The sequence below is a fragment of the Notechis scutatus genome, chromosome 1 (assembly GCF_049901735.1).
Source record: "Notechis scutatus isolate UNSWTSFEM ecotype Mainland chromosome 1, rNotScu1.2, whole genome shotgun sequence".
Lineage (NCBI taxonomy): Eukaryota > Metazoa > Chordata > Lepidosauria > Squamata > Elapidae > Notechis > Notechis scutatus.
The window spans coordinates 164,474,985-165,051,700 of record NC_142009.1 but is presented as its reverse complement, the minus strand read 5'-3'; the positions used below and the strand labels follow the sequence as shown (position 1 = coordinate 165,051,700).

Genomic DNA, 576,716 nt, shown 5'->3' with positions numbered 1-576,716 from the left:
TGTCTGAAGTGGTGTAGGGTTTCCTGCCTAAGCAGGGGCTTAGACTAGAAGACCTCCAGGTCCCTTCCAGCTCTGTTATTCTATTCTAATCTAACACATTCCCTAAACTCAATCAGGTTGGCAACTTATTTTCTCAGGCTTCAGAATGTGGAATTTTGTGTTGAAGTTGCTTCACGAAGCAATGTGACCTTCATGCTTTTCCTGTTGGCAAGCCTCCCTTCTGCCTTCTCGAGCATTTGGAAAAACTGAAGGGGCTTCTTCACATATGCCAGCTTTCAAGAATGCTGGAGAATATGATGGGACAATGCTTTTCCCCTCACCCAAGGCCTGTGAAAAGGCAAATGATGGGGAAAGCATCCATGGGAAGGTTTCAGGGAAACCTGGGGTCCTTTAGCAAAATCAATCACATGGTCTTGATGAAAAGAATGGTGTTGCCTCTGTAGTGTAAAACACTTTATCAAGATGAACTTTTCATAGGTTATTCTTAACTGTGACCTTACAAAATTTTGCATTATTCAGAAGGAAATGAGACAAGGATGCCGGTTATCCCTATTTTTATTTATATTAGCACTAGAAGTTCTGAATAAGGATAGAAGAAAACAGGAAGGCAGTGGTGGGATTCAAAATATTTTACTACCGGTTCTATGGGTGTGGCTTGGTGGGCATGGTGTGGCTTGGTGGGCGTGGCTTGGTGGGCGTGACACGGGAAGGATACTGCAAAATCTCCATTCCCACCCCACTCCAGGGGAAGGATACTATAAAATCTCCATTCCCTCCCCAGTAACCTGATTTCCAGTTCCCTTCTCCTGTGCAGAGCAACAAAAGAAGACCCAGCTGATCAGCTGGGACTCGAGAGGCAGAGAATAGATGGGGGTGGGGCCAGTCAGAGCTGGTAATTGCCGGTTCTCTGAACTACTCAAAATTTCCGCTACCAGTTCTCCAGAACTGGACAGAACCTGCTGAAGACCACCTCTGCAGGAAGGGATAAGGATTTTAAACATTAAAAAGGAGGTATATAAATTAAGTGCATTTACCGACAATGTCATATTAATACTGGAGGATCCATTGAAAGGGGTAGAATTACTAATGAAAAAACTCAAATAATTTGGTGCCATAGCTGGATTTAAGATTAAGAAATAAAAGACAAAGTTTTTAATAAAAAATAAAGGGCAAAATGACCAACTGGAATTGATAAATAAAACAGGCTTTAAGGTTGAGAAAAGGGTAACATATTTAGGAATTATCCTGAATAATATGGAGTGTATGTTTTACCATATTACAGAAAGGAAATGAGGGTTGTACAAAAATGGTTAAAGTATGCAGATTTATTGGATTACTCCACAGATTATATTAAATTAAAATCCAGAGAACATCTGGCATTAGGTTTCAATTGTCAATGTTTTTTTTAATTTGCAATTGACAGAAAGATTTAAAGCTAATAAGAAACTGTACAATTTTGAACATGATAAACTATATTTGAAATGGAACTGGATACTAGGTACTGAGATTTTGATGCTCTCTTTGGGAGTAAGGGCCCTCATGGCCTTGTTGGACTCAGGGTGCACTCGATGCCTAATTACTCTTCAAACAGTGGAGAAACTAGCATTGAGGATGAGGACTTTAAGGCAGCCCATGGGGTTCTCCCAGTTACATGGTTTACTTGTAGGAGGACCACCAGCAACTTGCCTAATGAAGCCAGTGAGCCTCAGGGCTGGGACTCGTGTAGAGATTATTAACTTTATTGTGGCTCCTGGAATGACCAAGACCATGGTCCTAAGACTAGCCTGGTTGAAGAAATGGAACTCCTCAGTAAAGTGGCGAATGAAGAAGAAAGCGGCTAGCCAGCAGGAGCCAGCAAAAATGTTGACTGCCAGGCATGGCACTTAAGAAAGTGAAAGTGGAGTCAGCAAATACACTGAAAGGAAGCAAGGAGTTAAAGTTGCTCATTTCCTTTGACTACCACAACCTAGCAGAGGCTTTCAGTGAAAGGGAATTGGATGTGCTCCCACCCGATCACCCCACAGACTGTGCTATTGAAATCTTGCCAGGGGCTAAATTACCCAATTACCCATGTATTTTATGATGCCAAGGGAGATGGAGGAACTTCAGAGGTTTATAGACAAGAACTTAGCCAAGAGATTTATCTAGTCAGCGAAGTCAAGGATGGCTGCCCCTGTACTTTTCAAAGGGAAGAAAGATTACAGGAATTTAAATGGCATCTGCATGGAGAATATGTATCTTCTTTCCTTCATAAGGGACATGCTGGGCTACCTAGCCAAGGAGAAGATCTTTACTAAGCTGGACTTGAGGGAAGCCAATTATGAAGTGAGGATTAAAAAGGGGGATGAGCAATCCTGGAATGGGAGGCCGCTTGAACTAGGAAGCAGTTACAGAGCTTCCTTGGATTTGCAAACTTTTCACAGTAGTTCATCCCCACATTTGCCCAGATAGCCCTGCCCATCACCAACTTTCTCAAGAGAGAAGGGGGAGGGAAGACTAAACTGAGTCAGCCACTAAATTGGTCCATTGAAAGCTAAATGGCCTTTGAAAAGCTCTTTGCTGCTGAAACAGTCTTGAAGCACCCAAACCCAATGAGCCTTTCATGATCCAGGTGGAGGCCAATCATGTGGCAGTAGGGGCGGTTTTACTCCAGAGGAACGAAAAGGGAAAGTTGCAACCATGTTTCTACTCATCTCACAAGCTGTCTGATACTGAGAGGAGGTGGGCCATCTGGGAGAAAGCGGCTTATGCAGTCCGATAGGCTTTTCTCACCTGAAGGCAGTTCTTAGAGGGCAGTAATATTCCATTCACAGTGTGATCAAACCACAAGAACCTGGAGGCATTAAAGGCCCTGAGGAAACTATCCTCTAAGCAGGTCTGATGGGCTCAGTATTTTAACCACTTCAACTTCACCCTTCGCTACTTGCCAGGTGAGAAGAATTTCTTAGGGGATGCCCTCTCTCACATGCCCCAGGCCAGAAGTACTTGAGAGGAGGTAGTTAACTCTATTATCCCATCCAGGCAGGAAGGGTATTTGAATAATTTCTTGCATGCACAACTCTTTTCAAATGACCCTTTTATATCAAGAGGGGATTTAGATCTGGACTTTAACTTGGCCTTCTCCATTTCTTTCTTTTTTCAGCCATTCTTTCATCGATGTACTGAATGTTTATGGTCATTGTCATTTCTGTATGTTGAAAAAGTAAAAAAAAAAAACATCAATAGGGTGTACTTTTTTACATGATAGTACGTTTTGAAGGCAAGATACTTCAATATACAATACTGTATGCCATTTTTCACTATCAGTAGAGCTTCATAGCTCTTCTGAGTTCAAACAATATTGTGATCCTAAGATTCAACACTATATGCTCTGGTGGCAGCTAATAGTCACCTGGACTATCAGTATCGCCAAATCTGCAGAACTGAGTGTTTGAACGCTCCCTCGTCACACCATTTTATAAATGCCTCCTTTGCACTCACAGACATTACCTTAAACACATGTCTGCTGAGACAATAACCTGAGGCATAAGATAGACTTGGGGTTGTGTTCTATGCTTAAACAGGACTGGGATCCAAACAGCTTCTGACTGTGTCTGAGGCCTCAGGTCTGCACAGCGATAGATCTTCCTTTTCTCTTTCAACAGAAGACTTGAGTGCCATGTGATGACTTCCATTTTTTTCTGAAGCAGTTTACAATGCAATATAATGAGAGGGAAGGAGCTGTAATTAAAGGCACAGAGGGAGCTAATACAAATGAACAGATGACTTCGGTGAAGATAGAAATGAAAAAAAAATGATTTTCTACAAGTAGTGGGTGGGGTGTCACACTACCATCTTCTCATCATTTCATAGAGAAAGAGATACAAAAAAGATCTTAGGTTTTGGGAAGGCAGACTCCTGACATAAGGAAAACTTCCTAGGGGAAGAAAGGTGAGCTCTCTTTTGCTGAAGTCATTCAAGAAGCTGGATAGAAATTAATTAAGGATTCTCTAATTTGGATTTCTGCACCAAACAGTGAATTATAAGCAATGTTCTAAACTAGGTTTTTTTTTCTAATTATTTGTGGGTGATGATACAAAACTTCAAATTTATCACATAAGGTTATAACATAGGTGTTTGGTGTTTAATTTCACAATTAACAGAAGAAAACAGAAGATACATCCTAAGCAAAGAGCATGATGCAATATACATCTTTTGTGACCAAAATTCTATTAATCATAATTTGGAAATAAGCCCACAATGGTTAGACAGGTGTATGGATGTATGTGCATATATAATATTAGCTGTAGGTATATATTGCAGACTTAACAAAAGTAATTTAGAGGAAATAATACAAAAATCATTAGATCTAATCTAGTTTTTCCATTATTTTATCAGCAGCCAAACTGGGATAGCATTTCTTACCAAACTTTTGTGAGCAGGAGAGCTGCTCATTAGGGCTGTAAAAATATTATCGGCTACTAGATGACAGCAAAGAGAGATGCCGTCTAGTGATCATCTGGAGTTTTGTAGCCCAGATCTAGTAGTCTTATCCTCACACTTAAGGAGTAATGGTGAAGTTTTTGGTGTGCTGGGTGGATTTTAATACAATGTTTTGTACTGTATTGTAAAATTGGTTTCCTCCCCTCTTATTTTATTTACCTTATTTAGGAGATTTCTGCTCTGTTTTTCCTTGCAGAAAAAGATGATGATCTATTGGTAAATGGTAATGAATCAAAAAAATTCAAAAGCCAACCATCATTAAACAGAATTAAATTATTTCCAATATAAAATGCTTGTTTAAAAAGAAATACTGGTGAAATGCAAGACGATAATGATCTCTCTCTTGCTGCAGAGTTTTTGACATCACTCTGCTATGGAGAAGAGGTCTTCCAACAGGTACATGTCATACAACAATCTCTCTTTCTCTCTAAATCCATAGAGAGCAAAACAACCAATTTGCCCCTTCCTCTATGTCGCCCTGCAACTGACAGAACAGACACACATTTCTGGTGTGTGTGTGTGTGTGTGTGTGTCTATACACACACACACACACACACACACACATATGTTTCTGCCAACCTAACAGTTCAAAGGCATGTAATGGGAAGGTAACAGCGTTCGGTGCGCCTTCAGCGTTTAGTCATGCTGGCCACATGACCACAGAGACGTCTTCGTCCAGCGCTGGCTCTTCGGCTTTGTAATAGAGATGAGCACTGCCCCCTAGAGCCGGAAACAACTAGCACGTATGTGCGAAGGGAACCTTTACCTATATATGTATATGGAGATTCTCAATCATCCAGTTCTGGTTGTCCTGAAGGCAGAAAAAGCACCTTTGGGATATCTTATATATATTTAACTATAGGTGCACCATATTTCTTAAAGAGTAGTTCACCTTCCAAACCATTCACCAAAGAAATATGAGATCCATTATTGACATGAGAAATTTCATAAAATGAACTCTTTCATTTGATAAGTTTATTTTTATTGGTAAAATATTAAATAGTATACAGAATTAAAAACTGCACATACACATTTGAGAAATAGGTCTTGGACAAATTTTATGCTTGTTCCTGAGATTCCCTACATTTAATTCCAGTAGCTGTGCACAGTACAAACATCCATAATATAATTATTTTCACAAAGTATTACAAAGTTTCTGTAGCTCTGTCTTATATATAAGATGTGTGTGTGTGTGTGTGTGTGTGTACATACACACATACATATACACACACACACACACACACTCTCAAAACACTCTCTCATGCATTTGCATCACTCATATCCATGTACCTTGCACACATACATATGATACTCATTTGTATGTAAGAAAGGGGGAAAAGTCTAGTTCCAGCAAATAACTAATGAGCAGTTGAAGACTTTGATAGCAAACCAGGAATTATTTGCTTTTGAATTTTCCCATTCAGCTTTAAGTATAACACACCATTTCAAATGCCCCTAGAATTAGTTTCAGGTTATAAACTTCTGCAGTTGTGTATAAAAGCATAAGCCAGATCAATACCTTTCATCTATAAACACATCACTTCCATTCTTGAGAGTAAGATCATCTAGTTTGCCCATTTTCTACTTTGAATAAGAAATCCTTTTGGCTAAATCAATAGCAGACACTCCTTTCCCAGCAAGAGTGAGCAGAAAAGATTTCTCCCAACAATATGACAACAGGGGAGTACTTGCCCCATCTACCCAACAAGGCAGACAACATGGAATGTTCCAGAGTTTACCACAGAGACTATTCCAAGAGATTCTGATATAGATCTGATCCAAAGCTCTTTCAAATCTGGTAGGAGTCACTCTAATATATTTTTTGACCTGGTCTCTAACATTTGGGTTCTAAATCATAGTCTCATTAGCTGAAAGTTAGGATGAGTGACCATAGATAGGAAAGGATGTACTTTATTATAATCATTACTAAATTATGTCTATTACATCAAATTCCATCATAATACAGCCAGACTGGAAATCTATAGAGTACCATTTTCTATTATTTGTAAACATTGGCTTGTTCATATTTTCCCCACCCCGCCTGCCGAGTCACTTCAAACATCTTTAAATAAAGCAAAGAATATTTGGGATGAAAATAAATAGAAATAATATGACTACTTTGTAAAGCGTGATTTATACCCAATCTCAAAATTTAAGTTGGAGGAAAAAAGGTATTAGAGTTTGAAACTGATCAGCAAATGGCAAAAGTGGGGAAGATACTGAGAGATCGAAAACCGCCATACTCCTTGAAGGAGTATAATGGACACATTATGTCACTTAATCATGCTTTCTGCTCTATATAAGACAGAAATTTGGAAAGCCTAAGAATTGATGGCAAGTTGACACGTGTTCCTTAAAAGGAATCCAATTCCACACCATGACCTAAATATCAGAGAGATTGTTCTCATACAGCATAGCAGCACCCACCCCCTAGCAAGGTACCCACAAATTCTTTACCAAAAACAAGTGCTTCTGGGAAACAAAACACCAGGGGTCCATGGATTCCTTTTCCAGACCTCTCATTTGCAATAGATTCTGGAGAAGGAAGAAGCAGCAGGGGTCTGTTCCAATTGATTCCAAGGATTCTGTTTCTCAGTCTCTCGATACAGAGGGGGGGAAAAATCTCAAGCATGCCTACTCATAAGTAAGTATTTGCTCCCTATTTACTTGGTAAATTGTTTGTGGTTCTGTCTTAAATCCCACTGGGTGTGCCAGAAAACTGAAGGGAATGAACTGGAAGAAGAGATGGTGACCACAAATGTTGGCTTAGCTGATGAGCTAGGCAATACTTGTGGACCTTCCTCCAGAAACAGTGTAACTCAATGCAAATCTTGATGAAGTGCTTCACTTCTTTAAATAAAAATATTTATTAAACTCTTGTTTTCTTTTGGCAAGTGCTTAAAATCTAAGGTTATTTCCCCCTATCTTGCACATACACATTCCCCAACCCCCAACCAGCAACCACTCAAAAGTGGCCTCGGTGTTCAGTAACAGCTTTCCCTACCAAATATTCACAAGGATTTTTATTCTGTATCTAAATACATATTTACAACATAGCAGTCTTCACCTATTTGAGTAATAGGTATTAAAATATTCTAGATATATAAATAAAGCATGACATATAAAATAAGCCCTACCATAATAGATAAGGCAAGAAGAATTAAAAATAAGCTTTCCTGGTGAAAAAATTGCCTCCATGCAGACAAAAATCCCAGAGACATAAATGCCTAAAGTGAGAATTTGGAGTCTGACCCAAGGGTCTTCAATGCCAAGGACATTTCCAGTGAGGATCAGCCCATTTGTGTTAAGTGCTTTACCCAATGAAATATTATATATATATATAATGAAACCGAAACAAAAGAGAAAACGAAAATGCTTAGCTTTAGCAAGCAAACCACTAAGACCGCACCGATCAAAGGCACGTTATGGATAATAGCATTAAGAAGAAAGGGATCATTTATACCTATCAGTTACATCCCCACAGCTAAACTGCTACATTTAAATTTGGGGCAGCTTTTGCTACTTGTCTGTCAGCACAATCAAACAGGTAGTCCAGGGCAAGAGCAGCTTCGAACCATTTGTTCCATCTCTCTGAGCTGTTATTCTAGATAAAGCAAAAACAACAGCTAAAGCAGGGTGTCTGAGAGAATGAAACCCCAGTGTTTCTGAAAGGCAGCTTTCCTTTTCCTGCAATGGGCTGCTGCCTTGGTCATGCTTCCAGCTACAGTGAGTCAGTGATGAACAGAGCTGTACCCCATAAAAATTTACATGAGTACCATCAGGGCATGCCCAGGATTCGCTGCAATGGGCCAGCAGTAAAAGTAACAAAGTGGATGGGGTTCCCTGAAGATTCGACTGTTAAAAAACAATGTAATAAAACACTGAACTTTTTCTGGGCAGCAGTTTGCTTCAAAATGTAATATCATTATTCAAACAATGTTCAATGCACTATAAAACTTTCAGAGAGATTATTGCACATAAATGGAACAATCGATCTTTTCTCTCTTAAACTAAACAATCTGGATAGTGGCTCCAAACTTGTTAAAAGCATGTTCTAATATTAAGATGCAAAAATACAACATTTTGGGTACAGAAATTTTTGCCTAGGAATAGAATAACCCCAAAACTTTTCAAGCATAGTCTTCCACTGGAAAAAAAAAAATGACACATTTTTACAGTTTAAATTTTGCTAAACAATTATGCATTAAACATTTCCAATCTGTCAAAAAGTCGTACATCTTAAGAAAAAAAAAGTACAACCAGAAAATAACATCAACATAAAGAAAGGCAACTTAGTATTACAGCTCCACAGCTCTGTCATCTCTAATGATCCTAAATTTAAAAGTGTTGGAAAGATTATTTAGCTATATTTACCAGATTGTTTTTTTAATATAAAACTACACTCAAGTACAAAAATATGTAAACACACTGTACAACCAATGAACAGATAACAAATTAAATTTAGAAACAAGATCAAGTTGCAGGCAACATGAGCTATGATAGAGTAAAACTGAAAATAAGAAAAATGGGCAGGAAAAGACCAAAACAAAGCAAAATAAAATTCCTACAAGTAACATAAAAAGTAAATATGATCAAGATTTGAGAGTGCTTGATAACAGGACAAATCTCTGATCACAGTTTCAAATTTTAATTATTACAAAATAACTAAACCTATTCTCTGTTAAACATGCGTATCTACTGATACAGTATAAAGTTGAAACAAATCTGAAAATCAAAGAACAGGATCCAGTGTTTGAATCTCATGGGAGAATTAAAAGATTATCTTCCAGTGAAATTTAATAGGAATTTAAACAATTGTAAATTTTGAGTGGGACATGTCCCTATTTTTTTTAACCTCAAATATCTGAATTTGGCGGACAAGAATCCAGAATAAAAACTTTGGTTTGAAAGATTTTTCAGAGCTCCGCAGCCAAGCATTTCCCACAGAAGCCCACACAAATCCGTATCTCGCAGCCTCATGCAATTCCCTTCTGGAGTTCCAGCTCCTGATATAGAAATGGAACCTGTTCTGGAAGCCTGGGGGAGCGGGTAGGAAAGGAAACCCTCCAAAGCCCTCTGCAGGGGCTTCAGGCCCAAATCCTTCCAGAATGTCTTGAGAAATTAAGGGTGTAGATATTGAAAAATATCTTGAAAAATACAGTATATTGAAAAATACAAGATATTTTCCAATATCTTGAAAAATACAGCAGAGCTTTTGGCACCAAAATTTCACTTCCACTTTTTTGTTTGATACTATCAATTATAAATTGGTGGACTTATAAATCAAAACTTTATATAAATATATCACCATATAAAGCAAATAATCAGCACCCTTGCAGACTACTCATATGGATTCCTGTCTGTTTATATTTTTTGTAATAGTCCTCAAGGGTCGTATCTCAATCTAAGCAACAATTTCTTCTCAGAGTATTTTGGGTCAACAGCAACTTTTTAAGAGGTGGCTTTGAAATCGTTCCACAGAAAAAACTGCAGAGTTTGATAAAAGCCATCTTTAATCAATTAAAGATCAGTAACCACAAACTCCCTCAAAAAATAGGGTGGCTCTTACTCTGAGCTATAGTATATTGGATGCATTTCAATTCCAAAAGGGCTCCTGGAGGCTCCTTAGTCTTTGTCTGGGCACACCATAAACTGTGTGAGCTCAGACTGTGCTCCAGGGAGATTTCTCTTTGCAGAGCATCCACACAGGAAAGATTTTCTGAAGCACAGAAGTCCCTACTTTGGGATCTACTATTAATTCCTACTCCTAAACCCCAGGATTAGTAACTAGCCTAAAAGTTATTACAGCAAAACATATTTGACTCTCCTGGCATCTGTGTAAATCCTTTAAGAAATCCATACTCAGATTTGCACTTATTAGAAGCTGGCATTTGACTTCCTTGTTCATAAGGAAAGAACAAGTCAAAGTCAACCTTTGGCGTTTTCCTAGGCATAGCCAGTAGTTTTCTGGGGGAGAACTTGGGAGCAGCTTTCTCTTCCCTTCTTCTAGGCTGTTTTTAGAATCTTTTAATTCCCAAATGGTCTCCTGTGAAAGTCTGGATGAGGCCTGGCAAGATTTGCAAGTGGAGCCCTGGCTCTTCTTGAATTGAGAACAGCCACATTAAATTTTAATCAAACCAAATCAAATTTACTTTCCTTATTTTAAATTGTTCTTTTTGTTTTTACTGTTGAAACAAAAGTGTATCCTATAAAAAAAACTAACAGGATTATTTTATAATGACAATCTTGGCAAACTACTTTGAAACATCTTCCTTTGTACAAGTAATCAAATTGTAAGTTGGGAAATTCCAATTTCTGAAAACCTTTAGAGGTTTTTAAGCTGAAAAGAAACTCCATAACATAAAATTGTTAATGATAAATCAAATTAAGAGTTCCTTTCCTGGTACCTCAACATTGATTATCTTTCATTTGTGGATTCCAATTAATTTCTTTCAGCAGATTCATGTCCTCTCTTTAAAATCCAATATTAGATTTCATATGCAGCAAATTTTTAAATGTTAATCGTGCCAAATATACACAGTATTTCAAACTTAAAACTGATGATCTTATATATCTCATCCTATTCATTTTGATCACAGTTCTTATAATAATACTTCACACTCTTCTAATAAACATACCACACTGTTTTATAAGAAACATTAAATATCATGACAGCCCTTACTGTAGACAGTATAGCATAAAATACTTTTGGGGAGAGATTGTGTCTTTTCTTTTTTGTGATGAATGCAAAATGAATAAGAAATTCCTGAACCTGAAACAGAGAAGGTAACGTATATAACTCCATTAACATTCTGTACACAGGCTAAATTTTATATTTTTCCATAGGAAATAATAAAGGAAAGGATTATTATTTTACTGAAGATGGGCCTCCCAAATATCATCTTTTTTGTGATGAGGCTGCAAGAGACCACATTCTTTTACTAACTGTCTAGGTATATATAATTTTAAACATGTAATAGATCACAGTGGATTGTTTAACCGGTGTGTGAATTTATTTTCATGGTAATAACTTTTGAATAGCTTTTTGTTGACTCCTGCCAGGCATAAAATATTTCAGTTTTTACCATTTTAAATATCAGCTTTTTCTTAAAATTCTTCTTCCATTATGATTGATGCAGGAGCATAGAGGCACAGTGAAAATAATTTTGAAAAATATTGTATAGGATCAGAGTGAAATATACTTATCTGTGGGTTCATGAATCTTTTAAAATTGTTTTAAAGACAAGTGACCAGTAGTGGGATTCAAATAATTTAACCAATTCACCAAGGGTCAGGTTGGCTGTCTTGAGAGACATAGGCCATCCCCCAGCTCCACCGCACATGCAAGATGGCCAAGCTGACCCTGGGTGAACCAGTTGTTAAATTACCCTCCCCCCACTATCAAAGAGGATCCTGGGTGCTCTGCTGCAATGGAGAAATGGGCAATGGAGCGGCCAGCACAAGGGAAGGAGGAGTAGGGAGAAGAAAGAGGGAAAGTGGCCTTCTTCCCTTGCACCGGCTGCTCCATTGCCCATTTCTCCATTGCAGCGCAGAGCAGCACCCAGGATCCATTTTGATAGCAGTGGTTGGGTAATTTAATAACCGGTTAACCTGAATCGGTGTGAACCAGCTGAATCCCACCATTGCAAGTGACCTTTCTAAACAGCTTTTAAGATAGAAAAGTAGGTCAGAAACTGGGTGCAAGAGATGTTCAGAAATGAGATAGGAGAAGCCAGAAACACCTACAATCTACTTCTAATTCAAGATTCTCAAGTTCAATCTGGACTAGTTCAAGTGCTCAGAAAAACAACAGAATATTCATTTGAAATGTATTCATTCATAATCTTCAAATGGTAACCACTTTAATCTCCACCAAAAATAGGTGCAGGTCATTAATCAGATTGACTGACTGAGCCTCTGGATAACATAGGGTTCCTGATTTAGCTTCGTTTCACATTGTACAAGTGACCATGCAAATCATAAAATGTCAATGGGTACCATCCAACATCCAGAAGGTCCCCAAACTTCCAGATAAACTTTTTGGGATTAATGGGGAATGGCAGAGGGAAGGGGAAACACTTCTGTTGGAGGGTAAAACATAACCCACAATTTCTGGCAAGCAACTGTGAATAGAACTGTTTGTTCTGGCACTTCCTGCCATGAAATTCTTATCTGATATTAATACTAGGTATGTAGTTTATAATTTTTGGCTTGTATTTATTTTAGACAAATTTGTTACTTAAATCTTTATTGCTATTGCAAGAAGCAACAGTCTGGCTTCAGGAACCCTGTTTTGGACACCGAATGTACAAGCGAAACATGCTTTCTGAAGGAAATGTTAAAGCAAAATTACTTTAATTTCTATCATGTACTGGACTGCATAGGATGTTTGCCTGCCATTCCCATTTTGTAATGAAAAAGAATAACATACCTTTTAGTTTTTCAATTCCATTTTAGAAACCAATTCACTAACCCTCTTTATGCTTGAATGTGCTGAATGAAATACGTAAAATTAAAGACAGCAAATGGTTTGTTTCGAGAGGCAACCTGAGGCAGTAGCCTATGGTGCTGAAGATATTTTTAACTGCAACTCCTAGCAACCCCTTCCCTTTGCTGTGCTGTAGTTCAGCAATATCTGCAGGGTCACAAGATCCTTTCCCAAAAAGTTCTAGTCAGAAAAGGTATGGTTTTTAATCTATCCTCTTTGTAATTTTACAGCCAGATGTGCAAATATCTAAAAATGTAGAAAAATGTGAGGTAGTCACTGATTTTATTAAAAAACCCAACTAACCCAACTAACCAGTATAGTTGAGGGGGAAAAGATTGATAAAATTAAATATTATAAATCCAGATCATATATTATATTCAGAGCCATATAATCAAGCCTTAATATTTCTAACCTAGTAATTCACTGTAGTCTTTATTTGTTAATATGATCAAGGGAGTAACTAAAACCTGAAATTATTTTTCAGGCAAGTAATCAGCCTGTGCATAATCTAAGGCTCCTGGTTCAATTCAGCTTCATTTGAAAAAAAAAGTTCTCCTATTTAGTAAGAAATCATTATTTATGACTATGATTACTTTGTGTGTGTGTGTGTGTGTGTGTGTGTGTGTGTGTGTGTGTGTGTGTTTCTGCTTGCTGCAGTTTTAAAAATGTGCTAAGATATATTTTTGCACAAAATATATATTTCTTTCCCTATGTGTGTGTAGAAAAGATGGCAATAATAAAGTAGCTCTAACAGTGTTTCCATATCCTTATATAATTAAATTAGGTATCAATTTGTAGGCTGCCTCAGTCATTAGGGCAGTCTAGCTAGCTGTTTCAGGATACAGATCTCCTGACTGAAGAACTTACTCAGTTTCTTAATGCTTCATACCACAAAAAGTAAAAAGAAAAGAAAATATAAGTATTTCATAGTTCAAATGCATTTGTAATAAGCATATTTGAGATTCTAAAGCAGCAAAACCTGCTAGATAAATATTCATATCTGTATTTCTAAACTAAGAATATTTACTAGGAAATAAACTCCTTCTGAACCAGGTGAAGCTTATTTTTGAGTAAACATACCCAGACTCCAATTGTTAATCACCTAACAATTTTAAAAAAATACACAGACCTATAGGAAGCTGGGAAATGAGTGGCATAAAAGGATCCTAGCAATTTTCTTTCTTTTTTAAAAGTGCATATTGGGATAAGTAAAATAACATTTTATGTTTTCAGATTTCCTGGAGGATGTCACATCCCATGAAAAAATCAAATATCAGTTATGTAATTTAGCATTTAGATATAAATTCATTTACATTCAAGACAACCAATACCTTATAAGAACCTCACCTCAGGAAATAACGTTCAAGCAAACCTTGTTATTTATTGGTGCTCCTAAATCTGTAGAACATATTTAGTCTTAAGTGAAACCTCTCCCTGCCCCTAAGCACACCCCTTTTGCTAGGATTTTTGCAAAATAAGAATTTCATGTCCCATCCTGAACAAAATTTTAGCTACATATTTAAAAGGGCTTTATTCTTTTGAAATTATTATTCTCTCCCCAAACGGCAATTTGCTAAGATGTCAGAGCACCTTGCTGAGTTCAGCATGTAAAAAACTATATGAAAATTGTGACAGAAATCAACTCCCTTTCACTTTCCACCATGAAAGGGCAACATCCATTTTCATAGCAAAAACAATAAGCCAAACTACTCTCTGGTCCCTCCTTTTCTTCCTTCTCACCTCACCACTGGTGGTAAGGTGAGACTGGATCCCCAAAACAGCAACAACAAAAACAACATTAATTAAAAATAGCTGCAAGGAAGAGAACCAACGAGAAGAGCTGTGTCAACATCTGAGGAAAAGTGGGCTTGCAAGTGCAGTATTTCTTCATGTGCAGTGTTTGTTTTTCTACTTCAGTGTCTCCTTTGGAAAAGAAGGCTTAGTGGAATGTATGTTCTCCTCGGACAATGTGGGAAGAGAACTCATATCGGTCCTGACTCCGGTATCCACAAATGTTGCATTCTAGGGGGTCCCGGTAGCCGTGACACCCCATATGAATGGTGTACATGACATGGTCCAGGAAAAGAATTCGACAGTGTTCACACTTAAATGCCCTTATCTGCTCTCCTTCTCCATTGAAGACCTTATAGATATCCTTTAAAGAGCCCTTTGATGCTTTACTGACCTCCAAAGCCTTGGAATCATCCTTCATGTAAGCTGGACTTTGCTTTCGTTTGGGATTTAAGGCAAGGTTTCCTTGAAAGGACTGGTGGTCTTCGTGGCTGCTCTCTGAGTCAGAGGAATCGAGGCAGCTATTGCTAGGGGAAGCCTCTCTTTCTTGGGGATGACTCTTTGGTCTGATGAGGGAGAGAGGGCCATCCATGTTATTTTCATTGCTATCAGTGGTTCCTCTGCTTACTGGTCTTTCTATCCTGCTTGGATTATAGACCTGAGCATAAGATGAACTTATGACAGGTGCCACATCAGCAATTGTGCTTGGAGTGTGCTGCATCAATGGGTGAAGTCCCTCTGCCCCAAGGTAAGAGATCGCATTGTTGATTGCTTGATCCATCATGTGGGTCTGCATCAGCTCAGCATCTCTCTCATATGGTAAGCTTGGATCAAAATGAATATCTGGATAACCATATCTCATGAGCTTTTCACCTACATGAAAACAACAGTAAGAAGAAGAAAAAAAACACTAATAAGATAAGAAATGATAGATCAACAATGCAAATTCATTGGCAGAAACCGATACATTAAAAAAAATCCCAGGAATGTTTACTTAAAAAGAAATTATATTTCATGGGATTTACCAACCAGTAATTGTGCAAGGGACTTCTGGCAGAATTTGAAATATTTGCTAAATTAGCAGCAATGGAATATAAATGTAAAAAAACCACTGTCTTCAGATTTTCATTTTTAAATTCCGTGATTTATTTAACTTTCATATTTTACAATTCATAGGAGCTCCACAAAATCGAAAATTACAATAATTTGTGTCAATTCAATTCAATTCATTGTGATGTGTTCTCACTTCAGATATATTAGAATAAAATACATGCTACTTTCCAAATGTCAAAAATATGATATTTTATTATTAGTTCCCATAATGCAGGGAACACAAAGTTCACATATGGAAAGAGATAAAATTAATGTATCTTTCTTTTAAAATATGTCAGGTGAAAATCTATGCAAGATATGGAATCCTCAAGCACTGAAGCAACTAAAATGAAGAAAAATGAGACATTCTACTATAATTTATAAAATCTGGGTTCAAATGTTGATCATTTGAGAACCAAACAACCATATAGAACAACGTGGACATTATATGGACACAGATGACAAAATTTATTAGAATCACCTATTTTTTTTCAAGAATATTATATATCAGAAATGAAAAATGTGTGGCACACAAATCATGCTTCTTCCCATGTTCAGTGCAGATTGTTAACATCCTTACATTGCCAATTTCAGAACTGAGCTCAGTCATTTTGGATCATTTGAATATGTCTGTATATGCCCAAATATCCTGGCTATTTGAGCAAATCAAGAAATCAAGGAAGAAAGGGAGGGGTGGAATTTGAAGTTTAGGATTTAAGAAGTCTTAAAGAAGGAGGTTAGAAAAGGGGAAAGAATGAGATAGTAAAAAAGGATTGCAACAACAGAGGAACTGGATGGTTATAACTTTTCCCTTTGTCCTATAAGTGACTTTTGGAGGGCATGCTGACCTTCACTCTCATAATAATAGAATAACATTCAACCCTGATATGATATTGAATGAAGAAAACTTAATCAGGTATGTATGACTGAAGGAGGAGCAAAGTCTGATTCTGTACTATTCTGAAGAAATACTGAATGTAACAGCAGCATAAGTCTGAGAAGCAGGAGGATTTCAATCATTAAAAAAACACATTTAAAACAATCCAAAACATGCATCACATGCATAAATACACACATTTTTTCCTGGTAATTACTACAATTGTATATGGAATATAGAGATTTATTGCTTACTCTCTACTTGTATCCTCATTTGTGATTGCAGAATCAATCTAGGATTGAAGATGGTAAGGGATTAAACATAGGGGATTTCAGTAACCTATGCTAACTAACTCTTTCAAGTCCAATTCAGGATATTATAATTATATTGATAACTGAGGACCATCTATATCAATTATAGAGCTAACATATATTACAGCAATTTGGGTTTGGGGTTATTATGGACCGATGGAGAGAAGACCACTTATTTGTTACTGATGGATACGATCTAATAAGATATGAGCTGGCAATGATTGGCACCTATTACAATTGTCTGCTTCCAGAGATTTATAAAATCCAAGGATTCTTGCTGGCCCTGGGTGATTTTCCAAGCAACTTAGCTGTCAATTCCCTTAAGACTATGGTTACGTAACTGAATGGTGAGAGAAGAGGGGCTACTGACTAAAATTACTACTTCAGAGCACTACCTCTGATTCTAAATTCCACTCCGAATACTCCTTAGTTTTTCATGCGTGCTGAACAATGAAACAAGACTGTATTCAGCTAAAATGGAGTCAAAGCAAATCTTATACTTCTGATTACAAATTACCTTCCTGTGTTGGTAGTGCTGTGAAAAAGGTATACAGCTTGTTCAGCACTATATTTAAGTGATTATCCATTGGTTAATAAAACACCATGCTATAGTTGGAGAGTTAAAATGTTCAACACCCACACCAGTTTAGATGCCATAGTTACTTCAGGAACTATAGATATTATATCTGTCAGAATTTGTAACTGTCACCTACTGTAATTACTTATTTACATATCTTTGTATACCAGTCAGTTGTCAAGACTCTTGGTGAAATCTGTGAATTAGTTAAGTTGCTTGTAAGGGTTAGGGTGATTACCTGTTCTATAAATCTTTGCTTATTGTGACTGAAAGTACCTAACAGGAAGTCTCATACTGTAATTAATTGGCCAGCTACAATAGAGGAAGTTTATTATTTAGACAAATTTCATTGATCAGTGCATCACTGATAAAAGCTTTAGTTGCCCTCATATTCTTTGCTAAGTGAAAGATGGGAGGAATATTACTGAAAATCCAGTATCTTGCTGGACCAGCCCCATGATTAACAAACTGGAAGTGTGTTATTTCAGTAATTCAGTTTCTATTTAAAGGATTGCTACCAGAAGTGGTATTAGGAAACTTTTACTCCAGATTCTCTCCTTCCTGTTGTTTAGATTCTACCCAAGAAGATAGAGATTGATTTTAACAAATAAAAAAGGAATGATTTTCATGACAAACAAAATGATAAAAAAACCTAATAAGATAAAAGAAGTTACTGTAGGCTATCAGCTGAAGATCTGAAGCTCACTGTTATTGATTGATTGATTCAATTTGTAAGGTTGCCTAATTGTACAAGTAATTAAAAAATAAAGTAAGAACAATGAAAAACAACAAAAATTGCATTGTGGAAATTTAAAAGATTTAAAACATTATAGTATTTAATATAACATACAAGTTGCTCTTGTTCAAGGCTTGCTAGAAAATCCACATTTTAAAATCTTTTCTAAAGGGTTGGTCCCATTGGTGGATTGCTATTCCAGAGGGCAGGAGTCACCGTTCAGAATCAGAGAGAAGGCATAGGTCTCATATGATGACACTATTTTTAAGAGACTCAGAGCATATGAACAATGCAAATATTATAGAATGGTGAGAAATAGTTAGAAACATGCAGCCCTATAAAATCAAGCCCCTAAACCATAAATAGCTTTATAGATGACAATGAACACCTTGAATTGCACCTGGAGGCCTGCCTGTAATCAATGCAGGTTGTGAACGGATGTTTGCTATTTTGTTTTATGGTTTTACTCTGTAATATTACATAGTTCTGTTTTCATGTGATTTCATAATCATACTCTGGAATTCTTTAGTGTTGGGGGGAAAGGACATTAAACTTTTAAAATATTTATACAATAACATTTGCAGTCAATCACATAACAAATTACACAAGAACATTATTTTGCATATTTTCATATAAACTTGATTAAAGAGCATTTGGAATGGATTTGCCTGCTTACTTTTTCCAATGGTATACAATTCTACAAAGAATTATGGTGGTTTCATTAATTAGCAATTGCAAATTATTCAATAAATGAATGATTTATAGTCTTAGATTATAGATGACTGCTCATTTTATCATTATGAACTGACACTCCATTGATGTAATGGAAAGACTGATTAATATTATTTTGAATGGTCAAGATTTAATTACATTTTCAAAAAAATCAATATATGCTGTGTGATTACATATGTATGATGTGCCTTACCTGCCATATATTTTGTTTTGTTGTATGTATAAAAAGAAAAAAATATTTTAGAATATGTACATAGTATTCCCCTATTGATTTTGTGTGATCTTATTTATTTATGACTACAAATTATATGCCCCTCCATTTGCAAAGACTTTCAGAAGGTTACAGTTTTTAGTTGGGCTAGCTTGATCTTACATATCTCAAAATACCTTTCTAAGGAGCTATGTTTCTACAGCTCTATGGAAGTACAATAAGGATGGTGTGGTCTGGATATTTGGGGACAAGATATTCCAAAGAGGTGTTATCACTAAGAAAGATTGAATCTGAGATCCATGAAACCTTAACAAGCCCACTCTCCCAGATCTTATTGGAGAGGCTGATTCAACATAGAGAAAATGATCATGGTGACACCCAAAGGCTAAGCCATGCAGGGCTTGAATTGTATCCTGAGGCTAATTGGCAGCCACTGCAATTAAAGAGGTGAAGCTCAGGACACCTACCCATAACTCCCTGAACTACTGTGTAGTGCATTAATGAAGCTTTTGAACAATCTTCAGTGCCGCCCCTTGTAGATTGTACTGCTGTGAAATGCCAAGGCCTTGAGTGATTTTAAGTAAAAGTCCCTGATTCAGGAAAGTCCACAACCACCTCACATGATATATAACTGTCAAAGGTTCTAATGGCCAAAATCTCCATTTGCTATTCAAACAGGATCCAGAAGTTCAGAACTCCCAAGCTGTGGGTCAAATATATGCCATTATTGGGCACAATCCACAGCCTTGGCAGGATTTGGTCTAACTCTGTTTCTATCAACAGCTAAGGCACCAGGTCAGAAGCTCCATCATACATGCTATCCCAGACTGGAGACAGATAATTTAAAATGAATTTATAATTAAAACCTGATAGATTACCAATATCTTACTGGTATTTTGGTAAGAAATATGCTTACATAGCTAATTCTTCATCTGCCTCTAAATGTTTAACTACAAAATATAAATATGGATAAAGCTATAGTTAATTTTAATACATGATCTGAAGAATTGTAAACAGTATTTATTCATTGGATGTGGTTACAGTAGTTATTATGACATTGAATAAAGAGTTATTTTATTTTCTCAGATTCTAGAGGATTATATTTTGAATCTAAGGATTTATTTTTATTTTTTTCAGCTTTTCTCTGAAGCAGGACATTTTTACTCCCTTCCCTGAAATTTCAACTGTAAGAATACAATACTGTTTTAGTTTAATTTGAGAGTAAAGTTCAGTCTCTAGATTAGGAAGACATAGCTTTTCAGTTTTCTCTATACTAGAGTATAATCCTTTTTTCTGAAAAGGTAAAACTATTGTCTTTTGCTGGGATCTTTGCTCAAATTATCATCCTATCCACACAAAATAGAATTAGCTTCCTTTACAAATGTTACACAATTTAATATGTGATTATGCATACATCAAAAAGATAAATATATTCTTGCATAATTTCTGAAAAAGGAAACACGTATTTTCATAATTATTGTATTGTGCAAATATTTTAACTATTGCATATAAAACATCTTTGTTCTGTTATTTATTTTTTAAATATAAATTTCTATACTTCTCTAAGAAATAAGGATGGATTTTATCCTCATTTTTTGTGTTTCTGATCTTTCTGCTGGCACAGATGGGAATAGCTGAAGCTTCTACCAAGACAACTGAATCGAGAAAATACAACTCTAAACCATCATGATAGGTCAATTTATTCTTCAAAGTAAAGCTTTCATAAACAAGGAAGAATGAAGATTCATTAATTAGGGGGATTACTGCCAATGTATTGATTTATTACATGTCATTCAATGTTAGAATCAGATTTCAATATCATTTTAAAAGAGGATCAGGCTGAATATGTTTAGATTTCTTATGAAATATAACTCTTTCTGCAAGGTAACCTTTTTTGTGAAAAGCAGCTAAATGGAACTGCCCTGCTTTTATTTATTTTACTGGTCACCCAGGAGCTCTTTTTGATCCAATATAAAGCCTTCAAGTGAATGCTAGGATTGCTTACAAGCTTCTATAACTCCTTAATTACCTTAGCTATGTCTCAGGTGAGATGAGGGATTCCTACAGCAAACCAAGTGGAGAAACTCCAAGCTCTAAGTCTGCTGGGTCCTTCACAGCTACAGCAACCTCACCCAGGACTCTTCATCTGAGCTTTAGAGGGTTTTTGCTCGTTTTATTTATTTATTTTGTCCTCTGAGAATTTAAAAATTCAGCTATTCTGTCAGTTTTCCACTTATTTATTTTTAAACATGCATGCAATTCATTCAGATGGATGTCCTTCTTGTTCCCTGACTGCTTGAAAACTCTCATAGGGCATACAAAATTATGAGCTGTACCATGTCTTGTCCATGTATTCACTTTCCACACTCTGATTTTGTAATGAGAGACCAACATTAACAAGGCAAGCTCAATAATACTTAGATTAGAATACTTCTATTGTGGTTTAGGTAGAATAAAGAAAAATATTCTTTCAACAGTATGTTTGTTTTAAATAGCATTGTATAACATAGCAGAGGGTAGAGTAAGAGTGTTAAATATTAATGCTAATTTAAAGAAATCCCTTCTAATATAATGTGAACAAATGTTCTACTCAGAACAATCTGTTATACTTTTTTTACCACCAGATTTTCAAGCTTGCACCTATTCCTAGGATCTAAAACCTTGCTTTTTTATTATTATTAAAAAGTGAATGATTGATATTCACTAGTTCCTGAGGGCTGAGGGCTACAAATTATATTCCACAGTATTGGTGCTATGGCCATTTTAGGTTTCTAGACCTTCTTGGTTTACCTCATCTCCCCCTCCCCCAGCTGGTTTACGCCCATACTGAAAATGCTAATGGGAGCATTCGAAAGTTTAGGATTTAATCATAGGCTGTCCTTTTTGCTACAAACAACAAAAGTGCTCATCTGAAGCTTACCCACAAACTTCTGTGGGGTGGAGCTTTTACGCTTTCCCATGTTGCTTGTCAGCTTCTCTATAACAGCAGGTCTTTCAAAAGGCACCAGAGTAACATTGTTGTCCATCCCAGCTTCTTGCTCCTTATAATCTTCCATAGTAGAGACTACATAAAACCAAAAAGCCAAATCAGAAAGATCTAACTACACTTCCAAGAAATGTTTAATTGATAAATAGATTGATCAACATGGTAAACTTTGCAAACTATAATTTATCAGCATGTGCCATAAAAAGCACGAGGGAGATTTAAGAGTCATTCAGTAATGATCTCTTTTGGTTGGGGACCCTCTGGGCTATGACTTTCCTTCCAGGGTCTGAAGGAAAAAATGTCAGGGTGGGGAAAACACTGATTTCTCCTGGCAAAAAGACAGGGAAGAGGAAGATTTAGGAATGTTACTATCAGATGGTGATCACAGATACGAAGGTATGTTTCTCTAAGTAATTGCATAAGCCAAGAATCTGCAAGATCTTCAGATAAAAACATACATTATTCTCCAACATATTAACTCTCATGAATCAATAAAAAGTTAAGTAGCCTGATATGAAACACATTATAATGGCAATATTTCAAAATACTACTACCTTTATTACCAAAGACAAACTTTAAAAAACATAGCCTTCTTTGTTAGGGAATATGCTGATTTCCATGTTTTACTTCTAAACTGGCTCTGCTTTTCTCCTAATCAAGTGTGATGCCAAAGCATACACAATATTGTTCTCTCCAACTAAAGAAACCTGAGAGTCCTAAGAAATCCTATTCTTGAAGATTAATCAATGAAGGCTTACATCAAGGCATGAAGGGAAGGGAGGTTATCGAAGGAGAAAAAAGAAAGTCTGCAAGTATATCATCTTTTCTTCCCAGGGTAAAATGAAAATGTTTTCATCCCCATTCTCAAGACAGATCCAGAAGGAGTGAAAGGGGTGGATGTGGGGAGTTGATAACGGAAGCTTCTGCTCATCATACCATCCCTATATTTTCTGTTGAATACCTGCGTACAACATTTATTTTCTGCAAACACTATTTTTACAAACACTTTGCTCCTTCAGATAACACCTAAGAGATTTGGAAATTAACTGGATTGATGCTTAAATCTTACCAGGACAACAGCAGCAGGACAGACTGTCCATTCCACCTGAGGAAAGCAAGTGAGTTGTGGCTATCCTCCAGGAGCATAATGAAATGCTCAAGAGAATACTTGTGGGATCTGTCCCATAGCCTATCTTGAACTGTGTGGGGGAACTCAGTTCTCAGATTGTCATTAAAATGTTTATTATCTCATTAAAACAATTCCACAGATTTGCAATGGGAAATGCTTTTTCTTTTTGGTGCCTGGCATTCCTACACTGCCCTGTCCTCTTCATTTATGAGAAAAGTTTTCTTTCCTGTTTTATTGTGTCATTGGCTTAGCCCCTCTGTTTTGGCTTCCAGAGGAAAATAGGCACAGGAAATAACTTGAACTCCATTACCTATATTTATTTTTATTTATTTATTTATTTGATTTGCCAATTGTTTACAAGATAATAAGTATAAGTGTATACATAGTTGTGAATACATGAAATGGGTACATATAAGAAAAATAAAAGAATAAGAGAAACAATAGGACAGGGACGGTAGGCACATTGGTGCGCTTATGCACGCCCCTACAGACCTCTTAGGAAAGGGGTGAGGTCAATAGTAGACAGTCTAAGGTTAAAGTTTTTGGGGTTTGGGGAAGAAACTACAGAGTCGGGTAGAGTATTCCAGACATTGACCACTCTATTGCTGAAGTCGTATTTCCTGCAATCAAGTTTGGTGCGGTTAACTTTGAGTTTGTATCTATTGTGTGCTCTTGTGTTGTTATGGTTGAAGCTGAAGTATTCATTGACAGGAAGGACATTGCAATGTATGATTTTATATACCATGCTTAAGTCAGACCGAAGAGGCGTAATTCAAGGTTTTCTAGTTCTAGAATTTCAAGTCTGGTGGCATAAGGTATTCTACAACGAGTAGAGAAGTGGAGAACTCTTCTTGTGAAATATTTCTGGACTTTCTCAATTGTGCTAATATCAGATACGTAATGTGGGTTCCAGACTGATGAACTGTATTCAAGTATTGGTCTAGCAAATGTTTTGTATGCTCTGGTTAGTAGTGTGATATTACCAGAGAAAAGCTACGAGGATTAGGTTAACAACTCTTAATGCCTTTTTGGCTATGTAGTTCCAGTGGGCTCTAGCACTTAGATCATTAGAGGTGAGTATTCCAAGGTCCTTTACAGAGCTTGGGTCATCAACAAGATCTTGACTATTCAGCTTGTATTTTATTTTCTGATTTTTTTTGCCAATATGTAAGACAGAGCATTAACTTGAGATATTTTATTTATGAATATCTATGCTTGCATCGTCTATTGCTTATGCATTGTCTCTCCCACATTTATGAATGTATAAATATGAGTGCATCCCTTTGTTGGGTGGAATCTCTCTCGTTATTCTTTCGAGGAAGTCTCACCAGCACATGCTGTTTTATAAACACTGCAGTAAGCCTTGATTATTTGCTTTGGGTCCTGCATTTGATTCCACAACTGTTTCCTGAATAGTGTAGATTAAATCTGGATCTGATCATTCAACCATGGACCAATGTGATATATCATCTCACTGAGAAACATTATAACTTGATTAAATGTATATTTTATGTTATTATGCATATTTGCCCCAGTGTTCACTTTTATATTAATGAAATCACTGAGGTTTAACCCAGTCAGTACACTATCCTCCATTGGCTTATCCATTGTCCATGGGCTTATTTCTATTATTCAAAAAGGGAAACAGTAAGAAAAAGAAACTTCATGAATGAAGGCAAAAAGTAACTTCCCCCTTCATCCTCAGCATGTATACTCAACATCCCTGACTCTTAAAATACAATCAAGTACAACTTCATTCCATACTTCGCACCATTTCTACAAACTTATCTCTAAATCTTTAGCTCTCCTTATTAATTGGCAAAAAGGCAATAAAATAAACAAAAATACCTAATAATGTGTATATAAACTCCCTGTTCATTTAATCTAAATGCCCCTTTTTAATTATCAAAATCTAATTCCACTAATTAAGCATTACTGCACAAAAAAATTAAAAACTGTTAAACATTACCTGAAAAAACTCAGTGAAGGAAAGCCATACTTGCCCACATTCAAAGGCTGAACTTGCATGAAATGGACTATGAACATACCCATTATATATCTGACGGGGATCAAATCTCCAAGCTCCAACTCTTAGTAGTTTAATTGTACTTGTGATTATCAAATTACTGATCTTCTATGAGATTAATTCTCACAAACGTCTAAGAAGGTTGTAAAATTTATTAATAGCCAAGAGTTATTTCATGTAATTTTCTATAATTTTCTTTCTTTTTATTCACCATATATGTTGTATTTTACCTTTATGATTGGCTTTGGGCAATAAATAAACAAACAATCATAAGCCCAAAACATTAAAAGCAATATTATCTAATGATAATCAAGGTGGAAGTTATATGAATTTCTACTCCAGAAGATAGGAACCATAACAAGAAGCCAGTTGAAAAGTGCCCATAGTTGTAAAATCATACAACATGGACAGAAACTATTTTTTTCTAACTTATCAACATCATTTTGAGTTATTTATTTATTTATTTTTGTCTTCTAGAATATTAGCTGTCCTAGACAAAATTTGGGTCATGTGCAAACTTGATATAGATTCCTTTCATTCTATCATCCAAGTCATTATTAAAAATGTTGAAGACTATCGGGCCACAGTATTTCCTTGAGTTTGATAACCACTGTCTGAGTACATGTATAAGGGTTTGGACAGATGAAAACCACATTCCTTCAGTTCTATAGGTTATAATTTATTTGTTCTTGAAGACACAAACTTTTTCAAGGTAACTATGAAGACAACTTCATAGTTAAAAGAATTAATTTACAATCCTGCCTAGTCCAGTATTACTAAATGTAAAATATTATAAAAAGCATGGAGTAAATATCCAAGTTTAACTTAAAAGGTAAACAAATAATTAGAATGGCTGAATAGTATTCTAGTTTATTTTATGTTTTTGTTTTGAAAAGAAAAGCAACTAAGGAAGGCTTCAAATAGATATGGAAAATAGAAAGATTTAAATGTTAGATGCAGTTTTAACTTTGCCTTTCCTGTTTGCCTGACCTAGCCACTGTTCCATGGGAGAAAAAGGAACCATGATGCTTTCTGTATGACCTGATCGAATCAGGCTCAATTATATTTATGTAAGAAAAGTGGAATATATCATTGCATTTTAACAAAGGCAAAAAGTAGTTAGGATTGCTCAATTCTGAGTAGAAAAATAGTGATAAAGCAAAATTGGTTAACATACAGTATCTCTCCCTACTCCCATCACTGTTCTGATTGAACAAACAACAACAACAGTTGCTTTTTTAATTTTATACAAATCTATTCATGAATAATAACTATTTTAATCTGACAATGGAATATTGTACTTCTTGGGGGGTGGGAGGGTGCCTTCAAATCACTTCTTGTCTCATGGTGATTGCCTGAACTCGTCCCTGCAGCATTCTTGGGAAACAGTGGTTTGCCCTTTTCTCCTTAGGGATGAACGTGAATGACTGGCCTGAGGTCACCCAGCTGGCTTCTCCCTACTGGGAGAACTCAGTCTCTACCACTTTAACAAACTGGCTTTCCTAAATCAGACAGTTACTCATACTGAATTTAAGGAGTTAGAATTGTTAATTGTAAGCTTTGGGATGGATTAGTTAGGGAACTGAATTTGTTAGTATTCCAAATTCTTGGGCTAAGCCAGGAGTCTTCAAACTTGACAGCTTTAAGACTTGTGGACTTCAACTCCCAGAATTCCTCCTCCAGTCATGTTAGCTCAGGAATTCTGGGAGTTGAAGTCCACAAGTCTTAAACTTGTCAAGTTTGAAGACCCTTGGGCTAAGCCAATAGCAGCAGAAGCATGATTTGCACATAAAGTAATAGTATGGAAAATCATTTTAATTTATATTTAATTTTATGCACTCAAACAAATATATGTATGTATGTATGTATGTATGTATGTATGTATGTATGTATGGTATTCGGCTTTGTTTGGATATTTTCCCGAACTTTTATTTTTTTTTATTAAAAACTTTTTCTTATTAGAGTTGTGCTTTTAAAGTTGTAGCAACGTTTCGGCAGAATTTCATCTGCCATCATCAGGCTTCTGTATTGTGTTCGTTTGTGAGTCAGACTTTTACAGTTGTCTGACTCACAGACGAACACAATACATAAGCCTGATGATGGCAGATGAGATTCTGCTGAAACGTTGCTACAACTTTAAAAGCACAACTATAATGACGTGGGAAAACAAAGCCGAATACCATACATGTAGGTACCCGCGAAAACTTAAGAAAAATATAATTCTAAATGGAATTGGCTGAGTAAGAAATTAATTTTAAATCCCCACAACTCTTCTGCATTTTCTCTTTCCCACCATGGCTCATACATATGTAGTCATTAAAAGAAGTACTAGCAAGTCTCTGGCCAGTCTTCAATTCCTGTTGAAATACCTAGTATTTCAAGAATAATCAAGAATTCTAAACATTTTGGAGATTCTTTTTTAAAGAATGCCAACTGGATAGGACAAAAAGAGTGCAACTAACCAAGTTAATATGACTGTGGATCAGTCTGTATTCCACTGATTTTACTTTAGAGTGCCCAAATCTGGTTTTTTTTTTTAGCTCTAATCTGACAGCCCAGTCTAGTTTATTTCACAAACAGTAACAATTTCATAAGAGTAGAAAATTGCTGACTTCATTTTTATGATTTCAGCTATTCCACTCTTAATAATCCATCACAAATACTTGCACATGAGTATAGGATTTGAAGCAAAGCCACATTCCAAATATACAAAATTAAAAATTAAATTATAGTCCCATCAATTTAAATCTAACCACTTTTACCGCTGTATCTTACCAACTAACTCAGCTTCACAACCAATTTCAGCCTAGAAAAGTCTAGATTGTACAATGCATGATTCCTGAGTGGATTTGCCTTAAAAGAGACAGAAGGGTTCTGAAAGCAGAAATAAGAGCAAAAAAAAAGAGGGATATCTCTAAAATACAATCTGCCTTCTGCAGGAACAACTCATCTTCCTGAGTTTCAATCATACATTTTCTATCCACATTGGCAAAGAGAAGGTGCTACATTCTTGCTATTTTCTTTTTAATGGAGTTTCTGCAATACTAAAGCAGATAGGAGATAGATAGGAAAATAGGGCAGAATACATCACTCAATGTAATTTGGTACCTCCAACATATACAGGCAATGTTGACTTTATACTAAAATCACCATCTTGAGCACTGTAAGGTTAAGTGTACACTTTTTCTTCTGCTTCAACTACTAAACTTCCAAGCCATTATCATACTCATTGGTGCTATCACTTGTTTTCTCCGAAGAAGCATGAAAATGAATTAAACAGATGACCTGCCCCTGAGATGCTGCCGCCCATGTCAGCTCACTTTCTGCAGATATTTGCATATGATGGGGCATTCCATTATATGAATTGGATTATGGCCATATGCTCTGCGTGGGGATGCCCTTGATTTTCAAATACCTGGAAACAGCTGCTGCTCTCAAATGTGACAGGACTGTCAGGAAGAAAGAATAATGGTAAGCCTATTTTTCATAAGCCCAAGGAATGCCCATGTAACATCACTGCTTCATGAGCTGCACTGGTTACTAATTAGCTATGCAGTGGTGGGATTCAAAAATGTTTATTACTGGTTCTGTGGGCGTGGCTTGGTGGGCATGGTGTGGCTTGGTATGGCTTAGTGGGAGTGGAGGGGAAGGATACTGTAAAATCTCCATTCCCTCCCCATTCCTGAGGGAAGGATACTCAAAATCTCCATTCCCTCCCCACTCCTGGGGGAAGGTTACCTACCACCAGTTCTCTGAACTACTCAAAATTTTCACTATCAGTTCTCTAGAACTGGTCAGAACCTGCTAAATACCACCTCTGAACATATGCCATACAACCTACAACTTTCACGACAGGCAGCCTCATTATTTGAGGGACTGCCTATAATTTTTCTTCTCCCATAAAACCTGACAGAGAGCATAGTACAACTCCTAATTCTCATCCCTCACAGACCCATTTTGCTTCCACCCTGATGATGGTCCAGAAGGTGCTGAAAAATTGGCTATTTTCCCAGGTCTGGGAGTACAGTGGCTGGTGAGCCCTGTAACATTTTGTTCTGTTTCTATGGTTTTTCTTTTTTCTGAAGGCATATCTCATTGAGCTCTCATTTTTTTAAAATCAAAATTTTATGAATGTCCTGCAATATGTGTGACTGAAATATGCTGATTTAAGATAAACCTACCATATGTGTCTTGTAGCATGATGGTGATGGTGGCGGTGGTGTCCTCTTTAATAGTAAAACATTCTAGTAAAAACCTCCAGTTCATAGAAATGACACAACTGATAATTAATTTATATCTATTTTATAAATAAGCTACCAAGAAAGAAGATTTGCTATGTCAATTATTTCCTTGTTACCATTTGTTCAGGAATCTTTTTCTGAGACACACACAATAAATTTTCATTTTCTATGGGAATCCAGCTGCCGGTAAATAGAAGCACAAACAAGAATTCATGTTTACTTTCAAAAGGATTGAAAAATGGGTGATAAAATATTGATTATAAATATTTGTCCTTGTAATCATGAACTTTATGTCAAAACTATTGAGATATCAACTACTATTTGATGTTTGTATAATTTTTTGTCTTCAAAATAATGACTTGAAAACAGGTACCCTATATTCAACAGGGCTTATGCTTAATGAAGAAAGTATCCACGGGACCTCCCTTTTAGCTTTTTAATTTTGCATCTATTCTTTGCAGATAACTTCTCACAATTCATATGCTATGTGTTGTGAAAGTTCTCTTAAAGAATAATTAAATAAAACAGTAAGACACAGAGAAAATAATATTATCACCCTAGTATGTAAGTATTTCAATAGTTTTTCACAATATGGGATCTACAGGTTCTTTTCATCATAGGCTTTTCATCTGTTACAAAGACATACCATAGCTATGTTTGTCTAGAAAGAATTTTGAAATATTTGTCACACTTCACTCACTTACCCTGATCTCAGTATTTAAATTATCTCACTCAATAATTTCTTGGAATGGAGAGTACTGAATACTGCTCCAGTATCATAATCCAAATCAAAACTGGGTCAGCCAACAGAGTAACTCAGGCAAGTATAACTGGAACAAAAATTTGAAGTGATGGGACACTGTTCCTGAGGATTATATTGTTTTGTATTGTTTAAATATTTATTCAAATAAGCCTTGTTCTTTCATGCACCAAGCCTCCCCTCCAATGTTTAAAAATAACATAGAGTAACCTTAAATAACTTTAAATAAAAAATTGAAGAAACATGTTACTTGTAATTGACACAATAAATAGCCTAGAAAAAAATAGAAAACACATCCAGACACAAGCCTTTTCAGAGAAGTAGTTCTCTGAATAACTAAAAGCCACCATGAAAAGGGTTTGACTAGAAATCTTGGCAAGAGAGAAGCCAATAACTTGTCAGACATTATACATCTAATGCCTCTGAGTTTGCCATAACCACCACCAAAATGGAACTATTTCTCATACATCAAAAACAAAAGAGTAAAACTTTCAAAAATATGACTTCCAAATATATTTAATTTCTTGTTTTATAAATTAACTCTAGATGCAGGCACATATTCTAGAAGCATAGAAGCCATACTCACAGGACTCTGAAACCCAGAAAATACAATACAGGAAGCAGAAAGAGTCAAATGCTAGGCAAAAAATATGTCTCCTGCTCATTCATCAAAATCAAAGTCGCATTATGATAAGCCCAGATGATCTAACTATTCAGTCATTGTATATCGGCCATTGACCAGCCCTGACCTAAGTCACTCATATTCCTGACTACATGTTCCTGGACACAAATGGTTCCTATTCTTTTAGATGATCATGCAAAATAAAAAGAGGTGTGTGTGTGTGTGTGTGTGTGTGTGTGTGAGAGAGAGAGAGAGAGAGAGAGAGAGAGAGAGAGAGAGAGAGAGAGAGAGATTTTTTCTAACAATGCAGCGGACCAGTCACCTGCTTCCAAGTCTGCTGCATGACTGAAGAAGATCAAAAGGCAGAGAGAGTGGATTGATATGCTAAAACATTTACTGCAATGGCTCAGGTCAAAAATGAGGCTATAGTCTGGAAAAGCAACTGCAGTCTTCATTCCCTCTTGCATGCAGATTTCGTCTTCCTTTCTTGCTTTTTGTTAACTGTACAGTTTTGTCGGGATGTCCAAATTGGCAAAGTACTGCCTTTCTCTTTTTCCTTATAATTTACAAAGACATTGATCAAGTTTGCCAAACTATATATCACAAAAAAGGTCTGTAAGGTTCAGCGTTATGTTCAAATAGAGGCCATGAATGGTTCCTTCTAGTTTTCTCCCATACTAGGGAAAGCTCTTTCACCTTTTTAAAGCTTGTATGAATCAATGGGAGAAGGTCTCTCTTTCCCTGGAGAGCCCTATAGCTCCAAAGAAAGGAAATACCTGTTTGAATAAAGTGACAAGCAACAAGCAATACTTGAGACTTGAAAGTGGCATTGATGAACTCATTGCTTCCTCTTCTACAAGAGGAATATAGATTATAGATCGCTCTGGGCATTACAGTAGTGTACTGGATATATAGATGGAAAAAAAAATCTTCTGGGTAAGATACTTGTTCTTCAGATGGACTGGGTGGAACATGCAGCTAATAGCTGTATTTGGTCTCTATTTGCAGCTCCCAAAACTGCATTTCCAAAGAAAATGGCTGGTTTTCTTCTATGGATTTTCTGTTTGGTGGTGTTGTTTTTCAGAATTAAGGATAAGAATAGGAGCAATTTTTCCCTCTAAAAACCTCCTTTGCATTCTACGCCCTTATAAATGTGAAAGAAAAAGCCCCAAAATTGTAATTCTATGTCATACAATGACCTTCTGGAAAGTGAGTTACCTATTCCTCTTTTAACAGATTACATATAGATAGACTAATGAGAATGTCCACAGAAGGCTTACTAGATTACATTATACTAAGCCAGTGGGGGTGAACCTTTTCGTGATGAAACGGGAGCGTGCATGCATGTGTGTGCATGCACCGGAAACTGGAAGAGCAGCTCCCCGGCATGTGCACTTGGGAGCGCTGGAAACTGGAAGGTTACCTTCTTGGCATGTGCATGCATGCTGGTCACCTGGTCTTCCAGTTTCTAACGTGCATGCGCACGTGAAGACCAGCTGGCCAGCACACGCACCTGGAAGAGCAATGGGAAATGGCTGGTGTGCCCGGAGAGATGGCTCTGCATGCCACTTCTGGCACACATGCCATAGGTTCGTCATCACGGTACAAGGCAGTGAAAATACATAGTTGTGAGTATCTCTTGTACTCATGTTTTAAAATTTTACATTGAATGATATTTGTAATGATATTTTTAATTTGCTTTTAAAAATTGACCTGCATATGCTTCACTGCAGAATATTTTTCAATAACTGCCAACATCATTAATCTGATGCACTTTATAATGCTCCATCTGAATAGCATAGTGTCCCCACCATATCTGCTATAGCAATATCTTATCAAGAACTTGAAAAAACTGTATTTGTGGAAATTAATGGGAAAAAGCATACCATTGTAACAAATATCTGTTGTCAGGTTTAACAATTGATGATACATAAATATTATGTGTACAAGATGATTCATTAATTAAAACAAAATCATATGCTAATATTCACTAATGCCATTTTACAGTCTTTCAAGTTAAGAAAATTAACAAAGTCATCCTTTTAACTATCAGAAACTTTCCCATCTTGGAGATCAATCACCTGTGGCCAAATTCTTTGTATTCTCTTTTTTTCCCCTTAGCGGAGTGGGTGTAGGGGGTAGGGAGAAAGCATAGGAGACCCCTGCCTGCTCCAAATTAACAACAGAACTGGTGGCCAGTTTGTTTGCATATGGTTCAAAATTAAAAATCAACATTTGCTTCCTCCACCAAAACATTCTGAGGATGTTAGGCTATTCCTCTGTAAAAGTTGAGGGCTTATACAATTATATAAATTTAGTAAACTATAACTATAATTTTATAATGCAACATTATACATATTTGTTCCTTTCTTGTTATATTGCAAGTAGGAGCAAGAGCAACATCTGCAACATTTCCACTCACCATGATGACTTATCACTTGCCCCGTGGCCTCTATGGTGACATTTTGAAGGTAGTTGTGACAGCGTTCCTTGTGTTCCTCCAAAGAACTGCGCTGTTTGTAGCTTCGTCCACAGTAGTTACATTTATGAGGTTTACCTACTGTGGGTGGGGGAAAAAGTTTTTTGTTATTATGTTAAATCAGTACTGCTGACACCATTACCAATAGTCACTTGATATTATAACTAAAAATAAACATATAAACCTATTCTCTTCTTTATCCATTTACCTTTTTTCTACTTCACTGCATTACTTCTTTAAAACATATGCATATAGATCCTGAAAATACTGTGTTCACATTATTTCTAAAATGGATTGCATTCATGCAGGTAGACCCAGTGCTGTTGTGCAGCTTAAACACTTTTTTTGGGCAATAAAATAGAGAAGAGTTTGAGATTTCAACATACTGTAGTCCAGAAAGATCTCCTGAGTGGATAGTATTTTCTAAATATAAATGAATATTCCAAGCAAAAAATATTCGTCTGACAATCCCTGTCATACAAAATACTCTACCATACTTGAGTAGATAAGGAATTTAAAAATCATCATCTCTGAAACTGTTTATATATTTTCCTCATCTGGAAAATCAGCAATTTCCCTTCTTAAGTCACCTAAGGTTGCATATTAGGACAAGACAACCTAGTTCTTTTGCATGCTTTTTGGTAAGAGATATATCATATTTAAAGCAAAAAAGTGCACAGCCATTAGGTCCATAAAACTAAAGTTTTTTAGAGGACTTCCGGTTGACATCACGGTGCTATCAGATGTGAGGAGCGGATCTCGGCACTACCATGCCAAGTTCTCCCTATTAGTGGGCTCTGAAATGAACTAAAACCACCCTGTAGGAGTGGTGAAGAAAAAAAGGGGTGCCCTGCAGGTCGCAGAGAGCAGCAACTCTCCTGCTGGACTCAGGGCTTCTTCCCTCTCATCCACAACAAGGAGAAGAGGCAGCCATCATCGAAATGTGCAGGTGCGGTGTAAATGAACAGTGATTGGAGCTGGGTCAAGAAGATTCCTTTTTATTTAGACCCTAACTTAAAGAAAGAAAGAAAGAAAGAAAGAAAGAAAGAAAGGAAGGAAGGAAGGAAGGAAGGAAGGAAGGAAGGAAGGAAGGAAGGAAGGAAGGAAGGAAGGAAGGAAAAGGGGACTCTTAGAACTATTTCTCAAAGTGGTCAACAACCATAGAGAGAACAATCCTAGACCTGAAAGAAAAGACCTAAGGGGAGAAAAGCTAAAGACCTTTTAAAACATAGAAAATTGGGACTTTTAAATTGGGCAGGTGTTGTTTTGGAAAGGCATTATAAAATGCTGGAACTATCTACTTGAATCTACTTGAATAGCCTACTTTGCCCCCATAAATTGAAATAAATTTGGATTAATCAAATCTATAAGACTTGAAACAACTGAAACCTAAGCTGGGGGTGCCATCTAATGTTGAATGGAATATACCAGACCCCTACAAGTTTAGAAAAATTTTGGATAATAGAAATAAACAACATTCATCTGACAGACTGTGGTGACACTTACTGTTCTATAACTATTTACTTTATGATTACTGGAGACTCTACTGTGACAATAAGGAAAACTCTTAAGTAAAGTAAAGTGACTTTTGATTTGTGAAAACTGACTGGACTACTTAAATGAAATTGATTAATAATCCTGAGATATAAAGAACTATGATTATTGAACTTTCTGAGGAGTAACATTGGACTGGAATATATTGTTTTTGGACTTGAGTAAGAGCAGGACTTATTAAATTAAGACAAGATGCTCCGTCAGGGGGAAATGAGTGAGATTTCAAGAGAAATGGCATTGATGTTTCAAAACATTAGGGGTACTATGGAAAAGAATCACAGAGAGATAAAGAACCTAATGCAAGGCATATATGGGAAAATAGTAAATATGTTATAACTGATAATGAATGAAGATCAAATAGTCCAGGAAAGAGGGGAGATAACAGAAAGATAGAACAGACAAACCAGCAAACAAAGCAAGAAGATGAGAAGACGACGATAAAGACAATAATGACTGATGAAATAAACTAAAAGTACTTTAAGAGATTTTAAAATGGAATCAGATAACCTGGAAAATATTTTTTGAAAGGGAGATTGGGGTTTGGGTGGATACTCTGGAGACCTGAAAGCTTAGGAGGAGAGATGGGAGAAATATTCAATGTGAATGGTGAAGATACACATGTTGATAGAGACAAAGATCCAAGAGAGGAGTATGGGAGGAAAGCCAAAAGATGAATAAGAATTGAAGTATTAAAATAAACAAGAGATGATGGATAGAAAGTGTGTGTGTGTGTGTGTGTGTGTGTGTATGGTATTCAGCTTTGTTTGGGTATTTTCCCACGTCATTATAGCTGTGCTTTTAAAGTTGTAGCAATGTTTCGGCAGAATCTCATCTGCCATCATCAGGCTTCTATGTTGTGTTCGTCTGTGAGTCAGACTTTCACAGCCGTTTCAGTTTTAAATTTGGGGCTAGCCTGAAACAGCTGTGAAAGTCTGACTCACAGACGAACACAATACAGAAGCCTGATGATGGCAGATGAGATTCTGCTGAAACGTTGCTACAACTTTAAAAGCACAACTATAATGACGTGGGAAAATACCCAAACAAAGCTGAATACCATACATACATACATACTTCTTGGGTTCTTGTGGTGTTATTTCCTGAGTTTTCTGATGTGATATCCTGAGCGGGTGGCCGTGATGTAGCATTCTGGGTTTTAGTCTGGCTTCGAGTTTGAGGCCTGGATATGTGTTCATGGTGTGTCTCAGTTTGCTTGGTTTGGGGGTCGGGCTGTGTGGCAGTTGGTGATGCAGCCATGGTCTGATTTCTGGATGGTGGCTGTCTTTCATCTATGGGATGGGTTTGGGTTTGAGTCTGGTGAGGGAGAATGGTGGTGGTGTCATGTGTTGTTTTGGGTCTGCTGTTGGTTTTCGTGGCTAGGACTCATTTGTTGATAAGGGCTAGTTTCCAGATGTCTGGTAGGCGGGAGGCATTGTCCCGTTTATTCATGTTATGGGGGTGTTTCTCTATTTCGATGGCTTCCCTGATTATTCTCTTGTTGAAGTGTTCAGGAGGTTAATTTGGTTCCCTCAAAATTAATTTCATGTCCTGTGGTTTTAAGGTGCTGGAAAAGGGAGGAAGTATTTTCTTCTTTTCTGACTGCATTCTTGTGTTCTGCGATGTGTGCATTTATTCTCCTGTTGGTTTGTCCAATGTACTTGACTGGGCAATTGTTGCATGGTATTTCATAAACTCCTTGGTTTTCTAGCTGAATCTTGTCTTTGGGATTTCTTAGGATGTTGGCTATTTTTGGGTCAGTACTGAAGGCTGTCCTGATATTGTGTTTGTGGAGAATTTTGCTGATTTTATCTGTGGTGCCTTTGATGTAGGGGAGGAGGGCGATACCGTTGTCCTGTTCTGTGTCTCAGTTTCTGGAGGGTGTCTCCCTTAGGATTAGGTTGGTAATTGTGCTTCTTTGGAATCCGTTGGAAATTAATACGTTAGTGAGGGTGTGTAATTCTGTTCTCAGGTGGTCTTCATCGGCTAGGCGTTTGGTTCTGGAGATGAGGGTCTTGGCTACAGAGTTGATCTGTGCAGGGTGGTGATGGGATTGTGTGTTTAAGTAGTGGTTGGTGTGTGTTTTCTTCCAGTGGATGGTGTGTCCTAGGGAGCCATTGGTTTTTTTTGTAAATTAGGACGTCCAGGAAGGGAAGTTGGTTGTTGGCTTCTTTTTCCATGGTGAATTGTATTTTGGGGTGTAGGCTGTTGAGGTGTGTGAGGAAGTTGTCCAGTTTTTCTTTCCCATGTGGCCAAATTACAAAAGTGTCATCAACATATCTAAGCCAGAGTTTGGGTTTGTGTTCGGATTTGTCAAGAACATTGGTTTCAAAGTGTTCCATGTATAGGTTAGTGATGACTGGTGGGAGGGGTGATCCCATAGGTGCTCCTTCTATCTGTTTGTATCTTTGTCCATTGTAGATGAAGTATGTGTTGGTTAGGCAGTGGTTGATCAGATCTAGGATGTGCTTAGGGGGCTGTATTTGTTTTGGATGGCTGTCAAGGCTCATGAGTAGATCCACTGGGTTGTAGGTTTTGTTTCTTTATTGTTTCTATGAAGTGGAAAGTGTTTTGTACATGTGAGGTGATGGATTCTCTGTAGGGCTGGAGTTGTTTGGCGAGAAATTTGGCAAGTTTCTGTAGAGGTGAGCCTATGGAGCTGACTATGGGTCTGAGTGGTGTTCCTTCTTTGTGTATGTTGGGGAGGCCATAGTGTTTAGGGCATCTGGATGATTTTTCTCTGGGGATGATTCTTTGCTGGATCTCTTCACTGATGGGAGATGCTTTTATTTTGGATTTGGTGGTTTTTTCTAGGTAGGTGGTGGGGTCAGTATTTAGAGGTTTGTAAGCGGGGTCTTGGAGTAGGTTGGATAATTTGGATTGGTAGTCCGATGTGTTCATCATGACCGTGGCATTGCCTTTGTCTGCTGGGAGAATGATTATGTTGTTGTCTTTCCTCAAGTTGGTGAGTGCTTTTTGTTCTTCTCTGTGTAAGTTGCTTCTGGGTGGACTGCTGGAGCAGAGGATGTTGGTGACTTCAAGTCTAATTTTATTGGCTACATCTGGGTTAATTTTGGTTAGGCTAGCTTCAACTCTGCATATAATGTTTTCGGTGGGGATGCGTTTGGGGGCGACTGCAAAGTTGAATCCCTTGGAAAGGACATTGGTTTCTGCCCTGGTGAGGGTTCTGTCTGATATGTTGTGTACTATTTGTTTCATGCGTTGTTGTGGGAGGGGGTGGGCGTCTGGTGTTTCTCTAGTCTGTGGAGTTTCTTGGTGTGTGTGTCTGTCTTGTGGGAGGTTTCTGTTTCAGCTCTCCAGAGGACTAGTTGTTTGGATTTGTCCCAGAGTGCTGGGTGGATTTTGTGCTGAGTTGGAGGTGGAGAGTAAGTAGGTCCCTGTTGGTTTGGTCTAGTAGGAATTTTTCCTGTGGAGTTTGTTTCTGATTAGGGCTAATTCCCTTCTTTTCAGGATCCTTTCAGTGGCTGAGGTTTTGGAATGGAATTTGAGTTGGAAGCATGTGGGGATCACTTTTTTGTCTCGGCAATTGCATAGGAATGTGAGGTCACATTCGGACTTCGGACTTCGAGTTTCTCATAGGTCCTGGTCAGCTGGAAGGTTTCCTCCCCATGAGGTACAATATTTGTTTTCGTAGATTTTCACGGGTACAGGTATGCAGGTCTTGGCGTGTTCGGGTCTTTTCCCATGTAAGATTGAGAGTATCTTGGCAACATTTCAACGAGGTCCCACTTCCCATCTTCAGGCTGGTGCTTTCAGCTTCGTGCTTGTGCGAGCAAAGCGTGATCGGAGCTGCCATCTCTCTATAAATACTGGTGGGGAGGTGTGGTGTGCTGGCTCTGTTGTAAGCGGGCTGGTTGGCTGTGTTGTTATTTCTTGATTGGTTGATGGAGTTGATGTTTGCTGATTGGTTGTCTTTTTCATAAGAACCTGTGTGGCTGAGGTGCTGGCTGTATGTCTAACAGCCTCCTGTGTTGTAACGACCTGGGTAAAGGGCTGTGTGATGACAGGACAACACAGGAGGCTGATAGATAAAGTTTTTTAAAACAGGATGTGAATTTGGAATTCAGCAGGTAAATTCTGAAAATAAAGAATCTTAGAAAGTCCATGCAAATTCATGAGTGGTACTAAAGAGATAAGTGAAAAAAGAAGCATCATAGATGGAACTTCATGCATCTTTTGATGTGACTTTTTCACTTTGGAAATCAGAATGTAACACAATCATAAAAGGGCCATTTACGCTTTTGAGTGCCACCCTTTGCTGGAATCCAAAGCAAAATGCAGGAATCCAAATCATTTTTGAGACTCTCGGTTGCTTAGTCTCAGCTTAGAACATCCATCGAAGTCAAGTCTCCACCCTCCATAGTTCCACTATCAAACTGATCTTATTGTTAAGAAGTGTTATGTTACAGTCAGTTGGAATTAATCTTTCTGGAAGTGATCTTTTTTCATTTTCTGCAATCCTGTGCTCAAGATTGCACCTTGACCTTTATCTATGTATCTCCTTTCAGTCAATTATTTCAAGATCTTTTCATAAACAAATCCTCATTTTAATTTATGTTATCTGTCAGGATAGAACAAGGATGTCAAACTCGCAGGCCATGGGCCAGATGCGTCACGTGCTGGCCCTGCCTCCACCTGGTTTAGCGAAGGGGAAAAACATCCCGATACGTCACGTGATGGCATGGTGACGATGCGAGTTTGACACCCCTGGGATAGAACATCAATGTGCTTTTTATCTGCTATACATAAAAGAAAAGCATTAAAACAAATAATGTAAAAACATTTTATATTAAATATATCAAAAATGCTTTTAGTTAAAAGTACATCTATTTTACATACTTACTATAAGTTGTTTTATAAGTACAAAGAACTGAAATATAGAGTTGAAGTTATATGCAAATGAATGGAAACTAAATTAGTCATAATTAGGTTAAATACTTTCCCAATACATCTACTCTATATTTAATTAAGATTGGACCCAATCTGAACAACTTATTGTTTTTTCTTCATTTGTCAATGGAAATAGAGCAATTCCTGTTTCATATTCTTTTAGAGAGTTTTCTTCAAATACTGTAGTTTAAAAGATTGAAATGCATTTAATTGTTGCTTCCTAATAGAATTGACTGTGAAATCAAAGTATTGAGGGAATTCAGAGATTAAAGCTATACAAAAGAAAACAGTATGAAAATGTGATAAAACAAGTTTAAGGATCAAAGAAAATTTAAGATAAAAACTTTAAAAGCAAACATTCATAAATCTCATAATTTCCTATTATAATAAAATGGCCTCTTCATAGCTTCACTGTATCCCCAACTAGTTACATCATGAGAGATTTATGAAATATTCATGTTATATAAAATAATAGGTTTAGAAATCTTCTAGTCCAACCCCCTTCTCAAGCAAGAGACAAATGGCCTAGTCTCTTTTTGAAAACCTCCAGTGATGGAGTACCCATAATTTTGGGAGGTAGGCCATTCCAATAATTAATTGTTCTGTCAGGAAATTTTTCCTTAATTCAAGGTCAGATTTCTCTTTAATAATGTTCCACCTGTTACTTCTTGTCCAGACCTCAGATGCTTTGAAGAATAGGCCAACCACCTCTCCTCTATGACAGACCCTCAGGTATTGGAAGACTCCTATTATGGCACTCCTAATCCTTCTCTTTGTTAGATTAGACATATCTAATTCCTCCAAACATTCATAGTATGGTTTAACCTCCTCACTTCTTAACACCTTTGTTGCTCCTCTCTTCACTCTTTCTATGGTCCCAACATCTTTCTTGTATCATGGTGACCAGAATTGGATGCAGTATTCCAAGTGTGATCTCACCAATGCAATATAAATTGGTACTATCACTTCATGTGATTTTGATGCTATCCCTTTGTAGATGCATCCTAGGACTGCATTGGATTTTTTGGCAATGCTAAATGCTGAATCTTACTTAAGTGATGGTCTATTCAGTCTTCAACGTTTCAAACAAACATTGACAATGGACACTAATTGTTCAAAAGCTTATATAATACATATAAGGTTACCTTAGTCATATCAGTGCCACAAGCACAAGCCACAAGCACATTGTTTGCTAACGGTAAAGATACAATATCAGTCATGTTTTCACCAGTATGCCAACATGTACCATTAAGCCCCAGTTTACCCCTCTCATATGGTCATGCTATTCTATGCAAGCTAGGAACTCTAATCAGGACAGTATATTACAAACCAAGATACTCTGATCTGTATCTCACCAACCCAATGGTCCATGCACTGTGTGATGCACTGATAATACTGTAAAAAACTTCGTAACAAAAACAGGAACTATGTGTTTTCAATCCTGAAACACTGAGGAGATGTTGCAGGTCAGTTACCTTTTTAATCTTCAGAAAGACTTGAATATGAAGTATCTTTAAAACAAGGAAAATCAAGTAGAATTTGAGCAGAAATGGCATTTATATGCCCAACTCTTTTAATTGTTCCTCAAAGGAGCAACTTCCATCTCTCTTATTACCTTGATATCTATTTATTATGTTTGTATCCAATGGAATGGTGCTAAATGTTTAAGAACCAGCTCTGCATTACTAATTCAATATCTTACCTACTACATTTCTCTGGATTACTCTTCTCTAAACCTATTTCAGCCTCTGCATGTTCATTTTAAGTATGGCACACAGAACTGGACATACATTTTTCAAATGTGGATTAATGAGAGTATGTGGAAGTATCATGATCTTGATGCTATGTTTCTGTCAATATAATCCAAGACTTCTCATTGTTTTTTTCAAGTGGCTGGGTTATATTACTTGGAGGAAAACCTGATCCTTCTCTGAAGCCATGCTTCCTTAAATCTATATTGTTCTTTAGAGTTTCCTACCTAGATGCAGGAGTTAACACTTTTCACAAATGGATATTATCCTGCTGAATTTGGTTCAGTGTTCCAGTCTGTCAAAATAATTTGGAATTATTATTTGATCTCAGTTATGAAATCGATTTCAATTCCAAATCTTGCACCATACAAAAATCTGTAAAACATTCATGTATTCCAGTCAGAAAAGACAACTGAGAGACTATGACAGAAAGTACATCAAGTATTGGGAAGGGTGTCACTTATAAACTCAAAATCCATTTTTCCTGATCCCCAGAGCAGGTCACACATCAGTGGATTTCAGTTTCAAGAAGGGAGATTCTCACAAAAAGTTTCTTAAGATCCCCAGTGGGAAAGATAGTCACCTTCCTTGGACTGGATGCTTTCAAGGAAAGGTTAGCCAGTTGTCTGTGCAGAGGCTCTAATCTGTATTCTTGCATTGAGCAAGAAATTGGATTCAGTGGCCTAAATAATTTCCTTCCACTCCAGGATGAAGTCCTTTCTCTTTCTTCTCCCTGTTGCCTGATCTTTTATTTGACATTTATTTATTCACCGAGATCAGCAGAGATGGATCAGAGGAATGATGGAACAACACTGCATGTCAGGACAAAAGGAGCCTCCCAAAACCTGGAGCTGGTGTAGAATGAGGTTTTCAAATCCATATAGCCATAATTCTATAGATCTTTGTTTACTGAAGAGCAAAAACTGAATAGACCTGTCTTTGCATACAAGTGATTTTGATTACATCATCATTTTCCTTGTGTTAAAAAGTAAGTTCTTTGCTTAACATCAAGGAATAGATGGGCAATTTGCCAAGGGCTCAAGGGCCACAATTTGAATATAAATCTTAATTTGTTTGAATAATCCCTGCCAAGATGTTTGTTTGAACTTGTATTTTCCTTGAAAGTATTAAATTGCCTTCATCTTTCTAGCTATATGCAATAAGACTACATTATAGGTGACAAATGAAGTTGGGAAGTGAGACCATTAATAACCTAGACTAAGAAAGCTGTTGCCATCATAAAACATGGGGCCATAACTTTTATCTGCTGTATAAAAAGCAATGGAAGCACCTGGACAAAGATTGTAATATGCCTTCAGGGGTGTTTTGTTTGTCATTTTAAATGAGAAATAGAATGGAGAATTTAAGAGTCTCCTTCCTACAAACCTTCAAGAATGTATTTGTGAAACAGGATATGTGCCCATTGCAAGATACAACTAATTTTGCAATACAAATGTAAATTACTACCTATATACAAACATTCAACATACAATTTAATGTAGGCATAGAGACAGGATAGTCATACCAACAAACAAATAAATAAAATTGTATGAAATATTGTTATGAGTATTTGTGAAACCCCTAGAATTTGTCAAAATAAATCAACTGACATTTGAAGATCTCTTTTCTTTTTTTTAACAGATGTCATCATTTTGAAAAATAAGACTGAAATTTAGTTAATCTGTATTTTTCTCACTGCATCCATCCAATCACCTATAAAAAAACTTGATCACTATAACCATATTATGTAGATCTAATGGATCATAGCATCATCTATATAAGCAGAGTGTTTATTCCATGCTGATAACATCTCTCTTTTTAAAAAAAATTACAACCAAATCATAGTCAATTTATTTAGCAATGCCTATCAATTAACCTTGCAGAAGATCTTCAATGTAATTAAGATGAATTTTGAAGGATAAAAATATTGATGGCTTTCTTCTTCACAGGTAATTGCATACAGTATAGAATACAAACTAATTTCTGTCATGCAAATTTTCACAGAAAAACTCAATTCAGTGTTCCTTCTACCAATGGAAATGAGGAATTTGGCAAAAGGCAATTTCTGTTATAGATCCCAGAACACTGACATGTTTTCTTTAAGTTGGCTTATTGGATATAGCATTTATATTTTGTTCTCAACAGGTAGCACTTTTTAGGCGTATATAAGATAAGTTACTATCACCGTTCCAAGTAACTAATTCCGTAAAGTCAGGAGCCTGACATTTTGTTCAGGTTCAAGAGATCTTTTATTGAGTACATTATATCTGCACTTAAAAGGTGAAACTAGCTCTAAATTATTCCCACTCTTAGGGATAGTTAAAAGAATTAGACCTTCCCACCCCTCTTTGTCTCTCAGGTCACATGGCCCAATCAGTCCAGGTATAGGTTACCACTCAACTTCAACAGGTGTCCGTTGGCAGGATGTTATGCAGCTAGTTGATGATCTGGCTAGCCAGCTGAGGCACCAAATTCCTGAGTCTCTGAGTCCCCCATGCTCTCCCCCCTCCCCCTTGAATGGTAACCAAGAAACGAAGCAGAGGTTAGCATTGCTTCAACTGAAGTCATTTTTCAGGTTGACAGTTACATTTACTTCAACGGAAGCTATGTCAAATGTCAAAGTGAGACAATGCAGTCTGTCTCCACAACATGCTCTTTGAGTGAGGAGCCATTTGGGTGAGGAGAAGGCTTTCCTTGACTTTCTCCCCAGCACTGGTCAAAGTATATCCAGGCTTGGCAACAGTGATGCATACTATGGGATTTCCAGGCTGGTCAGCTATGAAGACTTCTGTAAAAGTGTGTTGTATTGAAACTCAAAAGTTTAAATGTTTTGTACTTTAAACAGATATATAGGAATATTCATATATCTATTTTTCAACCCTTGAGTCCAATTTGAACCAATCAATTTCTGCAGACTCAGCTCTTTACAAAAGCTCCTTATTGACTTTAGGGATCCTCAGAAAATAGAGGAACAAATTCCTCTTGGCCCACCCATTAACTTTAGTATGTTCCATATTTTGCCACGATGTACACAAAAGTCTTGTTGTATAGACAATGAAACAAAAGTAAAAGTCTTCCTTATATCATCATGTTATTCACTATTTCAATTTATCTTAATTTAGTTCTCCGCTCTCATGTCCTTCAGTGTTTTCTGAAACCTACCTGTTCATTTGTCACTTCTTTATTCATGTATGGCTGAATTCTGCTTTGAAAGGTTTTAATCAAGACTTTATTTGCATGAAAAATTAATGCAATGGCTCAACCATTTGCAGCAAATTTTAGATATTGCTTCTTTCATATAGATATGGACACTAATATTTTGAAAGGCCACCCAGTTTTGTTCCATATTTATTAATACAGTTAACTTTCTCTTCTGCAGGGGTTTTTTCATTTGTACATTTTCATTTTTCTACTTAACAGCTGCTCAACTGCTGTTCATATTGCATTGTCTAATGGAGATAGTTCATAAACAGTTCTCTCTCTGCAAATCTTTCATCACTCTACAAGACTTTATACTGTATGAAAAAGGGTTAGGTGTAGAGTACCTTCCTCCATTTTTATTTTTTGTTGACGTTCCTATGATTATCCTTCAATATTTCCATGTTATATCTTTTTCAGTGATTTTTGTCTTATTTAAAAAAAACTCTCAGTCATCTTACACCTTTCTTGCTACCACAGTAGCTGATTCAGAAGGCTACCTTAATTTTTTTTAAAAAAACAATCCCCCTTCAGTTATTACAAAGTCTCTTGCCTTTTTTTCATTGCTCCTCACAATCACTTTCACATTAAGTGTAATAAGCCTGTTTCTTTCACGGATGCTATATCCTGATCATATATTCTACAGATCAAAACTTGCTTTACAATCACACTTTTCAATTTTCTAACTTCAACCTATATATTTGACACCAATTCAGCTAGAAATATCTAAGTATATCTCCATTCATATGCTTGAAGAGGTTGGCAAAAAGTTAATTGCTTTCATATAGAAACATGAATCATAGGGCTGGAAGGGACCCTGTAGGTCTTCTAATCCAACCCCATGCCCAAGGTGAGAGACCTTATACAACCCCAGACAAGTGAATGTCCAATTTTTTCTTGAAAACCTTCAACGATGGAGTACCCACAACTCTGGGAGGCAAACTGATTATTTTTCATTTTTATTTATTACATTTGTTTGGCACCCATCTTGCCACATGGTGATTCTTTTTCAATTGTGGTCAGGAAATTTTTTCCTTCGTTCCAGGTTGGATCTCTCTTTAACACACTTCTACTCATTGCTTCTCATCTTGTACTCAGGAGCTTTGGGAGAATAAGCCAATCCCCTCTTCTTTGTGAAAGCCCCTTAAGTATTAGAAGAAAGCTATCATGTCACTTCTAATCCTTGTCTTCGTTAGGCCAGACATAACCTTAACAGCAGAGGTAGGCTGCATTTTCGTTGACAAGGGGTTCGCTGGTCGTGAGCAGGCGCTTGTGATCTCAATGCTATCCTTCACTTGATGTGGCATAGCATTGGTTTTTTGGGCAATTGCAGCACAATGCTGGCTCACACATAATTGGTGGTTCACTAGGACTCCTATGTCCCTTTCACAATTACTGAGCAAGTACTCTGTACCTATACATTTGATTTTTCCTGCCTAAGTGCCGGATCTTACAGTTCTCACCACTGAGCTGAATCTTGTTAGATAGGGTCTTGAATCTTCCTTCCAAAGTGGTGGCCATTCCTCCCCACCCAGCTTTATGTCATCTGCAAATTTTAATGAGTTTTGATGAGTTACATCTACTCGTTTAGATCATTTATGAACAGTATTGGGCTTAAGACAGAATGGCAAATGGCAATCTGGGTTCTTGGAAACCTGTTCATACTGACAATGGGTTGCTAAGTGCTCTGCAACCCATGATTATGTAATTGCCATTTTTAATCTTCACTGCTGGCTTCCCCAGAAAGTCAACAGTGAAGTCAGCAAAGAAAGTTGCAAGCCGCTGCCAGCTTGGCTTGTTCTTGGGGACTAGCTGAAAAAGGTCTGCCCCAAAAGCTAAGCTTACATTTCTATTTAGATTTCAGGACCTTTTTCAGCCAGCCTAAAAGTGAAACAGCTGTTTGGCAGAGGGACTCCACCCCACACAGGACCAAATCTATCTGGCAGGCAGCTCTTTTGCTTTCTATTCTTTTTTTTTTTCCACTGACAATTTCAACTTTGCCTTGGTTCATGATTCTCCCATTCCAAGTTCCAGCTTTATGTGGTCTGGTAAAAGGGGCAACTCCTCTTTCAATATTGGCACTGGCTTCCCTGTGGTTTTGGTCTGGGAGTGTCCAGTTCCATCTGTCAAATGTTAGTGTTGTTCTTCAGTATTTGGATAAGTGCCTTCCAACCTGGATGCCTCATCACGTGCCACCCATATTTTTCCAAAGTCACCATTTTTGTGGCAACAATATAGATACATATATTTATTACATTGTCTTCTTCTGGTTTTGATTGTAGAATTTCTCCATAAGATACTTGCAAAGCCCTATCTTATTTTCAGCTAAGCTACTGATCCCTCCCATCATATCAAGCAATAATCTCCTGAAAGGGAAACCAGAAGTACACTCATACATGCAAGCAGAATATTGTATTAGGAATCAGATAATAATCTCTTCCAAAATTAGTTATTGTTTATTTAATGACAACTTTATAAACCAGTTCTCTGTATCAAAGTATGACTCACTCAACTGGTATTAAATAATTAATATAGAAATAGCCTTTGCCTGACATACAAGGAAGTGTAAGAAAGTTCATGGAGAACAATATGGATATACCTTCAACCTTTAATCCCATCAGAAAATTGCACAACACAGTTCAACAAGCACTCATAGCTCCTTAAAATATATGGTTGCCTTCCTGCTTTTATTGGGCAACTATTTCTACAATATTATAACTTTAAACTTTGATAACAATGCAGTGCCAAGAATGGTAGCATTACTAAAGAAAAACATGTGTATCTAAAAGTTGGTGGCAGCTACAGACATTGTAAATGTAATTATCTGATCCCAGTGTATAAGTACAGAGCAAGAAAATTCTTCAGTACAGAGTACAGAGTTGAGAAAATTCTTCAGTTCTGATCCACAATAAGAGGAAAGTAGGAATGGTTTAGAGGAATCATTTGGAGGTCTCTGAATTTGTTTTACAGAAGTGAAAATTAAAAATGAAGCTGTCTGTAACAGTAGCTCTGGAAATTGTTGCACAATGTCACACTGGACTTACCACAAAGACTCATTTCCTACAGCAGAGAAAGTACATTCTGAGGTAGGAATCTCCTTCCTCCCAGTTGCTTCAGATGCACAGCAAAAAAAGGCTTCTGACATTCTGATATCTATAGGGGTAGATAGCTCCTTGTTTTTGTCTTGGAAGGCCAAATCAGAAAGATTACTCAGGGAACTAGAACTTGAGAAAGAAGGAATACAAATGAGATGCATAAAACTCCATACAAGATGACAATACTGAAAGAGTCCCAGAGAATAATCTCAGAATTTTTTCTTGATTATTCTTTGATGGGTGATGACCTGAATCTATGGTAGAAAAATAATCTTCATAATAAGTCCTGTATATTCTTTTTCTACAGCTTAATCAGGATGCCAACTGGAAGATATTAGAGCTATTCCTGGGAGTAAATTGTATCTCTATCCCTTTCTATGAGCTATGTTCTGTAGTATCTTCATGCTGAAAGATGCTTCAGGTGAGGCATACGAGTTAATCTGATATTGCTTTATGAAAGAAAATATGAAAGATACATGGCAACTGTTGGCCATGCCCAGGATGGCATTAGTATTGAGAAAGACCAGGATGGTTGTAGTTCTCATGGAATGAGTGACAATCCCCTGGGAAACAGGGTTATTCTGAGTCTTGCAGATTAATTTGATGCAGGTCAAAGTTTGGAGATTATGATCTTAGTGACAGTGGGGTTCCTGAAAGGAAACTAGCAGATTTTCCGATACTCTGAATTCCTCTATTGTGTTCAGGAGGTCCTCCAGAGTTTTTGCTATTTTAGCCAAAAATGTTGAGATGATCCTGCTCAAAGTCCAGATACATAGTTGTAACCAGCTAACTGAATTCCCAAACCAGCAGGTTTAATGTTGCTGGAACACTTTATGGTGGGGATTTTGGCAGATGAACCATGTTCAAGTAATAGGACATCCTGGGCCAACTGCAGTCTATCCAGAAAATGGATCACATTCTTCTAGGGAAATTTGTGGCCAGCAGAAGTGCATTGTCACATAACTGGAATCTGAATCTATTCTTCACTCCTGTCACTGGAAATGATTCTTAGAGGTATCCCTAGGTTGCTGCCCATTAGTTTGCAAGTCATTGGTTCTGCTGAAAAGTCAAAACAGGAAGGCCAAAGCCAGACAAAAAAGAAACAAATGCAAGGAAATAAATGCAGGACTCTTGACCATCAGAATGACAGGAAGAACTCACACCTGTACAGCTCATACTGAAACATAGCAGGGTTGGGACTATGAAAAGGAGACTCTCTTCCCAATATAACCTCATCAAAATCCTCTCTAGCCTCTTTCTCCACTCCAGAGTGAGGGAAAGAATGTGGGACTCAGCTATAGGAAAATTAAGAGCCATTTACAACTTGTTTACTATCTGTAAATAAAATACAAATGATTGTCTTAACTATAGCAAATGGAACTCCTAATACTATAACTTATTAGGTCTTAAAGTAGGGAATATGTAAGAGTTATATGTGCATACAGAAGTAAGGATGACATGTTCAACAAGATTATAAAACAGAATGCAAAGAAAATTTGTATGAGTTATCCTTGAACTCTTAAATAGAAGATTTTAAAAGACAGTTAAAAGAATTCTTTCTATAGATGTCCCATACATTAACTAGTACCCTCAGAATTTATGACTTTCTAGACCATACTGGAAACAGTGTACTTAGTACAAATAAGGTTTCATGTCCATAGACTGTTATGTGAGTTTCTTATTGTGCTGTAGGGTAACATACTTCCCATTAATTACTCTCATAGGGTTCCTGAAGTTCATCTTTGTCTCTTTTGTAGCTCACATTTTCTGTGGAAAAAAAAAACTGCCTCAAGCTTGTCAAATTTCCACTTTGAAGAACCTGTCCTTCTTGCATCTGGCCTCATATGTAGAAATAGGAGCAAAAAACTATATTCCTGGCAGAATTTCTTTATTTTAGAATACTTTAATTTCCATTAGGTACTTGAGAGAACAACAATAATCTATAAATAGCTGATCAGAAATTTCATGATTTCTCCTGAATAATATCAAGTTTATTTGATAGTTGCTTTATATTTCTGAGTTCTGCTACTTTAGTAATACATGTAATGTTTTTCTTATTCTACTTTCACATTACAAAGAATTTTTTTAAAAATGGTGGGTTAACAGCTGAGAAATTTCTTCTAAAAAGTCAGTATATTAAGAGAGCTTAAAAGAACGGGCTTTGGCATACTCATTTTCAAATCACTTCAGAGAATAGGTCTACCATGTAGCTACACTAAACAAGTATTCTAAAACTATGTTTCTTTGGAACTTCCAATGATGTTTGTTTTTCTTCAGTCAAAAACTCATGGATACATTTAGTTAATGTTTACATCCCAAAGTCCTTGAGAATTCTTTCCTTGCAATTTATATATTTCCCACAGTATAGTTGTATTTTATTCTATTCCTTAAGTATGTCACTTCTTTTCATAAATAACTGCCTCTATTTATCTATAGACATATAGAAACCATACTACTTATATCTTTTCTTTTTTTCAATCTAGGATAAAAAGCTTTTCTATTAATAACAATTTGAATGAGCTGCCATCATAAAGAAAGAAGGGACTTAAGGCCAAGGGTGGGATTAAATTTTTTTAACAATCGGTTCTGTGGGCGTGGCTTAGTTGGATGTGGCTTGGTGGTCATGTTATTGGCTGGGCATGGCCAACTCAATATCACTCACAGCGAGTCATGCATCTCCTCACCTGGCCTTTCATGACTGTGGGGATGCTGCAACAGTCGTAAGTGCCATTGTATTTTTTCAGTGCCATTGTAACTTTGAATAGTCACTCCACACAAGCAAAGTACCAACAAAGGAGGGGAAAAAAACTCCAGAGACATTCCTGAGACAGGAAGTACAGTCCTGCCAAGAATGTAATAAGGGTTAACAGAGAGGCAGTTTCTGTAAGCAACACCAGAATGTTTCCTTCTTGCCTTCCTTACAGGATTAGGCCAGTAATTAATTCTCCGAACTGCTTCAAATGTTAACAACCGGTTCTAGCGAATAGGTGTGAACTGGCAGAATCCCACCCCTGCTTAAGGCCCTGCATTAGTGGTGTCAAATGTTAGAAATCAAAAAGAAAGCACTCTTTGAAAGTAAGAAATCCACATGACAAAACATTGTTTTTTGTGCACAATAAAATCTGTGTTAATTATTTCTGTACCAACCTTTATTATTTTTGTAAACAATTCAAGATAGTGAACATATCTAACACTCTTCGCCTCCCCTTATTTCCCCCACAATAACAATCCTGTGAGGTGAGTTGGTCTGAGTTACAGAGACTTGTCCAAAATTACCTAGCAGGATTTCATGCCCGAGGCAGGACTAGAATTTAAATATATCAGCATGGAATATTTTGCAAAAAATAAAAGCAGAATTGTGGATCAGTTTCCAGCTCAAATGCTTTTTCAAAAATTGGCTAGTAATCATGGTTTACAAAGTTACATTATACAGAATTTTGGGGAAATTGAAATTAAAAAACAGCTTCATCTTTTATGACGTTTTATATTATCTTGGCCTAAAAAGTTGTTGTCATAACTGATTTATTTCTTATAATTAAAATATAATTCAATTATGAAAGTGCAAATATAAAAAGAGTAAAAGAAAGATATATCCTCATTGACAGGGCACTCATTGATAGTTCTTAGAATTTAGGGAAATCTATCATGGTTTTCCAGGTAATATTCTGAATTTTGAAGAATATTTAATTCCCAATTCAATTTTGATCTAATTTCATTTATAGTACCAGGGTACTGTAATTAGAAAATAAGAGCTAACCCTTTCTTTTCAGGTAGTAGTCAGCTTTAATGGAGCTCTGAGAGACACCAAGCTCAATGTTAGAGCACAAGGGTTGACAAGATTCAGTCTCTGACATCTGTGCCTAGAAACAAGTTCAGAGCATAGAGCTACGAATCACACTGCCCCAGAGTCTGCACATTCAATCCATGGAGACTTTATAGATCCAGATGGACTGACACATGGACTGACTGATTGAAAGAACACTGCTGTGCAGAGTTGGCTTCAGTCTAGTTTTCAGTTTAGCATTAGTGCTAAAACCAAAAGTGCAAGAAACTCACCAGAGTGTGTCCTGAGGTGTCCTGTGAGAGCATCCCTTCTTCGGCAGGCATAACTACAAAAGGGACATTTGAATGGTTTTTCTCCGGAGTGTAATTTGATGTGCCTCAGTAGGTTCCCCTTTTGGGTGAAGGAAGCTCCACACTGGTTACAGTGAAAGGGACGCTCACCTATAGCAGATGAAAGAAGAGAAACAACACCTAAGAAACAGTGATTGAAAGATAATTAAAATCTAGACTGGATAGAAATCTTCTTCCTCAACATATATTAAAACCATCTGAAAAATAAGAGACCAAGTCATAGCAGCTAGATTGGCCTTAGTTAAAGGCTCTTTCGTTCTTTTGTTTTCAAACCACATTATCTGATAATCAAACCCCATGACTTCATTATTCAGCTATTGCAGGCATCTAAAATTAAATGGGACAATTGCAATATTTGAAGCAGACAAGACCTATGCTAAGGAAAGACGAGTTGTCAGCTGTAGAAAAGGAAAGCTCAGAAACAGCTAGGTGGAATAATGATCAAATTAAGTATGCTATCTTCATACAACCCTGCAGAATCCAAGAAAAGGCTACAAAATCATATTTTAATGAAGCATTAAATTATCTCCACAAAATTAAAACTGCAAATGTAAGAATTGTATACAGACATTTTAAGCTTCACTGATAATAACTTCTCTTCCATATTTCAAGCAGACATTAGCATGGTCAAATACATTTCTCTACCTGCAGGTAAAGAACCACCTAAAACACAGCAGAGGGAATCCTCAATTTATAACTGTCAAAACATTATTCTGCAATGTGGTAACGTGATTGATAAAGTAATAAGTCAATTAACACTGCAACAAGGAAAGAACATTGTTTTTTATATTATTGTTCTTTTTAAATAATTTAGGTATATTGATGAGGGAGCCGTGAAGTAACTTCTAAGCTATCTGCAATCTGACGTTGTACATTTTATAGGTTAGCAGACTAAATATAATTAATATTAATTAATACTAATCTAAAATAAAATAGTTTGTAGTTTCAGTTCTTGTGAATTCAAACTAGATTGTAAACTTAGATTTTAGAAATCAAATTACATTTCTAATTCAACCACCTGCTAAGCTTTTCATACGACTATTAACAGCCTTAATATGTCTACTTGCCATTCCTGAGATTCAAGCCTTTTCTGTTTTGACAGTTCAGACCCAGAGATTTATAGGAAGGTACCCATTTTTTGCACAAAGGGCTATATGGTCAGAGGAAAAATATACATCATGCTGTTCTTTGACAAGATACAAAGCAGTTTCCCTAATTTATTTTAATTGTGAAACCCTTGATTAATTTAGCTTTGGAGGCTATATATATAAGATCTTATATATTTCAACCCCTCCCCCCAAAAGGGACTTGTAAGATACTAAAAGGTCACATTATGAAGAAAGAGTACAAGAAGTAGTCCAGGACTATACAGTCAGTCACAGGGAAGCAAAAAATTAAAAAAACAAAAACAAATTAAAAGTTAGTGAAGGATGGTTAACAAAATCCACAGGAGCTTCTTTGAATGTGTTCAAAACAAAAGAAAAATGAAAGAATCAGAATATCAGCTTCTCATTGGAGACAGGTTAATGCTAATAGGTAACAAAGAAAAGCTGGAACTACTCAATTCAATCTATCGCATCAAAACAAGATACATTCTTTAAGAAATTATAAAATAGGGCAAAGGGGCAACATTAAATTTGAAATAGAATCATAATCAAGGACTGTCTCTTTGTTGAATGAATCTCACATACCAGAGGAACAGCATCCTAGCATATTGGCTGATACTAATGTACTAATGTACTTGGATATGAGTTAGTACCATGGATGTTATGTAAGGAAAACAAATGCACTTTTAAGTTGCATCCACAGAAGTGTAAATTCCAAATCCCAAGAAGTAATAAATCTATTTTTTTTCTGAATTGGTTAAACTCAAACTTGAATAACCAGGTCTCAATACATTTTTAAGAAGGATGAAAAAAAAATGGTAAATTTCATGAAAGGGCATCAAGTACAATCAGGGACAGGTTAGGTTGATGAAGAGAGATGGAACTAATTGGGTGTGTTTTCTCAAATACTTGAAAGAAAAAGGATATTTTCATTCAGCATGCAGGTGATAGAATAATAATAGGCAGACTGCATTCTAATTGATTATTACAAAAAACTTCCTAAGTGTAACAAGAGTTTGGCTGTGGAACCAACTGCTGAGAGAAAGAAGGGGTTCCTCTTCAATAGATCTGAATCAGGCAGGAAGGATATACGTTGCATGGCCAGAGGCCTTCTGTGGTTTTCTGCAACAGAAGCAGAAAAGATCCAAACACAGCCTGTTTTTTTCTCTCCTGAGCTGATTAATTCTTTGTCTCCACCCCCACCCCCCAAACTAGAGTTTATTTCAGATTTTCAAGGTACGATCATTTAATATCCTTAACTTAGGAAGAACTTCAAAGTATTGAATGTTCCTGGAAGATGACTCAAAATTACAGTTTGGCCATTCTGTTACTGAGAACGGTTTTAAGTAATTGACATAATATCCATGGCTATGCCCAAATCAATACCTATATATCAAATTTTATTTTTAGAGTTTTGTATAAGTTTTAGAGTTTCACAAAAGACTAAAAATATTTCATGATGCATATTAATATCATGCCAGAGGACAGCAGCTCAGCAGCTAATTATATTTCATAACCACAATTACTGCCTACTTCTGTTTACACTGGAGGTGTTACATCACCACAAATTTAAAAAGAAAAGCTTCCAGGAGACCAGGCAAGGGATGTGTAATAAACTTATTTTATTTCTTCCAGGTTGATTCATATGCAAGCAACTATGACTAAAAAGAAAACTAGATATGTGTAGGCATGAAAGGTAATTAATATGTCTCCATATAGTTACACAATATTTTCATGTAGCATGTATGGGTGTTTGTATAAGTCTCTCTCTCTCTCTCTCTCTCTCTCTCTCTCTCTCTCTCTCTGTGTGTGTGTGTGTGTGTGTGTAATGTCAATTCTGAAATCCTTCAATCATATTTCAAAACAGCTCTCATGTGCTTATCTCAGAAGTAATTTACACTTGCAGCTTGATAGGGTAATAAGAGTTCCAAGACTCTGCCAGGCAGCAGTTAGAAGATAATCTAATTTGGCAAAAGTAAACAAGTTGGCAGGTTAGATAGAATCTTAGCTATGGCATGAGTGAGGAAGAAGGTTCCATAGAGGAAAATAATTTGATCTAGTGGTTATCGCCCCAGGCTAGGAAATAGGAAACTGTGAGTTCTAGTCCTACCTTAGGCATGAAAGTCACCTGGGTAACTTTGGGCCAGTCACCCTCTCTCAGCCCAACCCATTTCACAAGATTGTTATTGTATAAAACATAGGAGGAGTTAGGAGAATTAGGTATGGTCACCACATTGAGTTATTGATAAAAAATAATAAAGATGAGAAACAATCCTGCCAGCCATCAGTTTGCTTGGCATTACCATACTATTAATAAAGTTCTATCTTTTCCTAGGAATAACTACCATTTTCTTTTTGAAATTAAACTAAAAGACTTAAACATGTAAACTACTTTTCCACAAAGGGAAAGTTTCATTTGATAAAACATCTAAGCAATGCCTGGGGTTAGCAAAAACAGAGAACAAAATTACATCAAAACAGAAATAATTTCTGTACGGTTGAGAACTTCTGAATAGTCAATGCACTACTGCTTTATTCTGAAAAAGAACAAAAAAGCATTCCTCAGTAGAGGAAATGTAATGGCTCTGAGAAGAGCACTGCTTATATAATCTTCATTTTTCTTTTTTTAAGATCATAATGTTACTTTAGAAAAATGCTGAAGTGCCTCAAGTATAAAATGTCCAAATTATGTCTGCCAGTAGATCACAACCTAACATTTGAAACAGCTTTAAAGTGAATTTCTATGTTTTATATCCAGGGTACATTAGTGACAATTACTTTATAACACTGCTCTCCACATGAAAACATCCAAACAATTAAATGTTTTCTTTAATGTATGAAACAACATTATTGTGAGATGAGGCATTAGAGCTGAGTATTAAGTTGAGCATTATGTGTTATAAATGGCACCAACTTTACAAACCCTCAGGAAGTGAGTTTTCTCTTACCATCTGGGATCCTTTTAAACAGAGATACTATAGATTGATTCCACAGTCTTCTATATACAGTACAAAGCATTTGATTTATATCTGAGCCATTCTTAACCTTTTCAAGAAAATATGCAGTCGTATTTTGCTCTAGACTGGATATTCCTCACTTCTAAATTTTTCTCTCCTCTTTTTGCTTGTTAATCTTTACGGGCTTTTGGAATTTCTCTCCCCTTCCCCACTTTACTTTTTATTTTTTAATCTGAATTTAACATCATGATTGCGTTTCCATAACATGGAAAGGCAGATTAGAGAGTATTAGAGAAGATTAAAGAATAATAGAGGCCTAATATTAGAGGCAATAAGCAAATATCCCTTGCTTATCCTAACAATGACCCAATCACTTTTACTGATCTTTCCTGTGGAACTTGCCAGTCATAGAAAACTCAAGTTGATTCATGTATCTACCAAATGAAATTATTTATATTCTGACATATTGTGTATAACTGGCCTGTGCATTTTGTAAACTTAGGTTTATGGTTTGATATGCTGTGTGAATCCAGCCAATAATGGGTTGTTCAGTAAATTGTGATTTGGTATGTTGCATGGAAACAGGTTTAATGTTGCATCTGCACAATGTCTGCTACCATGATTTTTTCTTACAAACTTGATCTTCAAACTGTAATAGTCAGATTTAGGCTTCTTAATGTTGGATGTAACACTGATCTTTTTGTGTGTTGTAGTGTCCTAGTAATTCAGTCCCTCACACAGGCAGGGGAAGCACTCTGGATTTTTATTTTCTGTGAACAGAATCAGTCATAACTAATATTTACAATACATAGAATAATTTTTCAGATGATTGCTGCCAATTAATGCTAAAAACAAGCCACTGTTTAATATGCTACTCCAGATCAGTACTGTCCTATATAACTGGCAAGATACTGAGAGTCAAGGAAAGAACCTTTCTCATTTCAGCTGATAAAGGTGGGCAGGAAAATGTAGCCAGATGGGTGAGAAACAGTTAATGCCACTTTATGCAAGGAGCTGATATCCTGAAAGAGGCTGTGCTGCTAGAGCTGGATCCTATGATTTTTCTACAGCCCACTGAAATATGCCCACTTTTAGGGTAAGGTGACAGGCAAGGTGTTACTGGTCTGAAAGAAGCCAATTATTCTTGCTTTGGGCCTGGATATTGTTGTGAACGAAAGAAATGTAATTAATAAAGATTCATTTGCCTAGCAGGATCGTAATCCTGCACGTCCTATTGGCCCATATAATGGCAAGTTATGATTGGTTCATTCCGAGCAATCTGACTGGCTGTTGGTGGGCCGCCAAGGTTCAAACACTATCCATTGGTTATCCGGATAGCAGCTTACTCTATAAAAGAGTGACTGCTAGCCGGGGTTTTTTGTCTCTGTTATGCTCGTGAATAAAGAGCTGAAGTTCAGTTTACAGTCTGGTCTCCGTTCATTAACCCATGCCTCAAACATAACAGATATAACAATCAAAGACAATGACCTCTGAAAGTATTGAAAGACAGGGCATACCAACCATTAATACACTTTCTAGACTTCTCAGCAGCGTTTGATATGATTGAATGAGAAATATTGATAGATGTCTCAGTAATTTGGGGGCTGGGAGAAATCAGAGGTTCCATTCCTATTTGCTAGACCAACACTAAAGAGTAACTTAAGAATTGATTATTGTTTATACGTAGGATGCCATCCTTTTGATTCTTGCTATTGAAGCACTGGAGGAAGAAATCTGGAATTTTAGTATGATTTCATCCATGCCATACAAAAATGATATACAACTTTATCTTCACCTGATTCAAGAAAGGTGCAGATGCTTGCAGTTTCTTAGAGGCTATGATTGATTATATACACCCTAACAAACAGAAGATGAATCTAAATAAGATGAAGGAGCAGTGGATAGTTGAGTCTCAGACTCAGGAATTAAGAAGATATTCTATTCTGGCTGAAATCATTCTTTCTTGAAAAAATAGGTCTATCACTTGCCTTTTATATAGCTGTGGAAGTTCCTTGATAAAAACTTCCTTGGTTTAAAGAGAAACATCCTTGATACAAACAGGGAAAGTAATTACTCAGTGAAAAGAGATCATTATCTGGAAGAATATTTTGTTATTGTAGAAATCTTCTGCTATTGAGCAATCCCAGTAAAAATTCATTTGAGTTTCCTATTGCAAGTATGCAGTCTTCTGTATTATTAAAATATTGAAAGAGGGTGATAGATCATTGTACATACATCTCATTTCCAAGGCAAGGCCATGTCACATGCGCTGCACACATATAAAAATACATCGATAATGAAATGTGTGGACTGAAGTGACCAGATGGATCCTGTTCCCTGCCAGACCAATCATCACATCCATAAAGTCAAATCTCCTACAGGTCTCTCACTCCCACAGCAGGTCTAAGAAACAGTTTTCAAAATAGAATTGAAAAGGCTATGGATTCTTTCAAACAGGGCACAGTTGCAAAAAAAGCAAATTGTCCCTCCAGTGATGGATGGGTCTTACCGTTCCACTTTACCCAAGCTTCTTCCTGTTGCAATCATAAGGTATGGTACAAACAGGAAAGTTTTGTTTTTAGCTGGGTTACACAGGAGTAAACTCATGGAGCAGTCTTGCCCATCATTTGAAGGGAGACTGGGCGAAACTGCCATAACAGACAGAATTTGGGTTAACACATAGCCATTCTAATCAGTAGCAGTGCCAACTAAAACTGGTTTTAATACCCCCAATGTTTTATTTATTTTACAGATGAAGAAGGCTTTTGCAAAGCTGGGGAGAGGAGAGAGATAAGGCACTCTCTACTGGTCAAATGATTTCAAAGAGAAAATATTGGTTACTTGCTCTTTGCAAGTCTTAGGTGCCCACAAAAAAGCAAATCTGTCCATTCCAGTAGTGCCTATCTGTCCTTGAGTAGACAGAGCAACCCGCTCATGCTCTGCTTAACTTTCATTTTTCTTGGCTAAGACAAAGCCTGGCCATCTGCAAAGGCCTCAGGAAAACTTCCATCCTTCCCCTACAAAAAAATCTTACTCTGGTTTCTTCTTCTTTCCTTGCAACATTTTCCTTTGACAACACAGACCTTTTGTTGTTGTTTTGTATCTCACCTTAATCAGCCTCCAGGGAACAAAACAAAGGGAGTTAGTCTTGTTCCCTTCTTTCTTGTGAGGAAAGGAAAAAAAAAGACCGAAGGAGAAGCCAACTGTACTTGGAAGTGGGGAATGGAGAAAAGTTGAGAGAAAGATCATTCTCTCCTGTACAAGCAATTAATCAATGTATGAAGCAAATCTTCCTTGCTCTTCACACAACAGCTTGCTAAACAGAAATTATTTGGGAGAAATATATTTAAAGTGTGAAAGATAGAAGCTGTTCCTGCATTTCTGGAGGAAAGTGCTGGAGGAAGAGAGCAAAAGACATTGTCTGGGGAAAGCAGCTTACACTGGAAACGAAGGAAAAGCAGAATACAAGAAGTAAAGTAAACACGGTCCCTGCCAAATGGGTCTGGAAATATTTCTGTGAAAGGCAAGGAAAGAATGAAATCCTTGTAAATGCTATTCAGACAACACTGAAGAGATCAGTATTTTCAGGATCCGGTGATCAGACAAGTTATGGAGTTATTACTGGGCAACATGCATTATGAAATAAGTATATGTCAAACACATCTACATATAGAAAATTCCATAAACTTCCCTATGGTGTGCATTTATCAATGTTTCCTCAGAGTAAAATACAGTCCTCTCACTCCACGGGCATATTAAACACTGAAATTGAAAAAATAAGTCCTGGTTTCTTGGTAGTAGAGTGACTATCTTAGTTAATCCAGGAACTACCAAGGAAGATACACTAGCAGCATCAGATGAAGATCGTGTCTAGTTAAGCAGTGACAGGTTAGATCCTTCCTATAATATCTAACAAAACAAGGAGAAAAATCCAAGCAAGCTGATCTCAGAGTCTTTGGATAGGGATGTATTAATCAGTCTGAGGCATGGCAGCTATTGGTATTTTTAAGGATGGAGTTTTTTTGTTTTGTTTTTTTGTAGACATGAATATAGTTTTCATTGTGGATATGCATCATACCAAAATTTTATTTCTGAGTCCAGCCTAACCATATGCCATTCTTTACAGTTCCCCAATAAATTCAGATTTCTCTAAAAATGGAGAGTGCTTTGCATATAGAGACTGATAGCTGGTAGGATTGTTTTCATGCTGAATCTGTCATTGGTCTCTGTGTCTTTCTTGTGAAGGTTGTTCTAATGTTAGTAAATATTTCAAATCATCAAGTGGCCTCCAGAAATAGTAGAAGGGGAGGATTTTGTAAAACCAATAAAAAGAGAGGTTCATATTAACAGACAGCCAATTTAGTATGTACGTCATAGTGAAGGAGACTTAATATGGAAATTATCATTCCTCAAACATTATTGCAAAAGAGATAAGAACATAAATGCATGTTTTTTAATATTTATTTCCTAGTAAGCAAAGTTTGAAAGGAAAATATTTCCCATTACTGCACATGATTATCAATGATGAATTGAGAAATGCTAGAGAATAGACGTAGGCAATATCAACATCAGATGCCAAAGGCAGTCATCACATTTTTTTTTCTTTTGGCTGCTTACCAGTGTGACTCCTTTTATGTACCATAAGCACATTGGGCCCAATGCAAACCATGCCACAGACGTCACATTTCAGTTTACCATTCGGAAGCCGGATTCCTCCCTCGCCTGACAGCTCCTGCATTTTTCTGTTCTCCCCAATCTCCTGGTTTTCAATCAGGGGCTCTTCCAAACTGCTCCCTTCATCCTGCCCAATGATCCCATCTTCCCGCTTTAGACGCTTTCTGTTAGAATCCTCATCATCGCTTTGCATTTCCCGCTTTATGGAATTTGCTGCAAAAGAAGAAGAAAAAGGAGAAGGAAGAGGAGGAGACATATTACAAATAATTCTGTTTCCCTTACATTCATTTGTTAAAATAATACACGAGTAAACTATTGCATTAATCTTAATCTCACTTTCAAACTATGGTTTATAAAGGATTGTCTTGTTTCTTTCAAATTCTGATTTTTTTTAATGTAATTTACAAACTTGCTCTGCAGAGTACAGCACATTATGGGCTTATGGATAGGATCAAGCCAGGACATAACTACAGAATCAGGGAGCAGAACATAAATACTGGACCAGGAGCTGTTGCTATTTTTTATTACTTGTAAATATCATTTGTATCTTCAAGATAAAATCTTGAAGTCAAAGAAGATCTGGTCTGCTCTAAGGGGATAAATTTAAACTGTTTCTCCATTCCTGGTTGCCATCTAGAGACTTTGGTGTTCCAATTCAATTTGAAAGATACATTAATTTCCTGTAATTCCTTTCTTTATTTCCTTAGACAGTCTTTCTCAAACTGGCACTGCCATGTGGGTGTACTGTAGCCAATGTTCTATATTATCACAACTAGCAATTCTAAGAACATAACCAACATATCTGATAAATCAAGCTGAGATAGTGGGCTTAGGACACTAGTCAAGTCTTTAGGAGCAAACTATATTGATCCCAAGACAAATTACACCCTTATGACCAACCATGACACCAGTCCTTGCTCAACGTTAATTAAATAATATTTCTTTCAGCTAGAATATCATCCAATAGGAAAAGTTTAAAACAGAAGAGAGTATGTTCTTTTAAAATAGGAGAAAAAGGCTGTGGATATTACATATCTTTTGAAATAGGTATTATATTTGTCTTTGTATTTAAATAATAAGTCTGTGGCCTTGCTTTAATGCTTAACACTTCACCCTAAGTGAAGGTTTTATTGTTATTAATAATATATGTTTAAGAACAGGAAAAACAGTTTTTGTAGCCATTTGCAAAAATATTTAATTTTGGAACTGGATTCAAATTTTGCCTTAGCTATACAATAATTAAAATATCGTGACTGCATTTCCTTTATCTTTAATATTGGATTCCATAGCAATCCACTTAAGAGTAATATGCTAATGAGCAGCAGTTTACAAGTTAAGAGGGTTGGGTGAATCATCCCAAATTCAGATCAGCCCTGCTAATTTGTGAACAGGTTTTGATGTATAGAAACATACAAGTTTCTTTATATTGAATCATGTTATATTTTGACCAACAACCCTTCAGGCAAAGCAAACTCTTTCTATTCTAATATACCAAAAATCACTTCAACTGGGGGATTCAAAGGACTGATCTTGAGCCATTTCCCTTGCAACATGGGTGTTTACCCCTGCCAATAGAAATCTTAACAAAAATAACTAAACATTTTTCCAAAATCAATCCAAAATGTTGAAACACTTTATTGGTACACACTTTTCTCTATAGATAAAATAATTTTTTGGGATGCATGCAAAAAAATTAAATTGAGAAAATGCCTCTACTTAAAAATAAAGGAAATGAATATTTTACTAGCCAAGAAATAGACATTTATTTTCTTATTTTGTTTCTTAAGAACAAAGAGTTTGGGATATCAGAAACTTTCTTATATCTGTCCTTTGGAAAGGCCATAGTTGGTGGGGCCAATAAGATGCTGATTGTATACCTAAAATATTTATGAACACTATCTTCCTTAACCCATAATACTGAATTTTTCTAGAAAAATGGCTAGAATACAGTAAGAAAAATCAATAAAACAAAAGAATTTCAGCTTTGAATTACACAGATGTTTAGGTCCAGTTCTTTCTCACACGCTACTTTATTTGTAGAAATTATTAAGTTCCATACTCCACAGAAAATAACTTCGGTCCCTAATCAAAGCTGTTTTCAGTATTAAAAAGATCCACTTGTCCTTTTCTTCTGTCCTTATATCACCAGAAACCTGCCATTAGCATTTGTTGCTGTGTGAACGTTTCCTCTGCTTCTGGGACTAAGAGGAAAAAATTGCAGCTCTCCAAGGAGGGGAATGCTGCTACAGAAGGGATCACCCTGACTCTTTACAAATAGTTATATAATTTTTTTTCTGTGTAGTATAACTTGATAGGGTGCAGTTACAAGTTTAGTGGAGTTTTAACTAGGCCAATCTTTAAAAACAATGAAGAACTGGGAAATAAATCAGATTTCAATTTACTTGAAAATTTATCCATTTCTAAATTTGTTTTCTTAAATTTACTTATCTCATTTTTACACTCCCTGTATCACTGCTATCTCTTAATCTGTCCTATTTATTCCTGCATTAGAAAATGTTTATGCTGGTCCAAAATGTACTGTAAATTTCCTATGTTTAAAACATTGATATTTGTAAGGCATTTTTCCAAAAGTAATACAGTCAAATAAATAAACGTTCACATTTTTTGTCAAAACTAAACAACATTTTAAAATCAATTTTACTCAAGAGACTAAAAACTATTCAAGTCTTATCACTGCAATCCCTTAAGAATTCTTCAGGAGCGGATGGTTGTCCTGCACACAGATAAAATTACACAAGATCTCCAGGGATAAGGAGAGAGTTCTTAACCTTACTCTGCCCAGAAAGCAAATGTAATAGAGAAGGAACAGTCTTGACCAAAATCTCTGGGAGCAAAAGAGGCCTGGAGTCTCTTCTCCCTCTCTCTCTAAAAAACTATGAGGTATTTTTTTAACCTAGATCTCCCAGACACCTTTTGATCAGTGGTCTCCAAACTTGGCAACTTCAAGACTTGTGGACTTCAACTTTCACAATTCCCTAGGCAGCATGGTTGGCTGTGGAATTTGTGAGTAGAAGTCTACAAGTCTTAAAGTTGCCAAGTTTGGAGACCCCACCCCTACTTTAGATGGTCACCAACTCACTCATAATAGCAGCAAATAAGCAGTCATCCTGTTCAAGACTGGAAAATATATAAAATATTTTCTCAACAGCATGAATAATGATGATGACGTTTGTGCTGAGGAAAAGGCACAGTAATTATGCTCATTGTGTGATCGCTTCCCCATCATGAACTGGTTTTAAAAATCTCAAAACAGGACTTTGACAAACTGCTGGGAGCAGGCATATACTGGGGGATAAAAGAGCCTGTGGATCCTATTTTGAAGCAGAATTGAAGAAACAGATGCATTAGAGAAATTTTGTATAAACAGCTTGCTGGCTGGGGAATTCTGGGGTTGAAGTCCAAATATTTAAAGGTGCCAAGTTTTAGAAACACTGCATTAGAGGATGGACAGCTCACAAACCAGAGACTACCCATATATTTATTTGTTTTTATTTATTAATCAAATATATATACCACCCATCTCACTATTTAAATGACTCTGAACTGCATATTTATATATTCCATCTGTTATCTCACCTTTCATAAACATGTCTCATAGAGGGTCAAATAAAAAGCAAACAATGGAATAAATCCTTTTTTCATTTGACCCAATTTGACTTTTATATTCTGAAAACAATATTAAATGGAAAGGCATTGTAGTGTAGATGCACATTTTAAGAGTTTTTTAAAAAAATCCACTGAACATCATGTATGCATATGGCCTGCCGGTATGTCATAGTGTGGTTTATTTTGTGCAGGTAGCTCTTGGCCTATTCATTTAGTGATTGTTTGAAGTTAACAGCAGCACTAAAAAAAGTGTTCGTACATGCCGATCCACATGCCATGTGACCTGCCTGTTGCCTTAGCTGTGAATAAAAGCATTCAAAAAGTTTTAAGCCTCATCCTCTTTTTATTTTATTGTGGCTGTGCAAATGATTGGAATCAAGTTTTCTTGATACTTTTATCATAATTGAAGATTTTCCTTGAAATATGTACACAGCTCTATATTTCATCACTGAAACATTTGGTGAAATTAAAGCAATTTGGATTTGTATTAATATAAGTATAATACTTATATAAGTAAAAGGAACACAAGGGTTCTGAAATGTGAAGAAGCAGCAAAAAAAACAAAAAACCCTCCAATTGCTGAAAAACCGAAGTATTGAGCAGTAGAACAAAATACAATATCTGTCTCATGTTTCTGCAGAGGATTCTAATCTATTCTATGCCCTAGAATTATTATTCAGTTTTGAAAACCTGCAAATAAATAGTTGTCACCGGGGGGAGGGGGTAGAGGTTTTGGCCCATCCAGACTTACATTTATATTGTTCTGTCTGCAGCGACAGATGGTATTTCAAAATATATATAAACTAGTTCAGATTGTGAACTTTTCTTGTTTTTATCATTGCTCTTGGAATAAATAAATAGCCTTGTGGTATCTCATTAAATCCATACATCTGTGTATCAACTTGTTGTTTCTGCAGTGTTCATCCAACACCTTTGGCTTATGTTTATTTTCTCACATAAGAATTTTTAAATCACAAGAAAGACAAAAGGAAAAAGCACACAAAGTATTTTTGAATTGCTCATATGAAATATTTGCCATTCATCTCCTCTGTTCATCATCAATTATTCCTTCACTACTTTGAATGTTTATTTGAAAAAAAAATTGAGAAATTCTAAGTACTTATAGTACATTGTCTAGATTTCTCTATCTGCCAACAGTTCAAAGTACTGATTATTGGACAAGCTGCATGGAGGAATTTCCAAAGTATACTTCCAGGCTGCTGAATACAACAAGAAGCGTGTTCTGTTGCTGGGTGCTAGGCAGCTTCCTGGCATAGTAAAGGCACACTTTGTCTAAGGTGAGTGTTTGTTTGTTTGCTTGCTTGCTTGCTTTCATTTCTGTTTTCTTTGCTGGTCAGGGAAAATTGAGGGACTACTTATTTAAAATGTTAAACACATTTAAATCTAGAAGCCTTCTAGTCTGTAGCTACAGCAGTTCACTGTGTAGGATAATACTACCAAAGTCAAAGGATTCCCAGTCTAATTGTAAGTTCCCAAAAGCATATATAATTCCACCACTGAAACAGATACGTTAAATGTGTCTATGATTCTTGACAAATGTGCCCCTGATTCCATAAAGACTGAACCTTGACACACTAACACCGAGTAATAAAAATAAATAAATAAAGTATAACATTCCCTGGTTGTTTATGCCCCAGGTTCATAGTGAGGATATCATGAAGGTTAAATTTTTCCCACAAGATGAGTAGCTTTGATTCTGAACATCTAGCATAACTTTCACTCATTCTCAACAGCACATATGAACTATGAACTATGCCTGATAAAAACAAGATTGAAGGAATCATTTTACCTATTCCCAAGGATATGTGAGGCCTCATATAATGCTTTTATATTATTGTTACAACACCATTGTTTTTGTTTAGTGCAATACATAAAGTGCTCCGCTATGGTTTGTAAAACTGTTTCCCTCTTAGGATGGTGTCAGATATTATATTACACAATTGTATCACATTAATACTGTATTTTGGATAAAGCATAATCCTAGACCAGTGTACCAAATTATAAATTCCTCCTAAGAAACCAAATTTTCAAATGTAGCTTGTTATGCAGCATGAGAGGCTTTAATAAAAGAAATAATCCAAATCCCATTTGGATTTCTGAAAAGAGCTATTAAGTTTTGATCCTAGTCATGAAAAGCAAGTTACTGACTTTTGCACAACATATTCAGCAATATAAATTCAGCAATATAATCTATTAATCTTGTAAAAAACTTGTTATTATCCAAAGATTCAGAATAGTTACTTGAAAGGTCAGTATACAATACAGTGAACTCCAAATATGGATACAGAGGTAAGGCTTGCATTAAATTATATTTTAGTATTATTTCCTTTAGGGAACTGGGACCTTTTAATTAACTCAACTAATATGGGATATAAATAGTGCCATTTAAAACACAGTATTAGAAAATCCCATGAAAACCCCAAAAAGAAATAGATATAAATCCTGAGAAGATCAACATTGCACAATGAGTTCTGCATGGCAGAAGGCATAAGATTTTTGCCTTTTTGTTAATTCCAAATGAATTCCAAATCTTCTATATATAAAAAAGTGAAATACCACTCACGCAGCATCACAAAATCTCCAGAACCATAAAGTCTACAAACTTGAAATTTGGCACCTATGTTCCTCTTGGCTTCTAGGTGCTCACTAAGAAAGGATTTTTCGAAATGACCATCAGATCATTAGTATTTCTTAATACAGTAATTAACACACTCTGATGCTAAGGAATTATACTCCCACTCCCCACCTGAAAAGAACTCTGTTCCAACTGCCAGTTGCCTCACGTTCCATTACCTTAGTAACTCCACAGCCATCTGCACCACTCAGGTGACTCGAGAATACAGACAAATCTCCAAGTTGCCTCAATGACTCAAGGATGCAAACTATACTTCCAAACAGGAAGCTACTTTGGCATCAAAGATTGAAGTATTTTTATTACCCACCATCCAGTCAGAGCTGAAGAAACTCCTTGGATGAGAAGCAAAACATTTTCAAAGAAAAACCAGAAAATCCAGTTGTCTCCTGAAAAAAAAGCACCTTTGGGACAATTGTTGGAGGATTGTATTTTACAACACTTTTGCTGAACAGACAAGATAGATGATGGATAGATGGAAAGGAATGGAAAGGGGAAAGGAAAGGAAAGGAAAGGAAAGGAAAGAAGGAAAGGAGGTAAGGGTAAGGGAAGGAGGAAGGGAAGGAAAAAGAAGGAAAGAAAAGAAGGAAGGAAAAGGAGGAAAGAAGGAAAGGAATGGAAAGGAGAAAAGAAAGGAAAGGAGGAAAGAAGGAAAGAAGGAAGGGAAAGGAATGGAAAGGGGAAAGGAAAGGGAACCTTTACCTATATTTTGATTTTTTCTTAGTTTCTTGGTTTTTCTTAATTTCTGCAAACCCTAGAATTACAAAGATTGTGAACCTTATGTATTTCAATCACCAACCACCACTGAGTTAATGGATTGTGAACCAAATTTCTCTGCATAGCCCGATCACAAAGTTTTGTCGCGAAGCATGGGTATCCAACTAGTGAATATATAATTAAAGACTGATATATTTTATCATATAAAATATAAATAAAATATATTTACATAAATAAAATATAAATATAATATAACATAAAGCTCAGTGGCTAAGATGTCGATTAGAAAGGTAGGCAGTTCAAATCCCTAGTACCATGTAACAGTGAGCTCCCATTACTTGTCCCAGCTTCTGCCAACCCTAGCAGTTCAAAAGCATGTAAAAATGCAAGTAGAAAAATAGGGACCACTTTGGTGGGAAGGTAACAGCCTTTGGCGTTTAGTCATGCCAGCCACATGACCACGAAGATGTCTTCGGACAGCACTGGCTCTTTGGCTTTGTAATGGAGATGAGCACCACCCACTAGAGCCGGAAATGACTAGCACGTATGTACAAGGGGAACCTTTACCTTTACCTATATTTTGATTTTTTCTTAGTTTCTTGGTTTTCCTTAATTTCTGCAAACCCAAGAATTACAAAGATTGTTTATTTATTTATTTGTCAATTGCTTACAAGATAATAGGTACAAATAAAAACATAGTTATTAATACATGGATACATATAAGAAAAATAAAATATATATAAAAGAAACAATAGGACAGGGATGGTAGGCACGTTGGTGCGGTTATGCACGCCCCCTACAGACCTCTTAGGAAAGGGGTAAGGTGAACAGTAGACAGTCTAAGGTTAAAGTTTTTGGGGTTTGGGGAAGAAACCACAGAGTCAGGTAGAGTATTCCAGACATTGACCACTCTATTGCTGAAGTCATATTTCCTGTAGTCAAGTTTGGTGCGATTAACCTTGAGTTCGTATCTATTGTTTGCTCTAGTGTTGTTATGGTTGAAGCTGAAGTATTCATTGACAGGTAGGACATTGCAATGTATGATTTTATACTTAGATCGGACCAAAGGCGGCATACTTCTAGGTTTTCTAGGTCTAGAATTTCGGGTCTGGTGGCATATTCTGCAACAAGTAGAAGAGTGGAGAACTCTTCTTATGAAATATTTCTGGACTTTCTCAACTGTGTTAATATCAGATACATAATGTGGGTTCCAGACTGATGAGCTGTATTCGAGTATTGGTCTAGCAAATGTTTTGTATGCTCTAGTTATTAGTGTAATATTACCAGAGAAAAAGCTACGTAAGATTAGGTTAACAATCCTTAATGCCTTTTTGGCTATGTAGTTACAGTGGGCTCTAGCACTTAGGTCATTTGAGATGAGTACTCCAAGATTCTTGACAGAGTTTGGATCATCAACAAGGTCTTGACTATTCAGCCTGTATTTTATTTTCTGATTTTTTTTGCCAATATGTAGGACAGAGCATTTATTTGTTGAGATTTGGAGTTGCCATTTGTTTGACCATTCTGATACATAGTCAAAGTCTTTTTGAAGGGTAGCAGTATTGCCTGTGTTGTTGAATAGCTTTACATCATCAGCAAAGAGAACACAGTTGCTCTTGATATGATCACAGAGGTCATTTATGTAGAGTATGAAAAGAGTTGGCCCTAGAACACTGCCTTGGGGGACACCGCTGTTGACAGGTACAGAATTTGATAGGACGGTCCCAGTTTTGACCATTTGTTGTCTTTTTGCCAGGAATGCTTCTATCCAGTAATGTAGGTATCCAGAGATACCATAAGATTTTAGTTTTAGGAGTAGTTTGTCATGTACCACTGAATCAAAGGCTTTACAGAAGTCTATGTAGATTGCGTCTATTGTTTTGCCCTGATCAAGTTGTGTAGTCCATATGTTTTTTCAGTGTAAGAGTTGCAGATCACATGATAGTTTTTTCCTAAAACCAAATTGTTTATTAGAGAGTAGGTTGTTTGTTTCTAAGTGGAGGATGATGGATTGGTTAATAATTGATTCCATGACTTTACAGGTGACGCAGCATAAAGAGATTGGTCTGTAATTTTCAACTAGGCTGGGGTCTCCCTTTTTGAAGATGGGGATGGCTTGTGGCTTGTGACCACAGTTTTGGCAAGGAGCTGGTCCTGAAAGATTTTTCAAAGATTATGCTTCGAGGTTCGGCTATGGCAATGGGTAGCTTTTTTAAGAAGTAGGCACATATTCCATCCGGTCCAATAGATAGAGATGGTTTCAGATTGCGCAGTGCTTTTTCAACAATGTCTTCTGTAAAATCGATATGTATTAGATCATTGTAGTTGTCTGTGGTTCAACTAGGAAATACTGGGCATGATCCATTGCTGTTTACAAATACTGAGCCAAAGAATGTGACCATATTATATAAAATAAAATATATATTATATAAAATATTATATTATATAAAAGAATTGTGACCATATTATGAATGAGAAGTTTCATTTCTCAATAGAAGACAATCCACAGCAGCCAAGATAAAGCAGATTATTTTCAATCTGCAGAACAGCATCTATCACTTTTTCAAGATTTATCAGCTTCAAAGGATTACCCAAGCAGGTTGGTTATAACAAAGTCAACCAAAGGAAGAATAGGAAGTGGTAGAAATTAGATATTTTATTTGACACTCAAACATTGCCTTATTGTTCTTTTCATGAAGATGCAAAAGTACATAGAAATCATACCATTTCATTTAGCTAATCCTGATATTCTATACTTATGACAAATATGAATATCTGATTACATATTTCAACATTAAATTTTTTGCCAATATCCAGTTTGAGATTTTTTGCCCAAGCCCTGCTACCTGAGTTCCATTTATAAACTATAGATATCTTGAGACTAAACCTGGAACTTTCTCTATGCACCATGTTATCCACTTAAAAAGACACAGAAAAGAAATTGTATACTATTTATATTAAATTCTTTTCTAATCTCTTTGAGAAAAAGGGAAGTCCCTCTAACAGAGAAAGGGTTATTTTTCAGGAATGTAGCTGTTTAGGAGTTGAGACTAGGAAAAATGTCATAGGAAACAAATATTCTACTGCCTGAAGTGTTGTGCAAAACGTTTCTTAGAATTTCTTCAGCATTTTCCTGGTTAAAACCAGTTTGTCTGGGGATGATCCAGTTGAACTGCTGCTCGCTCTGAGACTTTTCCATTTTTCCAAATATCTTTAACTCCAAGCTGCAACTAGCAAGGTCCAACTAATACAAATAATCTTTGCATGTTCACAATTCTTGATATTCATTGGGAGAAGCAGAACATTATTTCTGAAATATATCTATGAATCTGTTTTAAAACTAAAAATTCTTAGACACTAAAGTTATTCTAAATTTTATTTGTTAAACCAGGCTTTATTTCCATTTAAAAACTTCTAGGACTATAAATCTCCCCAATACTTAATTATGCAAAGTGTAAAAGAAAGACTTGTTAAGAAGATAAAATACATTAGAGGCAGTATGTATTTAGTGCCACAGTTGTGACCAGTGGTTCAGTCATTAAAAAAAGCAGTTACAAAATGAAAAACCTCACGACCACAACTGTGCTCACAAATTTCCTTGCTTTACAAAGTAAGAATATGACTGAAAACAGCTGATGAGTACAAACAGCAGAAGTTTCTGAGAAGGAGCCAAATAAACGGACAAATGTTATAGCCCTTCGTAATGATTGTCCAGATACTAGGATAATTAGCAAGAAAGAACTTAATGTCTGGATTTATATTCATTAGAGAGGAAGGGATTATAAGAGAGTAAGCAAGCACACAATGGGGCATACATATTGAAAGGAGTGCACTAACTCCAACTGATTGCCTGGTGCGCTCACCTCCAGCTGCTTAGGAAGCAAACCAAACTCTTCAGTGTGAAATTGGTTAGAGTCTTGTCAGTGTCGGGCAGACAGAGGGTTCTAAAGAACTAATTAAAGTAGCAGAGCTGAGCTTGCTAACTTCTAGTTAGCACTTTTTACAGACATACTGTGGAGAAAAGCAGCTCAAAAGAGATAACCTTATTTAAGCAAACTCTCTGCTCTAAGAAGGGGGGGAAAAGAAAAGGGTCTAAGTAAGGACTACTATAACTAACAACTACGTAAACTTCATGAATATCTTCATAAATGACTTAGATGAGGGAATAGAAGAGGAATTAATTAAATTTGCAAATGACGCTAAACTGGCAGGAATAGCCAACACTCCAGAAGACAAGCTCAAGATCCCAAAAGACCTTGACAAACCTGAACAATGGACTCTATCCAACAAAATGAATTTTAATGTGGATAAAAGCAAAGCTTTACATTTAGGCAGGAAAAATCAAAGGTATAAGTACAGATTAGGTGAGACGTGGATCAAAAACAGAAACTGTGAGAGGGACCTTGGAGTCCTAGTGGATGATCACTTGAATATGAGGCAGCTGTGTGAGGCAGCAGCCGAAAGAGCTAATACAATCCTGGGTTGTATAAACAGAGGCATAGAATCAAGATCACGTGAAGTATTAGTGCCACTTTATAAAACCCTCGTAAGACCACACCTGGAATACAGCAACCAATTTTAGTCACCACACTACAAAAAGTATGTTGAGACTTTGGGAAAAGTTCAGAGAAGAGCAACTAAGATGATCAAAGGCCTGGAGACTAAAATATATGAAGAATGGCTGCACAATTTGGGTTTGGCTAGTCTAAAGAAAAGAAGAATTAGAGATGACATGATAACGGCATTCCAATATTAGAGGAACTGCCACAAAGAAGAGAGGGTCAAATTATTATCCAAAGCACCAGAAGGCAGGACAAGAAACAATGGTTGGAAACTAATCAAAGAGAGAAGCAACCTGGAATTAAGGACAAAACTTCCTAACAGTGAGGACAATTAACCAGTGGAACAGCTTGCCTCCAGAAATCGTGAGTGCTCCATCACTGGAGGTTTTTAAGAAGAGATTGGACAGCCACTTGTCCAGAATAGTATAGGTTTCTCTTGCTTGAGCAGGGGATCCCTTCTATTCTATTCTATTCTATTCTATTCTATTCTATTCTATTCTATTCTATTCTATTCTATTCTATTCTATTCTATTCTATTCTATTCTATTCTATTCTTCTTTAACATTGAATATCCTCGACTTATAACCATTTATTTAGTAGCCATTCGAAGATATTATGGAACTGAACAAATGGCTTATAACTAATCCTCACATATGCAGCTGTTCCAGCAATCCCCATAGTCACATGACCAAAATTGGGTACTTGGCAACTGGCATATATTTACAAAGGTTGCAGTATCCCAGGTCATGGCATTGCAATTTGCAACCTTCCCAACTCACTTCTGACAAGCAAAATCAATAGGGGAAGCTGGATTCATTTTATGACTATATGATTCACTTAAGAACTACAGTGATTTGCTTAACAATTTACTTAAAAATCACCTTGCTTAGAAATGGAAATTCTGGTCCCAACTGAGGTCATAACTCAAATACTATTTGTATCTTCTGGTATACTGGTTATTAAATATATATACTGGTTATTAAATATTATATATATACTGGTTATTAAAATGTTAATAGTGACAAGGCTAGAAAATAAAATACTGACTTGTGCCATTGGTCTATGTTAAAGCTCTGGGATTTGTTTGGTTGATCACTTTGTTATGAGATATAGTCTCAATGCTGCATTCTGGTGCATCACGAATTACGTTCCTTTTGATAGCTTCTCATTTTTTCCTCATTTATAGAAATAAAAAAGTCCTTTTTGAATCTTTAAAGCACATATTCAGAGTTTAGTTTGCAGATCAGGGCCTGATATTTTGTGATCAACAAGCATCATACAAACTCTGCATTCATGACTGACAATGATTGTGGTATATTTGTTCAATTGCTTTAAAAAAAAAGTTGGCATATTCTAACAAACAATAAAAACCTACAGTAGTATTTTATGGGGAAAAAAACAATGCAAAGAATTGCAGCCATGAATGGTTACACTTCAGTGCTTGGGGGAGGATGAAGATTTATCAAATCACACACAGAGATACCACAACAGGAACTGAAAAAGAAAACAACTCTCCATAAAGAACAGAATCTAAAAAATGAGCTAGCCTGTGGACTAGAATAACAACCAGAAGCGAGAAGTGTAAAAGACATTTCATACTTCTGGGAACATAGAAACAGCTTTTGGACCTGGTCACCTTGCTGATGAAATAGGCATTGAGCCCTAAGAGAAAGAGAAATAGTGGAACAGGAGATAAAACACTGGATCCCATAAGAGCAGAGTGGATCCTGCAATGCTCTGCAGGAATACAAGGGGAAGAATCAAGTTGCTGATGGCTACTGTTGTGGAAGAAGTTCTTTATTCATTTATTACATGTATACGGCCACATAGCTTGCTGCTGTGATTCTGGGCACTTACAAATTAAAAAATTATACATACACACACAACCAAAAAATAATTGCCGAAGTCATTATAACCATGATAAATAAAATGGTTTAAAATAACAAAGATGTGAGTAAATTGGTGTGTGATTATAATAAAAATTATGAATTAATCTGTGGGTAAGGACCACTTATTTAGTATCTTGCTCAAAATCCTTGGTCGACGTTGAACCATTAAATGTGCATTTTGTTTATTTCACACATATTTTATTTCCAGTATATACTGCTCTTATTCCCATCTGCAACAATCTTCATTATATCCACCAAAACATTTCATAATCAAATTCATTAAATTTGTCACATGCTGTTCTAAATCAACAAACACAGTTAACTTCCTTTCTCAAACTCATATATTTCTCAATGACCTGCTGAAGAGCAAAGTTTTTAGCCTGCATACTCTTTCCCAACATGAAACAATTTTTCACTTTTCAAATTTTGCTCATTGTCACAATTCTAAACTTAATTGTTTATATATATTATTACAAATAGGATTTGTTTAACAACCAGTATTTGGACTGGAAACTCAATTACTAAGTGACACGTCCGTAAGACATCACATGACAATGGACTTATAACCTTATTTCTGCCATATTATATTAATATTCATATTATTAATTTTAATGTTAATATAATATTAATATAATATTAATAAATATTAATATTATCATCACTAGTTTTTAAGCAAGGCATCACAAGACTGAGATCTGTGGTTTTACTGCAGGCTTTCCCATTGATTTTCTTTGCTGGAAGCCAGTTGTGAAGTGTGGCAATCACATGACTGCTGTTTTATATATCTTCAAAATATATTTCCTCTACTTCTTTTAATCTTAACTGTCCCTTGCTCCATTTGATTAGTTAGATTATTCACACTTTCTCTTCTTGTTGTGCTCATTATAAAATACATTTTTCCTATACTTTTCTTATATTCATATTTTTCATCAATCACATATAGTATCATATGCAGTAAATCTATAAATTAATAAATCTTATTTTATTGACTTCCTGACATAATGGACAAAATTACTACCTCTTCTACTACTTAATGTGACTGGTTTGAACCTATTAGATAACTAACTGTGATATTACATCTTCTGTTTCTAGTAGTGCTATAGAGCCCCACAGAAATTTAAACAGACATTCATTAATTGATTGTGCCAGAGAAGCATTTGACTTCAGCAAACACCAATTTTTCCTATCAGTCCATTAAGTTGAGGATTTAGTGTGTGATTTCTTTTCTCATCCTCAGCCTCTTTCACCATCATTTCATCAAGCATATTTTTTCATACTTCCTACCAGCATAACTCCACATACTTCTGTAGTATTTTATAAAAGAACTCTTTTCACTCTGTTTTAAACAATTATTACACAATTTTCCTTCTGACCACTTTGAAATCATTCTTTAGAAGCCTACTTTAGCTGATAACACCTTTTTGTATAGGACTCACACTTTCTTGTCCTACATTTATTCGATTTTCACTCTTGATTCTTTTCATTCATATCCATTTTGCCAAGATTCAGCTTGACACTAAAAAATAATGTTCTGAACTCGGAATCTCTTACTATATCCTTCATTAACTCTTCCTGTTTTTCACTGTAAAATCAAATTAACAATAGTAGATTCATTATCAAGTATATATTCACATATGTTTATATTTAAATCACCTACTTTAAAGAAGTGATTTCCTATATGCCCCAAATAATCACCACTCATTAATTCTTGCATCTGAGTGGCAGGATTACTTTTTATGGACTCTCTCATTTCAATTCCATCCATCCATTCATTTCTGTCACCTTACAAGATAATTCTGCAATCCCACCTAAATCACTTTTGTGATATTGTACTATTTTTGCCAAAACCCATTCCTAGTTTTTATTATAATTGTTGTTGTTGTTGTTGTTGTTGTTATTATTATTATTATTATTATTATTATTACCTTCTGGGATACAACAATCTGTGAATTTCTTCTTTTACAGCATCCTCGGTAAACTGCATTACATCAATTAAAGCTTTCTGAGATACATGTTAGTTTTTATTTAAATTTTATTTTATTTTGTTCCATATATGTACTTACCCACTCCACAAAATCAGACCATATTCATTTAGATGTATTACATCCTTAACTTTAGTTTCACAAACATGCAACATAACTATTTTCCTTTCTTTCATTTAATTAATTCATGAATTATTTTTGGATCTTGCCCACATTCCACAACTAGTAGAATAGGTTACAGACTTTACTGTCTATATACTAATGTTCAGAATAAAATAAATATTAATTCAATTTTTACAACAAAATAAATATGATTTAACAGTAAAATAGCAGTTGAAATATAAATTCAAGAGAAACAGAAGCAAGAGGAAAGAAATAATGTTACCCCTATCTGCTCAGGAATCCAAATGACTTAATTTGGTGATGCAGTAGAGGTTATCTGGATTAAAACCAGAACTGGGGTAAATAAAAGCAATACTGTTATTGGTATCTAGTTTGATAGATGTGGAGAAGATGCCTTCCAAAAGCAAATTCCAGATTGTTCAAAGAAGCAGGAAATAAGAGTGATAAAGAACTTTATTTATCCAGAAAAGCTACATCAACCATGGTTTTTCTGGAAATTGGTAATTGTCAACTTATTTCTTCAGATAATGGATGAAGGAAGAATCAGTTGCTATGTGGAAAATAGGAGGAGGAAGAAGTGTTAGATATGTTCGCTACCTTAAGTTGCTTATAAAAATAATAAAGACAATAAATAAAATCCCCTGTGTATGTGCATTTAGCAAGTTGAAACAAAATCCCAAACCTTTTAAAAACTCTTCATATGTAAGGGTAGAAATTCAGCAGATATTTGTACACATTGTTATTGATCAGCATGATATCTGAGTAAATTTAAAGTAAAGATTTCCTTTCAGATGTCAATATAATGAAAATCAACCAGTTTCCTTAATTTTCCAAAATTGAAAAAGATGAGCTAAGAGTGGGTTAATCGGATACTCTGCAAAGCATAGGGGTTGGACAGCTTTAGCCAACAAATCCAATCCATTCCACTTGTCATTAAAATATTACATTTTAACTGTTTCAATAAGAAACTTTGGCTGCAAGAATATATTGGTCACTTTTATTCACAAGAGATGGTGAATTAATGTTTTACCAGATCTCCCTCTGGAGCTCTTAGGGCTTGAAAAGTGCCCTGGGTTTTGGGGGCTGTGAAGTATATAGGGAGGACGAAGGGGTGGATCGGTTCACTCGCTATTGGGTCATTTTCACCATCATCCTCACTGTCATAGGGGTCTGGTGATTGATTGTCATAGGTTGGAGTTCCCCCCTCTTCTACTGGGTTGTGAGGGATCTCTATGGCCTGGAGGATTTTCAGGATGTGTTGGTGGCACGTCTGGGGCCTTGTTCCAGTCATGCCCTGGTTGGTAGCTCTGGCTTGGGTTTCAGAGCTGGGTTCACACATGCCGATGCAATATGGCCCATCCCTCCGCATCTGTAGCATTTTAACTGGCTTTGTGAGAAGATTAGTTTTGGGGCCAGCTATCCCTTTGGCTGAATGGTCTCTTTCCTTGGTATCTGGTTACTTCTGCATATCGTTGGCACACAATCCACAGTCAACCTTTATGGCCACTCAGAACCACTCAGAGAGTCAGTTTGGAATGTCCCAATAGGCGGTTATACTTGGGCAATTTGCTTGTCCAGGCTTGTTCTGAAAAAGTGAACTAATAGCTGCTCCGGCAAAGGGGGTAGCTTCCCCATGACTCTCCTGAATTCACAGATGTGTCCCTTAATGGGTCGTTTCGGAGCTCATCTTCCATGTATGGATCCTCCTCCGCCTCCTCAGATTTGGCTTCTAGCTCTTGCAGGGAGTCATCAATGTCTTGCAGCTGGGAGGCTACTAGCCATTCCTTTGCTTCTCCCTCCAGCCCCCCGAGGATGGTATTCACCATGGCTCTGTGCGATGGGTAGAGGTAGTCATAGCGCTCTAGGTGGACTCTAGCAGAGTCAAGGAATAGAGCCAGTTGATCTGAGTCCCCATCGAATTTCCCCCTGAGTTGGGGTGGTTCGTTCAGACCTGCTCCTCTCTCATCATGTTGGCCCCTGCATGCTTGCACTTGGTGTATTTGGTGGTCTCTCTCAGCTCTAGTTCAAAGAGAGGGGGGATGGCTGCCTTGGGAGGCTTGCCTGTTGTGTGGAGGATCCACCAGCAGCAGCCTCGGGCTCATTCTCCCTCAGGTGGGTGGAGAAGGGTGGCTGCATTCCTTCCTGCCTCTCCTCACTTCAAAGGGCTCAGTTGCAACCCCCCATCACTTTGGGTGATATGACGGCCCCTCATCACGAAGGGTGGTTCAGTCAAATTTCTCCCTCAGCTGTTCTAAGGATCCCCCCAAGGGTTCCATCAGAGCTTTGGGGAATCTGGCCTGTTCCCAGTCCCTCATCCATTCCAGTTTTCCTAGCTTGCTCAGGGATTTCCCCCAGCCCTAAACTCTAGATGGGGAGCTCAACTTCAGCCATTTTAGCGATTTTTTTTCCACCAATACTCATCCCTTCTCATTTTGGTCACTGAGACAGGCATCTTGGCTTTGATGTCAGGGAGGGCTGCAATTTGGTTCTGGTTGAGCTGCTAGTTCCTGGAGTTCCCTGGGTGAGGGCAAGTTCTACCTTGCTCTCGGTTACCTGGAGCAGGCTCTCTTCAGGTAGTTCACCCTTTGCCATGGTAGCTTGAGTTTCTCTTCACTCACCCCAGGTGTCAGGGAGTGAATGGAGAGTCTGGGGCTCAGGATTCCCAGTTGTTTTTATTAGTTTTGAGAGAGTTGGCTTGCTGTCAGGGTTCCGACCAATGCCCTAATTAAATCATTAGCCTCTGGCCAAGCTTCAAAAGAAATCCAGTTATTTATTAGGAGCTTCATGTTGGCATGGACCAAGTGAAGCCAACTCTGACCTTACTTAATTCGTGCTTTGGCTCTGACCCTGTTTCCCCCTCCCCCCAAGATGTGTCATCAGTCATATTCCCCAACGAAGCAACTTTATGGGTTGTAGAAGTCACTCCCTCCGGCCATTGTGGGGCTCCATGGAGATGACCTTGACGTTGCCAGCTGAAATGTGCTTTGTTTTGACTGAAATGCAAGTTCCTCGATGCAGCTGCGAAGCTCGATTTCCCCATCCCCCTTGCCTATGGCAACTCGAGAGCAGGTCAGAAATGCTTCATGAGTTAACGCTAACATTTTATTGTATTGGATTTTAAAACATTTATGTACAACTAGCATTTCAATATTTCAGATCCTAATAAGCTATAATGGGAATCACCATTCCAACTGAGCACAAATTCCTTTTTCTCCTGGCTACATTGAAAAACAAATTTCTATATTAATTAAGAAACCATGGTTAACAAAATTCAGAACTGCAAACTGTTAAACCAATGTCAAATAGCACAGTTTGTTCTGAAGTAGTTAACTACTGATTTCCAGCTCAGAATAAATAGGAAACTATTGGTAATTGAAGATAATTGATTTGCTTGCTTTTTCACACGAAGGGAAGAATAAAAATTGTATAGGTACAGTCAAAATATTTTCTAGACATTTAAACTACTAAAGCAAAACAAGATTGAATGCAGTTGTAAAGACATAGCTGCATCAAAAACATATTTCTTCTATAAAACCCAGTGTACACATATTATTAGAAAAAAAAGCTTATTTACATGTAAAATTAGTTAAGATACTAAGCCCATGAATTCATACAAAACATGTTCATTTTTGTAAAAGCAAACGATTATGCTTTTGATACTTAATCACTTTTAATTTTGAAGAGGAAACTTTATAAAATGTTGCATCTTTGGTCATCTTCTAATACTTGTTATGATCAAAACATAAAAACAGGAACAAAGGGCTAATATCCCAGATAAAAAGGGATTCTTCTCCCATTCTATGGAGAAGTTACCACATTCAGTAATATTCTTATGTCGCTTAGGATTCACAAATCCATGGGCTCCTCTCTGGTGCATAAATATGATTCATATTCAAACAGGGCCCAATTGCCTACATACACATGTTTAGCTCTCTCTCTCTCCCCTCTTATACTAAAGGGAATCAAGACAGGACAATCTTCAGATTTTACCTCACTCCTTCCTGACTATGCAGACTAAGCTGATATTTGCATAGCAGTCTTGGAATTCGTTCTTCAAGGTGATCTCACTGTTCTTCTAAAGGCAGACTCGTTAAATCTCTTTCCTGCCATCTCAGGTCTCTGGCATTTCATAAGAAAAAGAACCAAATCTACAAATTTGCTCCTATTATGAAGTGGGTGGAGCATTTTTCTCACCCACCTCCCCATGTTTCATCCACCTCTTTGCACAATTTTCCTGTTTTTCCACATTTTCTAGCCATCTAAAACAAAGAACGTACCTGCATGGACATCACAAGATATCATGAACTGTTGATTTCTCAGTTTATGTTTTATACAATGATGCATTTACTGAAATGGAAATTTCAATTAAATGTTAGGTAAAGTTTTTCTTTCCAAAATATCCTTTAGATACCATCCCTTGCTCCTAAATGAATGTGAATATCAAACATATAGAAAAGATATTCTGAATACAGGATAATATTTTTTTAGCTTTCACACAGTTGATTATATACTGAAATGAAGAAACCCAAGTATGAAGCTAATAAAATCAATATGACACAGCTAAATAGGATTGAAACAAGCATCATATCATAGCAACACGAAGCCTTTATAAGCTTGTTCAGTTAATGAATGATAATTACAATTTTACTAAATCTATTTTACAGCTTATGATAGACCATTCAGGCATTTTCTGGATCAAAATAGTGAGCAACTATGATACTGAAATTTGCAACCAAGCTGCAAATATTGAACAATACAATCAGAGGATGCACTGAAGGCATCCAAATAAATTATTAAATAGGCAAACAAACATATAAGTAAACAGGGCTGCACTAGGCCAAGGGGCACTAGCCATTTTCTGCATGAAACTTGTAGCCAGGTTGCATTATGGAGAAGAAGGGAGAAGCAAGTATAATAAGCAATCTAGACAAGGTAGTCTCTAATCCATTCAAGGGTCTTTGCACCCAGTCTGGAACATACAAGAGGATTCATGGGGCACAATGGAAAGTTTTTCTGAGGAAAGTTAGAGAGCAAGCTTAAATCTGATAACCATGGCATTTCCCCAGGTGCTGCCTCATTATTCTACCAGAACAGTCCAGATCCTTCTAGCTCTTAACTTCAGGTGCTCATTCTGCTTCTGCACCAGCAATTGTCTCTTGCTTTTTTGGACCCAGGGGAGACATGGATTTCAGCAACTCCTCCTTTCCAGCTGTGTCCTGTTTAAGATAAAAGTTTCCCTCAGGCTACTCCTGAACAGCTGGCAACAGCACCATCTCCCACAAGTCCCTATACAGATACCAAATCCTCCTCCCTAGCATGGATATGAAAAACACCAAAACCAATGGCTTGTCCAAATGCAACCTGGACACAACAGGGAAGCACCTTACCATCTTGAATGGTGGTTACATATCTGAACTATTCCTGCTGATTGGAAGATTTTTCTAACACTTTGGTTTTCTATAATTTAAGATGGTTATTCCATCACTGCCTTTCTTGAATAACATAAAGTAGTCTTGTCTTCTGGTTGACATCATTTCAATTATTTGAAAGGTGCTATCATGCTCCCCCAGTCTCCTTTGCTCAAGGCTAAACAAGTCTAATTGTTTAATCTCTCCTTTCATCAGAGTTAATTACAAGTCCCCTTAACATTCTCACTGCCCCTTCTAAACCTCTTCCAGTTTCTCCCAAACTATGTTGAAGTTTGCTCCCTGAACTGGGTATAGTACCCAGTGAGGTCTGAGCAAACATAATAAAAAAGAATAATTGCTTCCCATGATTTAAACTATGTTTCTATTGCTGCAGCCATGACATGCTCAGTCTTCAGTCAACTATTATTCAAAGATCTTTTTTAGAAGTATTGTACAGTAACCATTTCTATACCTGTGTATTTGACTTTGGTTTCTGAAGAAAATGACCCACATTGATAACTAATTTATATTTTGGTCATAGATTAGCACGACAACCTTAAGTGTTAAAATTTACAATAATGTCATTATGACAGTCAGGCATATATAACCAAAACTTAGAATGTTAATTATATACACACAAATGATAGGTAGATAGATAGATAGATAGATAGATAGATAGATAGATAGATAGATAGATAGATAGATAGATGAATACATTATCTTTTCTTATATAAAGAGTCAGTTTGGTCTAGTTGTGAAGGCACCCAGCTACAAAGTGGGAGACCCTGAATTCTAGCCCTGCTTTAACCATGAAAGGACAACCTTTCACCAGTCACCCTCTTTTATCCCAACCTGCTTCACCAGGATGTTATTGTGGGGAAAATAGGAGGAGAAAAGAGAATTAGGTATGTTCATCACCTTGTTATTTATAAATAAAGACAGGATAAAAATAAATAAAATATTAATATATAAACTATGAACTAATAGATAAAAATGAAAACAGCTAACCTTCTTCACAACACTTATAAGTACAGTGTAGAAGATCGGAAGACTTCTTTTTCTATTTTCTATTTTCATCTTTTTCTATTTTCACCATTTTCTTTTTTTCTTTCATGGTTTTTACCATGGTTTTAAAATTCTCCAATAAAATTTTTAAAAATTGCTTGTACAGAATATAAAATCACTATCACTAAAATCTACAAGTAAAATTATGATTAATATAAATTATGAAACTATTCATTCAGAAATACACTCACACAAACAATAATAGCAGTAAAACCAAAAAGTTAAATAGCTAAAAATAATCCAATCAAATACATATTCATGGGAACAGTCTTTACCAGTGTGACAGTTCTAAATGGTGTGAATGAATTACTTTAGCATTGTCATGGTCTGTGAAATAACAAAATAAGCACCTAAACTTCACCATTTACCACCCATTTGTGGGCCAAATTTATTCATGAAGTAACAGAATTACTGTTAGTACTAAATAGTATAAGCAAAGTGCATCAGGGTACTCCAGAAATTTGGATAAGAGAGGAATGTTAATCTGAAGATGGATGTCCCTAATAGCATGGGCAATAAAATAGGTGATCGGCCATGGTTTCTATGGCATCCCTGAGACAAGGACAAAACAAATGTGCTGCAATTTTATATATATATTTCCCTTCCAAAACTGCCATGGGGAACACATTAACATGGGCTAGAGCTCTTCTACATTTAGGGACTGAGGTTTGATATAAATAGAAGGTTGGCTGTTATCTGTTTATAAATAAATCTCAGAGATGAACAGCAGATTCTAATTGAGTTTCCATGTCTAAAATCCTTTGTTTTAAGGTTATGGTGACTTGATTTGGCCCAGAGGCAAAATATCATTATAGGAAAAACCATAAATATTCAGTTTTCCCATGACAACCTGAAATTATCTGCCAAAGTTACATCGGTCAGCCCAAGTGGATTATGCAATATTGTTTGCTAATATATTAAAATATTCATTCAAAATCTATATTTAACCTTATTAATGCCGCTTTCCACAAAAAGACTATGTCTGAAACACAAGTAATCTGGGAAATCTTTCTTAGAAATTTGGTTTTGATTTGGTTTGTTCTCTTAATATAGCCATGCTGAGCTCCTTACTGCAGCTATGCTTGAGTTGTAGTTTCAAGTAACTTAATTGCAGCAAGTATAAACTGTGCAGTTCATGAAAAATATAAATTTGGGTAGCTAAGACTAATCTCTGTGCATTTTGAGAGACATAATCCAGATGAGCATTTTGGTTTCCAAGGGCTTGGAACACCCTTAAATATTTGCAGGTTTTAACCTGGTCAATTGTGCACTTACTTAACACTGGATTCATTGATTCGGCCCTTTAGAAAAATGAAGATCTTGATTTTGTCAATATTATTATATTATTATTACTATTATTATAATATTCTTTTTTTTTTCTTGCAAAAATAAATAAGGAGTGGTTGCAAATTCTTTTAAGGCAATTAGAATTGCTACACTGTCTTTGGGCTAGTTAGGCCCAGTACTCTTCAACAACTTCATAAACGACTTAGAAGAGGGAATAGAAGGGTAATTTACCAAATTTGCAGATGATACTAAGCTGGTATAATAGCTAACACCCTAGATGTTAGGCTCAAGATCCAGATGGATCCTATCAACAAAATGAAATTCAACGTAGAAAAAAGTAAAGTCTTACACTTAGGCAAGAAAAACAGAAAGTACACATATAGACTGGGTGAAACCAGGCTTACTAGCAGTAACTGTGAGAGGGATCTTGGAGTCTTAGTGGACAACCAGCTAAACAGGAACCAGCTGTGTGCAGCAGCAATCAAGAAAACAGTCGGTCCACTAAAGAGAGAGGATGGCAAGGAAGTAACAGGCAACAGAGGGAAAGCATTCTTCAACATAGTGACTAAATTAATAGACCAGCGAAATACTGTGGACATAACATTCTTAGACTTCAGCAAGGCATTCAACAAAGTAGACCACAACCTACTTCTTGGTAAGCGAGATAAAAGTGGGATAGATAGCATCACCTTCAGATGGATTCGCAAATGGCTGACAAACCATACTCAACAAGTAGTCCTGAATGGGTCTAAGTCTACATGGACGGAAGTAAGTAGTAGGGTGCCACAAGATTCCATCTTAGGCCCAGTATTCTTCAATATCTTCATAAATGACTTTGATGAGGGAATAGAAGGAGCACTTATCAAATTTGCAGATGATACTAAGCTGGCAGGAATAGCTAACAGCCTAGAAGATAGGCTCAAGATCCAGAATGATCTTGACAGACTTGAATACTGGGCCCTATCGAACAAAAGGAAATTCAATGCAGAGAACAGTAAAGTCTTACACTTAGACAGGAAAAACCAAACGTACACATATAGATTGGGTGAAATCAGACTTAATAGCAGTAACTGTAAGAGGGATCTTGGAGGCTTAGTGGACAACCTGTTAAATATGAACCAGCAGTGTGCAGTGGCAGCCAAAAAAGCCAATGCAATCCTAAATTGCATTAACAGAGGGATACAATCAAGATCAAGTGAGGTACTAATACCACTCTATAAAGCCTTAGTAAGATTAGAGTACTGCATCCAGTTTTGGTCACCACATTATAAAAAAGATGTAGAGACTCTAGAAAAAATGCAGAGAGGAGCAACCAGGATGATTAGGCGACTGGAGACTAAAACTTATGAAGAACAGTTACAGGAATTGGGCTTGTCTAGTCTAGTGAAGAGAAGAACCAGGGGAAACATGATAGCAGTCTTCCAATATTTGAGGGGCTGCCACAGAAAGGAAGGGGTCAAGCTATTTTCCAAAGCACCTGTAGGCCAGACAAGGAATAATGGATGGAAACAGATCAAGGAGAAATTTAACCTGGAAATAAGGAGAAATTTTCTGACAGTGAGAACAATCAACCAATGGAACAAATTGCCTTCAGAAGTTGTGGTAGTTTCATCACTTGAGACTTTCAAGAAGAGATTGAACTGCCATTTGTCAGAAATGGTGTAGGGTCTCCTGCTTGGGCAGGGGGTTGGACTAGATGACTTACAAGATCCCTTCCAACTCTGTTAATCTGTATCTGTATCTAGTTGAGGTGGATAGACAGCAAGACCACTTAGAGGGGGCATCAATGAATTTGTATAACATTTAAACTAAAGCCAATACATATGCTTGTTTAACTCCTCTCCTTATCATAATTTCTTTAATAATTTTCAATCTTGAATCATCATGAATATTAAATATTGAAAGCACCAATCTATTTATTGAAGAGTCTAAATTTTTGCCACAATTTAGTTTTGAATACTGTGTCAAATGTAAAATCAATGAAAGTTGTTTGGAAGCATGAGGCAAGTCTATAGGTATACTTTTCTGTTAGGTGCTGTAGTGCCATAACATAATCTAATGTAGATTGACTTCCTTTAAAACAGGGCTGCCAAACTCCTGGCCCATGGTCCAAATGCGTCACATACTGGCCACGCCCACGCCCGGTTTAGCGAAGGAGGAAAAAAGTCCCGATACATCATGTGACTCTGGGGTTCAATCCTCACCGGCTCAAGGTTGACTCAGCCTTTCATCCTTACGAGGTCAGTAAAATGAGGACCCAGTTTGTTGGGGGCAATATACTGACTCTGTAAACCACTTAGAGAGGGCTATAAAGCACGGTGAAGCAGTATATAAGTCTATGTGTTACTGCTATACATATTAAGCAGAAAAACTATTTTCCCAGATAACAGTAGACATGTAAAAGAATAAATGGACTACCAACTTACAAAAGTTGCAGGGTTCTTTCATGAGTGCTCTCTCAGATACTGCCAGTATTCCCTAATTGCTTTTCTTTTTCCCTTACAAATCAACTGCTTATATTTTTCTTCAACTTCAATAACTTAGAGATTGAACACAAAAGAGGATTTTCTTTACATAGTTTGAAATATCAATTCAGCAGCTTCCTCTCATAATGGCATTCAAGATTTAACCATCCACAGTGCATATTGGTATGCTTCCTAGTAGTAGAGCCTTGTGAGGTGGTTAACATTGCTTGAAATAACTTAATTGTAGTTACCCAATGTGCCATCACATGATTTACCATACACATTATTTCTGGCTCTGATATAGCCAATTTGCCAACTACAGCTTCTTGCTGAGGTGACAATTTAGCAAGAGCAGAGCCAAAATAATCAGTCACAGTTGTACTATGACAAGACAGTAAGTGCAACCCATCAAATGTCCTCAGAAATAAAGCACTTGTATTACATATGTCTCTGTTAAATTTCATTTTGCTACATCCAGCCCATTTTCATTTGACTTCTATAGCATTAGCTAACTCATCCAATTTTGTGTCATCTGTAAATTTGCTAAGCATCATTATGATTTGCTTTTCCCATCCAAGTCTTTAACTAAAGTGGCAAAGAATACAGATCTCTGAATTAAATAATGTAGCAATTCTTTCTTCCTCTATTTGTTGAAGAGCCATTAATAAGTACTTCAAGGCAAGGACATTGTACTTATCTATTTAATACAATGGTACAATATAAGTGATTGGTACTGATCAACTAGCCTATTAATCTGGATGTTCTGAGTACTTTGTTAATATTTTTAATGAAATCATGTCATACTACTTCTACAGTATTCCAGCAAACTACTAATGATTAAAAATGAAATAAAATTAGCATGAATAACTTCTGATAATTACTGTATTATTTTCAACATATTTACAGCTTTGTGGTCTACTCTAGAATCTTCCCAGGTTTTGGTGTCAGACTGACTTGACTTTAATTCTTGATTCCCCCCCGCCGCCTTTTCCCCCACTTTCTTTCTTTCTTTTAAGATATGCAAAACATTTTCTTTCCTCTGATCATCTGGCCCTTTATTCAGCAAGATTCACCAAAATACTCAGTGAGATAATTCAACATGATCATCAGCAAGTTGCTTCAGTACCCCAGGATACAATTTACCTAATCCTGGAAATATAGACACAGCATATTCCTTGACTTTATTTTTTGTCAATCTCGGTCTTCAATATTGCTCCTTCAGAGGCACCTCATGGAAAATATATCCTCTTCACACAAAGGCTAAGCTAAGGTTAGAGCTGAATACTTGCATGCTTTCTTTGTTACTTATCAGCATTATCCATATTCATTGAGTACTTATTATACTCTCTGTTCTTCCTTTTATTATGGGCATATTTGAATAAGCTCTTTTCCTTATTCTTAGAATCATTAATTGTCCTCATTTTGAGTCTTTAGCATTATCTCTATAATTATAGGCAACCATTATGAATGTTCATAGGTCCCTCTTTCTACCTTCTTTCTCCTTCTCTTTTTTTAGAATTTTACTAATATGTGTCTGTGTGTGTGAGAGAGAGAGTCTGTGTGAACACATTGGGCTTTTTGTTTGTTTGTTTCCATCATTGAAATAATTTGTATTGTGGTTTTAGTAGCTTTTACTTACCAATTTCTGCCATCTTCAGCTATTTTTTACATTAATTATTCTTGTCATAAATTTACATATTAATTGTTCTGGGCTTTTAAAATCAACTTTCCCTGAATTATAGATATATTGTTCAATTACGTGCACTTTTGGTTTCCCTTAAAATCAACAACAAACAAAAAATCATATGGTCACTTTTTCCCAGGGACCCTACTACTTCCACTTCCTCAACTAAAATTTTAGTGCCAATTTGATTCATTCAATTTATATAGCTGCCAACATCAAATATGAGACTTTGGGAGGTTGACACCAGTAGTAATAATACAAAAAAAAAAAATAACCAAAATAATAAAAACTTTCACACACATTAAAACTATTAAAAACCATAAAAACATAAATCTACAGAAAAAAATGTGATCCATCTTACAGCATTCTGCAGGCCCCACACTGCTACTGCCAGATTCCCAGGCACAGTGGCAAAGCATGACTTCAGGCCCTTCTAGAAAGCCAATAAGGCCAGGGCCCATTGAACCTCAGGGATGAGGATGTTCCAAAGAGCAGTAGCCATAACAGAAAAAGCTCTCCTCCTGAGTTCTGTTAGTGGCCGGAACCTGTAACATCTCAAGGAACAAAGAAACCTGATGCGTTTCTGTCTTCCTCCAACTTTTGAAGGAGAAATATTCAAGCAAGATAACTCAGGATGTTACTGTACAGTTTGTTTCCCAACATGTGTCAAGCTAATTAAGGCTCCCCACTGACATCACAGTATTGCTGAATTCATGCACTTGAAATTCTGAACAGATGAAGATAGTTTTAACACAGAGTACCATCCCCTCTACTATTACTTCTGTTCCTTCTAACAAATCATATATTTCAATTGTTGTACTGTAATTATGAGAGCAAATCCACCACCAGATCACCTGTTAAATCATGTCTGCTTTCCTGCATCAACAATTCAAGCCCCTTATTTATCTTCCAAATTCTGAGCATTACTTCATAAGAAAAGAAAGCTGTGACTTTTATGAGCCAATATTCTCCCCAAATTTATTTATTATATTTCTATACCAGCAAACTTAAAATTATTTCCAGCATTTTACATCATAAATCCAAGGTCCAATTAAAATATCATTGCTAGCTGTTTCTACTATACACAAGTTGTTACCAGAGACCTTTACTTCAAGGTTTTCTTCTATAATCTTTTGAAGATTAAATTTAAATCCCTCCTAAAGAAATTTCTTATGTTTTCAGTGAAACACATTTCATTTCTTATATAGAATAGAACAGAGCTGGAAGGGACCTTGGAGCTCTTCTAGTCCAGCCTCCTGCTCAAGCAGGAGAAACTATACCATTTCAGACAAGTGACTGTCCAGTCTCTTCTTAAAAACCACCAGTGATGGAGCGCCCATGATTTCTGAAGGCATTGTCCTGTTAGGAAGTTTCTCCTTAATTCCAGGGTGCTTCTCTCTTTGGTTAGTTTCCAACCATTGTTTGATGTCCTGACCTAAACTCTGGTGCTTTGGAGAATAATTTGACACCCCCCCCCTTCTTTGTGGCAGTCCCTAAAATATAGGAATTCTGCTATCATGTTCCCCCTAATTCTTCTTTTCTTTAGACTAGCCAAACCCAAATCTTGCAGCCATTCTTCATATGGTTTAGTCTCCAGGCCTTTGATCATCTTAGTTACTCTTCTCTGAACTTTTCCCAAGGTCTCAACATCTTTTTTGTGGTACGGTGACTAAAATTGGTTGCAGAATTCCAGGGTGTGGTCTTACTAGGGTTTTATAAAGTGGCACTAATACTTCACGTGACCTTGATTCTATGCCTCTATTTATACAACCCAGAATTTATTAGCTTTTTTGACTGCTGCTGCACACTGCTGGCTTTGATTTTGATCATCCACTAGGACTCCAAGGTCCCCCTCACAGTTACTGTATTTGAGCCAGGTCTCACCTAATTTATACTTTGATTTTTCCTGCTTAAATGTAAAACTTTGCTTTTCTCCACATTAAAATTCATTTTGTTGGATAGTTCAAGTTTGTCAAGGTCTTTTTGGATCCTGAGCTTGTCTTCTGGGATGTTGGCTATTCCTGCCATTTAGGTATCATCTGCAAATTTGAAAAGTTCCCCTTCAATTCCCTCATCTAAGTCATTTATGAAGATACTGAAGTGTACTGGGCCTAAGATGGAGCCTTGTGTACCACCACTGCTTGCTTCTCTCCATGCGGATGTTGTATCATTAAGGACTACTTGTTGAATACGTTTTGTCAGCCAGCTACATATCAATCTGGTGGTGATGTTGTCCACATTTTTCTAGCTTACCAAGAAGTAGGCTGTCAAAGGCCTTACTGAAATCTAAATATACCATGTCCACAGCACTTCGCTGGTCTACTAATTTAGTTGCCTTATCAAAGAATGAAATAAGATTGTTTGGCATGATATGTTTTTTTTTTTTTTTTTGGAAAAATACTTTATTAGTTTTACCTTTAAAAGAACAACATAACTACAAATTATGTACAACAAAAAGACAAATAGGCCTTGGCATAGGCCAAGAGGAGAGAGAGGAAAGCCTAAGAGAGGGGAAAGGGAAGAGTAAGGGAGGGGAAGGATAGAGTAGGGAAAACAGTTAAAATAAAACCATATTTTGTGACTGTCTGTAAGATCCTTTCTTCTTCAACAGTATCATCGGCGGTGCTTTTCTTTATCTCTGCTTCGGAGGCCCTCGCCATAATTTTCCTAGAGGTGATCTATCTTTGGTTTAGCCAATTATACAAAGGATTCCAATTGTTGTAATAGGATGAGGATTCTTTATTTTTAGTGCTTGGGTTAGTTTGTCCATTTCGGCAGCATTGTAAAATTTTCTGAATAACCATATGTTCAGTGGGAATGGAAGATAATTTCCAGCACTGGGCAAATGCCAGTCTGGCTGCGGTTAAGATATGAATTACAATATACTTCGATTTTTTGGGTATTTGTTTATCAAAATTCCTAGAAGGAAGGACTCTGGTTTGTACTCTATTTGTTCCTTGGTTATTTCCTCTAGCCAGCGCCTAATTTTTGCCAGTACTTCTGGGTTTCCTTTCACGACCACCACAAATGGAAGAAGGTACCTTCTATGCTTTGGCATTTCCAACAATTGGGGCTCGTGGTTGGGGTGCATCTTCGCCAATCTCGAAGGGGCAGGTGCCATCTATAAAACATTTTATATGCGTTTTCTTTATAAGCTGCTGATTTCGTGATCTTAATGTTCCTGTTCCAGATCCTTTCCCATTCTGCTAGAGTAATGCTCCGTCCCACGTTTCTGCTCCACGCAATCATATTTCCTTTGACAATTTCTTGTTCTAATTCAGTTTCTAATAAATGTTTGTAAAATTTAGATATATTTTTTTTTCTCGGTCCTAATAGAATTTTGTCTAAAGTCTGTAATTTATTGTAGATTCCAAATTCCTTAATATCTTGTTTATATCTACTATGAATTTGAAGGTACACCCACTGATCAATTTTAAATCCTCGCTCTTGTAATTCTTGTCGGGTTTTCAGTTTTCCTTGTGGGTCTAATAAATTTTCGTACTTAATCATTTTAGTTATATCCAAATTATTAGGGTGTACTATCGCTTCCATTGGAGATAGCCAAATCGGTATTTTTAGATAAAGTTTTTTACGTACTTTTTTCCAATTGGTTAATAAAGAGTCCCTGATAAGATGCCTATGGAAATATGATTGCCTTGGTTTCCCAGTTTCCCACAGAAAGGCATGCCATCCTTTCTGCATATCGTGGCCTTCTAATATTAGTGTTCTTTGTTAGTTAAATTCACCCATTCCTTTATCCATAGTAGGGTGGCTGCCTTGTAATATACTTCCCAGTTTGGCAGGCCTAACCCTCCTCTGCTTTTCAAATCTTGTAGGGCTTTTACATTAATCCTAGCTTTTTCCCCTGCCAAATAAATTTCAATGTTATCTTGTTTAATTCCATAAAAAAATTTTATTTAATTTGATTGGAATTGTCTGGAATAGATATAGAAATTTTGGCAGAATATTCATCTTAATCAGAGCAATCCTGCCCAATAAGGAAAGTTGTAATGTACTCCAGGAATCTAAATCTTTCTTGGATTGTTGGAGAAGTTTGTCATAGTTGTTTTCTTTTAATGATTTGCTTTGTGGAGTAAGCCAAATTCCTAAGTATTTAATTTTTTTGTCACCTGTATTCCCATTATTGTCTCTAGTTCTTTATTCTGGTCTCCTGTTAAATTTTTAGACATTAATTTTGTTTTACCCCTATTAATTTTAAATCCTGCGACTTCTCCAAATCGTTCTAGTTCTTCTAATAAGTTATGTCCTTTTTCTATAGGCTCCTCCAGAAAAAAACCAAATCATCAGCGAAGGCTTGTACTTTGTACTCTTCTGATTTAATCCTCAATCCTCTAATTCTCGAATTTTGCCTAATATACGTCAAAAGAGATTCTAGGGCGAATATGAAAAGCAGAGGAGAGAGAGGGCAACCCTGTCTAACCCTTTTTCTATTTTTATCGGGTCAGTTTGTTCCCCATTTATTAGAATATTTGCCTGTTGAGTATGGTAAATTGTAGTGACGACGTTTTCGAATCTAGTGCCGAGGTTCATATTGTATATTTTTGAATTAAAAATGCCAATTTAAATTGTCGAATGCTTTTTCAGCGTCCAAAACATAAATGCAAATTGTTTTTCCGGATGGGCTTCATAGTATTCTGAAATGTCTATCACTGTTCTTAGATTATTCTTAATTTGTCGAAATGGGAGAAATCCATTTTGATCTTCATGGATATGTGTGTTTAGAACCTGTTTTAGTCTATTAGCTATTATAGAAGAGAATAGTTTGTAATCTGCATTCAGGAGCGAGATTGGTCTATAATTGTTAATAAGTCTATGGTCTAGGTCCTCCTTCGGGATCAGCGAAATTAAGGCTCCCCTCCACGAGTCCGGCATCTTGGCTGCCATTGAATACTTCCAGCATCAGTGGTCCAATTTGTTCTATGATTGTTTTGTAAAGTTCTACAGGTATCCCGTCCGGTCCTGGCGCTTTATTGTTAATTTGCTTCTCTATTGCTGACTTCAGTTCGGACCATGTTATATTTTTGTTTAATAATTCTATCTCTTCCTCTCCAATTGCTTTTTCGTTCGCTTCCTCTAGATATTTCATTATTTTGTCCTCACAAACGTCTTCCTTTTTGTATAATTTCCGGAAGTATTTAAAAGTGATCTCTTTTTCTTCTCTATCTCCTCTTGCAAATTGCCCCTCTCGTCCATTAATTGGTGTATCATTCTTTTTTTCTTTCATTTTCTTAAGTTTGTGGGCTAACCATCTCCCTGGCTTGTTTGCGTGCTCAAAATAAATTTGTTTAGTCATTTTCAGACTACTCTCCAATTTTTCTTGTTCCAATAAATTTAGATTGTGTTTAGTTGTTATTAACTGATTCTGTATTCTTTGAATTTTGGGGTTCTTTTTGTAGTTGGGTTTCTAAATCCTTAATTTCTTGTTGTAAGTTACTTTGTTGGGCATACTTTCTTTTATTTCTCATAGCATTGTAAGAGATAGTTGTTCCTCTTATAAATGCCTTCACTGTGTCCCATATATTTTGTTTCAAGTTAGTTCATTATTATTTTCTTTTAAGAAGAAGTTCAGTTCTTCTTTCAATTTATTAGTGTATTCTTCTTCTTTTATTAAGTGAGTGTTAAGAGTCCATCTTCTTTTTGGTTTTCTTCTACCTCTCCAGGTTATTTGAATTGGGTTGTGGTCAGCCCAGTCGTTTGGTAAGATTTCGCTATCTTTGATTTCATTAATTAATTCACCATTTATCCAAGCCATATCTATTCTTGTCCAAATTTTGTGTGGGTTAGAGTAATAAGTAAACTGTTCTTTTTTTGGGTTTAGTTTTCTCCAAATATCTACCAGATTCAGTTCGTACATCATATCCTTACATGGCTTCGAAAATTCTCTTTTTCCTTTTTTATTCTTACTCATGTTACTATGGCATGATATGTTTTTAACAAACCTGTGCTGGCTACTAGTTTTAACTTTATTTGCTTCTAGTTGTTCACAGATCTGTTTTTTATTATCTTTTCCAGGATCTTCCCAGGTATTGATGTTAGACTGATTGGTCTATAGTTTCCTGGGTCTGTTTCCCTCCCCCCCCCATTCTTCCAAGATGGGAACCACATCAGCTCTTTTCCAGTCCTCAGGTACTTTCCCAGTGCTCCAGGATTTTTGAAAGTTAGGGTACAATGCAGCAGTGGGATCCTACCTGTTCCACTACTGGTTCAGTGATCGCATGTGCACGCATGCACCAGTGGTGGGATTCAAAATGTTTACTACGGTTCTGTGGGCATGGCTTATTTGGTGGGCATGGCTTGGTGGTCATGTGATTGGGTGGGCATGGCTTGGTGGTCATGTGACTGGGTGGGCATGGCTTGGTGGTCATGTGACTGGGTGGGTGTGGCCAACTTGACATCACTCATGTCAAGGGGTGCCTTGCCTGGCCTCAAAGAGATACAATTTCCCTCTCTATTTATTTACTACTACTGAACATCCAAAATACACTATTTAATCCTATGTATATATGCCATATATGCACATACATATTACATAGTATAGTGTGTGTATAGGCACACAATGATACATTATCGACTGTACATACTGTATGTGTATGTGTACACACACACACACACACACACAGAGAGAGAGAGAGCTCTTCTAAAACTATACACATTCAACCTCACTGCGTTTGGAAAAACACACCCATAGTCCATTTTCTGCCACACATTTAACTATAACTTCTGTATATTAGAACATTGCACATGCCTTCAGATTTACTTCCCTAGCCTGCACATGACCATTAGACCCAGGAGATGTCATGGATTGAGTAAAATGTGGCAAAACTCACTTAACAATGCTCTTCCTTAGCAACCAAAATTTTGGGCACAATTGTGGTTGTAATTGAAGGACTATCTCTGCCTTCCTCTGCATGGCAGCCTTGTTCTAGTAAACTCTGCCAATTTTCCTCTCTGTTAGAGCCACCAAAATAATCCAGATTCCAGATGATATAAGGTCTCCTGCTAGAGCAGGGGCTTGGACTAGATGGCCTCCAAGGTTCCTTCTAAATCTGCTATTCTACTATTCTGTAAGGATCTCCTGCTGGAGCAGGGGGTTGGACTAGAACAGGAATCTTCAAACTTGACAGCTTTAAGACTTGTGGACTTCAACTCCAGAATTCCTCCTCCAGTCATGTTAGCTCAGGAATTCTGGGAGTTGAAGTCCACAAGTCTTAAACTTGCCAAGTTTGAAGACCCTTGGACTAGAAGATGACCTCTGAGATCCCTTCCAGCCCTCGATTGTTGTGCTGTTTCAAAGAGTCTTCTGAAGCCAGGGTTTGTGTCCTTCCTTCCTCTCCTTTTTTTCTCCCTCCCTCCCTCCCTCCCTCCTTCCATGTATCTATCCATCCATTCATCCATATATCTCATTCACTTTCTCCTCTCTCCCCCTCTTTCTTTCTCTCCCTTCCTTCCATCCTGTCTTTGTCTATCCCTTTTCTTCCTTTCTCTCTCTTTTTCTTTTTTTCCCTTTTCTCTTTCTTTTCTCTCTCTTCTCTCTCTTCTTTCTCTTTCTCCCTCTTTCTCTCTCTCTTTCTTTCTCTTTGTTTCCCCCTCTCTCTCTTTCCCTCTCTCTTTCCCTCTCTCTCTTTCCCTCTCTTTCTCTTTCTCTCCTTCTTCCTTCCCTCTCTCCTTCTAAAGCTAGGAGAGGAGACCCACCTGAAACAAACACACAGACACACACACACACATACACACACTTCCAAACACTCACCTGAAACAAACACACACACACACACATGCTTCCAAGCACCCACCTGAAACAAACACAGACACACTTTCAAGTACCCGGCAGCATCGCTCATTATGAGGGTTCTTCCTGGCCAGTCTCCAGTCCTACATTGCCCGAAAAAGCCGGCAGGCAAGGGTTCCGGATCCAACAAAGGGGCCACAGGTGGGAGTTCCTCCCCTCCCACTTTTTGGGCTGGGAAATTCAAGCGAGGTGTGTGCTGCAGCCTCGCCCCCCCCCTCCAGCCACCTCTTTCGCAGCGCAAGAAGCCTCCCCCTACTAGCCAGCTGCTCTCCTCCTCCTCAGCTATACAGAACAAACAGGCAGAGAAGGAGGAGAGCAGCCAGCCAGTTGGGGGAGGCTTCTTGTGCTGAAAAAGGGACGGCTGGACATGTGGCCACCTGCTGGCTGGCCAGGCCGGGCTGGAAGAGGTGCGTCCTCTTCCTGGGAGAAAGAAGAAAGCATGCTCCAGGAGGGTGGGCAGGCAGGCGGATGTCCCGAGACTGCTGCACACACACATTGCATGTGTAGCGGCTGCACATGCAGTGTGCATGTGCAGCAGCCACGGGAGATCTGCCCAGCTGCGCCGCAGCCGCCATGTGGTAGGGAAAGCTAGGAGAGCGACTGGGGCAAGTGAGCAACCGGGCGACCAGGTCAGAGGTGTGGCTAGCCAGGGGTCGTCACCGGTTTGGCAACCCACGCCAAATCACCACTACCGGTTTGCCCAAACTGGTGCAAACTGGTTGAATACCACCTCTGGCATGCACCTAACAAGTGCACAAGCGCAGCTTTCCCCACACCAGCTGTGGCATGCAGTACCAATCAGCTAAGAGGAGAAAGAAGAGAAAAGCACAGGGGCACGTGGGAGGGCCAATCCTGCACTTTCCTCTTCTTTCTCCTCTCAGCTGATCATCAGAGGCTTTTTTTACTACCTGTTTGGGCGAACCGGTCTGAACCGGTTGCATGCCACCACTGGTACAATGGTTCTGAGATAATATCTACCAGCTCCTTCAGAACTTTCGGATGTAATCTGTCAGTTTCTAGCGATTTATATTTATCAAGGTCAGTAAGGTGTTCTCTTACCATTTTCTTGCTTATTTTATTTTATTTCCAGTTTGTCTTTTTTGGGAGGTGTGTATGTAGGGCTATAATTTCTTTTTGCATGAAGACTGAACAAAGAATGAGTTAAGCAGCTCTGCTTTCTTCCTGCTGGCAGTTACTTCCTTGCCAACTTCTCTCTTTAGTGGACCTACTATTTCCCTGACTTTTTTCTTGTTATTAATATCTTTGACTTTTGTAGCAAGCCTTAATTCATTCTGAGCCTTTACTTTCCTGACTTCATCTTTCCATGTTCTGGCTATCTGCTGATAATCTGCCTTAGTTACATGTCCCTCTTTCCATTTTTTTGTGCTTGTCCTTTTTGTCTTTCAGTTTGTCAGAGATCTTTGTGCAGCCGTACTGGTTTCTTCTTGAATTACTTGTTTTTCTTTTTCAGTGGTATTGTGCTGGACTGGGCTATTTTTCAGAGTTTCCCATTCTTCTTGAGTTATCACAGCCCGCAGGCCGGATTTTTGCTTTTGGTAGGCAGTATAGTGAGCCAAGAGCCCCACTTGGCACTCATTTGGGATCTACATATTGGTGAACTATCAAAATGTTTCTTCTCTTTCTCGTCTTCAAGAGTGATGCTGCAATCAATTTGCTCTTCAAATCTATCATCCTTTTTTGTTCTTTCATTCAAGAGTCAGAGCCTGAAGGCTATTTTGGATTCCCAGTGGTGCATAACACTTTTGTATCTCTTCTCTTTTCAACTTTCTCCTTTAACTATCTTACTTTATAATCATATTGTAGCTTTTGTTTAGTCTGATAAGCATACTTTGTCAGTGGAAGTGTGCATCCCTTCAAGCATGCTTCCAATTCCAGGGTATTTTCCAGCTGGGAGACAAACATCTCACAAGCATTACAAGTTCTGAGTGAATAGTCTTGCAACATGCCTCATCATGTTTATATCATGTGGAAGGCTTTTTTTTTCTCATTCCCTTTTCTGGTTCTCAAGTTAGCCAGAACATACTATTATTTAGGGGCTGACCTCAATTATCCTTTAAATTCCTCTGTAAACTCCTAATAGCTCTCCCTGATCATTCCTTCAGTGAGCCTTCTCCATGAAAATTGACTACCTTATATTCTTTCTATAATGTTTGCTTAGTAGAAAATAGTTAATTCATTCACACCCAATGAATGGTACTCAGGATATACCCCTTGTAATTGGTAACTATTCAGGAGATTACCTTTTCACTCCTGAACTAACTGAACTAAGGTTCCTGCCAAAACATTGGGTTTTTTTTTGCCACTCTTCTTTCTTCCTTTTGCTATAACATATGCAAATTAGAAACAGATATTTGTGTATATATCTTGAATCAAGAAACATAATTATTTGGTTGTATCATAGCATGCCTAGTTATAGAATGTGATATTATAGAAAATAATTTCCCGTACTATAGGCTTTTTAAAATCTATCAAACTGTCACTTTATTTTCTAAAACCTGCTAAAAATAACCAAAAGAAATGTCAATCAAGTTTTGTGCATATTTTTACAGTTTTGCACCACGTACTCATTGGCTGTGCTGGTTTAGTACTGCCTGGAGCTGCATAATGATTAGCAAAAACAAAATTGTCCTAGATTTTCTATTTTAATTGACTTATGAGGTAAGACAGAAAATAACTGACTACAATTCTAATCCAAACACTGTGATATGTACTGTATAATCTAAGTTTCCTGTTAAAATTCCATAGCTATTAGTTAACTTTCAGGACAGCGGTAAAGTACTTTAGGAAAATCAATTTTGCCATAGTTTACATTAAACCTGTACCTATTTCTTTTTCTGTGTCTTGACAACATCAACTAAATAAACAGTGGGCACAGGACATACTAGTCCCATGGATTATCCAGTGTTGTGGTATGAGTGGGTCACACTATTCACAGTATCAAATTTAATTTGATTTTTCACTGCCTCACACAATTTCCAATATGACCTCTCACATGAAAAAGCTGCTGATACACATTCTCTCAATTGTTAACATCGAGTTAATCTCAATTATTTGTACTTTTCAAAAACAAAATGCAAAGGAAGATGATTCGTCCTAACAATCCAAAGGATGAGTCCAATTCCATTATAAGGAAGAATCTACATAATTATTAAATTATGCTTATTTATTTCTCTTATTATTCTTATTTATATTGAAGACAGTTATATTTTTTTCATAGAATTTTAACCTTGATTCTTCACAGCACCATATCAGTATCTCCAGGTTGGGAATAACTCATAACAAACATGGTAGCAATTCCCACCACCACCCTGACATCCAATTCATGTTGACTAAATTAAGGTGCAGCAAATAGAAAGTCCAGGATTTTCTTTTGTTCTTTTCTCCCTCATTTTTTTGGGAAAAAATAGCAATATAAATTTGACTCGCTGAAAGTGCATGTTGTTTTATATAATAGTATGAAGATAAACAGAAAATGCTTTGCTTTCTTCATTTCTTGGTTTACATGTAGAAAACTCTTCGCTATTTCAGCTTTTAGATTTATGGTATCCAGAATCCTTATGATTGCTAATGCAGTATTAAGAGAAAGTTATATTGAATGAAATAGACATTTTTAAAAATACACATTTAAAAAATAACCAGCAAAGCAAGATCTCTCTCATTCTTTACTTAGACCAGCAATGCAAGTCAGGGAAAGGAAGAAACTTCTACATTTCTTCTGTTCTGAGCAAATTCACATGGATTTTGTGCCAAATTCAGTCCAGCAAAAAACATGAATGCCCAACTTTAAACATTAGATAAATATTGAAACAATTAAATATTTATTGCTCTTACCAATCACCTGGTTTCTGTATTTGAAAAATGAGAAAAAACGTATATCCTAATCTTTACAACCTGTTCATTATGACATACTTGCATTCTGCTACACAACAATTATTATTTTTTTATTAAAGAATAAAGTAAGAAGAAACCCATGGTGTACTTTTAATATTTTATTTTATCCAAGTATGTTACAATTGCATTGTAGACTGTTTCTCAATATTTTATTGTCTCCCTCATATAAAGAATGTGTGTCTATGAATCTGTGCATTCATGTAAGTATGTGCTTTTTTTCACAAACATACACACACAATATGAGACCGGGAGAAAAAGCATAACTTAGCAACATAGTACCAGAAAACACATTAACAGCAGCTTAAAAGCATTAGCCTCTATGGTTTTCTACTTCAAAGAAAACAATAGTCTGTAGACAGATCCATCAACTGTCCTACTTGCCATTCCTCTTTTTTACTGACAGGGAAAATGAAAAAAAAAATGGCCCATGGCTGCATAGCAAAGGTAGATTTCTTTTGAGTATCAAGTCAGGCTCATCCTCATCCTCACTCTCGCTCTCTTTCTCCTCAATGATCTCTGGATAAACAGTATCACTGTTTTGCAGAGAGACAGATCTCAACTTTCTTTTTCCATACAGATCCTCCCTTCTTGCCCAGTTGCATGAGGTAAACCTGAGTATACTCAGCACAAGATCATGCTGCATAAGAAACAAACTAGATAAAAGTGTGTTATATTCTTCGCTGAGCAGATTATAATATTACAGCATGGGGTAAAGACAGACCAGACCTGGGCATTCTGCAACCTGCGGGCCACATCTGGCCCTTTGGCTGTTCTTTCCAGCCTGTAGCAGTGGTCCTCTTAGTTCAGCCCTCCACCACGGTCCCAGTTTCACTTGTGGTCCTTTGGGGAAAATAATTGCCCACTCCTGAGACAGATTCTTATTTATAGATGGCCACTGGCCAATTTCAAATTGATTACCTACATTTTTTTTAATCTGCCCACCTGTATTAAAATCTAATCAATAATTTAGTATATTTTATTATCTTCAATATTCATTTGGAAGAAACCAGCTTAATTCATGATATTCAGTAGGTTTCTCAGAGAATTCTATTCAAGGGAGATCTTGATTCTTGCACAGCATTTATTGTATCCTTAAATCACAACACATAATATACACTGAATTAATTAATATAAAACAATAATGGTTTTATCATTAGTAATGTTATTGTTTTTAGTTCTGTTATATGTTGCCCAGAGTTGCTTGTTTGTGAGATGGGTAGCTTAATAAATTAGTTTAATAAACAAAACATAAAATTAAGAGGTCATGAAGATGTTCTCTTGCTTTGCAAGCCTGACATATAAATAAATATATTATGCATAACAATTGCTAGGGGGCAGGGAAAGTGTGGATACAACACATCAATGAAGCCACTATTATTGTTAAAAGTTATTATTTATAACAATAATACCAATGCCTTCAGATAGCATTTTTTTAAAAACCACCCTTATTAATATATCCTTTGCACAGGTTTTATATAGAAATTAAGCAAGAACATTTTTCCTATTAAGTTTCATATAGATGAAATTTAAGTGAATGTTTCATGAGGAGTGGGTGAGCGTCTTGTCTCTGTATTTACTTCTCACAACCACTGTTTTAAAACTTAGAATAACAGACTTGGAAGGGACATTGTAGGTCATTTAGTCCAATCCTCTGCTGAAGCAGGAGACTCTATATCATTTCTGACAAGTGGCTGTCCAGACTCTTCTTGAAGAGTGATGAAGCATCCACAGCTTCTGAAGACAAGCTGTTCCTTTGGTTGATTGTTCTCACTGTCAGAAAATTTCTCCTTATTTCTAAATCTCTCTTTGATCAGTTTCCATCCATTGTTCCTTGTCTGGCCTTCAGGTGCTTTGGAAAATAGGTTGTCCCCCTCTTCTCTGTTACAGCCCCTCAAATATTGAAACACTGCTATCATGTCATCTCTGGACCTTCTCTTCACTAGACTAGCCATGCCTAGTTCGTGTAAACATTCTTCATATGTTTTAGCCTCCAGTCCCCTAATCATCTTTGTTGATCTTTTCTGTACTTTTTCTAGAGCCTCAACATCTTTTTTATAGTGTGGTAACCAAAACTGGATGCAGTATTCTAGGTGTGGTCTTACTAAGGCTTTATAGAGTGGTACTAGTACCACATGTTTCACTTCGCTTTGTTAACATTTGTGGGAAAAAGATGTGACTGAATATACGTCAGTTAGCCTTTTACGTGAAATGGAAAATGGAATAAAATCTGAAGGTACTTAGACTTCATTCTGTCATATTACTTAAGGCTAAAAAATAATAACTTGACTGATTCTTACAGTCTGTCTTTGGAACATTTGTGATTGGCTATGCTCACTAAGGTAGTTGTTTTGTGAATGAGTAAACTGCACTTCCTATGTTTCTTATGGGTAATTGTTTTATAGCAACATATATAACATGTTATCCGAATTCCAAAGGTGTCAAAAAACTGGAAACAGTAAATTGCCTTTTCTCTATTCTTGTTTCTACATGAAAAGCTACTATAATATTATGTCAGAGTTAAAAGGCAGCAATCCTAACATTGTTTTGTAAGACAACTTTCTTAACAATATACAGGTTGTCCTCAACTTACAACCACAGTTTGGACCAGAATTACAGCTGCTGTAAACTGAGGGTCCTGCCATTTTTTGGCACCTCCAGATAAAATTTAAAAACTGCTGCTTTGGAACTGTGAAAAGTAACTTCCAGTCTGTATATACAAAACTAGTTAGATGGACCAAAGGTTTGACTTTGCATCAGGAATCTCTTGAAGTTCCTATGAATCTGAAAACCCTACCCGTGGTGAGACAGCTGGATGGTACTGATCATCCATCTTCTATCAAAGAACACTCCCCACTCTACTGTAAGACAAAAAATCAGCAACTATATATCATTTAAGAACTGAGTAAAAACAGCCTTCAAAAACTTTCCATTTATTTGGAGTTGATGTTCAAGAACTAGTGGCTTCTACAGTGAGGTGATGTCAATACTCATTCTCCATCACAGTGCATAGCATATTATCTCTCCACCCTGCCATGGACTCGGCCTAGAATTTACATTAAGAAAAATTTTCTCTCTTCAGTTTTTTCAAAACTGAATTTGTGTTTCTAAGTTTAAAAAATGCACTCCAGTCCCTCAAGCTAATGCTGTCTAATAGTAGCTCGAAATGCCAGGAAAAATTAAAGCACCAGAATATGAACAAGGGAAAGACAAAATATTGCCATTGACAGATTGAAAATTAACTCTTTTATAATTTAAAACATATATTTTCAAAAACAATTTTGCTCTAGATTCACATGCACAAAATATTCAGAGTTTTACAGCACTGTGCCAACTTCTCTTATTTTTAGGATACATTTGGATTCCAACATAGAGATTTAATTTGTCAAACATACAGTATACAACAACATCCAGCTAGATATTTTCATTTCCTTTTTCACTTCATTTAACTCAATGCTGCAAAGTTGATCTAACTGCTAAATATCTGTCATGCCCCTGTCGGAATCTGATTCTGAGGGAGAGGCCAAGTAGCTGACAGAGAGTGGGAGTGTGGCTCTGTTGGCTGTGGAAGAAACTGGGGAAGGGCAAAGTCCAGCTGGGCAGAGCAGGGGAGAGGTAGAACAAGGCAGAGGTAATTCAGAGGAAGATCCAGGCCAACTTCATCTTCATCCTAGGGCACGCAGGGAGGAACGGAGAAAGGAGCAATGTGAGTTGCATGGCTTATGGGGAAGGAAAGGGCCCTGATTTCCTTCATTAGCAAGCTGGGAACACAGTGTTTAAAAAGGAAGAATCGGCAAATTATGAGTTATCTGTTATTGTCGAGGCTTATCTGGGTTCCTGGTGTCTTGCCAACTGTGTGTGTTTTGCTGGCCTGTTAAGTCTGGAATTCCTTATCCTGCTCTATATCAAGTTAATTACTGCAGTGTGGTTTGTGTGGATTTTTATTTACAGTTTATATGTACTTTATTTTTGGACTGAATTTCCTCCACTTAAAGACTGTTCTTGAGAGAGTTTTTTTCTCCAGACGAAGGTAACCTGGACATTGGAGGCAAAGTTGGAGGGATTAAAGGGACTCTTCTTACTTATGTGACTGTGTAGCCTTTGTGCCATGCCCTGGGTTATCACAATATCATTCCATTAAAAACTCAAATTCTCAAAAGGAACATAAATAAATAAAACATGTAATAAATGAAATCTTCATCCTTACCAGATCAGCCTCTGGACTGAGATAGCCAAGAGGGGGTCTTGACAACCATATATGGCAGATGAAGGAAAAATGTAACAAGAGTGGAAGAAATCCTGCCACCCAAAAAGCTACAACCAAATGGGCCTGTAAAATGGGCAAAAAAGGTCCAATATTTCCCCTTGGATAAATTCCAGCTTTTTTAAAAAAAAATTTAAAAAATGCTCTAGGCTTTCTAGAACCCATAATATGAAGCAATTAATTATTCAATGTCAAATATTGTTTTGACTATATTGTAAGAAAATATTTTCCTTCTTTTTTAGAACTCAAGACAATGAATAGTCCTAACAATGATTGACATGCACAATGACTGAGAATGGAAGGAAACAGATCATTTTCATAGAACAAAACTTTTTTTTCCGGATGGAAAGCAATTATTGTTTTTTCTTAAAATTAAGAAGTCTGGTACTTTGCTATCATGTAGGTGAAAGAGAAAAATGCAAACCAGAAAGCAGTTCTCATAATGCCAAACTATAATTTGGCAGAAAATTTAATCAACCCCATTGCCAACAGTTGAGCCTTTTTCAAGTATTTTCAAAACTTTTTAAAATGAAAAACTAATTGGTTTCTGTATTCATACTCACCAAAACTAGAATAGCATACACACACACACACACATATATGTGTGTGTGTGTGTGTGTGTGTGTGTATATGTTGTGTGTGTGTATGTATGTGTATATATATATATATATATATATATATATATATATATATATATACATATACATATACATATACATATACATATACATACATATACATACTACATACATACATACATACATACAATATATATATATATATATATATATATATATATATATATTTGTTTGTTTTCTTAAGTTTTCATGGGTACTTACATGTATGGTATTCAGCTTTGTTCGGGTATTTTCCCACGTGATTATAGTTGTGCTTTTAAAGTTGTAGCAATGTCCAGAGGAGCACCACTACAAAACCTAACTAAACACTTAGCAAAGCAGCTACAGCCCCATGCTGAAGCAGCAGCTTCACATGTACAAAACTCATACCACCTCTTGGAAATGATCAAAGATCTACACGTGGAACAAGAAGATCTGCTTGTAAGTTTCAACCTGGTTTCACTATTCACTCAAGTCCCGATAAAAGAAACTCTTGAAATCATCAAAAATAAATACCAACCAGCTAAACACCCCTTGGAACTAGCAGAACACTGCTTAGCCAACACATATTTCATATACAAAGGACAAAGATACAAGCAAACTGAAGAAACCCCTATGGGATCACCACTGTCACCCATCATTGCAAACCTGTTCATGGAAGAATTCGAATCCAGAGCCCTGGCTAATGCCACCCACAAACCCAAACAAGATTCATCAATGACACATTTGTTATTTGGTCCCATGGAAAAGAAAACCTAAACAATTTCCTAACACACCTAAAAAGCACACACCCCAAAATCAAATTCACCATGGAAATGGAAACAAACAAACAATTACCATTCCTCTTTGTATTAATCTACAAAAAAACAGATGGCACACTAGGACACACCATATACCAGAAGAAAACACACACCAACCGCTACCTCAACGCCCAATCCCACCACCACCTAGCACAGATAAACTCCGTGGCCAAAACACTAATTGCTAGAACCAAATGCCTGGCAGACAAGGCACACATAAAGAATGAACTATGCACCCTGACTAAAGTACTGACAGCTAACGGCTTCCACAAAAGCAAAATCACCGGCTTGATCCACAAAAACACACTGAGACATAATGGAGACCTAGAAGATGAACAGACCTATGGAACAGCTGTCCTGCCCTACATAAGAGGTACTACAGACAAAATCGGTAAGATACTACACAGGCATCACATCAAGACTGCCTTCAAAACAGACAGAAAAATAGCAGCCATCCTTAGAAACCCCAAAGATAAAATTGACCTGGAAAACCAAGGCATATACGAAGTCCCCTGTGCATCATGCCCGGTCACATACATTGGACAGACCAATAGAAGAATAAGTACCCGCCTGGATGAACACAAAAATGCAGTAAAAAAGCTGGAACACACTTCCTCACTAGTCCAACAAATGAAAGCCAAAGGTCATAGCATTAACTTCAATCGCACCAAAACTCTAGCCACTATAGAAAACCCCAGCAACAGAACTATCAGAGAAGCCACAGAGATTGAAAAAAGACCTGAAAGCATGAATAGAAGAGATGATTCCACCAGATTGTCAATTATTTGGAAGCCTGCACTCACAAACAAAAAAATCTCCACACCACTAGCCAGGCAAACACCTGGGCACAAACAGATCCCCCTGATACCTCCAGCTCAAACACACCCCAACCAGGCACCCAGATGAAACCTAGCTTCCTAACAAATGATAGCCATCCATTTACTCGGAGCCAAGCTGCACAAAAGCCTCCAATACAGGAACACAATGTTGCCAGTCAATCAAGACACAAAAAAGCCACAAAACAGAAAGAAGATATTAGAAACACCAATCAAGCAGAACACAGCAAATTCCAAGACCAATAAACACAGACCAAGACTCCCAACCAATCAGGATGAAGAAAAAAACCATTCTGGCACAGCAGTAGGCTAGCACCAAATTTAAAACAGAAACGGCTGTGACAGTCTGACTCACAGATGAACACAATACAGAAGCCTGATGATGGCAGATGAGATTCTGCCGAAATGTTGCTACAACTTTAAAAGCACAACTATAATGACATGGGAAAATACCGAACAAAGCTGAATAACATATATATCTGCGTGGAAAATCGCCAAGATACTCTTAATCTTACACAGGAAAAGACCCGAACACACCTAGACCTACCTATATATATATATATATATATATATATATATATATATATATATATATATATATATATATGTAATGTGTGTGTGTGTGTGTGTGTGTGTGTGTTGTGTGTGTGATGTGTATGTATGTATGTGTATATATATATATATATATATATGTGGATCTTTGGTTATTCGGGTTCTCTCTCAAGCGTAAGATTCAAAGTATCTAGGCAACGTTTCGGCGAGGTCGAATACTTTGATACTTTGAGGTCGAATACTAGATACTTTGAATCTTACGGAGAGAACCCGAATAACCAAAGATCCACATACAAATACCCGAGAACCTCAGAAAACAAATATATATATATATATATATATATATATATATATATATATATATATATATATATATATATATATATATATATATATATATATATATATATGGATCTTTGGTTATTCGGGTTTTCTCCGCGTAAGATTGGAAGTATCTAGGCAATGTTTCGATGAAGTCTCATTCATCATCTTCAGGCTTCTGTCTTCAGCTCTGTGCTTCTCAGAGTGATGTGAGCTTGCAGCTGCTTCTTCCTTTTAACTGCTAGTGGGGGTGTGACTTGATTGGGTGGGGGCTTGGCTGTGTTCTGATTGGGTGGGGGTGTGTTCTCATTGGTTGGGGGTTTGGCTGTGTTCTGATTGGTTGGGGGTTGACCATGTTCTGATTGGCTGGAGGTGTGTTCTGTTCAGGTGGGGGCTTGGTTGTGCTCAGGTTGGTCTTAGTTACTGGGGATTTGAGCTGGTGAGACATGAGATTGACTTTAAAAATACCAGAACTATCGCCAAAACCGAACACTTCAACAACAGAATAATCATAGAAGCCATAGAGATAGAAAAATGCCCACACAGCATGAATAAACGAGATGATACCTCCCACCTACCAGCCATTTGGGAACCCGCCTCATGAACAAACGAGTACCTAACATGAAGAATGACACCAGACCCACACGCACGAGGGCCACACAAGATGCTACCACCACACTTCCACGTAAAGCAGACTCACACCCACACAGAAGATGAGACACGACCACAGACCAGAAGTCGTACCACAGCTGCATCAGTACCCGCTTCAAACCCTCCGACCCATACATGAAGCGAACTGACGCCCACCATGAAGATGTGGCACGACCATGAACACAAAGCCAAACAGCAGGATCACAGCTCACCAGCTCAAATCCTCCAGCAACTAACCTGAGCACAACCAAGCCCCCACCCCCAGGCAATCAGAACACAGCCAACCCTCCAACCAATGAGAACACCCCCCCCCCCAATCAGAACACAGCCAAGCCCCCACCCAATCAAGTCACACCCCCACTAGCAGTTAAAAGGAAGCAGCAGCTGCAAGCTCACATTACTCTGAGAAGCACAAAGCTGAAGACACAAGCCTAAAGATGATGAATGAGACTTCATCAAAACGTCACCTAGATACTTCCAATTTTACGCAGGAGAAAACCCGAATAACCAAAGATCCACAAATACCCACGAAAACCTCAGAAAACACACACACACACACACACACACACACACACACACACACACACACACACACACACACACACACATACCACAGAATGAATTTTAGATTAACATGAGCAGGATAGGTTGTTCAGCATAAACATTTCACCAAACGAAAGAATCAAACACTGGCACTAATGAAACATTCATCATTGTATCAAGTGTACTGTTGTTCATTTCATACTTAAGCTGGAACGCATATAGATGTAAGTTCATCCCCATGCGGAAGCAAATGGACCTGAACATTCATTTATGTTTTGTTGATATGTAAAACATGTATAGTTGACAGCTAGAACTGAAATGGCCTCTACCTAAATACAGAAATATTAAAAAGTATATGTAGTGTATGTAAGATATTGTTTTTAGTTGTTTAGTAAAACAGCTGTGTCCTGCAAACTATAGGCATAGCATTTGGATGAAAATTGGTCTCATTTTCCCAAAGAAAAAGGCTGGTTGGAGTTCATACCACTGCAATTATTGTGGATGCAGTGACAGTAGTGGCTAGAAGCAGGCTAAAGTCTAGTGGCAAAATAAAGAGAAGAAGCAACAGCATAAAGCTGCATGTACCTGCTTATTTTATTCAAAATTACTCCAATAAAATTACATAACTCCAGCTTTCCCAGGTTTGAATCTAAGCACAGATCAGCTGCTTTAATGAGAAACCGATGCAAGCAGTAGGAATAAGTGAACAGGAGTAGCGTTTAAATTGTTTTTCTTTCTCAAGTAAAGTAACCTGAGTTCTCTGCCCCCAACTTACAGTTTTGCTTGTGAACTAGATCTCACTAAGAGTCTCTTATTGTACATGCTGGCTACAGGAAATCCTCAACTTACGACCATTTCTTCAGGGACCATTCAAAGTTACCATGGCATTGAATAAATGGTGGCAACAACCAGTCCTCAGAGTTCTGCCTGTTCTAGAATCCTCTTGGTCACATGATAGTGACCTGGGTGCCTGGCAACAAGTTCACATTTGCAGCCTACGCCAGGCATTGCATGATCACACATGGAACGTATGCAACCTTCCATGCTGGCTTCCCTCAAATTCAAATGGAGTGGCCAAAAGGAAAGACTGCAAATCATGGGATAAGTCTCTCCCACCCATGCATCTTCCCCCAGAATCTCTCCATTCATATCACATCATCCCATGCACTCACTCGAACTCATGCAGCACCTCTTATGCAAACTCCCTGACCCACATGATGCCTCTGACCCATACTTGCCAATCCATGCAGTGCCTCTCATGCACCCCACATGCTCTCCTTGACTCTTCCTGGCCCACCCCCTTCCATCCCCCCTGACCTGAGCCTCTTGCTCACGCCCTCTCCTCATGGCTCCTCTCAAGCATACTCTGATGCATGCAGCAATTCCTGAGCATCCCCACATACCCTCCCTAAACAGTGCCTCTTGCACACTCCCATGCACTCTCTTGATGCTTCTTTAATACATCCCTTGCATACCCTTGCATACCCACCCCAACCCATTCAGCACCTCTTGTGAATCTCCATGCACTCTTCTTCACCCAAATGGCACCTGTCATGCATTCTCCCTGTCCACCCCCTTGCTCCCCTCCCCCCCCACTCAGCAGTAGCAAGGTACCTCCCTGCACACCTGGGACTCTGCCTTCCCCTTTGCTTGGCTGTGGGAAGCCAACAAGAAATTGCTTCACCTAATGAATGCGGGATTCAGTTAAGAACAGCTGCAGAGCTTGCCATCGCTAAGCAATGTGCTCATGCTTAGTGATAGAAACTCTAGTGCAAACTATTCACATAAGTCGAGGATAACCTGAATCAGTGTTATGTGTGCTACACATATACTGTAATCTGATAAGTTCAGTTAAATTGCTGGACTATGTATTTGTAGTTCTTTTATTGTTTTCATATAGTCGAATATTATTATTATTTATATAGCTAATAACCTCATGTTGTATTTCCAGGGTTTATCTGGACATTCTTTTACTGTTTCTTTCCAGACCCAATTTAAAATACTGATTTTGGCCTGTAAGAAATTAACCCATCAAAATAATCTTCTGTGTAAATATAATCACTAAAATCTATGCCCATGCTCTCTAGTATGACAATGAAATGTTCTAAATTAATAGATAATAATTACAGTTGTAGCCCCATGCATATGAAAATTTACTCCAGAAATCTGTAATGTGTTATTAATATTAGTTCATTTAATCATTTGTAAAACATTTTTATTTTAAGCTATATTTTATTAGTTCAATATCAAGCAGTATTTTCAACAGGCATTGTTAACCCAATACAACGAGGCAGAAAATCTGAAGTTATATTTATTTTCCTAAGCTCAAAGGTTTACAGGAATGGTGACTATAGTCATGAAAGAAACAGACACCTGCTACTCGGGAAGAAGATCATGGCAAAATATTAAAGCACTATACATCAGATTGAAAAAAGGTATGTATTATCAAGGCCATGATTTTTCCATTTGTAATTTATGATTATGAAAGCTGGACTAGTAGAAAGACTGAATGACTGAATGAAATGAAAATAATGTCTCTGAATTGTTGTACTAGAGAACATGGCTGAGATCCATAATTGCAAGAAGAAAATACTGAATACCCCCCCAAAAAAAAACACCCTGCTGACTAGAAGTTTTAAAAATGGAGCCGAATGTCTGTTTAACCAATGTAAAACCAAGAATAAACTGAGAAGACCCTGATGCTTGGAAAAATCAAAGGCAATCAAAACAGACCAAAAGAAGGCACTGATGGCACAAGCATAATCTTACAAAAATTCAAAGAACAGTTATTGTTCTGAGCCAGTTTGGTCTAGCAGTTAAGGCACTAGGCTAGAAAGCAGACCATGAGTTCAAATCCCATCATAGCCATGAAAACCAGTGACTTTAGGCAAATCACTGTCTCTCAGACCAACCCCTCCCCCCACCCATGTGGTGGTTATGGTGGAGAAAAGGAGAACAGTATATTGGATATGTTCACGACCTTGAGTTAGTTTTAAAAATCATAAAGGCGAGATAAAAATAAGATAAGATGAGATGAGTGATAATTATTATGCCCTGAAAGAAAATATTTAATTAATAAATAAACACATTACTGGATTCACCAATCCTCCAAAACCAGTCATTATCCTAGGAATTCAGAAGACAAATAAAATATAAATTAAAAAAAACCTAAATGTAACTGGAAAACAAACTGTATTTCAGTATGAGATGATTATTGATTTTTTAATGGATTACGACTGTACAAAATTTACACTCTTGCCAAAAGCATCAATCTTGGGGTTATAATTATAACCCACTCTGAACATGTTAAGCATCCTTGAGTGAAATAATAATAATAATAATAAAAAACCCAAAACAGATTGTTATCTGTCGGGAAATGGCTCAATATTCTATTTCTTTGGCCTCAACCACATTACAGCAACACTTTAAAACATATGCTATTATAGATAAAAGCTGAAACATATAGCTTGAAAACAGTTACATTAAGATAATGGCCAAAGATTTTAGAAAGACAGCAAGGGTTAGGGAAGAACAGCACATCAAAAGGATTGCTCCTACTCTAACGTACTTTGTCTTACAAATGAACAATTTTCATCCTATAGTACTGGCTCTGAGTGCCACAGAGATGCCAAGTGCAAAGTTTTCCATTAATTTCAACTGGAATTGGCACCATTGTTCAGACAATACAACCAGCCAATCTAAATAATTCAGAACAGATCTTTATCAGTGTTATCACAGCACTCTATCGTTAATTATGTTTTATCACATGAAACCATTATTTGTATCTGAAACTGAATTATAAATATAAAGAGCAATTCAAATGACTTTTTATTTTTTTGAAAAGGGAAAATACTGATTTTGCAAACATATAGACATTTTATTCCAATTGGTTTACCACGAGTTAGAGAGATGTACTCTTGGAATTCCAATATCTAGGAGTGAGAAAATACATATAAATCTAATATCTCTATCTCTTTTTATCAGTCTGTCTGTCCATCCGTCTGTCTGTCTGTCTGTCTGTCCATCTATCTATAACATTCCTCTTCTTCTGCTGATTTCAGCCTCCGGACTGCATGCTACAATGCTGCTAATTTGATTTGGAAGCATATTTTCCAAATCATGGGAACATCCATTCACAATTTCTCAGTGACTTATTAAAACAACCATATTTGTTTCCAGGATTTGTGGCTGGAAAACAGCTGATGTGTTCCTATGTACACTGATTAATAGCACTTTGCTCATTTTAAATGTAGTCTGCATTTTGAAACCTATAGCAAAATAGCTGACAAAAAGATATCAAGAGAACGTGGGATAGGAAGACATGAATTGAACATAAGACCTATGCCCATAGACATTTTACTACAGCAGTTCCTTTATAACTGATGGTAGAGCATATGATCCTATCTTTACATATTCAGTAAAAATCAAACATGCTGTCAAAGATGCCATTTGATACAGTTACTGGAAAGAGATTCGCTTAAGCTGTAAAAATTTATTTGACCTATTTTACCTGCAAATAAATATTCCCACACGAATTCTATACAATAGACTTTCATCCATTTTAACATTTATATATCAGCTAAACATTCTCTGTGGCACAATGTATACAGGTAATTCTTGACTTACAATCTTCCATTTAGTGACCTTACGAAGTTACAGCTGCATTGAAAAAAGTGGCTTATGACTGTTTTTCATACTTAAGCCTGTTGTAGCATCCCCATGGTCATGTGATCAAAATTTAGATGCTTGGTAGCTGATTCATATTTATGATGGTTGTAGTGTCCCAGGTCATGTAATCACCTTTTGAGACCTTTTAACAAGAAAAGTCAATGGGGAAGCCAGATTCACTTAACTAGGTTACTAACTTAACAATTGCAATTATTCACTTAACAACTGTAATAAGAAAGGTTGTAAAATAGGGCAAAACTCACTTAACAACCGTCTCACTTAGCAACAAAAATTTTGTGCCACAATTGTGGTCATAGGTTAAATACCATCTGTATGGAGGAGATGCGTGCTTTAAAGCAGCATTGTATCTAGATCAATTTACAAACAATACATTTTGATGATCATTTACCTTATTAAGGTTCAGTATTATACTGTCAGCAGAGTTGGAAGTAAAATTTTGTAACATCCTATATGCCCGTGTAAAGAGAATAATATTGAAATACAAACTCATATTCAGTTGTGTTCAAATTTCTATTAAAACGTACAGTACATAAAGAGGTGCTAACAGCTCTTGTAACCTAATTTCTGGGACAGACTGAAAAAATGTTCAATTTTTACTGGCAGATATGGATGCCAAGGTATTCTCGCATTGCAAAGTTTGTTTTCTTAGCTTGTGAAACTCATAGTAATAATTTGTTGGCAGAAGAATCAGAATCAGGCCATATTCATCTCACAATTCTAATTCTATTCCATTATAGAGAAATCTGAGAAAAATGGGCAGTTAAATAAATAAATAAATAAAAATGGGCAGTTAAAATAAATAAATAAATAAAAATGGGCAGTTAAATAAATAAATAAATAAAAATATAAATAAAATTTACTTAAAATATGATTGGTTTCATTCTAATGATGATAATGTTACAATTTCATTGTAAATAATTTCATTACAATTTTCAAGGTAAGTTACTTTCATTTTTCTTTAATTACTCAGTCTTATTCCTCCCTTACCCAAATTCATATTTAGTTCCAGCCAGTTGAGCTGTAAACTTCTGGATTTTGAAAATTTTATTGAATTATAAAACCTTATTGATCAGGGCAATTCACAAAAATTGGGTGACAATTCCATAAGCTTCCATGTGAATAATTGTATTTGGAAATAATCAACAGAAAATATAGAAATAATTTGTAAAACAGAAAAAATGGAAAATTAACAGAAAATGTTTGGGCAGATTAAATACATTAGATTACAAAACCCATGCCTGATATTTTTGGCCTTTTGCTTTGGCAAAGAACAATGCACAGATTTACAAATTAAACTTACAGACTCTTTACAATGATAGATTTATAGTGTTAGGGAACATGACAAAAGTTGTGACCACTGAAGGTACTTTAAGAAGGCAGCTTTGAAACCACCTAAATGTGAGGGTGACAGGCTTGGCTGATAAAATCCAATCACCTGTAAATAATGTATTCAACAGGGTGGCAATGATAGGTGGTGTGTTGGCAGGTTGATGATTACTGTTCCTAACAAGATGACAGTGTCTTGAAAAACTCAACATTCAGAGAAAAAAGCTCTTCATAAGATCACTTTCCTCACTACGGGTAATCCCTGAGTTCCGATAGTTTACTCAGCAACCATTCAAAGTAATGCTCAAACCCTTTTCGCCAGGAAGAACACCTGATGGAGACTGGAAACTTCATCTGCAGGCAAATGGGGCACCTGAAAGCAGAGTGATTCAATATGTTTTCAAGCCCCACATAGGCACTCAACTGCTGGGACAGAGACTGAATGGAGACTGGAAGCTTCTGGGGGGCATGGCGTCACCCAACTTTTACAGAGAATTGGTGCCTGAACTCCCACAAGATCAGGGCAACCAAAAGGTTTGAGTCTCTGGGGGGAAAGTGTTTGCACACCAACAAGAGGCTTGAAGCAATGCAAGTTTGCTGTCCCAAAGCTCCATTTCGCCATGTAAACACACTTCCCTGCCAAGCCTGGAAGCCTTTGGAGGAGACTCACCGAGGCTGCCTGCCACTCCAGAAGTGGCAGGCAGCCTCGGTGAGTCAGAGAAGTCTAGCAGGGTGCACTTATCCTCCTCTCCCTCTGCTCTTATTGGGAACAGGTGAAGGAACAGAGAAGCTGGAGAGGAGACAGTTCACTAGATCTTCAAAAGGTAAGTAAGTAAGGTAAGTGTGGTATGATGGGGGGGAAAGCAATTGCATGAGGTATCTTTGGATTGGGGGAGGCCATGGGTGCTCTGATGCAAGTGGCCTCTTCCATCACTAGCCCCCCCCCCCCATGGCCTTCCTCACACTGAGACCTCATGTGCAGTTAACAACCCATGCATTCAATTAGTGAATGTGTGGATGAAAGGAGGGAGTGATCACAGTCAAGTGATGTGATTCACTCCTATGAATCCCCAGATTACGAATATAGTTGGCAGTAGTGGTGGGATTCAAAAAGTTCAGTGGGCGTGATTTGGTGGACATGCTTTGTGCACGTGCACACACTTTGCATGTGTGCGTGTGCCAAACACGCACTTTGCGCAGACGCAGAGGTGTTCCAGCTCACCTCCTGCAAGCCTGCACTCTCCTGGTTGCTTCAGCAGCTGCCGTGCAGCACTCTGCTGTGCCGCGCAAAGCAGCTGTGCTTCAAAAGCAGAAGATAAAGGTGAGTATGGGAGCCCGGGTGGGTGGGTGGGTGGGCCCAAAAGCAGAGCGGCTGCTCATAGCCACTACCGGCTTGGCAGAATTGGGCTGAACCAGTAGAATACCGCCACTGGTTGGCAGACTCCATTACATTCATAACTTGAGAACTACCTGTATTAGCAGCTTTAACAGAGTTTTCAAATTGTAGTTATCTTAATATTTATTTGTGTTATATTCCTAGTTGTTTAAGAAGACAAAACAACAGTAGCAGTTCATATAACAGACCAATTTTCAAAACAATGTTTGGCCACCCTATTCATGAGGACATATCTTACTCACCTTGTCATAGTAGTTAACTTAGATCTTAGTTTGACATTATTTAAGTTAACTTAAATAATGGACAACAGATTGTTTTTGGCTTATTGTGTTGGGAAATCCCAGCCTAGTAATTTATTTAATGACTATAGCTAACATTCTTCATGAATAAAAATAAAAAGGAAAGTAATCACACAATTTTATGTATGCTTACTGCAAAGTAAGTCCAATGGTGTTTGCTTAATTCTTATTAAGAGATTACAATAGCTGCCTAAAAATCACAATAAATAGAACAAAATGTATGACAGCACTAAACTGTACAATAAAGCTTTTCCTTCAAGTGCAATTATGAAACAAACAGCTCAAGCTTCACCACTTTTCAGAATAATTTGCTGAATGGTTTGTCTGATTCAAAATTTGTACATTTACTCACAAAATGAATGAAGATCATGTAGACTGCATTCAGTGAACTTGAATATTTGCATTATGTCAGATTTTCCTCAAAAAACTAATGTACCATCAGAAGCTGTAAGATTTTTTGTTTGTTTTCTAAACATAAAAAATTGGCTAATGTACTCAAACAACAAAAACTACATGCCAGCAAAATAGCATAAAGACCAGACCAAAAAATTAAATCCATATATAATATTTCTGCCCCAGAACATAGTTGTACAAATGTTATTTATTAGCAATTGTTAATATATTTTAAGAATGGAGGGAAATTTGAATAAGCTAATTTTTAAATGCAAGATTTTTCAAGATTCTTTGCTGTTGCATTAATTCTTTACCCAATGCACTTTTAAATACTATTAATCCAAAGAATCATGTACTATAGTTACTTGGTGCTTTGCTGCAGTAAACCTGACAACTAACAAGAAAAAAATGTATCCATTTCTTATATTACTTCAGTTTATAAATCTTGGGAGAAATGGACAATGAAGCTACTCTAGAATCTTGCTGAGGTTTTTTTCTAATTTCCTCAAAAATATTAAATCAAAATGAGTAATTAATTGCCTCTTGCCACCAGAGAGAGTAATATGTGTGAATTCTACTACAACCTTTTCTAAAATTCATGTAGTACAATTTTAAGGAGGTATAGTATCATCTATGAATTATTTTTATAGTCAATACTTGAAGATACACCAAGATGGGTTTGAAAGGAATTTTATATCATAAAGAGTCCCAAGCTAATTCACTGAGTTCCAATCTGAAATTATCTTTATATTTTTTTAAAGCTTCCAAAGCGGCCAAGAGTATTTGACAATAATTTAATGTTAAATTATGCTGGTATTCTATCCCTATTAAAATGTTAATATTTCTCAGCTGTAAAGACCTCCTGAGTTTAAAAAGTTTTAAAATTATAAATAAATGATAATGTCAATGGATTCCTTTTACCAAGGTCCTGTCATTTGCAACCTAGTCCTTGTTTTGTAGAGTGAATGCCATTTTAATGGCTCAGGACCTTATACTACACCACAATGCCACAAATGCCATAGCATTTCTCTGCTGGTTCACAACCAAAACAAAAAAAGGAAGTCCTTATGCTAAAGCCAGAGGTGGTATTCAGCAGGTTCTGACCAATTTGGAGAACCAGTAGCAGAAATTTTGAGTAGTTCGGAAAACCAGCAAATACCACCTCTGACTGGTCCCGCCCCCATCTATTCTATGCCTCCCGAGTCCCAGCTGTTCAGCTGAGTTTTCTTTTGTTGCCCTGCACAGGAGAACAGAGCTGGAAAGCAGGTTAGTGGGGTGGGGAGCAGAGGTGGTATTCAATAGGTTTTGACCAGTTCTGGAGAACCGGTAGCGGAAATTTTGAGTGGTTTGGAGAACCAGCAAATACCACCTCTGACTGGAGATTTTACAGTATCCTTCCGCTGCCACGCCCACCAAGCCATACCCACAGAACCAGTAGTAAAAAAATTTGAATCCCACCACTGGTGGTGACGGAATGGGATTTTGCAGTAACCTTCTCCTGGAGTGGGGTGGGAATGGAGATTTTGCAGTATCCTTCCCCTGCCACGCCCACCAAGCCATGCCTAGCAAGCCACGCCATGCCCACCAAGCCACGCCCACAGAACCAGTAGTAAAAATTGTTTAATCCCACCACTGGCTAAAGCTGATATAGCAAGTACATGTTCCTCAATGTTTGTGCTTAATTTATGATTTGAAAGATACAGTATCACACAACAGAGGTAATATTCACTCTGTAAGCATCCATGAATTATATTTTTAAAGTATAGTGTATCATTTTTTAAAAAATCCTATAGAGTGGTAAGCATATTGTGTGTGTGGACGTCTTCTCAGACTCACAATTCCTGCCCAATGAGGAGTTGCAGCAATGGTCAGGAAGGCCTTTGCACAACGTTATCTGCTCTTTCCTAGTCTGAGAAGCCCTTCAACAGACACTTATTCCCTGGTCTTTCACAACTAGAGTACTACACTGTGGGCTATATGGGGTTGTCCTTGAAGACCATTTGGAATCCACAACTAGTCCAGAATGTGATGGCACAGGCACTCATCCCATGTAACACTTCTTTTCTGCAAGCTGCACTAGTTGACAGTTTGCTTCTGGGTGCAATTCAAGGTGTTGATCATTACCTGCAAACTCCGTATACAATAAGGCTGGCTAGTTGAGGGACCACCTATCTCTCCTCCTGGAATTTGGGAAGTATACAAATTGTATATAATTAAACAAACAAACAAATAAATAAATAAAAGCTAAATCTTCCTATTTTAGGTGTTGTGTGTCACTCATAATGTTTATTTTAATTAATCTATGGAATTTCTTACTCACACTCCATCATCAAAAATCTGCATGTTTTAAGACTGTAAAACACTGTATTATTTTATTGGGACATATCAGAGCATTGCTTTTTGATTTGTATGTTCATTTTGCTAATATAGTTTGCTATTTTTTGTATTATGTTTATTAATTAATTGTGCTTTGCTTTGTACAAAATAGCAACATTTAATACATTAATGAATAATCAAGCAATACAACCAATGTAGTGCTAACAAACTTTTGTTCTTTGCAGTCTTTATTTGTAATAATGAAAACTAACACAGTAATAAGGCTTAGAATTATAATAAAATACCACAATATGAATATCAGTATAATAAAAATATTTTGCAGAACACGTAAAAGCATGTCAAATTATATATTAGTATGGACAGGCATATGTTTTTGGCAGAGGCCCATTAAATGGTATGTGCCACCAACTTGTGATTTTTAGTAGTAAAACTCAGGTGATTCCAATGTTGCAAAAGGACATAATGGGAACCATTTGCAGCCTGCTAGTTGCCTATCTTAATATTAAAAAAGCAGTAAGCATATTTATGTACGTGTATAAGTTTGTGTACACATACAACACACTGTATAATTTCACATCTATTACTAGTAAGCTGTATTTAACAAGCATTACACCCAGTAATGAAATTTGACAAACTTATGGTGTGAGGGAAGAAATAGTCTCAAACAAGTTTTGCTGCATTGCTATACAATTACAGTATGCAAATTAAGTGGAATCATATCATATGCCAACAGATGAGTCATGTCTGGTATATTAATACTCCAAGGAAAGTAACTGCATATAACTGGATTTATCATGGAGAAGCTTTTCTTGTGGACCCCAATTTAAAGGGCTGAGGAGTAGGGACGAGAATTAAGTCCAATAAATTTACTTTCACTACCAGCATCTTAATCACTATTATCAGATAAATTGGCAAACATAGATAAATGTTGGAAATCTTGCTCATTTTTTGCACCAAGAACATAACATGCCACTAAAGAACATACTACACTATATGTGCTCTCAAAATACACAAGCAAGAACCATACAGAGCAGTTCAGATTTTTGAATATTTCAGTAAAATGCCACCAAAAGGTTGGGGCAGAACAAAGAGAGAAGGAAGAAAAATCATCTCCCTTATGGGGATTGGAGTGTCACTGTTACCAATTCCAACTTTCCATTGTCTAACTTGAGGAATTTAGATTACCTAGACAAATCTAACAAAAACTTACAACAATCATAGATGCTTACATTTATGATGAGTCTAAGTCAGCATTTCTAAAAACTACTAATTTGGGGAAAGACTGGGTTTGTCGTGAAACCCTTATTTATTTTTGCCAGAACAAATTTTCAGTCACCATTTACCAGTTGAAGGCAAATGGTGGCTTGGAAGTTACAGCAATGCAGAATACATCAGAAAAAGAATTGAATAACATGTTTATTTATCAAGCAGTGATGTCTAACTTTTCAATTGTTGGATTCTCTTTCTTACATGTGGGTACAGCACAGTATTTCCCCCCCTACAAAACTCTTGGGCAGAACAGACAGCTGCTACTACTGAATATCCCAGATCAAAGCAAGGAACATTTTTTGAGCTCTGTCAATAATGAGTCAAAAAGCACCCTGTCCAGAGGAGAATAGATCAGAGCTGCTCCTGGCCAATCCATGCTACCCTGCACATCTAGTTATCCCTGGGGCAGAGATAAACCCCCCAGCTTTTATCCAAAACTGGATAGAACGCAATTCCAGCAACTGTGGTCATTTTTTATTTTATTTTGTGGGCTAAGAAAGGAAGCAAGCTTTGCAGAAATATACGTATGTACAGTGTGTGATAAAGTAAGACACATAATATGAATAGGTGTGCATAAGTTGTATCTCTCTATGTGTGTGTACTCTCCATCCCAACCATATCAATAGTATTTTTTTCCAAAACAAAAGGCAACATAATCCTTGTATCTTTCCTTTTTATATATTTTTGTCTTTTTTTAAAAAAATGGGGCTGCATTTGTTATCCTTTCCTAATAAGTTTCCAGAGACACAAGGAGCCTCATAAAACTTTTTCAGACTAACAAAATGTATTGTTGCCGTCCTCACTCTCCCCCCCTCCCCACACCTGATCCCAGTTCAAATCCTACATCAGTCTAGTCATTCCATTGCATTGATGAAATTAGCTATGGCTACGAAAGCATAAGCCTTTTAATACAGTTTGTTAGTTTGAAAAGGGAGGCATGGCATGCAAGGGCGATTTTATGACAACTGACAAGTGATGACCAGACCCAGCCACTAGAGTCTAGACTGAAACAATTTCAAATTGCAGTGTGTCGGCCATTACGGAGAGTCCTAGACCTACAACAGTTCATTTACAGACTATTCCAAGTTACAAAGGCACTTTACAAATGGTCACATTTTTCACAGTAACGACTTTTGCAGCATCCCCATGATCATTTGATCAAAATTCAGATACTTGGCAACTGGCTCATATTTATGACGTGTGATCCCAATGTCGTGGGATCACCTTTTGCAACCTTCTGACAAGCAAAGACAATGGGAAAGCAAGATTCACTTAACCATGTTACTTATCAAATGCAGTGACTCAGTTAAAAACTGTGGCAAGAAAGATTGTAAAATGGGGCAAAATTTAATTAACGAATGTCTGACTTAACAACAAAAATGTTGGGCTCAATTGTGGTCTTAAGTCAAGGACTACCTGTTCCAGCGGGCAAAGTATTCACATTTATGATGCAGGTACATTCATTAGCTCTGTATCAAATTCAAATTCAATAAAGTGAGCCAGAGAATTAAAGTTACAACTAGGGTTGAGGAGACCCAGATTCAAATCATCCTGCCACATGACAAATCTCTAGGTGACTTTGGATCAAGATGGGATATAAATCTAAACAAATAAATGAGAGTCTAGTGCTATTAAAAAACAAAGAATGAATGGGGTTATTTAGATACCTTGATACTTTTAATGTAAATGCAATGTAAGTAAGTAAAGATGGTTTAATTCATATTTTTTTCTTTATGCCGATTTAAAAAAAACATGTTGTATCTTGCACTGAAAGCATCTAAACCATTCAGCAAGTTCTGACCAGTTCTGGAGAACCGGTAGCGGACATTTTGAGTAGTTCAGAGAACCAGCAAATACCACCTCTGACTGGAGATTTTACAGTATCCTTCCCCTGCCACGCCCACCAAGCCATGCCCACAAAACCGGTAGTAAAAAAAATTGAATCCCACCACTGATCTAAACTGATATTAAGCTAGAATCATTCTTCCTTGCTTCTAATATTCCTATGATTTAGAACCACCCTTGTTTATTCAATGGAAATCTCTGCACAATTCTGCTAAAGGTGTTGCCTGAATGGGAACTAAAACACACAACTCTTCTATTACAATCTTTTTTTCCTGGACAGATCACCTCCTTGAGAAGCCATGTTGTATGTGCATGGCTGAATTAAAGCAAAGTTTGCTAATGAAGTACATTATCCAAAATGGAGAATCACATTGCTGATACTTTGTCTGTCATACTACTTTCATTGAAAAGTGAGTTATTTTTGTTTAGATTTCTACCCCATTTTCTTCAAGTTACTTGAGACAACATACTTTAAATTCTCTTTAGTTTTTGCAAACAACCCTGTAAGATAGGTTGCAAGATCATTCCTCACCCCAAGTCACCTAGTGAACTTACTTGGTTAAGGATAGACCTTACCAGCTATCTCCACAATCCTAATACAGGCCCTAAGCATTTAAATCAAGAGAGCTGTAGACATAAATAAATAAATGGGCCCTGTAATAAATAGTTGTAGTGCATTCTTTTTCACAGTAAAAAAGATTTCCTACTAAGTTGACTGAGCTAGCGAGCTTACAATAAAAGAATGGTCATGGATGAAGCTTCATTTTTGCCCCACCCCTCTCCTGGTACACCACAGTGCTAACCTGAAGAAAGCTGCAGCAGCAGCAGCAGCAGATGAAGGATATCAGCCCTAAAGGCCATCGTTTTCTTTGGATCTTCAGGGCTGCCATGTTTAGTGCCTAGGCCCCTGCTGTGAGAAACTGGGAGGGGGGGGTTGCACAAAGTGGGTAGAGATAGATAGTCACAACATTCCTTTCTCCGAGAATCAAGGACATTCAGCCTGCACCTGGAGAGCCATGACTGGGAGGCATCTCCAGCTGGGACTGTGGACAGATTGGACCATGTGATGGACATGTGGGTGCAGGGGAAGGGACTTTGACTTTCCTTTGGGTAGGGAAAACCCGGGGGACTTTCAGATTAGGGTTTATCTTGGGAAAGACCCAACACCCTCAGAATACATTAGAAATACCAGGTGTTTACTTGTTCAATTTGTATGTCTTTTATTGAAGGTAAGGATAGTAATATCTTGGTAGTGGGGGGGATAGGTATGGCTTTTATCAGTTCCATTTTTCAGGATTAAACATGGTTTTCCTTCCTGAATGATAGAATCTCTTAACCAGTTGAACATCTTCGGTTCTAAGCCTGCTTTTGGGATGGAAGACTTTTGCCATGCATGGCACAGGAGATTGGTGCCAGTTCCCAGTTTCAGCTTGTTAGATTAATTCCAAAGATACCTTAAAGTTGCAAGCACTCTTATCATACTTTAAAGTAAATCCAAAGTTTTTCTTCATCACTTTCTGGAAAAGGTGGAAAAATAACAACACACTTGTTCAATAATTTGTATGCCATAAGTTAATGAACCAGAGTGCAACACTTACAAAGAAATCACAAATAAAACCTTTGTATACAGGTAGTCCACAACTTATAACCCACACTTGAGCCCCAAATTTCTCTTGCTAAGTGAGACATTTGTTAAGTAAATTTTACTATCTTTCTTGGCACTGTTGTTAACTGAGTCGCTGCATTTGATAAGTAACACTGTTGTTAAGTGAATCTGGCTTTCCCATTGACTCTGCTTTTGGGAAGGTCACAAAAGGTGATTGCATGACTCTGGGACACTGCAAACTTTATAAATATATGTCAAGTGTCAAACATCCAAATGTTGATTATATGATCATGGAGATACTGCAAGAACCGTAAGTGTGAAAAACGGTCATAAATCACTATTTTCAGTGCTGTTATAACTTTGAATGGTCACTAAGTGAACTGCTATACATTGAGGACTACCTGTATATAATGGATCTTTCAATAGCAGAAAGAGCACCGTAATGTTGTTGTTCAGTTGCTAAGTCTCTGTGACCCTACGGAGCACATCATGCCAGGATAGCCTGCCCTCCACCATCTCCACGAGTTTGCCCAAATTCATGTTCACTGTGTCAATGACACTATCTAGCCACTTCACGGTCTTCTCCTTCTCTTTTTGCGTTCAATCTTTCCCAACATCAGGATCATTTTTCAATGAGAGCACCAGAATAGGGACCAATTAAGCAGCAATTAAAGTTAAAAAGCCCTTATTGTACATTTTAGGAAAAATGTTCCTCAGTTAAAATAATCCAAACTGTTACTGTAATTTACATTCGCAAAAGAAATGTGAACGTGAAAGAAGCTTATAAGTAAACCCTGTTAACAGCAGATAATAATTAATATAAGTTGTCGAAACTTCATTTCATTAGTTGGACATTTTTTAGATGCATGAATCAGAAAGCCAGACAATTGATTGGAAAAATGCTTTATTAAATCAAAGCAGACCTAGAGCAATAATATTTTACATTTTCATGCAGTTAACCCAGTGTAACCCAATCTAATGCTTTTCAGATATGTTGGACACCAACTTCCCTAATTCCCAGCATTACTGAAACATTGTGGGATTTGAAGATCTATACAGATAAGAGTCACCAAATTTCAGAAGGCTGAGTTAACCAAATGAATCAGGCAACAGTTTAGACTTGAACTGAGCCATAGTCTACTGACAGCACAGCAAAACCTTTCCAACATATTACAAATGATTGATCATATTAATACAAATCCCCATGAAGAGTATTCATACTTGAAGAACACCACTCCAAGTCCACACGTTCTTCTATGTAAAAATACATAGAAAGCAGACATAGAAAGACTGGTGTTCCAAATCCATTTTTTTTCTTTATGTGTAAGAATATAAGCCAATCATTGCTGCAAAAGCGAAGACGCATATAGCAAAACCCAAAGGAACTGATACCTCCAAGAACAGAACTGGTGGGCCACAGCTAAGAACATAATTGGAAACATTTGTGCAACTCTAGACTGGTATTTACCACATGGCACTCCACCATGAGGAAGAACAAGAGGCAGACCCAAAAGAAGATAGAGACAACATCAAAGACACAATACAACATCAATTAACAATGGTTTAAGTTGCCAGAAGAGCAAGAGCCGAAACTCTGCATCTTGCTCAACACCAGAAGTGGTAAAAGAGGAAGTGAAGAAGGCTCTACCACTGTTTAAGATATATAGCATCTATGTTGTCTGTAAAACAATACAAAGATTTTTAACACATACTAGAAAATCAGAGGGTGTTAAATTTTATCCGCTGCTGTATTTTTCTCTGTGCTGAAATGACTGAGATCACTAAATTACAGGGGTGTGCAAAACATTTTGTTTTGAACCATTTCAAGTGCAAACCTTCCCAAACCCCTTGCCTCTCCAACAGGTTGTTTTCAGCTTTTTAGAAATGTTTTGAGCATGAAACAGAGTGTAGATATGTAAATGCCAAGAGCTACACATATCAGTGTGTTATGAACATCTCTTACAAACATTTAACTACAGTTACTTCCTCAGACTGAGCAAGGGACTTATCACTTACAGGTGAAAACTCTCAGTAATCTTTTCTGCTTGATCAGACCAGGGCAAAGCCAACTCAGCTTTACAGGTAGACAGTGCAGCTACTTGGGACAGCAACAAGCAAGGTCAGAATAAAAATCTCAAAAATAAGAAGTGTCCCCAATCCTTTGTATCATCAGTATCTTTTATTTTATTGATCAATTTATTGATCTGTTGGTTGATCATAATTGTTCAACCAATTATGGTCCAGAGTTTTCCTATCTGCTGTAGCAAATGCTCATACAACTCATTCATTACAATTTCATTATACAATATGTATAATGAATGTAATTTTTTGTTCCATGACAGGCTATATCATCATTTGTTACTGAAACAAAATTAGAGAGAAGTCCTGTTTCTTATTTATATTTCCCATCAATGTTCAATTACAAACCTGTCAATAAGGTACTCAAATTAATAATTCAAAGCACAGCATTTTTTCACTAAAGTATATGTAATACATTACAAGAACCAATCTAACGTAGAAGGTAGCATCCTCATTAAAAAGAGGAAAACTTGGCTTCATCTATAATCTATGTAAGTGTAATAATAGATGCAGTAATGAAAAGATGAAGCTGACATCTGTGAAATATGTGCCAAAAAAATTTGACCTGCAACCTTTTGGAAGGAAACATAAAAACATGCATAGTATAGCCAAGTCTTACTCACTTGGAATTGCCACAGGCTAATAAATATGAGGAAAAAACACTCTCTCCAAAGCATGTAATTTTAATACAGTTGGGTGAGAATGGTTTGTTTCAAAAGCAGCTTTTTTTTCTTTCTGCTGTCTGGTACACACAATATTTACAGTATATAAAAAGCCAAGACAGTTGCCTATTATGGGCTTCCTTCTTGTTTTAACAGGATACAAATAACCAAGATCATGTTAAGGGATGTAGTTCTCAATTGATCTTTTCAAAGGAGCCTCAGGGTAAATTGTTCTATTATTTATTTGAAAGAATTAACTCCTGGAGGTGCAACAAGACAAGACTAAATGACCAACGTTTTCATTATTCAGATCTCAATTTTGGCCACCAAAAAATACACATTGTAGTAGATTAACTAGAATATATACATCAAATCTCCTGTCTCTTACATCAACTTATTTCTACATTTTATTATATTTTAGGAATATTTAACCAGATCAAACCCACTGAGAAAATATCGGTCCCTTATACACTCCACTCTTCCTAGTTTCATAAGAAACATAAATAATATCTAAAGTTCTACTGCTCAGTTTAAATGTTATTTATGCTCCTCATGAGACTAATCCATAAAATTTAATCCAGGACACTAATAACATATCATTAGCAACAAGTAAATAACTGAGTGCTTCTTAATAATCTTGCAATTCACACACTCATAAAATCTTTTTTTTCCACTCATAATTTGCTAAAGGACAGAAAAAAATGACCGAGTGCTATAGCTCCCTCTCAGAAAGAGATGATAGAAAGATCATATTTAATTACTGCACATTTCTATTTGAAGCAGAATTTAATCTGGAATAATATATAACTATTTATTTACAGTCCCAAGTAAAAAAAAGATATAAAAAAGAATTTAAAAAGTACCTTAAAATAATTAGCATGATCAAGTGTGAAATAAATCACATAAAATATGTTGCTAAGAAAATTAGGCAGATGAAAAAGTTATAAAATAAAAATTTTCAGTTGTATAAACCAGAACAGATGAATATCTAACATTTCAAACAACAATGAAGCTATTTGGTAAATAAATGTCAATAGCCAAGGAAAATGTATATTTTATTTTTTAAGCATTTAAAGTGTTGCAAGCATCCAAAAACATAAAACTCATTTTGAAAAGTCTCAAAAAGTAAAGGCAAGGGAGGTGGAACAGTAATAAAGAACATTTTATGTGTGTTTTTTCAATCATTCAGTCCACCAAATATATTTTTGGAATACTTGAATACCTTGAAAAATCTTTTGCTTGGAACTAATCTGTAGCCATGTATGCATTACAAAAGAACTTCTCACCCAACTTCCAACAAGTTTAAGTTTTTCTATCATGTTCAACTAAACATGATTACACTCATTAGCAATTTAGGTATCAGATATGGAATCCTAATTCATTGCTGCCACATAGCTTGAGAAAGTGGGAGGGGGGTGATATTAATCGGAATGGATGTTCCCTGGAACGCTGATATTAGGAGTAATTCAGACTAACAATCACATTCAGGTGTATATTAGTATGAAGAACCAATCTGCCCTCTGTTCTTTGTATACAAACCAACCTCATAGACTGAACAAGATTAATTAATCTATTATGCAAAACACTTTAAAATACAACTTACTGCTTGTCAGGTGACTTGGTGAGGTATGTTGCCCATTGGGTGTGCTTGAAGTAAGGTCAATCGCCACATTGGAGTGTTCCCTTTCAGGTGAAAGGTCATGGTCACCTATTATATTTTTAAAAAGTGTCAGTTTTTATTTAGAAAAACTGTTATTTGCACCCAGGACAAAACTGTTTCTGGTAATTCTGCTCCCAAGTTATTAGATTCTTCCATTCATTAAAGGCTAGGGTATAGGTTACAACTGCTTACAAGGTATGGCAAAAAGGTCTGTTTATTGGCTTGCTCAACATTAACAACACTGGTTTAATATTATGGTCTTGGGACAAGGCCAAAGAAATGTCCACACCCCTTCAATTTCACACTCAGTTCCTTTGCATACAGTGTATGGTTTATTTAAAAAAGAAAAAAGAAACACAAAGAGGGAAAGATTATGTTCCATATAGGCTGCCTACCACCTGCCTTTCAAGACATCTATACAGTGTCACTGACATGACCAAATTAACAAAAAATAAAATATGATAATAAAAAATGATCTTCATCGCCCAATAAGGCAAAAGCCCAAACAATGACAGGAAAATTAAGCTGATACTTACAGGGCAGGTATCCATCAGTAGCCTCCACTTCCATAATCAAAGTGCAGTGCTATAAAATAAAAAATAGACAGTCAAAGATGCCCTCACTCTGCCAACTCTTGAAAGATCTAGGTTTCTTAGTGAACTCTCCTTTTTGTCATAGCAGAAGGCTTTCTGCCTGGAATCTTTCTGAAAGTACCCAGTAATCAGAATAGGTTAATTTACTTTTTTCCAAAAATGAACCTTGTGGAGGTGGTGAGGGGGAATCACACACTAAAATAATTACTAACCAGATTCTAAATAAATCTTATTTAGGTCAGGAATGTGTTAACTGATTTAACAATCAACAGCTACTTCTACACAAAGGCAGGAGCGTATTTGTTAATAAATCCAACAGGGAATCTGAGTATCTCCAGTAAGAATTTTTGGACTGGTTTTTAAGTACTGTCAAATGTCAGTGCTACAAAGTTTCTTACCATTATGGTGTGAACAAAAAAATGCTGAACAAAAAATGGGAAATGTATGCTTCCATGACACTGATATAACATTTTTGCACAGGAACCAGTTTATTCTAGCTTAAGTTTTTAACCCTGGAGCAATTTTTAAAGTAGTTCCAGATTGCATGCATTACTGCAGTCTCAAAAGTTTTTTTGAAGCACTTTGCTAGCAAGGAGCACGCTATTACTTTTTATAAATCAAATAACCATATTAGATGACACTCAGTCATCTACTATATGAATAAAAATGAAATAAAATAAGGTAAATAATCAACATATTAAAGTGAAATTTAAAAGGAAAAAACCATGGCCGGCAAAAAATTGCATTTTCCCTCCTAGTTTCCCGGCTCCCTTTTGCCTTTAGTTTCAAAACTCTTATTACATCAAGCAGTTAAATTATTCACAATGAACCATTTCTGTATTGATTGCTAAGTATATTTAGCTCCAGCTCCTGGAATTTCTCCATTACTTACTGGAAAACAGGCAGCTCCATTTCTTGTCTCCTAAACCACTTCCCTTTACCTCATCCCCCTCCTTAAGAAAGACTTCTCTGCTGCGTTCCTTTCTCTTTGGCATACAACATATCAAATTCCCAAGATACTCAGTATAATGCTTAGATTTCATCGGGCAACGCTGCCATCGTGTTGATGTTTACATGGCTTTAAGAATAATACTTGAGATCTAAATGTTTTAGCATAAGAGCAATCCCCTCATGCCTTTCCAAAATTACCTTATCTTCCACCTTCAGCAGGTAACATACACGGTAACAAGGGGGGAAAGTTCCTAAAGCCCACGGGGGGAGGAGAGAAATACTATCCCAGCCAATGAGGTGGATAGCAAGGTAAAGGGGGGGAGAGAGAGAAAGAAAAGTTCTATGGTTAAAAAAAAAAGTTTGTTCACCATTTCCAAATTCTGATGGCAGCTTCTACCCCTCCTCCCAACCAAAAACGAAGAGAAAGACGGAATTACAACACTCTGGAACTACAGCGAGATGGGGGCGCCTTTTGAAATAAGTCAGATCCCTCTCTTTTTCCCCCCCCTCATTTCCCCCCTCCCTCCTCCAGGGTTCAAGGGAAGATGGAGAAAACTTACAGGTAGACCATTCAGAGCAAGCGGATCGGAAGGGAAACAAAGCAAAAATGAAGAAGGAATCTTCTTCTCTCTCCTCCCACCCCCCTTCAGGATGGGCTTGTTGGGAATGGCACGTACTTTCAGGAAAGATGAAGAACAAAAAAAGGGAGAGAGAGGTCAGCCAAAGCTACAGCAGTGCGATTAACCAGATGAGAGAAAACTTGATCCACCGGTTCCTTAAGAACCGAGAGGGAAGGGGGGAAAATCTTGGAGGAAAGAAGAAAAAGAAGGGGGGGAGCTGAAAGGAGTAGTAGATCACGGACTTGAAGAAGAAGAAGAAGAAGAAAAAGAATCCAGAAACCCAGGCCACTATTTTTGGCCCTAGCCAAAATAAAACGAGCTCCTAATTTTACCGGCGTCTGTTTCTTTCCGCGCGCTGTCAATTAATTTAAACACTGCATTTTTGAAACAGAACGCGTGGCGTGGCGTGCCACGAAATATTGTGTTATCATTCGAGGAGATTTCGTCGGGGGGATCCTCGCGCATCGTGGACGGAAGACTCTTAACTGCAACTGACAAGCCCAGTTCAGTTAAGAAAACAAAAGCCCACCGTATTAAAAAAAAAAAAAAAAAGTGGGGACGAATTAATCGATTAGCCTCCTAGAAATCAGAATTCTGTTGTTGTTCTTTTCGGCATTCTTTAATCCGCATTCACCGAAATGGCTCGGCCAACATGAAATGGTCGTTTTCCAAACAGAACTGCAAATCTAGCCTTTTCGCCTCCTTATGTTATTCTAAAGCTTTATTTGGGGATTAAAAAGCAACAAGTCCTGTTGACCCCGAGGTTAGAGATGCTCCATAATTGCGTGGTACTCAGTGACAGACCTTGTCCGCCTCCCTGCCCTTCTCAGCCACACACACACCCCTATTCAGCAACGCATCCCGACGACGCTGAAGACAGAGCCCGGCAGGCAGCCTTTCCAGAGAGAAATCTTCTCCTTTCCATCCGCCACCAGCCGAGCCGAAGAAATAGCCCAACAAAGATTTACCTTAGCAATGCGCGTAGGGAAACAATTCCACCATCCTCCCGGTTTGTTTGTTTTGTTAATGAGTCTTTTCCTTTCTCGGTTTCTTTCCTAGGCTTAGCGATCGTGTGTTTGCGCCCCGCAGTTGGTTATGGAAACTAAGGCAGTGGATCTGTAGCTAAGGGTAATCCTGTTTTTTACTTCCTCCATCTTCAGAGAGCAGGGTTAGCCTGGGACAACTGGTCAAACCCCGAGAAACCGATCCGGCAACTCACACGCTCGCTCGCTCGTGCACTCACTCACTCACTCACACACACACACACAGAGGCATCACAGTTGTCTCACCCAGACACTCTGAGCTGGAGAGAGCGATCTGGGAAGCGCGTTGCCTGGCTTGGCAGCGCTGCTCAGCTGACTCGGCAATCGATTACAGGACAAGTCCCCGAACACGCCCGCAGCCTCTTTGCTCCCGAGCTCAGGCGGCTCTTCCCAGGCGGAGGCGCTGGGTGCCTGGGTAGACCCCGCTCCGCCACGGGAGCAGGGGGAACGAGTCCCATCGCGACCCCGGGACAGCTGCCGGCACGGCATAAACTTTCGGGAGAGGGAGGGGGCTTTTTACCGCTCCTTGCTGTAAAACTCTGCTGGTTGGGCACTGTAGTTCCAATGTTGCCTGTCTCAACATAATTGTAACACGGAAGCGAAATCGAATAAAAAGTGTGTGTGTATGAGAGAGAGGGGGGGAGAGAGATCGCACTGCAAAATAGTTTTAATATGGGCTTCAAACACACTAGGCTAACGTGATTGTGGTTCAGTACGTTCTGCTATCCTTGGCTGATCTCAAACATCTTAGCGTGATTGGATGCACCATGTGCAGAGATGGGAGACCCCAGGAATTCGCAAAGCTGTACGCTAAAAATTGGGAAGGTTTTTTTTTTTTTGCATATCTATAATGTATATCCCAGAAGGTGCCAAAATATTCCCATATAGCTGCCAAGAAAAATAGATGGATGTGCCATAGTAGCCCTCAGCTTGGAAGGAGATTTTATCATTTTTGTTATGTGAAACCCTGTAGCTACCCTCAGTTTATATTTTAGTGTTGCCAAATGCAAATATTGGGTTAATTTAGTAAAATAATAGTTAATACCTTCACCAGGGGAGGCTCATTCCAATTTCATTGTACACATGTTGTGCATTGACAATAAACATTTGATTTGATTTGATTTGATTTAATCCAAGGTTAAGCATATGGTCTTAAATCAGTTTTAGCCTTCAAACTTGAAATAAACCAAGATCTCTAATCCAAGTATAGTACAGTATTATAAGACGTCTCAGAGCCAGAGCTCTTCAGATACATGTGATCTTGTTCTGTCCCAAATTTCAAGTTTCCCCCATTTGGGAGTGAGGACTTTTGTGGCCAAATCAAGGAAGGGCATTTTCCATATATTCAGAAGGACCTTCCTGTTCAACTGTTTCTTGTGCTTGGTTGCTGAGAACTGAGATTATAACACAGATTCAAAGGCCTGACTCAGCCTTTTTGTAATCTTACCCATGCTTGAATTAATGTCTTCCTTGAAATTTTCTTAACAAGAGGTTTGCCATTATCTCCTTATAGAATGGATTTTCAACTTCCTAGTTTAATTTATACCTGGTGATTTCCAGGTGGTTTCCCATCCAAGGGCTAACAAGGTTTATTTCTGCTTAAATTGTTCAAGATTAGTAAAGTGCTGCCACCTGCTGTGTGCAATGCATGTCTACTCAAAAGTAAACTTCACTGACTGTTAAATTGATTTATAGGCTAAAATAGATTTTAAGTATATGAATAATAAATATTGATCCTTATGCCAAACATTTTAAAAGATAAGCAGATTGCTTCTCATATCACTAGCCCAATTTTTTTCAGGAAATGGCCAGTGGATTCCTCCTCACCACCACAGCCCAGCCCACCCCACCCCATTGATTTGTGTATAGCAGGGTTTAGTTTTCTTTATTGTCATTGCACCCCGTACAACGAAATCAAACACCATCTTTCAGTGCACATCATGACCATGAAAATAAACACAAACACGCATCCTTCACCCTTCACACATTGAACTGAAAACCTCCAACACTGCACTATAAAATAGAATTCAACAGAGCTACTGCCCTGGGGTAGAAGCTGTTTTTCAGCCTATATGTGCTTCTTTTTATTATTCTGTACCATCTGCCAGATAGTCATAGTTCAAAAAAAAGGATGCCCAGCATGAGATGGATCTTTGAGAATGTTTTGAACTTTCTTTAGGTGGTGGGAGCTATAAAGCTCTTCCAAAGAGGGGAAAGGGCAACCAATGATCTTTTGGGCAATGACGTTAACCCTCTGGAGCAGTGGCCCCCAACCTTTTTTGTGCCACGGCCCGGTACCGGCATCACAAAATGATCCGCGGCCCAGTATCGGCATCAGCACGCATGACAAGGCAAGGCGAGCCGAGCGACCGGCCAGCCAGCCGTCCCCTCTTCTCCCCGCCACCTTCAACTCCTCCTTTGTACCTTTGTCGATGGGCTTCGCTTCGGGACGGCTTCGGGATGGTCGCTCGGCTCGCCTTGCCTTGGGTGCTGAAAGAATCCTCGCACCTTAGTTTCGTTCGAAGCCCCCCCTTCGATGAAACTAAGGCGCGAGGACCCAAACGCCGCTTTCCAACTGGAAAAGCTCACCCAGAAGCACTTTCTCGTCAAACAAGATGGCGGCGCCCAGCAAACTGGCGGCCCGGTAGGAAATGTTCCACGGCCCGGTACCGGTCCGCGGCCCGGTGGTTGGGGACCCCTGCTCTGGAGTGCTTTCCTATCTGCCAAACCTTACAGAGGTGCAGTATGTTAAAATGCTCTCTATGGTGCAGCGGTAGAAGGTCACCAGCAGTTTCTCATTCAGTTTTTGTTTCCTGAGAAGTCTCAGGTGGTATAATCTCTGCTGGGCCCTTTTGACCAGGGCTGCAATGTGAGCACCCCAGGTCAGGTCCTCTTTTATGGTAACATCCAGAAACTTAAAACTAGAGGGTAAAGGGATTTTGTGAGTTTAAGACATTGTAGTTAGCTGAAAAGGCCCATCTGCAATTATTTTGTTTGCACAGGAGCTGGGCTTGACTTCCTTTCTCTTCCTAGCATATTATGGGCAATAGAAGAGAGTAAAGATGAATGCGCTGCCCAATTGTCCAAATGCTTGGAAGTGGAAGCTGCGCTGCATGGAGGGGCTTGTGGTGAATAAGGTTAAGGCAAAAATTGCACATCTAAAATACTTTCACAGGGATACATTAATATTCCATAACTGACCATTCATGAATAGATCTCCTTTAAATAATAAAATTGAATTCCAAACAACTCAGCCTCCTTTAATACCTATTACCTTTTTCTTATTTGTAGCAGAATAGAACTTAATTTTGGGATTCAACTGGTTACCATATTGGTTTCTGCCAATAATAAAGATAAAGATAAACAGAACTTTTTGGAGGCAAGAAAATTGATCACTCTTGTTTAATATCTCTCTTATTTCAATCCATCCCTGTCCTGTTCCACTGCTGCATTTACATGACATATAGACTAGTTATTTAAAGACCAGTCTTTGAAGCTTGAGATGAGAATGTGTCAGGCAGAATGCCTCACATTACTTGAACCTTAGCTCCCTATATAATTTGGCCTTAGAAAAGAGAGTTGCTTTGATTTATCAATATAATGAAAAGTGAAGCATGCAGTATTAATCATTAGCATCAGATTTAATTAATACAGAAGGAATAACTCTTAAATCTGGAGTTTTCCCAAGATTTAGTTGTACTTTAACTCTGGTAAATATTGGTTTTTATTCTTAATAACCTTTTATTGACAATTGAAATAAAAGGAGTTAACAGCAAATGTATAATAACTGTCAAAATAATGTGCAATTATTTTTGTAAATCATATTTCAAAATCTCCACCTATTTCTTTCTACTTGTTTATTAATATCTTTTTCAGTTGCACATGGATATAGGATACTTACTTAGCACCAGGAGTTCTATATTTCTCATATTTCTATCCTTTAAATAAATCATTATCAAAATAAAGGTTTACAGCGGTACCTTGACACTCAAGTGCTTTGAAACTCATTGAATTTGGTACTCAATACATTTTGACATTAAAATTTTGTCCTGGTACTCATTGTTTGCTTGGTACTCAATGCACAAGCTAGACTTGTCAGTGTTGGTTGCCTTGTGACTCACCGTATTATTCCTTATCATGCCTCCCTGAACCAACTGATGATGAGTACTGAAGTATTTATATGGGATAGTGGACACTGTGTCATGATCAAAGCTCGCTCTCTTTTGTATATGCATGTCAAATTACTGTACATGTAAAGTGAGCAAGCCTTTGATCACCATGCAAGACCTACCATTTTGCTGTTTGGAATACACACATACACACAAACAAACACACAAATGCACAAATAGAGACACACACAAAGAGCCTTCTTTAAGTGTGAAGAAAGTTAGCACCCACCCCTTTTAGAAGAATGAAATATTTTAGGAAATATTAAAAAGGCAGAATATTATATTTCCCTGGATGAGAAAATGAGAAACAGTTTTTTTAAAGGCAAAGAGCAGCTTCCTGCCCCCAACAGATACTTGATGCACATTAAGACTAGGCCAGCCTATCTACAAAACAAAAGTCCTCAGCTCCAGGGTGATGGGATTAAGACATGACCCTCCAGGACATAATAGGTTTATCTATCAGCAGAGCTCACAACATATCATAACCAAGCCCCTTCATTACATCACCCAGCAAGGTTCCACCAAACTTGATTCAGACAAACATGACTCCACATGGGAGTCTGACTGCAACTAATAAAATACATTCCTTGCCACAAGAACAGGAAATTCAAGTTCAAAGCCCAAGAGAGGGTATAAATAACACCCACTCTCCACTCCATGGGTTCAGCTTCCCCAGAACATCAAACCCATGTGGTCCTGTTCATCAATAAGCCATCTTTCCAATCAGCCTCCATTTTTCCAGTGTCTTTCTCTCCACTTGGAACTGAACCTAGATGGATATTTCTTTCAACAATTTGGCACCCCAGATGGGACTCCAAGCTAACCTGACCAACGGACCTGGCCTTGGGTAACCCTCCCTTGCTGGCAGGAACCCATTGAGTCTGTGGGTGGATTTTTCCCAGGCTTTGGCCATTTGGAACAAGGGTTTTAAAGGGGTTTTGAGTTTTGAGCTCAAAGGCTGCTTGGAAAGAAGGTGACTACCGTACCTCTAAATTTTAATTAATTGTATAGCCCAGAAAAGCATGAGAAATGTGTGTATGCCTGTGTGTGTGAGTGAGAGGACCCTTTTCTTCAACAGCTGGATCTCTCTCTGCAATCTTTTCAGCCACAAACAGGCTCACTGCTAGCCCCCTTGGGACATGACTGGTGAGTTCTGGAAAGCAAGGGGATTGATTCGGAGCACAGGAGCTTCTGTTAAAAAATGGAGAGAGTGCATGGGAAGGTGTTGAAAGGCAAGTGAGAGGACACTCTTGGGCAACCAGCAGGGGAGTCACTGAGCAAAGCCCTGTGTTTGGAGGGATCTGTACCTCTGGAAGCAAGCAGAGGTTCTCCTGGACTCCAGTGAGCCCAAAAACTGATGGCAGAGTAAAGCCAGTGGAAGGAGGTGCCCGTACTCACTGTTGGGAGCAGTGGAGTCCTTCCGGACCCCTTTTTGTCTGAAAACTGCCAGGCAGGGTGAGAGTCTCATAAAGAGACTCATTTTTCTCTGGGATTCAGTGGAGCTGAATTGAATCCCTGCATCAGAAAGGGAAACATGGGGTGCTCTAGTTCGAGGGTCAGGATAGGCTCCCCCGTGGAAGACTTGCTTGATTCCTGGGACAAAAACAGGCAGTTGCCTGTCCAGGTGGGCATGAAAAAGGGAAAAAAATGTTGTGTACGAAGTGGGCTTTGCTCAGGGATGAAACTGGAAAACAAATTTGGCTAAATAAAGGTACTTAAAAGAAAAGGGATATAAATAGGAATGTTGGGGGCTTTTTTTTTGGTTTGTTTGTTTCTCTCTCTTCCTCTCTGTCTTCCATGCGACCATGTGATATATTTGTTAAGATTTGTGCCTTCCCTAATTTAACTGAGATTTATGGTGGGAATGACCAGTGTGTGTAAACCTGAGAGTTCCATTTTCCTCTTTTTCTCCTTATTTGTGTGTGTGTGTGTGTGTGTGTGTGTGTGAGAGAGAGAGAGAGAGAGAGAGAGGGAGGGAGAGAGAGAGAGAGAGTGAGAGAGAGAGAGAGTCTCTGTGTGCCCTTGAGGTAATTGTAATTGTAAAATGTCTCCAATCCAAAAGTCAAAAAATTTAAATTGCTACAAAAAAGTTAAAGCACTGAAAAGAAAGAAAAAGCCTTCATTGTGTTTTTCTGGCCCACAAAACAGGGTGAAGAGAAATGTGTTCACTTTTTCATCCTTCCCTCTCTGTACCCTTAAGAACAGCCCAAGGTTATGAGGGAATGTTTTAAATTCATTTACAAAAAAAGTTTCATTCTTGCATTTACTGTATGTGTTTAAGTGATTTTATCTGTCCATTTTTTTTCCTGAAGCATGTGAATCCAGCTCCTTTTTTCATCTATGGTGTCCCCATTTTGTTTTAACTGGGTTGTCTGTTTAATAACTGTAGTACTGATGTTTTTTTCCCCTTGAACTCTGCCTGCAAGCTATCTACCAACCCCCTCCCAACTTACCTCCCCATCTCTTATCCTTCAACAATTTCCTGGAAGGATTACCCACAAAGGGTCTTGCTCTCATGTCTTTCAGCCCTGCACAGATGACTCTGCAACATGTGGAAACAGAGCACACTGATCCAGATGCTGCCTCCAGAGGAGACCTTCCATTCATTGAGCCAGGAATTGGGTTTGGATCCAGCCCTCCATTAAAAAGTCATTACAGCAACCAGAGTGGAGCAGACCTTCCCAAGCCTGACTGACCTCCTGTCAGCCCCACATCCATCTTGGTTCAGATTTGGGGATGCCGCAAGGGAGGATGGGTAATTGTGGGAATGAGAGAGAAGTGAGAACGGAGGATAGCCACAACAACATTCTTCTGCTAGAGCTCAAGATCGAATCGCTGGAGTTTGGAGGGCAGTGACTGAACTTGGCGGGAGTTCAGAATGGAGGTGGATTGGAGAGTGTGACTTGAAGGTCATCAGTAAGGGTTGGATGTGAGTTTAATTTAACAGGGGAAAACACGGGATTTCAGATTTGGGTTTTCCCAGATGTGCCAATATGACTTCTCTAATAAATTCTTACATGGATGGACTTTGTTTCTGAGTGCTGATTTGAGATGGAGAGTTTAGTTGCAATGCTGACATTTAATATATATTGCAAGTCCATGTATAATATGCTAAATAAATAAACCATGCTCATCACACAATTGAGCTTCTTTATCATTTTTGTTGTTCTTCACTGTACACTTTCCAGGACTTCAACATTTTATTGTATTCTGGTGACAACGGGATACAGTATTCTGGATGTGGTCTCACCAGGACAGTGTAAAGCAATATCACTTCATGTTGTCTTGACACTATCCCTCTGTTGATACAGGCTAGTTGTATTGGTATTTTGGCAATTGCAGCACATTGCTGGTCCATATCTAGATCCTTGTTCTTACCACATTTGGATCCAATACTCCATATGTTCCAATATGTTCCAGACTGTGGATCCATTGCAGCAACTATCTTGATTCTGTATTGTTTTAATGTAGCATCCATCTGAAACCATTTGATGCCATCATAATTACAGATCCAGCAGTATTTGATGTGGACTGGTGATAATTATTTTTCAAACTGATAATAAGGCTGATAGTTGTTAAAAGTAGTGAAGATAAGCAAACTGCTTTTCTTCACAAAACAGATAGGCTTCCAGGTCTCTGCAGATGTAACAGTAAAAAGTAAACAAGAATGTTGTTGTCCTAGAGTTAGTTTATATGTACAGGTAGTCCTCAGCTTACAACCATTCATTTAGTGACTTTTCAAAGTTATAACAAAAGTGAAAAAAGTGACTATGACTGTTTTCCATACGTACAACCATTGCAGCATCCCAGCATCCCCACACTTACAACCATTGCAGCATTGCAGTAGTCACATGATCAAAATTCAGAAGGTTGGCAACTGGCATGTATTTATGATGGTTGCAATCTCCCAGGGTCATGTGATCACCTTTTGCAATCTTCTGTCAAGCAAAGTCAATGAGAAAGCCAGATACGTTTAACAACTGTATTATTACTCAGTAACTGATGTGATTCATAACAACTGTGGCAAGAAATGTCATAAAATGGGACAAAATCCACTTAATTGCTGTCTTGGTTAGTATTAGAAATTTTGGGCTCAATTGCAGTCATAAGTTAAGGATTACCTATATAGTATATAGGTGTCTCCTTTGAAAACAGAGCACTCATTGGAACTATTGCATTATAACATTTACCTTTCTTCTCATAGACATTATTTAGCAAAAAAATTTATTCTTGTTCTTTGAATTTAGCTGCTTCCAATAGTTTTCAAGGAGGAAAGTCTGATACCAACATGCTGCAAAAACTTAAAATTAAGACATGGATCCATCATAAAATCACCAGCATGTTACAGATTTCACACTGTGTGTGTAATGTTATAGCAATTTAGCTATCCAGCATTTTTTCACATCAATAAAATACAAAAATGATCTTTATTATCCAAGAAATTTCTACACAGAATCCTCATGAAAGCATGATCAAATAAGAGATCATACTGATCTGCATGTAATAATTCATCATAATTTTGGCTCCCTCGTGATGCAATGTTTCTTGATTTTAATGATTCTTATGTGTGCACCAATTAAAATTGCCATAATAGTTCATGTCTATTTACAAGAGTACAGTTGAAAAATCATACTCATTTCTGTGAATATTTGCAACATGGTAGAAAATTTATGTAAAGCACACATAGACACTCACAAATACAGTGAGCATAAGAACAAATGGCAAGTCTTTCCCCTACTTGCATTATTATCTTAAATTTTCTTCCTGCTTTCTCAGTTAATAGGTTCCTACAGGTTTGCTTGGTAGTCTTGGATGGCTACGATTGTCAGGGCTGCCATTACGCTATGCTGCATCTTGCTTGCTGTTGGCAGCCTACCATAGAAATGGGGTAGGTGGGAACTGGGATGGAATGAAAGGGAGAGTTGCCAAGGGATACCATGAGGAAATGAAACCAAGTCTTGGACCGTCCCATGAGAAACACCAGCTGCTTCAAGGACAAGAAAGGAATGCCAGCTGCAGATACAGGGATTGTTTTCCAAAACAATTTGTTAGCACCTAATTGGATACTTCTTGAAAACCAGGGGGGTGGAGGGGGATACGGAAAGGTTTACCATATACTTTGGGCAGGAAACCCTCAAATCCAGCTTTGCTTCTGTAACCACTTGGCTTTCATAAAGTATACTTTTGGCCTAGGAGTCTTGCTTTCTAATTGGCCAAGTTGGGGCAGCTGACATTAAGCTGGATCTGCAATAGCAATCTAGCTGAAGAGACCCATCTACTGTGGAGATTGTGTAGACATATCCCTTCCTGGGAAGGACCCAGGGGAGAAGAAGATCAGGCTAAATGAAGAACCAGAAGCCTCAGGAACCCAGTACGGGGCCTAGGCCAACCCAATGGAGCTTGGCAACCGTACAAAGGGGGCAGGGCGAAATCCAGTGCTTTCCTCCGCAGCACCAGAGGAACTGGGGAAGGATTCCCCCTGAGGAGCCAGGGGCCCGTGGTTTTGGGGAGTTGGAAAGTCACCTGAGCTGGAAGAGCCTCCCTCCAGGTGTCAATGTCTTCCGAGGAAGCTGAGCTTGATGAGCTACAGAGTGGGACAACCCCAGACTGAGGCCATCTGGCTGCAGCACCTGAGCTGGGGATCAATCACCTGAAAGTGAGATTCCAGGAGTTGGGAGTGCATGACTGGCCAGCCCAGGATGAACCAGCCTCTGCACCTGGGACACCCACAGCAATGGTGGTAGCACTCATTGCCTCTGTGCCAGCGCTGTCTGCCCAGCTTGCACCTGCAACAGCACCAGTACCAGTGGCCCCACCAATGCCAGCAACTCCCTCAATCTGGGGGGAGCACCAGCCTCCTCCCTGGCGGTGAAGTATGATGGAAGCCCGAAATGATTGGACTACATCCTTCCCAGTGATAGTGAAGGAACTCTGACCAATAGTTTTAAGCCCCTCTTGGAGAGTGACAGTGGACATGCAAATGATCCCATGGTAAATGGGACCATCATCCCTGTAACTATGAGAACCAAAATTATGTTTCCATCCTATTAAGGGGCTATTAACTTCCCTGTTATACACGGGGTGCAGTGGTGCTTAATTAGCTTGGCTGTTATGCTTTGTTAGCTTGGCCTGGGGATATGTCTCCAGTGCCTAACATATCTGAAGCTTTCTCCCAAAAGGATGGGACCGTGGCACGGGGAGATCCCTGCCACACTGCTCACCAAGTCATTGATATTGAAACTGGGGCCCCACAAAGAGACTCTTAGCTTTATTGTGGGAGCATGCATGATCAAACCCAGGGTGTTATGACTGGCATGGTTTGAAAAGTGGGTCCTGAGGATTCACACCAGACAAGAGGAGGTCATGAGAAGCCTGCTGCCAATCAGCCATGCGCCACCCACTAAGACACTGGAAAGTAAAAAGCTGGCAGTGCCCAGCCAAAGGAATGGGCCCAACCTGGCCATACCCAAGGAATAATTGGGACCTCAATGAGGTCTTCAGTGAGTGCAAATCTGATGTCCTACACCTCATCAAGCCACAGACTGTGCCATTGAAATAGTGCCTGGGGTGAAACTACCCAAACCCAAATTTTACTTGATGATTTGACAGGAGCATTGTGGTGATTTAAGATGGTGAAGCTCCATTCAAAATCCTAGAAAGAAACCATTAGACTCCACTGTTATAGAAAAAAGGACTTTTACTGGAAATCAAGTGGTAGCATCAAAAGAATCCAAGACCTGAGGCATTAGGCACAAAAATCACATATACAAAGTTATGGCAACATTCCCACCCACAATAGTTCAAACTGGCCATCCAATCTGAGATGTGTATAATGTCATGTGGGGCATCTTCAGGTGGTGATTCAGACATCTGGCCGTTGACCTTGGCCTGGATAGATAAGATGCTGCAGCTATGCAGTAAGCAAGTAAGCATAAACAAGAAAGTTTTCCCAAGTTTTACATTTCAGCAACTCAAACCTCCAGCATCTTCCTCCCCCACAAAACCCAATTTATCCTCCCTCCCCCCAATACTATGGCAGCCAGAAAGACAAGCAGAAGAAAGATTCTTGAAGGCTGACACACATTTTCATCCATTGGGATCTCTTCACTTTTCCATTGTTGCACAAATACAATTCTAACTGCAGTCAATACATGTAAAATCAAATATGCATTCCCTTTATTATATTTATCTGGTAATATCCTCAATAAAAATATCTCTGGTTTCAAATCAATATGCTGTTTTATCATTTTCTCCAGCCATGTATGTTGAGGTAATTCCCCGTTAGGAGAATGAGCGCATACAGGAAGACATATTTGAGAGTAGTGTTTGAATAATACACACACAGCACACAGATACACTGTACAGTAAATGTAGGTTTTTTACTTCCAGAAACGTTTAAGCAAAGTTCAAAATAGGCAGTCCAAAGTCATTCACAGGTAAGATCAGTCAGTTTTTAGTCCGGGGATAATCCAATAACAAAGTCCAGTGTCAAAAACAGTTCAGTATCAGACTTACATCAAATCCATGAATAACAATCATTAGAAGTAACGGCAAAACTCTCCAACAGAAGGAAAAAGAGAGACTCACTCAGACACACTCTCTTCTGAGACTAAGACTAAACAACCCAGGTTTCTGGCTCCATCTTATGGCTGTTTGAGAAACCACACCCAATTACACTTTTAGATTTTCTTAAAGAGACAGTATTAAAATGTCTATCCTGGTTTATATATTGTCAACCCAAATAGCTGTTAGGTGACTTACATTCCTAACAATGTATGGATTTTTGTCCAATATTTTTTCACTTTTTGACATGTTCACCACATATGATAGTACGAACCAGGTATCTTGTGGCATTTCCAACATTTTGCAGACTTATCCTTAAACTTCTTTGCTAACCTTGAAGGCAGAAAATGACATCTATAAAACATTTTATAAATATTTTCTTTGTACACAGTAGGCATTGTTAATTTATAGTTTCTATCCCATAGTTTCTGACATTTATCTAACTCAATCGGATAACCAATTTTTTTAGCCCATGCTATCATTGTCTCTTTTACTTGTTCATCTTCCATCTTAACACTTATTAAATAGCCATATATTTTCTTTATTAATTTTTCATCTGTCCCTGTTAACAACTGATCTATTTTTGTTAGTTCTTTATACAAACCATACATTTTAACATCCTTCTCATATCTAGATTGTATCTGCAGATATGACCACCATGTTATTTCAATCCCTTGATAACTTAGTTACTGTTTGGTTTTGAGTTCCCCCTTTTCATTCAAAATATCTTGATAACTGGCAATATTTTCCATATCAATAACATTTGGATAAATCAATGCCTCCATTGTGGAGAGCCAGACTGGTATTTTCAAATAATGTTATTCTTTAATTTTCTCTCATATTAATAATAGTGTATTCCTAATATAATGTCTTTGGAAAAAGCTATGTATTTTATTTTTTCCATGCCACAAAAAAGCATGCCAACTCAGTTGGAGATCATGTCAATAGTCTTTTATTCCTCAAGCCAATCCATTATTTCACTCAAGTTAGTATTGAAGCCCAAGTACAATTCCCAATCTTGTAGCCCAAGACGCCCTCTATTTTTAGAATCTTGCAACATTTTCAAATTTATCCTTGCTTTTTTCCCTTGCCAAATAAATTTTAATATTGTTTTGTTTAGTTCTTCAGAGTATTTTTTCCCAACTTTATTGGTATTGTTTGAAATAGATATAGTAATTTTGGCAAGATATTCATTTTTATGGTGGCTATTTGTCCCATCAATTATAACTGCAGATTTTTTTTTTCACTTTTCCAAATCCGTTTTAATTTGTTTTGCCAATTTATAATAATTATCTTCTTTAATCATTACAAACCTTGCCATTGAGTTCCTAAATATTTAACTTTCTTAACTATCTCATTAATTCTTTTTTCTATGTATCTGTAATATTTTAACTAATATTTTAGTTTTATTATTTATTTTCAAACCTGTAACTTCCCCATATTCTTCTATTTTTAAAAATTAATTTAAGTCCAGTTTCTTGTAGATCCTCCAGAATAAAAACCAAATCATCTGCAAATGCCTGTAATTTATACTCCTTCTTCCTTATCTCCATACCTTTGATTTCTTTATCTTGTCTAATATTTCTATTTAACACTTCCCTTCTAATGTTAATATAAACAGTAAAGGGGATAATCGACACCCTTGTCTTGTGCCTTTTTATATTAAAATTCTCTGTCATATTTCCATTTGCCATCACCTTTGCCATTTGCTTATGATATATTGCCTCGAGTTTTTCATGGGCCGGGACAACAGTGCAGGACTTCTTTCATAATTTCGTAGTAATGCTACTATTACGGGCATGTTCAAAGTCCAGCCCGGGGGCCAAATGTGGCCCATTTTCAAATTTCGACCGTCCCGCAGCCTCTTTTCCCCACTGCCTCAGCCTGTCACTCATCCCCGCCAGCTGGCATTTTTCCCTTCACCGCACAGCGGTTCCCCTGAATGGTCGGCCCCCCACACATTTTCACCTCACCAAATCTGGCCCTCCTTGCAAAAAGTTTGGACATCCCTGTACTATTACTGCTAGAAAGAATACTTTCCTTTCTGAATACATTTGGAAAAATTCACCACCATCCCAATTTTTCTACCCACAAATTTGGTGGAGAATAATAAAATGGATGAAAATTCACTTAACAAATGTCTCACTTAGCAACAAACATTTTGGGCTCAAGTGTGGTTGGTTAAGTCAAGATCTACCTCTACTCATATGGTAGGGGCGTCAAACTCAATTTCATTGTGGGCCTCATCTGCATTATGGTTTCCCTCAAAGGGCCAGTTGCATGTAAAATTATGATGACTCACAGCGGCCAGGTGGTGGTGGCTGGGTGGGCATGGCCAGCTCAACATCACTCACTGGGCATGGCTGACTCAGGATGGCTGGGTTAGGATGGAACAAGTCGCAATGGCTACGTCGACGTGGGGACACAAGCTCCTTGCCTCCCCAAACTGCTGGCCGGCCAAATTGTTTGTTGCTCAGTGAGACATTTGTTAACAAATTTTCCTCTCATTTTACAACCTTTTTGCCACAGTTTTTAGGTGAATCACTGTTGCTGTTAAGTTGGTATCATAGTTGTTAAGTGAGTCTGGCTTCCCTATTGATTTTGCTTGTTAGAAGGTCACAAAAGGTGATCACATGACTGAGGAAACTGCAACCATCATTAATATGAGTCACTTGCCAAGAATCTGAACTTTGATTGTGTGACCATGGAGATGCAGCAATGGTTGTAAGTGTGAAAAATAGTCATAAGTCACTTTTTTCAGTGCTGTTGTAACTTTGGTCACTAAACAAACTTTGTAAGTCAAGAACTACCTGTACATTACAGTACCTACAGCTGCTAGAAGTTCTGCAAATACAACCAGTCACAATAATTCAAGGTAAAAACAATAGAAAATTTGATTTGAAAGTTCTAATTCTACTTCTTTTTCTTGCAACAATATCACAGTATACAAGTGCCCCTGAAATGCAACTGCATTTTATGCCAGTACAGAAGTTCTAATTTTTTATTATAATACCCCAGTCAAAAGAATAGAAAATCCTTTTAACATTTTCAAAAAAGATCATATGAAATAATGGAATATGAAAATAAGGAAGACAACTATAGATGTGCATCTTTCTAAAAACCATTGCTTTGCAACAGATCTGAGGATTGCGTCATTTTAATTCTTTGTAAATTGCAGACACCTTTAATGGACAGTGGTACTGAACAAGAAGTAGAAATCATTATGTTTCTAACCTCATACTGATTGCAGAACACAAACACCTCCAATTTTAAAGAGTGACGCATCGGGTCAAATACCATTTCTAGTTTACCCATCTTCAGGAGATCATAATAAATTTTCAAAAGTTGTCCATTCTGTTCACAGTAACCAATCCCTGTTGCAGTGATTCTCCCTTTTCTTTTAAATCAAGTAACATTAAGATTTTCTTAACTATTGAATATCAGTGAAGCAGATTTATCGAATGCATTGCATAATTAGGTATCCCTGAGAATATGCCTCCAGAACAAATGAACTGAGAGAGGCAGACTGGTACTTCATCTGAATTCTCTAGCCTTCGTTATTCAAAGATAAGAGAATCTTCATCAAAAAGTAGTAGGAAGATTTTGGAATCCCTTTATTCACGTGATCTTCCAAGGTGATATAAAGATCCAAAGGGACAGACGAAAAATGTGGGAAGGGCCGGTGGTATTACACTGAGGCAGATTTATCCTGCGTTTCACCATTGGACTTGTGGCCCTTCACGCCCATGCTTTGCTTCTGCATAAACTTTTAAAGCCCCTCTCCCTGTCAACCTGCAAAGTGACTTCAACTGAAGCCATGCTTACTTCTGCTTCGTTTCTTGGTTGCCATTCAAGGGGGAGAGGGGAGAGCATGGGGGAGACTCAGGAATGTGGTGCCTCAGTTGGCTAGCCATAATAATGTTCAATACCACAGACAATACTGCTACCCTACAAAAAGACCTTGACTATGTATCAGAATGGTCAAACAAATGGCAACTTCAAATCTCAACAAATAAATGCTCTGTCTTACATATTGGCAAAAAAAATCAGAAAATAAAATACAAGCTGAATAGTCAAGATCTTGTTGATGACCCAAGCTCTGTAAAGGACCTTGGAATACTCATCTCTAATGATCTAAGTGCTAGAGCCCACTGCAACTACATAGCCAAAAAGGCATTAAGAGTTGTTAACCTAATCCTACGTAGCTTTTTCTCTGGTAATATCACACTACTAACCAGAGCATACAAAACATTTGCTAGACCAATACTCGAATACAGTTCATCAGTCTGGAACCCACATTACGTATCTGATATTAGCACAATTGAGAAAGTCCAGAAATATTTCACAAGAAGAGTTCTCCACTCCTCTACTCGTTGTAGAATACCTTATGCCACCAGACTTGAAATTCTAGAACTAGAAAACCTTGAATTACGCCGTCTTCGGTCTGATTTAAGCATGGTATATAAAATCATACATTGCAATGTCCTACCTGTCAATGAATACTTCAGCTTCAACCATAACAACACAAGAGCACACAATAGATACAAACTCAAAGTTAACCGCACCAAACTTGATTGCAGGAAATACGACTTCAGCAATAGAGTGGTCAATGTCTGGAATACTCTACCTGACTCTGTAGTTTCTTCCCCAAACCCCAAAAACTTTAACCTTAGACTGTCTACTATTGACCTTTCCTAAGAGGTCTGTAGGGGGCATGCATAAGCGCACCAACGTGCCTACCGTCCCTATCCTATTGTTTCTCTTATTCTTCTTTTATTTTTCTTATATGTACCCATTTCATGTATTCACAACTATGTATACACTTATACTTATTATCTTGTAAACAATTGGCAAATCAAATAAATAAATAAATAAATAAATAAAACATCCACCATCCAGTATGAGAATCAAGGTCATGTCAATGGACACCTGTTTAAGTTGAGTGGGAACCTACATCTGGACTGATTGTTCCATGTGACCTGAGAGACAAAGGTGGGGTGGGGAGGTCTCATTCTTTTAACTGTCCCTAAGTGTGGGAATAATTTAGAGCTAGCTTCATCTTTCTAAGTGCCAATAAGATACACTCAATAAAGAGGCTTCCGGTTTGAACTTCTTCAGCGACGGACCAAAATCCGCGATCGTGCACGGTTTCAATCCATGCTCGCCGCCGGAGCGCCCCGAGCCAGCTGGATTCGGGGCTAAGCCATCACGTAGAGGTGGTGAAGAGTGGGGAGACCGCCAGCAGGGTCGAGGAGAGCTGCATCTCTCCTCCTCAGCTGGCCATTACTCCCTTTCCCCAAGGCAGTTGCAGCGGTGGTCAGAAATGGCCACCTCAAAGAAGAACTTGACTGGAAAAGAATGTGCAGGAGGAAGATAAGAAGAAAAAGTTTTGGTTGACCGGGTTAAACTGAAAAAGCAACAACGTAAGGTACCCTGGAATTTGAACAATAAAAAATAACATTGTTCACAAAGAAGACTTTGAAGCAGCGAAGGAGAGAGGGAAGGGAAAGGATTTGGCTTTTTTTTTCTTCCCTTCCTTATACTGATAGCTAAGAGATTTCAGTAAGAAATTGACAAAAAATCACTTTGACATCAATAGGCATTTAAGCTGAAAATAAAATGTCAAAGGGATAATAAAGACTTTTGGATACTCAAAAACCTTTAAAAGCAGGAAAGGAGAGAAAAGGAAAGAATAAAAGGGTGGGATCTGGAAAAATGGAGGAGACTGCCTGGAACTAAAAGGAACTTACAATGAAACTTTAACAAGATTCCTAAAAGATACATTCTAACTTTGTAACAAAATAATAGAACACCAGGAAGAGAAAGTGGAAAAAAGAAGCAAGAAGAAACAGCTTTGAATTATTTGGATTACATGGTGATTTTTGGATTTTTGGCTATTGGGTTTAAATAACTAAAATCAATCAGGTGGTTGTTTAAAAGTGTTTAAAATGGCATCACTTTTAGAAGAACTGAAAATGGAACTTAAAAAACAGAAAGAAGATGCACAAGAAGGAAAAGGTTCTTTTGGCTTCGTATTTCAATTTTTAGAAATGGAGATCTGGAACTATGAGAAACAACAAGAAATGCTTGTAGAACAAGAAGGTTGGGACAAAGAAGAAGCCATCTTTAATGATCAAGTAATTTTATGTGGGGGAAAAAAGGAAAAGGGGGAAAGAGAGTGAAAAGTTTAAGATTTGAAAAAACAACCAAAAAAAGAGAATAGTTTGAAAAATAATTACAATATTAGGAAGCAACAGAAGAGAGGATCACAGAAGATAGAATTAGAAGTAGAGAGACAAGGGGCAAAAAGGGGAGGGAGAAGAAGAGGGGAAAGAAGGAAAGGAAAAGAAGTTATAAAAGACAGAAACAAGATATAGAGAAACAGGGAAAATGTATAAGGATTGAAAGTATAAGCCTATTTAGAGATAATGGGTGAAAATTTAATTGAAAAAGGGATTCTGCAAAGGTACATAAGATAGTATTGTTATATTAGAAATAGAAATAATTTTAGAAAATATGAAACAATGTGTGATTAAAATGATGGATAAAATACTTATTGTAATGCAGTGGAATGTTTGTTAATAAGTAGATGAAATAAAGTGAATGAGAGAATGAAATTAGGAAAGGATGGGAACATTTTAATAATTATTAATGATTTATAAAAATATAAGTGAAGAGAAATATGGGAAAAAAGGAATTAATTATGGAAAGTTTATAAGTGTTCACAAGGAAGTATGATATTCAATTGAAAAGAAATGTTAAAGATGTTAAGATTCATATATGTATGTATGTATGTATGTATGTATGTATGGTATTCAGTTTTGTTCGGGTATTTTCCCAAGTCATTATAGTTGTGCTTTTAAAGTTATAGCAACGTTTCGGGAGAATCTCATCTGCCATCCAGGCATCATCAGCACAACTATAATGACGTGAGAAAATACCCGAACAAAGCTGAATACCATATATATAAATACCCGTGAAAACTTAAGAATATATATATATATATACATATATATATATATGTATGTATGTATGTATGTATGTATATGTATATGTATATGTATATATATATAACACACACACGTGTGTGTGTGTGTGTGTGTGTATGTATGTATATGTATGTATGTGTATATATATATATATATATATATATATATATATATATATATATATATATACACACATACACACACACACACATACACTTAAGAACATAGTGTGTATTTTAAGAATTTACCAAGCAGAATTTGATTGGAAGTTATGTACTATATTGAATGTTATAATTTTAAAGGCATAAATTGAAGTTTAAATAAGGGTTGAATGGATAAAATAAGACATGAATGGATAAAATTAAAAGATATAAAGGTGTCATACTCCAACTACAGGGGAAAATTTGTTTAATGAGAAAAGATAATATGAAATTGAAACAGGACAGACAAAAGTATAAATATAATGATTGGAAAGACATTGTAACTTAGAAAAGTTTAAATTAGAGGAAGAACAAGTAAAAGAAACAATGATTGCGTGGGGGAAAAATTTTGGATATGGGATTGACCTAGATAATGGCAAAAATTGTGGTCTCAAAATTATAAAATGACAATGTCAACTGCATATAAAGAAAATTTGTATAAGATGTTTTACAGGTGGCACTTACGAGAATTGCGAGAATGTTCAAGAATAAATCGGATAAATGTTGGAAATGTCATCAGATACCTGGTTCATATTACCACATGTGGTGGACATGCTCGGATGCAAAAAGATATTGGACTATAATCCACTCATGGTTGGAAAAAATGATAAAACAACACATAGACTTTAAACCTGAGATATTCTTATTGGGAATTATACTGGAAATATACATAAATAATTGAAATATTTGATTGTAAATGTTTTAACAGCAGCTAGAATTGTATTTGCTAAGAATTGGAAAAATGAAAAAATATCTATGCAGGAGGAAATTATTAAGAAAATCATGGACTATGCCAAAATGAGTAAATTGACATTTGAAATTAGAGAACAAGATGATAAACAATTTTATATGATATGGGATTTATTTTATCAATGGTTAGATAAAAAATACATGGTAAAGAAATAGATAGCAAGCTTTACAATAAAACTTAATAGATTGATATAGAATACAATATAAAATATATAACCATTGGATGAATGTATAAGATTAAATCATAATGAAATTTAGAATATCTTGTATAGAATGATGGAAAAATAGTTTAGTCAAACGAATGATTAATAATTGATATTACATAAGCACAAGTTAGATTGATAAGGTGAGAATTTATACAACTTGTGAGTAATGGTAAAAAAAAGGATAGCACAAAAGATTGTAACCAACTGACACACTGTATGTATATAATTTGAAAGATGGTTTTATGTTTTTATGTTTTGTCTGTATGTTGTAAAAAATAAAAACTTTACAAAAAAAAGAAAGAAACTTCAAAAAAGATATATAATTGGATTTAGATATGAGATAATTAAAAATAAAGTTGAGAAAACCAAGGGAGGGGGAAAAATTATGGAGAAAATGTTAAAATAGTAATAAGGTATGGAATAGAACACAAAGATCAATATGAAATGGAGTTTGTGTCTGTATGAACAAGTAATAACCTGGGATCATGCTATTCTCAAAAAAAGATGTTTTATTTGTATTATGTTTTTGTGAAAACCCAAATAAAATTTATATTAAAAAAAAAGATATACTCAATAAAGAATCTCTTGAACCTGAACAAAGTGTCAGAATCCTGACTTCCTGGAGTTCATTACTTGGAATGATGACACTTTCTGCCTTTCCTTTATTTTTTGTTGTGGCTTTGCAAAAGCTGGTTGAGCCACTCCAGGCAAAAAGCTTTCAGAGAGGGGGGGATAAATCTGGTTGACATAGTGACTCCATTCTTTTTTCTCTCTTGCTCGGTGGCTATCTGGAGGCTCGGCATGATGGTGATGGCAGAGAAGCCACCTGCTTGGACTGGGGGCTGAGGTGGGGGCTCGGAGTGACCCCAGTGAGGAAGAGATCCACGAAGCATTGCCTTTTGGTCTTCCCCATGCAGAAACAACCTTCTCCAGCCTTCCAATGAACTGCAGCTACTGCCAGGCGCTGCCAACCCCTGAATGCTTGCCACCCCCTGTGTGTACACCATGGGAGAGTGTCAGCCGGGCTGGAGTGGGCCAGGGCCGAGGTGGCAGAGGCTAGCCCCTCACCATTTCCAGGGTAGCCCTGCAGGCCATGTCTAACTATATTGTGGGCCAGATTTGGCTCACAGGCCTTGAGTTTACATGTCTGAGCTAAAGCATTGACCATGAGCACTATAAATAATTTAATCGTAGTCCTTGACTGACACTTTCAGAATAGCTGCATTTTACTTTCTGTGCTATACTAAACACTCTAAAACTAAATGAGTGTTAAACTTCACATTAATGTTTTTTATTCTCTACAGTATCTTTTATAAACTATCCCTTTTCATGACTATATATAACAGTATCAATAAAAAAAAAACTATAAAGAAAATAGCTGCAGGACCTGCTCTATTAACAGGATGCTTTACATATCAGTTTTGTGCTATTTTTGTTTTGCATTAGAAGCCACTATTTTTGTTAAAATATAAATAGTTTCGAAAGTTATACTTATTAATGCAGAGATGTGAAGAGACCTTTATATTATTATTTTTCAAATCAATTGATTTATGCCATGCATATTTATATATTTCTATCATGTTACTTTTAACTATATTTTTTCTAAAATACAAAGTCTCAAATATTGCAATTTTCCTTATAAGAAGCTTGCTTCAGATCCTCCTTTTTTTGGTTTTTTCTTTTTAATTTCTGTGTCTTTGACCTTTGAGAAACATTTTAGAACTCCTTACTGCTTTCCTCTTTTTAAAACTGCCATAAATAATTTGATTTTGCAACAGCAATTTTTACCACCTCATTATTCGCCTTACTCCATATCGCTGCATGTGTTATCCATAGCCAAATGCAGATATATGTTATGTAAGCTAATTGTAGCTCATTTATTCCTATTTATGTTCCTCAATGAGTTATCGATCCATACAAGAATATTTTCTATCCGGGAAGAAAACATTGGTAAGAGATCCTCTTCTCAAAGTTCAAATTTAAAAATTCTTGATCACATTCTTCTTATATACAATATGTTTATCAGAACATTTTAATACGAATGAAACAAGGCTTCTCTTTGATATAGAGCTATAAGATGTGGGTTGCAAAAATTTAGAAGATCTCTAGATGGTAGCAAAGTTTCTGCATATGGTTGTACAGTCATGAAGGAAAGCCAGAGTGACTAGAGAGAAAAAAAGTCATGTTCATAGCAGCAAAAAGCAGTCAATAAATTGAAAGATCCCAAACCTTAATCAATACCAGGCTCACTGCCAAAGTACCATACATCAAGCAGACAGAAAGATGCAAAACACTACTTCTATGAGGGATTGGATAAACCCAATGTTAGTAGTCCTTGGGTCTGCACAGGGGACGAGAGAAAAGTTGCAGTGACCTAGTTAGCAAAGCATCCTGGAGCTGAAGTTCAGATTAAAGTTTGATTCTGTAAAAATAAAAAGCCTTTTGTTACACACTTTTACCAAATTCAATTCATTTTGAATTTTCATTCTGCCTCAGTTTTTAGTTTAGTCTGCTCAGAGTTCTGTCTCTGACCTAAATGAAATTACACTGTAAACTGTTAGTTGTAGAGAGTCTTTAAAAGATTGTGGAATGGTTTTTATTGGAAACAGAGCATGTAGTGTCATGTGACAACAAAGAAGGGAAGTGTGATTTTAAGTTGTATCACCCGTTTAATTTCCCAATACTGGGAAGTATTTGTTCCATGCGATTCTCATTGAAGAGATCTCACCACAAGTACAATGTCTAGTTTTGAACAGCAACATTTAAGAAAAATTCAGAAAACCTTAACAGGTTCTGAGACTGCAAGATGATCATGAGTTAAGCCCACTGAAGTGAGACTGAAGGAGCAGTATTGGAAAGTGATCATGGACTTAAATTGATTTTAATAAACTCAGGATGGATCCCATGGCAGGAGAAAGTAATAGGAGAAAGAACTCAAAATGGGTGGGATGTTTTAAGCAAACAATTCAAGTTTTTAAAAAAATGGTTGGATAGCCAGCAATGCCAATGCAGCCAGCAAAAAGCTTAGCGAAGATATGAAAACAGAAAGGACACACATAGTATATTTATATAGGTTTATATTTGGAAGAGATCTTGGTTATTGTTTTGCTAAGTATCATGACTCTTTTTTCTCCTACATCTTGTCTGCCCTGAGACTAATGCATGAGGCATGATTTCCTAAATATGAATCTTCCTTGATTGCTGTATCAAATATTGATCTAGTGCTCCCTTGCTAGCTGACTGGTGGGCAGCAAGGTAATTTGTTTGCCCTGACATGGAACTGTTTACAAAAATGCCATTGTCCACCATTCAGTTAACCCACATCAGAGCAACTGTGATCTGCTAACTACCTCAAAACCATTCCTGTTGCAACAGCTTTGTCTAATTTCCCCTTTCCTAAGAGGTCTGTAGGGGGCATACATAAGCGCACTAAAGTGCCTACCATCCCTGTCCTATTGTTTCTTTTATTTTTCTTATATGTACTCATTTCTTGTATTCATAACTACGTTTATCCTGATACCTATTATCTTGTAAGGGATTGACAAATCAAATAAATAAATAAATAAATAAATAATCTACTGGTTTGCCAGTAACAAAAGGCAAAAAGGAAGCAACTTTCCCCTTCCCCCTATTCTCTTTTTTGAGCCAGTGAACTATGTATTTTATTATATTATTCTTTTTATTTTGACTTTGTACAAATAAGTGTTAGCTATTGTAGTTATATTATCATTACCGCTCCCATTTCACCATGAAATTCAAAATGTCTTGACTTGGAATTCTTAATATGTACCTGAAAGATGACTGCACATTCAAAATGTGAATTGCTTTCATATTTAATATGACACACAATCTTCTTTCATTGCACAAGAGCAATATTCCTGAAATAACTTTAGACCAATGGCTACACACCATGTATTGATTTTGACACTTCAGTGTTTAGTGTTTAGTGATGAGCTTATAAAAATATGTTACAGTATTTTGCAGGGTGTCTGCTATAATTATTTTAATGCTAAAAACAATTTTAATTTTTATTAAGATTTTTTAATTTTTAATTAAGATATTAATTTTAATATGTCGGTATTTCCAAGATTTATCTTACAGTCATGAACTGTTTGTTAGAATACAAATAACTTCCAAACATCAAAATAGTACCCACTGTTTTTCTGTTTGTTTATTTTTGCTTAATTGCAGAAGAGGAATTAAAATAGGATGTCCATTCTTACTTCTTTTGTTGATGTATGATTTCCATATTGCTGCAGTTTGAACTATTCTTTTAGAGAGATGCAGTAGCCACTGGCTGTTCCTTTTTCAATGTTTTGAAGACCATGTGATAATCTTGTAATTATATATATCAAGGAGTAAATGTATATAAAAACCTGGATTTCTCATGTAATCATTATCCAAGTTCTTTTCCTGCACATCTAAGATAAGATATTTTGGTTAATATTTATTTACTCTATTAATACCATGATTTCAGCAGAAATGTAAACATACTGATGCTAGAAATCAAAATATTAAGGAAAAAGTCTTCTCTTACAGGCAGAAATTGATTATTTCGATCAGAGGTATCAAACTTGCGTTATTTTTTATAAAGTTCCTCCTCCAGAAACTATAGAATTGGACAGAGCCCATAAGATGATTATGTTTGTGATTTTTGGTGGTTTTATCTTGGCTGCCTATTACATATTATATTATACTAGCCGATAACCTGCGGTTGCCCAGGTATTTATTTATCCCAATCCTGCATTAGACAAGAAAATCCTGTAGTGGGGATTCACGCTGTTGTACTCTCTCTTGCGCAGCAACACAAGTCTTCTATTCCTGTCAGGAGTTTGTCTACTCTGGTGTTTCATTTTTTTTTATTGCATTTGGCCAATCGCCTGGTGTTTCCTTGGAGAGCTGAGAGGGAGTCCCCTTGTGGAGTACTGTGAAGCTGTTACCATGGCAAGTCCATTGTGCTGTACAGTAGAAACCATTTTAAGGCACAAACCCCAAGGGGTGTTAGGGTTGTCTTACCTCCACAATATTTGTTTCCAGAGGGTAAGTCATCTGTGTACCAAGTTTGCTTGAAATTGCTCGAGGCATTCCATAGTTATGCTGAAACACACACTCACACACAAACACACACACACATATATATATATATATATATATATATATATATATATATATATATATATATATATATATATATATATATATATAATTTGTTTTCTGAGGTTTTCGTGGCTATTTGTATGTGGATCTTTGGTTATTCAGGTTTTCTCCCACGTAAAATTGGAAGTATTTTGGCAACGTTTCAATGAAGTCTCATTCATCATCTTCAGGTTTGTGTCTTCGGCTTTGTGCTTCTCGGGGTAATGTGAGCTTGCAGCTGCTTCTTCCTTTTAACTGCTAGTGGGGGTGTGACTTGATTGGGTGGGGGCTTGGCTGTGTTCTGCTTGGGTGTGGGTGTAGGCGGGTGTTTGTCTGTAGTGCCTTTTATATATATTATATTTTACAGACAAAATCAGCAAGATCCTCCAAAAACACAACATTAAAACAGCATTCTGGACAAACAGAAAAATATCCACCATCCTAAGAAACCCTAAAGACAAAATCGAGTTAGAAAACCAAGGAGTATACGAAATCCCTTGCACCGCCTGTCCCACCACATACATCGGACAAACTAACAGAAGAATAAGTGCACGCATTGGAGAACACAAGAACTCAATCAAAAAAGAAGAACCGACCTCTTCCCTGGTCCAACACCTCAAAGCCACAGGACATGAGATTGACTTTAAAAATACCAGAACTATCGCCAAAACTGAACACTTCAACAACAGAATAATCAGAGAAGCCATAGAGATAGAAAAACGCCCACACAGCATGAATAAACAAGATGATACTCCCACCTCCCAGCCATTTGGAAACCCGCCCTCATTAACAAACAAGTACCTAACATGAAGAATGACACCAGACCCACACCCACGAGGGCCACACAAGATGCTACCACCACACTTCCATGTAGAAAGCAGACTCACACCACACAGAAGATGAGACACAACCACGGACCAGAAGCCGTACCGCAGCTGCATCACTACCTGCTTCAAACCTCTCCGACCCATACATGAAGGGAACTGACGCCCACCATGAAGATGTGGCACGACCACGAACGCGAAGCCAAACAACAGGATCACAGCTCACCAGCTCAAATCCCCCAACAACTAAGACTAACCTGAGCACAACCAAGCCCCCACCTGAACAGAACACACCCCCAGCCAATCAGAACACAGCCAACCCCCAACCAATCAGAACACAGCCAACCCCCCAACCAATGAGAACACACCCCCACCCCATCAGAACACAGCCAAGCCCCCACCCAGTCAAGTCGCACTCCCACTGGCAGTTAAAAGGAAGAAACAGCTGCAAGCTCACATTACTACAAGAAGCACAAAGCCGAAGACACAAGCCTGAAGATGATGAATGAGACTTCATCGAAACGTCGCCTAGATACTTCCAATTTTATGCAGGAGAAAACCCGAATAACCAAATATCCACAATGTTTAAGGGAAGGGACTAGGAGCATGCCTACCCTACCTAACCTGCTAGAATGCGTTGAGATCCTTTGACTGGCATTGTTTGCAATTTGTAACTATTGTTACCTTCCCAGAGTCATGATAATAAGATGGTGATGATGTGAATTCAAACAAACAAAAAAGAAAATTCTGTCTTAGCAGAGAAACAGACTGATTTGCAAGTCAATAATTGTTTTATCTTATCCATTTAATAACAAAATATACGGCTAATGGTGGGTGTCTTTACATTTCCTTTATTGATTAAAGCACTATATTAGATTCTACTACAAATATAAATATTTTGTGGAAGAAATTGCTAAAAACTAGTGTTTATTGAACATTCCTCTGTCTTATAAAGGCCATTTAATACTGTACAAGTTTAATGGTGCAAACAAGTGTATATCATACCTTGAGAAATCCCTAGTGTTAAAGCAATATATTAGGGTTGCATATTAACTCCATTTATTTTCTAGGTTAATGATGTTGTGCATCCAGCATTTTCATTTACTAATGGTTTTGGATATACAAGTAAATATTTTTTTATAGGCCAATAGCATGATTTTGTTATCCAGGACTCTGGTGGCGTTATATAAATCATTAGGAATGTTTGATATGTTTTATTGGTGGGATGATTTTGTAATAATATGAAATAAAAATGATGTTTTTGGCAGGAAAAGGAAGTAGTACAAGAGGTTTTATATAACAGTCTGGATTTTTTCCTTATCTTGCTATCGTTCTGCCTACATGGGGAAATCACTTTCCTTTTACAGTCTCAATCCCAGGTTGTGTTGTCTCCACAAAGTAATCATTCTCTCCACAGCAATGAAATCTCACTTCTCCATCTATCTCCATCTACCCATCTATCTCCATCTATCTCTCCTTACCTTTGTCCATGCAGAAAAATGCCACTGACTTTTTCAGTTGTGGATGGGGTGTCCTGGATGGGGATGGGGTGTCCTTTTCCTAACTGGAGTGGGATGGGTTTTCCCCCCCCTAATTCCTTCGTCCAAACAAATTGTGAGACTGGGATAGTGACTTCTCCACCCAGTGAAAGAAAAACTAATTATTTGGATAAAGGAATAAGCAGAAAAGCTACTTTTTTCCAGGAAAAAATCTGCAAAAAGTTGTATTATTCTGCATATGTACTGAATTTTCTGTAGAAGTTACTGTAATAGAATCTATCATCAAACCAAGTATTCGGGTATATTGGAATATTTTCATTATCCATCAAAACTTGGTCTATTAACTTAATTTTCATTAGGAAAAAATACCTTGCTTTCAAATAAGCCAACATTTGGCTTCAGAGATTAAGCTACATACTTACTTAATGATTATACTCTGCTATAATGTCAACATTTTAAGAGCATATGACAGCAACAGAAGTCTCTACCATCTGTGCTTCTCCAACTAGAAATGCAAATAAATATGCCTTTTACAGTATCATTAGTTACATTAACATTCACATGATGTATGCTTTTCTCATTTGAGAAAACTAACTGGATATGGATGGGATGGATGGATGGATATAAAAGTCTAAACAAATCTATTGGAAAAAATGCAGGGAAGATTTGGAAAAGATAATTAAGCAATGGATCTGTGAACCCCTAGATACAAGCAAAGCTATTACCAGAAGCCAATATGGGTTTCTCAAAAACAGATCATGCCAGACAAGCGTTATTGCCTTCTTTAACTAAATTAGTGAAACAGAGAAATACTGTGGACATAGTTTACTTAGAGACACTTGACAAAGTAAAACAGAAAATAAAATAGATAATATAGTAAAATAGAAAAATGTGGGATAGATAACACAACCACCAGATGGAATCATAACTATATGATCAACATGCAGCCCTCAATGGAACTACATATGCACAGAGGAAAGCATGCAGTGGAGTACCTCAAGGTTCTGTCTTTGGACCAGTACTCTTCAATAACTTCATAAATGATTTAGATGAGAGGATAAAAGGAGAATTCATCAAATTTGCAGACCATACCAAGCTGGCAGGAATAGCAAACACCTTAGAAGATTCAGAAGAATCTTGACAGACTTGAACATAGGTTCCTATCTACAAAATGCAATTAAATGGTAAGAAATGTAAGGTTGAAGGGAAGGGAAGGCAGGGTAGGCAGGCAAGCAGGCTGGGCTGCCGGGACTTCCATGGGAGGCCGCAGGGAAGGCACAGACAAGTAGGCTGGGCTGCCAGGATCACATGGGAAGGTAGGCAAGCAGGCTGGGCCACGGGGACCGCATTGGAGGCAGCTGGGCGAGAAGCGAAGGAAGACGCACTAGGTAGAGATCAGCTGGGCCGTGTGGTCGAGGCAAGCGAGGGAACCAGAGAACAGCAGCAACTATGCCTCAGGCATGACTCTAGGCATTGGCCAAGGCAGGCAAGGTGAGATAAGGAGTGAAAAGGAGGGGTGGGGTGAGCAGGGTCAGCCAATGTTGGCATTTACCGGTTCACCAAACTGTGCAGAATCTTAACAACTGGTATGCCCGAACCGGTGCAAACTGGCAGCAGCACCTTTGCACAACAGGATGTGCTAATCCACAGCAATCTGAAGGAGAAGAAGTTGAAGTAGTAATGATGAGCATTTGGGAGGAGAAGAGTGCTGGAGGCATGAAAAAATGTTGTGGGAAAGTGGGGAGTATGGACACTAACAGAAACCAGAGGTGCCAAACCAAGGTACCTTCCTGCCTTCAAGGACGCTGGCCCTGGGAAAGGAATTTACCAAAACATCAGAACAGGACCTGATTGGACTATTCTCCCAAGGGGGAGGGTTTGGGACGTTGGGGATTGCTTTCAATATATGATTTTTGCATGGTTTTGCCTCAGAGCTTGCCTCATCCACACTGCACTCAGCATTCTAGTAAAAGTACCTTTTCTCTAACATCTATGGAATCAAGGGTCACTGTTTCCTAGAGAGCAGGCTGTAGCCAGCCTGACGGAGAATGTATATGACAAATCTTGCAAACTGTAGAGACAGTTCCACTGATAACAAGGCACATATTATTAAGGACATGTTTTTCTTAATTGCAACATATACATTAGCTTTGATATTTCTTAGTAATTTTGTGATATATAAGAAAATATATGAAAATTATAAACATTGCATTATTTTTAATGAATTTGTATGAATGCTGATTAATAAGTCCTCCATTGATCAAACACATCTTCCTTCCTTCCTTCCTTCCTTCCTTCCTTCCTTCCTTCCTTCCTTCCTGCCTGCCTGCCTGCCTGCCTGCCTGCCTGGTAGTGAAGTCAACAAACAGGTAGCTATTGGAAATTGCAAACCAAACAGATGAATCTAAGCTGTGGCTTACAGGTCTGTGTAGGAGAGGTCTTCAGTATTGTATAATGGAACTTACTGGAACTACTTTGTTTTCAAAATCAGTTTTCAACAAGCCTGAAAAGAGGAGTGAGATAGAGTAAACCAAATCTATCTCTCTTACACATGGAGTAAACCAACACAAGCTTGCTTTGAAGTCCCTTTTGGGATGAAGAACTCAATGGAATTTCTTCTAGTGCTGTTTAAACTTACTTCATTGCACCTTTCATTTCAAAAATAGAACTAGAATCAAGTTTCCACATATAAAATGTCTTGTATCTTAGAATTTGAATATTAGTAAGAAGCATAATATACAAAATCATTCATGCAATATATGAAGCCAAAAGCAAACCAACCATATTATAATTCAGTTTCTTGTATGGGAATTAGATTATTAAGCTAATTATTAAATAACTTCAGATGTTTTTGTTTCTTTTATCTCTATTTTTCTATGTCTGTTGGGTTCTTGTAATTATACTTTAACCCTGTTCATTTGGTACCTGTTCATTATTCACTAAATTTTTACTAATCCTTCAAAACTTTGCATCCTTAGTACAAATTATTACAAAGGAGTTCAGATTTCCAGTTTTATGTTTGCATATAAGTATGGTATTTTTTATTTACCTCACTCTAATATAGCTCAAGAATCCATTTTATATTAGAAATCCATAAATGTGAAATGCTGCTTCTAAGCCAAAATCAGACTCCATAAAGCAAGTTACAACTGGTAAAACTCCTATTTCCTTTTCTGATGTCCTACAATTACTTCAGTACAAACGGACAATGCTTGACTTACAACTATATTAAGACTGGAAAATTCATTGTTTGATATGATTGTTAAGCAAGGACTACTTGCATATTTGAAGTGAATGTTTGTGAGACTAATGCATCAAAAAAGGGATAGAACAAAGATCACAAGAAGTGTTATGGAGATTCTCAGTCATCCAGGTCATGTTGTCCCAAAGGTGCTTTTTCAAGAAGCAACTGGACTTTCTGGACTACCAGGCTAATAGAAAGAAAAACCAGAAAGTCCAGTTGCCTCTTGAAAAAGCACGTTTGGGACAAGAAGTGTTAATACAGCTTCATATTGCACTGATGAGGTCACACTTGAAATACTGCATCGAATTCTGGTCAACACAATAAAAAAATGCTGAGACTCTAGAAAGTGTGCAGAGAAGAGCAACTAAGATGACAAGGGATCTGTAAGCTAAACCATATGATAAATGATTTGAGAAAATGGGCGTTGGTAGAAGTTACCGTGAACGCCCTTCCTATCTATGCTGCGAGAGAGCCCAGGATGGGTTGACTCCTTCCTATGACATCATAGCTGAGTCTGTACTAAGATATAAAAGCCAGCCCCCAGGAGAGACCCCAGCTTTGGCGAAGATACTTGACAGACTGAAAGGTGTCTCTGAAAGCCCAAAATAAATACAGAAATATGTCTTACCCTCTCCAGACGAATCAAGGGAGGGGCTGGGCTCTCTCGCAGCATAGATAGAAAGGCGTTCACGGTAACTTCTACCAACGCCCATTCTCCTCCATGCTGCATCGAGAGCCCAGGATGGGACATACCAAAGCTTGCATGTCCATGGGTGGGTCCTCGTCTGGCTCATCACACTGACTGTGGAACCACTCGTTGAAGCACCCATCTGCTGAAGGCTGCAGTCGCCGAGGCAAAAGCATCCAGACAGTAGTGTCTGATGAAAGGAGATGGGGATGTCCACGTGGCCGCACGACAAATCTCCTCCAAGGATGCTTGGGTTGCCCAGGCAGCAGAAGTGGCCGCGCTTCTGATAGAGTGCGCCATCAGACCTCGGGGAACTGGAAGGGCCGCAGCTTTGTAGGCCTGCTCAATGCAAGACCTGACCCACCTGCTAATAGTAGGAGAAGAGGCCTTGTGCCCCAAGTGAGAAGGGAAAAAGGAAACAAACATGGCTTCCGACTTCCTGAAGGAGGAAGTGCACTTAATGTATATTCTAAGAGCCCTTCTTACGTCTAGTGTGTGCCACTGCCACTCTAAGTCATGGTGCGGGAGAGGACAGAAGTCAGGCAAAAAAATGTCCTGGGACCTTGGAAACCAGGTGTTAACCTTCAGAATAAATGAGGGGTCCAGACGAAGAACAACCCTATCATCATGAAAGGAACAAAGGTCCTGTCTGATGGAAAGAGCAGCAAGCTCGGAAACCCTCCTGGCAGAAGTGATGGCAACAAGGAACACTACCTTCAGAGTCAGGAAACGGAGAGACACTGTTCTAAGGGGTTCAAAAGGGGGCTTTGTAAGGGCATTAAGGACCAAATGAAGGTCCCAGGAAGGATACCTGTGAACCACCGGAGGGTGCAGGTTGGAAGCCCCTTTCAAAAACCTCCTGACTGAAGTGTGATGGGATAAGGAAGGAAGCAAACCCCATGAAAGGACTGAGGAGAGGGCCGCAACCTGTCTGCGTAAGGTGTTGGGGGCCAAGCCTTTCTCCAGCCCATGCTGAAGGAAGCTAAGAACTTCTGCCAGCTGGGCTGAAGCAGGAGAGAGACCCTCCCTGAGGCACCATCGGGAAAAAGACTTCCAGGTGGCATCATAGATGCGCCTTGTAGAAGGTTTGCGAGAAGCCAGGATAGTGAGGATGACCCTTTCTGGAAGATCAGCCTCCTCTAGCCACTGCCGCTCAAGTGCCACACAGTCAGCTTGAACTACTGGGGCTCTGGGTGGAGCAGGGTCCCCTGGTGAAGGGAGATTAGATGGGCAGGGATCCTCCAAGGAGAAGCCACCGATACGTTGACCAGGTCTGCAAACCAGGGCCTCCTTGGCCAATAGGGTGCCAGGAGGAGGAGCTCTGCATGTTCCTCCAACATTTTCCAAATTATTGCCAGAATGATGGGAAGTGGGGGAAAGGCGTAGAGGAGACCCTTGGGCCATCTGCACCAAAGAGCATTGGTCCCCTCCGCTCCCTGGCAAGGAAACCTGGTGAAGAATCTGGTGACTTGGGCGTTTTGAGGAGTGGAGAAAAGATCCACCTCCGGTGTTCCGAATCTGAGGGAAAGATCCCTGAATAGAGACAGAGGAATGGACCATTCTGCCTGGTCGACTAGGCTCCTGCTGAGCCAGTCAGCCTGGGAGTTGTCAACCCCAGAGATGTGGTCCGCCGAGATCGATAACAAGTGTTTCTCTACCCATAATCCCAACCGTAGAGCCTCTCTCATGAGGGCTTTGGACCTCGTCCCCCCTTGCCGGTTGACATGAGCCTTTGCAGCCATGTTGTCCCTAAGGACTAGAACATGAGAGCCGGTCACTGATTGCCTGAAATGCTTGAGAGCCAGAAAAATGGCTCTGAGCTCTAGCCAATTTATGGGGAAGGTCTGTTCCGATCTGGACCAAACGCCCTGAGCTATCTGACCCTGCATATGAGAACCCCAACCCAGGAGGCTGACATCGGTGGTTATCACTAGCCTGTCTGGGTCCCTGAACAGGAGTCCCCTCCAGATAGATGGGGAATGCCACCAATTGAGAGATCTCCGGATTTGTGACGGGAGTGGGACCTTGATGGATGAGTGGCTGGTTCCTGCTCATTGGTAGGGAAGCAGGAACCATTGGAGGGCTTGGGAGTAGAGCTGAGGCCACGGGACGATGCCAATACAGGAAACCATCTTCCCCAGAAGTTTGGACAGCAGCGACAGGGGGACAATTTGATGTTGCTGGATCTGACTGATGATCTCTGCAAGGCTCTTTCCATGAGCTGGTGACAGGAAAACCTGGCACGACATGGTATCGATGACTACTCCCAAGTGTTGCAATTTGGCTGTGGGAGAGAGCTGGCTCTTTTTGGGGTTGATGGAAAATCCGTGGCTCTGGAGACATGACAGGGTAATTTGCAGATCCTGATGGGCCGCAAGGATGGAAGAGGATAGAATCAAAATGTTGTCCAAGTAGCATTGGATCCTCACTGGAATAGAATGCAGAGATACCATCAATGCTGCCAGAACCTTTGTGAAGACCCTTGGATCTGATGAGAGGCCGAAGGGAAGTGCTCGATACTGGTAATGGGTATTCTGATAACAGAAACGGAGAAACTGGTGATGATGAGGCCAAATTGGGATGTGGAAGTAAGCCTCAGTGAGATCAATGGAAGAGAGGAGGTTGCCCTCCCGAATGCTCTCTAAAATAGAATGCAGAGTTTGCATTTTAAATCGCCTGTATTTTACAAATTGGTTGAGAAATTTTAGATCAAGGATGGCTCGCCACCCCCCTGAGGCTTTGGGAACGATGAAAAGGTGAGAGTAAAGCCCACGTCCCCGTTGAGAGGGGGGAACAGGTTGAATAGCCCTGAATTCAAGAAGGTGCTGAATGGCCTGATTCATGAGGGCTTGCCTGGAAATGTCCCGAGACAGAGGACAGATCAAAAAAATTTGGGGGGGTGGGGTTAGGAAGTCCAATTGTAACCCTGACCTAATAGTGCTGAGCACCCAGGCGTCCATCGTTGACTCCTCCCATTTGGAGGCAAAGAAGGCTAGGCAACCTCCGATGGGTGGGGAGAACGAGGGATTACTTAGAGCGATGGAAGGAATGACCCCCTCCCCCCCGAAAGGGCCATTTACCAGTAGAAGGTTGTTGCCTGCCAGATGTTTCCACCCATTGGTCTTGGCGTTGGGAGTATGGCCTGTGAGAGCAGGGGAAGCGAGATGAGGTCTCCGCTCGGAAGGCAGGAGGGCGATAAGGAGCAGGGCGATAGTCGGCTTTTTTCCCAGAGGAAGAGAGAATTTTACATTTATCTCTGGTTTCGATGAGATAAGGTTCCAGAGCATCGCCAAAAAGCTTATCGCCTGCAAATGGAACTGAAGCCAGCTTCCATTTTCAGCGTGACTCCGCCTGCCAATTTCGGAGCCATAAAAGTCTTCTTGCTGCTACAGAAGATGCCATGGCCTTGGATGCAAAATTTGGCATTTGAGAGTGGCATCCGCAGTGAATTCCGCCGCTGCAATAACTTTATTAAGGTCTTGGTGAGACCGAAGGTCAGAAGCAGGCAATCTATTCTGGAGTTGGCGCAGCCACCGTATGGATGCCCTGGTGAAGAAGGATGCTGCTGTTGAAGCCCGAACAGCCCAAGCAGCGGCCTGGTGATTGTGCTTGAGGGTCTGTTCAGAACGTTTATCATCCGGTTTCAGGATATCTTCTGGCTCCGTGGGAGTGCCAGAAGATGAGAACAAGGCCAAAACCAGAATGTCAACAGAAGGCACTGCCAGGGCATTGTCCAGAGCTGCGCTGACATTGTAGAAATGCTTATCCGGAGAAGATGGGTGAGGACCTGCCGAAGGAGAAGCGTGCTGTTCCTTGACCATGTTCAGGAACAAAATGGGAGAAGGCAAAACCTCTGCTTGCACTACGGGCTTGGAGAAGAGCGAATCCCCTTGGCTAGAGGGATTTCCTTGTGGCTCGGGAGCTACTTCCTCTGGCGACAGCTTGGCAGTGACCAAGGCCTTGCTGAGTAATGGTCTGAAGAGAGTAGGTTTGAAGACCAATACAGAGGATGTCTGCTCTGGGCGAGCATCCTCTTCCTCTGAAAGATTTTGGTCAAAAATCTCACCCTCTTCACACTCTGAATGAGAAGAGTAACTGTGTTCAGATGGTGAAGGCCTTCCTTCCTCATCAACCTCCTCCCATTCTGGTAGAGAAGAATGGACCCTGAGGTCCTGGGGCCTGTGTAAATCAGGGTGATGAGGCAAGGAACTTATAGATTGAGAAGGGAGAAGGGCCTGAACCCTTTCCAGAGGTTGAAGAATTTGCTTGAAGCCTTCAGCCAATCCCTGCCTAATGGCTGATGAGACTACATCTTGGATATCCCTTGGTCTATGCTCAAAGGTAGAGGCAGAAGGCGGAAGGCCCGCTGCTGTGGGAATGAAGGTGGCTTCAGGCCTAGATCGAGGAGAGGTTCGAGGCCTGGAGGGAGGGGGAGGAGCACAGGGCACAGAAGCCTGTTGGAAATAAGGCCCAGATCTGCTTAAATCCTGAGGATCTGACTGTACAGCAAGAGCCTCAGGAGACTAGGATGGAGGATGGAAAGGCTCATAGATAACTTCTCCTCCCTTGGGAGGGCTTGGTTGGGGCCCACGAGTATCACCTGAAACATGCTGTAGTTGCACTCCCTTCTGTTGAATAGTTCTGTTGAACTGCCTCTCTAGAGCTGCATGTCTGCGCTTCTCTGCCCTCAACTCAGCCTGAGTTGCCTTCTAAGGCTAGAGCCTTAGCTTTGATTTTAGCAGCCACCTCCCTCTGGACTGATTGGGTGCGTTGCCTACGTCTTTTTCTCCTATTGGGCTTAAGAGACTGTTCCACTGGTGGGGGAAGCTCTGCCTGAGCCTTATCTTGCTCCATTTGTAAAATAAAGGCTCTTGCGTTGGAAAGAAGCTGTTTAGAAATTTTTCTATTAAGCCCCTTAGGGTATAAATGGCCCCCGGGCTTACAAAACCTCGTGGTGGAAGGCTTGAATCCAAGATGGCCAATGACTATAGGAAAACAGGCTCCAAGATTGAAGAATCGCTCGTTAGGCTATACAGAGCCCCGAGCGAAGTCAGCAAGCGAAAAACACAGAAACCAGCTACACGATCAGCTGGCTAGAGCTGGCAAGATCGTGTTTACGATCGCTCCAAACTGTAGGCATGGGGGAGGTCTGCAGACGCTGCCCAGCTTGCCTGCACAGAGCTCTGTGATGCTGCTCCCAATGTTGCAGGGCTCTCCTGAAAGAGCAGCTGCCCAGATCCCTGGGAGCTGCTTGAAAAGAAGAAAAAAGTACTGAAGATCGCTGGTGATTGCTATCTAACAGAACGCTTTCAGAGACACAGCTACTGACTGAAAGGAGCTGAGTCAAAAGCTGGGGTCTCTCCCGGGGGCTGGCTTTTGTATCTTAGTACAGACTCAGCTATGACGTCATAGGAAGGAGTCAACCCATCCTGGGCTCTCAATGAAGCATGGAGGAGAAATGAGTATGTCTAGCAGTGGTGGTATGCAAATTTTTTTACTACTGGTTCTGTAGGTGTGGTTTGATGGGCGTGGCGGGGAAAGGATACGGTAAAATCTCCATTTCCACCCCATTCCAGGGGAAGGATATGGTAAAATCTCCATTTCCACTCCACTCCAGGGGAAGGATATACTGCAAAATCTCCACTGCACCCCACTGCAGGGGAAGGTTACTATAAAATCCCCATTCCCTCCCCACCCCACTAACCTGCTTTCCAGCTCCGTTCTCCTGTGCAGGGCAATCAGCTGGAACTTGGGAGGAGCGAATAGATGGGGGCAGGGCCAATCAGAGGTGGTATTCATTGGTTCTCCGAACTACTCAAAATTTCTGCTACTGGTTCTCCAGAACTGGTTAGAACTGGCTGAATACCACTTCTGATGTCTAGTCTAATGAAGAGGAGGACTAGGAGTGATATGATAGCATCTTCCAATATCTGAGGGACTAACACAGAAAAAGAGGGGAGTCAATCTTATTCTGCACCTGAGGAGAGAATAAGAAGTAATGGGTGGAAGATGGGCAACCTATCAATTTTAATAAATAAACAAACAAACAAACAATATTATTAAAGAGAGCTTCAACCTAGAGTTAAGAAGAAATTTCCTGTCAGTGAGAACAATTCATCAATGGAAACGTTTACCTCCAGAAATTGTGGATGCTCCATCATTGGAGATTTTCATGAAGGGGTTGAATAACCGTCTATCTGGAATGGTACGGTATTTTCTGCTTGATTAAGGGATTGGACCAAAAGGATCCTTCCAATCTGTTATTGTATGTTGTATGTGATAATCAGATTGTCAATTAAGAGCATCTGGGAAATTGGTAACGAGGAATAGTAGGGGCAGGGAACATCCGGGGGTTTGGGTTTTTTTTGGCTCAAATAATAATTGTTGTAACTTATATTTTTTATAATTTTTCTCTCTTGAACGTCTCAATTTGCCAACTCCACAATCCAATGTTTTAAATAGCTTGAGCTTTTCTTTATAAATAATTGTTTCATTCTTTCTCTTTCTTTTAGAAACTGTATTTAATCTTTAACTTCAGAGGGTCTTTCTAAACTGAAAAAGCTGTCTTTTTTTCAGTCAACAATAAAATAAACAATCTCGATATTCTGTTTTGTTGAAGAAATATTTATCTTTTACAATATAGATGCCCTTTGCTCTGTGAATCAGACAGTTGTTGTAGTGATAGGTTAAAAAGTATCAGACACCTCAATCTACATTCTTACATACTAAGATTAAGGGAAGATGCCAAGTGAGGAAAACAGGTCCTGGCAGCAGCAATTACCAAGCTGTTGACCAAAAGGAGAAGGCATGTCTTTAGGGTGATGACCTGGAGGACTTCTGACAAAGGAGGATTGAGGCCTTCGGCCTGCTACCCTAAGGATCAGCCATTTTGCTATGTAAGGACTGGAGCAATTGAATCATAAACATCTGGGAAAAGCAGTAGAGTTTGAGTATGCCTAGTCAGGGGTGGACAAGATTAGCCAGCATGTCACCTATAGCTCCAGTCTCTTTTTTGCAGTCTCTAGAAACACCAGGATTGTTCTGTTAAAAGAAGTGCTTTAAATAAGGTGGTGGTTTAAATAGGGTGACTTTAAATAAGACTCTGGTGGTTTGATTAAAGATTGTTGTAAAACTTTATAAATATTATTTATAAAGAAATATGTTCAACGTACATTTTAACTCCCTAAACTTTAATTATTAGAAAAGGAGTGTCTTGTTGGACTAGCTAATTCTAATATGGTGGTCCTTTGATTAATATAATTTAAATGTAATTATGCATTCTGTGGGATAGTATTTGCTCAGAACCAGACTGACTCATAGGTTGTTGGTTTTTAGGAAGCCATTAAAAATTGCCTACATCAGCAGCAGTTGGTGATGGGAGATTGTAATATTACTCCCTCTGGCATTGGAATGTTTGGATATATAACTAATCGTCTTGGATTTTGATGTCCAGCTATGTTTGCTTTTATTATTGTAATTTTGGTTTTAACCTGCTTTATGAATGTCAGATTTTGTACACCACTTTAACTGAATCAGTTAAAATGACAACGGTATGTAAGCCAAGGAAATAAAGAAACGTGCAAGCACATTTGTCATTGAAATGATAACTCATTCCTTCCCTCAAATTATTAACACTGCAGAAAGAGGACAAGTAACCCACGAGAGATATCTGTGCAGAACCAAACAGATCTTTTATCACAATAATACTGTTCCCACAATCCGCTTAGTTTCTTATGACTAACATCTATTTGGATCCTTGTAACTAGAGATATCCTGGTATATTTCTGGCTCATTCACCTATATATGGATGGACTGTATTTTTGCCTTCCTTGCTCTGAGTCATGCGTCACATCTTCACTCATACCAGGAAACAAAATACTAAAGTTATTTTGCTTTAGAAAAGTTTGTTTACTTAGTTTTTGTTTGGTTACAGCTTACACAGAAAAGACTCGAACCAAATTTTATAATTCTGAATTTCCTACATAATTGCTCCTATTCAAGAAAATTTAAAATAGCAGTCTTTATGGTAATTTACTCCAACATGCAAGCATAAAGAGACTTGATGGTCTACCATTCATTAAGATGAGGGCAGATGGAAAAATATATGAGCTAGGTTTTTTCATTGAAAAGAAAATTAAATGAGAAGTTGAATCAATTCCTGCTTCTTCCTACCATCCTTTTATTTATCAGAACCTTATATGCTCTTCCAAGTCCTCAATGGAACTATATCTACACAGAGGGAAACATGCAGTGGAGTACCTTAGGGTTCTGCCTTGGGGCCAGTATTCTTCAACATCTTCATAAATGGTTTAGATGAGGGAAACTCATGAAATTTCCAGATGACACCAAACTGGGTGGAATTACTAACACTTTGGAAGATAAGCTCAAAATTCAGAAGGATTCTGCCTCAGCTTTCATATAAACTTCTGAAACATTTTGACTGATCTATTCATGCAGAAAATGTTATTGTTTCCATTCCTATCCAGACATCTATGAGCAGTTTGAATATACTTGAAATTAAAACTGAGTTGACTTTTTTTTTTTTGAAAAATGAGTTCTAAATCAGCATTCTAATGGAACTATTGAATGACTAGGTCAAATAGTTGTTTCAATTATACACATTAAATTTGTGGCTAGTATGAAAATTCTTACCTGTTTCAACTTTCTGCAGTTGATCAAAACTGATACTATATTCCCCCCCCCCCAAAAATGCTGCCTTTTGTTTCACCCAACCTGTTCCTCTTGTCAGCATATTTTTACTCACATGCATTCCATTCTATGCCCAACCCGTCCCTCTCTCTTTCTCACTCACTAACTTCAAACATTTTATGCACACTCCCCCCTCCTAAGTGTCTTTAAACTTAATTTATGGACATTGTTTGAATATGAAGTCCATATGAGATTCACAATGTTATATACAAAACTAATTCACAAATGAAACTGTTATTATGGAAACCACTATCCATATATTAATTTGGGGATAGTTTTTAGATACATAGTGATTTCAGTCCTTTTAGGAATTGGGAATGAACCACAATTGGCTTCTTTCATGTTGGTGAAATCCACTGCCCTGTTCCCTAAAACAGGTAATTCCTCTAGGAAGTGAACAGAACGAGGACGTCCCCTCATTGCATGAAGTTTGATTTCTTTGCTATCTTTCTAGACCAGAGGTGTCAAACTCAATTTCATTGAGGGCTTCATCCTCGTTATGGTTGCCTTCAAAGGGCCAGTTGCATGTAAGATTATGATGACTCACAGCAACCACGTGGGCTTGGCTGGGTAAGTTTGGTTGAATGATCACTACCCACTCACCGTGACTACTTGGGTGTGGCTGGGTGGGCGTGGTCATCTCAACTCCGTTCACTGGGCATGGCTGACTTGGAACAGCGAGGTCAGGATGGAACAAGTTGCACCAGCTGACTCAACATGGGGACAATTTGGAGCCCCATAAGCACCTCGCCTCCCCAAATTTCTGGCAGCCAAGTGCGTGCATGCACATTCTAAGTTTGGGGACTTTTATCCATAGAGGAAAGAGAGAGCCTTTTCCCCAAGCCCAGACATGATTGACAGTTTGCAAGCTTAGAATGGTGTGCTTGTGTGTGCATGAGTTTCTCTTCTCCCAATCCCAGACGTCCCTGACATTTCCTTGTCCAGTGCCCTCTCCAAGCAAAGCAGGAGGCAGAGGAAGATGCTGAGTGTGGAAGAGTGGAGGAGAAAGTTTGCAGGAAGCAGTTTCCTCCCGAGTCCAACTTCTGCCTTGACAGTTCTCTGGAGAGCAAGAGGAGGCGGCAGGGTAGCAGGATGGTGAATGGGCAGCAGAGCTGATGATGACCAACTGCTAAGGCTGGACTTCCCTCAGACCCCTTTCTCTGTCTCATTTCAATCTCCCTCCTTCCTTCCTCCCTCCCCCCTTCCTTCCCTGCCTCCTTCTTTTCCTACCTCCCACCTTCTCCTTCCCATCATCTTCCTTCCTCCTTCACTCCCCCATCCCTCCACAAGCAGACCGCATTCTGACCTGTGTGGCTGCCAAAAAGTTGTAGATCAGCATGTAGTAGATCTCTAGCAGCTGTGTCACGGCCACCACTAGGGACTTTGCCATCTCCATGGCCCACTTGTTGGCCCGGCTTCGCCCATTGGCCCAGCAGGCTTCAAGCACTTCCCTTTTACCGGGGATGCCAGCCCCTACACGTTTGCCACTTGCGTGCATGCCCAAGAGAAGTGCCCAGCCAGGCTGAGGTGAGCTAGGGCTGAGGCAGTGGGGGCCAACTTCTCATCATGGTCAGATCATGGGCAATTGTGTAAAGGGATGTGAACTTGTTTGATATTTGATATCTTGTTATATCTGATATCTTGTTAGATACTACTTGTTGAGCCAAGGAAGATTTGTAAGTTATATACAATCTACAATCAGATCTGGGAGTGACCTTTGAGGTCTTCTAGTCAACCTCCTGCTTAAGCAGGAGATTTTATACCATTTCAGACAAGTGACTGTCCAGTCTCTTCTTAAAAACCTCCAATGATGAATCACCTACAACTTCATTTTGGCAAGCTGTTCCACTGGTTAATTGTTTCCCACTATTAGGAAGTTTCTCTTTGATTCCAGGTTGTTTCTCTCCTTGATTAATTTCCATTGCCTGCTCTCTAGTGTTTTGAAAAATAAGTTGACCCCTTCCTCTTTGTAGCACATACTGGAATATCCCCAGTCCTTCTTTTCTCTAGATTAGCCAAACCCAAATCCTGAAACCGTTCTTCATATGCTTTTGTCTTCAGGCCTTTAATCCTCTTAGTTGCTTTTGTTTGTACTTTTTCCAAAGTCTCAACATCTTTGTGGTAATGTGGTACCACAAAACTGGATGCAGTATTCCAGGCGTGGCCTTACTAAAGCTTTATAAAGCGGTAACTAATACTTCACGTTATATTGATTCTATGCCTCTGTTTATACAACCAAGGGTTGTGTTAGACTTTTTGTCTGCTGCTGCACACTGCTGACTCATGTTTAAGTGATCATCCACTAGGACTCCAAGGTCCCTCTCACAGTTCTTGTTTTTGAGCCAGGTTTTGCCTAATCTGTACTTCTACCTTTGGTTTTTCCTGCCCAGATGTAAAACTTTGCTTTTCTCCACATTAAATTTCATTTTGTTGGATAGGGCCCATTGTTCAAGTCCATCAAGATCTTTTTGGATCCTGAGCTTATCTTCTGGGGTGTTGGCTATTCCTGCCAGCTTAGTGTCATCTGCAAATTTGATGAGTTCCCCTTCTATTCCTCATCTAAGTCACTTATAAAGATATTGAAGAGTACTGAGCCTAGGATAGAACCTTATAGTACCCCACTGCTTACTTCCCCCCATGTAGATGTAATGACTCATTGAGTGTGGTTTGTCAGTCAGATATAAATTTTGTCTATCCCACATTTTGGTAGGTTGGACTATAGTTTCTTTTTGCGTGAAGACTGATGCAAAGAATGAATTAAGCAGTTCTGCTTTCTCTTTGCTGCCTGTTATTTCCTTGCCATCTTCTCTCTTAAGCGGATCTACTATTTCCTTGACTGTTTTCTTGTTATGTTGAAATAAACTTTTTTTGGGTTATCTTTGAATTTTGTTCAAAAGAATATCCAGTTTTTGGTTTGGTTTCTTTATGTGCATTTTCATGTGAAATAAACTTTTGCTTTTTTATATTCTGAATTCTTCTTACAAGAATTAATAAAAGGTATTTTTTCAGAAAACAAAGGGGTTTTATCTATCCATAATGATATACCGTAGAGTTGTAATTGCAGGAATGTCATTATCTTGATGGCAAACCTCAGGTAATGAAGGTTCCAAAGCAAATACAACTCAGGCAAACAAAGTCACTAATGTAAAGTAGGATTAGAGAGAGGAAGTAAACATGTGTTAGACTTTAACTAGAGATAATTAATTGTGTTAATTACTATGCTAAACAGTAACAAAAGTTAAGCAATAACCAAAGTTAACCAATGTTGGAGGATTACTGAAAATGTGTATAAATGCAAAGACTAGACTCCAATAAAGTCATCATGATTCATTGATCATGATCAAACACCTCGACTGCCTCGTCATTACAACAATATACTTTTCTATAATTACACTTATAGAGATGCAGAAGTAGTTTTTAACACAGAAGAGGAGGAGGAGGAAGAAGAGGAGGAACAGGAATAGGAAAGGGGTCTACAACAATTCACCATGGCCAATTCACTGCAGTCAAGTTGCTGCAGCCAACTTGCCACAGCCAACTTACTGTGGGACAACTTGCTGTGGGAGAAGAGTTACAGTTACAATAATATCAAAGAAATAGTGGAATAGAATCATTAAAGAAACTACGCTAAGGGAGGGAACAAAATGAAATATGAATGATTGAAATTTATTTGCAAGGAAAGAAGACAAGAATTAAGATAAAATGGTTGCAGGATACAAGAACAAGAGGAGGCTTTGGATTACCCAATTGGGAATTATATTAACATTATATTATCAATATTATTATATTGATGTGGATAAAAGAATGGATTGTATTGAAAAATGTTAGACTGTTAACATTGGAAGGTCATGATTTGCAATTGGGGTGGCAGGCATTTTTATGGTATAGTAAAAGTAAGGCACATGGATATTTTCTGAGACATTATAACCGGGACGCTTTATTAACATATGGGAGAAAATGAGGGAGTATCATTATATGAAAATACCATAATGCAAATGCCTCTATTGTTATCAACAATAGAGGCATTTGCATATCAAAATGTTTTTAAAATGGAACATATTATTAGATATGAGGAAATTTTAAATGAAAAGGGTGAATCAAAACAAAGCAAGAATTAGATGAACAAGGAATAAATATAGATTGGTATTCATATTTGCAAATACATTCAAGATATGAAAAAGATAGTAAGATGGAAGGGTTTTATGAAGAATTGACTGAATTAGATAAAATCTTAACAGGCACTGAAGAGAAGATGATTAAAAAATTATATGGTTATTTACTGGGAGTGAAATTAGAAGAAGAGCAAGTTAAAGAAACAATGATTGCATGGGGGAAAATTTTTGGATATGGGATAGATATGGATAAATGGCAGAAACTGTGGACAAGAAATTATAAACTAACAATGTCAGTGGCTTATAAAGAGAATTTGTATAAGATGTTTTACAGGTGGCACCTACCCCCAGCAAGACTAGCAAAGATGTTCAAGGATAAATCGGCAAAATGTTGGAAATGTCATCAGATACCTGGACCATATTATCATATGTGGTGGACATGCATTGAAGCTAAAAGATACTGGACTAGAATACACACATGTTTGGAAAAAATGATAAAACAACACATAGATTTAAAACCAGAGATATTTTTATTGGGAATTATGCCTGAAGGTTCTAATAGAGAGATAACATATTTTATTATTAATGTATTAACAGCAGCTAGAATCGTATTTGCACAAAATTGGAAAACTGAAAAAATTCTGATGGAGGAGGAAATAATTAAGAAAATAATGGAATGTGTAGAAATGAGTAGATTAAGAACAGGAGGAAAAAGAGTACTATAAAATAGAAAAATAAGAAAATGAAATACATGGTAATAGTTATAACGTATTATAATTGACTAACCTTGAACGAGGTAGAGAATGAATATAACTTAGTAAGAATGAGATATGTTTTTTAAAGGATAATAATTATAATGTCAATAACAATATAACATTTGTACAATATGATTGCTGATTAGAATGGTTTATAAAGTATAACAAGAAATGTATAACATTATTATGTGCACAAGATATATGCATCCAACTGACACACTGTAAAATTGAAAGATGGTTTTATTTGTTGTCTTTGTTGTTAAAATAAAAAAAACTTTTTAAAAAATGAAATGTGAATGACAAAAATTAAAATATTTTTAAAATATTTTTAAATAGTTAAATTGAATTGTTGAATTGCCCTGCAGTGAGTTGTTCTGTGGCCAATTGGACATGGCAAGTTGACCATGGTAAGTTGGCCATGGTAGTGTTGTGGTTAGCCGGCAGCAGGTGCGGATGGTGGAGGAGAGCAAGGACTTGGATGAGGGGCCGGGACCATCAGGGAGTGGACTGCTGCCTTCAGGGATTGTGGGGGCTGGCAGCAGTGATGAGGAGGTTCCCGAGGAGCCACTAAGTGCACGTGAGCACAGGATGATTCATAGAAGAGAACAGGTGAAGCAGCACAGGCGACTCGGGAGTAAAGATGCAATGTAATGGCCCCTCCCTCCAGAGAATATAAGCCTGGTTTCAAAAGGTTTTTGCCTCTGCAGTAGGCAAAAAACGCTCTAAGGACCCAGCATTGTGTGTAGAGACTCCGGCTTATCTGAAGAATTCTGTCAAGGCTTTTCTGGTTGGACTAATTGGCTGCAAGCCATCTTTTATCTACAAGGAAGTTTATTTGTAGATTAAAGCTGTGAAGGTTTGAGTTGCTGCGTTTGTTTGAGATTTTCTTGCTGGTAACAGGGTTGGGTCAGAACAGGTAGGTTGGCTGTGGCGAGTTGGGAGAAAAGAGGTAGGGGTTCTTGGGTTTGTAAGGAGAGGAAAACAGATTTCATAAGGTGGAAAAGGAAATAAAGAATGTTTTACAATCTTTAAAAAGGTAAAGAATAAATAGAAATTATTATTAAACATTAAGTAAAATATTTGAAAAATATTAGGAAAAAATATGGGAAAAAATGTTAAAGAAATGGACAGACCAAAGATTGGACCCAGTATTTGAGAAGTGGTCTGATTAAATAAGAATAAAGTAGAATATTTTCTTTCCATGCTTTGAAAATCACACTTCTATTATACAACTTAAAGATACATTTGCCTATTTGTAGCTTTTGATATTTAATATTTTAATCTTTCATGTGCAATCAACCATTATGGTAAAATCTGTTTCATGAATTCAATTACCAAGACTTAATCCTAAGTAAAAGGATGAAATGTTTGAGGGAATAGAATTTGGAGGAACTTTGGGGAAGAGTGACCATGTCATGCTAGAATTTGCCATAATTAAGCAAATGAATAACTGAGTAAAGTGAGACCATTATTTTAGACTTTAAGAGAAATGAGTTCAACGAACTATTAGAGAGACCAGGAAGGATTCTGTGGATGGAATTCCTAAAAGGAAAAACAGCTCAGATTGCATGGGAAGCTCTGAAAAATGAATTACTAAAGGCCCAAGCAAGAAAAACAAAAGACACTAGACAAGACCAACATGGTTGCACAAAGAATTCTCTGACAAACTGAGGGATAAGAAGGACAAGTAAAAAAAAATAGAAATAATGGGAAAAGATGACAAGATGGTGACAGGCAGCAAGAAAAAACTGGAGCTGACTAATTTCTTATTTGCATCGGTTTTCACGCAAAAGGAAAAAATAGCCCAATTCACCACAAGTAGCACAGTGGGTGACAGAACAGGAATACAGATCAAAATAGGTAAGAAATTGGTTAAAACACTAGCCATTCTAGGTAAGTTCAAATCATCAAGACCAGGTGGTTTATATCCCAAGGTTCTGAACAAAATATTTCAGAGGTCCTGGACTACCAGAGGATCGAAAAAAGACGATATAATACCAATCTTCTAGAAGGAAGAAAAAGTGGATCCAGGACATTGTGGACCAGCAACTTGACATCAATATCTTGGGAAAATTCTAGAAAAGAATCAAGCAGCAGATTTCTGAGCACCTAGAAATGAACAAACCTTCCATTAAAATTCTAAAATCAACAACAATAACAGCTCTAAGATAATAGATCTTAACTAAATTTCCTTATGAGCAGCTGTATTTTCATTTTTTCCCCTAACAGTCCAGCATAGTGGAACCATCTGGAATTTGGAAGGAAGGTGGAGAAACATCATGAACTTGCTTTCTTCCTTGTACAGAGAAAGTGCCCTTATTAGTCCTACCTGAAGTTGTCACCTGGATTTGTAGGTGATGCCTATGGTAGATTCTGAAGCAACTAGTAGTTTCATAGACTTTGCAATTGCTGATAGTTATATTATCTTTTTGTACCCTGGCAAACCTGTGGTGGTCAGACAAACCATCAGGTGGAGATGTTTCATTTCAGGACAAATAAATAGTTGGGTTACTATTCCCTTTTTTATAGGGAATAATAGCTATCATTCTTCAGTTTTGTCTGTTATCAAATTGATGGTCTCAGGAATCATTTGATATAATCCAAATCCTTTGAACATGTGTTTTATAAACCAATTTAAGAATCACAGACCAATTTAAAAAAAACCTTATGCCAATGTATTTATTTTGCTTCCTTTCTAACAATGTTGTTAAATACTAGGTTTTATTAAATGTAATTACAATGTTTTCCAATATTTGCCTCCTGATATATTTCTACAATTCATCATCAAAATTTTGACAGCTGTTAATATATTTGAGGATAGAACTAAAATTATGCAATACAGAATCTAGAGACTATTTTTCTTTTGGATGCTTACTCTCATGTTCTTTATTTTTAAGTGGTGATATAATTCAAGCATCTTAATAAAACAACAAAAGAAAAGAAAATGCTGCAGAAAATATCATCAAAATATGCACAATTTCAGATAATACTAAATTTTGAAGATAAAGCTACTGAAACCTGTTCATTATTGGATTGAGAATCAAATATTATTTTTATTATGTACTAAATGAAGAGTGTTTTGTATATGGTAACTCCTGAATGCGGTAACCTCCAGTCATATTAATATAAGTGTCCGAGTATCTTATCATTCCTTTCCCTTTTTCAATGCTTTAAAAATGCTCTTATACTGAAAAAAATGCAATGGGACTTATTATTATTTTTTCTAATTGAGATTAGTAGGTCCACAGCAATTTCAAATGAATATTAAAAGATAATTAACCCACATAGGATTATTAGCCTTGCTGAAGCTGAGATAATACGTATGGAAGCCTGCCAAAAATCTATTATGGACCTCATCAACAGACAGATAGCATCAAGAACATGAGAAGTGCTAATACCACTTAATATTGAACAATGAGACCACACTTGGAATGCTACATCCAGTTATGGTGACCATGATTAAAAAGAGGTGCTGAGACCCTAGAAAAAGTTCAGAGGAGAGCAACTAAGAAGATAAGAGATCTGCAAATAAATCATATGAGGAACATTTAAGGGAACTAAATACGTCTAGCCTAACAAAAAAAAAAAAGGATAGCTGTTCTCTAGTACTTCAGGAGACTGTCACAGAGAAGAGGGGAATGATTTATTTTCCAAAGCACCAGAGGGCAAGACAAGAAGCAATGGATAGAAGCTTGTTAAAGAGAGATCTAACCTGGAACTAAGGAGAAACTTCCTGAGAAGAATTAATCAGTGGAACAGCTTGCCTCCTGAGTTTTGGATACAGAATCACTGGAAGTTTTCAAGAAAATTTTGGAGAGACATTTGTCCAGGATGTTATAAGATCTCCAGAATTGGGCAACATCTCCAATGTCACTTCTTGTCCAATTTTATGATTCTTCAAACGTATCTATTTTGTTCTATATCAATTGCTTTGAAAACCTTTGTTGAAAAGTAAATGGCAATAATAATTATTAGTAAATGGCAATTATAATATGTCTTTTCCTGGATACAGCAGAATAGAAAAGAAAGAACTGGAGAAAATCACAAAATACAAGCAAAGATAGTGCCAATAATTATAGGCAGTAGATAAAATGCCAAACCCAGTCAAAGCATCTGACTGACTATGCAATCAATGATAGTAATCTCCTCTGTGGATTATGGGTGAGGGGCTTGCAATGCTCTGATGAGGTTGAGATTTATGTTGACAGAAGGGTCACCCATGTTAAGACACGTTTAGTAAAAGAGCGAAATAAGTGGAAGTGTATCCTTCAAGCCAATGTGGCAAGGAAACAGAAAAAGAATCCTATGCTGGATTGGTTGTCACTGAGGTCAGCAAGGACCGCGTCAGATGTTAGAGTTTCTGGGCATCTGTCAACAAGTGGGCAATAGGACTTGGGAGCTATGACTGGGCAACCAGTGCTTAGCCCTCTAAGATTAGGGGAAAAACTACAGACAAAAGAAAAATATACTGCATTTGAAAATCATGCCATTATGGACTGCTACTATATATGTGGATCAACAAAGCGAAAATACTTTAAGCAAATATTTGAATAGTACAGAAAATTATGGCACCTACTAGTAGAAAGATAAAAATTGACAGCATTGAAAGTACTGTCCTCAAGACCTGGTACCTAGAATGAAGGATGTGAATAAGGTACTTGGAAGGATGAAAGTAACATTTATCAAACAGACCAATCAGCCTGCTTACAGTACAGCAAGGTTGGTTATAGAAAAACTGGGTATCAAAGTTAGAAAACCAAAAGTAAAACCATATTCAGTTCCCAACATGGAAGATCAGACTGGAGGCCAAAATAAAGAAATCAAGATCAGATGCAAGTAATCTAAAGAACATGAAAGAGCAAAAATGGAAGAAAGTAAGGATCAAGACAAGGTGAAAGAAAGAATATTGGCTTAGTACTCGAAAAATTGAAGCAGCTTTGGAAATCATAAAGCAACAAATAACAGCAATACCAGGGAAAACTGAATGCTATGAGGTAGAAATCATCCAATTTAAGTAAAATCAGCTGTTTCAATCAGACTAGAGGCAATTCTACCAAAGTATATATGGTAATAAAAATTGTGAAAATGGAAAACCAAACAAAAAAGGCAACAATTCAGTTTTGGAAAAATCTATGGGAAACTCAAAAAGGGTAATAAAAATGCTGGATGTAAAAGAATTTGGAGATGAATTTAGTAAAACTCAAGTGTAAAGGTTAAAAATGGGACATCTAGAAATGTGCAATTGCATGGCTTTCAGCTCAAATATATGACTAGTTTACATCCAATTACAGTTAAACAGCACAATGAAGTATTGCATAAAGAAGATATCAGCAACTGGTTAATAACTGGTAAAATGTATCTGATTCAAAAAGACTTTAGAATTTTTATGTGCTTATGATCCTTAGATATTTCAGCTATTTTGTCCACACTAAAAATGTGGCCTATTGAAATGCTAATTGAAAAAACTGAGTGATCAGCATATTGTATATGAAGTAAGAATATTTTTAAAATGTGCAACTTCTCATAACAATTTATGAAGTGCTATCAAGTTGAGAGGGATCTTAGAGTCCTAGTAGACAATCACTTAAATATAGCAGTGTGCTGCAGCTGCCAAAAAGCTAAGCTGCATTAACAGAGGGATAGAATCAAGATCCCTTGAAGTGTTAGTATCACTTATAATGCTGTGGTAAGCTCTCACTTGCAATATTGCATTCAGTTTTGGTTGCCACAACATAAAAAAGATACTGAGACTCTAGAAAGAGTACAAAGAAGAGCAACAAAGATTAGGGGACTGGAGGCTGAAGCATATGAAGAACGGTTGCAAGAATTGGATATGTCTAGTTTAATGAAAAAAAGGTCTATGGGTGACATGGCAGCAGTGTTCCAATATCTGAGGTGCTTCCGCAAAGAGGGGGGTCAATCTTTTCTTCAAAGCTCCAGAAGGGAGGACAAGAAACAATGGATGGAAATTAATCAAAGAGAGAAGCAATCTAGAACTAAGGAGAAATTTCCTGACAGTGGAATAAACCAGTGGAAGGCTTGCCTTCAGAAGTTGTGGGTGCTCCATCATTGGAGATTGGACAGCTATTTGTCTGAGATGGTATAGGGCAGGGGTGGGCAAACTACGGCCCGGGGGCCACATCCGGCCCGTTGGTCTGTCCAATGCGGCCCGCCCCTGAAAAAAAATAACTGCCATTGGTCTGTCCAATCCGGCCCGCCCCTGAAAAAAAATCGCTGGGTGTGGCGTATTGCCCTGTGTCGCGTGGCCCCCAAAGCTGCAAAACAGTGCGGAGCGATCTAGGGTAGGAAAGAAAAGAAATTTGCAAAGGCCTCGGCTGGGAGTTCGAAATCACCTTCAAGTGCGACCTCTCCGAAGGTGAGTCCCCGCCGATCCCCTTTTTTTCCGGGGCTTCCAGGCTTAAACTTTGCAAAGGCAAAGCTTGCAGGCTGGAGCGTCTTCCCGCCGAGGAGCGGGAAAGGTTCCACCGGCGGGCGGGGCGGGCTGCTTGGAGCCACCTAAAGCTAGGCCGCTGCTGGTGGAGCCTTGCCCTGCCTTGGTGCCCGTTTCCCGGCTCGGCGGTCCTGCTCGGGCGGCACTTTAAAAGCCTGCTCCCAGCACCCGAGCAACTTCCCAGCAACTTTCGGCTTCCTTTTAACTCGCGGGCGCCAGGCATGATATTCCACTCTGAAAAAAAAATCGGGGCCGGCCAAAAGAGACCCCCCGCCGCGCGCCCGGGGAGTGCCTGCTGCTTTCCCTCGCCGGGGCCGGGCGGCGGCGTGTTGCACGGAGGCTGGTCTGTGGCTGGCCCAGCTCCCTTTTCCTGCCGCTCAGCGGCCTCCGCTCGCACCGCCCGGGCTCCGCTCAGGTATCCGGCTGGGGCTGTCAGGAGTTGCTACCGCCGGCGCAGCTCACGCGGCTCCAGTCCCGCGTTGCCTCGGGAAGGGAAAGGCAAAACCAGGAGCCGCTGCTGCCGTTGCAAAGCGCCGCCGCGCTCTTCCTTTTGCCTTTCCTTCCTGAGGCAACGCGGGACTGGAGCCGCGTGAGCCGCGCCAGCAACTCCTGACTCGGGGCCTCCGAGGGGAGGAAGGAGGAGAAGAAGGGTGGGGGAAAGGAGGGCGATTCCCAAAAAATCGGAATTCGATTTTAATCGGAAGAATATCATGCCTGGGGCGCTCGCGCCTGGCCCGAGCTGCGCGGCGGAGGGAAGCCAGGCGGGCAGGCGGGCTGCTTGGAGGAGGCGACCCAGCGGCGCTCCGGGCTTCCCCTCCGCCGTGCGGCTCAGGGCGAGGCGCGAGCGCCCGCGAGTTAAAACGAAGCCGAAAGTTGCTGGGAAGTTGCTCGGTTTTCCGGGGCTTCCAGGGCTTTGCAAAGGCAAAGTTTGCAGGCTGGAGCGTCTTCCCGCCAAGGAGCGGGAAGGGTTCCGCCCGGCGGGTGGGGTGGGCTGCTTGGATCGGGCTGCTGTGCGGCTCGGGGCGAGGCGCGAGCGCCCGCGAGTTAAAACGAAGCCGAAAGTTGCTGGGAAGTTGCTCGGATTTCCGGGGCTTCCAGGCTTAAACTTTGCTCGGGCGGCACTTTAAAAGCCTGCTCCCAGCACCTGAGCAACTTCCCAGCAACTTTTGGCTTCCTTTTAACTCGCGGTCACTTGCGCCTGGCCCCGAGCCGCGTGGCGGAAGGGAAGCCCGGCGTGCGGGCGTGCAGGCTGCTTGGAGGAGGTTCCGGGCTTCCTCTCTGCCAGGTGCAAAGCGCCCGCGAGTTAAAGGAAGCCAAAAGTTGCTGGGAAGTTGCTCGGGTTTCCGGGGCTTCCAGGGCTTTGCAAAGGCAAAGTTTGCAGACTGGAGCGTCTTCCCGCTGAGGAGCGGGAAGGGTTCCACCCGGTGGGTGGGCGGGCTGCTTAAACTTTGCTCGGGCGGCACTTTAAAAGCCTGCTCCCAGCACCCGAGCAACTTCCCAGCAACTTTTAACTCGCGGGCACTCGCGCCTCACCCGAGCCGCACAGCAGCCCACTCCAAGCAGCCCGCCCGCCCGCTGGTGAACCTTCCGCTCCTCGGCGGGAAGACGCTCCCGCCTGCAAACTTTGCCTTTGCAAAGCCCTGGAAGCCCGGAAACCCGAGCAACTTCCCAGCAACTTTCAGCTTCCTTTTAACTCGCGGGCGCTCGCGCCTGGCCCCAAGCCGCGCGGCGGGAGGGAAGCCGGCGGGCGGGCGGGCGGACTGCTTGGAGGAGGCTCCGGGCTTCCCCTCCGCCAGGCATGAGCGCCTGCGAGTTAAAAGGAAGCCGAAAGTTGCTGGGAAGTTGCTTGGGTTTCCGGGGCTTCCAGGCTTAAACTTTGCAAAGGCAAAGTTTGCAGGCTGGAGCGTCTTCCCGCCGAGGAGCAGGAAGGGCTGCTTAAACTTTGCTCGGGCGGCACTTTAAAAGCCTGCTCCCAGCACCCGAGCAACTTCCCAGCAACTTTCGGCTTCCTTTTAACTCGCGGGCGCTTGCACTTGGCAGAGAGGAAGCCCGGAACCTCCTCAAGCAGCCTGCACGCCCGCACGCCGGGCTTCCCTTCCGCCACGCGCTCGGGCCAGGCGCAAGTGACCGCGAGTTAAAGGAAGCCGAAAGTTGCTGGGAAGTTGCTCAGGTGCTGGGAGCAGGCTTTTAAAGTGCCGCCCGAGCAAAGTTTAAGCCTGGAAGCCCGGAAACCGAGCAACTTCCCAGCAACTTTCGCTTCGTTTTAACTCGCAGGCGCTGCGCCTCGCCCGAGCCGCACAGCAGCCCGATCCAAGCAGCCCACCCCACCCGCCGGGTGAACCCTTCCCGCTCCTTGGCGGGAAGACGCTCCAGCCTGCAAACTTTGCCTTTGCAAAGCCCTGGAAGCCCGGAAAACCGAGCAACTTCCCAGCAACTTTCGGCCCGTTTTAACTCGCGGGTGCTCGCGCCTCGCCCTGAGCCGCACGGCGGAGGGGAAGCCCGGAGCGCCGCTGGGTCGCCTCCTCCAAGCAGCCCGCCTGCCCGCCTGGCTTCCCCTCCGCCCCGCGCAGCTCGGGGCCAGGCGCAGCGCCCAGGCATGATATTCTTCCGATTAAAATCGAATTCGATTTTTTGGGAATCGCCCCCTCCTTTCCCCCACCCCTTCTTCTCCTCCTTCCCCTCCCCTCGGAGGCCCGAGTCAGGAGTTGCTGGCGCGGCTCATGCGGCTCCAGTCAGCGTTGCCTCAGGAAGGAAAGGCAAAAGGAAGAGCCGCGGCGGCGCTTTGCAACAGCAGCGGCTCCTGGTTTTGCCTTTCCTTCCCGAGGCAACGCGGGACTGGAGCCGCGTGGAGCTGCGCCGGCGGTAGCAACTCCTGACAGCCCCAGCCGGATACCTGAGCGGAGCCCGGGCGGTGCGGCGGAGGCCGCTGAGCGGCAGGAAAAGGGAGCTGGGCCGAGCAACTTCCCAGCAACTTCCCAGCAACTTTCGGCTTCCTTTTAACTGCTGGCGCTCGCGCCTGGCCCCGAGCCGCGACAGAGGGGAAGCCGGCGGGCGGGCGAGCTGCTTGGAGGAGGTGACCGGCGGTGCTCCGGCAGTTTCGCCCGGGCTCCGCTCAGGTGTCTGGCTGGGGCTGTGAGGAGTTGCTACCGCCACCGCAGCTCCGTGCGGCTCCAGTCCCGCGTTGCCTTGGGAAGGAAAAGGCAAAACCAGGAGCCGCTGAGCCTGAGCCTCCGGTGCCGCTGCTCCGTTGCAAAGCACCACCGCGGCTCTTCCTTTTGCCTTTCCCTTCCCGAGGCAACGCGGGACTGGAGCCGCGCTGAGCCGCGCCGGCGTAGCAACTCCTGACTCAGGGGGCCTCCGAGGGAGGGGAAGGAGGAGAAGGGGGAAGGGTGGGGGGGCGATTCCCCAAAAATCTTGTGCTGACCCGGCCCGTCTGTCAAATTTTAAAAGTCAATGCGGCCCCCGAGCCAAAAAGTTTGCCCACCCCTGGTATAGGGTCTCCTGCTTGATCAAGGGGTTAGACTAGAAGACCTCCAAGATTCCTTCCCACTCTCCTATTCTGTTATTCTGTAAGTCGGAATTGCCTCTTAGTAAGCACACAGATAGATTTTCTCCCAATCTCTGTCCCAGCCTGGCTCTACAAACCTTCCAAGAGGGCAACCAATGGCTGCTGTAATTGAGTCCGTTCACATTTGTTGATTGCTTCTTCTCTTTCCTTTTATGAAGACGCTGTCTCAAATATGCAAGCATGATTTTAATTTTATGTGTCCTTCATACATGCATGTCTTCACTGTACTGGTGTTTTATTTAAATTCACCTGTTTTAGCATTTTATGAGGGTGAGAATGAGGCCAATGGGGAAACTACAGGAAAATATTTTTTTTCCTGATTTTTTCCCCTTGAATGTATTCATTAATTTTGCAGATTCTTTTCAAAATACTAATTTGGTAATATTTCACAAGCAAAATGAAAAGGGACAGAGCAGCTTTTTGAGATTTTAGAAGGAAAATAAGGGACTGAAGTTGAAATAGTGTAATTATTTTGAATCAATTTATGTCTGTTGCCACCTAGTGGCCAAAGGCTTTAACATTTTGAATAACAGGAATACAGTACTGTTAAATATGCCACTTGACGGCAAGTTAGCCCACTCCTATTTTGAACTTGATAGATTTATGTCTTTGTTAAGTATAAATAAACTGTTGTTAGCTGACCTATTTTTTGATATAGCTTTCAAAATATTTCCAAGAGTGTACTGCATTAGTACCACGCAATGGCCCTCCTTTGTAGCACAGGGCCAATCTCTCCTCAATTCCAGTATTTTAAAAATCAGAATATTTAAATATTAGACAATTAGAATATAGCATTTGCAAAATACTTTCTTTTAGTTGTTGTTTGTTACATCAATGGGTACTGAGCATGATTCTTTTTATAGTGCATAAAGCCTTTTACAAAAATTGACGTTTTTCACAATTCAAGTCAATTGTTACTGTAAGTAATGTTGTCTTTTAAATATTTTATGTTTATTTACATGTGTGTGTGTGTGTGTATGTTTTGTAATCAAAAGACAGATGTAAAATTAATTAACTACAGTGGATTAATATATGACATACTGTACTGAAACCACAGGAAAATATTATCAAATCTGTGAAATACATTTACCTTTCAGAATACTTTCCTTTCTTAAACAGGAGGTGTCACCATTTTCATTCCATCTGAAAATAAGAAGGTTAAAAACATGTACAAAATATGAAATTTTATTAGAAAATGGCAGTGAGATCAAATGCCAACATTGGAAACACCTTAATAACTTCTAATGCATAAGTCATAGTCCATGCTAACTAAAGAATGATAGAATGTTTGTTTAATTTATACCTCACATATGAAAGTATTTTTGTCTTTTTTGAAAGACAAAACAAAAAATAGATCACCCCAAACTCGTAACAATACAAAGTTAAAACGAAAAGCAACAGAAAACAAGTGTAATATTTAAGAATACTAATTTACAGTAAATTTATGTATCTATGCAGGTTCATCTAGCTTTCTAACTTTCTATCAATCTTGGGAAAATACAGAAGTACATTAAACATATCTACACTATCTCTGCTCAGAATAAGAAAGGCAATCTATGTTATTGACTTTTTAAACTTAACTAGCTAAAACAATATGACCAGATTTGAATGAGTCTGTTTTCATAGAATAGCAAATATGAACAGGCCACTTTGGCCATTGAGTACATCTGTTTCTTTTTTTTAAATATAATTTAATTAAGGAGTACATTAACAAGTAAAATTAATGCAACATAGTACAAAAATATAAAAATATGTGTACTGGTAGGAATATGGGAATATAAAAGGAAAAAACTGGGAATATGGGAAATTAAAAGAAAAAGAAATATAGGAAATTAAAAGAAAAAACTACAGAAGAAAAAAACAAAAAGGAAAAAAGCAAAGAATAGAAGAGTAAATTTCTCTAAACGCTCAAAGTTTAGGGAACAAACAGGATGAACTTGAAATACTATTATAAGAGGGCAAGTATGATATAGTTGCCATTACAGAAACTTGGATAGAAGGATGCAAACTATTCAAAATATGACCAGAATTCAATATAAAACAAACACAAACAACAGAACATAACCAAACCCGTGTCCTAGACTTTAAAAGAGTCTAGGCAAACCGTACTCAACGAGTAGTCCTTAATGGGTCTAAGTCTACATGGAGGGAAGTAAGCAGTGGGGTGCCACAAGGTTCCGCCTTAGTCCCAGTACTCTTCAATATCTTTATTAACAACTTAGATGAGGGAATAGAAGGGGAACTTACCAAATTTGCAGATGATACTAAGCTGGGAGGAATAACTAACACCCAAGAAGATAGGCTCAAGATCCAGATGGATCTTGACAGACTAGAACACTGGGCCCTAACTAACAAAATGAAATTCAATGTAGAAAAAAGTAAAGACCTACACTTAGGCAAGAAAAACCAAAAGTACACATATAGACTGGGTGAAACCAGGCTCAATAGCAGTAACTGTGAGATGGATCTTGGAGTCTTAGTGGACAACCAGCTAAATATCAGCCAGCAGTGTGCAGCAGCCGCCAAAAAAGCTAATGCAATCCTAAATTGTATTAACAGAAGGATGCAATCAAGATCAAGGGAAGTACTAATACCACTCTATAAAGCCTTAGTAAGACCACACCTAGAGTACTGCATTCAGTTTTGTTCACCACATTATGAAAAAGATGTTGAGACTCTAGAAAAAGTACAGAGAAGAGCAACCAGGATGATTAGGGGACTGGAGGCTAAAACATACAATGAACGGTTGCAGGAACTAGGCTTGGCTAGTCTCGTAAAGAGAAGGACCAGGGGAGACATGATAGCAGTCTTCTAATATTTGAGGGGCTGCCACAGGGAGGAAGGGGTCAAGCTATTTTCTAAAGTGCCTGTAGGCCAGACAAGGAATAATGGATGGAAACTGAACAAGGAGAGATGAAAATAAGATGAAACTTTCTGACAATGAGAACAATCAACTAATGGAACAGCTTGCCCTCGGAAGTTGTGGGAGCACCATCAGTTGAGACTTTCAAGAAGAGATTGGACTGCCATTTGTCAGAAATGGTGTAGGGACTAGATGACCTAAAAGGTCCCTTCCAACTCTGATTATCTGAATCTGAATCTGAAAAAGAGCTAATTTTAACAAACTCAGAGTGAGCTTGGGAAGGATTTCATGGATGAAAACTTAAAGGGGAAATCAATTCGAGAAGCTTGGGAAACTTTGAAAAACACAGTTATAAAAGCCCAGTCAAGTTCAATACCACTGAAAAAAAAGAAAAAACAGCATGGTTACACAAAGAACTCACAGACCAATCAAGAGAAAAAAGGATTAGTACAAAAAAATGGAAAGAGGAACACAGAACTAAGGCAGGATACCAACAAAGAGCCTGAACCTGCAAAGATGAAGTTAGGAAAGTTAAGGCTTTGAACAAAGTAAGACTTGCAACAAATGTCAAAAACAATAAAAGAAGTTTCTTTCAACCCATAAAAAACATGAAAAAGGTTAAAGAAATTATCTGTCCACTAATGGGAGAAGATGGCAAAGAAGTAACAGGCAATAGAAAGAGCACAGAACTATTTAATTTTTACTTTGCACCTGTCTTCACACAAAAAGAAAACACAACTCAATTTACCAAAAACAGAACTGTATATGACAGATTAGGAATGCAAATTTAAATATGCAATAATAAGGTAAGAGAACATCTGTCAGTTCTAGACGGATTCAAATAGTCAAATTCATGTAGTAGTCTAGTCTAGTCTAATGTGGCAAGTTGTTCCATCCCAGTTTTGGTTGGATGGAGTCGATGAGATCATGAAAAAGAGAGAGATGAGTATTTTATTTGACATATTGTTTCATGTTCCTTTTCTGTGCCCTGCATAATGGTGATTATTCTCAAAAGGAGCAAAATGATGCAGTATAAAGTGAAGTCATTTCCAACTATTATTTAAACATGAGGTTGATTTGAGGAGGTTTTCAAATAGACTGGGCAAACATTTGATTGGATCAGTTTAAGACTCCTGCCTTGAGTAGGGGGGTTGGACTAGAACAGTCATCAGCTCTATGATTCTATGAAGAAGTATAGATACTGTAACTAAAAAAAGCTTATCAAAGAAATTAATTCAGTGCTGGGATGGTATCAGAAAAAGTTTTTCTTACATTTCACCATTAAGTCTACCTTGGCATGATACAAAACAGACAATATGGCTCTCCAGATTATTTTATGTACGGAACAAATTTGTCACAGTTCTAAAAGTTATTAGTATTTTGAATTGCCCTGCACTCGTGCAGTTTTCTCGGCAGTCATATAGAAGTGGATTTAGCTACTTTATTCAGGGGTTGTTTTTTTTGAAACCTTCACATACTGTAACTAAATCATCACTTACAGAGCTAGTACTAGAAAAAAATAACCTTACATCTGAATGAACTTGCAAAGATATGAAAATAACCAAATGACAGCAACGATTGCATTCCAACAGCTGGATATTTAGATTTATGGATTTTAGAAACAAGCTTTCCTAATTTTAAAAATAATAATTTTTATTTAGATATACCGCTTATGATGTAACAATATCCGGGTCGCAACCTTTCAATGTGAAGGAAAATGAACGTAGCTGAACAAGCTGCTGAAGTAAAAAAAAAAAAAAACCTAATGAATTCAGGGTGAACACTTAAGTATTGTATTTGGATGAGCATTAAAAACCTATTTGTTTTTTGATGGGGGGGCTTCAAACAGAGGAGCAACAGATAAGTGGTCTAGACTAGAGCCTCCTTGATAACTGATGGTGACCGTATCAAACCGATCAAACCCACGTTTCACCTATAAAATTGCACCCCAATGAAGTCTCCTGCAAGGTACTGACTACAGAGGTAGCGAGGATAGAGCGGCGCCGACTCAATCATCCCGTTAACGGAAGTTCTTGCTAGCCTGACAGCGCGAATGCCCGCAAAGGATGGCCGGGCGGTTCCCAGGGGCAACCCAAGAACGCGTCGGGGCGGAGCTGCTGTCGGGGACAACATGGAGGAAGCGACGACCATAGAAGGCACCTTCTGCTTACAGCGTATCCTTGTTTTTTTCCTTCGCCCGTCCTGGAGGGGTCGGGGATGGTGGGGTGTCTCAGGAGGCTTGGAGAAGAGTTGGGTCCCCAAATCGCGCTCTTTGCCTGAAAATCTAACAAGACTCGAGACGTGATTTCCAATTAGAAGGATAACGCCTTGGGCTCCGCGATTACACTTTGTACGCCAGCTTCTTGGGAGCGTATGCTCGTCCCGCTGCAGACAGGGAGATTCTGAGTAGAAACCTACTTGGATTGGGCTGTTTGTATCTTGAAACAATGTACGTCTTCTCTAAAGTGGTAAAAGAAGGGTAATATCCAAATATCTTACATATTAAAGATTATTTTTACAAAAAGGAAAATATGATCTTGCCTACATTAAATGAACAGATTTTAAAAGTAAACAATATAAATACTTTGGCCTCAGTACATGAATCTGGCACATTTTTAAAAATTACTCTTTTTGAAATGAACATCCAAGGTAGTTTATATAGTTACAGAGCTATATAAATCTGACACACTTTTTTTTTCAACTTTCAAACTTCAACCAAACCTGTAAAACTATATGCTTTCCCTGTAGAGTGTAGACCCTGTTGAAAGTGAATAGACAGAATGCACTATTTAGGATTTTTTTTAAAAAAAATCCTCCATTTTCCAGACTGCTTTTTTATACAAAAGCTGAGAGAGTGCAGTAGTTTCTATGACAACTGTTAAAAGCATTTTATAGAATTGTGCAGTGCACTATGATGCAGGTTTACTTTTTTCCTTCTGCTGCTTTGGTGAAGTAATGGAGGAATAAAAGCTGAAGCTTCAGGCATTTCCTTTGGGAAAAGTTGCCATGTATGATGAATACATGCTTTAGTTTTTCTGCATTAGTTTGTTATTCAAATTGCAAAGTCTGTTTTTCAGAAAATATCCCAGAACATTCAGCAGACCTTTTGATTCTTTAAGAGGTGGGTAGGCTACATTAATGAACTTTATATCAGTTCAGATGAGCCAATATTTATCCAGTTTACCAGTCTTCTGATTCTGACAGAGACATAGTAATGTTTCATCATAATATCCTCTTTATATTACAGGATCAAACCATGCACACATCTTCTGCAGTATATGTTGTGCAAGTGGTATGTGAAAATACCTACATGTTGTCACGGTTGTCCAGGAGCGCACTCACAATATTGAAATCCTCAAGGAATATTTTTCTTACCTCCAGCAGTTCAAAGAGAGGCTGAATGGCAAATAGGTAGATGGTAAATCAGCTGAATCCTCAAACAGCTTGGTGGTCTTCTAGTCCAACCCCTCCCCATGGCAGGATATCCTATACCCATGATGGCAAACCTATGGCACGGGTGCCAGAGCCCTCTCTGTGGGCACGTGAGCTGTCTCCCCAGCTCAGCTCCGCCACACATGTGCTTGCACCTACCACTGGCCAGCTGGTCTTTGGATCTCTGCTGTGCATGCGGGGCGCATGTGCTGGGGGATGTGCATGTATTGCATTTTGGGGATGCGCACGCGTTTTGGATATTCGGTGCTGAAAAGGTTAGCCTGCGCTGTCCTATACCATTCTGGATGTTCTTCGGACTTGATGGGGGGAAATACATGTGATCATAGAAAGAATAACAGAAAAACATAACAGATTATTGAGTTGGGGGAGGGGATGCTGGAGGTCTTCTAATCCAATTCCCCACCCAAGCAGGAGATCCTAAACCATTCCAGACAACTGGCTGTCCAATCTCTTCTTAAAAACCTCCAGTGATTGAGCACCCACAAAAATCTGAAAATGGAAGTACAAAAATGTATATAGAAAAAGAAAAAAGGGAAACAAAAATGGAAAATGAAGTGGCTGCAAAAAAAAACAACCAGTATGACCTATATGAAAAAAAATGAAGATAGATTAATTTAAAAAGATAAATCAGTTGAAAGAAGATATAAGGAAGATAATGCAAATGGGCATTTTTTTGGTAAAAACCTGGAAAAAATCACAGAAACATATGAGGTACAATAACAGAAATCATGGCAACAGATGCTTGATAGAGTGATTAAATGAAAAGTTAACAGATAACAGATTGAGTTGGAAGAGACCTTGTAGGTCATCATTCTAGTCCAATCCCCACCCAAGCAGGAGACCCTACACTATTTTTGATAGATGGCACTCTAGTCTCTGCTTGAAAGCTTCCAGTGATGAAGCTCCCACAACTTCAGAAGGCAATCTGTTCCATTGGTTGATTGTTCTCGCTGTCATAAAATTCCTCCTTATTTCTAGGTTGAATCTCTTCTTGATCACTTTCCATCCATTATTCCTTGTCTGGCCTTCAGGTGCTCTGGAAAATAGCTTGACCCCGTCCTCTCTGTGGCAGCCCCTTAAATATTGGAAGACTGCTATCATGTCTCTCCTGGTCCTTCTCTTCACTAGACTAGCCATGCCCAGTTCCTGTAACTGTTCATCATGTTTTAGCCTCCAGGCCCTAATTGTCTTGGTTGCTCTTCTCTGTACTTTTTCTAGTGTCTCAACATCTTTTTTATGGTATGGTGACCGAAACTGGATGCAGTATTCTAGACGTGGTCTTACTAAGGCTTCACTTGATCTTGATTGTATCTCACTGTTAATACAATTTAGGATTACATTGGCTTTTTTAGCTGCTGCCATACACAGTTGGTTCATATTTCATTCGTTGTCCACTAAGACTCCAAGATCCCTCTCACTGTTATATATGTGTGTGTGTGTGTGTGTGTGTGTGTGTGTGTGTGTGTGTGTGTATGTTTTCTGAGGTTCTCGCGGGTATTTGTATGTGGATCTTTGGTTATTCGGGTTTTCTCCCGCGTAAGATTGGAAGTATCTAGGCAACGTTTCGATGAAGTCTCATTCATCATCTTCAGGCTTCTGTCTTCAGCTCTGTGCTTCTCAGAGTGATGTGAGCTTGCAGCTGCTTCTTCCTTTTAACTGCTAGTGGGGGTGTGACTTGATTGGTTGGGGGCTTGGCTGTGTTCTGATTGGGTGGGGGTGTGTTCTCATTGGTTGGGGTTTGGCTGTGTTCTGATTGGTTGGGGGTTGGCCATGTTCTGATTGGCTGGAGGTGTGTTCTGTTCAGGTGGGGGCTTGGTTGTGCTCAGGTTGGTCTTAGTTACTGGGGGATTTGAGCTGGTGAGCTGCGATCTTGCTGTTTGGCTTTGAGTTTGTGGTCGTGCTGCATCTTCATGGTGGGGGTCAGTTCGCTTCATGTATGGCTCAGGGGGGGTTGAAGTGGGTAGTGATGCAGCTGCAGTGCGGCTTCTGGTCTGTGGTCGTGTCTCATCTTCTGTGTGGGTGTGAGTCTGCTTTTTACGTGGAAGTGTGGTGGTGGCATCTTGTGTGGCCCTCGTGGGTGTGGGTCTGGTGTCATTCATCATGTTAGGTACTCGTCTGTTCATGAGGGCGGGTTTCCAAATGGCTGGTAAGCGGGAGGTGTCATCTCTTTTATTCATGCTGTGTGGGCGTTTTTCTATCTCTATGGCTTCATAGAGATCATCGAGATCATAAAGAAACAAAACTTACAACCCAGCGACCTACTAGTGAGCTTCGATGTCATATCCCTCTTCACCCAAGTGCCAATAAAAGAAGCCTTGACAGCCATCCAAAACAAATACAACCCCCCTCAGCACATCCTAGATCTGACCAACCACTGTCTATCCAATACATACTTCACCTACAACGGACAAAAATACAAACAAATAGAAGGAGCACCCATGGGATCACCCCTCTCACCTGTCATCGCAAACCTCTACATGGAACACTTTGAAACACAAGCTCTAGAAAAATATGATCACAAACCCAAACTCTGGCTCAGATACGTAGATGACACCTTCATAATCTGGCCACACGGGAAAGAAAAACTGAACAACTTCCTCACACACCTCAACAGCCTACACCCCAAAATACAATTCACCATGGAAACAGAAGCTAACAATCAACTTCCCTTCCTAGATGTCTTGGTATACAAAAAACCCAATGGCTCCCTAGGACACACCATCTACCAGAAGAAAACACATACAAACCGCTATCTACATGCACTCTCACACCACCACCCAGCACAGATCAATTCCGTAGCTGAGACACTCATCTCCAGAACAAAATGCTTAGCTGATGAACAACACCTAAAAACCGAACTAAACACTCTCACCAACGTACTAACAGCCAATGGATTCCAAAGAAAGAAGATTACCCACCTAATCCAAAAGAAACCCCAACCAAAATCCAAGACAGAGAACAAGAGAACGGCAAAGCCCTCCTCCCATATATAAAAGGCACTACAGACAAAATCAGCAAGATCCTCCAAAAACACAACATTAAAACAGCATTCTGCACAAACAGAAAAATATCCACCATCCTAAGAAACCCTAAAGACAAAATCGAGTTAGAAAACCAAGGAGTATACGAAATCCCTTGCACCGCCTGCCCCACCACATACATTGGACAAACTAACAGGAGAATAAGTGCACGCGTTGAAGAACATAAGAACTCGATCAAAAAAGAAGAACCGACCTCTTCCCTGGTCCAACACCTCAAAGCCACAGGACATGAGATTGACTTTAAAAATACCAGAACTATCGCCAAAACCGAACACTTCAACAACAGAATAATCAGAGAAGCCATAGAGATAGAAAAACGCCCACACAGCATGAATAAAAGAGATGACACCTCCCGCTTACCAGCCATTTGGAAACCCGCCCTCATGAACAGACGAGTACCTAACATGATGAATGACACCAGACCCACACCCACGAGGGCCACACAAGATGCCACCACCACACTTCCACGTAAAAAGCAGACTCACACCCACACAGAAGATGAGACACGACCACAGACCAGAAGCCGCACTGCAGTTGCATCACTACCCACTTCAACCCCCCCTGAGCCATACATGAAGCGAACTGACCCCCACCATGAAGATGCAGCACGACCACAAACTCAAAGCCAAACAGCAAGATCGCAGCTCACCAGCTCAAATCCCCCAGTAACTAAGACCAACCTGAGCACAACCAAGCCCCCCACCTGAACAGAACACACCTCCAGCCAATCAGAACATGGCCAACCCCCCAACCAATCAGAACACAGCCAAACCCCCAACCAATGAGAACACACCCCCACCCAATCAGAACACAGCCAAGCCCCCAACCAATCAAGTCACACCCCCACTAGCAGTTAAAAGGAAGAAGCAGCTGCAAGCTCACATCACTCTGAGAAGCACAGAGCTGAAGACAGAAGCCTGAAGATGATGAATGAGACTTCATCGAATGTTTTATATTGTTATTTGTATATGTCTTTTGGTGTTGTTCAGTTGTATGTTGTGAAAGAGCACCTTATTTTGTTGTTCTCAGGTTCTGAGTACAATGACAATAAATTTATCTATCTATCTGTTACTGCTGTTGAGCCTGGTTTCACCCATTCTATATGTGTACTTTTGGTTTGTTTTGCCTAAGTGCAAGACTTTACTTTTCTCTACATTGAATGTCCTTTTGTTCGATAGGGCCTAGAGTTCAAGTCTGTCAAGATCCATCTGGATCTTGAGCCTATCATCTAGAGTGTTGGCTATTCCAGCTTAGTATCATCTGCAAATTTGGTAACTTCCCCTTCTGCTCCCTCATCGTAAATCGTTTATGAAGATACTGAAGAGTACTGGGCCTAAGTTGGAACCTTGTGATACCCCACTGTTTACTTCCCATCATATAGACTAGTACCAGTCAGCCAGTTACAAATCCATCTTGTGGTGATGCTATCTATCCCATTTTTTTCTAGCTTACTAAGAAGTAGGCTGTGGTCTACTTTGTTGAATGCCTTGCTGAAGTCTAAGTATATTATGTCCACAGTATTTCACTGGTCCACTAATTTGTAAAAAAAAACAAATGTACATGATTGCTGCAGTAATAAGGATGAAAGAAAGTTATTGCTTTATGGATACAATGAGAAAAAGATACTTTCAAATTATGAAATCAAATATATAAATAAATAGGATTCAAAGAGGCTGAGAAAATAAGAGATTTTGTTTACAGTATGGGGAACTATTACTTTTTTTTTTTTTTTACAGCGTAAGCTCTATTGCAAAATATAGATATGTGCAATGATACCCTAATAACAATCAAATTGATTTTGGGGACCAAACTGAAATTTACTTCAAACATTAAAATCATAATGTCTCCTTGAAAATCAGCAAAAATCTTGATATGTATTGTAACTGTAGAGTTACTTGGAGTGAACGAAGCAAAAAATAAAAAGGCTTCAACATCCAAATGTACCCACTGATAGCAGTGCCTTCTTACTGATTTTGAACAAATGCTTATCATATCTCTAAGAAAGAAAGCTAGCGAATATCAGTGAAGTTTCTGAAATTCTGCAATGTATTACTTCAAAATCTTTCTGCCAGAATATTGTGATTTAAGTACCTATTTCTATTTCCTCTTTAATCCTTTCTACCATGGCATTTTCCTACTTTTGAAATGTTTGGATAAAAATGTAATTATTCCTTCATCCCCGTATATCCATAAATGAATACTAGTGTTTTATATATATTTACATTTGGGCTTGGTCTGCTTTAAAAGAAAATACTTTAATTAAGATATTATTTGAATTGAACCCTAATTAGTCTAATTCAGTTCTGTTCAGGTTTTGAGCAAACGATATCTTTAAAGTTATGTAGAATTTCATTGGTACTATTTGTGCAGTTACTATCCATGTCTGTGGCTTGTGCAAAATCACTAATTAATGTGGTCATAGTGGTTGCCTTTGTTAACTTTACACGGTCAGGTATCATTATTTTCTGATCTGAATACATTTTTTTCCATTTATTCTGTTCCCAGCACTCTGAAAACTATTTGGAAATAAAAAGAAATATATCAAGTGTCTACTATTCAGGGAGAGGCATAGTGGGAGTTATGAATATACTACTAAAACTCTTGTCATGATCTTTAACTGAGAAAAATGGTCTATCACATGGCAACAGTTTTTGAACCCAGATACCTCAAATGGCCTAAGATACAGAATGTGTTCAAAATCTGAGACTCATGGCTTCCAAATGAAATTTGGAAAAATTGTGATGCTTCCGTCCTACTGACAGCTGCTCTGTTGCTGGACTGCTCCTTCAGTCACATGATCTTCATTTTCAATGTTCTGTGAAAGTTTCCCAGCCGTCTCACAATCACCTGTTCTCTCTCCCCCACCCAACAGCAGATACCTGCCTGCTGGGAAGGGAAGGGAAGGGGAAAAAGGAAGGAAAAGAGGGTAGAATAGTGAGGAAAGAACCCTTGTATAACCTTCCCGGCACATGCCACTCTCCTGTGCACTCCAATGACGTGTGATGTTCCCCGCTCCATGCAGCACCTCTTGCATGCCCCTATGCACCCTTCCCAGTCTGTGCTGCACCATGTACACTATCCCTGACTCACATAACACCTCTTGTATACCCTCATGATCTTCATCAACATGCACTCCTCCAGTGTTCCTTTCCTGACCCATGTAAAACCTCTTGGGAACCCACACATACTCTTCCCAACCTATGCTAACCCTTTCACGCTGTCTATGACCTGCACAGTACCTCTCATACTGTCAGCTCTGCCTGGCTGAGCTTGTGGGGGTGGGGGGCTCACAGGCATCCTGCCATCAAAAGAAGAAGTGGGGAGGGGAGAATAAAGGGAGGAAAAAGGGGAGAAAGGATGAAAGGAGGAAGAATGAAACGGCAATAACGCTTTGTGTGATAAGAAATTGGGAGGGGAGAATGACAAGTGATAAGGACCAGAGCAGCCAGATCCTGTTTAAACCAGCATCCCATGGTCGGGCACCCTGAGAAATATGCGGATGACTTCCAAACATCTCAGAGTTTTCAAAACATCTTGGCAAGCTCCAGTTGGCTGGAAATGGACTGGTCATCGGAGGAGGGATGGGCTAGGGGCAAACCTACACCTTATTTTTGTATCCAGCAAGCATGGTAATTTCAGAGCTGGCTTGACTTTATTGCAATCAACACTCTTAGCAAAAGAAAGGGATCACATTGCTGCTGCTCTGACATGTGACCAATGTGACCTTGTAAATTTTTCTTGATTCATGTCACCCTCAGGCACTCTTCTTGACCCAAGCTGACTCATTCCACACAGCACCTCTTGTACATCTTAGGAAGCCTTCCTGACCTATGCTGCCCTGTCTCCACAACACTCCCTGACTTACTTGAAATCTGGCACATACCCACAAACTTTTTCCAACTCATAGGGCACCACTTGTGCACCCCCATGTTGTAACATCCAGCCCCCTGCATCCTTACCCTTTCCTCCACCCAGCAGCAACCACTTACCTGCCTGTTGTCTTTGGATTTGCAATTTCCTGCTGGCTTCCCCATTGCCTTTCTCTTTACAAGCTTCCCACAAACGAAGCTGCAGGAATTCTAAGGAGAGAGGGAGGAGGATAAATTGAGAATGGGAGGAAGGGAAGGAAGGGAGAGAGGGAATGTGACTGGAAGGGAAGGGAAGGAAGGGAGAAGGAGGCAGGAAAGGAAGGAAGGGCGAGGGAGAAAGGGAAGGCAGGAAAGAAGGAAGGAATTATGAAGAAAATCTTAACAAATACTAAAATTAACAATGGAAACATTTCATTAATTTTAGCAGTATGTTTTTTTTTAATCATGAAAAATAATTGCAGGAGCATGTAGTTGTTGAAACATAGTGGAGATGAGAATAGAATCTAATTCAGCATTTCTGGAGAAGATTTTAAATTTAAATGTTTGAAAAAATGAAGTTAGAACTGATTAGATTATGTTCATAAATTAGGCTTCGGATTTATTTTATTTTATTTATTTATTAAATTTCTTTGCCACCCATCTCACCAGAATGAGTGGCTAAATTAATTTTAGTATTAGTAGTCAAATATTTATACAAAATGAATACATTGCCTTAAAATAGCATTCTGTACACATATCAGGTATAATATTAAATCATGTTGTAACCAATACAATTTCATATTGTAGACTTAACTAAACATGCAGAGGTTACAATAACTGAAAGTTCTGAAGATGACTATCAATATGAAGAGGTAAGAACCTAAAGTAGCACTTTATGCACATGAAGCTTCAATCCACTCTCTGATCTTGCTAAATTAATCCTCTCTTGATAAATTAATAATAAATAGATCTCCCTCTCCATATAAAAGTAGTGTTACGAAGTTGAAATTTATTTCCTGTTCTAATTGGAAATGGCTTTTTAAGACTTTTTTTTTATCAATGTGAACATTTTAGTAATCTTCAACCTTATACAGAAGGATAAGAAAGGGAAAAACATATCAGCAGTTGTTGTGTGTATCTAAAGATGACCACTGAGCATTTAAGTTTACATATGGAAAGGTAGTATCAGTGGGGAAATGGAATTTAACTGCTATTAAAATGTCATTATTGTCAATACTTTTATTTGTTAATAAAATATAATAGTAAATTATTGAGAAATTTTAATTTGTGACAAAAGATTAATTTGCTTATATGTGAAGATAAGCTGATGAGGATTCAACGATGCTAAATGCAAGCTGGAAAACAAATAGGTGGCTTGTCAATTCACCACCTTGAATCCTATTACCAAGCCACATTATCAAAATGAATATTTTAGTATCACTATCTAAATTAGAATTATTCAACTCTGAAACGGGAGGAGTTTAATATGAATGGGCAAGGAAAATAGACCATTTCACTAATGGAAAAACTAATTTATTTATTTATTTAGTTTTATTTGTCAATTGCTTACAAGATAATAGGTATAAGTAAAAACATAGTTATGAATACATGGATACATATAAGAAAAATAAATATATATATATATAAAAGAAACAATAGGACAGGGACGGTAGCACATTGGTGTGCTTATGCATGCCCCCTTCTGGAATAATTCTGGAATAAAATTAGGAAGAGCATGAACCCTGAGGTTTTCCTGTTAGAATAATAATTAGGCATGAGAATTTTGATTAGATGCATCAGATTTCAGAGCCCAGGACCAATATAAATTGGACAGGATTATTTCTTTTTACAGAATTCTATTTTTTTTTCACACCAATTTGGCCTTCATAATGGAAGTCAAGCACTCACTTTGGTTTTGGTGTCTACAAATTAAAGAGTTCCAAAATTGGAATAAATAAGAATTTTTCAGTGTTTGCTCAATGGAAAGCTATTATTAATATGCCAATAATAAAAATATTGGTTTATTAAATTATATGACAAGAAAGATGTTCAAGGGTAAATCTAATTTTATCAAATTAATGGGAAAACATGGTAGGAAGAAATTTCTCAATCTGTTAAAAATCAGTAAAAAATTTACTCAATGAAGAAAATAATGATAAGTAAGCAGAAAAATACAATACTTTATGGTATTTTATGTTTGAATCATATCTACTCAGCTGCAAAATTCAAATGCTGAGTATGTCAAGCTTGCAGAGCTCAGATTCTTCATATATTACAGATTTGTAATATACATTATTACAAATATATATTATTTGTAATATTCAAATTTTTGTTGCATATACAAACAATTGTTGCATAGCTATTACGAATGCAGTTTGTAATATAGCATGGAAAAATCCAATTTCAACCTGTATGATCGTTAATTTTAATAGATTCTAAAAGAACTCAAACCTTCTCAAAATAATGTTGATCATGATTTTTTAGAAAAGTCAAGGTTGACAGATCAAAAGGGGAGATTTATTTGTTTTGAGCTTTGAATCAAAAAGGCTTCCTTCAGAATCCTTAATTAGAATATTCTACATTAGCCACGTTTCATACAAAACTGGAAAAAAAATTCAAGTGGTTCTTTCCCCCCCTATATGGAATAGTGTTTTTTATGTTCAAATTCAAGGAGTTTTAAATGTATTGGGAACATTAGGAACTCAAAACATTGGGAATTCCTACATTCTTATTTTTCATCCTTAGGCTACAAATGGTGGGAAGCTATTGCATAGTCATTATTGCTTACCATCCAAACAGCAGACAACTTGGTCAGGACTTTTTCTTTTTAAAACAGCATGCAGCCTGAAATCTGTCAGAAACAACATATCCAAAAAGAAAAGCAACATAGGATTTAACAAGCAGCTTAAATCCTCAACATCAGTAAAAGCATTCACAAACGGCAGACTCCAAAACTCATTCGATAAATAAAAATATATAAATTTCACATGTTATAGGTAACAGGCAGTTGTTACTAGCAATACTTCTTTAAGGTTTTTTAAAATCACTTAAATTATGTCTTGGTGCAAAAAATCCCAATAGCAAAGATGGTTTAATTTTTTAATATCAAAATTAAAAAAACACTGAAACAAACTTAATGATCTTATGGAAAAAGAAGAAATGTTTACAAGAGTAAAAATACGTTTGATATGTTTGCATCACTTTTTTTAACTTATTAAAATTCTAGGCTACCCATCTCCCCTTCAAGGTGATTCTCTTTTCCTTCTTTGCTGTTTACATTATTTTTAAAACTTAAAACAAACTTCTCTCTTATTGATGGTGCAGTTCCAGGGTTGGCATAATTTTGGAAATTTATTTTAGAGGTCTGAAGTTTCACTGGATTTCTTTTCTGGCAGGTTTTGGCTATTCATTATTTTTTCAGTGACAAAAACAGACTGCACAAGTTGCCAAATGCAAACATCTTCTCTTCTACATAAATAAACTCTAAATATAATCTTCCCTGTTTAGAAATTGCTTTCCTGGATTCCAGACAAAGAATCTTTCCTAGATCAGATATTTATATCTTATTTGAGCGACATATTAGAGCAAGGGTGTCAAACTCGTGTCGTCATGGCAGCATCACGTGATGTAGCGTGACTTTTTCCCCCTTTGTTAAGCTGGCCGTGGGTGTGATCAGTGCGTGACGCATCTGGCCCGCGGGCCATGAGATTGACAGCCCTGTGCTAGAGCCTGAAGCTGAATTCTAACATGCACAGAATGATACCTTCTCTATGTGAGCCCTGTTATAGCTCTGTCTAAAAGAGTTTGTGATGCTTAACACTGAAATATTTTCCCTCTTCTCAGTGAAGCTATTAATTTTAGATCTATTTATAATTTGACTTAGATTCCCACAGATGAAGATTTTAGTCTTCTGGAAGGCGATGAAGATCTGGCAAAAGCTTTACACACAATGCACGAACAGACTATTGATGCCCAAATTATGGTAAATATCTTATATATCATGATATATGCTATGCTAATTTGCATGAGTTCAAAATAAATAAAGTAATAAAATAATATGAATTTTTTTTTTTATAATTGACTTGAGAAAATAATCAGTTTGTATGAGTTCAACTATTAGACTGGGTCAGATTGCCTAAGACATTGGCATATGGATATTTGATATTGCCCCCTTTTTTCTTCAGATGTCTGAATTTCTCAGAGATGTCCATAACAAAAAATAATATATATATACTACAATGAAGTATGGTATTAGATTTGTATTCATCAAACCAACACAGACACTTCCTCCATACTCTTACATAAGATCTATTCTGTCCCTTACAAGGTAATCAAAAAAGTAGGACTACTACATTTGGTCTGTTAACATTGTGATAGTACGGGGGGGGGGGGGAAGCCATCTAATCTAATTCTTTGCTGCCATCTAGCTGTTCCCAGACTTGTAGGACAGCGTCATATAGGAGAGGAGTCAAAGGAATAAAAGGTAATCCTATTAGAAGGTGAACAAGGATGGAGAACAATATTTAAAATATTCATATCATAGTATCCAACATCATTCCTGATATTTGGCTACTCTTTGACAAAGTTAATTTCCAGACTATTGCACATATAGTTGTTAATCACAGTTCATTGAGATACATTCATGACTACTGTATCTTTATGAAATTACTCTAAAAGGCTGCTTGATAAGAAATAAACTATCATTAGCCTATATATCTTTCTGTAATGTACAAAAAAGTAGTCTGTGATTTAAAAAAATACTTTTCTAAAACAGGGAAATGTCTGATGAGGCAGATAGTGTTTCTAAAATGTCTCCTGAATTTTTCTTTCTAGGCTCAACGGCCAGGCCAGATCACTAAACAATCTTTGTCTGAAACACCTGAAATTGTAGATGACTTTCTTTGCAATTTTTTAATCAGAATGGGAATGAACAGGACATTAGACTGCTTTCAGACTGAATGGTAAATCTTTCTTAATTAAATAGATCTTGTATTTCAAATTACTGTTCTGTTTTGAAACTTGGAATGTTACTTTTTGTTTTTGTTTCTATAATTTCATATTGGGGATATTTTTCTCCTTGTAAGTTTTAAGTAGGCCATTAATTAGAAATCAATATTTTAAAATGTCAAGTCAATAAAAATATTTTTAAAGGTCAAACCATCATCCCTCCTGCTTAAAATTTAGTTCCATTCTTCCATATCCTAAGATGGATGGTTAATCTGGACTGTAAAGTCTAACACAGTCCTAAAATAACCCTGTTCATCCATAAGTTTATGCAATGCAGAATAGAAAACTGGAACTAATAAAAGTGCTGCTTAGACTGGAGATTTTCTAAATTGCAGCACCAGTCTAATCCGTTTTAGCAGGAAAAATGGCCAGCTGTAATTGAGGGGATGTGAGATGTATGTACACTGTGCCTGTACACTGTGCCTGCCAAAGGGGAAGAAGGGTGGGTAGATTTGGAAATTAGGAGTTTCAAAAGAGCTTGATGCTAGCAGAAAAAGGATAGCAAAAAGAGGATTGGGAAGATTAAGAACAAAATATGAGTAGCTATAATGTTTGAAGACTTCAGAGAACTCTGTGGGAGAAAGTTGTGTTTTCCTGCTAGAAAACAGGAGTCCATGAGTTCTAGTCCTGCCTTAGCCATGAAATCCAGCTTGGTGATGTTGGGCCAGTCACTGTCTCTTAGCCCACCCCACCCTACAGGTTTGTTGTTCTGGAGAAAATAGGAGGGCGGAGGAATATTGATAATATTCACCACCTGGAATTATTTGTAAAAATAAAAATGGGATACCAAGAAGTGATACAACTATCTTGGCAATTTTCTGTGCAACAGGAAGCCATGGATCAATAAATATGTATTATTCCAAAATATGTATTGGTCTTTATTTCCAATAAGATTATAGTATGTCTATTTTCTTCTTTTATAATCTGATACATTACTGCATTCTGTAGATATTTGACTGGTACGTCCTATCCATGTTCTTTCTCTTGACCTCTCAAAAAATAATGAGAAGTAACAGTTATTTCATTGTACTCAGGGTATTAAGTTAAGGCATGGAGTTCTGTTTTGGGGGGTAATTTCACTTACCGTGAGAAATGTAGTTCTGAACTATAGGAGCTCCTATTTAAAGTAACCACAATCAAGAAAAAGAGTTCGTGCTGTTCTATGTTCTATGTTATGTTCTATGTGTTCTATGGTATATGTACTCCTTATAACCAAGAGGAGTGAAAAAAAACTAAAGTTCAGTTGTTTAATTTTAGGTATGAATTGATGCAGAGAGGTGTGCTTGAACCTAAAGATGTTGGATTTGTTCCAGATGCCTATACTTGCAATCAGCATTTGGAGAGGGAAAATATAAGTTTGAAGAAAGAAATGGAGAACTATAAATTTGCAGCTAAGTATGTTCTTGTCATTATTGGGTTACATTTCTTTAGGAATTTGGATGAAAAAAAAAATACTGATATCAGATTGTAGAAGGTATCAGTTTTGAATGGCAGTATTGATGTTTGCAAGTCTGGTAAAGAATGGGTTAAATAGCTATTAATCCATCAATACCCAAGTTAATTTATTTCTGCAACGCTGCTCAATTAAAAAGGCACTGAGTGGCTTACAATAATGTAAAAGTGAACTACTGTAGATAGAATTAAAAGAAAAAAACAAACATCAATCCCCACAACAATAATTGCCTACTTCAGGGGCATACAATGCCATACAATGACCTCTCCAAGGACTTCTGGAACAACCAGGTCTCTTAGCTGTTGCTAGTGTGACCCCAGGTAGAGTGCTATTCTAAAGCAGAGAAGCTACTATGAAAAGGTATGTGCCCTTTTTTTTTCTTCACAATAGCAGCCCCTCAAGGATGAACCTCTAAGAGTATCTTCCCTACTCCTTTTTATTGGTTGACCAGAAGCTACTGGGAGATCAAGTGCTTGTAATATTTATTACATTATATACCCTTTATCTATCAGCATTTTTGAAATGAAGATAAAATATCTGTATGCTGAAATGTGTTGAAAAAGTCAAAGTGTTGTTGTTTTTTCACCTGACTCTATGGTCTTTAATGTTCCCTTATCCTGCATTGTTTAGGATTCTATTGGACTTAAAAGTAATGGTAGGATACAGATACATTGCATTACTGGATATAAAAAGACATTGGTGTACTTTATTTTATACTGCATTGGTTTTAATGGAAATGTTTAGAATGGTCAGAATTTTTTCCCCCTGAATTTTAAATTCTGTTAGTATTTGAAATGAAAATGTACATCTTCTATTTATATATTACTGTATGATTACAAAAACCTGATATAATTATTAAGTCAACATAGAGTAACCCTCTATAAGAGTAACCCTCTATAAAATATTAAACATTCATTTTATATCAGAGGCAAAATCCACAATGGCAGTAAAGACAGCAGGAAGTAGAGATGCATTTATTTTGCATCTCTTGTTTTTATTCTTGAGGGCGGGGAACTTGCCTAGGGATATGCCAGCAGCAGCAATAATTTTCTGAAACTGATGGATACTGAAAGCCCAATAATCTGCAAGAAGTTACCTAACTGAGGATACTGATTTTAGGTGCTGTGGTGGTGCAGTGGTTAGAATGCAGTATTTCAGGCTACCTCTGCTCACTGCCAGGAGTTTGATCCTGACCAGCTCAAGGTTGACTCAGCCTTCCATCCTTGTGAGTTTGGTAAAATGAGGAGCCAGATTGTTGGGAGCAATATGCTGACGTTTGTAAACTGCTTACAGAATGCTGTAACGCACTATGGAGCAATATACAAATTTAAGTGCTATTGGTATTTTATTCATAATAAAAAGAATTACTTTAAACCAGTTTTTACATTTAATTCAAGCATAGAAAATTAGAATAGAATCTCAGCATAGAAAATTATTTCCTCTGAAGAATATTGCTAGGAGAGCCAGTTTAGTAGTTAGACTAGAAACTAGCAGACTGTGAGTTCTGGTTTCACCTAAGACACAAAGCCAGGTGGTGATCTTGGGCCAGTCACTTTCTTTCAGTCCTTGGAAGGAAGCAATGGCAAATAATTTCTGAAAAACCTTGCCAAGAAAACTGCAGGGACTTGTCCAGTCAGTCTCCAAGAATCAGATGCAACTGAATGGAAGTAAACTTCTTTTTCTAGTACTCTATTAAGAACCTATGATTGGGTTCTTGTTAAATTTACCTGAATTTAATTCCAGATATGTGTAGGGCTAACTCCCGAAGGAGCCACTGATGACTTTCTATCAAGTCTGCCCATCCCTGATTTTCAGTGAATTGTAGGGCACACAGAGTTCACATGAATAGGAAAAGAACAAAGATGTTAGGCAAAGGCAAGTTCACTCGGTTCAATCATGTCACAAATTTTTTGATAGTAAGTAAAGAAGAAAAATGCAGAGGCTAGCAACAAAATCCATGCAAAAATAACAGAGAACATGCCATATATCTACTGTAGAATATACCATTATATTGTTCTGACCCAACCGGGTTCCCAAAGAGCAAACACAGACAAAGGCAGTAGCCCCCACCTTTTAAGGTTTAATAACGAATTCTGTTCTGAAGGCTGCTTTCCACTAATTAGCTCCGACAAGAAAGAGCCTTGCCAAGTTGTTTGTCAAGGGTGCCAAAAACCCAGAGATAAGAACTAATTTACAAAATTCTCCAAACACGAACTAAGATGTCCACCAGTTGAGTTTAAGAGCTTCTTTGCTGTCTACAAAGAACACTTTTCCAAACCTGGCTTTTATCCTCTTGAGGGAGGGGCCATTACCTTGCAGCCTTACTCCCGAGTCGCCTGTGCTGCTGTAACTGTTCTTTCCTCCAAGCAATCCTTCGTGCACATGCACTTGGCACAGGCTCCTCGGGAACCTCCTCGTCACTGCTGCCAGCCCCCACAATCTCTGAAGGCAGCAGTCCACTCCCTGATAGTCCTGGCCCCTCATCAGTCATCGCTCTCCTCAGCCATCTGCACCTGCTGCCAGCTAACCACAACATATGTACTGTTGACAGAAACAAATGAGGAATGCAAATAACAGGTTAAATGAAACCAGAACAAGCAATAGAGCCAGATCAAGTGCTAATGTGCTTCTTTTATTGGAGATTTTAAGAATATCTTTCTGAGACAGGATGGCTAGTCCTCATGATAGATGCCTTACTTCCCTAAATAATAGAAATATATTTAGAAATCATATTTTTTTTTTGTTTCCATGCAGTAAAGCTAAAGATGCACTGCTAAAAATGCAAAGAGAGCGTGACTTCCATAGAATGCATCATAAAAGAGTAGTCCAGGAAAAGAACAGACTTATTAATGACATTAAAAGGTACATAAATACAAATCTATTTGATACTTGTTGCAACTGCTGCTTTTTGTATAGTTTCCTGACTTGATACAATTTATATAATAGATCTATATGGAATACTCCTAAACGTCTTGCTAAGGCATATGTTTTATCTACACTGATCAATAAATGGATGATGAAAGCTTCTTTCCATGATGTAGGAAATTCTTGATGCTTGGAATCTCGTTCAATACAATTTAATTAAATACAATTTGTATTTAATTCAATACAATTTAACAATTTAATTAAAATTTCTGGAAAAGTTGTGCAATATATTCAGTAGATACTATAATGCCCTGGAACTTTGTTCTGTTTCTGTTTTTTTTAATGATATCTTTATTACAATTTTTTTAATCTATAAGCTTTATGAGTAGTATTGTATTCAAAAGCTCTTTAGTCTTTTCTGCACCAAATATTGTTCACTATGATCTTTAATACCCTGTTTCTCCAACAATACGTCCTCCCCCAATAGGAAGTCCCAGCATGTTTTATAGGCATGAAATGAAATTAAGCCCCTCCCCCCAAATTAAGGCCTATATTAAAACATGCGAAATGGGGGCAATGGTGGGGGGGCTTGCCATTAGGAAGTACTTTTGTTGCACACCCGGATATGGTGCTGCTTGCGTTGACCCCGATACGAAGTGCCCCACCAACGCCGAGGTCAACATCCAAGCCGTTGCCGCCCGCCCGAAGATGCACGGGGGGGGGGAAATTAAGTCACCCCCGAAAAGACGGCCTAGACATTTTTTCGGGGCTCAAAAAAAAAATAAGACCCGGCCTTATTATATGAGAAACACGGTAGTATATAACAAATTGCTTCATCATGTACATTGGTCTGCTCCATCCCAAATAGAGGTAACAGTTATTTTGTCCTGCTCCTTTTGCATTGGAAAGGCAACGATTTATCTGACCTTTTTCAAAATATTTCTGTTTAAAAAAATTCAACTTCTTATGGTTCTCATTTACTTCCATTAAATTGAGTTGATTATAAATTTCTTTCATTTTTTGTTTTAAAAATAGATGATTGTTTCATAATTCTAATTGCTTTAGTATGTCTGTTTTTACATAGATTTCTTTCTGTTTTAAGGCAGAAAGATACACATCCTTTCATAAGTGCTTTGCTGGAGTGCTATACTGTAGATAAAAACACATTAGATTAAATTGGTTTGGAAGCTTTTTAATTCTTGTCATTTTAATTTCATATCCACTTGTACTAACACAAATTTGTTAAATTTCCACCTCTTCAATCTGGAGGTTTCTTTGTGTAATAATTGTGTAACAATTATTAAGATAATATTAGGTGTATGTAGCACTGCTACTATCACATGCATGCAGAGGTGGTATTCAGCAGGTTCTGACCAGTTCTGGAGAACTGGTAGCATTTTTTTAAACAAAAAATGAACAGTTCTGGAGAACTGGTAGCAGAAATGAACAGTTCTGGAGAACTGGTAGCAGAAATTTTGAATAGTTCTGAGATCCAGCATATATCACCTCTGACTGGCCCTGCCCCCATCTATTCTCTGCTTCCTGAGTCCCAGCTGATCGGCTGGGTGTTCTTTTGTTGCCCTGCACAGGAGAACGAAGCTGGAAAGCAGGTTAGTGGGGTGGGGAGGGAATGGGGATTTTGCAGTGTCCTTCCCCTGCCTGTGATGACCCATAGTCTCTCAAAATAACCCAAAACTTACATTAAAGTCCGGTAATGCCTTCAACTTAACTTAACTGTTTTATTAGGCACAGTTTAAAGTCACAAAAGTAAATAATGAGGCAAAAAGAAAACCAAAACAAACCCCATTGACGAGAGTTCCGAAGCAAGCCAAGATAGTTAATCATACATTCCAGGAAGATAACTGAGGAGAGTCCATGGGAAGAACGCCAGCAAAGATAAACCTCTTTCAAAGTAAACACTAAACTTTGACTCCAGCAATTCTGACTACGCAGTTACAAAATTATATACATAGCTCCCAGCTGCAAGCCATGAGGAAGATCATGGTAATCTCCTCCTGAGTAGAGCTCGCTTTTCTCTGATCCTCTCCTCCCTGCGTGACCTAGGATGGATAGGGGATGGGCCTGGATCCTCCTCTGATTGCTCAGCCAGCCTCTGCCCTTCCCCAGCCTCCTCCACCACCTCTGGAGCCACAATCCCACTCCCTGTTGGCTGTTCCTCCTCTTCCTTAGAGTCAGTCTCCACCAGGGGCATGACACTGCCATACCCACCAAGCCACGCCCACCAAGCCATGCCCACAGAACATATAGTCAAATTTTTTGAATCTTACCACTGCATGCATGGGATTAATTAATAATATATTAGAAATTTAGCACATGCCTCTTCACATTATAAACTAAAGAGCAGTGTATAAGTTATTTCACAGCAAGATATTTGCATTCAAATACATTGAAAAAAGATAGCAAGGATATATAGCACAGGTGTCAAACTTGCGGCGTCACATTGCCGTCACGTGATATATCGCAACATTTCCCCCCAATATGGAGCTGGAGTAGGCGTGGCCTGCACATGATGCATCCAGTCTACAGGCCACCAGTTTGACACCCCTGAAATATAGAGTAAAACATTATGGGAAAGTTTGCCAGATAAAGATTCCTTTAAAGTAGATTTGTCCATGTTTCAGAAGGAAAACAAACCATTTATATTTCCAAGAATCAGAATATCTTTGCACCATAAAAAGGATTTGAAAAAAAAATATTTCATAGATGTTTATTTTGTTATCATTTGGGGCATAAATTGTATCAATTGGTTTTTTCTCAAATTCAGCCTTAAAATATATAAATTTCCCTGGTTCATCTTGATTTTGTTTTTCAAATTCCAAATTTAAATATTCAAATATATAGCTTATCCATTTCTTCTTATCTGCTTAAGACCACAAATATAAAAGTATTTTCATTCTGACAGCTTTATGGGAATCTTGAAGATCTATAATATATGCATTTTCCTTTTAGACTTTCAAAAAGTTATTTTTCTTTTTAAATTAGCTATTCATACTATTAATATTAGTTGAAAAATAATTTAACAAGAAATAACAGCTACTTTGTACAACTTCGTTTTCTGTCTCTTCTCTGCCTTTACTACCTTACTCTCTCACAGCCAATGACTGGAGTATTCCACTGGCATCATTGGTGGAATATACAAAAGCTTTGCCATCAAACATAAAGACCTATACTATAGATCAGGGGTGTCCAACCTTGGCAACTTTAAGACTTGTGGACTTCAACTCTGGGAGTTGAAGTCCACAAGTCTTAAAGTTGCCAGGGTTGGACACCCCTGCTATAGATGAAAGACAATGGACCTCCATATCAGATTTTTTTTTTTTGAGCCATTGTCAAAAAGCTGTCATTTTCCTTCTTTCTAAGAATATCTGGAGGTACTTTTGACAGAATCTCAATTATTCTGTTTCTGAATTCTAAGGGAGTATTTTTCCCTTTTATTCTAATACCGCTTCTTTTGTCTTGAAATATGTGAATTTAAGAAGGATGTAGCATTTTATTTTTTTCTGTCTATGAATTTATTCTGAAAATCTCTTGTATTTCTAAAATTTGATCAATATTCACATCGGGTTTTGAGTAAATTTCCCACTTCTCTTTCAAAATAATATTTCCCATAATTCTTAAATATACCCCTGGATATGTTTAACTTTTTATGGGGTTGGGGGTTCTCTGAACTGAAAAAACTTTTGGTGTCCATTAATTTGTTGTATTCATCATTAAAGTCACCCTTAAAACCACAAATGTATGATCAAATGTTTCTAAATCTTTTTTTGTTTTTTGTTTTAATTTATTGATAATATTATATTCCAGTATAATGCAATTAATCTGTGAGACTATATTTCACAATAAAGTAAAGCAGGTTGATTGTAACGAATGTGGGATCTCTTCTGTTTTTTAAAATTTTATTTCCTATAATGTCATCTCCTATTTAGAGTTGATAGCTAAAAAGCAATTTTACACCCAGAAACAAAAAATCAATAGACTCAATATTGTATATATAATATACAGTATTATATTGTATATAAGTGGCAGATAATACAAGAAAAAAAATATTGCAATGCAAAAGGTTAGCCTTAAACTCTTAAAAGAAAACATTTAACTATTCTTGAACTTTATACTAAACATCTAAGCAATTCCCCAGTCTAAATGTCTTAATCTATGTTTTGTTTCAAAGTTGAAAACCTTGAGTAGATATTCCTTATGTTGGACTTCCCTCTTGTGGATAGAAAAATCCAATAAAGGTCATTAAAAAGAGGAATGCGTTAAAGTCCCTGTAAACATATAAAATAAAGCTGTTTATAGAAATATAAATCCAGAATAATACAGATAGGATAATAGACTCAGAATCAATTCTTTCAAGACATTGAATAATTATACTAAATAATGCAGTTTTTAAAACAAATCTTTTTGGGTTTTACACTAAGAGCTAAAATAATAGGTCACTACTTGCTGTAAAATCATAAATAATTATCAGAGAAACATGTAAATCTCCTACAAGATGTTGTAATTTTGTGGATTTGCCTATTTGGACTACCTCTCAGAAGAAAATTACTCTTCTCCCAGGTTCTTTACAATTAACAAACATTATGAATGTTTTTTTCTATAGTACAGAAAGGGGAAGCTTAAAATCCACCACTGCCTTCCTAATGAACTGCCATCTTGTTTCCACAACAACAAACTTGTGGTCATAGATAAAGATAAGATATTACATTCTATAAAGATAAAAGAATGACTACCAATAGTACTATTATTACTATTACTATTACTGTTATTATTATTATTATTATAAATTCTGTGAGTAAAATCATAAAGGTGATACTAAATTCTAAGTTAAAAAGTATAGGGTGCAAGATACAGTAATATAAATGTTTATAATAATAATCAATTACATGTCCAAAGCCTAACAGAGATTCACTTTAGCTCAATTTTTGAAAAGTGAACCTCAGTGAATTCTGAGTAATATCTCAGAATTTTCAGTTTACAAATTCCTCCTCTTAATTTCAGTCATACCTTCCAAAAGTTGGATAAAGGCTTTCAAACCACCAGTAGGGTAAGCACATTTGAATCTCTGGGAGAACCTCATTCCTTTATCCCAGGGGTGTCAAGCTCGCATTGTCACGTTGTCATGTGATGTATCGTGACTTTTTCCCCCTTTGCTAAATTGGGGGTGGGCATGGCCAATGTGTGACGCATCCATGCCGCAGGCCGTGAATTTGAGTTTTACTCTATTCCAGAGGATAGCTGCTGCTACAGAGAAGGCATATTTCCAGGGTTCTGACAGATGACATTGTTTAATTGAAAGAACTTGGAGCATGCCAGCATTGCCAGGTGCAGTCAGCAGGACAGATACTATGGAAGACAGGTGGTTCCTCAAGTAACCAGGTCTTGTGCCATGTAGGGCTTTAATAATGACCGGCATCTTGAATTGCACCAAGAAGCAAAATGACAACCAATGTAGCTTACAAAGCAGAGTGTTACATGGTCATACCAGTGGATATTCATCACTGTTGCATTCTAGACCAGTTGAAACTGCTGGGTATTATTCCAGGATAGCCCCATGTAGAGAGCTTTGCATTACAGGTAGTCCTTGATTTATGATCACAATTAATACCAGAATTTTGGTTGACAAACAATATGGTTGTTAAGTGAGTCATACCAATTTGGTTAATGTATAAATAAATTAATGTATCAAAGACCAGGTAATAGATATAGAAAATAAAGCAGAATATAGTGTACCGTATATTTTAAATCTATCATCATTGGTAGTATAATATAGAAATAAGAAGACCAGATAAATAGAATAAATATGTCAAAGTAGGTAGACTATTATGATATACTGGACATAAAAACATATAAAATCTTATATCAGTGTGTTTTAATATTACATGTGTCATTATGAATTTATTTTACAGCTTCTCTCAGATTTTAATGTACAGTACAACTCTTACTCCATTAATTTTAATAAGTGTTGCTCTGATTGATATTTTTGTTGTATATCACTGAAGATGAATTATAAATGCAACATATGATTTCTTTTCATTTTTGTATCAGCTTACAAAATTACCAACAACATGTCCCTTTTGTAAATCCCATATAAAAAGGTTCTACAATCTACTCTTCTGGTCTATTATTCACATGTCCTTTTTAATTATTTAAACATCAGCCAGCTTCATTTGTCAGTTCAGTTTACTTTGTTCCATACCCTTCTTACAGCCTGTGATTTTTTAAATCCACATTTAAGCCAATTTCATTCTTGTCAATTGAAACTTGTTTCTTTTCCATAGTAACATCTAGTCTTTTAATAATGTCAGAAATCTTTAAAAGTATTTTCTGAATCATTTTTTCACATAAGTCCTTGTGTAAAAAATATAAATATTCAGTTTCTCATCAGAAGAGATTTATAATTAATTTCAAATATTTATTCAAAATGTATCTGAACCCTTAATCCATGTTTAACTTTCTAAAAGCAATATTCTAAACACCATTTTTACTGTATTCCAAAAATATTGTTCCAAGTCCTTAAAATCATATTTAAAACTTTCATTGAGGAGATTCAGCCACTGATAACTGTAGAAACTTGCCAATCTGAAGGGTAAGAAACAAAGAATAAAGTTTTTGTTCTTAAAAGGCTGCAGTACGATTGAACTTAGATGGTATCCTGCAACTTTTAGCCATTCAATTCCTAAGCTGATTGTAAAACAGTTACTGCAGCCGACTCATGAGGAGCAGCTGTCTGGGAGTACATACGGGTTGTCTCACAATCTCTCCTTTTTCTGGAGAGATTTCACTGTTAGGATCCAGCATCCACGATCTCCATCATAAAGCCCATGCTGCCCATCCCTTATTGGCAGAACATCTACTGTAGCTTGCTATGATGCTCATCGATCACACCATTGACTAAAAAAATAAATTAATTAACCTCTTGCATTGGAATTGAATACTATTTTTTTTTTATTTTCTCATATGTGGTAACTATTCTATAAACAGTTTCTTGTCTATAGGCTAAAGACACACTATGCATTGTATGAGCCTATGTTAAGACAACTGAATGAAAAGTATGAGGTTCTACTAAGAGAGAAAATGCTTACAAGTTTGGAACGAGACAGAGTTGTTGGGCAGGTAAAGCTTACGGCAATTTTAACTTACATTTTTATGGAAACCATTTAAAATATTATATTATTTAATTTAATGTTTTAGGTAAAGTTTTATTCTGTGCCATTCCTCATAATTCAAGGTGGGTCAAAGAAACAAACCAAAGTTAAACAAATGCACATCAAAGAGTTTGTTTGTTGAATGTGGCATTAAGTACACCAAGAAGTACGATTTGGGGAAGGAGAAGAAAACCAGTTGAAATACACTAATGGCCTTTTGTTTACAATTGTAGCCTCCCAGGCTTTTATTTCTTTATGTGAAGTGAAATTTTATAATTTGACATTTTAAAGCAGAATTCTTATTAACGGTAATAATAATAAGAAATTATATTGCTTTCTTGGGTAGAACATACACATTTCTTTTCATCTTAGTTCTTAGCATCACAACTAGCTATCAACCTGTATTATTAGAATGTGCTTATGTGTGTATATATGTTTATGAAAACACATGAAAGTCATGGGTTGTTCATAGGGCAAATATTGTTTCCTATTACCACAGTTATGTCGAATGCAAAATCCATAAATCCAAATCCATAAATCCAGAGAAAAGCTGCTGCTAATTATCATTCATTTCACTAAGCCTCTTCTATCATTCTTTCCATTCCTTCCACTGAGGCTTCAGGAAGTTTTGATGAAGTGAATGAAGAATTCTATTCTTGAAGGAAAGTATTTTGAAACAAATTATGCTCTATTGTAAGCAGAATATTATTTTAAACATCAAAGTAGAATTCACTGTTCTCTATTATGGTTTGATTGAGGTATAAACTAATTGAAATAACTTGAAATATATTAGGTATAAGTGGCATCATTTTGAGATATGATGTGAAGGAAGGGGTGAGGACATTAATATAATAGTACAGAATCATCAAGTTGGAAATGACTGTTTAGTCCATCAAGGCCAAAGCCTTATTCAGTGCAGGAATCCAATTAAAACATCCTAGACAAGTGATTAATTAGATTCTGCTTCAGTGTATTCAACGAATGGGAGCCTCTCACCACACTGATTAACTGTGATTACTGTTTCTAATTTTCAGTCAGAAACGGCTACCTTATAATGTAAACTGACTATTCCATGTTCTGCTTTCTGGAATTAGAACAAACAGGTATTTCTGATATTTGAAGAGCTGTTGAACATTTGCATCATCTTTTGCATCTTTGCATCTATAAGCCTATTTGACTGCTAAGACAAACTACCATGTTAATTTCTGGTAATTGCGTATTTTTCATGGTGTAGATTCAGGCATATGGATTGCTTTATGATCTGATCTAAAATGTTCTTAATATATCAATACCTTCTCAATATCAGAGAGGATTTTAGAATAGATCATAACCCAAATTACTGACTGATCAGTTTTTTGTTTGCTGCATCTTTTTCTTTTCCCATGTTGAAGGCAGAGACATTTGCTTCCATTCAGAAGTTCTTCAGTGTTCTTCAACATCTTCATAAATGATCTAGAGCAACCCAGACTGTTCCTGACTGGGCTGCGCAAGAAGTGAGCACCCTGTGCATTCAGTTCCACTTGCACGAGCAGCGGTTGATTGCCCTTGCATCACTCGCACAAATGGAGCTGTGCACATGTGTATGGATGGGCCTGCCACTCACATAGAACCATCCCCTCTCCCTGCTGGAATGCCAAGCTGGAAAGGTTGGGGACCGCTGACCTAGAGGAGGGGATTTACTGGACAATCATTTGTCTGGGATGGAATCAGGACTCCTGCCTTGGGCAGGCAGGTTTGACTAGAAGCTCCCAAGGGACCTTCCAGCCTTATGATTCTATTTCTATTCAGTCATGTGCACAATTCTCCAGTTTTCATAAGAGTTCAGTCACTATCACCTAGTTCCCTCAGTATCTTAAGATGCAGTTCAACTGGTTCAGTGAGTTAACATTTTAACTCTTTTCAATTTTTAACTCTTTTCGATGTCCTTAGACTCTCATTTTAACTCTTTTCATTTTTAACTCTTTTCAATGTCCTTAGACTCTTTAAGGGATGTCAAACAGAAGATGCTCTTTATCATCTGAAAATTATGATATAGAATAATATATAGAATAAATCAACAAAGATGTTTTGACTAAGTATTAGAAGAAGTTTCTAACAGAATCGTTTGACAATGAAGCCAATTACAGATAGAAGAGGTGATCTCCTATTTGCTGAATATCCAACAAAGGCTGGACAACCATCTATTGTTAATTCTTTAAACTGGATTCCTACAGTGGTCAAATGATTATACTTAATGACTAAACAGCCCCTTCGAACTCAACAATTTTGTAATTGTTTTTCCTAAACAGAATATGATCAGGCATAGTTCCTTTGCAGTTGACATTGGGCAGGCAGAAATAATTTCTGCTCAACAAAGACAGGTCTCCAAGCTGCTCAGATGCATAAGCAAGGCAAAGTGGAAAGAATTATAGGTTCCAATGGCTTTTTGATTCCAGGAACTTTATCATATTTGATCACTGTGCATCTTAGGGTTCTGTTCAAGATGCAGGTTTGAGTGACAAATTCTTTTTGCATGAAAGGTGATGAGGAGAGGCAGAAATTGTTACCATGTCTTTCTTTCTATGCCACAGGACAATTTTTAATCTAGATGGATTTCCTGAAGTATTAAGATATTATATGCAATCTAATTAGTATTCTGAGATTCTCAACTATATTGAAATATTTTATACTTAATGTCATATATCATTTCTGATTTTCTAAAGGTTCTTGATAGCTTTTTCTTTCATTGTTCAGATTACTGGCTTGCAAGCGACTTTACAAAGCTTGGAATCTGGAAACAACATTCACATTCCAATGATGAAAGGTAAATATTTAGCTATGAACCAAAAGTAAAAGCTTAAGAGATAATGTTTGCTTCTCATGGTATTATGCACATTTCTAGAAATTTAATATTTCTCTACATGTTAAATTTATACACTATTTAAATAATCTACAATGTACACAGACTTAAATGGTCTAAAACTAATGCTGTTTTATACTACATTATGCAGAAAATCTCAATGAATAACTAGGGCATTGGGATCCCAGCATCTTTGTCTACATTTTTAGTAAAAGAAAAAAGAAAGAATTAATTAAATTGTTGAGAGCTGTGCCTGATTAGAGACCTGAACTCTATATCCATTAGACTATATCCATTAGACTATATCCATTAGACAATATCTCTTATTTCAAATCTGCTGAGTTACCTTCAAAAGATATTGTGTTTTTGCTATATTGGTCTTAAGAAGAATGCATCTGAATTGTAGACATCCATCAATATTTAATAGCTTTTGACATCCACAGTAATGCCCTATGGATTGGTTAATTATTCTTGATTTTTTTCCAGATTTCCAACAATTTAGATAAATGTATAGCTATAGTAGGATGACATCCTGATTTTTTACAGTAGTTCCATCCTTACATGAAATTCACATTAGAAATGTATTTTCCCCCTCATACCCAGTCTTTTTTTACTAAGTTGGAAAACTGCCTGTTGTAACCCAATAATCCAAATAATCCATGTAGCCATTTGGGTTATTGGATCTCTGCAGAATAAGTATAGATGAATCCCATTAAGGTGCAGTATGTTTTCATGTGGTAAACATCTAAAATGTGAAAAATGTACATTGTTCGGTGATTTACATTTTTTAATAAAAGACTCATCCATAATTTTGCAAAATGCACAAGACAGCTCAGTAAACTTCTGAAAAAAGGGAACCAATTTAACTGATACCCTAAAGAGCAAGCCATCTTTCAGGATTTGAAGGATTTCTTTTAATCTCAGCTGTTACTTAGACATCTGGATTCTAGTTGCTCCTTTGTTGTGCAAATTGATGCCTTGACCTTTATTTGGAACTGTTTTCCCGCAGGCTTTGGCAAAGAGAGGAAGGACCTCTTCTGCATTTTATTCTAATCTTTTCCCATCTGAAAGTAACAATAATTTCAACAGAGAATTGCTAGCTATAAAAGCAACATTGAATGATGGAGGCATTTCTTGGAGGGACCAATGAATAAATACACAAACTTTATTGGGAGTTTGGGAGCATTGCAGAAGTGTGAACCCTAACTTCACATCAGATCAGTTTCCTGATTTTCTTTTTATATCATCTATACTTCCTAGTTCTCCCAAAATTTGTCAGATGCACTCTCATACAATCTTGAATACAATATTTTAAGACAACCCCCTTTCTTGAAACTGACCAATTTTACCCCACCCCAGAAAGGACACTCCTGAGAAGACAGGGATGGGAAGACAGGCAATAGATCTTTTAAACTGGATTTGTTTGTAATAACAATTGGATCTATGTGTCAGGGCTCAGAAGAATGATCTCCATTGAACCCAAAACTAGTTCCTTCAATACAGCAAAAGTTCTGCAAGTAACTTCAGGAATGCACTTTGAAGCAGCTTGTGCAGCGAAAGCTGGGTGGTGGGGTTGAACTTAGACAGAAAAAAAACACAAATGCATAGGTGCAGAATAGGTGGTACCTGGCTCAACAGTAGTATGTGAGAGGGATCTAGGTGTACTAGAGCAGTGGTTCCCAACCTTTTTTTCGCCCTGCACCCCTAAAGAAATTTCACTCGAACCTCGCACCCACTGAAATTTATATTTTGCTCAAGGATAAATTATGCGAATTCTGAATAATATTTTATCAAAAAAAGATTGTTACTTTATTCTTTAATATAATTACCTGGACTTTTCTCGCACACCCTGGAATATCGTCTCGCACCCCAGGTTGGGAACCCCTGCACTAGAGGGTGGGGCTGTAATCAGTTTCTGGTTGAAGAAGTAGCCATTCTGGAGTTTCTTTTTCAAATGGACAATAAGTTGTGCTTTTCATTTCTTAATCATTTTTAAGGACTACATGTTTCCCTGACAATGAGACCTGTTCTTATATTTTTGGGTTTCCAAAATAAGCACAAGGGGGAATTTTGGGGGTAGGTTTTATTTTTGTTCATAGCTGCAACGGAGCAGGAGGCAAGGCGTGGAGGATAAAACGAGGCAGGGTAGAGGATGAAGCTTTTTCTTCTTATTCACCACCTCAATGAAGCAGGAGGCTGTGCAATGCATCGATGCCAAAGCCGCAAAGTGAAGCGGAGCTGTGCAGAGAAATGAGGCAGTAGGGGGTAGAGGATGAAGCTTCTTCTCTTGCTCGCTGCCACAACAGAGTAGAATGCTGAGTGCTGTATACAAGAAGAAAAAAATATTCTATGAGGGTAATTTGGAGGGAGTTATCTAAGTTAATTGGAATTAGTTGGTATTTTATTGATCTGAAAGTGAATTTTAAAGTATGTATGCTAAGAGGAAGTTAAAAAAAATAGGTATTAGAATATTTTAATTTTAGAAATTTTTTAAAGAAAGCTTAGTGTTTTAAAATGGATGAGAAATTTTTTTTTTCCTTTAAGGTTAAAAAATCTGAAAGAATACAGTAAATTTTGTTAATATAAATGGTGATAGTTTATAAGGATTATTAAGTGCAAATAGAAGTACATTATTTCAACAGCAAGGAAGATAAAACAGTAATGGTTAAATTGATTGTTCTATTCAAAGAGGAAAATATATTTATGTTTTTTTATTTGGATATCACTTCTGGATTTTGTGCTTTTGAGGAAAAATAATGAAACTTTGGCTTTGGTTTTGCTGATTAAATGGATATGTTGTTATAGAAATGGATAGTTATATACTAATGTGTAAAAGTAAACAGTTGAGGTTGTAATGTTGCTATCTTGTACTGTGCCAAAAAGAGTTAGAAGTCAACGCCTTTTCCTTTCTTTCCTTGTACTCTTATCTTCCCCCTTTCTTTTTCTCTTCCCTTAATTTCCTATTTTTATTTGTATTTTATACATTGATAAAGCAATAAAAGTTATAAATAAAAAAAATTATAGCCCAACCTACCAAAAACATAACTGTAAAAGACAGACTAGAAATAAAAATAAGCAAAAACATGGTAAGAGAATACCTGTCTGATGTTGATGAATATAAATCACTGGGACCTGGTGGATTACATCCCAGAATTTTGAAGGAGCTGGCAATGTTATCTCAGAACCATTGTACCATATCTTTAAAAATCCTGGAGTACTGGTGAAGTACTTGAGGATTGGAAAAAAACTGATGTGATTCCCATCTTCAAAAAAGGAAGGGGGGATAAAAACAGACCCAGGAAACTATAGACCAATCAGCCTAACATCAATAGCTGGGAAGATACTGGAAAAAAATAATAAAAACCAATCTGTGAACATTTAGAAACAAATAAGTTAATAACTACTAGTCAGCACAGGTTTGTTAAAATAAATCATGCCAAACCATTACTTGACAAAATTATTTCATTACTTGACAAAATGACTACATTAGTAGATCAATCAACTACGTGGACATAGTATATTTAGACTTCAACAAGGCATTTGACAAAGTAGACTACAGCCTACTTCTTGGTAAGCTAGAAAAATGTGGGATAGACGGCAATACCACCAGGCAGATTTGTAACTGGCTGACAAACTGTACTCAACGAGTTGTCCTTAACGGTACTACATCTACATGGAGGGAAGTAAGCAGTGGGGTTCCACAAAGTTCCGACCTAGGGCCAGTACTCTTCAATATCTTCATAAATGACTTAGATAAGGGAATAGAAGGGGAAATCATATTTGCAGATGACACTAAGCTGGTGGGAACAATGGGCCCTATCCAACAACATGAAATTTAATGTGGAGAAAAGCAAGGTTTTACACTTAGGCAGGAAAAAGCAAAGGCATGAGTACTGAGCCGGCGAAACCTTGCTCAAAAACAGTAACTGTGGAAGGGAACTTGGAGTCCTAGTTGACGATCACTTAAACATGAGCCAGCAGTGTTGCGGCAGCAGGCAAAAAACTAATACAATGTTTTTGAGAAAACACTGGGTAGCCACTTATCTGAAATGGTATAAGGTCTCCTGCTTGAAAACGGGGTTGGACTAGAAGACCTCCAATGTCCTTTCCAGCTCTATTCTGATTGATTGATTGATTGATTGATGAGTTATATTCTATAATACATCTGGTGTAGATATTGCCATGTTGTATGTACCTACCCATAATATATTTTGAGGTGGTTCCACTATTATTAATACCCCCTTGCCTAATATTTCTTCTTTTTAAGCTTTCCTTTTATAGTTTTTAATAATGAGTATTGCTTTATTATTTATTAATTATCTGTTCTTTAGCTTTATTGTATGACACCCAGAGTCACTTGATTGTGAGATGGAGAACTACATAAAACTGACTAACAAACAACAAACAAACAAATGAATGAATAAATAACCAATCTCCTTTTTCCTAGTTTGGTACTGAAATCAAGGTTAGATTATGTTCTTTTTTTTTTTTTTTAAAGTTTTATTGATTTTAACAACAAACCAAAAAACACATAAAACATAAAACATAACATAAAAACATCATCATCCTTCATAAATTTACAGACAGTGTATCGGTTGGTTTACCACTCCTTTTTGTGCATTCATTTCATAGTCATTATAATAATTATATTACATAATAACTCATATTATCAATCAACAATTATATATCCTAATATCATTATTAAACAATCATTTGACTATAATTTAACTAATTCATACTTAAGCGAGATAACTATAGTTTAGTTAATTTTTTTCCCAACAAATCATAAAATCATACCAAATCTATCTTAATAAAGTATTATAAAAGTATTATCAACCCCCCAAAAATGTATATTCATTATTTCCTAGATCTCTAAATATTTTATTATTATATTGTATTATCCAACCATTGATAAAAAAGATCCCAAACTTCATAAAATTGTTTATCTTCTTGTTCTCTAATTTCAAATGTCAATCTACTCATTTCTGCACATTCCAATATTTTCTTAATAACTTCTTCTTCTGAAGGTATTTTCTCATTCTTCCAATTTTTAGCAAATACAATCCTAGCCGCTGTTAATACATTTACAATCAAATACTTTAAGTTTTTATTATATGTATCAGGTAAGATTCCCAATAAAAAAATCTCTGGTTTCAAATCTATATGTTTCTTTGTCATTTTTTCCAACCATATGCGAATTCTAGTCTAATATTTTCTAGCATCCTCACAAGTCCACCACATATGGTAATATGAGCCAGGTATCTGTTGACATTTCCAGCACTTTTCAGATTTATTCTTGAACATTCTTGCTATTCTTGTCGGGGGAAAATGCCACCTGTAAAACATCTTATACAAATTTTCTTTATATGCTGTTGACATTGTCATTTTATAATTTTGAGACCACAATTTTTGCCATTTCTCTAAATTAATCCCATATCCAAAATTCTTCCCCCAAGCAATCATTGTTTCTTTAACCTGCTCTTCCTCTAATTTAATTTCCAACAAATAATTATATAATTTTTTAATCACTTTTTCATCAGTACCTGTCAAAATCCTATCTAAATCAGTCAATTTATCATAGAATCCTTCCATTTTGGAATCTTTAAGATACCTTGAATGTATTTGCGCATATGAAAACCAATTCATCTTTATGCCTTGTTCTTCTAAATTTTGCATCGTTTTAAGTTCACCCTTTTCATCTAATAATTCCCCATATCTAACTGTTTGTTCCTTCTTATAGGTTATAGGATAAGAAAAAGCTTCAATAGTTGATAACCAAACTGGGATTTTCAAATAACATTGTTTCTTAGTTTTCTCCCAATTCAACCATAACGATTCCCGTATATAATGCCTTCTAAAGTAACCCTGTGATTTAGTTCCCTTATACCATAAAAAAGCATGCCAACCCAATAATAAATCATGTCCTTCTAATGCCAACAATCTGGTCTTTCTTAACGTTATCCATTCTTTAGCCCACATTAAGTTTGCAGCTTGATAATACAACTCCCAATTAGGGAGGCCAAATCCTCCTCTAATTCTAGCATCCTGTAAAAGTTTTAATTTTATTCTCGCTTTCTTACCTTGCCATATATACTTCAACACAATTTTATTCAGTTCTTCAAAGTAATCCTTACCTAACCTAATTGGTATTGTTTGGAACAAATACAAAATTCTAGGTAAAATATTCATCTTAATTGTTGAAATTCTGCCTATCAATGACAATTGTAAGTTTTCCCATTTTTTTCAAATCAGATGCTATCTGCTGTTTAAGTTTAATATAGTTATTATCTTTCAGTGTAGAACATCTTGACGTCAAATATATCCCCAAATATTTAACTTTGTTCGTAACTTGAATTTTCAATAAGTCTGCCAGCTCTTCTCTTTGTCTTAACAGCATGTTCTTTGTCAAAATCTTTGTTTTGTCTTTATTTATTTTCAAGCCAGCCATCTCACCATATATCTCTATCTTTTCCAATAGTTTTAAAGCTGTCTCTAGAGGGTCTTCCAAGATAAAAAACAAGTCATCGGCAAAGGCTTGCAATTTAAATTCCTCCTTTTTAACTTTCATTCCTTTTATGTTTGTATCCTCCCTAATATTTCTATTTAGCACTTCCAAAGTCAATATAAATAACAAAGGAGATAATGGGCATCCTTGTCTTGTACCTTTTTTAATATTAATAGAGTCTGTAAATTCTCCATCTATCATTACTTTTGCCGTTTGCTTATAATATATGGCTTCTATTGCTTGGATAAATTTTCTAGCAAAGCCCATCTGTTCCAATAATAATAACATAAATCTCCAATTCACGTTATCAAATGCCTTTTGCGCATCTAAAAATATCAAAGCCATTTGTTTTTCAGGATGCGACTCATAATATTCCAATGTGTCCAGGATTATCCTCATATTGTCTTTAATTTGTCTCTTTGGTAAAAATCCATTCTGATCAGAGTGAATAAAGTTGTTTAGTATTTTTTTAAGCCTCTCTGCCAAGATTGAAGCAAAGATTTTATAATCTGCATTCAATAAGGAAATAGGTCTATAGGTCTTTTGATGAAGGAAAAATTAAACAGTATTTACAAAATGCTAACCTACCTAAGATATCTGATGAAACAAGGTTAGATTATGTTCTGAATAATTGGATTTATAGTACCTATTTAGATCTCAATACAACTTAGATTTTTTATAATTTGATAGAAAAGAAATTATAATTTCTATTGTGGTTTACCATTCTGGGAATTAAAAAAAACAACGTTCTGTCTAAATGGGCAGTAGAAAAACAAGTTCTTAAATAATTGAAATAATGTTCTTTCTGTTAAATTTCTATACTTCTCTGTAATAAATTGTTTGTGCCTTATAGTGGGTCATTGGTGTGATAGAGAGGCTGGATTAGAGGGACCTTCCCAAAGAGCACTTAGAGAAGCCAAGGAACAGAAAGTGCATTCTGCCGTTAATCCACATGATGCAGCCAAAGATCCAGGAAAACAGATGAGCAAGAAATATCCAAAGGTATTGATGTTCTTATTTATAAAATATAAATAAGTAAAATATAAATAAATAAATATAAATTTATTTTACAAATTTATAAGGCTACCGAATGAGTCCGAACAGGAAATAATAAATACAATCCAATAAAATTAAAGTAAAGAAAAAACCACCAAACACCATAAAAAGGTAACCATTAAAACGCACAGGATCCACCCACCCACTATAGCCCAAAGCCTAGGAAAAGAGGAGGTTTTCAGAGCTCTTTTAAACAATTGGAGCCAGATATCTCAGGAGTGGTGGTGGTAGTGGTATTCCAGTAATAGATTTAGAATTTGAGCTATATTATTTACGATAGTAGAATCACAATCTTGGAATTGGAATAAGCCATTTAGACTACTACATGATTACTGGCTGCAACTACCCACACAAATAGGTGTAGAATTACTAAATAAGTAGTATAGATATCTACAAATATTATACCAATAGGATTAACTATCTTTGAAGGTATAACACAGGGGTGTCATCACGGCAGTATCATGTGATGTATTGGGACTTTTTCCCCTTCGCTAAACTGGACGGGAGCAGGTGACACATCCGGCCTGCGGGCCACGAGTTTCACATCCCTGGTCTAACAGGACCAAGAGGAGTGCACTCCATCCATCTGAGATCAGATATATGCAGTCCAGGCAATATTTATTAAAAAAGCCTATTGGACCAAGGGAGAGCTTCTTCTACATCTTTTAAAATAAGCAGCCTAAAGCTTAAAGAAACACCAACAGTTTCCCTGATCAAGCTACTCATATACCACCTAGTGCCCTAAGAAACCAGGAAGGACATGGATCAAACCTATATGGAGGATCCTATTTTGCTCATTACAATGAATTGTATCCAACAGGAAAATATCTTTATTATTGGATGTGATTCAGTTCAACATTAGGCACACTAGTTTGTAACACAATTTCAGATAGCCTGAATATTTTAATAATTCCCTGTTAAAAGGTTTATGGGATGCTCAGATCCCACTGAATGGACTCAAGAACAGTCATACCATTAAATGAAATGAATGATGAAGAATGATGATGATGATGATCAACCCCTACCTGCTTATCCATCTTCACCACCCAATCTCTGAGATTCCTTTCAATTTTATGTGAAGTATAGTGATTAAGGTATTTAATTAGGAATAGAGAGGCCCAAGTTCTAACCTTTCCTCAGCCTTGGAAGCTCACTGGATGACTTTGGGCTCATCATTTGCTGTCAGCCCAGCCTGCCTCCCAGGATTGTTGTTGTATTCCTGAGTTTCTTACAGATATTACCTTGCTTCCCAGGATGTAAGAAATATTTCAGTCCTCTTTGTTTACACAATAGATAGAAACAATTTTCATTATCACACTCAATGGAAAATTGAATATTAATATAATTAACACGTATATGTCATCCCATTCTAAGACTCCGTTGAGTAGAGACAATCAACAAACCAAACAACAGTAGAAAGCACTTTTTATAAACCTATGAATAAATATGTCTTAAAATCTGAATGAATACCATTAATTAATTTTAATTTTTCTTACTCTATTTGATTGTAAGGATTCAGAATTTCCTGAAGGTATCCAAGTAAATCCATACCTTGCTTGTGCAAAAAAATGTGTGCGGCCATTGAAGTCTGGAATATATAAATTGAGCAACACATTGAAAGTACATGATTTGGCAGTGACCTGGTAGGAGTTCTTAAACATTTCTTAATGATTTCATTTTATTTAGCATTATAAATATATATTTGCTTATTATTGGTTCTCTTAACAGTCAATACAATGATTTATATACATGATTTTTATAACAATGTTACATTAAGCAAAGTAACCTTGAAAAAATTATGCCATCTGAAATCAATTTAAACAATAAAGCGGTATTCTTCCTTGCAGTTGAGAATATAGCAGGGGTGGGATTCTACTGGTTCGAGCCAGTTCGGGCAAACCGGATGTTAATTATACATCCGGTTTGGTGAACCGGTAGTTCCGAAGACCAGCTGGACGTGACATTGAGTTGGTCACGCTCACCCAGTCATGTGACCACCAAGCCACACCCACCCAGTCACATGACCACCACGCCATGCCCACAAATTAAGCCATGCCCACAGAACTGGTTGTTAAGAAATTTGAATCCCCCCCCTGGAATATAGAGGATGAATGTTGGAACATAGGTCTTGGAAATAGGAGCCCTTTTGCTTCTTTTGCCAAAGATTCTATATTCTTTAAAATGTAAAGCAGCTGTCTATCAATTATGACAATATTTGACATTTAATCACTCCTTATAAATTACAATTACTTTGTAATTTATCACAGCAGCTTTCTACAATTCAGATTAAGAGCAAGTTTAATAGAATTTTCTGCCTTTCTTTGTCTATTGACTCGCAATTTGTTTCTTAATGCCAGCAAAATCATTTGTATTTGAAGGAAAGAATAAAAAAATTAAGTGCTTGGGAGCTAGTACTGTGCATGTTGCTGGAATTTCTGAATGAAAGACAGGATGAAAATCTTGTAAACAATATAAATGTGAATTTAAAAGAAAAGGCCTACGTAATTTCATCATTTTATTATGTCAGCTTTTCACAACTATTTCATTTGGTCGCAGAACAACAATATGAAAGCAATGGCTGTCTTACCTGCCATTAAGGAATCCTAGGGGGAAAGGACAGTTGACTATATTAGCTATCAAAACTAGGCTAAACAGTAACTAGATTCTGTGGCAGTTGTTCTGATCAATCTGGTTGGTCTCAGTAATTTAGCAGTTTTTGTTATTTTTGTTCTTATGTTACTTTTGCTCTCTTCGGTATTCTATATATTTATTGTACTTTATTTTCTTGTTCCTTACTTTATATTCCTACAAAATGTAAGTCTCCCACATTCTCTTTTTGTGAAGTGGATGAATAAACCTGATAAACAAACCAATTCATTCATTGTTCACTCTTTTCTATCTCAGGACATATAATTTCATCTAAAGCTGTTTCTTCTGAATTTTTGTTTAATGTCCTCTTTATCAATTTTATCATAGCTGGACCAAAAACATGTTACCAAATTTGCATAATGCATTCATTCTGAAGCTTACTTTTTTTTCTAGGAAATGGTGATTATTGATCCATAAACCAAATTATTCAAATTAACATTCAAATGCATTTTGTAGAGTGTATGTATGTGTCTGTGTATGTATTTATGTATGTGTATATCTATATATATACTAATATCTATCTATCTATCTATCTATCTATCTATCTATCTATCTATCTATCTATCTGTGTGTGTGTGTGTGTGTGTGTGTGTGTGTGTGTATATATATATATATATATATATATATATATATATGCAGAACACAGCAAACTCCAAGACCAATAAACACAGACCAAGACTCCCAACCAATCAGGATGAAGAAAAAACCATTCTGACACAGCAGTAGGCTAGCCCCAAATTTAAAACTGAAACAACTGTAAAAGTCTGACTCACAGACGAACACAATACAGAAGCCTGATGATGGCAGATGAGATTCTGCCGAAACGTTGCTACAACTTTAAAAGCACAACTATAATGACGTGGGAAAATACCCAAACAAAGCTGAATAACTTGCATACATACATACATACATACATACATACATACATACATTTCTTTTGTATTGTTAACATCCCCAATTTCCTATTTTAAAAAAAACCTTTGGCTCTCTTGTCAGATATTGGTCGCCATCTTGGTGCGACTTAATTATTGCGGAAACGGGGGCTGGTGAAGCTTCTTGGGACTGAGCTAATCGGAGAATCTTCCACGCCAGACAACGTGTCTCATTTCAAATCCCCCAGACAAGTTTCCCCGGAGCCAGTGGATAGCTGGCAGGGACAAACAACGAGGGAGGAGAGAGAGACCAAGACTTGAGGAGAAGCGGAGAGAGATAAGAGCCTGGACGAGCTGTAATTTATGAGTGTGTGATTCGGACACTTACAGAGAGACTGATTCTAAGCCATTCAATGAGCTGTGACTGGTGGACAGTGTGATTTTAAGTTGCAGAGAAAGAGACGGAACTGACAGAGGGTGTGATTCTGAACGGCTGTGAATTATGGAGAACTGAGGTCCATTTAATGATCTGGAGTTACTACCAGATTTAGTTGGAAGTAAATGACAAATTGGATAAGTTAACCCAAGCCACGTGACTGTATTTTCTTCTACTACTCAACTTGAACAGCTTACGAAAGTTTTACACTATTTCAAAAACCCTTTGAGCATCGTATTACAGTCTTTTGTTTACAGAGTAATAGCAATCTACTATTACAAAGAGCAATAATTTCCTCTCAGTCAACAACAGCATTAACCCTTTCCTTGCAGACTCTTAATACTACCTCATTACTTTAATCAAACACTGATTAACTCATTACCTCAAAACTTACAACTTTTCTACCTCATCACCTATATCAACGGTTAGATAATCAATTTCTATAAAATATTTTATTAATGGTTCAATTGATTTATCGTCCTAATTGATTAGTGTGACTAGAGTGTTTAGTGCAAATAGTGTGATTACTGACTAGTTGAAAAGATCAAGATTCATGTAATTTAATTGAATAGTAAAATCAATGATTTAGTGAATTTAAATGAACAGTGTGATTAATGATTAGTGTAATTAATTGATTAGTGTTTAGAATATTTAATTGATTAGGCTGATTGTTGCCCAGAAATATTATCTGACTAGAGAGATTACTGCAATTGAGTGGTTGGTGTGATATTAGCTATATAGATTACCTAAAACTGTTTCTTTAATTAATTCAATCAACATACTATCTTACCATGCCAAAAAAAAATCCAATGCCAAACCACAACCTAAAGAGAACATAATCCCCACCAATGATCCACAAGACTCCTGCACATGCCTTAAATGCTACAAAAATCTAAAGGATAATGAAAACTCCATCAAATGTTCTCTGTGTAAGAAATACACTCATCATGACTGCTTGGGATTAACCAAGCAATTTATTCAATACCTGGAATCATCCAATGAGTTTCCATATTACTGCAAATCATGCAAACCCAAACTGGATCTGTTGGAAAGAATTGATACCATTGAAACCATAGTAGCATCCCTGGACGCCGTAAAAGAAAGAATATCCAACCTTGAAAAAAAAGAAACAACGCAAAAACCTGAACTTCCAATAGCTACAAACCACATCTCTACCCAACAACCACAACCCAATCCAAAACCCAATCCACAAATAAACACAACCCAGACAAATATTGATATCCCTATCCTCATCAGAGAAGCTGTTGAGCGTGAACGGAAACGTCCAAACGCCATCTTATTTGGTCTAGAGGTCACCAATAACAATGATGACATCACAACTGTCCGAAACATCATCAGGGATTATCAAGCATCAACCATCTCCGCTGATGAAATACTTGACATTTCATGCATTGGCCGAGAGCTCAATAACAGTGACGGCTCTGTGGCCCCACGCCTGTGCAGAGTCATTTGCAAAAATGAATCAAGCAAACGTAAATTCATTTATACTATAAACTCACTCGCCAAAACCAACACCAACCATAAGAACCTCCATTGTTGCCCTGACCTAACCATACAGCAACGTGCCCGCTCCCGTGTACTCCGCATTGAACTCAAAAACTGTCTAGACAATGGAGAGAAGGACCTGTACATTGACTACCATGCTGACTGTATCAAAAGTAAGCCACGCAACCCAATACTCAGCTTTTACCCTCAACCACAACCCTACCTCAACCGATCCACCATCACCCAAGACTAGGCACACACGCCCCCAACTACCTCAATTCCAACTACTGCTGGCCTTAAATGCAAACTACTCAATGCAAGAAGCCTCGTGAATAAAATACCTGAATTTCTCATCCTACTAAATATGGCTAACTTCGACATTATATTTGTCTGTGAAACATGGCTCAATGCATCTCTCCCCGACTCCATTACCACAGTAAGAGACTATCATGTTTACCGATCAGATCGTGAAAATCGTCGAGGAGGTGGTGTTGCTATCTTCTATAAAAAATCCTTACATCTAAAAAATATCCAAGTTACCCAGGAGCTTGCTCTTCCTGAGACCATCATCTGTGAACTATCCTTAAATATCACAATTCGATTCTTACTATGTTACAGAGCACCTGTTTATGACATCGAACATGTAAACAAGCTAAATACATTACTAACATGGGCTGCATCCTGCCCATACCCTTTTATCTTTCTTGGTGATTTCAATCTACCTCATATTGACTGGACCCTAAATGATTGTACAACTGAAATCATACACACAACCTTCTACAATGCTATTACAAATCTGGGACTGGAACAACTAGTAACCAACAACACTAGACTAAACAACTGCCTCGATCTCATCTTCTGCAATAGTTTGAATTTAATTTACGGAATACAAACTAAAGAACCCTTTTCCAGTAGTGGCCACAATATGATTGACTTTTGTCTCAACATACGTCCACACAAAAATCACCACAATGATGTAATCCCCAATTGTAACTTCAAAAAGGCAACTATGATCTTATAGACAACGATCTCTCATCCCTTGATTGGCAATCTCTATTCACTGGATGCAATACTGTTGAAGACCATTACAACATATTTTTACTTGAAGTCAAAAGAGTCATCAAACTATATGTACCAACAACAACTCCCAAAACAAAACAAAAAAGCAGATTACCCATAACAATAAGGAAACTTCAATCCAAAAAGAGATCACTCTGGCGGAAAAAACAAATCTGGTCACGTTGCCAATTTCAAAAACCGATACAAAAATTTATGCCACCAGATAAAGACCGAATGCACCAATTATCACATTAAACAAGAGGAAAACCTTCTAAGCACCAATTCCACCCGTGCTTTTTACAATTTTGTAAACAACAAACTAAAAGACTCAAGGTCCATCCCTCCCATGATAGGACCTGATGGTAAAGACTGCAACGACGACACCATTAAAGCCAACATCTTTAACACATTCTTCGGCTCAGTATTTGTAAACAGCAATGGATCATGCCCAGTATTTCCTAGCCGTACCACAGATAACAACAATGATCTAATACATATCGATTTCACAGAAGACAATGTTGAAAAAGCACTACGCAATCTAAAACCCTCCCTATCTATTGGACCGGATGGAATATGTGCCTACTTCTTAAAAAAGCTATCCACTGCCATAGCCAAACCTCTAAGCATAATCTTTGAAAAATCTTTCAGGACCAGCTCCTTGCCTAACCTATGGTCACAAGCCACAGTCATCCCCATCTTCAAAAAGGGAGACCCAAGCCTAGTTGAAAATTACAGGCCAATCTCCTTATGCTGCGTCACCTGTAAAGTCATGGAATCAATTATTAACCAATCCATCATCCTCCACTTAGAGACAAATAACCTACTCTCCAATAAACAATTTGGTTTCAGAAAAAAACTATCCTGTAATCTGCAACTCTTACACTGCAAAAACATATGGACGACACAACTCGACCAGGGCAAAGCAATAGACGCAATCTACATAGACTTCTGTAAAGCCTTTGATTCAGTGGTACACGACAAACTACTCCTAAAAATAAAATCCTATGGTATCTCTGGCCAACTGAATAACTGGATAGAAGCATTCCTGTCAAACAGACAACAAATGGTCAAAATTGGGAGCGTCCTATCAAATCCAGTACCTGTCAATAGTGGTGTCCCCCAAGGCAGTGTTCTAGGACCAACTCTCTTCATACTCTACATAAATGACCTCTGTGATCATATTAAGAGCAATTGCGTTCTCTTCGCTGATGATGTAAAGCTGTTCAATACCACAGACAATACTGCTACCCTACAAAAAGATCTTGACTATGTATCAGAATGGTCAAACAAATGGCAACTTCAAATCTCAACAAATAAATGCTCTGTCTTACATATTGGCAAAAAAAATCAGAAAATAAAATACAAGCTGAATAGTCAAGATCTTGTTGATGACCCAAGCTCTGTAAAGGACCTTGGAGTACTCACCTCTAATGATCTAAGTGCTAGAGCCCACTGCAACTACATAGCCAAAAAGGCATTAAGAGTTGTTAACCTAATCCTACGTAGCTTTTTCTCTGGTAATATCACACTACTAACCAGAGCATACAAAACATTTGCTAGACCAATACTCGAATACAGTTCATCAGTCTGGAACCCACATTACGTATCTGATATTAGCACAATTGAGAAAGTCCAGAAATATTTCACAAGAAGAGTTCTCCACTCCTCTACTCGTTGTAGAATACCTTATGCCACCAGACTTGAAATTCTAGAACTAGAAAACCTTGAATTACGCCGTCTTCGGTCTGACTTAAACATGGTATATAAAATCATACATTGCAATGTCCTACCTGTCAATGAATACTTCAGCTTCAACCATAACAACACAAGAGTACACAATAGATACAAACTCAAAGTTAACCGCACCAAACTTGATTGCAGGAAATACGACTTCAGCAATAGAGTGGTCAATGTCTGGAATACTCTACCCGACTCTGTAGTTTCTTCCCCAAACCCCAAAAACTTTAACCTTAGACTGTCTACTATTGACCTCACCCCTTTCCTAAGAGGTCTGTAGGGGCGTGCATAAGCGCACCAACGTGCCTACCGTCCCTGTCCTATTGTTTCTCTTATTCTTTTATTTTTCTTATATGTATCCATTTCATGTATTCACAACTATGTATACACTTATACTTATTATCTTGTAAACAATTGGCAAATCAAATAAATAAATAAATAAATAAATAAATAAAATAAATATAGTAAAATTACCACTACAGTTCAGCTACCATTTTCAAGCAGGAAAACAATAATGCTACATCCATTGCAATCAAAATGACCAATCTGAGACATCTTGAAAACAATGAAATTATTGAAAGTCACTACAGATTTGTCAGGAGTTAACCATTCCAGATTAACATCATCTCATTTTCTAATTTAGTAATTTCTTCAACAGATTATGGGGAAGTTACAGACACAATGTAGCATATAATAACGGCACTGGTGATATTACCTAGTTGGGTAATGAAACTTCTGCAAGCATAGAACATAGAATAATAGAGTTGGAAGAGTCCTTGGAGGTCTTCTAGTTCAATCTCCTCCTCCTCAAGCAGGAGACCCTATACCATTTCAGACAAATGGCTGTCCAGTCTGTTCTTAAAAGCTTCTAGTGATGGGATACCCATAACTTCTGAAGGCAAACCATTTCACTAATTAATTGTTCTCACTGTTTGGAAATTTCTCCTTAGTTCTAGGTTGCTTTTCTCCTCAATTAGTTTTACTTTGAAAAATAGGTCAATCTACTCATCTTTGTGGCAGCCCCTCAAACATTGGAACACTGCTATCATGTCTCTCCTGGTCCTTCTTTCCACTAGACTAGATTAGACATACCAATTCCTGCAACCATTCTTCATATCTTTTAGCTTCCAGTCCCCTAATCATCCTTGTTGTTCTTCTCTGCACTCTTCCCAGAGTCTCATTTTTTTTAATGTTCTGATGACCAAAATTGGATGCAGTATTCCAAGTGTGGTGTTACTAAGTCTTTGTAAAGCTGTTGTCAGCTCTGCTATTTTCAGCTTGGTGCCCCTTTCACAGTTAGTGCTACTGAGCTACTTTCACCTAGTCTGTATCTGTACAATTGGTTTTTCTTGCCTAAGTATAAAACTTTAATTTTATCTACATTGAATTTCATTTTATTAAATAGGGCCCGGTGTTCAAGTTTGTCAAGATCCACTTGGATCTTGAGCCTATCTTCTGGGGTGTTAGCTATTCCTACCAGCTTAGTGTGGTCTCCAAATTCGATGAGTTTCTGTTTCTATTCCCTCCTTTAGATCATTTATAAAGCTATTGAGGAGAACTGGGTCTAGAATGGAACCTTGGGGTACCCCCACTGCTTTCTTCCCTCCATTTGGATGTGGTTTTGTTAAGGATGACACATTGAAAATGGTTTGTCAGCTAGTTACAAATCCATCTTGTGATGATACTGTCTATCCCACATTTTCTAGCTTACCAAGAAGTAGGTTGTGGTTTATTTCTTAAAATGCCTTATTGAAATCTAAGTATGCTATATCTACAACATTTTGCTGATCTACTAATTTAGCCACTTTATTAAATAATGAAATTTGTTTGACATGATCTGTTTTTGATGAACCTATGTTGGCTTCTGGTAATAACTTTATGAGCTGCAGTGGCACAGTGCAGTACTGCAGGCTACTTCTGCTGATGGTGTGAAGACAGATGCAAAGAATGAATTAAGCAGTTCTATTTTCTCTCTACTGCTTTTCCTCGAACTTCCGGAAGGGCAAAAATGGCTTCCCCGGGCTCCAGAAGGCAGAATCTGGCGCGTTTCTGGCTTTCTGGAACTTCCGGGAGGCCTGTTTTTTGCCGTCCTTGGCCTCTGGAGGCTTTCCTTGAGCCCCCAGGAAGGTGAATGCAGCCTCTCCAGGCTCCAGAGGCCCTCTGCAGTACGGAAATGGGCCCGTTTCCAACCTTGCAGAGCCTCTGGGAGGCCATTTTTTTGTCCTCCCTGTGGTAATATAATCTATTGATCATTTTATCATTTTCTGTAAGGCCTTTGAAATTCTAGCAATAGGTCTAGGGATATAGACATTCTTGGTGGGGGTAGGAGTACCTTTGCTCATGAGTGTCTCATCCTGTTTTGATCTGCAAGTTTAGAAGGAATAGGAAAATAGGTAAAAGTTCAAGGTACACAGTTGTGCTTTCTCATGGGACTTTCCAAACTTTCCCATGAGACTTTCCGTGGCTGTATGATCTCATCCTAGCAAGGTAACATCTGGGACTTTCCAAGATTGTGTGTTCTCATGCTGGTGAAGTAATCTCCTGTTGAGGTCATTGTTTTCTGAATATGCATACTGTATTTTTGCTTGTGTTTTTCTCAATAAATACTGCTACCTGAGTTCACTCAGGGCTGGCATTTTCTCAGACATTTCCCTGTGTCTCATTTCGAATGTCAGTCCACCATAAATGGTGACCCCGACGTGATAGCTTGGAAGGCTATACGTTTCCCGCATCCTATACTCATCGTCGCGGACGTCGACTGGGCCCTCATCTTCTTCGCTGGACGAAGATAGATTCTTTTCGTGAGTATGGGGGAGATCTCTCGAAGGCTCAGAAAGAGCACATCAGGGAATTGAGAGGGATCATTGGGAATAGTTTTGGGTTTGGAATTGGCAGTAGGGGTTGTGCTGTAGGAAAGAAAGAAATTGAGGACTTACTACAGTATGTTTGGAAAAATATTAAGTCATATCCGGAGGGAGGTAGTATTAAAGTAGAGTCCTGGAAAAAGATAGGGAAATTTTTGCACGAGGAACCTCGTGCCCCTTCTTCAATTTTGTTAACCTGGAGGGTGATTATGGATGCGTTAGCTACTTATGAACAACCGCTCCTAGCACCCCCGAAGAAGGTTTGCCGCTTTACCATGCGGTACGTTTGTTGCCGCCGACGGCACCTCCAGATAAATCTGGGGACTGTCCGGCGCTAGAAATACTTTGTCAGAGGATAAGAGTTTACCTTTAAGGGTTCAGGTGGATGCAGTTACTGCAGCTATTCAAGAAGCAAAGAATAGAGGGGAATTATCAGGAGATGATTTGGTGGAGTTTGGAGTAGAAGTTCAACTTAATCCAGTAGAAATTGTCATGGACGCTGCGTTGAATCCGCAGCGGGAGTGGAAGCCTTTACCTCTCAGGATTTTGAGGGAAGTTAAGCAAGCAGCAAAAGAATATGGTGTTAGATCGCCATATACTCAGGCATTGTTAGAAGCAGTTGGTTATGGAAATAAAATGATTCCGGCTGACTGGAAAGCTCTGTTAAATATGATTTTAACTCCAGCTCAATATTTGGTGTTAGATCAGAAATGGAGACAGCTGGCAGTCCAGAGGGGAACAGCAAATGTTACCCCAGATCAGCTTTACGGAGCTGGTAATTTTACAACAGTGGAACAACAGAGAGATGGTATGCCTGAGGAGGGGTTCGTTCTTCTCCCACAATTAATTTTTCAAGCCATAGGGGCTCTCCCTGACGGCGAAGGTGGTGAGAAGACCTTTACTAACATCAAACAAGGGAACAATGAACCCTATGAAAATTTCATTAGCAGACTGAAATTGGCTATTGAAAGACAAATTGATAATCAATTCGCCCAGAAAGAGTTGCTTTTTAAGTTAGCAGTAGAACAAGCTAACACAGATTGCAGAAAGATCTTAAATCCACTTGTAGCAAGTGGAGAGCGAGAAATCGCAGATTTGATTAATGCATGTAGGAAGGTAGGGAGTCAGTCTTTTAACATGGAGACTTTAGCTATGGCTTTACAAACAGGACATGCTCAAAAGGGGAATTGTTTCAATTGTGGGAAGCCTGGACATTTTAAAGCGCAATGTCGGGCTCCTGGAGGAGGTCAAAGTCAGCAGAATAAGAGATCAATGGGACAGGGTGTTCGTCCTAAATCAGTGTGCCCAAAATGTAAGAAAGGCTACCATTGGGCAAATCAATGCAGACTTCATTCTGAGGGAAAAAACTAGGAAGCAGGGATCAGGGCATTCTCCCTACTCTAAAGAGTGAAGTAATGTCTGAAGGGTTGGAGCCACCAGAGAGAGGTAGGGATAAGATGTGGTCGCCAGCTACTAAAGGTTCAGCAGGAATTGATCTTCCATTAGCCGAGGATTTGGAATTGGGGTTTCCACATGTGGTTTGTTTGGGGTCAACGGATTTCTATGGACCGTTGCCTCCGGCTTCTGTGGGTCTTCTTCTTCCTAGATCATCGGCTCATAGGCGTCAATTGTTTGTGGTTCCTGGGGTTATTGATTCGGATTATGAGGGTCAGATCAAAATTCAGGTTCACTCACCTGTCCCTCAATCTTTGAAAAAAGGGGATTGTTTTGCACAGCTTATAGTTTTGCCATCTATGTCTTTGGGAGAGTCAGATGGAATTCGTCAGGGTGGATTTGGATCTACGGATAGGGTTAAGGAGTCTAGTGTGTTTTCTATTATGCAAGGTATTAGGCAAAATGACAAACCAAAATTAACTCTTTTGGTTGAAGGCAGAAAGTTTACTGGAGTGCTGGACACTGGAGCAGATGTCTCTGTGATCAGTGAAAGTGAGTGGCCTAGGGAGTGGCCGACAGATCCTACACCGTCTGTTCGAGGAGTCGGAGGACTTCAAGACGCACGGGTTAGTAGGAAGATTCTTAGAGTTAAAACACAGCAGGGAGGGGCTGTTGCATTTGTCCAACCGATTGTTCTGCGCCTTCACGTTAACTTGTGGGGCAGAGATTTGATGCAACAGTTTGATGCAAGGGGTTGTTATTATTATTGCTATATGTATCTTATTATGTTGTTTTATTCAATGTATTCCTAATCTATTACAAATGTGTACCTCAGTCTTCCGGCGTGTGGGATCAGGTCATGAGGGAACTGTGTACTATGCCACTAAAACACCCCCTATCTTTGAATAAATAAAAAAGGAGGGAATGTGGTAATATAATCTATTGATCATTTTATCATTTTCTGTAAGGCCTTTGAAATACTAGCAATAGGTCTAGGGATATAGACATTCTTGGTGGGGGTAGGAGTACCTTTGCTCATGAGTGTCTCATCCTGTTTTGATCTGCAAGTTTAGAAGGAATAGGAAAATAGGTAAAAGTTCAAGGTACACAGTTGTGCTTTCTCATGGGACTTTCCAAACTTTCCCATGAGACTTTCCGTGGCTGTATGATCTCATCCTAGCAAGGTAACATCTGGGACTTTCCAAGATTGTGTGTTCTCATGCTGGTGAAGTAATCTCCTGTTGAGGTCATTGTTTTCTGAATATGCATACTGTATTTTTGCTTGTGTTTTTTCTCAATAAATACTGCTACCTGAGTTCACTCAGGGCTGGCATTTTCTCAGACATTTCCCTGTGTCTCATTTCGAATGTCAGTCCACCATACTCCCCGAACCTCTGCGCAGGCCTTATACTTATCTGGGGTCCAAAATGGGCCATGTGGGGACTCCTGGGAGGGGTGGGCCAGGCAGGGCCAGCCAGGGCTGGAATTTGCTGGTTTGCTGAACCAGCCATAAAAAGGCCATAAAATTAGCTACGGGTTTACTGGGGCGAACCAGTAGCAGCCCACCCCTGGATGGTTCTGATTTTTCATTTGGTTGTTGAAATGAACAAATTGGCTATTGGCTGTGGAAAATATGCCAGTTCTGAAGGTGGAAAATATATCTCTTGCTAACAGGGAGTCATTCTCAAAATTGGTTGAAAAAAGTGAAAAAGAGTTAAAATTACATTCTCAAAGACATGGTTCTTGAAGTAGCTTGTATAAATCAGTATAAATGTGTAGCGATCACTTAATATGCAAAGGGTTTTTTAACATTTTATGAATACCACAAAAATATGTTTTATAATTCTACTTGTTTTATTAAGTTTCCAATGGTCTTCTTGTTTTGCTAACTTATTTATATTTGCTTCTTGTTATTTTTTAAATGTGTTGAACTGAGCAGATATATAAATTGAACAAATATAAACAAACAAATATCTTTAAAGAGATAAAAGACAATTCTGCAGTGTAGTCCATGAACTTTACGGCCATCAAAATGTATTATTAGTTATTTTAGATGCAAACATTTCCTGGAAAAGGCGAGTGGAGTCTAGAATTCATTAGGGATTTTAGTTACATTATTAATTAAAAATTTTATGTTTCTCCTGAGTCCTCTTTTTGTGTTCCAGAAGAGAAAGCAAAGAAAAAGCTCATAAGAACAGTGGAGATATGAAGTATTGCTCTTCCCTTCATCTTTCCTCTGTTGATTCAAGGGGAAAAGGAGACTGTATTTCTGTTGGGAACTGAAATCTCTTTTAACCAAATGTATGCCCTTTCTTGGAGGAGAACCTAATTAGAGTTTAAATCTTGTGAAGGATATGGATATGGTTAGAAAAAAATGATGAATGGGAATGACTGGGATGATATAGCACTTGTCAAATATCTGAAAGGATGTCACATAAAAGAAGATCAAAACTTGTTTCTCATTCTAAATAAGAGGACAGGGCATAATGAATTTAATTTTTTCTAATACTCAAATTCTAGTTGAAACTTAATAGCAGTAAGAACAGTTTGGCAATGAAACCAGTTAGGCAGAAAAATAGTGAGTTCTGTTTCATTAAACACACTCAAGTGGAACTTTGAAAGCCATCTGTCTGGAATGTGTTCATAAGGTGTCCCTGCCTTGCAGAGACTATTGGATTGGATGGCTAAGTACCCCTGCCTAGAGTATGATTCTCGTACTAAAAACACAGTTTTAACAAAGTTTGCTGTTTGTTGATGTGCTGCAGAGAAGCCCAGATAAATGGCTCAGATAACTTCATGTTAAAAGGTATCCATAATAGGCTTTTTTATTTATTAATTATTTTTTTATCCCACCTTTATTACTTTATAAATAACCTAAGGAAAGAAATGTACGTATTACTCCTTCCTCTTCTTATTTTCTCCTCAACAACCCTGTGAGTTAAGTTAGGGTGTGTGAGAAAGGAAAAAAGGAAAAAAAGTTTCTTTTAACACATGGATGGAAACTAATCAAGAAGAGAAGCAACCTAGAATTAAGGAGAAACTTGCCTTCAAAAGTTGTAGGTGCTCACTGGAGGTTTTTAAGAAAAAACTGGACAGCCATCTGTCTAAAATGGTATAAAGTCTCCTACTTGAACAGCGGGTTGGACTAGATGTCCTCCAAGATCTCTTCTAGCTCTGATTGACTGACAGAAAAAAAACAAGAAAAAAGTCAAGGTAACCATCGGTCCATTAATGAGAAAAGATGCCAAGAAAGTAATGGACAATAGAGAACTACATAATTCACTCTTTGCATCTGTCTTCATTCAAAAGGATAATACAGCTCAACCTTCCAAAAACATAACTATAAAATACAGATAAGGAATACAAGTTAAAGTAAGCAAAAAATGGAAAGAGAATACCTGTCCACTCTAGATGAGTTCAAATCCTAGAGTTATGAACAAACTGGCAGATGTTATCTCAGAACCATTGAACCATATTGTTTAAAAACCCTGAAGCACCAGGGAATTACCAGAGGACTGGAAAGAGCAGATGTTTCCCCATTAAAAAAAAATAGACCCAGGAAACTACAAACTAATCAGTCTGTAGTTATCAATACCTGGGAAGATCTTGGAAAAGATAGTCAAGCAACAGATCTGTGAACACCTAGAAGCAAGCAAAGTTATAACCAGAAGCCAACATGAGTTTATCAAAAAAAAAAAAAAAGCCAAATAAATCATATTTCATTACTTGACAAATTGACTAAATTAGTGGAATGCAATGAACATAGTATACTTTGGATTGGACAAATAGACCATAATCTACGTTTTGATAAGCTAGAAAAATGTGGAATGGAAGCATCATCACCAGATGTATTTGTAATTGACTGTCAAATAGCATTAACATGTAGTCATCAATGGAACTACATCTACCTGGAAGGAAGGAAGGAAGCAGTGGGGTACCCTAAGGTTCCATTTTAGACCCAGTTCTCTTTAATATCTTCAAAAACAATTTAGATGAAGGAACAGCAATAACAATAGCACTTAGACTTATATACCACTTCACAGTGTTTTACAGACCTCTTTAAGTGGTTTACAGAGTTAGCATATTGGCCCCAACAATCTAGGTCCTCATTTTATCAATTTCAGAAGGATGGAACACTGAGTTAACTTTGAGCTGGTGAGAATTGAACTGTAAAAAAACAGGCAGCTGGCAGGCAGCAGAAGTAGCCTGCAGTACTGCTTTCTAACCACTACGCCCCACGGCTCAAAATAGAAGGGGAACTCATCAAATTTGTAGACAATGCTAAACTGACAGGAATAGCTGGCACCCCGGAAGATAGGCTCAAGATCTACCTCAACAGACTGGGCCCTATGTAACAAAATGAAATTCAAGAAAAGTAAGGTTTTACACTTAGGCAAGAAAAATCAAATGTACAGGTACAGATTAGGTGAAACCTGGCTCAGGAGCAGTAACTGTGAAAGGGATCTTGGAATCCTAGTGGACAATCACTTAAACATGAGCCAGTAGTGTGTGGCAGCAGCCAAAAAAGCCAATGCATTCCTAGGTTGGGATAGAATCAAGATCACGTGAAGTATTAGTACCACTTTATAAAGTCTTGGTAAGACCATACTTAGAATACTACATCTAGTTTTGGTCAGTTGTAAAGACTCTGGAAATAAAGCAGAACAGAGCTAAAACATAAATGCTAAACCTTTTGAAGAACAGGTTAAAACATATGAAGAACAGTTGAAGGAATTGGATTTGTCTAGTCTAGTGAAAAGAAGGACCAGGGATGACATGATAGCAGTGTTCCAATATTTGAGAGGCTGCCACTGAGAGGAAGGGGTCAAGCTATTTTCTAAAGCATCAGAAGGCAAGAAGCAAACAATGGAAACTAATCAAGGAGAGAAGCAACCTAGAATTAAGGAGAAATTTCCTAACAGTGAGAACAATTAACCAGGGGAATGGTTTACCTTCAGAAGTTGTGGGTGCTCTATCACTAGAGGCTTTTAAGGACTGGACAGCCACTTGTCTAGAATGATATAGAGTCTCTTACTAGAGCAGATTTGGACTAGAAAGATTGGCTTAAAGACACCCAGCTGGCTTTCATATTTCAATTTTCCAATGCCATTATGAATGCCTCAGGATCTCCAGCAAGTTTTATAGCTTAACAGTTTTAACTTGGCCATCTGGTATCCATGCCTGGTACAGAAAGTGGCTACCCTGAGCTATTAATATATTTCTCAAAATCTAGTTTTTGAATTTAAAAAAATATTTGGTTTTTTGAAACATATGATGCTAGCACAGTACTAGTAGAGGATATATATCACATATGTTTAACTTTAAATCAAATTATATTTATTTTATTGATTATTTATTTCACAATATTTATAGCCTATTCCATTTGTATTTTCACTTTATTATGCATATCCTTATCCTTGTACATGAGTTTAAAGAAGGAAAGTTCATCTTTAAAGACTTTACAAGATTATGAGCACTTGCCTTGGTTTGAATCTTCTTGATCACGCAAGTTAATGGACCGCATCAAAGAAACCAGTTTCTTTATCTCTCCAGGCTGTTTGCAAGTAGGATTGCTATAATGCTGAAATAAAACCAGAATTGAAATGCATACTATTATGTGTTTTATCACTGTAAATTAGTTTATTGTACTCTAGCTTTAAAAGGCAGTTTAACTTAATTCTTTTCCAAGATTCCCCCCCCCCCCCTTGACTTATCAATTGCTGCCTTTTCCACAGATTAAAGCAGTCCATATTGGATGTTAGGTATGGGTTATATCTTGTTGGCTTTATATGAGTTGAAAGCCAGATTTGCAGTAAAAATGAAATAATGCTTGGAAGCATTATTTGAAAGATTGAATTAAAATTAAGATAAAATGAAAGGTAAATTGCTTGATGAGCTTTTTGCATTGGTGAGTGGAATTTCTAATAATTATTCTCCAGATATAAGAAATATGCAACCTGGGGGTGCCTCTGCACCATTTCGTATTCAAGGAAATTGTCAACATCCCAAGAATCCAAATAAATCGCCAGGTTCATTCTGTTTTTGAAAATCTTACTGTTTATTGAGTACACTGCATGGTAATGTCAAAGCAAAACTATGTCTGAGATTCCCAGACACTAGTTCATAGAATTAAACAATACCAAACCCCCAACATCTCACATAATCCATGTAAACAGGTTCACTTTATTATGGGAACTGTCTGCTCCAACTCCACATCTGCTACAATGTCCTTGAAAAGGTTTCAGGCTCTCACATTCTTCAGTGGAATCGTTGAGGTTTCATTTCTCCATAACCCATTCTAAAGCAACACTTCCCCCTCCTTACTCTAATGGAAATTTGAAAAGAAGAGGCATGTAGCTGCCAAAATTTTCATACTTCCCAGAAACATCCTAGAAGATAGTGTTACTAATCAATTAATTTTAAAAATGGTATATTTTCCTGATGTAACTAATGAAAAATGTATGTCTTATAACCCCTTGAATTATGCTTCAAACTTTGGGTAAAAGGCAACTCTTTATCAAAGTGGTGTAGTGGTTCTCAATTTATGTTTGGTCACTTGGTGGCTGTTCAAAGTTACGATGGATCTACCTTGGGATTACTTATGACTTGCATTTAAGGTTCTAACGAATGCCCCCTGACAATGCGACCAAACTTCAGACACTTGACAACATAGCTGCATTTATGATCATTTGCAGTCATGCAACCATAGAGTAGAGTGGAGTGGAATGGAATGGAATGGAAGACTGAATTTCATACTTGAGATCAGATTTTGAATATCAGACAGTGGATTTTAAATAACAAGCAGCTTTCTGGGTTTATTTATCCCTTCTTTTCAAATGCTGAGGAAATTCTGACTGAGGGAATGGCAGTTATCTGTCTTGGCACGACAGTTAGAAAGAGGCAGAAGAGAAACAAGAGAAGGAGAAGGAGGGGCAAGCGAGGAGGCATTTTACAAAGACTCAGAAAGCATGGAGTAAGAAAATCTCCCCTCCCATCACTGTATTTAACTAATCTTTGCTCACTTGTAAATAAGATAAATGAACTCCTCCTTTTAAATAGGAATAACAGATGATACACCAGTCATTGGTTAAATCCATTACCCAATAAAACCACAAGTCCAGTTTCTACCCATATTGCCATAGGTTGAACAACTAAGAAAAGAAAGTATCAGTTAAATATTTAGAGACTGAGAACCATTTTGGACACAAGTTGCAGATTTTTCATTTTAATAGAAATTAAATGTAAGTATAGTTGCACAGTTCACTTTATAAAAGTTAATGAAAAAAAAATACAAAGCAAGAAGTTGGATTTCTTGACAGAAAAAAAAACAGTTGGAAAAAGCTCAAGACAGGAAGAAGTTCCTTAAAAAAGCCATCAACAATTCCAGTGCAGAAAAAAAATTGAGAAAAGCTGAAGAAGCCACTGTGGTCACTGGGAAGATAAAGGTTGGATGGGTAGCTGGAATATGCCAATCATCAGAGTGACTAAAGGAAGGGAGGGAGGGAGGGAAAAAGAAAATGCTGAGATAGATCAGTGTGGGTATCAGATCCCTAAAAGTGATACTGCCATTCAATTGGAGGAAGGGGGGGCTTGGATTCGATTCATTAGTATTGCCTGTGACAACTGGTATTTTATAACTTGTATTTATAAAATACAAGCCCTGAGATTTTCTCACCTCTTGGGGAGAGGAGGGCCATGTGGGATGTTTTAATAACCAGTGGAAGATGGCCGTGGGAATGTATGCTTCTCTGTTTCTCAGAGCTGCCGGTACAATAACATCTTCACACCTGCGGATTGGCTGAATCCACATCTGGGTAAAGGGACGGGTGTCTCCTGCTTTAATTCTACTTGTCTTGCCTGAGGGCATTGCTTTGAATGGCATGCTTTCACTTTTGCTTAATAAAAGCTTTCTTTTGAAATACTTCGTTTCAAGAGTCTTCATTTTCTTAAGTTAGAAGGAGAGGCAATCCTTTCAGTGTGTTGGCTAGCATGCAAGCCTTGCAGAGGACAGGAGGGAGGGATGAGACACAGCAGTCTTATCCTACTGTTGCCATAGGACGGGTGGGCAAACTTTTTGGCTCGGGGGCCGCATTGACTTTTAAAATTTGACAGACGGGCTGGGTCAGCACAAGATTTTTGGGAATCACCCCCCCACCCTTCCCCCCTCTTTCCTCCTTCCCCTCCCCTCGGAGGCCCCTGAGTCAGGAGTTGCTACCGCCGGCGCGGCTCCGCGGCTCCAGTCCGCGTTGCCTCGGGAAGGGAAAGGCAAAAAGGAAGAGCCGCGGCGGTGCTTTGCAACGGAGCAGCGGCACCGGAGGCTCAGGCTCAGCGGCTCCTGGTTTTGCCTTTTCCTTCCCAAGGCAACGCGGGACTGGAGCCGCACGGAGCTGTGCCGGCGGTAGCAACTCCTGACAGCCCCAGCCGGACACCTGAGCGGAGCCCGGGCGAAACTGCCTGTTGCTGCTGCTGGAGCACTGCCGGGTCACCTCCTCCAAGCAGCCCGCCCGCCCGCCAGGCTTCCCCTCTGCCGCGCGGCTCGGGGCCAGCGCGAACGCCCGCGAGTTAAAAGGAAGCCAAAAGTTGCTGGGAAGTTGCTCGGGTGCTGGGAGCAGGCTTTTAAAGTGCCGCCCAAGCAAAGTTTAAGCAGCCCGCCCACCCGCCGGGCGGAACCCTTCCCGCTCCTCGGCGGGAAGATGCTCCAGCCTGCAAACTTTGCCTTTGCAAAGCCCTGGAAGCCCCGGAAACCCGAGCAACTTCCCAGCAACTTTTGGCTTCGTTTGAACTCGCGGGCGCTCGCGCCTCATCCCGAGCCACACAGCAGCCCGCTCCAAGCAGCCCGCCCGCCCGCTGGGCGGAACCCTTCCCGCTCCTTGGCGGGAAGACACTCCAGCCTGCAAGCTTTGCCTTTGCAAAGTTTAAGCCTGGAAGCCCCGGAAAAAAGGGGATCGGCGGGACTCACCTTCGGAGAGGTCGCACTCGAAGGTGATTTCGAACTCCCAGCCGAGGCCTTTGCAAATTTCTTTTCTTTCCTACCCCTAGATCGCTCCGCACTGTTTTGCAGCTTTGGGGGCCATGCGGCACAGGGCAATGCGCCACGCCCAGTGATTTTTTTTCAGGGGCGGGCCGGATTGGACAGACCAATGGCAGCAATTTTTTTTCAGGGGCGGGCCGCATTGGACAGACCAACGGGCCGGATGTGGCCCGCGGGCCGTAGTTTGCCCACCCCTGCCATAGGATCTCTCTAGAATGACCTCAACCAAAATCTGGAATAACCAAACAGTTTGAAACAGCCAAATATGCTATCCACCTCCCTGAAATAGTTCCATTAAGTGTCCAGCCCACATTTGTTCAATGGATGGGTCAAAACACATTTTCTGTGTATACCTCTAACACACTGTGTCTTCAAATACTTTTCTATAGGCAAACTAGAATTCCAGGACTGGAATGTACAACAGGATTGTTGTCCCTGTATATTCATTGTTTAACTTTCTATTTTGGACAGTAGTAATTCCATTGAAACATGGATAGGAGGAAAGACACAAAATGGTATCTCATACATTCATCTCAGATATCAGCCATGTCAGTTACATTATAGTAAACTAATGTCATCCATGACAATAAAAAATATCAACTAGCAGGATTGAAGGAGACTATTTTTCTATCATCTTGTAGATATTTAAGTAGCACTTCACAAAATAGTTTTGCTCTGTGTGATTTGTTTATTGAAAGCTGCAAATGAAATTACTGGTATAGAGAATATAGCTCCTTATTTGTTGTTTAGAAGCACCCAAGCTCTTAAACAGAAGACAAGAAAATCACATTACCTTAGTAATTAGTGTGATCTGTCAGGTGCTTTGTTTGGTGAAACTCAGGAAGGTAGACTTTTCTGTGGTATACCCAGCTTTTTGGGCATCCATAATTCCCTGATTGGCCCCCAATTCTGTCAACCTTCTGAAAGGATGTGCTGTTGAGCTTGGGGAAGCATGGAACCCATTAAATGGTTGCATTATAAGTTTGGATTGCATTCTCCCATTTTTTGTTACTATAGTTTTTAACAGTTTTAATTGGTTTTATGGCTATTAATTTGCATTTTATTTGTGTATGCCACCCAAAGACACATGCACTTCAGATGGGCAACTCAATAATTCAATAAATAAATAATGTTGGTAAAAACATAGTGGGTAGCATACGGTCTACTCTATTGCAAGGAATGAAAGTTAGAAGTGAAAATAGCTACATATGTATGCGTAATTATATAGAAGTTAGGAATAGCTATGTCAAACTAAACATTTCAAAGTGCAATGGAAATGGGATATTTAAGTGTATGTGTGAGGATATTTAAGTGTATAGAGTTAGGACTGAATGGATATTTAACAAATATGGACTTGAATGCCAGTGTGATTGATCAGTATGAAAAAATTTTTGACATACAAACATAACATATGAAATAAATATAAATCATCCTATAAAATTTAGACATTTGAATTATTACTTATAGTTAACTGAGAATAATTATTAAAATATAAACAGAAGAATAATTATTCAGATAAACCTGAGATCAGTTGTTTATGTACATTCACTGTTGTACAAAATGTGCTACATTGTAAATCTTAGAATTTTTCTTGAAAGAAAAAAGTCAACATAAAATAACTCAGACTAACCTGGAACATACCACAACAGTGGAAAGATAAACCTTTCTTATATAGTGTATCAACATATAAAGGATTCATATTCATTTTCACATAAAATGAATTCATTTGAATGGTTACCATAAATGGAGGTTTCACTAGGAAACCTTTTAAACTTCCCAGACAGGAATGCTGAGGACATGCAGTTAAATCTGGCCCCCCAAAGGAAACTTAATTGTGAAGAAGACATTAATTAATATAATTAACTGAGTTCCACCTGGATGGTTAAAGCTAGGGGTGGGATACGACAGGGTTAACTACCGGTTTGGGATTTACAAGCTTCCCTGCCCGCTGTGAGCTGCGTGCCTGTTAAATCGTCATTAGCACGCTGCGTGCCGAGAAGCAGCCTTTGAAACAGCCCTCTTTTCTTATTTTTTTAACTGCAGCTGTGCCTCATTTGGCAGCTGAAGTTGAAAAATCAGGAAATAAAGATCAGGTAAGAGCCCGGGTGGGCAGGTGGGCAAAAACATCAACGGACATAGAACCGGTTCTATGTCTGCTGCTCTTCAGTGCTACCGGTTCTACAGAGGTGGACAGAACCGGTAGAACCCCACCCCTGGTTAAACCATGCAAAGATATATTTGGTGGATAAGATCTGATAACCAATGACATGGATAGATTCAATAACTTGTAAAGATAAAAAAGGGAGGCCACAGGAAGAAAGATTTTAGAATTACTTCTGGTCATAACATTTGACATTTAGCAGATAGAATGGATAGAATCAGTCTAACCTGGCAATAATAGCACTTAAATCAGTAATCTATATTTAGTTGCCAAGTTCTTAACCCTTGTTTGGCCAGTCTCAAGTATCAAAATTACCCTGGATACCCATCTTGGGACACGGAGCAGTGCTTGATAAACTTGGTTTGAACCTCTGCCATTGATCTGAATTTGGGCAGGGTCCTAGCTGGAAATCATAAAGCAACTGAACTAGAGATTTAATTGTGAATAGTTTTAAAGCTGTAGGGATGAATTCTCTGCCTTTAGTGTGAGAAAACATTAAAATGGCTGAAGCATTTTGAGCCTACAAGATCAAGTCAGTATGTGTACTCTGTGACAACCTTTTTGAAAAAAATCATATTCAAGAATTTAAAAGCCCTTAGGTGTATCAATCTTTTGCCCTTCTATCACCTATTTGAGCTTCTTGAATGTTTTAGCAAAGACCATTGCTTTGATGTTCTGATAGTTTATCAGAAGCTGGTGATTCTTACAGTATAATGCAAGGTGTTAAAAGTGTACCTAAGACCAATTAGAGTTCTAGAAGTAACGGCTGCATCTTCTGCATAAAATAGTGAACCTTCATAATGGCAATTCTAGGAAATGATATTTTGGATCTGAAATTTCCTTAGCCAATGAGTTTATATATAAAATAATTAGGGAAAGAGCAAAAATATTGCTCTGCCTAGCTAGCGCTTCCGAGTATGCTATTCTATGGGTCCTATGTGTTGCCATGTATTCTAATCTTGAATTTTTATATAGCCTTTGGAATTGAAACAATAATCAGGATTTTTAGACCAAAATTATACACTTTGAAAAGATCATGGATAAAAGTTACTTGAAAATTTTGATTCTTCATTTTTATTTATCCCCCCCAAGGCAACATTTGATAAATGCTTTATCTACAATAAAGTTGAAGACTTTTAATTCCAATTTAGTGGTTAACAGCAATACTGTCTATGTACTCATGAGAAAATTATTGCATAGAATAACTCTTTCTTAATTTAAAATAATTTAGTGAAGAAACATCACTATAGTAATTATAGTCATCAAAGGCAAGAATTAGTCTATAATCATTGGATCAAGCTTTAACAGAAGGGAGTTGAAAGGTGTTCAGTTATATGCTAATAAATGTGGAGGAGTTATAAATATCTGTCGGAATGCACCACGGAATTATTTAGGAACTAAACTAAGCACTATAGGATCTTAAAATGACTTCTAAATTATTTAGAAATTATAAACTAAATTAGAATTAGTTCTCTTTAGACTTGGGGGTGGGATTCTGTCCAGCCTATACCTGGTGTTATCTAATGGCCTTCCCTTTAAATTAGGTCTGATCATAGCATTTGAGCGCAATCATGGCCAGCGAGGTGTTGTCACCTTCTGAGGCAATTTTTCATATAAATAATTATATTGCAACAAGAAGATCAGGTCCTGCCATTTTTTCAGTCTTATGTGTTGAAAATACACTCCTGTCTGCTTCTAAGGAAGGAACTTCTAAGGAAGGAACAGACCTTGGAGGTCAATCTAGACCAACACCCTGCCCAAGGCAGGAGAACTTATCCCATCCTGGACCAGGGCTGTGCGATATTTTCTTGGAAACCTCCAACAATTGAGCACCCACAACTCTGGGAGGCACCTTTCCCATTGATTCATTCTAGGTTGGATCTCTTTTTGACAGGTTTTCACCCATTGCTTCTTATCCTGCCTGCAAGTACTTTGGAGAATAAGTTCACACACTTTTCTCTGTAATTGGCCCTCAAGTACCAGAAGACAGCTATCATGTCACCCCAATCCTTCTGTTCATTGGACTAGACACATCTAGTTCTCCTAAATGTTCATTGTATGGTATTGTCTCCATATCCTTTATCATCTTTGTTGCTCTTCTCTGCATTCTTTCTAGGGCAGTGATGGCTAACCTTTTCATCGTCGCATGCCGAAAATGTGTGTGTGTGCGTGCGCACATGTGCCTGCACCCATAATACAATGCATGTGCGATCCTCCTGTGCCCCTGCATATGCACGTGTGACCCCCACACACTCCCCACACCCCCTGCGCATGCATGCGTGATCCTCCCCACCTGTGCCCTGTGCCAGAGGTGTATTCAGCAGTTCTGGCCAGTTCTGGAGAACCGGTAGTGGAAATTTTGAGTAGTTCAGAGAACCGGCAAACGCCACCTCTGACTGGAGATTTTACAGTATCCTTCCCCTGCCACGCCCACCAAGCCATGCCCACAGAACCGGTAGTAAAAAAATGTGAATCCCACCACTGCCCTGCGCATTTACGCACGCCTCCTGCCCGCCCCCTGCCCCCCGCCCCCGCGCATGAGCAGCAGATACCCGACAGTTGGCTGGTGGGAGCCATGCGCATGCACAGTGGACCTGATCTGGGATGATGGCCATCACGGTTCTAGGGTCTCAGCATCATTTTTTATCATAGTAACCAGACCTTGACACAGTATTCCAAGTGTGGCCTCACTAGTACAGTGTAAAGCAGTACCATAATGTCTCATAATCCTCTGTTGATGCAGTCTAGGACTATATTGTTTTTTTCACAGCTGCAACACATTACTGATTCATACTTAAATGGTGGTCCACCAGGACACCAAGTTCCATCTCACAGTTACTACTGTGAGCCAGGTACTACCTATTCTATACCCATGCATTTGGTTTTTCCTGTCTAAGTGCAGATCTTTACTTTTTTCACCACTGAACTTAATCTTGTTGGATAAGGCCCAGTGCTCAACATTTGTCAAGATACTTTTGAATCTTGAGTCCATTTTCCAAAGTGTTGGCAATTTGTGATTACTTCATCCCAAAGCTTCATACCTTTAAAGTGCACTGAAGCTCTGTGAGTAAGTTCAGTTATCAACTTATTTTGCTAATATTCATTAATGAGAGGACTAGTTGTATCTAATGGTTAATGGACTAGATTATGAATAAGAAACTGTTGCCTTAGCTGGGCAATTTTGACCAGACATTTTCAACACTGAGAAGGCCAGAGCAAACTGCTACTGAAAATGCCTAGATAATTTGTTGATATGGTTGCCTGGAATTGCTTCACAAAACAAAAAGCTGAAAAACAATTTCCAAGGAAGGTGTCACTAATTTGGTTGAGAGATGTGGAGGAGCTAGTGTTGTGACAAGAATACTAGTTGGTCCCTTCCTTGAAATAGTATCATCTAATGGAATGCAGAACACCCCACCCCACCTCTACCCCGAGATTAAAATGTTTTTGCTGTTTCAAAGAGCTTTAAAAATGTAGTTCTTTTCCCAGGCATTGAGCTGAGTAAGCCTGGTTGTACGGTTGAAGGGTGTATGTTTATTAGGCTCTTAGCTGCATTATATTAATAACATTACAGTTACTTTTATCTGAAGAGGCATTGATTATTATGATTTTAATTGCTTTTAGATATCCAGCATTGTAGAAGCAAGATGGGCAGCCATATAAATAATTTAAAGGAAACAAATACATTTATTTGGCAGCTACTCATATTATATTTCAGAAACAAAAGCTCTATTCTTTAGATTCTGTGAGCAATCTCTTTTACAAAGAGCAAACGGAATGGTAGACAAAGATGGAATACGGAGTGAACCTTTATCTCTCTTATGATCAGAAAGTTATGTCATGCTTAATTCATTGGATACTTACCTTCAACTTTGTGTGTGATGCACTCTGTAACTGTGATACTATTGTCTTCAGGAAGCTGCTGTCCTGTTTTACAAAGCAATATGGATGTCAGACTACTATGGATAAAAAAATAATAGCCATATTGCTTTATCTCATTTTTGATTCTTTCTCTGCAGTATCAACCTGTACTTTCAAGAGCTTTGAAGCAATTTCTTCTCTCCAAACCAGTTTCAGAAGCAGCCATACAAAAAACAAACCAGATTACAAGAGATTAGTTTGATTTGTTGACTAGAAACTACTTAGGGCTTAGCAAGTGCCCAGTTTTCTTAGTTTTCAAGATATTTTCTTTAGCTGGTTACCCTGGTGCAATGAGGATGAATATTCTTTATAATTAATTATAAAATATTGACATACGCCTCTATACATTGGTCATTTTTAAATTGTTCTCATCAGCTTTAATATCACATATTTAAAATGTTTGAAATTTTAATTTTTCAGATTCCTTTGTCAAGTCTGTATATACCAACTTGCATATAATTTTTTTCTAAGGATTTCTTTAATGTCAAAATAAGGTTGGTTTGATTGTAAATAGAAAGTGGAGTCTGCTTCTATCCTAAACTTAGTCTGCCAATATCTTTTACAATTGCCTAATGCTGTTCAGAAGTCTAAATTAATCCCAATCTCAATTGTTATCTAGTATTAAATTAATATTATTTTCCTGTAACTTCTCACATAAGCACTCATCTAAACTCGTATCTTGTAAAGCTTTGACTTGGTGATCCCTTAGAGATATGCTAGGGAGGATGTGCTCTGCATTGTTTTTGCTTTTGTTGATGGTATGGCTTTTAAATAGTATGCAGTTAGGATTTATCTCTATATGTTTGTTATTGGCTGATTTGTTAGAATGCTAGACTCCCATAGATTCTCTAGTAATATTTTGGGATTTGGCTTGATCTAAAAATGTCAACAGTTTTCCAGTTGAAATTGGGGTTGAATTTGTCTCTATATTGAGAGATGAATTTTCTGACTGTCACTTTGTGAGTGTGTGCTGGCAATCTTCTACCTATCTGTCCTGTAAAATGACAGAATAAAGATCCTTTACTTATTGAATCACAGACAGTTACTTGGAGATTAGGAAAAATTCCATGGATGGAAATACTGGAGTTTCAGTTCAGTTCAGTTCAACAATTCAAGATGCTTGATAAACTGAAAAATGAGTTCATAAAATCCCAATAAGACACAATACCATAGAGAAACAAAAAAGAGAGACCCCAGACAAAAGCAGCATTGCTGCATAAAGAGCTCTCTGATAAACTAAGGGAGAAAGACAAGTATAAAAAGGAAGGAAGGAAGGAGGGACACATAACTAGTACAGAGTATCAGCAAATACAGTAGCTTGAATCTGCAAGGTTGGAGTCAGAAAAGCTAAGGCTCAGAGAGAAATAAGACAAATGCCAAAAATAACAAAAAAGTTTCTTTCATAAAGAGCAAGAAGAAAGTCAAAGAAATGGTCCACTAATGGGAAACAATGGCAAGATGGTGATAGAGAAATCAAAACTGTTTAATTCCTTCTTTGCATCTGTCACAAAAGGAGAAAAAAATAGTCCAATCTTTCAAAAGGAGTATTGCGAGAGACAGAACAGGAAAGCAGTTCAAAATAGGCAAGAAACTGGTAAGAGATCACCTATTCACTTTAGAAGGTCTTTATAATTGATCTAGATGAAGGTACAGAAGGGGAACTCATCAAATTTGCAGCTGACACCAAGCTGGGTTACTAATACTTTGGAAGATAAATTCAAGATGATCTTGACAGATTTCAGCATTGGGTCCTTACCAACAAGATGCAGTTTAGTGGTGAGAAAAGTAAGGTCCTGCACTTAGGAAGGAAAAAACAAATGCACAGCTATAGAATAAGCAGTACCTGGTTTAAAAGTAGCAACTGTGAGAAGAATGTTGCAATCCTGTTGATCCATCATTTAAGTATGAGGCAAAAGTGTGCTGCCAAAAAAGTCAAGGCAGTCCTGGGCTGCATCAACAGTATTAAGATCATGAGAAGTGATACTCCAGCTTTATACTGCACTAGTGAGACCATACTTGGAATACTGTGTCCAGTTCTGGTCATTATGATACAGAAAAGATTCTGAGGCCCTAGAAAGAATGCAAAGAAAAGCAACAAAGATGATAAATATAGGCTAAACAATATGATGAACATTAAGGGAACTAGGTATGTCAAGCCTAACAAAGAGAAGGCTTATGAGAAACATGATAGCTGTCTTCTAGTACTTGAGGGGCTCTCACAGAGAACAGGGTTTGAGTCACCAAAGCAACTGAGGACAGGACAAGAAGCAAGAGATGGAAGCAATAGATCCTGTCTGGAACTAAGCAGAAATTTCCTGACAATGAGAACAATTAAACATTGGAACAGCTTATCTCCTGGAATCGTGGGTGCTCCATCATTGGGGGTCTTTAAGACAAGATTGGACAACAATTTGTCTGGAATGCAATAAGGGGAAGGGCTTTGACTAGAAGATCTCCAAGGTTCATTGCAGCTTTATGATTCTGTGATTAAGCTTGGCAAATGTTATTATAACCATTCACCCTGGCCCAGGAACTGTTGCTTTCTGCTTTCTTAGCTTGATTTCTTACACCAAATATGTTTCAGAAATGAATACTCCTTTGATGGCCCCAGTACACTCTGATGGCCCTTACAGCTTGCCATGGCAATTGCATGTGGCAAGGTCACCATTGTTCTAATTACTATTACAATACTAATGACTAAAAAAATCTATACTATATTTACTATTCAGATCTTTTATGATTCATGAACCATAGCTAATTTTTATAAAAAGTACACATACATTTTTTGCTCCTCCTCTTATCCATTGAAGGAAAATTATTGATTCATAATGCATTCTCCTGGGCAGGGAATCATGTCTATTTCATTTTGCTTTTCTGTATAGACCATTGTATTCTCTTATCTAGCTTGGCTACTCCTGTAACCACTGGCAACAGCACATTCTACTAGTCTCTTGGAATTGTAGAGTTTTTAAAAATGTCTTCCATGCTAGTAGGCAAAGAAAACTACTTTTGACAAGATGCTCTTCATTCCACTGTAATTATGATTAGTCATGGTGACCTAGCCAGAGCTAAACTTACTTCCTGAATAAAAGGTTTTGGACAGCTTGCAGCCTCACTTTGTTTAGGAATGCTTCCTGGCAGAAGAAGCTTACTTTCATGGCATGCTGATATTCCATTTTTGGGGGGTGGGGTGGGAGGGAGTTTTGTGCATTATCCTATATACAAGGTTTCTCTATCTACACTAGGGAACATGGGATATTAATAATTTAAACCCTAATGTCAAATACGTCTTTGATTATGCCCTTACAACTATTTAAACTCTCCTCTATGTTTCGAGGTGCGGGTCACTTTTGTGAATGTATATCAGAAGCTATTGCAAGGAAGACAGTGGTTTTAATACGTACAACAGTTCTTTTAAATACAAAGTTGGAATGATGTTTGTGGTGCCTTTAAACATGAGCTAGCATTTATTATTAAGGAAATTAAACTTTCTCTATTTGGAGACTCCAGTGCATAATTAGCAGACTTGCTGATGGTTCACAAAATGCTTGTGCAAGCACCTACAGGAATTTCATCCTTCTTGGAGGTTAATTCTGCAGCATGACTGTGAATTTTAAAAGAAGCACTTAGGTAACTAAATATGGCTACTTAAACACTCTTCATTGAAATCTAAATGAAATCTAAATCTAATATGTTTCAGCTCAGTAATCCTGTGTGGTAAATGAAATCTAAATCCAATATGTTTCAGCTCAGTAATCCTGCATGGTTAAAGCCACAGGAACAAGTTTGACTGGTGCAAAGAAGGCTGCCACATAGATCATGGGTCCAGGCTTCTGCAATACAGATTACAGATTAAAAGAGTTGGAAGGAACCTTTTAGGTCATCTAGTCCAAACCCTCCCCGCCCACGCAGGCCAGGTATTTAGACCCAGGTTCACTGTTTGGAGGCCCTAGATCCTATTTCCCAGATATCTAGAATAAATATTAAAGTACTGTAACACTCATGTGCAAGATGTACAAGAAACTAATCAAGGAAAGAAGCAACCTAGAATTAAGGAGAAATTACCTAATAGTGAGAACAATTAACCAGTGGAATGACTTGCCTTCAGAAGTTATGAGTGCTCCATCACTGGAGGCTTTCAAGAAGAGACTGGACAGTCACTTGTCTGGAATGGTGTAGGATCCTTCAACTCAGTTATTCTGTTTTTCATCCTTTATTAGCTTAGAATAAATACAATGGGCGAGGAGTGCAAGTGGCTGCTGTTGTAAAGGATTGAGACTGGTATTAATTTGGAAGAGGCTACTGGCTTGGTGAATATTAACTGTTTTGTAACAATAAGCAGGCCTTTCTCTTTGTATTTTCCTTTTATGTTTATTTATGTTTATGTTTATTTATCTCTTCCCCTGAAGAGATAAATCTTCTTTTACACAGTTTTAATCTGTATTTTGTCTTTTGCCTCATAATTGTTGATTTTAACAATTTTGTAATTTGTAATAATGAGATGTGGGGAATAGGTATTATGCCTGTGCAAAACCTCAAATGAATGCCCCGCTTGAGTGAAATTTGTGCAGAGAATTTTTGTGAAAGTATTTCAGAAAAGCAGTGCATAGTTTCTCCACCCCAGCAACAGTGTGACTATAGTGCTTCACTTCTCCTCGCTTCTGAAAGTTCCAAAAGCCAGATGAAATTTCTGTGCACGTGCTGAACATGCATAGAAACCTTTTGCAACACTTCTGGTCAACTACTGGAAGTCCCGACAGAGGTTTCTGCACATGTGCAATGCAGGCTCAAAACTAAACAACAATAACAACAACAAAAATCAAAGTTCCAAGGCTAAGTGTATTGTAACACATTGCTCTGTATTGTACTGTATGGTACTGTACTATATGTGCTGCCCACACATCAGGGTTTGTATAGAGGGCTTTGTTAAGAAACGCCCCCCCCACCCCCCCCCGGTTTTATTCAAAAATTAATTTAAAAAAAAAATTTTTTTTTTTTTTTTTTAAAAAAAAATTCAAAAGAAAGTGGGGGCCGCCCACTCAGTCTGTTCCCTCAACCGTTCTATTTCAGGTTTTCAGCTAACCCCCAACTGCAAGCTTAGCACAGTAATTGACTTGCAACCAATTAGATAATCAAAATCAAAACAAACTTACAACCAAACCAAAAACAATATTGGAAATAAAGGTTTTGCCTGGGTAAGTTCCAAAAACAAACAGCCCCAAATCCCCTCCAAGTTCAGGGGCCTCCACTGAGCTTTGTCAACAAATCAAGTGGTTCGAGTTTCAGGGCTTGCAAGGAGAAGTCACAGGAATAGTCCAAGCCAGGAGTTCAGGGGGTCATTTTCAGCAAAGCCAGCCATGAACCATCTCCAAACTAACCTTCTAGGCAATGGCCAATTAGTCCATCCAACAGATAACCAGCTGCTCCAAACACAAACATAAACACTCTCCACAACTGAATTAAATCCATGAGCTTCAGAGTTCCAGAAACACAAACAGTCATCTGGCCACGATCCACTCACGTTGCTTCCAGCAGTGCCTCCCTCTGCCTTGTTGTGGGCCACCAGCTGCCAGCAGAGCTGGCTGCAGAATCGGACAATGAGGAGATTAGGGAGGAACTTGGGCCAGTTCTGGAGTCTGGGGAAGGCTCTGATGGATGCTTTGTGTCGGACACAGATAGAGCCAGGGCCGTCTGACATTTCCCAGCCACCGGAGAGGCAACTGCCTTTGGAGACTGATATGAGTGAGGAGGAAGAACAGCTGGGGCCTGTGACAGACACACGTATGTACAGAGCTGTTAGGAGAGGGGAACAACGGAGGTCAGGGAGTCGACTCAGGAAGCAAAGCACACATGGACGCTGAATGGCCCCTCCCTGGCTGGGAAAATAAATAGAAGGAATGGGGAGTGGTTGTCGGAGGAGACAACAGTTCATTTTTACGAAGACTTTGCTCATTGTGTTTCGTGCCACAGAGACTGCTTGCCAGAACTTAATTTGCAGCCTTTTAGCTGGGAGCTCATGGCCTTGTAATTATCTCAAGAAAATGATAAGGTCTATTGCTGCTGTTAACTCTTTGAACCACTATTGCCTGGACTTTTCAGTGGGTGAATGCAATTAATTCACAAAAGGTAAATAAAGAGGGGTTTTTCATGACAAGGAGTCTGTTTCTTGCTTCTGCTAAGGCTGGATCAGAACATGCTTGCCGTGCTAAATAGCCCCTCCCGATGCAGCCCATTAAGAGAGGCAGGGCCTTTTCTCCATCAATCTGGCAGATCTCCACCTCTCTGCCCTGTGCTCTCTCGCATCTACCAAGGCCAGTAGCTCCTCCGCTCTTCCTCATTGGCCTGCAAGCTCTCCCCAGCTGAGGCATGTTCTGCCGCAATTCAGAGTCAGTACTATCAGACATGCCAGGAATGCTCTCATACTCCCATGAGGCCTTTGAGGAAGTTGTGGAGGAGCCATCGTCCACAGGCGACATCACACTATATTATACTGTACTATCTTATTGCCTAAATAAGACAAAATGCATCAGTGTAAATTGTCTTACTAAGCAGACTCACAGCCACATCACTCATCCTTAATAAATGTATTTAATAATAATGTCAGGAGAATTTGCCTAACCTGTGTATTTTGTAAGCCAAATTCTTAAATATCAATTTAATATTTTTTGCTAATTACTTTTTTTAAATCATGCTTGAAGAGAATTAAATTTTTCATTTCATTATAAATGCACAGGTAAATGTAAAAGTGACCTCTGAATAGTTGCTTCATGATAAGAATCAGTTTTATGCTCAAGAAAGGTAGAAAGTACGCTTATATAACCAGAAATACACCATATCAAAGTACTTTCATTTGAGCCTACAAAACCATGTATTTTGAATCATTAGTAGAGTTGTGCATATTTTGAAAACTATTCATTAAAAAAACTATGTACATTAAAGAAGACCTTGTTTCAGGCTTCTCTGCTGACTAAAAAAAAAACTTTTTGCTGGTTTAAGAAGTCCATTTATTAAAGTTAATGCAGTTTTTAAAGAAAAAGCACCAGCAAAGTGTTTTCATGATCAAGTGAAAATTTGAAAAAAATACTGATTTAATGAATTACAGAGAGTTGCTGCACTTAAGTGATGCCTGAAGTATTTCATGCAAAGCTTGCAAAGCCCTAAAAAGACTCTGTCAAAAGATGAAATTAAACTTTTTAACAATGTTAAATAAAACATCAAATTAATGTTACATGCTTAGTACTTCTTGGAGAATGAATGTGATCCAGAGGTGGTATTCAGCAGGTTCTGACCAGTTCTGGAGAACCGGTAGCAGAAATTTTGAGTAGTTCGGAGAACCAGCGAATGCCACCTCTGACTGGAGATTTTACAGTATCCTTCCCCTGCCACGCCAACCAAGCCATGCCCACAGAACCGGTAGTAAAAAAATTTAAATCCAACCACAGATGTAATCTCTTATTTCAAGAGGCAACTTTAGCATACTTATGTCACTTCCTCACCCCCCAGCTACTAATTAAGTAGTATTTGCTTCTAGCTGTACAATTTTTGAGCAACTTTAGCATTCCTAATGAATAAGGAATAACTTTAGCATTCCTAAGGAATAAAGAATAAGGGCGTGCATAAGCACACCAACGTGCCTACCATCCCTGTCCTATTGTTTCTTTTATTTTGTTTTTATTTTTCTTATATGTATCCATGTATTCATAACTATGTTTTTACTTATACCTATTATCTTGCAAGCAATTGACAAACCAAATAAATAAATAAAATAAATAAATAACTTATTAGACTAAAGAGAAGAGAGGAGCAATAAGGGGACTGGATTAGGGGACTGGAGACTAAAACATGAAGAACGGTTACAGGAACAGGGCTTGGCTAGTCTAGTGAAGAGAAGGACCAGGGGAGACAGGGTAGCAGTCTTCCAATATTTGAGGGGCTGCCACAGAGAGGAAGGAGTCCTGCTATTTTCTAAAGTGCCTGAAGGCTAGATAAGGAATAATGGATGGAAACTGAACAAGGAGAGATTTAACCTGGAAATAAGGATAAATTTTCTGACAGTCCGAACAATCAACCAATGGAACAGCTTGCCTTCAGAAGTTGTGGGAGCTTCATCACTGGAGGCTTTCAAGAAGAGATTAGACTGCCATTTGTCAGAAATGGTGTAGGGTCTCCCACTTGGGTGGGGGTTGGACTAGATTACCTACAAGATCCCTTCCAACTCTGTTAATCTGTAATCTCTAAGAATTGCACATCCTGCATTATATTCTAATAGCAAGTGATTATTTTGTCTGATATATTTTACTTGCAATTTTCAACAATCAAACTTGGTAAAAATTATAAGCTTTTAAGGAAGAAATTCTACTTTTTTAATGAAAAAATAAGGTTTTTAAGTATAAAGAATGACAGCATTCATTGTTTGGGAAGTGAAGTATATTTGGGGTATTGTTTTAAATACTGTATACAGTGTATTCTAAACATTTTAAATATGATATGGTTAAATCTTAAACTTGTATATAATTATATGTTTCACATTAAGAATTTGAGCATTAGAAAAAAGCGAAACATGAGAGAAAATATTTTAATTCATTTATTAAAATTCTAGAGACAACTTAGGCAGCTTACAAACAAAATACCATGTGATGTTAAAATTCTTGATTTTAATGAAAACTAAATCTAAGTGTAATAAAATAACCTGGAACAAGCAGGTATCTGGAGTTATAGATATAATGTCAGAAAAAGTAAAGCTCAGATTGAACAGAGGTTGGCAAAGAATAACAAGAAAGTGCAGATTATGTTTAAAAATTTAAGAAAGAAACAAGAATTCATGTAGCAACTGCTCAGAGAAGATGAGAAAATAGGTAAAAAAAATAAGAAAGATCTTATACAGTTGCTGGTTGCAAATTTGTGGGAGATCAGGCAACCAATATCCTCTCTCTCTCTTTTTTTGTGCTGCACTAATTGCAACTACAATTATTCAGTTATGTCTGCCACTTAAAGCCAATGATAACTTCTGTGGGCACCACTGTAGAGAGCTAGACAATTTTTATTTTTCCTCAGTCTTCTCCATGAAAAGAGAATCCTTTACCAGGCAATCTTGAAGATTAGGTTTGAAGTTTGAGATTGAAAGAAATATACTCATGGAATAGACAGATAGACATATATACTTATTTATTTATTTATTTATTTGATTTGATTTGCCAATTGTTTACAAGATAATAAGTATAAGTGTATACATAGTTGTGAATACATGAAATGGGTACATATAAGAAAAATAAAAGAATAAGAGAAACAATAGGACAGGGACGGTAGGCACGTTGGTGCGCTTATGCACGCCCCCTACAGACCTCTTAGGAAAGAGGTCAATAGTAGACAGTCTAAGGTTAAAGTTTTTGGGGTTTGGGGAAGAAACTACAGAGTCGGGTAGAGTATTCCAGACATTGACCACTCTATTGCTGAAGTCGTATTTCCTGCAATCAAGTTTGGTGCGGTTTACTTTGAGTTTGTATCTATTGTGTGCTCTTGTGTTGTTATGGTTGAAGCTGAAGTATTCATTAACAGGTAGGACATTGCAATGTATGATTTTATATACCATGCTTAAGTCAGACCGAAGACGGCGTAATTCAAGGTTTTCTAGTTCAAGAATTTCAAGTCTGGTGGCATAAGGTATTCTACAACGAGTAGAGGAGTGGAGAACTCTTCTTGTGAAATATTTCTGGACTTTCTCAATTGTGCTAATATCAGATACGTAATGTGGGTTCCAGACTGATGAACTGTATTCGAGTATTGGTCTAGCAAATGTTTTGTATGCTCTGGTTAGTAGTGTGATATTACCAGAGAAAAAGCTACGTAGGATTAGGTTAACAACTCTTAATGCCTTTTTGGCTATGTAGTTGCAGTGGGCTCTAGCACTTAGATCATTAGAGGTGAGTATTCCAAGGTCCTTTACAGAGCTTGGGTCATCAACAAGTTCTTGACTATTCAGCTTGTATTTTATTTTCTGATTTTTTTTTGCCAATATGTAAGACAGAGCATTTATTTGTTGAGATTTGAAGTTGCCATTTGTTTGACCATTCTGATACATAGTCAAGATCTTTTTGTAGGGTAGTAGTATTGTCTGTGGTATTGAACAGCTTTACATCATCAGCGAAGAGAATGCAATTGCTCTTGATATGATCACAGAGTGTGTGTGTGTGTGTGTGTATTTGAATGAGCTTTGTTTGTTTTACTCTGAAAGAGTATAAATCTTCAGGTGGATCCTGAAGGATGGTCTTTGAGAAATATATAATATTTTAAAAATTATGCAAAACTGGTGATTACAGATTAACAGAGTTGGAAAGGACCTTGTAACTCACATAGTCCAATCCCCCGCCCAAGCAGGAAACTCTACACCATTTCTGACAAATGGCAGTCCAATCTCTTCTTGAAAGTCTCAAGTGATGAAGTTCCCTCAATTTCCAAGGGTAAGCTATTACATTGGTTGATTGTTCTCACTTTCAGAAAATTTCTCCTTATTTCCAGGTTAAATCTCTCCTTGTTCAGTTTCCATCCATTATTCCTTGTCTGGCCTACAGGGGCTTTAGAAAATAGCTCTTAGCTATTCAGCCGAATTCCAGAAAGAAAGGGAAACAAAGCTCTCATAGCAACTATAAAATGAGTCTTTGTTCGTCCATATACTGCTCCGGATTCGGGTAACAACCAGCATCTAGATGATAGTAAAGTCAGCTCTGGCGCACCTCGTAGCCAGAGCTGTATTTATACACCAGATAATAATGTAATGAATTTATCCACTGTCCGGTGAACGGTACTGCTTAATTTCTGGTCACTATGTAACCCCCAGATACTGTGCATTCGTCCGTTAATTATCCACCCTCCTTTACCATACCCTCGCCACGTTATACTCTCCATAGCCCACCAATCCCCCTGTGCCCGCCCAGTGAATATCCACCCCCCGATGTCATTATTTTAATGGTCAGCATGTTCATCGTTCTCCGATAGTCGCCCACGACTTGTGATAGTTCAGTGTCTGACGTCATCAAGGCTCGTTGTCAATCTCCATCGGCAATTCCGAACCCCGTGTCGGTTGGCTAGCAGGTACTTCCTAACACGGTAGAATATTCAGACGCAGTGGAATGCTCGGTGTCACGGTTCCAGCATGCCGTGGGGACGTGACAATAGCAGGACCCCTTCCTCTCTGTGGCAGCCCCTCAAATATTGGAACACTGCTATCATGTCTCCCCTGGTCCTTCTCTTCACTAGACTAGCCAGGCCCAGTTCCTGTAACCGTTTTTCATATGTTTTAGTCTCCAGTTCCCTAATCATCCTGATTGCCCTTCTCTGCACTTTTTCAAGAGCCTCAACATCTTTTTTTATTGTGTGGTGACCCAAACTGGATGCAGTATTCTAGGTGTGGTCTTACCAAGGCTTTATAAAGTGGTATTAGTACCTGACTTGATCTTGATTGTATCCCTCTGTTAATGCAATTTAGGATTGCATTGGCTTTTTGGCTGCTGCTGCACACTGCTGGTTCATATTTAACAGGTTGTCCACTGAGCCTCCAAGTTCCCTCTTACCGTTACTGCTATTAAGCCTGATTTCATCCAATCTATATGCGTATTTTGGTTTTTCTTGTCTAAGTGTAAGACTTTACTGTTCTCTACATTGAATTTCCTTTTGTTCGATAGGGCCCAGTATTCAAGTCTGTCAAGATCCATCTGGATCTTGAGCCTATCTTCTAGGGTGTTAGTTATTCCTGCCGGGTTAGTATCATCTGCAAATTTGGTAAGTTCTCCTTCTATTCCCTCATCAAAGTCATTTATGAAGATATTGAAGAATACTGGGCCTAAGATGGAACCTTGTGGCACCCTACTACTTACATCCCTCCATGTAGATTTAGACCCATTAAGGACTACTTGTTGAGTATGGTTTGTCAGCCATTTGCGAATCCATCTGAAGGTGATGCTATCTATCTCACTTTTTTCTAGCTTACCAAGAAGGAGGTTGTGGTCTACTTTGTCGAATGCCTTGCTGAAGTCTAAGTATATTATGCCCACAGTATTTCGCTGGTCTACTAATTTAGTCACTATGTTGAAGAATGCTTTCTCTCTGTTGTCTGTTACTTCCTTGCCGTCCTCTCTCTTTAGTGGACCGACTGTTTTCTTGATTTTTTTCTTGTTACTTATATGTTGGAAGAAACTTTTTAAAATTATCTTTGACTTTTGTTGTAAGTCTTTGTTTGTTCTGAGCCTTTGCTTTTCTGACTTCGTCTTTGCAGATTCTGGCTATCTGCTGATATTCTGCCTTAGTTTTGTGTCCCTCTTTCCATTTTTTGTACTTGTCCTTTTTGTCTTTCAATTTGTCAGAGAGATCTTTGTCCAGTCATGCTGGTTCCATATTGGATTTCTTGTTTTTCTTTCTCAGTGGTATTGTGCTGGTCTGGGCTTTTATGATTGTACTTTTCAGAGTTTCCCAAGCTTCTTGAGTTGTTTTCATCTTTAGGACTTTAATCCAAGCAATCTTTCCCAAGTTCTCTCTGAGTTTATTAAAATCATCTCTTTTAAAATCTAAGACTCTGGTGTCATTATGTTCTATTGCTTGTGTTTGTGTTATGTTGAATTCTAGTATGACATGCTCACTCTCACCCAAGGTTCCTGCAGGTTCAACTCCCTCTATCACTTCTTCTCTGTTTGTAAGAATTAAGTCTAGTATGGGTATCCCTCTAGTTCCCTCCTCTATCTTTTGGATAACAAAGTTGTCAGCTAGCTTGCTTAGGAATCTACTTGATTTCTCACTTGGTGCAGAATTAGTTTTCCAATTAATTGTAGTGTGTTTCCTACATGCTGTATAGTAATTCAAATGCCTTTATTCATCATTTCATGTTATCTCCTGAAGCACATATGTTATTACATTAAGAGCAACAGTTTTCTGTTTACTGTTCTGACAAAATTGTGATAATTTTCCCCTTTTGCTATTTTTGTTACAGGGAAGTTACATGTATATTTCTATGTGTAACAGTGTGTGAAAAGAAAATATTAATTTTATAAAAGGGCTACTTTTATAATGTATGTCTGTGCATATATCTGCCAAAAACAGATTCCAATAAACAGTAGGACCAAGAAAAAAAAAGGAACTGGTATTAGTTTTTGTTCTCTGAATAAAAAATGGTAATAGTTAAAAAACTGGACTGAAAGAGCTCAGAAACTAACATTACTTAGGTTCTGTTTCCGATTCTTTGCTGAGTTAACTTCTGCTCTCAAAAAGGCTTTTTCTAGCATGACATATCATAATATGGGAACAAAGCTAGAAATGAGATCAACACAGAAGATCTTTAGATGTAAAAAGCCCAACCCATCTTCACTTTCTCAAATTAGCAACCTTTGGAGCAAACTACTATATTTACCAGAAAGGAACATGACCCTGAATTCCAAACTACACCCAAATCAATATGCTCCTTTTTGTTCAGTTTTAACCTTCACTTTCTCTATTTACTCCTTACAGCTTGGCTTTACATCCAAGAAAAGATATTGTTGTCACTGGAAGTGATGATCACTTATGGAAAATGTGGGCCTTTCCTAATGGGAACATTATCCTGAAGGGTGAAGGTCACACAGATTGGCTTTCTGGATGCTGCTTTCATCCAAGGTAAGTAAAAATAGTGCTGGAAACCAGCATTGATTCTTTTGGGCCTTAACCTGTTAAAAGTGATTACTTTCAGTACATTGTAAATTTTAGTCCACATGCTTCTATATCAGATTTCCAGGTCTCATCTAATTTAATCTTTTAGTTTTTAGATACATGTGGATGTCCATTTTATTTTAATGTCAATTTTATTTTTGTCATTGGTATTTTCTCTAGATTCTTAAATAAGCACAGACACCAGAAAAAATTTACACAATTTAGATTTCAGTCCATAAATAAAATATTCTCTGTACTGCAGCAAATCTCTCTGATCCTAGCTTGCTGTCCAAATTAACTAAACGTCTGTCTGGTTGCTATCAGCTGGAACTTTCGTATTATCTAGCCTACAGCAAGCCTTCAAGGAGGAAAACATAAATGCACTGTGATAAATATAAAATTAAGACTGTTTCCCCCTTTTATAAAGTCCTCCTGAGAGGGGAAAATCTACTTTCCTGGTTGTCCTCTTAGCATTTTATTTTCCTGGGCTTCAGATTTTCTATTCCTCATTATAGGCCAGCTACTTTCCATTAATGTTTTCAATGCCTGAATTGCCTGAAATGGAAATTTCTCTACGTTTTCCTTTAACTTAAAAAAAGTATAGTTCTCCAACTTAGCATGTTGTTGGCATCTTGTTGTGGAAGTCATTTGCGTACTTCTAGAAAGTTTTTCAACTTTCCACAGGGCTATGGTCCTAAAACTCTCTAGTAGGCTTTAATGTAATTGTGGACTCAGTGTGGATACAATGGATACCAACCAGGTTGCATACGAAAATAATAGAATTGAAGTACCAAAGTATATGTATAATAGGAGACTTTAATGCAATTGTAGACTCAACACTGGATTATAAAACTAGAAAAACAAATAAGAATGCTAGGAAAATACTTCCAAAAGCCCTCTTTAAAATGGTGGAAGAACTAAGTATTCAAGATGTTTGGAGAGAGACTTATCCCAAGAAAGAACAATATTCATTTTATTCAAATAGACATATGTCCTGGTCCAGAATAGATATGATGTGGTTATTAGCAGAGCTAAGATCTAACATACAAGAGATAAATATTGAAACAAGCATTTGGGCAGATCATAACCTGAATAAAGCTATATGGAAAGGACAAAAAAAAGAAACCAAGATGGACAATGAATCAAACAATATTAAAAGAAAAGGAATATACTTAGTTTATGGAAAGAGAATTGGTTTTTTTCTTTAAAGAAAATAGAAAAAAAGAAACCTCACTACAAAATTTATGGGATACCGCAAAGGTGTATATTAGAGGATTAATTATAACATGTGGGAAAGAGAAATAAAAAGAGGAGATAAGCACAAATGAAACTAGAAAAAGAATACAAGAGATTAGAGAATGAACTACAGAAAGATCCACAAAAAAGAAGATAAAAAATCAAAATTTTAAAATTTTTAAAAAACGTAAGTTGAATTTGATGGAAAAAGAAGAACAAGCACAAAATATCAAAAGCGCTAAGCAAAACTTTTTTTAAAATGCAAATAAACCAGAAATATGGCTGGCATACAAATTGAAAAAGGAGAAAGAAAAGAAATTGATTGACCAACCAATAGATGATGAAGGGATACCACTATCAAAATGATGATAAAAAAAGAATTCCAAAATATTATGACAAATTATATGATCAAGAGACAATTTCAGAAGATAAAATAAAACAATGCCTACAAAAAGCAAAATTACCAACAGTACCAGAAACAGTTAAAACAGCATTAGAAGAAAGAATAACAATGATGGAATTTACGGAAGCAATTAAAAGACAAAAGAATGGCAAAACACCAGGCCCGGATGGACTACCGGCAGAATTATATAAAGACTTGCAAGACTCTTTAAGTAATATAAAGTTAGAACTGTTCAATGATTTATTGTTAGAGGCGAAGGTACCCAATTCTTGGATGGAAGCTTATGTTACTCTCATACCAAAAGAAGACTCAGACTTGCAACAGACTAAAAATTATAGGCTGATATCACTAGTGAATACGGATTATAACATATTTGCATCAATTATTGCAGAAAGACTACAGAGATTTTTAAATCAGTTTATACACTCAGATCAAAATGGCTTTTTACCTAAGAGACAAATTAAAGATAATAGAATAATTTTGAATACACTAGAGTACTATGAAGTGCATCCAGAGAAGCAAATGATGTTGATCTTTTAGGTGTTTGACAATGTGAACTGGCAGTTTATATTTGCACAATTAAAAGAGATGGACTTTGGGGAGAGATTTATTAAAATGATTAAGGCAATATATTACAAACAAACCACAAAAGTGATGGTAAATGGAGATATGACTGAAAGTGTTAATATTAAGAAGGGTACAAGACAAGGATGTCCCTTGTTGCCATTATTATTTGTATTGACTCTGGAAGTACTGAATAGAAATATTAGACAAGATAGAGAGATAAATGGTATGGAAATTAAAAAGGAAGAGTATAAGTTAAAGGTATTTGCAGATGATTTAGTTTTTATCTTAGAAGATCCACAAGAAACAAGGTTTAAGCTAATGAAAAAAATAGAAGATCATGCAGATAACAGATTAAGTGATGACGCTCCCACAACTTCCAAGGGCAAGCTTTTCCATTGGTTGATTGTTCTCACTGTCAAGTTTCTCCTTATTTCCAGGTTAAATCTCTCCTTGTTCAGTTTCCATCCGTTATTCCTTGTCTGGCCTACAGGTGCCTTGGAAAATAGCTTGACCCCTTCCTCTCTGTGGCTGCCCCTCAAATATTGGAACACTGCTATCATGTCTCCCCTAGTCCTTCTCTTCACTAAACTAGCCATTTATTTATTTATTTTTATTTATTTGATTTGCCAATTGTTTACAAGATAATAAGTATAAGTGTATACATAGTTGTGAATACATGAAATGGGTACATATAAGAAAAATAAAAGAAGAATAAGAGAAACAATAGGACAGGGACGGTAGGCACGTTGGTGCGCTTATGCACGCCCCTACAGACCTCTTAGGAAAGGGGTGAGGTCAATAGTAGACAGTCTAAGGTTAAAGTTTTTGGGGTTTGGGGAAGAAACTACAGAGTTGGGTAGAGTATTCCAGACATTGACCACTCTATTGCTGAAGTCGTATTTCCTGCAATCAAGTTTGGTGCGGTTAACTTTGAGTTTGTATCTATTGTGTGCTCTTGTGTTGTTATGGTTGAAGCTGAAGTATTCATTGACAGGTAGGACATTGCAATGTATGATTTTATATACCATGCTTAAATCAGACCGAAGACGGCGTAATTCAAGGTTTTCTAGTTCTAGAATTTCAAGGTATTCTATAAGGTATTCTACAACGTAAGGTAAGGTATTCTACAACGAGTAGAGGAGTGGAGGTATTCTACAACGAGTAGAGGAGTGGAGATATAAGGTATTCTGCAACGAGTATTCTACATAAGGTATTCTACAACGAGTAGAGGAGTGGAGAACTCTTCTTGTGAAATATTTCTGGACTTTCTCAATTGTGCTAATATCAGATACGTAATGTGGGTTCCAGACTGATGAACTGTATTCGAGTATTGGTCTAGCAAATGTTTTGTATGCTCTGGTTAGTAGTGTGATATTACCAGAGAAAAAGCTACGTAGGATTAGGTTAACAACTCTTAATGCCTTTTTGGCTATGTAGTTGCAGTGGGCTCTAGCACTTAGATCATTAGAGGTGAGTATTCCAAGGTCCTTTACAGAGCTTGGGTCATCAACAAGATCTTGACTATTCAGCTTGTATTTTATTTTCTGATTTTTTTTGCCAATATGTAAGACAGAGCATTTATTTGTTGAGATTTGACGTTGCCATTTGTTTGACCATTCTGATACATAGTCAAGATCTTTTTGTAGGGTAGCAGTATTGTCTGTGGTATTGAACAGCTTTACATCATCAGCGAAAAGAATGCAATTGCTCTTGATATGATCACAGAGGTCATTTATGTAGAGTATGAAGAGAGTTGGTCCTAGAACACTGCCTTGGGGGACACCACTATTGACAGGTACTGGATTTGATAGGACGCTCCCAATTTTGACCATTTGTTGTCTGTTTTCCAGGAATGCTTCTATCCAGTTATTCAGTTGTCCAGAGATACCATAGGATTTTATTTTTAGGAGTAGTTTGTCGTGTACCACTGAATCAAAGGCTTTACAGAAGTCTATGTAGATTGCATCTATTGCTTTGCCCTGGTCGAGTTGTGTCGTCCATATGTTTTTGCAGTGTAAGAGTTGCAGATTACAGGATAGTTTTTTTCTGAAACCAAATTGTTTATTGGAGAGTAGGTTGTTTGTCTCTAAGTGGAGGATGATGGATTGGTTAATAATTGATTCCATGACTTTACAGGTGACGCAGCATAAGGAGATTGGTCTGTAATTTTCAACTAGGCTTGGGTCTCCCTTTTTGAAGATGGGGATGACTGTGGCTTGTGACCATAGGTTAGGCAAGGAGCTGGTCCTGAAAGATTTTTCAAAGATTATGCTTAGAGGTTTGGCTATGGCAGTGGATAGCTTTTTTAAGAAGTAGGCACATATTCCATCCGGTCCAGTAGATAGGGATGGTTTTAGATTGTGTAGTGCTTTTTCAACATTGTCTTCTGTAAAATCGATATGTATTAGATCATTGTTGTTATCTGTGGTACGGCTAGGAAATACTGGGCATGATCCATTGCTGTTTACAAATACTGAGCCGAAGAATGTGTTAAAGATGTTGGCTTTAATGGTGTCTTCGTTGCAGTCTTTACCATCAGGTCCTATCAAGGGTGGGATGCCATGCCCAGTTCCTGTAACCGTTCTTCATATGTTTTAGTCTCCAATCCCCAAATCATCCTGGTTGCTCTTCTCTGTACTTTTTCTAGAGTCTCAACATCTTTTTATAATATGGTGACCAAAACTGGATGCAGTAGGTGTGGTCTTACTAAGGCTTTATAGAGTAGTATTAGGACCTCACTTGATCTCAGTTGTGGCAGGATTGAAAATAAACAGAGAAAAAACCCAAAATTTTAGTAAAGAATATCACAGATAAGCAGAAAAAAGAGTTAATGAAGAGATTAGATATTCAGATTACCAAGAAGGTAAAATACATAGGGATCCAATTAACAGCAAAATGTGTAACGATTAAAGAAGATAATTATTATAAATTGATACAAAAAATTAAGGTAGATTTGGAAAAATGGAAAGGTCTGCAACTATCGCTAATGGGAAGGATAGCTACAATTAAAATGAATATATTACAGAGATTATTGTATTTGTTGCAAACAGTCCCGATAAAGCTGGAAAATATATTTTGAGGATCTTAACAAAATAATATTAAAATATATATGGCAAGGGAAAAAAGCAGGAATTAATTTTAAAATATTACAGGATACAAGAACAAGAGGAGGTTTTAGACTGCCAAACTGGGAATTATACTACCAGGCCGCGGTGTTAACATGGATGAAAGAATTGATTGCACTGAGGAATACAAGATTATTGACTCTGAAGGGACATGATTTGCAATTGGGTTGGCATGCCTTCCCATGGTATGGAAAAAACAAGATACATGGTTAGTTTCAAAGACATATAAGAAATGCTTTATTGTTAGTATGGGAGAAAATCAGAGAACAGCACTATTTGAAAATACCACTTTGGCTTTTGACAATGGAAGCACTTATTCATCCAAACATTTTCAATATGGGAAATATCATTAGATATAAAGATATTTTGAATGAAAAGGGTGAGCTTAAAACTAAATAAGAATTGGGTGAGCAAGGGATCGATGTGGTTTGGTATTCACACGTGCAAATACAATCTAGATATGAAAAAGATGCTAAATTATATGGTTTCTATAGAGAACTGACAGAATTGAATAAGATACTAACAGGACAGAAGAAGATTGATAAAAATATATTTATTTGTATATTTATTTGTTTGTATATTTATTTGTTGGGTATTAAATTAAAAGAGGAACAAGTGAAGGAGAAAATGATAGCATGGGCAAAAAACTTTGGTTATACAATAGAACTAGATAAATGGCAGAAATTATGGGATAGAAATTATAAGTTAACAATGTCAACTGCATATAAAGAAAACTTGTATAAAGTGTTTTATAGATGGCATTTAGCCCCGGCGAGGTTGGCAAGGATGTTTAAAGATAAATCAGCCAAATATTGGAAATGCCACCAGACACCTGGGTCATATTATCATATGTCGTGGACATGTGTAGGATATTGGACAAAAATACGAAGAAAGATTACAGGAATTGGGTATGTCTAGTATAATGAAAAGATGGTCTAGATAGCACTGTTCCAATATTGAAAGGCTCCTAAAAATAGCAACCGTTCATTGTATATTTTAGCCTCCACTCATCTAATCATTTTTGTTGCTCTTCTCTGCAATCTTTCCAGAGCTTCAACATCTTTTTTTATATTGTAGTGACCAGAATTTGATGTAGTATTGCAAGGTTGATCTTATTAAGGCTTTGTAAAGGGGTACTAGAAGTTCATATCATTTTGATTCTATCCCTTTATGCCAGTAACTGTCAATAACTGCGAGAGGGAACTTGGAGTGCTAGTGGACAATCACTTAAATATGAGTCAACAATGTGAGGCAGCAGCCAAAAAAGCTAATGCAATACTGGGCTGCATCAATAGAGAGATAGAATCAGCAAGAAAAATGAAGAAGTACAAATGATGAAACTGAAGTACAAAGAATGGTTGCAGAATTTGGGTATGTCTAGTAATGAAAAGAAGGACTAGGGACAACATGATAGTACTGTTCCAATATTTAAGCGGGTCAAACTATTTTCCAAAGCACCAAAAGGCAACACAAGAAACAATGGTTGGAAATTAATCAAGGAGAGAAGCAACCTAGAACTAAGGAGAAATTTCCTAATGGTGAGAGCAATTAACCAATGGAATAACTTGCCTTCAGAAGTTGTGGGTGCTCCATCACTGAAGGCTTTCAAAAAGAGACTGGACAACCATTTGTCTGAAATGATATAGGATCTCCTGCTCAAGCAGGGGGTTGGACTAGAAGACCACTAAGATCCCTTCCAACTCTATTATTCTATGTTCTATCTTCTATAAATGGTTAAAACAACAACCAAAACTTCACATGATCTTGATACTATTTCTCTCTTGATGCAACCAAGGATGGTATTGACATTTTTGGCAGCTGCAGCATACTGCTGGTTCTCATACTTAAAAATTATTGTTAACATTTGTTGCAACTCTTAGTTCATTTTGAGCCTTAGCTTTCCTGATTTCATCATTGCAGATTCAGGCTACGTACTGGGATTCTGCTTTAGTTATGTGTCCCTCTTTCCATTTTTATACTAATCCTTTTTTTTTCTTTTAATTTATCGGAGAAATCTTTATGCAACCATGGTGGGTTCTTCTTGGATCTCTTGTCTTTCTCTTTTAATATAATCATCCATCCAACTCAATCCCCTACAAGATAAAGGACTCTTTATTGAAGATCGTGGACTGTACTCTACCATTCTGTCCAATAGGATGAAAGGATGAACTACATACCTAGATTAGGTCTGAGAAAGAATAATTGGCCCAATCTCACCCAGCTGTCATTTTTGCCTATGAGAAGACCAAAACCTGATCTCTCTCTACTTCCTGTCCAGTACTTTAACCACTGTATCACATTGGATTTCATATCTATCGATAACACTACATATCTATTTATGATATTTGTCCATTTCCGTCATTTTCAAAGAACACACACATAATTCTTATAATGCCTTGAGAGTAACACTTTACGAATAATAGTTAATAAATGGAATAAAGAGAAAATAGTTACCTATGAGATAGAGCTGTAGAGTATGGTGATACGGAGTAGTTTGAAGTAGTTGTAGGAACAAGTGAGTTCTTGTATATCGTTTGAGACAGAGCATGTTGACCCACTTGGTGACTGGTATTAACTTGTTTATCAAAATAGCCCCTGTTATGTGGGAATTGCACTGATTGCCAGTAAGTCTTGAGGACCAATTTAAAAGGTCAGAATTATTTTCTCAATGCTTACTTACATGATATCATAGGAAGATCATAAAAGAAAGCAGGGCGATTGGGACCTAAATATCTGAACAATTTCTCTTCCATCCCGACCAACATTTAGGTATTCCCTATGTGGCAATGTTTCAGATGATGATTAAAACAGTCCTCTTTCATAGAGCATATTTATTTATTTATTTATTTATTGAATTGTCACTAAAACGCTTAATTACATTTAAGTCAGCAATGGACTTATTTGTTGTTTTTAATGTTTACTTATTATTTGTTCTATGAATGGATTTTATTATTTTTATTATTTATTTATTATTTTATTGGCATTTTATCTATATTGTAAACTACCTGGAGTCAGGTGGCATATAAAGAGAATAAATGCATTCTTTTTAAATCAGACATTTGATTAAACTTCTTTTTAAATCAGATTTTTATTAAACTCCTATATGAATTATCTTATGTAACAATAGTACCGTATTTGCCGGCGTATAAGACGACTGGGCGTATAAGACGACCCCCAACATTTCCACTCAAAATATAGAGTTTGTTATATACTCGCCGTATAAGACTACCCCTCTTCCGCACACCTTCCACATACCAAATAAAAGGTAAAAGAACATCAGATTTGATTTCAACATGTTAATTTATATTCAAATGCTTATGACATGCAGGAAAACTCACAAGGCTGTGAAAGTATGCCAAATAATAGAACATAAGTAATTTTCCGATTCAGAGCAGGTTATAGTTCATAGTTTTATAAAATGTGTGTGTGTGCCTAAATTTCAAATTACCCATTTACCATGACTTGTCATGGACAGGCAACTTTATTAAAAGAATTCTATTTCAGCTAAGCCGGAAAGACACAAATATGGCCTGCAGAAGCATAATTTTCACTCTGATATTAATTGTGGCAATGTTGCATTTTAAACTAGCCATGATTAATTATATCCAAATTTTCACACCCACACTCCCCTTCCTTTAGCTTTCTGAAAACCCCACATTTGCAGATCCCATTTTAGCAATGCATCTAAGATTTGACTTGCCAGCCACTATCATTAAATTATGCTTGCTAAAATATGAACTGAAATATGAACTGAAATATGAACTACCCTGCAAAGCTGCCCATAATGAAGATAAGTTGATCTTGATGTCAATCCTCCTCAGCCTTTCACTTGTCTTTTACTTGATACCACTGCCAAACCTGCTTTTCCATCGATACCAGAGTAAAAAGGTGACATTGCTCCCGCAGCAAGAGAAGACAATGTGGGATGTGAGAAAGAGGAGAAATCGCAGTGAAATTAAGGAAATTAGGCGTTTGTGTTTTTTTCCTTTCCCCTTCGGGACTGGATCTAGAAAGTTGTCATTTTAACATGATCGCCCCTTCTTCTCTTCCCACCCCCAACCTCTGTTTCGTCTTTAAAGAGAAAAAGACACCCATTCTGCTTTATTGTATCTGACATAGTGGGCTTTAGTTCAGAAGCTGATGTCACTCAACAGGCAAGTCCTTTCGAAAACGCCAGGCCCTGCCTGGTCTTACCCAACGCTGCTTGCCAGGGATCTGGCAGGAAAGAAGGAGTTCCAGATCCTTTTTCTTTCTAGCCTCTCCACCTGCCTTTCCCGAGTCCATCCAAGGACGCGCCTGAAAACCAGGTTGATTCTGGGTAACGTCTAAGCCCCAGAGGCGGAGTCCAATCAGTCCCTTCGCCCAGCTCCACAAAAGGTGAAATCGCCAGCGAAGCAAAACAAACGGAAGGAAGAAACCGAGCAAGCCGGGTCAAGAGCTGCGCTACCTCTAGCTGAGCCTTAGCGGTAGTAGGGACCCACATCCCACCTCCGCCCCACCTCAGCGAGAGGAGCCGGCCGGATTGCAGGGCGTAATCCCTCCCTGGCAGAGCTACGGGTAACCCGACACTCAAGGCTACAACTGAATGCAAAGTCCCCGCTCTGAGATCTGCAGCTAATTTACGAGGAACCCTTTGCATAAGCCAGCGCCTGCTATGACCTCAAGGAGAGGGAGAAGCGAGCCTCCTCACCAACAAGGCGAAGAATATATACCCGTATTTGCCGGCGTATAAGACGACCCCCCACTTGGAGGCATGTTTTTCAGGGCAAAAAGTCGTCTTATACGCCGGCAAATACGGTAATTCATGCAGATTTTCATTTTTTCTTTATTTTTCCAATTTGTTAAACAAATAATTTTCAGAAAAGTGCTGATGTTTTAAGAATGTAATATTATAATGGAAATAATTTTTAAACATTAAAAGTTATGTGTATATGTGCTTGGTTTAAACTATTACACATTTTCAGTAGAAAAAAACCTCTCCTTCTTGAAAGCCTATCTTTTAAAAATGGAAACAGTCTTCTATTTATTACTGGGATCTGTAAGCTGAATTCCTCTTCCATCCTCTTCCATTTGCCCCTTACTCTGCTTTGTCTTTAATGTAGTACTTAAACAAGATTAGGCAACCTTTCCCACAGCTTCCAATCAACAGTATACTCCATTACAGAAATATAATACTTTATATTTCTACTTTATAGTAGAAATATAAAGTATTACATTTCTTCGAGCATTTGAAAATAGTAGTAGTAGTACTAGTAGTAGTAGTAGTAGTAGTAGTAGTAGTAGTATGAAAAATGGAGATTTTCATCATATTGACTTGGGAAATTTAATTAAGCAGCTGTGTAAGAACTTTCTTAAAGTTCTAAATCAGATTTATGTTTTTTAATTACAGTGGATCCAAACTTGTTACTTCAAGTGGAGACAAAACAGTTCGTTTATGGGACTTCACGAAGGGTGGGTGCATTCTGAAACTAGAAGGTCATAGCTATGCAGTGTTGGATTGTTCTTGGCATTCATGTGGTGATTTTGTTGCATCTGCCTCTATGGATGAAACAAGTAAAGTCTGGGACCTGAACAGGTACGTGACTGTTTATAATCTGTTTATTTTTTTATATGTGTAAATTTAAATGGGGAGAAAACGTATTTTTAGACAAAATAAACAATAATGTAGAGAACAGCTTTACTGTAACGGTTAAGGCATTAGGTTAGAAACCAGAAAAACATGACTTCTAGTCAGTGGTGGGATTCAAATTTTTTTACTACTGGTTCTGTGGCTTGGTGGGCGTGGCAGGGGAAGGATACTGTAAAATATCCAGTCAGAGGTGGAATTTGCCGGTTTTACGAACTACTCATAATTTCCGCTACCGATTCTCCAGAACTGGTCAGAACCTGCTGAATACCACCTCTGCTTCTAGTCCTGCTTTAGGCATAAATTCAGATGGCTGATCTTAGGCCAATCATTTATAGGCAGTGGCAAATCACTTCTGAAGTAAATGCAGAACAGAGCAAGAATGGATCAGAATTCAGACTCTTTATCCAATACCCCTGTCCAGCCTTGATTCCCCAATTACATAGCAGGCACAGATTAGTTTGAGAGAAGTCAGAACTACTTGATTGCGAAAGGAATTAGAACTCAAGAGTGTAGGTTGCTGTACATCACCCAGCCACAATTTATTGTATCATATTGCTTTATAAAAACCGTTGCAAAGGGCATTTTGATTGTCATGAAAGATTACTGCCCATTTAATGAACTCAGTATTCTATGCAGAACAATATTGTGTAAGGTACCTTAATTCCTCCTGATTTTCTCTAGTGTAAATTGCTTTTGATATATTTGAGAAATAGAGCCTTTTGTAAGTATCTCATGTCCTTTTACACCTTGTGTTTCAGTTTAGTAATATACTTTAAAATACCACAATTTTCCATATTTTTTGTTGTTTTAGTTTGAACTACCGTATGTAAATAAGGGCACTCATTTGGTTGTGCAGATATTAAACTTTAGGTTGGCTTATAATGATGGTTTACAGCCCTAGATTGTGAAGCTAAGAATAATTGTAGTGATCTATCCTGCTTCTTTATTTGTCCCGAAATAACTTATATGACTGACTCTTAAAAACATGTTTCATTGTTTAAGTAGATTGATCCCTTGTATACTTTTCCTATGATCAGAAGGAAGGCTTCTTAATTTTCATAGAATGTAATTGGTTTGATCTCTGACTGTAAATTAATGAATAATAATAGTATTAATATCACATGGTTAATAATAAGTAATTATGTAAGTTGTGTACTTTGACCTGGAATACAGGACAAAGAATTTAAGATTGTTTTGTTTATTCATACTTTTGATGAAATATTCCAAGAGGTGATATAAGATGGGACTTTGTTTAACTAATTTTATGTAACTGAATGCATTTATCTAAAAGAAAGAATGTGGTTTCCCCCCTAAAATGTTATTTTTAAAAAAAATCTGTTGAGACTATAGTAATAGAGGCAAATATTGTAATTTCAGTCTAATCTTTTTTTGAGAGACATTGTTGTATATTCCAGGATATTTACTTTTTAAAAGCTTTATTGCTTCAATAATGTTTTTGAACATTAGTGGAATTAGAGAAATGTATCTAAATCCCACCCTCATGGGTACAGTGCGTTCAGGTATAATGTGACCCTATGTTTTGCAGTTAGAAGTTTGGGAGTCTACAGTATGTACCATGAATAAGGGCTCTTATCCTTCTCCTCTGCAACGTTTCCTGGTTCCTAGCTCCTAGGATTGTCACTTGCAAAGTATCTTGCCCATATCCAGACAACTACCTGTTTTAGATACCCCCTTTGAATGCACACCTCCTGTACTTTACTGTAAAGTAACTTACCCTTCCCATATTAGGGTCCAAAAGTGGGCTTCCTTTCTTTCTTTCTTTAATACTAAGGCTATGTCCATTTCCAAAGAGGCACTTTGCTTAGTTGGATATTCAAGCAAATTTCCTGTTCAGAACTTTGCCACAAAACATGACAATGTCCCATTTCAACAAGATGAATAGCTTGCCATTTGGCTTCACTCATTTATCAGTGGCAAGATAGCCACAGTTAGCAAGATTGATTGGCCAGCTGAGACCAATTAGCTGTTTTCATGTTTTATCAAAAAGCAATGTGTCCCCACAAGGTATTTCCCTGTTGAAAGTCTGCCACATTTAAGCAGATTACCTATGAACTATGAACCATAGTCAAACATATGTATAAGCCTTGCACATAGCCCACTTGCTCTACTACATCAGCTAGAACTGGCAATTGAAACTGTAGCTACAGGTATTCCTGAATATTTTTTTAATCTCAGCAGATGTATGGATGTGACACACTTCTACATGTGGATGTATACATGCAGAGACTACACTCACCCACCAACACACAAAAGAAGCAGAACAAAAATTATAGAAATGTTAATTGAATTAAAGAGTACTGATTGAAATTACTTGCCTTGCTGGTAAAATAAGGCATATCATTTGTAAAACACATTGGTCCTCTATTTGAATGCAGAGGAGCTTCCATCATGACAACAGTGTGACACGACTCTTACCATTTTGATGAAATCAGTAGATCCTGTGTATCCCCTGGTTCATATGATTGGGAGCAGTAGTGGGATTCAAAATCTTTTACTACCGGTTCTGATGGGCATGGCTTGGTGGGCATGGCCATGTGACTGGGTGGGCGTGGCTTTTTTTGCAGCCCCCACCCATTTTTGGGAGCTTCTTAGCCACAGAGGAGCCTCTGGGGGGTCGTTTTTGCTCCCCAAGGCTCCTCTGGGGCTCAGGAAGAAAAGGAACAGAGCATGGGAGGGGCACGCAGCACCCCTCCAAGCTCCGCTTTGGGAGCTTCCTAGCCTCAGAGAAGCCTCTGGGGGGACGTTTTTGCTCCCCTAAGGCTCCTCTGGGGCTCTGGAAGGCAAAAAAATGGAGGGGGGGGCCTGAGCTCCTCACTCCATTTTTTGCCTTCCTGGGCCTCAGCAAGGGAAATCCCGGCACAGCTGATCTTATCTACAGCTGATTATCGGGAGGGGGGGAAAAGAAAGAAATACCTTAGGCAAATGTCATCCAGGCGGGCGGGGTGAGCGAGCATCGGGTGGGAGAGCGACCAGGTGGGGGCGTGGCCAGCCAGAACTTACTACCGATTCGGTGGCCCATGCCAAATTCTTGCTACCGGTTCGCCCGATTCGGTGCGAACCGGCTGAATACCACCACTGAAACAGCCTTATTCTGGTGTTTTTGTGCTGTTCTAAATGCTCAGTTATTTTTTTCTTTCAATTCTTTTACTTCTTCAGTTAGAACTTTGTTCTTCATGAGGCAGAGGAGTGGGTTCCTGGTTTCCAAATGAAAACAATTGTATATCTCTGCTGGACTCCTCTACTACCAACTCCTCCTGGTTTGCTTCTCTATTCTGAGTTACTTCTGACAAGTTTTTGATTTTTTTTGCCCTGGATGAATCTTTGCAGTTCTTCTAGTTCTGCATCTGTGAATACTTTATTTTGTATTATAAATTGATGTTGATCTGCTAACCTCTGTTCTTTTATTTCTGATTCTGGATGTTGTTCTTTCCAGAACTGGTGCATTCATTTCAAATATCCACTTCTTGCTTTGTAATAGCAGATCATTATTTCTTTGATTTCAATCTGGTAAAGACCTTTTTTTCCAGTAATTCTGTAGCTGCTGGCCCTGGTTGCTCAGCTGAGACACGTAGCCCATTTTTCACCAGATATCCAGGAACTCCAACATCTAGTGTGGACCTTGGTTGACATCTGAGCCAATATGGCTTTCTGAAATTTATGTCTCACCATATTTTTCATGGGAGTGACACTCTGAATCTGACTTCTTTGATGACACCTGTCTAGTATGGTTGAACCTCTGGCATGGCTCTCATCTTCCTCAGAGCACACAAGCCCCACAACCACTTCAAGGTAGTGCCTCACTGGGAGATTATTATTGTTGTTGTTATTTGCACAGTCAGCCATATGTTCAGACTGGGTTTGGCATTTTTGCCTGTTTATCGAGTCCTTTCAATATTTATTTTAACATTATATAACATTACACATTTAAAGTATATCAAGAAAAAACAGGAAGTACCTGTTGTAATTAAGATAGATTGTTTATTAGAGCAAAAGATAGGTGGGCAGGAGAAGATCACCAGGCCTGAGCCTCGGCCAAGTTCCTAGGATGAGAGTAGGAGTTGAGTGTCCTGGGCAAAAGTTGCCTTCTTGGTGGCAGACCAGTGCCACCCAATTACTGCCATATTCTTTGGCCTGCAAACCTGCCAATTGTGCTTGCAGAAACCGAGGAGCGCCATGCTCTGTCCCTTTAAAGAGTTTGCTGACCCCTAATAATAGAATCCAACCATAAACCTCAGTCCAATAATTAGGCCAGAAATTTTTATTTGTTTCAGTGACCAGAGATGGCAGTGGGCAGAGTGTGGCATAGTGGATATAAAAGGAAACAGAGCCCTTCATTTCCATTTTTAAAGATTTCAGGATTGTTTTCAGAATAGGTTTTCAGGTTTCAGGATTCTTAGCTATATATTGTATGATTTTAAAAATAAATTAAAAATACTTGGGGAGAATTGAATCCCTGCAATAATGTTCAGAAATGATTGGCTGTCATCCTTTTGTATTGGATGTGTAATATGGACCAGGGGTCGCCAACCTTTTGGACCTCAAGAACCACCAAACTCATAACTTTAAATCCTGCGGACCACTAATATGAATTTTGACTGACGGTGGCTTGCTGACATTGGTGGGAAAGTCAGTCCTATATTCCAGACTGCAGTAGTCACAGGACTGGCCCTTTGGTCATCCCAAAGTAGCTGCACCCTGGTGCACCGGCCTGCCATGGACTGGAGGAGCTGCTCTGGGATGACCAAAGGACCAATCTTGTGACTACTGCAGCTCTGGAATATGAGACTGACTTTACCACCAACGTCAGCAAGACACTCCGGGACAGATTTCCCTACCCCGCCATTGGTCTTACCTTCCAGTTCCAGCTTGCATGGCTCTACTCAAGGTAAGGTTTACGCTCAGTCGAAGGGTGAGGCCAGTGGGTGGTCGGGCCATGTGGGCGGTGCAGCCTTGCATTCCTGTGCAGCCTGGATTAATTGCTTTGGGGAGAGTGTTTGGGGGGGCATTTCTCTGCGGACCACCAAAATTTTCTCGCAGACCACCAGTGGTCTCCAGCCCACTGGTTGGTGACCACTGATATGGACGGAACTTTAGTGCATTAGCATTTCCTTATTAATTAGATATCTTGGATTGCAATTGTGCATTCCTGGAAGGATGTATCAAAATTAATTAAACTCAGCCTTTAAATGCTTGCTGTCTACTCAAGAAGAGACAAAAATCAAATAATATGATTCCTAATTTAAAAGTGTAGAATGGCAGCAGAACTTTGAAATATAGTACCTTCATTGTTTTTTTCTGTATTTCCTTTTTGTCTTTGTTTTAATTTTTGTCTGCTTATTCACCTTTCTCTTGGTTTGTTTCCATGCCATGCTAATTTGCTTTGAATTTTCTTATTTTACATTTGTTCTTTTTAAGAACATAGTTTATATCAATTTATCATATGTATTAGCTCAGTTGTAGGATCCATCTAATTTAACAACCGGTTCTAATGACTGGGTGGGCATGGCTGGGAGGAGGGCATGTGACTGAGTGGGCATGACCAATTTGATGTCACTCATGGCAAGGTGGGGCGGCACAAAGGTGGGGCGGACCAAAGCAGCAGTGGCTGGAGCATTGGATTTAGCTTTGTGCAGCAACAGCAACAGTGATTCTCTGACACCTCATCTCTTGCTGGGTCTCGCTGCCTGACAGGGTTTTAAAAAATATTTTTGCAGCAGGAAACGGTGGGCGGCTACTTCCGGCCTTCGTTGGTGCAGCTGGGCACAACTCCACCCCGAGACACTGGCCTGCTTCCGCTACCTTTTTCCCGGCACAAGGGGCCTCCAATCGCTGCCACTTTCCCAGCGCGAGGGGCCTCCAGCCACCGCTCTTTTCCAGCGCCTAAGTTCAGGCCAGCAAAGAGATGGTGGCTGGAGGCTCCACACACTAGCTAAGAAGCAGCAGCTGCTGCCTTGGTTCAGGCCAGCAAAGAAATGGAGGCTGGCAGCTGCTTACACCAGCAAAGAGGTGGCGGCTGGAGGCTGCTTGCACTGGCAAAGAGATGGTGGCTGGAGACCCCTTGTGCTGGCAAAGAGGTGACGGCTAGAGACACTTTGCAGTGGCAAAGAGGCAATGGTTGCCACCTTGGTTCAGGCCAGCAAAGAGGCAGTGGCTTCTGCCTCGGTTCAGGCTGGCAAAGAGGCCGGGCAAAGGCAGGCAAGTGAGCTGGGCCGCAGGGACCATATGGCCAAGGCAAGTGAGCTAGCGAGCGAGGGTGCCAGAGAGCAGCAGCTGCTATGATGCCAAGGCGGGCGAGGCAAGTTAAGGGGTGACTGGGAGGGGCGGGGGGGGGGCAGCCAATGGTGCAATTAGCCGATTCTCTGAACTGTGCAAAATCTTAACCAGTTTGCCTGAACCAGTCCGAACCAGCTGAATCCCACTTCTGTATTAGCTGCTACATTATTAATATGTAATGTCTTTCAAGAACTTTTAACCATAATGTTTCTAACATTTAATAAATAATTGAATATAAATATTGGGGAGAAATTTATTGTCCATTTGAGCTTTGTTGATGCCAACTCACATTGTCCTTTGATTTTGTTAATTCATTTCACAATTGCTCAAGATATTTAATTGCGTTACTTTACAGTGAACGATGCAGGTATACCTTGCGTGGCCACAAGGATTCAGTAAACAGCATCGAGTTCTTTCCTTTCTCCAATATTATTCTCACCAGCTCTGCAGACAAGACTTTATCTCTGTGGGATGCCAGAACGGTAAGTAGGCTTTGGGATGTATTACTAATTCATGTAAACTGGACAAGTTCAATGGTTGCTTAATGGGCAAAAATTAAATCTGTTTCTATAACAAATCAGGTTCTGGACAGAAATTGTGTGATTACAGAGATGTATTTGGGTTCTACTGAGTGTTACATGAATCGTAATTTTATAGGATATATTATTTCCAAACATTTAGTTTGAATTGTTGTAATTTATGGTAAGCTAGTCCAGGGGTCTCCAACCTTGGCAACTTTAAGCCTGGAAGACTTCAACTCCCATGAAGTCCTTCAGGCTTAAAGTTGCCAAGGTTGGAGACCCCTGGGCTAGATCATATATTTTTGTGGTGTCTTGAAATGCTCATTTCTGTTAGTCTTTAACATCTTTGCAAGGTGAATAGTGAATGGTGACATCCAATTTGAAAAAAGCTAATTATCTAAATCTAAAATAGCCTAACATCAATACCCAGGAAGATACTGGAAAAGATAACAATAAAAAAACAGATCACCAACATCTAGAAACGAGTAAAGTCATAACTAGCAGTTAGCACGGGTTTGTTAAAAACAGATCATGTCAAACCAAACTTATTTCATTCTTCAACATAATGACTAAATTAGTAGACCAGCAAAATACTGTGGGCATAATATACTTAGACTTAGCAGGCATTCAACAAAGTATACCGCAACCTACCTCTTGGTAAGGTAGCTAAAAGTGAGATAGCTAGCATCACCACCAGATGGATTTGTAACTGGCTGACAAACCATACTCAACGAGTAGTCCTTAATGGAGGAAAGTAAGCAGTGGGGTACCACAAGGTTCCGTCTTAGGCCCAGTATTCTTCAATATCTTCATAAACGACTTAGATGAGGGAAGAGACGGAGAACTTAACAAATTTGCAAATGATACTAACCTGGTAGGAATACCCCAACACCCTAGATGTTAGGCTCAAGATCCAGATGGATCTTGACAGATATGAACACTGAGCCCTATCTAACAAAATTAAATTCAATGTAGAGAAAAGTAAAGTCTTAACACATAGGCAAGAAAAGCTACAAGTACACGTATAGACTGGGTGAAACCAGACTTAATAGCAGTAACTTTGAGAGGTATCTTGGAGTCTTAGTAGAAAACCAGCTAAATATGAGCTAGCAGTGTGCAGTGGCAGCCAAAAAAGCCAATGCAATTGGCTAAGCTGCATTAACAGAGGGATACAATCAAGATCAAGTGAGATACTAATACCATTCTATAAAACCTTGGTAAGAGCATGCTTGGAATACTGCATCCAGTTTTGGTCACCACACTATAAAAAAGATGTTAAGACTCTAGAAAAAGTACAGAGAAGAGCAAACAGGATGATTAGGGGACTAGAGACTAAAACATATGAAAAACGGTTTCAGGAAGTGGGCATAACTAGTCTAGTGAAGAGAAGGACCGGGGAGGCATAATAGCAGTGTTCCATTATCTGAGGAGCTGCCACAGAGAGGAGGAGGTCAAGCTATTTTCAAGGCACCTGAAGGCCAAACAAGGAATAATGGATGGAAACTAATCACGGAGAGATTCAACCTAGAAATAAGGAGAAATTTTCTGAAAGTGAGAACAATCAACCAATGGAACAAATTGCCTTTGGAAGTTGTGGAAGTTTCATCACTGAAGGCTTTCAGGAAGAGATTGGACTGCCATTTGTTAGAAATGGTGTAGGATCTCCTGCTTGGGGGCGGGGGGGGGGGGGTTGGACAAGATGACCTACAAGGTTCCTTCCAACTCTGTTAATGTGTAAATCTGATTCAGTTTGGCTTGAGTATTAAAGACATCTTGGTTGCACTGATGGTTGAACTTTACTATGAGACAAGGTGAGTTCTTCATTGTGATTCTGCTGGAACTTTCCAAGAACTTTGACATTATTGGTCATGATGTAATATTACTGCAACAATTTGATGATTCAGGTGTGTTTTTGTTGTTCCATTACCTGTAAAATATGTTGACTATTCAAAGCTCAGAGTTGACATATCTCTGAAGCTCTGAATAACTGGGTTCTAACTGAAATTTTTTATTTAAGCCTCAATATAAAATCAAAAATAAAAATGGAGCAATTGTAAGTAATTTCCACTTTTGAAACAAAAATATGTATTAATACTTCTGCATTTGCAAAGAAACATAAATGACAATAATAAAGCATTACACTTGGAGGACAGTAAAGAACTTTGAAGTGGTATATAAGTCTAAGTGCTACTGCTATTACTAAATAGATTATTAGTTGTTCAAAATGTAGAGTTTTCTCTACATACTTTATGAAACCAAGCACAGAAACCCCTGCTGATGAATCCTAACCTTATACAATATATCTGACTTTATAGATCCACTAAACTAAACTCTCATTTTCTAAATTGTTCCTGCTCTAAGTTCTCCATCACATTGCATGGTATGCAGCATTAATAGTTCCTCACTTTTAAGAACATAAGCATAGAAGGTAATATATTTAGTACAGAAAAGTTTTAAAGAAAAATGGGGAAGAGCATACTATTTATTTGGCCAAAGCTGTTAAAATGGAAACCTATCTGCAGCCTTTATATTAGTGATGGATTTATGATCTGTGGTATACTGCCCTTATCTACCATCTATTCAGACCTCCAGCTGGGGCTTCTCTAGAGAAACCCCTGAGGCTATTTGAATTGTGCAGAAATGTTCTTCCTAGTTGAAAAGGGAATTTGTAATCAATTTTCTCCATACTAGGCAAAATGCTTTTTCCTGTCCACATTTACTCTTTAGTTTTCTTCTGCACAAAGTCTCTGGAAGCACCAGAGGGACAGAACACAATGATAATAGGGTTTATAAATCAATCTTTCTGTTGTTAGAGCTGGGAGCTGAATGTCAATGATAGCCCGAAAAAGACTTTGTAGAAGATGAAAGCCTTTACTTAAAAACTAGGAGGGGAAAAAATTCTCAAGATCTTTTTTCCAAAGTGCATTGATGTTTCAGTGCTGTTGGGCTTTCAGTCCTGAAGGACTCTTTCAGGGCTTACAAGTTATAACTGAGTTCTGTGCAGAAAGTTGGTCAATCAGGAAAGTAAGATCAATGTGACATTTTATAGGAACAAACTAATTGGAAACTATACTACTGCATGTAGAACAGTTTCCTTCTCGTGTATAAGTGTGACATAAGACATTATGTCTGCATAAAATATGGATGCATAAGACAATTTCAGAACAAATTTTAAGTTAGTGTGAAACTGTGCGCCAAAGAAACACAAAGCAACTAGGAGAAGAGTATTATTGTAAGGTTATATTTGCACAATACGTTTAACCAGAATGTGGGGCTGGTGTCTCATGCACATTTTCAAAACCAATCTAATTGATTCCAACCAAAGGAACCCAGAGAAAGTTAACTAATTCAATCAGTCATTCAGATTTCTTGTGTCATGCAGATTACTTACCTATCTACCAAAAATAATGTGTCAGGTAAGTAAATTATCTATCAAAAATATACCTAACCATAGAAGACAGACTAGGAATGTAAATTAAAATAAATAAGAAAATGGTAAGAGAACAGCTGTCCACTCTAGATGAGTTCAAATCACCAGGACTAGATGGATTATATCACAGAGTTCTGAAGGAGCTGGCAGATTTGATCTTGGAACCATTGAACCATAGCTTTCATAGATCCTGGAGTACTGCAGAACTACAGAAGACTGGAAAAGAGCTGATGTGGCTCCCATTTTCAAAGAAGGGGGGGAACAGATCCAGGAAATTACAGACCAATCGGACCAATATTGTCTGACAACAATAACTGGAAAGATCCTGGAAAAGATAATCAAGTAACAGATCTGCAAGCACCTAGAAGCAAGCAAAGTTATAACCAGAAGCCAACATGGTGGGTTTGTCGAAAGCAGATCATGCCGAACAAGCCTAATTTCATTCTTAGACAAAGTGACTTAATTAGTGGATCAGTAAAATTCTGTGGACATAATATACTCGGATTTCAGTAAAGTAAACCACAACCTGCTTCTTGGTAAGCTAAAAAAAAGTGGGATAAACAGCATCACCACCAGATGGATTTGTAACTAGCTGACAAACCACACTAAATGTGTACTCCTTAATGGAACTACATTTACATGAAGAGGAGTAAGTGGGATACTCCAATGTTCTGTTTTAGGCCCAGTACTCTTCAACATCTTCATAAGTGATTAGAATAGAATAGAATAGAATAGAATAGAATAGAATAGAATAGAATAGAATAGAATAGAATAGAATAGAATAGAAATTAATCAAATTTGCAGATATACATTAAACTGGCAGGAATAGCCAACATTCCAGAAGATAGGCTCAAGATCCCGAAGGATGTTGACAAACTTGGGCTCTATCTACAAAATGAAATTAAATGAAGAGAAAAGTAAGATTTTACACTTAAGCAAGAAAAATAAAATGTACAAGTAAAGATTAGGTGAAACCAAGCTCAAAAGTAGTAATTGTGAAAAGGATCTTGGCGTTCTAGTAGACAATTGTTTAAATATGAGCCAGCAGTGTGTGGCAGCAGCCAAAATAGTCAACAAAATCCTAGACTCAAGATCATGGGAAGTATTAGTACTGCTTTATACAGGTGAAACTCAAAAAAATAGAATATCATGCAAAAGTTCATTTATTTCAGTAAGGCAACTTAAAAGGTGAAACTAATATATGAGATAGATTCATTACATGCAAAGCAAGATAGTTCAAGCCGGGATTTGCCATAATTGTGATGATGATGGCTTACAACTCATGAAAACCCCAAATCCACAAACTTAAAAAATTAGAATATTGTGAAAAGAGTCAATATTCTAGGCTCAAATGTCCTACTCTAATCAGCTAATTAAGCCATAACACCTGCAAAGGGTTCCTGAACCTTTACATGGTCTCTCAGTCTGGTTCAGTAGGAATCATAATCATGGGAAAGACTGCTGACCTGACAGTTGTGCAGAAAACCATCACTGACACCCTCCATAAGGAGGGAAAGCCTCAAAAGGTAATTGCAAAAGAAGTTGGATGTTCCCAAAGTGCTGTATCAAAGCACATTAATAGAAAGTTATGTGGAAGGGAAAAGTGTGGAAGAAAAAGGTGCACAAGCAGCAGGGATGACCCCAGCCTGGAGAGGATTGTCAGGAAAAGGTCACTCAAAAGTGTTGGAGACCTTCACAAGGAGTGGACTGAGGCTGGAGTCAGTGCATCAAGAGCCACCACACAGAGACGGATCCTGGACATGGGCTTCAAATGTTGTATTCCTCTTGTCAAGCCGCTCCTGAACAACAAACAACGTCAGAAGCGTCTTACCTGGACTAAAGAAAAACAGACCTGGTCTGTTGCTCAGTGGTCCAAAGTCCTCTTTTCTGATGAGAGCAATTTTTGCATCTCATTTGGAAACCAAGGACCCAGAGTCTGGAGGAAGAATGGAGAGGCACACACTGCAAGATGCTTGAAGTCCAGTGTGAAGTTTCCAGTCTGTAATGATTTGGGGAGCCGTGTCATCTGCTGGTGTTGGTCCACTGTGCTTCATTAAGTCCAGGGTCAACGCAGCCATCTACCAGGAGATTTTGGAGCACTTCATGTTTCCTTCGGCAGACGAGTTTTATTGGGATGCTGATATCATTTTCCAGCAGGATCAATGGTTCAATGACCGTGGGATTACTGTGCTTGATTGGCCAGCAAACTCGCCTGACTTGAACCCCATAGGGAATCTATGGGACATTGCCAAGAGAAAGATGAGAGACATGAGACCGAACAATGCAGAAGAGCTGAAGGCCGCTATTGAAGCATCCTGGTCTTCCATAACACCTCAGCAGTGCCACAGGCTGATAGTTTCCATGCCACACCGTGTTGAGGCAGTAATTGCTGCAAAAGAGACCCAAACCAAGTACTGAGTACATATGCATGCTTATACTTTTCAGAGGTCTGATATTGTTCTATGTACAATCCTTGTTTTATTGATTGCATGTAATATTTTAATTTTCTGAGATTGTGGATTTGGGGTTTTCATGAATTGTAAGCCATAATCATCACAATTATGGCAAATCACGGCTTGAACTATCTTGCTTTGCATGTAATTAGTCTATCTCATATATTAGGTTCACCTTTTGAGTTGCATTACTGAAATAAATGAACTTTTGCACGATATTCTAATTTTTCGAGTTTCACCTATAACACCACACTTAGAATACTGCATCCAGTTTGGTCACCATATTATAAAAAGTGCAGAAAAAGAGTGCAGAAAACAGCAAGCAAAGATGATTAGAGGGCTGGAGGCTAAAACATATGAAGAATGGTTGCAGGAATTGGGTATGTCTAATGAAAAGAAGGTTGAGGGGTGACACAATAGTGGTGTTCCAATATTTGAGAGGCTGCCATAAAGAAGAGGGAAGGCATCCTATTTTCCAAAGCACCAGAAGGCCAGACAAAAAGAATGGATGGAAAATATACTAGAAGAGAAGCAACCAAGAACTAAGGAGAAATTGGATTAGAAGACCTCCAAGATTTCTTCCAATTCTGCTATTCTGTTACTTACTGATAATTAACTGAACATTTTGATGTCCATTTCTGAGATAATCCCAAGGAGGTCTCACATGTCATGTTTTCAACCATCCTTCCAATCCAGTGAAGATGTGAAAGAGAAAGAATATCTGAAGTAAATGATTGCCTATTGAATATTTATGATAAAGCTGCTTTTTTTCAAATTATGGCCTGAATTATTTATAGTGCTGGCCCAAGATGGATGACACCTCAAAGAAACATATAGAAATGGATTTGCTAAAGGACAATAAGTGTCAGATCCAGCAGCTTTGGCTTGGCACCTTGCCAGCGTTCTGCCATCAATTGTGGAAGACAGGTAGGAACAAATGGGCAATAAAGCTGTATATTTTTATTTTGGGAAATTTGTGTGTGTGTAATTGACAGTTGAGGAAGACCAGAGCGTTTTGGAATCTGGTTTGTGCTGGTGTGCTGGCATCTTCAAGGATGTTTGCCCTGAGAATGGAACTTCACCAACCCAAACACCTCAGTGTTTTCCAAAACATCTTGACAGTGCCAGATTGGCTCCACAAAGACAGACCATTGGGAGAGGAGAAATTGGGTTTAATTCTGTATTGGAGCGCAGGTATTTTAGATTCTGCTTGACTTTACTGCAATCAGCATCTCTTGACTTTATTGCAATCAGCATGCCTTTTCACTTCAGCAAAATGGAGTCGAGAGTTTTATTTCCCTAAGGGATCAAACTGGGGCAGATCTGACAATAAGCTTGCTCTAGGATGCATTAAACTGAATTCTTGTAAAGATAAAAAGCAAAAATCCTGAACTCAGATGATGAGGTAAGCACTGCAGAAGGCAAACTTTAAAGGGAGGTATTAAACCACTTACTTTGTTTGTTTGTTTGTTTCCCACCTTTATACGCAAAACAGTAAGCATATCCAGCACACCTTCGTCCTCCTGTTTTTCCCACAACAACAATGATGTGAGGTGGATTGGGCTGAGAGAAAGTGACTGGCCCAAGGTCATCCCGCTAGCATCATTGACTAAAGCAGGACTTGAACTCACAGTCTCCTCCTTGAAGGATACAATTTGATCAGAAGGAATAGGACATAGAGAACAAGGACAAGTTGCAGTCTGTGTTAAAAATAACTAATTTTGCTTAGAAATCCAAATGAATAAATTTAGCAATGTTGAAAGGAGCATCTGAGTTAATATAAGTGGAATCATATGTAGCTGATGTCTGTTATTGTCTTCTCTTGCCTGGATAAGTTTTGGATGATGTCTTCCAAAAACAAATTGCAGATATTTTAATAAAGACACAAAGTAGAAGTGGTGGGAGGCTTTGAAGACACCAAATTTTGTCTAGAAAAAGCCTGACTCTCTTTCATCTAAGGTGTATAAACAAAATATAGTTGGCCATCTGTTAGAATTTGTACTGGTAGAGTCTTACAGTTGGACCAGATGAACTGCAAGATTTCTTCCAAGCCTTATGTTCTATAATTCTATTCTAATTCTGTGAGTAGAAGCTTCTAAAAGAGAGCTAATTGGTTATTGTTAATGCAGCCCAAGATTGCCCAGGCATTCGTGAATTTGATTTTTTTTCCAGCCCAAATACAAGACATTATACTTGACCCCACTGAATACTCAAATCCATCTGGATTTGACCCAATGTTCAAATATATCAGAGTCACTTGAATTATACTTTTGCCCTGTAAGGCACTAATCAATTTTCCTAGCTGGGTTAGGAAATTTGAGGCTAGAAGGCTAACTGATCATAACATTTTTAATTTGTATTTGTGAGCTAAGCTGGGGTTGACTCCATGGCCTTAACAGCTCCTTCCATCTCAATGGTTTTATGATCCTATTTAATCTTGTGACAAAGAGGGAAAAAATAAGGTAGAAAAATAGTACTGGTATTTCAATGGGATACAATAGCATGTTAAAGTAGCTATATTATTAAACACATTTAAGAAGAACTGGTGAAAAGAAGAGAAGGAGGCAGGCCTTGGTAGAGTAAATTGTTAATTGCCATAGATAAGATGAAAAAAGTTTGAATAAAATCTGTTGATCCTCAGTTAGAATGCCTGTACAAATGAAGTAAATACTTAAAAATTTAAGGTGATATATAGTAATGTAGAGTTCATTCAAGTATTTGTCAAAGGATATTTATATGAGGAGCTTTTGAAAGCAAGAAAAGACTATAAAGTTTTCTTATCAGGGTCCTTATATAATTTATTCATTAGCACTATGTTATATGATCACTTAAATGGTAATATGGAGATTGTCCATATATTCTAAAGAAAGAACTTTCAGATTGGGCCCTGACATTAAGTGTATACAGGGGTAGGATTCTACCGGTTGGACCGGTTTGATAGAACTGGTTGTTATGGTTCTGCGCAGTTCGGAGAACTGGCAAATTGTGCCCCTGGCTGGCCCCGCCCCTTTTCACCCACCCCTCCCCTCCCAGTCAGTCCTTATCATGCATGTGCAACATTGCATGCATGCCCAACATCGCTGACTGCATTCTTCCCTGCCCAGTCACTCCTTAAGGTATTTCTTTCCCTCCCCCTCCTAACGACCAGCTGTTCCTATGATCAGCTGTGCCAGGATTCCCTCGCTTACTTATTGCTTTGCCCAGGCTTCTCTGAGGCCCAGGAAGGGAAAAAAATGGAGGGGAGGGCATAGCACACACACCTGCTCCCCCCCTTCATTTTTTTCCCTTCCTGAGCTCCAGGGAAGCCTTCTGGGATCAAAAATGCCCCCCCAGGAGGCTTCCCTGAGGCCCAGAAGGCCCCAAAAAAGGGGGGGTTGCTGCCAAAAAAGGCCATGCCCACCTAGTCACATGGCCACGCCTACCTGGCCACGCCCACAGAACTGGTTGTTACAAAATTTGAATCTCACCCCTAAGTGTATATCCACTACTCCTAAAGCATTGGGGTTCAAGAGTCTCAATTTTGAAAAATTCGCCAAGATTGCAGCTTCTATGGTTGTTACCAAGCTAGCAGGTGGATTCCTCTCTCTCCCCACTTCTCTCCCTCCCTCCCTCCTCTCATTTACTCTCTATTTTTTGAATTAATTATTAAAAACCAATGGAAATATAGATAGATAAAAAATAATCAAAATGAAAAATTAACCTATTAGGAGACAGAAATTGTAGCAAATAGCAACCTTCTATTACTAACATAGGTAACTGCCAGTCAAACTACCTGATTCAAACTCAGCATCTTCTGATAACTAACTTAATATAATTTTGCAACTTTCATTGAAATTCAGAAGAGTGATCTGCTAGTAGAAGGCACAAGACTTTACTTCAAGCAACCTGTACATTTAATAATAAGAGCAAATATTGAGAGAACTAAAGTTAATGTGTGTGATTGTCTCAATGACATCTTCTAAGGCTCTAAGCATAGATAGAGTCTTATTGAATATGGAATGTTACTGAACTTCTCCTCCAACTCTTTGAGAGGAAGGCCTTACATCTCAAGTTGTAAATGCCCTTTTATTCAAGATGGAGCATATCTTTTAAAAATAGTTGCTAATGGAGAAAATCCATTACTGAAGCCCAGTAACAATTCTTTTTTGGCCAAGGTCTTTATTGACTTTATTATAGCTCTTTTTCTAAGAAAAAAAATAAATTTGTCAGCAAGAATTCATTCCAACCAGATTTTTACCCCTCTAAATTTTGTTCAGTAATATAATAACTATTTCTTCTTGGTGCCAGCTGTTTCAATTTCCAAATACCCCAAATTGTTGTGGAAATGGTGGAATGACTCACTAGGTCTTTCAATAGTTTTAGAATCTTAATTAATTTTTTATTTTAGCTAAATTTAAAATATCAGCTATACCACTTTGATGTTTAAAATGTGGACATTTCTGGTGCCTTTCCAAATTTACCCTAATCATGATCTATGCTACTTAACAAAAAGCACAGGTATAATTTCAAACTACAATTCCCAACCTACTGGATAAAGCAATCTTGAAGAGATAGAAAAGTATTACACTGCTCAAAAAAATAAAGGGAACATTTAAACAACACAATGTAACTCCAAGTCAATCACACTTCTGTGAAATCAAACTGTCCACTTAGGTAGCAACACTGATTGACAATCAATTTCACATGCTGTTGTTCAAATGGAATAGACAACAGGTGGAAAGCATAGGCAGTAAACAAGACATCCCCAATAAAGGAGTGGTTCTGCAGGTGGTGACCACAGACCACTTCTCAGTTCCTATGCTTTCTGGCTGAAGGTTTGTCACTTTTGAATACTGGCGGTGCTTTCACTCTAGTGGTAGCATGAGACGGAGTCTACAACCCACACAAGTGGCTCAGGTAGTGCAGCTCATCCAGGATGGCACATCAATTGGAGCTGTGGCAAGAAGGTTTGCTGTGTCTGTCAGTGTAGTGTCCGGAGCATGGAAGCACTACCAGGAGACAAACCAGTACATCAGGAGACATGGAGGAAGCCATAGGAGGGCAACAACCCAGCATCAGGACTGCTACCTCCACCTTTGTGCAAGGAGAGACAGGAGGAGCACTGCCAGAGCCCTGCAAAATGACCTCCAGTGGGCCACAAATGTGCATGTGGCTGCTCAAACGGTCAGAAACACACTCCATGAGGGTGGTATGAGGGCCCGACGTCCACAGGTGGGGGTTGTGCTTACAACCCAACACCGTGCAGGACATTTGGCATTTGCCAGAGATCACCAAGATTGGCAAATTCGCCACTGGTGCCCTGCTCTTCACAGATGAAAGCAGGTTCGCACTGAGCACATGTGACAGACATGACAGGGTCTGGAGACGCCGTGGAGAACGTTCTGCCTGCAACATCCTCCAGCATGACTGGTTTGGCAGTGGGTCAGTAACGGTGTGGGGTGGCATTTCTTTAGGGGACCGCACAGCCCTCCATGTGCTCGCCAGAGGTAGCCTGACTGCCGTTAGGTACCGAGATGAGATCCTCAGAGCCCTTGTGAGACCATATGGTGGTGCGGTTGGCCCTGGGTTCCTCCTAATGCACGACAATGCTAGACCTCATGTGGCTGGAGTGTGTCAGCAGTTCCTGCAAGACGAAGGCATTGATGCTATGGACTGGCCCGCCCATTCCCCAGACCTGAATCCATTTGAGCACATCTGGGACATCATGTCTCGCTCCATCCACCAACGCCACTTTGCACCACAGACTGTCCAGGAGTTGGGGGATGCTTTAGTCCAGGTGTGGGAGGAGATCCCTCAGGAGACCATCTGCCACCTCATCAGGAGCATGCCCAGGCGTTGTAGGGAGGTCATACAGGCACGTGGAGGCCACACACACTACTGAGCCTCATTTTGACTTGTTTTAAGGGCATTACATCAAAGTTGGATCAGCCTGTAGTGTTTTTTTCCATTTTAATTTTGAGTGTAACTCCAAATCCAGACCTCCATGGGTTGCTAAATTTGATTTCCATTGATAATTTTTTTGTAATTTTGTTGTCAGCACATTCAACTATGTAATGAGCAAAGTATTTAATAAGAATATTTCATTCATTCAGATCTAGGATGTCTTATTTTTGTGTTCCCCTTTTTTTTTGAGCAGTGTATTTGGGGAACATTTAACTATCATCCCCAGATGTTCTCCTAGTGAAAATTTTAATAAAGAATACTTTCACTAAGTTGCCAAAGGACTAAACTAGCATGGTCCAGAGATTACATTATGTACATTACATACATCACATGTAGTCCTCTTGAAATCAGTTTCAACATCTAATTCACAAAACTCTAATTCTGAAAAGTTAATTCAACATCCTAGCCTATCAAAATCAGATCCTATAAATTTCTGTAATGTGAAGACAGTTCTACCTTATCTTTTTTCTATTCAGGTCCTTAACTACTATCGTCTATTATTCAACTATTTCAGAGATTTAACTGGAAGATTTTTTTTATAAAGTTAAAAGATGTACAGAAATGTCAAAGCAATGAAAATAATTGTGATTTCATGTCACTGATCTACTGTACAATCCAAGTGCAGTTTAATCCCTGGAGAATATTTTATTCATCAGAGGTTTCAACCAAAAGTATCAGAGTACTAAATCATATGAGAATACTGTAATAATGATCAGTAGGTGATCAGCCTATATGCCTCAAATTACATCAAATCATTTTTATTACAATCAAAGACTAACAAAAGGAGAGCGAGTACAAGGATTTTTTTTAAAAAAAAAATACAAAATACAAAAATAAAATTACAAAAAAAACCTTGTAAAATATAAAAACGATAAATGGACATAAAAACCTGGTAAACCATATATAATACAAATAATATAATAGATATTGTACAAAACACTATAATCATGATAATTGATGTGTGGCACAGGTGATCTTCTGACATTTGAAGTGCTGCAGGGCAGAACCAGGCACATTGCATATTGTAGCATGGTTGGTATCTGAAAACAGTAGGGAAGTATAGAATTGTCCTGTAGCCTCTAGGTATTGATGCAATATTGTTGAAAAGAGGCTAATAAAAATGTTTCTGCAGTATAGGCACTAAAGAAATACATGTGTGAGGCACCAGAAAAATCAGGCGATCCAGGAAGTTCAAATGAGTATAAAGATTTATTGCAAACCAATAAAAATCTAATAAAACTTGGGGGGAAAAGATTTATTGCAAGTTTAAACTCTCTACAAGAATCTGATCAACTGGCATTCAAATGAAATGCTCAGGAGATAAGACATTCAAGGTGGATTGGGCTTAGATCTCTTGCAGGCACACAGAGTCTCATAATTTATGAAGATTTGACCCCTCCCTCAGCCTGCTCATCTCCAAAAACACGTTCTGTTATTTCCAGGGCATTGTCTCTCTCTGAATAGGGAATCCTCCATTATCAGCCTTCAAAGGCAGTGAGAGGAGGGTATGACACTATGCCATAATAACTGCCCTACAGTGGTTAGGTACTTTAAGATTTGTTAAGTATGTCATAGGAGAGGTAGAGTACCTGCTGGTAATAAAGGTTGGACCTACCTGGCTAGGTCCAATTAGCACTCAGTTTAATGAGAACTTTCACCTGAATATATCCTATGCTGACCTGGAGAGAATTTCATTAACACGGTCCTTGTCAAACTATGGCATGGAGTGGTGCTGTTGTTGCTTCAGGGGTGCACTATTGCAACAAGGTAGATGTTGGTGGAGCTCTTGGTTGAGAGAGTTACAATAGTCTGAAGTTAACCTTGGAGTTAATCTGTGCTGATTTGAGTGCTGATTACTGGTGGAGAGGTGTTGGAGTCTTTGTTTTTTTTTCTTTGAGGCTGGTTGCAGCACTCAGATCAGCATAGATTAAGGTTAATATCAGACCAACAATCAAGTAAGCAATACCCCAATCAAGAAACTTCCAAAGAGCCATTAGTAAACAGCCCAATCAAAGAATCTCTAAGACAGCCCCACTCACACAGACAGGCAAGACACAAGAATGTAAACTGATGGCAAACTGCCCACCTTAGTAGCACTGATGATGTTATCTAGTTAGGGTAATGAAATATTTGCAAGAAAACAAGCTCACAGAGCACCAAAGATCCCTCATTTCAACCCTAGGTTACAAATATTCCCCTTTATTTAATTTAAAGACTGTTTGAGCCAGGCAAAGGCCTGTAAAGTTTGATTTTGGAACCTTTGAGAAGAAATCTGTTGTCTTCACAGTTGGGAGCAAGGCATTTGTGCTTTGCATAAAGGTTGTCATTGGGGCCCAATCAACCCTAACCCCAGCAGCATAGGTTTTTATTTCAGTTCTCAAGACTGAGCTGAGGTTTCTGTCTCACTAGAGGTATTATAAGCATTCATTATAAACAGGACACCATGACTGAATTGGATTAACTAATAGAGAACCTTGGGGTACCCCACTATTTACTTCCCTCCATGTAGATGTAGTTCCATTAAAGACTATATGTTGAAGAATAAATCAATCCTCTCTTCTCTGTGACTCTGTTCTCTGCACATTTTCCACGGTTTCAACATCTTTTTTGTGTCATGGTGACCAGAACTGGATGCAGTATTCCAAGGGTAGTCTCATCAATGTGGTATAAAGTAGTACTATCTTGTGTTCTTGATGCTATCCCTCTATTGATGCAGCCATGACTTCATTGGCTTTTTTGGCAGATGCATCACATTACTGGCTCATATTTAAGTGGTGGTTAATTAGGACACCTTGATCTCTCACAAGTACGCTCACATAGTTACAGATTCATACTGTTATAAACAATATTATTAAAAATATATTTAGATGAATGAAAGAATATCTATATGCCTATCTTCCACCTAATCTTTACACCTTAAAAATTCCAAAAAAGGAATCAAAACATTTAAAATTCTATGCTGGGTGCATTAATCTTGATTTATGTAGTAATTTTTTTGTCTGGGTCCTGTGGCAACTTCCTCTGAAAGAAAACATGTTGGATTAAATGTGGTAAATTGTCCTGCCAAAAACCTCTAAACCTGCTCATACAGATTGAGCAACATTGGCTAACAGAGCTAGATTAAAGGGAGGGTGTCATCCTCTTATTACTACTTTCTGCAATATAATTAGCTGCATCTCCAGGAATAGTGTCTGTTCAGGAATTAATGGATTAATGAGTAAGATTCTTATTTTCTAAAAGTTCACAGCCCTGAGGCAGTAGATGATGAAGCAACACAAATAAACCTAGAGCTCTTTTATTTTGTATTGTTTTAGCTATGATGTTACCAAGTAGAATGTTGGTTGGAATAAAAACAGTTTTAAAGAGAAAGAAATATAATTCTCTTAAATAGCCTGGAGCTAGCCTTAAAAGTAGTAGCCAGTCCTTTATATTTTGCCAGTGGAATACCTTACACATGGATGCCAGCTGGGTTCTTTGCATTTTTCCAAAATCCAACCTGGCTGCTGGATTTTGTACCAGCTGAAATTTCTGGGTCAGATGTACAGACAACTACACATAAATAACATCACCGTAATAAAGCCTAAAGGTCAGCAGTCTTTACAGCGTGCTTTTAAGAGACTTTATTCAAGAATGGGGTTGTTTAAGGATGTCAAATGAGCTGATAAAAATTTAAAACATTAGATTTGGATCCCAAAGTATCCTGTGGAGATGAGCAATGGCACCTACTGTCTTCTCCTGTCCTAGTCTGGAGTTTATGGTATTTTTTATTAACTTCTAGGCATCTGTCATGAGTTAAACTAAGAAAGCACAGCCAGGAGACTTTTGGTTTGCCCCAGTCCATTTTTCCACCATCTAACACCTGTACAGCTGTTGTTTTTCAAAGCTTACTTTGACACTGCCAACTCCTCTCTCCTGCTTTTTTCTTCTTCTCTATTTTCTTTGGCAGGATAATTTAAAACAGGAGATCCAAGCCCCGAGCCATCCTCCGTTACCAGGTCATGGCCTTTTTGGAACTGGGCTGTGTGTGTGGCAGGCTGGTGCACATGCACATGTGTGCAGCTCAACTCACATGAGTGATGTGCTGGCATGCATGTGCATGTATGCATCTCAACTCACGCAAGCGGGACCGGCTCCCCTCTCGCCAGGCCACCAAACTGCAAAGGTTGGAGACCACTGATTTAAAACATCCCTGAAAGAATAAATCATTGGATTACTGTTGCTGTGTACTGGATTTTACAATAGGAATCACTTTCCTATACTGAATTTTACAAACACAACCATTTTGACTCCTTTTCCCAATGGTTCGATGCCCGAGTACAGGGATAATAGATAGAGAAAGGAATTGGTTTCATGTAAAGAGTAAGGAAGATAATCTTGATAATGGTAGGACTGATCTATTACCAAATGACAAGGGGGAAAACATAGTTTAAGCCCAAAACAAGAAGAAGATATACACAAGTAATCCAGGCAGGCACCTTCCTAATTCACATGTTGTTGGGGGCGGGAGAAGTAACTCATAGTTAGACTTGCATGATTGATGTTAGTCTCACTTATGTAGATCAAATCAAGAAATCAACTCCACAAGAAGACTAAAACTATGTACTAAGCTAACCTTAAAATCTTAATTTGGCTAAACCCCTTCCATCTGGTGCATCTCCCGTCATAGAAAATAACAAACATTAAATATACATTATTGAGAAATAGAATTATTCTTATTTTTATTTGAAATAAGTAAATATTTATTTTACCTTATTTTAGCATGCATAACTTTTCTCTCCTGTTAACACTTCTGTATAAATATGTACTTGTAATAGTACATATTATATAAGTATAGACTTCACTGAAACTTATTTTTGAATAAGTACAATATATGTAGTATTCTAAGTTTTCTTATAGGTATGTATGTATCTCTATAAATATGGGAACTACTATATTAAAAGGTGTACCATCCTGTCATTATTAAAATAAGACCACATTTAACACTTGAGCTGTTTTTTCTTCAGGACTAAAACTACTAAACCAACCTTGATCTCTTGCAACCAGTCGTACTCTCGGTCATAGAAAATCCCAAACATGAACTATTTATTCAAATGATGTTATTCTTATTTAATTTTGAATTTTATGATCTTTCTTGCTTTTTCCCCCTAGGGACTTTGTGCTCAAACATTCTATGGTCACTTACATTCCTGCAACCATGCCACGTTCAACATGAAGGTAAGCTAAAAACAGTAAATAATTATGGTTTAAATAGAATATACATACATATACACACACACATACATATACACATACAGACAGTGTCTGTATATATATATGTGTGTGTGTGTATATATGTATATATACACATATATATCACAGTGGCTTAGCAGGTTAAAGACGTTGAGCTTGTTAACTGGAAAGCTGATAACTTGGGTACAAGACCCGATGCTGCATTACAGGGTGAGCTCCTGTTAACTTGCCCCAGTTTCTGCCTGCCTAGGGAGCTCAAAGCATACAAATTCAAGTAGATAAATAGGTACCACTTTGTTGGAAAGGTAACAGTGTTCCATGCACCTCGGTGTATGGTCATGCTGACCATATGACGATGGAAAAATCTTGGGACAATTCTGGCTCCGTCAGCTAAGAAACAGAGATGAGCACTGCCCCTAAGTCAGATATGACTGAACATGAGGAAACCTTTACCTTTACTTTACATACATGCAGACAATCATTTATTCATATATACATATAAAATCTGTATGTCAAGTAATTCTGCTGCTGGATATATAATCTGCTGGAGTTTTTAGCTTCCTGAAATCATTATTTTCCAACAATAATTCCAGAAGACACTATTCTCCCTATTGAATGGAAAAAAATATCTATTCATTTTCTATTTGGTTATTGTGTCATTAATCATGTTCATGTATATACTTTATATACATGAACATACTGTATGTATGTATGTATGTGTGTATGTGTGTGTGTGTATATATATGTATGTATGTATATATACACACACACACACACACACACATATACACACACACACACACACACACACACACTAAAATAGTTTAGAGTTCTTTAGAGGACTTATGTTTCTCATAGGTTCAATTTTAACCAATTACAATGGTGCAATTTGTTGCTGAATTGTCTTATCCCTACTATTTTGATGGAATTGAATTTACATTCCTGGATGATTATCAGGGCAATATTTTTGTTAAACTTTGGGGGAATTTCAGATTCTACTCAACAACTCATTAAATATTTAAAGAAACCCTCCAAAGATGGAATAAGAAAACAAAACATTTCTATGTTTTTTAACAAGAGGGTTATACTGACAGCATGACTTATTTCTGGAAAGGATGCTTTATGCTGACATCAGGATATGTCAGTTACTGCAAACAATTTTGGTCACCATACTACAAAAAAGATGTTAAGACTGGGAAAAATTCAGAGAAGAACAAAGATGATCAAAGGCCTAGAGACTAAAACATATGAAAAATGGCTGCAGGATTTGGGGATGGCTCATCTAAAGAAAAGAAGAATTAGGTATGACATGATAGCACTATTCCAATATTTGAAGGGCTGCCACAAAGAAGAGAGGGTCAAATTATTCTCCAAAGTACCAAAGGGCAGAACAAGAAACAATGGATGGAAACTAATCAAAGAGAGAAGCAACCTGGAATTCAGAAGAAACTTCCTAACAGTGAGGACAATTAACCAGTGGAAGAGCTTGCCTCCAGAAATTGTGGACAATCCATCACGGGAAGTTTTTAAAAAGAGACTGGACAGCCACTTATCTGAAATAGTATAGGTTCTCCTGCTTGAGCAGGGGGCTGGACTAGAAGACCTCCGAAGTTCCTTCCAGCTCTATTCTGTTTTAACAGTCTAACATTGTATTCTCCTGCAGTGTCCTTCATAATGTTAAACAATTAAGCACAAACATTTTTACACTGATAATTTTATAGATTAACATTTATTTTGATTAAGAGTGTTACATCTGGCACAAAACACTATGCTGGAATTGCTGATTGACATCATTTGTAACTTAATTAGAAAAGTTAAAAACTGTCAGTAGAAGGCTGATTAAACAGAACAAGGGGTGCAATTTTAGAAGCTATAATTACAGACCCAGAAATTAATTGTAGTTCTGTAGAACTCAAGCAGCTGAACTGTAGGTGTTCATGCTGAATATGTAACTATCAAACTATTCGAACTGCTTTTCATTCTGAAAACTAGAGTGCTCAGTGTATTCTCATACAAAAATATTCATAGCTATTGGAAAGTAAGTATTTTTTTAAAAGAATTTTTATTTTAGACAAACATACACAGACAAAACATAAAACATAAAACCATCTTCCAGTTACGTACATACAGTGTGTCGGTTGGTTACAAATCTTTTGTGCATTCTCTCCATAGTCCTCACTTAACAGTTTTTATAAATTCTCATATTATCAATCTAGTATATATGTATACATTATTATCATTGTTAATCATTTATTTGACTATAACTTTTTTTCCATCATTTTATACGAGATATTCCAAATTTTAAATTAATTTATATTATAACATTCATTACATCATCTTAAATCCATCCAATAGTAGTACATCTTTATGTTATATTCTGTATAATTCTATTATCCTTATATTGTAAAATTCTCTAACATATTTCATTTCCATATTTTTTGTCTAACCATTGATAAAATAAATTCCCATATCTTATAATATTGTTTATCTTCTTGTTCTCTAATTTCAAATGTCAATTTGCTCATTTCGGCACATTCCATTATTTTCTTAATAGCTTCCTCCTGCGTTGGTATTTTCTCATTTTTCCAATTTTTAGCAAATACAATTCTAGCCTCTGTTAATACATTTACAATCAAGTATTTCAATTCTCTTCTGTATATTTCTGGTAAAATCCCCAGTAAAAATATCTCTGGTTTAAAGTCTATATGTTTTTCTGTCATTTTTTCCAACCATGTGTGGATTTTAGTCCAGTATCTTTTAGCTTCTGCACACGTCCACCACATGAACCTGATATCTGATGACATTTCCAACATATTTTGAATTTATTCATAAACATTCTTGCTATTCTCGTCGGGGGTAAGCGCCTCCTGTAAAACATCTTATACAAATTTTATTTATATGCTGTTGACATTGTCATTTTGTAATTTTGAGACCACAATTTTTGCCATTTCTCTAAATCAGGGGTCGCCAACCTTTTGGACCTCAGGGACCACCAAACTCATAATTTTAGATCCCAAGGACCACTAACCGGTTCTGTGGGCATGGCCTAAATTGTGGGTGTGGCTTGCTGGTCATGTGACTGGCTGGGCATGGCTTGTATGTAAATATAAATATTTATATAAATATTGATTTTTTTATTAAAAAAGAGCAACTTTTACCCAAAATCAGGCAAAGCAGGCAGGCAGATTGAGTTGCTCACAGAATCACAGATTCATTCAGAGATCTATCTATCTACCATTGGCTAGCTCAGTCTGTCACATAAAATTTGCTTGCAAGCAAACTCATAAAATATACTAGCAAGCAAACTCACAAAATTAACTCACAATACACCATGCATGTAAATATTGATTTTTTTTAATAAAAAAGAGCAACTTTTACCTAAAATCAGGCAAAGCAGGCAGGCAGATTGAGTTGCTCACAGAATCACAGATTCATTCAGAGATCTATCTATCTACCATTGGCTAGCTCAGTCTGTCACATAAAATTTGCTTGCAAGCAAACTCATAAAATATACTAGCAAGCAAACTCACAAAATTAACTCACAATACACCATGCATGTAAATATTGATTTTTTTTAATAAAAAAGAGCAACTTTTACCTAAAATCAGGCAAAGCAGGCAGATTGAGTTGCTCACAGAATCATTCAGTGATCTATCTATCTGCCATCGGCTAGCTCAGTCTCTCAAATTTTCTTGCCGTGAGTCTGCACTGAATTTGCTTGCAAGCAAACCTTCAGTCCTAAGGGAGGTTCGGCTGTGCTGAGCCGAAGATCTAAAGACTAGCTAGAAAGCAAGAAATCCAACCATTTCCTACTTCCTAGCTAATCTAAATCTCCCGGCACAGCAGAACAGATGATGGTCGGAAAAAGGAAAAATAGCAATTTAGCAGGCAAGTTTGCCGGGTAAGGAGTGAGTGGGCGGGGAGGGTTCCCACAGGCCATGTGGGCAGCGCAGCCTTGTGTTTCTGCGCAGCCTGGATTAATTGCTTTGTGGAGGTGCTCTGGGGGTGAGATTTCTCTGCGGCCCACCCAAATTTTCTCACGGTCCACCGGTTGGCAACCGCTGCTCTAAATCAATCCCATATCCAAAAGTTTTCCCCCAAGCAATAATCGGTTCTTTAACTTGCTCTTCTTCTAGTTTAACCTCTCTAATAAATATCTGCTTCAGGCCAGTAATGTGGAATGGGATTTTAAAAGCCAGCTGAAGTGCTTTCAATTGGCTGCTTTTAGGATTGCCCACAGGGTATGTCAGAATCATTCAGTCTGGAAAGCACTTTGGCAAGCAATGTGTCATTTGTTGCTGCTTGGCATTCACCACATTTTAGAATAACACTGTCAACACACTGTCTGCCCCATCCAAACTGCTTGGTAGCAGTACTTCTTCCACAGCATTGGAGAAAGGGTTTGGGAGGGGGCATCTGGTCTGGATGAAGCTTCAGGTTGAGTGATTTTAGCATACAGTGTAGGGTTTTGTAGAACGTTCAACAAAGCTGCAGAGCCTGGAAAACCTTCATGACGCATTGGACAATTTAGCATATATCGCAGGCAGTCCTATAATGTGTACCTAGTCCTTCTGCCTAGAAATGCTTCAGCCAACAACAGGGAGAAGCTTCTTCTCAGCTTTTACCTATAGCATGAGTTCTGTAGGAAAAGGCTGAGAGGTACTCCACTGAGGTTGAATAAGGCAAAATGATAGGATTGTTTTACTTCACTTTTCACTCTTAAAGGGCAGGGGACTACCTTGCTTCCTGAAGCAACTTCAAAGGAATGCTTCCTAGTAGGCTTTGCTAAAACCCCTGTGAATAATCACACAGCTGTACTACACAACTGAAATCCTGCTTGGCTTTTCAAGATCAGCTCAGTACTGTCACCTACTGAAATTATTTTGCTATAATTTAGCATCTGGTCAGATTGCTGTGGAGGCACACATTTTATTCTGAATGTGCTGATATGTTACTAACAATAATAGTGGACATACTTGACTCTGAAGACCATTTATGACATGCTTCAAAGATTTAGCATATGTTTGTTGACAGATGTCAAATAATAAGACTCAAGAGAAGCAACAGGCAAGCTCTGATCCTTTTGGAATGCCACCAAATTGTTTTTGCCTCCCATTTTGGACACCCACTGTAACCTATACATTTTGTTGCCAGTTATGAATTGTGATGAATTTAATAAAATAAGAATAAAATAAGTCTTCTCATTGAGCAGAATTAGTGATAAGCATTTTTAAATTAAATTTGCCACCCAACTCATTTCTAATGATATTAGATGTTATTAAGGTCTGGTTTGGTAGAATACAATCGATGCATTTCTTTGGATTTGGAGCTAAAATGATGAAGAACCAAATAAGAGAAAAACCATCAAATATTATTGAAATCTATTTTTAATACCTCACCTTTTTAAAACTTAATTATCTTTCTATCCAATTATGCTACTTTCCAATAAACCAATTATCTTCTGATGTAGTTCTTTTAGCAGACTATGAACAATTCATATGTAGATTCTAAATGCTGTGTCCCCATCTCCACAAATTAATTTATGAAAAAAGTCCCCATTCTGTCTGTCCTTTAACTTACTTCTGCTTGAACTGCTTGGGCTCCATCATTGTTTGTCCTCCTGTGAATTCATGTAATAAATGTGATTTTTAAGAAGGAGAAAGATAAAATGTAACTTATAACTCAGAAGAAATTTCTTAAGCATAATCTCCCTAAAAGATAATATAGTAGACTAGCTGGATACCCATGGTTCGCTACGAAACTATGTGGTTGGGCTTAGTTTTTGGGGAGGAAAATAAGGAGGAGAAAAAAAAATCTGCCTCTGCCTACCTGCATCCATCGGTATTAGAGACCTCTTAGGAATGGAGTGAGGTCCATGGTAGACAGTTTAAGGTTAAAGTTTTGGGGGTTTGAGGATGTAATAATAGAGTCAGGTAGTGAGTTCCAGGCATTGACCACTCTGTTGCTGAAGTCATATTTTCTTCAATCAAGTTTGGAGCAGTTTACTTTGAGTTTGTATCTATTGTTTGCCCATGTGTTATTGTGGTTGAAGCTGAAGTCATTGACAGATAGGACTTTGTAGCAGACAATTTTGTGTACTAAGTTTAGGTCAGACCGTAGGTGGCGTAGTTATAAGTTGTCTAGATCCAATATTTCAAGCCTGGTGGCATAAGGTATTCTATTGTGAGCGAAGGAGTGGAGTACTCTTCTTGTGAAATACCTCTAGACTCACTCAATTGTATTAATGTCCGTTATACAGGGCGGATTCCAGGCAAATGAGCTGTATTCAAGAATTGGTCTGGCGAAGGTTTTGTATGCCTGGTTTGGAGTTCAATGTTATCAGAGAAGAAGTTACGCAAAATTAGATTAACAACTCTTAATGCCTTTTTGACAAGGCTGTTACAGTGAGCTCTAGGGCTTAGATATTTTGAAATGAGTATTCCTAGGTCCTTGATCTGCCCAGTTTGTATTTAGTGTTCTGATTTTTGTTGCCAGTTTGTAAGACAGAGCATTTGTTGGTTGAGATTTGAAGTTGCCAGTTGTTTGACCATTCTGACACATAATCGCTTTGTAGGGCAGCAGTATTGTCAGTGGTGTTAAATAGTTTTGTTCTGGCCAAGGCTTCCAAGACTGTAATTACGCATGCTTATTTTAAAAACAAGTCTTGTTTTATTGCAACGCTGGGAATTATTTTCATTCCCAGCTGGTAATGAATCTCAAACAGTCAATCAAGATAAGCACCCACCTTTCATTCCTGTGAAGTGCTGCCAATAACAAGTGTCAAATGAACTAGAAAAGAAACCAGCCGAAGTACAAAGAGCTTCAAGAATGAATCTAAACCGAACGAACGACTTTGCTTCCTGCAAAGGTTTTGTCATCTTTGCCTGTCCTTTATACCTTATGGGAGGGGTAATCACCTCCCAGCCTTACTTCCGAGTTGCTCCTTTTGTTTCAGCTGCCCTCGCCTTCTAGCAGCTCTGCGCACACAGGCACTGGGAACAGTTTCCCCTGGGTCTTCTGCCTCGCTGCTGCCAGACTCCGAAGGCTATGGAGGCAGCACCCCACTCCCAGTTGGTCCTGGCCCCATCTCTGCATCAAACGCAAGACCCTCGTCCGAGTCCTCTCCAGACTCCTGGATTGATCCCCTTTCTTCCCCACTGTCTGATTCCGCTGCTGTCTGCACAGGCTGCTGGCAAACCACAACAAGTTTTACGTCATCAGCAAAGAGGACGCAGTTGCTTCTCATAAGATTGCAACGGTCATTTATGTAAATTAGAAAGAAAGTGGGTCCTAGAACGCTGCCTTGGGCGACACCGCTGTTAACTGGTGCAGGGTTTAATAGGGCAATACTTTTTTATAGGACAAGGTTTTTTTTACCAAGAGTATAAAGTTGCCTGCACAACTGAAATCCTTCCCCTTTTTTTTACATGCATCATGAGTATGAAACTTACTTCAAAAGAGACCATGTTTTGATTACACTGTGTCACTATTATCATGATTCCAGCTGGTGAGATCTGTTTGTGAATGAAAGAAGCACTAGACTATATTTCAAAATTAGTATGGAGTATGCAGTTGGAGAAGTTAAGATGACAAAGCACGATAAGGCTTTGTAGTTCTTCCCAATTTAAAATACATACCCCTAAAACTAGAAAATAGATTTCTTCTTTTTCTTTGGAAGCAGAATTGAAACTTATATATGAATATACTCTATCTATCTATCTATCTATCTATCTATCTATCTGGAAGCTGGATTGGAAGATGATTTTAAACCAGGAGGAAGAAACATCAATAACCTTTGTAACGGCTTCCGGTTTGGGCTTCTTTGGCAACGGACCGAAATCCACGATCGTGTGCGGTTTCGATCCATGCTCGCCGCCGGAGCACCCTGATCTTCTGGATTTGGGGCTGAAGCCACCCTGTAGAGGTGGCGAAGAGGGGGGAGACCACCAGCTGAGTTGAGGGGAGTTGCATCTCTCCTCCTCAGCCTGGCATTACTCCTTTTTCTGAAGGTGGATGCAGCAGTGGTCAGAAATGGCTACCTCAAAGAGGAACCCGACCAGACAAGATGGTGCAGGAGTGAAGACAAAGGGGGGAGCTTGACAGACTGGGCTAAACAGAGGTAACATCTATGCAAGGTACCCTGAACTAAAATTATTAAGAATGTTATTCCTAAAAGAAGAGTTTTAAAGCAGCAGAGAAGAGAGGGGAAAAAGGAAAAGGGATTTTTCTTTCCCATATTGACAGTTGCAATCGACTTTGAATGCTAAAAAGAAGAGATTCAAGTAAGAAATTTGTGCTAATTTACTTTGACACTAATAGGCAAATTTTAAGCTGAAAGTAAAGTGTCAACGGGAAAATAAAGATTGTTTGGACACTTTAAAGCCCTCAAAAGGAGGAAAGTGGAAGGAAAAAAAGAAAGGATGGAACCTGGAAATAAAAAGAATTAATTGTGAAACTTTAAAAAGATTTCCGAAGGATATACTGTAACTGAAATTTTGCTACAATATAACAGTGCCCCCAGAAAGGAAAAGTGGAAGAAAGAAGCAAGAAGAAACAATTTTGGATTACTTGGTGATCTTTGGAATTTTGGTGTTGGATTTTTTGTGCTTTGAATTAAAATCAATTGGGTGATTGTTTAAAAGTGTTTAAAATGGCAGTACTACTTCTGGAATTAAAAATGGAACTTTAAAAAAATGAAAGAAGAGTTGCAAGAGAGAAGAGAATCCTTTGGCTTTGCACTTCAATTCCTAGAAATGGAGATTTTAAACTATGAAAAACAACAAGAAATGCTTGAAGAACAAGAAGGGCTGGACAAAGAAGAAGCCATCTTTAATTATCAAACAATGCAATGTGGGGTAAAATGGAAAAAGGGAGAAAAAGGAGTTAATAACACAAGATTTGAGGCAACAACTAAAAAAAGAATAGTTTGAAAAGTAAACATAACATTAAGAAGAAACAGAAGAGAGGATTACAGAAGGGAGAATTAGAGAGAGGGGGACAAAATGGTGGTAAGGAAAAGAGGGGAAAGATAAAAAGGAAAAGAAGTTATAAGGGACAGAAACAGGAAATAAAGAAATGGGAAATGTACAAGGATTAAAGGTATTAACCTATTTAAAAGACAATTAAAAGAGGGGATTCTGCAAGGGTACAAGAGATAGTGTTGTTATATTAGAAATAGTAACGAGGTGGAAAATAGGAAATATAGGTGATTAAAATGAAAGATAAAACTGTTATTGTTACATAATGAAATGCTTGCTAAGAATTTAATGAAATAAAGAGAGAAAGGGAATAAAAGTGAAAGAAGAGGAATGAATGAAAATACTTTAATTGTTTTTAATTATTTATAAAATACAATTGAAAAGAAATGTGAAAGATTTATAATGAAATTAATATCAGTTGTTAGGATGAATTTGAAAAGAATAACCATTTTACTCATCATTTTTATATACTTTTTCTTTTCTTAGAATTTGGTGTATACTTTTAAGGGAAAGTACCAAGTGGAATTCGGTTGATAAGAGTTATATGATATAAAATAGATATTAGAAGCTGAATGTTATAATTGTATAATGTATAAATTAAATGTTTAATGAGATTTGAAAGGATAACAATTATAAGATATAATGGTGACACACTCTACTTGGTAATCACAAGGGAAATCTTGCTTTTTAATGCCTGGAAGGGGAGGGAATTTTCTTTTTTCTTTTCCCTTTTGGAATGATGATGGAAAAAGAATGTATGAAATTGTAAACAGGACAGACAAAAGTACAAGTATAATGACTAGAAAGCAGTGGTGGGATTCAATTTTTTTTACTACCAGTTCTGTGGGCGTGGCTTGGTGGGCGTGGCAGGGGAAAGATACTGTAAAATCTCCAGTCAGAAATGGTATTTGCTGTTCTCCAAACTACTCAAAATTTCTGCTACCAGTTCTCCAGAACTGGTTAGAACCTGCTGAATACCACCTCTGCTAGAAAGATAAAGAAATTTAGAAAAAGATCTGTAATTGAATTAGAAGGGAATGAGATAATTATAAAATAAGGTTGAGGAAAGTTAGGGAAGGGAAAAAATATTGTGAAATTGATAAAATTGTGACAAGATATGAAATTGAATACAAAGATGAATATGTAACTGAGATTATATCTGTTTGGAGATGTGATAACCTGGAATCATGCTGTTCTCTAAAAAAGATGTCTATTTTTGTTATGTTTCATGAAAACCCAAATAAAACTTTTACAAAAAAAAACCCTTTGTAACAACAATTACAAAGTAATAATAAACCTAAAGGAATACTAACAAGTAAAAGATAATTAATAGAATATCTAACAATATCTAATCAAATAGCGGTGTGAATTCCAGGTTAATTATTCCAATAGTAGATCCACTGGGCCATTTTTGGTTGCGGTGGCCTCCTATAGCCCTCTGCCAATGAAAATGGGTTTTGCTGGCAGAGGGCTGCAGGAGGCCGTCATGGCTGCAAATGGAGCCTCCTGAGCTCTGTTTTTGTTGGCAGAGGCACTGCGGTCCGGTCCTTCATTGTTTTCAGGGAGGCCCTATGAACCTGACCTAAGAACGTCAAGGGCCGAATTCAGCCTGCAGGCTTTGAGTTTGATAGTAAAGCCTGAAGTAGAGCAATGCACTTCACAAAATAGTACAAAATAATAATTGTGTCTATATTACTTGCTTTAGATATTTAAAAACAATCAGGAAATTTTATTTATTTATTTGTATCTCACTATTATTTTTACAAATAACTCAAGGCAGTAAACATATCCAACACACCTTCCTCCTCTTTTTTTTCCACAACAGCCCTATTAGGTGGGATGGGCTCAGAGAGAGTGACTGTCCCAAAGCCACTCCTCTGGCTTTCATGGCCAAGATGGGAGAAAAATCATAATTTCTTGTTTTCTAAAATGGATTGTTCTATGCAATAAATAAGATTCACAGTACCCTCCTTGAGCATACTGGTAAGTGAGAAAGAATTATTGTATCCTCAGGGTATAGAAGTTATTCTACTTCCCTTTGTTTATTTTTTAAGCAAAAGATAGTCAATTTTAATTAAATACACTATCATCTAATTGATGTTAAAGTTAAATAATGGATGTGGCTCCTGAGTAACTGTTTTGTGTTCTCATACATCAAAATAACTCAAAAAATAACTGATCTTCTCACAGAGACCTGCTAGCTATAAACATAGATAGCAAATTGATGAGAATGTTAACTCCTGGGCTATCTCCTAGGGAAGGCAAGTTGAACTTCCCCACCAACCTTGAGAAATTCTACTATTGATCCAGCTACAGGGAGCAGCATAAGCAAGGGAAGCTGCCACCCAACAATGAGGCTGTTAAAGCAACAGCAATCCCAGTTGATGTCTATGGCTCAGTCTCACAAATAGAGTATCACACCTGGCTATCTGAGACATACTGCTTCGAACACCTTCAAGTTCTTCTGAACGACCATAGTCATTCCTCCTCCCATGGCCTGGGCACACTCAGAATCCAGCTGGGCGTATTTTTTTCAGAGGGGACCTTTTCCACCTCCATATCCATCTAGGTCTTGGTGATTCATGCCAGAGCCGCCATCTTATCCAAGACTTATCCAAGACTGTTGTGGCAAAATAGGAAGAGGAAGGTGTATCAGATATGTTCGCTGCCTTGAGTTATTCATAAAAATAATAAAGGTTGGATACTAATTAATTAATTAATTAATTAAGTAAATACATAAAATAAATGGAAGAACAAATAAAAACAGTACAATTGTGGATATCTACTATTATCATCCAATCTAGAAAATGTGACTTTAATGAAGATCTTTTTAAAAAATTGAAATGGTGATGTGGGACTGTAATTACCTAGACTTCTATATATGTACATAGTCATCATGTTACTTCCTTTCAAAGTAGCAATAGTTTGCAAAGTGCAGAAAAGGAGTAAAAAACAGTAATTCAAAGAAAGTAAAAGCACAAGAAAAACAAACAAATACAACTAGTGTGCACCAACACCATTTGGTATAGCTTTCTATTACCTTCCCATCTCCCCTTACACTGTATCCATACACCACTTCATACATTGCCTTTTGTTCTTTACACTTTCACCTCTCTCTTTCAGAATTTCATCATTTCCAGTCACACTTTGGCAATCTTCCTCTATTGCTTGACTTATTCTATCTTAATGGATTGTTCTTAAAGTTTGATCTTCATTCATTCTCTCTCCATGACTAAGTCATCTCAAAGTACTTTTTTCAAAAAGTCTGAAGTTTACATCCTGTTTGCTGTCCAGCCAGTGTATGGGAATTGGATAGTTAGGTAGCAATTGTGAGCTGTTCCCTTAAGGGAATGCATCATGGTAAATGTAGTTAAGGTATCCTGGGAAATGTAGTCCATGCCATGTGACCACATCTGTAATCCTAATTGGTCACTAAATTGACCCTCGATGGGTTGGGGGAATTTTCCTCACTCTTGGCTGAACTCACGGACTCGTGGTAACTGTTCTACTTCTATCATTACAATATGGGAGAAAAAGGATAGGAGATAAATCATCTTTTTACCTCCAAGACAGATATACAAAGGATTGGTCATTAAAGAAGAACTTCATCACAAATGTGAGTTATGAGAATACCTGATTGTTGTGGCCCCGATTCCCGAGCCTATGCTGTCAGAGGAAGAGGACCTGGAAGATGAGGAGGAAGAACTGGGAATGCCTTCCTCCCCAGGACCTTCCTCTCTGGCAATGCCTTCCTCCCCAGGACCTTCCTCTCTGGCAATGCCTTCCTCCCTGATAATGCCTCAGGTTCCATCAGACAACTGAGAGGAACAGCCTGAGATTAATCAGGAGGAAGGCATCGGAGCAGCCCTTGACAGGGAGTAAAGAGGAAGAGTGTTGGCTCGATCCTAAGCAGCATCGTAGGGAGAAACGTGAGCAGCAACGTAGGAGGCGTGGGAGGATCAGAGAGTGAACTGAGTCATTGAGCCACACCCCACAGGGGATAAAAGTGGGTGTGTTTTCTCCTGAAACTTTGTACGGGACAAAGTTTAATCTTACTTCAGATTTTCTTTGTGGACTGCCTTGTGATTTTCTGTGAGTAAAATTTTATTTACTATCAGTTCGGACTTGGCAGGCAGGACGTGTTGGAATGCCAAGAATATTATCAGTTCCAAAGAATTAACTCTGTGAAGTCCGAGCCAGCTTGCCTGCCAGTGTTTGTGTGAGTTTGTACTCTTTCATCTTTTGGGAAAGAGGAAAGGCGAGACAGAACACCTGATGAACCAATAAATGTACTTTGTTATGGACGTCTTGTTGAGTTTATCTATCTGCTTCTGTACAGAAGACAAATCCACCACTGTACAGAATACAGAACAGTAAAAAGATGATTTAATTTGAAGTCCTGAAGCCCATCAGTATAAAGACAGTTAATTTGGATTTGTGATAAAGCAAAGTAATATTGAAGCAAGGAGTGAATATGCAATGTTAATCTAAGCCTGAATTTCTCATCATCATCATCATCATCATCTCTCTCTCTCTCTCTCTCTCTCTCTCTGTGTGTGTGTGTGTGTGTGTGTGTGTGTGTGTGTGAGCATCGGAACTCTTTACATGCTGTCTAGATGGTGGGAGGGGCTGGAATTCCCCCACATGCTAGAAACAAAGAGAACTTTCTAACTGCAGAGTTGAAAACCAGTAACCCACCCACCCACCCTTCGTCTCTGCTCAATTTATCTTCCTGCTATCTCAAAGACTCAATTTGCATAACAAGGAGAGTCAGATATTTCCCAGCTCTCAAAGGAAAATCAAACCTCTGTCTTGAAACCTTCTACAAATGCAGTGAGAGACTCTGAGAAATCATGCCTGTATGTTTGTCGGCAAAACAAAAGCTGATCTTCCTCTGCTCATCTGGAAGGCAGGCAAAGCAATAAAGAGGACAGGGTTATAAAAATTTTATTTATTTTATTTTATTTATTTTTATTTGTCAATTGTTTACAAGATAATAGGTATAAGTAAAAACATAGTTATGAATACATGGATACATGTAAGAAAAATAAAAAAATATAAAATGCTCTAGTTTTTCTCAATGTGTGTTTATCTTGCTATTTTCTCTTCATTTTCCCTGTTAAACACCACTTCTGTCTTTGATGCATTAATTTTCAGATTCATAGATCTCTTTTCAACATTGAGTATCTAACATCACTACAAATCATTCAGCTCTTCAGCCAACATGTGACATAATCTGAATACAGAAGTACAGAGTAGTAACACTCCCAACATTTAATGTTATCACAAGTTAACACATAACAATCCAAAAGGATATCACCCATCCTTGTCTTATTCCAGGCTCAATGCTGAACAATTTGCTAAGAATTCTGTCTACTGTATTTGCATGAATATTTTATGTACATTGTGTTTTACATTCAGCAGTCAACTTTCAATTTATATTTGCACAAAAATTATGTAATTCAGTCCTTTTCACTTTATTATACAGGCTATATAAATTATTATGCAATAAATCTACCTTCTCACAGACATTTCTTCCTTTTTTAAAGTTGTATTTGTTTTATTAATATAATATATAAAAATTCCAATTGTTTTTAGGCAATCATAATCAAGGTGTTTACAATAACATTCATCACAATAGCATTAATAGTGTAGTAACAATAATATTTTGTTTGACCATTTTAATATTTATCCTTTTTATGTCCCTTTTTTCCTAACTCCTTTTTTTATTGTCTAGCCATCAGTAAAATTAGTCCCATGTAAAGAAGTATTTAGTTTCTTCTTTGTCCTTAACAGTAAACGTTAATCTATCCATCTCTGCACATTCTAGTATTTTCTTAATTACATTCTCATCTGTCGGGATCTCATCACACTTCCATTGTTGGCATATACAATTGTAGCTGCAGTTAGTACATGTAAAATCGTATTTTTTCAATAATTCATTTTGTATTTTATTAAGTCCATTTGATTTTTTAATTTCTTTTTTTGTGGTTCTTTCTGTAATTCTGTTTCTAATCTTTTGTATTCTTCCTCTAGCATTTTCTTATTTTGTTTCTTCTTGTTTTTCTTCCCCATATAAGTTATAACTAATCCTCGAATATACGCTTTAATAGTATCCCATACAATTTGCAGTGAAATCTCTCCTTTCCTGTTCTCTTTGATGAAAAAGTCCAATTCTTTTTCCATATTTTGTATAAATTCTTTATCTTGCAATATCATTTGATTCGACTCAATTTTCAGTTTTTTCCCCTTTCCATATAACTTTTATCGGATTGTGATCTGCCCATATATTAGGTTCTATTTCTGTCTCTTGTACACATGTTTTTAATTCTGAGGATATCCATGCCATATCTATTCTAGACTAGGAACAGAATAGAATAGAAATAGAATAGAATAGAATAGAATTCTTTATTGGCCAAGTGTGATTGGACACACAAGGAATTTGTCTTGGTGCAAATTCTCTCAGTATATATAAAAGAAAATATACATTCATCAAGAGTCAAGAATTATAAGGTACAACACTTAATAATAGTCATAGGGTACAAATAAGCAATCAAATCATACTAGGAAACAGTCAATATAAATCGTAAGGATACAAGCGACAAAGTTACAGTCATACAGTCACAAGTGGGAGGGGATGGGTGATAAGGAGCGATGAGAAGATTAACAATAATTAGCAGTGCAAACTTTATAAATAGTTGGACAGTGTTGAGGGAATTATTTGTTTAGCAGAGAGATGGCGTTCGGGAAAAAACTGTCCTTGTGTCTAGTTGTTCTGGTGTGCAGTGCTCTATAGCGTCGTTTTGAGGGTAGGAGTTGAAACAGTTTATGTCCGGGATGTGAGGGGTCTGTAAATATTTTCACAGCCCTCTTTTTGACTCGTGCATTATACAGGTCCTCGATTGAAAGCAGGTTGGTGGTTGTTTTTTCTGCAGTCCCAGTTATCCTCTGAAGTCTGTGTCTGTCCTCTTGGGTTGCAGAACCAAACCAGACAGTTATAGAAGTGTGGATGACAGACTCAAAAATTCCTCTGTAGGATTTATGCCTATTTGAATAGAATGAATACTGATTTTTCTTGGGATGCACTTCTCTCCATACATCTTGAATTCCTATTTCTTCGGTCATTTTAAAGAAGGATTTAGGGAGTGTTTTCCTAACCTTTTTGCCCGTTTTACTACTCTTATAATCAAGTTCTGTATCTACATTTGCATTAAAATCCCCTACCATACAAATATTTTCATATTCCAGTTCTATAATTTTCTTATGAAGTTTCCCATAAAACTCATCTTGTTTATTATTACATGCATATATTGCTATTAATAGTATCTGTTTTTGGTTCATTATTACCCCCACTATCAATATTCTGCCATCTTCATCTGCAAAGATTTGACTAGCCTTTATTGTTTCTTTAATGTATAAGACCACCACCACCCCTTTTCTTTTGCTGCGCTAATAAAAATATAGTTTCCCAATTCTGGGGTACTCTAATAGTTTTCTATATTGTTTTTTAATATGATCCTATTGGAGACAAATTAAACCTAATTTCAATTTTTCTAATTTATTAAAAATCATTTTCCTTTAATTGATAATAGTTTTGTTTCTTCTTCCATTATTTACTTGTAGATAGGTTTTGTGGTTCTAATTGATCTTATTTCTCTCTGTTCTTTCTGTCTTGCTCCTTCTCGTTCCCTTCTGTCTTTTGGCTCTGCTTCACTTTCTTCTTGTTGTGTGCTTCCCTCTGCTCTCACTTCCTCTTGTTTTTGCCATCTATTTTTTCTCTTCTTCCTCATATACTGCAAAGTACCAATAATAAAATTGTTCTGCTTTGTCTATTTTGTTTAATCTATATCTTTTTTCCATCGGTCATCAATATTCCCTCTGGTATTAGCCATCTGAAGTTTATATGGTGTTTTATTAGTTGTCTTGTCAAAAATTGATACTGTTTCCTTGTATCTCTTATTCTTCTTGGTATTTGTTTCAGAACTGCTATTTGTCTCCCTTTGTATTTCAGTGGTGCATCTCTTGCTCTTTGAAGTATTTTCATTCTTATTGCCTTCTTTGTAAATCTCACATATACCTGTCTAGGAAGTTTATTCCTTCTCACATAACTTGTATATATTCTAAACATTTCATCAATTCCAGAGAGGACTTCCTGCTTGCTCTTTTCCAACACATCTGCCAACAATTCTGCCATTTTTTTCAGTGAGATCTTCCCCTTTTTCCTCCTCAATATTCTGAAATCTCAGGAAGTATTCAGCTTTATCCATTTCCAGCATAATTATAGACTACTCAAGCTCCTTATCTACCTTGGTCAATCTGTAATCTATGTCTTCTACTTTCTTATCTGTTTGCTCTGTCTTCTCTTCCATTTTCTGAATCCGTTGTTCATTTTTAATAATTATTTGCTGGATGTTGTCTTTTTTATCCTCCATCCTTCATTCTATCTTTTGCAGCCTATCTGCCAGATCATCATGGTTCTTAGCCATGACTTTTTGTAACAGTGGAAACATGGTTTTCATCTCTGATTGAAAATTATTGAATTTCTTGTTCTGCAACATAATATCAATAGAGTGTTGACTTGCAGGGTTCGATGCTGCTGCTGCTTATGGTGCAGATGAAGTATTTTTTTTCCCTCTGTTTTACTTAAATTTATATTGTTTGTCATTTTAATAAATTTAGGTAATTGAATATTTTAAGTAATTATTTGACAAAGGCAGCCAATCAATATTCAAGCAATCAGTAATAACTCAAACAACACAATACTCCATAATGCCCAACTTAAAGAATACACCTGAAGCAGTCCAACAATTTCCTTTCTTATTCCCAGTTCTTCTTTTCAGACCTCGAATCACTTCACTCTTTTAGCTGTTGTATTTCACAAGGCCAAAATATCTATAGTCCTAAATTCTCTTCAAAAAGATTTTCTTTTTTAATATATTATAATCCACAAAGGCCCACCAAACCCCAGTTTGTATCAAACAAATTATAAATCGCCAAAAAGGAGAGGAGAAGGATAAAAGTCTTCACTTGCGTTATAAACAATTTCTGTTATTTTCCAGTTTCAGTTACTCAGTTTATAAAATCCATATCCAAATAGAGAGTTGCAATGCTTAAAATTTAAACTGTTTCCACTCTCTTTCTCTGCAATTTTCTCTATAAACAGTCTCAGGTGCAGGCAATTTATCTATGTCTTATAACACTGTTCTTTCAATAAACTGCCCAAGGTCAAATGTTACTCTCACTTTCTTTTCTTCACTTTCACTATATTGTTTTTTTCCTGGCCAGCAGGTGTCACTGTTGCACTATTTCTCTTCTGCTCCTCTCCTTTAACTTCCTTTAACTTAAGCTGAATCTTTTCCTTTTTAGGGGTTCCAGAGCCCAAATTTATATTCCAAAAGAAAGTTTTCGTTCAGTAATAGTCCAAGTAATGATTTCCTTAGAATAACCAGTCCAATTTTCTTCTTTTAGCACTTATTTCTCTCAAGTATCTCAAATAGTTCAAATTTCTTGTCTGGATCTATTTCAGCTTTGTGCTTGTTCGTTGCTATTCTTGGGGGATGGCAAATAAACAAATCTACTTCCTTCTTTTACAGTCCCACTGTCACTTAGGCCAGTTTTAAAAGGGACAAATTCCTCAACAGAAGTTAGAAAATTCTCACCCAGGGACTTCCGGTTTGTCGGTTAGCGAGCGGCAGGGATTCGCGGCTGCGCGATCCTGCTGCGCTAGCCGTTTTTGGGGCTCTGATCCGGACGGGTGCGGAGCTAGCCCTGCAGGGGCAGCTGAAGGTAGGGGGATCCGGAGAGGGGTTTGGGGTTTGTTGCAGACCCCCTCCCGGCCGGCAGAACCCCTTTTCCCAAGACGGTGCAGCGGCGGTCCGTAATGGCCGCCACAAAGAAGCTGGCAGCCGGGTAAGAATGCGCAGGAGGAAGTGGAGAAAGTTTTTCAAAGGAGAAAGTTTTTCTTGGTTCCTAGGACTCTAAGACATATTTAACAAAATTCCTGAAAAGTATGGTTTTCTGAATGATACTTTCTAGAAGAGGAAAAAGTGGCAGTTTGGTGGTGCTGAAAGGAAAGCTTACCCTCTTTTCCTACGGAATAAATAAGTGGATATTAAGAAACCTATTTCTTTTAGGTGAAAACTGGCTTTAAGCGATGAGTGGGAAGAGAGAGGAAAAAAAAATATTTGTATGCTAAGACTTTGTTGGAGGAGATGCCTTAAGGATTTGAAGACTAAAATATATTGCAATAAGATTTTAAGAAATAGATTTGGACTTTCTTTTTCTTTGATTGATACTACCCCAGGAGGAGAAAGTGAGAACTCTGCCTTGGTTTGGACTGATTGATAACTTTGGGACTGTTTTTTTTTTCTTTGGAATATTCTGGTTGTTGTAAGAAGAAAGAAGGGGAAAAGAAAAGATTTATAATGGCTCTTTCTATTGAGGAACTGAGAAAAGATTATGAACAAGCAAAAAAATGGTAAATCTGGTTTGAAAGAAGCCTTCCTTTTTTAGAAATGGCGCTTATTAACTATCAACAAACATTACAACAGATGAAGACAGCAGAAGAAGAAGAAGAGAGACAGCAGAAGAAGAGAGACAGCAGAAGAAGAAGAAGACAGCAGAAGAAGAAGAAGAAGAAGAAGAACTCGACCAAGAAAGAAGGAAGAGGGAAAGGAAGAGAAATAAAGGACTTAAGATTTAAAAAAACACTTAAGAAAGGGAAAAATAAGGTGCAAAATCAATATAATGATAGTAAACAAAAGGGAAAAGGAACACGACAGAGAAGGGAAGCCAGTAAGGCAGAGGCTAGAAGAAGGGGGGGTAGAAAGGGTTGTTGGGAGAAGAAAGAAAGGGAAAAGGTGGAGAAAAGCTACAAAGTTTTGAAATTAAATGGGAAAAAAGGAATCTTTTTTAGGGATAAAGGATAAAGTATAATTTCTTCAAAAAGATTTTGCAAGGTACATAAGATGATATTGTAGTATGGTATTAGAAATAGAAAACTTAAATGGTTTAAGAGTTGATAAGAGATTAAAATGTTGAAATGTTTAATAATGATTGGTTTTAAAATTTAAGAATATGATGGGAGGTTTAGAATATTGAGTTTTAATTAAAGAGTTTAATAAGATTATGGTATTGATGTTATTATAAAATTTCTATTATAGTATTTGTTTTTAATATTTAGATTTATTGTTTAACTATGTATTTAATTACTCTGGATGTACTATTTAGATAGAATGTACCAAGCAAAATCGGATTGGGTATTGGGCGTTATTTTAAAGGTTAATTTGATTAATTTAGGGGGAGATAGAAAGGCATCATACTCTGATTAGTGATTTCAGGAGAAACTTCTTTTTTTTTATAAGGAACGAGACAAAGGGACAATAAAGAATGGACAAAAGATACAAATATAATGACTCAAATTAAGATGATTAATTAAGATAGAATTAAGAAGAGTGAAATATGTGGAGAAGTTAATATAGAAAGCTTAGAATGGTAAATAAAATAAGTAATGATATGTAAGATGAGCATGAATATAATTGAAGTCCATGAAGAGAGAGATACCTGGGTCCAAGTTACTTTCCAAAAAGATTTTTTTATGTTTTATGTGTTGTGTGTATATGTTTTTTTGGGGGAGAATTAATAAAACCTTGCAGAAATATAGAATGAGAATAATGGTAACTAAGTCAGAAAGAAATAGATGAAATAATAATAATGAAATTGAATAAGAGTAAAGAGAAGTAAAGAGAAATTGGACAAGAGGTTTTTGTATGTTTATATGGAAATGGTTTAAAACAGAATTATAGTTTATCTGACTTGTTAAATTTATAATGGAAAAAGGTTTAAACATGTAATGGATAATGATGATTTTTGTGTTTTGAAAATTAATAAAACTTGTTTAAAAAAAGAAAAAAGAAAATTCTCACCCAGTCGCCACACTGTTCCTCCTCAATCTTCACTCATTCTTCTTCAGTTGGACTGTCACAGCTTCAGTCAGTCAAGCAATGGCCGTCTTTTCTTCCTGTCGGATTTGAGCTTTCCTCCACATCAAACAAGGAGTTCGCAATCTCCTTGTGATCTATGGAGTGTCCTCTCTTCTTCATCACCCCTCCAGGGTGGCTTAGGTGCATCGAGACCCTCTGGCAGAAGGAATTCGACAAACCTCCATAGAGCCCTATGGAGAGTACACCATATGTACGCGACATCAGCCCTCACAGACATGACTTGCTACAAATTTGATCTACAGATTCCTGCCTGGCATAAAGATACATTGATCTTCCCAAATTTGCCCACTGTCAATAATGGAAGGGCTACCTTCAGGAAGTATTCAAGTCACCTTTTCAGGAAAATCTCAGTCCTTTAGTTTTGCAGAAACAGGACAAAATAGCAATAAGATAGAAGGGCAAATATAATCTTATTTATCTTCTTAACTTATTTTCCTAGGGAACACTTCACTGAAGGCACATGCTTTTCAAAAAGTTTTCAGTGATGACTGGAATAGAAGATTGAAAAGATCCCTGTTACTATTTTTATATTGTTTCTATGTTGTGAGCTGCCCAGTCATATACTAAAATAACATTAGCAGTAGCATTTATATACCACTTCACAGTGCTTTACAGTCCTCTCTAAGCAGTCTATACAGAATTAGCATCATTAACATGTTGCCCTAACAGTCTGGCTTCTCATTTTACCAACCTCGGAAGGATGGAAGGCTGAGTCATCCTTGAGCTGGTCAGGATCTAACTCCGGGCAGAGTCAGTCTGCAATATTGCATTCTAACCACTGTACCACCATGGCTATTTAAATTTGATTGATAAATAAACAAATATTTAATACCAAACTTTGTTAGATTGCTGTGGGAAGGAGTAAGCCCTACATATATTCCTTAACAGATTGTTGCAGCTTTCTGCCTAAGCTTATCATACCCAAGAACAAGCAACATTTATTTACATTTATGATATGTGAATTTAAATACACTTCTTTTATCAACTGTTGCCTGTATGCTAAAAAAGATTGAAACATAAACTTATTGAGATATTTTTCATGTATTAAAGTGAGAGGTTTTTCAGTGATCCCTCTTTTATTTCAAGCATTGTAGTAAGAAGCAGAAGCAAAATGTCCTCCATTCATAAGTACATCTCTAGACTACAGCTGCATACCTTATGGAAAAAAAGGTTTCTCTTGCTTTTTTTAAAAAGTTAGGTGGGAGAAAAACTGCATCCAGTACCTTAGCATCGATTAGCAGTAGGGCTGAATATATTTTAAATTAGCCCAAGATCAGAAACCTTCTCAAATCGTTTCATTTAATCAGAACATGAGGAGAATGTCCAAAAAGAAGAGGTCTCAGAGTAAGGAAAGGGAGAACTAGCTGCAGCTGAACGAGAGAGGCTCAAATGTTAATAGCTAGGCAGCCATCAGGGCCCCATTATATATTTTTTAATTTATTGAACCAATATCTGTGCCACATTTCTTCTAAAACAAAAAATAAAGCCAGCAGCAGATTCAAATATGTCCTCTATCCTAAATCAAATAGGATAATCCATATGCAAATAAAAATCAGAATGAAAATGCATAAATTTCAGCTGCAGATGGTTTATGCATATACAATAGAATCAAATAGTTTTTTTTTCTTTAACGTCTTCCATTAGGAGATGTAATGGCTCAGCAGTTAAAGACATTGAACTTGTCAGCTAGAAAGCTGACAGCCCAGATTTAAGACCCGAGAGCTGTGCAACAGGGTGAGCCACAGCTCTTGCCCACCCAGCAGTTCAAAAGGTGCAACTACAAGTAGATTAATTCCACTTCAATGGGAAGGAAGCAACATTCTGTACACCTTTGGTGTATAGCCATGCTGGCCATAAGACCATGGAAAATGTCTTCAGACAACGCTGGTCCTTGAGATGAGCACTGCACCTTAGAGTCGGACATGACTGGACAGGGAAATGTTTACTTTTTAGTCTTCCATTAATAGATAATGATTTTGAATTTATAGTTTTCTTAAGCTATGGGAATATTTTTCTATTAAAACTATTTTTTAACATCATAACCTCTCCTCTTTCTTGGACCCCTTGCTCAAACCAGCAACAATACATTTCAAGTCAGTCAAAGAACAAAATAATGCCGGACACATCTTATTCCAATTTTGTTTGTCTCTTCAATAGTCTAATTTGATGTTGGTTACCTGCTGAAAGTATTTGGGTCCTCATTTAACTGACTTCAGAAGGATGGAAGGCTGAGTCAACCTTGAGCCAGTGAGAATTGAACTGCTGGCAATGGGCAGAATTAGCCCACTAACTCTGTATAAAGATAGCAGTCAATTCAGAAAATTCTTTTAAAAACTATAGGAATTTATCCTTCCTCTGATTTGACTGCCCAATCCTTGATAATGCATGGCATTCCTTTGAGGATAAAAAGAATAATATGTTGATCAGCCTATATCCTTTTTCGAAAAGGGTAGACCTGATGAAACTGCTATATGAAATGCTTTGTCAGCTTTATACACCAAGAATTCTACAGGGTATGCAGTAATCTTGAGCTTGCTATATAAAATAATGGAAAATATTTGCAAGCCCAGCATGTATTTTTTTCATCTCAAACACTGAGAATTATACAACAGAAAATTGTTCAAAACTGGAAAGTGGGAATGAAGAAAACATAAAGTGGTTTAAAATAAACTAGAGTAATTCAATAGGAAAATATCCTTCAAGTCAAGCACAACTTCATGGTGACTACCCAGACATAACAATAATACAGAATGCTTTGCCACTGCTTTCTTCTCAAATGTGTTAAACTTCACATTCTAGCCTATTGTTCTTGGTTTCCCTGGTGGTCTTCCACCCAAATGCTAATGGGATCTTTTTCTAGATCAGCTAAATCAGTTAGATACTGATCCAACATCACACAATAGCTTGAAAAGAACCAGGGGACAGGCCAGAGACTTGGTCAGAAGCACATCAAAAGGAAGTAGGAGTCAAGACCAAGAATATACAAAGCCAGATACTCAAATTGTTTTCAGCAATGGAAGACAGACTCTGAGTTTTTTATATCCTCTCCCTCCACTTAATGTGCAGACTAGAGATACTGAGCTTGCTTGTATAGGCAGCATCTTGACACTTGCCCATGAGGTGAGTACTTTGCCAGGCTATAAGCTTCTCAGCAGTGGTGGGATTCAAAAATTTTTACTACCGGTTCTGTGGGCGTGGCTTGGTGGGCATGGCAGGGGAAGGATACTATAAAATCCCCATTCCCTCCCCACCCCATTAACCTTCTTTCCAGCTCTGTTCTCCTGTGGAGGGCAACAAAAGAAGACCCAGCCAATCAGCGGGGACTCAGGAGGCAGAGAATAGATGGGGGGGCGAGGCCAGTCAGAGGTGGTATTTGTTGGTTCTCCAGAACTGGTCAGAACCTTCTGAATACCACCTCTGCTCCTCAGGCTGAGGGGCTTTGTCCTGCTACCTGGAACCTGGCTCTGAGGCCAAACTATTAAACAGTTACAGTTTCTGCAGTGAATGAAATATTTGGTGCCTCAAGCAGTGGTGCTCACCTCCTCTAGAATAACCACCACATACTTTATACAACTGATGCTGGCTAATCTGTCACTTAGTGCATGGACTAGATCTGCCCGTTGGCAATAAGCATATGATTTTCCATGCTCAACTCTCCTTCACAGCAGAAGAGGTAATAAAGAAATCTGTTTACGATTGTGCAATTCAATTAGCTATTAGTGCCCTGGTGAGTAATAAGGTGCTTCCCCTTAATTAAAAGTTCTCATTGCTGTGACAAATATCAATTTTCCAGTGAGAACAGCTTTAACTCAATAGTGAATACAGCTGATACCACCTGCTATTCTGAGAAAACAAAGTGTCCCCCCCCTCCCCCATTCATGCCTTTATCCATATGTAACAAATATGACTGAATATCAATTCTGGTCTATTTCTGTGTGATTCTGGGTAACAGAATCACATCTTTCTTTCACCTGTCTTGCAGAACAAAATGTATTGGCTAAATCATTTATAAATTCATTTTTCTTCCGTATTCTACTAATGTTTAGCAAATATGCAAGATTTGCAGCTTTTTGTAGGAAGAAATTTATTTGCTCTGGTGCTTGCAAACACAGTTTCAAGTTTGCTTATATTTCAATACTGTCTTGTCTGGTTTTGTCCTCTTTGTTTTCATTGTTTTTGTTTTTTTTTACTTTTGTTAACTGACTGGCTTGCACAACTAAAATGAAAACTCATATTTTTCATTTACAGCAAATGGCTTAAATGGAAGCAATCCAGCTCCATCAGGTTCTGAGTATTCTTTGTTTTGGTTGTCAGAGTTCTTTCCCACTGATTTTCCCAGGTAGTTTATTCATTTTTTCCTGCCCTGGTCAAGGAACATTCAAAGTCCTCATTTATCTTGTCTGAAGCTAATAAGACTCACTAGTAGTGCAAGTGAGCAGTAATTGGTCTGCAGCTAAATTTATGTGGGAGGGAGGGAGCTCAAAAAAGAAGCCAGGCAATTTACAAACAGCCCTACTTATTGCACCCTAATTACAGAACTGCATATCAATCAATCATGTCAACATCTATTATGCACAGAATATAAAGCACATAGTTCAGGGCATATTTTTTAAATTTTTCTACTTTTTCTTTTTATAAGGAACATTCCTACGGGAAAAGTCTTTGAATTAAAATGAGGATAAATGTGAGGTAACCATATCTTTCTCATAAGAAAATATAGTAAAGCCTCCCTCAGATGTCGGCTGGTTCCTGTTCAATGTGGGGACATGAAAGGGTACAGTGGCTTTAAAAATGTTCCTTATCCAAATTTCTGTTTGATTACAGCAGGCTCTGAATTCCTTGCTGTTGGTTGAAATCTGATGTTATCATAGAACACAGGACATAGAATCATTGAAGGGATCTCAGAGATCTTCGAGTCTGATGACCTGCTCAGGGCAGGAGACCTTATACCAACCACACAGTTACCATGCAATACACCAGTTGATCAGTGTATTGAAAACCTTTAGCAATGGAGCATCCACAGCCCCAGGAAGCAAACTATTCTACTCATTAATTATTCTCACTGTCAGGAAATTTCTCCTTAGTTTCAGGCTGGATGTCTCTAATGAATTTCTACCCATTGGTTCTTGTCCTACCCACTGGTGCAGTGGAAAATAAGTGGACCTCTTTGACAGCCTCTCAAACACTGGAAGATAGCTATCGTCATCCTAATCCTTCTCTTTGATAAGCTAAATATATCTATCTCCCTAAACCGTTCATCATACAATTTAGTCTCCAGGTTCCTTATCTCTCTTTGTTGCTCTTTTCTGCACTCTTTCTAGGGTTTCAACATGTTGTTTGCATCATGCTGATCAGAATTGAACACAATATTCCAAATGTGGCCTCACTATGGTGGTATAGAGTATCATAATTTTTCATGATCTTTTTTAAAAAAAATACATGTATCAGAATATAAGTTACAGAAGTACAAAGAAAAGTGAAAATAATGGGAAAATAAGGGAGGAAAATAGAAAGAGAGAAAAGTGTAAGGGAAAAGAAAAAGAAAAGGACTGACGTCTGACTCATTTTGGTGTAGTAGAATAAGATATTAACATAAAACCTAAACTTTTTATTTTTATATGATAATATATACTAGCCATTTCTGTAACAACAGGCTTACAGTATCTAATCAGCAAAACCCAAAATCAAAGTTTCATTTTTTTCTGCCTCAAGCATAAAGTCCAAAAGTGGTTTCTACCTAGAAGCAAAACTAATTGTATTCTTTTCTTTAACCAAAGTGGTAAATTTAGCCATCTCTGCTAACTCCATCAACTTTTGCAGCCATTCATCCATTGTGGGAATCAAAGTATCCTTCTATTTTTGTATTCTTGCTGCTGTCAACAATGTATGACATCAAAGATCCATTTTTTCCAAGTTTTTTAGCTATTAAACCTAAAAGAAAAGTCTCTAGCTTTATCTTTATATTTACTTTAAGAATTTCTGTATTAAGGTGTGTATCCTACTCCAATATTTCTTTGCTTTGTCATTTGTCTACCATAAATGATAAAAAAAGTTCCTTCTTTACATTTACATTTCCAATATTCATTTGAAATGCCTTTATATATTCTTGACAATTTGTCCAGTGTTTGATACCAATGGTACATCATCTTATAAATGATAATTTAATATGAATTTTAGACCTTTTGTCCACATATTCTCCCATTACTCACGCATATTATAACCAAAGTTCTTTGCCCACTGAATCATATGCTTTACATACTCATTCCCCAAGTTCAATTTCAATAACAATTTATAAACCTTAGCAATAATATGTTCATCACTGTTCTAATTCATTTTTTACCAAATCAATTTCATAACTCTGTCTAGTTGAAATCTTTCAAATGTAAATAAGTAAACCAATGGCAAACATGGACTTCTGGTGAAAGTGTCAACTTGACAGTAACACCCCACCCCCCCACCCCCATTTTCGGTCTGATATCGATTCTCTACAGTTTTATACTTAGAGCTGATTTCTAAGTGTCAAGAAAGTTCCTGAGGGAAGGGGAAGCTCTGGAAATCAACACTTTTGATCCCCCAGATAGCTGGGTGCTCTCAGAGAGCTTCTTGAAGAAGTAATTGGGTGAGTTGGGGGCAGGACAATAATGCAGGACAGTAATTGGGTGACTGGGGGGGCAGGACAACCAAGAAGCAAGTTCACTGTGGAAGAATCAGCCTCTGTTCCTTAGAGGGTTATTTTTATATATTTACCTTCTGCTTTAACAGAGGCTCCGCTTGGCTGCAATTTGCTTTTTCCTTTTTGTTGAAACATCATCGTTTGTGAAGCTGTGTGATTTTAAGATGATGAGAGGAGAGGAGAGGGGATGGTTCTGAGCCACATAAGTGGTGGGCACACTCACACAAATGGAGCTGTGTGCACAAGTGCAAGCATCTTCCACTTGTGGAAGTAGAGCTCCACACATGATTACGCTCAGCTGCTGCTTGTGCAGCCCGGATGCAAATAGCCCAAGGCCCCCGGGGGTTGGGGACCCCCGTTCTAGAAGGTTTTATTGCTTCTATGCTGATTCTGCTGAACTTTTTTGGTTTTAGATCAAAGACTGTTTAAATGATGCTTTGAGTCTGTTGTGAGCATCTGATTGGCAAAGCTATCTGACTCTAATGAGACACTTGATTACATGAAGAGGCACAAAATCTGAACTTTATTTGCAGCCTATATTGTAGTGATGCTGTTTCACTACATGAGAGAGTCAAAGACCATAGTATCATTAACATCATCACATTAAACAGAGTTAATGTTATTTATCTTTAAATCTTAATTATATCTTGGGATAATGGCTACACAGAAATGGGTGGAGAGAACCTCAGGAAAACTTGAACCCCCTAGGAACTATTTTGGAAGAATATACAACTAAAACACATGAAACAATCCAAGCAATAGGAGCAAATTAAATTAAAATTAATTTAATAGAATCCATTTTCAAAGGAACTCCGCAAGGAGATACATCAGTTACACTTATCCTCAAATCTAAGGAGGAGTTGGAATCACTTCTCATCACCTTAATGCTATCCCTTTGTTAATGGAACTAGCTCTGCATTGGCTTTTTTGGCAGCTGCAGCACACTACTGGTTCATACTTACAGTAAATGGTGGTCCACTAGGATATGTCCACTAGGACATATAAATCCCCCTCTTAGTAACTGCTGTTGAACCAAGTATCACCTATTCTATACCTCTGTGTTTGATTTTTCCTGCATAAGTGAGGACCTTACTTTTCTCACCACTAAATTGCAGCGTTTTTTGGCTAGGGGCCAAATGCTTAAGTCTGTCAAAATCCTTCTGAATCTTGAGTCTATCTTGTGTTAGCAATTCCCCCTAGTTTGATGTCATCTGCAAATTTGATGCAAATTCCTCTTTTATCACCTCATTATCAGTTTACCATCCTTCTGTAAACACTTTAGCAAAGTTTCCAGGCATTTTTATTTTTTATTTTAAACAGTATCCATTTGTGACATGCTATGTTGAAATCATTACAAAACTATACTGATATTAATCATGCTTAAGTTATGTATTATTTATGCTAAACAATAGCTTAGGAAAGAAGGCTTTTCTTTGTAGAAGCTGGAATGGGATTATCAAAAATATTCCATACGATATTAACCTTCTTTTAAAGTACATAAAGTAATTGTGACAATTGATCATGGGAAAGTGGTGTGCATAATGCATTTTAACTTCAACAAAGCATTTGATAAAGACTCTCATGAGAGCCTAATAGAAGAATAAGCCTAGACAATGGTATCCAGTTAGGATTAAGATAAGATGATCCTCCTAGTTCAACACATAACCCCTAGCGCCACCACAAATCGAAGCCAGCAGAATTGCTAATGGGCCACTAACTCAGGTCACAAGTAGACAGGCTACATCCAAATTACAATGCAGAGGGACCCACTGATTCGACTAGTCAGCACTGGTCATTTTACATAGGGGACTTAGTGTATGCCCACAACTATACCGGGAGGACTGCCTGGGTCCCTGCCAAAATAATCACAATTACAGGCCCTCGTTCTTACTGGGTGGAATTAGAAGACGGTAAGATATGGAAGAGGCATTTTGACCAACTCCAGGGCCAAGTAAGACACTCTGTCCTAAGACAACCAGAAGGGGAACTGGCCCTAACAACTAAGATCCCTATACACTCCGAACAACAAACTGAAACTCCATCTACAATTAGCTCAAATCCGAATCAGCAACGCATACACATACCTGAAGAACCAAGAATCCAGTGAAGAGTTCTCAGGGAACCAATTCCGGCAGAGCCAGCCATGCCCCAAGAAAACTTCCAGGCATTTCCATTGGTTGACTCCAGAGCAGCAGCAGAACTGACTGTTCAGGCTGCCGCCGCTGCTCCAACTGAATTGCGCAGGTCAAGTAGAGCCTACCATCACCCCACCTACCTGCATGACTATGTCAGTTAAACATTGCTGATTGGGTAATGCTCTTTCCTAGAGGGGAGGGATGTTGAATATGCTAATGAGGGAAACCAAGGGATGAAGATTTCTCTCTAGTCCACCTTTCCAGTGGGAAAATAATGGTTTAAAATCATTGTTCCGCCGTGCTGGCAGGAAATTGGATGAACCTCATTGGTTGGGCTGCCTGAAAGCTCCCTTTAAAAGAGGGAGCTGCCAGACAGTCACTTTGCTTCATTGTACTGGTCAACTAATAAAGGGTTGTAGTCACTACCCTGAGCGTTCTGCCTCTTCAATCAGCCCCAACTTAACATAAGCAGTGTGGACAAAAGCCAGGAAAAGCTTCCTCAGGGAAAGGTAAAAAAGAACCAAGTTGTTAAGGAAACAATGGAAAAAATGTCACCTGAAACAGACAAAAGAAGTTGGGCCAGAACAAACGGGGAGCCCCTCCCCAAGTCTCACCAGAACAAAGCAGGGACTTTGTGGGATAAAAGAGGTCCTGGAACCCACCCACTCTTTGAGTTGTCTTTGGACCCAGACTTGGCAGCTTCTGTCCTTCTGACTAGTGCCTGCCAGCCTAGTTGAGTATGTGGGTAAGTGTGGATGTGTATGTGTTTGTGTGAAAGAACAAATAGATATACATTGTAACTAATAAAGTTTGCCATGACTTTAAATTTGTGTGTTCTGAAAAACTGTGCCTCAGTGTTCAGTTGAAAGTGATTTGAGTGTGGCAATTTTCCAGGGCTGTGATTGTGTGAGTGAGTAACCGTAAATTGAACCTGGGAGCACATGTGTAACAACTGCCTGGGCTAGTCCTTGCAGTTTTCTTGGCAAGATTCTTCAGAATTATCTTGCCATTGCTTGCTTATTTGGGCTGAGAGAGAATAACTGCTTTGTGCTCAGGGTGGGACTAAAATTCCCACTGTCCAGCCTGATACCTAAATCACCACACCAAACTGGGTTGCATCATTTGTATAAGGAATTTGTATGAGAATCAGGTGGTGCAACATATTGTGCAGGCAAAAAAGAACTAGATGAACAGTGTGATGCAGCAGGGGGAAAAAGCAAATGTAACCTCAGGGTGCATCAATAAAGTATCAAAAGAAGTCTGCATTTCTGTTCCTCTCTATCTTCTCTATTGTTCAGCTTGCATTTGAAGTCAACTTGAGGAGATAGATTTCAGATGTACATCAGGAAAAGCTGTATAAAAGTAAAAATCTTTCTCTGGCTTTAGAGATAGTGAGTTCTCTTTGGCTGGAGCTCATTAACTGTATAGCTGTGTTTGGGGGGATACAGTAGTAGTGAATTCCAGCTATGAATAAACAAGTTGATATATTTTATGCCTGTATGTACAAGAGATGATGAAGAAATTTACTGAATTCCAATATTGGTTAAACTTAGCAATATACATAGTCAGTCTAAATCAAAATGTATCTACACATCCATGCTCAAACTTTTTAGATAGTTTAGAAAGTTACAGTCATACAGTCACAAGTGGGACTGTAAAGGTTCTCACAGCCCTCTTTTTGACTCATGCAGTATACAGGTCCTCGATTGAAGGCAGGTTGGTAGTAATTGTTTTTTCAATTTGTCCTTATAGGAGTCAATCACTTATTGCCTGCATACCAATACCAAATAAACTTTGACCTTCCTCACCAGCATTGGTCAATTTTGAACAGGATCCATGCCCAACATGATGTCTGCCAGGAGTCCTTTTTTAAGTGGGGTCATATCTCTACCCCTCAATGTGACTGTGGTGCTCCTTGACAAAATAACCATCACATTGTGTCCGAATGTCCATCAAGAGCTTACACTGGCCCAATGTCTGATTTTTTCAACATAGACCACCCTGTCCTTGAATGGCTGGGTGGACTGGATGTTTGAAGCACTATAAGTCCATGTATTTGCCATACACCATATGTTTTGGCAGAATCTCATCTGCCTTCATCAGGCTTCTGTATAGTGTTCATCTGTGAGTCAGACTTTTACAGTGGTTTCAGATTTAACTTTGGGGCAGCCTATTGCTGTGCCAGAATGGTTTTTTTCTTCATCCTGATTGGTTGGGAGTCTTGGTCTGTGTTTATTGGTCTTGGAGTTTGCTGTGTTCTGCTTGATTGGTGTTTCTAATATCTTCTGTCTGTTTTTTGGCTCTTTTTGTATCTTGATTGGCTGGCAACATTAGTTACTTTATTGGAGGCCTTTAGTGCAGCTTGGCTCCGGGTAAATGGATGGCTATCATTAGTTAGGAAGCAAGGTTTCATCTGGGTGCCTGGTAGGGGTGTGTTTGAGCTGGAGGTATCAGGGGGGATCTGTTTGTGCCCAGATGTTTGCCTGGCTTGTGGTGTGGAGATTTTTTTGTTTGTGAGTGCAGGCTTCCAAATGATTGACAGTCTGGTGGAATCATCTCTTCTATTCATGCTTTCTGGTCTTTTTTCAATCTCTATGGCTTCTCTGATGATTCTGTGGCTGGGGTTTTCTATAGTGGCTAGGGTTTTGGTGCCATTGAAGTTAATGCTATGACCTGTGGCTTCCATGTGTTGGACTAGTGGAACTAACAGAACACTGCTTAACCAAAACACATTTCATATACAAAGGACAAAGATACAAACAAATTGAAGGAACCCCTATGGGATCACCACTGTCACCCGTTATTGCAAACCTGTTCATGGAAGAATTCGAATCCAGAGCCCTGGCCAATGCCATCCACAAACCCAAACTATGGTTAAGATACATCGATGACACATTTGTGATTTGGCCCCATGGAAAAGAAAACCTAAACAATTTCCTAACACACCTAAACAGCATACACCCCAAAATCAAGTTCACCAACGGAAACAAACAAACAACTACCATTCCTAGATGTACTAATCTACAAAATAAAAGATGGCACACTAGGACACACCATATACCAGAAGAAAACACACACCAACCGCTACCTCAACGCCCAATCCCACCACCACCCAGCACAGATAAACTCCATGGCCAAAACACTAATTGCTAGAACCAAACGCCTGGCAGACAAGACATACATAAAGACTGAACTATGCACCCTGACTAAAGTACTGACAGCCAACAGCTTCCACAAAAGCAAAATCATCGGCATCATCCACAAAAACACACTGAGATATAATGGAGACCTAGAAGATGAACAGACCTATGGAACAGCTGTCCTGCCCTATATAAGAGGTACTAGAGACAATATTAGTAAGATACTACACAGGCATCACATCAAGACTGCCTCCAAAACAGACAGAAAAATAGCAGCCATCCTTAGAAACCCAAAGATAAAATTGACCTGGAAAACCAAGGCATATATGAAGTCCCCTGTGCATCATGCCCGGCCACATACATTGGACAGACCAATAGAAGAATAAGTACCCGCCTAGATGAACACAAAAATGCAGTAAAAAAGCTGGAACACACTTCCTCACTAGTCCAACACATGAAAGCCACAGGTTATAGCCACAGGTCATAGCATCAACTTCACCAAAACCCTAGCCACTATAGAAAACCCCAGCCACAGAATTATCAGAGAAGCCATAGAAATTGAAAGACCTGAAAGCATGAATAGAAGAGATGATTCCACCAGACTGTCAATCATTTGGAAGCCTGCACTCACAAACAAAAAAATCTCCACACCACAAGCCAGGCAAACACCTGGGCACAAACAGATCCCCCTGATACCTCCAGCTCAAACACACCCCAACCAGGCACCCAGATGAAACCTTGCTTCCTAACTAATGATAGCCGTCCATTTACCCGGAGCCAAGCTGCACTAAAGGCCTCCAATACAGGAACACAATGTTGCCAGCCAATCAAGACACACAAAAAAGCCACAAAACAGACAGAAGATATTAGAAACACCAATCAAGCAGAACACAGCAAACTCCGAGACCAATAAACACAGACCAAGACTCCCAACCAATCAGGATGAAGAAAAAACCATTCTGGCACAGCAGTAGGCTAGCCCCAAATTTAAAACTGAAACAACTGTAAAGTCTGACTCACAGACGAACACAATACAGAAGCCTGATGATGGCAGATGAGATTCTGCCGAAAGCGTTGCTACAACTTTAAAAGCACAACTACAATGGTATTCGGCTTGGTTCGGTATTTTCCCACGTCATTATAGTTGTGCTTTTAAAGTTGTAGCAACGTTTCAGCAGAATCCCATCTGCCATTATCAGGCTTCTGTATTGTGTCCGTCTGTGAGTCAGACTTTTACAGTGGTTTCAGATTTAAATTTGGGGCAGCCTATTGCTGTGCCAGAATGGTTTTTTCTTCATCCTGATTGGTTGGGAGTCTTGGTCTGTGTTTATTGGTCTCAGAGTTTGCTGTGTTCTGCTTGATTGGTGTCTCTAATATCTTCTGTCTGTTTTTGGCTCTTTTTGTATCTTGATTGGCTGGCAGCATTGTGTTACTTTATTGGAGGTCTTTAGTGCAGCTTGGCTTCGGGTAAATGGGCGGCTATCATTAATTAGGAAGCTGGGTTTCATCTGGGTGCCTGGTTGGGATGTGTTTGAGCTGGAGGTATCAGGGGATCTGTTTGTGCCCAGGTGTTTGCCTGGCTTGTGGTGTGGAGATTTTTTGTTTGTGAGTGCAGGCTTCAAATGATTGACAGCCTGGTGGAATCATCTCTTCTGTTCATGCTTTCTGGTCTTTTTTCAATCTCTATGGCTTCTCTGATGATTCTGTGGCTGGAATTTTCTATGGTGGCTAAGGTTTTGGTGCCATTGAAGTTGATGCTATGACCTGTGGCTTCCATGTGTTGGACTAGTGAGGAAGTGTGTTCCAGCTTTTTGACTGCATTTTTGTGTTCATCCAGGTGGGTGCTTATTCTTCTATTGGTCTGTCCAATGTATGTGGCCGGGCATGATGCACAGGGGACTTCGTATATGCCTTGGTTTTCCAGGTCAATTTTGTCTTTGGGGTTTCTGAGGATGGCTGCTATTTTTCTGTCTGTTTTGAAGGCAGTCTTGATGTGGTGTCTGTATAGTATCTTACTAATTTTGTCTGTAGTGCCTCTTATGTAGGGCAGGACAGCTGTTCCATGGGTCTGTTCATCTTCTGGGTCTCTATTATGTCTCAGTGTGTTTTTGTGGATCAAGTTGGTGATTTTGCTTTTGTGGAAGCCGTTGGCTGTCAATATTTTAGTCAGGGTGCATAGTTCAGTCTTAATGTGTGTCTTGTCTGCCAGGCGTTTGGTTCTAGTAATTAGTGTTTTAGCCACGGAGTTTATCTGTGCTGGGTGGTGGTGGGATTGGGCGTTGAGGTAGCGGTTGGTGTGTGTTTTCTTCTGGTATATGGTGTGTCCTAGTGTGCCATCTGTTTTTTGTAGATTAGTACATCTAGGAATGGTAGTTGTTTGTTTGTTTCTGTTTCCATGGTGAACTTGATTTTGGGGTGTGCGCTGTTTAGGTGTGTTAGGAAATTGTTTAGGTTTTCTTGTCCATGGGGCCAAATCACGAATGTGTCATCGATGTATCTTAACCATAGTTTGGGTTTGAGGATGGCATTGGCCAGGGCTCTGGATTAATTCTTCCATGAACAGGTTTGCAATGACAGGTGACAGTGGTGATCCCATGGGGCTCCTTCTATTTGTTTGTATCTTTGTCCTTTGTATATGAAATATGTGTTGGTTAAGCAGTGTTCTGTTAGTTCCATGAGGTGTTTAGCTGGTTGGTATTTATTTTTGATGATTTCAAGGGTCTCTTTTATCGGGACTTGAGTGAATAGTGAAACCACGTCAAAACTTACAAGCAGATCTTCTTGCTCCACGTGTAGATCTTTGATCATTTCCAAGAAGTGGTATGAGTTTTTACATGAGAAGCTGCTGTTTCAGCATGGGGCTGTAGCTCTTTTGCTAGGTGTTTAGCTAGGTTTTGTAGTGGTGCTCCTCTGGAGCTGACTATGGGTCTGAGGGTATGCCTTCTTTGTGTATTTTTGGGAGGACGTATAGTTTGGGGCATCTGGAAGATTTCTCTCTGGGTATGATCGTGTGTTGGATCTTTTTGCTTATGTGGCTGGTTATAATTTTCTTCTTGGTTAATTTTTCCAGATATGTGGTTGGGTCTGTGTTTATGGGTTTGTATGTGGAGTCTTGAAGTAGGTCTGTCAATTTTGTTTTGTAGTCTTTTCTGTCCATTACTACAGTGGCATTCCCTTTATCTGCTGGGAGGATGATTATGCTGCTGTCTCTTTTCAGGGTTTGTAGCGCTTTAATTTCATTTTGTTGTAAGTTGCTTTTTGGTGGTTTGCTTGTGCATAGGATGTTGGTAACTTGGTGTCTTATTTTATCAGCTTCATCTGTATTTAATTTAGTTAGGCTGGATTCTACTGCAGATATGATGGATTCTGTGGGGATTTTTTGGGGTGCTATAGCATAGTTGAATCCTTTGGTTAGGACTTCTGTTTCTGTTTTGGTGAGTTCTCTGTTGGAAACATTGTACACTAATTGTTTCAGGTGTTGTTGTGAGTTGTTGGGGTTTTCTTGTCATGTTCTAATTTCTTTAATTTTTTCAAGAGCTTTGCCTGTTCGTAAGTGCTTGAAGATTCAGCTCTCCAAGTTGTGAGTTGTTTTATCTTGTCCCAAAGTAGAGGGTGGATTTTGCTGCTCAATTCCAGGTGTAGTGCTAGCAAATCTTTGTTTAACTGATCTAATTGGAATCTCTTACTGTGGAGCTCGTTCCTTAGTAGAGCCATTTCAGTTCTTTTCAGGATATGTTTGGTGGCTGCTGTGCTTTGATGAAATTTTAATTTGAAACAGGTTGGTGTAGTATTGTTATCTCTGCAGCTGCGTAGGAATTGGAGGTCACATAGTATTCCTGCTCTTTTAATTTCCAGTTTCTCGTAGGTTTTGATCTGGCTGTTTAATCCCTCCCGTAGAGGTTTGATATTTGTTTTCTTAAGTTTTCGCAGGTACTTACATGTATGGCCTTCAGCTTTGTTCGGGTATTTTCCCACGTCATTATAGTTGTGCTTTTAAAGTTGTAGCAACGTTTCAGCAGAATCCCATCTGCCATCATCAGGCTTCTGTATTGTGTCCGTCTGTGAGTCAGACTTTTACAGTGGTTTCAGATTTAAATTTGGGGCAGCCTATTGCTGTGCCAGAATGGTTTTTCTTCATCCTGATTGGTTGGGAGTCTTGGTCTGTGTTTATTGGTCTCGGAGTTTGCTGTGTTCTGCTTGATTGGTGTCTCTAATATCTTCTGTCTGTTTTTGGCTCTTTTTGTATCTTGATTGGCTGGCAGCATTGTGTTACTTTATTGGAGGTCTTTAGTGCAGCTTGGCTTCGGGTAAATGGACGGCTATCATTAATTAGGAAGCTGGGTTTCATCTGGGTGCCTGGTTGGGATGTGTTTGAGCTGGAGGTATCAGGGGATCTGTTTGTGCCCAGGTGTTTGCCTGGCTTGTGGTGTGGAGATTTTTTGTTTGTGAGTGCAGGCTTCCAAATGATTGACAGCCTGGTGGAATCATCTCTTCTGTTCATGCTTTCTGGTCTTTTTCAATCTCTATGGCTTCTCTGATGATTCTGTGGCTGGAATTTTCTATGGTGGCTAAGGTTTTGGTGCCATTGAAGTTGATGCTATGACCTGTGGCTTCCATGTGTTGGACTAGTGAGGAAGTGTGTTCCAGCTTTTTGACTGCATTTTTGTGTTCATCCAGGTGGGTGCTTATTCTTCTATTGGTCTGTCCAATGTATGTGGCCGGGCATGATGCACAGGGGACTTCGTATATGCCTTGGTTTTCCAGGTCAATTTTGTCTTTGGGGTTTCTGAGGATGGCTGCTATTTTTCTGTCTGTTTTGAAGGCAGTCTTGATGTGGTGTCTGTATAGTATCTTACTAATTTTGTCTGTAGTGCCTCTTATGTAGGGCAGGACAGCTGTTCCATGGGTCTGTTCATCTTCTGGGTCTCTATTATGTCTCAGTGTGTTTTTGTGGATCAAGTTGGTGATTTTGCTTTTGTGGAAGCCGTTGGCTGTCAATATTTTAGTCAGGGTGCATAGTTCAGTCTTAATGTGTGTCTTGTCTGCCAGGCGTTTGGTTCTAGTAATTAGTGTTTTAGCCACGGAGTTTATCTGTGCTGGGTGGTGGTGGGATTGGGCGTTGAGGTAGCGGTTGGTGTGTGTTTTCTTCTGGTATATGGTGTGTCCTAGTGTGCCATCTGTTTTTTTGTAGATTAGTACATCTAGGAATGGTAGTTGTTTGTTTGTTTCTGTTTCCATGGTGAACTTGATTTTGGGGTGTGCGCTGTTTAGGTGTGTTAGGAAATTGTTTAGGTTTTCTTGTCCATGGGGCCAAATCACGAATGTGTCATCGATGTATCTTAACCATAGTTTGGGTTTGAGGATGGCATTGGCCAGGGCTCTGGATTCGAATTCTTCCATGAACAGGTTTGCAATGACAGGTGACAGTGGTGATCCCATGGGGGCTCCTTCTATTTGTTTGTATCTTTGTCCTTTGTATATGAAATATGTGTTGGTTAAGCAGTGTTCTGTTAGTTCCAACACATGGTCCAACACATGGAAGCCACAGGTCATAGCATCAACTTCAATGGCACCAAAACCTTAGCCACCATAGAAAATTCCAGCCACAGAATCATCAGAGAAGCCATAGAGATTGAAAAAGACCAGAAAGCATGAACAGAAGAGATGATTCCACCAGGCTGTCAATCATTTGGAAGCCTGCACTCACAAACAAAAAATCTCCACACCACAAGCCAGGCAAACACCTGGGCACAAACAGATCCCCTGATACCTCCAGCTCAAACACATCCCAACCAGGCACCCAGATGAAACCCAGCTTCCTAAATAATGATAGCCGTCCATTTACCCGAAGCCAAGCTGCACTAAAGACCTCCAATAAAGTAACACAATGCTGCCAGCCAATCAAGATACAAAAAGAGCCAAAAACAGACAGAAGATATTAGAGACACCAATCAAGTAGAACACAGCAAACTCCGAGACCAATAAACACAGACCAAGACTCCCAACCAATCAGGATGAAGAAAAACCATTCTGGCACAGCAATAGGTTGCCCCAAATTTAAATCTGAAACCACTGTAAAAGTCTGACTCACAGACGGACACAATACAGAAGCCTGATGATGGCAGATGGGATTCTGCTGAAACGTTGCTACAACTTTAAAAGCACAACTATAATGATGTGGGAAAATACCCGAACAAAGCTGAAGGCCATACATGTAAGTACCCGCGAAAACTTAAGAAAATATATATATATATTATTGGTTACAGTTCAGTTGCTCATAATTTCAATAGTGCATGAAAGGAAAAGATCATGGAAATATAGGTTTCCTTAGATTAGTTATTGAATTTATGAGAAATGGCAATTTTTTGCAGTTGACATTTCTATATTTCAATATAACCCATAAGAGCAATAATTCAGAACAAGTCTTATGTTATTTGAATCTGAGCTGAATAACATTTTACATTCATTCTTTTACAGCTAAGAAAATCACAGAGTTCTTTCTTAGCAATATGTTATATCCCTGCATGGAACTGATTTTGCTATATGGCAAGTAACAATTGAACATAGTAAAGAGAAGGGCAGGGTACCTTGCAAAATAATAACAATTATAGAAGGATTGAAAACTTCCCTATGCTTCCCTCTAACTTCCCTGGAATTAATTTAAGCATTGGGGGCGTGGGGGGACGCATAGTCAAAAGTCCCATGTATTATCAGTGCCTTAAAACATCAATCCTGAAAACAAAATATACTACTTAAGAAGTTTCTTATTTTCTCAGTGATATTTCAGTTTATTTCAAGATCAAATTTATAGATTTTAAGGATATTGTATAAGAGACAGAATGGCTAGGATCCAAATAACTTCCTAACTAATTTAATCTAAAACTATTTTGATCTTTTCCTTATATGTACATTTCCCCATTTCCTGCATCTGAATAGAATTGTTAACAACTGTTCAAAGGAGTTCTCCAAAAGGAGATGTTGATATGGTTGTTTTATTAGTAAACTCTCAAACAAACAAAAAACAGAATAATGATGATGTCAACATGTAAAGGAGCAATAAATGCAACTTTATTTCATTACTATTCAAATATTGCCAAACCATGTGTTGTGAAAGCAGAGCAAATACCTCAATAATTCAAAAATAAAAGAATGAATAAAATCTAAGCCTGTTTATGCAGATTAGTAGCAAAACGTAGGAACTTCAAACCCTGAACAACGGATACCCATTTTGGTATAATGGTTAAGTACTGTCTGACCATCCATTCTGCTCTTCCCTTACACATGAAAATTGGGTGACTTTGATCCAGTTTTGGTACCTAAAATTCTTAGCTTATCTGCAAGTATATATAGTATATGCAAATTAGGATCTTTGTTTTGATTATACTATGGCATGATCACCATCGTTTCTTTGTATTGTTAGTCTTACAAACAGAAAAGAATATTTGTAGCTCAGGGTTGAACTGTGAGTTCCTTGGTGCTCTCTGAGCTTGGCTCTTTTCCTGCAGACATTTCATTACCCAACTCAGTAACATCATCTGTGCTAGAAAGGAGTAGGACCCCTTATTTTGTTTCTGGTAATGTATCTGTATCTGGATATGTATTTCTGCCTGGAAGTTTAGTGGTGAATTAAGCCTGCAGTATTTGCCTTTCTCCCATTGTCTCAATTAGCTTCTTAACCCTGATTTACATAATCAGATATTTGCACTTTCATCTGACATCAAGAATCCCATTCTGACAGAGAATTTAGACTACCAGCTTTTCATCCATTCTACTAACAGCAGAAAAACTAAGAAAACCACAAATATTCTCTTGCTCTTGAGCAGAGAGAAATTTGTTCTGAATGAATAGATAGTGACAAGGAAAGAAATTAGATGAACTTGTACAAAACTACTCTTGCTTGCTATTGTGTAAAAAACAAAGATTGAATTTTCACAGAGAACATTACAGTATAGAGTATAGTTTAATATTCCACAAGTACAGGTTAATTTGTTCAATAATTATGGGATACATATTGTTATTGTATTAGTCTTATTAGATTATAAAACAATCTATCAATTTACCAAAAAAAAGGATATTCAAGTCAATATTTCAAAGGTTAGTGCTGTCAATGTTGAAAATTCCAATAAAGAAACAAAGGACAGCAACACAAAGAATAATTCTTACTTTAAGATTCAGAGGTTTATTTCCTGAGCAATTTGGAACATAAACAACCATCATAACAACACAATATCACAACATTACTTACATTAATAACCCATTGTAATGAGGTCCAGTGACATAACTGAGCCCAGCAAGGAGTAGCTATGGCCAGTAGCACCGAACTCATCCCAAGACTTTCTTTTTATACTTTTCTGCACACATTTCACACTTTCTTACTGACAGACAGTCTCCACATATACCCCTGTACATCTCAAATCTCTATCCTTATTTTTCGCGGTTTCATCCTCAGCAGGATTACAAATAGTTCTGATCCACTTTGAAATCTTTCTATCTAAAACTTTGGTTCATGTAGATTTTCAGGACCTTCTTTTTCCACTTAGGCCTTATTGATTCTAATAGATCAATGGGCTATGTTTTCATTTCCCACAGTGCTCATATCAGGTACACATTATTAGGTTGATTTTCTAATAAAGAGCCATGGAGAAAATCTATCTATGTGGTTGCTAAGTGTCAGTGACAACTTTATGACATAATCTAACACAGAGAGAGAAGAGAAGAGAGCTGGAAGAGACCTTGGAGATCTTCTAATCCAGCACCCTGTGCAAGCAGGAAACTCTCTACCATTTCAGTCCAGTTTCTTCTTAAAAGCCTTCAGTGATGAAGTTCCCACAAAGTCTGAAGGCAAGCTGTTCCAGTAGTTAACTGTCTGCACTGTTAGGAAGTTTCTCCTTATTTCCAGGTTGCTTCTCTCCTTGATTAGTTTCCATCCATTGTTTCTTGTCTTGCCCTCCAGTGCTTTGGAAAATAAATTGACCCCCTCCTCTTTGTGGCAGCCCCTCAAATAGTGGAATAATACTATCATGTCATCCCTTATTCTTCTTTTTTTTAGATTAGCCAGATCCAAAATCTGCAGCCATTCTTCATATGGTTTAGCCTCCAAACCTCTTAGTTGTTCTTCTCTGAACTTTTTCCAAACTCTCAATCTCTAAGGTACTTAACAGATCAGGTATTAGTTTAGGAATACTAGATAATAAATTTCCATGCCTTAACAAATAAGGAATTTTAGATGCGTCAATAGGATTAACATAAAACAAACCAGATAGCCAATGCTTAGCTTGAATAAAGTGTCAATTAGGGAAAAGTTCCATTTCCCCTCTCAAAGTACAGTTTTTCAGAGAACATGCAGGTTAAGGGATTATAATTATGAACCACTATTTTCCATATGAATGTTACATGGCAAAGAATACAAAATTGATTCTCAAAGAAGCAAGGGTTGCAATTCTTGCCAGTGTTAAAGAGGATTGAAATGACTCAAGTTGAACCAAGAGACAGCTCACTTCTGCATTTTCTGAGTTTTATTATTCCAATCCATAGTAAAAATTAACATGAACTATAAGTTGACAATGTGGAAAATTGTTTCAAGAAAATAATTGAAGAATAGTTTATTTACAAATAATCAATAGTTTATTTGTATTTATTTATATGCATCTATAGATGTATAAGATGATTTACTAGTGAACTCATGAAGCTATTTTGAAATAAATAATGTGAAGCAATGCAAGTAGAAATATCTCTTAAATTATATAAACCAATTTCTGAGATAAATTCATTTCAGCACATTTGTCAAAATACTAAAACTTGGTTCCTGTTTTGAGCTTCCCCAAAGACGGACCGCTGACCGCGATCGTGCACGGCTTTGGTTTGTGCTTTGGCATCTGAGAGCCCCAATCCTTTGGATTCGGGGCAGAAGCTACCTCGTAGGGGTGGCGGAGGAAGGGGAGACTGTCAGCTGGGTAGAGAGGAGTTGCAAATCCCCTCCCCAGCTTGGCAATTGCTCCCTCCTGAAGACGCCTGAAGCGGTGGTCTAAAATGGCCACCCTGAAGGGGAAGATTAGACTGGAATAAGATTGTGCAGGAGAGAGAGAAAGAAGCGAACAGCAGGAGGAATGGGATGATATAATCAAATGGAAGATACCCCCAAGATTAACATTTCAAAGAATCTTTAAGAAAGGATCTAAGCGGCGAAGAGAAAGAGAAAAAAAAAGATGTGAATTGCTTTTGATAGCGTCAGGGCTTCGAAACCGCAAAAGGTAGAAGCTGGAGAAGGAACTATATAATCAACTTGGATAAGTATACTTTGATTTTATATTGGCATTAATAAAGCTGAACTATAGACTGTTAAAGAGGAAATTTAATATCAACGGGATTTGATCTTTTTCTTGTTGGAAAATTGTGGTTTAAAAAGCTCTGAATAATAGAGAAGAAAAAAGAAACGAGGGGGTGAAGATTTAGCATAATAAAGAGTGCCATCTCAGTTAAACTCAACTTGTTTTTCTTTTAAAAAACTCTTGTTTCTTGAAATTGCATGGAAATTGATACAATAAAGGAAGAACTTTGAAAAATTGAAACATTGTAAAAAAGAAAGAATTAGGAAGATTCTGCCTTTGGATTAGTTGCTGATTCTGACATGAATTTGGCACTGGATTAGCGGAGACTTAAAAACTTGAGAGGAAGAAAAGTTGACTGTTGGAAATAAACTTTAAAGATACTATTTGGATCAAATTGCAAATCAGAAAGTTGTAAAATGGCGATTTCTCTTCTGGCATTAAAAATGGAACTCAGAAAAATGAAAGAAACACTACAAGAACGAGGTGAATTGCTGGGTTTTGCTTTAAAATTTATTGAAAATGCAACAGCAGAATATGAACAACAAAGACAAAAGTCAGAATAGGAGGTGGACCAAATCATAAAAGAGACTATCTTTAGTGATCATCGAGAACCAAGAACTCTTGAAAGAAAGAAGAAAAGAGTTGGAAATAAATACAGGAGATTTAAGAAATTAAATAAAAAGGGGAATATCCGAAAAATTAAAAAAGGGAAAAAGAGTCAGCAGAAATTCAAAGGGCTAAAGGAAGCTATAAATAGAGAGAGGGATAAAACCTGGAGTGAAAGAACAAAGGAGAAAAGACGGGGAAAGAAGGACAAGAAACAGGTTTTGGAAACAAAGAAATATGGGAATTGTAAAAAAATGGGGAAATCCTTAATTGGACACAGAGATAATGGGTGATTATTATATAGAAAGGGGATTCTGCAAAGTATTGAGAGGTAATATAAATAAATTTATAGTTACGAAATAGGGACATATAGACTGACAAGATGGAAAAACAGAATTGTTATTTTTTGGATAATGGAATCTAATGCTCTTCCTCTTTATGTAGAGAGATAATTGTAACAAATAATGGAATAAGTATATTAGATATATTGAAATATTTTTAAGATTGGAATGTTGGCTTTTTTGGTTTAAATATGAATGGAATAATTAATGGAATATGTGTATTAAATATATGGAAATAAAGGAAATGATATAGGAGGAGAGCTGAAATGGAATTAACTTTAGGGCTTTTACTGTTTGAATGAGTAGATTAATATGTCCTTTTTTGGGGGGCGGGATTTAATGAAATTTAAAAGGAGAAAAATCATGCAGAATCTGATTTATATATGCTATGTAGTTTTAAAGGGATTATTAAGTTTAATGTTTTAGGTAATAATGTTAAATGTTTTAACAAGATTTAAAAGGGGTGAAAATAAATGAATTTATAACTTAGAGGTGGCGCACTTATATTGAGATTTCAGGGGGCAAACCAATTTATAGAAGAAGTGTCTTTTTTAAATTAGAATTTAAGATGAAATATACAAATGTGACAGTTAAAAGTACTAAAGTATAATGATTATGAAGTTATCATAAGTGAATTAAATAATGAGATAAATATTTGGAATAATACAATAAAATAGAAAATGTATAAAAGCACTGTTAAGATAAGGAATTGGATATAAAAATTGAATATGTAACCATGGTCATATTTGTATGTATATGTAAAACCTGTAACCATGCTGTTCACTAAAAAAGAGATGTTAAAATATGGAAAACTGAATAAAACTTGTTTAAAAAAAATACTAAAACTTACTGGTGTGGTGCCAAAATAGAAGATAAGTTTACAAGATAAATTAAAATATCTGGGTACAGTCTAAGGCTCCAAATTATAAACATAGTAGGTTTATTACTGAATGAGATCTACATTAGATCGGATTTATTCTAATTTATAGAGAAATCAAATATGATACCAAAATCTTCTATCAAAGAAATGTTGTAATGGAAAATGTTTCTTGCATAACTACAAAACATGCATGGGTACCAATATGTCAGCTACTATAAAAGAAAAGACAGAATTTTCAGAATTTTTAATAGCAAGAGTAAGGTTTATAATTACATTAAAAAGAAAAAGTGCTGAAGAATGTTCTTTGCTCTTGACACATGTGATCTCAGCTCCTTTGAGTCTAGGTACTCTCCATGGTTAACATTGGTTTCATTTCAAAATTCAAAGTTGGGTTGTGCATGCTTAATACTTGGATGGAAGACTATCAAGAAATCCTAGAACAGTTGGGTATCCTAGGAATTCAAGAAAACAAAGGAAGAAATAAAATTAATTTGCTTTGTGGTATATGTGCATGAAATCACCAACAGTTTGTCTCAAAAAGATTTTATTTTTGACTGAAGGGATTAAGTCATAACCTGTTACAATTATTGAAAATAGCAACAGCACTTAGACATATATGCTGCTTGATAGTGTTTTACAGCCCTCTCTAAGCAGTTTTACAGAGTCAGCATATTGCCAACAATCTGGGTCCTTGTTTTACTGACCTTGGAAGGATGGAAGGTTGAGTCAACCCTAAGCCTGGTGAGATTCGAACTGCCAAATTGCAGGCAGCTGGCAGGTAGCAGAAGTAGCCTGCAGTACTGCATTCTAACCACTGTGCCATTGCGGCTCCATGTAGAGGAGAATGAAAAATTGGGGCAAAAAAAAAAAACCTCTTCCAAATTTATAGTAAACTAAAAGTGAGTTGTAAACCAAAGACAGAAAAACAAATTTTGTGAGATATCTAACTATTGTCTTGCTTTTACTATAACCTTCTACCAATCTATTTGTTTATTGGACATATGCTCCCTATTTCAAATATATAACTCTGGGCAATATTACAGAATTAATATTTTAATACATTAAAAGGATAATATATATGAAAAGATGAAACCCATCCAGCAAACACAGCAATCAATAGTCAACATAACCATTCACTCACACACAGGGGGCAGGATGTGGGTGCTATCTCCTTTTAGATAAGAAGCAGAATAAAATGGTTGTGTATGAACCTGTATGCGGAGATAGCCAGAAGAAGTTTATGAAGCAACCACGTAAGCCTGGCAGAAAAGGCAGATTTACTGATTGATAGACAAGTACTTTGAACAGTTTCTTGTGTGTTGCAAGTATTTCTTTCAAAAGATTTACATAGCCATACAGTGACATTCAGGATGAAATATTTAGGGAAATGACTCCTATATTTTCTCTTAGAGACATTTGAAGTTTTAACATGTCCACCTTTATATTATAATCATGTTTTTTCCCCTCTTCCTCCCCTCCCCTCCCTGTGCTTTACAGGGAGATACAATTGTTTCCTGTGATTCTTATGGTGTATTGAAACTGTGGGATGTTCGGAGGGGAGTCCCAATGATCTCCATTGATGCTGGTCCACACCCTGGCAATCAGGTGGCTTTTGATCCTTCCGGTAAGATCCTTCTTGACACAGGAGATATAAGGCACAAAGGTTTTACCAAGGCCGTTTGTCTGCAGTGCTGGATTTATTAAGAGTTTTAGAAACCTAATTAGATGTAATTCTACCATTGTCTTGTACATATGTAGAACAGACTTCAGAGGTGAAAAAGAAACAAACATAAAATGTTGCTTTCATTGAAATTAATGAAATCAACAGAAACAAACCCATAGAAGAAATATGAAGGCTGCATAATATTTTTTTTTTCTGTGAATCCAAAACTTATACAAGTATTCCTAATAAACAATAGACTTTATTCATGCCATAACAAATAGCCTTAGATTTATAAGGAAATTAAATATATATGAAATGGGTTAGTTTCACAATGCTTCCCAGGGCAGAAATTGCATCTGTCATCAAGTTGTGCTTTTTGTCCCTTAATATTAAAATAAGCACTCACTAAAAACATCCAGGGTTTTTTTTATATTTAAAATTTCCTAGCTGGAATACCGTATTTGCCGGCGTATAAGACGACTTTTTTGCCCTGAAAAACATGCCTCCAATTGGGGGGGTCGTCTTATATGCCGGGTCGTCTTATACGCCAGCAAATAGTAATTGGGAAGCACTGCGGCTGCCCGCGCTGAGGCACTTTGCGCACCGTGGAAGCGAATCCCGTGAAGCCGAAAGGAGCAGCCAGCCTTCTCCCAGCTCCCAAGGAAAGCGAGGCTCGCACCGCCCGAGCTCTGCTGAGGTATCCAGCTGGGGCTGTCAGGAGTTGTTACCGCTGGCGCGGCTCCACGCGGCTCCAGTCCTGCGTTGCCTCGGGAAGGAAAGGCAAAACCAGGAGCCGCTGCTGCCATTGCAAAGCGCCGCCGCGGCTCTTCCTTTTGCCTTCCCTTCCCGAGGCAACGCGGGACTGGAGCCGCGCGAGCCGTGCCAGCGGTAACAACTCCTGACAGCCCCAGCCGGATACCTCAGCGGAGCCCGGGCGGTGCGAGCCTCGCTTCCTTGGGAGCTGGGAGAAGGCTGGCTGCTCCTTTCGGCTTCACGGATTCTTTCCACGTGCGCAAAAGTGCCTCAAAAAAAAAAAAAGTGCAAAAGTGGAAGGCGTGCGGAAGAGGGGGCGAGTATATAACAAACTATATTTTGAGTGGAAATGTTGGGGGGTCGTCTTATACGCCGGGTCGTCTTATACGCCGGCATATACGGTAATTGCATTTTTGTACTGTCACAGTTAGATTCCTTTCACAAATACCCAAAACTATTTCAAAAGAAAGTTTCCCATAAACTTGCATAGACTCGCACACGTAAGCCTAACTCAGAAGAGTTACTCAAGCTACTCAAATCTAGCTACTCAAATCAATTAATCTAGAGGTAAATAGAAGAGAATGAATATATGTAGCTCATGATTGAACTGTGGAGTTAGTGGTGTTCTTTGAACTTGGTTCAAGTAGACAGCACCTAGTTAGATAATAAAACGTAAAGAATTCCACAATTTAAATATCTTATTGTTTCAGGTATTGACCCATTCATAATGAAATTCTAAACCATCCCCACTAAAAATTATACATAGATACTATTCCTGAAGTATCAGATAGCCATTAGAACTGATAACCTGATGTCCCATAAATTTAGTCGGTCCATTTTTAAAACCATAAATACTGTATATGCATTATCACATTTGATAGCTGCAAATTCTGTGGCTGAATTGTGCCTTATGAAAAAAAGGCTTTCTTTTATTGATCCTGAATCTTCTCATTTAATTTGAATGAATTATTCTAACGTGAGAACTAATAGCAATTGCTGTATTTATTTTGAATTTATAACTAACTGCATAACTGCAGTAGACTAAAACAATTGAAAGAATAATTTAATAAAATGCCCATGACATATAATAATCTCCACAGATTCAAAATGGTTGGTAAAAGTTATTTCTTTATGATTTGTGGGTGAGCATTTTAAACAAATAACATTTTTAATGCTTTTAGAACAGGGGGGAATGGCATTTTTCATCTCATGCAGCCTCTCTTTGAAGCAAGCAAAAATAATTGATCTTCTTCCTAAAGAGCTGTTTTATTTCCCTTTTTTTAAATTGAATGACTCTTATCCTTAAAAATAAGATTATTTTCTTCCTTCCTTTCTTCAAGCAAATATTCCCTTTACAAACGAAGTACTATACTTCCTTCTTATAATAATTGCATTCAGCTTAGTTTCATAAAATGATTACCCTGATTTATACAGGCCCTTGGCTTTTCTGCTTATTAGCTGTCCCTGAGCCAGCTGCTCTGTTGTGAACTCACTCTGATAGATCTACTACATGCAGAGTGGCTGCCAGCAAGAATGCAATGTATGAGAATTCTCCTATTGTTCAAGCAACCCATAATACCCTCCATGCTTTTCAGAATGAAGCCCTTTCTGAGCACCTTCTCAATATTTCCAATAAGGGTTTTTTGCTCAGAAAAAGTGTACCCACTCCTGAAACAGCATCACCAAGTGGGAACTGTTGCTTTAAATCTAGGCTGCAACAGCTCTCATGTTGCTAAACCTGAGGCTGTTGCAAGTGAACTGACCCCAAGAAGGCAAAGAAGCAGTATACAAACTGTGTTACCCAAGCTGTAGGAACTGCTGAGGATGTGCCAGAAGAAACATTGATTGACTTATTCAGTGCATTGTCAGAACCTGAGCAAGTTAACATCATTCAAAGATTGGATGACCTAAAAGAGTCATTGACAACACTACAGCAAAGCCTCTATTTAATTTGGCTTCACTAACCACACAATCTTGTGACAATGTATTTAATCAACAAACTGCCTCTACTTTAACAGTAAAAGAAGGTACTGTCACACAGGCTGACTGTGGGGTAAATGCACTGACTGACCCAACCTCTGAGAAACAACTGAAAGACAAAGGGCTTCATCACACAGTGCCCCCTAAGCTGACAAACACTAAGGAGATAATCTAGCTTCCATCTTCAATTGATTTAGAAGCTCCCATAACAGCTTTTCACAAGATGAATCCTCAGCTATGCCACTCCAAAAATGGACATAAATCTACATTTATAGATTTAAACCAGAGTACCTGCCCATTGGGAAAAAAAATCTTTCTTGGAGCAAGAGCAAAGGCATACTGGCAACCGAGATATAGAGGATCAACAACAAGTTCTGCAACCCATGAAGAGAAATATCGAACCTCACAACAATTGTGTTTATATGGGAAGCTTAGATGATATTGATCTGGCTCCAATGTCAAGTTGACATCTGACATCTTTACCATCCAGCCAATTAACCAAGCCAGATCATCTTGCTTCTGGGAACCCCATACAGTTGGTGACCTGGAACATAGTGGTCTGGAAAGGGATAGTTGATAGTGGACTAATGAGCTTTTTCTCTAGATTTGACGTAATAGCCCTTCAAGAAACTTGGCAAACCGAAGTGGACGAACCAGTACAACTGCCAGGCTTTCAGGGATGGGCCTCCCCAGCCCAAAAAACAAAGAACAAAGGGAGACTCTCTGGTGGACTATGCATTCTTATAAAGCAAGAGTTGCAATGGCAGGGAGAGAAATTATATAACGAAGATAAGTATCTGTACTTTCTAGCTGTCAAATTTGAATATGACCAGTTTGAGTTAATATTGGTAAATGTGTATATTCCCCCAAGCACATCCCAGCACTATAATTCCGAATAATGGATGTGCTTGGAAGTTATCCTAGAAGATATAGCAATACTGTATCCTCAGTCCATAGTGGTTTTATTAGGAGATCTGAACACTAGACTGGGTCCCTCTTTGTATGAGCTTGCCTAGAAGAAGGGAATCCCAGGGGAGTTCTTTGAAAATCATCCTCAGTGGCTCTCGAGAGATTGTAAAAGTAATGCCGCTGGTTTGCTTCTAGTCTCCTTAATTTTTAAGGGTAATCTCCAAATTTTGGGAGGTAAGGATAAGAATTACATATACCCTTATACATACCACTCAACTAATTCAAGCAGTGTACTGGATCCCTTTTGTGTGTCTAAAGATAAGGCTGACCTCTTCTCGGAGGTCACAGTACACCTTAGCGACAATAGCGATCATCAGCCTATAAGTGTGACATTGCGAGGCCGTTCAGATTTAAGACCATATAACATGGCTGACAGATGGCTTATTAGAATAAGGCTAGAAAGTAGAATTTGTATTTCATCAATCGGCCTTCAGTCATCGAATCATCAGCTGGAGCTAATGTTGAATAATAATGCAATGCTTGGTTTCAAATACTCCAAAATACACACTATTTCATGCAGCTCAGAGAAGCAAAATCACAAAAATCATTAAAAACTATGCATTTTATTCATCATGTCATTGGGGGTAATCATTCTGTTTTTCAAAGTCCTAGGGTTTGCATCAACATTTTACTAGCCCTGTTTTGAGCCAACAGTGTGCAGCAGCAGCCAAAAAAGCTAATATAATCCTGGGTTGTATAAACAAAGGCATAGAATCAAGATCACATGAAATACCACTGTATAAAACCATAGTAAGACCACACCTAAAATTCTGCAACCAATTTTAGTCACCATACTACAAAAAAAGATGTTGAGACTTTGGAAAAAGTTCAGAGAAGAGTAACTAAGATGATCAAAGGCCTGGAGACTAAAACATATGAAGAACGGCTACAGGATTTGGATTTGGTTAGTCTAAAGAAAAAAAGAATTAGGGGTGACATGATAGTAGTATTCCAGTATTTGAGGGGCTGTATTTGAATATTTGAGGGTCTAGTATTGTAAGAGGTGGTAGCATGGGAAGGTTTCTTTTAAAGTCAACCACCATTTCTACGGTTTTGAGTGTGTTCAGTTCTAGATTGTTCCGGTTATACTACGAGGCAAGTTATACAACTTCCTGTCTGTATGATGATTCAGATGAGACCAATCACTGTTGTATCATCTGCAAACTTCAGTATTTTAACAGATGGATCATTTGAGATGCAGTCATTGGTATATAGGGAGAAGAGAAGTGGAGAAAGCACACGGCCTTGTGAGGTGGGGGGGCTTGTACAGGTATCAGATGTGATTCTGCCTAGCTTCACCTGCTGCTTCCTGTTTGTTAGGAAGCTTATGATTATGAAAGATAGATGAAAAAGCATTTTCCATCTATACTTTTACTCTTAGAGCTTATGTGAACATATACTTGATAATTAATTTAAATCCTTACTTCTAAATATCAAACTCATTTGAAACGTAACTGTTTTTCAGATAATATAGATTATATTTATTTTTGCTAAATGTTTACCTAATTTTTCTTATCTATGGATTCTCAATTTATCTGATTTTATCAATTTATCAATAGGAATTATAAAATGCTCCATTCAAATAGAAAAAATAATAAGAGAAACCGGATTTGAGGAGATACTGTTTTTATTGCTTATTACTACTGCCTATCTTCTAAAAGCTAGATATTGCTAGCCAGATTAAAGCTAGATAACTGCAGGTATCTTTTCATAGTCTTGTAGCCTGAGATGCTTTGAATTGCAGTTATCAGCATGACAATGATAGGTAATGGGCTCTCTAGTTATACAGGCAGTAGAAGTCTCCAGGTTGGAAAGGCTACTATAAAAATTCTATCTAGAATAGAACAAAGCAAACAAATGTATCAACTTCAGTATGTTGCTGTTTAGAGGACTGGAATTATCTATTGTAATGACATCTGGAACAAAGGCTAGTACAATGGATATAAGATCTTCCTGTGCATACAAGGCATTCAGATTTGGAAAGGCTATTCATATGATAAATTAGTAGATTTAAATCCATCTGACAAACTGCCTGTCCTGATACTTGTTTCCTGTATTTTATCCTGCAATTTCAATACTTTGCATTAATGTTGCCACTATTTTTCTACAATTTTTTGCTGCTAATTCCCAAACCCAATTAAAATGCAAACAGAAGAATATAAAAGCTTGAGCTTTGATAAAAGGCAGAAAAATAAGTAAACCATTGGAGAGGGTTGATGTATGATTATAATGTGCACATATTACCCGAAATATTTAGATTATTAAAAATCTGACTCAAAATCTATAAGGTTCACCTCTCTTGAGCCATTAAATCAATAAATGTTGTGTCTTGCAATTTCATAACAACTTTTCCGTAATGAGTGTTGAGTTTCAGATTAAAATAGGTTGTTGTAATTTTAGTTCAAAGCTATTACAATTCCTCTATTAATAGCTGATAAAAGGAAGGTTAGTGCAGTAACAAAATGATTTACATAGAATCAAAATTAGTATGATCTGAAATATTGCACATATTTGATAGATTTGTCTTATGGAAGGTTCACAAGTAGAGGTAGATTTCATGCAGAATATTTCTTAAGATGATCCAATCTACAATGAATGTTGCATGTCTCAGTGGCAAAGGCTTTTTAGAAAGACATCAAAAGGCTTTGCAAATGGAGGAAAGGCTTTGATGCTTCAGATCTTCCCTTTGTTTGCAAAGTCTTTTGCCACAGATCTTGTCCAGGCCTCCGTTTGCAGAGAACAGAGACCTAAAGTACCCTGAGATCACACAAGATCATTAGTACAAGATCTCGTGCTACTCATTTCGTGTGATCTTGCAGTACTTTAGGTCTCCCTTCTCTGTGAACGCACTGAAGGCCTAAAGCACCGAAACAGGCCAAGAAACTGAAGACTCACTAGATCTTTACAAGGTGAGTATCCATAGGCCTAGTTCCTGTGGAGACCTCACTGGGGTTGGGGTGGGGGAATAGGCAGAGAGAATGTCTGTGGTTTTTCCTAAGAGTGAACAACTGCTGTAACATCGGGACTGTGTCATAAATACTTGGAGGGGATTATATCGTAACTCTGAATGGTCACTATAAGTGAACTGTCATAACTCAAGGATTACCTCTATTCTGTTCTGTCTTTTACTGTACTGCTTTTGATGGGTTGGACTGTTTTTCCCCCCTTTTATGTAAAGATAGATGAAAAGAATGAATTAAGTAGTTCTACTTTCTTCCTGCTACCTGTCACCTCTTTGCCATCATCTCCCATTAGTGGTTCTATCAGTTCCTTGACTTCCTCTTGTTTTTTAATGTGTTGAAAGAAACTTTTAAAATTACTTTTGGGGTGTGTTTTCTTGACTTTCCATTAAGAGAACAAAGGATTCTAGAAGTAAACCAGTGGCTAAAGGGTTGATGTCACCAGAACTTTGGATTCCATTGTCTGCACTATCTCCATGATGGACTTTTAGCAAGGGGTAGCCTGCACCTCACAAAAACTGGGAAGAATGTTTTCAGAAAATGATTGCTCAACTTATCAGGAGGCTTTAAACTAAAATTAAGGGGGGAGGATCTCTAGGATCTAATTCCAAGCAAAAACCTCTAGAAAACAAGTAAAATAATGAGTTAAGGAGGGTATCAGCCCTATAGTCATCTTATGTGAGAGTCTACAGGGCTGCCACAGTGATGGTTCAGCGAGCTGTGGGAACGAAAGGGGGAAATGTAGATAGTGTGAGGTGTTTAATCATAACAACATTATTTTCCCTGGGAGCCAAGGATGTCCAGCTTGCACCTGGGAAGGCATGATAGAAGATAGCTGAATTTGGGATGTTGATTTGATTGGACCATGTGATACAGAGATGGATGCAAGAAGACAAACTCAAACACCAAATAGAAGACATAAGAAACATACCCAGAGTCAGACTTAAAGATCTCAAATATACAAATGAACAAAGTTTGGGGAACAAATAGGGTGAACTTGAATTATTAATATATGAAGGTAGATGTCAGGCTACTGAACTTTTCCCATTTCAATCAACAAGAATGAACTTCTGAAATCTAGGTGTTTCAAAAGGAATCCTTTATTGAGATGAGACAATTCAAGTAGGGATTCAAAAGCAGCATCTAACGTCTCCCAGGCATGCAGTGATAGATAAGGGAGTTTAGGACCCCTCCCCTTATCTTGATATGTATTTTGTAAAACAAAGAATCAACGTGTTAATTTCCCCTCTCCTCTTCTGAGAATGATCTTCTGAAGGGTTTCTCAAGAAACATCTCCCGGCTGGAATTTTTATGGTCCCTTCTCTTTTGCTGTCTCTTCCAGAGGTGACAGGTTTCTGGGGCATCTGGTTTCAGTCTCTCAGTTATATATCAAGTGTAGGTTATACAAATTCAGTATAAGATTTAATATGTTCAAGTTACATCAAAAAAGGATTTATTTTACCAACTTCCCTCCCCGCTTCTTCTTCCATTGAAGAATGGCAGATACACGGATCTGACAGTAGACATGATATAGTTGGAATCATTGAAACTTGGTGGGGAGAAACCCATGACTGAAACATACTGATAGAAGAATACAAACTGTTAAAAAAAAACAGACCCCATAAAAGAAGAGGTGGAGTTGCACTGTATGTAAAGGACCAATATATTGCTATAGAAATGCACAAAACCAAAGACAAAAAACTTCTAGAATGTATATGGGTAAAGAAAAAAAGAATGACATGGGCATAGGTGTATACTACAGATCACCCAACCAAGCAGAAAAAATAGGTGTACTTTTTGCTAACCAATTAACAAATATGTTTAAGAAACATAGTACAGTAGTAATGGGGGACTTCAATTACCCTGACATCAACTGGAAGACTTATTCTGCACCAAATAAGAAATCAAATAGGTTCCTGACTTACCTAGCTGACAACTTTGTTGTCCAAAAGATAGAGGAGAGAACTAGAGGGACAGCCATACTGGACTTAATTCTTATGAACAGAGAAGAAATGATAGAGGGAGCTGAAACTGCAGGAGCCTTGGATGAGAGTGACAATGTCATACTGGAATTCAACATAATGCAAACACAAGCAATAGAACACAATCATATCAGACTCTTAGATTTTAAAAGAGCTAATTTTAACAAACATAGAGAGAACTTGGGAAAGATTCCTTCAATGAAAATCCTAAAGGGGAAAACAACTCAAGAAGCTTGGGAAACTCTGAAAAATATGATCATAAAAGCCCAGCTCAGTATAATTCCACTGAAAAAGAAAAACAAAGAACCAACACAAAGATTTCTCTGATAAACTAAAGGATAAAAATGCTGTGGTTAGCAGGTAGCAGGTGCAGATGGCTGAGGAGAGCGAGGACTCTGATGAAGGGCCAGGACCATCAAAGAGTGGACTGCTGCCTTCAGAGATTGTGGGGGCTGGCAGCAGTGATGAGGAGGTTCCCGAGGAGCCTGTGCCAAGTGCACATGCACGAAGGATTGCTCGGAGGAAAGAACAATTACAGTAGCACAGGTGACTTGGGAGTAAGGCTGCAAGGTAATGGCCCCTCCCTCAAGAGGATAAAAGCCAGGTTTGGAAAAGTGTTCTTTGTAGACAGCAAAGAAGCTCTTAAACTCAACTGGTGGACATCTTAGTTCGTGTTTGGAGAATTTTGTAAATTAGTTCTTATCTCTGGGTTTTTGACAGCCTTGACAAACAACTTGGCAAGGCTCTTTCTTGTCAGAGCTAATTAGTGGAAAGCAGCCTTCAGAACAGAATTCATTATTAAACCTTAAAAGGTGGGGGCTGCTGCCTTTGTCTGTGTTTGTTCTTTGGGACAAAAAAGGACAAGTACAAAAAATGGAAAGAGGTAGTATATCAGCAGATAGCCAGAATCTGCAAAGACGAAGTCAGGAAAGCAAAAGCTCAGAATGAACAAAGACTTGCAACGAAAGTCAAAGATAACAAAAAAAGTTTAAATAAATAAAATACAAGAAAAAAATCAAGGAAAGTGTCAGTTCACTAAGAGAGAAAACAGCAAGGAAATAACAAGCAGCAGAGAGAAAGCAGAGCTGCTTAATTCATTCTTTTCATCAACCTTCACACAAAAAGAAACTATAACCCAACCAGTGGTGGGATTCAATTTTTTTTACTACCGGTTCTGTGGGCATGGTTTGGTGGGCATGGCAGGGGAAGAATAATGTAAAATCTCCAGTCAGAGGTGGTATTTGCTGGTTCTCCAAACTACTCAAAATTTCCACTACCGGTTCTCCAGAACTGATCAGAACCTGCTGAATACCACCTCTGAACCCAACATATCAAAAAAACAACTGAAAAGACAGACTAGAAATAAAAATTAAAATAAGCACACAAAAAAATTGGTAAGAGAACACCTGTCTGATCTTGATGAATATAAATCACCGGGACCTGACAGATTATATCCCAGAGCTCTAAAGAAGTTGGCAGATGTAATCTCAGAACCACTGTACCATATCTTTCAAAAATCCTGGAGCCTCGGGGAACTACCCAAGGACTGGAAAAGACCTGATGTGGTTCTCATCTTCAAAAAAAGGAGGGGAAAAATAGATCCAGGAAACTACAAACCAAACAGCCTAACATCAATACCAGGAAAGATACTGGAAAAAATAATAAAAAACAGATCTGTGAACATCTATAAACGAGTAAAGTAATATCTAGAAGTCAGCACGGGCTTGTTAAAAACCGATCATGCCAAACTAATCTTATTTCATTCGTTGACATAATGTCTATATTACTAGACCAGTGAAATGCTGTGGACATAGTATATACCTAGACTTCAGCAAGGCATTCAACAAGGTAGACCACAACCTACTTCTTGGTAGTTCCTTCAGAACTCTGGAATATAGAAATAGAATTAGAAATAGATCTTGCAGTTATTCTAGTCAAACCCCCTGCTTAGGCAGGAAACACTATACCATTTCAGACAAATGGTTGCCAATCTCTTCTTAAAAACGTCCAGTGTTGGATCATTTACAACTTCTGGAGGCAACTTGTTCCACTGATTAATTGTTCTGTCAGGAAATTTCTTCTTAGGACTAGGTTGCTTCTCTTCTATAATAGTTTTTATCCATTGCTTCTTGTCCTGCCCTCAGGTGCTTTGGAGAATAGCTCGACTCTCTCTTCTTTGTGGCAACCCCCATGGCTGCTATCATGTCACCCTAGATGCTGTTTCATTCATGGGATCCTTCCAAAGCTCTTTCTGAGTTTGGTAAAATAAGCTCTTTTAAAGTCCAAAACATTGGTTCGATTATGTTCTGTGCCCGTGTCTGTTTTATATTGAATTCTAATATGACATGGTCACTCTCCCCTAAAGTTCCTGCAACCTCAATCCTTTCTATCACTTCTTCTCTGTTGATAAGAATACGGTCCAAAATAGTTGTCCCTCTAGTTGCCACCTCTACCTTTTGGGAGATGAAGTTGTCAGCTAGGTTGGTCAGGAATCTGTTCGATCTCGCACTTGTGCAGAGTTTATCTCCCAGATGATGTCAGGGGATTTAAAGTCCCCCATTATTGCTGTGGTGTGTTTCCTACATACATTGGTTAGTTGATTAGCAAAAATTTCATTTATTTCTTCTGCTACTACTTAAATGGAACTGGTTGATTAACTATGGATCACAAAGAATTATGATCAGTGTATTTTTTGAAGAACAATTTTAGGCCTGAATATACGGTTCTTGGACTATTGGATAAAAGTGGGACTTATTAAAACAAGACAAGATGCTCCATCAGGGGGAAATAAGTGGAACTTTGGAAGAGATGGCATTGATGTTTCAAAGCATAAAAGACATTATAGAAAAAAATATAAGGAGATTATGAAACTAATGCATGGCATAGAGGGAAAACTGGAAAATATAGAAGGAACAATGAGCAAAGATCAAAACACCCAGGAAAGGGAGAAGCTAACAAAAAGAATGGAGAAAACAATGGAACCCATGAACCAGCCAACCAAAGAAGAAGACAACAATAAAAACAACGATTAAAGAATTAAACCAGGGGGAAAATATTTAAGAGATTTAAAAAGAGAATTGGAGGTGCAGGAAGATATTTCTGAAAGCGAGATAGGCGCTTAGGCAGATATTTTGAAAGCTTGGCAGTGGAAGAGGGTAGGGATGGGAGAAATACCCAGATTGAATAGTCAGGATATGGATGCAGAAGAGATAAAGATCCAAGAGAGGAATATGGGAGACAAGTAAAAAAAAAGAATAAGAATCAAATTATTAAAGTGGACAAGAGACAATGGATAGAAAGGAAAGGTCTTTTAATATAACGATGGCATGATTAAAAGTTAGAACAGAGGTACAAATAAGAGAATGGGGAATGTTAGCATATACACTTTTATATAATAAAAAAGATTGTATATAAAAAAATTAGAGGATGAATCATGGTATTATTATGTATGTTTAAATAAATATAGTGATTGGTATCAGAATAATATATTGAAATATTGAACAATTAAATAATGAAAAAGTATACCTTAATACAAATATGCGTACACATCAGAATTACATAGGTTTGATTAATGTAACAAATATGATTAGTATTATTATGTATGTTTAAATAATATTGTGATTGGCATTAGAATAGTAAATCAAAACATTGAATAATTAAATAATGAAGGATTGTATCTCAATATAAATAGGTGTATTAACATCAGAATTACATAGGCTTGATTAATGTAACAAATATGATTATGATTACTATTGTTGTTTGTACTAGAATGAAAGGTGCTAACACCCTCCAGGCACTGTGAGGGGTAGGACACAGCATTGCTTAACTCACCATGGGCTGAGATATACAGCTGAGCATCATCAGCATATTGATGATACCCTAGTCCATGGTGATGGATGATCTCATCCAATGGCTTCATATAAATGTTGGAGTGAAAAGAGTACCTGTGGAACCCCACACACCCCTGTGGAACCCCGCAAAGTAGTGAGCGAGGGCTGGATCTCTCCCCTCCTATCAACACTGAGAGTGGCTACAGAGGAAGGAAATGAACCAAAGCCTCCCACTCCCCCCCCCCCAAAGCTGGGTTATGGGAGATTCAATTCCAGGGAAACAGAACCAATCATCTGTAGATGGAATACCCGATCTAGAGAGGAATGTTGTCTCCCCGGAGCAAAAATCAAAGATGTGGCTGAGAACCTTACTAAAATAATCAATCCCACAGATAACCTGGAATTACTAGACCATTGTCTGCACTACCTATATTTATACCTAAAATGAGTGAGGAGGATAACCAATCTATAGGATCTTTAGGGCTTGGGACTTGATTTCAAGCATAAAAACCCAAGACACGCAAAACGTAAATCACCAAACCAGGGGTGGGATTCAAATTTTTTAACAACCGGTTCTGTGGGCATGGCTTAGTTGGTGGACCTGGTGGTCATATTATTGGCTGGGAGTGGCCAACGCAATATCATCAAGGTATGCATCTCTTCGCCTGGCCTCTCTCTCATGACTGTGGGGATACTGCAACAGTCATAAGTGTGAAAAATGGTCATAAGTCACTTTTTTCAGTGCCATTGTAACTTTGAATGGTCACTCCACACAAGCAAAGTACCAGCAAAGGCTGGAAAAAAAAAACCCTCCAGAGAAGTTCCTGAGACAGGAAGTCTAGTCCTGCGAAGAATGTAATAAGGGTTAACGGAGAAGCAGTTTCTGTAAGCAACAATAGAATGTTTCCTTCCTGCCTTCCTTACAGGATTAGGCCAGTAATTTCTTCTAACAAACAGTTCTCTGAACTGCTTAGAATGTTAACAACTGATTCTAGCGAATAGGTGTGAACTGGTAGAATCCCATCCCTGCACCGAACTGATAGTTATACACCAGTCGGATCCCACCCCTGGAGACAAACTCTGCATCAAGTGAAGATGGAACAGTTCCTGATCAACCTAGCTGATAACTTTGTTATACAAAAGGTAGAGGAGGGAACTGGATCTAATTTTTACTAACAGAGAAGAAATGATACAAGGGGTTAAAGTTGCAGGAACCTTGGGGGAGAGTGACTAAGTCATATTAGAATTCAATATAATGCAGACACAGCAATAGAACATAATCAAAGCAGATTTTAAAAGAGCTGATTTCAACAAACTTAGAGAGAGCTTCGGAAGGACATCATGGACCAGAATCTTAAAGGGGAAAACAACTCAAGAAGCTTGGGAAACTCTAAAGAATATTATTATAAAAACCAGTCCACCACAATACCACTGAAGAAGAAAAATAAGAAATCCAAGAAAAAACCAGCATGACTAGACAAAGAACTTTCTGACAAACTGAAAGACAAAAAGAAAATTAAGTACAAAAAAATGGAAAGAGGGACACATAACTAATGCAGAATACAACAAATAGCCCGAATTTGCAAAGATGAAGTCAGGAAAGCTAATGCTTGGAATGAACTAAAACTTGCAACAAATATCAAAAACAATTTTACAAAGTTTCTTTCAACATATTAAAAAAAAAATCAAGGAAACAATTGGTCCACGAATGGAAGATGATGGCAAAGAAGTAATGGGCAAGTAGAGAAAAGCAGAGGTGTTTAATTCATTCTTTGCGTCAATCTTCATGCAAAAAGAAAATATAGCCTAACCTACCAAATTGAAAATAATAAAAGGCAGTCTAGAAATAAAAAACTAAAATAACCAAGAAAAAGATGAGAGAACACCCTTCTAATCTAGATGAATTCAAATCACTGAGACCTGATGGATTACATTCCAGAGTTCTAAAGGAGCTGGCAGATTTATCTCAGAACCATTGTATCATAATATTTCAAACATCTTGGAGAACCAGGGAACTACCAGAGGACTGGAAAAGAGCTGATGTGGTCCCCATTTTAAAAAAAGGGAGAAAAATAATTCAGGAAACTACAGACCAATTAACCCGACATCAATACCTGGAAAGATCCTGGAAAAGATAATCAACAGATTTGCAAGCACCTAGAAACAAAGTTATAATGAGAAGCCAACATGAGTTTGTCAAAAACAGATCATGCCAAAAAAATCTTATTTCATCCTTTGACAAAGTGACTAAAGTAGTGGATGAGTGAAATGCTGTGGACATAGATTTCAGTAAGGCATTTGACAAAGTAGATCACAGTCTATTTCTTAGTAAATTTGAAACATGTGAGATAGACAGCATTCACCACCAGATGGATTTGTAAATGGTTGGCAAACATTTAGTCCTTAATGGGCTACATCTACGTGGAAGGAGGGGAGCACTGAGGTGCACAAGGTTCTGTTTTATGCTCAGTATTCTTTAATATCTGCATAAATGATTTAGATAAAGGAATAGGAGGAAAACTCATGACATTTGCAGATGACACCAAACTAGCAAGAATAGCCAAGACCCCAGAATATAGGTTTAAGATTCAGATGGATCTCAATAGACTTGAACACTAGACCCTAACAAACAAAATGAAATTTAATGTAGAAAAAGTAAGGTTTTACACTTAAGAAAGAAAGAAGAAAAGAAAAGGAAGAAAAACCAAATATACAGGTTCAGACTAGGGAAAAGTTGGCTCAACAGCAGTAACTATGAGAAGGATCTTGGAATCCTAGTCAACAACCACTTAAAAATGAGCCAGCAATGTGCTGTAGCTCTGAAAAAAGCCAATGCAATCATAGGCAGCATTAACACAGGGATAGAATCAAGATTGTCAGAAGTGGTACTATTGCTTTATGGTAAGATCTTGGTAAGATCACACTTGGAATACCACATCCAGTTTTGGTCACCACAAATGGAAAGATGCAGAGAAGAAGTACAAAGATGATTGGGGGATTAAAGGTTAAAACATGAAGAACAGTTGCAGGAACTGGGTATGGCTAGTCTAGTGAAAGGAAGAACTAGGGATGATATGATAGCAGTTTGTTATTATTTGAGGGGCTGCCACAAGGAAGAGGGGTCAACCTATTTTTCAAAGCACCAGAAGCCAAGACAAGAAGCAATGGATGGAAATTAATCAAGAAGAGAAGCAACTTAGGGGAAGAAGGTGGAGCATCCTCACTGATGGACCGTAGATCGCGACTCTCTGCGGCTATGGTCCGTGCTCTTTCGTTCGATTATTACGATTAGGGGCTGAAGCTGCCTTGGAGGGGCGGTGGAGTAAGGGGAAGCCACAAGCCAGGTTGAGGGGAGCCACATCTCCCCTCCTGGGCTTGGTCTTTTTCCCCCCGTAGACGATGGCAGCGGTGGTTTAAAATGGCCACCCCAAAGAGGAGGACTCAGCTGGATTAAGATTTGTGCAGGAGGGAAGAAAGAGGTGGATAACATCTGAACCGGGACAACTGGGCAATACAATTAAACAAAAGTACCCCGGGATTAAGGTAACATGGAATTTTTAAGAAAAGAAAAGTGAGCAGCGAAATTACAAAGAGACAGGAAAAAAAATAAGAAAATATTTTTGACAGCTAAGCGGGGCTTTGAACCGGGAAAGGAAGAAGCCGGAACTAAAGATTTAACTAAATTGGACTAAAATATTTTGGCAATAAACAGGCATAAAATAAAGCTGGACTTAAGATTGTCAAAAAAATAATAATAATAAAGTTTACAAATTGGAGACTGAACTGTGCTGGAATATTGAGGTTCGAAAAACCCTAAACAAAAAAATAGGGGGAAAAGGTGAAGACTTTGTATAATGGAGAGTGCCACCTTTTGACAAAAACTTGAGCTCAAACAAAAGGGAAAGCATCCTCTTTCTGAATGAACTTGTGTGGATATAACATTAAAGAAATATGAAACAAAATAAGAATCTTAGAAAGTGAAAGCAGAACCAGAATAAAGAAAAAAGCAAGGAAAGACTGACTGTGGGATTGATTGATGTTTTTGGTATAGATCCTGGGCTGGAATAATTAAGAACTTTAGAAAATTGAAAGAAGAAAGAAGGAAAGTAAAAGTGGTTTGTTTGTTTTTTGTGGACTTTAATGATCATAAAATATAAGAGTGTGTAATGATGATATCTCTTCGGGAATTAAAAATGGAACTTAAAAATATGAGAAAATTACTACAGGAAAGAGGCGAATCACTTTTCTCTGTGTTAGAAAAAATGGAAATGGCGATTGAAGAACAAGAAGAAAGAGCTTCGGAGGAGGAGGAGTCGACTCAAGGAGAAGACATTTTAAATAGACAATTAACACAAAGAACACTACAAAGAAGTGGGGAAAGAAGGAAGATTAAAAAGTTGAGATTTAAGAAGGCAATCAAAAGGGGGAATACCTGTGAAACTGGGAAAGGCAGAAAGACCCAGCAGAAAAGGGGAAAGGAAGATATTAAGAAAGAGAGGGATATAAACTGGAATGAGAAAAGATATGGGGAAAAGGGGGAGGAGAAGCAGTAAGAAACAGGTGAATGAAATAAAGAAATACGGAAATAGTAAAACGTTGAAAAGAAATTGTTTTTTCAGAGATAATGGTTGATGAATTAAAAAGGGGATTCTGCAGGGTGACAAGGGGTAATAAGAATATTTCTGCAATTAAAAATATTTAGAAAATAGGGTAATATAGATACTGATAACTTTTATTAAAAATTAAGGGGGGGAAATATGCTGCGGAATCCAAATGAAAACATGTAATGATTATTATTGTAACTTCGTAAAAATAATGGTTTATTGGGAATCAAGATGAGGGAATAAAGGTATATTTTAATCATTGAGGTGTCACACTCAAAGCAGTAAAAGGGGGGAAACCTATACTTGTTTTTTTTTCTTTAGTGTTAAAATTTGTATTAATCTAGAATTTATAAAAATGTGTAATGGAAAGGAAATATGACAGACTAAAGAACCAACTAAATTAATAAATTAATATAGACTATTAAAAGCAAGGAGAGACATTGGTAACATTATTATTATTATTATTATTATTATTATTATTATTATTATTATTATTATTATTATTATTATTATTATTATGCAAACACATATTGTTTATCTTTATTTTTAAAATAAATATTAAAGGATTGTATTTGAAATAATTGAAATGAAACAAAAAGATGTTTTGATTGAGATTAATGAAAGAGGCTAGAATTAATGTGTTCGTTTCTCTCCTTACTGAAAATTTGGAATGGAAAAGGTAATAATAGAATTAAGTATGCATATATGAATGTATAATTGCTGTCATATTTGTATGTAAAGGTGATGACCCGGAAATATGTTGTCCACTAAAAAGAGATTTTTGTTTTTAATGTGAAAAACTGAATAAAATTTGTTTTTAAAAAAGAAGAGAAGCAACTTAGAACTAAGGGAGAAATTTCCTGATACTAAGAACAATCAACCAATGGAACAACTTGCCTTCAGAAGTTGTGGGTGCTCCAACACTGGAGGCTTTTAAGAAGAGACTGGACAACCATTTGTCAGAAATGGTATCGGGTCTCCTGCTTGAACAGGGTGTTGAACCTCCAAGGTCCCTTCAAACTCTGTTATTCTGTTCCATTCTGCTCATTCTGTAGCTTTGCCGAGATAATTCACTTTAATTCTGATAAGGAATGAATCTTTTTAAAACATTGTGCAACTCCTCCCTTACTGCTGCTTCTCTTTCTTTCTTTCTTAATAGGACTGAATGTATTTGAACTCTTATCTTTCAACTGAATATAAATGTAAAACATGCCATTAGTTTCACCAAATTTTAGAAGGGACTGACTGTAAACTATGTGAATTCAGTGATGTGTTGTTTTGCCCTTTAATAAAAGCTGTAACTATGATCATGATTACAGTGATGATGTCAGTATCTTATTTATAGGATTTAAATTGTGTGAACCAAGGGAAGCTAAATTGCATAGGCTAAGTACAATAATATATAAATGCACAGAGCATGCCAGAAATGAAGGCGTTACTGCTATAGGTCGTCATACTAATTTTTTTATCATTTCTGAACAAGAAACAGTAAATGCAAAAATGATGTTAAGTGCATCCTTCTTGATGTTTTCATGAGACAGTGCAGAACAAGAGTGGAATCAGTATATAGAGTTCAGTGAATAACCAGTGAGAACTCTTAAGAAAAGATCATTTTAGAAGGTATCTGCTCAGGATTCCAGCAACTTCATTCCATTTCCACTCACTCTCTTTCTTGGTTTTCTCTGTCCTTCCTCCCTCCCCACCCCCACCCCAAATCAGCCACTTACCTTTATCATAATTAAGAGCTTTAAATAATTTTGAAAGTAATGTTCACCAGAGCAAAATCAACATGTTAACAGAAGCTGAAGAATTTAATTATACAAATTTCAGGCTTCAGAAGTGCGGGAAATTAGCCAGAAATAGCCAGGGAGGCACTGAGTTAAGCAGGGGAGGGAGAAAAAAGGAAAGTCTTTTCACTGATCCTACATGGGATACCCAGGATCAGTCACTCCAAATGAACTGTCTTGGCCTGTGCCTGGGCTTCTGTTTCAAAGCCACTAGAAGAAAAGTTTCATAGCCTGACTTCTAAAGCACAAGAAGTTCTATCTGGATAAGTATATAAAAGAGACTTTTTTAAAACTAAGAATGTTTTGAGACCTCTCTATTTGCACTTGGAAGCATTTAAAGACTGTGATCAATCATTAAGCATCCATTTATGCAGTTATCCACAAACTAAAATAGGAAAGTAAACCCCCCCGCCTTTACTAATTGATTTCATATATTGAGTGCGGACTTTGAAGTTAAAGCAGAAGATTTCTAAACAAGAATTCACTGAGCAATTGGCATATGGTCAAAATGATGACTCTCACTTAGAGAGAGAGAAAAAAAACCACGAATGAAGGCAAATATATGTTTCCCAGAATAATATTGCAGGATCCAATCTGGGACCAGAGATTTAATTTTCTGAGCTTTCAGACTTGTGCTGGAGCCCATTCTCAGGGAAGCACAGACTCTGTGGAAGACTGGAAATATTATTATAAAGAGATATTAAGTACTTAATAATTACAATTTGCCAAATCCTACTCCTTACATTTTTTATAATCCTATATATATATATAATTTTATCATATAAGTTTTTCCCCATTTTATTACATATTTTGTTTTTACATACATTTTGTTTTTTCCTATTTTGCTATTTGTAAGTAATTGTATGTACAATTTCAGAAATTATACAAGATAAAAATATTTGAAGTAAATACAATAAGCATGTGTGATGATTATCATAGAAATCTGTCATTTAACTTTAATGTCTACGAACACAGTTAAGCAATTATGGGTGATTATTTATTTTAAATTAAGAAAAACTAATATCTGTATCCATAGATTAAATAAGAGTAAAATTTTACTGAAAAATTCCTGAATCAGAAGCCAATTCTTAAATACAGATTGTTCCCATTTTAGAGAATTGTAATATCACAAAATTATGTTGATGCAGGGGAGAACTTATTTGATCTCAAATGTAGATACTGTAGCTTTTATTTTGAGGTCAATTTATACTCTTCTTGATAGATACATGTTTTTTATAATGAATTATTTTCTTGTGGCATCAGCGTCCTGGAAATTCATAATAAATGTTTTTTTAAGAGCTGTGAAAAGCTTCAAAGAATGCTTCAGTTTGATGAACCTTCAGTTATCATTCATGACTCTTATCAAAGGAGAGTTATGAATCTGACCTGCTTTGAAGAAATGAATTGAATCAGGTAGTTCCCAAATGCTTTGTAGTCTTTTGAAGGGCTCTGCAATTTTGATGGCTTTTTTATATATATATTTATGAAGTTATTACCAATAATATGCCATGTTTAATATAAAGAAAATAGTGAGAGTAGGAGTAGTTGGACAATATAAAAAATGAACAGAAACTAACAAAAACTTTCGGCATTGACATTTAAAATTTGTCAATGAGTTTTATTATCTTATTAAAGTCTCCACTTTAATTCTTTTGGAGCAGTGAAGCAAATATTGCTTTGAATCACATACACTTAGTCATCTCTCAGATGAGCATTGTACTAATGGTTGTTACCATTTGGAACTGTTCTCTGTTATTCTTCCAACTTTACTGTGTGTTCAAAGCAGCTTCCATCATTCTGCAAATGAACTTAAGGCTGATGAGTCTAAAATGCAGTCTAGAGTCAAACCTTGCTTTTAAATTCTGTATGATTGGACAGATTTGTGTCTTTTACCCATGAGTAAGTGAAGGGCAAGTAAAACCTACAAGCTGTAATCTAAATATTACTTTCTTGCCAGCATAGAAAACCCAGTGATCAAGGGCAGCAACACTACACCTTTATTCAAGTTAAATAAGTGGTATTCTTCCAAGAACTTCCCAGAAAAGGCCAAGCTTTACTAACATACATTAACCAGCTGGCACCTACTGCTTTTGTGGTAATGGAGTTAGCTGTGGTCATTCTCCAGTGCCATGCCAATCCTGGCATCTCAGAACAGCAAGCAAAAAAGAGAACCTTTCTTTTTAAAGAAGTTTTGCTCTGTTTTATTTTGAACCTGAATAAATTAATTTCTATATTGAATCAATCCAGTATAGGCCTTTTGCTGAACAATTTGAAAGTTGCTTTGCAATCCTTTCATCATTTCAGCTATCTCTACCTTAAAAGAATATTTCATGGTGAATGTTTCATTATTAGAAGATTCTTAAAGGATTCTAGCTTAAATTTGGCAAGGTTAAGATTATTTAAAGGATTACCATCCCAGCTATTTTCATTTTATCTTTCCAAAAAACCAAACAGCTACAAGCATTTGGATGATTTCTTATTATAGTCTATGAGAAATTTAGTATTTTTTTTAGTATTTGATTTGTCAATCGCTTACAAGATACAGATATAAGAATAAATATAGTTTTGAATACATGAGATAGATACTTATAAGAAAAGCAAAAAAACAATAGGACAGGGACGGTAGGCACGATTGGTGCGCTTATGCTTTAATTTATTTAAAATTGCTTTAATCAGATAAATTTGCCTCCAGGTTGCAAACTCAGGTTGGAGACATTCTCTCTTTGAATTTTGAATCTCTAATAAAATGTAATATAATCTCTCAAACCTAGTAAATATATCATCATTCCTAGTTAAAGCAAACAGCATGTTTAAACCCTACATTGATCTCAATACATGAGAGGACTTGAAATGTATTTTATGCATTATGTAAACATCAGAATAATTTATGTAACACTATTTCCCTTGCCAAGTAGCAATCACTCCTTGAACACAGTTCTTGTCTTTAACTTGTTCATTTTCAGTGATTCAACCTGATGGAAATAAAACTTTAAGTGACAAAGCATTCCACACAGCAAGGGAAATAAGAGGAAGGAAAGACAGTTCAGTTTTTCATATTGTAATACAATCCTGTTCCTCTATGTGCAGAGAGATAAATATGCAGCTCTAGAGTTTGTTCCCATATAGAAGGGAAATTTAAGTTTTAGCATGTTTGAAGCAATTAAAAAACTTACAAGTGGCTGTGAATTTATAAGAAAACTAATTTGCTTGATGAAAAAAATATTAAAGAAGAAATTAAAGACAACTTTACTGCTCAAAATTAGTTTCAATGAGTGAGGGAGAATTATTTACCTCTGATATATGTGAGAATAATCTGTTTTAATTTTTTTGCCTATGAATCCAGAAGTCTTAATAAATGGTTCTATAAAGGGTACTATGAATTCTCTAATTGTACACATATCAATATGTTTCTCTGCTAACCTATTTGCTCCACTCTGTTCAAATGAAAATTCCTTCTGACTTACCCTTTTCTCTCAGGATTTCTCTGAGTCATACCCAAATATACTAGCCAGATGTGATAGAAGGAATTTTGAACTTTTCAAGAGAAAATTTAATGCTTGCTGTACTATGCTCAATGTGGATATTTTTCCTGTTTCTCCCTATCCTGTTTTTAAAAGTAATCTAAGGTCTACTGATATCAACATACATTTTAAAGAATATATTTATCTCTTCTCACCTTCCTAGTGTTCATTTATTTTGTATGACTAAATCTGGAAGAGAAATTTGACCCCCCACAAATGTCTTTTTTTCATATTTATTCCTTCCATTTAAATTTACATTTTAATCACTGCTGCTGCGGGGAAAAGGGAATATTTTAGCTTTTTCCTCCCCAAGAATGAGCCTACTTGAAAATATGTTCTAATCCTCATGGGTATTTACAGAAACTTTCTCCCAAAGTGCATAGCTGCCAAATGAATTGCAATTCTATGTTTAGCATGAGAAATCAACATTATTTCAAACAACACCCCTTGAAATTATATTATAAACAGAACTATTTCCCCCAATGTGACTAAATAGCTCAGCAAGCTATTTTCTTGTCAAATAAGTTAATTCACATATATTACTATACATATTAAAAACCTGTTGATCTAATCTGATCTATAGATTTTTCTTCCCAATGTAATTCTTTAAAGCATTAGAAGATAGATGAGTTTCCCAACAGAATTAGTGGGAAGTGAACTTAGGAAAGAGAATGTAGAAGCTGCTTGGAACAAAGTGAAAAGACATGCAAAATGCCAAAGAAGTAAGTAGAGTTATATTTTGGGAAGCGTGGAAAAGGGAGAATGATAGAATGGCACACTGAATGAATCTGCAGATGTGGGAGAGAGATATTGGGGGGTTATTGCTGCAAAAACTGAGAAAGGAAAATATTTTGTACAATAGGGATCTAGACAAACACATTGTTGCAAAGAATGCCACCAAAGCAATGGTTAAGAGACAGAGAAGATGCACAGCAATTATGATGGAAACAGCATTTGCTTTGGAAAGGATGAAACAAGAGTAAGCAACAAATCTTACAAATTTGTGAATGGGTCCGTGCAGCTTACAAATAACAGTGGGAAAATATGTTTTTTAAAGATAAGATAGCTCACCAATTCCCTCATCACCCTAAAAAAGAAAGGTCAAAAATGTCGTCCCTTCACAGAGCCTGGGATGTCCTGGGATGGTTGCAGAAGGGTCTGAGCCCAAGCAGATTACATACCATCAATTGCTGATAAGAAAAGCCCTAAAATGAGGGTCGGAGGGGAATAATATTAAAAACTTCAATGAGCATATTCTTTTTAAAGCATCCCTAGTATCCTCCTATAAAGAATAGGAATGGTTTTGAAGGAATATTGACACACACACCCCCCCAAGAGCGGGCTTGTCGTGGTTGGGTTTGTCTGTGGAGCTTTGATGTTTATATTTATATTAACTGTAAGAAAATTATTACTTTACCTTGCATCAGTTCACTGTTGGATGTTCAAATTGCTTTCAACAATGACATGGTCATAAGTGTATACTACAGGTCACCTAATCAAGCAGAAAAAAATAGGTGCTCTTTTTGCTAACCAACTAACAATATGTAAGAAACACACTACAATAGTAATGGGGGACTTCAATCATCCTGACATCAAATAAAAGACTAATTCTGCACCGTGAGAAATCAAATAGCTTCCTAACCAACCTAGCTGGCAACTTTGTTGCCCAAAAGATAGAGGAGGGAACTAGATGGACAGCCATACTAGAGTAAATTCTTACAAACAGAGAAGAAATGATAGAGGGAGTTGAATCTGCAAGAATCTTGAGTGAGTGTGACCATGTCATGCTAGAATTCAACATAACACAAACACAAGCAATAGAACACAATGATACCAAAATCTTAGATTTTTAAAGAGCTGATTTTAACAAACTCAGAGAGAACTTGAGAAAGACTCCTTGGATGAAAATCCTAAAGGGGAAAACAACTAAAGAATCTTGAGAAACTCTGAAAAGTATGATCATAAAAGCCCAGCACAATATCACTGAGAAAGAAAAACAAGAAATCCAAGAAGAAAGCAGCATGGCTGCACAAAGATCTCTCTGACAAATTGAAAGACAAAAAGAACAATACCAAAAAATGGAAAGAAGTACATGCAACTAAGGCAGAATATCAGCAGACAGACAGAATCTGCAAAGACGAACTCAGGAAAGCAAAGGCTCAGAATGAACAAAGACTTGCAACAAAAGTCAAAGATAATTTTAAAAAAGTTTCTTCCAACATATAAATAACAAGAAAACAATCAAAGAAACAGTTGGTTCACTAAAGAGAGAAGATGGCAAGGAAGTAAAGGCAACAGAGAGAAAGCAGAACTGCTTAACTCATTCTTTGCATCGGTCTTCATGCAAAAAGAAACTATAGTTCAACCCACTAAAAACATAACTGTAAAAGACAGACCAGAAATAAAAGTTAAAATAAGCAAAAAAATAGTAAGAGAACAGCTGCCTGATCTTGATGAACACAAATCACCAGGGCCTGATGGATTACATCCCAGAGTTTTAAAGGAGCTGGCAGAGGTCATCTCAGAACCACTGTACCATATCTTTCAAAAATCCTGGAGCACTGGGGAACTACCAGAGGACTGGAAAAGAGTTGATGTGGTTCCCATCTTCAAAAAAGGTAAAAAACAGACCCAGGAAACTACAGATCAATCAGTCTACCATCAATATCCGGAAGATACTGGAAAAGATAATAAAAAACAGATCTGCCAACATCTCAAAACAAATAAAATAATAATAGCAGTCAGCACGGGTTTGTTAAAAATAGATTATGCCAAACCAATCTTTTCATTTTTCAACATAGTGACTAAATTAGTAGACCAGTGAAATACTGTGGACATAATATACTTAGACTTCAGCAAGGCATTCAACAAAGTAGACCACAACCTACTTCTTGGAAAGCTAGAAAAAAGTGGGATAGATAGAATCATCTCCAGATGGATTTGCAACTGGCTGACAAACCATATTCAATGAGTAGTCCTTGATGGGTCTAAGTCTACATAGAGGGAAGTAAGCAGGGGGGTGCCACAAGGTTCCATCTTAGGCCCAGTACCCTTCAATATCTTCATTAACAACTTAGATGTGGGAATAGAAGGGGAAATTACCAAATTTGCAGATGATACTAAACTGGCAGGAAGAGCTACACCCTAGAAGATAGGCTCAAGATCCAGATGGATCTTGATAGACTTGAACACTGGGCCCTAACTAACAAAATGAAATTCAATGTAGAGAAAAGTAAAGTCCTACACTTAGGCAAGAAAAATCACAAGTACATAAATAGACTGGGTGAAACCAGGCTCAATAACAGTAACTGTGAGAGGGATCTTGGAGTCTTAGTGGACAACCAGCGAAATATGAGCCAGCAATGTTCAGCAGCCATCAAAAAAGCTAATGCAATCGTAAGTTGTATTAACAGAGGGATAGAATCAAGATCAAGGGAGTTACTTAAACCATTCTATAAAGCCTTAGTAAGACCACACCTAGAGTACTGCATCCAGTTTTGTTCACCACATTATAAAAAAGATGTTGAGACTCTAGAAAAAATACAGAGAAGAGCAACCAGGATGATTAGGGGACTGGAGACTAAAACATACGAAGAACGGTTACAGGAATTGGGCATGGCTTGTCTAATGAAGAGAAGGACCAGAGGAGACATGATAGCAGTCTTCCAATATTTGAGGGGCTGCCACAGAGAGGAAGGGGTCAATCTATTTTCTAAAGCACCTGTAGGCCAGACAAGGAATAATGGATGGAAACTGAACAAAGAGAGATTTAACCTGGAAATAAGGAGAAACTTTTTGAAGGTGAGAACAATCAACCAATGGAACACCTTGCCCTTGGAAATTGTGGGAGTGCCATCACTTGAGCCATTTGTCAGAAATGGTGTAGGGTGTCCCGCTTGGGTGGGGGGTTGGACTAGATGGCCTACAAGGTCCCTTCCAACTCTGATTATCTGTTATCTAACTAAAGAAGAATTGAAACAAAGAATAGCTGAGCACCTAGAACAGCACAAAAACAACAGAATAAGGTTGCCTGCATTGAATTGTTCCAGAGAAGCAGCTAGCAGAAGTTTTAAAAGATGCCAATACTGTAATATCAAGTATAAGCACCAGCTCGCTGCAGTAAACAGACCGACTAATGTACAGCACATCTGCAGTTATAACTGAGTATATTATAACAAAGAAGAAGGAGGAGGAGGAGGAGGAGGAGGAGGAGGAGGAGGAGGAGGAGGAGGAAGAGGAAGAAGAAAAAGAAAAAGAAAAAGAAGAAGAAGAAGAAGAAGAAGAAGAAGAAGAAGAAGAAGAAGAAGAAGAAGAAGAAGAAGAAGAAGAAGAAGAAGAAGAAGAAGAACCCAAACAGCACATCAGCAAAATGGAAAATAAGGCTAGCAAGTAAGATCAGCAAGCTAAGATCAGGTGCAAGCAAGCTATAATAGATTAAAGAAAAGAAGCTGAAAACAGGAAGACCAAAGAATATCTGATCAAGAAATATCATTCAGAAATAAGGAAAATTAAGGAAGCATTGAGAAATAATAAAGGAGCAAATAACAGCTTAGCCAAGAAGGTCAGCAGATGTGAATATTAAATTGCATACTGTAGGTGGAATCTCTAATTTCAGTCAAACCAGAAATGATTCTATCAATGTATCCATGGAGAGAATTCAGTGAACCAGTCAACACCTGACAAAGAAGAAATAGTGCAGTTCTGGGCACAGCTATGGAACAATCCAAAGAAATAGAGCAAGAATGCAGTTTGGCTAAAGGAGGTAGATAAAATAAAAAAGAAGCTGAAATGAAAGAATTGTAATAACAGCAAGAATGGTGGAGAAAATGACAAGGAAGATTAAAAATTGGTTAGCACTGAGGGAAGAGGAGGTACGTGATTTGTGGTTGAAAGATCTGACTTGTCTATACTCGTTGTTAAGAAGTTTAACAACATATTGCAAGGAAGTGAAATTGGGGAGTGGCTAACATCTGGAAAAATTTACCTGATAATGAAAGGCCCAATAAAAATGACAGTACCAGTTGAATACAGACCAATACCTCCTTACCAACAACTTTCAAATTGCTAACTGCTATAGTAGCTGTCCAACAGCATCTAGTTGAAAACTATCTCTTTCCTTCTGATCAGAAAGGAAACCACCCAAAAGCAGACAAACAAAAGATCAGCTTTGATTGACAAGACAATTTGGGTAAAGTGCAAGAGAAAGGAGACCAACTTGAACGTAACTTGGGTTGATTAAAAGTTTGACTCCCTGCCACATGATTCAATAATCAAGTGCCTAGTAATAACAGGAGTCAATAGAAACATCAGAAGCTGTGCAATCAAAGCAATAGATCAATTGTGATAATACTGAATAAGTTAGGTTCTGGCTATCAAACATCAAAACATCTGCCAGGCTATTCCACCTCCTTTACATGCACGATCTGAAGCTGTATGGAAATAGAATTTGTCAAGGTTAACCTCACCAAACTTGATTGCAGGAAATACGACTTCAGCAACAGAGTGGTCAATGTCTGGAACACTCTACCTGACTCTAGGGTTTCTTCCCCAAACCCCAAAAACTTTAACCTTAGACTGTCTACTATTGACCTCACCCCTTTCCTAAGAGGTCTGTAGGGGGCGTGCATAAGTGCACCAATGTGCCTACTGTTCCTGTCCTATTGTTTTTTTGTTTTTTTATTTTTCTTATATGTATCCATGTATTCATAACTATGTATATACTTATACCTATTATCTTGTAAGCGATTGACAAATCAAAATAAATAAAATAAAATAAAATAAATAGAATTGCTCTCAACGTTGTCTGTATATATTGCCACGGAGTTTAGCCGGGACAAATGTGCCACATCTACCATCAACAGGGGAAATACAGGGAAAACTGAAGGTATCAAGATGCCCTATGGAAATAACATTAAGAGTCTGGATGAAGATGATCACTACAAATAATAGGAAATCCTTTAAGTTGACAGCATCAAGCACACCAAAGTCAAAAAGAAGGTTAGAATACATAATGAGAATGAAGAAAATCTTAATGTCCATTCTGAGTAGAGGAAATACCATCAAGGCAATTAACACCTGGGCAATTTCAGTTATTGGATACACAGTTGGAATAGTGGACTGGATTCAAGCATAACTAAAAGCCATGGGTAGGAAGTCCAAAAAATAATGACAATGAATCATACCCTTCCTCTATGTAGCAATGTTAACAGATTCTACTTTTTAAAAACTCCACATTAACTTTTTCATTCTATACATATCTATGCCATCCAAATCTCAGGTCATGATCATCTGACTGCAATAGTCTCTTATTTTTAGCAACATCCTTTCTTTCATCCAGATCAAACAATAAGCAGCAAAATACAAGTTTAAAATTTGGTAAACTCAATCCTCCTCTTTCCTCTACATCTTGTAACATTTATATTTAACTTATTTTTTTTCTCCTGGTGTTTAATTTCTGATATATATTTTAAACATTGTTTAAATGATACATCCATTTTCAAAGGTAGGCCTGGGGATCCTAGAGTAGGATTGAGCCCATTAAATGGCTAGTATGAATGTGTGTGGTCTCCGGGGATGGGGGGGTGTATTATTATTATTTTTTAATTAATTTTATTTCTTTTATACTGTGTTTTTATGTCTTTGTAAGCCACCTTGGGTCACCATGTGTGAGTAGGCAGTGATATAATTTTTTAAAATAAAATCAGTAAAATAGGTATTGCCTGAAACAATACACCATCTTTTAAAATAATTATGTATTTTGTGATTATGATATGTGGGATAAGTAATTGATTCCACTGTGCATTAGGTCAATGCAAGTAACATTTCTCTGCCTAAAAATATATTGTCTAAGTCAAATTTTTCTGCTGGGAAATCACTGTAACAATCTCCCAAAAGGGAGCCCCTGACTTCTTCTGTGGGTCCATCAGACTGTTCTCAAAAGCTGGTGGCACCAAGTGCTGGAGCAAACTAATTGACCTGCTAAAACAGGGGTGGGCAAACTTTTTGGCTCGGGGGCCTCATTGACTTTTAAAATTTGACAGACGGGCCGGGTCAGCACAAGATACGATACATATAAAAAACTGCAAAATCTCCTCAAAATCAAGTCACTGCGCCTAATGCGCTACCTGGTGTCGAAATGCCTGTCATTACGAGTCAAAATCAAATGAATGCAATCATTCAATCATTCACATCAAACCTTAATTCTGTACCAATCTTCGGCGGGCCGGATTAAAAAGACCAACGGGCCGGATGTGGCCCGCGGGCCGTAGTTTGCCCACCCCTGTGCTAAAACATTGAAAGAACAGTATTGGAGCTGTCAAAGCAGCGAATATTACACTTCTCTGAGTAGTGACAGTAATAAGCATGTTTTTTACAAGAACATGCCTAATAGAGAGACCATTGTTAACAACTCCAGGCATGTTAGTGTCACCCTCTTCTGTTCAGAAATGAAAATATTAGTAAATCTGAAATTTTTACTGCTGTACCAAGCACCTTTTCAGGGTTGTTGTTGTTTTTTTGGAGCAGAAGATGTAACTTAGCAGTCTGTTTCTCCTAGCCTCTGAAGCCTAATATTATTTATTATTGCAATCTACAGCACTGTTGCATTGGTTGACCCGATCTGAAATCAGGGCTCAGTTGTACACAGTATTTTATGAGTACAGAGTTGACAATTTAAATAGAGGAGACATGGAAAAATTATTAAGGACACTTTCAAGCCAAGGATTGAACCAAGGCCAAAGAGCAGAGTCTTAGAAGGGGGTGTTAAAAGAATGCCTGTGCTCAGTTGCACATTCTGTGGAGGAAGCAGAGAAGTGGAGAAAGTTGTCTTGGGTCACAGGTAGAATATAAAGAGGGGACCCATGCAGTAGTGTTTATAACAAATTATTGAACTGAAATAAGCAGTAGCTAGTCTGGCTACAATTTACAAGCTTGCCAAAGAGCTAGGCATTCTCACAAAATCTTCACATAATCACTTTTAGGTATGGCTTGCCTTCAGAAATTGTGGTGCTCCATCACGGGAGGCTTTCCAAAAAAGACTGGACAGCCATTTGTTTGAAATGGTACAGATTGTCCTCGATTTACGAACACAATGGAACCCAACATTTCTGTTGTTAAGTGAGTTTTGCCTCACCTTATTACATTCCTTGCCACAGTTAAGTATATCACTGCAGTTGATTAGTAACCTGATTGTTACGCGAATCTGGTTACCCCGGTGATTTTGCTTATCAGAAAATCACAAAAGATGATCATATGTCCTTAGGACAGAGCAACCGTCATAAATACGAACCTGTTGCCAAGCATCCAAATTTTAATCACATGATCATGGCAATGCTGCAAAAGTCATAATTGTGAAAAAAAATGGTCACAAGTCACTTTTTTCAGAGTCATTGTAACTTTGAACGGTCACTAAACAAACTGTTGTAAGTTGAGGACTACCTGTATAAGGTTTCCTGGTTGAGCAGGGGGGGTGGACTAGAAGACTTCCAAGGTCCCTTCCAATTCTGTTGTTCTGTGTTCTATTTACCATTTTTTCACATCTATACAAAAGTTACATTGCACCCACTTTTCATTTAAACCAGAGCTCCCTGGTTGGTAGGATTTTTGATGTGCATAATATTTATTAATTTTCCTATAGCAACAGCACTCAGAGTGACCTATAAAAATCCTTCCTACTGTCAACTCGTAAAGCATTCCTATGCCTGTTTTAGAGTTGCCATAAACAACGGGGGAGGAAGTCTGAAGGAGCAGTGCAGCAGTTTAAAACCAACATTTATCTTACAAATATTGTAGCTAAGCTACCAGATCTTCTGCCTGTGAAAATCCTTAATTGGAGAACATGATTGATGACACCCAGCCTGTGAATGTGCTTCATTGGAGAATCTGATTTATGACACACTGAGGGGGGAGGGGGATACAGGGTCACAGGTGACTGTAAATTACGTATGCCAGAGTTGACTTCATTTAGGTTAATGCCAGCATGCTCCTCCTAATATATCTTTTGAATTTTTTTGAAGCTTGGCTCAAGGCTCATGATTTAATTAGGGCAATCGCCGGAACCTTGATAGCTACTATATAACAATATATAATAAGCAGCATAATAAATGAAATAAGTTTGTTTTGTCTGTTTATTAAAAGTGTCAGATCATCACTATTAAAATAAGGCATATTATGTGACATAAAATTTAAAATATAAATACAAGATTAAAATATGTACAAATTAAGCAGATCTTGCCCAGAAACTAGCAATATTAATTGCATTCTGTTGCGCTACATGAGGTCCTCAAAGGGCATGTGTATACAGTATATCTGCCGCTGTCTGCGTGTCGCCACAATCTGTAAGGACTTGCCTCTTCTCTCTGCTCAAGAAAGTAGAACTCTTGAAACACTTAGCATTTCAAAAGGAAGCTTTTATTGAAAGGAAAGCGATAGCAAGACAAAGAAAGCAGGATCTGAGAATTCCCATGCAATTCCGTTAGATTAAAAGAGTTGAGACCCTCAGTTGAACCTCAGTCCAACATTGAATAAGATAATCCACAGGTGCGAGGATGTTCTGAGAATCACAGGCTGAGAAGGTGATAAGAAGCGGTTCTCAGGCATCACTTGCTGGAGGCTCCAGAGCTGAGACCAAACATTCCCATGAAGGTAAATCAAAGCACAGGGTGGAAAGGCATCAGGAAAAAAGTCATAAATTGAAGGATGCCTCCAGGTCCCTTCCCCACCAGAATGGCAGTGTCCCGATAGGGATCTATGGGACCTGACACAATTGCAAAAAACAGAAATCACTGCCTCCATTTGTTCAGCATGTCTCTGGATCTTCTTGTATCCATGTGCAGTTTATTCAATGATTTCCATACTTCCCAGCTTTTTCAGACACAGGTGCCAGCTTCTCCATTGGTTCTATCCAGTGTTGGTTTTTTGTGGCTTTCCATAGATCCATTCTGCTTGCAAATTCTTCAAAGTCTTCCGTTGACCTTTTCCTGGATTTTAGTCTCTGTTGAGGTAGTTGTACGCCGCGGCACACAGAGACCTCTCTGTGGACATGTGAGCCTTTGCCCCAGTTCAGCTCCACCATGCATTAAACCTTAGCCTTTTGCCAGATATATTGTTTAACACATTCATTAAAATTTCTAGTAGCTATTGCCTTGCTTTCTCTCTAAATTGCTTTATCTGTTTAATAAGGATTTCATCTAAACCAGCAGCTTTGCATGGTTACTCTTCTATGCTTCTCTCAGTTCTTCCATAATGAAGGGGACAATAAATTAGTCATTTCATCCTCCTTATTTCTGTTGATCGTAATCTTGTGTTTTGGTGGCCTTTGATCTGGGTTGCCATTTTTAAGAAACTGACTATTTGGTCTGCAGTCATGCTGGCATGATTTTTAGGGTGAGTTGTATCATTATTCAGATGCCTCAACAATTTCCACATTTTGTGGCCACTTGTGCTCATGTCCAGTTCCTCTATTGTTTTAATCCAGCTTTCTCTCTTAGCTTCAGCCTTATAAGTGTTTAACTGCTGTCCTGCATTCACAGTATCTTTTGTCATAGGATAAGCCTCAAAAAGAGTCAAATACTTCCGCAATGTGTCCTTGGTTTCTGTTGTAAGGCCTTGGATATAGTTGGTTTTGCAACCCCATGGGATTGACAATCAAAAACATTTTTTTAACAGCTTCCACAAATTTGTTGTAATAACTCGGTTTAGGTATTAATTGAGTAATAGCACTGTCTAATAGTCTCTGAAACTTAGGACAATCAGCTTTTTAAAAGTTATATCTACATTTGAATTTGTCAGGACAGTTTGCGCTGGCTACATTTTTGTGCCCACTCCTCTGCTGGCCCCCACCCAGCTGACCCACCACTGGCATTTATACCTCCCACCAGCACTCCCTCCCCAGCAACGGTCCACCCTTCTCCCAGCTGATTCAATGAGAGACGCTTCTCATGGGTGTTTTACTGCATGCTTAAATATACAAGGTTTGCTTGCACATTTAACCATGAAGGACACTTAACATTTTTATTTTATTTTATTTTTTTCCATACCTAGTCATTTTATCTTCTCACACCATATAGTCTCGTTTTATTTTTATTTTTTAGCAAGTCCTTCCTCTCTAGGGACTAATGAGGTATGTGCGGGGTCTCCTGGCAGGGGAAGGGCTGCCTGCATGCACTCTCCCTGCAGGGCTGCTGAGGCTCTGATTGTGGCTGGGACTCACGCTCCCGTTTCAGCCCCTGCTGACCAGGACACAGGCCAGTAGATGCCAGTGAGGCTGGAGCCCCTTTTCAGCTGGGACACAGCTATAAATGCAACCTGGCTGAGTCAGGAGCAACCATTGGCAGTCTGCTGCTGCTGCTGCTGCCACTGTTGCTTAGCAGGGAGCGTGCCAGGAGCCCATCCCATCCGGTCACCAGGAGGTGCATTTTAAGTGTCCCATGCAGTTAAAGACCCAGGGACAAGAGTCCATTGGTGAATCGGACAGGAGAAGTGGGTGGGAAAGGACCATGGGAAAATCATTGTTGGGGAAAGAGTGCTGGTGCAGGGCCTGCCAAGCCCTCCACTGTGGGTCGACTGTGGCCTACAGAGAAGTGGGCATAAAAACATGGCCGGTGCAAATTGTCCCATTCTGAAAGGAAATATTGTGAGGTACTATGGTAACCTGACACATAACTGCCTGGACTGGGAATTTGGGATAGATGGGCGGATTTCTTTGATACATTGCTGGATCATATGGTCGCTCACAAATATCAAGTCTGGTTTATATCCCCTTCCACTGTTAAATGAAATTGGTATTTTGTTGTCATGTAAAAGAGCCCAGTATTCAAATTTAACAGCCTCCCCATTTAAAATAATAAAATGAGTTTAAACATTACATTGCAATGAACATGCATGAAATTAAAAAGTAAAAAGCCTTTGGCAAATACACAGGTCTGTGCCTGGTGCTGAAAAGACAGTAAATGGTATGTAGGAAATTGATGAGCCTCTATGGAAGTCAGCTGGGAAAGTGAAATTACTTGGAGCAGAGCTTCTAAAGTGCTCAGATGGGATTGTAAAGCAGAAGCATTCCTTTCCGTTCTGTAGTTCAAATTAAAGCAATGCTTACAACCTAGAACAAGCACTTTGAATTTGGCCTTTGAAACATATCCACTTTAAGATTATGTTGAGTTAGGCCTTTCTTATGAAATGCATACAGAAAGAACTGGGAATGGCAACTTAGTTGTTAAAAAGAACAGTCCCTAGGTACTGTGTTTACAATCGTGCTTTAGTTTTCCTTTGCTTTACAGGTCTGTGAAAGTGGTACATGTGAGATTTGGTCACAAAGTTACTTTTCATACCGATTTAGCTGCAACAGTCACAAGCAGTTGCTATATGAGGTTTACCTGTATCTTCAAAATTCAAAATTCAAACCCAGGCTTAAAGAAATTCAAGAAGCAAAACTGGCATGTATCTTCTCAAGGAAATGATCACTTCATCAGAGCAATTGGCTTTTGTAGCCTGAATTGCCCAAAGAACTGATTCTACACACACAAACACCCTTTCCTTTATTATGGTTACAAAACTAAATTAAGTAGCCCAACACATCATTTCTACTACTTTCTTTAAAAGTTAAAGAAAGAAATAAGAATCGTTCTTAGTCTCCCACTCAGAGATTATCCTTGTGCCAACTAATTCTTCAATTCTAAATTGAGAAATTAGAAGGTCTTTGTGGTTAAAACCAAAAGGCCAGTGCATTTCTAAGCCACATCAACAGAGGGATAGCATCAAGATCATGATCTATAGTGCACTAGTGAGGCCACCTTTGGAATACTGCACCCAATTCTGGCCACCACAATACAAAAAGGATGCCGAGACCCTAGAAAGAGTGCAGAGAAAAGCAACAAAGAAGACAAGCAGTATAATGAATGATTAAAGAAACTAGCTGTGCTTAACCTAATGAAGAGAAGGTTTAGGGATGACATGATAGCTGTCTTCCAGTACTTGAGGAGCAATAATAAAGAAAAGGGGGTCAACTTATTCTCCAAAGTACCTTAGGGCAGGACAAGAAACAACGGGTAGAAACTCATTAAGGAAAGATCCAACTTGGAACTAAGGAAAAACTTCCTTGCAGTATTTCATCAGCTCTAATGAAACCAAGAATATTAATCGCATAAACATGAAAGTTTAACACCTGAAAAACTTTAATAAACAATCTACAGGCAGAAACATTTTCTCATTATCTTTTATCATACATCATTCCTGTCATTTTTCCTTCAGCTGAGGCTTTTTTTAAAAAAATAATATATTTTGATTTTTTAAGTGCAAGCATTTGTTAAAACCTTTCAGTTTTGTAATTTTCTGGACAAATAATAGAAATCTTTCCACACGTGTTTCAGAAATCAATTGATGTGTTCAATATCTCCATCCATGGTTAATAAAAATGCCAAGCAGTATTTCTGTTTGTATTGATCCTACAGAATCACTTTAGTTCTGATGTGCATAAAAATGACTTTCTGATCAAAAAAATTTAATCTTCCCCAGAATATGTTGTTATACATCTTCTGACACATAATTGAAAATAGCTTCATTAAACTTGGTAACAAAAAATATGTAACAGAATAGGAATTTGTAAAAACGACTTCTAGTTCCTCCAGTTCTAGAATGTTTTACTTTCACATTTAAAAAAAACCCTGAAAAATATTTTTGATTTATTTTCATTGGGAATGTAATAGTTTCTTTAGTAGTTATTTGATGTTGCTGGAAAAAAGCTTCCACTCTGACAACTAACATTCACAATTACCGTACATCTTTGTTTGAAGTTTGAGGTACAAACTTCAAACAAAGCAGTCCAGAAATCTACAGTGTTATGTTTGGTATTGAAGTTAAAAATGCTACTCTTCCATCATTGACAGTATGTGTTAATGTAATTAAATACAGAAAATGAGACTAATTATATCTTTATTATTTGTACTAATATCTCAATCATTTTGACAGGTGACAGCCTCTAGCCAAAGTTGACTGGTTTTGGAAACTAAACAGAATCTGACTTGGTTACTGCTAGAATGAGGTCTTACCAGGGTTGCTGAGTAGGCTGAGAAGTTAAAAAAACATAATTCCTGAAAAAGCCACTGACAAACCACTTCTCTAACGCTGCCATGGATGAAGTCATCATGTCATGAGTTTAACTCAAGGGCATCTTTACCTTTACCTTTCATCTCAATCAAATGTTATATTGTGTGTGTGTGGTGTATCTCTTTCAAATGTACTTTGACTGCAAATGAATGATATACATTTGAACCATAATTCCTTAAAATGAAACAGAACAGAACAGAGTTGGAAGGACCATGGTGAACTTCTAGTCAAACCTCCTACCCAAGCAGGAGACCCTATACCATTTCAAAGAAATGGCTGTCCAGTCTCTTTTTAAAAGCCTCCAGTGATGGAGCACCCACAACTTCTGAAAGCAAGCCATTTTCACTGTCAGGAAATTTCTCCTTAGTCCTAGGTTGAATCTTTCCTTGATAAGTTTCCATCCATTTCTTGCCTTCTGGTACTTTGAAAAATTGTTGACTCCCTCTTCTTTGTTGTGCGCTTCAAATATTAGAACACTGCTATCATGTCCTTCTTTTCACTAGACTAGTGGCATACCCAATTGCAGAAACTGTTCTTTATATGTTTTAGCTCCTATCTCCCTAATCATCTTTGTCGCTCTTCTCTGCACTCTTTCCAGAATCTCAACATCTTTTTCATATTGTGGTGACCAAAACTGGATGCAGTATTTCAAGTGTGGTCTTACCCAGGTTTATAGAGCAGTACTAACACTTCACATGATTTTGATTCTATCCCTCTGTTAATGCAGCCTAGCATTGCATTGGCTTTTTGGTGGCTGCAGCAAACTGCTGGCTCATATTTAAATGTTTATTCATTAGGACTTCAAGATCTGTCACATAGTTATTACTATTGAAACAAGTTTCATCTAATTTGTTATCTTTGATAGTCATTAATTATTTTGTATAGACAATAAATTTCCGTATACAGTACCTGTATATGTTATTCCTGGGAAAATAAATTTCTGATTCATATGTTTGAAACTAAGAGAATAATAAATTTAGAAGAGAACAAAAGAGTGCAAAACTAAATCCCACCCCAGCCACTTGAGATAATTATTAGAATTTGCCTCAGCAACCTTTTAAAATCAAGGATTTAGCTATTGGAGCTAATACTTTTCACTTGAAATTTCAGCTGTGTTCTGGGTATGCAGGGGAATACAGTGACTATATGGATGCAGTGAGCATTAGTTTATGGAGACTTAGGGAGACAATGGAGGATGGGGGGGGCTGTCGTGTTATAGTCCATGGAGTCACGAAGAGTCGGACATGACTTAGCAACTGAACAACAACATATCACATAACAGTGTCATAGGCAAACCAATAGGTTATTTCAGTTGAAAATCTTCCAAGAAACATTCTGTCATAAAGTGTTAATTAGAGAGATTTTTAAATGAGTATTTAAAAGTAACACTGGGAAAAATGTTGATTTGTGTCAAGATGTATTCCTTCTATTATAGGCAATTTGGATTCATAAATGCCACACATTAGATTAGGTGGGTCCTTTTAAGGAATCATTCATATAGCAGGTTTTAATTACGTTGTTTCAAGATGAGAAAATTACCTTGAGTAGTCTACCTCAGATTGTAAGTGAAAACTGTAATATATGTGTCCGTATCTTTCAGAAACTATTCATATTTTAGGCACTTTTTTTACAAAACATTAGATTGATCTGTTTCCTAACGTTTGAAGGATTTTTATTTTTACTGCATTTTACAGTCTAGCAACAGTAGCAAACTATTATGGGTTGTTTAGTTTTCACTTAATAAATTGTATGAACCCAGCCAACTGTGACACATAGATTTAGACAAAAGTTGAAGACTAAAAAGTGTCTTTATAGCTGAGAAAAATAGACAGACAACACTGGATTAAAAATTTAGAGAGAAGAATATGAACAGTTGGTCTTCAGTCATCATGGATGATTTTCCCTTAAAGGGTAGCCTGTAATATAGAAGGCCTTTGTCCTGTCCTTGCTGCAGGTTTCTTGTGAGTTGACCTCTGCATGTAGACTATGAAAGAGTTGAAATGTATTCCTTACAAGACAATTCAGGCCCAAAGTGAACACTTATTCAGGTAACACATTTCATAAAGGTATTATTTTTAGGAACATTGAAATGGACTTTCAGTAAATATACTTTATATTATTTTGAAAGTTGGGGGAGGAGTGATAATTTTGAAAAGATTTTAAGACAACAATACTGTCGCATTTTGTTCCCCCTCCCTTCAACACAAAAATCTTCAAGAGGAAAGAAAAGATGGAATTTACATTATAAAAAACAAATTATAAAGAGCAATTGACCCCCCGTTGACATAAAAGTAATGGGAAAGAGAAATTTCCATTCTGAGGCTTTCCATTTTCCTGTTCTTCCTTCCCTATTGACATTTCTGTTGCTGTTCAAAGAACTATTTATGTTTTTCAATTTATGGACGGAAAACATTGTGGCTTAGCAAATAAATTACAGTAAGAATATGGTTCCCTCTCTGGGTGGACATACAACCTCCTGCCTTCTGCAGGGGTTTGGACTAGAAAACCTCCAAGATCCCTTCCCACCTTATAATTCTCTACCTAGAGAGGCAGCAAACGCTTGGCTGATTCCCAAAACTTCTAAATTCTAATTTAAATTCTAATTTAACCATATCTTTGTACATAGCTGCTATATTTTTATTTAACTTACAAATATTACATATATCCTGCAGAAAAAGACTTATAGCTTATTGGATCTCAAGCTTCTCTTAATGACTAAAATTAACCTCAGATATTAATTAAAATTTTGGTAGGTATTTTTACAAGAAACTTTCTTCCGTACTTTTTATTTTATTTCTTTATTTAATTTTTATTTTGCCTTTTATTACTTTGTAAGTATCTCAAGGTGATGAGCCCAATACCTAATACCCCTTCCTCCCCCTATTTTCCCCACAACAACAATCCTGTGAGGTGGGTTGAAGTGAGAGTGTTCATTTAAGCTTTCAGGCAGAGACATCTCTGCAGAAAAAATTGCTTTAATTTTAAATTGAATACAGCATGTTCAGATGTATGCAGACAAATGAATGGATGTAATGGTAATTGCACATTTAATGACAGAATTTCTATCATTTTATCCAGTTAAATGCATTTGTCCAAAAATCTATGAAATATACAATTAACTGTATAATTAATTTCTTGTGATTGCTTCAGTTGCTTAGAAGGTAGATAGAAGTGAAATCTTAGTTGTTTCAGTATATAGGGTCCAAAGACCAAAATATGCCATGGCACACATGGTTTGTGAATATAGCAACATCTGCCTGCAAAACAGCTGTCTTTTCCTTTTGCTGCAGAATCCTGGGAGGAAATCTTCATAGTCTACATCAGGGGTATCAAACTTGCAGCATTAGGAAGGCATCACGTGATGTATCAGGACTTTTTCCCCCTTCACTAAACCATGCGGGGGTGAGGCCAGCACATGAAGCATCTGGCCCGTGGGCCGCGAGTTTGACACCCCCCTAGTCTACATAGACCAAAACACCATTTTGCCTTTGAATACAAAGCACCATCCAGCCCTAACATATAATATTTCTGTCAACAAAGAGAAGCTAATATTACAGTTCATTGGACATCTTGATCATCACAGAGTGTCCCCAAATCAGTCATTCTAGGTGAAGTGACCTATGTACTATAAAAAAGTTCTCAAGGAAGCAATATTTATCAGGCTCCTCTAACTTTTACAAATATCCCTATTCTTCATTCTAAGATTTGCAGATTTTGTAACTTGTAACTACTTCTGAAAGTATTTAAGCTCCTGCAAAATTAAATTCTAAATTAAATGTCCTTGCCCCTTTCTTATTCTGTAGGCATTGTCATCGTTATTCAGTTTACTTGATTATTTTTCCAACTGTAAAAATATATAATTGAATGTTAGCATTGTATTATTTAAGAATATAATGATTCTACCTCCTTTTTCAGCTTTTATAGTACTAATCAGGAGAAAATAAAATAAATCCTTAGGATAAAAATGTTAAAATAGGGAAGACCCTAAACAGGATATCAGTGTCATTACTGAAGTCAATATACAAAATAAATATAATAAAAGTTCATTGATTTCACTTGGAACAAAACATACATTACACTGAAGTTAACTGCAACCCACAATCTGTTTAGTAGGTTTAATCAGGTGATGAACAGATTCTCCAGCAATAATCCTAATGGCTCATCCAATGATAATCTTGTAATCTCTTTCATTATTTTGATCCTTCTGCTCTCTCTGATACATTCCCCTTTTACTTCCTTTAAGCTTGATAATCACTTTGCTAGTCCAATATTCACTCAAATTTTAGACCTAAGTGTGTGAATTTATGTTTGCTGATCAGTGCTCCAAGGGAGCAGACAGGACTGATGGATTGATTTTTCTTGCTATTTGCCTTCAAATTTATAATTCAAAGGCATTAACCTTTCTTTGTTCTTTCTCAGAATCCTGCTTTCATAACCATATGAAAGACCATTGCTTAAACTATTCTAATATTTATTGCCACTGAAAAAGCCTTATTCGTATGGCGCTGCCTAAGTTTTTAATTCCCTTCCACTCTAGATAATTAATCTCCCTTTTATTTCTCATGTACATTGCCTATCTTTATTAGTTTTTTATTTGCCATTAGTTGTAAACATATAGGTTAGTATTACCTTTTACTCTCTAACATTAAATCCAAAGTTTCCATTTTTACTTTGACAAAGAGTGTTCTTTGTTATTGGCTAAGAAAAGTCATGCCATCGGTGTATCTCAAATTGTCAGTGTTTTGACTTCTGATTTTGACTCCAGCTTTGACATTGTAATATTCACTGTATAATTTAAACAACTTGAGGAACAGTATGCATCCTTGTTTCACTGCATTCCAAGTGATGAACCACTTTGAACTGTGTCCAAATTCAGTTTTTATATTAGCTTCTTGTTCATTGTCATGATTCCTGAAAAAAATAATGTCATTAACCTATTTCTTTCCACTCCTTGCAAATGGCTACAAATATCTATTCATATATGATGTTAGGTATTAATTTTATGAATATATAGTTATTTTTATTTTAAATACCAAGAGACAATATCAACAAGAAAACTAAACCAGAAAGGCTTTTTTATAAAACAAACAAAAAACTAATATTGATTTAAAATGAATTTTTCTCCAGGCATTAACATTTTATAAAGTATTTAAACAAATGGGGCCATTTTAATTTGGCACTGAAGAGAGTATGGAATTGACATCAACTATCAGCACATCATTTCAAAGTTACAATTCTATCACAAAATGGGTTTCATAACATTCTGATTAGCAAGCAAACTTTGTATGAATGGGCTGAACAGCAAAACAATTAAGTGGATATATGTCTGATTGAAAAAACACTGCTGAATAGAGTATCACAATCTTGAGCATCCATGTTCACTTGAATGAAAAGTTGGAGGAAATGATTATGAAGTTTGCACAAAAATGGATACCTAATTCCCCAGAAGATAGAAATAATATTTAAATTTGCATTGTAGATTTAAACAGTTGGGAAGAGAATAGTGGGATAGATTCAATAGATGAGTGCAAAAATTGTGCAAAACAGAATCACACCCCTGATTATTGGAATATAAATCATGTGTAGAATATGGTATACCTGGCTTGGCAAAATACTTGTGAAGCAGACTATGGAAGTCATTGCTTGAAAATAGGATTATGGATAGGCATCAGTATGATATGTCTATAAATAAGATGGATACAACTGGAGGCTGCATCACCAGAGTATAAGTTGTAATCCATAGGGGTGTGATTATGTTTTATTCCATTTTGCCCAGGCTTCAGTTCAAGAATTGTGTTAAATTCTGAGCATCATATTGGAAGAGGAGGTTCTTTTTCAAACCTTTTTCAAGGTTTTTCACATCAGAAAAGGTTTAAAGAAGGCAGAAAGAATAATCAGGAGATTAAAAACTAAGTTGTATGAAAAGAGATGGAAGAACTGGGAATATTTAATATTAAGGAAAGTGAGGGCAAAACAGGGAGCCAACAGAAGGACTGATACCTCAAAATTCCTCTCCAGACAGAGGGATGGGCCTGTTGTCACCCACAAGCATTCCATACATCCATTCCAGACTGTTTCCAGCAGCTTTAGAACTTTGGGAGCCAAGGAAAAACATGCTTTGCCCAAGTCATGATTTGGAGCCTTCTAATAGTCATTGTGTTTGCCCATTTCCTTTCTTAATCACTTCAGAAAATTGCTTATTAAAGGCTTTTTGGATATTAAGAACCTAAAGAACAAGAAGTTTCATCATACTGGTTGATTTTCCTTCAATCCTCAGCAAAAGAAGTTTCAGCAAGTTTAAGAACTTTTTTTTAAAGCCGACATAAACAATAAATGATTGATTAAAATGTTGATTTTGAAAAGTTATAAATGGACCAGAGAGTTTGGGGGGGGGGGGGATGAAATTTATTATAAGAATCCTTCCTGTAGGTTATTTAAAGTCCTGTTAAAATATATGAAGATTTTGAATTTAAGAAATTTTCCCATTAGAAAATGTTGTGGACTAAAGAAAAACATAAGAAGAATTTTTGAAGACTGAATACTGGAGCAATCAGAAAGGACTAAATATTATAATTAAAGGGATGAGAAATGGGGGATGAATGGAGGATGGAGAAAAGTACTTTAACTTTCCAATTCAAATTCGAAGGATATTTGAGAACAACGCACTAAGAAATTTCTATCAAGATTGTTTGCTACCATAAAAGAGGAGATAGAAGAGGACACAACTGAGAATAAGTGTTTTGGATTTGGATTTAAAAATGACAAGCTACAAAAATCATATGGGAAAAGATTCTACATTGGATTTAGAAATGAAATTGGCTAATTTCTTATGAAACAAACAAAATGTAAAAAAGTTATGATATTTATGTAGTGTACTTATCAAGCACATCTAAATTATAACCAAAATATCTTTATAATCCACAAGACATATCATACCTTTTGAGCACCCCTAATATTTGGAAATTGAAAATTGTAAATTTTGACATGCCCTAGTACACATGAAAAATGTAAGGGTTATTTTATCAAAGCAAGATTTGATGAATCTCACTTAAACATTTTTGTAACTCAGAGAATTGCTTTCTGATGATAGTTTATGATTGCATGGATTATTTTTTGCTTAGCTAGCTAAGATTTATGTGGAAAAAAAAACTTTAATTTTTGTAGCACAAAGTGTAATTTTGAGAAGATAAAGTTAACAGTATTTGAGTTACAAGAGACTTTTGTGGGGCATATGATCAGATGTGGATTAATCATACCAAGTTTAACGTTGTGCAGTTGGAAAAATAACAGCAGATTTGAATTCTTGGTGTAAAAACACATATTTTAGAACCCATCACTGAAAAAAAGCAAAATTAAGTTTCACCCCATTAAATGACATGCCCTAATTGTCTTAATAACTAAAAGAGATGCATAATTAATAAATTAGGGGAATGGATTTTTAAAAACAAAAAGAAGGAATATAAAGTTGGCTTATTTGATCAAAGTTAAAATATATATGATGTTTTTAATGGGTTTCTAAGAACAACCAGGACTAGACTTTAAAGATTTATTGTAGATATGACATGACTTTTTTGTTGTATTTTTAGAGAAAGTGGTTAGCTGTGGTGTTAGAAATAAAAGGAATTGTTACAAAATTAGTTTATTTGATTAAGGTTAAAATATGTTATTTTTTATATTTTTAAATTGGTAAATAAATTTCTGAGGTGAAACAAAGGAAATGATAATAAATTAACTTGTGAGTCACTATTTGAAGGAATTAACGATTAATCCCTTGACTACATCTAAATGTCAAGGCTTTTAAGATTTGTTTATAGATAAGAGATAAGATATGGGAAGAGAATTTTTTTATTGTACTTCTAAAGAAAATTATAAGTTACTGTTTTAAAAAGAAAGAAATATAAAACTGATTTGTTTGATTAAGGTTGAAAGATTGTTGATATTTCTAGTTACTCTTAGGCATTACAATTTGTTTATAAATAAGAAATGGAATACGTGAAGAAGAGATATTTTATTGAAATGTTAGAGCAGGTAATACAGGTAGTCCTTGACTTACAGCAGTTCATTTAGTGACTGTTTGAAGTAATAATGGCACTGAAAAAGTGTCTCATGACCATTTTTCACACTTATAACCATTGCAGCATCCCTGTGGTCACATGACCAAAATTCAGATGCTTGGTAACTGATTCATATTTATGATGGTTGCAATGTCCTGGGATTGTGTGATCACCTTTTGCAATCTTCTGACAAGCAAAGTCAATGGAGAAACCAGATGTACTTAAGAACTATATCATTAACTTAACAACAATAGTGATTCAGTTAACAACTATGGCAAGAAAGGTCATAAAATGGAGCAAAACTCACTTAACAAATGTTTAACTTAACAAATTTTGGCCTCAGTTGTGGTCATAATTTGGGGAATACATGTAGCTGCTGAAATTGTTTTACTTTCTTAATGAAGGGGAAGTGCTTTCTTTATATATATAGTTCTTTTCCCCTGCACTTTTTCTCTTTTTCCTATTTTTCTTAGTTATTTTAGCTTTGTATTTTTAAATGTTAATAAAAATCATTATTAAAAAAAGAATTAGGAATATATAATATTAAAAGACAAAATTGTCTGATAGTATACTTCAAATACTTCAAAAATTATGCATAGAAGACAGCCAAATCCTATTCTTTCCTTATTACTCCCAAGTGCAGGACAGGTTACAGAACAGCAGATTCTGACTGATTGCTAGAAGGAATTTCTTAAGAGGAAGAGCAAATTGATTGTGTTGGTGATACCTTGAAGTAGAATTATTTATTTAGAGTGCCTCCATCTTGTCCAAGTTTATCTTCATTTTGTTGACCTTCATCAATCCTGTTACAACTCCAGACAGTTGTTCACCATTTTTGTAAATAGTGTTTCAACACATTCTAGATTATTCCAAGAAATAAAGCTAAGCATAATCAGCATACAAATGATATGTATTTCAAATACAAGGATGAAAATTTACTGCTTTTGTTTAACTGGTACGGGGACATGAGGATTCAGATAGAACTTTTCAGAACTAACTCATAGTTTGAAATTCATGCAATAAAGCAGAAGATCCTCATTATTATTGTCTGAAACTAACTTTTAAGACAAATGGAGAATCATTACATCATTAGTGCTCATCAAATAAAATACTAAGGCAGATTTTAACAAAATCACTCAAAATATCAGCAAAGTACTTTCCAGGCAGAATTCCTCCCCCAGTCTCCCCTAATACTGGTTTGACTTGCCTTTTTAAAAAATAAAGCACAGAGTTACCTGAGATCATCATTATATACAGAAAGTTGCAAATTAAGACTTTTGTTTTATCTCGAGCACTTCACTGACAGAGTTGCTTTTCCATTTTTTAAACCTTTTTACTTTATATTACAGGTCATATTGTAGCTGTTGCAAGCAATGATGGAACCGTTAAGACTTTGGAACTCAAATCGGGACATCTTGCCAGCTTATTGGGCCATGAAGATAAAGTTCAGAGTGTAATATTTGATCATATGGCAGAACATTTAATTTCAGGTGGTTCTGATGGCACTATTCGTATTTGGAATTGAGACCACTATTTAGAGAAATATCATAGCACTGAGGGTGGCTTATAATGCCCTCATCTGAAATAAACATCTGAAATAAACAATTCCATTTTACATTAAATAAAATATCTATATTTTTACTTAAATGAAAACAATATTCCAAACTTTATTTTTCTTGTATCTTTCTTCATGGCTTTAAATATGTATTAAAGTATATATACAATTTGCCATTTTTCTGAAGAAATAGCTTTATATTGACATCTAATGACAGAAAACATGAACTGCAGAGAGCCCCTACCCCACCCCTTTTCAAGTTATTATAGTGAAAACTACAACTGACTGTCTCATTTTGTGAAAATAATAAAATATATAACTTACTACAGTTTCTGCGAAGAAATTTTTTGGGGGGTGGGTAGGAGCTTAATATTTCTCCATATAACATTTTAAAAATATGCATGCATATTCAAACACACTGAGACTCACATGTAGCAAATGTGGTAATTTTCGGGGGAGAGAATTCTGCATTAACAAGGCAATAATCAGACCAATGCCTTGGTTGTTACCTTTGCCAAATCATTCAGTAAATGCAGAAAGCTTCAGTCTACCTACTTCCACTTCCTGTAACGTAGTCCTGCAGTCTGATTCCTAGTGCCTTGAAAATAAGCAGATTTTTTTCAATGAAGGTGATCATCAGATGTAGATATAACATTTAGGAGGCATTTTATAAAATACCTTTTCCTTAAGAAAAGTGCCTAAGGATCAATCTAATGCCAGTGAGCAAATGCATCGGACTGGGGTGAAGGCGAGGGGGGGGGGGAGTTTGCTGCTCAGAGGAGCGGCACGTTCTGCCTGCATGATGCAAAATGAGAGTCACAGGCTGCTGTCTGTGGTGCTGAAGATTTCCAACTGCTTGATGGAATGCCCTCCGGAGGAATAGATGCTGGGCTGCTGCTATCCAGGATACTGAATCTTGCTGAAAGTTGTTATTGTGATTAAGAGCCACAAGAACCCCACTGCTTATTTGGGGAAGAGCCTCTAGAAAGCAGCATAGCATGATGGTGCTGCTGACTGCATTTCAGTCTGGATTGGCTCTGAGCTCTAGCATGCTGGTGCTGTTTCTGGGACTGGAAGCATAGCATATTCTCCACCCTTGTGTGCCTTCTTGCTGATATATATATAGTGATTTAGTGGGATTTTTTAAATTTTATTTTTGATGGACCTGAAGACTGCAACCAAGGAAATAGATTTTGTAAAATCCTGGAATGATGATTCTTTTATTTTTTGTTTTTATTGTTTTGTTTTGGACTCTTATTTTGTATAAAGCAGTCTCATCTTTGGACCCTTTTATGACTGATTGCTTTGAATTTTGAACAGTTGGCTAAAGCTTACATCTCTTGGGGATATGCTGTGGTTCTTCTATGACATGGGAGGCTTTAGAAACAAAAAAAATTTTCATAATACTCCCGCACAAATATAATTAAGAAGAGTTTTTTTTCCCTACTATATTGCTGAAGTACAAATCCATTGTGGTTTGTGACTCTTCCTACCATTCACTCTGAGTAGGTAAGTACCCATTTTTAAGAGAAAATGATGTTGATTTCCCAAATATTTAATAGTACCTTAATATCTCCTTTCAAAAACCAAATAAATGTAAATAATATATGTTTTTGGTTTGATTTTTAATCAAGGGACTTCCTTATCATCCCATTTTTCTCTGCATCAAAATAAATATGTATAAATTGTAAGCAAAATATTTAGGATGATCAATTACTGCAGTGAAACCTTGTACCACTTTCTGAAATGGATTTTGCCTTTGCCCAGATGTCTGACAAAATTGATTGAATCCTGCTGTCCTTATAATAAATAGCTTCTTTTGAATTCACTAAAAAATGTAAGTTTCCTCAGCTTTAAGTATGGCAGACTAAAGCCTACCTGTAGAATGCAAGTGACTGTCTATTCAGAGCTGAAAGGCAAGCTAAACATTTTTATATCATCCAGGAATAAAATACTGTGATTGTAAGAAAGGCTCCCATAATTGCAGTAAAATTTTCCATTGTAGTAAAATCATGTCCTAGAGCATAAGCAATGAGACAGCAAGCTTTTGAAATGCATAGTCCTTCTTTATAGAAGCATTTCAAGAGCCTACTTTGTTAACCAAATTATTTTACTAGTTCTGTAATATACAAAGATTGCCTATTCTCTGAGTCATTTCTGTTGGGCAGTGAAATAATATATAAATCAACATAAATATATAAATAATATATATACATTTTGCATTTATTTGTATGAAAACCATAATTCTATTGCTATTGGAATCTGCACACTGGTATAATATTAATTACTAATCCATTTGATCCCATAGTATCAGACAAGCAGAATAGGCTAGGCTATTGTTTAATTTGCAGTTGCATGTTTCATATGCAATGAATCAAAACATCACTTGACAATAGAGCATTTTATTATAAATTTTGTTAGAAATTATTTCATCATAAGATATTTTACTGTCCAAATTCATAAAAAAGAGGGAATCCTACCATATCAATCTTCAAATCTTTGGTTAGAGGAGCTGTACCAGAGTAAGAGTAATGTACCAATGTGAGGGGTACATTATTGACTATAATCAACAGGAAAACAGGAGAATAGAAGTAATGTTTAACAAAGCAACAAGGCTTTCTGCAATTTCAAATGAAACATGTGGTGTGAATTATTGGTTCTCCATGCACATATGGATGTATAAGAAAATGAAGTGACATGGCCTACTGAGAAATCCTATTCACCTACTGGCTTTGAACTGCATATGGTGAGTAAGGTATCACATTTGTAATAATTTGATGAAATGCCATTTCTGAAACCTAAAAAAGAGACCGAAAATGTAAAAGCAGGAGAAAAACAGCTGGTAGCTACAAGTATAAGCACAGATATATATATGGGCAACTACTACTGGATCTTGATGTGACGTCAATCTTCAGGAGAGCACAATGGAGGTCTTACTAAGAAAAAGCCAGGATGAACCTGTTTTAAGGACAGATTACAATATACAGTATAAAAATTAAGCAATCTTAAGTAATTAAACCTCCTAGTATCTTAAATATAATTTGATTGTAAAGGATCTTTAAAATGCAAATGCTCTTTTCATTTTATTTTTCATGAAAATACATATTTTGAATGGTGTTGGACACTTAAGCTGGGTTGGAAGCAATATCTTTGCTTTGTCCCATCCTTAAAAGTATCATTTACAGCAATTTAGTAAAAGCAAAAAGAACTATGTCTGTACTGATAAATGTGCAAGCTATCCAATAAAATAAGTTTGATTTGCAATTGTTTACAATATAAATATTCAACATGGTAATTAGATAAAATGTAAAGATGTAAAAATGTTATTTTCATCTTTTTTAACTAACAGGCAAAATGACCAAATGTGAATAACATTTTCTCATACTTTTCTATTTATAACAATGTATCATATGAAGAAAAGCTTGAATCAAAAACATGGCAAGGAAATGTTTTGCATTATTTCTTTAATTTGGTGAGAATACTGTTCTATTTTACTTTTAAACTAAAATATTGAAATGCACAGAGCATATGCCATTGAAATCAAGATGAATTAAGATTTCCTTGCAACAGAAAAGAGCCTGTGCAACTTGAAGACTATTCAGGTTACGTGCATGTTTTCCTGTTTGTTATTACTAGAGTCAGGATGGAAATATGGACTGGTTTACTTTGCCATTTTAAGAATTGATAGAAGACAGGATTTCTAATGAGCTAAAGCCTGGCAGGTGGAAGGCACAAAGGAGTAGGGGAAAATGCATTTTTGAGGGGAGAAAAACATGTTTCAATTTCTTTTTTATATATATGTTTTCAGTGTATCACATTGGCCTCTCCATGGAAGCATCCATACATATCTGATATAAGCACCATACTCAGAAGCTCAGGAGGGGGAATGGCTCTTCATATTCATGAAGCCTACATATTTCTGTTGCTAATTCCTTCTTTGGTCACTCCAGCTGCTTTCAATCATGAAGACTACCCTGCTGATGAAGGTGACCAGATTTCAAATAATGATAATAATCTGATTTTTGATGACTATCGGGGGAAAGGATGTGTAGATGACAGTGGTTTTGTATACAAACTTGGGGAGCGTTTTTTCCCTGGGCATTCCAACTGTCCATGTATTTGTACCGAGGATGGGCCTATTTGTGACCAACCAGAATGCCCCAAAATCCACCCAAAGTGTACTAAAGTAGAACACAATGGATGTTGTCCAGAATGCAAAGAAGTGAAGAACTTTTGTGAATACCATGGGAAAAGTTACAAAATCCTAGAGGAGTTTAAGGTAAGACCAAAAAATGTTTATTGATGTAATCACTTGGTTGATTATGTACAGTTGATTATGTACAGACAGTGTTCAATGCTGGATTAATCAGGTTTTACATAGACTCCCCCCAACCTCATTATAACATTAGTTGTAATTTCTGTAAATAGTTGGTGATCTGCCATACTAGTTAATGGATAGGTCAGAGAAAAATAGGATATGAAAAGGAAACACAGTTACCAATCTTACTTCATAGGTATACGGTTATAGGGTTTCCATTTAAACTAATGTTTAAGTGTATACTTTTCTGTTCAAAATCCTTGGATGAAATAAAGCCCAGAGCTATGAATTAGCTCAAAGAAGTATGTCAGTCCAAATATTTCTTCTAAAAATATATATTAGACTTCTTGTTTCTTGCATCACAGGTATATAATATAGACACCACTTTAGCTGTTTGGCTTACTGAAACTTAGTGAAAGAAATGCAAAGTTGTTCAATGAAGCAAACAAAATATATAATGTGCAACAAGGGATGTCTGGCCTAGTAATAATATTTCTGAAAATATTTGATTAATAATAAGCTAAGTGTCTGCAATGTGACATTGCTTCAAAAAAGGCAAATGTAATATTAGACTACATACTGTAACAGAAATATAGTTTTAAAATTATGAAAGAAAGTTGCTCCATTTTATTTTCATTAACCAGATCCCAAATACTATCTTAAGTTATAGACACTAGGCTTTTGGAAGAATTCAGGCAACATGGAATATGCTTAGAAATAACCAAGGAATATGATCAAGGGGTTAGATGTCAAGTCCCGTGAGAAGAGTTTGAAGGAATTAGAATGTTTAGTCTAAAAAACACTCAGGGAGAATGTGACACTGTGACAGTATTCTTCAAATATCCGAATGGATGTCACATGAGGAAAGTGAAATGATTCTCTGTCATGTCAGAGTAGCAATAAGGGATTAATTTATAGGAAAACAAATTTGCCTTCACTGAAGTATTCAAACAAAATGGACAGTCATCTGTCATGTATGCTTTCATCTGAATTCCTGCCCAAAATGATTTTTGCTCAAGGGTTCTTTAAGCATAGTTCTCCAAGATTTCCATTCCAAAGCTTGAATGAAATTTTTTAGTGATGCTACCAATATGGCCCTAACATTCCTCATTTTGTTCTCCATATAAAGACATATTTTAGATTTAATGACTCTTGGTATTTACTATCAATTATATATTATTTTAAAGATTATTTGTTATGGCTCTTTGCTCCTTCCATCAGGATAATAAAGAAGAAAACTGCTATTTTACTCATGTCATTGCAGAAAAATATTCATAATCAGTAATTTGCACATTGTGGGCACAATCTAGGCAAATTTAGTTAAGAGGCTAAAAAGATTGTAAGAGAAATTATAATTCCAAGGCATTCTTATTCCAGATTGCTTTGTTCCCCTGCTGTTCCTTGTCAGTAAAATCACTGGGGAAGGGTGATTTTGTCTTCTTCATTTCTTAAGCAAACTTACTCCAAGTTGCTGCAGCTCTTACTAACATGGTTCTGTCATTGAGAAATGTGAAAAGTACTTCCAAAGCACAGTGCATTGCAAACCATGTACTACTCCTATATGAAATCCAAAAAAAAACATTTCAGGGGGATGAAAATAATTTAATAAATAAAAAATATTTTGATAAAATAAAATTTCAGTAAGACAACTAAACATATTTTATTACAATAAATGAAAATTGGAAAAGAACCATATTTTCTCTTTCTCACACAGGTCATAATATGGAATAACTGGGAATTCTTATGTGTATGAAAAAATTATCTGCTTTAGGATATTTCAAATACCTTCTTCAAATTTCCAGTCAGCTCTGATGGTCAGTTCTAGCGGAAATTGTTCACCCCTTCCCATTATTATTAGAGAATTACTAAACACTATTGGTTGGATTGTTGTGAACATTGCTATGAAGATCTTGTCATGAAAGTTTGAATGTGTGAACTCATATATGCTATTTGCATAACTGTAACTCCATAAAAGCATGGCTGAATACTGTTGTTTTGATGTTGCAATTTGTTCACATGAAATGGTTCTCCATATAGGATAAGTAATCACCTTTCAAAATAATAAATCCACTTCAGTTTGCAATTTAAGATACTACAGCACAAATTGCCCGAGCTATATAAAGAATCCTTCCAGTAATGATATGTGGGAATGGCCTTGAGAGACAGGACAAAGGGGACACAACTAAAGGAGTAACTGAGAAATTCTTGCAGTGGAAGAAGCTCAGAAGAGACCTTCCCTAGTTTGAGGGTTGCAAAGAGGGTGGGGAGACCCAGGTATGCTCAGATCTGCAAGATTCGATTAAGGCAACCTTGTAATAAAGTAGAATTAGCTCTCTGATCATGTTTTCTGTCTACCTTGTAAGACTGACACTTCCTCACAAAGAAACTTGCATATGAATTAAGCTGAAATATCAGTGGACAAAAACTCATCAGACTAAGTAATCAGTGGAAATTGACATTCTACATCTGGGAGAAATGAACTGGGTTGTTGATTAGTGAAATTATTTATCCAGTAAAATAACATTTTGAAATAAATCTTTCCACATATGACAGCTTCTGACTTGCATGCTTATTAAGAATATTTCAGTGAAAATATTCCAATTATGGACAAAAATCTACTTATAAATAGATTCCAAAATAAAATAATCCAAAGAAAAGTATCTTATAGACCAGGGGTCACCAACCTTTTCGACCTCAGGGACCACCAAACTCATACTTTTAAATCCCAAGGACCACTAATACGATTTTTTTAAAAAAAGATAATATATTTAATATAAAAATTATGTTTATATTAAATATAAATTTAATATTTAAAAATAATTATATATATATATATAATATATATATATATATATATATATATATATATATATAATAAAAATGCTTATTTAATTATAACAAAATCGTAAGTGTTTAATCATAACTGTGGGCAGAGCAAAGGGAAAGGACGGGCCTCTCTCATCCTTGCGGGGGGGGGGGGACAGGGAGGATTTAAGAAGCCACATGGTGCCTGGAAGCTTGGAAGATCTGGATGGGGAGGAACTGGCTCCCCCTCAAATGGAAGAAAAGCATGTCTCCCTCCTTCGCCAGGTGTGGCTGCATGGAGTTGGGGGAGGGAAGGAGGGCCGGGCTGGAAGTGCTGACGAAGATGGGCTCCTAATAACCAGGCAACACCCTCCCTTTGGCCTCCACACAAGAGGACTCCCCGAGGCTAAGCTCCTGGTTTCTCCCACCGCTTCCAAGCAGAGAAGGATCCCTCCCTGTGTGGAGGCTGAAGGCAGGGTGTTGAGCCCAGAAAAGCTGGAGCTCTCGCCTGCACAAACAGGCTAGTTATTAGGAACCCATCTTCCTCGGCGCTCTTTTGGTCTGTGCATTTGGTCTCTCCCCCCCCTCCCCCGCACCCCATGCCAAAGGAAAGCCAGCTGGGCTTCTCCTTCCCTCCTACCCTTCCCCCTGCTCCCTTCCCATCACTCAATCCAACTTCAGGACAGAGGAGAGCCCGCTGGAAATGTGTGTTGGCATTTCCAAACACCTTCCTCCGGGCGCTCGCCCTCAATTCTTTGCATTCCTCCAGGCCTGGCTTGCTGAGGCGGGGGAGAGCAGCCCTGATCTCTCTGCTGCCCTCCCACTCCCAGGAAAAGAAAGCAAGCAGAAATTGCTCCTGCTGGGGGAAAGAGCGGAGATCGGAAGGCGCAGGCAACAGAAAACGGCACTTTTCAAAGGCGGCAGCTTCTGTTTTCTCTTGCCTGTGCCTTCTTCGATCTGAGTTCTTTTGCCCCAGTGAGAGCTATGCTTCTGCTCGCTTTTCCTGTGCTTTCCCTGGGCAGCGATGGCTGGGGCCATGGGGGGGGGGGCAGCAGAGCAGAGCGCCGACAGGGACGAGAAAACTGATGCCGATGCCCCATTCCGGACCTCTGAATTGGATAGTGAGCACAGACTTGCCCACTCCCACCATCACCAGCCAGTACTTTTCCTGCCCTGGGCCGTCCCTACAGTCCGTGGCCATAGAGGAAGAGCCCAGGCCAGGAGAGGCAAACTGGAAGGTGTGGGAGTGCCGCACAAATGCAAGTAGTCTGGCACTCCTGCACTTTCCAGCCATCTCCATTGCCGCTTCAGCATGCCTGTGCCGCCAGCCCTCTCTTGCTGCAACAGCACCATTACCTTGTCCTGGGCGGTGAAGGCTGTGCTGATTTTTGCAGGTTTGCGCTCAGCCAAAGGGTGGGAGCCAGCGGGTGGGTTAAGCCTGAATTAATTGCTTTGGGGGGTGCTTTGTGGGGACATTTCTTTGTGGGGACATTTCTCTGCGGGACACCAAAATTTTCTCATGGACCACTGTTATAGACTTACATGAGCTTATAACTTGCATTGGGAAAAGTTTGAGGGTTGCTTTGTGCTAACTACCCTTCTAGATTTTCACAAAGAGGTCAACCTCTGCACCTCTGGCCATTTTAGTTGGAGGAGTGGACAAGAGGAAATTTTATGTCAGGCAGAGGGACGGGTTGTCTCAAAGAAGCCCAGTCATAAAGCAATAATTGAGTCTCCGGTATTTCTAGGCAATAATAAAATAAGAAAAAAGAGAGAAATTTTATACATTTCAAAGATGTGTTTTTAGCATGACACACCAAAGTGGCAACTGTGAATTTACAATTCCTCTTTTCATTTTATAGTTCTGGCAACACAGAGCAAGATTCTACAATATAAATTAAGAATACTGTAACAGGATTGCCCAATCTGTGAAGGAAACTAATAACTTTCTACAAATATGAGGAACAAACTGAAAAATTAGTTTAGTTCATGGCCAATGTATGCACAATTATTTACCTAAGGAAAAAGGAGTAGTTGAACAGAGATTGGTAGAAATCAAACAACTGTATTCAACAGGAAAAAATGTTTTGAGAACTACAATGGTATCTCAGTACTCATCATAAATTGGTTCTAGGAGGTACAATGAGTACCAAACAAATTTCTCTCCTAAGGATTAATGTAGTGAGTCATAAGGAACCCTGATAAGTTCTAGCTTGTGCATTGAGTACCAAACGTATGATGAGAACCTGGAAAAAATGTTTACAAAATGCATTGAATATCAAATTTGAAGAGTTTCAAAACAGTTGAGTACCAAGGTATCACTGTACTGGAATTCCTTCAGCTAGAACATAGACAATGAGCACATTTGGAATTTGGATGGCTTGTTAGGGTGTCCTCACAAAAGAGCCTCCATCCTGGATGTGTTTGAAACAGTCAGAACAGTAGTAGCATGGAGAGGTGGAATCTCAATACACACCCACAGTGATCATGCTCTTTAATATCCAATCTCATTCCTATGTTTCTGGTGCTCAGAAACATTTGTAAATGAAGTTGATACCACAGTTTGGTTCTTGATTTTGGAATATGATTTTGGCCCATTCAGCTATTTTTCAAACATCTTGAAGAAAAAAAAGTTTGGTAGGTTGGGGAGCCCAATAAACCCCCTGGAAGTAGCTGCAGAACACTATTAGTCATGGGCATATATACTTCAGATGTGCCATCAGAATGCTGTGGGTGCTTCATCACGGAAAATTTTAAAGAAAAAATTGAACAGCCACTTGTCTGAAATGAGTCTAGGGTCTCCTGTTTGAGCAGGGGGTTGGACTAGAAGAACTTCAAGATCCCTTCCAACCCTATTCTGATTTTCTTCTCTTACTCAGTGAGCTGTTTAATAAAATATAATATCCCCCATTCGGCTTCATTTCTCCAACAATAGAAGGGGAAATGAAACAGACAATCCATAGTGCCCAATACTCTCAGGTATAGTGTCAATTGTTTTTGGAAGATGGTTAAAGTGAACTAATATAACTTTCAGTGGGAATCTATTCCAGAGGACCAGGACTTGCCACAGAAAAGCAGCACCTACCAGGCTCAGTATCCACCTCACCTCACCTCCCATAGTCAGGGAACTGGCACTGCTTTTCCCAGCAAAATTAAGTACTTTTGCAAAATTAGTCAGTAGGATGGATAGGGTTGTTTGATCTCAGCTTTTGTTTTAAAACAGGACTCTTTTAACAACATGTTTTCTCCCAGTCCAAAGTTTGAATTATCAATAATGAGATTAAAGTTAAACTAATTAGAATGAGTTTGTAATTTTGTGGAAATAGCCACAACATGATTCCATTGGTAGTAATAATGGTGGGAATTGTATTCAAATGGCTTCTTGGCATTCTTTTTTATTCATATAAATATATATTTTAGTATATTTTATACTTGTTCTTGCTGATCAAGTCAAAAATGTAATCTCTAGGTTTATATTCTAACCAGAATTGTCATGGCGAGGCTTATCAGAAAAATGGCTCCTGTCATCATATACAGGCTGCTGGCATAAGGCAAGCATTTCAGTGCTCAGAAGAAGAAATCTTAACTAAATATTCTGCCATAAAGTTACCCAAACATGAATGTGCAATTTTAAACAGGACTTGATCAATGCAGTCTACCTAAGAGAGAATGTCTCAAGGGATGCAGTTTATCTTCAAGTGCAGCTCAGCAGGATAGACACATTCTGATTTCTATGTTTACATATAATACATCCCTGCTTTTTCATCTTAAGTTTGAAAACAGAAAGAAAAATAACAACTTCCAGATTTTTTTCAACCAAAAGCAGTTGTAAGCTGCATATATCTTTTGTTGCTAGCTATTTGCATGTAGTAATCAAAGACACATCTTGTGGTAGTGGTGGTCAACACATTCTAATTTTGTGTGGTTTAGTATCATTCATATAATTTATATCCCCACTGTCTACCTGCTGAAACATAATTTACTCATCTTACAGATAGTACATAAATAAGTCATATTTATTATTCTGAAATGAAATAGACAAATAGCCAGTATAAACTACATAACTAAGTATTTTGAATCAAAATCAAAAATAAATTAACAAAATATTTCATAAGTGTTGATATAACATGGAAAAAATATAGATTAGCTTTCAGTACGAAAAATGCCCATCCTACCTGTAGTGTGACAAATGGAACATCTGTATGTTTTATTGTGTTTAGTATGAAGAGCTGTTGTTTTCAGATGAGTATAATAAAATCTAGTTTTGATTGTTGCAACAAACTCTCCCATCTTCTAGCTAATAGCTGTCTTAATAACCTTGTCAAACACTAATGACCAATTAATTATGAGAACATTTGTTTTAGAAATATCAAACATCTGCTCCCTTGCTAAGTCTCCATTAAAAGGTTTCAGTCAATTATATTAACAAATGTTTGTGCTATAAGTATAATGCTTTTCATGTAAGTGTGTATTTTCCCAGGCAATTTAAGACTGTAAGCAGCCACTAACATATAGCAAAACTTTGGCAAAACATTATAATCAATTCTGTTTCCAAGGCTGAAATGTATCATTGGTAATTGGTCTTTTTAAAATCTGCAGCATACTTTAAGTTCAGAACTCCAATGTATTGCACTTGATAGCCTGGCTGACCATCTCTCCATTCTCTTTTGAAAAATCCTGGAGAACAGATAAAGTAGTTGAAGGATAATCTTGTCCCTAACAGGGGAGAAAGGAGATTGACTAGTTTGCACTGAAGTCTTGGAAGAGTCTAAAGCAGGGGTGTCCAAACTTTCACCTTCCCTGGGCCACATTAGAAGATGAAAATTTGGTTTGGGCCGCATATAATAAATTATTATAAAATAATTATATTATAAAATTATATAATACATTATAAATTATTTTTATTATTTATTATTAATTATTTATTAAAAATTATTTATTTTTTATTAATTTTCCGGCCAAATTTTGCGGGGGGGGCGGCGGGGGCAGAAGCGGCGACGGCGTGGGCGGTGGTGGGGCAAAAGCAGCAAAGGCGGCGGCCGCCTTTTCTGTTGCTGCTTGGCGTGGCGCTCGCCTCACCCCGCCTCGCGCCTGCCTCTCCTCCTCCTCCTCGCTGGCTCTTGCCAGAAGGTTGGGGTGGGCACTGGGCCGCATTACGAGGCAACCTGGGCCGCATGCAGCCCGTGGGCCGCGGGTTGGACAAGCCTGGTCTAAAGCAAATGGTGAAAGTAAACAATATGTAAGCACCATGCAAACCTATTAGGGGAGGCTAGCATCGAATTGTCAGGAATAAATCTTGGCAGTCTAATTGCATCTTCTTTATGGATTAGGGAGAACCTGACATAGATTGCCGGAATACTACAGACATAATATGTCTTTACTTCAGCAAATCAAATGATGAAATTTCCATTTGGATTATCAAGTATGAGCCAGTGATTAAGTGATAACTGTCTCAAAAATCACAATTAAAAGAATTCTCTTCTCTTTTAGGAATGTATTGAGGAATATATTGAATTGGGAAGGCATATTGTTTGGTTTTGCCCCCAACACTGTAGAACATTTTTTTAGGAATGCCATGTATGGAATAAAGAGAATACTTATGAAATGACAAACAGTACGTCGTATTTTCAAAGATGGAAAGAAAATTTAAATCATCTTGCTAGGTAAGAAAAGTAGGCTGAAAGCAGTTTCTAACCCCTTTCACCATCTTGCTGGCTGAGATAACTGGGAATTGTTGCAGTCTTGATGATATAGATGATTAAATACATAGATTGATTTGTATTCATTTTGTTTGCAAGTATAATAAACGGGACAAGCTGCTAAAATATTGGAGTCAAATAGCAGAAAAGAGGTTTCTTTCTTCCCAAATCTATGACAGTCCTAACCTAAATCTATTTAATATGCCTTAGCAAGAGAAAAAAAACAATGAAAGGAATGATAAGATTTTATCTCTCTCCATAAATGGGCAGGCATACACAGTGTCCCCCAATTTGCTTTCCCTTAAAAAGTGCTTTGCTGAAAGTGTTACGCGAACATCCTAAAACTGTTTGGCATTGAAGCTACTCCGTCATAATGACCTGCTCAATTTTTACAAAAAACAGGTTCTTAATTAATGTGCACATGCACACATGCGCACACACATATCCCAGTTTTCAAAAGAACCTTATCCTCCTCCTAAAAGCAGTGAGTAGTAGCATCCCATGTAGCAACTGGATTAGTGGTGGTTTTCTTAAAAATAAAGAGTTCTGTAACGTCTAACATTCTGTACATAACTTGAATATATGGGCAGATGAAAGTATTTTAGTAACGCACCTTCTTCTCTGCAAACCTGCTAGCTTACAGTGCAACACCCAGCTTCTGAAGCCAGACAAGAGAAACTGAACATGTCAAATGGAAGCACATGATTTTTAGCTCCCTCTCGACAGAACTGTGGTGACACAGGGCCCATGCAAGAGTATCTGAAATTGCTATATTTCTGTCATGGCTGATAAAAGCAATGCATATTCAAGAAGGGCATGTCAGACAATGAACCGTAATAACTGTAATAATACCTATATTAAAAGTAAATTATTTAGTAGCTGTCATTATCACAGTCAACTGCCTGTCTATGTACTCCTCTGATGTTCCTCTGAAAAGAAGCACTGCTATCAGGCATTCAACAGAAAGGTTGCAGTTGGTTAACAAGAAAAACAAAACAAATCAAGTCTGAGGGCCGTATCTAACAAGCCAGGTTTCTCCAGCCAGGATGTTGGAATGCTGTGCAGGATCGCTGGCTGATTCACAGCCCACCAGACAAAGTAACAATGTGTGACAGTTGAGGTGTGCTGCTGCCCAATCGATCAGAATGTCAGGAGGGAGGGAAGTAAGGAGACAGAGAGCCCCCCCCCTCCTCCTGCCTACAGGCCAAGGAAATGCATAGATATTCCTGTATCTGTAAAACCTGAGATTGTGGTGAGAATTTTGGGAGGGGGGCACTATGCACAGCATTATTATTTTTTTAATCCCCTGACTTTGTGTTAAGTGTAGTTTTACCTTGAGTCACTTTGAGAAACTGCAGACATAAATCAAATGTCCAACCAAGAGCATGGGTTACAGTGGTGGGATTCAAAAATTTTTACTACCGGTTCTGGGGACGTGGCTTGGTGGGCATGGCAGGGGAAGGATACTGTAAAATCTCCAGTCAGAGGTGGGATTTGCTGGTTCTTCGAACTACTCAACATTTCCGCTACCGGTTCTCCAGAACTGGTCAGAACCTGCTGAATACCACCTCTGATGGGTTGTGCTTTGCTTTCAGCAGAATGTACTGAATTGTTAAACCCATCCTCAGATATAGCTTAACAGAATTGAAAGAGACCTTGTAGGTCATCTAGTCCAACCCCCACCCAAGCAGGAGATCCTACACCATTTCTGACAAATGACAGTCCAATCTCTTCTTGCAAGTCTCAAGTAATGAAGCTCCCACAACTTCCAAAGGCAAGCTGTTCCATTGGTTGATTATTCTCACTGTCAGAAAAATTATCCTTATTTCTAAGCTGAATCTCTCCTTGATCAGTTTCTATCCTTAGTCCTTGTCTGGCCTACAGGTGCCTTAAAAATAGCTTGACCCCCTCCTCTCTGTGTCAGCCCCTCAAATATTGGAAGACCACTATCATGTCTCCCCTGGTCCTTCTCTTCACTAGACTAAGCCAGGCCCAGTTCCTGTAACCGTTCTTCATATGTTTTAGTGTGCAGTCCCCTAATCATCCTGGTTGTCATGTTCTTCTCAACATCTTTTTATAGTGTGGTGACCAAATCTGGATGCAGTACTCTAGGTGTGGTCTTGCTAAAGCTTTATAGAGTGATATTAGTACCTCACTTGATCTTGATTGTATCCCTCTATTAATGAAACTTACGATTGCATTGGCTTTTTTGGCTGCCGCTGAACACTGCTGGTTCATATTTAGCTGGTTGTCCACTAAGATTCAAGATCCCTCTCACAGTTTACTGCTATTAAGCTTGTTTTCACCCAGTCTATATGTGTACTTTTCATTTTTTTCCCTAAGTGTAGGACTTTACTTTTCTCTACATTGAATTTCCTTTTGTTAGATAGGACCCAGTGTTCCATCTGGATCTTGGGTCTATCATTAGGATGTTAGCTATTTCTAGATGAAGATATTGAAGATATTGGTTTATGAAGATATTGAAGAGTGCTGGGCCTAGGAGGGAATCTTGTGGTACCCCACTGCTTACTTCCCTCCATGTAGATGTAGTACCATTAAGGACTACTCATTGAATATGGTTTGTCAGCCAGTTGCAAATCCATCTGGAGATGATTCTATCTATCTACTTTTTTCTAGCTTACCAAGAAATAGGTTGTGGTCTACTTTGTCAAATGCCTTGCTGAAGTTTAAGTATATTATGTCCACAGTATTTCTCTGGTCTACTAATTTAATCACTATGTTGAAGAATGAAATAAGATTGGTTTGGCATGATCTATTTTTAACAAACTCATGTTGACTTCTAGTTATTACTTTACTCATTTCTAGATGTTGGCAGATCTGTGGGTTTTTTTAAATTATCTTTTCCAGTATCTTCCCAGGTATTGATGGTAGACTGATTGATCTGTAGTTTCCTGGGTCTGGTTTTTTCCCCCTTTTTTGAAGATGGGAACCACATCAGCTCTTTTCCAGTCCTCTGGTAGTTCCCCAGTGCTCCAGGAGTTTGGGAAGATGTGGTACAGTGGTTCTGAGATAAATCTACCAGCTCCTTTAGATCTCTGGGATGTAATCCGTCAGGTCCTGGTGATCTATATTCATCAAGATCAGACAGGTGTTCGCTTACCATTTTTTTTTGCTTATTTTAATTTTTATTTCTAGTTTTCCTTTTACAGATATAGTTTTAGTAGATTGGACAATTGTTTCTTTTTGCATGAAGACCACTGTGAAGAATGAGTTAAGCAACTCTGCTTTCTCTTTGCTGCCTGTTACTTCCTTGCCATTTTCTCTCTTTAGTGGTGTCAGAGTTTGCCCTAATCCAGCCAGCACACAAGTAAATAATTTAGTATCAGGATTCATTTATAGAAGAAACTTGTTTATATACAATAATATAAAACATGATGCATATATATAATACCCGAAATATTTCTCTTTTTACATTTACATTTCCCTCAGGCTTCCTAAGGGACATTCCTCTAACATTCCACATTCCAATTTGATATAACTTTGTACAGCATAGATGACCTCTTCTGTCATGGGCACCATAAATTGTTGGGTTTTCCAAAGACTTTCCTCCAACATCATCATAAACCCCTGATTACTAAAAGCTAGTTGTTCTTCTTCTCCAGTAGCTTGCAGGCTACCCTCCAGCCTGTAGGGTCCACTGTTGGTATCCATATCTGAGTCATGTTGATTTATTGCCATTAAGTGTTCTGGTGATTTTTTTTACAGGATAGTTCGCCAGTGCTTTCCCTAACCTTCCCCATTTATCCAGGTTTGGGACTGGAATATGGTTGATACATCAACCATGGGGCTGGGTTGTTGCTTTTGACAAGTTGGACAATTTTTTCCTTTGTCTAAAAACAGATGCAAATCATGAAATAAGCAGTTCCACTTTCTCCCCATTATCTTTCATCTCCTTGCCATCTTCTCCCATTAGAATCTGTATCTTTCCTTGACTATTTTGTTTTTTACATGTTGAAACTTATTGCTCTTTTTTTTGACATTTGTTGCATACCGTAGTTCACTCTGAACCATAGCTTTCCTGACTTTGTCTTTGCAGATTTCAGCTATTTGCTTAGTTAACTATTTGTTTTAGTTATGTTCCCCTCTTTCCATTTTTTATACTTGTTCTTTCTCTCTCTTGATTTATCAGAGAGCTCTTTCTGCAACCAGGCTGATTTCATCTGGAGTCTCTTATTTTTCTTTCTCAGTGGTATTGCTCCAGACTGGGCTTTTATAATCTCATTTTTTAGTGCTTCCTGAGTTGTTTCTCCTTTCAGATTTCCATTGATGGAATCCTTCCTAATCATTCTCTAAGTTGTTTGAAATCAGCTCTCTTAAAGTCTAAGAAACTTATTTGATTTTGTTCTATTATTTGTGCCTGTGTTATATGGAATTCCAATATGACATAATCACTCTCCTCCAAAGTGCCCACATCTTGAACCCCCTCTATCTTTTTATCCCTATTAGTAAAAATGAAGTCCAGTATAGCTAACCGTCTGCTTCCCAAAGGGGAAGGGGTCTCCTAGGTTTGTTAGGAATCTGTTTGATCTCCCACTTGCTGCAGCATTTCCCTGTTGAGGTCAGTGTAATTAAAACTGCACACCTGCACACTTTAGTTAACTAATTAGCAAAAAGTTCATCTATTTTCTCTGTTTGGTTGGGTGGTTTGTAATATATACTCATGGCAACGTCATTTTTTTCCCTTTTATATTAACTCAAATGCATCCAAGATTTTCATATTTCATTTTCTACATTTCTGTAGAGGCATGCTTATTTTTTATATAAAAGAACTCCATCTCCTTTTTGTTAGGTCTGTTTCTATTGAACAAATTCATTGAGTGTGGTTGGTCAGCCAGTTACGATTCCATCTGGGTTAGACAAAATCAGAACCAGATAGATTTATAACTGGCTGACCAACTGCACCCAATAAGTAGTCCTGGAACTGCATTTACACGGAGGGAAGTATGCAGTGGGGATCCCAAGGCTCTGTTTTAAGCCCAGTACTCTTCAACATCTTCACCAATGATTTGATGAGGGGATAGATGGGGAACTCATCAAATTTGCAGATGACATCAAGCTGTCAGGAATAGCCAACACTCCAGAAGATAGGCTTAAGATTCAGAAGGATCTTGACAGACTTGAACATTGGGTGCTATCTAATAAAATGAAACTCAATGGTGAAAAAAGTAAGATTCTACATTTAGGCAAGAAAAACCAAATGCACAGATACAGTATAGGTGGTACCTCACTCAATAGTAGTAACTGTGAGAGAGATCTTGGAGTCCTAGTGGATAATCACTTAAATACGAGCCAGCAAAAAAAACCCAACACCTGCCAAAAAAAACCAACACAGTTCTAGGCTACATTAACAGAGGAATAGAATCAAGATCATATGAAGTTTTAGTACAACTTTATAAAGCCTTGGTAAGGCCACACTTGCAATACTGCTCCCAATTTTGTTCGCCATGGTGTAAAAAAGATCTTAAGACTCTAGAAAAAGTGCAGAGAAGAACAACAAAGATGATTAGGGGACTGGAGACTAAAACATATAAAGAACAGTTGCTGAAATTGGGTATGTCTAGTTTAATGAAAAGAAGGACTAGGGGTGACATGATAGCAGTGTTGTCATATCTCAGGGGCTGCCACAAAGAAGAGGGAGTCAACCTTTTCTCCAGAACACTTGAGGGCAGGACAAGAAACAATGGATGGAAACTAATCAAAGAGAGAAGCAATCTAGAACTAAGAAGACATTTCCTGACAGTTAGAACAATTAATCAGTAGAACAACTTGTTTCCAGAAGTTGTGAATGTTTCAACACTGGATGTTTTTAAGAAGAGATTGGACAACCATTTGTCTGAAATGGTATAAGGTTTCTTTCCTCAGCAGGGGGCTGGACTAGAAGGCCTCCAAGGTCCCTTCCAACTCTATTATTCTAATTTAAATCCTGCTAGCAGTACATTCCAGTCATGGAGTTCATGCCACCAGGTTTTTGTAAAGTTAACAGTGTTGTATCTGCCCACACTAGGACTTCAGGTTTGCCCTGTTTATTCCTCATGCTGTGTTAGTGTATAGGTATATGTGTCCTTTTTGACTGATCCTGCATTTGGTTCCTACATCTCCTATTTTGTACATGAGTTACCCTTCTTTCTCATCATTAATGATTGCCTTGAGATTTTATGCTTGAGGTTAGGTTCTAAAAACTGGTCTCCCTCCCTCTCCAGTTCAAGTTTAAAGTCCTTCAGAAAAGCCGAGCCACTTGCTTTCCAAAAATGTTCTTTCCAATTCTTGTAAGGTGTAGCCCATCCCCTGCCAGAGGCCATTCATGTAGGTATTGTAGATCATGGTCTAGGAATCCAGAATTCTCTTGACAGTACCATTCCTTGAACCAGCAGTTTACTTCTTGAATCATCCATCCCTCTTTGGATGTTTCCTCCCATTGCTTTGGCTTTCATGGCTAGCTGCTCATAATCTCCTGATGTTTTCAGAATCTTTGATTTTTGCTCCTGGGAGAAAACATACTCACTAGAACGGTGGTCGCCAACTGGTGGGCCGTGAGAAAATTTTGGTGGGCCACAGAGAAATCTCACCCCCAGAGCACCCCCCAAAGCAATTAATCCAGACTGCGCAGAAATACAAGTCTGCACCGCCCACATGGCCCATGGGAACCCTCCCCGCCCACTCAATACTTACCCAGCGAACTTGCCTGCTAAATTGCTATTTTTCCTTTTTTTTCTGACCATCAGCTGTTCTGCTGTGCTGAGAGATTTAGATTAGCTAGGAAGCAGGAAATGGTTGGATTTTTTGCTTTCTAGCTAGTCTTTAGATCTTCAGCTCTGCTGAAAAACCTCCCTGTGGAACCTCCCTTAGGATTGAAGGTTCTATTATTCAGTGCAGACTCACAGCAAGCAAATTTTATGTGACCGACTGAGCTAGCCGATGGCAGATAGATAAATCACTGAATGATTCTGTGAGCAACTCAATCTGCCTGCCTGCTTTGCCTGATTTGGGGTAAAAGTTGCTCTTTTTTAAAATAAAAAATTCAATATTTACATACATGGTGTGTTGTGAGATAATTTTGTGAGTTTGCTTGCAAGCAAATTTTATGTGACAGACTGAGCTGGCCAATGGCAGATAGATAGATCTCTGAATGACTCTGTGATTCTGTGAGCAACTCAATCTGCCTGCCTGCTTTGCCTGATTTTGGGTAAAAGTTGCTCTTTTTTATAAAAAATTCAATATTTATATAAATATTTATAATATTTACATACAAGCCATGCCCAGCCAGTGACATGACTGCCAAGCCACACCCACAAATTTGGCCATGCCCACAGTTAGTGGTCCCTGAGATTTAAAATTATGAGGTCCAAAAGGTTGGCAACCCCTGCTCTAGAAAGATTACAAATTGCTAATTTTGTTCTTTTGAGTAGTAAATCTCCTATCCCCAACACATCCCTTTCTTTTCTTGGGGAAGTCTGGTCTACTTTTCTTCATATCACTGGTACACTTGATGATGTCTCTTCACCAGATGTTTGCATGCTTTCTTCCAAGGGGAGGCTATGAAATTGATTGCTTAGCTCCAATAGGGCTTGACTGGACTGGACTGGGTTGGACTGCACGGACAATGTTCTTACTTTTTTTTTCTTCTAAGTTGCCATTGGTCTATCTTAAAGATTCATTTTCTCTGGTAGTTAATTGTTCCTTACTGTGTTCAATTTGGTTGCAAGCTTCTTCCTTTAATTGGGTTTTCTCATTTTGTTGTTTGAATCTCAAAGTGGCTAGACTTTTCTCTAAACCCTTTACTTCTTCCTTTGGACCCTTAACTTTTTCCTCAAGTCTTTCAATTGGTTTACATTTGGTACAGATATACTTTGGATCTCCTATGACTATGAATATATGTATGGCACATATTTTGCAAATCACAACACTGTTAGACTTTTTTCCATGACTATGTTATTCTTCTTGTAAATTCTGTTTTGAATGCTTCCAGTAGACCCACTGCAGGGTCTCTTCTTTCATTTAAAATTCAGTTTAATGTAGGGTCTTATTTTTATATAGTATGATTTTATATTATATAATGTCTTCTGGTAGAAACTAAAGATAAAACTGCATTGAGTTTGCATGTGCAATGGACCTATGCCCATGATACTTTTTCTTATTGATTTATAATTTCACTTCTTGATGCCCAGTTTTCTAGAGCTTTCATTAAATGTGTGTGGGTGTGGGTGTTTATTTTATGTTTTTGCATGAGACTTAATTCCTGGCAACTATCTAGAGTAGTCCCATTGCAGTTTCCTTGGCAAGATTTTTGGAAGTGGTTTTCCTTGACTTTTTTCTAGAGCTAAGAGAGAGTGACCGGCCCAAGGTCACTCAGCTGGTTTCTAACTTGGTGCCTTAACCTGGTTTGCTGCAGTAAAAATCAATCAAGATCTAGTTCACATCTGAAATCAATGTTCAATAAATAATTGAAGAATCACAATCATTTGAGCTGCGGTAATGCAGTGGTTACAATGCATTATTGCAGCCTTCCCATCCTTCTGAAGTTGGTAAAATGAGGACCTAGATTGTTGGGAGCAATATGCTGACTCTGTAAACCACTTAGAGAGGGCTGTAAAGTAATATGAAATCTAAGTACTATTGCTGTTGCTATTAAAAACATAAAATCAAATTGATGTAAATTAAAATTTTAATTTGAGAAATTGTGCATATACATGCAAAGAAGTTATTCAGAACAATTCAAAAGTATCTTACACCATCGAAACTTTAGATTCTAAAGAATTAAATTTTCATTCAAAAAGTTGCACAATTTTCCCTAAAATGCATTACTGTTTCTTCTACCATTGCCATTCAATACAGCATAGTATCCAAGAATCATCACTCTGTGATGATCATCACCCTATAATCATCACTAGCAAGATCGATGCTAGACTAAATGATACAGTGAGGACCATAAGCAGTTGCATAAAATCTACTCCTACTTGTTGGCTCCCTGTCTTGAGCCACATTTCGTCACTAGCTCTATGAAGGCAGGAAGCCTTAGTGAAGGAGTACAACAAAATTATGAGAAACCCACTTCTTTCTCATCTATCAATTGGCAGGCATCCAGGAAGCCCTCGCTGGCACTTGCTCAACAGCTGTCTAATAATTTTGACATCAACACACAGTGGAAAGCCAAATGGGCTGCTGAACACCCAGATACAGGCAGTTACATAGATGACCCTACACTAAAGGTGTCAGATTTTGACCTTCCTCGCCAGCATTGGTCAACTCTGAACAGGATCCGTACCCAACATGGCATCCCCCAGGACTCATTTTTTAAGTGGGGTCTTGTCTCTACCCCTCAGTTTGATTGTGGTGCTCCTTGACAAAATATCCATGACATTATGTCAGAATGTCCATCAAGATCTTACACCAGCCGAATGTCTGATTTTTTTCAACATAGACCACCCGTCCTCCCCCTCTCTCCCTCCCTCCCTCTCTCTCTCTCTCTTTCTCTCTTTCTCTCGCTCTGTCTCTCTCATCTGTTTATCTCTATCTATGTAGCGTCTATCTATCTATCTATCTGTCATCTATCATCTATCTATCTATCTATCTATCTATCTATCTATCTATCATCATGTATCTCTATGTCTGTCTATCTATTCTTACTTTTTATTTCTTGTGTTAATTTAGACTTTTACCCATTCACTCCACTTATATCCCAAATTACAGTCTTCTGTATGCTCTGATCATCACCCAGATGGGTCTATAATATTTTACTTCTGCTATCCATTTGTGACTTTGCTCAATTGAGATTTTTTGCATAAGGCTTCTTTTGTAATTTAGAGAATATGTAAACTGTATCATCAATCTTACTTATACACAAGGCATTCCCTGTGCATGGTAAGAACATGAGTGATCAGTTTTGACACCTTTTGGACCACAAATGTCAGCCCCGGATCCATCTTGGGACAGATTTTCAGGGCTGCCTTAGCAGGTGTGAGAATGGGAGAGCAGTGAAGGAAGTTTAGCCATAACAACATTCTTTCACAAGAAATCAAGGGCATGCTGCTGGCACCTGAAGGGGAGTGACTGAAATTTGGTGGCAGCTGAGACAAGAGATGATTGGGCCATGTGATGTGAAGATCACTAAATGGGGCAGGGTGTGAGCTTTAGTATGGAGGGGGGGAAATGCGGGAATTCAGATTCGGGTTTTCCCCAGATGTGCCAACATGACTTCTCTAATAAATTCTTACTTTGATGGACTTTGTCTCGGAGTTCTGAATTGCATTGAGGGTTTATTTGGAATGCTGACATTAACCCGAATCTCCAATTAAGAAAATTCCAGCGGCTTCTCGCAAAGTGATCTCACTGTTCAGGGTGTTGAGCCCCAAACACACCCTGGACTAACAGGGAGTGCAAAGACTGAGGGAAAATGGAGCAGAGAATGGTGATCCCTGAGGGAGCTACTGCATCCATTTTGGAGGATGTTTGTGGAACTATATGCTATCCATTGGCTATTGCGGTAACCGAGGCAGAGGCAGTAGAGGCCATACTCCGGAGTGGGGCCCAACCCAAGGAGCTGGTCCTGTGGCAGGAACAATCAACTGGACCGGACTGAGTGAGTATAGAAACTGGACCAGCTGTGCAGCTAGGATTGGAGCCTGCATTGATGACCCAAGGACCTCCAGGGATGGTAGAAGCCTTTGAATGGAGGATATCGAAACCCCTGGAGCTGAGTGAGTCCAGGGAATGGAGGCTCCAACTGTCATCATGAAGCCAGTTGCTTGCAGGACTACCCAAGAAGTTTGATCAGCTAAGTGTGGGGCCTACCGCTCAGACATCCCCATATCTGATCCAGCCTGCTTGGAGTCTAGCCCAGCCAATGTTCAACTTCCCAGGGCAAGGGAACATGGCAGTCCAAAGTGGCTTCATTCCACTCAGCACTGGCCGGACCAAGATTCAGCTTTCCCCCTTGGACCCAATCCATTGGGCGATGACCCAGCAAGATGCCAGAGCTGGCTGACACCCTGGCCCCCTGGGGCACTCGAGCCCAGGCACCCAGGGAGGAATGAGGGGACTACCCAGGCCTTCTCATCCCCCCCCACCAGCACACCCTGTACAGCCACCTGCCAATCAAATCCTGCTCAGGTGGGCCTTCTGCTCAGGTCAGGGGTGGATCCAGTACCAATGGCTGCCAGCTCCCTTCCCTCCCACCAATCCTGGCAGCATTAGCCCTGCCTGCAGTTCTTGCCCACCACAGTTCTTGGCGACCTTTGAATGTACCCCAGGAAAGCAGGCTTATTTCCTAAATAGATCTGGGCTCACATCGATTGATATGGGGCTCAATACCAGTCAGACCAGGACATGATGTTGGTCATTGCAGTTAATATGGGGGGGGGGGGGAGCAGACTGGATTGCTCAACTCCACCGTGAAGGAGCCTCCAAGTTGGAAGATGTGGATGAGTTTGTGCAGTCACTAAGAGTTCAACTTGAAGACACACTAATTGAGAGGATGCTGAAGCAGGAATAAAGGGACTGAAGTAGTGTGGCTAGCCTCCCAAGGAATTTGTGTGGGAGTTTAGAAGAGTAACTGCTAAACTATGGGACTGGCCAGACTGACTCTTTATCCACTACTTTAAAGAGGCTCTGGATCAGGACCTTAGGCACGCATGCACCTTCAGGGGAGTACCAGACCAAATCCAAGATTGGTACTGGATGGTGGTGACTATGGACTTAGAGATTCACCCTCACTGGAGATCCATGCCAGAACCCCTCCCCTAAATGGCTGTTGGTATGCAGATTGGCCAGCAAGCCGCCAGTGGAGGTGCACCCGACAACAGTCCCCAGCATAAAGTGTTTCAGATGCGGCCAACAGGGCCACCGTGCCATGGAATGCCTTGCCACTGGCTCTGGTCCCTCAAGCGCTGGCTCTGATTCCTCAAGCATGGACACCAGTGACAACAAAGTCAAAGAGAACTCTTTGAAAGTCACAAGACAAGGGAAAGTTTGTGTGGAAAGCTGTGGAGGTGCCCCCTTTGCAATCCCATGAAGGGGGAACTCTGGCTCCTGAGGACATCAACTCCAGCAGATGTAGCAATGAGGGCCCAATGGTAAATGAAGTTTTATCCACCCTTTCACCATAAAGTCCCGCATAGTAGTTCCCCGAACAGGAGCCCATGGGGACCTAGAGGCCAGAATAGACACTGGCTGCACCTATTGCTTATCAGCTTGCAGACTGTGCAGAACTTACAGATAAAAATGGGAATGTTAAGCCTCCCTATCTGATTTGAAAAAGTGGATGGTTCACTAATTGGGGGGGGTGCCCATGACTTTTATCACTGAACCTGTAAGGCTGGAAATGGAGCGACACTGGGAAATTATACAATTCGTAGTCACCCTGAAAATGACTAAGGCACTTACCCTCGGCTTAGCCTGGCTAGACAAATGGGCCCCACAATTACACGGGAAGATGGCTATCATAAAATAAAGATAGGCTGCTACCCCTCCTTTTGCAAACTGAGAACTGGCCATCTGAGCACAACCAGAAGGAGGGAGTGGCCTCCACCACAGAGGTACTGCCCAGTTGCCCAAGGATACCCAAAGAATACTAAGACTTAGCAGGCATTTTTAGTGAAGATGAGTGCAATGTGCTACCCCCGTATCGACCCACTGATTGCACAAAGTCAAAAATGTATTTGATGATCCCTAAAGAGACGGATGAACTGAGGAAGTACATTGGTGCCAACTTAGCAAGAGGGTTCATCCAGCCTGCAAAATCTAAGGTCACAGCCCTTGTACTGTTTAAAGAGAAAAAAGATGGGGTGGGGGGTGAGGCTCTGCATTGATTTTCATGGAATAAACGCATTATGCATAGAAAACATCTACCCCCTTCCCCTCATGAAGGACATGCTCTACTACCTGGTGAGGGGAAAGGTGTTTACAAAACTAGACCTCTAAGGAAGCCTACTACCACGTACAGATAAAAGAGGGTGATGAATGGAAAACAGCATTCAACTGCCCATTAGGCAGCTTCCAGTTTAAGGCCGTGCCATTTGGGCCACTGGGAGCCCCAACCATGTTTATGCAACTCATTAACAAGATGCTGTATGAGCACTTATACAAGGGTTTTTAGTTTACTTGGACAATATTTTCATCTTCAGTGAGACAATGAAAGAATATATCAAACTAGTATGACAAGTGTTGAAAAAACTCTTAGATGCTAAGTGTATGCCAAACTGTCAAAGTGTGAGTTCCACAAGACCTCCCTAGACTACCTGGGCTACTGAGTGTCAAATGAGGGGATTGAGATGGACCCAGGAAAAGTTAAAGACGTACTGGATTGGCAACCTCCTTGTACTGGAAACAGCTTCAAAGCTTCCTGGAGTTTGCATACTTTTACTGGCAGTTCATTGCCATGTTCCCTGAGGTAACCCTGCTGCTTATGGAACTGTTAAAGACAAAGGGGATCAACCCCAAACCCAAGCCCAACCAACCTCTAAACTGGACACTTGAATGTCAACAAGCATTCGAAGAGTTAAAAGGACTGTTTTCCAGGGAGCCAATCCTGTGATATCCTGACCCCAAGCAACCGTTTGCTGTGATGTCCAGGGGAGACATGATAGCAGTGTTCCAATATTTGAGTGGCTGCCACAGAGAGGAAGGGGTCAAGCTATTTTCCAAGGCACCTGAAGGCCAGACAAGGAATAATGGATGGAAACTGATCAAGGAGAGATTCAACCTAGAAATAAGGAGAAATTTTCTGACAGTGAGAACAATCAACCAATGGAACAGCTTGCCTTCAGAAGTTGTGGAAGCTTCATCACTTGAGACTTTCAAGAAGAGATTGGACTGCCATTTGTCAGAAATGGTGTAGGGTCTCCTGTTTGGGCGGAGGGGGAGGTTGGACTACAAGGTTCCTTCCAACTCTGTTAATCTGATCTAATCCTGTTTGTAAAAGGAGGGTTCATTTGTCAGAGGGTTAATATGAAAGCACTTCAGCTCTTGAAATACAGATAAAAATACTCTGTGCTTAGACTCCATAATTAATTACTATTGGGTTATGCATTATTCAGTGCTCAATGAGAAATGAATTTTGATGGCCCTCTCAATCAACCGGCAGCACCTTAACACTGAAAGTTGTGTAATGGGAACCAAGTCAGTGGTAGGAAATCTTGAAAACCATTAGTAGCCTGCTTCATGATCCCCTATAACAAGTTACTAGCTAATAGCAGAATCTTCAAGGTCTCAGTAGTTAGATAAAACCAGTGTAGCTATAGCTACACAACTACTACAGAATCTGAAAATCCAGCTTGGTGTGTGTGAGGGGGTATATTGTGTATGTCATCCTTCGGGGTTTAAATCCTACCATTCTTTTCCTGATAACAGACCTTTTGTGCTCTTTGTTTAGGTAGGGATATGGAGGACGAGAGTACTTGCACTCTGTTTACCTAAAAGTTCTTTCTGCTCTTTGCCAGCCTCTTTGTCTGTTTCAGGACAAGTAATCAATACTTCCCGCTGATGTCGCAATGACACCAGAAACAGAGAAACAGAGTTCTCTGTTCCTGCACTGGCTTCTCATTGTTTGTGGGCTCCGGGAGGAGTCAAAAACCACTTTGGAGGGGCAGTGAAGCTAAGGGGGAGTGCTCTGTGAGGTCCCAGGGGAGAATGCAACTCTCCTGTGGAACTCCGGAGCCTTTTCCCTCTACGCCACAATGGAGAGAAGAGGCTGGTCAAAACAACCACCAGTAGGGACAGCTGTGAACACCTAAGTATTGTGCTGGAGTGGAGATAGTGAACAGTGTTTGGATCTGGGTGAGAAGAATCTGCTTTACCTAAAACTTAACCCCAAAAGACTTTCCAGGGGGAAAAGGAACTCACTGTTATTTTCAAAGGGACAATTCAAGTCTTTTGAGAAGAACTTTAAAGTTGGGGGGGAAAGGGAGAAGGCAAATTTTTCAAAAATATAGAAAATTGGAACTTTAAATTGGACAGATATTGTACTAAATAGGCATTTTAAAATGCTGGAACCATATACCTAAGAAATGAATATTATCTTACTATTTTGAATTGTCATTTTTAAAATTGGAGAAAGCCGGTTAAAAATGGAATGGGACTTAAGAGCGCCATCTACTTAAACAACATATTCCCAAAAATCCAGAAATATTATTAAAGTGACTTTGACGATTTTAATATAAGATTGAATTTATAGAGGAATACCGATTAATTTGGAGATATAAAGATACAAGAACTTTAAATTTTGCGAGAAGTGACTTTGATTTGGACCCCAGAAATCTAAACTATAAAACTTAACTGGTGGAGAAATTTATGAATATATTACCCTTGGATTACTTAAAAGAAATAGATTGATTAACTTTGGGACTTAAAAACTCCTGGATGTTAGACTTATAGCTTGAAAAGGGAGGCTTGGTTTATTGTTGGACAATTGAAATAAGAAAAGAAATAAACAAGAACAAAGATGAGTGGAATATGTAGAGAAATTGTGTTGGAACTACAAGCTATAAAAGACATTATGAATAGAGAATTTGAGGACATTTTGAACAAAATACAGGGCATAGTAGAAAAGCTGGAAATGGAGATGCAAGCAGCAGAGACACAAGCAATCTACATCGACTTCTGTAAAGCCTTTGATTCAAACTACTCCTAAAACTAAAATCTTACGGTATCTTTGGACGCTTGCATAACTGGATAGAAGCATTCCTGTCAAACAGACAACAAATGGTCAAAATTGGGAGCGTCCTATCAAATTCTGTACCTATCAACAGTGGTGTCAAGGCAGTGTTCTAGGACCAACTCTCTTCATACTCTACATAAATGACCTCTCTGATCATATTAAGAGCAACTGCATTCTCTTGGCTGAAGATGTAAAGCTATTCAACACCATAGACAATACTTCTACCCTTCAAAAAGACCTCAACTATGTATCAGAATGGTCAAACAAATGGCAACTTCAAATCTCAACAAATAAATGCTCTGTCTTACATATTGGCAAAAAAAATCGGAAAATAAAATACAAGCTGAATAGTCAAGACCTTGTTGATGATCCAAATTCTGTCAAGAACCTTGTAGTACTCATCTCTAATGATCTAAGTGCTCGAGCCCACTGTAACTACATAGCCAAAAAGCCATTAAGAGTTGTTAACCTAATCTTACATAGCTTTTTCTCTGGTAATAACACTAATAACTAGAGCATACAAAACATTTGCTAGACCAATACTCAAATACAGCTCATCAGTCTGCAACCCACATTACGTATCTGATATTAACACAGTTGAGAAAGTCCAGAAATATTTCACAAGAAGAGTTCTCCGCTTCTCTACTCATTGCAGAGTACCTTATGCCACCAGACTCATAATTCTAGACCTAGAAAACCTAGAACTACGCCGCCTTCGGTCCAATTTAAGTATGGTATATAAAATCATACATTGCAATGTCCTACCTGTCAATGAATACTTTAGCTTCTGCCATAACAATACAAGAGCAAACAATAGATACAAACTCAAGGTTAATTGCACCAAACTTGATTGCAGGAAATACGACTTCAGCAACAGCGTGGTCAATGTCTGGAATACTCTACCTGACTCTGTGGTTTCTTCCCCAAACCCCCAAAACTTTAACCTTAGACTGTCTACTATTGACCTCACCCCTTTCCTAAGAGGTCTGTAGGGGGCATGCACAAGCGCACTAACGTGCCTACCGTCCCTGTCCTATTGTTTCTTTTATTTTTTTATTTTTCTTATATGTATCCATGTATTCATAACTATGTTTTTACTTATACCTATTGTCTTGTAAGCAATTGACAAACCAAATAAATAAATAAAATAAAAATAAACAACAGAAAGAAAATAAGAAATCCAGGAAGAGGAGGAGTTAACTGGAATTATAACCAGAGAAACAAAACAGAGAAAACAACAAATGAAACGAAAAGACAACAAGGAAATAAAGCTTAATATGATAATGATTGATGCAATAAAACAAGGAGGGGGTGTTTTAAGGGAAAAACAACAGGAAATGGAATCTCAGAGAAAATATATTGAGAGGAGAGGGGTAAAATTAGATATTTGAAAAAGAGACAACGGAATTTAAAAGAGAAGGGAGGAGTGATTAAGAGGAAACGTAAAAAATAATAGAAAATGGGAGACAAGCTAGGAAGTGACAAATTAATGCTTTAACAAGAATAAGAGATATAAGGGATCCACATGATTGTGTGAATTATTACTTAAGATGTATAACTGTTAATTGAAATAAACATGAAATTAATATGTTATTAGAGGATTAGCATTAAAGATATGTAATTGCTAATTGTAATAAACATGAAATTTAATATGGTAATTGTAATAAAAAAAGGAATTAATGTTTTAATATAGGATTATTATTAAAGATATATAATTGTTAACTGTAACAGATATGAAATTAATATTGTAAGGTAGGAAAAGAAATAACGTGGAACCTGACAGATTTAAAAATAAGAGTAAAATATGCTAACATATAAAGGGGAGTATAGTATTACTAGAATGGTATAACACATTAAATGTTAATAGATGAATATTGTTTGTTTTATTACAACTGGGAATAGGAAGAAATTTAGTTTTAAGTGTAATGATGGCACAATCAAGAACTAAAAAGGGAATAAATAATATAAAATACAAATTAATACGAATTTATGAATGGCTATTTGAATTTTATAATGTGTTAAAGACTGCAAATATGACTACTAATATAGAATTTATAATAAGAGAAGTGATAAGTGTTAAGAATATAGACTGACACAAAATAGTACATGAGAATATTGAATAATTAAGATCAATAATATGTATTAATATCAAATTATGTAGGAAAGTTAATAATATTAATGTGAAGCTATTGTCATGTTTGTTTTAAAATGTAAAATGATGTGGAACCACACTGTTCACACAATGATGTGTATATAGAAACAAAAAAATAAAAAATGTATTTCCAGAGGATACATAATCAATAGAACATACAGTAGAACCTCTGGTCACAAATGCCTCTGACCATGACCGAATCAGGTTGCGACCAAAAAATTCACAATTTTTTTTTCATGTGGCCGATTTCCCCTTCCACACCATTTTTTTTGTAAGTGCCAAATTTCCAAAATTAGGTTGGGTCATGACCAAATTGGGTTGAGACCAAAGTTATGGAATGAATTAAGGTTGTGACCAGAGGTTCTACTGTATATTTCTAAGGTGATTTAGTGTGCAGTCTTAATGGTTCTTGCTTATGTATATGGCATATAAAAGCTTTTGAGGGAGGCATTCTCCTGCCTTAATGGTTCTGGAAGGATTTGCACTATTTTTTCACAAAAGGCAAAAATATGTTAGCAATGGCTGATAGGAAATTATTTCATAATAAAGAAAAATTAGTTTGTGGGAAAAGGAGGACTTGTGATTTATAGCCCACAGGTTCCTACCTCTGAATATAATGGGATAAACATAATGTGTTTTCTAAGATCTTGAAACTGATCTTTGAAATTTAAAAAGTTCCTTTAAAGTTAGAATGGTATGATTTTTTTTTCTGATCTTGACAATTGCTTTCAATATCATATAACATCATTTTTCTCTTCTAAGTTATTTTCAGATATCATACTGCAGAACCAAAAAACCTCCATATCTGTCATGTCTCATTTACTCAGAGCAAAGTCATTTGGTGTCATTGTTTCTGTTTGATGTTTTTCTATATGCAATATATAACAACTAGGCCATAGCCTTACTGGAAAGGAGTGGTACATCTCCTGATATTATCAAAAAATAGGTGTTATATGTGGATGAAAAACAGATCCCATGGGACATGCAAATAAGCAAAATCTCTTGCATTATAAAACAATAACTAACTTAAAATTTTGAGGGACACAGTCAACAAACTGTGTAATGAAAGTAATTCTTTTGTCGATTCTTTAACAAAATATTATTTTTGCTTCTGCCCCCCCCCCCCCCCCCCCCCCCCCCCCCCCCCCCCCCCCCCCCCCCCCCCCCCCCCCCCCCCCCCCCCCCCCCCCCCCCCCCCCCCCCCCCCCCCCCCCCCCCCCCCCTAAAAATCAATTGTTATTATAGTCATAAACCAGCTTATTACTTCCTTATCATTCCAAGCAAAAACAAATAAATGAATTAAAAAGCTTCATGAAGATGGAATGAAAACTGAGTAAATGCATAGAATTTGCTTTTAAGATAAGGACAACAAATATTTACCTTGACTGCAAAAGTTACATAGAAAGTAAGTGAAAATAAGGATTGTAAGCTGCTATACTGCGGCTAATTTTAGAGTTGACATGAGGTTTTGGGGAACGAATTCATGAGAAACTGAGAGCATTTCTGAAATGAATTGCAAGTCTTTTTGCTTGCATGAATTCAGGATTAGTTTGTAAAACCATTCAGAATTTGTAATGAAAAATATATGTCTTCTCCTGAGTGCTAACACAGAAGAATAATGATTAGCCAAGCACCATCAAAAGGAAAAGTTGAGGCTTGGTCTTTGGAAATAGCCTACTTGCACAATTAGCAATCAACAAACAGAACAAAGCCACTCTTTCAAAAATTGAGATATTTAATTCCAGGGTTCATTGTTTTGGAAAGCATTCCTTCAAACTGGTTGTATGAATTACCTAGTGCAATTTGGAGATTTGCTTGGTTGTTTCTATTCAAGGGAATTCAGATAGTAATCCCAGCTTTTTATTCCAAAGTAAAGCAAAGCAATTATGTTGGCTGCTATACTATGAAATACAAAGATGGCTACCCAGTTAAAATATTTCAAAACATTCTTTTAGAAAAATCCTTAATGTTCCTGGGGCAATCCTGCCATACACCATTTCCTCTTTTTCTTTTCTTTTTTAACAGAGACATGACATGACATTACATGACATGCCTTTGGTATATCTTGAAGACAGGGGTCACCAAGTTTCCATAAAACAAAGTGGGATTTACCTGTTATGGAAAAGAAAAACACTTGAAGGGCAGGGGGACTTATATGCCTGGGCTTTGGATACAGCAGAGTCATCATTTCCCTCCAATAGGATTGTGTATATAATGGTGTTTTCTTCCAATAGCTATAACAACCCATTGCAACGTTCAAGTAATAATAACTGTCTTGTGGTTCTTTCTAAAACCTGTGTGGACAAACATACACTGCAAAGTGATTCCAAATCCATATTAGTAGAAGACTGTACAAATGTACAAACAAAAGATACAGTGTAAGCTGTCATTTCCCTAAAAAGGAAAGAACAGAATTTGAATTTTAACATAAGGAAGAAAGACATTCTTATTACTTTGCTGTCAACCCATTGTCTTTACTTCTCCTCTCCTTTGTTAATATTCATGAGCAGAAATACAATTATCCCTTCAATATTTAGACTTCACAACATATGAAGAAATATAGATTTAGACTTCATGGAGTATAGCTTTTTTTAACGCCACCCGATTTTAAACCTTGGAGTAATGAAATATGTTTCCTCCACCTATTGTAGCTTGTATCATACCCACATGGCTTAAAATCTAATATTTTCCATCAGATCATGGTTTAATCTTGAGGTTTATTTTTTTACATATGTTATGCTTTTTGCTTTCATCTTTGTATACTTCTTTCCATTATAATTCATTTTTTCCTTTTTTCCTTTCTATATATTAGAGTTATAAAGAATTTATCCCTTTATGATCTTGTATTCCTGCAAGCTTAAACTGATCGATTTCACATTCATAACAAAAAAAAAAACCAAAGTCATTGGGGTTCTCTAAAGAATACCCCCTTTACAGCATTCAGATTCATGAAACTGCTAAATTAAACCTACTTTTCAAAAGAAATAAATTAATTAGAACTGTGCTGGAAGTCAGCAAAATTACAGGGACTTTAGAAACCAAGTTTTTAAAGAAATATATTTGGACAACTGCAGCACAAGTTTCTAAGAAATGTATTATGCTACTTCCTTTAAAATATTTGATTATTAATAATAATTAATACACAGCTTAAACCATTTTTTTTTTACTGAAAAGTTTGCAATTGCCATTTTTAAAGCTGTTCTTTGAAAGCCTTTGCACTGATTTTGGTGAAAGCAGCCTTCTCTCTGCACTTATAAAACCATAGTTCCAATGAAAAAGCGCTTCCACTCTGAGAAGTCCTTGTGACTTTGGAGTGATCAGAGTTGGGAAGTTATTTACAGAATTACAGAGCTCCTTGAAGTAGATCCTGTGGACTTTCTGTACCATCTTAGACATGATCAAAGTGTATATAATCACACATGGGGTGAAGAAAGCGGGTGGAGAGATGTTTTGCGTCCTCTCTCAGAATGCTGGGTCCAAAACTCTTCCTTCAAAGATTTCGAACAGACCAAAATACTTCTTCATACAGCACACAATTAGCCAGTGAAATTAATTCCTGAAAGATGTGCTGGCAGCCACAAATGGAGGGATTTGATAATTGTATAAATCTGAGAGTATTGTTTTGAAACTCAATGTCACCTCTAGTTGAGGGCAGCATGGCATTCCTGCCAGTTGCAGGGCAATAGTGGTAGTTCTCAGGTGTTAAAACACAAGCAATAAAAGCAAGTTTGATGTCACAAAATGTGAACTCTTAAGCCTTTAACTAGTCAGAAGCTTCCATGACCACTAAAGGCAGCAGGATCAAAGATTGCTATGGAGCTTTATGATAAATCTTTAATAAGTTAGTGTAAAACCCCAAAAAGTTATCTATAAAATGAAGGCCATTTTATAACATTTTATAGTATATATACACTGTATTATCCAAATATGAACAAAGAATCCAAGTATGAACAAAGTGAAATGTATAAGTCAAGATTAGAGTGTCTTTGTTTACCGAACTACCAGAAGGGTTGAAATGGGCTAATTTGAGCTTTGTTCCCAGCCCTCGCCATGTGAATGGTGCCGTTGTGAGCCCAGCAATGAAGTTCACTGTGTTGTAGCAGATTGTGCCGTCCCTGAATGTGTCAACCCAGTCTATGAGCCAGAACAGTGTTGTCCAGTCTGCAAAAATGGTAAGCTTTCAATACATTAAAAAGAAATATGTCATCCAATTTTTAAAGCTTTTGACAACGCTTAGAAATGTAGCTTCATTAGGAAAGGCTATTATCTGTAAACTCACAAAGAGTATGTGAATGATGGGCAACCTTCTTCATTGGCATATGCACCAAGATGTCTGGTACCTATAAAGTTTATTAATTTGGGGATTAGAAAACTGGATGGGTAACTGTAATAGAGACAAGTCACAATTTATGATACAGAAGACGAGCAGTCCCTTGAAATTTAACTCAGACAACCTAAAGACTATGAGAATAGGATTTTTAAATTATGATTTTCCTTAGCTAAAAAACTATTTTCAGTTAGTGGAATTATAATGCAAAAAAAATAAAGGTGTGATAAGCACTCACAGGTTTATATCATAACTGGATTAATCAAAAATTAATATTTCATATATCATTCCAATAATGTATATTCCAAATGTTGCAGTGTCTCCAGTTGACCTCGGCTATATCCAATGATATTCCCAGAAACCTGAAAGAGCGCAACTCCTCCCCATTACTGCTCCTTGACATCTATCAAGCATATTTAGGAAAATTGTGTTTCCAAGTGTCCTTAATCCTTTAATTAGTTTATCATCATAGCAGGATAAAAGACTGTATATTAGCAGAATGGGGAAACAAAGCTGAATCATATTCCACCGGGCTGCTTATGAAAATCCAGTGATGCGATCACTGTTGCAGCTTGAAGCTATACCCTAAATGGGGCTTCATTATAAAAATTATATCACATTGTGGCTTTGTTAAATGTCATGTCACATAAGCTTAGAGCAAAGCTGCCCTGACACAGCAAGCCATATACAGAACTTCAGGGATTTGGGGCTTCCTAGCTGTTACAAAATCCAGTTACATCTGTGCTAAGTAATCTGGTTAGTAAAAATCCTGTTTCTAAAAATATTTAAATCATATACTTACATGCTCTTCAATTGCAGTAATTTAAATGTATTATTTATAATACATTTATTAATATTATTAATATATATTATAATTATATTATATTATATTTTTTATATTATATTATATTATATTATATTATATATTATATTATATTATATTATATTATATTATATTATATTATATTATATTATATTATATTATATTATATTATATTATATTATATTATATTATATTATATTTATTATTTATATTATATTTATAATTATATTATAAATATTATTAATATTTATAATAGATGATGTATTAAAGATTTTCAAATTGGAATTGATGTTTGAATGCATCTCTAGTTCATCAATATTTTTTTCTATTCCAAAGAATCTCCATGACATACAGACTTTGCAAAAAAATTAGAATCAGCCAAAGATAATATTCCACTTCCATAAGTACTTTATCTTAAATATTTCTCCTAAAATTGTAGACTGTATGTAATGTCAGAAACATTATTTTATTTATTTTATTATCAAATTTTGAAATCACCCATCTCCGTCACAGGTGGGTTGTATAAATGAAATCACACAAATGTGACTTCTAAGAGGGAAACAACTTGCTTATATTAATACATATTAAAATGTAAAGTACTTGGAGGTCTCCACAGGAAAACTGCCCCTTATTTTTTCATCTAATGTGCTTATATTATGATGTTATATTCTCTGTCTGTGCAAATCCATTATTATATGAAGTAATATTTATAATGGATGTTACATGAATAAAACATTTTTAATTGGAACCACAATTACACAGAAAGTAGCTCCCATGGAGTGAAATGCATAAACAATCTGGACAAAGACCATCTAACCCTTAATTCTATCAGACCCCAAAGAGAAAATTAGATGGTTCTTATCTTCCACTTCCCTCTGTCTAAATAATCCTGTCATCCATTTCTATGTTGCTTCTCCAAAACGTGGGTTCAAGCTAACAGGATAGCTACTGTGATAAAATAAAAAAGTTAAGGTCACAAATGCCAGATATAATACTGGTTGTCCATTGTTTTTTTAAGCTACTCTAGGATGTGGACAAAGTTGGGAAACAACTGGGTTATTTGTACTATAATTTTTCTCATCCCAAGTAGGATAGATAGCATCATCTATGCTATTCTGATCCCTAACCTTCCATGAAGTTTTAGTTGTGATTTGTTTCTCTGCAGCTCTAGTTTGCCACAAATGATATGTTGAGCAAGACTGTTAATTGCTGATCTAAAATACCACAGTGAGACAGGGAGAGAGAAACACAGGGGTGTCTGCAATGTGTAGTTAAAAACAATCAAGATAATAGTCACAGCAGTGCAATAATGTGTGGCAAATGCTGTTAATTGATTAAATTTCTGGTTCAGTACCCAAAAATCAACTTTATAACATTTATGAAGAAACATTTGTCATTTCTTTTCCTGATTTCCTCACTTTGGATCATAAAATAATTTTCTCGGGGGCTGCCTTTGTTGCAAATTATATCACGTTCTGTTCTAAAACATCATATTTTCTAGGGATCTCACTTTCTCTAGTGCAGTGTTTCCCAGCCTTAGTAATTTCGCAGGTTTGTGGGCATCTCTCAGAATTATCATCAATGACCATATTGGCAGTGGAATTCTGGGATTTGAAGCTTACAAACCTGGGAAACTACGCCTGGAATTCCCACTGATAGGAAACATTGCAAGTCTAGTGAATTGTGTAGTAAGTTTGTTTCACACAAACCAATGCTCTGTGCAAAGGGTCCTTTCCAGGGGTGGGATTCAAATTTTTTAACAACCGGTTCTGTGGGTGTGGCTTAGGTGGTGGGTGTGGCTTGATGGTCATGTGACTGGGTGGACATGGCTTGGTGGTCATGTTATTAGCTGGGTGTGGCCAACTCAATATCACTCACATTGAGGCATGCATCTCCTCGTCTGGCCTCTCATGACTGTAGGAATGCTGCAACAGTCATAAGTGTGAAAAATGGTCATAAGTCACTTTTTTCAGTGCCATTGTAACTTTGAATAGTCACTCCACACAAGCAAAGTACCAGCAAAGGAGGGGGAAAAAACTCCAGAGATGTTACTGAGACAGGAAGTCTAGTCCTACGAAGAATGTAATAAGGGTTAACGGAGAGGCAGTTTCTGTAAGCAGTTTCTGTAAGAATGTTTCCTTCCTGCCTTCCTTACAGGATTAGGCCAGTAATTTCTTCTAACAACCGGTTCTCCGAACTGCTTAGAATGTTAACAACTGGTTCTAGAGAATAGGTGCGAACTGGTAGAATCCCAATCCTGGTCCTTTCAACTAAAAGTTGAAATAAAAAGTTTCCATGTTGGAAAAAATGGTGCTAGTTTGATTTTGTCTCCATGAGAAAATTTACTGACTCAAGGGGGAAAACAATTTTCCTCTAGAGTGAACTTTTCTTAGACTTGGCTGGCAACATAAATGACTTATGTGATCATATTAAGAGCAACTGCGTTCTCTTCGCTGATGATGTAAAGCTGTTCAATACCACAGACAATACTGCTACCCTTCAAAAAGATCTTGACTATGTATCAGAATGATCAAACAAATGGCAACTTCAAATCTCAACAAATAAATGCTCTGTCTTACATATTGGCAAAAAAAATCAGAAAATAAAATACAAGCTGAATAGTCAAGATCTTGATGATGACTCAAGCTCTGTAAAGGACCTTGGAATACTCACCTCTAATGATCTAAGTGCTAGAGCCCACTGTAGCTACATAGCAAAAAAGGCATTAAGAGTTGTTAACCTAATCCTACGTCGCTTTTTCTCTGGTAATATCACACTACTAACCAGAGCATACAAAACATTTGCTAGACCAATACTCGAATACAGCTCATCCGTCTGGAACCCACATTACGTATCTGATATTAGCACAGTTGAGAAAGTCCAGAAATATTTCACAAGAAGAGTTCTCCACTCCTCTACTCGTTGTAGAATACCTTATGCCACCAAACTTGAAATTCTAGACCTAGAAAACCTTGAATTACGCTGTCTTCAGTCTGATCTAAGTATGGTATATAAAATCATACATTGCAACGACTTACCTGTCAATGAATACTTCAGCTTCAACCATAACAACACAAGAGCACACAATAGATATAAACTCAAGGTTAACCGCACCAAACTTGATTTCAGGAAATATGACTTCAGCAACAGAGTGGTCAATGTCTGGAATACTCTACCTGACTCTGTGGTTTCTTCCCAAAACCCCAAAAACTTTAACCTTAGACTGTCTACTATTGACCTCACCCCTTTCCTAAGAGGTCTGTAGGGGGCGTGCATAAGTGCACCAATGTGCCTACCATCCCTGTCCTATTGTTTCTTTTATTGTTCTTATATGTACCCATTTCATGTATTCATAACTATGTATATACTTATACCTATTATCTTGTAAACGATTGACAAATCAAAATAAATAAATAAAAATAAAATAAAATAAAAACATGAGAATTGAAAAGCATTCTGGCAAAAAAAAATCTTTAAAAGAATACAAATGTCAACATCACATGTTGCTCTATCCTGGATTAATGTAGCAGAAACAGCATCCAGCAAATGCATGAGACTGTGGCTAGCTTTCTCTGATTGGTTTACAAGTTTAGAAAAGTTCATTTTCAATAGGTCCTTATCCTTGGGGTACAATTGCCATGAATAATCAGCAATCCAAATTAATACATGATTCCTGATTCAGAGAGAACGTATCATTTTAACTGCAATCTGATTAAAGAAACCTTTAAAACAATATATTAAAAAGCACCATAGTTCCTAGATCTTAGTCATTACTCAGCAGCTTGCGATGCTTCTGGTCCTTTCCAACATTGAAATGGGGTTTGCTATATCTTTATCTAGAATTTCAAACATTATGTCATAATATATGTACAAAGAAGCAAACAAGAAAGTCTTTAGAAGTACAAACTAAATTTTCTAATCATTAACATTATCTTAAGAACACAGATCAGGATCTACCCTGGATCCTCTTTCCTGTATTAGCATACGGTTCAACATTATACCAAAGGCTAGTACAAAATCCACTGTGTTTAGAACAGGACCATGATAAGTACATCCTGAAACTATTGAACTAAGGAGAAATTTCCTGACAATGAGAACAATAAACCAGTGGAATGGCTTGCCTTCAGAAGTTGTGGATGCTCCATCACTGGATTGGAGGCTTAAAAAGAAAGAGTCTGGGGTCTCCTGCTTGAGCAGTGGATTGGACTAGAACAGGGGTCACCAACCTTTCTGACTTTGTGAACCAGCGGAGGGGTGAGAGGGGATGGTTCCATGTGAGTGGCAGGCAAGTGTGCATGTACGCAAGTGACAGGCATGTGTGATGACCCAGGCGTGACACAAAAATAACCAAGTCACAAAAATAGAAGAAAGTCCCTTTAATACCTCCAACTTGGCTCCAATGTCCAATTATCCTCGGCTGGATATCAAACTCTTAAAGAAAACAGTTTACGGAGGGAGTAAATGCAGTCCACACCCAAAGTAAAGTTAATTCAAAATAAAAAACCCAACACAACACACTGAAGGAATTACTACGGCAGACAAGGATGTTTAATTGCAGACTTCTACCAGATAATGCAGCAAACACAGCTGGGGAGGAAGCCAAAACACAGATAAGCTCAGATAAGAATGCACGCTTTGCTTCCAGCATCTTTGCCATGCACAGTCCTTTTAAACAATCCTCCAAGCCGCAGCCCATGACGGGGATCAGGACTCCTTCCTCCCGGTTAGACCTAGCCATTCACGTTTCTCCCTTATCCGCTCCTCCCTGAGTGCCCTAGGATGAAGAGGGGATGAGCCTGGGTCTTCCTCTGAATGCCCATCCGGCCTGTGCCCTTCCACAGTTTCCTCCACAACCACAGGAGCCACACTCCCACTCCCTGTCAGCTGTTCCTCCTCTCCTTTGGAGTCAGACTCCAACAGGGGTATGACAGCATGCCTGTCTGCCTCTTGCGCAAATGCATTTGACTGCTGTTCCTGCAAATGGGGATGTACATACACCCTCGCCCCCCACTTCCACAGCCCAATTTGAATGGCTCAAGGCCCAGGAGTAGGCCACCATCCGAGGGTTAGGGACCCCTGGATTATAAGATTCCCCAACTCTGTTATTCTGTATTCTGAAGTCAGCATTTCTAGACAGCCCTTGTGTCTTTGGCTGGCCAGTAAAGTTCAAACTGCAAGTTAGAACTGCAGTTGTATTTGCATTTAATTCACTGTTCTGTTTGCTGAAGTGCCTGAGTTTGAACAGCTGTTGCTTTGTTTTAGAATATTTAATGTTATCTTGTTTTTAAATGAAAAGAAACATTTATTTTCTATTCTCCAAGGTTTATAACAGGAATTCCTAAATATTTTGCCATCACAACTCCTTTTAGTGTAATATTAATGTACAGAAACTTTCCTTAAAAATCCAACAGCAAAATATACACACAAGAACAATGAAAGCAATACAATGAAACTTTTGGGGTGAAATGTATTTATTGTAAAAATGTAATTAAAGTTTTCATACCTCCCCTGGATTCTGCCTACACCTGCCCAGTTGCATCTCACAGACTCCTTACAACTTCTGACCCATAGAGATCAGGATGCTCATGTTTTTTTCCATTATGTTCTTAAGGTTTTGCCATTTCTTTAGTAAATTTTCCAGTTGAAGAATATGATTTAGTTTAGTCAATTTCTCCTAATTCAAAAAATAAAAAATAAAAAGGAAAGAAACCTCACTTTCCCATCGGATTTAAATTTATAAAGGGAGCCTGGGATTTTTCTGTGCAGCATCCCTAAGTAAACTAGCAAACATTTACAAAAATATTAGAAGACAACATATTCAGCAGTGCACAGATGGTATAATTTCCCAAAAGATTCATTACAAAAACTATCAGGAAACAAACCTGACTTTTTAGAAGATAATAGTGAGGAAAATGGACTGGAGCATGTGTTGCATGATTCATGAGTAATGCAGTCATCATACTGACAGGATATAAACACCCTTGAAGATTTGTCCCACATGAGCTAAACTGCTGTTTATGATTTATCTGCTCACTTGAATAAGGAATCTTCCTGAATTTTATATTTTACTTGTTATAAAAGCCCTGGGACTCTAGTTGGTCCTTTGTAAAAAAAAATAGATACAAGCTTTTCCTTCTGGTGGATAATCCTTAGATGCAGAATATTAGATTTCAAAAGAACAGTTGACAGACAACTTTAAAGAAACAATAATAAAATCATTAACCATGAGAGAAAAACAATATAAAATCCAAATTCATTAGATCAACCATTATTTTACAAAATTCACTGCAAGTTCCTGAACACCAGTTTTGTTCTTTGTCAGGCAAGTTGCTTAGAGGGAGAAGGAGCTGGGAAGTAAAAACCACACTGCAACTGATGGTGCTTTATTTTTTTATTTTCATACATAATTTATGAATTAAGTCCCATCCAATTCTACAGGCTCCAGCCAAAAGCCTTGTAAAATAATTACAATCAGTTAAGACAAGGCTGTCAAATCCACAGTCCACAGGCAAGATGTGCCTCGTGCTGGGGAAAAAGTCATGATAGGTCACGTGATACCGCCATGATGACACGAGTTTGACATCTCTGAGTTAAGACATCTGAAAGAAAAGCCACAAAAGATAGTCTGTTCAAGTTCCCCAAATCCATGGAGCAACTATTCCTCTTAAAATTATATGGACCACAAGGGCAGAGGGTTGCAAAGTGACCATGTTGCCTCTGCCAAAGCCTGTCCTGAACCCCTACCCTCAACATCCTGAGAGAAGGCAACTAGCGTAGCTGATGATACAGGATGAACAAACTCTGTTTGGTCTCATGGGAATCTTGGACTCTCAATAAATCAAAAGCAGCTCTTTGAATTGTATTCAGAAGCACAGTGACAACAAATGCAGCATGAACATAGATGCATCTCTGCTGAAACAGCTCTCACCTGCCATCTTGCAAGCTGGACCAGTTGCAGTTTTTGGCTTTTTTTCAAAGTCAGTCCCAAACAATAGTCTAGTTTTGAATCATGAAGATCATTGCTGCCAGTACCTCCCATTTCAAAACATGCTACAATTGGTATGCTAACCAAAACTGGGCAAAGTTTTCTCTGGCCACATCTTTCACCTGCTGTTCAAACAGAAGCCATGAGTCCAGTAAAGATCCTAAATTGGGGCTTGCTTTTCCAGGGGAAGTGGATCTCAGTCCAAAGTCAAGATAGGAGTTGTGACTAACCCTGACAGCTTTAGGAGAAAAGCTCCATTGTGCTGGAATTCAACTGTGTTGTCCCATATGGTCTATTTCTGCCTCCAGACAGTTACCTGATCTCCTATCTGGTCCATGATTAAGATATAATTATGTATCCTCAGCATATTGACGGGTCAAAGCCCTATCATGCTTTATACAGGAAAAAACTATCTGCCAGTGCCATTGACTGGAATTACCTATGCAGGAAGGAATGGAACTACTGCAAAATAAGTGTGTATGTCCCCTCCCCCCCCCCCACAACTCTCACAAAATACCTTGGTTGATAATATAAAATGCTAATGAGAGATTGAGTAGGATCAAAATAATTGCACTCCTAGCATCAAAATACCCTCTCATTGATCTTCCCAATGAGTGACTGCAATAATTTCAGTCCCTTTCCTGGGACTGAAACATGATTGAAAGGAAACTAGATAAGCCACTCCTCCAAGATTCATAGCAGCTGCAGTCCCACCACCTCCTCCAAAACCATCCATCAATTTCTTCCTGCAGGCTGGATTTGAGATTATTATAGAAGCACACATCCAGAAACCTGTGATAAGCAATTTGTTATTGAAAAACTAAGAAGGCATCACAAAACAATCCCAGCAACTCATGGATAGTAAATGCAAATTCTGTTGATCAATGTTCAAATTTCTAGAGTAATGTCCTTTCTTCACCCAATTTAAAAGGCCAAGACCTAATATTTGGAGTAGGCAGCAAAACATCATGTGATATCAGGTTCAGTGGTGGGTTTCAAATAAACCCACCACTGGTTCACTGAAAATGCAAGCGCATGCAAAGTTTTCATGCATGCAGATTATTTTTACATTTAAGAGTTCTCTGCAATTAAAAAAAAACACTAATATATTACTGTATTCAGGCTGAGGAAGAGGTTTATTGAAGTGGTGACAGTGACAGCAGCTTGAACTTCCTGATTAAGCAAAGCCAACAAGTGAACAATCAGGGACATCTAACATGAGCTGATGGAGTTCATTGGAAAAGTTTAATAGAAAGGTCATATGGGAAAATCTAAATATAAGTAGCTAATCTGAGAGCTTGAAAAGAAAAAAGGAAATATGAGCCTTTCTATTACTATAGCTACACCTCACGAGAAAAAACGCTTTTGCTAAAGCATGGAGAGTTTGATTAGGATGACTACCCTGTTCTTTGAGAGTGGCTGAGTAAAAGCAAGCTAAGGAACTCAGATAAAGACTTGTGAACTGCAAAATGAAATGCGAGTCAGAAAGAAAGTGTTAAGTTTGGAGAATAAGGAGACCAGACATCTGACCAGTGACTTCAACTCTTTAATAATAACAGGAATCAGAATGGAACAGAGCAATGCTATGGGCAGCAGTAACTCTTTTATAGGGTTAGCTGCTGCCTTATTAACCAATGAAAATGTGCAACAGGTTCCAACTACTGACCAAGAAGGACAGTCCCAAAAGTGGCCAATCAGGGACTGGTTCTGGCCCAATCCCAAGTTGTTGTATAAGGACCAATCAAGTGTGCAGGTTTTCAACCCCTAATTTGCATTTAGGTTATTCACTTTTATTGATTCACAACACCCCTCCCCTTGGGTTCCGTTTGAGGGAGCTGTGATAAAATCCTCAAGATAGGCAGGCCGTTTGGTCTGCCTGGATGATTCCGAGGCTCCACCGGGTTTTGTCCAATGTCCGGTTCCGGTGGAGCGTTTGGATGACCATTGTTAAGTTCTATTTCGCTGCACGGCGATTCCGTGCTGCATTCACTGTGGTTGTCTCTGCTGCTGCGTGTTTCTTGGGGTTTTGCAGTTCGTTTCCCCGTATTAAAGTTCCCTGAAGACATCAACTCCCTCCCGCTTCACGTTCCAGTGCTTCGCTGGGCTGTAGGGCTCCCGTTGACCTGCTATTAGTTGTATCAAAGTCAATTCCCTCGATACTCCCTCCCCCTTGAGTTGTTGAACCGGGAAGTCATGACCGCTGGGTGGTAATCTCGATCGGAGTTGGTCTATGTGGCGTTTCCACACCCTCCCATCGTCTGTTAGCAGGCGGTAAGATCTAGGCCCGGTGAGGTGGGTAGCAGTTGCGGGTATCCATAACGGGTCGCCGGAAAAGTTTTTGGCAAAGATTAAATCGCCTACCTTAAATTCCCGGCATTTGCTGCTGGAGCCGAAAGGTTTTTCTGGTGCCAAAGCGGGGTGGAGCCGGTCAAGGTGTGATCGTATTTTCCGCCCCATAAGAAGTTCAGCGGGTGTTTTGTTGGTCACGCTGTGGGCGTGATGTGCTGCAATAAGAGGATTCGATTGATTTTCTCGTCGATGTTGCCAAATTCCATTTTATGCAGGGTCTTTTTCACAAATTGTACCATGCGTTCTGCACGTCCATTCGCCGCAGGGTGCGCGGGCGAGGTCAGCGCATGGCGGATGCCCGATCAGCCAGATATTGTTCAAAGGGCAATGCAGTGAACTGCGGGCCGTTGTCCGAGACCAACACGTCCGGAAACCCGTGCGTGGCAAATAGTCTGTTTAATTTATTAATAACTGAGTCGGTTGTAGTTGTGTGCATTCGATGAATCTTGAGCCAGTTAGAATAGGCGTCGACAGTAATCAGGAAAGTGTGACCTTTGGTAGGCCCTGCAAAGTCAATATGAATACGGGACCACGGTCCCCTCGGTGTTTCCCATTCGGTTGGGCTTGCTTTCGGTGGGGCGTTGCTGACGTCCTGGCAACGTTGGCACGTAGCGACCCAGGCCTCGATTCTTTTGTCGATTCCCGGCCACCAAGCGTAGCTGCGTGCGAGTGATTTCATCCGCACAATGCCCGGATGTCCCTCATGCAATACCGCCAACACAGTCTGTTGCAATTTGCCAGGGATTACGACTCGATCGCCCCACAAGATACAGCCTTTTGGGAAAACAGCTCGGTTTGGCGGGCTTTGAAGGCGCCCATTCAGGTGCAATTTGGTCCGTCGGCCACCCCGTTCAACCCAGCGTAGTATGTGTTGCAGAACTGGGTCACGTTTCGTTTCAAAAGCAATGTCTCTAGCCGTCAAGGGTGGTGCCTGTAGAGTTTCAATCTGTAGTGTTGAGAGGGTTGGGACTGGATCCACAACAGCGTCTGGGAGCGGTGTTCTGCTCAATGCATCGGCGTGGAGAATCGATTTCCCCGGGCGGTGCTGCAAGGTGTAGTTGTAGGCCGCCAGGAATTCAGACCAACGGGTCATTCTGGGGGACAATATATCGGGGTTGGTTTATTACCCGCAATGATCCCCAGTAGCGGTTTATGATCAGTGATTATTGTAAACGCACGGCCATAAACATATTCGTGAAATCTTTTAACTGCAGCAACAATAGCTAAAGCTTCTTTGTCCAGCTGACTATAATTTCGTTCAGCTTTAGCTAAGGTTCGCGAAAAAAAACGCGATGGGGGCTTCCGCTCCGTTTGGTAACACGTGGGCCAGAATTGCCCCAACCCCAAAGGTGATGCATCACACGTGATAGTGAGCGGCAGAGTCTCGTTGTACTGCATAAGTACTGAATCAGAAGTTAGCAATTTCTTTACTTGTTGGAAAGCATGTTGTTCCCGTTGTCCCCAAACCCACGTTGCTTTTTGTCTAATAGTCTATGCAATGGTTCAGCTACTGTTGCTTTGTGGGGTAAAAACACATTATAGAAATTGATAAGTCCAAGGAACGCCTGTAGGTCTGCCTTGTTCCTAGGAGTGGGTGCCTTTTAATTGCTCGTAATTTGTCTTGATTGGGATGAATTCCTTGGCTGTCCAGGAGGTATCCCAAAAATTCTACTTTTTCGGTACATAAGTGGCATTTATCTTTTTTTACTCTGAGGCCTGCATTTTGGAATCTTCGTAAAACCTCTCTGAGTCGTTTTTCTAGGATGTCTTTGTTAGGTGCGGCGATGAGTACATCGTCGAAATATGGGACAACGCCTTTTATCCCTTGTAACAACCTTTCCATTAAACTCTGGAAGATTCCAGGGCGCGCTTACTCGAATTGGAGCCGGTTGCATTTAAATGCCCCTATGTGTTACGATCGTTTGCGCCTCGGCTGTGGTTGGGTCTACAGGCAATTGTTGATACGCCTGGGCTAAATCTAGTTTGGCGAAAACTTTCCCGCCGCCCAGAGAATGGAGTAAGTGTTGCACTACCGGTACTGGATAAGCACTTTGCTGCAGTGCGTGGTTTAATGTGGCCTGGTAGTCTCCGCAAATTCTTAGGGACCCATCAGGCTTGATAGGCATTACTATCGGGGTTTCCCAACGGGCGTGGTCGGTGGGTTCCAGTACGCCCTGCGCTATCAGCTTATCGAGTTGTTCGTCGATTTTAGGCTTTAAGGCGAACGGCACCCGACGCGGCTTAAGGCGGATGGGTGCTATTTCAGGGTTCAAGTTAAACGAGATTGGGGTCCCCTTATACTTGCCTAGTCCGTTCACGAAAACGTCTTGGAATTCTTGCACGAGTGCTTCCTCCCAATCGACGCTTTCGGCCTTGTGGACTCCGGCTACAGTGATTCCGAGCGGCCTGAACCATTGCAGGCCTAGAAGACTAGGCCTGTCTCGATCCACGACAGTCAGTGGTAGTGCGACGGTGCGGTTCTTGAATGAGACCTGGAATCTGCGGGACCCGACGACGGGAATTCGGTTGCCCTGATAGTCTTTGAGTATAACCCTCTGAGGGTTAAGGTCTTGGCGGCGAATCGTTGGAAGGAGCTGTTGGAGCGTTTTCCACGACACCATCGAGAGGGAAGATCCCGAGTCTACCTCCATCACGCAAGGTTTGTTTTCGATGGCGACCTTTACTCGGATTTTCCCGGCATCAAGGGATGTAGCGTGGCCTATGGTGATTGTTTGGTGGGTCTCTTCCCGCCTGGTTTCTTCACGCCTGGTGGAAGTGGTGGACGGCTTGTTTCTGTAGGAGTGGTTCAATTTTTCTCGGTGTGTGCCGAAGAATCCTGAAGACTGGAATTCGGCCTGTCGGGTTTGGAGTTCTGTTTGCTCCTGCAAACCTTTGCGATGTGACCGCGTCTCCGCAATGGCGGCAAAGTGCGTCAAGGAATTTGCAGCCGGATCGTGGGTGATTTGCTCCACAGCCGGCACACGGTCGAAATGAGTGTTGTGAGGGCTGGTCTCTCTCCGTTCGAAGTCGGTTGACCTCTTCCTCATCGCTGTCGGACGGGGACTCTAGGTCTTCGTGGTGAGTTGATACCGGGTGTCTCTCTGAGCGAGGCGAGGTATCAGTGGCGAGTTTACGTAGCGGTGCGTTGGTGCGGCGCATTTGGGCTGCCGACTTCTTTGTCGCCTCTGCTGCCGAGGCTTCTTTAAGGGCATCGGTGAGGCTGATGTCCCCCTTAGCCATAATTTTGCTCTGGATAGCGCCGTCTTCTAGGCCCAGAACCAGGCGGTCCCGGAGGGCTTCTTCCAAGTCGGCGAATCCGCAGAAGCCTCCTAGGTTCCGGAGGTCTGCGATGTAATTGGCAAGGCTTTCGCCCTTCCGTTGATCCCTCTGGTAATATTCGTGTCTTCTTACTAGGGTTGGTACGGAGGGCGCGTAGTGAGCCCGTAGTAACGGCTCGAGGACGTCCCAGTCCATTTCTTTTACCTCTGCTGGCTTGGCAAGCGACTTTGCCATTTTAAACACGGTTGGTCCACAATGCGTTAGAAAGATAGCTCTTTTTTTGCCGGTTGTTGCATCTTTCAAATTGTTAGTTTCCAGAAACATCTGGAACCGATCCATGTAGGCCTCCCAGTCTTTGGTCTCTGGATTGAATGGAGCGGGTGGTACGGCACCGCTGGCCATGTTGCCGTTGATGGTGTGTGTTCGACCACATGCTCTGTTAGTTGCTCTGTAGATTAGTCAGCTCTTCGGTCTCCGGATCCCACCTTCGTCGCCAGTGTTAAGTTTGGAGAATAAGGAGACCAGACATCTGACCAGTGACTTCAACTCTTTAATAATAACAGGAATCAGAATGGAACAGAGTAATGCTATGGGCAGCAGTAACCCTTTTATAGGGTTAGCTGCTGCCTTATTAACCAATGAAAATGTGCAACAGGTTCCAACTACTGACCAATAAGGACAGTCCCAAAAGTGGCCAATCAGGGACTGGTTCTGGCCCAATCCCAAGTTGTTGTATAAGGACCAATCAAGTGTGCAGGTTTTCAACCCCTAATTTGCATTTAGGTTATTCACTTTTATTGATTCACAACAGAAAGAATATGAGATTATGAAATTCATAACCTTAATTTTCTATTTGCTGATGCTCACGTTGTAGAAAATAATATGATCTTAAATATAAGAAAGCAAATACTACAGAGATCTGATGTGATCAGTCTCATGAGCAGTAAAAAAGGGAATAGCAATTGCACTGTTCAATAAAGTTGAAAATAACATCTGGGTTACAATAAGTAGAAGAAGATACAAAACAGAGGTGGTATTCAGCAGGTTCTGACCAGTTCTGGAGAACTGGTAGCGGAAATTTTGAGTAGTTTGGAGAACCGACAAATACCAGCTCTGACTGGAGATTTTGCAGTATCCTTCCTCTACCACGCCACCAAGCCACACCCACAGAATCAGTAGTAAAAATTTTTGAATCCCACCACTGATACAAAAGCAATATGAGTGACAGTAAATGTTAAAACCCAACCAACCAAGACAACTGAACAATTAATTCCAAAAGCAATTTGCAGAAGCATGATCCTTGGAATATTTAAATTAAACATGGTCTTTCCAGGAAATATCCGGCTCGTCTTGTAGGCAACATTTTCTTTAGGTGGGAAGAAAAAGGGGGAGAAATGATCAGGTATATTTGACTAGAAGCTAACCAACAAGGAAGATTTAGTCAAGTAAATCCCATAATTTTTAGGACCATTTGGAGAAAGAGATCATGACCACATGGAATATTGGAGCTTTTAATTTTAAAAAGGACTTAAAGTTAAACATAAATCATTACAAATAGAATGTTTATTAATGACTACATATGAAAGTTGAGTGAGATATCAAGGTAGGTGCCACAGAGATAGATCCTGGGCTCTTCCCCACTTTTATGATTTGAATTAAAAGCTGAATGGAATCTAAATCTATGGTATTCTTTATTGTTGAAAATTTAAAAAGTGCTAAAATGGATATTAGTTACTTGTAACAACTCTGGCATAAAACATTGAAATATTTCCATATTAATAAGTCACTAGCTAAAGTTCTTGAAGAATGTTTCTTGTGATCTTAAGATGAGTCTTATTTAATGAAAGATTTTTCCTAATATTTTCCAAACTACACAGACAATGTTTTAAAGGAGCTGGTTAACTTCATTGTATTGGGAATATAAATGGGTAAAGAGAAAGCTGAATCTACTATTTTATTGGATCGTTGTATGCTGCGCAGAATCACTTTCCATGAGATGGGTGTCCAGATAAATGTTATTAATAAAATAGATACATAAAATATGTTCTCCCTCTATTGCATGATGTAGGTTGAATATCCATGAATATATTAAAATTATATGACAGGGATCACTGTAGTTTAAAAATGTGAATGGACTCGATTTGCATTCCAGTAAATTGAAATGAATGACTGTATGAAGAATGATGGATCTGAATGAGTGGGAAGGACACACAACCCACAATGTACAATACTTAATTACTATTTCTATGTTCATGTTCTGTTTGATTTCTTCCTGTGGAATGAACCAGGAACTCTGGAAGGGGCTTCCACCTGTACATTGTACAGTCAGGGAAGCGGCTTCCTGTAGTCACTGGAAGAGCTACAGGAGGTTTCTGCTCCGGTTTAGTGTAACAGGAAGTGAAGCAATACGAGATTCTCACTTTCCTCTTTAGAAGAAGGAGGCTGGGCAACACTGCTCTGCAAAGCACCTTTAAAGGGCAGCTTTGTTGGAAGCTTTGTGGAAGTTTTGCACAGTCCTAGTAAAAAGCCATTTCTCTCTCCTCTCCTCTCCAGCTTTCTTTTAGAAATGGCTGCAGGGCATTTGCAGGTAGGTACTTTTACATTCTGGGTTTTCTAAAACAAAGAAAAGGATATTATATTTTAGGTTTTTTAGATAGTTTTATATGAACATATGAAGGAACAGTGCATCCTTTTGGGGAAACAAAGCATTTGAATTTCCTGACAAATCTATGGTGTTTTGGGGTATAAGATTTTTCTATACAAATCTGTGGTTAATACTCTCACACACATATACCTGCCTCCAGCAACTAATACAAGCTGCCAATATGTTAGTGGTATTATTTGGGGAAAAACCTGACAGAACAATACTTTGTGTGTGTGTGTGTGTGTGTGTGTGTGTGTGTGTGTGTAATTTTCATAGTATTTAATGGTACCTGTTGGGAAGAGTATTGTTTCAACTAGCATTTCTTTGTGAGTATGGTTCCTAAAAAGAGGCACCGTAAATTTAATCCATGTTGACCTGGAGATGAGCTATAAAACAGGGCCCTTAAAATTGTAGTATAGTGCAATGAACATTCATAGTTATTTTTCCCAGTATGTCTCTCTTCATATCCTTCCTCTTTGAAGAGATCCCGGACCTTGTTCCCTATTGTTTCAGAACAGACATTATAATCATTCCACTTCATTGTTTGGTCAAGACGTAGAATAGCCTGCTTTAGCTGTTGGATAGCACAAATCTCTGCAGGGGTAGAAGATTTATTAAAATAGTTCAGTCTCGTTGTTTGATGTAAAAGTGGGTAGGTTCCCACCACTGATACAAAAGCAATATGAGTGACAGTAAATGTTAAAACCCAACCAACCAAGACAACTGAACAATTAATTCCAAAAGCAATTTGCAGAAGCATGATCCTTGGAATATTTAAATTAAACATGGTCTTTGAAATATCCGGCTCTCTTGTAGGCAACATTTTCTTTAGGTGGGAAGAAAAAGGGGAGAAATGATCAGGTATATTTGACTAGAAGCTAACCAACAAGGAAGATTTAGTCAAGTAAATCCCATAATTTTTAGGACCATTTGGAGAAAGAGATCATGACCACATGGAATATTGGAGCTTTTAATTTTAAAAAGGACTTAAAGTTAAACATAAATCATTACAAATAGAATGTTTATTAATGACTACATATGAAAGTTGAGTGAGATATCAAGGTAGGTGCCACAGAGATAGATCCTGGGCTCTTCCCCACTTTTATGATTTGAATTAAAAGCTGAATGGAATCTAAATCTATGGTATTCTTTATTGTTGAAAATTTAAAAAGTGCTAAAATGGATATTAGTTACTTGTAACAACTCTGGCATAAAACATTGAAATATTTCCATATTAATAAGTCACTAGCTAAAGTTCTTGAAGAATGTTTCTTGTGATCCTAAGATGAGTCTTATTTAATGAAAGATTTTTCCTAATATTTTCCAAACTACACAGACAATGTTTTAAAGGAGCTGGTTAACTTCATTGTATTGGGAATATAAATGGGTAAAGAGAAAGCTGAATCTACTATTTTATTGGATCGTTGTATGCTGCGCAGAATCACTTTCCATGAGATGGGTGGCCAGATAAATGTTATTAATAAAATAGATACATAAAATATGTTCTCCCTCTATTGCATGATGTAGGTTGAATATCCATGAATATATTAAAATTATATGACAGGGATCACTGTAGTTTAAAAATGTGAATGGACTCGATTTGCATTCCAGTAAATTGAAATGAATGACTGTATGAAGAATGATGGATCTGAATGAGTGGGAAGGACACACAACCCACAATGTACAATACTTAATTACTATTTCTATGTTCATGTTCTGTTTGATTTCTTCCTGTGGAATGAACCAGGAACTCTGGAAGGGGCTTCCACCTGTACATTGTACAGTCAGGGAAGCGGCTTCCTGTAGTCACTGGAAGAGCTACAGGAGGTTTCTGCTCCGGTTTAGTGTAACAGGAAGTGAAGCAATATGAGATTCTCACTTTCCTCTTTAGAAGAAGGAGGCTGGGCAACACTGCTCTGCAAAGCACCTTTAAAGGGCAGCTTTGTTGGAAGCTTTGTGGAAGCTTTGCACAGTCCTAGTAAAAAGCCATTTCTCTCTCCTCTCCTCTCCAGCTTTCTTTTAGAAATGGCTGCAGGGCATTTGCAGGTAGGTACTTTTACATTCTGGGTTTTCTAAAACAAAGAAAAGGAGATTATATTTTAGGTTTTTTAGATAGTTTTATATGAACATATGAAGGAACAGTCCATCCTTTTGGGGGAACAAAGCATTTGAATTTCCTGACAAATCTATGGTGTTTTGGGGTATAAGATTTTTCTATACAAATCTGTGGTTAATACTCTCTCTCACACACACATATACCTGCCTCCAGCAACTAATACAAGCTGCCAATATGTTAGTGGTATTATTTGGGGAAAAACCTGACAGAACAATACTTCGTGTGTGTTTGTGTGTGTGTGTGTGTGTGTGTGTGTGTAATTTTCATAGTATTTAATGGTACCTGTTGGGAAGAGTATTGTTTCAACTAGCATTTCTTTGTGAGTATGGTTCCTAAAAAGAGGCACCGTAAATTTAATCCATGTTGACCTGGAGATGAGCTATAAAACAAGGCCCTTAAAATTGTAGTATAGTGCAATGAACATTCATAGTTATTTTTCCCAGTATGTCTCTCTTCATATCCTTCCTCTTTGAAGAGATCCCGGACCTTGCTCCCTATTGTTTCAGAACAGACATTATAATCATTCCACTTCATTGTTTGGTGAAGACGTAGAATACCCTGCTTTAGCTGTTGGATAGCACAAATCTCTGCAGGGGTAGAAGATTTATTAAAATAGTTCAGTCTCGTTGTTTGATGAAAGTGGGTAGGTTCTGAATGGGTCTGGAGGTCTTCCCAGCATATGAAGATATTGTTAAACCTTGACTAATCTGAAGAATGTAGCAACAGTCTGACTTTGTTAACTTCATAAATAAATTAATGTCCCTTTTTTTCTAACAGAACCAGATCAATTATTTGGTTTAACAGGGAGTTGAAATTGGCGAAACATTTAAGCAGGGGTGGGATTCAAAAATTTTAACAACTGGTTCTGTACGCATGGCTAGATGGACATGGCTATGTGGGCGTGACTATGTGGGCAATGGACATGTGACTGAGTGGGGGTGGCTTCTTTTTTTTGCAGGCCTCCCCCCATTTTTTTGCCTCCTGGGCCTCAGGGAAGCCTCTTGGGGGGCGTTTTTGCTCCCAGAAGTCTTCCCTGGGGCCCAGGAAGGCAAAAAATGGAGCCTTGAGGGTGGGGCGTGCAGCTTCCCCTATGCTCCCCTGCACTCCTTTTTGCTTCCTTCATACATCCAGATCAAAATGGATTCCTACCTAACAGACAAATAAAGGATAATATGAGAATAATTTTAAATACTTTGGAATATTATGAAGCACATCCTGAAAAACAAATGGATTTGGTATTTCTAGATGCACAGAAAGCTTTTGATAATGTGAACTGGCAATTTATTCTGACACAAATGGAAGAAATGGGATTTGGGGAAAGGTTTATCACCATGATTAAGACAATATATTACAAACAATATGCAAAAGTTAATGGAGAACTGACAGAAAAAAAATCATATTGAGAAAGGAACAAGGCAAGGGTATCCTCTATCGCCATTGTTGTTTGTATTAACTTTAGAAGTATTAAACAGAGCTATCAGGAAAGACAAGGAGATAAAAGGGATGGAAATAAGAAAAGAGTATAGATTACAGGCATTTGCAGATGATCTAGTTTTCATATTAGAAGAACCTCTAGGAAGAGGACTTAAGCTGTTAAATAAAATAGAGGACTATGGGAAAATGGCTGGTTTAAAAATAAATAAAGGGAAAACTAAGATATTGGTGAAAAATATGACAGAGAAACAAAAAAAAGAATTGACAAAGAGTATAGATATACAGATTGTAAAGAAAGTTAAATACTTAGGAATTCAGTTGATGGCAAGATGAGGGACAATTAAAGAAGATAATTATTATAAACAAACAACAAATTAAGACAGAGTTAGGAAAATGAGGTAATATGCAGTTATTAACAGGAAGAATTGTGTCAGTTAAGATGAACGTATTACCCAAAGTGTTGTATTTGTTTCAAACAGTTCCAATAAAATTAGAAAAAAATATTTTGAAGATATCAATTAATAGTATTGAAATATTATCAGGCCATAGCATTAACCTGGATGAAAGAATGGATAACATTGTGGAATAAAAGGTTATTAATGTTGGAAGGACATGATTTTGTTTGACATTTTGTCATTTTTGTTTGTTTTGTTATGTGGTATGGGAGAAGCAAAATATATGGGTATTTTCAAAGGCATATGGTCAGGAATGCATTGTTACGTGTATGGGGGAAAAAACAGAGAACAACATTATATGAAGATACCAGTCTGACTGTTAACAATGGAAATACTTATACATCCAAATGTCTGTAAAATAGGAATTGTTGTCAGATATAAAGATATTTTAAATGAAAAGGATGAGCTCAAAACAAAACAAGAACTGAATGAACAAGGGTTAGAAATGCATTGGTATTCATATACGCAAATACAATCAAGATATGAAAAAGATATCAAAGCTGAAGGGATTAATAAGGAGTTGACAGAATTGGATAAAATACTAACAGGAACCGAAGATAAGCTGATTAAAAGACTATATTGTTATTTATTAGGTATTGAATTAGAAGAACAAGTTAAAGAAACAATGATAGCATGGGCAAAGTTGTTTGGATATGCCGTAGAATTAGATAAATGGCAGAAGCTTTGGGACAGAAACTAGAAATTAACAATATCGACAGCATACAAAGAAAATTTGTATAAGATGTTTTATAGATGGCACTTAGCACCAGCAAAATTAGCTAAAATCTTTAAAGATAAATCAGCCAAATGTTGGAAGTGCCATCAAACACCAGGAACATACTACATATGTGGTGGTCTTGTATAGAAGCTAAAAGATATTGGACAAAAATACACACATGGTTGGAAAAACTGATAAAATAACATAGAAACTTGAAACCTGAAATAATTGTATTTGCTCAGAATTGGAAAAGCAATAAGATACCGATAGAGCGAAAAGTAATTGAGAAAATATTTGAATGTGCAGAAATGAATAGATTAAAATTGGTAATTAAAGAAAAAGAAGAAACAGAATATTATATGGTATGGGGTTTATTTTATCAATGGTTAGAAAATAAAACAAATTAAAATGGATTAGATGAATATACAGTATAAAGCAATAAGGTAAGATTGTTAAAAAATAGACATATTAGATAATACTTATAAGAAAATGTGATTCTTGTTATATTGATAAGAAAAGTATTAATTATAATTGTAAGCACAAGAAATATGTACCTAATCAACACACAGTTGAAATGGAATGGAATTATTGTATATATAAAATAAAAAACCTTTTTGAAAAAAAAGGAGATACAGGATCTAATGAATAACATAGATGGGAAGTTAGAAAATGTTCAACAAGGGATAATGAACAATTATCAAAAAGCCCAGGAAATAGAGGAGATAATAGAAAGACCAGATGAAACAGATAAACCAACAAATAAAACAAGAAGATAAGAAGGAGAAGGCATTAAAGACTTATGAAATAATTCAGGGAAAATACATACTAAAAGACCAAATAATGGTATTGGATAAACAGAATGATATTCTTGAAAAGAAGATAGGGCAGACCCTCTGGAGGCTTGGCAGCAGAAGATAGTAGAGATGGAAGGAATTTTTAGATTAAACACGAAAGATGTAGATAGTGATAAAGACCCAAGGGAGAAGTTTGGGAGGCAAATCAAAAAATGAATAAAAATTAAAATATTTAAATGGACAAGAGATGGTGGATAGAGGAAATGTTTTGTAACACAAGATTGACTCTATTAGGAGCTAGAACATAGGCAGAAACAAGAAATATGGGGAATATTATTGTGATATTTTTATATAATATATTAAAAGCAATAGGTAGATATAAAGATTAGATGTTGAAAGATGGGGTCACTATGTATGTTTTAATGATATTGTTATTATCATTAGAATGGCATACTAAAATACTGAACAAATAATAAAGGCCTATATTCTAACAAATATGTATAATAAAATTACAATTACATAAGTATGATTAAAGTAACAAATATTGTTAATATTACCATTACTACTTGTATCCAAATGAATATTGCTGAAGATGCCTCACTGTTCATGTATTCATATTGATGTATATTCAAAAATTTAATATTTTTTTTAAAAACATGTTCTATGTATACATTTATGCCTATAGAAGACCCAGGCTAAGTTCTTGTCTATGAACCTCGGAAATTCCTCCATCTCCCTTGGCGTCATGGAATACATCTTCATGGAATACGTCATGGAATTCATCTTAGTCCCTGGCAAGATTTCAATAGTACAGTCTGTAGGGCAATGGGGTAGGAGTACGTCCGATTCCCTTTTGCTGAATGTCTCTGCTAGGTTGTGGTACTCCTCGCTTCCTTTCAGTGTATTTGCTGACTCTACTTTCACTTTCCTAACTGCTGGCTCATGCCTGGCATTCAGCATTTTCACTGGCTCCTGCTGCCTAGCCATTTTCTTCCTCATTCACCATTTGTTGCTCTCCCAATTTACTGAGGGGTTCCATTTCTTCAACCACACTAGTCTTAGGACTATGGTCTCAGTCATTCCAGGAGCCACAATAAAGCAAACAGTCTCTACATGGGTCCCATCCCCGAGGCTCACTGGCTTCATTAGGAAAGTTATTAGTGCCCCTCCTGTAAGTGAGTCATGTAGCTGGGAGACCCCCATGAGCTGCCTTAATTTCCTCAGCCTCAATCCTTGTTTCTCCACTGCCTGAAGGTTAATAGGCACCGAGTGAACCCTGAGTCCACAAAGGCTGAGAGGATGGCACCAAAATCTCCACCGTGTCATCATAGGGGTAATGGTGCCACTTATCATCGCCTCGTCTTCCCCTTTGCTGTCACTTTTGTAGAAAACCAAACTGCATTTTCTGTGGATCGGAGTTCCCTCCCCTGCGATGGATTAAGGAGAAACCTCCATGACCTATTGAGCCACCTGTGTTTTTTCCTTTGGCTTCAGGGGTGGTTTTTTTTGGCTTCAGTTGGGCAAGGGTTCATGGTGCAGATGCTGACCATGGAAGAAAGCAATTGTCTGTCTAGTGGCCTTAAGAGATTAACAGAATTGGAAGTGACCTTGTAGGTCATCTAGTCCAACCCCCGCCCAAGCAAGAGACCCTACACCATTTCTGACAAATGGCAGTCCAATCTCTTCTTGAAAGTCTCAAGTGATGAAGCTCCCACAACTTCCGAAGGCAAGCTGTTCCATTGGTTGGTTGTTCTAACTGTCAGAAAATGTCTCCTTATTTCTAGGTTAAATCTCTCCTTCATAAGTTTCCATCCTTTAGTTCTTATCTGACCTTCAGTTGCCTTGGAAAATAGCTTGATCCCCTCCTCTCTGTGGCAGCCCCTCAAATATTATCATGTCTCCCCTTCTCTTCACTAGACTAGCCATGCCCAGTTCCTGCAACCATTCTTCATATGTTTCAGTCTCCAGTCCCCTATTCATTTTGGTTGTTGCTCTTTTGTGCACTTTTTTTTAGAGTCTCAACATCTTTTTTATAGTGTGGTGATCAAATCTGGATGCAGTATTCTAGGTGTGGTCTTACTAAGGCTTTATAGAGTGTATTAGTACCTCACTTGATCTTGATTGTATCCTTCTGTTAATGCAACTTAGGATTGCATTGGCTTTTTTGGCTGCTGCTGCACACTGCTGGCTCATATTTAGCTGGTTGTCCACTAAGACTCCAAGATCCCTCTCACAGTTACTGCTAGTAAGCCTGGTTTCACCCAGTCTTTATGTGTACTTTTGGTTTTTCTTGCCTAAATGTAGGACTTTACTTTTCTCTACATTGAATTTTATTTTGTTAGATAGGGTCCAGTGTTCAAGTCTGTGAAGATCCATCTGGATCTTGAGCCTATCTTCTAGGGTGGGGGTTGGCAACCTATGGCTCCAGAGCTGCATGTGGCACTTTGGGCCCTCTCTTGTGGCTCCCTGTTGGACAATCCCACTACTGGATTACTCACCCTCTCCTCCCACTCACTCCTCGCCTGGCCTGAGAAAGTAAGGGCGACGGTGGATGGTGACTCGTTCTGTATTCCAGGGTGGGAGCGAAGTGCCCATCTACTTGAGTCTTCTTCAGGCCCTTCTTGGTGCTGTGCACACCTCAGGCGCTAGGGGAGACACACGACTTTCTCCACCGTGAGACACTGGCCCAGCCTGTCTGCAGCCAATGCTTCATGTTGTAATGGGCTCCAGGAGGAGGAGTGGATGCCATCTCCCCCCAGACAAGGTGAGAGCAATCCTAGAATGGAAGGCCCCTTGAACAAGAGGCAGTTCCAAATCTTCCTAGGATTTACAAACTTTTGCCAGCAGTTCATTCCCACATTTGCCCAGATAGCCCTGCCCATCACCAACTTGAAGCTCAAACTGAGTCAGCTATTAAATTGGTCCATCGAAAGCCAAATGCCCTTTGAAAAACTGAAGCAGCTCTTTGCTGCTGAGACAGCCTTGAAACAAAAAAGGAAAGTTGCAACCATGTTGCCTACACATCTCACAAGTTGTCTGATACTGAGAGGAGGTGGGCCATCTGGAAGAAGGAGGCTTATATGGTCTCACTGGACGCAGTTCTTAGTGGGCAGTAAGATTCAATTTGAAGTGTGGATGAACCACAAGAACCTGGAGGCATTAAAGCCCCAAGGAAGCTATCCCCTAAGCAGGTCTGGTGGGCTCATTATTTTAACTGTTCAATTTCACCATTTGCTACTTGCTGGGTAGGAAAACTTTCTTCGTTGATGCCCTCTCTCACATGCCCCAGTACAGAAGTACCCAAGAGAAGGTAGTTAACTCCATCATCCCATCTAGGCAGCTCGCAGTATCAGCCACCAGTGCTCACAAAGCAGCAGAGAAAAGTCTCCCCTCAGCTGTCATTGACCTGTTCTCAAAGCATGTCCAAATATTCCTTCTGCTCGGGGCCTAGCCAAGATGTTTTTGCAACACTTCTATAGAGTACACGGGTCCCGAAGCACATTATCTGGGACAGAGGGGTGCAATTCACCACAACATTTTAGCAGATTTTTTTAAAAAATGATAGGCTCCTCCTACAGACTTAGCTTCACCTACCATCCAAGTACCAAAGGGGCTGCTGAATGTGCCAACTCATTAATAGAGCAATACCTGCATTGTTATGTAAATTATCAGCAGATAATTGGGCCGAGCTCTTGCTTTTCACAGAAGTAGCATACAACATCTCTGTGCATAGCAGCACAGATTTTAACCCTTTCAAAGTGGCCATGGGGACTGAATTTTTGCCCATGCCAGAGATCCCACAGGAAGCTCCATCCTCGGTGTCAATAGTCGATTGGATGGATACTCTGAAAGCCATGTGGCCCACTGTGCATGAAGCACTAAATAAAGCTAGGGAAAGCAAAAAAAAAGGCAAGCATATCAGAAAAGGGCTCTCCAAAGGGTATTTAGAGTAGGGGATAAAGTGTATTTGTTTACCCAGTATCTAAACCTGAGACACCCTTGTAAAAAGTTAGGTCCCAAATACATAGGGCCTTTCCAAATCATCCAGATTGTGAATCCAGTGATGGTGGAGCTGAAATTGTTAAGAAACCTCAGGCAAGTTCATCCAGTATTTCATTGCAGTCTTTTAAAACCCCATTTAGGGATCTGGCTTGAGGCCAGTCAAAGAACCATCTCCTCCTCCCGTCCTAGTTAAGGGAGAGGAACACTATGATATCAAAAGGATTCTCGACTCCAGTACTAGTGCTGTAAGTACTAAAAGGCTACCCATTAGCAGAGGCTGAATGGGCAGCTACTCCAGCTTTTATGGCAATGAGGTTTGTTAAGAAATTTCACACTAGGTACCCTCAATGGACCCAATAAGGAATGCAGTAGTAGTTGGGTTGTAAATAATAATGTGTATGTATGTTTATTGTTGTTTCAGGTCTACCCTTTTTCCAGGGAGTCAGCATGTCAAGACAGGCTTGAACTTTCACCTATATTCCGCTTTGCTTGCAGCTTGACAAAGACTAGGGTAGTGGTGGATTGGAATGTAAGGGTGGGGGAGAATAGCATCCAAGCATTGTTGATTTCTGTGAGACATTGTGTTCCCTCAAGGACACCCCAAGCAGATGTCCCAGTGGGGCTGGCCAGTTCTCATAATAAAATGAACAGAAGTGATTGGTAGATGTAATAGACTGTGGGTAGTCCATGGGGAAAAGGGTAAATGAACTATGCGTGCTTTTGCATGGGAAGTCCAGAGCTGGTTTTACCGGTACTTCTTCTGTGCCAATGTGTATTTATTCAGTTAAGTTTGTACTCTTGGTAAAATAATGTCCTAGGAGTTTCTTTTTTTGGATTTGCCAATTGGACAGTTGACAGGCTCTTTTTTAATTTCCTTCCATATGAGGAGAGGACTTGAGATCACCCATAAGTGCTCCAGACAGCCATTCTTTGAAAGGAGACTGTAAAACAGTGGTCTTGGGTGGTTTTAGAACTCTGGGAAATAGCCATTTTGTCAACCATATTCAGCACCTTCAATCAAACACCGGATTTTACATTTTTTTCTTATCACTTTCAGAAATTGCTTGTTAATTGCTTTTCATCTATTAAGAGCCTTTGGATTGACAAAACTGAAAATACTGAGTAAAGTTACCTTTAGTCCTTAAAAGAAGCAAGTTTAAATACAAGTTTAAGGACTTCAAAACATTGAGGTAGGTGTGCTTTTGCGTTTAATTCTTTTAGAAAAAACATTATAGGATGGGACTTCGAAAGTTGGACATTAGAAGGAACTAAAGGTTACAATTAAAATAGAACATTTAAATTTCACTTATATAATACATAAGGGAGCAAAATTCTTTAGCACTGGACATGTTGAAGAATATTTTTGAACAATGGACCCAGAAGTTAATTTCAAGAATCTACCTGTTTAAAGATGTTAATGAAAGAGAAACAAGTTACCGAACAAGACTGAGATTGACCCGAAAGTGGATTTAAAGACTATGAGACTGATATGGAAAAACATGCTACACTGGAAAAGAAATTGGCTGATGTCTTAATAATTAAATGGACTATATAAACACAAACCAAGAGAGTGATCTGAATAATTTTCTTATATTGAATTTACAAATGACGCCTATTAAAGCCTTGAAGAATTTTGTGAGAAGGGACAAAGAAAACATGAAAAGAAAAAATGTTCTGGGACCTAAGATCAGCATTATTAAAAGCAAATGAAGGAATATAAAATTGGTGTATTTGATAAGATTAAAAGAGATGTGTTATTTTTGGACTTTCACTGATCAGGGTGGAAATTTTAAGGATTTATTTATGGCTAAGAGATGAGATAGGGGAAGAAGAGGTCATTTCTTGTATTTTAAGATGCTGGTGATAAGGTGATAAATTATAAAATTGTTTATACGGGCAGTCCTTGAGTTACAATAAAAATTGAGCAGACCGCTCGTCTCCGCTGCTTCCCGGAGTTTCTCACACTTCCCGCTGCTTCCTCCGCTGTCTGGGAGGTAGGCCACTAATCCCAGTTGCTTTCTGCTTGCCTCTGAATGCTGGCTGAATATTCTCCTCCCAGGCCTCTTGCTGATGGCTTCCCAGCACTTCTTCTCCTTGTAGCACTGAGCTGCTTGGCTTTTGAAATCCAGTGCCGCTTCTCTGGCTGCCGAACCCGAGCACTCTTGAAATCCAAGATTTCCAAAGCCAAGCAGCTCAGTGCTACAAGGAGAAGAAGAGCCAGGAAGCCATCGGTCAGATACTTTGCTGGAGGTGAACGGCCGGGCTGTTGTTGGCCCAGGAAGACTCCCAGGACTGCAGCTTCATCTTCTATTTTTCAGTGCAGAAAGGTAGAGCTGTGAGCCAAAATCCCAAACATAGAGCTGAGACGCTACTGCAGCACAGAGAGGGATAATCTTTTCTGTCATTATAGCAGAAAGGTAAGTCTAGCAAAAAGATGGTAACAATGTGTATTTTTAATGAAGTTAATAAAGCCTCTGAGTAGTTAAGGCAAATGGTCTTGGTCACCAAGCATGGAGAAATAATAATAATAATAATAATAATAATAATAATAATAATAATAATAATAATAATAACAATAACAATAACAACAATAACAACAACAACAACAACAACTTAACAGATCCTAGATTAGGTTAGGACTTGAGCTATTTAGCTACCAACCAGCCCCAAAGGCTGTGAATCTCACCAAAGATTAACTACTGCTACTATTACTACTACTACTACTACTACTACTACTACTACTACTACTAATAATAATAATAATAATAATAATAATAATAATAATAATAATAATAATAATAATAGTATGCCACTTGACTCCAGCAATTCAGGTAAATCTGTTTCATCTAAGGTTCTCAATAGCTTCAGATTTTGTGTATATAAAGTGCATGTTCTTATACAGTATAAGTTCTTTTGTATCTAGAATGGGAAGGTAGCCCTGTGCATGTATTCTTCCTGATTGTGTTCAAAAGTTTAAATTGATTCAGAAAAATCAATACAATTTAATGAACATGTTTGTGTCCACTTTGTAGAAAAAGCAAAAGTCCACATTTGTGGAAAATATCAGAATTAGTCCAAAACAATTAGAATCCAAAAATCATGGCAAGAATTAAACTGGTCAAAATAAACTCAAGGCAAAATAGCCATGGAGTTGTAAAACCTATACATAGAAAAGTGGGAAAAATACTTTATTGCTTGCCAGTTTTGAAGGCCAGCTCCAAACCTAGCTACCCTACTCCTATTGACTGACTTTCTGGAAAAAAAACATCATTTATTGCTGGCTAGGTACGCTCCAATTTCCTCCAGAGTAACTGGTAACACAATACACAATTAAGAAATGTTATTTGAAATAGGTGCTTTGCAAACTTATCTGTGGTGAGTCTTCCCAGCCACTGTTTTGCAAAAGCATTCACAACAATAAATATGCATCAGAATCCAAATATAGGGTTCCAACTTTAAGTGACATTTATGGCTGCTTATTTTGTTTCTACTACTAGTAAAGAAATGAATGAGAAATCATCATTTTTATAATGATTCCTGAAGTGGTGTGTGTGTGTGTAAAAGGCAGCACTGATCCCTGATCATAACAGCACAAGAACAGCACTAAACATCAGATCAATAGAGTGGTCAATGTCTGGAATACTCTACCCGACTCTGTAGTTTCTTCCCAAACCCCAAAAACTTTAACCTTAGACTGTCTACTATTGACCTCACCCCTTTCCTAAGAGGTCTGTAGGGGGCGTGCATAAGCGCACCAACGTGCCTACCGTCCCTGTCCTATTGTTTCTCTTATTCTTTTATTTTTCTTATATGTAACCATTTCATGTATTCACAACTATGTATAATTTAGCAGGGATTTACCACACTAGATAGAACCTAAGGGCTAGATCAGTGTCTCTCAGCTGAAAAATGTATGGATTTAACTGCCAGAATTCCCCAGCCAGTCATCAAGGAGTTTCCACAGAAGATTGTGGAGAATAATAGAGCTAAGAATCTGTGGGAATTCCGGATCCAAAAGGACAGGCAGGCATTAGATAATGAACAAGACACTATAGTAGTAGACAGATTAATAGACAAAGACCAGAAGAGCTTGGGAGGCCAGGCAAGCGGGGCATGGCAAGGTGCCCCTCGACACGAAGTTGGCCACGTCCACCCAGTTACATGACCACCGAGCCACACCCACCCAGGCACATGACCACCCAGCCATACGCATCAAGCCACTACCATCAACCCTTGCCCACAGAACCGGTAGTAAAAAATCCCACCACTCATTGCCTTTTTGAAATGAGAATCTGCTTGTCCTGAAAGCAAAGCATCCAATCTGTGATGCCCCTTGGTATATTGCCACTAAAGGCCCTAGTGGCTCATTTGAAGCACCTGCTCCAATTTTGATTGGTTCCTTACCCTCCTCCTTTCCTGTATAATCATTGTCTGGCCACAGGGTTTCATACTCTGGAAAACCACAGGATTTCTGTAATGCAATGTAATTTCTGTAAATATATGTTAGATATAAAGCCGTTTTTGAAAACAGTTTGGATACTTTACTTAGTACAGTATTTGGCAGCTAGAATTCTGGTTTATTTTTTACCAATCTGGCATGTTGTGTTGGGGCTGTAACCTCCAAATGTATCAACTGATATATAAGTATTCAATTATATGTCACTGTTCCAAAAAGTTATTTAAATAACCTACTGGTTTCAATTTATTGTGTCTATTGTCCAGAAGATGTTGCCTTTATTGTCAATAAATAATCACATAAAGAATTTTAATCACTCCAGTTTTAAAACTTTCTTCGCTGAATAAAAAAAGATGAAATAATTTTAAATAGGGATGTTCACATTGATAGAATAATGCATCCTGTCCCTCTAATACTTAAGTATTTCATGACAAAATAGATGGAAAAAAAGAAATTTATACAGATTAACAAAGTTGAAAAAAACTTGTAGGTCATCTAGTACAACACACACACACCCCACCCAAGCAGACCCTATACCATTTTTGACAGATGGCAGTCCAGTCTTATCTTGAAAGCTTCCATTGATAAAGCTCCCACAACTTCTGAAGAAATTTCTCAGAGATTTCAAGCAGAGGGCCAGGATTTCCACCACATCTCCTGCTTGACTCAAGATGGACATGTATAACTGGTATGAACAGCATATTGATGATCTCTCACTCCAAGCTGAATGATGAGCTCTCCTATCAGCTTCCTGTAGGTGTTAAAAAACAGAGGACTAAATCCTAGGGCCCCCACACAGAGTGCCTAAGGATTGACCTAAGAATTGAAAGACTTTTCCCTACCATCACACATTGAAATCTTGCTCAGAAAGGAATAGAACCACTGCAAAATAGTGTCCCTAAAATTATTCAGCGATGATATCACTGAGTAAGTAATCTAACAGAACCAAGGCAACAACACCATTTTCATTATCTTCTTCAATAGGTCATCTGTAAGAACAATCAGTTAACCAAGGATCTGAATATTATGTCATCTGACAAGTCACTGGATTTCATATGTATTTCAAATGAATTTCACATCAGATTAACAGATTAACAGAGTTGGAAGTGACCTTGTGGGTCATCTAGTCCAACCCCACCCAAGCAGGCGACCTTACACCATTTCTGACAGATGGCGGTTCAGTCCCTTCTTGAAACTTCCAGTGATGGAGCTCCCACAACTTCTGTTCCATTGGTTGATTGCTCTCACTGTCAGAAAATTTCTCCTTATTTCCAGGTTGAATCTCTCCTTGATCAGTTTCCATCCATTATTCCTTGTCTGGCCTTCGGGGGCTTTGGAAAATAGCTTGACCCCCTCCTCTCTGTGGCAGCCCCTCAAATATTGGAACATCAAATAAGATTTGAAAACATATTTAAACCAGAGTCGTAGCTGGATATAGTGGTAAGCATATGCTGAAAATGGTGATAGAGCTATTTTGCTGTAAAGTTAAGCAGTCAATAGATGTAAGATTTTTAATTGTATAAGTGTAATTTTTATTGTGGTTGTAATTACAGGCAAGAGTGTGTTTGGGGGGACCAGGAAGGGAGGGGTGCCTTTGCAAAGACAGCTTGGCTTGCAAGTCTGTCAGCTCCAATAAAAGTGGGGAAGAGGAATAAAGACAGCGCGGCTTGTGGCATTGCAGGGGGCCATGGGCACAACAGGCAAATGGAGGTGGCACACGATGGGGGCAGCCAAACTGCCAGGCGTCATGCCAGATTGGCAATGATGAGCCCCTCCCAAGCCTTTACCGTAGTTATAATTTCCGGTACATTGAGTGAAAGAAGGATACCTCCCCTTTTACAAAAGCATTTAGGTACTAACAAGTATTCCAAATGACAACTATAAATCACTTTTTTGCAAAATGTTCCTTGTTAATCGTTAGCCTGGCAGACGATAAAAAGCAGGGAGCAAATCACCGTTTGCCTGCCGTGCCTCCCTGTGCCAGAAGCCACGTGCCACTGCTGTTTGCCTGATGTGCCCCCCATATCCCCGCAACACCAGAAGCCACGTGTCACCACTGTTCACTTGTTGCACCCCCAGTGGTGGGATTCAATTTTTTTTACTACTGGTTTGGTGGGCGTGGCAGGGGAAGGATACTGTAAAATCTCCAGTCACAGGTAGTATTTTCCAGTTTTCCAAACTACTCAAAATTTCTGCTACCGGTTCTCCAGAACTGGTCAGAACCTGCTGAATACCACCTCTGCACACCCCCATCCCACCCACCCCCCGCAATACCAGAAGCTGCACATCACCTTTGTTTGCCTGCCATACTACCACTCCCCCCGTCCGGTTCTGGTGACAGATCTGCAAAATTAATTTTTTCCAATTTTCACTCTGACTTTCTTGCTTACTTTCTAATGTAAATTTATCCCAGAGTAGAAAGGCGTGGTGGTTCAGTGGCTTAATGACACTGGAGATGGTCTCTGCTCCAGTGGTTTGAGTGCTAGCATTGCTTGTTGGGGTGAGCTCCTGCCACTCACCTCAGCTTCTGCCCACCCAACAGTTCAAAAGCATGTTCTACATGAATAGAAAAAGAAGGTGCCACTTGAGTGGGGAGGCTAGTTGGTGCTCTTTGCAGGCAGTCAGATTACTTGTGACTCTGAATCTTCCTGGTTATGGCACCCATTTATGAGATGGCTCAGGAAGGGAGAGGTCCTAGGATGAGGCTGCAGGAAGTACTGCTTTTCTTTCTTTTAGAGCGAAACCAGCCCACCCTCTCCTAGCATCTTGGGAAGTCCATGAGTATGTTCTACAACAGAGCTGTAAATTGGCAGCCAAACTAAAATTCTGCAATAGCATTGTGGTCTCCTGGCTTATATAACAAAGCCATGTCCTAAGTAATAATAACAACAACATCAACAACAAAATGATGGTGATGATGATGATGATGATGGTATTGCAATACCAGATGATGCATGAATTGAAGAGAAACAGCCAGGAAAAAACAAAATTGCAAATGGAAGTTGAGTGACTGAAGAATCAATGGTTGTACCAATAGTATTAGGAGCCTCTTGGAGCAATACCCAAAGGTTGTACCAATAGTATTAGGAGCCTCTTGGAGCAATACCCAAAGGGTTGCCTAGATACAGGGAAATTTTGAACTTATCATGGCTGAATATTCTGACTTTGCAAAAAACCACCTTACTGGGAACTGCCTGTATACTCAATCATTAGCTTGACAGCGCTTAGGTCCTTGGTTAGGACTTGAACTGTTTTTACCAGTCCCAGACTGTGAATTGAGTTGAAGATTAAATCAATAACAACAACAACAATAACAATAACAACTCCACAGAAGAAGACTTCTTTCCTTCCTACCTGAAGGCAACAGACCTGCTTTAGCAGCCCTAGCAGCACTTTGGCTGCCTGGTAGATCACGAACAAATGGCCCCCACCTGAATGCATTAATAGTTTACAGACCCATGGCAGAAACAGACAAATTATTCTAACTGAAGTCTAATGTGAGGAGGTTTTTAATCTAAGTAAATATGAATTTCATATTTCACCATCACCTCCTCATCCAGCTAATAGTTTAAAAAACATTTTAAAAGATTGCAAGCAGATAGAACCAAATCATGTGCTACTATTATTTTCTCATGAGTATTTCATCTGCTTTATTTGGGTCTGGCTGCATAATTGTGCCTTTAATAATATAGGTATTATTGAGATGAAATAAATGTAAACAAATTAGCATCAAAAAGACAATAAACTGAAGCTACTGTAGAACAATCTGGAAATTCTGAAAAAGTCAGGACTTCCTTCTTTTAAGAAAAGCTTACTTTTTAAAAGCTTCTGGTTAAATAACTATTCCTGTTCTTCCCCTAATATCTTTGGAAGGTATATTCCTGATTCAAGAAGTGATAGTCTAGAAGAGTCTTTACAAACTGAGTGGGTAAACAAAATATAAAAGCAGAAAATTAGTTGTTAAGCAATAACAAATCCAGGATCCATTGCTGCTTAGGTGTAATTTTGCAGCTGTCTCAAAGTTTCCATGTACTTAAAATTGGAATGGCTTCTGAAGTCCCTTGCAATTTTATGATTCTGTGTAGAAAATCCTGTGAATTTCAAACCAGAATGTGGCAATAGTAAGGAGAATTTAATTCTGTAAATTCTGTTTCAACTCCTAATTTTAGAGTACAACTCGGTATGCATATGAAAGATAAGCATTAGTTACCCTCACCTTTGGGCATGACCTAGAATTCTTTCTGATAGCCACTCGAAGGAGTAGAAGACTTCCAAGGTCCCTTCCTACTCTGTTATTCTGTATGTTCTTTATTACCAGCATTAAACTGTCATAGACTGCCCCCACGTGTTTCTACTACTACTGGACTTCAGCAAAGAGTTTGGGTGTGTTACTATCCTTACAATCATTAATGGATAATTAAATAGGTAAATGGGTAAATGGGTGATCTGGGAGTAATAGTTGGTGGAATCTCTGTCATCTTTCCCCCTTCCATCTAGTGTTCCCTATTGATGAGAAAATGAGCATTGACTGCTTTCCTAAATGTGATGGGACTGGAGTTGGAAGTTCAAGGCTTAAATTATTAACTGTAGTATGTACCCCCTAAGATTGGGCAATTTATTTCCCAAGAAATTGGCTGTTTCATAGATGTTGCCATCTAGAATCAGCAAGATTATTCCAAAGTGTCTAGATCAGATCTATACACAAATACTAGTCTCTGGATTGGAATGGGTGATTTCTAGGCCAAGCACGGCTGGTCTAGGATATTTTCAAAGCATCAGCAGCATTCACATCAGGGGATGTCCTAATTGGAAGGGTGACAAATGGAGTGGAGCAATGCAAGCCCCACCACCATTAATCATGGGTTCAACTACACACAGGAAGCTTCCATCACAGGGCTCCTGCCAATTTTGATTCTCCCCTCAAACTGATGCAGCAAGCAATAGGGAAGAAACATATGCACGTATTTATACTTCTATTAATATATCTTCTAATATAGTATCAAAGCATTTGGTCAAATAGCTATTTATATGTTACTGTCTATCAATATTTTTTAAAAAGCACTATAAAGGCTAGGTTAGAAAAAGTATATGACTGCTTTCCTATTTCAAGTTGACAGCTGTCATATGTTACTGAACATATCTGAAAAGAGACATCACCAATCTCTGGGCCCTCAGATATTCAGGTGTGGGTAAGCCATAAAAACTGTTGTAACAATTTTTATTCCAACGTGCATATCAGTATATTATGGTTGATCACACAGTCGGTTTAGGCTGAGTTTGGTATTTTTATCTATCTATTGAGTCCTTCTCAAGGACCTGAAATAGGTATGTTATTGTTGTCGCATTATTATTATTATTTTCCCCATCTTTTTAATACACATGTATAACTCAAGGCAGTGAACATACTTAATTCTCCTGCCTTCTATTTTTCCCACAATAACAATAATTCTGTGAGGTGGGTTGAGCTAGAAAAATGAGACTGTCCCCAGGTCAACCAGTCGTCTTTCCTGCCTAAGATAGGCCTAAAACTCAGCCTCTTCCTAGACCAGCACTATTATCAAACTCTTGTGTTTGCCATCACAACCATTTTATGATGTCAGCTTGAATTATTACTACTAGAAAAGAGAGAGAGAGAGAGAGAGAGAGAGAGAGAGAGAGAGAGAGAGAGAGAAGAAGAAAGAAAGAAAGAAAGAAAGAAAGAAAGAAAGAAAGAAAGAAAGAAAGAAAGAAAGAAAGAAAGAAAGAAAGAAAGAAAGAAAGAAAGAAAGAATAGAGAAGGCCCTGAAAGGGTAGAGGATGCTTATTTGTGTTTCATTGAGTTAAAGTGAACAGTCTTAGTCAAGAGCACATCATAAATGAATTATGCCATTTTTGAGATCACTGGTATAGCATTGTGCTGCAAATGTTCAAATCCAATCCAACTTGCTCTTTCATAGTTCTTCAATGCTTTTTCATTTCCATTTCCATTCCATAATTATTTAAGTGATGGTTGACAAGAGCATTAAGTCAACAAAAATTTTAAATCATTGAAGAATGAAAAAATTTTTTATCTTCCTTTTGATTGTATACAACTGTTGCAGGATAAAGAAGACACAGAAACTTTGAGAGTAGAAGAGATGACTGAACACTTCAAATTCATTTATCTGGATCTCCAAGAAAATCCACATAGAAACAAACAACATCAACACCTACTTTTTAAGGAGAAAAAGTGAAAATATTTTATGGATGAATTATTAAGAAATCATATTTTGGGATTTCCATTTTTTCCAGAAATGCATTACTTATAGTTCTTATATATTTCATTTCAAGTTTACTTAATAGTATCCTTTTTGGATTTTTATAGTGAAAAAAGGTAATTAATTTTGATCTCACATCTTAAGATTTGTCATATAATAAAATAACAGAATAAGAGATTTGGAAGGGATCTTGGAGGTCTTTTAGTCCAACCCCCTGCTCAAGCAAAAAACAACAACAACCCTATACCATTCCACACAAGTGGATGTCCAATTTCTTCTTGAAAACCTCCAATTATGGCAATCCACAACTTCTGGAGGCAAACATACCCTAGATCCCTCTCACAGTTACTGCTATTGAGCAGGTACCACCTCTTCTATATCTGTAGATTTGCTTTTTCCTGCCTGAATGTAAAACCTTACTTTTCTAACTCTGAATTGTATTTTGTTGAATAGGGTGCAGTATAGGGTGCAGGGTCTGTGAAGATCTTTCTGTATCTTAAGTCTATCTTAGGTTATTCCCCCAGCTTGATGGTATCTGCAAAATTGTTGAGTTCCCCTTCTATCTCCTTGTTTAAATAATTTATGAAGACGTTGAAAAGTACTGGGCCTAAGACCAAGCCTTGAAGTACCCTACTGCATGCTTCCCTCCATGTAATTCCATTGAGGGTTATACATTGTGTGATTGATTGGTCAGCTGGTTGTGAATCCACCTGGTGGTGGTGATGTCTATCCCACTTATTTCTATCTTATCAACAAGTAGGCTGTCTTCTACTTTGTCAGATGCCTTACAGTCCACAGTATTTCCCTGATCCATTAATTTTATTGCTTTGTCAAAAATGAGGTAAGATTTGTCTGGCATCATCCATGTTTGAAAACCCATGTTAGCTTCTAGTAATAGCTTTTACTGGTGCCTGCATTATGCTGAATTCCAATATGTCATGGTCACTCTCCCCCAAAGTTCCTGCAACTTCAACCCCCTCTCTGATTTGATCACTGTTATGAAGAATTCAGTCCAGTGTAGCTAGCCCCCTGCTCTCCTCCTCTACCCTCCTCTAAAATTGTCTGCTAGGTTTGTCAGGAATCTGTTTGACCTCCCACTTGATGAAGAGTTTGTTTCCCAGTTCATGTCAGGTAGTTAAAAATCCAGTCACTATTGTAATGTACTTACTGCATACTGATTAGCAGAAATTTCATTTATTTCCTCTGGTTGGTTGGTTGGTTGGTCTGTAGTATGCACCCATGGCATTGTCATTTCTTTTTCCTTTTTTTATTAACCCAAATGCATTCAAGATTTTCATACTTGGCTTTATGCATTTCTGTAAAAAAGCAGTTATTTCTTTCATATAATGAAATTCCACCTCTTCTTTTTTTCCCACTCTTTTTTATTATCAAACATAAAAAATTCAATGTCTACATAAGTGTGTTGTCTGGATACAGTTAATTTTGAGAAATAATAATGATAATAACACTGATATCCATTACATTAATAATGATCACATAATAATTATAGTATTATTAGCATATAATAATAATAATAATAATAATAATAATAATAATAATAATAATAATAATAATAATAATAATAATAATAATAATAGTAGTATGCTTATCCATTTTAGTAAACCTTCCTTATATAATTAATCATTCTCTTATGCTTTTAAATTTCTAATTTCTGTTTCTGTTAGTTAGCCATTGGTAAAACAAATCCCATGTTAAAAAATATTCAGTTTCTTCCTTCTCCTTAATTTTAAGTGTTAAGCTATCCATTTCTGCACATTCTAATTTTTTTTATTACACTTTCATCTGCAGGGATCCCTTTGTTTTTTCACTGTTGTGCAAACACAATTCTAGATGCTGTTAACACATGTAAAATTAAATATGTATTTCCTTTATTATATTTTTTTATGGTAGGAGGCCCTACAAAAATACAGTATTTCTGGTTTTAAATCTATATGTTGCTTTATCGTTTTTTCTAACCATGTATTTTTGTCCAATATTTTTTTTGCCTTTGGGCATGTCCACATATATGATAATATGAACCCAGTATCTGATTACATTTCCAACATTTAGCAGACATGTTCTTAAATATCTTTGCCAGTCTTGCTGATGAAAAGTGCCATCTTTAAAACATTTTATATAAATTTTCCGTATATGCAGTTGACATTGTTAATTTATAGTTCCTATCCCACAATTTCTGTCTTTTATCTAACTCTATAGTATAACCAAAATTTTAACCCATACTATCATTTTTTCCTTTACTTGCTCTTCTTCCATTTTAATGCTCAGTAAATAGCTATAGATTTTTTAAATTAGTTTTTCATCTGTCCCTGTCAGTATCTGATCTAGTTCTTTTGGTTCTTTACAGAAACAATACATTTTAGCATCTTTCTCATATCTTGATTGTATTTGCACATGTGGCCACCATGCTAAATCCATCACTTGACTTTTCAATTCTTGCTTAGTGTATTTTTAATAAATTTGTTTATTCAATGTTTCAACAATTAAAAACATAATTCCACATTTTGCAACATTACTATAACAGTAAATCATTCTAAGCATTTATTACTGTGTTATCCACCTCTATATTTAGATCTTCATTCTTCATCATTCTAAGCATTTTATACATATATACATTTATATATATACATTTATTTACACATGAGCCTTATTACTTTATTATTTCTCATACATTATCATTTGATGCCTTTGCATCTTTTCCTTATCCATTCCGACCAAATATCCTATATCTTATAGTATTCTCCTTTTCCTTATTTTTCAATATCTTCGTCAATCTATCCATCTCGGCGCATTCGTATATCTTATTAATTACTGTGGTTTCTGGGGGGATCATAGCTTGTTTCCAATTTTGGGCAAAGGAAATTCTAGCAGCAGTTATAATATGGAGCATTAAATATTGGTGTTTTTTATTCAGATTAGGCTCTAACATACCTAACAGGAAGATTTCTGGTTTAAGTTTGATTCTCTGTTCCGTTAACTCCTCTAACCAGGATTTAATTTTTAAGCCAGTATTTCTGTACTTGAGGACACATCCACCACATGTGAAAATACGTTCCCTGACCATGGTTACATTTCCAGCATTTGGCTATCATACTTGGGAACATTTTAGCTATTCTCACTGGTGGGAGGTATATAAACATTTTATATAAGTTCTCTTTGTAGGAGACCATCAATGTTAACTTATAATTTACCTGCCAAATACGTTCCCACTGTTCCAAATCAATGCTGTGGCCCAAGTTTTTAGCCCAGGTTATCATATTTTCTTTAACAGTTTCCTCTTCCATTTTGTAATCCAATAGGTAATTATATATTTTACTAATCATTTTTTTTCAACCCCTTGTAATATTTTATCTAATTCTTGCTGTGTTGTACTGAAACCAAATTGATCCTTATCTTTTTTATAACGTGTTTGGACCTGAAAGTAAGGCCACCATCCTATTCCAATTCCCTGTAGTTTTAACTGGTTTTGCGTTTTTAATTCCCCATTTTCATTTAGAAGAATTTTATATTTTATCATTTTGTTTAGGTCTAAAGTGTTAGGGTATATTACTGCTTCCATTGTCGATAGCCATAGCGGTATTTTCACATAGTGGTTCTTTTTTAATTTCTACCAAAGCAATAATACAGTGTCTCTTGCTTAGTTTTAAGTTCATTCAGAATGTCTTTATATCTTGTAATTTTTTCCATGTTAACAATGTTCAAATGCCTCCATCGTGGAGAGCCAGACTGGTATTTTCATACAATGTTTTCCTTTAATTTTTGCCCATACGAACAATAATACATTTTTAACATAATGTCTTTGAAAATATCTATGTATTTTTTTCCCCATACCATAAGAAGGTGTGCCACCCAAGTTGGAGATCATCTCCCTCCAAAATCAATAATCGAAATGCCTCACATTTATCCATTATTTCACCTATGTAAGTACAGAGGCCTGGTAGTACAGCTCCTGCCTGGCAACCCAAAAACCCCTTTGTTTTTAGAATCTTGTAACATTCTCAAATTTATTCTTGCTTATTTTCCTTGCCAGATATATTCTAAACATTTTCTCTCTTTCATATCTGTCAGTAGCTCAAGGTCTTAATCACCACTATTCCTAAGGGGTGAGAAAAAAAACTCCATTTCCTCCTCTCTTGAGTCCCACTTTCAACAAAAGAATATTTCTGGGGAAAGTTCCTCAAAATAAGTTGGAAAAATCCCACCCAAACCAGCCACACTGTTATTGGATTTTTTTTCATTTCTCATTCGGTCTGGCTGTCACAGCCTCAGTCTGGCTGTAATGGCTGCCTTTTTCTCCCAGCAGTTTGAGGAGTTTTTCTGGATCAAACAAAAAGATTGCTGTCTCAGTGGAGTATCCCCTCTATCTTTGTCACCCCTCTGGGGTGACTTTGGCCCCATAGGATCACCCGCCGGGCAGAATTCAGGAGGATTTCACAGAGCCCTGTGAATTCACACCATTTTGCCGTGACATCATCCCTGCCTCCACACTTCTTCTTTTGTTAAGTTTGTTTCTTTTGAACAATGTAAATCCTTCTAGTAGTACATTCCAGACATGGGTTTCATTCCACCAAGTTTTGGTAAAGGCAACAATGTCATATCTCCCCTCATGTACTAGAATTAAAGCTTGCCATGTTTGTTCCTCATACTTTGAACATTAGTATATAACAACTGGAGTCCTTTTTGACTGACCCTATGTTTGCTTTCTATGTCTCCTGTTTTGTATCTCCCGTTCGCCTTCTCTCACACCATTTGGTTGATTTCCTTGAGGTTTATACTTGAGATTAGGTTCTAAAAATTGGTCTCCCCCCACCTTCTAGTTTTAGTTTAAAGTCCTGCAGATAAGCTGATCCAGTTTCAAAAAAATTCTTACTGATTCTTATGATGTGTAGCCCAATCCCTGCTAGAAGCCCTTCATGTTGTATTGTAAACCATGGTATAGGAATCCAAAGTTCTCTTGACTGCACCATCCTTTAAGAAAGTGGTTTTACTTCAAAAATTCTCTATTCCCTCACAGGATGTTTACCTTCCATTGGAAATACAGATGAAAACACCACCAGTGCTCCCATGTCTTTGGCTTTCATTTCTAGTTGCTCATAGTTTCTTGATATTGCTCTTTGTTGTATCATTCATCTCCACATCAAAGAGGAGAAGGGGATAATGATCTGTTACAAGGGAAGACAGAGAGTTGGACTCAGTGTCTTTAATGGCCCTTTCCAAATCTTTCTGATCCAGACCTGTTGAATTGAAGTAACAGTAGATGTTTCTACAAGCAGTATGGAAATGATGAAATTGAAATTCTTACAAAGCTAAACGGAGTGGATTTGTTAGTTTTGTCCATAATCAATTATTTTTACTTTCTGTTGTTCCTTTTTGTACTATTTTGAACTTTTGATTACTCTATTACAGGGATTAATGTTTGAAACATTCAAATTCAGCTGTTTCTACAGGTTAAATTATGTTCCAAGACATCTTTTTTTTAACCCTATCGTATATATTTATCTTCCAACTTCCATATTTCTTTTGCCTGTTTTCTTGAGATATAGTTTTCCATTTTATTTTTTACTGTCATATTGGTAATATGTGACTAGTTTGGGGAAAACCTCTGGGTGTAAATTATATGTGGTAGGCAGAGCCTCTTCAATTATGATCTAACCAATATGCTATTTCTTTAAAAAGAAAAAGCTTTAATCATATTCCAAAATAATCCTCAGATACTAACCTTGCTGCCTATGTTTTTTTAGGCAGGGTAAGTGCAGGAATATTCTTGCATACACAAAAAGCTCCTCAAAGAGCATTACACAATTCACACAAATGGAGATTATCTAGTTGAGTAATGCAGCAAATCCCAGAATAGGCTCAAGACTATTGGTAACTGCAGATGTCTTTTCTTTGCAAATAAAACCAGGACAACCAATGTCACATAATAATGAAAGAATTTTGTTTAAGTCTCTGCATTTAATTTGCATATCTCCTGTGTTCTCATAAAAGTTGCAGGCAAAGGAAATGGGCTTGGGACATAATGTTTGATTACCATTCAAGTCATCTCTGTGCATAAAAGAAATGTGCAGGAAACGTAGAATAGAAATTATTTTAACAAGTGAAAGAAGGTATGATTAAAAACAAATATTTGTTATCAGGAGGCTACTATTTTAACTTTTTTTTAAACCAGTTGCCTTTTTTCTAAATTGTTTTTATATTAGAATAGTAAGCAGTGTTTTTTCCCCTTGACTGACTCACTGAGCAATTTGTTTTTCATTTTCCATCCACTCTCTAAACTGGAACAGAGAAGTGTCAAACTCAAGAGCAACTTTCAAGTGTCCTCAAATGGGTTGGAGTAATGTCCTGCAGTTCCTGATCCAGCCTCCAGAGGTGCTCCAAATATTTTGTCAATCTCCTCACTCAACCACCAGATATGTGACTCTCTGGGGGAGAACAACTGAGGGAAACAGCATCACATACTCCAAAGGCAGCTTGCCTCTTACATAGTACCCTCACTTTTACTCTGAAATTGGCAGCTCTCTCTGAAAGTGTTGTGAAAACTATTGTGGGACACTAATGCTATGAGTTGTGGATGCAATGCATACTAGCCACAATTGCTTGGCTATGGCTTTCCTAGCCTGAGATCTATAGATGCATTGAATTGTATTAACCACATTGGTTGCAGGAAGTATAGTATAATTTCTCCAGTCTGTAAAAGATGCTCTAAGAATTTGCTGCTATGTTTAGAGTATAATGTTTGGTAATTGACAATAAATAAATAAATAAATGCCGGGAGTAACTGGGAAATTAACAAAAGCATTGAATTGCACAGAAAAAAATCTTGTTTTGATCTAATTTTCCTTCATAATCTTGATTCGAGTACCAAAAGCACTTTTACACAAAAGTAAAAGCTAAGAGCATAATCCATCTTAAATTAAACACTATATTAAGTCCCAGTAAAATGCTTTTAACTAGGACAATTTAATCTTGCTTAATATTATTCATCTAAATCACTGGAAGTAACATTTTTGGCTAAATTGTTTCCTAAACTTCTCAATATAAATAGTGGAAATTATGATTGATCAAACCATGTGAATAAAGATTGAGTATAGCAGATTAGGAATTGGTGCCTATTAATCTTTCATTTAGATTAAGAATTAAATACTGCCAAAACCAGCTGGAGATGGGATCTCAGTGCTACTTCCCCTAGCTTACATAAAATCTGTTTTATACATGTTACATCAGATTACATATATTTATATTCAGCTATAGAACTATTGAGAATTATTTTTTTCCTGATAGCAAAAAAGTAGCAGGTGAAACAGTAGTAATTCAGCATATGCTGCAAGAAAAAGAAAAGAAAAAAGAGGCAATTTACTTTGGGAAATCAGATTTATAAATAATAGAATTGCTGACTCTAATTTATCAACTTTTTATCAACTTTATCAATTGGGCTGCTCGGAGCTTTTTGAGCACAGCTCTGACTAATTTTACATGGTGCCATGGTTTCGGTATAGATTAAAATGTCATTCAGTTAGACCAAAACCCCTTTGTACAGGTGTTCATGCAGCACTTCGTTTATCAATTGCATAATTACAGCAGGGGCACCCTACCGTCCGTAGGGGAGGACTCAGAATTGGACACACCCAAGGGGCAATTAAAAGCCATTTTCCACTCATCGCCTTCCTTAAACCTAACTTGGTAATATACCTCCCTCAAATCCAGCTTGGTAAAAACCCTCCCCTTGGCTAAATGGGCTAGCATGTCCTTCATCAGGGGCAGTGGGTAGATGTTTTCAATGCAAACAGCACTTAGCTCGTGATAGTCAATGCATAGATGAAAAGACCCATCCTTCTTTGAAAAGCACCGGAGCAGCCACTGTCTTTTTTTATCCATTTTTTTATCAGTTGATAAAGTCTGGCAAGTGATATGAAGCCATGCTTCAGTTTTTTGTCTATGAATCCTCGCAGTTCCTCTAATTCTCTAGGGGTCATTGAGTACAGTTTGAGTTTGGGCAATTTAGCCCCAGTATGATCTCTATGGAGCAGTCAGTTGGATGGTAGAGTGCAAGCATGTCTGAGCCTCTTTCACTAAAAACATCCCATAGGTCCCAATATTCTTTAGGGATCCAGGAGTTGCCTTTGGGGCACTTCTTCATTGCAGTCCCTACCTCCCTTCTTGCCTTTGCCCACAGCAACTTAGGGGCAGGGAGTTCAAGTTTCCTTTTCAAATCCCCCTTTTGGGCTGGCCCACCAAATCTTTAACATCCTCCTCCTCCAGTTACATAGGGAGTTACATCCAGCTCCACTTCAGTAGCCATATCAACCCTAATATGAGGGATCTCTCCATCCCAGGTGCCATAATAAAGCTCAAGGTTTCTGTGTGTGCCCCCTTTCTCGTTTCTATTGATTCAGTGGTGAACATTGTCTCCCCTCCCCTGGTACTGAGCCATCCAGCTGGCAAAAAAACCCCACAGGAACTTTAAGCTGCTTGAGTCTTAGACCTAGTTTCTCAATTAGGGCAGGGTTGATCAGACATCTGGTGCAACACAAATTTAGAAGGGCTACCAGGTTCCCCTTGCACCCCAGGGATGGAAGCAACAGTTCTATGAGGATAGTTGCTGGGATCACTGGGCGACTTATCAAGAGGCTGTCATCAGAGTCAGTATCACTCTCCATCAGACCTTCAGCTGAAATGGTTGGAATTCTCTCATCACCCTTGCGGGATGGGGTGAACCCAACAACTTCCATTTCTTCCTCCAGAGCCATCTGTTGAGTTCTTTGAGCCAGCTTTGCTAGCTTCTTGGTGGGTCCCAAGTGTGTCCCCTGGGCTGGGTATGTAGCTTGATATTCAGCTTAGTATCTCTCCTTCCTGCACTTGAAACAGCCAGTGGAGCATCGGTGCCAGCTCTGTTCATGGGCCTAATGTCAGACCTGCCTCAGTGGGGGTTCCTTAGGAAAGAAAGAGCTTTAACTCTATTTGGATGACGTGATAAGTTCTTTTACTAAAGGCTGCTTGCTGCAGTAAAGTCAGGCTAGAACTCCATGTGAATTTTTCCCCTCATCCCAACCCTACCCCTATGATCAATTTGTTTTCAGCCAATGAAGAGCCACATACAGTTGTGCTCATAAGTTTACATACCCTTGCAGAATTTATGATTTCTTGGCCATTTTTCAGAGAATATGAATAATACAAAAATTTTCTTTCACTCATGGTTACTGGTTGGTTGAAGCCATTTATTATCAATCAACTGTGTTTACTCTTTTTAAATCATAATGACAACAGAAACTACCCAAATGACCCTGATCAAAAATTTACATACCCCAGTTCTTAACACGGTGTATTGCCTCCTTTAACATCAATGACAGATTGAAGTCTTTTTGTGGTATGTATGCATGAGGCTCTTTATCTTCTCAGATGGTAAAGCTGCCTATTCTTCCTGGCAAAAATCCTCCGGTTCCTGTAAATTCTTGGGCTGTCTTGCATGAACTGCATGTTTGAGATCTCCCCAGAGTGGCTCAATGATATTGAGGTCAGGAGACTGAGATGGCCACTCCAGAACCTTCATTTTAGTCTTCTGTAGCCAATGACAGGTCAACTTGGCCTTGTGTTTAGGATCTTTGTCATGTTGGAATGTCCAAGTATGTCCCATGCACAGCTTCCAGGCTGATGAATGCAAATTTTTCTCCAGTATCTTTGATAACATACTGCATTCATCTTGCCATCAATTCTGACCAAATTTCCTGTGTCTTTTAGCTCACACATCCCCAAAACATCAGCGATCCACCTCCGTGTTTCACAGTAGGAATGGTGTACTTTTCATCATAGGCCTTGTTGACTCCTCTCCAAATGCAGCGTTTATGGTTGTGGCCAAAAGCTCAGTTTTGGTCTCATCACTCCAAATGACTTTGTGCCAGAAGGTTTGAGGCTTGTCTCTGTGCTGTTTGGCTATTGTAAGCGGAATACTTTGTGGCATTTGCGTAGTAATGGCTTTCTTCTGGTGACTTGACCATGCAGCCCATCTTTCTTCTAGTGCCTCCTTATTGTGCATCTTGAAACAGCCACACCACATGTTTTCAGAGAGTCCTGTATTTCACCTGAAGTTATTTGTGGGTTTTTCTTTGCATCCCGAACAATTTTCCTGGCAGGTGTGACTGAATAGTTTAGTTGGTCTACCTGACCGTGGTTTGGTTTCAACAGAACCCCTCATTTTCCACTTCTTGATTAGTGTTTGAACACTGCTGATTGGCATCCTCAATTCCTTGGATATCTTTTTATATCCCTTTCCTCAGGGGTGAGATTCAAATTTTTTAACAACCGGTTCTGTGGGTGTGGCTTAGTTGGTAGATGTGATCATGTGACTGGGTGGGCTTGGTAGTCATGTGACTGGATGGGCGTGGCCAAATCAACATCACTCACATCAAGGGGTGCGTCTCCTCGCCTGGCCTCTCATGACAGTGGGGATGCTGCAACGGTTATAAGTGTGAAAAACAGTCATAAGTCACTTTTTCAGTGCCATTGTAACTTTGAATGGTCACTAAATGAATTGTTGTAAGTCAAGGATTACCTGTGCAAAAATACAAAAAGCTTTTTTGCTTGCAAAGAGCTGCCCTAAATACCAATCATTAGATTAAAAATACCTGCAAGCCAGAGTTACAAATCAGGCAGGCTGCCAGAGCACCTTGAGGAATTAAAATAGTTAAAATGCAATGATAACTTTCAGCAGCCAAATCTTGCTCATAAAGTGAAACCCTTTAGCAGAGAGGTCATTTATGCTCTCCAGAAAGAGCACACCTAGGAGAAGCAATCCTTAGATCCATTTGCACCACTTAAAGATACCAGCTGATCTCACTCATCTCACAAGATATCCTAAGGAAACCATTTTTAAGGAAAGGTCAGATTTAAGGAAAGGTCACATGCCCCCCAGAAAGGCAGTAAAAATCAGTGCCAAGCTTGCATCCTGCCTCTTGGAAATATATCCTAAAAAGACAGTGCTAGATACCACTAAAGCAGTGAAGGAAGACCCCTCTCCAGATAGATAAAGAAACCATGAGGCAGGAAAAATTCAAACACAATACAAATAATTAAATCACAACAATAGCTGTTGCTTGTTAAACCAATTACCAGAACAAATAGACACAGGAACTAGCAGATTTCTCAAACCAGTTTCTTTTCAGGAACAGAGATTTATCTTTTTCCTTCCAAACAAAACTGAATAGGGAAAATTATCCCATCAATAAACACAGGATTAAACATCACCAAGCACAGAATAAACTTCACCAAAAACCAGTTTTAGACCAAAACTCAGAAAGGGTATGTAAACTCATGTTTGAATGTCAATCTTTCTAGCTAGCCAAAAAGAAGTATTTGCAAGGGAGTATTTCCTCCCAACAGCAGTATAAAAAGCTTAAAACAACCCTTCCCCTTTAAGAAAAAAAAACCACTACCTTAGGAGACAGTAGGTCTAGGCTGTCTGCCAAGAATGTAATAAGGGTGGAAAAAACAAAAGGAGATTTCTTCTAACTACTGGTTCTCTGAACTGCTTAGAAAGTTAACAAGGGGTTCTATAGAACTGGTCAGAACCGTAGAATCCACCCTGCCTTTCCTGTTTTATACAGTTCAACTACCTTTTCCCAAAGATCCTTTGATAATTCTTTTGCTTTTCCCATGACTCAGAAGCCAGAAATGTCAGTGCAGCACTAGATGCAAGAGTCTGTCAGAAGTCCAGGAACTCATTGACCTTTTATACACACACACACACACTAATTACAAGCAAACAGATCACAGGTGAGGATGGTTATCTTTAATAGCTATTCAAACCCCGTTGTGCCAACCTGTGTGCATGTTATCAGGCCAAAATCACCAGGGTATGTAAACTTTGATCAGGGTCATTTGGGTAGTTTCTGTTGCCATTATGTTTTAAAAAGAGTAAACCCAGTTGATTGATAATAAATGGCTTCAGCCATACACTAACCATGAGTGAAAGAAAAGTTTTTGTGTTATCATTCATATTCTCTGAAAAATGGCCTAGAAACCATAAATTCTGCCAGAGTATGTAAACTTATGAGCACAACTGTAGGTGTTTTGAGAATGCTGAGATGTTTGGGGTAGTTCACATTCCAATTTCAGGGTGTGTAGCCTTAAGCACTGGCACAAAAAGGTTCTGTGCTTCCCTAGGTTTTGTCAAACTGTCACACACACACCCTCTGTCCTTTGATGGGAGGCTGTCAGCAAGATGCCAAGCCAAAGATGATAGACCTGACAGTATCATTATCCTCAAATGTTCTCTTGCAATCTGAAAAAAGTCAATGCTGTCAGTGTTTGGATGTCTTTGTCATACCTCTGAGACAAAATAATGGTCATCTTGAAATACGGAAGCTCCAATCATTCTGTAATAGCCTTGGATATCCAGCCAAAAGGTTCTGCATTTCCTCCCTAAATCTATAACCACTAGCAGCAATGTGTTGTCCAAAACTTGAAGTATTTACTTTGCCAATCTGGTTTATGCAACCATTATTCTTCCTCTGAAGAAAAAAATTAACTAAATTTAACTGAAAATCATCAATATTTCCCAAGTCCAGAGCAGCAATTCCATCTTGATGCATGACTTCCTGCTCTATTAAGCATCCTAATGTCCACTTTATGTCTCTCACAACTTTCCATTTTCATTTTTGCCACTCAGACTTTGCAATCTCATGAAGGATCCCCCTCCATCTGTCCTGACACAACTTTATATCTATCTATATCAACATTTTTTCAAAAGAACAGTTTATATGAAACCTTCAGAAGTCAACTCCCATTTCATACTGTCATCTCTTTAGCCAATTCGTTGTGGTCACTGGATTTTCAAACACTGAGGTCCTCCAGACATTACATTTTCCTTGGCAATAACATTTCCAATTTATATTGCACATTGTTCTCCCTTTCCAATATGATTGACACCAGTGACAGGACACCATTGCAATTATTTCTCAGCAAAACTAAGCATTTCAAATTGCCGTTCTAGCAACCAGACTCTGAATCTTTTGTAGCTTCTCACTCACAAATCTCTCACACACACATCATGTATATAAATGCATCCAGTGCACTTTGTCAGATATGCAGCACTTGCACAGAGTGGCAAACACTGACCTTACCAACATGATTCCAGGGTACCTTAGTTTATCCTTGTTAGATGCCAAGGCTGAACTAATTATCAAAATGCTTAGTATTCTAGATGCTCCTGACCCAATCTACAAGCGATGTTAGTTACTGATTTTCCCCACCTTAGAAAATTCAATATGTGTTTGCTATTCCTCAAAGAAGTTGTTTTATATATTCTGCATTAACTGCAGATTACTCCACTATTCAAAATCTCACGATTTTGATTAAGTTGCTTTGCCAAGAAGTATCCAGAATTGGCACAGGGCAGTGCGTATTTGCAAATTAGGTAATGTATAATTCATGTGTATGAGATTTGGCCTAGATCCTCTCCTCAAATATTACTTGATTTATTCCCCTCCATCCCTCCTCAAGTCAGTCTTAACAAGTCTATACCATTTCCTTGGAAAGGTTTTGCAGAAGTATTTTGCCATTGCTTGCTTCTTAGAGCTGAGACAGAATGAGTGGCCCAAGAGCACCCAGCTGAGTTTTACACCTAAACCAGGCTAGAATTTGGTCCACCCATGCCTGTGACAACACCTCAGCCACTAACTTGTTCTATCTAAATGAATCTTTATAAACATCCTGAAAGTGGATTTGTTCTGCAAGTCTGTTGTAGGGCCACTCTTACATTATCAATTTCTAAGAAAAAACAGAAAACCTACAACTCAAAAGCATTACATCATTTACACATGTTTGGAATTAAAAGTTACATATGCCCCTACAACTTAAGTCTTTCTGCAGAAGTCACTGCTCCTGCTAGGTTTATCAGAACTCCATATTTCTCAGTGCAACAAACATTGTGAACTTCTTTAATAAACTTTGGAAAACACTCAATGAAAAATATATTTTGAACACTGGTTCCTATACTTATGCAACAATTTGGGAACAGGAAGCAAGGGGTATGCCACAGCTGTCTTCCCAACCATGCAGCCAAAATTAACTAGGTGCTGCAAACTACATGCTGTAGGCTGTTTGGTTTTGAGCATGATGGTTTCAGTCAAATAGCCAGCTCGAAATATGTTTGGAAATTTTGTAATTAATGCATTGATTTGTCCAGTTTTGGCACAGGATGTTTTCACTGTACAATCTTATATTATCCCAAATTTAATATCCTCTATTTAATTGTCTTTAGATACTAAATATAGGAGAGCATAAAAGTACAGATTATGTTTATCAGTTGTTCATGCCAGCAGTTTTTTTCGATAAATAGCCAAACCCCTGACAATTTCTGTTTCTATTGCATAGATTGTAGCGAGTGTTATCTTTCCCTAAGATTAGGAAATACTTAGCAGTATAATCAGGTCTTTCTACAGTGTTTAATTAGCCATTATAAAAGGCTTTTGCACAAAGAACAGGATTCTCAGAGCCTATTTTTCTGTTAAGATGCCAATTAAGTAATTAATTGGTACAGAAAAACATCAATCTGTTAAAGTAAAGCATTAAAACCTAGTTTTGTAAAATAATTTCATAAGAGTTTGTACTATTGGAATGTTTTACCCAACACAAGGCAGGACACCAACATTTGTCCTACGAAAACATAAAACTACAGTTATGAGAGAAAACTACAGTTTAAAGAGTTTCCTTTAAAAGACAAAAGATAAAGACAATGTTATTGGAAACTGTCTAACAGTATAAACATTGTTCACTTTTGTTTTACAAGAAGGAAGGGATTTTGGTGCAAAACAAGCTCTGATTGGTTCACAGTTCTTTGTCCATAGTTGTTGACAGAGGAAGATGATTTTTAGCTGTGGAAGCAACAGTTTCAGACATATAAATATGTCTAATCTGCCCAATCCTTATTGCAGTTTAATTGTGCCCTCCAAAGACACAATTGTAAGGTTGTACTTATGTAAGGTTGATTCTCTGGAAATGGCCTCTGACTGAAATATAGGTTTGCATTTTTATATACAGAAATAAACTTTAGTTATATAGAAATAAGCCAATCTATCCAGCCTAATCTAGCCAATTGTTGATCGTACTGAAAGATTCTTCAGTATCTCAAGCCAATTCACTTTATTTGCTAAATGTATTATTTATTAGCTTTTTATTTCGCATTTCCTTGGTAGCATATATAATATGCCCTCCTCCTGTCTTTCCCTACAGCAATGTGAGTTCTGAGTTTCCCTACAGTCCTGTGAGACAACTGAGGATGATAGGTAATGATTGACTCAAATCATTATGTGATCAGATTGATATCAGTGAAGTGCATGCCAAATTGGCCATTGATTATAATTAAGCTTAGGGGTGTTTTTTTTTTGTTTTTTTTTGAAAGGAAGGACATTGTGATAGCTACAACTTTGAGGACCAGTTGTAAGTACCACTTGTTCAACACCATCCCAAGTTCAAATAATTGTGGAATGAGTTGTCAATAAGCAAGGACTACCTGTAATGTAAAATATATGTGTATCACATCTGATCATCATGTTAAAGGAGATAAAATTCCTTGTGTGTCCAATCACACTTGGCTAATAAAGTATTCTGTTTCATTCCATTCCATTCCGGTCAGACTGGCCACAGCCTGCTCCCTAGGAAAGAACAACCCTTGACTCCATAGGTATTAGAAAAAAGGTACTTTTACTAGAGACACTGAGTGAGCATGAGCAAAGCAAGCTCTGGAAAAAAAACCACACAAAAATCATATAGTGAAAGTGATCCCCAATGTCCAAACCCCTCCCCCCGTGAGAGTAGTCCAATCAGGTCCTGTCCCAAAGTTTGGGCTGTTGTAAGTTCCTTTCCCAGGGCTGGAATCCTTGAAGGCAGTAAGATGTCTCGGTTTGGCACCTCCGGTTTCTGTTACTGTCCATACTCCCCAATTTTCCCACAATATTCTTGTAGGTAGGCAGCTGACATCCAGCCCTCCTTTTCAAAGGTGTTAGCCCTTGGGGTGGGAAAAGGAAGATTTAAGTAAGCTCTCAAACAGGATTGGGCAATTAGGGTTTGGTGGAAAAAACACAGCAGTTTGGCAACTCAAAAATGGCGTCCATCAACCCATTCGGATTGTGAGGTGGGAAATGTTTCCACACAATTAAGTACTGCACTTTGCCTTTGTGTTTTCAGGAATCCAAAATCTCTTTGATCTCAAAGTGTTGCTCCCGTTCTATAAAAATGGGAAGGAGTGGTGTGGAAGGATGAAGAAGGGGGAAGTGATTTCTGGTTTTAACAAACTACAGTGTAACACAGGGTGGATTCTTTTCAGGTTCTTTGGCAGTTCTAGTTGTACTGTGACTAGGTTGATAATTTTGCTGATAGGGAATGGACTATGTACTTAGGGCCCAATTTTTTGGGGAGGGGGATTGTTGGGTAGACTGTATGTATTTTGTAGAAAAGTATACTCTGTCGCCCACTTTAAATTCCATTGGCTTGCTTTTTACCAGTCTAATGTTCGTAGGCTTCTGGCCACGTGTTTTGCAATGGTTGTATCCACTCTAGTAACAATGGATTTTGGGGGTTTCCAAGGGTAACTTGGGGATTGCAACAAAGTCCCAACCCAAGGCTACCTTAAAAGGAGTAAAACCAGTGGTGATATGCACCAAGTTTTTATATGCCACCTCTAAAAATGGCAAAAGATCAGTCAAGTTATCCTATTGGTAATTAATATAGTATCTGAGGTATTGTTCCAGTACTAAATTGTCTCTCTCACACAGCCTCATTCATTTGGGATGATGGAAGGAGCTTAAGCTTTAGGTGGTTCCCATCAATTTTTAAAAAATTATGCCAAAATCACAAAGTGAATCTCCAGTCTGAGATGATATGATCAGGGATATCATGAAGCTGTTAGGCATCCAGAAATTGTCCATTGTAATCAATAACTCTGAGACAGGCATAATCTCTAACTGATTTATTAGGAACAACACTGGTTACGTCTATTAATTTCCAAAACTGAAATTCATTCCCAGAGCATCTCACAAATTCCACCCTATCTCCTCCCACTTACTACACTTCATTAATCACGAGAATCAATTACTTGCAGTTGAAATTTCTAATGTGACATACTAAATAACCTTGAACTTTCAACCCCCTCACCCCCTTCATTCTTCACACACCATTCCTTTGGCAGCTGTGAAATCCCAGAGCTGACAGAAGCCTTAATCATGTTGTACAAATAGTTTGGCCATGGTGAGGGCCAATGGGCTCTTTGGGCATGGAATGAAATGGATTTGTTCTGAGAATATGTCTGTAAACACTCAAATCATGGTGTTCTCTATACTCTCAGATAGTTCCACTATAAAGTCCATAGAGGTCTCCTTCCAAGGTACATGAGGGTTTGCTACTGATTGTAGTAGCCCCATAGGTTTCACTGGCCATCTTTTGTCTGAAGCACAGACTGGAATAGCTTTCAATGCCGTTTTTGAGGGACTAAATGTAGGGTTTTTGCAAAGCTGAAATGCCTTGGTACTTTTGAGTTGTGGCAATTTTGTAGGATCATAGGTCATTGTGAGGGGGCAGGACAAATAACTTTGTCCCTATGCATGCCAGTCCATCCCTGATGGTGAACTGTTCTTTATGGGCCATCTGCCATTCATCATCTTTTAAGGAGGCTTTCAGTTTGTCTAGCATTTCACCAGGAATGTCTTGTTCAGCTTCCCCCTGACCCCTCGTGATTACTGCTGCTGCCAATTGGTTTGACAGAATGACTGGTTTGATTATTTTGGGTCTGGCATTGTTGTATTGAGGTAGTCTGGATATGGCATCCACTAGAAAATTTTTCCCTCCTGGGGAAAACCCCCTAAGGGGGAAAAAATACCCCTAAGGCTTACTTAGGAATAACTTCCACATAATTTTTAAGGCTTCTTGTGCTCTGTTAAGACTTCAAATGAATGTTTAGACCCCTTCAAAAAATGCCATCAGATTAGTAATGCCCACCAAACTCTCCCAGACTGCCCACCCCTGGTCTGTATCAGTTAATTTTTTTTAGAGGTGTAGGAACACGGGTGGGGGATGTTCTTGTAACAATACAGCCCCTACAGCTATGTCACTAGTATCCACTTATCCAATAGCATCCACTAGCATCCAATATAGCCCCTACAGCTGTGTCACTAGCATCCACAAACGGGGCATCTGGGTTCGGGTGTCTTAGCACGGGTATCACTGTGAACAGCCACTTAAAATTCTCAAATGCTGCCTGGCATTCCATAATCCATCTCAAGGGTTGTCTAGGTTTAGGCTTTCCCTCCCTTTTCGTCTTTAGTAGATTCATGATAGAGAGGGCAATTTGTGCAAAAGAGGTAATAAACTGCCAGTAAAAGTTTGCAAACCCCAGGAAGCTTTGAAACTGTTTTCTTGTGTCAGGAGGGAACATTCTAGTATCCCCTTAATCTTTTCTGGGTCTATTTCTACACCCTTGTGTGAGATCTGGTATCCTAACTATTTGATTTTGTCCTGATCACATTTTGAAAATTTAGCATACAGCTGAGCCACCCGCAATTCTTTAGCACTGCTCGCATGAGCTTAACATGTTTGTCTCTTGTTTTGGTGTAGATCAGAATGTCATTTAAACACACCAGCACCCCCTTGTATAGCGATTCATGCAGGATTTCATTTATCAGCTGCATGAACACAGCAGAGGCCCCTTGTAATCCAAAAGGAAGCACTCTGAACTGGAAGCACCCCAGAGGACAGTTGAACGCCATTTTCTACTCATCCTCTTCCTTAATCCTGACATGGTAATATGATTTGCACAAGTTCACTTTCATAAAAATATTTCCCTTGGTTAGGTGGGCTAACATGTCCTTCATAAATGGCAAGAGATACATATTTTCCACACAGACTGCATTAAGCCTGTGGTGATCCACAGACAAACAGGGACAGCTATCTTTTTTCTCTTGTAATAACACTGGGGCGGCTACCTGGGGCCTGGCTGGCTGGATGAACCTGCATTGCAGACTCTTGTCTATGAATGCACAAGTTCTTCCAGCTCCCAGGGGGTCATAGAGTACAGTTTAGGTTTTGGTAGCTTAGTTCCAAGGATGGATCTCAATGGTGCAGTCTGTCGACCAGTGTGGCAAGAACACATCGATCCCTTTTCACTAAACATGTGCCCTAGGTCCCAATATTCTTTGGGGAATTTTGGATCCTGCTTTGGTTGGTTTTGTGCCACTACAGCCAGTTTCATTACACTGCAAGTGGCTTTGCTGCTAACCTTCTGTGGAAAAGCTTTTCCTCTATCAGGCTCCCACCGCCGGATTTTTAATAGTCTCTTTCACCAGTTAACATAGGGGTTCAATTTCTGAAGCCATGCCAGTTCCAAGAGGGTCCTATCAGGTCCTCCTAGAGATGTTGCCATTCTAGAGGGGGGGGCAGTTTGTTGGCAGGGACAGAGGGGTGGGTTTGATGCAGCACTGATTAGCTGTTCTAGGTGGCAGGGATTTCCACCGCCTATCACCACTGCTGCTGCCCATTCACCGGCAATTGGTGGCGAACAGACAGCAGTGAACAGGTGATGGCAAACAGGTGGCGAACAGGCCACAGTGAATGTGCTATGGCAAATAGGCCACAGCAAATGGGCCACAACAAACAGGTCATGTCGAATGAGCCATGGTGATCCCTGCCACCTAGAACAGCTGACCTGCAGTATCCTGGGAGGCAAATCCAATCATCAATCAGCTGCTCGGCAGCGAAGGCTCCAGTGTTCCCTGGTGGCAGCAGCAGCTCAGCTCAGCTGACCGACCAGTGGTAGGTGCAATGAAGAAGAGCCCTGACAAGCCATGTACTGGGGCTGCAATAATGTGCTGAAGCTGACCAGGTTGTTTACTGTTTGCTGCAAGGACACTAGCCAGATGAATACCAGATGGATGCTGGGAAGCAGAGGTAGATTTTTTTTTTGTTTTCCTCCTCTAAAGCATCTTATAGTCCAGAGAGTCTTATAGTCCAAAAAATATGCTTTTTGTAGTAAAGAATTCTAAACCATAATAAACCAGATTTATCACTGTTTCCTTCAGAAGTTTTTTTGACTTGGATTTTTTTTAATTCTGTTTTGGAGGTTAATGGAGACTTACAATCTTTTTCTGAATATATAATTGCAGGAGGATAACATATTTTGTAGCAATGTCATCTGTGGTGGGGATTAATTGGAAATCTTTTGTGATTATTTTTATTAATGTGTAAACTAGGCTATTGTATCTTGCAAATACTGGCACTGCTTTTATAGACATAATCTTTCTTTTTCAGTTCAACAGTAAGTCTGATTCATAAACATTTGAGTTAAAAAATTCCAATAATTATTTAGCAGATTCTATTACATTTTGACAGATGCATTAATGCAGAATCACATGATGTCATGAATCTGAATTAGAAAAGTTTATTCAAATAAAGATTCGGGTTTTTGAGCCCAAAGCAAACCAGGATGGTTATTTTCAAATGTTTTATTTTCACGAACTCTTTTCGGCATCCATTTTAAAGACTTGACCAATTCTTGAAGGAGCTAGTTACATGGCATGTTACATAGAGAAACTGAAAGTTTCATAGGAACATTTGTTCTTAAGAGTTCTGGCAAGGACAAGCCAGACTGCTTTCTATGGTCACTCATTTTGGCTGAGAGTTGAACCCTTCACAACCCTTGCCTGGATTTATGGTTGCTAATCTTTTTAAGGAAGCTTTACTCATGAGATTTTGAGACTTTTCAGGATTTAGCAGGATTAGTAATAGTTTTCAGATAACTATTATAGAAATTTCTGTATATGCTATTAGTGTGTGTGTGTATGTGTGTGTGTGTCCCCATCAGTGGTGGGATTTTTTTTTTTTTACTACCGGTTCTGTGGGTGTGGCTTGGTGGGCCTGGCAGGGGAAGGAGACTGTAAAATCTCCAGTCAGAGGTGGTATTTGCCGGTTCTCCAAACTACTCAAAATTTCCGCTACCGGTTCTCCAGAACTGGTCAGAACCTGCTGAATACCACCTCTGATCTCCACCCTTGATCTATAGGTAATTTTCTAAGGCATATTTTAGTTTGAATCAGTTATTTTGAATGCCATTAATGTTGCTTTGGATGCCAGTTTGATGTAGTGGTCAGGGCATCAGGTTAGAAACCAGGAGATGGTGGGTCCTGGTCTAGGCACAAAGTCAACTGGAAAAGTTTAATGGCAAACTACTTCCAAAAAAGGTAGCACGTAGAGCCATTTGTGCAGGCATGCAAGCACCAGACAAACTTATCTGCATTGCGCATGCATTTTCAGTCCTCTGAAGGCTGAAAAATGGGCCTTCTGGAAATACTGGAAGTGCCGAAATGGGCCCATTTTCAGCCTCCAGAGGCTCCAGAGACTTCACTCGAGCCTCTGGGAGGGTGAAAACAGCCTCCCCCGGACTCCAGAGATCCTCCATAGGCTGAAAACAGGCACTTCCGGTATTTCCGGAAGGCCCATTTTTCAGCCTCCCAAGGCTGCAGAAGCTTCCCTCGAGCTTCCAGGAGGACGAAAACAGCCTCAAACGGGCCAAAACTCAGCTGGGAGTTGTATGCATGCACAGTGCAGGTAAGGTGGTGGGGCGGGGGTGTTGCGCATGCATGTGCAGGGGGGTGGGGCGCATTGCATTATGGGTGCCAGCATGCATGTGCGCTTTCGGCACACAACAACAAAAAGATTTGCCATCACTGGTTTAGGCGGTCTCTAAGCATTGGACACAATTGAATGGAAGAAGAAAAAAAAAATGTTGCTTTGTACTCATTCAAAACTGATCATAGTAATTGTATGATAAATATAAATAAGTTCAAATATAAGCAATACTTTCCTTTCCTGCATTTTTCAGATAAAGCATGTAAATTTTGTAATATATAGATGTCAAATATAATGTATGCTATGTAATTATTGATAGAAAAACACTCCCTGGTAGTGATTATATTGCACAAAGGCCACTATATTGCAGATTGAATCACTCATTGTTGGATCTTTCTTTAATTAAACTTTTCTAATATATATTTTAGCTGTTAGAATCACTCTGATCCTCAAGGCAGGTGATGGCAGTCTCTGCCGATTATATGATGTGACATTTTGTTAATGTATCGGCAAAATTTTAAGGCATTTAATGAAAAAGAAAGGTCTAGACCAGGGCTGTCAAACTCACAGTCTGCAGGCTGGATGCGTCACATGCTGGCCACAGCTACGCCCAGTGTAGTAAAGAGGAAAAAAGCCACGATACGTCACATGATGATGCTGTGACAACCTGAGTTTGACACCCCTGGTCTAGTCTTAAGGGGACCCTACAAAATTATATGCATATTAGCCTAGTAAGATAGTGTGCACTAATACAGACTTTTTGTCAGGTTTACCCCAGCTTGGGCATTTAGGAAAGAAACACAGCCCACTCCATTTGTAGCAAAAGGTATACTTTTACTAAAACCAAGTGGTTACAGTGTAAGGAAAGCGAGATCTGAGGATTGCCATGCAAACCCAGTAATTTTCCCTTCTTCCAGACCCTTGGTCATCTTGGTAGTGTCCAATTAGGTTCCAATTAGGTGTTTTGATAACAATTCTGAGATTTAGCACCTCTTTGGCATGCATTTGCATTCTGTTCTCAGGCCAGTGTCCTTGGATGATTCAACCATTATTTCTGGTTGGCACTTCTGGTCCCTGACATCGCTCCTCCCTATATAGCCTCCCATCCCAGCTCCCATGCTTTATGGCAGGCTGCCATCAAAGCAAAGCAGGGCTGAAGCAGTATGATTACAGATCTGACACTCTTGGTGGTGTTTCCCTTAACGAAGTATATACAGAATTGTGGGAGCGCTTTTAAAACGAGGACTTTAAATAAGAGCAACTTGTAATCAGCTCCTATTATAGTTAGTATTGAAGCAGGAAGCTAGTAGTACTGCTTCTTTCATGTATTTATTTTCTGAAAGCTTCAGTGATTAGTTACAAAGGTTCTGAAAGCAACATTTATGACCAATAACCATCCACATTTGCAACCTTTGATACATCCGGTCATGTGATCACCATTACCGCCAGTACACATTATCTGCTTGACTTTTTGTTCCCCCCTCCCCTGCTTGCAGTGCAAAAAGATTGGAGAGGAAGGAATTAGAAGAGGTAAGCAGGCACACAATGAGGAAAAAACTGGACTGTTTGTCCAATGCATTCACTGCTGCAGTGACAAGGGCATTGCTTTTTATGCGTTCCCCAGTGTAGCGCTTACTTACTGTCTTATAATCCCTTCCTCTTCAATGAATGCAAATACAAACACTAATTCTTGCTAATTATCCCAGCACTGGGATGACCATTGGGGAGAATGGTTAGGAAGCAAACAAAACAGTGGTGAGATTCAATTTTTTTTTACTACTGGTTCTGTGGGCATGGCTTGGTGGGCGTGGCAGGGGAAGGATACTGTAAAATCTCCAGTCAGAGGTGGGATTTGCCGGTTCTCCGAACTACTCAAAATTTCCGCTACCGATTCTCCAGAACTGGTCAGAACCTGCTGAATACCACCATTGTAACAAAAGCAGGACATGTGAAACTGATTAGACATATCAGTTTCAAGGTGGCTATTCCAGCCCTGCCATGAACATTTCAAAAAGTGATGGAATGGGGAAAAGAAAAATATAATTTTTCTATTTCTCCCCTAGCAATCACTTGTTTGGTGACAAGTTGCCAGCCCCAAGTGTGGTTGCTAAACAACAACTATCTGCATTATCGAACAAAAAATAGAATGTTTTGTTTTTCTAAGAAAAGAAAAATTAAATTATCCTAGAGAAAGAAATTACATTTCTCATTCCCCCTCCCTGCCTCTAACTAACAAGGTTATTTCCCACAAAAGAAAGTATTTAAAATAATGCAAATAGGATTTTGAAAAATAAACTATGTGGATTGTCTAAATTAAGACATTTCTTGTTTGTTCTATGGCCATGAATCCTTGGAAAAATCAACATAACAATAAAAGACCTAGCAAGTGATTAGCATTTTGGATGGCAGCTGGAACAGCATAAAAACCTGCCTAAGGCCATGCAAATTTACATGCACAATATTTTCTTTATTCAAATTGTAGGGCTTTTTTTAAAAAAACCAAAAACAATAAAATGATGCAGAATATGTTACTATATATAGTATACCCATGATAGCACAGTGGTTAGAATGCAATGCTGCCGGCTAACACTGTTCACTCCAGGAGTTTGATTCTGAGCGACTCAGCCTTCCAGCTTAGGGCTGCAAAGCACTGTGAAACAGTATATAAGTCTAAATGCTATTGCTATCTGTATTGATGTTAGAACTTCTGAATACAAAATTAATAGTGATGTTAATTTCAAATCCAAACAGTGGTGATTGTGCTGTCCAGCCTGTGTATGGGAATTGGATAGTTAGGTAGCAATTGTGAGCTGTCCCCTTAAGGGAATGCATCATGGTAAATGTAGTTAAGGTATCCTGGGAAACATAGTCCATATCAAATGACCACATTTGTAATCCTGATTGGTCTCTAAATTAACCCTCGAGGGGTTGGGGGAGGTTTTCCTCACTCTTGGCCGAACTCATGGACTCGTGGTAACTCTTCTACTTCTATTGCTACAACATGAGGGAAAAAGGATAGAAGATAAATAATCTTTTTACCTACAAGACAGATATGCAAAGGATTGGTCATTAAAGAAGAACTTCATCACAAATGTGAGTTATGAGGATACCTGATGAACCAATAAAAGTACTTTGTTATGGATGTTTTGTAAAAAGATGATTTATCTTCTATCCTTTTTCCTTCATGTTGTAGCGATAAAAGTAGAAGAGTTACCACAAGTCTGTGAGTTCAGCCAAGAGTGAGGAAAGCCTCCCCCAACCCCTCGAGGGTCAATTTAGAGACCAATCAGGATTACAGATGTGGTCACATGATATGGACTACATTTCCCAGGATACCTTAACTACATTTACCATGATGGGGTAAGGGGACAGCTCACAATTGCTACCTAACTATCAAATTCCCATACACTGGCTAGACAGCACAGTGATGTTAATACTAAATCCGAAAATTAATAGTGATGAAAATAGTAAAACAGCTTCTGTCCCAGGGCAGTAGCTCTTTTGAATTCTGCTGTATAGTGCAGTGTTGGTGTGGTGTCGGGGGTTTTCTGGTTCAATGTGTGGAGGGTGAAGGATGTGTGTGTTTATTTTCATGGTCATGGTCATGATGTGCACTGAAGATGCTGTTTGATTTCATTGTACGAGGTGCAATGACAGTAAAGTAAAGTAGTTTATCCTAGGAGCCTCTGTGGCACAGGAGTTAGAGTGCAGTATTTCAAGCTACTTCTGCAGCCAGCTGCCTACAATTTGGCAGTTCAAATCCCACCAGGCTTAAGGTTGACTCAGCTTTCCATCCTTCTGAGGTGGGTAAAATGAGGACCCAAATTGTTGGGGCAATATGCTGACTCTGTAAACCACTGTAAACCACGATAAAGCAGTATATAAGTAAGTGCTATTGCTATGAACCAAATTCATCCTTGGATTGCTAATTTTGAATTGTAAATTGTACTTTCTCAGTTAAAATGCCCATTTTTGTTTCCTGACTGTCCAGTTTTTTTTATACTGCTGTGTTTACTCAACCATTTTCAATTTTCAGCTTTTTTCCCCCAGTTCTACCTCTCTTTAACAATGTGCAACAGAATCAGAATCAGAATAGAGCTGGAAGGGACCTTGGAGGTCTTCTAGTCTATCCCCTGCTCAAACAGGAGATCCTATGCCATTTCAGACAAATGACTGCCCAATCTCTTCTTAAAAACTTCCAGTGATGAAGCATCCACAACTTCTGAAGACAAGCTTGATATTCATATTAAGAGCAACTGCGTTCTCTTCACTGATGATGTAAAGCTATTCAACACCACAGACAATACTGCTACCCTCCAAAAAGACCTTGACTATGTATCAGAATGGTCAAACAAATGACAACTTCTAATCTCAACAAATAAATGCTTTGTCTTACATATTGGCAAAAAAAATATCAGAAAATAAAATATAAGCTGAAGAGTCAAGACCTTGTTGATGATCCAAACTCTGTCAAGGACCTTGGAATTCTCATCTCTAATGATCTAAGTGCTAGAGCCCACTGTAACTACAAAGCCAAAAAGGCATTAAGAGTTGTTAACCTAATCCTATGTAGCTTTTTCTCTGGTAATATCACACTACTAACTAGTGCATACAAAACATTTGCTAGACCAATACTCGAATACAGCTCATCAGTCTGCAACCCACATTATGTATCTGATATTAACACAGTTGAGAAAGTCCAGAAATATTTCACAAGAAGAGCTCTCTGCTCCTCTACTCGTTGCAGAACACCTTATGCCACCAGATTTGAAATTCTAGACCTAGAAAACCTGGAACTATGCCGCCTTCGGTCCAATCTAAGTATAGTGTATAAAATCATACATTGCAATGACCTACCTGCAAATGAACACTTCAGCTTCAATCATAACAATACAAGAGCACACAATAGATACAAACTCAAGATAAACCGCACCAAACTTGATTGCAGGAAATACAACTTCAGCAACAGAGTGGTCAATGTTTGGAATACTCTACCTGACTCTGTGGTTTCTTCCCCAAACCCCAAAAACTTTAACCTTAGACTGTTTACTATTGACCTCACCCCTTTCCTAAGAGGCCTGTGGGGGGGCGTGCATAAGTGCACCAATCGTACCTACCGTCCTTGTCCTATTGTTTCTTTTATTTTTCTTATAAGTATTTTTCTTATAAGCTGGCTGAGAAGGTGATAAGAAGCTGTTCTCAGTCATCTCTTGCTGGAGGCTCTGGAGCTGAGACAAAACAGATGGCCCTCTCCCCTTATATTCCCAGGAAGGTAAATCAAAGTACAGGATAGATAGGCACCAGAAAGGAGGTTATAAACTAAAGAATGCACCCAGGCTCCCTCCCACCAAAATGGCAGCATCCCAATAAGGATCTATGGGACCTGACAGGAGGATAACCATATGAGTTATGTACTCTACCTATTCTTTCAATCTATGGAATTGATTAGGAGCTAATTAGAAAATAATGTTCTGAGAACTTCTTGACTATCCATTGTGGGAAACTGAATTATTTCTTCCTGAAAAGCAAGCAGCTGATACTTAAGTATAAGTCATATAAGAAAAGCCACAGAGTCAGACAGTAAGTTATCTTGGCTGTTAACAGGAGTTTGGCAGCAAGTTTTGCAAAGATCAAGAGAAAAGTTCCTAATAAATTTTCTTTTTACTGGACAGTGCATCCATACATACATGTGTGTGTTACACAGTAAGACATATATCTGCAGTTCTAACAACACAAGGCTTATGAAAAGTTTGCTTTCCTGTTGATGAAAACCTGGCGTTTATTTACAACAATTGCAAACTTACAATGGTCACTGAAGAGTAACAGAACCGGCTATTGGCTATTCTTGGCCAGAGAAAGGTAATAATACAGAAAGAACTTTGCTGATGATGAGCAAGAGAACCATGCTGAGCAAGAGACGAGAGACTTAATGATCATAGGGGATACAACTGCTTTCTGGAATAGGACAAAAGGAAAAGTTGTAGCAAATAGATGCATCCTATAGTTAGGAACAGTATACTGGTCAGAACCAATGTCTTGTGAAATATGCTACCCTTCAGAATAGGAATGTGACAGAATAGCAATGCAGACAATTGTTTGTTCCTGTTCACTCCTGTGGAGATTTATGATTTTGCCAGTTTGGACAGCAAAAGACTAAAAAAGAAGTTCAAGAACCAGAACAGGTGCTGCCAAGTGGTATTTTCATTTTTCATCTATTCCATGACAAAGGATCAGGATGGGGGCAAAAAATATTGCAGAGGAAAATTCTACAGGCTACAGAGGAGATATTCCTGTAATACTTGGTTCCTGAGAACAAAAATGCATTTTCTGAAAAAAAAAAATTCTGAGCAGGTGCATGTTGTGCTCCTTCAGCATGAAGGCCAATGCTGTGATGGGATAAAAAGGACAGAGCAGGAGCACGAAGAAAGGAAAAAATTCAGCCTCCATTCATACTGTGTGCGCAGAAGTCAGAGTTATTCTTTAAATATCTTATTGTTCCTAAAGTGTCCATGTCCACGACATTATGCATAATAAATTATCAGCCTAATATAGCATCCAAAAAGACTGAAAAGGGCTATGGTGAATGAAGATCCACAGAACTCTGGCACTCCCTGTGGACATTGCCTTATGCAGGCTGCAGAGCTTTCCATTCCATGTTCCCTCAGGTGACAGGTCAGTGATGGCTAACCTTTTTGGGGTCCTGTGCAAAAAATTGTGCGTGCTCTTGCACACTCACACTCGCATGCCAGCATCCAGAAGGCAATGTGTGCCCCCCCATGCCCCCTACGTATGCGTGCGCAATCCCCACTCACCCACCCACTGCTGCCCCCTTACCTGCACTGCACCTTGCAGCTGATTTTTGGCAAGTTTGAGGCCTTTTTCGGCCTCCCAAAGGCTTGAGGAAGGCTTCTGCAGGCTTTGCAGGCCAAAAACTAGCCCTGTTTCATCACTTCCGGTATTTTCGGAAAAACTGGAAGTGATGAAACAAGGGCTAGTTTTCAGCCTGCAAAGCCTGCAAAAGCCTTCCTCAAGCCTTTGGGAAGCTGAAAAAGGCCTCAGACCCACTGAAAATCAGCTGTGAGGCAAGCACATGCACAGTGAGGTAAGTTTGCCTGCAGCTCAAGTGCTGGCACAAATGGCTCTGTGTGCCACCTGTGGCACGTGTGCCATAGGTTCGCCATCACAGTGATAGGTGCTCCCTGTCATGTAAAGATAATCCTGGTCCCTCTGCTAGGAATAGAGAAAAAGTGGGTCATTTTACAACTTCAGGCAGGATTTGTAGAAAAGCTGCACCTTCAGGCTGGAAAGTGCCAGATCCCCTTCAGCCTCTGCTAGAGGTTTGGAATTTCCAAGAAACTGAGCACTTGAGCAAAAGTAAAGCAAAGAAACAGAAACTGAGGAAATAAGTAAGGAATTTCAAAGGAATTTTGGTTCTTTTTCCGCTGTGCTGTTCAGTATTGTTATATTTATTTTCCTCTATGAATTATATAAATGGGTATTTACTTTCAACTTGGATTCCTGCTTCAGGTTGTGTTCCAGTCTTTTTTTCTCTGTAGAAATCCTCTATTGATTTATAATGCTAATTAGGAACTCCTACAGAATAACAGAGTTGGAAGGGACCTTGGACGTCTTCTAATCCAGCTCCCTGATCAAACAGGAGATCATATGTCATTTTCTTCTTTTTAGTGGAGACTTTAAGAAAAAGTATCCTCTATTTATATTAAATATAAATATTTATATTTATAGGGACTCAGTGGCTAAGACACTGAGCTTATTGATCAGAAAGGTCGGCCGTTCGGCGGTTCGAATGCCTAGTGCCGCATAACAGAGTGAGCTCCCATTACTTGTCCCAGCTTCTGCCAACCTAGCAGTTCAAAAGCATGTAAAAATGCAAGTAGAAAAATAGGGACCACTTTGGTGGAAAGGTAACAGTATTCCGTGTACCTTTGGTGTTTAGTCATGCCAGCCACATAACCATGGAGACGTCTTTGGACAGCGCTGGCTCTTCGGCTTTGTAATGGAGATGAGCACTGCCCCCTAGAGCTGGAAACAACTAGCACGTATTTGTGAGGGGAACCTTTACCTTTTTACCCTCTATTTGTGACCCCAAAGTTGCTTTTTCAAGAAGCAAATGGACTGTCTTGTTTGTTTTTTTAAAGATATTTTGCTTCTCAACCAAGAAGCTTCTTCAGCTCTGACTGGATGGTAGGGAATGGAAGGATTTATATTCGTTGCAGACAGTTGGTCATTTGCATTCTTTTAGAGAGTTGTTTAGGCCACTTGGAGAATTATCTGTGTTCTCAGGGTCACCTGAGTAGTGCAAATGTGTGTGGAACTTTCTTGGAACTGCTGAAAGGATTGTGTTGTAGGCTGTAGATCAGGGGTGGGCAAACATGGCCCGCGGGCCACATCCAGCCCGTTGGTCTTTTTAATCTGGCCCGCCGAAGATTGGGGCGCCCGGTTGGAGCACCCAAGCGGGAGCTGGGAAACAACAGATCCGGGCCGGACGACGGCTTGGCGGCTGAGCGGGGCGGCCAACAGCAGAGGGGAATGGAGGACAGTCAACCTGCCGGCCGAAGGAGAGAGACTCGCTAGCTGCCCTTCGAGGAGCCGGTGCATGCCCAAGGCGACGGGGAACCCGCTGGCAAATCGCGGAGCAGCGGGCAGGCGCGGGTGACTACGGGCGGGTACGGACTGATGGACGGACAGGGCGGCATGCTCGGGAGCCTCGCAGGGTCTGCCTGCCTTGCTGGCTGCCTGCCTTCCACGCTGGCAAAGGGAGAGTTTGGGGCGTCCGGGGCGCGGATGCGCGCCCCTCTCCATCCCTGGAGAGCATCGAGCCCAGGGCGGCAGGCAGCAGCTTCAGCACTTGCCGGGCGGATTTCTCCCGTATTCAGGATCGGTGCGGTGGTATCTGACGTCCGGGGGCTCGCGTGTGTTTTGGGTCTCCCCTTGCAAGGGGAGGTGTGTTACTTGGTTCTCCCGGCTGACGACCGACCTCTTGCCTTTATTTACGCCAAAGGGAGTGGGGGTTGGGGGTGGGGAATAGTCTTGCCGTGGCTGGCTGGGGAGCGTGTTTGCAGGGCTGCTCGGGAGGAGATCTGGGGTGCCCTGCTCCCAAAGTACCCTAGTTATTTCTTGTGTACATGTTTGTGTGTGTGTAGTGACAGTTCCGATGATGTCATATGCCGCACGACCTTTGCTCTCCGCACGTTCGTTTCGTCCCTTCCGTAAAGAATCTTTCACTGTCAATCCGGACCATTGGAGAGAATTGCGCTCGGATTTCCACAATTCCCACCCTTCATGGACTGGGCTCCATTTCCAGCCACGAACAGTTTTGCGAGAGCGTCCGCTTGACCATGCTAACCGTGAAAACGTGTGGGGTTTACACCAGGGTGCTTACTCGGAGAAAACCTCTCTTGATCGCTGTTCAAGGTAGGGTCTGACTGACTGACAGGGGTGGATTTTGCGGTTCCTGCATTGATACCCCCGAGCCTTTTCAAAGCATCTCATTCTACAGTGCCCATGATCCCCAGCAAGAAGAGTTTGGGATAATGGGATAAAATCTTATAGGACTTATAAGAAAAAAGGATCTTTTTTCTGTTTATGTTTGATATGTACTGTTAACAAATGCAGTTTTTTATATGTATCGTATCTTGTGTTGACCCGGCCCGTCTGTCAAATTTTAAAAGTCAATGAGGCCCCTGAGCCAAAAAGTTTGCCCACCCCTGCTGTAGATAGAAGATCTCATATCCCTCTCCCACTGTTGAGAGAGAGCTGTTCAATTTTTACATAATGGCCTCTTTGACCCCTCTTTCAAACCAGTGGTTCTCTCTGTCCAAAATGTGGACTTTGCTGTCTTCAAAAGAGTGACATTTGTTTTTTAAATGCAGATGGGCTGCTAAATCTTGTCCTGATGGGTTTATGTTGTGCCAAGCATTTTGTTTCCCCAATGTACAGCTCTGCACATGGCTCACTGCATTGTACTGCATATACAATGTTGCTCAGTTTGTGTTTGGGTGATTTATCTTTGGGGTGGAAAAGCTTCTGCCTTAGTGTATTCTTGGATTTAAAGTGTGCATGTATGTTGTGTTGTCGGAAGATCCTCCTGAGCTTTTTTAGAGGCCATCTATGTCAAAATTGAACAGCCTTCTCTCAACAGAGAGGGAGGGATATGACATCATCTATCTCCAATCTAGAACACAGTTCTTTCAGCAGTTCCAAGAAAGCTCTACACCCACTTGTACTACTCAGGTGACCCCGAGGACACAGATAATGACCTCAACGACTCTCAAGAAAGTCCATTTGCCTCTTTAAAAAACACTTTTGGCACAACCATAACCTGGATGACTGAGAATCTCCATAGACTCTATATGTGGCCTTGCTGGAGTCAGTCCTTCCTTCCTTTCTCCATAATAGAGATATTATAATATTTAAAGTTTTTAAAAGGGTTGTATTTAAACATTCTTCCTAGAATACCATTAAATACTGTAATTATCTTTTATTAGATTGGTCTATCTCCAATACGGAAAGCTAAACCATTTAGCTACATACTTCTACTGTATAAGACACTTATGGAGCACTGTTGAAATTATTTCATGCTGTATTTTGCAGAACTTAGCTGCTAGAAAGATAATAGAAAGATGGTTGTGGGACCTCTATCACTTACATACTAAGATAAGAGGGAAGATGCCAGGTGAAAACAGCTGAGGCTAGTGGAAGTTAAACAGGCACAGCCCCATTGGAGGGACTGGGTCAAAGTGTGGAGAAATTTGCTACATCTAGTCTTTCTCCTTTTCAAAATGGCATCCATTTTGCTATAAAGAATACCATATGACTTACTTTTCTTTTTTATGTTTTATTTGTTTTATTTATATAACATATAAAAATTCAATTTCAATCAAACAGTGTGTTGTCTGGGCACAATTGTTTTTCAGCAATCATAATCAAAATGTTTGCTATAGTATTGATCACAATTTTATAATAACAATAACATTTAAGTTACTTACTTTAACAAATCTCTGTTTTAACATTTATCCGTTTTATGTTCCCATATTTCTAACTTCTGTTTTTATTATCTAATCATTTTAAAATGATATGTAACGGGGTCACCTTCATACCTGTTTTTGAGTTTCCAGAGATATCATATCAGTACTTTTTATGCAAGATAATCATTCTGAAATATGCCTTTGGGCTGATTTAGCTAAGCGGTTTTTGTGTCCTATGCTTGGTTTGGAAATCTGCTTTGCAATATTATGCTAAATGTCAAAGAATTTCCATTTTTAGAATGATATATGTGCACTATCTTGGTTTTGTTTAGCATAGGAGATGCACATTTCAAACAGTGACTTAAACAATAATGACAGAATTGGTCATGGTTACTTTTCCATTCTTGAAAAAGTTATATGCAAACATTTCTGCAATATTTCAAAAGCAAAAGTTGATGGAACATAACTTTTTGAATTATATATTCTTCCCAGCTTTGTATTTACAAGTCACAACTGGGTCATGGTAAACTGTTGGGAGGATCTCAGTAAGCAACATACTAAAATGAGTGTTTTGAGATAATGTTAAAGTATTTCTGCTATTATTTTCTTAAAATACTATGCATTACCTACATTTTTAATATTTTTTCAGAATCATATTATTCTGAAGTTAGCTATCATACAAATAATGGTATCACATAACAAGAATTGCAGAAGTTTCTTTTCTTCCAGTAACCACATCAAAACAGCATAAGGCTTAGATCATAATATTACTTATTAATACTCCAACGAAATTCATAGTGTTCCATTCACAGCCTTTAATCTATTACTATACTCAGTACTAAGGATAATCTTCCTGCTTTCTCTTGGTGGTTTCTCTGGGATTTGCTTTATGTACTGAATTCTTAATGGAGGTCTCTGGCTAGCAGAGTGATTCCCAAGATAACAAAATCATATTTAATCTCTGTTGAGTTTTGGAACTGCTATGGCATCTGATGTGCAACTCTTTAAATGTGCATAATACTAGCAATCTGCCATATGCTTTAAAACAATTAAGCCACATGCTTTTTGCTTCCAATTTGCTTTCACACATATTTTTTCCAAGATGCCACAGCAATCTGGTGTTTTACTTTGAAAAAGAATGGCTGTTTATCATAATTGTTCTCAGCTGTGGAACTTATCCCAATGTTATTTTAGCAACTGCAGAGCTTTTACCACCAGCAGTCCTTGGAGGAAGTGGGTTCTTACTGCGGTAACCAAAAGAGGTGCCAGTATCAGGAAGCATTGTCTTCACTTGCTTTATTCCTTAGCATTTTTATACTGGTTGGTATTTGGCGTTTGACTGTTCAAAAAAGAGTAGGATGAGCAAGGATAAATTACACTCTAAGATGAGGCATTATTAGTGTCAAGCAAAAAAAACTGTGGTTGCCAAATCATTCCAGTGATGTTGTAAATTACTCAGGATGAAAAGCTGTGGCAGCACAGCAATTCTAATTTCATATAGTTAGTGATTTGCTGCAAATATCTTCCTGCAGGTTAGATGTTACCGCAGCACAGAATTAAATATTTTAACTGCAGGAGCATTTGTGCTTACTCTAGTACGTTCCATTTCATACTGGGGGAAGAGTTGGACAAAAGTGTGTAGAGTTTTACATAGAAGTGTTGTGTGTGTGTACAAATCAATCCATTAAAGAAGGATTCTTCTCTTTTAAAGGTTATGGATTGCAATCTACCACCCAAATCCAGTGTGGATTGTTTGTTGGCTGTTGTTTGATTTCCCAGTCTTGGCTTAGAAAAGATTGGGTCTGAAAGCGTAAATTATAACAGAATCACCTTATAGGGAGATGGGTGGCACAAACATTTAATAAACAAAATAAATAATTTAAACAACAGATCAATGCATGCTCCTTCAGTCACTTCATCTTCTCTCCAGGTGTAATGCCAATGCCAATTCATTAATTAAAACACTAAATAATAGCTAAAATGCCAAGATGCATCATTCCCTTTTATGGCAATCTTGTGTAGTGGGCCTAAGTAGAATACTGGCCCTCTTTCTTCCCTCCACTCCCCACTGCTTCTTAGCTACAGGACTCTTGAGGCCCTGCATGTGTTGCCAGTTTTGTTGAAGCAAGGTGGGCCCAGCGCCCCAGGATAGATTCTTCCCTTTCCTTAACTGTTTCTAGGACTCCTCAAGGTTAAGTCATCTGAAAGTTTGAACACCAATGTAGGTAAACACTGCTGGAGGAGAAAAAAAATGCATTTTAAATGTATTACCCAAAGATGTAATAATCTTTATATATAATTATATACTGAGATGACTAGACAATTCAGTTTAGTGTATACATCAAAATACTATAGGAATAATAAACACGCTGCCATTAAACGTCATCCAACTTATGATCTCTCATTTCTCCAGGCATTAAGTATTTTAGTACTGTTTGCATCTGTCTGTGTTACCTGGTGATACTTTATTGATTCTTCTACTGCTTTAGATCTTATTCTCAGATTTACATTTCTGCAGTTTATTCTTGTAATAAAACAATAGAGAATGCAAAGTATGAGTAAACATGAAGTAAAGCTTGTTATTAATTTTCATTCATTTGTATATTTATTGTCAATCAGTAGTTTCCCAAGAATTCCAATTGAACACTGCAGAAACAAAACAAAACTCTGGAATTTAATGCTTGGAAAGTCTTCTCTGAAATGGAGATGCTTTGAGTAATGTCAAACACTTCCTCTTCCCTACTGCACTCTTGTGCTGTGAGAAATATGATTCTTTTTTCAGCAGCTCAAGGCAGCATTCATAGCATTTTCTTTTGAGAAAACAATTGGCCCAAAAATCACTCAGGGATCTTCTATCAGCCAAAGATATATTCAGATGTCCCTTTCGCATAGACAATGCCCTTCTGTCTCTGATAAAAGCAGAAACCTTAGAACAGAGTCAGAATTTTTTTTTTTCTGTAAAGGGCCAGGTTGTAAACATTTTAGACTTAGCAGGCTGAGAAGTAATGTCGAGCATATTATGTAGGTAATATCTGCATATTTTTATTAACAAAATTTCCTTCCTATGCTTCCTTTGTGCTTTGCTGCAGCAGCTCATAATTTCTACATTAAAATTAATGGTTGTTTAGGCTTTTACAGTTCTGTTGTGATAGTCCAGACAGTTTAATATCTGTAATTGCAATGAGCAGCAAGAATGAAGTTGTTGCTCCTGCTGTTGCTGGTGATCTTATTTCTGGATGGTTTAGGAAGGTGTATCTGGAATCTAGGAGGTTTTCCCCAAAACCAGGATATATTTTTGCTGATTACACATTTTTTCAGGCTATTAGGACAAAACCCAAGCTTGGGTCTTGTGACAGATTTTACTCATAGAATGGGTGGTTCCAGTGATGATATCTCCATGAAGCACTAGCTACAATTTATCAATTCAAGAGGTGAGACTGCAATTGCATGGTAGGTAGATGGGAAGTGCAGCAGTGCAAAAGAGAAAACTAGCCCATTCCATGGAGAAGAAAGATGAAGAAAAGGCAGGGAAGCAGTGCTTTCATCAAGTGCTAAGAGAAGATTTCGCAATAGTTTGACAAACAGAAGCAAAGCATGACCAAGATACCTTTCTTGAGTTAACGGGTTACAATTCCAACTCAATGATATTGGAATTACTCTTGTCTGAATAGGTGACCGGAAAGATGTCAGGGTGAGTCTTAAAAGGGAGGTATTTCTTGTCTTTCTTTACAGAAACCACAAGTCTTTACATGCTGTGGAGACTTGTAACTAGACTAGTACCCTGAATGTTGTGGGGGCAGGTTGGATTCTTTGGCCAAGGTTGCCTACACAGAATCCCTCTGGAGTTGTTCTGAGTTGACTGATCAGGGCCACAGGGATAAAATGGGATCTGATATCAACCTAATAATTAGCCAATGGCCATTTTCTCAAATATCACATGGAAACACGTTTCCCCAACTGTAAGGAATTAATTGGAACAGCAACAGATAAATATGGCCAAGACCTATGTTATTAGCTACATAGAGCCCCTTGGTGACTGGAGAGAGCCACATAAATTGAATAAATTTGAACTGAATTTATTAAATTGAACAAAAATTGAATAAAATAAAATGAAGGACGTTGCTCCATTTTGGACAGAAGTTGCATATACAGAACCTGTGTATCATAGTGAAAGGTCTGTCCTTAGCATTCTAGTTTGCTGAACACAGAGAATTTTATGTACAGAAATGTTTAGCTTTACAATCACCCAGAGTGTTTTGTGATTCAGGCCAGAAAAAAATTATAGAAACTTACTGAGAAATAGCCAGGATCTTGGACCATTAATAAAATTTGTTGTTAGATCTTGTCAGTGAGAAGTGAAATTTAGGTAGTGGCACATCATAATTTTGGACTGCTGTTGGTCCTTTGGCTGCTGCTGCTTGCTTTTTACAGAAATGATTATTAGCTAGGGTACAAAGCCTAAACTGAATTTCATCATCTTGGCTGCAAAATCAAACAGAACACAGAAAATAGTTTGTGACAAAGAGTCTACTTACATAGACACCAAAATGTCATGCATGCAAAATTAATCACTTTTCTGGTCAGTGCTGCAAGGGCAAAACTATCAAATACTGAACATTTTAAAAAATGATCTTAAAGCCCAAATGTGGAAGCTCCCTCACATTGCATTCATTTTGCAGGACATAAATAGACAATGTGCAGCCATTCAAAGGTTGTTGAATGTCAACTCTGTTAAATGTAGAGGTGTTGTCAGAGGTGGTATTCAGCAGGTTTTGACCAGTTCTGGAGAACTGGTAGTGGAAATTTTGAGTAGTTTGGAGAACCGGCAAATACCAGCTCTGACTGGCCCTGCCAATCCCATCTATTCTCTGCCTCCTGAGTCCCAGCTGATCGGCTGGGTCTTCTTTGGTTGCCCTGCACAGGAGAACGGAGCTGGAAAGCAGGTTAGTGGGGTGGGGAGGGAATGGGGATTTTGCAGTAACCTTCCCCAGGAGTGGGGAGGGAATGGAAATTTTACAGTATCCTTCCCCTGCCACGCCCACTGAGCCACGCCCACAGAACTGGTAGAAAAAATTTTTTGAATCCCACCACTGGGTGTTGCTGATATTGAGAGAGTACCCCACAGTCACCATCCAGTATGAGTGGGTTATATGGATGGTGGATGAGAATTTCCACCTAAAAATGAATAGAATTCATGTACAAAAGGAGTTTCATTCAGAAGTGAGCCAAACATGTATTTTATTCTAGTGGATTGTAGTATTTGAACAAAGAGGGTTAGTTCCTGTATTGTACCATTTATTTTATCTCACAAAAACTCAGTAAGAGCCATGGAGAATTCAGCAGTCACTGTCTGCTCAGCTTTACCTTAACCTTTACTTAATAATTAGTCTAGAAGGGACAAAAGCCTATTGGATGCATCAAAAGATGCACATGAACAGTAAGATGATGAAAAGGGTTATTTAAAAGCCTTGAAAATGCATCCTTTGCAGGGGTGGGATTCTACCAGTTCACACCTATTTGCTAGAACCAGTTGTTAACCTTCTAAGCAGTTTGGAGAACCAGTTGTTAGAAGAAATTACTGGCCTAATCCTGTAAGGAAGACAGGAAGGAAACATTCTGGTGTTGCTTACAGAAACTGTCTCTCCGTTAACCCTTATTACATTCTTGGCAGGACTAGACTTTCTGTCTCTGGAACTTCTCTGGAGTTTTTTCTTTCCTCCTTTGCTGGTATTTTGCTTGTGTGGAGTGACCATTCAAAGTTACAATGGCACTGAAAAAAGTGACTAATGACCATTTTTCACACTTAAGACTGTTGCAGCATCCCCTCAGTCATGAGAGGCCAGGCGAGGAGATGCGTGCCTCGATGTGAGTGATATTGAGTTGGTCACACCCAGCCAATAACATGACCACCAAGCCACACCCACCAACTAAGCCATGCCCACAGAACCGTATATTAAAAAAATTGAATCCCACCCCTGATCCTTTGTATCAGTTGTTTGTCATGGTGACAGACCATGATTAAACTGAATTTTATAATTGGAGAACAATAAAACTTTTGGCATCTTTTGACAAAAACATTTGGCACTTTGAAACCTGGATTTTGAATGATATTGTTATCAATTCACATATGTCAGAAAAATCTAAGCCATTGAGTACTGCTTGAGACACAGTTAGAAATAAACAAAGATTCTATTCAATGTAAGAGACATGATTATGATCGTCATGAATCTAAAAAAGCTGTTGTGACAGTCACCTAATGGTTAGGAATTATTTAGGGTTTAAAATTGCAGTGGTTAAATAAATCAGAAACATTATCCTTCATGGGAATGACATTAGGAGCGATCTCTTAATCTACTTTCCAGGAAGAAAAATGCCAAACTCTCTGAGAAGCTCAGAGAAGTCATCAAACGGCAGCTGCTAAAAGAACCAATGGAGTTTTGGGCTACATCAACATAGGTATCTTGTCAAGATCATGGAAATGACACTATTGGTCTCAAAAAGGATACCTAGGAACTGGAAGGATGTCTGAGCGATACAGAGAGAAACAGGCTTGGAGGCTAAATCCTCCAAAGAACAGTTAAAGGAACATCTCTAGCCTAAAGAGGAGAAGCCTAAATGGAGACATGACAGTCTTGAAGGGCTGTCATAGATGATGGGAAGAGTCATTCTCCAGAACACAGAAAGATACCACTTTATAATTCCTTGGTAAGACCACACTTAGAATACTGCATCCAGTTTGGCTGCCACAATATCAAAAAGATATTGAAACTCTGGAAAGAGTGCAGAGAAAAGTAACAGAAGTGATTAGGGGGGCTAGAGGCTAAAATATATGAAGAACAATTATTGTCTAGTGAAAAGATGGACTAGGGGTGATATGATAGCAGCATTCCAACATTTGCGGGGCTGCCACAAAGAAGAGGGGGTCAACATATTCCCCAAAGCACCAGAAGAGAGGACTAGAAGCAATTGATATAAACTAATCAAGGAGAGAATAAACCTAGAACTAAGGAGAAATTTCCTAATGGTGAGAACAATTGACCAATGCACTCAGAAGTTGTTGGTGTTCCATCACTGAAGGTTTTTAAAAAGAGATTGGACTGAAGTGGTATGGGGGTCTCTTGCTTGAGCAGGGGGGTTGACTAGAAGACATCCAGGATCTCCAAGAAACATGGTGTGGATTGTTTATAGCATGGAAGCAAAATTCCTGCTGATTTAGAAATGACGGCTTCAATTTTTTTCCCCCTCATGAATAATTGAAGGGGAGAGAAAGATAAACTCATAAGGAATCTAATTCATAAATAACACCAGTGATAAAGGTGTATAAATAAATAAGTTTTGCCATACAAAAATTCATTGCTAAATCACCAACTTGGGACTTCAAAAATAAAAAGCTGGAGATGCTTCCAGCTAGTATTTATCTGTGGTGGTCTTTGCAGCTATACAAAGATTTCAGGAGAAATCACTTTGTTGCACTTAAGAACGGAGCTCTGGACTGCTCCTACCCTTTTGTTTTTCCACCCAATTGTTACCTGGTTGTTCTCCTAGGCCTTGAGTTAGATGCTGGCTCATCCTCTTTGGTTTTGGGTTCTACCTCCTATTATCTATAAGGTAGTCCTCAATTTCCAACCACAGATGGGAGCAGAATTCTGTTGCTAAGTGTTTAAGTAAGTTGTGCCTGATTTTACAATCTTTTTTGCCACGATTGTTAAGCGAATCACTCCTGTGAAGGGTATTTGGTTTCTCCCATTGATTTTGTATGTTCCCAGAAATTGGCTGGGAAGATTGCAAATGATGATCACAGAACCCCAGGACACTGCAACCCTCTTAAGTACATGTCAATTGCTAAATGTCCATGCTGCAACAGTTATAAGTGCAAGAATGGGTTGCATTTTGCTGCTGTTGTATCTTTGAAGGTCACTAAATGAATAAGTGAGGTTGAATTGACTATCTGTATTCTTTCTCTTTGATATAGATTTTTTTTTAAACTGTCAGCCATTCAGAGACATTGTGTCTTGGAACAGAAATAATTAAACATCTGCCTAAGATTGTAATGATAGCTATTTGCCAGGATATGACATATATATTGAGAACCAGATCAATTTAGTGGCTCAGATTCTAGCCTAGAAACTGGGAGTGAGTTCTAGTCTCCTCTTAGAACAGGGGTCTTCAAACGTGACAGCTTTAAGACTTGTGGACTTCAACTCCCAGAATTCCTCCTCTAGTCATGTTAGCTCAGGAATTCTGGGAGTTGAAGTCCACAAGCCTAAAAGCTGTCAAGTTTGAAGACCCTTGCCTTAGACCAGTGATGGCTAACCTTTTCGTCGTCGCATGCCAAAAGTACGTGGGTGCGTGCATGCGCGCACATGTGCCTGCACCCATAATGCCTCTGCACATGCACGCACATCTCCCGCATGACCCCCGCCCCCTGCACATGCGTGGCATATACCCGACAATCAGCTGGTTGGCAGGAGGCGTGCGCATGCACAGTGCACTTGATCTGGAGGGACGGCTTCCATGCCGGCAGAAATGGCTCTGCGTGCCACTTCTGGCACGCGTGCCATAGATTCGCCACCATGGCCTTAGACACTCAGTCGATTGAGTGACTTTGAGCCAGTCACTCTCTCTTAGCTCAACCCACTTCAGAGATTAAGGAAAAAGAAAGAATATTGGTTTTCTCTGCCTTAAGTTACTTAGTGGATGATCACTTGAAATATGAGCCAGCAGTGTGCAGCAGTAGCCAAAAATGCTAATACAACCCTTGGTTGTATAAACAGAAGCATAGATTCAAGATCATGTGAAGTATTAGTGCCATTTTATAAATATCTAGTAAGTCCACACTTGGAACACTGCAACCAATTTTGGTTATCCTATTACAAAAAAGATGTTCAGACTTTGGAAAAAGTTCAGAGAAGAGCAACTAAGATGATCAAATGCCTGGAGACTAAAACAATGGCTGCAGGATTTGGGTTTGGCTAAGAAAAGAAAAATTAGGGGTGACATGATAGCAGTATACCAGTACTTGAGGTGCTGCCACAAAGAAGAGGGGGTCAAATTATTCTCCAAAGCACCAGAGGGCAGGACAAGAAACAATAGTTGGATACTGATTAGTAAGAGAGAAGCAATCTGGAATTAAGGAGAAACTTCCTAACAGTGAGGACAATTAACCAGTGGAAGAGCTGGCCTCCAGAAATCGTGGGTGCTCCAATACTGGATGTTTTTAAGAAGAGTCTAGACAGCCATCTATCCGAAATGGTATAGGACTAGAAACCTCCAAGATCCCTTCCAGCTTCTATTCTATTCTATTCTATTCTATTCTATTCTATTCTATTCTATTCTATTCTATTCTATTCTATTCTATTCTATTCTCTATTCTGAAATAGTATATATTCATTCATTCATTCATTCAATCAATCATTCATTCAAGACTCTTGCTATAAAGTGAAAATTGGAGAGAATCTCCATCAAGTCCCCATCTGTTGCTCTATTCTTCCAGCCAACCATGTTCCAAGTCAGTAGTTGGTTGGAACCTTTGTGCTTAAAGTTAGTGGGATGGTTCAAAGGGATTGGAATTTTGGGTTGAAGCCCAGGAGTTTTCAGTCATTCCACTGAAGCAGAGGTGGTATTCAGCAGGTTCTGACCAGTAGCAGAAATTTTGAGTAGCTCGGAGAACCGGCAAATTCCACCTCTGACTGGAGATTTTACAGTATCCTTCCCCTGCCATGCCCACCAAGCCATGTCCACAGAACCGGTAGTAAACAAATTGGAATCCTACCACTGCACTGAAGGGATATTCTCCAAAATTATTTCAGTGTCAAAAAACAACACGTTGGTTTGACACTTGTCCACTTTCACCACAGCCTTGCTGTTTGTTGCATGAGCTCCAGAGAATTTTGATTGGGAGGTGGTGACAATTTGAATGAGGTGATTTTGCTGGTTGGCAACTCAGAATAGTACCAATGCTCAGAGGGGGAGCTTATCTCTGGTTAAAAGCATTGAGCTAAGGCCTTGTAATTCAACAGGATTTTGGCTACAGTTTGCTTCCTCTTGTCTGGAAGAGGAACAATAAGATCACTTTTATTTCTTTAACTTGCACTTTCTATAGCGAATGATTTTATCAAGCAATAAGGAGTAAGTTGGAAATTAATCCCACTGCCTCTTTTCCCATGGCAGAAATGATAAAAATACAGTCTCCAGTAAAAACAAATAAAATTGCCAGTCTCCAAGAGGAGGGTAAAGCAGATGAAAGTATAGAGTAAAATGGGATAAAATAAAAGAGCTTCTTAAAAAATTGAAACAAGAAAGGCTTCAGAGGTTGCTCCTTACAACAAATGCTACCTCTTATGCCATCTTTTCTTCTCCCTATATGCAATAAATATATTTGTGTTTTCATCTGCAAACATAAAAGTAGACAGGGAAAAAAGATATTCAAATAATTAAAAGCTCACCAAAGCCCATCATACTCTAGGCCCGTGATGGCAAACCTATGGCATACGTGTCAGAGGTGGCACGTAGAGCCCTCACTCTGGGCACGTGAGCCGTTGCCCCAGATCAGCTCTGCTGCACATGTGCACGTCACCTCCCACCAGCCAGCTAGTCTTTGGGTCTCTGCCGCACATACACAGGGGCAGGGTGCATGCACAGGGGTCACACGGGCATGTGCAGGGGATGCAAGGGGTCATACGTGCATGTGCTGGGTGAGAGGGGTTGTGCATGCATCCGTGGAGGCGGGGCACATGTGCAGGGCGCACGCGTGCTTTGGGCACTAGGTACTGAAAAGGTTAGTCATCACTGGGCATTAAAGTACTTAGGTCAGTGTCTGTTAGGTACTAAGAATACCAAAATGGAGGATGAAAAAGGATTGCTGTTTAAATCGTCTATATATATGAAACAGCTTTCAAAATATCATATGTTGATTTTTCTGTTTTTCCCATTTTTATTAAGACATTGGTCTTTGTACATGGAATGAAATTATTATTTTTCTCTGTATGTTACATCATGAATACAGTATTTACTGAGAGTATTTCTATTCTCAGTAAAAGAGCACAAAGTTCGTGGACAATAACATTATAAGTAAAGCTGTTTTAAATCTGGGTTTCAATCTTTGTGATGGCTGCAGTGGAATTAAAAATGTTAATTTTGGATGGACTATACCCAATGTAATCAAGACCATGTTCTCCAATCTGGTTAATCATTTAATCTACTTATGTATATACATTTGCAGGTCCAAACTGCTTTGCAGGAACCACCATCATTCCGGCTGGCATCGAAGTCAAAGTGGATGAGTGTAACATCTGTCACTGCCATCACGGGGACTGGTGGAAACCTGCCCAGTGCTCCAAACGTGAATGTCAAGGCAAGCCGACTGCATAGGGCAAAGCTCCCAGCAATGATATTTGCGCACCCATTGTGACAGTTTTCCAAGCTGAATCTGCCAGCTGCAGTTGGTTCACCAGCAAAATCTTTTAGGGTTAAATAAGACAATTTTAACTGTGAGCTTGTTCTCTTCCTCTCTTTTCCTCTCTGAAAAAAATATATATGTAGCTTGACATTAGAGCAAGCAACACAGGTTGGTAAGTTAGCTTAGAAATGGAATGTTTTACAGAGCTTCTTCTGGTGATTGTTTATGTTTTCTCCACCACGTGGAGATAATTGAAAAGAAAAATGTATGCTATAATTTTGGGAAAAAAGCAAGCTAAAGCCAACCAGTGTAAGCAGTCAATATTCATGAAAGAGATTATACAACCTAAGAAAACCAAACTCTTAAGATCATCACTCAACAACACATACCAGTGTCAAAATGTTGCATTAACATTTTTCCCACCTCTTTGGTCCTAGGCAAGGAGGGAAAAAAAAACCTGCAGCTTCCTAGAGATTTGCCTTTCCCTAATCCATCAGACTAAATATGCCTATTCGGGTTAATTTTAGTGACAATTACTGCCCTCTTTGCTCTCTCGCCATCTTTGAATAATCTCAGCATGAATGTAGAAATCAACTGGTTCTTAAGAGATAATATGTACATCTCTACTGGAAGAAATCATCTGACACGGAGTTGCAATTCAAGACTATCCAAGTGTTAACTATCAGCACAAATATATTTTAAAACATTTAATGCTGAATAACATTCCTAAAAATCTGATGGGGTGGGGGAAATCACACAAAAGATTCATTTGACCAGGTTGTCTGGAAATCAAAATATAATGTAATCCTGGGTTTGTTTGTTTTTTTGGCTCAAGAGTCCAAAGAAAATTAACTGTGCAAGTTTCCTGAATTAAATTTGTGTTTTTCATTTTTCTTTTCAGTGTTCATTTCTAACTCCAATGAAGAAGTCCTCCTTGCTTGAGCTTAAAAGTGCTTATATTTGGGGATAAATTAAGAGGGAGAAGTTTTTGTCCGTTGCTCCATTTCTTCTTAGGTAAAATATATTATGAAAGAAACATCATGTTCCAAATCTATTTTAAATTTTGCAGTTTCTTGGATAAGATTGAAATCATTTCCTACACAGTCTTTTTAGACATTAGTATAAATATGTTCCATGGAAGAACATTGTGTTAACTGGAAGATGACTGAAACACCAAGGTCCCAGAAATATGTATTATGTAAGGAAATTTTGCACCTACCATCAACCATTTTGTTGGGTAGGCAAAATGAGTTATTCCCCGTTTCTGCAAGATTTCCCAAGATTTGGGTTCTATTTGTATCAGTCAGAATTTACTAAGGCAGGGGTCCCCAACCACCGGTCCGCGGACCAGTACCGATCCACGGAACAAGTCCTACCGGGCTGCTGGCTTGCTGGGCGCCGCCATCTTTTTTTGATGAAAAAGTGCTTCCGGTGAGCTTTTTCCGGTAGAAAGCTCACCGGAAGCACGTTTTCATCAAAAAGATGGCGGCGCCAGCTTCCAGTGAGCTTTTCTGGCTAGAAAGCCATTTCTACCCGGAAAAGCTCACCGAGATACTAGCGCCGCCATCTTTTTGATGAAAAGTGCTTCCGGTGAGGTCACCGGAAGCACTTTTTCATCAAAAAAAGATGGCGGCGCCCAGCTGATGCCGGTACCGGGCCGCGGCGTAAAAAAGGTTGGGGATCACTGTATTAAGGAACCTAATAATTAGCACTATCTTTGGCCTTTCTCTTCAGTCCATTCTTTCCTTGCTTCCTTGGCCTTCTTTTAGTCTGGCCCTCCTAATATTGATAAATTAGCTCTGCTTTTGTCCTCAAGCTCCCTCTCTCAGAGGAATGAAAGTCATGCAGTTTTGACATTTCTCCTATTGGAGGAAAAGGCAGCTTTTGGCTTTGGATGGCTCATCAGCTGCATTTCTTTTCCAAATTCTTCTATTCTCCTCCAAGAAGATTCTAGAACTTTCTATCACCTTCTGGGATCTCCTTACCTTTTTCACAGTAAGGTGATCCTGTGAAATGATGTAGCTGCTCGAAAGAGTTGTCAACAGGTTTTATGAGACCATCTTTGTGTGCACCAAAGCACTTTCCCCCCCTTCAAATCTGAAGCCCTGCACAACCCTTTTTTTCTTCTGTTACTTTGCAAACCAATCTGAACAATTTAAAAAACTATCAGTCTTATTTAAAAAAAAAATCCTGTGGTAAATGCACCAGCTCTGAATGCTAGTGTAAATAACACTGATTAAATGCTTTATGAAGTAAACAAAAAAAACCATGTCAGTTCAGATTGACTTGTGTCAGATTGACTTCTGTCCTTTTTATCACATTTTATATATTGCAAGTTTTGTTTAATATGGGGAAAGCCTTTTACCTTTCTAATCCCACCTCAATGGATTTGTCTAGAGAAGTTATGCTGCATTATTTACTTGTTTGTTTGTTTATTTTCTGTGTATTGAATTTTAAGGAGATCATTCATTACATTTGGAAAACATGGATAATTGCACTTTCTTTTATGTCCTATATGAAAGCCAAATATGCTAATATTTTCCCTACATTTAGAGTTCATTAATTAAAATAAGTTGGTTTTATTAAAAGTCTTGTGCTGTGCTCTTAAGGGTTAGGGTTATTCTCTTTTTTCCATGTTCTTGGGATCAGTTTGGGAGGTGTAGTGAGCCACTAAGAATTAACAGATTAACAGTTGGAAGGGACCTTGTAGGTCATCTAGTCCAACCCCCCAAATATTACTCTTCATTTCCAGTTCTTTTACACTACAAATAATGGATAGAGTGTGTTGTTCAAACTGCTATGAATAATAGCTATGTCATATGTCTGTACATAAATGTCTTGCTTGATAGAAAAAATTACTCATGACTGACTCTCAAGCATAGAGAGCATAGTTGCAACTAATCAAAAAGGTATGCTGCAATTTACAAATGTTGGTCAAGTATACTGATTATTCTGACATAGTTTATATATATTTTTTCCTCATTATGCTTCTCTGGCATGGAAATGAAGGTGACCTCAAGTGTTCTCCCATTCAGTTACTGACCAGACACTATCTGCTAAGTTCCAGCACAGACACTCGAGCATGAGCCTTCAGATCATACCCTGAATGAAAAGGCACAAGGAAAATTCAACAGTTAACCTGTTAGAATGGATGGAGAAGCTGATGGTCATTTTGCACTGCTTCTTCTAGCTACAGTCCTTTGGGTACTCTGGACTACAAATTCCTATCCTCCTAAACCACTGGTCACTGATAAGAGCTTGCTAGAATACTAGAAGGACTGAATAAACATTGCTTACTACAAGTTCTGGAGCTCAGGAAGTTTCCCAAGCATGTGCATCTGAAAATTGTACCTGTTCCATAGAGGTCAATCCTATGCATAATGAGGCTCCAGAAATTTGTATATACATATACATGACATAGCATAGGGCCAGATCATTATGTTGATATAATTTGATCTACCTGTTTTAAATAAAGCTGTGCTGTACCCTACTTGCTTGGAGATCAGATTAAGTACTTCAACTGCTAAGGAAACAGGGGGAACTGTGTTCTTCGTAAAGAGAATACCTGTCAGATTTTTTACACCTCTAAACAATAGTGTGCCTGAAAACTAGTGAAAACAAAACACGCTACTGTAAAAAAAGACTCTAGAAAACAAATTTGAAAAATATATTATTAAAAATATTTTGTTAAATATAAAATACTATCCAGCAAATGTCTCCTGTGTTCTCCTTTGCACTACACCAGCAGGCTTCCCTTTTCAATTTCAAATATGTTCTGTGGGAAAAACCCTCACTTAAGTAAAGAACCAAAACATTTGGAGATAGTGGCAACACAACGCATTATATTAGTATGCACAACTATAGTAATCCCTGGACCTTCATCAAAAGACTGTGAAGAGCCGCAATCCCACCCCTGCCACCAAGGTTACAGGTTATACCCACTTAAGAAAAAGTACATGGGGTTTACAAGATCAACATAAGTTATATAGCAACCTTTATTGTAGGAAAGTCGGATCTGATGAACATGAAATGACCTTGGAAAGAAGAATTAAATGGCAACCTGTCAACAGTGGAGAGAACATTTCTTTGGCCAGGCAGAAAATTCACCTGCCATAATTTTGCTATGTTTAGTAGCATTCACAGTATGCTTTCTGAGAGTGTCAGAAATAATTTGATTGGATGGTGCGGGACTCCAGGGGAAATACTGTAGGTGGTCCATTACTGTTTATCTTCTTCAAAACCCAGTGTATTATACTTGAAGTATTCTTTTATGTGGACAGCAATCACCAAATATTTATTTCCAGGCTTTATTAGTGTAATCATACAATATGCTTTATGTCAGGCTGTTTATGAGTATAAAAACTGCTGCAGGTGGGACTCTGAAGTAGGAGTATATAAAGTGATACCAATGCCGGATTTCTGCAAAGATTTTATGTCTATTAAGTTTTCATTTTAGAAAATGGTAAGCTAAAATGTTTCAAGACATTTCTAGAACAGTATTCACAAAACATGCCTCTATTTCCACACACACACATACTTGGATTTTTGTAAATAAAAATGGTGGGTGGTTGCAACTAAGTACTTGTCTGGCACATGTGACCTGTTTATTTGTTCACAAAAACAAACATGATAATGATCTGGAGTGGCAGGGCGTAGTAAGGGGCAGAAGGCAAGTTTCTGAAATTGGCTTAGATCTCCGACTCTGTGATGGCCATTCTGTGAAAGTAGCTGTGATATGCTCTCAAAATTCTAACTGTACCATCATTCATCATTCAGGTCAGTGAAGGACCCCATCCAAAATATTTTATTATTTGAATATATATATTCCAATTGGTCTTTTTTTAAGCTAGAATGAATGATTTGGGGTCCCTCCACACATTGCTTTTGCAGAACTGAGGGTCCTACTCTATGAGCCACAAATTAAATCACATATTACCCATAGTCATCTCTTCCATCTAGTTTGGCCTGGTTGAAATGAGACTTTTGAATCAGTTTTCCATTCAGCTAAATTTCTAGAAAGACAAGTGTTTCAAAATCTCATAAACTTGCTTCCAAAGGTATTTGAAAATGGGAACCAACCACCTCACTTCTATGTGAGTGTAGTGCTTTAGCAGAGCAAAACTAATTGTAGTTGCTTGGTAAGGTGCTAATCACCATAAGACAGTTTTTAGGAAGAAGTCAAATACTACAAAGTTGATCCAAACTTCTGTACCTGCTTATATTCAGTTGAGCTACAGGGGAACAATACCATGAACAACCCCTCTCAGTTGTAAAATATTGTGAACATGTTCTTTTCTCTGGCCATGTATATAGCTGCTTTTCCACCTTGACACTTGGCTGTTCTAATAGTATGTGGTGTGGGGTCAACAATACACAACTATGCTATCCAACTAAATTAAAGCTAAGAAAATTGGTTGGCTTTCCCTTCTGGTGAAGACTTGGCCAGCAGCAGACACATCCAGAGAATCTCCTCTCTCTGGGCTGTCGTTTTTCCAATTTAACAACAGAAGGAACAGGTTCCCTTTTGTTTATTTGACTCTCTGGGATTAAGGAGAGTCTCAGAATCATCCTTCAAGATCCTCTGATCACAGCAACATCCTTAGAAGTCAAGCTTTGAAGATAACTGGTGAGCTGAAGCTGGGAGGTGGGATCGGTCCAATTTTTACTTAATTCGATTATTACCTTTTTCATTCCAACTTTTACAGAAGAAAAAAAAAACAAATTAATCCTGGTCTCTGATATTGGTCTCAATCTAAACGTCCTCTCATTTCATTTCAATTATTGCAAATATATTTCTTAAACATTATTTCTTTTAAAAATAGGAATAACAATATGCACTTGCCTAATAAAAATTATCAATGTCCCTCCTTCCTCTCAATAATCTATATAACCTTATTAACTGACTAATTTATTATTACAAATACTTTTATTGTTACCTTTTCCAAAATACTCTTTTCTCATTTAAATAGTTTTTTTTTAAATAAATTTTATTAATTTTCAAAGACAATACGCAAACAAGCAAAACATAAAACATAAAAACATAAAACATCTTTTCTGAAAGCTGCTTGATCCCGGGTTACATCTCTTCGTACAAACACAAATTCAAATTCATGTTCATTTTACATACCATTCCATATCTTATTACCATTTTCCATTTTCTATATAACTTCTCGCCTCTTTTAACTTTCTTAATTTTATTTTATTTATCTCATCTCAGTTCAAATCATAATGCTTATTATTCTTTGTCTGTTTTTCCAGCTATTTCTCTTTTCTCTTTAAACAAAACTTCTCCTCTACACTGATTGGAATGTGACGCCTTTGACTCTTTCCCCTAAATTTATAATACTTAATATAATACATGACTTCCATTGGGATTCTGTTTAGTACATTCTAAAATTACACATTATATTTTATGAAAAGAAAAAAAAATATAAGTATATAATATAACTAAAACAACTATCAATATCAATATAAATCTAATCATTAATATTAATATTCATTTATATCTTAAACATTTTACATGTTACTTTTCAATTGAATATCATACTTTTATGGGAACATTTTATACTTTCCATATACTTTCCATAGTTATTCCCCCCCACATCACATATTTTAAATAATTGTATCATTAAAATGTTCCCATTTCCTCCTACTTCAATTCTCTCATTTGTTTCATTGCCTTCTTTTTATTCACAAAAATTTCACTAAGTTACACTAAATATCTTATCCCATTTTTTGATCACATGTTGTTTCCAATTTTCTAACATTATTTCTAAGTACAAATATAAGAATACAATCTTGTGTACCTTTGCAGAATCCCTTTTTCAATTAAATTTACCCATTATCTCTAAATGAATCTTGTTTCTTTACATCTTGCTCCCCACCATTAAGGCTTCTCATCCCTTCCTTCCTCCCTTGCTTGTTCTTCTCCCTGCCCTTTTTACCCCCTTGTCTCTCCACCTCCCTTTTCTTCTTCTTTCCCCCTTTCTGTTGTTTTCTAACATTATATCCACTTTTCACCTTATTTTTCTCTTTTTTGGTTGTTTTTTCAGGTCTTAAAGTCCCCTTTTTCTTTTCCTCTTTCTCCCTTTCTTCCCCAAATAAAGTTACTTGTTCATCAAAGATGGCTTCTTCTTTGTTCCCATCATCTTGTTGCGCAGTCAGTTTCTCATAAGTGCAAATCGCCATTTCTAAAAATTGAAAAAGAGTGCCAAGAGAGTCTTTCCCTTCTTGTTCTTCTTCTTTGTATTTTTTGTATTCAATTTTCAATTCATCCACAAGTGATACCATTGTAGAAAGAAAAGGTTTTTCCAAAACAACCACCCAAGTGTTTTTAGTCAAAGATAATTTCCAAAAGTTCCAAAATCACCAAACAGTCCAAATAAGCTGTTTCTTTTAGCACTTTCTTCTTTCTTCACTTTCTCTTTCTGGGGTTACTGTTTAGTTGCAAAGTTCCAGTTAAAATGTATCTTTTAGAAGTCTTGTTAATATTTAGTAATTCTTTAACATTCTAGGCAATCTCCTCATTTCCAAATCCTGCTCCAATTCTTTTCCTCTCCCTTCCCACTTACAGAAAAAAATAATAATTTTTTTTAAAATATTCAGAAATCCTTATCTTTTTAGCATTTAATTACCTATTAGTGCCAATGCGGGTTTTTCCGATTTCTCTTGCATTTCTATTCATTAGGAAGGAGAGTGAAAAAAAAAGAAAAAACTTTCCCTTTTAACTTCCATTCGCCGCTTATAAATCTCAGGAAACGATGTATCCTTCGCAAATTTCAGGTTCCAGGGTACTTTCGTTGTTGCTTTGTCCCGGTCAGCAAAAAAACTTTCACTTCTTCTCAACTCCTCCTGCACTTTCTTTTTCCGGCTGAGCGCTTCTATGAGGCGGCCATTTCTGACCGCCGCTCAGCTGCCTTCGGAAAAGGGGGCTTTGCCGGCAAGAGAAGAGAGGTGCGATATATCTCGACCCTGCCAGATCCCCCGTATCTTCGCCACCTTCTACGGAGGTGGCTAGCCCTGAAGCCAGGTGGCACAGGGCACTCCGGCAGCGAGCGCAGGCAGAAACCGCGCAGTCGCGGATTCCTGCCTCCCCCAAAGCGCTGCAGACCGGAACTCCCACCTCATTTAAATAGTTCTTTTATCTGTCAGATTTGCAATTTCATTGCATATTCTTTCCATAAGTTCTAAATTAATACCTGCTTTAACACAAGAGAGAGAAAAACATGTCCCCCCCCCTTTTACTAATTTGAGTGTATCACCTCAGTGGTTAAAATATACCTTAATTCCCTCATCTTAATTCCCAATAAACATTTACTTTTAACTAATTATAATAGTCATTCCCTAAAAAAACCCCACATAACATTATATATGTTTTTAGTCAGATTCCGCAATGTATTTTTCCCCTTTAATTTCATAGAATTTATTTATAGTTTCAAAACCAAGATAAGAAAAAAATTAAACTAATTAAACTAACTCCATTAAACTAATCTTGGTCACTGATATTAATCTCATTTTTAAACATCCTCATAGTTCATTTCAATTATTTGAATTTATTTAATAAACATTAACATTTCTTTTAAAGATAAAAATAAAAATATACATTCACCTAGTAAAGAATATCAGTGTCCATCCCTCCTGTGATAATCTATATTTCTCTATTTTCTAAATATTTTGTAATTGCAAATGTATTATTACCCCTCATCTCCATGCGGATACAATTCCCATATTTATTTCCTGCTCCTGTTTCACTACTTCTCTTCCCCTTCATTTTCCCATTTTTTCTTTCAGTGTGTCCCTCTCCCTCTTTGTCTTCCTTTCCCCATTTCTGCTGCTTCTTTCTACCTTTCCTAATTTCACAGGTATTCCCTTTTAGTTACCTTCTTGAATCTCAAATTTTTAAACCCCCCTTCTTTTCCCTCTTCTTTGTGTTGTGTTAATTGTCTGTTTAAGATGGCTTCTCCTTGAACTAACTCCTCCTTCTCTGAAGTTCTTTCTTCATGTTCTTCAATCACGATTTCCATAGCTTTTAAAACAAAGCCAAGTGATTCACCTTTTTCCTGTAGTAAGTTTTTCATATTTTTAAGTTCCACTTTTAGTTCCTGAAGAGATATCGTTGCACACTCTTATATTTTATAATCATTAAAATCCACAAAAACTTTTATTTTCCTTCTTTCTTCTTCAGGCCTCCTAGAGTCACAATTATTCCAACACTGGGTCTATACCAAAATCACCAATTAGTCCTGCAGTCAATCTTTTCTTACTTCTTTTATTCTAGTTCAACTTTCACTTTCTAGGGTTCTTGTTTTATTGTTTCAATATTTCTTTAACATTATATCAACTCAAGTTCATAAAAAACTAGGATCTTTCCCCTTTTATTTTTAAATTTGAATTTTTGTCCACAAGATGGCACTCTCCGTTATGCAAAAATTTTCACCTTTTCCTCCCTGCTTTATTATTCAGGGCTTTTCAAGCCTCAATATTCCAAAACAATCAAATCTTCAGTTTGTATATTCCCCCCCCCCATTTTTTTTGACACTCTTATGTCCAGCTTTAATTTATGCTTGTTTATTGCCAAAATATTTTAATCCAATTTAGTTAAGTATCTTATTCCGACTTCTTCCTTTCCTGGTTCAAAGCCCTGTTTAGCTGTCAGTTATTTTTCTTTTTTTCCCTTTGTAATTCCGCTGCTTTGTTTTCTTTTTTAGAAATTCATTGCTACATTAATCCTGGGATACCTTTTATTTGGTTGTTGCCCAAGTCCCGGCTCACATGCTATCCACCTCTTTCTTCACTCCTGCACAAACTTAGTCCAGCTGAGTCCTCCTCTTCGGGGTGGCCATTTTAGACCACCGCTTCAGTCGTCTTCAGGGGTAAAAATTGCCAAACCCAGAGAGGGAGATGCAGCTCCCTCAATCTGGCTGGCGGTTCCCCCTTTCTCCACTGCCCCTCCAAGGCAGCTTCAGCCCCTAATCGCAATGATTGGGGCTCTCCGACAAAAAAGCACGGGCTGTAGCCACGGATGATCACGACCTACAGTCCGTCAGCGAGGACTCAACCCAGAAGTGCATTTGAGTATATTGATGCTTCCATGGTTAACTAGATGGGAATTTTGTCATGATGATTTATTTTAATCTTTTCCCAAATTAATAGCAATGCATTTCTTATTTGGTGTCTTTGGAAGTAACTATGCACCTTGTTTTTCCCATCCCATAAAAATGCATGCCACCCTAATTGTAAGTCATGCTCTTCAATTGTCAATATTCTTTTATTTTTCAAGATTACCCAATCTTTGATCCCTGTAAGGGCTACTGCCGTATAATATAGTTCCTAATCTGAGCAAAACCCTCTCTTTCTGCAGGACAGCAGAAATTTTATTATAGCCTTCCCCAGATGTGCGCCTTGCAATAATCCTGTCTCTGAGCTCTGCAAGCAGTTCCTTTGACCTCATGGCTTTTGCTCTGCTATGGTATGTATTGTCAGCTGTGACTTCTATAGAGGTGTGTACCTCTCTGCAGAAGTCACAGCTTCAAAATCATGTCCAATCAATTTAATTTACCACAGGTAGACTCCAATCAAGGTGTAGAAACATATCAGCAACAATCAAAAGAACTGGGAGGCACCTGAACTAAATATCAAGTGTTTTTGCAAAGGATCTGAATACTTATGCCAATGTGCTATTTCAGTTTTTTCTTTTTAATACATTTACAGACATCTCTAAAATTCTGTTCTCACTCTGTCATTATAGGGTACTGAATGTAGATTAATGAGAAAAAAATGAATTTCAACAATTGTAGAAAGGCTGCAACATAACAAAATTGACAACTGAAATGGGTCTGAATACTTTCTGAAGGCACTGTAATTGGAAAAGTACACTTTTAAAATTCTCTGATGTGAATTTTATAAAGCCCCAATAAAGAAAAAAAAATACATAGCAGAGTCAGCTTTCCTTCATTGTTTCTGCCTGAGGCAGAGGTACAGTATTTCTCTACTCTTCTTGCCATTGCATTTTTCCTGCAATTTTTGATGAATGTATTATAACAGGTAATTTAGCATAAGTGGCATTATTGTGCTGGAGAGGAGATGCTTTCCTTCTGCTAAAAGGCAGCTGGACAGAAGAAAAGTGAAGAGTTAGTAGTTAGAATAAAAGAGGCAACATGTAACTAGTCCAAGAGAACTGTGTCTAGCATTTACTGTTATTCATCTCCCTAAACAATTAAAAAATACAGTTCTTTCATTTAAGTCAGAAGATGAGAGAGTGGAAATACAGTGTAGAATTTATGAAATAGAATGTTATTGTTTCAAAGCATTGTCCATACTGCCTTGGGCTGGAAGAAATCCAATATCTGTAAGGCTACAGGTTCTTTATAGAAATATTGATTCTTGTGCCTTGTAAGATGACATACATGTCCAGAGAATGTCAACGCTTCAATTAAAGATTAAAAGAGGGAAAGGTAACAGAATGTGAAGTTGAACTATAACTTGCATTAGTCTCCATTAATATCTGGATGGCTGCAAATTGCCTCCCTGGTGAGAAAACTGACTCCTATCAAGTTGTAAAACCATTTGATTCAATTCAACCCTGGCCTATAATTGAAAGGACTCTACTGATTGCTGAAAATGGATTATATTGCAAGCTCTTTACTGGTTGTGAGGTTTTGTTATATTGAGTACTTTCTTTCCCTCTTTCTCACACATAAATGAAGCTTATATTTAAATAAAGGTCTTTCGTGCTAATGCTTCAGAACGTGATTTATTTGTGATATAGAAAACATTAAAGGGAAACAAATCTCTCAGCAGAACATAATCATGATTACAGATATAAGTAATCTCTTTAAACAAATTGTGACAATTTCACCATATAAAGAATGAAAAAAAAAATTCGGGCATGCTGAGGCTCATATTATGATCACAATAACCAGTAACCAAGCTTTCTGAGATTTTGTAAGATTTCAATGCAGAATTATTATAATTTCAGTATATACAATAATAATATAATTTGTAGAACACACACACAAAAAAGGAAAGCTCCCCTAATATCAACATGCAATAAATTTTGGGAATCTGAATCTTCAGTTATTATTATTTTTTAAAATATACATTTTAAGATTTGAAGAGTGACTCAATTTTATACAACCTTCCTATACAGAAGTGTATCTATTTTTGTTTCAGTACATAATTTCAGTATCTTTTAATAAAATTTATGTAAAATTTAAATCTCAACTTTTATGTTATCATAATGCTAGGAAAATCATTTCTTAACAGGCAACAGTTGAAATGACATCACACAGTCAATAAGCCACCTGGAGGGCACTTCCCAAACCTTTCCTTGACGAACATTTTGTGGTTTGTAGTTAGAAGAGGCATCATAGATTATATATTGTGTACAGAAACTCTGGTCAGAAGTAATCTCAGCATGATAGGCTACTGTATTGATTGTCTGAGTCACATCATTATCTGATTTAGGCTTCCTTTGGAGAATCTGTCCCCCTCCAGATTTCACCAGTTCTTTGAGGTCATCTTTCTTGTGCTCTTTAAATATTCCCAGGAAATAGAAGTAGCAGCCATCAAAAAGTTTTGGCAGCTGAAATAAAGAATAGATTATTCTCATCTATGCAGCTGACAATTCTGAGATAAAGCCATAATTTCTTATTTAATAATCTGTTGATCTGTGAGTTACAGGTGCAACTAATAATACAATTTTTTTCAACTAGCAACAAATTAAGGAGTCGAAGCTGCTGAAAAAAAATGGGTGAAAAAACAGGAGCCCAGAATTGACAAAATGGGACAGAACAGAACAACAAACAAGAGATATGGTTTCAAAGAAGGAAAACAGACATATGCCCTATTCTCAGCAATAAAAAAGGAGTGAACAGCCCTGTGGATAGAAGAAATGGAATGAGAGAAAAAAGGAAACAAAAAGGTCTTGTGAAAAAAAAAATCACAACAGAAGAAACTGGTAGGAACAGGTAGAGATAACTTCATATATTGATTAAAAATAATCTGAACTTGTGTGCATGTGTTTATTCTTAATTAAGAAATGATTACAAAATATTTCTAGATGTGGGAGGAGAAACAAAGTTAAGGTTCAGTAGAACATATTAACTACAATATTCATGTTTGCATAACAACATACACAGGGGAAGGAGGCTACCAAACAGTTTTGCTAACCAAAATTACTGATGTACTAAAATTTATCAAAGGTGAATCTATTCTACTTCAGGTAATAACTCTAAACATTTTTCCAAAACTTAAACCCTCAATATTTAGGAACATTTATTCACAATAAAAATCAATTTATAGTTTTAAATTATATTTCTAATTTAATTTAGCTATTTCTCAAACATTTTCTTCTTCCCTAGTCTGGAAAAAAAAGACTCAAACACTGATAAAGTCCTCACAAGCTGTTCTGTGTTCAGGCGGCCTTGTCGAGGACCACCATCTACTTCATATTTCTCTTCTTGTTCAAAAGTGCCACTCCTCAAGCTGGCTTCTACCCCTGTAAGTTGGAAAAGAAAGTTTTAAACAAGAAAATGTTATTTTCTGCAAATCCAGAAGTGGATTTGGGGAGGGGGAATTGAAGGATTAGGAAAAAATATCATGAACAGATGGACAGATGATTGCTTAGAACATGTGCCAGGCAAAGAGAAAGGCTCAATACCATATGAGAGTTAAGTAATCAAATTAGTCAATCAATCAGAGAGCTGGAAGGGACCCTGGAGGTCTTCTAGTCCAGCCTTTTCTTTAAAACTTTAAGAACTTTGTGGTACCCCACTACTTTCTTCCCTCCCTGTAGATGTAGGACTACTTGTTGAATACATTTTGTCAGGCAGTTACAAATCCATCTGGTGGTGACATATCCCACATTTTTTTAGTTTACTAAGAAGTAGGTTGTGGTCTTACTTTGTCAAATGCCTTGCTGAAGTCTGTGTACTATGTCCACAGCATTTAGCTGGTCTCCTAATTTAGTCACTTTGTCAAAAAATGAAATAAAATTGGCTTGATATGATCTGTTTTTAAAAAAATCTGTGCTGGCTACTAGTTATAACTTTGTTTCTAGATGTTCACAGATCTGTGTTTTTTTTAATTATTTTTTCCAGTAACTTCCCAAATATTGATGTTAGGATGACTGGTCTATAGTTTCCTGGGTCTGTGCCCCCGCCTTTTTTTTTTTTTTTTTTTTTTGAAGATGGGAATCACATCAGCTCTTTTCCAATTATCTGGTAGTTCCCTAGTGCTTCAGGATTTTTGAAATATATGGTACAATGATTCTGAGATAACATCTGTCAGCTCCTTCAGAACTCTGGGATGCAATCGATCAGGTCCAGTGATTTATATTCATCAAGGTCAGACAGATGTTCTCTTACCATTTTTTGTTTAATTTTTATTTCTAGTCTGTCTTTTACAGTTATGTTTTTGACAGGTTGGGCTATAGTTTCTTCTGCATAAAGACTAATGCAAAGAATGTGTTAAGCAGCTCTGCTTTTTCTCTACTACCTGTTACTTTCTTGCCATCTTCTCTCTTTAGTGGACTGACTGTTTCTTTGACTGTTTCCTTGACTTTTTAAATTATTATTTATATGTTGAAAGAAACTTTAAAATTATCTTCAACTTTTGTTGCAAATCCTTGTTCATTCTGAGCAGATTCAGGCTAACTGCTCATATTCTGACTTAGGTAAGTGTCCCTCTTTCCATTTTTTTGTACTTATCCTTTTTATCTTTCTGTTAAATACAAATTTAAATATTAATACAATATTAATTTGCCTTTTAGTTATCAGGGATATTTTTCATAAATCTAAAAAGAACATATTATTGTACAAAGAAGTACAGAATGCAGTTGGCAGAAGATGCTATAAAGGAATACTACATATTATATGGCAAAAATACCAAACAATGTGAGCCAATTTTCTACTCTTGAAGTATGTTCCTGGAATTTGTTTTTGCAAGTAGCCTGGGTGAAGAGTCAGGTCTTCATAGATTTTCTAAACAGCAGCAGAGTGGAGTCATAACAATTCTCTAAGATAAATTTGTATTATCCAATTGTGAATAGGTATTTACTCTTTCAAATTGCACACACATTTAATTTTCATAATACTGTTAATCTACCATGGGAAAATCAGCATATTATGAATCTTATTTACTGCTATCTTGTAAGCATTTTTGATAATCAGTTACAATAACTACACGTTTTATACCGCTCTCAAAACAAAATGGTTGAATACACTTTATCCTGCCATGAACTTGGAATAACTGTTGTATGCTTGGAAATGTTCAAAATATTTTGCACAATTTTAGGATTATTGCTTCTGAGAAGTGTTGAAGCATGTTGAAAAATGGCATCAATGCTACATTCCTGTTATCTTTGTGCCATCACCTCAAACATGTTTTTCTTAAATACCCCCCAAATTGAATTACTTACACATAAATGTCAAGATCCAACATCCAGATAAAAGTGCCAGCATGCACTTCATAGTAGTTCGCACAGGATTTGCAGGAATAACAACATGTGTCACTAAAATGAGAGTTTGTTAAAATGTATAAACTGCAGGGTGAATTCTTCCCTGTGTAAACAAACCACAACTGATCTGATCCTTCACATTCAGAGAATAATTCAGTTTTACAGCCACTAGCCAACAATACAGGCAGAATAGTTCCCACAAAAGGAAGAGAAGCATTATATTGTTTGAAAAGCTTCTTACACCCCATGGGCTCAGAGCCTCCTTGAATGGGTGAGGAGTGATTTAAGAAGATAGGGAAATGGAAAACTGCCAAATATCAGCAGAAAAGTATAGAACTCTATCACCATTATTTTAAAGTTTTCAATCTCTGAGAGATAGTTACTGGAACAGAAAACCTTGTGAATTGAGAAAATTAATTATGTATATTTTTAGGTATCCCTCTTACCTATATGTTACAGTTATATCATAAGCTACTCCATAATCTGATAGATAAAATTCTGTGGTCAAAAAGTTCCAAAATATTTGCGTTAATTACAGGGAAGTAGAAATAAATTGGACATTAGGCAAAAATTCTGAACATTAAGGGCTTTTCAATATAACAAGAACTGTCTCAGGAGAGGATGGATTCTCATTTTCTGGACTTGTTTACACAAAAGCTGAATGGTCTGTCAAGGATGCTATAATAGTAGATTCCTATACTGGAATATATAACCCTCAAGTTTACGATAATAAAAGAAACCAAAATAATAAATATGTTAGTAGCAAATAGCACAGGAAATTTAAAATATATTCTTCCACTTTAGATCAGGCATTTAAAATCAAATTAAAAGCAATGTTTATGGAAATGCTGAGGGGGAAATTCTGGAGCTGAAAACACATTAGCATTTTCTTCTGTTTCTTGCTTTATATATTGCTCCATTTGATATGGCCACTCAAGTAAGGCAGAATACATTCTGTGAAATTCTCTGGCTTCAAGAATTCAAGTCTCTAAAAGTCAGCATAAAAACCTTGAATTGTACCCAAAATGAGGATGGAAGACAGTAGAGCCACAAAACATTATCCTAATAAGATCATATTATGCAATCCAGTTCATTTATTTGAAACTGATTGAAACTTCCAAACTAACATAAAAAATGTTACATGCAAAGCTGCATCAGTGACAGATTCAAGAGTATGCCTTTTTTAAAGGCAGTAATATTCTTTGTGAAAGAAAGCCCTGGCCAGCAGCCAAAAGAAGGGCCCTTTTTCATCATCTGCCACCAACTCTGCCCACTGCTGTGCCCGCGGGCACAGCAGTGGGCAGAGTTGGTGGCAGATGATGAAAAAGGCTGACCTGGTGGGTGGACGGAACTAAAGCGGAGGCAGTCCTTTACTTTCTTCCAAAAATGGCTTGGATACAGGAGGGTCCTTGCTCAATGATTTGAGTAACTGAACATAATTGTTAAATATGGAAGGTTTAACCAAGTTCCTCATGATAAATGTACATGTATTGGTGGAATTCCAGATGCAGAAGACATAGTTCATACATTATTTGAATGCCAATTGTGTAAAAAAGATAGAGATCAATATCTTAGATCACATTTTAAACAAATGGCCTATTGAGATCTAAACATTAATACAATATATTTCATGTGCATTCAGAACCCATATATGCATAATTTGGCTCTTTATGTGAACAAAACAGTACATTCCCCAAATTATGAGAGGTGACCCAGAAATACAATTTGTATTTCCTTTTAGTTTTGCCTTTTACTGTATTTTGCTATCCTTGTCTTATTATATAATATAATTCTGTATCTTGTATAGCCTTATGGCTAAACAATAAAGTATTATTATATTAAATAAATCTAACAACTTACCAGAATTGTTAAAATCTGTACATACTGTAACCTTCAAAATTGTGGCCAATTTGCTTAACATCAGCTGTTGATCTGGATCAAGACCACTCCCAAGGAGAACAACAGGTCCTTTTTTACAGTAATTTAGGTTTTTGCACTAAAGACAAAAGAGAGAGCTATTAAATTCCCAACAGCCTATATTTCTTTCTTCCTTTTAAAAAAATAGTAAACTCAAATTTACTCAACATTTCTATTACATAATAAAGAACTATTTCAAAATAAGCATAATTTTTGATATAATTTCTGGACATAATTAAAAGTAGATGAAATGTATTTGAGTTTGTCAGCTAGACAGCTGACAGCCTGGGCTCAAGACTGAACCTCCACATTACTTGCCCCAGTACTAATAAAGGAGAATATTTGTACCTCTGGGTTGGCATGAGGGGTCATTGATGCTCTCTGAGCTTGCTTGTTTTCTTGCTGATGTTTTATTACATAAACTAGGCAACATCATCAGTGATAGGTGGTGTTCTGTCCTAGGCTTCCCCCAAAAGCACTAGGCAAACTCCTTGTCCTGACCAAACACCTTTTATTAAACGAATGTGAATTTCTTGCATTCACATTCAGCCAATGGCCTGGCAAACAGTCTCTCAAGGGTATAATTAGGAGCTCAAACCTTATCTATCTTGGAAAGCTGCCCGGTTAATATTTCCAAATGCAGAGCTGACAAGGAAGGGCTTAGCACAGAGTCTCCAGAATGCACAGACAGATCTTCACAATGATGGAACGAACAAACGAATTGTTTCCTGCAAAAGCCCCCTCCCCTTTTGCTCCCCTTTTAAACCTTATGAGAGGGGCCATTCATCATCCACCTGTGGCCTTACTCCCACGTCGACCCTAAGTTCATAATTGTTCTTTCCTTTTGGCAGCTCTGTGCATGCGCAGGCTGGGAACCATTTCCAGCTGCTCCCCTGCCTCACTGCTGTCTGAGCCCAAAGGCAGCTGATGACTGCTAACCTGCCCTAGCCCCATCTCTGCCTCTGACACAGATCCCTCATCTGAGTCTCCTCAGTCTCCAGGACTGGCCCAGGTTCCTCCCCGAACTCCTTGTTGTCCAACTCTGCTGCCAGCTGCCCACAATAGGTGGGCAGGAATGTGTCCCAGTTCATGCCCACCTAGCAGTTTGAAAGCATGCAAAATGTGAGTAGATTAATAGGTACCACTTTCGTGGGAAGGTAACAGTGTTCTGTGCACCTTTGGCATATAGTCATGCTGGCCACATGACTATGGAAATCATCTTCGGACAACATTGCCTCCCTTGACCAAGAAAGGTAGATGAGCTCTGTGCTCTAGAGCCAGACACAAAATGCTTCTGGCCTATTAAAAGGTAAAGGTTTCCCTTTATCTTTTAATAGGACCAGAAGCCCTTTGTGATTATCAAAGCCATTTATGTTTATATCAATATATAACTTTTTATTAAGGATTTTAACAAAATACAAATTGAGAGAAAAAATAGAAAAAAGAAAATGTGCAAAGAAAAAGTTTTAAAAAAGCATTATTTAAAGAAATGAATTCCAATATTCATCACATGTATAACAAATGTAACATTTCTCCATCTTCCACGAAAGTTACATACATGGATCACTTCTTCCCATAACCATCCCTTGCCCATTCATAAATTCATGAACAGTTAATATTTCAGTTCAGATGTCTGCAAGAAGTTTGTAAAAGGTTCTCAGAATTTTATAAAAATATGTCTTATTTTAATCCAATTAAACAAATTGACTTTGTAGTTTACTTAAGATTCTGTATCTTAGTCCTTTAATTCATTCAGAAACTGTTGTAGGATTTGATCTCCCTTCAATTTTATCTTTCTTTCTTTCATCTCAAAGGTTTCTTCAAGTTTTTTTTATCAACCCTCATTTGTAAATCCAATAATAAAGTTACGCCTGTCATCTCTGTCTTATAATTCAGAATTTATTTTTCAGTGTATCTGCATCAGATAATATTTGTTTACCTCTTTTATCAGGCATGATATTCCACTCTGAAAAAAAAATCGGGGCCGGCCAAAAGAGACCCCCCGCCGCGCGCCCGGGGAGCGCCCGCTACCTTCCCTCGCCAGGGCCGGGCGGCGGCGTGTTGCACGGAGGCTGGTCTGTGGCTGGCCCAGCTCCCTTTTCCTGCCGCTCAGCGGCCTCCGCTCGCACCGCCCGGGCTCCGCTCAGGTATCCGGCTGGGGCTGTCAGGAGTTGCTACCGCCGGCACAGCTCCAGTCCCGCGTTACCTCGGGAAGGGAAAGGCAAAACCAGGAGCCGCTGCTGCCGTTGCAAAGCGCCGCCGCGGCTCTTCCTTTTGCCTTTCCCTTCCTGAGGCAACGCGGGACTGGAGCCGCGCGGAGCCACGCCAGCAACTCCTGACTCGGGGCCTCCGAGGGGAGGGGAAGGAGGAGAAGAAGGGGTGGGGGGAAAGGAGGGGGCGATTCCCAAAAAAATCGGAATTCCGATTTTAATCGGAAGAATATCATGCCTGTTTTATCTTGTCAGTCTTACAAAATACTCTCTTTCATGTCTTCCATTTCTTCTTTAAAATCTTTTGTTAAATAATACATCCATAAAAGCAAGCATTGCTGCTGATATTGTAGTTTCTGAACCCATTCCTTTAAAATCTCCCAAAATCTTTCAAAATGTTATAGCATTGTGTGTCATTTTGTAGATTCCACAAAATATAGGTTTCTCTCTCCTTCTTTTATTGTCTAGTGCTTAATGTTTCATTTCTAAAATTGGAAAATCTCAAATTTCTATTACAGACTAAACAGTTTACATACCCATAAAGGTACTGTTTGGTTTAATTATTTCCCAAAACAGTTAGCAAAAGTCCTAATATTCCAAAGTTGTTTGGTTAATTCACCTGTAACTTTTTTAGATTAAATTGCTATTTACTTCAATTTAAAAAAATATTTAAGCTGTTGGTTCATTTTACTTTTGTACTGGAAGAAAGGTTAATTCACAAGGTAGCTTTTTAAACTCATTATTTGAAAAGCTCTTTCAACTTTACATTTCAAATCAGTGGTGGTATTCAGCCGGCTCGCACCGCATCAGGTGAACCGGTAGCAAGGATTTGGCATGGGTCGCCGAACCGGTAGTAAGTTTTGGCTGGCCATGCCCCCAACTCAGTCTCCCGGTCTCCGCTGGCTCGCTTGCCCTGCCTGCCCGATGCTTGCTCACCCTGCCCGCCTGATGCTTGCCCCTTAAGGTATTTCTTTCTTTTTCCCCCCCTCCCAACAATCAGCGGTTCATACGATCAGCTGTGCCAGGATTCCCCTTGCTGAGGCCCAGGAAGGCAAAAAATGGAGAGAGGGGCTCAGCCCCCCCCCTCCATTTTTTCCCTTCCTGAGCCCCAGAGGAGCCTTCTAGGAACAAAAATGCCCCTCCTAGAGGCTCTTCTGAGACAAGGAAGATCCCAAAACGGAGCATGGAGGGGTGCTGCATGCCCCTCCCATGGTCTGTTTTTTTCTTTCTGAGCCCCAGAGGAGCCTTCTGAGAGCAAAAACGCCCCCCTTAGAAGCTCTTCTGAGGCCAGGAAGGTCCCAAAATGGAGCATGGAGGGGTGCTGTGTGCCCCTACCATGCTCTGTTTTTTTTCTTCCTGAGTTCCAGAGGAGCCTTTTGGGAGCAAAACCACCCTCCCCCCACAGGCTCCTCTGAGGCCCAGAAGACCTCAAAACCGGGTGGGAGTGGCTGCCAAAAAAAGCCACACCCATCCAATCACATGGCCACACCCACCTAACCACGCCCACCAAGCTACGCCCACAGAACCGGTAGTAAAAAAATTTTTAATCCCATCACTGTTTCAAATGTATTGTTTACAATGTGAGGTTCAACAAACCTACTGCCCATAAAGTCCATACCACAGTTGAGAACTTGATGGCTTTCCTTATCTCTTGGCATTAATCCCAAGGGAAATTGCTATTCTGCAGTCTCCTCATGAGGAGCTGCTGTCCAGAACACAAGTAACTCATCTGCTTCTTTATCTGGAGAAGTTCCTTTTGACTGGGCTCATTGCTGGCCTGTCAGAGTGTCACTTCTACTTCTTTGGAGACATCTAGTTCACAATTTCCTTACTCAGAAACTTGCATTCTTAATTCTCATGACCAAAGCCATTTTTTGTTGCTTAAGACATCTTCAATAGCTATATAGAGTAATTTTTCCATGAGATTCTGAAAAACCGATTTATTCCCACAGCAATTCAACTGGTAGATAATATAGCCAATTAGGGTACAGCTTTATTGTATCTTCAGAAAAACAAAACATCTTCAAACGGTTGAAATGATGCATCTTTAGTTTTAGTACTTATTATGCATAATATTAAGGATTATGTTATTCACAATGTATTTTTTTTCATACTATTATGTAAATATGTTATCTGAATGTACACAGTAACATTTTTGCATCTGACAAGACATCAATAGGTGACGTCTCAAATTAATAACTGAATTACATACTGACATTTCAGCTAGAGTAATAATAGTCCCACAAGGGTCCTTGTAAGATCCTATTTATTTGGAGAAAGGAGTCACACAAGGCTGTCTAATTTTAGGCCTCCTCCAGAGCACCCCCACTCCTTATCTAAGGCTGAAGAAAAGACTACCTTCCATCATTGCTAGAATGGATCTTGTGTGGCTATTATAAGAACTTAAAAACTTTCCAGAATCCCACTTTGCCAAACTCTCTTTGCTTCATTACACAGTTGGAATCAGTTGACCAAACCTTTGTCATCCATCCTAAATGTATTCCCTATCACCTACTCATCTCTTGGAACTGAGAAAATATTAGAGTGAGGCTTTCCAAAAGAAATGCCAATAAAGATATCACTACAGTAGAGTCATCCAAATTTTAATTTTGGTAACATCACCATTTAAGACATAGAAACTTCTCTTAGTACCTGATTAATATTATCAGTTCCTCACTGAAAGTCTTCTACATCCCTTCGCCCACAAATCATGACCTTAGACTATCTCAAGGGAAGATCTTTTTAAATACCGTTATATCATGTCTCTCTCCTTGTGGGGTTGGTCAATTGCCAGATGTTATGGTGTTTATTATTATTTCCACTGCCTCATTTATAGATCCAGGCCAAATTATTGATGGTAGGTAAACTCAAGGCCTCATGCCTTGAACTGAACTAATTTTTCAAAGTTGTGTTTCCAAATGTTAGTCGGATTGCTACTTTGCCCTCTTGTAAACTTAGAAAAATACTTAAGTTCTTAGTTGTAAATCTAGCTATATCTTGCTTTAACTTTCTTATGCCTAACACTCTTTTTATTACTTCATTTTATAATATTATTATTGTATTTTTGCTACATTATTTTGTTATGCTCTGCTTATTTACTTGCATGGGAGAGCCAAAATTAATTAGTTCCTTTGATCAGGCAATGGCTCTCTATGATTATGGTTACATAAGATCACATAAAAGAAAAGTTGAGAAGAAAAAGAAAAGAAAAGAAAAGTTTTTCTTAACTTATAATTTATTTCTTATGACTTTGTTACTTTGATAAAATAGTGAGAAGTATTACAAATAATATTGTTGAGAATTATACATTGCCCTCACTTAACAAGGCTAGCTTTATATTATTCCAAACTATAGTTAAACAAAGAAAAGAATACATACTTCTGCATACTGTATAATTGAAGAATCATTCTTTCTTGGTTGCATTAGAAGCAATTTCATTTCTTCTGTTTCAGCATAATCCACAGGTTTGTGACCAAATATATTACTAGTAAAAGGAAAGGTAGATTTTAAGTAAACAAGGAATGAGACTAGGTTACCAATCATCTAATTATAACTGCACTACAGGATTTTTATGGTCTCCAAATATTTACAAGAAAAATTGCATAAAAAAACAATTAAACCACTAACACTTATGACAGATGGATAAAGAACAGCAAAGAAATATAAAAAAGGAGGCAACACATTGAAATTGTTCACTTTTAACTAAGCAGGTCCTTTTAGTGATCTCATATTATGCACTGACCAGAATTTTCAACATGCTGTACAGTTAGTCTTCGACTTATAACCATTTGTTTAGTGACCATTCAAAATTACAAAAAGTGACTTATGACCATTTTTCATAGTAACAATCATTGAAGCATCCCCGAGGTCACGTGATTAAAATTCAGGTGCTTGGCAACTGGCATGTGTCCCAGGGTCACTTCTTGTGACCTTCTGAGAAGCAATGGGAAACCCAGAGTCATTTAACAACTGTGTTACTAACTTGACAACTGCAGAGATTCACTAACAATTGAGCCAAGAAAAGTCATAAAATGGGGCAAAACTCACTTAACTGTCTCGGTTAGCAAGAGATTTGAGGCTTGATTGTGGTTGTAAGTCAAGGACTACCAGTAATGCCCAAATCAGTAGAGCTGATTAGTTAAGAATGTTATAATGAATTAAAGTCTTTCTTTCCTCTTATCATGGCCATGCCTGCTTTTTTTTGCACGTATTTTTGCAGCTTATTTGCAAGAAAATATTTGTTTACAAAGTTTCCATCAAACACAGTGTTGTCCCTTCATTTTCCTAACTCACATTTGCTCAGTAGATTGAAAATAATAGAATAAAGTTCAATATTTTTAATACAGGTTAGATTAACAGAGTTGGAAGGGACCTTGTAGGTCATCTAGTCCAAACCCCTGCCCAAACAGGAGACCCTACACCATTTCTGACAAATGGCTTCTCTTCTTGAAAGCCTCCAGTGATGAAACTCCCACAACTTCCAAAGGCAAGCTGTTCCATTGGTTGATTGTTCTCACTGTCAGAAAATTTCTCCTTATTTCTAGGTTGAATCTCCCCTTGATCAGTTTATCCTTGTCTGGCCTACAGGTGCTTTAGAAAATAGCTTGACCCCTTCCTCTCTGTGGCAGCCCCTCAAATATTGGAAGACTGCTATCATGTCTCCCCTGGTCCTTCTCTTCACTAGACTAGCCATGCCCAGTTCCTGTAACCATTCTTCATATGTTTTAGTGTCCAGACCCCTAATCATCATGGCTGCTCTTCTCTGTACTTTTTCTAGAGCAGGTGTCGACAACCCACAGCTCCGGAGCTGCATGCAGCTCTTTCGCCCCTCTGCTGTGGCTCCCTGTGGCCCTGTCACAGCAGAGGGATGAAAGAACTGTCGCCCTGTCATGGCGGTGGTGATGAGTGGAGCCTTAGTGTAGGAGGGAGGAACCCTTGTATTTGCCTTTGCATGGCAACCAGCATTCCGCTTTCGTCGTACATTTGCTGTTGCCACCAGAAAAGAGGGCTGGGAGAGAATGGCGGGGGCAGATCTTGCGGGGTGGGGGCCATCCCCCAAGCCTGGCCTTCTTCCCTCATTGGTGGGGCCAAGAGAAAGAAGGGGCGGTGTGGGGAAGCGCTGCTCTCCCCCAGCCAAGCACTGAGAACAAAAGCCCAGCGGCGGGGGTGTGTGGCTGATCTAACAGAAACGCCCCCATTGGCAAGTTGGACAGTGGAGAGGTCTGGGTCAGCTCTCGCAGCTGTCCCACTGTTCGGCACCTCCAGACACAAGCTGCCGGCTTTGAAACGCACGCCTTTGAGGAAGCCGGGCAGTGATGACTAGGGCCATGGGGGGAGGGGGCATCAGAGGCATCAGGACTGCCCCCCCCCCGCTCCTCAGCAAGCTGGGCTTGGAGGGGCACGGAGAGTTGTGGGCTGGGCATCAGAGAGGGTCAGAAGGTATGCTCTGACATCATCCTGAACACGCATTTCCAGCGCACGCTCCTCTGTCCTGAAGTGGGATTGAGTGTGGGGTAGGGGGAAGGGAACAGTAATTACTCACACTACGTCTCGAGAAGCTCCATGCAGAAGCAGCAGTTCCACTATTTCTATATGTCCATTCTTGACAGCATCGTGAAGTGGCATATCATTCTCATACCCAGTCACATCCAGCAGTGCCCCATGTCTTATCAATAATTCAACTATCTGCTTATGTCCATGATTACAGGCTTCATGCTAAATGTTGAATGGGGGAAAACCAATATAGAAATGACAGAATAAGAATGAGCTCAATTAAAAACTGAAGCTTGATAAAGCAGGAAAATGAATTTTATTTATTGCAACCAAGACTGACTCCGAGATAGCTTACAGGATCTTCACTATGAGCAAAGGAAAAAGCTTATGTTAACTTAACAGTATCTGGCAGGAAAAAATGAACACAAAATAACTATCTATAATGTATTTTACCAATTTCCAGATTCTGTTTAGACTTTTAAAATCCATTTCTCTTGCATCTGAAAATGCAATAGAAATTCACCTGAAGAAAGAAACTATCTTTATTCAGAAACAATATAACAGGAAAAGCAAGAGAAAGAGGATCTCAAAAGTATTTGAGCTTATTAAAACAAAAGAAGTTTTTTTCCTTTTTCAGGGCAAGCTGAGAAAGAGTTCATCTAAATCACCCCCTGTATCACATAGTCTCTACAAGAGTGATATAAAGAACAAAGGAAGAATGGAAGGAATGAAGCATTTAAATTACCAGTGGGGTCCAACCAGCATAGTCTTTAATGTTGGGATCAGCTCCTTTTTTCAACAAGCATTCAACAGCAGAAAGATTACCCTAGAAAAGGGAAATGAAAAAGCATTGAAGTTTATTAAACTTTAACAAACAATTTAAGTTTATTGAAGATCTATAAACTCAAATTAAAAAAATAGGAAGATCAGTAAGGTAAGAGGGAATCAAATATCCAACAGAATAAAATAAAACATGGAAGTTTTTTAGAAATACAAATTTTTAAAAATCACCCTTTATATTAAATGGTAAATATATATTATAGTTAATTGATATTCTGATTTTATTTATTTCCCTCATCTAGAGAACTATACAATTGTTACAGCCCCTTCTTACTCCTCTTTTAAAATTAATTTCTTCTTCATTATGAAAAATGCCTGAAATATTCTATAAATTTAAAAAATGACAGTAAAAGAATGCAAGTTTAGGATAAAAATTGTGTACCATAAAATGATAAAAATATGATTACTCAAATTAATTGTAATCATGCTAACAGACCTGTGGCAGAACTAACCCATTCAACTGGTGTTGATTTTCAACCATAGGACCGCCTCCACTCGGAATTCAGTCTACCTGGTAACAGTTACTTGTCCTCTCCCAAGACTAGCAATTATTAAAGCAAATATATGCATTACGCTCTTGCTAAATTATCCCTTATTTATTATTATGCTTATTTCTATCCTGACCCCTCATTAAGCTCAGAAACATTTATTAAATGGGTGCAATTGATATGCACTTCACAAAGTAAAATATCTGGGTATTATCAAGATTAATATGGACGATGATAATTGTACGTTATTTCGAAATAGCTATGTGAAAGTATGAAGTGAAATGAAGGACAGGTAAAGAGGGGAACGCTATGATTATCATTATTGGGGAGAATTTCTATGGTAAAAATGAATGTACAGGTAGTCCTAAACTTACAAACACAATTAATCCCAAAATGTTTGCTAAGTGAGACATTTGTTAAATGAATTTTGCCCAATTTTATGACCTCTCTTGCCACAAATAAGTGAACCAACTGCAGTTAAATTAGTAACACATTTTAAGTGAATCTGACTTTCTCATTCACTTTGCTTGTCAGGTCACAAAAGATGATCACATGACCCTGGGACACTGCAGCCTTCATAAATATGAGTCAGTTACCAAGTGTCTGAATTTTGATCATGTGACCATAGGGATGATGCAATAGTTGTAAATGTGAAAAATGGTCATAAGTCACTTTTTTTTCAGTGCTGTTGTAACTTTGACAATCACTGAAATTAGTTATTTACTTTGTCATTGCAACTCGTATAACTATAAAAATAAAACACAAACACACATCCTTCACATTCTATACAATTGAATTGAAAACCCTGTTAGGGTTTTGGAATTAACCCCTAGCAGAGTATTGCAGCAGTAGTCAAGCCAGGAAGCCAAGCATGAGAGTGGAAGGGCCCCAGAGTATACACACACTGAACACAAACACTGTTTGTAGTTTAAATAGTTTTTAATCCAGTTAGAGTTTAAACATTGTCATTCAGTCCATTAAGTCATTCACAGTATTTCCATCAGTAAGACTCACTAGTATAGTACAAGTTAAGAGTCCTTGCAATATCTTTATCAGCCGATAAAGATATCTTCTCCTCCTCCGGTTTCACTCTCCAGAGAAACAAACGCTGGATATTCAGTAGACTTTACGCAGTAAATCAGCAAACAGTAGCAAACAAGAACAGTTCAGTCACAGGCACTCACAGTCAGTAATGCTAGTGACTGAACGTTATTGTTTGCTACTGTTTGCTGATTACTGCGCAATTCTACTGAATATCCAGCGCTTGTTTCTCTGAAGAGTGAAACCGGAGGAGGAGAAGATATCTTTATCGGCTGACAAAGATATTGCAGGACTCTTAAATTGGACTATACTAGTGAGTCTTACTGGATGGAAATATTGTGAATGACTTAATGGACTGAATGACAATGCTTAAACTCTAACTGGATTAAAACTATTTAAACTACAAACAGTGTTTGTGTTTCAGTGTGTGTATACTCTGGGGCCCTCCGCTCCTTTGGCTGCCTGGCTTGACTACTGCTGCAATACTCTGCTAGGGTTAATTCCCAAAACCCTAACATTGGTTATGGGCCCAGCAGCATAGTCTAACTAACCAGGATATAGCAGAGAGAGTTGGTGTGAGTTGCACATTACTGTAAAAACAAACTGTTTTAATTAGTTTAAAATAGTCAAAATATCTGAAGAGTAATGGCACAAGTAAATTTGTCACAACTGTCCATGATATCCAGGCTGGATGGAACAAACTATGTTTCATGGTCAATGAAATGTAGTTTACTTCTACGAGAGAAGGTTTGTGGGACATTATAGCAAACCCACCAGATGTGAGTAGCTGGGATCCTGCTAATGATGATGATAACGAAAAGTTACAAGACTTTAAACTGAAGAATGAGCAGGCTTTATGTATCATAGGACTGACTCTCTGTGATCAGCAGCTTGTCCATATTCGTGGAGAAGAAAATGCTGCAAACTGCTGGGAGAACCTCAGGAAGATTTATGTTCGGGACAGTGTAGGAGCACATATAAATCTTACACGGAAGCTTTTTCAACGCATCTTCAGAGGAATGGAGATATGTTAGTTCATTTAAACTGTATGAAGAGCATTTTTCAAGATTTGCAAGAAAAAGAGCTTATATTTAATGAACTGCAACAAGTTTACATAATATTATCTTCATTAGATCAAAGCTATGATGACTATGTGACTTCGTTGGAGGTATTGCCAAAAGAAAGCCTCTCATTAACCGAGATTACAGGCAGGCTACTAGAAGAAGCCAGAAGAAGGCGTGAGCGTGACGAGCTGAGAGAAGATAAGAAAGAAGAGAAATTATCTTCAAAGCTTGAAAGAAACCAGCAAAGCAAAGTAAAGCACCTGGAAGAAGAGAATTTATCTTCGATAGCATACACAATTAAAAAGTGTTTTAATTGTGGAGGCAGAGGACATTTGGCAAGATTCTGCAAAAGAGAAAAAGCCAGAATGTAAAAAGCCAAAGAAAGCATTTGAACTAGCCACGTTTAGCAACTCTGATGTGAAGAATAATTTATGGGTGGTTGACAGTGGCGCATCCCACTGCATCACAAGAGATAAGACAAAATTTATAAAAATGTCTACAAGTTCTCAACATATATCACTTGCAAATGGCTGGAACCTGAAAGCTAAAGGTCAAGGTTTTGCACGTTGTCCGTACATAAACCAGGATATAAAAATGTTGTATGTACCGCAACTAAAGTTTAATTTGCTTTCAGTAAGGGTATTAGATAAATTAGGTTATGTAATTACTTTTAAGGATAATAATTGCATAATTGAAAAAAGATAACAAAAGGGTAACTGCAGCTTTAAATGGAACATTATATGTCTTAGATAATAGTAAGAAAGGGGAGGCTCAAACTGTATTTAATAATATAAAGCCTCATGATGAATGTATCCATTTATTGCATAGGCGTTTGGGGCATGTAAATTTTAAAATGCTAAAACGTACAGTTGAGTTATCTGAAGGAATAAGGTTAAAACCTTGTGATAAATATTTACGTTGTAATGTTTGCTGTGAAGATAAAAGCAAAGTATTGCCTGCAAATAGGCTAAATGGTTTCAAAACAAAAGAACCTTTAGAAGTAGTATTTGCAGACATAATAGGTCCAAAGAAACCCAGTATGGGAGGTGCTAGATATATACTGAGCATTATGGATCATTATTCTAGATATGGGTTTTGCTATTTAATGAAAAGCAAAACTGAAACATATCAACATTTTTTCAATTGGCTTAGGTTTGCTGAAAGAAAGTCTAAACGACAACTGATAACCCTGGTGACAGATAATGGTACGGAATTTATTAATAACAAATTCCAGAACAGACTTAAAGTAGCTGGAATAGAGCATAAGAAGTCTGCTCCATACAGGCCAGAACATAACGCTTTTATTGAAAGAAGAGGCCAAACACTACAGGCAATGGTTAGAACAATGTTAAATGATTCTGGGTTACCTGATTCTTTGTGGGGAGGCTACAATGTGTGCTAATAACATATTGAACAACGTTGTTAATACAACGACAGGTGAAATTCCATTTACCAGGTGGCATGGCAGGAAACCTGATCTAAGTTACCTGCACACATTTGGTGCACCAGCATGGGTGCATATTCCTGCACAACTCAGAAAAAAAGGGCAACATAGAGCTAAAAGATTTTTCTTCGTTGGTTATCAGGCAAACCATAGGGCATATAGATTTTGGGAGAAAGGCACATCTAAAGTGTTATGTAGTGCTAGTGCCCAATTTCTAGAACATGAAGGATGGGAGAAATTAGAACAGGATGCCAATAAAGATGTAATTATTGAATCCTATAGAAATCCCATTAGTTATCCCTGTAACTTTAAAAATAAAGTAAAGAGACAAATACAGGATGAAATAGTGCCCATAAAGGAAGAAACAGACTCAATAGCTGAACAGGATGAGGAAGATGAACAGGTAATAGTTCAACAAAGTCCTCCTGTAAGCCCTGTAATTCCCAGAAGAACTACACGTATATCTAGACCGCCTGATAGGTACCAGGCTAACACAGTGTGCCAGATTAATGAAGTTCCTAATTCTGTAGAAGAAATTAAAAAGTATCCTAGTAAGGAAAAAGAAAAATGGTATGCAGCAATGAATAAGGAACTGAATTCATTAAGTGATATGAAGGTGTATGAAAATGCCAAATTACCTGTAGGAAAGAAATCCATTGGCTGCAAATGGATATTTAAGGTAAAAATAGATAAAGATGGTAATTTAATCCATAAGGCAAGGTTAGTAGCCCAAGGTTTTAGGCAGAATGCTAATGACTATGATGAGGTGTTTGCACCTGGTCTTAAGGCAGCAACCTTGAGGGCAGCTTTAGTGTGGGCAGCTAGTAAAAACTATATAGTTAACCATTTAGATGTGGAAACTGCTTACTTGCACGCCCCATTAAAACATATTATTTATATGAAAAACCTGTTGGTATTAAAAGTGAAAGTAAGAATAATAATGATTGTTGGTTGTTAAAGAAAAGCCTTTATGGTCTTAAACAATCAGGCTATGAATGGAACCAGTATATTGTAAAGGAACTAGACAATATAGGATTTAAAGCTGGTTTAGCCGATCCATGTCTGTTTAAGAGGGAGATAAATGGGAAAGTATCATTATTATTACTATTCACAGATGATATTGCATTGATAACTGAATCTAATGATGAAGCAAATAAAATAATAACATCATTAGGAAAGAGAATAAAGATCAAGCAATTAGGGGAGATAAAGAAGTATCTCGGTTTGAATATAAAGAAAACAAGGAAAGGTTTTAAGATATCTCAGGAAGATAAGATAAGCAAATTACTAAAAGATTACAAGATGGAGCTTTGTAAGCCAGCTAAGACTCCAATGAGTCAGGAGTTTAGCAACACTGATGAACAAAGCCCGGAGTTTGATAAGGTGATTTATCAATCTTTAATTGGTAGTTTGAGTTATATTAGTAATTGGTCTAGACCAGATATATCGTACTGCGTGAATCAGTTGGCTAGATTCAATTCTGCACCATGTGAAAGACACTGGAATGCAGCTAAGAGGATATTAAGATATCTTAAAAGACAATGAATTATTCATTGTATTTAGAACCAAAGGGTGATTTAATTCTGTGTGCTTATGCAGATGCTAGCTTTGCATCAGAAAGAGACACTAGAAAGTCGACTTCAGGAACAGCCATAATGCTGGGTAATACATTAATAGGCTGGAAGTCAATTAGACAACAGCATATAAGTTTGTCTACTATGGAGGCAGAATTCTCCTGTTTATCATTGTTATGTACAGAGTTAATAATGTATAAACAAATGTTAATAGATATAGGTATAACTGTAGATTATCCTATAATTATACATGAAGATAATCAGGCAGCAATTCAAATGGCCACAAATATTGGAGTAAAAACAAGGAGCAAGCATACAGATCTAAGATACCTAAACGTGAGACAATCTGTAAGAAGTAAGATGATTCAGCTAGAGTACTGTATGTCGGAGGACAATTTAGCTGATAATTTTACTAAAGCCCAAGGTGCCAGTAAGCACCAGGAGAGTTGTGAAAAATATGGGATAAGATTGTAAAGGTATTATATATTTATTTCACCCAAAAGGGGAGTATGTTAGGTATAACATTGATACCAAATATGGTTTGGGTGAATAAATATATAAAACTTAGATATCATGGTTTAAGTGCTTATCACTTTAAGCACAATGCAGCAGGCAATTAGCCGATTAAGGGTGCGGTTAGAAGTTACAATATAAGGAAGCATTAGAAGCTGGAAAGCTGACTGTCTGTTACTGGCTGTAACTGTTACTGTGTGCTGCTGCGACTAACTGTGATTACTGACTGTCTGTAACTGCTGTCTGTAACTGTAACTGTGTGCTGCTGCGACTAACTGTGTCTTGCTGCGACTAACTGAGATTACTGACTGTGAGTGCCTGTGACTGAACTGTTATTGTTTGCTACTGTTTGCTGATTACTGCGTAATTCTACTGAATATCCAGCGTTTGTTTCTCTGAAGAGTGAAACCGGAGGAGGAGAAGATATCTTTATCGGCTGATAAAGATATTGCAAGGACTCTTAAATTGGACTATACTAGTGAGTCTTACTGGATGGAAATATTGTGAATGACTTAATGGACTGAATGACAATGCTTAAACTCTAACTGGATTAAAAACTATTTAAACTACAAACAGTGTTTGTGTTTCAGTGTGTGTATACTCTGGGGCCCTTCCGCTCTCCTTTGGCTGCCTGGCTTGACTACTGCTGCAATACTCTGCTAGGGGTTAATTCCCAAAACCCTAACAAACCCAATATTGCAATATTAACAACTGTCCCAACTAACATTGGGATAGAAGCTGTTTTTCAGCTATTTGTCCTTGTTTTTATTATCCTGTTCTATCTGCCAGATGGTAATAGTCAAACAAAGGGTACCCAAGATGAGATGGATCTTTAAGAATGTTTTGAACTTTCTTAAGGCAGCGGGAACTATAAAGCTCTTTCAAAGAGGGGAGAGGGCAACCAATGATCCTCTGGAATGCTGTCCTATCTGCCACTGTCCAATTGGCAAATCATACACTGGTGCAGTAAGTTAAAATACTCTCAATGGTGCAGCGGTATAAGGTCACCAGCAGTTTTTCATTCAGTTGTTGTTTCCTGAGAAGTCTCAGGTAGTATGATCTCTGCTGGGCCCTGTTGACCAGTGCTGCAATGTGAGCACCCCAGGTCAAGTCCTCTTTTATGATAACACTCAGAAACTTAAAACTGGACACTTGCTCCACTCGGTCTCCATTGATAAGCAAGGGCTGGATGTCTGATCTATTCCTTCTATAGTCCACTATAAGCTCCTTGGTCTTATTGGTGTTAAGGACCAAATTATTGTCTCCACAGCACGAAAGCAACCGGTCCACCTCATTAAATGAGCTATTATAAGACACCCAGCCTTTGTGAATCATTATAAAGAAGCCTGAAACTGAAAAGCAAAATGATCAATCATTTTGCAAAAGCTGTTTACTACTTTTTTTAATTTGTAAATCAACAAGTCTAGTTAAACATGTTAGCAGTAACTTTATCCATATGATATTTTGCTTTGCCTGGTTTTAGAATATTTTACAACTAACTTTTGGTACGGTTGCCCCATGATCCCATTCAAGGTATCCATATGAAAAATAAGCTTTGTATGCATTTATGTACACTTACACAAAGTAGAGGAATTTTTTGCAGAAAATCAGGAGTGCATGACATGTTTGCAAGAACAGAGATTTTGGCTTTCATTTTACTTTTAATGAGTAATAAAAAACATGGATTCCAGTTAACCAAACAAATGGCTACATTTGTTTCAATTTATTAATGCAGTTCAACTGTAAACTCATCGAACTTTGGAATCATTTTTCAGAACCAAAGTGCTTTTAGGATATTTACTATGAATGTCAAAGTTGTAAAATAGGAAAGACAACCCTGCAATTTCAGTTTAGATTGATCTGAAATACACCGACATATTTAATTTTAAATGCTTTTAACGGATTCTCTTAAACAATCCAAAAGTTGAACTCATTTAATTTTCATTAAGTTTGGTGTATTAAGCCCTACATAGTAATGAAAACAGTATAGATTTATCTGATAATTAATGAAGTCCCAGAAGAATTAAATGTAATTTCCATTTACTCTCCCATGAGATAGTTTCTATTACACTGACAAGTTTAATTGGATACGAAATTCAGAAAATAGCTGCAGCTATTTAATAGTGCAATCCAAATAGAACAATCCATGGCTGGGTGGGAAATAGGACGAAACAGGAAACGTTTCCTTTTAGCTAATTCCAGACTTTTCAAGACAGTGTCTTTCCCTAAAAGATTTTTCTTTTTATTAAGTCTGTGTCTACTTGCTTTTTTAGACTTTAGTTTGTATACTGCCTACAATTACTAGGATGGGATATATAGGTTGATAGAAATCATCACCATCATCATCCCTCATAAAAGAGTTTATTGTGCTTTAAAATTAGTCTCTGGCATTTTTTCTTTTCCATTTTCACAAGTAAAAGGTTATTTTTTAAAAAATTAAGAAATTAATCAGGAGTCACACATGGTAAAAAGGTGACCATTAATAAAATCTTACTTAAATTTATTGCGGTCATTAACCAGCACAGGAGAATTAGTATTCAAATATTCAAAATTAAATTGACAATATCAGTTCATGAAGACAAAAAAGGTTGGCAATCTTCAATCAAAATAGGCTAAAAGGCTTACAAAGACATATACCACAAAAAGAAATTAAAATTAGCAATCTGGATCATATAAAGTTGGAATAGCTGCATAAAATGGTCTTCCGGAAGGGTCTTAAAATTTGGCTCTGCCAGGTGGCTTGGGGCCCTGATGGGGATGCTCTGTGCTAGAGGTGCTTGATAGGATACGAAAGAAAATTCCATTCCCATTATTGTCTGTCTCCTTAGCTTTTAGCCTCTATTTAATCCTTACTAATTTTAACTTTTTTGTTTATCTTTTTACCATTTTCAAGTAGCCCAGAGTTGCTCCAACAAATGAGATGGGTGGCATATTAAATGTAATAAATAAAATACAAATACTGTACAAATATGTACTGTATACTTATACCCATTTTTGTTTCCATTTTCACAAAGAAAAGGTTATTTTAAAAAATTAAGGAATTCACAAGGGGTCTTCTTCTCTACTTCCTCTTTTGCTGCTTTAGGTGCTAAGGGAGATACAAAGTTCTGGTTCTTGCTCTTCTGGCAGCCTCAACAATTGTTAATTGATGTTATTGTCGTGTGTCTAACAAGGAGTCACACATGGTAAAATCTGATAATAAAATCAATTATACAAAAAGAAACTACATGCCAATTTCACCAGTGATATGCTAGCAGAAATTCTTGATCAGTCTACCAGCAAGGACAGGCTAACAAGGGAATCCAGAAAAGACTAAAGAGAGAAGAATGAATTCCTATCACATTTAAACTCCCTTTAGACAAGATACTTAGACTAAGGGCAGCTGTAATTAATTTCCAACAAATATCCAGTGGGAAGTAGACGCAAAGAAACAAAAATCCTAAGAACTCCCCATCTGAAGGCAAGATTCACCAGCCTATCAATTTAGCTGGACTCATTTTGGCTGATTTAAGATTAGGGCTATTAAAATCTTCAAAATTGCTAAAGTAATCATGTCCATTTCCAGATGCTGGTCCCATCTGGTTTATACATGTGCAGACAGAACCCCTTTAATTCGCTTATTTAGGCTAGTATAACAGTCTTGGAATTTTTAACTTGGTTTGGCAATATCTGCATGACTGAGAAAAGGATTTATAGGAGGCACAACCACAGCTTTATTTGGAGTCACCCCAATCCCTTTTTGGAAAGAAGTAGGAGGAAGGAATTTCATTTCATTGTGCAACTGGTCCCCAGAAAACACCTTGCAATTTGAGGAAATTGGTTCCTTGAATTTCACTTCTAAAAATCCCATGAGAAAGGGCTTTAGAATTCCAAAGAATCAAGTTGCTTGCGCAAAACAAAACGAAGGTGTACTATGTTTGTATTCCTATCCAAGATTACACCTGCACCTAGTGTAAACTGATCAGATTCTGGAGGAGAAAGTTCTAGCCACTCTTGAGTCTCACCCATGAAAGTAAGGAATACCTCGGAAAGGCAGAAATCTGTTTTCAAACTAAATGCAGCAAGCAAAAAACAACTACAAAGAAAAATGAAGCCCAATAGGAAGATTGATGGCAACGTGTCATTCAGAAGATTAAAAAAAACCACGATGATTGTCCCTGCCATTGGAGTTGAACAATTGATTTCATATCCTCCCCCTGGAAGAAAACACATAGGCATCTGAAGTAGGATCTCCATCAAGTGTTCCAGTGACAGGAAGAAAAGTAGCTCAGACAGACAGAGGAGTCCACTAGGTACTTTGAAGAAACAAATTTGTATGGTGGTGATTATCTATGGAGATTCTCAGTCTTCCAGGTCTTGTTGTCCCAAAAGTGCTTTTCCAAAAGGCAAGCTTCTTGGATAAGAAGCGAAACGTTTTCAGGGAAAAACCAAGAAAGTTCAGCTGCCTTTTGGAAAAGCACTTTTGGGACATCCCAGAGTTGTGGATACTTCATTGCTGGAGTTAAAAAATTCCAGTAAAATCAGTTATACTATAGCAAGCTATACAGACGTGGTATTCAGCAGGTTCTGACCGGTTCTGGAGAACCGGTAGCGGAAATTTTGAGTAGTTCGGAGAACTGGCAAATGCCACCTCTTCCTGGAGATTATACAGTATCTTTCCCCTGCCACGCCCACCAAGCTATGCCCACAGAACCGGTAGTAAAAAAAAATGAATCCCACCACTGAAGCTATACTAGATGCAGCATTTAAGGGACCAACAATATTTTCATACCCTGAGCACAACTGCACAATTTTACTTAAAATTTCATAAAATAGCAAATATGGCAATATTTTGTAAGGTTTGATAATCTTGAAAATGCTCCATTTTTATTTTTTCAAATTGAGGCGATTGATATACAATTTGGCATTCTCCCGGACTTATAATGCTTATTGGAACAACAGACAAAAGCCAAGGGAGAACAAAAGACATCCTTTTCATTAATATTTTGGTATCATGTACTCCCTGAGGACAGATTAGTCCCCAATCTTCTGCCTTCAGGAATTTGAACATTTTAATTAGGGTTGCTTCTATATACACTCACCCAAGATTATACACATTTTTACAACACACAGGAATAATAAGCATCTCTCTTCTAATGACTGAAACATTCTTACATGCATTCCCAATGTTGAAGAGCATTTCTTTTCATGACTACAATATCCACAAAACAGCAAAAGAAAGCATACACTATAATGCAGTATCTCTGGAAAACAGAAGATGTAGACTATTATATGAACTTAATGGTTTAGAAATATCTTACTCTTCTATACTCTTACTCTATAGAGAAATAGAAAAATTGTTATATTACTGAGAAAAAAATATTCCAGGGGTTAGTTTACCTCAATAGAAGCAGTATGGAGTAAAGATTCCCCTTTATGGTTTCTCTTGGCTGATAAGTTTTTGGGAAATTTCTTGAGGAACATCTCCTTTTCAGCACAATTTCTAGACACTTTTGGAAGTTCTGGGTCACTGGCACATACAAAGTCTTCCAAATTCCTTAGTGGTGATGTGATTCCAGGCAATGGCAGAGATGGGGAAGAAGCTGCACAGTCCCTGAGGGGAAAGGCCGCCACAGAATTCCCAGGCAACTGCTCTGAGGCCTTTTTCAGCAATCGTGACTTCTGTTGGATAGTCCCCTTTTTCATTTTGTGACTCTTGGGCAAAGAAATGGGAGAGCCAGCAAACTGCCTGTCACACTTTAACTTTTTTGTTTCCTTTGACAAAGAAAGCCACTCTTCAGAAGTCAGATCTCCCACAAAAACATTAGGCATAAGAGAAAAGTTGCAATTGCTACTCTTCTCTTTAGGTTTCACAGGTCTAACATTGCTTGTGGAGAGTTCACCTGCATTCTCTGTAAGCTCTGTCCCGGTTATCAGCCTCAGCACTGGGGTATTTTTTGAGCCAGAACTGGGGATTGGATCTTTGCTTTCATTTAGGCCTACTTTATACCTTTCACTGGAGTTTTCCTGTTGGCCTCCGAACATATCCCCCTGTTTGCTGAAGTCTTTTAAAGTATTTTTTCTTAGCTTCTTCTTATATTTCTGCTGATGTGTTTGTTCCTCTCTGAAAGGCTTCTCATGAGGAGGTGAAGAAACAAAGTCATAGATGGAGGTTAAGTTACAAGACCCGCTGTCCTTGACTGATTCCTTCAGCTGCTCTAATTTCTTTGGGCTTGTCTTCAGGGTGAATTTCAGCTTCCTACTGTGAGGACTGAAACACATTTTGATTTGTTTCTTTTTAGTTTCTGCCTCTTCAACTTTCTTTCCCAAAGCAGACAAGTTATTTTCAGGATCTGACAAGGAAACAGAAGGGAGGAAAAATATTTAGTTTTATGTACACTATAACAATATTACCTCTTACTGGTGGTATTATTTGTATCTGCACTGTTTCACTTAAGGCTGCAGTCATGATGAAATGCTTTTTCCATTCCAAAAATCTGTCAGGCTTTTTGTACATAAACATTTTCTTCTAATTTCTCCAGTTTCCTATCATGTTTGAGTATAATATCTGATCAAAAATTCTACAAAAAAGTCAGAAGAGTTCCACATATATAGAGCGCTAGTTTCCATGCAAACTTATATCACAATTCAACACTATAGAGATGAGTATTATGGTTACAGTACAGTACAGTACATCCAGTTCTTCCTCCTCCTGAAAATTACTTTCAGATTTGCAGAAAACATGTTGCCATTATGTTAAACTAAGATTTGCCTCAAAACAAAGATCAAAGCAGCATAGAGTTGTTCAGTGGTAGAAACATTCTTTACCTACAGAGCAGGCCTAAAGAAAATATCTCGCTACACCTGTATAGCCATAGTCATCTGGTGAGCTGTAAAGACCACTGCTTTAACTGTGAATGCACCCATTAAGCATTTCAGTAGAGGACTCATATATAGAATGTGTTATACTATACTCTGTTCAGTTGTAACTCACCATATTATGCAATTCTTCCAGGGATATTCTGTAGCTTCCAGTATTTTATGCATCTCATATGCTGTCAGTCACTTCTTTCACTCAATTTGCCCAAAATTATAAATGCAATAGCCCCCATGATATCTACAATACTATGCACATCTGTCTCAATGTCACTTTTGAACATTCATAATACATGTTCTCTCTATCTAGTTTTAGGACTTGTGTGGAGAACAGATCACATCTTAGGTCTTCTTTGTGTAGAAATACTGAAAAGTCAAATGGATTTACAAACAATGCATCCATTGCTATAAATTATAGAAGTTCAAACACTATATAAAGTATCTTGCCTAATGCAAAACTTTCTTTAAAAAGTGAAAGACAAGGACATTATACTATGGAAAGTTTTAGTTACTTAGCATACTGGGACATGGTATGCAAATTGAAATATGCAATTATTTTAAAAATTTGAATCCATTGAGACTAACTGAATTTAACATTACTTACACCACTCTGCATTAAAATCCCAGTTATATATATTTTAGGATATTTTATTAACAAGTTAATCTATAACCAGAGGAATAAATGTATAAATATTCAATTTAAAAGAAAGATCAAAATCACTATAATCAAATTACAAAGGCCCTTGGCTTCTCTTAATGAATTTGTACTCAACAACTTTTATTAAAATCTTATTTTCTATTGTAGGTATTTTATTTTAATGGGTGAAAATCTCTGTGATTTGAGTCTCAACGGCAGTATGTGCAACTAAATTTGCAGAGTAAATTAATAGAACATAGGGCATCAAGTAGTAACTTTCATAACATCCTACATGAAATTTAATATATTAGACTTAATGCAAATGTCATATTTCTTGATAAAGCAAGTTGCAAGGATAAGTTATTAATATAGCCTAAGGCAATAATGACCAATTAATGTTGAAAAATTTCATTGGTACTTTTAGTTAGGCCTATGAAAGAACTGGCTGGAAGTTATGGGTAGAAAAAAACAGAAAAAGAACAAGATTGTTCTATCACTAGAAAAAGTTTAAGTAACCTTCCATTGTAGCAACACAATCTGTGAAGCCAGGTTGCCAACAAGCTTAGAAACAAACACTCTACAGGTGACATTTACTCCTCATATTATTTATTTACCCTCATCAAAATTACTGCAATTGCAAAATATTTACCTGGATATAAATATTCATATCCAGAAAATAGGAAGGGAGATGCTGTCAACTTTATTTTTAACTGCCTGTAATTGAAAGCAAATATTGTCATTCCCCAACAAAATGAACCAAATGCAGAGCCTGTATGTTAATGAATTAATATTACAGACAGTCCTCAACCACCAACTGATCACCTAGCCAACATACAAAGTTACAAGGGTTATTTCCAAGCTACTTACAACCTGTTTTTGAAATTCCAATGGCCACCCCAACACAGTTATGATTGCAATTTGGGTACTTGGCAATCAGCCCACATTTATCGCCACTTATGGTTCCTATGGTCATTATTTTTTTGCCTGAAACTAGCATTTACTTCCAGTTTCTGGCAAAAAATGCCTACTGGATAAAATGGGTTTGCTTAATAACTCCTGCAAAAAAGGTATAAAAGTTGACCATTGTTGTGTAGTGATCACCTTAACAATGACTTATGATCATAATTTTAGGCTCCATTACATGAACCTGTATATTAAATATATTAATAATACTGCATGATGCTATTCAAACACCATAATAATCTAGAGAAACTAGGCTGCAATTTTCCCCTTATCAAGGGGGAAAAAAGATTTTTTAAGGATAAACTTTGTGCTAATGGATTCAATTTTATTGCCTGAAGTGACAAATTACAGTATATTTAGTTATTAAGCTGTTGCACAATGCAAATGGAAAGAAGTTTTGAAGATTGAGGTCAAAATTTTTGTATCTATCTATTATAATGATACACATTTAGCTCCATAAAGTATTATATCAAGAAAGTATGGTTTGATCTGTCTCAGAAGAATCTTTTGGAGTTAGCTGTTCAGAAGCAGCCAAGAATATGGAATATTTATTTCTCGATGTCTTTGAATTAAGCCTTTTTGGAATACATGCTTAAAACCAAAGCTCAAGGTCCAGGATGATTTATTTTATTTATTTATTTATTTGATTTGCCAATTGTTTACAAGATAATAAGTATAAATGTATACATAGTTGTGAATACATGAAATGGGTACATATAAGAAAAATAAAAGAATAAGAGAAACAATAGGACAGGGACGGTAGGCACGTTGGTGCGCTTATGCACGCCCCTACAGGCCTCTTAGGAAAGGGGTGAGGTCAATAGTAGACAGTCTAAGGTTAAAGTTTTTGGGGTTTGGGGAAGAAACTACAGAGTCGGGTAGAGTATTCCAGACATTGACCACTCTATTGCTGAAGTCGTATTTCCTGCAATCAAGTAATTAATAGAAAATGAGAGGCTCTACTTTTTTTCCAAACATGATTTCCATCAAGTTTTTGTTACTGCCCCACATTCTGTTCTTCTTAGCCTCTTATCATACAACACTGTGTTCTCTGTCCTCTCCAGATCTATTATTTACCTTGTAGCTCTTATTGCACTAACTGGCATGAGCTGGATGATGAAAAATAGTCAGAGAAAACAACACAGGTAATCATAATGGAGTCTCCCCATTGTGGGTGAATGTTAGGGGGGGTGTTAAGTGATCTGCTTCACTTGTGTCCCTATCTCTGTTTTCTATGTATTCGTTAAATGTTAAGTGGAATATGGGATGCCTCAGGGGTGGGGGAGACCCTAATGCAGACACAACTCTCTCTAGCCTCCCAATGCCTCCCCTCCCCTCACTGAGAAACCAATCCCATGCTCTACTTCCCATCCTTTTGGATCCTAATGCTTTGGGCCTTGTACCCACCCCTGCCACTGATTGTTAATTTACCTTTCAGACATTCTCCAAAACTCAAGTTGAACAAAAAGAGGAACAGGCCGTTCCATTGCTGGGCCACATGACAGAATTCCACAAGCGTATTGCAGCTATCACCGGGGAAATGAAGGCTACCGCTAGCAAGAAGAAATCCTGGTGGCTTTTCTTCCCTGCCTAGTCACTAGCCTTCCCTCTCCCAACATTAGAAGCCAAATGATAATATGCTAATGGTAGGAGAGGGAAGGCTAGGGCTAGCAAGGAAAGGAAAGCCAAAAGAGCTTCTTACGGCTGTGAAAGCTAAGGGAGGAAAGGCTAGCGACTATCGAGAAAAGAAAAAACAAGAGCTTTGCCAATGCCTCTTGTGGAATTCTGACACGAGTCCCCAAAATGAGGCAGACTGTCCTAATCATTGCTAAGCAACCTATCGTAAATCAAGGACTCCCTATATTCCAAAATGCACTTTGGACTCAAAAAACTGCATTCACCATTTTATTCTAGACACAAATCAAACAATATATTTGAACATATACCTATTTCCATAATATTTAGTCTGCTTTACCTAAGCAGCATGTTTTTTCTATGAAAGTTAGCTCTTGAAAAATAAGTTTTACTAAATATAATAACAATTTTTTGAACAATTGTTGGTAATCATGATCATGATCAATATGACAACATTAGCACAGGATTTACAGATAGTCCTGGACTTACAACTGGTCATTTAATGACCACAGTCAAGATGATCTTGGAACAGGTGCTTTAATTCTGGCCTTTGTAAAACATCATGATGGGGACTCCCCTAGTCACATAACCTTTCGGCACTTGGCAATCTGTTCATATTTATGACTAGTTGCCAAGTGCCCAGTGATTACGATTGCCATATGCAATCTTCTGATAGCTTATGAGCCACGGTGGCGCAGTGGTTAGTGTGCAGTACTACAGGCTACTTCTGCTGATTGCCAGCTGCCTGCAATTTGGCAGTTCAAGTCTCACCAGGCTCAACATTGACTCAGCCTTCCATCCTTCTTCTTTTTTTGTAATAAACTTTATTAAAAGTTACCGTTAAAATATACAAACAACACACACACAGATTGGGAAAGGAAAGAAAAACAAAAAAGGGTAAACAATTAAAAATGATTACATCATCAACAGTTTGTGGTTTCTTATCTCATTATTTTGTGCCATATTTGCAATTAATCTTTAGTGCAAATATCTAATTACTAGTCACTCCTCATTTACAATTTATTATTATTATAATTATATGGTCTATCTTCGGTCTATCCACTCATACCAACAGTTCCAACTCATATAGTACTCTGATAGTTCTTTATTTTTAGTGCTAGAGTTAGTTTATCAATTTCTGCACAGCTTGATATTTTCTGAATAATCATTTCCTCTGGTGGAGTATAGGATTGTTTCCAGCATTGTGCGAAGGCCAATCTAGCTGCCGTCAATATATGTAGTATTATATATTTAACTTTTTTGGGGAATTGTCTGTTGAGAATCCCTAATAGGAAGAATTCTAGTTTAAGTTCAATCTGCTCAATCGTAATTTCCTCCATCCATTTTTTTTATTCTCAGCCAATATCTTTGAGATTCTGTACACGACCACCACATATGGTAAAATGTTCCTTCTTTCTTTTTACACTTCCAGCATTTAGGACTCATGCTGGGAAACATCTTCGCTAATCTAGAAGGGGGTAGGTGCCATCTATAAAACATTTTGTAAGCATTTTCTTTATATGATGCCGATTTTGTAATTTTATTGTTTCTGTTCCAGATCTTCTCCCATTCTGATAAAGTAATGCTATGGCTATATTACTACTCCAAGCTATCATATTACCTTTAACTATTTCTTCCTCTAATTCTATCTCTAATAAATAGTTATAAAATGTTGTTATTTTTTTTTATCTGGGCCTAATAAAATTTTATCTAATTGCTGTGGTTTATTATAGATTCCGAAATCTTTCATGTCCTGTCTATATCTATTCTGGACTTGAAGATATGCCCACCAGTCAATTCGTAACCCTTGTTCCTGAAGGTCTTGCCATAATTTCAAATTTCCTTGTATATCCAATGAATCTCTATGCTTTAACATCTTATTAATATCCAAGTGGTTCAGGTGAATTATCGCCTCCATTGTTGAGAGCCAGATAGGGATCTTTAAATAATGTTTTTCCTTATTTTATTCCAATTGGCCAATAGAGAATCTCTAATGAAATGTCTATGAAAATATCTTTGTTTGGTTTCCAACCTAAGGAATTAACAAGGGGTCTTCTTCTCTACTTCCTCTTTTACTGCTTCAGGTGGGCATCCTTCTTATGTAGGTAAAATGAGGACCCAGATTGCTGGGGGCTGACTTAGAGATTGCTGGGGGCTATGCTGACTTAGAGAGGGCTGTAAAACACTTTAAAGTGGTATATAAGTCTAAGAGCTATTGCTATTATCCCAAAAGTCAATGTGGAAGCCAACAGGAAAGGTTGCAAGCAAAAGGATGTTGGATTTGAGGTCTGTTTCCCCAGTGCACCAAGGGATTTTCCCTCACCTCTGTACAGGGAGGGGAAATCCTTCCACACATTAGAGGAACAACCCCAAATCTGGCAAAAATGCCAATGAACACCAACATTCTGAGCCTTTCAGAATGCTGGTGTTTATTAGGTTTTTCCCATCTCTAGGGGTCAAAATCCTACTGAATGCCAGTGTTTCTGCCACTTCAGAAAGGAAATGTTAACAAATATCAGACCAGTAAGATTCTAGTTAGATAAAATAAGATGAAAATATAAAATTTGTTATTTACCTATATGTACAATAACACATATTAAAATGAAATTCTGATGCCTCGCTCTCAAAAGAAGGAATGCCATCCACTGAATGTCACCATCCGAAGGATAACAATAATAACAGCAGCAGCACCAAAAATGTCAAGTTATACAAAAATGACACCAAAATGTAATTACAGTCCATTTTAAATGTATAGTGGAAAAGAGTCTTGAAAGATGGTTTTGTTCTTTCAAGCTACATAATTTCAGGTTTTAAAAAGTATTATTTCATTTACCTGAGAAGTTCTTGTCCTGCAAAGTTTGCAATTTGCTGTAGAGTTTGATGATGAGGTCTAGTTTGCTGTTTATTTTCACATATTGTTTCATGATCGGTACCTGACATATTGGGCAAGCTGTGCCTACACAAGTTCTGAAAAATATAAACATGGTTTCATGAGAAAAACTACATCTGGATAACAAACAATAATTTCTAACACATGGTTAAATAAGTCTTTATCTTAGAAATTAAAATACATAAGAACAAGACAATTGTTTATAATGCACTTAAAATGGTGAAGTTTTCACTGATAGCTTATATAAGTTAATAGTTTGATACAAAATCTATGTTCATACGTCACACCAAAGTGTAATTTAGAACAAAATGCACAAGTAAGAAAAATTACAGAGAGAAGGACAGTGGCATTAACTTTTGCATGCTCCCTCTTTCTGGATTATAAATTTTACCTTTCTGGTGTTGCCAGGATTAACTGAGGCTATGCATAACCAAAAATTTCAAAAAAGCTAGCTTCATACTTGCTTATGTTTATATGAATCAGTTTATTTACTTAACCGGTTTGCTTAGAGAATGATCTCTTTACAGTCATCTTTTTAATTGCTCTGATATTTATATCATATATTTAAAAACACTATTTTAAAAGGAAAGAGAGAGGAAAAATATTACAAATATTACATGAAAAGGTTTACAAAATAATATAAGATAAAATTAAAATACATTACAACTATTTCAACCGAACAAGTAATTATACTTGTCTAATTTAATCTGGGAAATCCACTCCAAATGAAACTTACATGTAGTAGAACCAGCATCATATGCAATATGAAGTACTATTTCTAAAGACATGCAAAAAATAATCCAAGTCGTCATTTAGATAAGCAGGCACAATAGGGAATATACATTGAAAGCAACGTGACAAAAAAGGGTCAGGCATAAGAGATTGCTTGGGGTTGTTTTTCCTCCCAACCTTCCCCCAGTTTCACAGAGCAGAGACTGGAGAGGAAGACATTACAAGACAGTAAACAGGGACAGAATAAGTAATATACTTGACTGTTTGCATAATGTACTTCAACATTCCAATCCAGAATGTGCTAAGGACTGGCAACACAGACCTTTGATACGTATTTCCATTGTGTGCCTATTTATTCTCTTATAATTCCTTAACAACAGGCAAAGGATAACGTATATTGATTGTAATGCCAGATGACTGAGGTATGCTGCAAAGGTTGAAAATGCAGCATTAGTTATAGTTATTTTTTTAGCACTGTCATAACTTTGAAGGTTCGCTGAACGAGGAATAGGTAAGCAAAGACTACTTGTAGTTTGTATATATAGGTTCTGAGTATTTCTAGAATATTATACTGATAGGATGATGTGTGTGTTTGTGTGGAGTGGAAGGCATTTAAATGCATAATAAATATGTCAAACCTAACAGAGACTTAAACAATTTAATCTTTATTTCATCTACAATGATAAAAAGGAAAAAAAAACATTACAACAAATAAGTGCTTTCTTGAGACAGACATGTATGGTTACATAAGATATAATCATACTAGCAGCCACAAATAGAAAGCAATAACATATATTTACTTCAGACTAAAAATATGATCAAAATAGGCAAGCTTGGGAAAAGCTATATAACAATTTTTATTTATTTTTCACATTTTTTAACTATTCATCTCCCATAAAGTTATGTCATGACTCACAGACAGAAGACATGATCACAAGTTGCTAGGTTCACAGGTTTCTTCAGAATTTTAGTACTGTCAAGAAGAGAATAAATGGAATTGAGTTATTTTTGTCCTAAATATTAGAATGGACACATTTTCATTGCATCCCCAAGATAAATAATATCAAGATAAATAAGCTAGGTAAACACTGTTTTCCCCTACATTAACATAAAAAACTGGATACTACGAAAAAAATGTGTTCATCTTTTGTACTCAAATAATATTTCTCTAGGCAGCTGTCTCTTGGGACAAGTTTTACCTGTCAAGAATTCCACCTCCAATACAGAAAAACATGGCTAGCAATGTGGTGTCAAGGACAGGCTGCAAATACATGGGTGTGTTTTTAGAATCTGGAGGACAGTTTAAGCTTCCCTCTAAAGCAGATGCATGTAGGTTTACAGTAATTAAAGCTTTGTTTGATTGCATCAAGGCTCATCAAATTCATTATATTTCTCAATTGTTTGAAAAAGATCAGGGATCCTAATCTTTTTAGCATGGGAGCACATCTAAAATTTTGAAATCATGCTATGGAAGAGGTGGGATTCAGCTAGGTCAGACAGATTTGGGGGAACCAGTCGTTACAATTCTGCAGAGTTTGGCAAACCGGCTAATCCCACCACTGGCTGGCCCCACCCTCGCCTGTTTTTTGGGCCATTTTCGGCTGTTTTTCAGGCAAAAAATGCCCCCAAAAGTCAAAAAATGGCTGTTTTGCCCATTTTCAGGCCTTTTTTCTGGCAGTTTTCAGCCATTTTTTAGGCAAAAAGGGTCCAAAAAAATGGCTGTTTGGGGGCTGTTTTTCAGCCCATTTTTCAGCCATTTTCAGGCTGTTTTCGGGCAAAAAGCAGCCGGGAAGGAAGGAAGGAAGGGAGGGAGGGAGGGAGGGAGATGGAAAGGAGAAGGAAGAAGGGAAAGAAGGGAGGAAGGAGAGAAGGGAGGCAGGGGTTAATCCAGCTTTAGCTTAGTTTCTTTCATAATTGCCTGCACAGAAGGTATTGTCAATCCTTCTCCTTCTGTTATTTATTTATTATTTTGGGGGTGCAAACAGGCTTTAATTGTAAATAGCTTCTGAGGAGTCAATGGGATTTATTGCCTCTGCCACCTCAGGTGTGAAATGCTGACTGTTATGACACAATATATTGCTTTTTAATAAGCTCAGCCTCCAATGTCTTACTTTCCTTGGAGATGGGATCAGAATGCTTTGCTGGTCTCTTCCCATCCTTTCACTCAGGGGAGGGAGCATTTGCACCAGGAAATAGGGTTGGTTAACCCTTTCATTTCTGGAGGTGTTGCGTATAGGCCCAAGGCCTGGGGAAAGGGAGAGTGGCCGGGAGGCGGGGTTGGGTGTGATGAGTGACGTCGAGCTGGCCACACCCACCCAGTCACATGACCACCCAACCACACTTACCCAGCCAGTCATTAGTGTAGAGAACTGGTTGTTAAATTATTTGAATCCCACCACTGTGCTATGGACTCCCTCATCCAATTGCTACACAAAACATCCATTTGGTAGCGGCAAAGCAGATAAATTGTTTGCTGCTACTCCTTTTAACCTCCCACCACTATTGAGCAGATGGGCACATTGTCACCACCACCTCCAGCCCTTTTTCTTTAATAAACAATACCTTGTTATTTTTAACGAAGTATTGCTTATTTTTCAAAACCCCTCAAGGGAATATACAGAATTTAGAAGCACTGCTGAAAATAAAGATTGGTGCACTGCAGCATATTGGCTTCCTAATTATTAATTAAAAGAATTTGATAAATAAAATTGGGTGAGGCACAGAGCTGAATAGAAACAGAGGAGTCCACAAAATTCATACTAAAGACCCAGAAAATAAAGAATCTTATATCTGCGTTTTCACAATCAATAATTAATTACAGCATTGTTCAAGTTATTTCTCATGGTATTTCTTTTGGTAAATTTCAACAGTGTTATACAAATATCATAGGGTCTTCTGCACAGAGGGAGGTAGACATTAATAGGATGATTACTTCCCTAGCTGCTACTTATTCCAGTGTCTTATAGCATGAGCGAAAACTGAAACGAAGCTGTCTTTATATGTGCTGATAAGAAGCTACAGGCTATTTTTGCATGTCTGTTTCTGGAAGAGATGGGTTGAAACCAAAATATCAAGATCCATGGACATTCAGGGCAACTTCGATAACAAGGTTTTAATGGCATGCTACCTTCAACTGTGCAAACCAGTGTTGAAACCCTTTATTTATTCTACAATATTAGTGTGATTTTGCCACTGAGATATCAGAACCCAAACACAAATGAAATAGAGTATACTATCTAAAGTAACGTTCCTTGCCCAAGTCAATCTTTATAACCTGGCAGCCTAGTTGTTGAGACTGCAATTCCTAATTCATTTGACCCATTCTACATTGAGGAAGAATAACCAGTGCCAACAACGTAATTAACTGTTATCTAGGAAATCTGTAAGATAGGGAATCACAACACTGTACACTCTTCCAAAGAAAACAATCCTCTGAATATAAGTGGAAATGTCTATATTTAAGGAATTCCCTATCTTATGGAATAGCACTCAATTATAGTAATCCCATCTACAATTGCAAACTCCCATTTCAAGGAGAACCACATCTAAAAGTAAAAATTAAAATAATTTTGCTTGCAAAATTTGAGAGCTAATCTGGTGTGGTGGCTGAGACATTGGGCTAGAAACAGGGGAGAGAGCATGACTTCTACTTCATTTTATGCTTGGGCTCAAGGGAGGAGACAAGGGCAAAGCACTTCTAAAAACCCCTGCCATGAAAACTGCAAGGGCTTGTACACGCTTGAAAAACAAACAAAAAGCAAATGAACAAAAACATCCCTCACTAATGGTCAGATATATTCTCTGCCATATGATTTTGTTAAAAATGCCACTTGCCGAACATTTTATATGGATCCAGAAAAGGCTGGAGTAGATCAATATATATGATGCTATCTCAAATCATTAATTTCCCTAGCTTTTTCTTATTGACAAGTTTTACGCAACTCACCCCTTTCCTAAGAGGTCTTGTAGGGGGCGTGCATAAGCTTGCCTACCGTCCCTGTCCTATTGTTTCTTTTTTTATTTTATTTTATTTTATTTATTTATTTATTTGATTTGCCAATTGTTTACAAGATAATAAGTATAAATGTATACATAGTTGTGAATACATGAAATGGGTACATATAAGAAAAATAAAAGAATAAGAGAAACAATAGGACTAACGTCCCTGTCCTATTGTTTCTTTTATTTTTTATTTTATTTTCCTTATATGTATCCATGTATTCATAACTATGCTTTTATTTATACCTATTATCTTGTAAGCAATTGACAAAAATAAATAAATAAATAAAAATAACTCATTAAACTGGGCGGGGGGGGAGGTGGGTCTCCAACCACGGGAGTTGAAGTCCACCAGTCTTAAAGTTTGTTTATTTATGTTATTTGTTTGTTTAATTTGTCAAGCATGCCCTTGATAATATATATAAGTACAAACATAATTATTAAAACATGAAATAGATATGAATAAAAGGGAACATTAAGACAGGAGCGGTAGGCACGCTGGTGCGCTTATGCGCAAGTTGCCAAGGTTGGAACCCCCTGCACTAAACAATGTGGTCTGTTGGATCAGTTCTGGACTGGAAGCATCCGCAGGACCACTGATAACAGCAAAGATGACTTAATTTCCAAATCCCTTTTCCCCATCCAAAGCCTCTGCGCCATCCCTTCCGCCCTCCTTTTGCTTAGGCATAACCGGTTACCAAAGGGAGCACTTCAGGCATTCGCCCAAGCTTCTCAAAGCCAGCCGCGTTTCTTTCCACGGGCTTCCGGACTGCGGTTGCTGCTCCTGCGCCATGTGGCCGGCGGGTTCATTACCGGAACGGCTCCGAAATATACGGGGTCGCATAATTCTTCCCTTCCCGCTAAATACAGGCCAGAAGGCAAACAAACCCAGCCCCGAAGAATCGGTTCAAACTGCGCGCTTTGCGATTTATGCAACATGCGCATGTCAGTTGCCGAGGGCGCATGCGTGAGGTTGTAAGCGAGGGCTGAGATTCGGTAGCCGGCTTTCATAGCCCCGCTTGAAACTTCGTTTAATTGGCCCCTGCAAATAATAGGGGCGGGGGAAACCTCGGTGATTTCATCCTTATGGAATTCTAATCCCCGCTTAGTTAACGGAAGAAAGAGTCAAGGACTCGCGTGAAGTAACTCTATGATGCATTAGGCACGAAGCATTTCGAACAAGCCTTCAGCATCGCGGCGAAAAGCCCGACGAGGGGAAAGTTTCCGGGTCTGAGGAAAATTTTGCGTGTATGCGCATGCGTATGCCGCTACCGTCTCGCGCCTCTGATTGATCGTTTCGTTCGCTGGGTGGAACTTTTGATACGAGCTCTGCGATCTTTTGCCCCCTGTTCACATAGAGGTTTCTCGGGAAGGAGGTTTGTTAAATGAAGTGAACACGTACGCCAATTTGGCAGCTTTAAGACTTGTGGACTTCAACTCCCAGAATTCCTGAGCTAACATGACTGGAGGAGGAATTCTGGGAGTTGAAGTCCATAAGTCTTAAAGCTGTCTTGCAAACATGTGGCTGTTTTTTCCCGTATAATTTCGTTTGTTGTTTTGAAGCTGAGTGTAGCAGTAGTAACATATTTTAACAGATTAACAGAGTTGGAAAGGATCTTTTAGGTCATCTAGTCCAACCCCCTGCCCAAGCAGAAGACCCTACACCATTTATTTATTTATTTATTTGATTTGTCAATTGCTTACGAGATAATAGATATAAGTATAAACATGAGTAAGAATACAGGAAATAGGTACAAATAAATGGGGACAATAGGACAGGGACGGTAGGCACAATGGTGCACTTATGCATGCCTCTTACAGACCTCTTAGGAATGGGGTGAGGTCAATAGTGGTTAGTTTGAGGTTAAAGGAATGGGGGTTTGAGGAAGTAACAACAGAGTCAGGTAGTGCATTCCAGGCATTGACCACTCTGTTGCTGAAGTCGTACTTTCTGCAATTGAGGTTGAAGCGGTTTACATTGAGTTTGTATCTGTTGTGTGCTCTTGTATTGTTGTGGTTGAAGCTGAAGTAGTCATTGACTGGTAGAACATTGTAGCAGATAATTTTGTGTGCTACATTTCTGACAGGTGACAGTATTTTAAAATATTCCTTTTTGTTACACCATTGTACTCAGTGGTAGGATTGAAATTTTTTTACTACTGGTTCTGTGGGCGTGGCTTGGTGGGCATGGCAGGGGAAGGATACTGCAATATCTCCATTTCCTCCCCACTCCTGGAGGAAGGTTACTTCAAAATCCCATTCCCTCCCCACCCCACTAACCTGCTTTCCAGCTCCGTTCTCCTGTGTAGGGCAACAAAATAAGACCCAGCCGATCAGCTTGGATTCCGGAGGCAGAGAATAGATGAGGGCAGGGCCAGTCAGAGGTGGTATTTGCCACTTCTCCGAACTACTCAAAATTTCCACTACCAGTTCTCCAGAACTGGTCAGAACTTGCTGAATACCACCTCTGATTGTACTGTACTGCTTGTAAGCACTTTGGAAACTGTTCTGCTTCTTTTTAAGTACTCTGCTATACTTTGCTGTGCAGTACTTTTCAGTATTGTGTTTGTAAGTACAGTTCTTTGCATAGATGAAGTTTCTTTGCATTTGTTTTGAAACTACTTGTAGAAATGTTAGCCAGCATCTACACAAAGCATTCTATAATGTTGTGTGCTGTATCTCTTCTCTAAACTTTTGATTTTCAAGTTTGCAAGCTGTTTATGAGTTTCTGGATTTGGCTTGGAGAGATTTGCACTGATCAGGGCAGCTTTTTGAAAAGAGGTTTTAAATCTAAATTGCCTCCAGAAGTTGTGGATGGCCCCATCACTGGAGGCTTTTAAGAAGAGACTGGATAGGCATTTATTAGAAATACTCTTGTGAGAGCAGTGGGTTAGACTAGATGACCTCAAGGTCCCTTCCATCTGTGTTACTATTGCAAGCCAAGAGTTCTGTAAATCTCCCCGATGCCTGTCTGGAGACTCTTAAGCTACTGGTAATTAGTGGCAGGTATTTTTTTAAAAAAAGCAACTGCAATAGGAGAGTACTGTAAATTACTGGCCCACCTCCTCTGAACAACTGTCAAGAAGCTTGAGCTGATCAGCAGCAAATGGGATTTTTAAAACTGTAAATGGAGAGCTCAGCTAACTGATTGGAGGCAATTTAGTTCCTCCTTCCTTTGGCTATACCGAAAACAGCTGATTGTAAGTGGGAAGTAAGTCAGATCTTTAACGAGCCATTGGATTCATGAGCCATTGGATTCATGAGCCATTTAATGAGCCATTGTATTTGATTTTAAAAATTTGTAAAATTGAGTCTGATTCATTTGATGATTTTTTTTTTACTTATGAACCTAATGGGCAGGCTCCATTAATTCATACCTTGAGGACTACCTGTATTCCTTACTCTGCCTTTGTTTGAAGTAGTTGGAAATCCCAGCATGGAATTATAGATTGTGCAATGTTTTCCCAAATGATCCCTGTTCAATTGATTAGAGAGTTGACCACTGAGACAACCAACTGCTTATGCTTTTAGGAAACCTATGGACATTGAAAATAGATACCTGACAACATGACCCCCATCTTTATATATAACGGCAGAATGGTAGGTATCTTATGAGACATGAAAGCCAGCTGAGTGATTTTGGACCGGTTGTTCTCTCTCAGCCCAATTCAACTAACGAGGTTATTGTGGAAGAAAATAGGTGAGAGCATTGTGTACATGGTTTTAAATTGTACAAAATAACAAAATCCAATAATATGGTTGTGCTATATAATGTGACAAAAGTTATGTAATACTGGCTACCTTTTGCTGATTACAACTGATAATCATTTTATTAATTTATTTTTATTAATTTATTAATAATTTATTTTATTAATTATTAATTTAATTATTATTAAATTAATTATTAATTTAGTTTATTAATTTGAGTTATATCATTGTTTATCTTGCCATTCTAAAAATATGAAAACTCAGAACAAAAAACCCTTCAAAAAGAACTCTCTCTCTCTGTGTGTGTGTGTGTGTGTGTGTGTGTATCCTACAATGACAGCAGAGGCCCAGTTCCAATGCAGAAAAAATGACTACAATGTTTTGGCTTTGAATGATTGTAACTTTCTAGTTCCCATGCCTGGGAACACATACCAATCTTTAGTGATTGATGTTCCAAAGGGGATTATAAAAACAGTTCATGGTGCATTCTTTTTATTCAATGTGTCCACTAAGCACCAGTTGTATTTGGAAAAGCACTGCCACGCAGCTATGCACATTGCAGAATAGATATTACATGATCACAGAAAACATCACAATTCTTCAATATCACAAGAATCAATTTTATAAATGCAAGAAAGACAATGAAAATATTTCTTCAACTCCAGTTGCTGGAGAAAAATGTTTGAAATTAAATTTATTATCTGAATAAGTTCTAAGAGTTAAACATTTTAAGTGTTTTATCCACTAATATGGCTAACATTAATTTTCTCTGTTATCTAACATCCGGTGTCTTTTGCTTCTCACAGAACCAAAGTAATGTTGCTGCTACTTTGGGGCTTCCTACATGTTTTACATTTGAGCATCCAAACAGGAGCAAGAGTTGGTAAAATAAACTGTATAGATCATCCAAGTTTAAGCAAAGTTTAAACTTGAATATTAATCCACATAATTTCCTTTTTGGATAAAAGGGACAAAAATTGTGTAGAAAATAAAATCTGTTTCCTATACCCATACTTGGTGCTTGAAAAACCTTTATTAACATGTATTTTTATCTCTCTCTCTCATTTATCAAATTATTTGGCACATTATTTTTCTTCAGTAACATTTCATGGTTCAGCCCATCCTATTTTTTCTTCACTGAATATGTTTTTTAAAGCTACCTATGCAGAAACCTGCATGCACAAACCTCTTCCATATATTTGTAATTATTGAAGCATACAAAGCACTTATAGGAGAATTTATCACTTTCAGATAGAAATACTCTAAGCCCAATAAAAGATAGAATGTGGATGCCAAAAGCAATTTATAACAGGCTCACTGACATTTGTGTTACAAAATCCTACCTGAAGTCATAAATCTGTATTCAAAAGATATTTAGAGCAGGCAAGTTGTTTCTTATGGGGAACTTCATCATAAGAATTTTGTGATGCAGAGCAGTAAGATTTAGTTGACGATATTCCTTAAATAACTGTCAGAATATAGCAAACAGCTCCCATTACATGAGCAATAGTGGCTTGTATCATTGTGTTATGAAGTTGTGGGAAACCCCCCACCCACCCAGGAATATTTTGGGGATATTAAGAGGCAGAATATTATATTTCCCCAAAGGGAGAAATGGAGAAACATGATCTTAAAGAGAAAAGGCAGGCGCAGTCTTAATAGCCCCCAGCAGATATTTTATGCCCATTAAGAAAGATTGTGCCAGCTATTCACAAGACAAAAGAACTTCACCTCTAGATGATGGGATTAAGGACAGGATATGAAACAACACCTGTCTATTAAGAAAGGCAGGCAAGAGGCAATAAATAACAGGATAAAAATCAATTACACATGCCTGACAGGATTAGGTTCAGGAAGCTGTTAATTAAGATCCATCATGAGCTTATGCAAAACAAGTAAAACCAATCAAATAATAAAAACCCACACAAAGCAAGCCTCCAGATTACAAAATGCTGTAAAAAAAAACTGTATAAAAGCCCATGTAAAACCAAACCATTGGTCAGCTGCCCCAGAACCACAGGTTGTTTCTGCTCTTCAATAAACGTTCTTTCTGGGAGGACAGAGCTGACGTCGCAGCAATACGATGAGCTTTTCTGGAGTTCCAGGGAGAGCATCAAAATCCCAGCTGCCAGGAGGTCCAGTTGGACCTAAATCGTCCAGAAGGGATGATAATTGAAGAAGGCATACTCTGTCAATCCAGGGAAACTGCAAATTCCCTGGTTGATCCGGAGAAAGCCTTCAAAGCCAACGACATGGAAAAATGGCCATTGCAAGCCACTATGAAGCTGGGACAGCTACCAGAAGAAAGAGAAACTGGAAAGAAGGTGTGATCGTGCTGGGTGAGAAATGTAAATTAAAATTAACTATTGGAGAAAGAGCCCCCCTGGGAAAGTGGGGTGAAGGAGAGGTTAAAAGAGAAAGGTGGAAGTGGGTTTCTTTCCACTCCACCCCTGTAAGCGGCGAGGAAAGTTTGTTTTAAATAGCCAATTGAAAAAGGAAGCAATTAATCATGGACTTCCTGGAAGAAATTTGGTATTGAAGCTGGACTGGACATGTTGGAATAACTAAAAATATTGAATAGTGTTAAAACTGAGAATTAGATTTTGTTTTTCTCTTGTTTTCAACTATAAAATACAAAAAGATAAAGAACTAAGCCTTATATTGGAATAATATAAGGACGAGACAAGAGAAAGCAGAGCAACAGAGCCACCTGAAGTGCGTTTAGGTACTTCTATTCCCTGTGCTTGTCCCACTCAGCAGTCCTCTTTACCTTTCATCTTGGGATGAAGGAAGCTGGTGATTGAGGGGACCTCAGGGGAACTCTGCTTCAGCGGCCTTCGGCACAATGCTGCACTAGGTCTCCCTGCCCGTTCGGTAGAGGTCCTCAGTAATTAGGGCATCCTCTCACATTGCTGGCCTTTTGGGCCTCTCCACATAGACTTTCAGCCTGGTCCCAGTGGTAGGATCGCCTCTCTGATCTGACCTGCTGGCTGCACAGTCCCAGCAAAGGCAGTACTAGGGTTAGCAGCTGCTTCCCCTGTCTTCTCCATCTCCGATCTTTCCCGAGTCTTTTCTGACCACCCAATAGGGTCGGTAGCCAGCGCTCAGGACACTGGGGTAGATACAGGAGAGTTGGTTTAGTGCCAAGGTTCCGACTAATGAACCCAAGCAAATTAGAACTCTAAACTAGAATCTTCCTCAAAGGACTTTATTGGGTACATCATATCGGCACTACTTCAAAGGAAAACCAACTCTAAATCTTTCCTATGGTTTCAGTATAATTAAAATAGGAAATAAACCCATCCCTAATTGTCACAGGTCACATTGACCAATTGGGTTAATTGGCAGGCTCTCCAGGCACTCCTTCCCCAACCTTACGTTGCCAGCAGAGATGACCTTAGTTCTCACAAAAAAGCTCTCTGTAGTGTCTAGTAAGGCATTCCAACCTCCTTCCCCCCTCCCCCCATGTGGCAACTGAGGAACAATTTCCAGGTTTGTTTTAAAGTTGACAGAGAGCTTCAAAGGGGTCCTAAGTGCTTTCAGATTCTTGTGATCAGTCCATACTTTAAATGGCACTTTGCTCCCCTCTAGAAAGTTAATAGTGCCCAACAGATGGCAAAATCCTCCTTCTCCCACACCACACAGCATCTTTCGGGGTTGGTGAGTTTTCTGGAGGTGTATATGCATGATTGCAGATTTCCCCCTCTGTTCTTCTGGAGGAGAACATTGCCTATGGATACATCACTAGCATCAGCCTGGATAACAAAAGGCTCCTTGGGGTTAGAATAGCAATGGCATTTAGACTTATATACCACTTCACAGTGCTTTACAGCCCTCTCTAAGCAGTTTACAGAGTCAGCATATTGCCCCCAACAATTTGGGTCCTCATTTTACCCACCTTGGAAGGATGGAAGGCTGAGTCAACCTTGAGTCCGGTGAGATTCAAACTGTCAAATTGCAGTCAGCTGGCAGTCAGCAGAAGTAGCCTGCAGTACTTGCACTCTAACCACTGTGCCACCAGTTCATCCGCAAACATCTGCTTGAGCTTCTTGAATGGCCCCTGGCATTCCATAGTCCACTCTAGAGGTTGGCCAGGCTGAGGCTTGACGCACACAACCCTTTTTCTATCTTCAGAAGTTTGGTGATTGGCAAGGCTGTCTTGGCGAAGGAGGGAATGAACTGTTGGTAAAAGTTTGCAAACCCCAGGAAACAGTTCGAGGGGATTGCCATTCCAGAATGCTTTTCACTTTTCCATCTCTACCCCTTTTCTTGATACTTGGTACCCTAGGTAGTCAAGGTGGGTCTTGTGGAACTCACATTTAGACAGCTTGGCATACAGGTTTGCATCCAGTTGTTTTTTGAGCACCTGGCAAACCAGCTTGATATGCTCCTCCACTGTTTTAGTGAAGATGAGAATGTTGTCTAAATAAACTTGGACTCCCTTATACAAGTGATTATGCAGTACCTTGTTAATCAGCTGCATGAATATGGCAGGACCCCCTTGGAGCCCGAATGGCATCACCTTGAACTGGAAACTCCCCAGCGGGCAATTAAATGTAGTCTTCTACTCATTCCCCCTCTTTGATTCTCACTTTATAATATGCCTCTCTCAGGTCCAACTTGGTGAAGAACTTTCTCTTTGCCAGGTAGGCCAGCATGTCCTTCATTAAGGGAAAGAGTACATTTTCTCTACACACACACTGTTTATTCCCCTAAAATAAATGCATAATCTCATCACCCCATCCTTCTTTTCTTTGAATAGTATGGGGGTTGCCATGCAAGATTTAACCGGTTGGATGAAACTCCTGGCTAGGTTTTTGTTGATGTACTCTGTTAACTCCTTCATCTCCTTTGGGGCCATGGAATAAATCTTTGGTTTAGGAAGTTTTGCCACTGGCAGGATTTAAATTGCACAATCAGTGGGGCAGTGGGGGGCGGTCATCAGATCACATTCCTTCTCACTGAACACCTCTGCTAGAGCCCAGTACTCTTTTGGGATGGGATGGGTCCTCGGCATCTGCTCCTTCGCAGTTTTCAAGCACTCGTTCTCCTTAAGTTCTGCCCTCTGTGGAGCAGCTCCTTTCTCAGGGCTGTTTTGAGGGGGTAGCAGGCCTTTTCCTGGTCTCATTTTCTCTCTCTCCCTTCCCACCATATTGTTGGGCCCCACTTCTCTAGCAAGGACAAGAATTACAGCCTCAATCATTTTTGGAACTATCACAAAGTGGATAATCTCCCAATGTTAACTCTTCTCTAACCTCATTGGGTGGATGTGTCATGAGGGACCCTATTAGTGATCTGTCGACCTGCTGGAACCTCATGACTTGGGGCATTCAGATCCTTAGTCTTACTGCCATTGGTAGGCTAATTAGCCAATGGGTGCAGCTTGAGTCTATTAGGGCAGGGGTCGCACCCCAGTGTCCTGCACCCTGGCCACCGACCCTATTGGGTGGACAGAAAAGACCCAGGAAAGATCGGAGATGGAGAAGACAGGGGAAGCAGCTGCTAACCCTAGCACTGCCTTTGCTGGGACTGTGCAGCCAGCAGGTCAGGCCAGAGAGGCGATCCTACCACTGGGACCAGGCTGAAAGTCCATGTGGAGAGGCCCAAAAGGCCAGCAATGTGAGAGGATGCCCTAATTACTGAGGACCTCTACCGAATGGGCAGGGAGACCTAGTGCAGCGTTGTGCCAAAGGCCGCTGAAGCAGAGTTCCCCTGAGGTCCCCTCAATCACCAGCTTCCTTCATCCCAAGATGAAAGGTAAAGAGGACTGCTGAGTGGGACAGGCACAGGGAATAGAAGTACCTAAACGCACTTCAGAGCCCATTGGTTGAGTGGCTGACAGGGAGATGCGATCATATGGAAATCCGAGTGGAGCTGATGCGCCAACCCGGGCTGTCTGTTGTGACAGCAGTTTGGGCAGCTCAGCTGCTTCTAACCTGCCGGAATCTGAGCCCAACCATGGTGGTTCGAGTTGCCAGCCTCCTCCCCAGCCAGCCATGGCAGAAGCCCCCATAGCAGCAGCAAATGGCGAGTTCAGTGGAGCAACCTCAGGCTCCCCCTCGATGGCACGGGCACCCGCTGTGGCCTTACTGTCTGTGGCCTGGACCGTGGGCACCCCCATTCCTCCGCTGCTAGTAAACCTGCCACCAATGAAAACATTTGATGGGGACCTGGAGAAGTTGGCATTCTTCCCCAAGCAGGCGTGGGCTCATCTAGACTGCTATGCCCCAGCTAACCCATATGACATGGTGATAGTGAACACAATGGCCACCAATCTAGAGAGGAAACTATAGAGTGGGTGATGAGACTCCATAATGACAATGCACCAGAACTGGGGAACAGCAACACCTTCCTGGAGGAACAGAGTGTCAGATCAAAGACAAATCCCAAGCCCTGCAGACTGAAGCAGAAATCCATTTGTGGGGTGTATATAAACACATGTCTCTGACTTATGATTCTGATGACCCTGACACCGAGGAAAAATTCTGAAAGTTTTTCAAATTTGGTTCAACTTGTAGATTTTTTATATAGATTCTGCCCAAAAAAAGTTAGGAGATATTCTACTCCATGAATATTAATATCCCTATTTCTATCTTTCTGGTTTGCACATAAAGTGAGCAAAGATGATATTCTAAACAGTATAGTAAACTATTACAAGCTTCACATACTTCTGATGTCTAAAACTTAAACGTTTGTTCCATTATTAAACTTCCTACCAAGTGACAGATTTGACAGTTACTAAATCCCATCCATTCTCCCATTTTCTCCCCATTATGCAATGCTATATTTCTAATCTTTGAAATCACTCTTATGTGAACCAGGCTATTGAAACACATATTGACCGTATAGTCCAACCATCCAAATTAAAGGTTGGATGCTAGGATCATGCTTGCTTTGTTAAGTTTATTTCTTACACATAGAGGGGGAAAGGAAGTAAATTATCTCCCTAAATTTTATCTCTGCGATGCATCCATTTACTTTCACTTATAATTACTAAATAGATATAAGTGACTGTTAACAAAAGTGTTTGAAGTTTTGAACAAAGTAAGCTTGTGTTTTTACTTAATTAAATTGGCTTTGGGTGATATCTTCTAAAAGCTGGGATTGTTTGTAGTTTATATCTAGAAACTAGAATGTGAGGGTGGGAATCATGATCATTAGTGTGTAATGAATTGGCAACTAATGGATTGAATACAAATGCAAAGTGAAGTGTTTTGGAAATTATTATTTTAACAAAGAATCAAAAGAAATACAGGCATAGAGGAAAAGAAAAACTGATCAAAGGGAATCAGACCCATTATTTTCAATGTTCCATGCTAATGCATAAAATATGAATAACAAACAGGTTGAGCTGGATTTTGTGGAGCATAAGGGTATGATTTATATACTAGGGATTATGGAAACATGTTGGGATAACCCACCTATGGAATATTGGGCTTGTTGGATACACCTTTATTTCAATGGAATGGGCAATATAAGGGAGGAGGCTGTGAGTATCAGGAATTAATTTGCTTGCACACAAACCTCTGGGTTGATGGTCCAGTGTTGGAGTGTTGAAGCAACTGGATTAAATAAAAAAGAACAAGTTAGCAGATGGTAAGTCTTGCTTTGAATCTGCTACAAATTACCAGCATAGAAGATGTACAAAATCAGGCATCTGAAGCCTTAAAAAATACGACGTAGTAGTAATCGTGGATTTATCTACCCAGGCTTTTATTAAAAGACTGTTTCTATTAAAATGTCTTATATGTTCTTGGCATGTGTTGGAAATAATTTTCTTTTTCCAAAGGCTGAGGTGGGCAGTGAGGAAAACCATGCGTTGTTTAATAAAAACTTGATTTAAAACATTAATAAAAGGGTTGTTTTAATAAGTGAAACTGACGTAGTAAGAATATGCCAGCAGTTAGTGAAAAAAGTCTTTTGAATGCCTTTGAGTCCATAGGCCTTGATGAAATTCACCTTAGAATACTGAAGCTACTGATTGAAAGCTATCAGTTTTGTCAACTACCTTTGAGGAATCCTACAACATTTTTAACGTTCAGATAGAATCAGCTTTTGCAATGGTGGGATTCAAAAATGTTTACTACCAGTTCTCCCACTTGGTGGGAGTGGTTTGCTGAGCATGCTAGGGGAAGGATACTGCAAAACCCCATTCCCTCCCCACCCCACTAACCTGCTTTCCAGCTCTGTTCTCCCGTGCAGGGCAACAAAAGAAGACCCAGCCGATTAGCTGGAATTCGAGAGGCAGAGAATAGATGGGATTGGCGGGGCCAGTCAGGGGTGGTATTTGCTGGTTCTCTGAACTACTCAAAATTTCCGCTACTGGTTCTCCAGAACTGGTCGGAACCTGCTGAATACCACCTCTGAGCTTTTGTATAAAAACACTAGTTTGACACCTCTGTTGAACAATAGAAAAAGGGTTGTGATATTCTTCTTGTGACTGTCAACCTGGAAGCTGTCCTCACTGAAGCCATTTGGTCTGTTTCAGTGTTGCCACACTGTCAGGGAGTGGGGATTTGAGATAGAGGGTTTTTTTGTAGCCAAAACAGAATACTTTCTCTTGGGAACCAAGAACATTCTCACACCTGGTCGGAAGAAGGTGGACTGATGCCACCCAGTTGTCGGTAATTGGACCATGTGACTGACTGTTTTGAGAAAGTAGAAAATCTTTTAATAAGGTGAAAACCGCGAGAGTTTTCAGAGTTGGTATTCACCTGATATGTGCCAATATGATATTTCCAATAAAAGAAATATTTGAGGAACTCAATTGCCTTGAAGCCTTGCTTGTGATGGATTCATTACTCGGCACTCTGGCAGTAACATCCTTTCAAGTATTTCAAGAGTGCAGTGCTGTCCAAGTCTTCTCTTCTAAAGGCCGAACATGGTCAACTCCTTTTGTCTCTTTGTAGAGTATTTTCTTTCTAATCCCCAGATCATCCTTGTAACCTTCGCTGAACTAGTTCCAATTTCTCTAAATTTCTTGAAATGCTGAGTCTAGAAATAGACTTAGCACTTGAGTTGGGTCCTGACAAATGCAGAGTAAAGTGAAAGACTTAGAATAACTTTATTGTTACCTTGAATGTACACAAATTGGCATACATTAAAATGACATTTTGTTGCATACAGCTCTCAAAGTGTATATCTCCAATATACACTACATAAACATAACCAAATAGATAAATAAAAAATGATGCATATACCCACATATATGACATGGAGAAACAATACAGTCTAGTTCAGATGTATAAATGTACATGGCGAGAGAAACAAATCATGCAAGTTTATCAGATGGATGGCATAGGGTACAAAACTATTACAGAATCTGGCAGTTTTGCTAGAAATACTTTAAAACCTCCTCCCAGAGGAGAGCAACAGAAACAGGCCGTGAAGTGGGTGTTTGGGGTCTCTAACAATGCTTTCAGCTCTAGCCTGCATCCTGAATAACAGGATTCTCGGCTGTCCTTACCACTCTCTGAATGGACTTTCTTTCTGAAGTACTGCAGCCACCAGTGATGCAGTTTATTAAAATGCTCTTAATCGTGCCTTTGTAAAAAGTGGCCAGGACAGAAAGAGAAAGATGTGATCTCTTCATCCGACGCAGGAAATGCAGACACTGGTTTGTACACTTCACTAAGGATGACATGTGGAGACCAGTTCAGATTATTACTTACTTATCTGCACCCCCAGATACTTAATACTGTTAACGACCTCTACAGCTGCATCCTTGATACTGTGTGGAATGTGATCATGCTGGCTCTAAAAACTACAATGATTTCCTTTGTTTTATTAACATTTAGAACCGGGTTACTTTTATTGCACCAGTCCACCAGACCCTTCACCTCTTCCCTATAAGCATCTTCATTGTCGTCCCAGATAAGAGCCACCACTGCCATGCCATACGCATACTTCACAATATGATTTGTAACAGATTTGGCATAGCAGTCGTGGGTCATCAAGGTGAATACTAGCAGACTCAAGACATAGCTCTGTGGGGAACTTGTACTCAAGGAGATGGAGTTGGAAACTTTTCTTCCAACTCGCACAAATTGGGGCCTCTCAATAAGGAAATCCAGTATCCAATTACATAAAAGAGTATTAAAACCTAATAGGGCCAGTTTGTTCACCAAATGCTGAGGAATGATTGTGTTGAACGCTGAACTAAAATCAACAAATAGCATTTGCACATGAGTATTCTCCTCCAGGTGTGCCAAACTAAGATGAAGCCCATAGGAAAATGCATCATCTATAGAGCAGTTCTTTGGATAGGCAAACTAATGAGTCAAATGTAGGGGAAAGGCATGAAACCAATCTCTCAAAACACTTCATCGTAATGGAAGTGAGTGTAACTGGACGGTAATCATTAAGCTATGTGATGATAGTTTTTGGGGGCACTGGTACAATGATGGCAGTCTTAAAACACGATGGAACCATGGCCTGATGCAACAAGAGGTTGAAGATGTCTGTGAAAACAGTGGCCAGCTAGCTGATCAGCACACTCCTTAAGTATTCGCCCAGGGATATTATCAGGACCAGCAGTTTTCTGAGTATTGACTTTCCGCAGGACCTTCTGACCTGAGTGCCTGCTCATCAGGGAGGGGAACTATAAAGTCTCAGGTACAGTACTGGAAATTATACGATGAATTTAGATTAATTTAAACAACATGAAATTGAGGGAACACTCATTTTAGTTTTATTCTCCATTCAGGATATAAAATCTGGAACTGAACAGAAAAATCTTATTCTCAAGGGGTGATCTTGATAAGATCCAGAAATCTTCTTACATGATACCTTCTGCTTATTGCCAGGCTTCAATGCATAAATAAATTTTTAAAAAAACTGTTACTGAAATTAGAAATGGCAACAAATTTAATAATGCTACCCCATATTCCAGTGTCTTCTGTAATGCAACTTATCCCAGGATAGAAAGATAGAATCATAGGGCTGGAAGGGACCTTGGAGATCTTCTAGTCCAACCCACAGCCAAGCCAGGAGACCTTACACTATAAATGATTTCATATAAGTGATAATGTAATGCCAAAGTTTGTTAACCTATTTCAATAGATTTTTTTGTCAAAAGACGGCTTTCTCATTTTACCCCACTCAATCAAATGTAAAATATCACAGGACAGATCAGAAGGAAGAAGCAACCTCTTCTACTCAGCATTATGCCACTGGCATCATAAAGAGAAGTGCTGCCTGGAATTAGAGATTGGTTTCAAAGCATTAGCATTCAGTCCCTAAATTCTTTGCAGCTACTGCAATTCTATCATTAAAGAAACAGGTAATTTGATGCTTTGTGTCACGCAGTCAAATGCAAGAGGGGAACACAGTAGTAATATTGAAAAGCAGAAAAAGAGCTAGGAAGCACTCGGAAATGCATTACGTTGTTTTCCATGAGTAGCTTGTTGTAATTCTGGTCACATTGTTTATAGGGCTATAATAATTCAGTCCTCTGCAGAATTTGAGGAACTGAATGTAGTTTCATAATGTTTTTGTTTGGTGTTTTGTTTCAGCATAACAAAATAATAAGATTTAAAATAAAATAGCATTTGGGAGAAACAACATGAGCACAAGCAGTTTTTAAAAAGCAAATATTTTGGATAAAAACATTGAAGCACTAAAGTAGTTTAGAAAATACAGTTCTTTACAAGAAAGAACTTGAGGGCAACAAGTAAGCAGTTTTGGAATTTAAACAAATGAAGATAAAATATTTCATTGGTTGTTAAGTTGATGATTCTCCAGCAGCCACTTAAATCTCAAGAGTATTGTGCTTTCTTATGATGCTTTCAAATGAACCATGATGGCGCCGTGGTTAGAGTGCAAGTACTGCAGGCTACTTAGGCTGCCTGCTGGCTGCCTGTAATTTGGCAGATTAAATCTCACGAGGTTCAAGGTTGACTCAGCCTTCCATTCTTCCAAGGTGGATAAAATGAGGAGCCAGATTGTTGGGGGCAATGTGCTGACTCTGTAAACCGCTTAGAGAGGGCTGTAAAGCACTGTAAAGTGGCATATAAGTCTAAGTGCTATTGCTATTTAGCCCCTTCTAAAAGAGACGGGGGGAAACTCGCATTGCAGGAAAAAGGAAGAGCAAAGGTGGGTATTTCTATAATAAACATTGTAAAACTTTTTAGAAGTTCTAAAGATAACCTCTAAAAGACTTCTAATTTTTTAAAGAGATTTTTTTTTAAAGAGTTTCAAAACATCAAAAAGTAATAACACACTTTTATTGTGCTTAGAGTCTGTTGACTCCTTAGAGTCTGTTGACTGTCTGCCGAGTGTCTCTTCAGTTTTTTACATGTTGCAAAAACCATGGCAATATTTCTTCTGTCTCCACAAGCTATGCAGGGAGGGAGCAAAAAGAGATTTTCCAAGCTACAAAAGGCAGGCAGAAATGGGCTATCAAGGCAGTATCATACTTTGACTAGATCAAAACATGGAAGAGGCATAAACCTAGGCAAAATCAGGTAGAAGCCACAGCAACATCCAAAGATTCAGGGCAGGATTGCTAGATGTTCCTAACACTGTGTCACACCTAAGTATTAAGATTCATAGTGCAGTTTCCAAGTATTCATCCACCTGATCTTTGTAGTTGCCCAAGAGACTATCTG

At 38.1% G+C, this 576,716-nt stretch overlaps 4 protein-coding genes across 12 annotated transcripts; 2 read left to right on the top strand and 2 right to left on the bottom strand.

Annotated features, from left to right (window-relative positions):
- Positions 1-10,666: 10,666 nt before the first annotated feature.
- Positions 10,667-131,732, bottom strand: IKZF2 (IKAROS family zinc finger 2). 6 transcript variants are annotated; one of them, XM_026673156.2, is made up of 8 exons: positions 131,373-131,727; positions 128,777-128,825; positions 128,184-128,288; positions 60,861-61,130; positions 52,103-52,270; positions 33,484-33,621; positions 22,218-22,361; positions 11,220-15,634 (listed from the first exon to the last, which is right to left on the bottom strand). In XM_026673156.2, the coding sequence occupies exons 2-8, from the start codon at positions 128,808-128,810 to the stop codon at positions 14,910-14,912; spliced, it is 1,584 nt and encodes a 527-aa protein (XP_026528941.1). In that variant the 5' UTR covers positions 128,811-128,825; positions 131,373-131,727; the 3' UTR covers positions 11,220-14,909. The 6 variants fall into 6 exon arrangements, with proteins under 6 accessions (XP_026528945.1, XP_026528941.1, XP_026528944.1 ...); XM_026673159.2 differs by having other exon boundaries at positions 14,244-15,634; positions 60,939-61,130; positions 131,373-131,657; XM_026673163.2 differs by lacking the exon at positions 131,373-131,727 and adding an exon at positions 130,345-130,422 and having other exon boundaries at positions 14,334-15,634.
- A 59,415-nt stretch (positions 131,733-191,147) lies between these two features.
- On the top strand, positions 191,148-395,704 carry SPAG16 (sperm associated antigen 16). Of its 3 annotated transcripts, none has more exons than XM_087949367.1 (16): positions 191,149-191,347; positions 200,341-200,387; positions 203,399-203,497; positions 204,349-204,476; positions 205,780-205,917; positions 208,730-208,837; positions 215,857-215,974; positions 218,740-218,809; positions 226,204-226,352; positions 227,919-228,049; positions 267,529-267,672; positions 278,426-278,611; positions 285,315-285,441; positions 302,455-302,520; positions 349,116-349,242; positions 395,171-395,704. In XM_087949367.1, exons 1-16 carry the CDS (start codon positions 191,227-191,229, stop codon positions 395,344-395,346), a joined length of 1,935 nt encoding a protein of 644 aa, XP_087805493.1. In that variant the 5' UTR covers positions 191,149-191,226; the 3' UTR covers positions 395,347-395,704. The 3 variants fall into 3 exon arrangements, with proteins under 3 accessions (XP_087805494.1, XP_087805493.1, XP_087805495.1); XM_087949369.1 differs by having other exon boundaries at positions 191,300-191,622; positions 200,323-200,387; XM_087949368.1 differs by lacking the exon at positions 208,730-208,837 and having other exon boundaries at positions 191,148-191,347.
- A 199-nt stretch (positions 395,705-395,903) lies between these two features.
- On the top strand, positions 395,904-510,927 carry VWC2L (von Willebrand factor C domain containing 2 like). 2 transcript variants are annotated; one of them, XM_087949365.1, is made up of 4 exons: positions 395,906-396,885; positions 399,185-399,655; positions 430,063-430,192; positions 510,472-510,927. In XM_087949365.1, exons 2-4 carry the CDS (start codon positions 399,263-399,265, stop codon positions 510,618-510,620), a joined length of 672 nt encoding a protein of 223 aa, XP_087805491.1. In that variant the 5' UTR covers positions 395,906-396,885; positions 399,185-399,262; the 3' UTR covers positions 510,621-510,927. The 2 variants fall into 2 exon arrangements, with proteins under 2 accessions (XP_087805492.1, XP_087805491.1); XM_087949366.1 differs by lacking the exon at positions 430,063-430,192 and having other exon boundaries at positions 395,904-396,885.
- Positions 510,928-522,381: 11,454 nt separating this feature from the next.
- BARD1 (BRCA1 associated RING domain 1) lies at positions 522,382-561,636 on the bottom strand. Its single transcript, XM_026673155.2, has 11 exons — positions 561,099-561,636; positions 557,318-557,374; positions 555,613-555,746; positions 548,069-549,021; positions 536,471-536,551; positions 535,775-535,947; positions 533,611-533,716; positions 527,966-528,101; positions 526,067-526,159; positions 524,049-524,146; positions 522,382-523,231 (listed from the first exon to the last, which is right to left on the bottom strand). The coding sequence occupies exons 1-11, from the start codon at positions 561,242-561,244 to the stop codon at positions 522,899-522,901; spliced, it is 2,310 nt and encodes a 769-aa protein (XP_026528940.2). The 5' UTR covers positions 561,245-561,636; the 3' UTR covers positions 522,382-522,898.
- Positions 561,637-576,716: the final 15,080 nt, after the last annotated feature.

Excerpts from the sequence above, each read along its gene's own strand:
- IKZF2 (XM_026673156.2), bottom strand. The coding sequence starts at position 128,810 with ATGGAAGTGGAGGCTACTGATGGATACCTGCCCT. Across the intron at positions 61,131-128,183 it reads ACCAAGTCACCTGACAAGCA|CAAATTCCATAAAGCGGGAA; the intron begins GTAAGTTGTATT and ends CTTCTTTTGCAG. Across the intron at positions 52,271-60,860 it reads ACATAAAAGGAGTCACACTG|GTGAGCGTCCCTTTCACTGT; the intron begins GTAAGCAGCCAA and ends CATCTGCTATAG.
- SPAG16 (XM_087949367.1), top strand. The coding sequence starts at position 191,227 with ATGCCCGCAAAGGATGGCCGGGCGGTTCCCAGGGGCAACCCAAGAACG. Across the intron at positions 215,975-218,739 it reads GAGACAGAGTTGTTGGGCAG|ATTACTGGCTTGCAAGCGAC; the intron begins GTAAAGCTTACG and ends TTCATTGTTCAG. Across the intron at positions 278,612-285,314 it reads AAAGTCTGGGACCTGAACAG|TGAACGATGCAGGTATACCT; the intron begins GTACGTGACTGT and ends GTTACTTTACAG.
- VWC2L (XM_087949365.1), top strand. The coding sequence starts at position 399,263 with ATGGCTCTTCATATTCATGAAGCCTACATATTTCTGTTGCTAATTCCT. Across the intron at positions 399,656-430,062 it reads AAATCCTAGAGGAGTTTAAG|CCCTCGCCATGTGAATGGTG; the intron begins GTAAGACCAAAA and ends CTTTGTTCCCAG. Across the intron at positions 430,193-510,471 it reads TTGTCCAGTCTGCAAAAATG|GTCCAAACTGCTTTGCAGGA; the intron begins GTAAGCTTTCAA and ends ATACATTTGCAG.
- BARD1 (XM_026673155.2), bottom strand. The coding sequence starts at position 561,244 with ATGCGACCCCGTATATTTCGGAGCCGTTCCGGTAATGAACCCGCCGGC. Across the intron at positions 555,747-557,317 it reads TGTGATCATGTCTTCTGTCT|AACTTGTGTAGGCACAGCTT; the intron begins GTGAGTCATGAC and ends TATATTTTTCAG. Across the intron at positions 524,147-526,066 it reads TTGGATCTTGACATTTATGT|GGGTAGAAGCCAGCTTGAGG; the intron begins GTAAGTAATTCA and ends TCCAACTTACAG.